Source organism: Conger conger, chromosome 4, assembly GCF_963514075.1.
Source record: "Conger conger chromosome 4, fConCon1.1, whole genome shotgun sequence".
Lineage (NCBI taxonomy): Eukaryota > Metazoa > Chordata > Actinopteri > Anguilliformes > Congridae > Conger > Conger conger.
In genome coordinates, this window is record NC_083763.1 from 62509415 (window position 1) to 63028574 (window position 519160).

Consider the following 519160-nt stretch of genomic DNA (forward strand, 5'->3'; position numbering starts at 1 on the left):
CTTGAGAAAAATAACAGTATTTCATTTGGAAGAACATTTATTTGTTCAGAATTTTAGTTTCTTAAATGTACAAACTTCTCACACACTTTCTAAGTATCACATGAGGAGGTGAGAAGTTTCCCTAACTTGTTTCAGAGTAAAAATAAATTTTGGCGAACTAGCACGATATTTTCCTAGAACAAGGAACACATCTTGACTTAGCCCCTGAACTAAAAAGAAATGTTGTGAATACAGCGATTTCACAGGTACAGGATATAAAAGCACATGCTAGTAATTTCAGCCATTTACTTTGGCTGGAGAACTGCCCTGGAATTTCCCTGCACATTTTTGGGTAGAATTCGCTTGATTTATAATTTGATCCATGAAATGCTAAGGTGCCGATAAACAATGTTTGATTCACACCGCCCTCATAACAATCCCTTGGGAAACAAATCCAGACATATTGATTGATTTGGCTGAATTCTTTTTCCATTTGAATTAAGTTCATAACTACTAAAAATAGGTGAACTGTAATTTCTTTACATACTGCATATTCATTTTCACATAATTAAACATTTTCAATACAATAGCCACATCATTTTCCATCCTCTATCCCCTCCTTGATTAAGTTCAATATCATGCTTGGCTTTCTGTGTTCCTCAAGGATGTTGCTGATCAGATTAAATGCTGGTGTATGGAAAATTTATGAAAAGGCCCTATGGGTTGGTAAAGATCAAAATATTGTTTGAATCTTATTTGAGCATTACTAAAAAATTGTAGGATAATATGCCACTTGTTTCCTAATGGGATTAGAATGATCCTATTGGTGTAAGGCAGAAAATAAAAACCTCTGTGCTATAGCACCCTGATCTCATGGCTCTTCTGTGCTGTGAAAGAAACCCGCTCAGAGGCAGGTCAGCACAAATCTCCCGTCTGCTGCAAACATGCTCTCATAGGGGTTCTTAGCCTCCGGGTGTCTGGGTGTCTGAGACTAGAAAGAACAGAATGTTTCATCTAACTTCCTCCCATAAAGTCTACTTATTAATTATTATTACCAAAAGCGTACATCCGTTCCAAATGTGCATGCACTGCTGGAACAAAGAATAAAGGGTCTTAATGTTTCCTGCAAATCTAATTTACAGTCCTTGTAGGTCGGGAATGCCAACAGCAGACCAAAATATGATTCTGATAACATCTCCCCAAGTCTGGGTATTCTGACAGCTCTCAGTAGGAGGATGTGGCCTACTGGTGCTTGGTTGTCAAAAATCTGTAATCAGGCCATGAGAATAATCTTTCTTTGCTGAAGTTAAAACATTTTTCTTTCTTTATTCAGCTTTTCTGCATTATAAATGTGCATGCATACTTCAGCCTGAATGTCCTATATTCTGAAGAGCTTGTGTGGCATTGTGTGCCTACCATGTTATTATTTCTGTTTCTCTCAAAATCCCTCAAGCAGTTTGTCCATTGCTAACTCCCTGCATTGCCTTCTCATTCCATGCTTGATTGCATTTAATAGCAACATAAAAATACTTAATTTCAGATTCTGCCATCTACTCATATTTCCCTCACACTAATATGGATCACCGGGTGATGTAGACACTCATCTAAAGGATAATATAATATAAAAGGCTATAACTGATAATCTAGTGATATTGTATGGCTTCCAAATTGATCTCTGCTATTTTATGTGGAAAACATTTAGGTTGTTTTCGGTTGTTAAACATTTTTGGTGGTTTGGAAAATGTCTAATGTTGTTAGTGTCTTGAATGAAAAAGACAAAGGTTTTACTTGTGGTTGATGAATTATCCATAATGTAGACCTACGTTGTCTAGAAAGCAACAGCCTGCAATGAAGTCATTGACTTTTTAAAGGCTGTATAATAATGCACTGGACCACCAGTCCCAACATCTGAAACTCATTTTTAACATTCCAAAGCTCATTCAGTGACCTAGCCTGAGAAAGCCATTGTGAATGGGTATACGATATTCAGCATATGAAGTATCAAAGAAAATTATTTTATTCAGGGTAATTGTACAGTACATGTTCTAGAAGTGGTACATATTTATTTATTATATACTATTGATAGCCCAGTCATCCAGAGGAGAATGTCCTGTACAATAAAATGTATATTTATACATCATGTGTCCTTTCAAGTTTCAAATAATCATCTTTTTGGAATTAAATGCTGCATTCACTGTTGCTTTCGGGAATTCTGCATTTTAAGATCCATACAATGATCAATAAAAATCTTTGCCCATTTGTTTTCATTTTGTCATAGACAAAATGGCCATCGCCCTGCAGTCGGTTGCTCTTAGCACCTGGCAGTAACAAAACAAGAGACACACTTGCTATAAACATAGCTGATGTGTTATTAGGGCACTCAATATCTGTGTGCCATATCAACTGTTTAGATTATATGTGCATAAAAGAAATAAAAAAATCAGACACAAAACAGTAATAAATATAAGGGGGCTGTGGAGAAATCACAATGCAACAAAATCAAAATGTCAATATAGTGCATATAACCAGTACCAGTTTTGAATGTATTTTGATGTTCTGCATGTCCAATTCATTTCCAATGAATCTCTCAGCTATTAAAAATGTCACTTAAAGGTTTGATGAGTGTTAAATCAACTCTTACAGAGAACATATCGCTATTGGACCCATATCCAGTCAGACACTGATAACCCTAGGAAGAATTTAGCTGAATATTGACACTGGAAAATCGTGAAACACAATGTTGGCCTAAATGTGGATTAAAAACCTACCCATTGTTTAGCTGGTGTCATGGAACATGTTTGGTTACAACACACTAATCAAAATGCTTGTCTCCATTTTGTAAAACAATTCAAATATGGCCTCAGATCACACATTATGGGAGGATTTCTTATACTGTGTAATGCTTCCTGGAGAACTTAAATGGGAAGGCAATGTGGGAATCTATTCATTCATTCATTATCCTAACCCACTTATCCTGAACAGGGTCGCAGGGGGGCTGGAGCCTATCCCATCATACATTGGGCGAAAGGCAGGAATACACCCTGGACAGGTCGCCAGTCCATCACAGGGCACACACACCATTCACTCACACACTCATACCTATGGGCAATCTAGACTCTCCAATCTGCCTAACCTGCATGTCTTTGGACTGTGGGAGGAAACCGGAGAACCCGGAGGAAATCCACACAGACACTGGGAGAACATGCAAACTCCACACAGAGAAGCCCCGGCTGACGGGGATTCGAGCCCAGGACTTCCTTGCTGTGAGGCGGCAGTGCTACCCACTGCACCATCCGTGCCGCCTCTGTGGGAATCCAGTACATGACATTTCTTGGCATTGGAGCATATCTTTAATGTTTATCTTTAGTGTTTATGTTACAGCAAAAATCTAAATAAGAGAGTGGAGCAAATATTTACTGTGATGGCACAAATACGTACATATACCTTTGCTCCATGTTTCATATAGTTTATGAGGTGTTCATGACAATGCTTATGAAATAAAAGCTTTTTTAAACTTTTATAATATATAATGAAATATACAGTGTAATAATGTTGTGAGGCAATGACAGGCAATATTGGTCTGCACAACTGGTTAGGATGAACTGGTTAGGTGAATCTGCACTGATCAATCAGGTCAGAAACAGCAACTGAGTCTGGAGGAAAGCACATGTCTGCAGAAACTGACATTCGTTTCAATGACACAGAGAGGTGACATTTCATTACAGTACTTAACTACTCCTATTACAACATACATTGTGGTTAATGCAGCTTTCTTGTTATGAAACTTTCAAATATAACAGAAAATGTAGTCGGCTGAACTGGATGGAAAGGCAGTTAAAGGGAACTATTTGCTTTCCCCAGAATCAACAAAACAAACACTTTACTGCATCACTGGTGATTTTTACTTTCATTTCTTTGGTTTTGGGGCCAACTATGAAAAGTTTTCCTTTCAGACAGTTGGTTTCACTGCAGCTGAGAGTGCAGGTCAGACATTTTTCCACTTCACAGACATTGAGCCCTGCCGTAACTGTTTTGTGATGGAAAGACAGGGACTATTTACTAAATTGTGGTCTATTTCCGAGATCATTTCATGGCCATTTAAAAGAAAAGAACCATACCACTGGTATTCCTGTAACGTTATATGGAATTTGTTGTCTCAAATACGGAGAGTCTCAAATCCACAAATTACAGCATGCACACTAAACTAGGATGAGACTAAACAAAATTGACACCCTAAAATGAGTGTCAATGGCACAGTTGCGTAGAATTCAAGGACAAATTCTTCATGAAGAGAAATGGCCATTGAGTACTACAACATGAAGAGGTCACATTATCTGTGATTTTCACTGCTTTACTCATTTCTGAAGGCATTTCAGCTGCAAGATCCACATTTTAAAAATCCACATCTTTCTGCAAAACTCATAAGGGCATCACCATATGAAATGGGAATAATATTTAATGAGAGAAGAGAATATCTGAATAATTTCCTTAGTTTATTATTTTTTTGTCCCATACAGAGACCCTCTTTTCTGCTCAGTTACAGAGGGCAGGACTAATTTATTTGCCTTGGAAATAAAAGTATATCAAGTACTTCATTTTCTTGAGCACCCAGAAATCAGACCATAATATACCGAGTCAATGTGGTAGAAAATGTGCAACAGTAGTTTCAGGGTCGATGAGAAACAGGTGACATCACTGTCTCCTGGCTCTGTATTTTTCCACCTCAGCAGTGAAAGAAAATGGAGGCGTGATCCCAAACAGCTCAGACACTCCCCAGGCTTAAAAAAACAACAATATTCAGCACAGACGCATATGATTTGAAATAATCCTGAAAATATTAATCTAAATTATGATTGTTGCTCATTCTTTTTGATATTTAAGAAATTATGGAATTACAGTGACATTTAAAAAGCAAGCAAATAATATTTGTTATTTATAATGTTATTTATTTTATATTACCTTTCATGCTTGTACGTATGAGGATACTGTACCTACGTATGATGGTTGATCATGCGTAGGTACAGTATCAAATTATGACAATTCTATTGTGATCAAAGTTAATTCATTTTTATGCTGCTTGTACAAAGCGCACATACATTTTATGATACTTGTAAAGGTCAAGCAAGGCATTGGGAATTGTACACCATTTCAACATATTGCTTTGACTTTTGGTCAGCTGCCAATATTGATAAATTGATTAATCAATTTGTTTATTTATTTATTTATTTATTTATTTACAAACAATTTTGTAAAGTGCAGTTCCTGGGTTGCAGGGTTATTTCACCGCTATATTTAGACAGGTGGCCCTCTGAGAACAATCATGTCCACAGCCCATAGTTGCGGTTTTCCCTGAAAAGGGTCAGTAGTGTAGCTGGTAGAACTGAGATAAAGGTTTGTATATCAAGGGGTAGGCTGTTTTTAGTGTTTTGAATGAATTTATGTGGTGTTGCAAACTCTCAAAGAGCTAACTCTCACTAGCTTTAGTCTTTGAGGATGATATTGGCAATACAGAGTGACAGTGTATAAACTGTAAATAAACTTCCCAATAGTCTTTGCTAAAGAAATTCAGTAAATCAGATTGAGTCAAGGTCAAATAAGAAATCAGTGAGAAGATACAGGGCCTGGGAAATGATCATACGTACATAACTTGATTATGTGGTATTTGAGCTATCTAATATTCCATGAATGTGTGCAAGGAAAATTAAGACTTTCAGATTTAAGGTTGTGGAAAAAAATGCATTAAGAGCTAATTCAAAAATACATCAAAATAACATATGTGTATCCATATATCTATATCAAGCATTATGTATATAGTGTACATTTAGTCACTATATAGCACTACAATGAAACCAATGAAAGTCTTTTTTTTGGTTTGGACAGATCTTTCATCAAACATTAATTTGCATGTAATGAGATTCATATTTTATTACTAGAACAAAAATAGACTAAGCTTCAATAAAAAGCACTAGCCGTGTATACCTTTGTTAAAACAGATTTTCACAAGGACTGAAGGAAAATACTTGTGTTACTGGACAGGCCTGATGAATAACTTGAAAGATGTTTTGCATTTGCCTGAAAAACTATGTACTGTTTGTATAAATAATTATCATTGTACTGGTTGTGTAATGCAGCGTCTTGTAAGGCAATGTTGTCAAGAAAGAATACAGCATGTGCTTTTGAATGCGTCAAAGTATTTCAGACAGTATAATGCTTTGAATGACTACTGGAGTGTGTCAGCTGCTACATCCACCTGCACAGCACAAATACGTTGAGACCCACAGTGCCCTGCTTTAAATCAGATAACAGAAAAGGCATTGTGCATAAGGTGAATTAAATAGCAAGCTAACTCCAATGGAAATGTAAGACTCTTAACCTATAAGAAGCACTATATTCTTGTCACATTCATGTCCTCCTGCAAATGTGTCCAGTATATGGAAATAGAAATCCTCACCTGCAGACAGGGCTTTTTTTACTTTCACTTCCTTTACAATTTTGCGCACCATTCTGTGTTTGCAAATTGCATTACCTAACAATTAATCCATGGGTTAGAAAACTGCAGAATGCTTTCTTTTTGCTAACTACTACTAATGTTTCTAGCTAAATACTAGAACATAACTCCGGAGTAAGTGCCTATCATAGACAAACCTCAGACTATAGTTACAGACTACATGGCAGTTGAAGTCCCTTTGCTAGCTCATAACACAACGCAGAGAGCCTAGCAATTACATTCACCATCTGCTGATGGAAGATGACAGGCCTTGGTTAACAATTCTAATTGGACCCAGCCCCTCCTACTACATTGCAGTGCTGCATACTGAATAAGCAGCTGGCTAAATTGTTCAGCCGGCCTCCCTGCCACAGGTTGTGTTCAGATAGCAGACCATGGCAGATGGTATCAGGCCCTTTCCCCAGGGCTCTATACTGTATATGTATTTTCCTGTTGGTGAGCTCCCCCACACCAGAGTGCTTCGGAGGATCTTTGCTACTTTGAAGAAGCAGTAATGGGTCTCTGTAGAATAGTGTATGGAGTTCACCATTGTTAGGCTTCCTAAATCTCTCTGTAAATAAAAGCTTGAGAAGAATCCAGTCTGGTCCTGTATGTTTATCTTTTTTTTTTTTTTTTTTTTTGCAAAACAAGAAGTAGCTTCAGCTCCTCCTATGAGGTTGAGGAATGGCGGAGAGCCAGGCGCGACTAAGGGTAATCCCTAGTAAGCGGGCACGCGAACGTGTCCGCCACTAAACCCAGGAAGGTCGAGGACACGAAAACAATTCGGAGACAGCTCCGATCAAATAAAGAAAATAGCCCCAAAAAACGGCTAATGAAAATAAAGCAACCCTTAAAAACCAGGGCGAATAACACAACAAAAAAGAGGGCTAAAAGGCGAGCGCTGAAACCCCGGACCGGGGATCCCCAAAATAAAAGTACAACCTGGTAAAAAAGACTAGGTAAACAAAATAAACAACCGTGAGACACAGCTCCGGAAAACGCACAAACCAAAATATATACCGGGGACAACGTCCCTCACCCACAGACTCACACGAGCCAAAAACAAAAGAGAAAAGAAAACTGAAGAACCTACAGGAAGGTGTTCGCAGTGTACACACACACACAACGAGCAGAACACCTTCCTTACCTTTTTTTCGTTTTGTTTGTTCTTTTAAATTCGAAACCCAGAACCAGTACAATACCTGACTCATTTAACCGTGAGTCTACCGTGTGCTTACCAGCTTGGTGGCAGAGCGAACAGTGACACCAAAGCATCGACCGATGGTCAAAGAGGGCTTTAAATACCTTCTGGAGGTAGCCACCCCGTTGGCACTAATGAGCACCAGGTGAAAATAATAAACTGGTGGCCACAACCGGTACTACCTCCCAACCCTGACACCTCCAAATTGGGGAATAGAATTTATTTTCTATACTCATATGAAAAAGATGGCAAATTTCATGAATTCAAAAATACAGTAATTTATTGTAAAGCAGCAGCTGCTTTGGGAATATGCAGTTTAGGGTACACTTTCTAAAATGCTTTGTTGATTTGAGATTGTTAACAAAGCATAGTTTCTGAAGCAGTCATCTGATAGCTCAGTCTCATGCTTATAATAATCGACCAATGCTTAAGGTGAAAAATACTCTTTTGCCATATAAATGACATTTTCAGTTTGGAAGGAATCAAGAACTGGCCACTTGATGAATATGCACTGTATGATCAAGTCTACTGTATATAACTCTGTACTGGACATTTGTGAGTTGGTTGCAGATGGGTACAGTTGTTTTGCAGTATGTATTTTATCAATAGAGAGGTCCAAATAGGATGATCTCGGGAGGTTAGTGTTGCATCAGTTTGAGGTGATTGATGGCAGCTGGATGCACAGCTTTGATGTTGATGAAGTCCTGGGACCTTGCCTTCTGCCCTTCCTATAGATCCTTCTAGATGTGACAATGACAGTCTGGCAGGAGAACACATACTTTACAACAATAAAATATGATGCATAAAAGGATGTTAATCCAGCAGTAATCTGTGATTTCCATTTCAAAAATTAACACCTGGCTATTTCTGGAATTTAGTTGGTGGAGATTTATGAAACACAAGAGTGACTACTGTGCTATTACTGTCAATGATTGATCAACATACAGTATACACTGTAATACTGGTATTAGCATTTCCATAGCTTTATTACTTTTAATCCATCTGCAGCTCAAAATACTTTATTGAGATGAAAAAAAGGGCAATTGTAAAAAAAAAAAAAATGTTTCTGTCTGGTAAAATAGAGCAAGGACAGGGATACACCGTATGTAAGACAAACAAAAACAAACAAGCAGACAATAAATAAATAAAGAAATAAATAAAGAAATAAATAAAGAAATAAATAAAGAAATAAATAAAGAAATAAATAAATAACTTTGGTATTCCAAACTCTAAAGGTTTTCTCCATACCCTTTCTGACTGTCTTTTACTATTCATGTTACTTACAGCTCGGAAATTCACACTGGAGCTCTAGGACGAGTTATTAATGGCCACACTGATTTTACACGACAGTCTCAAAGCATGAGTGGCACCATGCCACCCCACTCTCTGTGGCTTGTCTTTCAACTCCATCTGTCTTCACTCTGTCACACACTGTCGCCACCCACAGAACACGTCAGTTCTGTTAGACGCACTCTCAGTGTCCACCCGCCCGCGTTGACTGTCAGCTGTAAAGCCTCAACATAATTCACTCCTTGTCATGCCTAGGACGAATATGGTGGCATTATCACCAGAGGTGGAAAGTCCAGAGGTCTGAAAGTTAAATTTCCGCCATGTGTTTCTTCCACCCATGAACTCAGCAAGCTGATTTCACTAATTAGTTCTAGGCCTTGCTGGAAGAATTGCACTAATTAGTAAATCCAGGTAATTTGAGCAACGTGCTGAGAGGACCTTTACTTTCTGAATCAGGATTTCCACCTCTGAATCACATTTAAGAGGAAGAGTTTCTGAGGCAGCTGTTACTTGGCATTGAAGTGTATGAGTAATAAGTACAAGAGATCTGTAGGTGGGGGAGTGCCCAAATCGCATTCTTCAAGCATTCTCAGCTCACCCAGGTGGTTATCCCACAATATTGGCTCCACTCACCAATAAACACCACACAGCCTACAAGCAGGGCAGCACAGAAGCTCCTCGCCAGAACTATGAAACGTGGGAAAGAGTCTTGCACTGTCGATGGCCTGGAAAGACTTGTTGTGGGGGATTCATTTACAGATTCTTAGTCACTTCCTGGTGTTCTGATATGCTGACATGATTAGTCATCCGTGGAGGGAATACACAAGAAACAGGGTCATCAGGCTTTACACAGGCACTCAATGTGTGTCTGCTGGGGCCAAACTGAACTGGAGCTCCTGCAACCATTGGGGACATCTCATCATCAGCTTCAACTAACTGAAAATCATTGCCAGAACAACATGCATATAATGTATATATAAAACCTATACTGTTACATAAAATGTTGCTGGAGTCTGATTAAAGTACAGAAGGGTGATTTCCCTTTCTACTTCCACACTCAAGTTTCAGTTTCATTACTTATCAAACGTCCATCCATCCATCCATTATCTTAACCCGCTTATCCTGAACAGGGTCGCAGGGGGGCTGGAGCCTATCCCAGCATACATTGGGCGAAAGGCAGGAATACACCCTGGACAGGTCGCCAGTCCATCGCAGGGCACACACACCATTCACTCACACACTCATACCTATGGGCAATTTAGACTCTCCAATCAGCCTAACCTGCATGTCTTTGGACTGTGGGAGGAAACCGGAGTACCCGGAGGAAACCCACGCAGACACGGGGAGAACATGCAAACTCCGCACAGAGAGGCCCCGGCCGACGGGGATTCGAACCCAGGACCTCCTTGCTGTGAGGCGGCAGTGCTACCCACTGCACCATCCGTGCCGCCCTTATCAAACGTGTTCATTGAAAATATTTACATTATAAGCACTGACATTTCTGGAAAGCTGGCAGGTTGGACATTTAAGATAAGAATCAAAACTGCACTGTGTGTAAAGAAGGTTAGGACTGCCTTCCCATATGAAAGGTCAAGTCAAAAATACCTTCTGGAGGCATGGTTTAGTCAGTTCTGCTGGCCCTGTTGTGAAGAACTTCAGACCTCACAGAAAGTCGGGTAAGATGTATGGGAAAGGATCAGGGCGTCAGACAGAGACATTTCTCCTTCAGGCCAGCTACATCAGCACCAGGCCCAGAACACTTCATCCAGAAAACGAGATTTAAATCAACACACACAATGTTATGCTTTGTCCACTCTCTTGGTACTTGGCCAGTGAGCTGGACTAAGATGTTTAGAATATAAGGTTCACTGCATGAACAGCTGAGCTCTCTTTCATTGCTGTTTGAAATACCAATACCAAAAGACAAAGTACTGAGACTCCCGTGGCATAGTTCCTGCACTGTTAATCTGGAAACATAAACTATTTTATGGCAAAAAGTTGGTTTGGGACAAATTGCACTTACAATTATAGGGATAATCTGATCAAAACATTTCAGTTATGGTCAGCTATCCAATTAATAGGTGAAACATTTCACCTACCCAATTATTTCCACCCATGTGGAAACATAGCATTCTGAAGTATACTGTACTTGAACTATACTACTTTATACTTCAGAATATTGTTTGTATAATTAAAGTTTAGATGTATAATTAAAGTATATACAAGAAGTTTGGAATCAGTGATACATTTTTTATGTTTTTGAAAGAAACTGATACTTGTATTCACTAAGGCAGCATTACATTGATTTTAAAAAATCATTAAAAAAACAGCCAAGGCACTGATAATATTATACATTACTATTACTTTTTGAAGTGAGTGTTTTAAAATAAGGTTTTGGCTAACAAAGATTGCCAAATCCTTTCAAATCTGTCATTGTAAGCCTGCTGAAAGGGGTGGGGGGGAGTGTCAGACTTTTTTTTTACAGTCCTAAGGGGTTATAAGAAATGTACTACTCTGCTAGTGTGACTGCAGCAAACACTTCATTACCATGGCTCCTTTGGGATAGGCAACAGCTATGCTGCATTGTTCTTTTACATTGTACATTTGCTGGGTATTTTACTGTGTGACAAACAGCTTTGGGTCATAGTGCAAGTTCACTTTCTTAAGAAGCAATTTCATTGCATAACACTTTGATGAAGTCCACTCAATCTTCTGTTCACTATGAAAGTTGATATATATATATAAATTGTCAAACATTGCTGTACATGTCAAACCAATATGCTGTATTACTCGTTTGATGCCAAACTGTAGCAAACAATGTGATACAGAACATAAAGAATTAAAATGCAGTTTTGTTTTAAATTTCATAAGCTACTGTACATAGATTTGTCTTTAATTATGAAAACATTGGTGTTATGTTCCTGAATTCTATCTGTTAGTTTAGCATTGTTTATTATTGTTATAGTATAGTACTAATTATACTAACACACTAATATATTCGTCAAACTAACAAACTAACATTCACTAGTTTTAGGTATTTGTCATTTAAATCACTGTTACGCCGGGGGGAACAGAAGAACCAAAAGCAGACAGGGGTCTTGAAATTAAAGATTAGATTTTAATTAAAATGGCAGGTTTAATTTCAAAAGCAGGGCGGACAAAGCAGAGTCAAAAACAGGCCAGGGTCAAAAACCAGGGGGTCAGTCCAACAAAGCAGAGGTACAGATATCCAAAACAACAAAGAATAGTCCAGGGAAGCAGGCAGGGGTCAAAACGGAAATCCAGACAAACAAGGGCAAGGACTCAGGAACAAGGAGGCTAGAACCGGGGGAAGGAATAAAGGACTCAGGACTCAAGAAGCAGGACAAGACAAACTAGCAGCGTGCAACTGAAAAGGACAGGTATAAATACATAGGGGAATGAGACAAACTAGGCAGGGCATGGGAGTGAGGGCGGTCTAACAAATAAACATCAGGTGAGACACATGAAAGGGTAATAACGCGGACTGGATTCACAAAGGCACACATGTAATACAAATGGCTCCGGACTAGGGAGTAGACAATTTGCAGAGAATCAGGAGATGCAGAGATACAGAGAGACAGGAGCGAATACTTCGCTGAAACTAAGCAAGTAATCAGTGATAGAATAGGGAGGCGGAGTTACAGAACAGAATTGAATCTGGAGATCCGTTAGTAAGTTAGTTAAGTGATTTAAATTACAAATACCCAAAACTAGTGAATGTTAGTTTGTTAGTTTGACAAACATATTAGTCTGTTAGTATAATTAGTACTGTACAATTTACAATTGAGATTAGTATATTAGTGCTATGTACAAACATGAAATGGAGAGAAAGCAGGAAGTAAGGAATGCAAGATTGGAAGGAAGGTTGAACCCCAGAACTACCATAAACACCCGAATAGTGGGGCACACAGACAGGGGAGTGACTGGGCTAGTAAACATTCAGACTCAGACATCACAGGGGAAGACGAGTGCAAAGACTAATGAATATAAACAGAACACCAGACAGGAAATATGAAAAAGAATAAATTACAAGAATAATGATAATGAACAATGAAACTAACAGAGGACAGAACACAGGGACATAACAATCACATAACTAACTTACTAACGCATCTCCAGTTTCAATTCTGTTCTGTAACTCTGCCTCCCTATTCTATCACTGATTACTTGCTTAGTTTCAGTGAAGTATTCGCACCTATCTCTCCGTATCTCTACATCTCCTGATTCTGTGCAATTGTCTACTCCCTAGTCCAGAGCCGTTTGTATTCCATGTGTGGCTTTGTGAATCCAGTCCGCGTTTTCGTTCCCCCCTCGTTATTGTGCTATTACCCTTTCATGTGTCTCACTGGATGTTTATTTGTTAGACCGCCCTCACTCCCATGCCACGCCTAGTTTGTCTCATTCCCCTGTGTATTTATACCTGTCCTTTTCAGTTGCACCTTGCTAGTTCGTCTTGTCCTGCTGTTGAGTACCAAGCCCCCGAGCCCTTGCCCTTGTGGCATTCTGTCCGGTTGGTTTTTGGTTTTCTGTTTATCTTGTTAATGACCCCTGCCTGCTTTTTGGACTCTTCTTTTGGATCAGCTTTGCCTGTATGGACTGACCCCCTGATCTTGGCCTGGTTTTTTATTCCGCTGCCCCTTCATTTGCATTAAACCTGCCATTTTTTCACACCCCTGTATCTGCTTCTGGTTCCTCTGCTCTGTGTTGCATGACAATTGGCCCGTAATATGCGGTCAATGCTTAGCTACTCACCTGTTTAACTGTGCATGGTTAAAGATGATATTGGTATTCTTTCATGAAAAGCATATGCATTATTCTTTCCTCCTGCAGTTGCCAATGATGGTTACTGATTGAATCATCTACATTTGATAATATATTTACTAAGCAATACAAAGGGTATCTATCTGCTGTCCACTGCCTTTCAGTCTCTGTGATAGAAATGAATTTAAAAAATATATTATTTAAAAGTATTTTATTGCAAATAGAACAAGGTCATTCTAAACATGTGAGGTAGTACATAGTACATATCACTAATTCAGGCAACCAGAAGAATGCATATCTTAAATGCTTAAATGAAACATCAGCTGAACATTGTCATATAAATAGGCAAATATAAGTCTATAGCATTCCTCCAATTTCAAGCAAAATACATATTTATTCTTAAAACACCTTTCCAATGGATACATTATTACAATTGAATGCATTATATATGATAAATAACTGTCCAGAAGGTTTGCAATGACGAAACCACATGCTGGATATACGTAACTTTTTAGAAAGACTCTTCTTTAGCATTATACTTCCTGACCTGCAGGATTACCAACCAGGCTACTGCTGAATCAGACTGCAATAGCAGTCATCTGCTCTGAAATACAACTTAAGACTTAGCAGCATCCTTTCACTTAACTTTATTCATAAAAATATAAAAATAAAAACATGATGATATATTCCATAATACAACATCCCGCTGCTTAGAATCACACATCATTAAAACTATACGCATTTAAGCACCATTCAGGAGCACCTGCAATACAGCATGAGTCTAACCTGAACATGTAGCCACTGTGACAGGCTTCATCAATTACAGACTGATATAACACATTCCTATATTTAAGTGCTTAGATTGATAATATTACTTATGCACTGTCCCTTTTATTGTACGTTACTGCATGCAGGAAGTTTGTAAGCAAGAAATATACTAAATACAACAGGGAAGACATTCAACCTATTTACAAGAAATTATTTTGTTATTTTTGAAAGTTTGACATCATGATTCTTTTGAAAAATAAGACAAAGCCAGTTGGCAATGACAGCAATGTATATAATGTCCATGTATGTCGATTTTTCTATGTTCAATTAACATTATGGAAATGATGGCAGGTCTTGTTTTCAGTGCAGCCCAGGTGGAAGGAAACTGAGAATAAGTGTCCGCTGCATGTACTCAAATGACCGCAAAAACTCGGAAAGCCTTGGCTTCTGGAGGATTCTGCAGGCTGAGAGGAAGAACAATATCGAACATCAGTGTTTCAGCCATGGGAAAAACAACATATTCTCTAAACAAATAAGTAATGCATTAATTTAACACAAGCCGATACAGAACAAAGACAAACCTGAACTTGCAGTCTTTTAATTATTGTTTTTGAAAGGGTTCATTAAGTTGAAAGACATTGGCCTAGTTTAGTGTACTTATAGAAAACCAATATTCAAGAACCAAGTTTTCAACATTTGTCCAAGGTGTAATTTGGACTGTGATAAAAAATGATACTGTACTTATGGGTGATACGTTTAACATGGCACAGTGCACCCTCCCCACCTCTCTCTCTCTCTCTGTCTCTGGTTGTACTGTTAATCAGCCTTTCTTTATTTTAGTTAGTACAGAACTTACAGAAAGCAGGCAGCTCTATCTCTACACCTCTGTTGCCCATGTGGGCTGGCACTAACCAAGCCCTTTATTCATTGACAGAGCCTGCCAGGCAGCTCTAGTGAGCAGAGCTTTAAAAGCACCAGCAGCAGGACCAGCAGCATGCCCTGCTCTCCATCAGAAAGCTTCACTCCATACCTCTCTGAGTAGATCCCATTCTGATAAGAGCCCGTATACTGCCTTTTGTTCTCCACAGGCATCACATCCACAAAGCCACCTGATTGGTTCTCAATGGCACCAGCATGGACTGCAGCTCGACATATACTGGATATCTGAAAGCACAGAGAGGAAAAATTATGTAAAAATGTACTGTAAATGTGGTGTACCCGTATACTGATGGAATACACTTTTTAAAGACAAAAACTTTATGTAAGATAACCTAATGAAGCACTCATTGGTAAATCCCTGCATCTGACATTTAAGATGAAACATTGAACTAATTTTTTTTTTAATAAACACATTTTGTGGTGGAATAACAAGATCGCGAATTGTAGAAAGTTATGACACATGAAGAGCAAAAATCAATAGGAGAGTTAACATTTAGAACTGAATCATGAGCTTTAAATGCAGTTCCAGTCACGCACTGTCACATGCTGTTTTTATTATTTACACCATCTAAGATCAAAGCTTTTAAAAGCCGCTCCAATGTGCAGTTCATGTAGAACAGCATTTCACACTGCAAGAAATGATCTTGTATTGTTGCCCATTGCAGAAGCCTTTAGCTAGTTTAAACATCCATGCAACCTCCAGGTACTCCACAGACATTACGTTTCAAAAGCTTGGCTGAAGTTCAGTGTCTTTCCTAGAAATGTTTTCTGCAAAACAGTGATCAAATTCACCAAGCCATTTTGGACCGAAAGTTACTGACAATGTTTGTAATATGTGCGTCCAGTCTGAAATGAATTGCCCCATTCATACTTTTTGAGCAGCAAATGGCCTGGAGACAGAAAATGCTGCTATGAACATATTTCATTATTAGGTAAAAACATATTTTACTATTTTGTTAAACATGTTGACAGCTCTGCTGGCTCTTCTGTTTCTCTTTTTTTTCCAAGGTACTGTAGGTTTCTAGGATACTGGATTTTCATGTATTTACATTATCCTCGAGAGTAACGAAAGGGCTTCTCCAGTCCCTAGTGTGAAGTGGTACTGGAGAAGATACAAGATACAAGTAATATCTGAGCTGTATTCAAGTGTTTAGAAAAATAAATAAATAAACAAATAAGTAAATAAGTAAATAAGTAAATAAGTAAATAAATAAATAAATAAATACCACATGAAATGGAAAATGCAAGTGCTCTAACAGGCATGCCAATTCACTTACATCTGAATATGTTAATGTTCCGACAACCCTCGCAATGTCAGGGTTCTCCTGCATGCAGTTGCTGTGACAGTATAATCTGAAAGGAAACAAAGAGGGGCACTGTGATTCATATACACTAGTGTGACACTTTGGCATGCCGCTGTGCCTTCCTCAATGGCGCCATTCACAGCTTTGCATTTTATTAATCAACCTGGAGAGCAGTTCAGCGCAGCTGGAATTGTGTTCAAAGGCCTTGTCTATGAGAAACAGAGCTGTGTTTACTGTACCTTGGGCAGTGGCTGGCAGGCCTCTGGAATGGGCACAGTTCTGCAGCTGTAGTCTCGCATGTGATAGCTTTTACTGAAGGAGAAAAGGTGGCTATTAATACACTGACTGTTTCCAATGTGACACACTCAGTTACTAAGATTGAAATCGGACCCACCTGTTACTTTTGATACTGTAAATGAATTTGCACTCTGGTACTTTCTATAAATGAAAAAAACAGTTGATACAAATTGAATTGATGTTAGATGACACAATCAATGCAGTTGTATATAATACAATTAGCATAGGGTACTGTATGTATGAATACCTCTGCACAACATACATCAATTTATCAATGCAAATGCTATACATTATAGAAAATATGAAAGCCATTTGTCATTTGCTTTTTCTAAAGAAACAGTCTGGCGAGTTACCATAGATGACTGCTGCCAAACTATGTTTGAGAAATAAAAAGCTAACAATTGTATTTCATTTCAAGACAAAATGTTGGCAGAATGTAGACCATAATCACCATTACCCTAAAGACTGAACTCCATTTTTGTTGGATTTGATGAAGTACTCCTTTCGGCCTTGTCTTGTGACATCCAGCCAGCCTCCTTCATTGTCAATTACTCCATAATGCAAACCGGCTCTGCAAATGCTGGATTGCTGTAAAAATATTAAAGGAAAAATCATATCGTCCTTTGCTGTCATCCATAAATCTCATTGATTGATTAATAACACTGCAAATGTAGAAAGAGGTTGTGCTCCCAATTCTCCTTGAGATGATGGAACAGCATGTTACTCATGTTGATGAAACATTTATGGATGATATTAACCACCCAACATTTCAAATATCTCACAACTTTCAACAAGCACTTCCCCTTGGACCCTGTCCATTTCAAGTAGTGGATTAGTGATATATAGGTACAGAGTCTCCAGTATGTATCATATCTTCTCTATCTGCTGAAGTCAAAACGATTCAGCCATGTGTGAGAAATATCATTCCAATACCGATATATCTGCAAAGTCATCTTCCATCTTCCAAAAGATAAGCTTTGCCTGTTGAAGACAACAATGCCATAATACAATAAAATAAAAACAAGATACACCTGTAATGATGTGGGTACTTACCATTTCATAATATACAGTTCCAATGACCTTTCCTCCAACTCTGTCTAAGCATCCTGCTGGACATTCATACCTGTTCCAAAACAACATGAACTCACACAGTACCCTGGATATCTGTTCGTATTTAAGTATTTAGCCTCTCTGAATGAACGACATGTACTAATAATCAAAACAATTATTTAAAATACTAGCATTAAAAATAATCTGCAGAAGAAGGTGTTTTTCTAGTAGAAGAAAGAGCACATTATATTGCTCTGCAGTATACAAGTGCCTGCAGCATGTTTTCTCACCTATTACAAGTGGTCCCTTTACATTTATCACGTAGCTTTGTCTCACATGTTACAAGCTGAGCTGAAAAAGAAACACAAAACATTTGCTGACGGATTTTAATGAAACAGCAATAGTGCATAACAGTATCCCTGCATAACAGGGATGTTTTGAAGCATCTCTCAATATCGTGCCATTAAGCTCCACACAGGGGAGAGCGGGGGGCTTCGTGAGCCAGCTTAGGAATTCCATCTGAAGGGTTCAGCCTGGTCACAGCAGGGTTTCTCAGCTTTCAGCATGGGCCCCTTTTCACGAGAGGAAGCAATTTCAAACCCACAAGCCTTTGGCTTCTCCAATGTAAACATACACTGAGTAGATCACTATTAAAATAGAAGAAAACCTCCCTGCAAGCCAGAGCGGCCCACGATATGAAATATAATAAAAAAACCTGCCATGCCAAATCAGTAACTTGACAGATAGGGCCTGCTGAACCTCAACACAATTTTGTGCAAATAGAAAACACTTCCTTTGGTTAGCCGTGCTTTTCTCTTTGTCAACACTCGAGCCCGTTGAAAACTTTGTCTGCTCCAGGTTCTAGACTCGACATGGACATGGTTGGCATTAGATACTTTGCCAGTCCGTCTCCCTAGGTGATGAAATGAGAGAGCCTGTATACAAATCCATGGATTCATTCTTACACATCTCCGGCTTGGCCCCTGCCTCAGTGTTCTCCAGGTCCACATTAGGAGCTGCGGTTGGAGGCTGAACCCTTGGTGGAGGTTCTTCAGTTCTTGGCGGCTCAGGTTCAATGTAGTTGTTCTCTTCTGTTTCCTTTGTTGGGTAGTAGGTTCTATCCACACCATCGTCTGATAATTCAATTCACAGTGAAGAGTATTATTTTACCACTGCCCTTTTGAAACAATATAGGCATGCAATGGGAAGCAGATGGTTCTGATGCTGAGAAACATGGAGCATTTTAATTTTTATAAAATGCAGTACATGAACAGGCAACCTGCAGAATTATATTGAAGTGGGAAGTTTCTCTCCCTGCACAGTGCATCTCCTCTTTGTTACTCAGTCATACCTTTGTAGCAGAGGTTCTCCCTACAGCCCCCGCCATAGCTGGGAGGGCATGCGGAGCAGGGGGAGCCATGTTTGTAAGGGGAATGTCCCCACCAATTACCCCTATACAGATTCAAAGAAAAATACACATGATTACACCAGATACAAATAACTTGGGCAGAACTTCATCAGACCAGATGCACACACACACCCATACAGCTCAGTACACATTATAAGGGTGCAATTACCATTATGCATGCAAATATACATAAAATTATGTTTCAAAAATATGCTGGTCACTTACTTTGGAGAGTAATTGCAAACCAGGTAAATGGCTTTAGCCAAGTGGTGACCCCACACGTCCATGTTGTAACACAAATTGACAGCACATCCAATCCGACTGGTGGTTGCCCAAACAAGCTATGCAGAATTATGAACAACAAACAAAAGACAACAAACAAAAGCTCAAATTATCTACCAAAAGCTTTGGAAAGTTATCAAACATTAAATACCAAGGACCTCAAAGAGTAATACAACAATTCTGAAAAAAGTACTTTAAAAGTACATCATTGAAATGTAATACCACTTTTTGGATAATACCGGGCCATAATGGTATGTGATCTCATTTTATACTTTGTACTTGTTACAGCGATAAATGCAAAAGCATACACAGACAGAGGACACATCTAGAATAAGGTATTATTTTTTTTCATTTACCTGTGTGTAATGAGTGCAGATTGGTCCAGAACAGCGGAAGGGGCAGTGTGGATTGCACTCTTGTGGGTATGGATAACTATAGTATTTAACTTCATCATACCAAGATTGAACATGAGATGTAGGGGGCCGGTATCTGCAATGAAAAATCAGGATCCGTGACCTCATTGACAGATCCAATAATCAGACTCATCCAAAATGCTACAGCAGTTCCTCATCAAATTCTCATCAAACATCTTTCAAACTTTCAAATCTGGTCTGTTGATATCTGCTTTGGAATCTATTATCAATCTCTGTAAACTATGATAACTGAATCCATTGCATGGTGCTATAAGGTGATTGCTTTTCCACAGTATATTTGCTTTAACATTCAACATATTTACCTGATACCTCATTCATCATGAACAAAGAAAACAAAATATTTAAAGTGGCATTTTTTGTCTGTATCACACCCATTGCTGCAGGAAGAGCATTACAACTTTCAAAGTGAGACGCACACACACACACCTTCCATAGTGCACCCCGAGATTCTGTCCAATCTGAGGCAGAAGACCTCCAGGCCCATGTTCCCACAAGCATGTCTCTGCCCAGGCCTCAGCACTGTGCTCCAGCTCAGTATCCCAAACCTGCGTGGTGGAGAAAAAAAAAGTTTGGCACAGACAGATTCATTTGATGTAGTTCTTTACAATACTCCCCGAAGCCGAACCAGAGGGTATCTAGTCTGAAGATTCATAGCCTGTGATCCCAGCAGTGCAGCCATCTGACAGCTGTATGGCTGCACAGCTTTCCCGCAGCTGTATGGCTAAATAAATATTAGTCCAAAAGCTGGTTTATGCTGTTTCTTGTGAGTAGATCAATGGATCAATCAATAGATCACTGTGAATTATTGCATCCTGGGTTCTACTACATTCAATATGAATAATAATATAAGTAAACAAACTGCTGCAGTCAACGTTTATATTTCAAGATATGGTGCTTGGAAAACATCGCATTACTTTAGATCTTTGTTTCCATTCCATTTTCTGTAAAAGAACAGCTAGAATTAAACTCAATGAATTGTGGGTCAAATCAAGTTTATAAAATGGTCAATTTCTGACGATGCACAAAACAAATTGAATTACACACAAATGAAATGTGAATACATTTGTTATGTTGTAAAATATATTTTGTTTAAAGAATAACATCAGGGTGTTTTTCCTGTGCTGGATGCTGGCTTATTTTCTCTGGAGATGATGGTAATTAAAAAAAATGCAACCACAGCCTGCTGGCCTGGTGTAATTTTTTCCATATGTCTCTGGAAACCATTGTATTCCACTCGCCTTCTACAATGCCCTCTCTCTTAGTGTGGTTCAGGTAGTGAGCTAAGAAATATTTCCAGTTGGAGCACTGCAGGCTATAACGAGTTCCTGACATAGTTGGCCTATATTTTATTTCTTTAATACTAAAATAAGAAAGTAGCACATTATTTTTGCTTTGTGAGATTTGCGGCATAAATGCACATTTCCCCACATTGACTGTGAAACATGCAATCTGCAAGGCCGGAAATATATGAACTAATCTGAGGTGGTGGTCGGACCAGGACTTCATAGATTTTTCAAATCCCAACCGACAACCCCGTAAAATAGCTTAGTTCCCTGTTTTAGAAGTTAATCCCAAAATGCACATCTGGCAGTAGGGAGCTGGTTGGATTGCAATTTAATTTTCCAATCCAAGGTTTTTAAAATGATTTCTTGGAATGTTATTTAATAGTTTTGGCAAAACATGCCACAGCAGCCATTGTGAGTCTTCCAATATGCCCAGCTGTGCCTTGCCAAAATAAGCTTAAATCACCACAATGACTCAGTCAAGTAATTGTCAACTAAGCAAGACTGCTGATGCTAACAATTCTTTCACTGTATATTTTCCAAGCAAGTATTTTCTGTGTCAGGTTTTACCTGAATCCATTCATAGCTTCTACTGAAGACTGATGTGCAGGAAAGAAATTCAAAGGACATACAACATCATTACACTTTGCTGACTAAAAACAATGTTTTTCTTGACCTATGAATCAATCACAAGGTCATCTTGAGGGTTAAAGGAGTCACGTGGTGGTTGGTCATAATTTCTAGGTTTTTATATACAATTTTCACAAGACGGCATTGAACAAACACAATGAGAGTATTAAATATGTCCGTTCTTTAGTTTTGGGGAAGTAAGTATTTTAAATTTATCGTCCTTAAATCCTACAACTGTTGAGAATGTTCTTCTCGTAGTGGGTCACATGAGGATAACCACACCCCTAATCCCTCCCTTATAACGTGTCGCCGGCCCCTAGGCAAAACAATGCAAATATTTGAGTAACTTTAGGTTCACTTAAATTTGTGTCTTTTAAGGACTATTAGACTATTTCTGGTTAGATTCATTTAGCTAGTTAGCTAGCTAGTTTACTTTCATAGGGTGACATTATAGTTGTGCTTAACATGGCTAGCTAGCTAGCAAAGAATTCCATCGGATAAGTCAGCATCCTTACCTTAACTATCGATAGTTGATATACTAAGTTAGCTAGATTGTAAAAATTCAGTCTCTCAAGATGAGCGCGTGTCATGGAGGCAGCTATGGTAACAAACAACAAACAACAATGGGTGGAAAGTGGGAGCACGGTCTGTCAATCATAGCTAATTCTCATTACCATCACCACGTCCAGACAGTTAGGTTAACTTTTCTAGTGGGACATTTAGGCTTAAAAAATAAGTTTTAAAATACATTTAAATAACTGAATAATAAATAACAAAAAATTACATTTGTTTTGTTGTTGCCTAAATACAATAGGCAAGTGTCACATTCAAAGAACATGTTACTCCTTTAATGTTTTCTGTATATTCTGATCCAAAATTGCATTTGCACTAGTTAAAAGTAATCCAAATATTTCCTTCTATTGAACACAATAGCACACATGAAACCCTCTGTAATGGCAATAGGAACACCAAATATGAAGCAGCTTGAACTAATTCTGCCAAAATGAACTTTTTGTTCTCTACAGAGAATAATGCCAAATATGTCAGTTTGAATCAATTATCTGATTGCATTCATCCCAAGCCGCTTTTATAGTTGTATCTTAGATAATAAAACCCATACCGTTTGCTCTTGCTTAAATCAACATGAGCCTGGCTTTCAGAAAGAGAATAAACATGCAAATTAATTCAGAAATTCCAGCTGTTCTGCGATCTATTAGACTAATGAAAAAATAACTATCCTACTTAAATCCTACAATCCTACTGCTTGCAAAGGGAGCATCTTATGCTGAAAATAATGTCAAAGTGCTCAAGCAACGTCAATTTTTAATTTTTTCACGCAGCAATAACAGGGAAGGTTTCCTCCTCATAAATGAACTATTCAGACACTCCCAGGCCTGGTATGGCTTGTAATTTAGAGAACAGCCTATATTGGAGAATGCAGTTCTCCTAAATACCTTCCTTCCATGTCATTTGCTCTGCACTGTTTATTTAGCTTAGCACCTCATTAGCAGTTGTTTTTGTCATCTGGCTACATTCCAGCGAAGTGCAAAAGGATACAGTTCCCCCATGAACTGTCAAGGGTCATTTGCCAGAGAGAGGCTGCTGATGTGTGGACATGTTAACTATCCAGACTTCCAAATCACTTTCCCTTAGCGCTCACAAAAACCTGCTGTGTTCACATGTGCAATTAATTATTTGTTTATTTGTTTACTTATTTATTGCAATATGTAGCCTCAGCAAGTGCAGGACAATGAATGCCATATTACTTGAAATCAACAATGCAATTTGCTTGAAAAGTGTCGCCTCAATGTGTTTAAGATAGGTTACAGTGTAGTGGTTACAGGTTACAGTTTTTTGGTAGTTCTAGATTAAACCATCCACAAATGAAGCTCTGTAGATGAACTGTAGTATCCATGGGATTCGATTTGGCGAGACATTGTTTTTTGGACAGAATTAATCATGTTTATTTGCTAAATCATAAGTGCTAGCTATAATAGCATATAATAGCAGCATATGTTATACAGTATGTAAATAGCTATTATTTGTCATGCGTGTCACAACAACTTTTAATATCTATCAAGTACACGTCAATGCAGAAAAAGTGATTGTGATTAACATTTTTATCAAGGATTGTTGGTTATTCAAGTTTGCATACAGTATCATCCACTGTAACCATGATAAATTAGGACTACTGTCTGACCTTTTCATAGGTCATTATAAGCTATATCGGTATTCATTTATTTAGCCTTTGCTTCTTTGCCTCATTTTTCTACCTATTCGGGTGCCCTAAGAATTGGGCACAAAATAGTCCCTGGGTGTGTTTACATGCGCACAATACTCTGATCTTTCTCTTGGCAATAGTCTGATTATTGAAATGGTCTTGTAAATGCTTTTACCTGGTTATATTTATCAGCATGAGGTCATAATCAGCATATAACCTGATTGAGACACCTGGATTATGGAAACGTGGGTTATAATATCATTGCGTACAGTGGATTCATAAAGTATTCAGACCCCTTCACTTTTAGCAGTTTATTGTATTGTAAAATTAATAATTGATCTATGCCTCACGACAATTTTATTGTGGAGGTCTGCACCTGGCAATTTCAACTTATTTTTATAGTCACAAACCTAAATTGAGTTGGACAGGCCTTAATTCACAACTGCTACAACTCAGTTAAGTATTTTGTTGAAAAGTGTGAGATACACTGTAAATGATCAACCTGTGGACATTCCATTTGCCCAATTCACATTCTCTAGATTTCCCAGTCCTCCATTTCTGACTTGCTTTCCTTGACTCCACCAATGGGTGGAGCAAGGAGCAAGGAAAGGAGGCAAGGAAAGCTAATTTTAAAAGGAGACATTTGATATTCTGTTTATTTTGTCAAAACAGGGTATTGTGCTAATCATCATTTTTCTATAAGTACCGTACATATGTATGTAAATAAACTTTATCCATAATATCTAGACATGTCTTCACATAAGAAGATATATATTCTCAGGTTAATATGGTTGACATGCTAATTTTCAGGACCGAGAGTACAGAGAGCTGCTCATATTTGGCCCGCAATGTTGAATACATGGTTATGGCCATGGTCAACAGATCTGCTGTGGCCATTATGTGACTCTCTAGGGCAGCCAATATGAGATTTCAAAGGTTAAGTTACTACAAAGATTATAATAACAATATTTTTACCACGCAATTTTGGCTGCCATTCAAGACCCACACAATCTCAACCCACACATCCTTGGACCAAGTCTAATTATTTTTATGGGCATTTTTAACTCGCCCTTTGAGATATAAAAAATTTCCCAAATTCTGTCATCACAAGACGATGGTCATTTCAACTGGCCAGCATGCAGTTAAAGGAAAATCATTTTTAATCAGTACATTTTAAGTGCATTACAAATGATTGTGTTATGATGATTTTCACACCTGTTGGCTCATAGTGGAAATAATGTATGATGCTCTTCCTTTATATCCTGATGTGACCCACTTTCTACCCACTCTTTACTTCTCCTCTAGTTCCCTAGTTGCATACCTTTCCATATTTTCCCCAGGAGTACCCCTGAAGCTAAAAAAGTCAGCAAGCTGTAATATGATCTGTATTAGTGGACATTTGCTGCATCAGCAGTTTTTTTTCTGAAGCATGTCTATACTCAAGCTGCCAGCATGAGGGACACTTCCGTTCCGCATTGCAAGAAATAAAAGAACAACTCAGTTATATAACGACACGCCTCACCAATTATTCTGCCTAAGAATGTTTATTTAATGTCACATAACATTTCTAACATTTTTAACTGTTCTAATCTATTTGTACTACACCGTTAAAATAAACATGTTGACTGTGACATTAAAACAGTGTCTATCAATAAGCCACCATTTCATTTTATGAGCATTGCTGAGAGATCTAACATTCAAGCACATGTTATTTTTTCTGTATTAAAAACAAAGATACAGATGTCCTCATTATGGCTATAATCATTGCATGCAAGGAGAACACCTGTTAAAACAAATGGACTGGAATCACATGCTTTTTATGATAATGTTCAAAACTGTTCAACAAAACGCAAAACAGAAGAGAAAAAAGGCATGTATATAGAAAATAGCATTGAATCTGTGGAAAAATGAGGTGAAAAGACACTGGGCAGTTTCATGCCCTGCTCTTACCATGTACTCCATATTTGAAGCCTGTGGATAGACTTGGCCCCTAAGCTTATTATGCAAATGGAGAATGGCCTGCACGTCACTTTCAGCGATAGCCCTTTTCCCCCTCTGCTTGGAAACCCACCATTCTCCATCTTCATCCAAGTACTTCTCTAGCATCGACCCCAAATATGTAGAATTTGGGATAGCCATTGAGACAACTGTGCGGGATAAAAATAGCAGCGCCATCCCTCTCAGCCATTCCTGAGAAGCACACTTCATGATGAATGACTGTGGAAGTCCCTGGTATCAACTTCCAGACAAAAGTTTTGTCTTTTTTTTAGTCTGTTGGTGGAAAAATGCAGTGATTGGTCAGAGTGCTAATGTACATTTAAAAAACGCTAAATAAGTTAAAATAATGGGATACAGTTAGAGGGGATACAGTTCTACATCCGTTCGTAGAGAGAATAGGCATCACTATTATGCTGCAGTCGGTTTGTATCAAGCAGTGTCATTGTTGCCCCTGCCCGAGATTTCCCCTGCCAGAAATTTTATAGCCTCGTTTTACACTCAAGTTTATTTCATCCAGTGATGATGCTTTTCTTCCCATATGGACGCAACGTAATTACTTAATGAATCCAAGCCGAATGGGAAAAGCTGTTAATTGTTGTATTCATTTACACTGTGTACTATTCTATATCGGGATAATATAGAACATCACTAGCAGCAACAGACAAAATAAGCTTGGGACTTAAACTCGTAATTTATTTAAAATATTGCATCGTAATTACAATCACTTAGCAGACGCTGTTCTCCAACGACAACGAGGTAGGAATTGCAGTGCTATTATCGTAAATACACAAATGCGATATCACCAAAAGGCGCAGAAGGCCCATTTCTAATAAGTGTAACGTTAAAAATGTTGAAACCCCACAAGCTTCACAGAACTAAAGCTTTTACAAAACAAGCTTTTCATTCGGCTACTAGTCTCAAGACGTAAAGGTTACCCAAATCAATCACCTCTCCATGGTTTATTAAATAGTATCACACCGTATATATTAACCCAATTTAAAGCTACTGGGTAGGAATTATTGGATAATTGTTATGGAGGTGAAAAAATAGCAACTGTCAAGATAGCTTCTGAGTAGCCTACTTGCTTTATCGGTATAGGATAGATCACATAACAGAATCGAGGTTATGAAATCGATTGATTGTAAGTTAGTAAATTAATGACATTTAGCTGGAAGATTATGCAGATATAGTTTATTTTAGCATACTCGTGACAATATAGCTACGTACTAGTATAGTATAGTAGTTTGCAGTGTCTGGTTACAATGGTGATGCTTGAGGCTTTCATCCGGATAGTAAGTGCCATTTTAATTTCCCCCAGAATCAGATATCAGTAAAATATTCATTACCTTTCACCTTGGTCGTAGAGAAAACAGTAGGCTATGTTTGCTGTACCTTTATCAATGATGGTAAATTATTCTGTGATCCTGCTGTTGGATAGTAACAGTCTGCATGTACTGCATGCAAGATAAATCTTCAAAACTGACCGGCGTAACTTCTTTGCCCATATGAATTGGTAATCTTCACTCAATTGCTGTACAATCTCAAGATATGATACTTGCACACACTCCGCGGGTGCTATTAAAGTTCGTTGAATTATTCAGGAGTCTCGCGCAGAAAACTACAGTATCACAGAAGCTCAAGTACATGTTTTACTTTTATGCTAAATTTGGATTTTGGGACGCGTAAAGTTTTTTGACCACTCCTCTCCGAAGTCATGCTTGGTTTATTCCTCCGGTCAGATTTCACTGTTGGGGACAACCCACTAGCTCCTATCTGGGGTAAACCTATGCAAACTGTGGAGTGCCATGTTGACATTAAATGACCCTTTTTATGTGACCCTTTTTTGCGAATTTCGTTGTCATACTATTCTCGAAGCAACTTGCTTTCAAAGTTTTGGGCTTTGTTTTTATTGATTAAAATTTGAGTAGTGCATGTCTTCCACTGGATTAATGAATAGTATTTTGGTTCACATACAGGCTGGGCTACAGCAAAAGTGTCCCAATGCCTGTCTTTTAACAGAACCAAAAAGCCTTTGAAGTAGAACTGAACTTTGAAGTTGAAACAAGTTTTTGCCCACTGCATCCAGTAGTGCCCAATGTTATCAAGGATGTTTGTTATCTCTGCCAACTCTAGAGGTAATATTTGGTCCTGGTCTTTGACATGCTTAAAGCCAGCTGGAAGCATGGAACTGTGACTTGTTATGTTGCCATGCTGCAGAAAAAAAGAACGGAAAAAACTTTGAGATGTGCAAGGACACATTTTAACACGTTAACACGTCAGCAGAGCCTCAAGATGCTTGCTTGCCCCTTCTCTGTTAACTCAAAACACATTTCAATCTTTCCCCAGAGTGCTCTTCAGATCTGAATGTTCTGTTTTGTCCAGCCTATATCAAAGATTGTCTACGACACCCAGACAACACTGCTGCAGCCTGTGTGACAACTAATATCTCTTGGGAGGTTCTCTAGTTTTACACTAATGTATCAATGCTGCTATTGTCAAGAGAAATTATCAAAGTTATCCTTCTTCCCAAGAATGTACTGTTGACTGTATAGGGTTGTGGTTCCTTAAGATTACCACCCAGCGAGAAACTGCATTACATGGGACATTAACCAATGAATTGTCAATGTCAATGAAATGTAAAATAAAGTGGTGCATTTTTACATATTACAACTGCCTCCAATATCTGAATGTAATATTACAATGTGCAATATATAGTGGTCTGGGTCAGCCCTGGAATAAATTGGTATTTTCCATGGAAAGTATTAGCTATAGCACACTATTGCCTTTGCACATGGTCCTAATAGAAGATCATGGTTGGTAGATGTTTTAAACTGCAACAATCAATTGTTTTATTCTTGAGCTATGTGAGCAGAATAGAGGTCAGAAGAGGAGGAAATAAAAAGCAATAAAACTTGAATCATGAAAAAATATATACCATTCTAGTTTGCCATCTCTGAAATGAGAAACATAGAGAAATATAACCATTCAATTTTGCATTAATATAACCTATATTTCATGCATTTCCACTGTAAAACATTGAATTGTTAAATAATTTCCATGCCCTAAATTTACACAGAACCTTTTTTCCCTGGCACACACAATATACACATACGGGTTTAGACTGGGATTAACTACACTGGAAAACTTACTGTATGTGTCAATGCCAAATGTCTTCTGTAGGTCAGTGGCTCAGAGACCCAACCACAACCGTGAAAGTGCTCCGCTGCATGGGCAGCAAAGACAAGCTGAGTGTCCCAGCTGAAACCACAACCACCATCGTAACTCCTCTGGGGACATGGTAATAATTTGGTAATTCATGCACTATAGTGATGTTGCTGCTCAACAGTGTATTTACAGTGAGTTTTGTGTATTGTACATATACATGAAATGAAATATAGCAAATGGTCTGATTAAAAACATATAATATTATAATAATTATAATAATTTTTAATTGATTTGGCTCCCTTAAAGGTACAATGGGTAATTTTGGACTCCTAAAGGTCAAGAGAGGAATTGCAGCATCCTTGTTTATCCCTCCCTCTTCTCTGTGAACTCACTGACATTGAAAACCCCCATGCCGTTGGCTGTGGTAATTAGTTCAACCAATGAGCTTGAATTATTGTACAGCTGTGCAATGTTTTGGTACGGAGTGTCAGTGCGTTGACTATATTTTGAAACCGAAATTTAAAGACTATAAACGCAGGCAGAAGGTGAGTCAACATGTTAGTGAGCCTATTTCAATGATAGGAAGGGATTTACAATGGTCTTGTGACAATGTTTTAACACAAAAATCGTACCCATTGTACCTTTAAATATTATGATCATTCATAAGAGTAAAATTAAACAGTCCAAATGTCTGAGGGTGTATTCCCTCAGGATATTATGTTATCACTGTACTGTGCACATTAATATTAATAATAACTAAATATCAATGACAGTAGGGATTTCCAAAATCTTTCATATTTCTTTAAATGTCATTGTTGTTGACAAAAACAGTATAATTACAAATATGTTGTTTAGGCCTGCAGTAAACAGAGAAAATCACTCTTGCATGTGCTTGCATGGAAATTCTGCTTTGAGTCAATCAAACCATTTGAGATCCAAGGCATGAGATAATAACGCACGCAAGGGTACAAACACGCACAGCAGGGCTCCAGATGTGGGGGACAGCTGGGACACTTGGTCCCAGGTCCAGGCCACATCTTCTAATTTCTTTCAAAATATATTGGGGGGGCCCTCCAAATTTTGTTCCAGGCCCAAGAATTCATGGCTGCAGCCCCGGGGATAGTATATAGTCACAGTAACCTCAAAGCATTGTGCAATTCAGTTTAACAATATAATTACCAATCAGTGAGGGGTTCACATGTTCAAGCTTAATTTCTCTTAATACGGAATCAGCACTTTTTTTTTTTTTTTTTTTTTTACAGGTTCTCAGTATCAGCCAGAAATAGTATGCTTTGTGATTGCTTCCATACAAGAACTACCCAAAGGTTTTGTACCTATACAGTGGCATAAAAAATGAGTCAGGGTGATACGGTTGGGATGCCATTGATACTTTAATCAAAAACAAGGTACGTTATCCATCGTGCTGTGGTAAAAATGATAAATTAACATATGTGGACCTAAAGTTGTCGCTTTACTGCAGGTCCACACTCAACACTCGGATGTGTCACTGGAAGTTCTCTGTGGCATTCACCAGGCTGGCTGGCAGTGAGCTATAAGCTCGAATATTCCTTTGTCTGTGCATGTTCCTTCGTCAGCTCTTTCACTGTCACGTCTAGAGCAGATGTCTGATCAGCAGATACATACCTCAGTGTCACACTGGAGCTTAACCACCCGAGAAGGACCCTGCTGCTGGCGCAATTCTCTCTCAGCCAACTCTCGTGAAGTTACTAGTTAATTAGCTTGCTGAAGATGCTGAAGACTTCATCAACAACAATTGGGAGCCAAACTTAGTTGTGGGCAATTTAAAAAGTGGAAGCTATCTCTGACAAGAGTGGCTAATTGCAGCATATACTGGGAAAAGAAGCACGGAGTCATTTTCAACCAATTAGCGTGCATCCCAAATTCCCCCAAGTCAGATATAGTTGAGTGCAAGGAGAGGAACATGGATTCCACCAGGGCAGCATAGCATGTTGTGGCTAGAGTGCTTGATTTTGAATAAAAAACAAAACATCTATCAGTTATTACCACTGGTTGCTACTGTAGCTATGGCGGGAGAATGTATTTTACACTCAAGATACAGTAATCTTTGTAGGTTGACTATGTTGCATTAAGAGAATGGAAAACGACTCAAGTATGACTCAGAACCTGGTGGTGAGCTTTGTGAACACACTGTGCACTGGGGATATGTTGAAAGAAAGTTGAGTGATGCTAGCCGACTGCACAGAATTTAAAATTTTAGATGCCCAGACACATATTTCAGGTTACACTATGTTCCAAACAAAATTGAGCATTTTTTGGATTATGTTTTTTGAACCAGTGAGCTGCATGTTCTTGTTGGGAAGGGTGATTGATTTGTGATTATCATGGATCATAATTATTTGATTGTGGATCACTCTGGACCATTAACTGATTGAATTCTACTTATTTGAATGGAACTTCATCAGATGAAAGCCACATTGTGGCATAGTCCACTTATATATACAATTCAATATAAAAAATTCTGAAAATACAAATATTGCTTGCCTTTTAACAGCTCAGTTATCAAATTAAAAAGCTGGCCCTGTATTATTCTCCCCTCTAGTGGTCAAATTCTAGCAGTACAATGATATGCCTGCAATTGGATGCCAAATGTATGTTACAGAAATGAAGTGAAAAACAAAGGTCATACTAATATTTATTTATTTATTTATTTATTTATTTCTTTATTTCTTTATTTCTTTATTTCTTTATTTCTTTATTTCTTTGTTTGTTTGTTTGTTCAGAACTGTGTTTTTTCTCAGCATTTTTTATGGAATAAAGGCATTTTCTCACATTTTATCTTGACACTGGATGTTTGTCTCAATTCTTTAAAGTTTGAATAAGATGTGCCAAGCACTGCTTCACAAGGACATAATCAGAAAGAACAGAGTGTAATTGAGATTATGAATGATGTAATCAGACAACACATTACGTGATCAATTAGAATAAACAGAAATAGCAAAGAGAACTGCACCAAAATGAATCCCTTTTGCATTACCAACCTAGTCTGGCTCAAAACTGTTTTCCCCAGCAACACATTATATGTACAGTGTACGGTTGTACCTGCATAATTGTACTTTTGGTTTATGATTGAAAAGTTGGAAGACAGCCTAAGAAGTAAAGTCAAAAATGTTAAGTGCATATTCTTGCCATTATATTCACTTTTATGTTTATTGAATCTGTAGTGTCAATCTATCAGTTATCGTAGCTTGATCATGTTTTTATAACATGTCACAATACAAAAACATCTATGACAGTAAAAAATGGCTTGCCTTCTCATAAGTGTCAAAACTCTGAGCCTGTGCTTGCGAAAAGCTGAACTGCCTTGTATGCGTCTTCTTTGTGAAAACATTTTATTATTATTATTATTTTTACATAGTTAGCTAGTTAGTTAAGATGGCATAAGCTGTAGATATATGACTCACAAATACTTTTGCAAAGGTCAAGTTTTATAACACCAGACTGGTATTATAAGCTACGTACTGTACTATAATTTAAAGTGCAATCTTCATTGTCTAGGAACGGTCCCTCAGCACCCAGCCACCAGTGCCAAAATGACAGCATGAGTCAGAGGCGCTACTGATGTATGAGGCATGTGTATTCCCAGGATATTTCACTGCAACTTTCATTCCTGTGTGATACACCACCTGCATATTTATGGAGGGGAAAGCCTTTCTCAGTTCAGATGTAGCTGTCTTTCCAAAGGGGCTCTGACGGCAATCGGAGACGAATAAATAACCCTTGGAGACTACACCATGCAAAAACGTTGCAGTACAGTGCAAGTACAGTATTTTTTCTAGAGGGTAGAATTGCTGTTTCCTGTATCCCTAGCTCCACAATGGTGTAAAAAAACACAAGCTAACTCATGGACAATAAACACTTCGATTTTTAACCAGGAGGGGAAAAAAAAGTTTTTTTACATAATGCAAGTGTCTTGGATGAGAAAAACTTGTTTCAGTGAAAATATTTTCAAAACATTTAATTTCATGTTTATGTCCTTTATGTTAAGAGAAAATATGTATAGAGCTCAGGGTAGTCAAAATGCAATGCCCTCGTTTGAGGGTACAGGGTCTCAGGAGGTTAAGAGATTAACCCTGAAGGACTGATAATTTGGGAATATTCGGGAACCAACTGGATTTCAATAGATGACCATTCATGTAAGGCAGTGGTAGTGGTCCAACAGTCTGCACCCAACACAGCATGAGTAACTAGCTTGTCCTTCATATCAGAGTGCCTTACCATAATATAGTTCTCCCCTCCTCAAACGCACGCACACACACACACAAATCACGCACACACACAAACACGCACACAAACACACACACACACACACACAAACCTTTAAATATTGTGTTGCAATTTTACATTGGAAGATGATGGAGTATGGAAATCCATCTCTAAAATTACAGTAAACTTTCATTGCCATGACTACATACACTCAGTGAGCACTTTATTAAGTCTTCTGCTGCAATAGTCTATCTACTTAGAGGGTTGGTGTGTTCTGTGTTCAGAGATGCTCTTCTGCATACCACTGTTGTAATGTGTGGTTATTTGCATTACTATCACCTTCCTGTCAGCTTTGACCAGTCTGGCAATTCTCCTCTGATATCTCTCATTAACAAAGCATTTCGGTCTGCAGAACTGCTACTCACTGGATGTTTTTTGTTTTTCATACCATTCTCTGCAAACTCTACAGACTGTTTTGTGTGGAAATCCCAGGAGATCAGCAGTTTCTGAGATACCCAAACCACCCTGTCTGGCACCAGCAATCATGCCACGGTCAACGTCACTTAGATCCTTTTTTTTCCATATTCTGATGGGTGATGTGAACATTACCTGAAGCCCCTTACCTGTATCTGCGTGATTTTATGCATTGCACTGCTGCCACATGATTGGCTGATTTGATAATAACATTAATAAGTGTTCCTAATAAAGTGCTCAGTGAGTCTATATGCAACTAAATTCCCACAGATAACAAGATTTTTAATTACATCGATAGTAATACCTATAATCTCATTGCAAGATGTTTCAAACAGGAAGCAATGGAATATAAAAACCAGTCACTTCATAATGGTGAATTCCCTGCAGTACAATTCATAGCATGAAGAAGATCACTTATTATTAGACATCAACCATTTTACACTTACTTTTATTTGAATGAAATAGACATAATTATCTTCTGAAGTGAGTTCTGGATCTGAGTCTTTGAAATCCTTGAATATGTATGATTGTTAATGTAGGCTACTGTACATAAGGTTGGGAGGGTGCTTAGGGTTTCAGAAGTACTATATATATGTATATATATTATGAGCATACCTGTGTGTGTTCAAGCCTTTAATAAACTGGACCACTGTTAAGCAATTCCTCTCAATAATACACAAGTGGTGACAAATTACATTTAACTTCAGTAGGACAATTAAGTTCAGTTAGGGCCATATAGATGATATAACAGTAGATGGCAGTGTTGACCGACAGTACCTCAAGGTGCTGTATGTCACATAAAGGCACAAAACCCTTTTCAACTATAACCTTTATTTTCACTAAAATTAGTAAACTGTATTTAACAATGAACTAATTGTGTACATACCTAGTTTAAGCCCAAAATCAATATCAGACAATTTAAAGGAATCTGACACTACAACAAAATAAAATGCATTCTCAAATAGCAGTTTAGCGAAGATATGTCCATTTTCTTTTTTTGGAACCGAAACCTTTTTCTGTTCTTCGCACATCTATTACTGTCAGAGTGTGCTTTTTCAAGGCTTGTCTAGTTCAAACACATTTCTTCCTGGGTACTTGTGACTCTTCTTTTGATCACTGTCAGTCAGGCATTTTGACGTCTACTTGCTACAACAGCTACGATCTACAACGGACCAGAACTGACACTCCACTGGGCAGACCTCTGTCTCCTTAAACATCCCGCTTCATCCCATCTAACCATTCTTCAGCTGTTCTCATCCAATGTAAGACCTTTGGCCACGTTTGCAGTACAACATGTTTATGACTGATTTCACTAATTAAAATTCGAATAACTACGTTCCTTGAATTTGTATTGAATGTATTTATGTTGTTTTGGATAATGGTATTGCTTTCAACCTTTGTTACAGTGGTCTGAAACCCAGATGTGAAGACCTAAGGGATAGACTCTTTTCTCTTGAAAGCCGTCATGTGTTTTTTCCCGTTGCTGTATGTGGCAGTCTCTAATCTGCAGCATGCTGTGCTTTTTGACCATTTGAGAAAATGATTTTGTACAGTACATTTGCTTGGCAATACAAAGCTCTACTTATCTGTGAAACGATTTACTTTATTATAGCATTCTTCTTATACCCTTGTATACTTTTATGCATATTATAAAGGCAATCAACAGCTGCCATGGATAAGCAAGGTGAAATAATGGGTGAGTTTGGCATGCATTAGCAAGGTGTCAGAATAATGGTGAACAGTATCTTTTAATAAGAATACATTTGGTGCAATCATATTATTTTACAAATAAATACAAAAATAAAATATACTATGTTAACTGTCTCTTCTGCCAGGAGGAGCTTTTAATCTAGGTATTGGGTCTAGGTATTGGGTCCAATCATGCGTCCAATCATGCCCAAAAGATCATAGAGTTAGATTAATTTTTTTATTCATTACAAAGGCAGATGTCTTACGACACTTCTGCCATTCTATTGGAAAATAGCATGTTGTATATGTGATCAGTAAACAGTACATATTTTGAGGACACAAAGTTTTGGGCAAGCCCAGAATCAGCGAAACCCCGAAACTGCATATATCATCAGCATCATGTACATTTAGAGAAAATATTCACCTGCTTAACGTATCTCATCCAGTGTACTCTATGTACTGTCTGTGGGCATTAGTAGGCAAGTAAGCTGATTCGGGCATGGTCATACTCTTCTGGCTGATTGGAGCCGGTAGGCTGTCTGAGACAGCTGTTTTTGAAGTTCTCCAATGACTGTGCAGCCTAGCTGGTGGAATGCGGCTGCTGGAGAGAAATGAAGCAATGGCTGGTCGTACATAGTAATTCACATCCGTGTCTGCTGCAGTGAAGGAAAGGCCTGCTAATACATTCCCATGTTAAAAATGCATAGGAAAGGAAAGTAATCAGTGGAAATGGTTTTGTGTATGTAGTATATTGTATCTAAGGAGTGTTTTAATTGGGAAAGCTTGAGAGGAACTTAGAAGGGGTCCAAAGGCAAGAAAGCAATTCAGACATGGATGTAAGCTACCAGTGTGTATTTAACCAGTAGTGTTTCAGTTTAATGTAGACAATGCTCTCTTTGTACCTGCACAGTATATTGTGTAAAAACCTCAGTCCTTTCATCAAATGTATAGATCTAGACTACATGGGGTGACGGTAAGTGTGTCAGTTCCTACAAGCACATACTATGCAGTTTCCATAACAAAGATAACTACACGGGTGGTGTCTTTTTGTGAAAGGGCACTTGTTTTAAACTTTTGAAATTCATGGGTAACCCCATCTGATACCGTGTCATTTTTCATCGTTGTGTTTCCGCAGGGACATTGATTTTGGCTGGCGCATAGCAAGGAGGACTGTGTGATGTCCTCCCAATGTAAGCCAGGGCCCCTTAGTCTGGGATCTAGGGAAATCAGCCCAAGGCAAATAATACAGTAGGACATTTGTATAAATAAAGGGTATGGGTCACCATACCAAGATTAGGTTTATATTGCACATTGTGCTTCACATATAAGACATTCAGCATATCACATTATTCCTGAAATCTAGGCTGGAATATTTTCCCTGAAGCAGTTCAGAAGCAGAGGCTCTGTGTCCCGGTTCTGCACTATTTTTCAGTAATAAAGAGAGCTGGTTTCTTCATTGCATTTATGGTATTTTGAGTGCATCTTGTTCAACTAAATATGTTACTCATATATCCACCATTTTATCATAGCAATAGTGACATGATGTGCCCCTTTGTCTGATGTATTTTAACATTTGTATTAATCTTCCTGAAAGTCAATCATTCAGGAAAAAAGCTTCCCATCTTTCATCAGGGCTTGATACCTACTGTATAAGGCACCAGTGCTTCTTCAGGTTATGCATCACATACTGTATGCATCAATGAAAGTAACTCAACCTGCCAAACCTTTTTGGCCATGCACACCTTCAACATATTTGGTGGAAAAATGTATACAAGGCCTCAAAAGTGGAGGTGGGTCATTGCTGCTTTGGTGATGTTTTACTGCTAGTGGTCCATGGGCTCTATTGAAGCTTAATGGAATAATGAGTTGAACAAAGTACCGTACTAGTTCATTTTGGCAGGAAACCTAGGAAGCTGAGACTTGGTTGTACAGTAGGTGGATTTTCCAGCAGGCCAATGGCTCCAAACAGAAATGCACACAGAAATGGTTAAGTGAAAACAACATCCATGTTCTGTAATTGTCATCAAGTCCCATCAAAAACCTGTGGTCTGAACTGAAGATGGCAAGGATATCAATAATCATGAAAAGTTCTGCATGGAAGAACAGTCAAAAATCCCAAATCTGTGAACATCTGAAAACATATTACGAATCTGCGACCATTGGGTCTGCCGGACAGATGTGTAAACCCACACTTTATGTGCTTTCACCTGAGCCTACGTAATACAAATGTTCTGGTTAATGAATTGGCTTCCAGGGAGAATCTGATGCTAATGAGACAAAATATCTTGAGGTGCTTCCTTGATGAATGAGCTCAGGGTTTAGCCTGCTTTCTGTTGCAGGTTTCTTGGATTGAGTCATTCCAAGTGCAGGGGTGCACTTGGCTGCATGCAATGAATGTGTACTGTCTAAATGCACTGTTAAATCTGTTTATCTTGCAGTGGGCCACAGCCAGAGTGTGGTCATCTAGATGCCAGGTGCAGCATTGGGTCACATTCACCCCCCATTAATTCCAAGTTGTTTATTCCATTAAAAGGAAGAAGACACTGACACTTTCTGCTATTTAATTTACAGCATTGTTTTCATCAGCCTACCCTGAGCATGGACCCTTCTGTTCGATTTCAGTATGAACCATGACTCCACCCAAATCTATTTTTATGCTTTTGCTTGGCGTGGAACTCCATGAGAGGTCATGAGGTCGCTTCTCCAAACCAGGCTACTGTTTGTAGTGTGAGAGAGGAATTGACAGACTCCTTGTTATTTCTGCAGAGGACATTTTTGAAAGCAGAATATCTCGAGGCTATCTTGTGTTCCTCCCCAGTGAAGAGAAAACTGTAGTGCCATGTCTTCATGAATATGCTGGTGGGCTCTCTGTAGAGTTCTACTTAAGGATGTAAGTTTACTGTTATTGTCATTGTGAGACCTGACATTAGTTCTGCACCAGCTGTGTCATGGCCAGCATCCAAATTCACCTGGCATTATGCTGGTGCACCACAGAGAACCTTAAAGATAGACTAATGAAAATGGTATAAGTATATAAGAATGAAGCCCAATTAGTCCACTTCTTCAATAATACACAAGTTCAAAGTTTTGGTATTCAACAATAATTACTTTTTAGGGCTTAGTAGTTAAAATATAGTATATATTGTATATGCTTTGAGTCAGCCAGACTGGAACAGGACACTTGCAGATGTCTTAAATATGTCAGTGTACTGGCAGTCAACAGTTTGGCAGTTCAGAGAAATTTAAAAATAAAAGTCTAAATAATATTTATCTGTACCGACTACTCACACAGTAACAGTAAAATAAGTAATGTTCTGGAAGGCAGTGTCGCACATACATTATAATCAGCCTTCAGATATGTGTGCCATATTTGCTACACGGAATTTATCTAAAAGGCAATTAATCTGAGCCAATATCATGATTATTTTGCGACAGGATGGTCCATAATAACCACAATATTTCCAGGGAAGGGAAGAGCATGGAACATTTCTGACCTCAGACCTGAATCCAAACTGAACCTGCAAGCATGCTCAGTGGTTTTACTTCCACTTGTCTCACCCAGATGTCTGTCTCTGTCAATCTGAAATGGATACTATAACTTGTATCCATCAACAGGGTGCATACACATTCAAACCTGCTATAGTCCAAGAAAGGATGGCCTCCTAGCTTTGCTATGGCGCTGGACCTGGGCCCAGAGTGCTGAATGTCTGAGAGGAACTGCTAAGTCTGTCCAATAGATCAAAACATTTATGGAATTATATTTTCACATAGTTTTCTCCTCTAGAGTATTTCAAGCTGTGAAAGGGCTATCTGCTGCTGTCTGCCCAAGTGGCAAATGTCAGCTCTGGAACAAAGGTTGACAGTTTCACAGGAATGTCCAGGACAGAAGGCCTCCAAAATGAACCCAAAACCCTTTGCTTTATTCATTTTTTTTGTAGACACAGACCTGCATGGGCAACTTTTAAACACCAAACAGTGGAGAGACAACAGGGAGGATTCGGTTTCTTAATTGATCATATGGCACACAGAGAAAAGCATAAGGGCCAGGGTGGTCTTCACTTAAGAAGGGATGATTTGTTTCTTTCGACTGTATTTATGGAACTTGAATGGATCAACATACTGTGCATGGACCCATAATAATGACTTCATGACTTAACGTTAAGTAAATACTGTATGTGTCTTCTCCCTTGTCATACATCAACACACAGTCAAAAATATAAGAAAGCAAAGGTTTATCTTTATTTAACAATATAAAAAAACAACTTGTGACATCAAGAGCACATCCCAATTTAAAAAAAAACATAAATACCAAAAAAGATATACAAAAACAAGTTTAAAAAAGTCAGTGCGAATAAAATTGATTTACTATTCATTCAATTCTGAATTTATACAAAAATTCCACGGTTATGCAATATTTGCAGCTATACTACTATGGCCAAAAATGCCAGAACTGTTTTCAAAAATATATGCATTTACACAGTCATTCAGCAGTTCCATAGTTTAGGGTTAATATTTAAAAAATGCAAACAAGTTTGAATTGGTATTATGTCCAAATGACTATTGTGTTACTATAACTAATGCTTCACATGTAATTAATTTACATTAAAAAGGCACTGGAAAACATTCATAATTTATATGGCATGTGTTTTCTGAACTTAAAGTCTTTTAAAATGGTATGTCTAAAATGTATTACTTTAACTCAGAGAACCACATAATACTTTTTAACTGCCCAACGAATTGACAAATATTTATCAACTTTTTATCAAACTTTATCAAAATTCAGTAATCGTTTTTTGAACACTTCAACCGTCTTGAGCAGTTTCAACACATAGGTTTATCCATTTGCTCAGATACACTTAAAATGAAACAAAATCTGTAATTTAAAATTGACTTATTTATAGGCTAATAGATGAGGATATTCATGCTAAATATATATGCGTATCATCTGTACAACAAAACTAATTTCCTTGTATTCTGGAAATAAAAAAATAAGGTGCAAAAGGGCACTGCATGCTCTCTGTTCACTAAAATCTGAACATCAGCTGACTGGCCATTTCCTTACCTGACAACTAAAAATACATCCTCTACCACCTCTTTAAAAATGCTTTACTTGTCTCAGGTAATTTAACCAAGTGCATCAATGTTTAATCGCTAACTTTAAATAAGAACGTGTTACATATGTATACAATTTAGAGAGAATATAAAGTTGTCATAAGTTACTGAACAGTAAAAAAGCGCAAACACATTGTATATGTCATGAATAATATTTTCCCGCAGTCGCATAAATACCTTGAAAAGCATGCAACTGGGTAGATTCCTTGTCTCTCCTCCATCTGGCTATAATTGTGTGAAATGCATTTTATTGTTTTCTGATTTTACACATCATTTGAATATAATATTGCAAAGTAATATTCGAGGACCTGCACACTGAATGGCTTTTGTAACACTGAAATCCCTAAATGGCTACAATAATGAGAACGGCCTCACTCTCTGGTATAGAATGAATACTGCTCCTGATGTTAGCTTATTTTAGCTGTTTAGCATGAGGAAAAAACAGCAACACCTGGGACTTGAGCTCCATTTTAGCACCCATACTATATTGATAAGTACAGTACCTGACTAGTATTGACAGCTATCATTTGAAATAATTACTATAAGTCAAATTTATAAAATGCATTTAGACTGGGAGTGTGGTTAATGTTATACCAATATAGTAATCCTGAACAAAAAGCTAGTTGTTTCACATGTTACAAAACAACTGTTTCATATTATCAGCACCATTTTCAGAATAACACACTCAGCTTTTGTTTTCAACAAGATAAATCCTTGCTGCTCCAAATCCACATAATCCAACATACAAATAAACCACAGATTATTGCATACACCGAATATCAATAATTCATTGTATGTACACTTAAAGCAACATAGAATTATATTACTGTCATCAAAATAGTATTTGCCGCCTTTCAAAGTACAGTATGGTCATATTTTAAATATTCCCATATATACAAAATAATAGTGATATAGGAATGCTGTGCAAATCCTTTGACAAATGTCTTTCTGGTGGGGTGCTAGCTTGTGCATTGTGAGCTGTGCTTATTTGAACCAGTGTAGGTAGTTTGAGTTGACAGCAGGAAAGCACATGTTGTTGCTGCATGAGCCTCCATAGCTTGGAGGACACGCTGAACATGGAACACCTACTTTGTACGGAGCCTCTCCAATCCAGTTCCCCCTAAAAACAGATTTTTAAAAAGTCAGTTATTCAATAAATAAATGATAAATCATGTTGCTTCTGCCAGATCCCTTCATTATTGACATTTACAGAATCTTTAAAATATTACACTTCAACTAATTACACCGTTATACCAACAGGTAGTGTTGTGGCTTCTGTGTCCTGATGAAATTGCGCATCTGCCTCTATCTATGCCTTTATGCCATCTACTTTAACTGGCTACAATGTGGACAGTTGGATGGATATTATTCATTGGTGTTGGATGAGCTTTAAAATGCTATGGAAACATGCAGAACCATATCAGCATTAAAAGGCTAAGCAAAATATTAAACCAGACACACAAGGGCTTGTACTCAATGAACTCACTATTTTTTTCCATAACAAATATGGATTCATTTAAGGACTGAAGCAACTGTGAGGATTTGTTCATAATATATAGTAAGGGCACTTGCTTGACCTGCTGACAGTAAAACATTATAAATATGTATTGGGCCATGTGCCAATTCAGGCAGATAACCAGGTGGTGCAGGCAGGTGGCTACCATGTATCCATGTACCATGTAGAGTCACTATGGGATCTGGACCCTTTCCCCACATGGCTATATTTCAATTGTCAGATTTTTGTGAATCTGAAAACATTGGACTACTATATACACCGTTGTCCAAGTGCCACTTGCTAAATCTTAGGATAGGCTGGTAAATATTTGGTAATAACTCACATTCAGCAATGAGCCTATGAGCTAATGGCTTGGACACAGACATAACAGATGTTTATATTTTACATATTAGGTATTTAGAAGACTCATAACCAGAGCAATGTGCACAGCTTACATTATTTTGTATACAACCCATTTAAACAGCTGGATATTAACTGAAGCAATTCAGGTTAAGTAGAGTGCTCCAGGGTAAATTCCCACCTGGGAATTTAAGTTACAGTCTCGATGTTTCAAGCCAAATTCCTTAATCCTGTCATTCCTTAACCCTTCCATTTTTCACTTGCTTGGACTGTTAAAACAAAATCTGTGATTCTGTAAATTGTAACTGTAAAACTGAAAAACAGTTTTTAGAAACTATCCCCCATGAAGAGGGTTTACATTTAATCTCTTTGAATATGCCTAATAACATATCACAGGACAAGCTTAACTGCACAATATGATAAACAATTGTAAACTATACAGTATATTTTTCATTTTTTGTCAACTGGATCTCAGCCTGTTGCAGAACAAATTGATCACAAATTCACCACAATTTCCTGCTTTCAATACAGATTATACAGGTAACATGTATAATCATGCCAGATGTACACTATAAGTGAATCAGCCTACAGCCTGGATGGTTGGTGGTTCAAGCCCCAGTGTGGCCACAATAAGTTCAGTGCAGCTGTTGGGCAAGGCCTACTAGGGGAATTGGCCCCTAGTTTATCAACTGTAAGTCACTTTGGATATAAGCGTCAGCTAAATTAATGTAATGAATCAGATATACTGTATCTTATATTGCACATAGCATTAACTCTATCAACTTGGCCCCCTTGTGGTTGAGTCGTCAACGTCTCAACTTATTGTTGCGTTCATATTTCAGTATATATCATACGAAAAAGGCGACGTAATGAAACTGCAAAATGATGATTCCAGATTGTTAAACAGACTCTCTGCTAATGAGAACAGCAGTTTAGCTAGTTATCAGCCTCTTATTCGCAAAGCAAGACACTAGAACTCCAGCCTCCCCCTCGCCACACTCACGATTTACAACCCTCACTTCGCCACAGACTCAATAAAAGACTATTCTACCATTACCATTTCTCAACGTTCTAATATAAGAACAAAAATACATCATTCAGAAGCTGCATGATTATACAAATTGTTTTGTTTTCTTAGCTCACTTGGATTGCACGTCTGGCCGACATATACCCGGTTTGGGCAAATTATTTGATAGACATATTTATGGAACCAAAGCTACGACTGTTCTCTGACTATCATTTATTTCGTAAATAAAAAATAAAAAAACGATCTATTTGCTGGGGCTATACCTAAGCGAATCAACTTGAACTATTTTTTATTGTTGCATATATGCATTGCGATGTCATTTCAGTACCGAACTAATGTAAAACATGGTAAGCTTCTATTACAGAGCTTCCTATTCCTTAATATGTGTCATATTCAGGTGAGGAACACTTTAGGACTATCGCTGTGTTGAATTGAATTAATAGAAAAATATGTTTTTATTATCATTCATTTGTCTGGACAAAAATATATGCAGATGTCTAGATTTCTGGAGATTTGGGGACACTTGAGGACATCTGGGTCCAATTTTGGGAAAACTTGAATTTGAATGCCTGTCGACATGTTTACCAAATTTTGTACACAAGTTGACATCAAGTTCGTACACATGTATAAAGTAGTTATGGGTTGGTCCTTGACTTAGAAATGGAGATAGTCAGGGCAACACTGTAGAAATGTGTGTTTGGGGTATTTTACTGTATATTTTGTGTTTACTGTATGTACATGTTCATCGTTTTTCTGTCTCAAATTTCTCAATGGTACAAGCCTATTCATTAATTTAAGTCTTCAAATATGCGTGTTCAGTAAATGATTTTTGAGATATTGACACTTTTATAGGACTAGTACAAAATAGGTGGAAATTGCCCTCTATGGGGGCAAAATGGAAAGGGTTAACTAATGTGGGAATAATAAAAAAGAATGTGTTTAGTAGTAACACAGTTTAGTAGTTTAGTGGCAACAATGTGTCTTACATAGTCTGATGGAGGTATTTATGACAACCAGAAATATTCAATTACACATTAGGTTACATGACGAGCAATACATTTGAATATACTCACTTTGGTGAATAATTGCACACCAAGTATGTTGCCCTCTTCCACACAGCCCCCCATACATTCATATTATGGCATGTATGCACAGCACATCCAACTCTGTTTGATGTGGCCCACACCATCTGCAATAAACAAAGAGGGTAGTCATCTTTAGCCTTGTTTTCTCATAGCATGTTAAATATGGCCAGAGGGAAACCACAATTAGTGGTAGCCACTTACTTGTGTATAATGAGTGCACATGGCTCCATAGCACTTCAGGGGGCATCTGGGGTTGCAGTCACGAGGATATGGAAAAACATAGTCCTTGACTTCATCATACCAAGGCTTTACCAGCTGAAGAATGGATTGGTAACTGGAAGCATGGAAATCACAGAGAGTTTTCTTTTACCTGCCCATCTCAGTAAGAACTGCAGCCAGTTCCAATCCTATCACAGCGTTCTTTGCTGTTCTCAGTAACAGCCGATGTGCTGCAGCTCAAATTCGGAGGCAAGAAGTTGAATTGTATTGTAGTTGGTTGTATTACAGTTAAGGTTTAAACATGATTTAACGCACGATCACAGTGTTATAGATGGCTATGTGTGTTCTGTGACTGAAATAAACTCTGAAATACAATGTGTTTACACACCGTCCAGTTCTGACAGAGAGGTTCTGACCAAGGAATCTCAGAAGGTACTGGGGTCCATGTTCCCACAGACATGCTGAGGCCCAAGACTCAGCATATTTTGCGAGATTTTCATCCCAAACCTGAATGAACCAAGAACATGAGACATTTCTTACATTTCAACCAGTAAATACATTTTAAATGAACTCCATGAACTCGCTCTGTGAGAATAGTGAATAAGGAAATGCAAGAGTAGGCTAGACTTGAAAGATAATAGGTACTAATGCTAATAGTAATCTTGTGTCTCAGACCTCATAATTTGCTTTGCATCAAGCAATCACTGTTCTCTTCTGATAGCTATTCATTATTCACTATTAGCTATGTAATCACTGTATCATTCTATTGAATACAACCTAATTGGTCCCAACTCAGATTATTAGTTATTTCATGAAATTAGATTGACACTTATCTGGCCAGGATTTAAATTTTTTTAATTTTGACATATTTTATATATACAATGATTTTGTTCAATTTGTTCACAACCATGGTACACATATGAAGCTTCATTACAAACGTAATAATAATCTGAAATAATCCGAAAATAAGACTAAGGATAGTAAACTGTCATTGATTACTTATGTACAACTCTCCTTCGATTTGACTATTATATGAATACAGACCGCTATGAATAGACGTCTATTACATGCAAAACCCCTATATTGACCGCGTAATTTTGCTTCCACTCCACTCTGAACTGTGCGACCTCTTGGGACGGTTCTTCCTCGGTGGTCCGCACCAATTTAATCTGCTCAACAGCTGCGGTGTCAAATAGATTTGAAAAGGCACTGTGGCACATACACCTCCTGCGTTCTCTAATCGTACAGTACATGCTATTGAAATAACAATGTATGAATTTTCTCTCATGCAAAGTTAATATTTTCTACTGCTAAGTCCACGAATAAAGAGACATTATTCTTAGAATGCAGCCTGGAGAAAAAACGCAACAATTGGTATGAATGGAGTTCGTTAAGGTGGACAGAATGTATTTTGGATTTCCTGTATTACACCCATCCAAAATTACCGGGAGTATTTGAAACTTTAAACAATAAATTATCTGATAACGTGTGGGCAACTTTAGCTATTCAGCTGCCAAACATGACTGCCTGCTAGCTTTATCCAGCTTCTTAGTGCGAGGTTATTTATTTTTATACGTCTTCCTTAAAAAGTACACGTCACAGGCCAACAGAAAGAATTTTGTGATGAAGGTACTTACCATATATTCCATGTTAGAAGCCGGTGGAAAGACACGTCCTCTTACTTTATTATGGTAATCTAGGATCGCGATCATATCGTTCTGCGAAATGTAACGTCTTCGTCTGGCTTTTGGGATATTCGCTGACTCTACGTGAAGCTTCAGCGCTGAGCCAATATCTGTGATATTGGCGGCTGGTGGTGATTGAAGTACGGCGGAATTATTCACTGCCCATGCACTTGCTCCGCTGGCTATGCATAAAAGCAGAATGTGCAAGTGGAAGGAGATCTCCTTCATCGTTGGCTTTATCTGCCTCAGTGCTGGACAGACAAATATAATCCAGTTCAAGACGCTGACTGAAAAGAGAGCAAAGCAAAGACCAATTTAAAAAACTCAGCCTTGAGTCTGGGAATCTGACCGCCAATTTGATTAATGAGGCGTAAATTTAAGGAAGAAATTACTCCAGTCATTCGTAGTTGCAGTAGGCTAATTCAAAATTGTATGGCTCTATTATTATAACGCAAAATGCGTACAGCCAAATAATAAGTAACCATAAGATGACAAACATCAGTAGCTATATCTCCATCGAATAGACTCTTCAATACATCTTACCTTCTGGAAGAGAAGTGTCCTCTGGTTATTACACGAGTTCTTATGTTCTCAGTTGCCAAGTAAGTGTGATGTTAACAGGGATGTGGCTTCTTGCTTACCCTATAGGATATCTCAGACCGCTGTTCCAGTGGCCCAGTTTATATATTGCGACCAGCTACGGTACAGGAAGCGCTGCGTCTTTGAAGGTGCGTTAGACCCCTCCCTGTCACCTGAAACAAAACATGGAAACGTAGCTTACTGTTTTGTTTCTTTCTTCCCAGTCCTGGCAGACAACGTAAGATTCTCTTCATCAAAACATCTGGTTTGGGTTTGCACAGCTGGACTCAGTGAAAAAGAGAATAGTAACCCGGATTGCTGGTTTAATGTGGGTTCTGACGTGAAGAACCATAGGACACTTATTCAGTGTGTATGAACTTCCAATGTGCGACATTTGGATAAGTCAAAGCCTAATTGTGCATTATAAAGTCAATCTAAAACGATATACCCGTATATGAAACATTTTAATATCGTAATTAACTACAACCCATAATAACGTTTGATTGGCCTAATATAGGCTACACAAGTTCTGCCACATATAGCCTGCTACTGTGAAAGCTGAAAATGTTCCAATGGGAGTGGGAGACTACTGAAGGGTTTAGTTAATACTAAAGAAATCTGTAGGTCTAACAGGTGAGGGGGTGTCAATGTTCATTTGCTTTAAACTATAAAGATTACACTTGTCCAGAGTTTGGATCCAAAATGATCTTCGGTAGGGTATTTGCCAAGCATCATTATTTTCTTGGGCAGCTGTTGAACATTAAAGTAACGTGACGCAGGAGTGATTTCCCCTCCTCCTTTTTTCTCTAAACCAGTTGACATCTTCTCTAATTTCTTGGAAATGACTATGGACTCTGTGTCCTTTCAGATCAAGTTGTGAGTCAATTTGCCATTGCCAGAAAGTCTATTGCATTACCTACATTTTCTCTGTGATGATGACTTTTGTCAGTTGATAGTATTAATTTACTTGGACACATATGCACCAAGTATCATACATAACTTAACAACTGGTAAACTTTCAGTCAAACATGCAAGTCCACCTTATGCTGTAATACAAAGAAACTGGTATGTTTGAGTGGAAGGTTTAAAAGATACACAGAACATGAATGGTGATACACTGACTGTACATCTCCTTGTGCTTGCCTGAGATCTTCACTCTGTTGATCAGTATTGAATGAATTCTTATGGAATCTATTTGATTATTTGTTTATTCATGACTTCAGTGTGTTCAAGTAAACTTGGTGCATAGGTCACCCTGAAAATGTAAAAAATCTCTTCAAATGTTCAAATAATGAATATAACAAAATAATGTCCACAGTGAATAATTCAGTGTGTCCATTTGGCTCCAACACAGTGGCTGTCCCGGTTTAATGTTATGGTTAGTAGCTAAGAGTCTGGCTATGCCTAGCTACTTCACTAGCTGTATGTAGATTCAATGTAGTAAGACAGCTATGGCTACCAGGGTTGAAGTATAGTTACCAGAAATTTTCACCATGGCTTTGACATTTTGGCATTCTCCTGCTAAAAAATGTCAAAATCCCTATGCACAAACCATCAGAAACACAACCTCGGTCTTGCCCTGAGCTCCTCTTGTGCTTGCAGATTGCACAGTCCTTGAAGCAGTCCTAGATTTGAACACAGAGGGGAACCCTGGTAGCAACAGTGCTTAATGTGATCCAGGGCATGGGTTGAAAGGCACTCATGTATGAGGGTGAGGACATGCTGCAGTTGTGTGTGAAAACATATACATCTGCTTCTGACTAGATGGTAGATAAACCATAATTGTTAACTGTCATATTACAGAAGCTGGTCTTTATTTATGCATATTTTGTATGCCATATAGTACAAATATAGCCAAAATCCTGACCTTGAGAGCTGTTTTCAGGATGTTCTCAGCACCAGTTTTTCATTTGTCACTGATTGCCTAAAGAATTGTTCTCAAGGCTTTAGAAGAAGAAGCAGAACACATGGCAATGAGAGAATAAGGAATAAGCAAGTTAACTCATATTTATGGCTTTATTGTGTGACTGAACTTTCATGTGCATTGTAGTGCATATACATGTTGACAGATGGTACAGTGCTTAATGTTTTTAAAGAATGAATGTCTGTGGCCAATATTATTTTTTCTGTAGCAAACCCTGAAAAGTAGGTTTAACTGATCAGTGCCCTACAGGTGTGAGGTTTGGAGTCTAGGTATGAGTTGTGCTATCTGTCACTATCAGATCATTCAAAAGGGGGCACGTGGGAGCCCAAGCGAGATACCATATCATATCTCAACATTTGTGTTTGTCTTTTAGATTCATATTTTATTCATATATTATATTCTGATTGTTTTAGATTTTATTTCTCTACCAACATGTTCAGTCCGCACATGTAGGGGAGTCTGCACATGGGGAGTGGTGATCTCTTACATATCTCCATCTGACATCTTGGGGTAGCCAACATTTTTTAATTCATTATCTGTCAATCTGTGACTTGCCCCTTAAGGGGGTGGGGGGTAGCCAGTCAGTTTTAACATAATATTCCTTTCATACAAATATCATGAATACCAGGGATCATATGCGGGCTCCAGTTATCTTACCCCTTAAAATGTGTATGGGGTCACATTGACTCTAGATCGGAGTGAATGAGAGGAGCTCTAAACTCTTCTATAACTGGCCATCCATGACTTTATACCTGCTGAATGGCAATGATGTCTGTTTTCCACATTAGCAATACTCCATGTGCAGTTATTTGGATTTTATATACTAAAATAATCTGAGACTGAAATCCCTAGTCTTACCGGTAGAATAATCAAAAGTGTTATTTCGAAGAAAGCAGAGCCCGAGAGTTGTGTGGAAAAGCAAACATACTTCTAAAACTGAAATTATTTACTTACAACATATTGTTCCAAGTTTCCTTTATTCTCCCCCTCTATGGCCCCTAGAAGCATGAAAGATGCCAGTGCAGTAAGATGGTGCAGAAATCACATGCAGTATCAGGAGGTTCAGTGTTCATTGCCTGCCAGACACAGCCTTACAGTTGAGTGCTCCACCCGCATAATTTGGCAGGATTCAGTATGTCTAGGAAATCCAGTTATAATGAACTGGTTTGTGAATCAAGGGTGAAAATGTGAAAAAGCTTTCACCAAAAACTTTGAAAGAAACCCTGAATGTGTACTATTTCAAATTAAAATATTCTTTTTTCATAGACAAATGAACACAATGACTGCTATTGTTCTAGTGAAACATAATCAAATGCAATTTTGTTGTTTTGGCACTGTGCACTAGCACATTGAATTTGATATGAAACAAGCAATATAAGGTTACAGTGCAGACTTTCAGCTTTAATTTATGGGCATACATCCATGTCGGGTGATCCATGTAGGATTTACATCCCTTTTGATACATAGTCCTCCCATTTTAGTGGAGCAAAAGTCATTGGAAAATTGTCTGCTCAGCTGTTTTGTGGCCAGCTCTGTGTCTTTGTATCATTAGTCCGTGCACAAGAAAGCTAACAAAAGGTCTCAAGTTCCTTTTAGGTGCGGAATTTGCCTTTGGTATCTGTTGCAGTTGTTACCCCGCCCCCCCCTTCTGATACCCCTATCCCTGTCTAACCCCCCCCCCCAAAAAAAAAAAAAAAAAAAAAAAAAAAAAAAAAAAATTGCACTTATAATGACGACTATATGTTTAGAACAGCAGTCCAGGTGTATTTTTCTTGTTCTGGATGTGATGCTTTGACTTGTGGTAGAACCTATGCACTTGTAAGTCGCTTTGGATTAAAAGCGTCTGCCAAATGACTAAAATGTAAATGTAAATGTTCTCAACATGAGAATTAGGTAAGTCTTAAAATGCCAGTAAAGCAGGCCATCATGAGACTGAAAAATCTTAAGCGTTATGGAACGAGAACCCTTGGTATATCGTGGATATTGGCACAGCTAGCGGGGTGGTTAGGCACAACTATCCACTCTATGGAAGCAACGGTACTAACATTAGTAGGAATAATGTATCCCCACTGCATGCACTAACCTTAGCTAAGCAATGCTATTGCAATAATGTATCCCCACTGGGTCAACGTTTGCTAGCTTGCTAGTTTACGTTACACTAGACAACACTGACACCCACAAGTCATTTGTTGTAGATGTTTATTGGGAGACTGCCAGATAACGTGCAATTATTGAAATAACTCAGCGTCGTTATGAGTCATCATTTGCTTCGCTGGGGTTTGGTGGTCTTGCTGGAATTTTGATCTGAGGATGTTGCCTAAATTGTATTCTTTTCGTTCTTACTGCTTACCAAATCAAATGACACTTTAAACTCACTCATTTTATTTTACTTTGGTAGGCTAGTAGCGACAAGATGATGATAACGTTAAATTACGTTCATTTCAATTACAAATTAGATAACGGTAATCTACAAACGCGGAGTAATTTTAAAAGATGTGTGAACATTCCATTCTGCATATATCGTGGATATTGGCACGGCTGGAACGCAAACTGACCGATCGAGACAATGGACCGGACCTCTCCATCGTATGCATGTGTGTTATCCAATCTGTACAATATGGTGCACAGCTCTTGATGTGACATAGATTAGATGATGCCCTTCGGACAAGCCCCCTAGAGGCCATGGCACCAGCGCCATGAGACTGCTCAATTTAGACATTCAGTTCAGTAAATGGTTGGTATCCATATAGCTCCTTGATCCAAAGCGCTCTGCAATTGATGCTTCTCATTCACCCATTCGCACACCAACGGCGATTGGCTGCATGCAAGGCACCAACCAGGTCATCAGGAGAATTTTAGGGTTAGGTGTCTTGCTCAGGGACACTTGACTCACGTTACTTTAATGTTCAACAGCTGCTCAAGAAAATAATGATGCTTGGCAAGTACCCTACCGAAGATCATTTTGGATCAAAACTCTGGACAAGTGTAATCTTCATAGTTTAAAGCAAATGAACATTGACACCTGTTAGACCTACGGATTTCTTTAGTATTAACTAAACCCTTCAGTAGTCTCCCACTCCCATTGGAACATTTTCAGCTTTCACAGTAGCAGGCTATATGTGGCAGAACTTGTGTAGCCCATATTAGGCCAATCGAACGTTATTATGGGTTGTAGTTAATTACGACATTAAAATGTTTCATATACAGGTATATCATTTTGGATTGACTTTATAAAGCACAATTAGGCTTTGACTTATCCAAATGTCGCAGGGACATACCCAGGGCGGGATCGAACCAGCAACCCTCCGACCGCCAGATGACTGCTCTCCTCCTGAGAGGATGTCGCCCCATTCAGCACTCATATGAGAGGAAACAGAAAACCTATTTTATTATTTGGGGGCTGTCCTCAGATTGAATTCATTATCTGGATTGATATGTGAGCTGGGAGAAAAATCATGGGGGCATCCAGTCCATAGGCCTTGACATTGACACCTGGGCTCTTAAAGCAGCGACACCCCTCACAGTGTGGAAACTAGTCCTATTTCCAAAAACAGCTGCAGGCAGCCCCACAACATTTCACCTCGGGAGGGAGGGTTTCACCTGGCAGTATCATCTCTACCTCACTGTGCAGGAGAAACACCTCTTCTCAACTTACTCCCTGCAGTCTGCCAATGGTACAACTTTTCACGGTGTACTGCATAGTAAAAAGAAGGAGACTGGGGATAGAAAATTATAAAATAATGTCATCATGAGTCATCATGATGCTTTTATTGGCTATGAGTAAACTTGGTTGTTAGCCAGTGTCATTACTCAGCTTTACCAGAAGCAATGCTGTGGTCAACCTGTGGTTCTCAGTATTGTATTAGTATAACCTGTGATTGCTGAGAAAATATTGCATTTTTGGGAAAGGGTAGAAATTAAATATGAGGAACAAGTCAAGCTCACATGGGCATATGGGTAGTTCTTTGGAAAGATTTACATTTGAATAATTTTCTGTTCAGTCCAAAGACAGACAGGTGGAGTAGCATCTTCTTTAAAGAGTAGAAAAGCAGTTCAGTGTCTCATTGCCAGGTACTGTATGTTTATTTATTTTTTCCTCCCCAAAGGCACTTAATGTATATTTTTTTTAGCGGATTTGATGGTTGTTCACACTGAAAATGTGCAAGATAGTGCTTAAGAGGAAAGCAAACAATTTACATGGTGCCATTAAAATTTTTTATGTCCTAAATAGTAATATCCATGAAAACACTGCAGAATTTCAATATTGATATTACAAAGCTCAAAATCTTAAACAGGCCCCAGTTTGACCTGCTTGTGTGCTGAGAATCTTCAGAGCCAAATGTTTTCTCTCTTAGTTGTCTGGATACCAGCACGGTTCTGTAGTTTTGTGTCAGGTCATTAAAAACAAACTCCAAGCTTGAAGAGACTTTGTTCTCTTCCTTGTCAAGTGAGAAAAACAAAGCCAAGCTTTTAAAGCACGATCGCACGTAAACACTGGATCGCAAAAGTTATTTCCCCTGAAACCTAGGCAGTGTAAGAGGAATTCATGTAACATCTGCAATCCTGGGACTGGGAGAGATCAAGCCAGTTACACCCTTCAAGCCCAGTGGTATTGCTGGGTCACCTATGCTGCTGTCTTACATACAACATCTGTGTCAAGCTTGTAGTTTGTCTGTATTGTGAAGGCTGTAGTGCGAAATATACAGTATACTTTGAACTCTAACTGCCATATTGATGGCATCAGTGGTCTAGATAAACTATACTGTCAAAATGCTATTTGTGTGTTAATATAATTATGGGATGTGGCAATACAGTATTAAAGGGGTTGTTGTGGACACACTGTTAAGTTGGTAGATCCACTCAAACCTCTTTCCTTTATTAGTGATTACGTCATGGCGGCAATGCCGTGGGGTATGCAACCTGTTTAATGAACTTATGAATTAAATCAGTTCATTAGTTATTAATACAGCTGATTATCCCTATTTGACAACTTGACTACAATATACAGTATATTCTGCTTGTGCATAAATTCTCAATATCACTTTAAACTCTGTTTTAAATGAGACCCACTGATCATACATAAGTTAATCTCCATCCATGCTTTCATTCATCCATCCATCTTCTATAGCTTTAGTCCAAGTTAGGATTGCAGTGGCAACAGGGCAAGCAGAGCAGCCCAGATATCCCTCTCCCCTCAGAGGGAGGTGTCCAGGGGCTCATCCCTATGCCCGAACCACCTCAACTGGGTCCTGTCAATGTGGAGGAGCAGCGGATCTTCTCTGAGGTCTTCCCAGAGGACCTTGTCAGAGAGTAAGCCTTCCACCCTAATTTAATCCCCAGGTCACAACATTTTGTGCATACACTGATGCTGTGTGGCAGCATTTCTGTTTTCATATTGAAGGAAGATTTTTTTCTATAGGCTTTTGTTCTTAGTGAAGTGATGTGGCCTACAGTCTGGATTTAATCCTGATTATTCCAGGCGCAACTGTAAGTGGAAATCCTGCAGGAGGAAGCATACAGTAAATTGGTCCTAAACAACAGGCACGGTCTTTCCCACCTCTGCGTTCAGCAGTAACGGTCTGTGCAGCTGGTGGAAAAAAGTGGTGGCTGGATGCCTGGAGGACATTGCAACGATTAGACAGGCCTACAGTTAGAACTGAGCATTCCAAATGAAAGGGATATTTTATTTCCTATATGACCACTCTATTTTCCTGATTTCAGGTGTTAATAATTGAACAAAATGCTTTACACAATTATTCCATGCCCAGAAATGAAATAGCAAAAACATGCTGTATACTTGTGCTGTATATTATTTATCCCCAATATTGTGAAGTGGAAATACTGTGAAGCTGTGTTCACTTCAGTAATAGGTTTTCTCACCGACTATTTTTTGATGTGCAAAATTCCTTTCAAGCCAAATGTTCTCTCTCATCTATAAGACATTTACATAGATCTTTGATGCTAAGGCTAAATAAGAGCTGACGCACACAGGGCTGCGGTCAGTGAAAGACATTTCACAAGAAGCTCAGATTTAAACTGAAGAGAAGCACGCAAACATGAAATATTCAGTAGCTCTAAACTTAGCTTGAAAAGCATTTTGTTAAAGTATTTTCTTATGATTAAGAACCTTGTTAAATGATGACTGTTATTCCCATGATTGCGCTACAAGCACAGGGTTTGTATTTTAGACTTCTAAAATACTCAGTTTTACTCATATTTCCCCTGTGTATATTTGAAGGGGTTGAAGGGACACATATATTTCACTCACTGAAGAGAAACTTAATATGTGAGCTGAAGTAAAAAGTCACCGGCCCGTATAAACTGAATTTGAATTCCATTGCAGCTGTGTCCTTGGCATCTGATGGGCCTGGGTGGTCAGTGGCAGCCGGGAGCCACAAGAGAACACACTTGTGACTGTGGCTAGCGTGGGCTACAGGCAGTCTAGACGGTGCGGTGAGGCCATGAAGGACGAAGAGAGCGCTGGCAACGGCTCCCTGCGGCCGTGCCTCTTCTCAGGTCTTTCGGCTCACCCCTCGTTGCTGAATTCTGAGGCTGAGCAGAGCGTGCAATATTCCACCGTTCCCTGTCCCTATCCTGGCTCTCTTGGTCACACAGTGTGATTTAACACATTCCCAGATATCTTTTGCAGACATTCCCAAGTGTGCACTTAGTGAAAAATAACACTCAAGATGTTACCAGTATTCAATGTTTTGTGACATTTATAAATGAATTGTTCCAAGAGTCAGGTTTAATGTATTATGTAATACATTAAGCATTAAGCAAAAGCAGTGTACAGAGAAATGTTGGTGACAGGGAAAGATTTGGAGCTCAGGTTAGCTACATGACCAGTACCAATAAAATTGAAAATGTACAGATCACCATCTGCTTTCAGTCCGCAGTGACTGCTTTTGGGCACCTAGATGATACTCTGATTTTTGTATGTAGTTTCTGCATCACTCCTGGAAAATACAATTATTTGACATGAATTGTTCACTTCTATCAGTTCAGCAGGTAATATGGCACATTCCTTAGCATCCCAACAATATGTGATTTGTTCTGCTAAGAAAACTTTTGAAGACCATGTGACATTATTTCAATGTTAATCTTCCTTCAAATTCAAGTTTAAGGATTGGATTTCAGTATCTCCAAATGTATTTCTCATTATACAGTAGTCTCTGCCAATGATGGCCTAGCAGGACAGTCCACAGTGCCAAAGCTGTAAATGTGGGGACTTTCTCTTTTTAGAAAGCCACCTGAAATGAGATTCAGTAGCAGAATGGAAAAATAAGGCCCTCACTGTGAAATGTTTTTCCACTATCTTTTCAGACAGGATTATTGGCTCAGCTATGGTCCTGACATTTCTGTGTGTTTTATCAAGCCAAGAAAGAATCGAACATGCAAACCTTTCCCCCAAAAAAGTGGGTCTTGCTAGGATATTAAGCTTATATAGGGGTTTTTTGTGTCAGCCTAAAGGTGTTGTCAGAGATGAATTTAAAATGTTCTGTTTTGCTCGCAATGTATGTTAGAAAGCTTGCATGTAAAGATACCCCTGTTCTTGGAAAACAGTATGAAGGCATGTGATAGCTGTTGAGAGTTTCTACTAATACACTTTTAAAATTTAACACATAGCAAAGGTTACATCATTTACTCATTCCATTTAAACAAGTATTTATAAACAGTTATCCATCCACACATCCATCCATTATTTAACCAACTTTTTTCTGAGGTCATAGAGGGGCTAGTGTATATCCCAGCATGCATTGGCCGAGTGGCAGGAATACACCCCTTGACAGGTCGTCAATCTATCAGAATATTCATATACATACAGTATGCAGAGATGAACAGGCCTTTGTTTGTTTTTTTGTGTTGTTGTTTTTGTTTTACATTTCAGCAGTTTAAGTAGCCACCCTGTTGAAAAAACAACAGCTCTAGCTAGGTTTGGAAACAGCTGGCAGCTGGTTGACCAGTTCAGACCAGCTCCCAGCTTGATATGGTTTGACCAGCTCAAGCAACGTATGTTTTCAAAACAGCTAGTCGCTGGTTGACCAGCTCATGCCCAGATAAATCAGTTTATGGCTTGAGAACCAGAAGCCTAAAATGTTTTTAAGGTTTTTTCTCTCTTATTTTGCTTTTAAATGCTTCTTGTCTGAGTCAATGTGGACCGCATCCAGGCAGAGTCAGGACAGATATTATGTAAGAAGATACATGCAGTGAACTGATTTACACCAGCAACTCTTGCCACAGGCTTTGACACCATCAGCAAGAATGTTTATGGAGACTAGCTGCATTTGGATCTCGGAAAAAAACTAACAATCCAGATGCTACAGCAACCACAAGATAATAAAATATAAGATTTTTATTTATTTATTTGCGGGAAATTAATCATTTTGAGTGAAATAACAGTGAGATTGTTAACCGGTCTATCAATATCACAAGGTAACTTCTCTTTAGGCAAGAGGAATAGTATCAAGTAAGAGTCCCTCAGATAATCTGGAATTATCAGTGGTGTATGGCACTGCCACCACTGTTGATTATGCAATATATGTAGTGTATTGTGCAAATTTCCTGGATTAAAAGTCAGCATAACATTTGAAACAGTCAAAATCCTTGCACCCACAGCCAGCACAAACGATCATCTGTAGATTTCAACCCTATTTCACCCAACACTGTCCTCAGGAAAGGTCATATTTACTATCTTAGTAATCACAAAAAATAAGTCAGAAAGAACCCATGTTTGAAGTAAAATGTTATCATTTTCTGAAAGCGTCAAAAGACATGAAATTTAATTGATCATCCCTAACACTAACATCAGCCTGCTCTCCATCAAGTTGTATCAGCACAGATCTCAGACAGCCATGGATAATGTCTACTATGCGTACATGTGCTCACCACTGGGCAGATTGAAGAAGATTCAAACCTCTCAAAGAATTCATAATCTTAGAGTAGTGCGCTACATTGTAAAATTTGCATATTACCGTTAGACGCAACGTTATAAGTAAAACATTCACATTAACAATGGCGTTAAAGGGCAGATTGTCATGTTGACAAGCAGCACTACAGTTTTTACCTCTATGCATTGGAACCTCAGAAGGCCATACTAGTTAACTGCGGTTTTTGTGTTGTTTTCCAGCCTGGGTTATCATGGGCTTTTGCTTTCCACTTATTTTGTATTTCTTTGCAATGGAGGCAATGTTATGCTTTTACAAACAAATAAACACTACTGCTTATTTGGTTCGTAAGACAGATGTGTTGGGTCTTTGCTTCAAGACTGTGTTTTGAGGAACATTATTCACTAGACCTTCTGATCTGTTCTGTGTAATTACACCCAAACAGATGGATATAGTGTACCCTAACATCAACTACCAACTAACGACCAGCTTGTTTGTACATGGTGGATTAATGTCAAATACTAGACCATCAGACTATGAAAATATTAATATTTCACTGAGATGGAAAACATGAAAGACATGCATAGTACAACAATTGTGTAACTCGCTCGAACATAAGCTAGATGTTTACAACAATAACAATTTTTCAGCATGTACACCCAAAGACAGCACAAGTGTTCCCCAGTTTAAACATAGGATCTGTTGCTTTGTTGAAAGGAATCGATTGAATGTCGCCTTATGTTCAAGGTATTTTTAACGGACAACACTTTGGATGAAGTTTCCTTTTCAGGGTGACTTTTCTGAAGGGTGACAGGTGGCACGCCTCTTTGGAATTTATGGCTTGCCTCATCGGTTGCCACGCAAACAAAACTCCAGCTTTTATTGGGCAAACACTGGGAAGCCTTTGTTTTAGCTGCATTCAAGTTTCACCAGCAGTGCGCAACATGGCTGCACCATTTTACTGCAGTGTTGTAAAAAATGTGCTCACTGGAAAACAACATTGGGCTTTTTAATAACATTTCATGTTAATGGGGAGGTCAGCTGTGTACATTTCTACCACAGGAGCACTGTACAGTTGTTAAAATGTAGACATTCAATGAATGAACAAACCCACTCTACATTTACAGATCTTCGTACAATACCTCAAACCTAAAAAGATGAGCCATTAGATATAAGACATATATGCTCCAAAAAGATTTTTACTGGAAAGTAGTATTGCAAAACTAGGACTGCGGTGTTCACATGTTAAATCAAGTCACTGTCTGATGAGGTGAGTGGGGGGATTATATGTGGGTCTCATTTTGGACCGCTCACCAGGATTTTAAACAATAACGCTGATTAATTGAACACATTGTGCCCATGGTTTACAATAAATATCAAAAAGTGAAATTGTACTGAAATATTATTGTTATTCTAATGTTTAAACCTTTAGTTTTGTATAATAACAAGGAAGACAATTATTGCCATGTCTGTGTAGAACTGAACCAATTACCACTCAACAGGATTATATTTCATGAAAACAAATGACTACATTGACACGTTATGTACTGACATCAGTGTGTAACACAACAATGACACACCATTGCAATTAACCCTGAAACACTGTCTTTCAACATATTGTAATTACTTCATGACTGCTTCATACAATCCATAATATAATAAAGGAATGTTCAGTGAAACCACACTTTTTTTTGTTTATTTTATGAAGTATTTTATTTGCCTGCAATCAGACCACCAAGACTTGGCATGGCACCACAGATTACTGGCCATTGACCAAAGATGACCATGAGAATGTTGATTCAGCTTCATTCCGCACTGGGCTTCTGAGGTCTGCAGTGGCGAGGCCCAGGTCTGTCTCTGTATGGCAGGGAAGACTAACTCAACACAGCCTCATTCTAACACCTGCTCACCAAGTCTATGAAGCAAAGGCTAGCCATGTCACCATTCTATGTTCTTGAAAGATAAATAAATCAATTTACCTATGCTGACAGAAGCCAGTTCGTCTTCAAATGAAGTATTTATGGTATTTATAGTTTAGTTGCCTTGCTGCCTACTCTATTCATGGTTACTTGCCATATTCACTTTGCTTTTTTACATTTGAACAACTTCTGCATGGAGTTCGGAACACATTTTTATAGCTTTTACAAGAGTATTCATACTATTACAACTTTGTTAGATGACAGCATGCCTGTTACAGTCAAAATGACAAAAATAAAAAAATAAAAAAATAAAAAAATATTCCGCCTGGCACTTCAGCTTTCACCTGATCTGTGTGCTTTGGTTGTTTACATGATCACAGTCAAAACCAAGCGTGCAACTTCAGCCCATGTTTTTAATTGCTATTTTATTTATTTACCAAAAAAGGTTATCAAACATCCAAATCACCAAACCTAATAACTGGTTGCACCATCAATAATTGTGTATTCAACCATTGCCTGTATCGATCCAGAACTGTTTAATGAAACGCCTGTGATAATATCAGTCTTTCACATCACTGTGGAATCATTTTAGCCCACTCTTATTTGCTGAACTGATGAATTCAGACATTGGCAGGATGTTTCAGGTGCATCTGTATTGGGTTCAAGTAAGGACTTGTTGGAGGTATTCTGGTGTATGGAACCCCAAATGCACTCACCTCACTTTTCAGAAAATAAAGTGCTTTAAACTAGTAATCAACTTTGTACAGCCCTATGTAATGAAAATGGTTATGATATTTGCATTTACCTGTAATTAGATATTGGTTCATTTACATACTAAATATTAAAATTACTAATGCATAAAAAATATGTTTACAGTATGTCTTAATTTCATATGCCATGATTTCATGTTACAGGTGTGTATGCCATATGGGAAGAAGTTTTTGTTTTGTTGCTAGTGAATGGAGAAATTACATCATTCAGAATTGGATATTACACTTGAGGGCATCACTTTTGCAAAGAAGGAGTAAGAAATGCAGTCCGTCCGGATTAGTTAGACATGACTGCAAAAAAATGACCGACACAGCTAGGTCATTTTCCAAAATTTCTGATTTGTTTTGAATATAGATTTACACGTCAGTCATTCCTTTACACGTCAGTCATCAGAACTGAAATGCAAATGCAGAAAGAAAGGTAGAGTGGGAAGGGAGAAGGCATTATTTCTGGAAATAATTAGCATAAATCCATCTCTGCCACATGCTAAGGGGTTAAACCGGGCAAACCCAAATCGGACCAGCTGCAGTCTGCCATTCATTCAGTAAAATATACAGTATGTTTTGCCTGCTGAAGCCAACAGGGAACTTTCCTGGACAGGAGAATTTTTGCTGCAGAATATCAAAGTATTCCATGATTTCACAGAGGCAGACTCAATGGACAGTTTCAAGAAGAGCACATGGTTGCAATTAGCAGAGTCTTTCTCTCATTGTCTGTTTTCATTGCCTTCAAGCATGCAAGCAATGCTTCTGAATATCAGTAAGAGAAGGAGTGGGGTTCAGGTCCCTGAAAAAGCCTTGAGTGTTATGGAAGATTTGCTAAATTACCACTTAAGACAAGGCTTTGCTCTGAATTCATTTATTTAAAGCAATTACACTTTTGGTTCTTCAAAAAGAAATGTAACAAAATGACAAAACAAAAGGGCCCTCACTATTTAACATAAAATTTTAATCCGTCAGGTAGTTGTTATACTCACTTCGTATAACTGTTTCTTGGTACATGTACTGCATGTGTGATGTGACATAATTTCATAGCCAGAGTGGTTTTCAGTTTTCAGAGGCATTTTGTCATTTATGGAGAGCTACTGTATACTGCAAAGTATTATGACATTTATGTATAAAATACTTATTCCTAAATAATCCCATTGCCTTCTGTCTTGTTTCCTTCACTGTTTATTTATTTTGTTTTACTCTTTTCATTACAGGAAGTTCACCGGAGGAGATACTCGTACCCATAGGTATTTCTATGGCTGTTGTAATGACAAACCTTTTAGTGACCCTTGACCTTGCATCTTTGGTCCCATGACACACAGTACTTGAATGCTTCCAGATGTAATATGTCTTTAAGGCAATAACAGATTGAATTGATCTGATATTTACATTTGTGTGAACCAGTTACTATATCCTAAAAGAGAAGTGGATTGACTGCCATTCTGTAAATAATACTGTAAAGCCATTTGTTTCAAATATGCATCACTTGACATTCTATTTTTAAACACAAGTCGCTCATGCAATTGTTCCTAAAATAGAGCACTGTAAATAGTTGTTTGAGAGTTTAAGATGTGAAAGAACAATATGTATAACATATGAAATATATGTAAGGCAAATCAGCACAATGCCATTACCTCAAATAACTTATGTAAAACAAAGCTATTTCACTTAAACAGCTTATGCCTTTTGCCTGTAAGAAATCATCCAGCAAGACAATTGTCCAAGTGACAGTTCCGAGCCTTATTAATTACATGTTTTAGAGGACAATTAGACACTTGTACTTTTATTTGTGAATCACACAGAGGAAAGTTGAAGAATTGCCGCATTACGTATGTCTAGACATTTAGAGATGATCCCCTATGACCCTTAAGACATGGCAAACCATTTCCAAAAAGTCTGACTCGTTGAATAAACAGCCTCCATAGTGACCAAGCTAAACTGAAAGTAGAACAATATACTGAAGTGTTCGGCTGTTCCTATATCTAAGGAAACATTTTTCTTGGGCAGGAATGATCCCAGATGCTACAGATACAGGGATAAAATGCTCCATATTATTAAATGTTAAATATTGAAATGTTATTTCTAACCCAAATGGAAAGTATGATTTCACTATTTAAGTATGGTTATTGCATATGATGAAGTCATTAATCATTGAGAATGCATATGGCGTTTTATTAGACTTGGCTGTAATGTAATCTAACATCACTGGTTAATGCAGATTAATGTTAGAATACATGATAAAACCATGACCTAGGCTCATTTGAAATCATGCTGATCTCTTTATGCCGACCTAATTGTAATTGTGAAATCAGTGTGAGACATGTTTAGTCGGGTTATAATTGTGATTTAAAACAATGTTGTGTGACAGGTGCAGTCACTACTTTAAATCGGTCAAAACTGACACTCCTGGAAAAAAGTTTGGAAGTTGAGAAACATGAGGTATCCACATTTGATCTCAGACAAATAATCAAAGTGTTAGAGAATATCATTTTGGCTCCTAGCTGCCTAAAATAAAACCTTGCAGTAATAATGGAATAAATGCTGAGTGATAATAGGAGAAAATGCACGTTGCAATGGATCAGTAAAACTGATGGATTAGTTGATTTCTTCAGCACAAACAGTAACATAAATAACTCCACAGAATTCTGTTCTCCAACTGGAATAGGAATCTATTGCCAGATATGTTCTTTATGTTGGCTGGCAGAAATTGATTTACTGTAAGGGTGTGTTCTTGCTTAATTACTTTGCCAGCTGGATGCCACCATGAAAAGTAGGCCTAAATGGCTGCATACTTTGGTTTATTTACTTTACTTCTCGAATAATGTTTTTAATTAAAGTCTCTTCTCTCTTTTAACACATCTGGAGTACCTGTTCTTCTCCAAAGGTTCATCCAAGAAGTAATGATAATAAAGAGAGAATGCATTCCACCAAAAACAAAAGGTTGGAGTGCTGAATGTCGGCTACCTGAATGCTTATGAAACAAGCCAGGAAAATAAAACAGAAGGAAACTGACAGATATGACAGATTATGACTACTGTGTACTGTAATGTTATTACCATTAAGAATCTTTTTTTTTGTTGTTTAATCTTACATATAATTTAAAATTTTTAATTTTAATCAAATATTTATTGGGCTGACAATGAGTGTATATTTTCCAGTAAAACGTAAATAAATCGTCAGGAATTGGCCCTGCAGATTGGACAAGAGACATTGAGTGAATGCATGTAATGTGTCTCATTTACCCAACTTGACATTTCTAATGGTCACCTTCTGTTTTTTGAAAGTGTTTGACTCCCTCTGGGGTATCATGACATCTTTATGATTCAAATTAAACTGGGAGGAAGTATTGCACCTATATATTTCAAGGCCTCTTGAAATATCCAACATGTTTTGAGTAACATCACGCTAAACATCGCCGTTAAAAAGCTTTCCAAGTACTGTGAACAAAACAAAGCAAAAAAAAGGTCCACAAAAGCTATTGTTTTAATGGTTGTGGTGAAACCCCCTGCCATGTGTGCTCTCTCAGCGTAGAGCGTGTTCATGAATTGACCCTTGTCATCGAGAGCCTCCAAGGGAAGTGCTTTCCCATTACTAGCCCATATGTAGAGGAAGACTGTGGGTGGCAGTGACGTAAAACCTGGTCAGAAAACATACTATTAACCCCCCAAAACAACATTCCATTCATTCTGCTTACCCCCAACACACACACACAGGTCTTTTCCCATTGAACTGAAGACAAAGCTGAAGAAGCTAAAATAACACACGGTAGAAGACCATACATCTGATCTGTTTACTTGAGCTGGCCTGTCAAATGGAAGACAGGTATAACAGTCCATATGTAGGTTAATTCATTGACTTGTTTTTAATGATACCTCTGGTACTTTCTGGGAAAAGGGAAAAAAGGCCCACATCTCCTTAGTCAGAACAACGAGAGGGGGTGTCACCTTAGCGTGGTGACGTAGGCTCCCTCTACGATATTCTTCCAGATGACATCCATGCTGTGGAGAAAGTGAAAGGCCTTAGCGTATACCAAAGTATTCAGTCAGGAGATGATGTGTGATGTGTTACCTACACTGCTTGTGTTCAGAAAGCCACAGAGCCAAATTATATCACTTTTTAACACTTTTCTGTTTCTGTCACCTAACAATGCAATCAAACAGAGAGAAAAAAACTATATTAAATACACTTGGCATATTTTCATACATGTCATGACTAAATAACAGAAATTTGATTCCTTGCTGCAGAAATCATGGGAGAGAAAATGTTTATGGGAAACTCAAGTGTGACCATTGATCACTGCATCTGTAATCGACAGTGTTAATTTATCTGAAATATAAACCATTATTTCTGTCCACGAAGGACAGCTTTCAACACGATATGATTTCCTGGTCTTACGTTTGAAGGAACCACAGGCTGTACTGAGACAAAGATAAAATGAATACCGTTTGTCTGTGTGGTAAGATGATTAGAAGGGAACCAATTCTAGTTTGAACTAAGTGTGGGAATGGAATCAAAACCGTTTGGTATTCAGATGTGTTACACACCACAGCCTGAGGGAAATACAATTCCACATCCAACCCATCTAATCAGGTTTAAAAATAATCATTTGTCAGCTTATACAACAATATCTTACCTTTCTCATGTTCTGAGCCATGAAGTTTTCAACGCAAAAGGTCTGCTTCTCATGGAGAAACATTTTTAAAAGACACTGAATGTGCAGTTGCCCTTTCAAGTGAAAATAGCACTTCAACCCATTTTACGTCATTTTGGAATTGTAATATATTGGATTAAATATTGTTCTGTACTGACAATTGTTTGGATAAGAGTCACTTGCATCATTGTATCTGCTTAATACGTCATATATAAGCTTCTTTATTGCTCCTTTGTACCATGTTTATGACCCTTAAGACATTTTTGGAACACCTTGACCTGGATTCCCTCCATAAGAAGACAGATATGCTGAAATTTATTGGTAAGGATAACTTTGGAAGATTTATCTTGCTAGTATTAAGTCAGAGTGTGCCTATAAGATAATCTTTCAAAACAACAAGGGGGATTTGAACCCAGGACCTCCTTGCTGTGCGGCGGCAGTGCTACCCACTGCACCATCCGTGCCACCTCCAACTGAATGATGTCATTGTTATATGTATTGCTATACTCATAAGACCCTACGTACATTTTTATTAAAATTTGAGGGCACATTGTGCTTAGACACTAGTATTGATGTATCTTCGGGTATGACATGTCAATGGTCCTATGTTGACATATGGGGTGGGTAGAGAATATAATTTCAAGGGGGGTTGGGGGGGATTGTGATGGCAGAGAGCGCATATGATTAAACAATAAAATAAAATAAAATAACTGCAGCCAAAAGGGCACTTTTGCTGTCTCAGGGCAGGGGGACATATGGTCCGGCATGTGTTGGAGCCTGTCTGTGAATATGCCGGTCACCTGGAGAGGGAGGTTCTCACTTGGCCCTAAGCCCTGTTTCACTACAGAAGAGTGGTGGTTCTGAATTTGGGCAAGATGCTTACTGAGGTCAGTGCCGTGGAACCTGGGGGCCTGAACAGGGCAGTGGACCCTCTTCTGCCTCTTCAGTTCAGGTCAGCCATGGTGTGGAAAGGGAAAATGATGGATGGCGTAAGGTGATGTAGGGTGCTTGTCTTTCATAATGACTGAGTGTGCTATGCCTGCAGCACTTAGGTCATTTGAGGACCAATGAGGCGCTTGAATCAGAACCATTAACAGATGGAATTCAGAGCCTAATTCAAAGTAGGTGCTTTCTGAAAGTAAACGTGTGCAAATGCAGGTTCTGTGCTGATTTCTGTAGTTTCTTATGTGGACTGACCAGTTGTAATTCTCAATGAGAGAATATGGAATATAAACAAAAATTTGCTAACAGTTGTTTAAGAGTTTATTAATTTAATTTGTAAATGTATTTAACTATTTTAAACATTTATGTATCCTCTAAATAGAGACATATTTTATGATCAACATATTCTGATCTATTCATATTGTAAACCGAAAGCAACGGTAAGCATTTTCAGACCTTGAGTCCTGTATGCACAAACTTCTCTGCAGGACAACACAAATGTCTGCAAACAGAACAGAAGCAGATGAACTGCTTCAACTTATGAGCATTATTACTGAATGTACTATGCATATTGATATTTTGAGCTGTTGCTTTGGGTTGGTTTCTCTGGCCTCTTAAATCCACTACTGAACATAAGCGCTTCTCCTTGCACAGTCCTGGGGTGACCTTTCCTTTGTTCGTAGGGAAAGGCTTTGGCAGGGCAGCTCTCTGCTCAAGCATGCACACAGCCACTGATTACTCATAGTGCTGCTGCTTTACTGACCTTAATGCAATAACCCAATTATTTTATTGTACTCGAGACAATATATGTATCTATAGCAACATGAAGAATATACCAACAGGTCTACATGCTGTGCACATAATTCACTTAGTCGCTGATATATGATTTGGATTCTGAAATTTGGGAGGTTATCTACAGAGAAGTATTGGCATTATGTTTAGCTGTGGTTGTAATTTAGTGGTAAATATATGTCCACATACAGTAGGCCTACAGCACTGCACTTGGCATACTTTCAAGTTTTATCCTGCTCAAGTATAATAAAAGTGCAGTTTGTAGTAGAAAACCATGTGTTTGGAATCATAGTTTGTGAATTTTCATTGGTTGCATATTCCTGTCCCAACCTTGGGATGGAATATAAATTGCAGGTGTGGGAATAGGGTTTTCTTTGGACTCAGAGGCAGGCCAATGATCCCTAGCTTTGTTGATTGGTTTCCATGTCCATATTGTGGAACTGGGATGGATTCTTCTAGAAGTATGTGATGCGTGAAATGTTGTGAGTCATGAAAAAGCTTATTCTAATTGCTGGGAGATGTACATTTGCATGTGCCCCATATGCCTTCTCATTGGCTGCTTTATGTGATGAGGCATTTTGTGAGTGCAGCTAAACTCCTATTCTAACCGGGCAGAAGCAAGAAATACTAGGGAACCAACACAAGCGCTGTAGAGCATCATGCTCAAAACACAGGTTCCCAAAACAAGGTTTCATTGGTCTTTTGCAAGTCTTTATCAAAATTCTTCTGGACATTGAGGTATCCTCTCTTTGAAATGTTATCTATTGAACAATTGTTACATTTAGCAGCAGAATACCCAGTGTCCTGTTATGACAACACTTGCCTTTAGCTTTTTGGGGTCAGAAAAGTAATTAAATTCAGACACAAGCTGCATATAAAAGTGTCCGATGAATATCTCAGCCCCCAAAACATGCATAGACTGAACACTGCAAATTGCATTGCATTTGTTGTTATTAATGTAAGGTTGCCAAAGTCAATATGTCCTCTAATGTAGTGGTGTCAACATTAAGGTTGTATGCAACTTATCGAATAGTGATGTGTCAGAGAGTGCTACAACAGTACATTGCCTCAGTGGAGGAGTGGAGGGAAAATGAACAGATTATAGCTAACCTTTCTGGGTCCCCTCATGTTAAATTCCCTGTCTGGAAATCCAGTATTCTTGGCAAAATTCACAGTTCTCTTAAATCTTTTCCATCCAATTCTACATAAACGTTTTTGTTCTTTAATCATTCCTGTGCCCAGGAACTGCTCTGAAGTTTCAATGTATAATATACACTCAGTGAGCAATTTATTAGGTACACCTATACACTAGTTTGTTAATGCAAATATTGAATCAGTCAATCATGTTGCAGCAACTAAATGCATAAAAGCATGCAGACATGGTCAAGAGGTTCAGCTGTTTTTCAGACTAAATGTTGGAATGGGGAAGAAATGTGATATAAGTGAGTTTGACTGTGGAATGGTTGTTGGTGCCAGACAGGATGGTTTAAGTATCTCAGAAACTGCTGATCTCCTGGGATATTCAGGCACAATAGTCTCTAGAGTTTGCAGAGAATGGTGCAAAAAGTTATGTGGGGAAAAACACATTGTTCATGAGAGAAGTCTGTGGAGAAGGGTAAAAGCTGACAGGAAAGTGACAGTAACGCAAATAACCACACATTACAACAGAGGTGTGCAGAAGACCATCTCTGAATGCACAACGCACCAAATTTCTAAGTGGATAGGCTACAGCAACAGAAGACCAATACACCTAATAAATACCTAATAAAGTGGATGTATGTTAGTCCTTTTGCCCAGCCCCCAGATTGCCTGCTGCAATTATCTTTATAGTACAAATGATCTATATAGTACAAACTTATTTCTCTGAATTAGCTCTAAAAGAGGCTGTTTTAAGATTATGAAACCATTTCAAGAACTCCTCAGGATCTACACCATAAAAGGATTTTATAGTTTGTAATGATATTTTGCTAGTCTCTCTTTGAACTGTATTTCTGTATTCAGCCTTGAAATATTTGATCTGAAAACAAGACATAATCTTGCAAACCAGTTCCCCAAAAAAGTCACAAGGGAAAGTATTTTCTTGTATAACAAATATTTGTTATTCACTCTTACATTTAAGAAGAAGAAAAATGATTAAAAGAGTACATTATTGTAAGTTTCTGTGTCTAAATATATACAAATATGGGTAATACTTCTCCCTTAAGGCATTTCTAGTGCACTTTGGAAAGGATAATGTTTATTTTACGGTCTATTGGACCAGGCATGGTCAAGGACAGAGTTTCTGTCTGTACCTCTAAGCTTCCACTATCCTTCTCTTCCTATCACTACCTTGAATATTGTTCAAGTTGTAATTTCAAGTGAAATGCAAATCACAGAAATGAATTTTGTAGTTTCATAGGGGTGAGCGATTAATCGAAGTCAGAGATTAGAAGATAATGTGTTGGTTGGTGCTTTTAAGCTGGAATATTGGCATAATACCCAGTGCAGTTAAGGGGAAGTCAATGGCGATACAGGCCACCCCCTGGGCTCTGACGTAGGCCTTACGCAGCCCTGTCTATCAAGTGCCGTAGTTTAAACTATTCTGGCTGCATTTCAAACGTGTAAAAGAAGACTTTCATTCCCACACATTCAATGCATCACGTTTGTTTGACCAGCACTTTAGTGAGCAACATCAGCTTATTTGAAAGGGGTCCTGGTCTTAAGTTGGACAGAAATTCAAAGACATTTCCAGATATTGGAAACTGCATACTGTAGCTTCATTGTCCATTGCTTTCAAGTACTTATCTCAGGATTTTCCTTTCCTTTTTATTGTGTTTTGTTTAAATTATTTTTTTATTATTATTCCAGTTTCCAGTATCCTTATGAAAACAATGAAAATTCTTGCTATCTCAAATGGTACGCCATCAAATAATATACCAGTATAGTGCAGACAATTAAAATAAGTGAGAGCACATGCAATTGATTTTGAAACCATTTAAAATTACATTACATTACATTATTGGCATTTGGCAGACGCTCTTATCCAGAGCGACGTACAACAAAGTGCATACCCATAACCAGGGATAAGTTCGCTGAAAGACCCTAGAGGTAAGTACAATTTCAACTGCAAAATATTTGTGCTTTGGGATGATTACATCCAAAGAATACATCAACAGATTATAATCTTTTTTGCGATTGAATCAGGCAATCAATCAATCAATCAATCAATCAAATTACTTCACTGCTGGTCTGTTAAAATGCAAATTAATGTGTAAGGTTTAAGTGATAATATTATTCTTTCCTCCATTATATTTTATTGGCAGGGTACTAATAACCAGTCGAGGGCACTTAAAGAGAACATCTTTTTATTCACACCACTCTATACTGTATTCTGAACTGTATACTTGGGCAGGTATGGTTGTGACAAAACACAAGTCTGTCCAAAGACTGGAATATTAAGTGCTATTCAGTAGAATTATTTTAACAGTGGAAAATACTCTGTACCCAGTTAATGGATCCAACATATTTCGAGGAAATGGTCCCTTCTTCCATCATGTATACGTCAATAAAAGCCAACTTGTGCTAATCAGGTATGCTGATTGTAGATTATAGTTTGTTGCAATAGCCAGATATCACACAGCACATGTACTTCATAATAATTACAAATCAATCTATTTTATGCAAACAGAAAACATATATATTTTTCATATTTTATTATCTTCCCTTTGTTCTACAAGTCTCTGAGGAAAATAATTGCGCATAATATGCACCAGTAGTAAAAAGGGACATAAATGTTAAATCCAGATACAATAAACTGTTCAAATGATTTAAGCCCACTGGGGTGATATTTTTTGTGAGAATCATTTTGCTGACTGGTGTTTTGCTTCTCTCATATTCAATGCGGCAATAAATATAGGCAATGCATATACATTTTTCTTATAATACTGAATGTAAAATCCTCTTGTCCATATCTCTTTCCACCTTCTGAGAAAACTTGTATTGTACAATGTGAATAAGCATAGTCAGATGAAAGTTCAAAGCTATAGAGTATGAATGTAAGTTATATGCAGACACATTTAAGTAATGAAGGCAATGAAGAATCAGTTTTCATGCACACACACAGACACACACACACAAATGCACATGGACACACATATACACACACAATTTGTCCTGGAAATACTATATCCAGGCGAATGTTACCTCCTCCAAGCCTGCAGTACATTAAAACCACCATCAACTGGACAGTAGGTGTTGGAAACAAGCAACAGAGCTCCATGACTGTCACGTACATGTCAAGTACATGTGTGCTTCCTGAATCCACAAAATGGTGCTGTTCCAAACACCGGTATAATATGTTTTATGGTAGTTGTTCATTATAAAACATATGCTTGTGATTTCCCTCTGTTTTATTTGGCAAGGTACATTATATTTTTCCTTCCAGAACACAGATCTTTTTTCAGTCCCATGTATAGAATTTCACCTGTGCTTATGTGAATTATCAAGAGACAATCCACACTATGTTTCAATTACCTATCAGCTTATGCTGAGTTTTTTTATGGGAAGGGTAAGCAGCTTGCCCAGAATTCTCCACTTGGTCCACTTGGGGTTTGGCAGTGATTTTGACATCAGGATTTAAAAAATTGATGTTAGGGCATTTGATTTTGGAGAGGGATTTGGAGAAATCCCTCTCCAAAATCAAGTCATGACTGGGTTGTAAATGAAGACATAATGCTGCTCAGTATCCTTGTTGATTTGCCATTCATTGGGAAAAGAAGGAATGGTTGTTGGGACAAGTTGTGACACACTGCAGCAAGCATATTTATTCTTGGGCTTTTCACCTCAACAGCATTCAGATTATCACTTCATCAGCATATGTGCATGTGCCTCTAATCAAGCTGTGAAATGTATATTAATGAGAATGTTACTCTTTTGGTATGTTTGGCCTCAGCTTTGTAACATCATCACCATATACTCTACATGTTACTCCACAACTTGTCATTAGGAACTATTGAAACATCTCCTTGAGCAGTTAAATCAACCACTGAATAAATCTTTCAATGTGCATGCATGTTCCAAATTAGTATTCCGAATAAGATGTCAGCTGGGTGCCAAAAGCAGGCATAAAGGCTATGTTTAAAACTTCACCATTCATCATAACATTTTTCAAGTCAAGCAGAAGATTGCATATATTAGTTCTACAGGAGTTTGCAGCTTTGCATGAATTCTAAATGATTCATGAAGCTTTCCCTATCAGAAGGTTTTAGGGTAATAACTACAGAATGTTGAAACGTCCACAACTGAAGGCTCAGGTGGAAGAGATCACACAATTCTAATATAAAATACATACTTTATATGAGTATGGACACTGAGAATTCGACCAATGTGGGGCCTTTGCACAGTTTCAGTGTTTTATGTGTGAAGAATGACAGATGAAGAGAAAAAATATATTTCATAATATCCATGAATTTATCTTTTATCGCCTCATTACTTTCACATGTGACCGAGGGATCCAAAAGAGCAATGAGAAATGATCAATACACATGATCTAAGTGACCTTGACTGTAGTTTAATGATTTGTACTCAGAAACAGCTGCCCTTTGGGGATTCTGCCCCATCATATCAGTTGAGCATCATTTGAATGCCAGAGCACATCGAACCATTTTTGCTGGCCATATACTGTACATCCCTTTATGGACACAGTCTAGCATTGGCTCAAGAGGTAAGAGCAGTCATTTGGCAGTCAGAGGGCTGCTGGTCCAATCCCAGTTTGGGTCTGTCAATGTGTCTCTGAGCCAGCCACCTAACCCCCAATTGCTCCTGATGAGTTGCTTGGCATGTGAATGGGTGAATGAGAAGCATCAATTGGTGAATAGAGCAATCAATCAATTACACTGTATAATTGCAGAAATTGCCAATCTGAACAGTTATTAAACATCAAATCTGTTCGTAGTTTCAGCAAACAAGTTTACATTTTATGTACAAGCTTGACATAATTCACATGTTTTCATTTTCATTGTCCCATATGTAGCTTGAGGAATATCAAATGATTTTTCATATGTAAAATGTACTCTAGACTCTTGTACTCATAACTTAGAATGAGAACTGAATTATGAAGGACAACTTGGGTCAAGGAGAACTTCAGCTTAAAAAATAACAACTGACATAATGGGAAGAAACATTGCTTCTCTGGGTCTGTGTGTACTCATAGCAGATGACGTCATTTTGAGCATTCTGTGGTTCACATGGTTGTTTCTTAAAAATGGAGATAAAGCTGATAAGAAATAGATACGTGGGAATTGCCCCCCTATCACAAACATGAACTGAACAGTTGTAAATTATCTCAGTAATTATTCGGGTGCCATGCCAAAGGACCCTTGAGCTTTTGTGTGGACTTTTCTAAATGAACATTGCATTGGTTCACTGTGGGGCTTGCGTGAATGTTTAAATTAAGGCTAATGTCTTGTAAATCACAGTAATTTCCATCTCATAATATACTGATGGCAAAAGGGGGACACGTGTTGGTTCAATGAAAGATCTGTTAACAGAGAATCATAAAAGCAATTGTAGTTCAAACAATGTTTATGGTAGTAATGAATGGTCTTGGATACATATTGACAGTCCAGATGTTTATGTGATGTGAAACCATTACCCATGAAGAGAACAAGAACATTGTTGGCATAGAGATCTCCCTGAGCCAATAGATTCCCATGTTCCTTTCTCTATTTGACTAGTTTTGTATCCCTGATTTTGTACTTTTCTCCAAATTATGAATGCACATTCAAATTCATTGGCTGATCTTGTTGCTGTAACTTCACTAATTTGGTACAGTACAGACAAGCACACTCTCTCCTTTGAGAGTCATACAACGGCACAGTTTCTGTTCACTTTGCAGTTGTTCCAGTTGAGGAGTCCAGTTTATGTTTAACGGGTACTGGAAGGCTGGAGAAGCCCAACTGACCAGTGACAGCATTAGTTTGCAATTTGATAGGGAGCCCCGTCTGTTAAAATCCTCTCCCTCTCATTAGGTATTGGCTGGACTAAGCTGTTAGACTGTGAAGACTCAAACACAAAGATCAAACCTCCTCTAGGACAGTGTCCCTTCTATTCTATCTAGAACCCAACAATACTTGGCAGGAATAGCAATGTACTATTACTTGTATTTGTTACACAGGGTGAATAAATCTTGGAGATGAAGTTGAACTTGAACAAAATTATCATCTACTGTTAAACCCCAGCTCTGAATATAAAACAGAAGGCTATGGCAGCAAAACCGCTGGTGTCAACCGTGAAAGAAGAAATTAAGCAACCTCAAATTATTTTTATATCTTCTAGTAAGTCTCTTTAACATTGGTTTAAACTTTGGAATCATAAGCAGTCAAATGGAATTTATTACCATTTATTTATTGCCATTTCAAACAATACTGTAGTGTATTATGCCATTCTCTCTTAGCATACTGTCTTATCCCAATATCTATGAAACATCCATCCATCCATTTCAGGGAACCATAATATTTGGGACAAACATGTTTTGGACTGTGTTCAATTGCTTCTTGGAAGCAGGTAAAAGACCCATCCTTTTTTTCTCTCTGATTGACATCACAGCAATTGAGGCCCCCAATACTGGGTGGAATTATACTGAAGATGTCCTTCTTGGAGCCTGGGCTGTAGCTACCACCCTCATTTATGGAGGAGTGGCTGAATCAGTTAGCAAGGCATAGCTATGCACATATATTTCACTATTACTACTAATGAGCTTAGCTTCAATCGGTCCTGGCTATACATCTTGCGTTTGAATTCCATTGCTTATTCATTTACTTTAATTATGTTGGATTTTAACTTGGCTAAGATTGGGAACTCTTGATGATGTTGAGGTCAAAACTTGTGCAGAACATTATGTCCAATAAAATCTAAAGATAAACGTGTCTGCAGAAGATGGGCCCATTTCAGACCAGCTGTCCTTGGCACAGGTACAGTGCAGGACTTTTCAGAAGAATTAATCACTTGCATCAACCCCAGCAGTCAGGGCACTGCTACTTCACCTGCCTTTGAGACAGAATGTCTGTTCTGCTTCCTGCTGCAGGGCCATGGGTCATTTGGTTAAGTGGACTAAACACCATTTGGCAGAAGCTGAATGTGTGTGCATTGCATAAAGCCTTGGTGGAGAATTTATAAATATTTCTTGAAAACCAAAAACAGTCATTGTGTGTGCAACATTGACATGGAGAAAAAAAGAGTTTTACAAAAACACAAATAGCTAGACCATGTCTATACAACTAAAGGTTTATGTATTTAGTTATTTAGTTATTTAGTTAGTTACTTCGTTTTCTTTCTTGCTTGCTTGTTTGTTTGTTTGGTTGGTTGTTTTCACACAGTCACACAAGTTCATTGATTTTTCAGATTTCTTTTAAATGCAATGTTCTTCAGACCCCTGATAACAAATGTGTTGTTAAACTAAAGAATACTGCCATGGCCAGGGATCTTTTTGCCACACTTACATAAAATGCAGGTATCCAGAATTTTTTAATATCAGGATGAACAGTATGTTGCAGAGAATGAAAACTCATCTTTGATTTTAGGTTCACAACTCTCTTCAAAGCCAGGCTGGAATTTGTGACTTAGAGAAGAGAAAAGAAGAGAAGGCTCCTTCATGACCCTTCACCACACCAGGAATGCTGCTTTGAAGATGTGTAGACTTTTAAAGAACCTCTAAAGTGAGTTGTGAAAACACCTCCAAGTTAAAAACCCAGAAGATGTATGTGTAGAAATCAGGCTTGAAGATGCAGAAAGCCAGATTGTGAATGATCCCAGCTGAGAAATGTACCCTTTTAGCTAAAAAAGCAAAGTGTTATTTAGTGTGTTTCTTATAAAAATTAAACATTTAGCATTGTGATTGGATCATTTATTTGAGTAAGGGACTAAAATAATCAGCATATAGGGTTTGTAGAATGTTGGTACAAGTAGAGCACCCTTTTAAGAGAAAAAGGTACCATATACATTCTGTATATGTCGTCAGACTCAAATATATTGTGTAGCGAAATATATTTGTTAGCAATGATTTATTCCAACACCAACAACTTAAAGGGTTTATTATCTACTTGTTTTTATTTACTAAAGTATGAATTTCTTCACTTTGCGATCTGTTGTTTATGTTGGGGGTTTTTTTTTCTTTGAAAGCTGACTTCAAGGTCATTAATCTCATTACTTGCTGATAGAGACTGTAATAATAGGCCTCTGAAATCTTACTTAGGTTTCCTGCCAGATCCAGTACAGGCCAAAGACTGTGTCTCTTGTTCTGCCAAGAAACCATGGCTGCTGTTATCATTGGCCTGTGATCCATCTCTCTGAGGCTGTGTCTGTGGAGAACTGCATTGCATGCAGAACAGAAGTTAAATAAGCAAATAAATGAATAAACAAACAACAAAGTATCTAGTTGTGAAATGTCGAGTGCACCTCATTTTCTGTAGTGTTTTCTATAGTACTTAATGGGCCATTCGGAGATCTGTAGCTTGTCAACAGGTTGCATGTACAGCCTGGAATCAGTCTTCATTTAATGTTTTTGCCTCATTTAAATTGTCTAATTTTTAAACAAAGATAGCCCCCATTTGCTAAAGAAGTCACATAATCAACATAGGATGAGGCACAGCATGTTTAGCATATTTCTATGCAGTGGTAAACTGAAATGGAGATATTTGGAAAATTAATGGATGGCTTATTTGAGTTGGCAGTTAGACTGCAAAACTTAATTAATGTGGTTCTATGAACCCAAACTCCCTTGTAGAAAACAGCCTTCTGGAATATACATTTAAATAAGTTTCTGGAGTTTCCACTTCACCATCTAAGTTGACTTCAGGGACCATAATTGTTGACTAAAGCAAACACCTGATTGAAACACAAGATGTCTGATATGTTATGCAGAGAAGTATAGACAGAATTTCGTGCTGCACTGAATTTAGAATTTTTAGATTCTATACATAGACAGATATCCAAAAAAAGAGGGAAAATTTTTATTTCAATAATATTATTTCTGTGCTCATTGCTGCTTGTCTGTAATATCCGTTTGATGAGAGCTACTCTGTGATTTTACTGTGTTGCATTTTAAAGATGAAGGTGGTTGTTTGTTTATGTACCAGTTACAATAATTGCCATTGAACTTTGTGATTGACAATGAACAAGGATATGAATATGGGAGTACTAAAGCATTCATCATTATTACTTACAATATACAAGAGACTTCATTGACATTGGAGAGAAGGTTAAATTTAATTTGCTTTTGACTATATTTGAAATGCAAATTTATATTGTTTAATATGGGAGAAAGATCTACATGTAGAAATATAGTAAAATCTACAGCTTCTGTCTCAAGTGAACATCATATTTTCGGTCACGTTTGAAATCACCCTTGACCTACTGCTTTTCATGTTAAGCAAATCTTTTTCTGTAACTTTTTCCACGGGCAAATGAAAAAGTCCCTGTACAGGGAAAAGTGTATCCGTGTGAGTTGACTGGCAGCTGTTAGAATGTTTACTTTGTATTTCAGTTGTCCATAACTCTTTCTTTTGGGCTGCAGTCCAAGTGTAAATCCCAACCAGAGCCCCTGCTGATCTGTTTGTGTCAGATATAAACCAATACTCTATTCAAATATGTGTGGAGTTCAATCAAAATATAACTGTCAGAGGAAAGACATGCAGATGTCTTTCCAGCCTATAATGTAGGATCGGCACCAGGTTACCCACCATTCCCCTCATTTCACAATTGCTGATTCTCAGATAATCATATGCTTTTGCTGTGTATTGGTCTTAAAGCTTTTGGCCAAAAGTACGTATCATTTCAGAGTGAGGTTGGCAGGGATTTAAGATGTTACCTAAAACAGGTGGCAGGGTCTGAATTGCATGAGGAGCTTCATTTCTGCATTTGAGTGTCTCACTGCCTGCTCGCGTTCCCCTCATGTGTGCTGGTAACGTGACAGAGCCCCAAAGCTTAGGGAGGGAGGGCGCACCAGTTCATCTCCAGTCACAGTGGGGAATCTGCTCAAATGAGAAAATTTGCTGGAGCAGTCACACTGTGACTCTGTAAACAGAATCCAACCTTTGCTCAAACCCCAGTTGGTCTCACCCTGCAGCACTAAAACCTCTCTCTACATAATGGGAGAGGGGGAGAAACAGGAGCAGACTCCAGCATTTCTCAATGCCCCATGCCTTTAGATCTTTGAACACATGGAGGGATTGTTGTATATCGTGACAAGGAAGTATGCTGCAAAACAAACATTTCTGTGCTGTCACTTGAGTTAAGACTGATGCCTCTGAAGTACCAACGTTGACTTTGCTTGGTAGCTTGTCCTTGGAAATGTAGAAACAAATGTCTGTTCATTGTACTGATTGATTTTTCCATTCCAATGATTGTTTCTCTGCAGCTAGTTGAGAGCAGGTCACTGTCAATTTCCATGACCACTTGAATATTCATGTGGAAGGCTAATGGAACTATTACAAATGTGCAGCCATTCAGATGCAATACATACATTTATTTAATCTATGTAGCTACGGAATCTGAGAGGTGTAAAAGACCTAAACACAAGATACATCAAATTTAACATACGTAGGTCTTTAGTGGCCAGAATTCATACACTCATAAGGAAACATGTGGTTCATGTACTTCCATATGATTCTTAGTATGTGCAACAGACAGTCTCACCATATTTTAAGAATAAATTGAGGGAATCCCTCTCCTAAATTAATAAAATTTACATAGGCCAGTATGGCATGGCAACTGTCAGTATGTGCGCTTGTCAATAATGACACAACTGGATGTACAGGAGGAAAAGTGGGTATGCAGCTTATGAATATTCAGTACTATTCACATATGATTTTGAAGGAGATGAAGAGGGACTGCATGATGGATCATCCTGCTAAGACGCTGGGTTCGGCCTGTAGCTTAGTGGTTAAGGTAAATGACTGGGACACGCAAGGTCGGTGGTTCTAATCCAGGCGTAGCCACAATAAGATCCGCACAGCCGTTGGGCCCTTGAGCAAGGCCCTAACCCTGCATTGCTCCAGGGGAGGATTGTCTCCTGCTTAGTCTAATCAACTGTACGTCGCTCTGGATAAGAGCGTCTGTCAAATGCCAATTATGTATGTTATTATGTAATGGTTCAGGTGGAGGGATGCAGCCCGTCTTGTTCAGTAGTCTGTTACTGAATCCTGACAGGCAGAGTTTGGGAGGCAGACCAGCAGAACAGCCACAACCACCTTCAATGTATAAGAATTAGCAATCTAGTTGGTCATGCACTTCCAGTCTGCCAGCACCTGGTGCACTTGAAGTGTACTGTACTCCTTTGCCATGCCCAGCTGAGTGGAGTCCAGAGGGAAAATAAGTGAAGGAGTACATGCTTGTCTGGAGGAAATTGCAACAGTGACCTGTGCGCATGCATTCTAAATTTACAGAATATTTATTTTAATCAGGTTTTGGACTTAGTCAGATGAAGCTTTCTAAACTTACAATGACATACTTAATCTGTACTGAAATATCTCCTCATAAAAAATGTTTTCCCCTCTAAAATATACATTCTAATAATACAGTCTCCACTATATTATTTTAAAGAGCATGCTTCTTCACCAAAAGTCAATCACCCTTATTTTCTGTTTCTAGGGAGACTGTGGGGTTATTTATTCATCAACAAGCCCTTGGTCCTTCAAATACATAAAATATTCATTACGGAAATAAAATGAGAAAGTCCGCTTATTTTTGGCCATCACAAGCAAATGAAATGGGAATTTACAACACAGAGGCTTTGCTACAAACACACTAGAATCTCCTTCCCTTTCGTCTTTGCTGTTGAAACAGAGCTTGTTTAAACATTTGAGCAGCACATGTAAAGATGGCGGATGGCAAAGGATTTCATCATAAAGCTGTGATGTGCAAACTTGCAGGGGGGTATTTTAACAGTAGTGTCAACAGCCAAGAATGAAAGAGCCAAGTCAGCAAACATCATACTAAAACAACTTTAAATGCAAGTGACGGTCATTTTCTGGAAAAGCTGTGTTCTTTCTCAGAACATATTCACACAAACCCGTACATTTGAGGAGGGTTACTTTCCTTTTTTATTAAAGGATAGTTCGACAAGACTGAATCTGAGAAACATGTTATTGGAGTTTTCTCAGTGAATCAGCCTGACGTCATTCACTTGAGTATCTTCAGTTTGATCTAGTGAAAGTCATGTTCTCTTGATAACAGTGTTAGTTTTAAACACAAATCTCTCAGCTACATGAAGAGGGATAAATAAATTTCCCATCCTGGTGGAATTGTTCCTTGCACTGAAGGCAATCATAGGAGTTGACAACAAAAATGAGGTTATTTAAAAACAATTGATTGTAAATCAGATTGTACATTTGGGGAGTAGCCAGTGATTCATTCCCATTGCACCCGCATTGCTAAATGAACACTATGTTATTACTGCAAGATCTTCTGTTCAGTAAGACCCCCATGAAAGGCCATGTATTCCAGTGTTCCTGAAACCAGCTGAATTCAAAGCTTGGTGTTGCATACAGAATCATATCTGAGCTGCTTGTGTGCTGGATTTATGAAAACTGTTTGGACTATTCGGAGCAATGTAATGAAATACTATGCATCATTAGCTGTGTCTTTTTCATGGAGTTCATGGACATTTCAAAGAAAGCATGAATCAAATGATTTGTTTGAAATGTACTGTACTATAATTATATTCACTGGTGATACAGCATGTTCTAACTCACTGACATACTAGGAGCGATGGGATGGGTTATGCAAAAAATATTGTGCAAAATAAAAAGATTGGAGGGGGGGGTGCATATTTGTTATTTATTTCTGTGACTGGGATCTTGTGCCTGCACTAAGCGTTTGGTTTTCTCCGGTTCACCTCAGCATAGACAGGAGTGCTGTGAATGATTATTGTGGAAGTTTCCATCCCTATTCTCCCCCACCCCCACCACTCCACCCACTCCTTTGGTGACTGGGACTCCACGCTAGCACTGTGTGGGATGGTATTTACCTGTCTCCAACACCTAGAATGCACCCTTCTTTCCCACGGGAGCGCTGTACGTCTCCAGCTCTGCCAGTCAAGTGGAATATCCAAGCTTTCAGTTTTCAGTCTCTAAAACTTTCATATGTTGGATGTTGTATAACATTACGGGCCCCACTGTTTGAATTTACTCACCTTAACCTGTAATATAGGGCACAACTCATAATGAGCATTCCATCACAGTGTTACATTTTACTCTGGGCATCCAGAATGAATAAAAATCAATATTATTGTGGACACCAGCATGTGGATCACTGCTGTAGCCACGTGTAGCCACTTGGCAATGTATCTTCAAAATAGAAGCAGCTGAGCCAATCTAATGACAAGAAAAGTAGTGTTGAGATCTCCCAAGTCAACACTGTTAAAATGTTCCTGTGTACAGACAATGTCCAAATGTTATTTTTTATTCTTGAAGTACTTCTAGGAAAGTCAGCCTGCATTTCAGACAATGTGGATTGCTGCTTCCAATTACTTAGAACCACCTGTTAAAAGATAAACAACCAAATAGCTAAATGTCAAGACCAATCAAGAGAACAATAATGTGACCAGTTGCAGTTACAATATGTTTATTTTGTCAGCTGTATTGACTGCTATTGGCCACTTTATTTGTTTAAGTATATATTTCACTCCACACGAAACATCATTATCCTATCAACTGCAGCACTACAGCAGTATTTGGGACTGCCCTTCATAGTCCTTAACAAATATACAATGGCTCTATATTGCCATCTAGTGATTATTTAGCAGGTAACACAGACTGGAAAGGTTGTACCTTTGGCTGTACAGACCCCCAGTAATATCTTGAGATCCTCACATACTGAGTAATATTCAGGGTTTGACAGAACAAATGTTATTCACTCAAACAAAATACCAATGAGGAATGTAATTCAAACCTTGAGCTAATTTAGCTGAAAACTTAATTACTAATCTCATTTGTGTGATGCCAATCATTCTGGATCCCGCTATATATATTGTGTTTCATTCATGTATTTTTAAATGCATACAGTTCAAGCCTACACATTGAGGACTGCAATCTAGACATCAAAAACGAAATTAAGCAATTTAGAGACTGTGGTGAATCACCTTGCTAAATGCAATAGCAGCATTCCCTTGCCACATGGCTGTTGTTTCAGATGAATCCCTCATTGATCATTCTAAAATGGTTTATTCAAGAGGATAATTACCCTTTGGTGAATGCTGTACCAGAAGAGTATATAATGTGATGGAGGTTCAAATAAAACTTATGTTCTGTTTATTTATAAGCACATGCAAGTGTTTTGATGTCAGCAGGGCCAAATTATTCCAAAAAGCATTTGATAAGGTACCGCATGACAAACTCTTTATCAAAATGAGGACGGTAGGAATTACAGGAGCCATTTCAGAGTGGATTCGGAACTGGCTACGAGGATACAAAGAGTAGTAGTAGGAGGGACCTTGTCTGAGTGGGTGGGGCCACTGCTCTTCCTCATTTACATAAATGACCTTGACAGAGGCATTGAAAGTAATTTAGTTAAATTTGCAGATGATAGACAACGAGGAGGTTTAGCAAACAGCTTGGAATCTACTAAAGTAACCCAGGAATATTTAAACAGAATCCAGAAGTGGGCAGAAACCTGGAAAAATAAATTAAATACGACAAAATGTAAGCTTCTAGATGTGGGGAATAAAAACATAAGACAGGATTACTTTATGGGTGGTACAAAAGTTGATCAAAGCCTAGTCAATGTGCAGTAGCAGTCAAGAAAGCCAACAGGATGCTAGGATGCGTAGTCAAGAGTATTGAGTATAAGTCTAAGGAAGTTATAATCACCTTATACAATACTCTTGTTAGACCACACCTGGAGTACTGTGTGCAGTTCTGGGGATGACACTATAAGAAAGATATAGAGGCACTGGAAAAGGCAGTAGGTACACTTAGTGGTAGGAAAAGGCAAGCATTGCTGGGCTGAATGCCCTGTTCTCACCATTATGTTATGCTATGCTGTGTTATGTTAAAGAATATAAATCTTATACGTATAAGGTTAACGGTTGCCATTTACCTCTGCTGGATCACATTTAACAAGGAAAGGCTTTTTAAACACTTTTATTAACATTTATTTCAACCTGGACACATGGAACAGAGTGGAAGAACACCCTTAAGCTATTTGTGCTATTTAGACGACAAACAAAATGAGTAAACTTGAATTGTATTCATGAGTAACAAAAATATAAATAAAGTTGCATATAATTAACATTATATTTTGGAATAGCAGTTACTATTTTAAATGCAGCAGGTATTATTATTTAAAATAAAAACTTTTTTTTCTAAAGCTTTTTTCTAATTTATGGATACTGAATGAGCAATAAGCTACAGCAAATGGCACAGCATATATATATATATATATATATATCGCTAGTGTCTCAGCTGTACCTCACAAGCCTCTTTTTAAGGTACAAAAAAGCAAAGTAGGTCACTCCCCCCAATAATCCCACAAGCAAAGTGGTGCCGACAAAGGAGGGTGCCCTTTTGCGAGCCACGCGGAAAGCCGTGGGCAGGACGGCCGAGATCAGGATGTTGTTGACGTGTCCCAGCACCTTCCTGAAGGTGGGTCGTTCCAGGACGCGCTCGTAGTATGCCTCGATGTTGACCCGGTTCCCGTTGCCCCAGTACCTCCGCGAGAGGCCCAGGAACTTGAGGCGGTGCAGAGTGACTGCAAGGGACACGTCGGCCATGCTGAAGAACTCCCCACACAGCCAGGCCTGGCTGCCCTCCTCTGCAACCCCAACCCCACACACACAAAGTCAGCCTGTGCAGCACAGCAACTTTAAAGCTACTCGAGGTAACTAATCTAGAACTGTATCAAAGGACTCCCCGCATCCTTTCTTGACTTTTCTTTTTAGTGCCTTCCTGTTGCAAAATGTGGCTTATTTTTGGCCTATTGAAATCAGCTGCATGTAATACCAATTGGTAAAGCCATTAGAATCAATGGAAAGCATTAGGATGAAAAGGAAGGACTGGAAATTGTGAAATACAAAAACATATTCTCTATGATATTTAAATATATAAAGAAGTGTCAAAATCGTAATTATGCTGGCTGAAGTAATGCATAAATTAAAACATGCTTTTAAATAACTATTACAAATATCTCGCACCTGGTGTTTCTTCATTCCTCCTCTGAAGTTCTGTTTCCACCTGGTCCATTACATTTTCCAGTTCATCCAGAATTTTCTTCAGATATTTCATATTGTCATGGTCCTGCAACTTTGACTGTAAAATGTAAATCCACAACGTTACAATTTGTCATTCAGATATGAACCCTCTGAGATCGAACAGGTCGCGGGAGGACAATGAAACACTCCTCCTAATCCAATATTAATAAAATTAATGTTTCTTAATGCATCCGGTATGCATATAATTATGACTAAATATGTTATGTTTTATGCCAAGACCTTGGAGTGACATATTAATAAAATGTCTTCACTTATTCTCTTTTTTAGGTAATTCATTGAAGTTCACACACACAAGACACAATTAAATGTTTTATGATTTGTTAATGTAGCTCAGATGGAAAAGGCAGACTAAAGTTTTCACTACAGCAAGAGGAAGGAAAATCAGCTAAAAATATGTTTAGGGTTAAATAAAAAAAGGATGAGAACTGTAAACACATTAATTTATAATCTTTCACATTTTATTCGATCTTTGGGTGGGTGGGGGTGGGGGGCTACAGTACTACACCAACATTAGGTCTCGACAGATAACCGATAGTTGATTACATCACAGCCACCAATGTCTCATAGTTGGCCGCTGTTGGTAATTGCCACCCACCAAATCCATAGATTTCAAGAGCTGATAAATTTTGTTTCATATCTATAGGAACCTTCCCATCAAGATTTTGAAAAGCCTGCTTAAACGTGTTCTTCAAGGTAAACAACAAGCAACAATAGCAGTTAGATTGAACACCCTACTGAGAGAATAAGCCCATTTCATGCACTTTTCACCCATGCATGGTAAAAACGGTTCTGCTATGGTTTGGGCAACATCTCCGAGTTGTTGTTTTTTCACACAGACAGTCTAGGACACTTTTTAATGCATATAAAGCAGTTACTGGACAAGAGCCATCTGTTATCCTGCAGCAAATAACTGGTTTCTATGGTCAGTCTCGCCATGAATAATTCAAATACATTTCAGCATGTGAATATTTACAATGAGTTCAGCAGAACCACTGTAGACACTTACTTTCAGGCGTCTTTGTTTCGCGATATATGCCTCCTCAAGTTCTGGGTTCTCTTCAGCCAGTTTTTTCAGCTCAGACTCAGTGTTTCCTATTTGTGCTAAAGCAAGTCAAACATAAAACCAAAAAATAACATCAATTGCAATATTGACTATACATGATAAACAGCAGGCTTCACACATGTAAAATCAATGTGTGAGGCTTTGAGTAGTGTGTGTGTGTGTGTGTGTGCGTGTGTGTGTGTGTGTGTGTGTTTAATTAGCATGTTAATAAGCTCACATAACAAAGTGGGAAATGTATGGTCTGTTCTCAGAAACACAAGAACATGTTGACACAATGTAACTTGAAGCTATTTTCTGTGTGGAGTGCAAATATTAATTAAAAGATGTACCAAATATGGGATATGGTTCTGGGCGCCCTTCACTGGATTTTGTGGAACAGATCCAGATTTTACCATAAGGGCTTACTTTGATTAGTTGAAATGACTGAAATAACCACAAGTGTCACCACAATAAGATCAATAAGATTAGTAGCTGTCGGGCCTTTGAGCAAGGCTCCTAACCCTGCATTGCGATTGCGCTCTGCTTAGTCTAATCAACTGTAAGTCACTTCGGATATAAGTATCAGTTAAATAACTGTAATGGAAAGACAGGTCTTGCTATGATGCACTGAGAATCACATAGCCTACAGAAAATATAGAGCTACAGCTGCTGGCCTGCGGATTTTCAAAAGCGCATAAATTTTGGCAGGGTCGCTTTTAAAGACACTCTTCCAAAGGAAATTGAAGTAAGGGAAAAATATAAGGAACCTTTTTTTTTTTAACTGCCAACATTGTGCTTTTATGTTAGTACATTCATATTGGCCATGTACAGCATGTGTGGCAACATTCTGAGATGGTATACCTGTGAGTGGATACAAGGCAATGATACTCAAGTGCACTTACATACAGTACGTAGGAATAGGTTTTCTAAAATCATGAAATTAAATGATATGTTAATACAGAAATATCGTAATAAATAAAACTAAATCATGTAGCTTACTTTTCTCTGCTCTGAGGAAACTCATAAATGCACATGTACAGGTCTTTTCAAAGGGAGAATTCCTTACCGCGAATTCTTGTTGTGGCATATGCTGGTATATGAGAGTCCACTGTGATCTCTGGGTGTAAAATGCAACCATGGGTATAGGCATCCATATGCAAAGAGTCCAGCAGCTCCCGGTAATGCTGCACTCTGGGATAGTACATACTCCCCTCCTCCGGTATCAGCTTTGGCGTTCCCTCTAATGGAAAATAAAAAATACATTGTGAAAATAGGGAATTGGGCAATGTACATCACATTTGAGACAGTGTTTCAAATGTTGTCCTATATACAGCAGTACTGCCTGCATATGCTTTCTTTACTAAGGCTCAAAACAGGTACCAAGGTAATTAATGAACAGCTGAGGCTTAATGAACAGTACAGTCTAGCAAATAAATGAAACAGTACCCAAAAAAAGTAGGACAATTTATTACTTGTATTCAGTACTCACAAGCACAATTGTTAAACCACAAAATATTGTGAATAAAGTCAGCTATTCTGCAGTCCTAATTATTCATGTATGTACTTTGGATAACAATTTATTTTACAGCCTGTTAATCACATAGTACTTACTGGGAAAATACCAGGTACTTATTAGGTAACTATTTTGATTCCAAAGGTAAGTACTATGAACTGGGCTGTAAAGCATACTTACATAATACTTACATAATGGCATTTACTGACCATCTTTCACAGTACTTACCACTAAAATCAAAGTACTTACCTTATAATTACATACCTGTTACAGTACCTGTGCATTTACCCAGTGAATATTATGAAATTAGCGGGCTGCAAAATAAAGTGTTGTACTATGGTCATTATGTACAAGAAATGTAAAGGGTTAACATGCACACCTGTACTTACATGCATGTTTTATCCATAGTTCTGCAACAGCAGGTAGAACATAATAAGGTGCCATGCCAACAGAGACAACATCAACAAAAAAGAAAATGATAGAGGTAAATAAATGAAGAAGCACAGGTAACAGAATAAGCAATGAAAAACAAAATAAATTATTGTGCCGTGGTACTGATGCAGTAGATGCACGGATGAAAGACCTAATCTTTTTAAGAGGGATACGTAAGAAATAAAGTTTTTGTTATTTTTAAGCTTGTGTAAAAAAGCATATTAACTATGCTGCTGATAGGAAAAACTCACCATCTCTGAAGTTCTGCTCCAGGTAATCCATGATTTGGGTTGAATCACAGATAACAGTGTCATCATGCACCAGAACTGGGACCTCCCCGGCAGGGTTCAGACGCATGAACCAGGGCTCATTGTGTTCACTGAGAGGGAGACTCACATCATACTCCTCACATTTCAGACCCTTTTCAGCAATGGCAAGCCTCACCTTAACACATAAAGCAGTATTCAATACTTGTAAAGTAATATGATGTAAAATACATTATTTAAAAGTGCATTCAAAATGTACTTATTTAAAGGTACGATAGGTCAGTTTTTTCGTGTTAAAACATTGTTACGAGACCATTGTAAATCCCTTCCTATCATTGCAAAAGCCTCACTGACATGTTGACTCGCCCTCTGCCTGTGTTTATAGTCCTTAAATTTGGGTTTTGGGTTTGACACAGTAGTAGTTGGAACATATAATAGCACATTTGTGTTGTTTTTGTTTTGTTTTGTTTTTTTTCCTTCTGACAGGTCCTTCTTAACGTTTTGTATTCTAAAAGCAAAATCGATTTACTATGTCACAAATTAGCAATAATCCCGTCGTTGTTGTCATCGGAATATCCAAAACGTAGTCTATGCATGTCGTAGGCTACTGTAGAAGATAGGATACGACATTATTAGCTAATAGGTCATCAGTTATTACTTGTCTTTATTTTCTCAAAAGAAGTGTCAACATTGTTGATATACCGCAATCAGTCAAGTCTGTCCTCATATTATGCCGAAGAGGAAATACATATCATTCATTATAAATAATACAATTCCATGAGATTATCCCCTTTGTGTAGTCTGATTGAATATTGAATACCACCAGCAGGCACTGTTAGCATTACATTTGATAACCCATTTCCCATACGTGACTAACGATGGTTGAGCTATTTGTACGATACGATATGCATTTTCAACGACATGGACATGCAAGCATCCAGTGTTATACAGCCTATGCTAGCCGGCCAGCGCCTACTCATGGAAAGCGCTAGAACGTACTTGAGCTCTGTCCATGAACAAGGTGCTGAAATTTCATGACGCTCACCTTCTGAGATGTGAATGATTGGGTCCAATGGTAAAGTATTAGTTTAGACTGACGTCTCGTGTTTTCAATCAACTGCGCGTTCTCTTCGTGTTTTTCTACAATTGCTTCCTTATCTGTGGACATTTCTTTCTCGCCCTGTGAGTCGCTGGTACTGTCAGACGCCATTTTATTTATAAGTAGGCTACAATGACACAGGCTACATCGGGGAGGGGCGAAATATCAAGTCACGTGTTAGCTTACACATACCTTTTTTTAAAGAAACTGTACGATGTAAAAATTTTATGTGCTGGATATTAAAATCTCAAATGTATAACTTACATCTTGTAATTCAACTTGAAAAAATACAGTACAACAAATAAGTTGTGTAGCCTAGTCACTAATTAAGGGTAATTAATTAATCGACTCCATATACGAAAACATTATAGGCATTCATGTTTACAGGTAACTGTTTATCAGCGCTTAATTATACTGGAGCATTGTAAACATCTACTACAATTTCAAGACTAAACCATTATGCAATACAATCAGTAGATGTCACTCTTACACCTTCTGCTGTGGTCGCATTTTGAAAGTATTATAAACAATAACATATATTGCTAAACAACAATATATTGTGTTGAAAGTTCATGAACCATTGCATGGATGAATACTAATATACATGAATACTAACATGTTATTTGCAGTTCACTAGCATTTGTATATAGGCATAAGCAGTAACTTACATGTTTGTTGCACTGTTAGCACAGCACTCCAGCTTAACAACAAGAATTTAAGAAAGCTTCTCTGATTGCAATGTCCAGATCAGACACAAGATTTTTAGAATAAATTCTGGGTCAGGTTACTCCCTGTGCACCTGCTTTCAATGCAGTCCATGTATTCCAGTCCCACCTTCTCTGCTGCATCTGTTCACTGCAATCATGTACACTCAAATGACTGACCCTCCAAAGAAAACTGTGTAACCATGAAATACTACCCTACAAACCTCAAGCAATGGAGCCTTTATTCATATTATACTGCAAAATTAAAGCTCTCTCAGTCATGCAGCGCTGCTTATTTTTAAGATTTTTATGTGTTTTGTTGAATTGAATTGTTATAACTCGGAAATTACAAAATGACATATTATTTACAGGATAACATGACTCAGTTTATTCATTGTGTTGTTGAGAGAGAGAGAGAGAGAGAGAGAGAGAGAGAGAGAGAGAGAGAGAGAGAGAGAGAGAGAGCGAGCGAGAGAGTGAGTGTGTGTGTGTGTGTGTGTGTGTGTGTATGTGCGTGTGTGCCTGTGACGTGCGTGCGTGCGTGTGTGTGTGTGTGTGTGTGTGTGTGTGTGTGTTTATCAACAGTGAGTGTCTGGAGAGCGGTTGAATAATGGGTGGAGCCAGGAGCTGACACAGCTCCTGAATGGGGAACTGGTGTGTGATGATGTGTGGACCTGGTAATGGTTACTCCCTGGAGCCAGAATAACACAGCACTGGGTCACCATTTCACCCCTCATTAGTGGCTGTAGGTTCATGCTATTACACTGGGTTATTGGATCAATACTATCAACTGGTCTTCTCACTCAGTTGTGCACAGAAGTATTCAATAAATAGAAAGAATAGAGTAAGTCAATCCATAAATACATGTGCCATGGACAATTATGTGGCTGTTACAGTATTGGGAATGTATGCTTTACTTTGGCATGTAGTGTATACATGCTAGCAAAATGCAATAACATTTTATGGGGAGGTGGAAATGATTGAATAATGGAATGTGCTAATAAAATAATATTGATATTTCCATTTTCATCTATAAGTGAGGATTTTCGAAAATACATCAGCAATACAAATATTGTTCTTAAAACACCTGACATTATTTAAACCGTCGTGAGAAAACATAACTAAATTTGTGCTTGGAATAAAATTCGCGGTACAATGCAGCAGTATAATTCAGTAACCATCAGTCCCCAAATCCAAAGGTTCCAACCCATAATTAGCGGAGGAGAGCGCCTGGGAGGTGCTATTACTCTGACGTCAGAAATGGTCTGTGTCTTTCCTGGTTGAGTGCTCAACGCTTCTCTCTCCCTCCTGTGCAGTGAAGGGGGGAGTCAGAAAACAAACAAGAAGCGGCGTCAGTAGCAGCGTGGGGCTCTGGTAACTCTTCATTATCCTCCACTCCCATTCATACACACAGACACGCACACACGCACCCACTCACTCATACACACACACACATACGCACACACATACACACATGCATATTCTCATCCAACCATAATATGAAAACATAATAATCCTCAAGGACCGTACTCTTATCCTGACTCACAACTCTCCAGCTTTGCCATCCTTCTACTTTACATCGCTGGCTCTGGACACCGTGGGAAAATATAACAGCGAGCGTCTGTACTGCGATTTGCTTTATTTCTACCCTTTTCTGAATGACGGGCGGACGGTTCGACTTCGACGATGGAGGCACTTATTGCGGCGGTTGGGAGGATGGGAAAGCCCACGGACATGGCATTTGCACTGGACCCAAGGGCCAGGGGGAATACTCCGGGTCCTGGTCACACGGCTTTGAGGTAGTGGGTGTGTACACCTGGCCCAGCGGGAACACATATCAGGGCTACTGGTCACAAGGGAAAAGGCACGGGCTGGGTGTGGAAACCAAAGGACAGTGGACCTACCGTGGAGAGTGGAGTCATGGGTTTAAGGGTCGATATGGGATACGACAGAGCCACAATACACCTGCGAGATATGAGGGTACATGGAATAATGGTCTTCAGGACGGATATGGGGTCGAAACCTACGGAGATGGAGGTAAGTTCTTAGTTGAATTATTCAGGTCTTATCTCAGAATGTCAGAATGGGTGTTCCGTGAAACGTTTTTTATACGTGTAGGTCGGTGGTGGCACATTGCTGTTGCGCGATAAGAGCATTCAGGGTTGAACTGAAAACTTGAATGATAACAGCGGGCAGTATTTCTGGAAAGTAGCGCATTCTCCTGTAGTGTTCCAAATGTCCGTATACATCGGAAAATCTATAGATGGAGGCTTACACTTTACAGATGCATAAAATGTGTAATTACCCTCTCTTTGGTCAGTGAATAAGCTAACTGTGTGACTATTTTCACGGACTTTCTGCAAGCTTTAGCCTAACTTTATGTTATTACAATATCACGGGTTTTATAGCATTCTGTTTAATCCAGCATATAATATGGTCTTCAGTGTGCAAATATAGATACAGTAGCCTGTATGACGTTCCACACACATGAAAAACACCGCCGTTTTAATGGCACTGTTTATTATTGATATATGGCTTGGAGTTGGACAGGTCAGCACAAATCGCTTTAGTAGAGGTCATGGGTAACTAATTATAGCTTCATCACAAATACTTAAAATCAAGTCATGTTCAGTAAACATGAATTTTCAAAACGTTTTTATTTTGCTAAGAATGTATAAAGTATTGTTTAATGCACATCACTTGTAGCCTACTGGTGCAATGCCGCGAAAGTACCGTCCCTCGAGCTCTTTTCCTTAGTTAAAAAATAACGGTGATTATGAATGCAAGATAGGCCCAGTCTTTAATTGCTGGGAATGTCTGTGCTTAACGTGAATTAACTGGACCTGAATAACGACAGTTCCTTAAAATATGAACTGTACAGGTTTTCACACTGCTATGTTTTCTCTAAATATAGTGCAATCGCCTACAATTCTATAAACTTAACGGTAATACATTGCTGTAACTGCAAAGTAAGGAATTTAATTTCTTAGCGTTAGGCCACTGTCTCCCATTACACCAACTGCACTACCGCTGTTGCAGATTAATACATATTCTACGTCATCAAGAAGAAGTAGTAGCTATTTTATCACATTTCGAACACAAACTCAAATATAAAACATTAGGTGTGCAAAAGATTTGAAAACATCCAACATTTTAATCTTCATTCTCAATTATTAAAATGTTTATTTAATGGCTTGTTCTTATCACATATGTAATAAAGGAACACAAAGGGAAATCATTTATTTTTAATTGAACTGAGAGGTATAGATCTATTGATAATTATTATTCAAATTATTCAAAGCCCTTTCAGCATAAGTCTACACTCTGTGGTCCAATATTATGGACACACTCTTAGCAGCTTGTAGGGTATTTTAGTTTTTGATCACTGGAATGTGCAAATATGCTGGGTATGATTCATTCTGAATTGGGTGGTTATATGCTATAACATGTGTTACCATATTAGTTATTACAGTATATGAAATAAATATCAATATGCAATATTATAATATTACAATTGCACCTGATCAGACAGAAGTAATAATAAAGACACTGCATTTCAATTGTAGCTGTAATGACAGCACATATTGTGAATGCATTTGTCATTATGAATCTGAATCATGCTTAATGACAATATGCTGATTTAAGGCAGTTTTTTTTTTAAAGGCAGTAATTGTCATTTAATTAATAATTTATTTTATACTACATAGGATCATCATACATCATGCGATATAAAAACTATGCTTGTTGGATGTATGATTGTATATTTACATGAGCATTCTAGTTTGCTTCCATGTTTCACACTGCCATATGATATATGACATATGATTGACAGAACATGGGGCCACTGGTGAAAACTATGTATTATAGGAGAATGCAGCAATGTCTTCTTTACAGCTGGGTTGACAAGGGAATCATTCTGTTGGGTTTATATCTCTTTTCTCCTGGCAACGACGAGCCGTCTCATACAGGGATCCCATTTAGCCCTGTGCACTCTACAGTTTAGCACACAGTATACTGGAGCACATGAGACAGATGCTAAAATCTGTGCCTTCTGCTCATTGGGAGATAGAATCTAATCTCCTCCACAGGAGCGTGCTCAGATAGCCCAGCCTTAATCTGCATTCTACTTGTTGTTGCATTTGAGTTGATCATGTGCTCAACAAGGCCAGAGAATATTCTGTAGCCCAGCACATATCTAAGTTATGTCTTTTTTTCCTCACTTGTAAGCAGGTGTTAAGAAGAGCAACATTTAGTCACTGCACTTATGACGTACCGAGGTCACAGTTTTACTGTATTTGTTTATTATTGTTTGTTTGTTTCTTCTTTTGACATGGGGAAATTATCTTTAATTGCTTGTTACACCACTCATTACAACTAAGATATTCAGTCATCATGTATTTTTGATAAAATTGGTACCTTACTGGTCTAACTGTTATGGAAATGAGATACAGTAGTCACATATTGTACAGTCTTAAAGAGTGACAAGTATTCCCATGCATCCACAATACACCTTATAATATTGTATTGTACTATATGTATATGATTTGAACATAATATGCATTTGATATTTTAAATGAGTATTTAAAATAGAGCATCAGGCAAATGTTTTAGTGTGGTCCATGCAAACAATTTCCCTGTATTGTATTATCTGATAGAATAATATTATTTTATATAGAATATATATAGAATATATATAGATATATAGAATTTTATATAGAATATAGAATTTTCTGTTAGACACAAGCAATTAGGATTGATATATTTAGCACGTGATATTTAAAAAAATGATTGAAAACAAGAATTATTAATGTACCATAGTGTAAATCCATCATCATATGACTTTTATGCATATATGCTCCAAATCTAACATCTCAGAAGCATATTTTCTTTTTACTTGTAGTAGACTATGTTGTGCATTTTCAGCAGATATACTTTCACTTATATAACTTCCTGATAAGACTCTTTAATAACATTAGGCTATTTTTAAATTATCCTATTTGATATGCATATAATTTTACATTGGGAAACTGTAAACATATTAAGTTCAAAGGCTTGGCATTAATTAGCCCTGTTCGAAGGAGGCGTGGCTAGAGTCCCTTTGATTCTTAACCACTAGGTCATGTGACCGTAGTACACTGCTACACACAAACAGGGTATGAGCATGAGCAGAGGCCACAATGGGTCAGTGGCTCTTTATTTGCAGTTTATTTTTGCACCACAGTAAATAGATCCATCATTAGTGTTACCCTCACACAGCCAGAGTTAACAGTGTCTCTGACCTAGATTATTAAGAGGTGCACATGCAGTTCTAAAGAAGGGCTTGAGCAGAGCTTAGGAGGTGTGACTTCACAGCCTATCACTGCTTATAACCTAGCCCAGATGTAAACATCCCTGATGGGATCAGAGATTGAACACAGTTTATTTCATGGTTTCCTGTCACTGCATTGTGAAAACTTAATTAATGATCATAACAATCAACAGTAATACAGTGTGGGTGCAGAAGTACCATGGAATAAAATATGTAGAAAGCAGAAGTTTCTGTTTTTACAGTGCATTTCAATTATTTAGCTGATGCTTTTATCCAAAGCAACTTAGAGTTGATTATACTAAGCAGGGGCCAATCCCCCCTGGAGCAATGTGGGGTTAAGGGCCCAACAGCCATGCAAGTCGCATTGTGGCTACACTGGGGCTTGAACCACCAACCTTCCAGGTCCCAGCAAAGCACTTAACCACTGGGCTATAGCCTGCGCCTATATGTTTTGTTCACTGAGTTCTGTAGTACTCAACTGAATAAATCTTAAACTTGTATAAAATGATACGGTATAATTTATAATTCAACCAAAGTTAACGCATAGTAGTAAAGCCTCAGTTACCTAGTAATTACAGTGTCTTTATAAAAAGTGTTTTGTCTGACAATGACATTCATAATCAAAGACGTAGGATCAGAGGCTTGGATTGCTTCATTTTGTGCATGGACGTTCTTCATCTGCTTTTGTTCTGTAACTCTTGTTTTGAAAATTAACCAGCCATTTTATTATTCTAAAAGGTACATACCAGGGACAGTGGATGGGAGGAATGCGGCACGGATACGGTGTGCGCCAGAGTGTGCCTTATGGGATGGCTACAATTATTCGCTCGCCGCTTCGAACATCCCTCGCCTCGCTTCGCAGTGAGCAAAGCAACGGCACCGCCCTGCATGACCTCACGGACACCCCGGTCGGGAGCAGGGGGGGGTTCGTCCTGAACTTTCACAGTGATGGCGAAGTCGTGCCGAAGAAAAAGGGCCTGTTCAAGAGGGGCACCCTGTTCGGCAGCCTCAGGCAGCTGAAGAAGTCGGAGTCCAAAACGTCGATATCCAGCAAACGCAGCTCCGCGCGGAGCGACGCCGCCATGAGCCGCATCAGCTCCAGCGACGCCAACTCCACCATCAGCTACGGCGACGGAGAGCTCCCGGACGAGTACATGCCCATGGAAGACCACGTGGACGCCACCACCACCGAGTCCTACATGGGTGAGTGGAAGAACGACAAGCGGAACGGCTTCGGCGTCAGCGAGCGCTCCAACGGCATGAAGTACGAGGGCGAGTGGACCAACAACAAGAGGCACGGCTACGGGTGCACCATTTTCCCCGACGGCACCAGGGAGGAAGGGAAGTACAAAAACAACGTGCTGGTGCGCGGAATACGGAAGCAGCTTATCCCCCTTAAGAACCCCAAAACGAAAGAGAAAGTGGACCGCGCGGTGGAGGGGGCCCAGAGAGCGTCGGCTATCTCCAAAACCAAGGTGGAAATAGCAGTGTCCAGGTAAGCACAGCGCGCCTCCTGCCCGTGTTCAGCCCTGCCACTGTCACTGGGGCCAATGCTGTAGCATTATCTGCACCCGCAGAATCATGTTTGCGTGTCAAAGGTGCATATGTTTAATCAATCTCTAAAGCAGAGTTACGGTTTCTCAGCAGGTCAAACTGGACTGGAGTCTGGAATGGTTCTGTCTGTGTATGTCTAGCCTGAAACATCCACGGTTTTATTTTTTTTAAATAATTGAAAATCCCTTAAAACGAGGAAAAACAGAGACACATGGTTATACTAAATTTCTGCAAGATGAAAATATGGCATGGAAAAACTGAAGTTGTCTGAATTTCAGAAGGCTTACGCTAACGTTTGATGTCTTGTTAAAAGAAGAAGCGAGCCTGAGGTGTTCAGGGCTGTATTAAAATATGAGTTGGCTCTCAATGATTTATCATGTGGAACAGCCTGACACGTGTTATTCATGCTTCATTAGAATAGAGATTGTATGAGCCGCTTCCACATACAGTATGCTAATCTATGATCCACAATACAATTGGGGCCATTGTTATGCAAATGAAGGGCAGATGGTGTGAAATATGGAAATCAGTATGGAATCGGCCCTACATTGTCTCTTCTTGACAAATTTAAGTTAATAGTATGTCTAAGTTTTCTATTGTATGTCTGTACAGTATATGCAGATATAGTATCAAAGGTGTATTTGAATCCAACTGAATCCCAGTTGCATTGGTTATGTCCATTAAAAAGCCTTTGGATTGGCTCAGAGTTTTGTATATATGTTCAATTGTACCCTTATAAAATATCCCGTGGAATCAGTATTATACATTTTCAAACTGACTCTGAAAGAAGCAAGTTAAACAGTCAATATCTTGATTCAAATTTTGGGTGGAAATTTTTCTCAGTGTATGATGGACCTTTTCTCAGTCAAGGGGACATAAAAGACACTATATAACCTCACACTATAGAAATAGATATGTCGGCATTGCGTTTACCTACTGCCTCTTGGTTATGTGACCTATTTTGGCATCCTGAAACAGATTGGAAGAAACCCTCCGTTGAAGTGTTTGTATGGTGACGGCAGTATCACTTGCAGTCTCTCATGTGAAAAAGTCAAAGAATCAAAGGCTACATAAAGCATTGTTTCCATGTTTTAGTACTCCGTTAGTTTATGCCCACTGTCTTTGAGAATCAGATACCTTTATTTTCTGATTCAAACAGAGTTCATGGTCATGACTCAGAATGAACAGCCTCCGTGGCACTTTGCTTGCATCTGCTGATTTACTGGTCATTTATTACTCACCCTAATGGTGCATGCTCTCTTTGCTTTTATCATGTCTAAGGTTTGTTTTATTTTTAAAAGTTGGTTCACATCCTGTTCATTCACCATTACATTCAAATATCCATTTTATCTACAGCCTTATAAATCACCTTGATTCATTGGCCTAGCATTGACCAGTTTAACCTGGAGGCTATGACTCTGTGTGCCTCATAACAGTTGACACCCTTATCGAAACATAGCTTTCCTGCAGTTTGTTCCCGTTTATTCATGAGCCATGAAGTGAACCTGTGAAGCATTTCACGACCGTGAGTTGTGCTCATCTCAGGTGTCCAGGGAGCACTGGAGAGGTCACGTATCCTGTGCTCTCCTGCCAAACCCTGCTCTTACACGACATGCTGTCTTTAGTGGGCTAGGCGTGACCTTTTAAACTGAAGGCACACTTGTATTACATAGGATATTGAACATAGTGTACAAGCAACATGAAGACCCATTTTTGATGAAGTGTAAATGTATCTCTTTCTAGAAAACATACACCAATCAGCCGCAACATTAAAACCACCTGCTTAAACCCATTTGTTCATGATTTTAAAATGCTGTATTAAATTTTCTATGATATGTGTACTTATATAAGCAGATAATCATAAGTGAATTGCATTCAAAAGTTTAATTTTTAAATAAAAATGGAAATCTTGTAAGCTGATTGGGAGGGGTGGTGCATTGTTTTGTTATTTAAATATCTTGGTACGTGCTGGTGTTCATGATCATGTCTTTCTTAACTGGACTGGTGGAATTTTTCATATTTAAAAGAAAAAATCACTTGCCATATTTCAAAATGCATGGGATCTGTTCCTACATAGGTTTCACCACATGCAGTGCCATGCCATTCCAATGGAGGGAAGAATGATGTAGGATATGATGCCATGCATTTTAAAATGTGGCGAGTGATTTTTTCATTTATATATGAAAAATTCCACCGGTCCTGGAGCACCAGTTAAGAAAGACATGATCATGAAGACCAGCACAATTGATGCTTCTCATTCACCCATTCATACACACACTCACGGCAATTGGCTGCCATGCAAGGCACCGACCAGCTCATCAGGAGCATTTAGGGCAGGGGTCTCCAATCTTATCCTAAAAGGGCCGGCGTGGGTGTAGGTTTTTGTTTTAACCCAGCAGTAACACACCTGATTATACTAATGAACTAATCGTGGTCTTTAATCAAGACCTAGATGAGTAGAATCAGCTGTCGTAGTCCTGTGCTAAAACAACAACCTGCACACACACCGGCCCTTTCTGGATAAGATAACCCCTGATTTAGGGGTTAGTTGTCTTGCTCAAGGACACTTCGACACAGCCTGGGCGGGGGATCGAACCGGCAACCCTCCAACTGCCAGACGACTGCTCGTACTGCCTGAGCCATGTTGTCCCACGACATGGCTCACGCATCTACTCTTAGTTCATACATTGAAATGACAAATATAATTATCTCATCTGATATTGTACTGTAGAACACATTATGTTTGCCATACTGTGTCTTATGCCAATATCATGTCAGCAGGTTTGCCATAACAAAACATAAAAAAAGATTATTTCATCATCCTTTTGTACAATTTACAGGTTATATATTCAACAACATCATAAACAAAGTGCTGACATAAGTAACATTGGCAGACAACAATCAGGACAACACTGTGGCACTATCAATTGGAAGTCACCTGATGCTCTGTCACTAAAACAGGATGTGGATATAAAAATGCATTAAACACATAAAGATGCATTGAGCGTTCAGAGAACTAAGAGAAGGGAAAAGTGATGGAGGAGAAAATTCAGATTGACAGAAAACAGTTTGAACAATACCCCGAACTGTAAATGATTGACAGAAAGAAAATGGACAAACAACTGTGTTTAGTGCAGCAATTCTCTTTGGTCAAGGAGTCATGCCGATGAGTGCCCCACGGAGAATGTTGAGTACCAACAATTTCAAACGTGGCGTGCGTCATTTCTGAAAATGTGAGGGAGGGTGACCAGTGGAGTGTGTGTTTGAGAGCTGGGACGGAGTGAGGGCTGGGAATGCTGCTGATGAGGAGTGGTGCTTCTCAGATGCCTGCACCTCCACAGAGCAAAAGCCATAGGGAGCCAATGCCCTCCCTGGACTCCATACCAAGGAATATTTATTTAGTGCAGCTAGGCTTCATTTCGGTGATATGTACAGCACACCTAAAACACATCCTACTTGTGAAAAATCTGGGGGACAAAACTGGTGTGGATTTGTTGATACATTTCGATCTCTGGATCCATTTCTGAAAGAATCAGGTGTATTAGGTGTACTTGTAGGACACATTTTTGAGGTAAAGGACAAATGTTTGTTGAATCCATGGGTTTATCTTGCATTGTTCACCTTTTTGACCTACCGATATCAATTTAGCGGTGGCATGTTAAAGTGAAGGCTCTGATTGATTAGATTCAGTTTGCATGTGTTGAAGAGTTAGTATTGCACTTTTGTTTCAAATTACTTTTACTGGAAACACCACTTAAATCATCTAATCAAATCCCTATAAGCTCAGAAGCTCATTAATTAGTATGGCAGTTGTAACCAGCAGGGTGTGGATTCACTACCTAGGAGTGGCACTCTATGTCTAACATTAAGTAAGATCACCTCTGGAAATGGCCAGCTGTATTTATAGGTAATACATAAATATATATATATTTATATATTTTGTTTATATATTTATATAAAACCCATATTTGCCCTCTCATGTTGTACTAACCACACCCAAGTGTAAACATCAGTCTATTTTAGAAATGTGTCCACTTAAATTATTGAATTTTGAAAGAACATAGGTAAGTAGTTTATCCAAGTGTGAAGTGCCAAGTGAATGAAAACAAGAAAACAAGAAGCAGTATCTCGTGCCAAAGATCAAAGCTGTGACCTTATCACTGGGTTTTGTCAGGATACAGTGTGGCTAGGGCCAGGCTGATTTCAAACATAAGGTTCTACCTGACAGTTCAAATCAGAGGGAAACATTTTATTCCAAATTGTTCCATGAAAAGAATCAGCGGATCTGTTTCACTCCTGCAAAGCACTATCATATGCTCTGTGCTTGATAAGATGTTGATTCAGTGCTTAAACTGAGCCAGGGATTAAAGGATTGCAGTGGATTAAAATATCTAAGCTGTTAAAGAGTACACATTCCCCCCACCTCTGACATTAGAAAAGAAACAGTCTCTGCTGGGTGTCATTAATAGCACAGATGTTAGCTGCATTACTGCTTTCCTGCTGAATGGGTGTAATAAAGGTATGTAGCGCTGGTTAAAAATACCACAGCTGTGTTCACTGGTGTTAGCCAACGTTAGTTTGCTTTGTGATTCTGCTCATTATTTCCCCGTCTATTTTCTGAAGGACTGTGCTTTGTATAGAAGCCAATGATTATCTCATGCTTCATATAGACCCTCTCGATGTGTTTTCTTAATGAAAGCCACCTAAGAAATATGACTTGCGTAATTAAGATGGGTCCCAGAGGAACATCAACAGAAAAATAGCTGATATTTTCTTTCCTTTAAAGTGGTTGCCACATGACTGAATACAGTAGTTATCCAGGAGTGTGATGAGAGAGAGAGACAGACACAGAGAGAGAGGGAGAGAGAGAGAGAGAGGAACAGATAGAGAGGGAGAGATAGAGACTCGTAGCTGTCCCAGCAGTGCGGTCGGACCCCTGGGAGGGAGGAAAGCGGTCTCCAGCTCACGGGCGCGGTCAGGCTCGCGAAACGCCCGCTGTGCTCTCTGACTAAATAAGGCAAGGCACGAGTTGGCTTATCAGCAGTCTACAGGAATATAGCCCACCAGCAGCTGATACAGTAGCCCCGACGCTGCCTCGCTATCATCTGCCCGAGCACTCAGACCGCGTGCATGTTTATCACCTGCTGCGCTGTGCTGCTGACTGCACTGGGAATCTAATTCCACAGACTTTTTAAACCTCGGCCACTTTAGACGTGGCTCAAGAGGGCTTTTCAGAGGCACTTGGTGCGCGTCCAAAAACTGATGAAGAGGATGGTGGGGAATGGAGGATATCGCGCATTTAACTGTGTATAAAAATGCCTTATCTACCTGGGCCGTTTTTTCTTTGAAAGTTTGACCTGCTCTGTAGAACGAGTAAAGCTCAGGCATTCCAGTGAATGCAGAATAGTGTAATTGTTTTCTGAACTTCAAGCTAATTGTTTATACTGTATGCACTGTTTATTTGAAGGCCAGTGCAAAGAAACCTCATCCTCAGAGAAACATGTGTTTTTGTTCAGTTATACAAAATGTTAATTGCTGTACACCTTCAAGGTTCCTATTATTTTTGAGCTAAGGTTAATTGGCTGATACAATGACAATGTGCACTTCACTGTTTTTTCAATTTAATTTGAATGTATTGGCTTGTGGATCATGTTAAGGACAAGAAAGCTAAACAGAGAAGTAATGGTCAAAAAATTAGATGTGAATTTCAATAGGATGTTCCTGTTAAAATGAAGGATAAGGAAATAAAAATAAAATCTATGTTGTATCAGTTCAGTTATTTTATTTTATTTTTATAATTGTACTACACAGCTCAATTTGAGGAAAATGGACAGTGGATTAGTAGGAGAAGCACTGTCAGTCTGTTATTGATTCTATATAATTAATGTTGAGACTGATTGGAAAATGTACAGCGTATAATCAATTCAGTCGGGACTTTAAAAATAAAAAAGGGTACGTTTTCTGGAAGAAAATTCACAATTCAAACAGTGGATTATTGTGTGGAAGTTCTGTCTCCTGTAATTTCACCACTGCAAATATATAATTATGACTCATATTTTTTGTTTGGCCTTGAAACCAGGCCCAAGTTTTGCACTGATCGTTAATGTCATGAATATTATTGTGTTACATCAGAGATTATTTCCCGAAATCATATGGCACAGGTGAAATATTAACTATTAACTAATAACTATTAACTACAGAGCAGAGATCCCTCTCCACAGATGTGCCTGTACAGAGTTCAATCAGATTTGCAAGGGTTTCATTTTAAGCACAGAAGGGGCTAAATCTGAACAACGCTGTTGCAAAGGACTGGGTCTAAGCCATGCTGGTAGTATGACAACAATGTACCAAAAATTCCCTTCTGATCCATTTCAATCTGCCCCGAAAGGGAGGAATATTAAAACCTAATTATTTCTGCACTGGAAGCCTTCTAATCCTTCTGTGGGCTAATGATTCGCCATCTGAACTGTGCAGCTGCACATCTGCGTTAAAACCTCTTCAATTTCAGACCCATATTAAGAGTCATTGAGAGTTTAAAAATGCAGTTTAAAAAGAGGAGGTCATGTGATTAGTATGTTATTGAAACATGAAAACTCATGTTTTATTCCCCTTTATTAAATGAAATCACTCAAAAGATGATTTATAAACCAAAAATCTAATTTTTAGGTCAACACTGGGTGAAATAATTACTTAGTTTTTTTGTTAATCTAAATTTGACAAATTACACAGCCATCAAAAGCATTGAAAAAATTCCCAGCTCAACAAAGCAAAAAATTTTAAATAGGTGTATATTATGCCTTCTATCAGTCTTATAGTTGGTATTTATTAATTATTTATATAAACATAAAGAAAAGCCCAGATTCCTAAGATACAATTAAAGGATTTTCACGTCAATGTTGGCTTGCATGTACTCCTGCTGTTGTTAAAGAGTTATTGCTGTCAGTAATGGTGCATTGTATTTCAATGCAGGCTGTATGTGTATGAACAAATAAAATTACAGTTATATCATCAATAGAATACATTTTATTTTACTCTTTCTTGCTTTAAAGGGCCTGAAAAGTAGACAGAATATGTGCTGGCTTTAGTGGCAGGAAGAATGGGTTTAGCTTTCTCTCATGTGCTTATGAAAGTGCATGAGGAGGTAATCTGCGGTAATGTGATATTTTCCCTGGCCCCACAGACAGGGACAGACAGACACGTAAGCAAGCCGTGCGAAGGGCAGTGCAGCTGTGACCTCTGAACACGGTGAACAGGGAAAGAGGATATTAGCACAGACAGAGAGCGTTTACCGCTGCTCCAGTCCCCAGATAAATACAGGCCTGCTAACATCCCAGTGATACACCCTGGCAAAACACCAGTGCAGCCTCTTTATCTTCAGGCTGTGTGACACTGGACAAGAAGGTGTTTCATGTCATACTTCACTTCCTTCCTTTGGTTTCTGTAATATTTACAGCACATTTTTCTGAAGCAAAGATTCATTGATTATAAAACAGTACTAATAACATTTATGATTTAGAGGGCTGGTTTCATAGACATGTTTATATTTCTTCTCTCAGTGTGTACCTACTATGTCAGTTTGGATAAACATATTAGTGTATATGAGTGGAGTTATGCACGCCATGCAACATGGGAATCACAAGATCACAAGCTCATTGTCTTTCATCTTTACATGATCTCTGATCATCTATCAATTATCAATGAAAACATTCAATACTAGGATATTAGGATTTTAGACTTCTTCTAAAAATACTAAATTCACCGCATACTTGAATTTTGGCACATACTTGCATTTGGGTTCAAACTATGTTTGCTCACTAGCCCAGTGGTGCTATAGGCAAGGTAAGGCACTGATCTCAGCAGTTTGTGATGGATCCGTCACATGCAGTAGAACCTGTGCACATTTTGCGCATACATTTCCATCGCCTTCAATATTGTCCCCTGAGATGTTTTCTAATGTATGGCGGCTGTCAGAAGATTTCTCATTTTAATAAAGAATGAATGAATGAATGAATGTATAAATGAATGTATGGATAGCGGTACCAGTTACTGGCTGACTCCAGCATGGCCACTGGATTTGTGGAGAACTAGACTGCGGCTGTGAGCTTTGAAGTGTTGGGGTGTAAAGCTCTCACACCTGACAGGGTCACGTGTACACTTGAGTATGACAGGAGCGTGGGTGGGTGTGGGGCAGGAGAAGCCAGTGCCCTAATTAAAACTACTGTGAGTACTCAATCTGTTGCCAGGTGATGCTCTCGTTCTATCACTAGCAAGCTCATGGCTGCATGCTAAGCATGTTTAAATACATTGAAATTATTATTTAATCTTCGCTGAAGCAAGTGTGGTCTCACGGAGAGTGAGGAGGGGTATCCTTTGTTTTCCTAGTGTTTACTTTACTGCTTTTATGCTTCAATTTAGATGCTGGATTAATTCATTACACAGGCCAGATGATGTGTTGAACTGCCTGGCCAAGTGGTTGAGAGTTGCTATGGTGATTGTTCGAGTCATCTCTTCAGCCACACTAGCTATGTCGCTGCAAGCTAAACATCATCTTTACTCGTGGCTATTCCTTTGCATTTCCTTTGCAAATTAAGAGCTTGCATTACAAATATTGTGGTGGTGGGCAACAACATTTCTGTCTGTTCTACCATTTTGAAGTTTATTTTAACAGGTCTACAGGATTAATATTGTACATACGGAACTTGACACAGGGGTTTTTATTCTAGCATAATAATAATAATAATAATAATAATAATAATAATAATAATAATAATATCCACAGTACAATTTGCTTTTGTGACTCATTACAAAGTAACACAGATAAAATCAGTGCACTGCAGTGTCCCTAAGCTTTATTACATCCACACATATTTTATGAAGCTTGCATAAGAGCTCCTAGAGCAAACTCCCTGCAGGACACAAAAAAGCATCAGCCTTGTTCCTGGTGATTTATCACGTACATTCTCAGCTTTATTTGACACACTTTCCTGTTGGACATTCCATCTTTAATGCGATCAACTGTGTTGTGGCAGCATGAAATCTGAATGTTGACAAAAGCATCTCCTCACTAAACCCTGTTCGAGATGTGAGGCAGTTCTGTGCCCCAGTGGATACTTTAAACATTGAGCGTTTCCGGAGAGCACAGTTAGTTTAGCATCCAAAATAATTGGCATGTCGTAGCAGCAGCTCAAGCAACATGCATGAAGAACTGTTGAAATTAATACAATTATGAATGATACCCCACATCCAGTGAGCTTGAACTTTTGCCATCAGGGAGACATTATAAGCATCCAAGGACAAATAAGATGTATAAGAAATGTTTTCACCCAAATTAGGGTCCTACAGGAGATCTAGTGACCCACAGTGCTACCTCTGTGTTTTTGCTGCAGCTCTGGTACAGTTTTTAGGTCAGTGTTCATGTAACAGTATCTTTGGATTGTCTTCGAAAACATCTACTGTATTTTGTGCTTTTGTATGTTTCTTTTATGTCTTTTAATGGTGAAGCCAAAGGTAACTACAGTATTCACTGTGGACAATAAAGTTCTGTGTTCATATTCATACTCGGTAGGCTGAGGTTTAAACTCCAGCTGAGAACAGTGCAATATCCTGATACATTAATTAAACAGTCATTAGTGTACATGAAGTTGGTTCACTAATGTTGTTAAGTGAAAGGTAGATCTGTAACCCACAGACTCTTACTCTGGAGGTTTAGTATTTGGTAAGAATGTGCCCTGTTTCACCTTATCATTCACACCTGCTACACACTGCAAGCCTGTGTGTCAGCATGACACAGCACTGAACTGCACCTGTTCGGACAGCAGGCAGGTGGGCAGAGGACTCCTGACAGGGAAGCTTCCTTCACTGCCTCCTTACCAAGTGTATCACACAGATACTGTAGGCCTAACCCATACACAAGCACTAGTGTTCTGGGTATTTCCCAGTTTAATCAATGTCAGTGTCTATTTTCATCTGACTCTGGGGCAAGTCTGCCTTTACTTTAAACTATGACTTTGATGTTATTTGCTTCCTAGTATTTTGGGGCTGCTAACTGGCTGTATTTAAAATCTGCACAGACAGCATATTGTTTACAAGAATAATATCTGTTTTCAGGCCAGATATTGAAGATTATGGAGTAATGCTGTTGCCTTACAAGTATATATAGTATATATAGTATATATAGTATCATTTAATAGTAGTGAATCAACAAAGAGAAGAAAAGACAAACACAAAAACTGCACCTGAAAACATCTTTTGTATGTCCAAGCATGGGGTTATATAATATGAATGTTATGAAAGAGAGATGATGCAAGGATAATCTTTGTCTTTAAATACATAAAATGGCATTCTGCCCAGACCTCAGTGTTATTACTGATTAAGAATGCTCTTTTAGAGTGGGTGAGTGAGTGGGTGAGGGAGTTTTGGTTATTTCACTGTGGCATAAAACAGTATCCTTGGATACTGGGAACAGTGCATGCATTGGATGTAATGCACATTCATTGCTTCACAAACAAATCGTCTCATATTCCATGCAGTGGCACAATTTGCTTTAACTTTAATTAAAATGTCTAATTTATAAATATTGAGCAGATTGACTTTCAATTTACAGACTAAACTAAAGTATAGCAGAACCCCATAGATATGAGACACTGGCTTTTTGAATACAAAGTACAGAATGGAATAAACACAAATATGACCAGACACATTAATAAACAGTTAATGCACTATACTTTGTATTCTGTACTTGCAGTTTACTCTGCAGTTTAGATTCACTGCACTGTCTGGATGTGATTATTCATTTAGTTCATCTATTATTTCTAACCATTCATCTGGCAACCCCATTTACCTCTGGCTTTCCTTTGCGAGCGACTGCAGGGTGTATTTTCTGTCATGTAGTTTTCTATTGTCCTACCCTTTCTTTTGTGCTGCTGTCTAGTCGGCCTATAGCCAGAGAGCTGCGTTAATCGCTTTCTCTCTCTCTCTCTCTCTCTCTCTCTCTCTCTCTCTCTCTCTCTCTCTCTCTCTCTCTCTCTCTTCTCTCTCTCTCTCTCTCTCTCTTTTTTCTACCAGAAAATTACATCTTTGTTAGGTTTCTTGCACATGAATATTAACTCACTGTAAAAAAACAGGAATGATTATTATTCATATTATTCATTGTTTAACATATACTGGCATACTAATCATATATCATCATATATTACATGCTTACTTCAAAAAGTGTTCTTTTACTTAGCTTTCCCAGTATTACAGTAGCATTATTAAATCCAATTGTAGGGTGTTTAAGTGCTCCTTTTCATCTTATTATCTTCTTATTCCAATCATATACGTACTGCATATGTACACTGCATGCCATGCACATTTAAATATGAAATCATAATTCATTTCTATACCTTCTATAATCATTTCATTTGTAGTGACCCTTGAAATATGATGATTATTATCAGCATTGATAGTTTTTCTCTTTGAAAAACTACCCCATAAAAAGCATACAACAGGCATCCGTATGACTTTTTTCACACATTCATATCAACGGGTCTCAAAGATGGGCATTGGCTGTCACAATAAGGCAGAGCTGCTCTGTATTTTACGTCCAGGTCACGGCCTGGCGGGGAGCCACGTTTGAGGCGAGATGTCAGGATGACCTCAGTGACGTTGTAGGCGCTTAATTGCTGGCTGGATCCTGGAGCACGGCCAGCTCCGCCAGTCTGGATCTAACTGTGGCCGGGGCAGACCAGACTGAGGAGGCTGAAGTTCACACCGAGTGTCTGTCTCAGGTTGGCCCCGTTGCTCCGGATGGCAGCACGGGCACACGAGGAGGAGGCGCCGGAGGAGCACCCAGGAGAACTGTGTCAGCATATGTGTGACAGAGGGACCTGAAGTGGGCCAGCGCTCCCAGGAGCGACAGGACGCGCCTGAAGATGACAGTCCGCCGCGCGCCTGTCTGCCAGAGATTGACGAGGAGGGCCAGAAAGGAGGCCGCACGCAGGGGTTGAAATTTAAGAACGCACTAAAATTAGAGAGGTGCTAATATGCATACCTCTGTAGTTTTAAATACCACTAAAGTCTTGAAGCGAGCGCAAAAAAAAAAATTGACGCTGCCTCTGAAAAGAGTATTGACAGGGTGCTTTCAGGGTATTAACTCATCTGAAGAGTTGTTAAAATATGAATTCTGAGTAATTATCCTTCAATTCACTTTCTGTTTGTTAGCCTATGAGAGCAAGACATAAGGCCTTTCTAGTGGGTTGCTACAGCGTAGCCTTTAAATCATTATGAACTGTGCAGCTTAAAGGAAAACAATTGGCTGCTTTATACATGTATTTAATGTTTAAAAGTTAACAATAAGAAGATGATTTAAAATAGCTTGACTTTTGATAGCCAGAATCAGGTGGAGTGTGTTGTGTTGAAATTGAGGTAGCAGTGGAGTGTGCGAATGCTGGGATCTCAGCTCTGTCTGTCAGAGCTGGAGGGAACAGGTGACTCCCCTGAGTCAGTCTCACTGCCTGGGGCTTGTTTCGCAAGCTAAGTCAAGCGTAGCGCGCTGCACAATTTCTTCTTGCAATGATGGGTATTTCACAGTCAATTCAGTATCTGTACAGGAATCAAGGAGATGAGCGTGCTCACCAAATATTATCTCTGGTCCAAAAAGGACCTTCCTACTCCCTACATGCAACTTGAAGGCCATACCTTTTTTCTTTTTTTTTTATTGCGAGTGATACAATTTTGTGAAGGTTTGTTTTGGTGAAACATTACAATCTGTGTGTGAAAGCAGTTTCAAATTGCTACACCCTGAAAGAAGCCCGGTATTGCTCCACCACCCTGCCACCTCCTGCTGTATCTTCTCCCTTGGATGCCCTTTCTGGAATCTGAGAAAGCTGACATCCCATCGTCAGCCGAGATTTAAGTATTAAACCCAGTTTGGATGCATCACTTTCTGCTTTATAAATAGAAAGTGGCATTGCTTCCTCGCTACATTTCCAGACAAGTATCCGAGTGCAAGCTCCATACACCCTTGTTGTCCACAATGACCTCCTTTGTACCAGGGATGATTTATCTCTCCAGAGGAAACTATCCTACAGCATATAGTCTCTCATACATTTTAATGTCTGACTTGCATGTCACTGAACAGGCCACCTCTTTATCTGAAGGCTTTGAAGAAGTTGCTAATATGGACATCATCGCATTAGAATTTCCAAAAAAAGAAACGGAAAATTGAGCCAAGGCAGCATAGTTGAATCTGGATGCTGGATAATGGTCTGGTACGATATAATAGAGTCGTCTTAATTCCACGCACCATCTGCCTTGATCAGAGTATTCTCACTGTTTTAGACAGGTTCTTATAAAAATGCAGAGTAAAACCTATCCACCACATTTTACAGGATTGATGTTGTCCCTTTCACCCAGTATTGCATGGTTAGGTCTCATGGGATGAGCTTTAAAAAGAAAATCCCTTGTCCTTAATATATTGATGTTCTGTCCGGGACAGTGGGCCTTCTGGAGGAATGAATGCTGCTGTCTTACACACTGGCCTAAGGTCACAGTTTGTTTGCTTACATTTCTTAATTGCCTGGTCAAGAATCTGGTCACATCCTTGGTTCTTTTTGTCCATGCTTTCCTTCATCAGAAATGTCTTGCTGGGCTGTGCATTTTTGGCATCAGTAGAGTCGCTCAAAGCTTTTAAGTGGCTTCAGTTTATCACTGTAGTTTTTCTATTTGTCAGTCCTCCAAAAACAGAACGCTTGGCATTTGGGCCAGTACTTTATATACATATTCATTATTGAAATGCACACAGCTAATAGATAGATTACTTTCAGAAAGAGTGCTTATAGAGACCTGCTCATTCAAGTCAAACGGCAGCAGGGAAGAGACTCTGAATCCCACCTGCTTTCAAAGGCAAAGCCTGGCTTTGTAAGACTCAACAATCTCCATGTGTGTGTTTCTTTTTTACCACCCTGTGGTAATACCTTCCCCAAAGGAACAGACTGAAGAAAGCCTCCAGGCCTATATTTATATGACTGTGTTAGAACATCTCAGGTTAATCTGGAAAAGCAGGGCTTGATTTTCGCTTAGGAACTTGGGAGTCAGTGAGTTGCATGATCCCCCCCCCCCCCCCACAGCCAAGACAGAGCACTCAGGTCTATCTGTCATACTCATTCAGATCAATCCAGAAGGCACAGGTCATATAAACTAGGGTCAGCAATAGTAGAACTAAAGAAATTTCTTTCTGTATTTTTTCCTGCTGAGAGTTCTGGATTCATACAAGGTAACTCATGTTACCAAGAGTAATTTTAGCAAATGGGGTAGACTTTCGGATCATTATACTTACAAGGAATGATGGACAGCCACATTCTTAAGAATCGTTTTACCTTAAAGGCTAAGTTTGCTGAAGGAAATTTCTAGTTCATACGTAGTTCTTTACATGTGTTTTATTGAGCTATCCATGCTGGAGATTTTGTGTCACAAACCCATAAAATTCAACCTCTCCTTATTGTAACAACTTACATTTGCAAATCACATTGCTGTTACTTGTTTTTGGGAGCTGAAGAGAGACTCTGACCATTCTTTCATAGGAATGCGTTTTAGGACATTTTCAACATTTTAAACATTTGACAAAAGGACAGAAACTTTGGTTTCTTTCAAATTCCCATGTACAGTAGAGACGATTTGCCCATTCCAAATGTCAATTTATTGGTCATGCATAGAGAAGGTTAATGTTATGTGATGGAAAACATGTGGAAGGAAATGAAGATCTCCTGTACAATCATTTCAAAATGTACCCCCAAATTTTTGAGTTCTTGCCCATGATCTCTGCTGTCTTTTTATAGCCTATTTATATAATATGTTTCCATGACAGGAATGTCATATGCAGAAGGCCTTCACTGTCTGTAAAAACACAAAGAGTTACAAACCATATTTTCTTCCTTGTAAAGCAGATAACATGTTGCTAAAATGTATTTTTGCCTATTCTTCATGTGCCAGTAATGAGTGTGCATGCTCTGTTTGGTGCATGAGCAGGGTCTGGGGGAACGGGTGCCCTCCCTAGTGTGACAGGCTCTAATTCTGCTTTCTCTAGGACAGCACATGCCAGAGCCAAGGGAGACACTGCCGACCACGCTGCTCTGTCTGCCCTCCAGGACTGTGACATCGCCCGGGCCATGGCCAGGGAACTGTCCCCAAGCTTTCATCAGCCAGGTACCCCAAACCCACCACAGCCATGTTCGCTCAAAGTGGGCGGCTTTCATTCTCAGCCACCGCGCATAACAGCATCTGGGACGAGTATTATTAGTGTTCATTATCTCTTGTCTTTATCTTACTCACATTCCTTTTGTTCCCTTAAAATTATTTTAAGCAGTAAAAAAGATAGTGTGGGTGTATGCTCAGAGATAATGCACAGGGCTGACAGAAATTCGCGGTGGTCCGCTGAGTACAAAGTGCTTTAGCCCAGCAAACACATCATTAAGGTATCAGTGTGTTGATACAGATAATCCTTCTGTCAGGTGCTGCTCATTCAGACCTCTTTGTGGAACCCTAGATCGAGTGGAGCAGCACAGAACTTTAGAAACTCCCACCCCCTGATTTAAGCCCATCCATAATCCAAACAAAGTCACTTGTGGTTGTGCAAATGGCAAATTCAATCCTCACTAGAGATTCACCCCTGGGTATGTTCAATAAATCCCCAGAGAAATAGAATTCCTCCTTTAAGTGGAGCTGTTGTAAATGGAAATTAGATTGTCTGGTACAGATAAACCAAAGACCTAAACCTCCTTTTATTTAGGGTTCTGTAATGACCGCCCACCTCCCAGAATTGGGAAATGGTGCACTCCAAGCCAAAGATCCCTCCTCTTGTTACAGGAGATTTGTGTACTTTCACTGGGACTACAGTTTAATGTCAGTGCAGGCGTGGCTGGCTGCATACACAAACAGGTGGCTCAAACCCCACTGAAAACCTTTTTTTCTTCTTCCCATTCAATTTGAAATCAACATAACCATAAGAAATATGGAATGACTGCTGCTCTTGATTCATATATTTTAAGTTCACATTCCACATGGCTGTTTTTCTGCAGGGAATTTATTTGATTTATTACTGCATCTGCATTGTTTTACATTTGTTTACCATTTAAAGTTTTTTTTGTGTGCGTACATGCATTTTTATAGTATTGCTTAATCATACAGAGACGTACAGGCCAAATCCATAAAAATGTCCAGGCTAAAGGTACCTCTCCAAATTGTTCAAGTTACTCAAGTTTTCTTTTCCTTTTCTTTCTATCTGTTTCTTTTGAGTCAGAATTTTAAAAATGGTTGACAGAATCAGTCTAATGAATATACATACTGTACTAGGGTGAAGGTGTTCTGGACGATTAGTAATTATGTCTCCATTAAAATATTCACATGAATCTCTTCCCTCCTCTTTTTCAGAAGAATAGAGACCTTTTATAATGCAGAAAAGTCGGGAATCGAGCGATTTAATAATTTGCATATTTTAGACATAAAGAATAGCTATTGAACCACCAAAGAATGAGGCTGTTATCCTAAAAGATAAGAATAATTAACTGATATTGACATGAAAGCCTTGCTGAGCTTTCACTGAAAAGAGGGGCCAGCGTGAGCAGATGTTGCCATTAGAAACAAATGAATAGTTATTTGTCCTTTGTTTGTGTACAGAAGCTTTCATTTGCCAGTGTGGATTGAGGTCAGTGTTCTTTTGTTCTCAACAGAAGACTATCACTTGGCGGTACAGTTTCTGTGTATACACTGTGTCCCTGTGATCTCAAAATCTCCTGCCTGTAACCAAAAGAAAAACATCTATCTTGTATTGTTTTATATAAACACATCAAACACATTGCAATGGCATGGTTGTTTAGCATAATTAAGCAGAGTATTTTACATTATTCTCTTTTAAATTTGTTCATCTCCAGTTAAAGGCTAGAAATAATTCCTGAGCTCTGCTTAGCCGAAGAGGTTGAGTTTGAATGTGTTCACTTCCAGGTTACATAGCAATGATGAAATAAGTGCAGGAAAACACTCTGCTCGTTAACTAATGTTGTAACAGGTAAAAAGGGTATGGGGCTTCCCTTTACTGGTTATAAACAAAGAATCCCCCTCTCAAACTCCTAATCCAGCTCCCTTTTTATCCATTCAAATTGTCTGTTCAGCCTGAAAAGTTATTTGTGGCTCAATGTATAATGGTGTTTGTGTCCCCGCTGTTGTAGGTGGCAGGCTGTAGGGCCTGCTGTTTATGGATGAACAGAGCAAGCTGCCTGCTTCAGGCCGCAGTATATTTAGGCTCATGAGCTGGACTGATGTGGCACCTTGCCAAAAGGTGCAGTAAAATAGTGTGTGAGTAATAGGTTGTCAATGAGAGCCATTTGAACATGTCCCTTTACTGAAGCCAGAAATCCTGTTGAGGACAGACCCTGTTCACTGATTGTGTTATGGAAAATGGCAGTAATGCCCAATAGCTTTGTGCGTTTCAAGTTTACTTTCCAGAGAGAAGGTCCTTGCCTTATAAGTGACATTGTGAATTAGTGAACTGCAGCGGGTGACGCGTGTGGGTTCCTATGCTACAGTGTACTCAAACAAGTCAGTCGGGTTGTCTGACCTTTAATAAATACTTAGTGATGCAAGCACTTTATGTTTGTTCACAACACCCATATTTCTTGCTATTGGACAAAATATGAAGTAAATGTGCAAATGTAGTGTTGTAGCACTGTAGTTATTTGTGATTTCTGTGTCAGACTGTGATTGTGATAGTTCAGTAACAAAATTACAAACTGACTACAAACACAACGAATAGATATGCAGTGGGTAGGGAGGATTATTTTAGGGAAAAGGCAGAAGGGGTGTGTTTGAGGTTTGGTCCTGCTCCTGAACCTCAGCTATTATAGTTCCATTAAAAATATATAAGCTGTGTAATCATTCTGGATGAGAGCAGCTCCCTCATGACTGCCCTCCACTAGCTACCCCACATCAAATCTTGGTGCCAGCCTGCAGGGCTCCTTCATACTTTCAGAAGATAATCTGCAACCAAGCTTCTCCCTCTGTCAGAGCCGTGACTCCGATCATGTCGACTGCCTGTTTGGGCGACTTGGTGGTGGACCGAGGTTCCTACAGAGGTCAGAAATAGACTGAAATCTCACTGAGCAAGCATTGGTTTTTTGATAAAATGTAAAAATTCTGATTATGCTGTTTCCAATAAAAGATAAAAAGATGATGTATGCCTCACATACATATTTTAGAATGATTCACTCAATAGTTAAAAGGAGCACGTTAGGTTTGGAAGAATCTCCATCTGCTTTGAAAATGTCCTTTGAAGTCAGTTCAGTGCTGCCATGCATTGTTGTTTTTGGTGTAAATTATAGCCCCCATTTGTCAGCCATTCCATGTTTTGCTTAATGACAAGACTTTTGTATGCCTCCTTTAAGCTAATGCTGTGACTAGCTGGTGGAATATTTGACTTCAGTGAGAAGTATGGATATCGGACTGAATCTCACAAATTGTGACCATTCTTCACACTCTCACTCACCCGATAATCTCTTGAATTTAAGGGTTTTATTTGTTTGTTTTTTCTTCCAATTTCAGTTGAGCTATGTTTAATGGACATCTACAAAAGCTGAGCTTGGAGGCCTCCTACTCTTTGTCTTTCAACACTGAATGTACGCATATACCCTCCACCCCAGTTCAGTCTTACTATAGTCAACAATAATTACTAGCAAGAAAATGCACCCAAAGCATACCTCAAAGTCCACACAAAAATGGGTCAGTGATAACAAAATCTATGTTCTGCAATGGCTGTCTCAGTTGTTGGACCTCATTGGATCATCTTGCAAGGATCTGTATAGAGGAATGGTCCCAAATCCCTCCAGATGTGTTCCTTAATCTTGTCAAGCATTCGTTTTTAACTGATAATTGCATCACATAAATGTGTAGCACAAAATCTAAATGTCCTCAAAATATAGCCTGCCAAGAAATTGACTGGTTATCACATCCCACATCAAACAGCCTTTCTTACTGAGGTTTATTGAGTGACGTTAATAAAGCTATGTTTGGAGTGAAGGTGCCATTATTGATGGTTAATGGAGACATAGCCCATATCCCTGTTAACAAGAAGAAGGGCATATCTTGCCCTCTGCCCAGACAGCCCAACAGCAGCTGTCTGTTCCTTCAGTGGTCCATTTGATATGCAGCAAGGCCCATGGGGGTGCCAGCAGGATCCTGAAAACCACTTAACTGCTGCACACACTCACAAACAGTCCACCTGTCGTGTGCACAAAAAACATGTCCTGTGAGTCATGATTTATCCAGTCATCTGATTTCATAGGTGTGCCTCAAGGGCAGAGGTGGAATTAATATGTGCAAATCATACAGTTACAGTACACATTAAAGAAAACTAAAAAATGTAAGTAAATGTAATCAAAAAGTGCTAATCAAGTATCTATTTACTAGTTGCCATTATTTGAATTGAAATAAAACATTTAAACCCAAACCGTATTGTCCTGTAATACTAAGGAATGATAAAATATGGCCAAGACAATCCCATTTTAAAGGTAATGGTGGATTTCTGGTTGAATATCTGTGTCACAGTTATGTCCTCAGTGAATAGGAAAATCCTGTCACAGAAGGATTAGATAACAAACATATTGGGAAACTCTGTCACTTAAATATGGTAATACGATTTTTGCCATTGTGGTTTTCTGTAATATCTGACTTGTGGATTTATATGATCGGATCACATGATTCGTGAAGCACATCTTGCAAAGAGCAGAACCTGCAATTAAACAATAGTTTACTTTTTCACTCTTTGTGCATTTACATCATCTCTCCTCCTTTTTTGTGTGACTGGGTTTGATGAGTGAAACAGGCTTGGTTCTATCATTTTCTTCTCTTTTGCTGAATGCAGCTGTCATTGCTGTTAAGGCCTATGGCCTTCAGAGCACTTAACGGAAAAATTCATTCTTAGAACTGGTTACAGTATAATGATTTACGGCTCGCATTATGTTAGTCTATATCAGGGCACTACAAAATGAGATACACAAAATGAGGTCTTAAGTCATTTTGATTTGGTACTCACTAAACTCAGATTAGCCACAAAGGGCTAATAACTTAAAGTGGGAATGTATATTGGTCCTTCATTTTATCCCCTGCAATTAACAGGCAAAAGCATCATCATCTGTCTTCCATAAACTTCAAAGCATACCCATATTCGGCATGACTGATGGTCATATTCTTGTCCAACAGAATTTGTTATACTAAAACCTAATTATTTTATTCATATAATTCATATACGGTATGTTCTTTGTGATTCAGTCGTGTGGAAAAGGACACATGAGCCTGAAAAGCAATGCTATTTTGTTTACTGAATTACTGTATTCTAGCGCATACAGGATATCGAAATCAATACACGTGCCTGTTTTTCACTGCCTTGATAAGCACAGGTTCATTACCTGGGAATTGATATACGTATAGGCTGTTCGGACACTATACAAAAACACAATGGGTTACAGCATGACTCAGAGTGTCAGGCCTACTGCATGTGAATGTGCACAATCGGCTTACTCGGGCCATTTCTGGTGTCTGTATGACTGATGATCACTAATCTTTGCAAACAATGAAAGCTCTGCTGCTCCATCTGCCTGCATGATGAGCAGCTCTGAATGTCACTAATTCAGCCGTGTCTTAATTGAAAAGGCAGGAGGTTGTGTGGCTCTTCCTAAAAATAAAAAAATCACCAGAAATTGCACTTGTAACATCTTAGAGTCACAGTGAACGTGCCGCTAAATCACACGGCCGGGTTTGGCACAGATAAGGAGGGAAGGAATCCTTTCTTTTGCTCCCTGACCTCATTTGTGCGCTGAAAGCTGCACTTCACCCGAGCTGCACAGGCCCTGAGTGGATTTGATTTTTCTGACAACGGCAGCGTGGTAACCTCATTTATAAAGGCCACAGATGTATTAGCATCGCTCCTCCTCTGGCAGCAGACTACACAGCTTCTGCAGATCCCCAGCCTTGGTGTATTCATTCATTGTGGATGCTCATCTAGAATTAGGGTCAGTAGTGGATGTGTATTCGGAATATTCATTTTTAATGGGGCAGGATGTCTATTATGTTCTGCATCTGTCTGTTCAATGAGGCAGAAAAACATGGTCATACAGGATTATGCTATTGAAACAAAGACATTTACTGGCAAATAGATCTGTATCTGGGATAACTGTACAATAAAGAAAAACATGAATTATTATCCTCATGGCCAAGTGTATATACAGTGGGCTCTAGGATTATTGGCACCCCTGATAAATCTTCATAAAAACAGACGTGCTGCCACTGAAAAAAATGTTTTGGGCCTGTAAATCTAACCATGGCCATTTTAGTTATTTATATAAGAAAATAGGATGTCTTTGCTTTTACTTCACTTTATTTAATGTGTTAGATACTATTTTTTGGTTTGTTGTCTCTCTTGAAATCAATATCTATGATCTTTAATACCCAGCAATATTTGCGATATTTATGCAAGTTATGCCACAAGCCACTATTCCATCGCCCACTTTCCCAGAGTTCTGTGCGTCACAGCAAGAGTGAGAAGGAAATTTAAGTGGTACAGTAGCACTTTGTGTTTAGCAATAGCCTCATGTAGACAGTTGTTCAGCTGAATGTGAATTAGCACCATGTAGGAGATTGGATGTGTGAATATGACTCCCCTTGTATTGTGCTTGTTGAAGTCATTTTTCTCGCTCTTTAAACTGGTTCTCGCTGTGAAGCAGTGGTAGTGAATTAAGGAAATTAGTTCTGTAACTGGAAATGAGCAAACGCGAGTCTGCATTCAATATATATAACAGCTTATATTGCGTTATTTTTAACGGCTTTTGCCATTTTAAAATATGTTGTTTTTACATAGTTTGGTTAAGTATTACTTACTACATACAATATTGTAAATATTTTTTAAAATACAAAAATTTGAAACAGGTAATTATTAAGTAAAATGTACTTATTGACTGAATGTTCATATTCAGGTATCCATATTTAGCCACTTAAATTTAGTCAGAAAATAATTTAAGCTCAGTGGATTCAGTAAATCCAGTAAAAAAAAAATCCACGTACATTTTTTCAGTGTTTAAACTAAAAAATAATACAGGTATTGACATAGCTTTATTTTCCAACATGTGTAAAGTAGTATGCTTTATTCATTATTCAATGGAATCAACCAAAGTCTTATATTTTTCAAATAGAACAATTATAGCCCCAAAAAACAGGTTCCATAATTATTGGCACCCCTGATAAATCTTCACAAAAAGAGAAGTCCTGGAAACTAAAAAAAAGATTATATTCAGGTTTGAAATCCATCCATCCATCCATTATCACCCGCTTATCCGGAGTCGGGTCGCGGTGGCAGTAAGCTAAGCTGGGTATTCCAGGCGTCCCTCTCCCCAGCAACGCATTCCAGCTCCTCCTGGAGGATCCCGAGGTGTTCCCAGGCCAGGAGAGATATACAATCTCTCCAGCGGGTTCTGGGTCTACCTCGGGGTCTCCGCCCAGTTGGACGAGCCCGGAAAAACCTCCAAAGGGAGACTCCCGGGAGGCATCCTGATCAGATGCCCGAACCACCTCAATTGGCTCCTTTCGACACGAAGGAGCAACGGCTCTACTCCGAGCTCCCTCCAGATGTCCGAGCTCTAAGGCTGAGCCCGGCCACCCTACGGAGGAAGCTCATTTCGGCCGCTTGTATACGCGATCTTGTTCTTTTGGTCACTACCCAAAGCTTGTTACCATAGGTGAGGGTTGGGTCGTAGATCGACTGGTAAATCGAGAGCTTTGCCTTCCGGCTCAGCTCCCTCTTCACCACAACGGTCCGGTGCAACGCCCGCATTACTGCTGATGCTGCACCGATCCGCCTGTCGATCTCACGCTCCCTTCTACACTCACTCGTGAACAAGACCCCGAGATACTTGAACTCTTTCACTTGGGGCAATGACTCGTTCCCAACCCGGTGGGAGCAATCCACCGTTTTCCGGCAGAGAGCCATGTCCTCAGACTTGGAGGTGCTGACTCTCATCCCGGCCACACTCGGCTGCACACCGCTCCAGTGCATGCTGAAGGTCACGGTCCGATGAAGCCAGCAGAACCACGTCATTCGCAAAAAGCAGAGACACAATTCTGAGGTCACCAAACCGGACACTCTCCTCACCTCGGCTGCGCCTTGAGATCCTGTCCATGAATATCACAAGCAGGACCGGTGACAAGGGGCACCTTGGCGGAGTCCAACACCCACTGGAAACGTGCTTGACTTTGTGCTGAGGATGCGGACACAGCTCTCACTTTTGTTATACAGGGACCGGATGGCTCGTAAAAACGGCCCCGGTACCCCATACTCCCGCAGTACCCCCCACAGGGTTCCCCGGGGGACACGGTCGAAAGCCTCCTCCAAGTCCACAAAGCACATGTGGACTGGATGGGCAAACTCCCATGACCTCGCCAGCAACCCCGCCAAGGTAAAGAGCTGGTCCGCTCTTCCACGACCAGGACGGAAGCCACATTGCTCCTCCTGAATCCGAGGTTCGACCATCGGTCGGAGCCTCCTTTCCAGCACCCTAGAGTAAGCTTTCCCGGGGAGGCTGAGGAGTGTGATACCCAGATAATTGAAGCACACCCTCCAGTCCCCCTTCTAAATGGGGACCACCACCCCGGTCTGCCACTCTGCAGGTACTGTCCCCGACCTCCACGCGACACTGAAGAGGCGTGTCAGCCAAGACAGCCCAACAATGTCCAGAGCCTTCAGCATCTCAGGGCGAATCTCATCCACACCTGGCGACTTGCCGCTGAGGAGCTTTTTGACTACCTCAGCAACTTCCGCCAGGGATATAGGTGCAGATTGCCCCAAGTCTACGGGCTCTGCCTCTTCCGCAGAGGACGTGTTGTTCGGGTTCAGGAGTTCCTCAAAGTGCTCTTTCCACCGCCCGACAACATCCCCAGTCCGGGTCAGCAGTTCTCCTCCCCTGCTGAAAACAGCCTGAGACAAGCCCTGCTTTCCCTTTCTGAGTCGTCGGATGGTTTGCCAGAACTTCCTCGAGGCGAACCGAAAGTCCTTCTCCATAGCCTCCCCGAACTCCTCCCATACCCGGGTTTTTGCTTCAGCGACTGCCAGAGCCGCAGCCCTTCTGGCCACCCGGTACCTGTCTGCTGCTTCAGGGGACCCCCGGGCCAGCCAAACCCAAAAAGCCTCCTTCTTCAGTTTGACGGCGTCCCTCACTGCTGGTGTCCACCAGTGGGTTCTTGGGTTGCTGCCCCGACAGGCACAGATGACCTTCTGGCCACAGCTCCTGCTTGCCACCTCTGCAATGGAGGCTTTGAACATGGCCCACTCGGACTCCATGTCCCCAGCCTCTCCCGGGATGCGTGAGAAGTTCCTCCGGAGGTGGGAGTTGAAGACCTTGTGGACGGGGGCCTCCGCCAGACGTTCCCAGTTCACCCTCACTACACGTTTGGGTTTACCAGGTCTGTCCGGCAGCCTCCCCGCCCACTTGATCCAACTCACCACCAGGTGATGATCAGTTGACAGCTCTGCTCCTCTCTTCACTCGAGTGTCCAAGATATACGGCCGCAGATCAGATGATACGAGCACAAAGTCGATCATCGATCTTTGGCCTAAGGCGCTCTGGTACCAAGTACACTTATGAGCTACCCTATGCTTGAACATGGTGTTTGTTATCGACAATCCATGACCAGCACAGAAGTCCAATAACAAGACACCACTCGGGTTAAGATCGGGCAGGCCATTCCTCCCAATCACCCCCTTCCAGGTTTCTCCGTCATTGCCCACGTGAGCGTTGAAGTCGCCCAGCAGAACTATGGAGTCTCCGGGTGGCACCCTTTCCAGGATGCCGCCCAGTGACTCCGAGAAGACTGGATACTTTGAACTGCCGTTTGGTGCATAAGCACGTAGTCGCAGAGAGGCGACCCTCTCGTTCCCCGGGTGGAACTCCAACACAGTGGTGCTCAGCCGGTGGCTTGTGAGTATCCCCACACCCGCCCGGCGCCTCTCACCCTGAGCAACTCCAGAAAAGAACAGAGTCCAGCCCCTCTCCAGGAGTTTGGTTCCGGAACCAGTGCTGTGCATGGAGGTGAGCCCAACTATATCTAGTTGGTACCGCTCCGCCTCACGCACTAGCTCCGGTTCCTTCCCCACCAGAGGTTACGTTCCACGTCCCCAGAACCAATCTGCGATGCTGAGGATCAGCACCCCCGGATCCCGGCCTTTGCCTACTGCCCGTTGGGCAAAGCACCCGACTCCGATGCCGACCCCTGCAGGTGGTGAGTCCACAGGGCGGCAGCCCCACATGACCAATTCGGGCTGTGCCCGGCCGGGCCCCATGGGATAAGGCCCGGCCACCAGTTTCCCTTTTCCGGGCAAGGTATCTTGATACTTGTGAGGCCTTGTCATGGAGTCTTTTAATCGCTCTTAGTCTGGCCCCTCCCCCAGGATCAATTTGCCTTGGGAGACCCTACTGGGGGCTAACGCTAGTGCCCCCGACAACATAGCTCCCAGGATCTCCGGGACACACAAACCCCTCCACCACGTTAAGGTGGCGATTCCTTAGAGAGGAGGTTTCAAATCGCTTTAAGATTAATTGAGACTCACATGGGTGAGTTTAGAAGTGCATTACAGGCAAGTTTATTGCCAGTGGTATTTCCTGAATGAATGTAATGTTTGCATTTTAAATAGCTGACTGACATCGCAACTGACCCCAACCAGGAATAGCAATATCTTAGCCATTTGGACAAGGCAGAGCAATGATGCATTACTAATGCCAGAATATCTTTTGAGTTCAGTATAAAGTACAAAGCAATCCTTATGTTCCTTATTCAAGGCCAAGTTTTGATCCAAGCCATTTCTTTCACTGTGTTAATAGACTGAAATGTAATGTAACACAGGTTATTAAAGGTCCACAGGTTATTAAGCTCAGACATAAGCAAAGATTTAATTACTGTGCATCTCAGTTGAATTGATTGTACAGATATTACTGTGGGATTAGTCAGGCAGAGGTAGTGTATCATTAAAGATTCCGCTGAGTGGGTGATTTCCTCGCTCAGCAGAGTGAACTGCATTGGTTCATGTTTTATTGATGAGCTGGAGGAGGTCCTTGTTTTATTGATGCAGGCAATTATTTAAACTTTTCTCTGCTGCGTGACAGCTTGTGACTTTCTGAGTAATGTCCTGCAATGTGTTAGGTACAAGCAGTCCAAAAGCTGCGTGCACAATTTATTTTTAATATGTGTCTCAACATCCAGATTTAATTTTCTTGGCACCCAAAATAAGATTGATTGGACTGATAAGACAACTTAGGACTGTGATAAAGCATCCTTTGAGGCGTTGGCAAAGATTGCTTCCGTCCTGTCCATTTTAACTGTCTCAGTCTACATAACCAAGTGGTATTCCAGAAATGTTCTCTCTTAGTTAACCCTTGTGTTGTCTTAAGGGTCAAAAATGACCCGCCACTATGTTTAACAGCAGAAAAAAACCCTAAATTCTATTTTTTAAACTTGAAATTTGATGACAACATTTGTGATGAGTGACAGGTTATTTCTTCATGCAAAATATATTTGAAAAATATAAATTAAATGAAGCTGCTTTATTTTAGGGGTTTAGGGAATGCGGGTAATTTTGTACCTTTAGGACAAGGGGAGTATACAGAATGTTAAGACTGCACAAGAGTTAACTATACACCTCATACATTGTGCCTCTTTGGGGAAAATATGCAATAAGGGTTGGGCCTGGTGTCATCAGCTTTGAGAGGATTTTGGCTTTGAGAGAAATCAGGAAAATGGAAGCAATCTCAAAAAAGCAAGAGCTTCATCAAACCCCCCACTATGGACAATCTCTTATCGATTATTGCATGGCAATACATTCAGCCTTTTTGGGTTAATTTGTTGTTTTTCCTCACAAATAAATGATTAATTTTCATCTGGACTGTGTTGACACATTTATTTTTATACTTTATAATGAGTAGATCATATGTTTTTTTAATTTCTTATTGCCATAATTAGCTAACTTTCATCAACCAAACATCCCTCCCTTTTTTATATATTACAACTGTAACCATTTCAGTTCATGATATTAATCACTATTCTGTTCTATTCATGACTAAAGTCATCAAAAGCTGAGGATAAAAAAATGGAAGTAGAGCTTCAACACATTACTGTGTCAGGACTTGCCACATAGAAATGTTTTCAAACCTTAATTACAGCTGATGATCTGAAAATGTCCTCTAGATGTCCTGCTCATTGTGTTTGTATTAGATAAAAGCCTTCGTTTGACTGATTGAACTTAAATCCATTGAATAATTAGTGAAGCAGCTGTTCGGTATTTTACATAACCCAATATAGAAAAAAACTACAGATGAAAAGGCATGTGCTAAGAAGCCATGCTAAAACTCAAGGGCACAGCAGTAGTATATCTTAACACTATAACAACTTTCTGGTGAATGCCAAGTTATTTAAAATGTGAATTGTACATATAAATGTAGTTATTGACAGCAAAAATGGACCATACAAATGATGGCCCATTATCATTTGTGATATTCTGTAATAGAACAACCATATATTGTGTTCTGTTGTTATACAGTCTGTAATAGGAGAGTTTCATTTTGCTTCATCAAGCCCAGAGTAATAGGGAGCTCCATCCCCCTATTTGTTCTTTTGAACTCTGTATGAATCAGAGATTGTTTGTGTTGACTGGCTCAAATGAATTTGTAATCCCTCTATAATTGTCAGTTTATACTTCATAAGGACAGTCTAAATGAATAACAAATCATGTTTTCTGTGTGTTTTGTCCAGGCCTTGAATATATCAAGCAGACATTTATTGAACCCGTGGCGATCAAAGAAGAGAAAAAGAAAGAAAAGTCCCCATCAGGAAGTCCCCATGTAAACCGGAAAGGCACAACTCACTCCCACTCCTCAGCCAAAAAATCTCACACCACGCCTCCACCCTCACCCATCAAGAAGATACACCAGCAGAGCAACAGCACCACCAGCCGAAAGCTGAGCAAAGAGGAAAAGGTCGTTGTGGCTGAAAACGCACCTACCAAAATCGCCAAGGCACCCTCTAGAACCTCAGTGGTACAGGAAGTTGCCCCGCCTAAACCTCCCAAAAAACCAGAGCCCCTCAATCCAGGCAACGGGCAGCTGCACACCCAGTATCACAGTTACTATGTGAAGACCCAAGTGACACTCCCTCCCCCAGAACCTGAAGAGGATGAGGAGCGCGAACTGACCCAATCCGCACTCGCCCGGATGCCACCACCCCCAAAGCAGCTCGTAGCACCCAGCCCCAAACCCCCAACGGCAAAGCCTGCTGCAACTGAGGTCAAACTCAGGAAACAAGATTCTCTGAAGCCAAAGAGCCTAGCAGAAACAAAGAAGGCCAGCATGGAAATCACCAGCGACTTCCTAGAGGAAGAATCAGTAAGAGCTTTTTTTTTGTCAGTCTAAAGATGGTCTCTCTGAGGAAGGTTCAGTGAACTCGAAACCATAGAGGTAGTTTCATACTGTAGATCAGGTTTGTAGGTACCATCACTGCCTCTTCCCTTTAACCAAAGAGTATTTTTATGACATTCTCCTTACTTTCAGTTGACAAGCCTAGGCCTTTGCTAATATTGAATCTTAACACAATCTTTCTTGGTTCATGTGCAAGTGTAAGTTCTGAGTCCCGAGAAGGAGTCAGGCTGGTAGCTAGAGAGTCATCCTTCTATCACTGTCCCAATGTGTCCTCTTTTCCTCAGGAAGTGTTTACCATGGGCATCCCCCTGCTGCCTCACACCTTTACGACATCCATCTATTAGGTTCTCTTCCACAGGTCCAAAGCAAGATACAGAAAACACATCTTGAGCCAGTCAAACACAGACATGTGCATAGACACATTCCCTTATTGTCACTGGTTTGGTATAGTACTTGGTGTTCATTGGGAGGCATTCACCACATGTGCAGTGCTCTAATTCCATAACTTATTTTCCTGTCCACTCAACAGTCCTGCATGTCTCTGTTTCCTTCATTGTCATAGAGGACTTATTGTCCATCTACAATGACCCATTTCTTTCACAGAGCTGTCCTCACTTTCCTGTCACCTCTCAATGGGCACGGACATTTGGAAATATCTCAATCTGTGTGTCCAAGATACACCTTCACATCCCTCCATCAATATATTAACATATTAGCATGCAGTGAACAAAAAGCCACACTTTTAATACAGTAATTCATCATACCCCCCTTATGTTTCACCCCCCTTTCTTAACACAAAATAAAATGGTTACTACAATTATTGAACCCTTTTGACTACAGGCATAATCCTGGTCTCTTCTGAAATGTGACCCTAGGGGTTTATCAGAATTGCTCTAAATATTACTGAAACAAAGTTACAGAAGTATATATAAACACAGTATTTGTTTCTCACCAAAATTTGGGTGGATAGAGATGAATGTGGGCTTAGAAACATAATGGCACCACAACCACAGTGCTGAGCATTCTCCATTGCCTTTTCTAAGCTATGTCTAGATGGGTTTCCAAAAAGGCCATTTGAAGACTTCAAAAGGACACATGGTAACCAGATGATATGATGGGTGTAAAATACGAAATATTGTAAACTAAATTATCCTGGAAGTTTCCAGAAATTTCCTGAAAAAGGTGTTCTCACTCCCTGCCTGCCTGTTACCCTCCCTATACCTCTCCCTCTCAACCTCCCCTCCTTGCTCTCCCCTCTGGCAGCAGCAGATCCAGAACATTGTAAAAATAATAATAATAACTGCAATAATAACATGTAGTATACGAATATATTGATTCAGGTGCACTGATGGACATTTTTGTCAAAAAGCCAACCCCCATCAACAAGTCAAAAATCCCATGAGCCTTCTGTGGAGTTGTAAAACAATCTTTTTCAGCATAAAGTTCCAAGAACTGCTGCTGTGTAATTGTCTGAACGTGCATACTAAAAAACTGTTTGTTTATGCAGGTGAAAAAATGTTTGTTGTTTTATGCAAGCCTAGCAAACTATTCACCATTCGAAACATAATTTCATTAGTTTAGATGCTACTCAGTCACTACTGTAATACCATATCCATAGCTGGCTGGATGCTGAGCATAAGATACTATAGTTGCTTGCTCACGGAGAGGGACAATGCCTATACAGAGTGGCTGCTTGATAACTCGATAGGTGGACTGATCTTGTTGCAGAGCACCTATACAAAATGTAAATAATAGCATTCTATATATGCATACTTGTATGCAACAACAAAATGGACAAAATGTATAATTCCTCCAGAGAAATTCTAAGTAAACAATGGACATTCTATCAATGTTTCTCCTTGTTAATGATTATGGATTTAGTTCTCTTGGCATCGACTTATGCAGTTCAACTATGGACATTCTATCAATGTTGGTGATGTAATGGTTGAGCTAGCCATCTTTGAAAAGGCTGAATGTATTTGCAGCTGAGAGACTGGTTTCCGTTCATGGAAACTCATGGCATAGGTCACTGTCAATGCTTCTTGTGTCTCAGTCTATGAGTGGCTTCACCGTCCTGGCACAAACACGTCCCTACATCATTGGCTGTTACAGTTACAGCCTGTGTAGACAACAGCAATCCCCATTGCTTCGATATTTTTAATGATGACCCACATAGAAGGAATATTGAAGGAATCTCTGGATACTGCTGATGCACAGTTTATGGAGTAATTTAACTACCTTGTCCTTGGTTCAACCTTACACCATCTGAGACCCACCTAATGACTCTGTGATTGTAATAGGAGAGGTATTGATCAGTACATATTGTGTGTGGGGCAATATGTGTATGGTTATGGAACAAACATGGATATTCTGCTTGTGTGCACTATTCTGCTGATTATTTTGTGTCTTTTTTTACTTTGCAGGGTCCTAACTCAATTTTGGTTGCCCTTGTAATGCTGTTGAATATTGGTTTAGCAATCCTTTTTGTCCACTTCCTGACATGAGTGAAGTACAGCTCAGGTAAGCATTCATTTCTTCTGCCTTTCCTGAGGGTGTTTTTTGTTTTGATAGACTATGAAAGAGACATGCCCATTTCAGATGTCATCGTAGTGCTCAGGTGTTATATTGTGTTTTAGTTCATCTTTCTTACAAAATAGAAAATGCCCTATTATTTAAAATAATACATCATGCCAGAATGTTATTGAACATTATTACTTAACCTTCTAACCATTTTGACCCTTCAGCGAAGTCATGACAACTAGTGGCCTTGGCCCTAATTCTCTGCGGTTGTGTCAACGTCTTTTAAAAAACGAAAGATCCTGGCGGCAGTCATACTCAGACACAGGCAAAGAAGGATGGGACTTAGAGTGAAACACAGGAGAAAGATGAGACTCAGAACATTCGGTCGGGGGCCACTGAACTCCCTGCAGATGATTTGTGGCTCATTTGGGGGTCCAGTGAAAGCTGAAGCAAGCAGTCGTGTTGGGAAAACCCAAAAAAATCTGCTGATCGAAGCCCTAACCACTGAAGTGCATGGCTACTCCATCTGCCCTGGCAGGGAGAGGGACTTAACTTGGAAATGTACGGAGATGCACTTTTAGTTGACGGAAGCGAACAGCTGCCTTACTATTTTACCATCTGACGTTTTAGTGGCGAGATGTACAAACGGCTGCCAGAGGAATTGGTTCAGAGGACTTTGCTGCAGAGGGAGAGTGTTCCAGTGCACACTCTTCACTCAATAGGAGAAATCAAACACGTCTAACAGCGTCAGACACCCGTCTTATTCCATTACCTACTGCTGCCGCTTCTCCAAACATCAGCCTTCTTTTCCCTTTTACAAGATCCTGACTAGACACGCCCATGCATGGTACTGTTTTAATTCAATTCTTTTCTTTTTGTTTTGTTTTGTTGTTGCTTTATTTTCATTTTATTTATTTATTTTTTTCCAGCCATAAGACAGTCTAAAATATTGTGCTTGGGAGTGTGACAAATTATATTGATTTTTATCAAGAGTTCTGCCCCTTTTTGGTATCATAACAATTCTCATAACAATTCATATTATTCTAATTTTGATGAAAGTGCAATATGTTTTATTTTTTTAAAGAGGGATTTATTTTAGCAATGAATGGTTTCTAGTAATTTTAACTGTTGTCAAAATTTATTTATTAAAACCATTTACCATATTACATAAAAACCTTGTTCAAATTAACATGGGAGAGATCTGAAACTGAATATTTGGTTTGCCTGTATGAAAGCCTGCTGTTGCAATCTGTAGAAACACTATGTGAATGAATTTTAAAGTCTTATACAATTATGTTATTTATTGATTTTAAAAGAATAATTCAAATAAACTGTCATTATGTTGTAACAAAAGCATAGACTGTTGAGCATGGGCTTTTTTTCTACAAATAATTTTTATTTCTGCCTCCAAATAATCTGCAAAAATCTGGTCAGCAGTTAGCCAGATTAGTAAAACAGCTCTAGTTCTGAACTTGTGCTCGCTTGCATGTTTGTGAGATTGGAAATTCAACGACCCCAAGCACCCCCCTGCCCACCCCCACCCCCCAGAATATTGTGCTAAATACATGCAGGTAGAGCCAGTAGCCACATGGGAATGAATGTAGTTCTATTGCTCACCTCATAAAACCAGACAATGTGTTCATCTTAGTTCTGTGGTGTGGAGCATCCTACCATCACAAACATTGGGAGCGTTATTTTTTTTTTTTGTTTCATTGCATTTAAAACACTTGATTGCACATGTTTTGTTCTTTTTTTCGCTGGCAGGCCTACAGCATGATGATTTTATTAGCTTTATTTAATGTATGTATGTTTGTGCTGTTATCACTGCAATGGTATCATTTATTTATATAGCATACCACTAATGATATGTGTTGTTTCAACTGTTGGTCAATGAAAGGGGGGGTTGAAAAAGTGAAGCTATCTTTGTGGCAGTTTAATTTAAACCGTAGTTTGCATGGTTTGTTTACACACTATACTACATGCAACAAAGGATATCATACAGAGTGGTCAGCTGCTCGTTACATCATGTGCAGTAACAGTGATGTTTTTTACAGAAGTGTGTTCAGACTGCGTCGCTATATGTGGCCTGTGTGGAAGGAGGACAACATTAGAATGAAAAATCCAACTGTCTTTTTTCAAATAAACATGATTAAAATATAGAAACAGACACTCTCCATCTATATTAATCACAAATATAGTTGTGATTAACATAGTTATGCAGTTGGCTATTTTTATGCGAATATGTCAAACTGTTTAACCCTTTATGGACCGATGTATAATGCTTTTTTGTTTAGATTATTTTCCCTCCAGTTTTCGCAAAAATATCAAATCTGCAATGACTAAGGGTTAAATGTATTTTGGACATTTTTGAAAAGCAGAAATGCATGTAGGGATGGATTATATAGATTATATACTATTTATAAGCATTTTTACAAAGCACAGTTCAGAATCTGGTATTTGTTGGTATTTTTCTAAAATGTGCACAGCTGTATTTTGACAAAAAAGAACTTGTTTGTAATTGGTCAATGTAATTTATGCAGCATTTGACAACACAACATCATATTTGTAATTGATCACTGTAATATACACTACATTTTGGACAGCAGTCTGCTGCCAGTAAACATATTTAAATATTTTACTGTTTGAATAGAATATTAACAGCAATGAAACCATGTTAACAAGCTGAGCTGTAAGACCTTTTGATATTTTCTGTCCATCAAACCCCAAGGATTTCTGTGTTTTGGAGATGTATTTCAAGGAGAAATAATAAAGACTCCAACTTATTCATTGTGTTTTTCATTTTCTTTCTGTCCATGCTTTTGTCCTTTAATATATATTCCACAGAATATCTTCCAATCTCCTGGTGTGATTGGCCTGTTCTTTTCCTTTATCAAACTTACCTGTCCTGTCTGGTATACAAGTACCATGTCACATGACGCAGGCATCATCATAATGGAGAGGATATGAGATGTTTTGGCTCAGTAACATGTTATCACATTATTATTTGCATTGTAGAAAAGGTATTGTTCATCGTCTGAGGACAGCAAAGAGATTGAGAATCACTTGTAGCCAATATACAAATGACGTTTCACATCAAAAGAGAAGATTAAACACGTGGTCCGCTTTTTTAATTAAATATGAATGTCATGCTATGAGAATCCTATTTTTATGCAGCAACGTCCTCATGTCAGATGTATGTAAAATATTCCCCTTTGGAGTGACCCATTTTAAACAAGCTCCCATTTTAATCACTGCACAGCTTTATGTCATCTCCAGTCACACCAGAAGACTCAATCACTGGTTAAAGGTACAATAGGTAATTTTGGACTCCTAACGGTCAAAAGAGGAATTGCAACAATAAACAACCTGAAACCACAACACATTTTACAACTAGTTATGTATTCTTTGCTTGGATAATAACGAATAGTATACAGAGTTTCAGTGATCGCTTGTCTGGAGTACAATTTGGTCAGCTACACGAACTATCAGAACAAGCCCCAACGCCATTCGCTGTGGCAATTAGAACCAATTTTCAACCAATGAACTATTTAATTGTTGTACAGCGGTACAATGTTTTGATACAGAGTGACGGCCCGACAAATGTACACTTTGAAACGTGAATTTAAGGATTATAAACACAGCCAGAAGGTGAATCAACATGTCAGTCAGCCTTTTCCAATGATAAGAATTGATTCATAATGGCCTTGTAACAATGTTTTAACACAAAAATCTTACCTATTGTACCTTTAAGGAACTGGGCTTGTAAATCAAATATTTTTTTTATTTATTCCAAAAGGTGTAGTATTTGAATGATAATTTAATCTGAATTTCTGTACAAGTCAATATGCTTTCATTTATAAATGAAATTATACAGTATATAGACTAGCAGTAAGAGACTACTGATTGCATATGAATATATTGCATATTGAACCAGTAGCGATGTCCATGACAGCAGCCAGTGAGTTTAAAACATGTTTCTATTCAAAGCACAGAATGTTGGCACTGATTCAGACATACATCCTTTGCAAACGCTGGCCTTTAACCCCTTCAGGGTTTTTTGCATTCATTCTTTTTATCAGGGTGAAATTTTGAATCACTATGGTAACATGATATATGCTTGAAAGCGTTACAACTCACGGTTCGATCTATATAACCTATTTTAAGATGGCATTGCTTAAGTGATAATAGGTTCCTTATTTTGTAACATGTTGGTGGCAAAACAAGTGTGGATCTCACCTTCATTTTAGAATGGTGGCCTGTAGTGTAATGGTTAAGGTAAATGACTGGGACACCCAAGGTTGGTGGTTCTAATCCCGGTGTAGCCACAATAAGATCCGCACAGCTGTTGGGCCCTTGAGCAAGGCCCTTAACCCTGCATTGCTCCAGGGGAGGATTGTCTCCTGCTTAGTCTAATCAACTGTATGTCGCTCTGGATAAGAGCGTCTGCCAAATGCCATTAATGTAATGCAATGTAATGTGATGTAAATCTACATACTACAAGAAATAAGGTCATGTCAATGTCCTTTTCACAGCAAGCGTCCAGTGGAAAAAATATATAATAGTTTCTCATTCTAAAAATGTGATAACTCGAAGAAGACACACGTTGAAACATTGAACTCTGAGAATGTCCATTGTTTACTCAGAATTTCTCTGGAGGAATTACCATTGTTGTCCGTTTTGCCGTTGTATACTTCTATAAACGTACTTGTTCATACAAATTATATTATCTATGTTTAGTATAGAGTCTTTCAAACACAATGAGTGCTAGTATAACCGGTTCTGACCAGTATTTGTATTTGGAGTAATTCTCTCTTGAAAAACAAATCCCAAAGGGTTACCTTTCAGAAGAGGAATAGATTATGCCTGTAGTCAGGGTTCAAAAAAGGTAACCATTTTATTTTGGGTGTGTCACGTTTAAGCTTGTGTCAAGAAAAGGAGTTATACTTAAGGGGTTAAGTATATGTTCCCTTATGAAGGGACATGTCAGGAAGACAAGGGCCATTTGTTACTATGGCAAGCGTGGCCCTGGCCTATAGGGAATGCAAGATGTAGCTTAGCATTTTTAGGCGGGTGGCATGGTATGTTAATGAGCAAAGAAACAGCTGAGATTTGCTTTTGATAAAGAAGAAGAAACAGCACACTTAACACCTGTCCCATCTTTCTCCCTTTTGATACAATGGTATAATTACAAGATGACTACAGGATGACTGATCTTGTCTCACAGAGGCATTTAGACACAAAGATCTCATTACAGGAAGAATTCAGTTGCCATTGTAATCCTTGTGTAATTGCAGCATTATCTGATCTATGCACCATGCAGCAGTCATGCATGACATATTAGCTGTTCATTTCTGAACCCCACTGTGGTATGTAGGTATGTACTATAACATATATAAGGTTTCCTTTCTGGTTGGAAATGTGCCCTAATTACAAGGTGTCCAATCTGCAGGAGAAGAGGAAAGTCACAGAACAAATAGAGGGTCACACCGTGGATGTTTCACCCATTGGACTAGAGGACAGAAACATACCTACAAAGAAGGGAATTGATCTATGGTCACTATTTATTAAGCAATTCCTTTTGTGGCCCAGACCTATACCACCTCCAAAACCTGACTCTATGTTTCTAAATTGAATTTCAGCTTGTAAGCAGGGAGAGGATGTCATCACCTCTGTTTTTGAAATCTGTTGCTGAGACATGAGTAACGGCTGGATCCGCTTTCCATGGTGAAGATAGCTTCATGGCTAATATAACATTTACAGTAACTTAAAATAGTGCTCCATATTGAATTATTTCATGCTGTATAAAATTTTAGTGTTTTATTGATTATCTGTACTGATCCAAGAAATCTGGCGGAATATGATGTTGACTGTAATTGTATTGTAATATTCTGTTGGTTCATTGAGGAATTTCAAGGTCTTGTCATACATATATTTTAGGAATGTTAAGACAACTTCAGTATACATTTGTTGGAATTTACATGAAAAAATCCAATGTTGCTCTTTTCAACTGAAACTGTTTTGCAAAGAAGTATTGCATGTAGTGAAAGTGGGCAGATGAGATGTCTCAGTGTTCATTCTGCACCGTGCTCTGTGGTCAGGGAAAATTCTGTGATTACTGGTTCATTTATCACATTCTAAAGCAGCAGCTACCATACTCTCCCTGACATCCCCCAGGGCACAATTAGCAAATCAGTCAGGTCACCGTTGTTTGCTTCTCATGTGGCTCCTCTTTCACGGTCGATGGGCAGAAATTCAATCTTTTTTTTTGGAACATGTGCACATTTGTTTGTTTGTAGACATGGACGGTTTTAATCCTTGCATTTCAGAAATGTGCCTAAATGTTATCTTTTTGGATGTGTTTCAATGATCCTGTTTTTATCTTTCCTCATAAGATGACAAGTTATAGCCCCAGAGTTTCATTATCCAGTGTCAGTAGTCTCCCAGCATTATGTAACTTTGAATCCGTTTTTCTCAAAAACATGGTTTGGTGGCACTCAAAATGCAATGGGATATACGTTCCTTGATACTTTTTTAAGGAGTTTCTAAACGTTTTGAGGTCAATGCGACTGATTTTGATAGAGCAGATCACATGGGTAATACAATTCTATACATTTCCCAGTGATATGATACAGCACATATCATACAGCACCCAGCAATATCTCTCGGTATGAGTCAAATATTTAACGTGCCAGGAAGGTTCTCTTCCATGGTCCATGCATGCACAGAGTGTGAAAAGTAAGCAAGGCCACTACATGGATGACCTTTCTGCTCTGTTTGTGAGCCTCCCCTGGCTGCCAGGAACCTTCCCAGAGTGCGGTGAGCTCTCATTCAGTTAGCATTGAAAGGCACACTCATTTTGTACCAGGCTGAAAGGCATGTCTTTGAAGCTAAGCTCTTAATGAGATGACATTCGTTATATTTACTGAACTTCTCCCCGATTGCCATGGCAGACTTTGAATTCAGAATGACACATGTAATACGTTTACCGACCGCAATTAAGTGAATGCGGTTAAGGCTGCTTTAATACCCTTATTGTGTAACCATAGCACTGGCCAGTGATAAAATGTTTTTATATGACTTTGCCAGCTGGAAAAAATACAAGGAATTCATACATTTCAAAATCAGTCTTGTACCATTATTTGCTTGACTGTGTGCATGCTGTCTACAGGAAAGCACTTATTTATGTTGTTTGTAATGATATTATATTGCCTTTATCACATGCAGAAATGCTAGAGATAATAAAAACCAATTTATTTAGTTTTTTTCCTGTATAGAGAACGAAAAGACAGCTGTCATAATAGAAACACAAAAATACAAATATTACAGGAAAATCTTTATCTATGTATTTAACATAGAAAAGAATATCTCATGCACACAAACTATAGAATGAGATATCTGGGTAATAAAACAATTACATTTGAGCCCAGTGTCAGGTCGTATAGGTCACATGGTACAAGCTTGCAGGGGTTAAGCTGACAAAAGAGTAACAATGTCTCAAGTCTGGCTTCAGGCTTTGAGATGGGTTTGTGGTAAATTCAATGTGACAGGCTGCTTTCCTTTGTACATTGCAAATGCTCATAGACCACTATGCTGCCTTCCAAATGTTGATGGTAATCCCGTTGCCTTTTCATCTGTAATGCTGTGATCCTTACCCATAGACTAAAGGTCTATTATTGATATATGTTCCCTTCTATTTCACTCAGGCCCACTCCCATGGGTTAACAATGAGCCCAGTTCAAAGCTGGATGTCCCAGGATAGTACCAATCGTTCAGAGAAAATATTGCCTGAATATTTTTGCATTAGAAAGAGAGACTTAATTATTTTAATTCACTCAAAGGAATAAAATGTATTCCATAATTTACATTTTGAAATTACTTACATAATTGGAATATAGAGCAATATACTGCAATCATTTTGTTCATATAGGCTACTATATTGATCATAAGTGGTGCAATATGTTGATACCATATTTCATCTGGGTATACTTCCAGTTAGTTCATACACACAGACGCACACACACAGTAAATAGAGTATATGCTAAAATTGAGAGTATATAAGTGCTGTCCCCTCCTCCCTCCCCCCACTAGACATTAAGTGATATCTTGCATTTTAAGGGAGGGGTATTTCTCAGGGCCAGCACTGGCCCCTCGGGGGACAGAGAAGAAATCCTTTAATGCATTTGAGGTAACTATAAACTCACTGGAGCTCAGACTGGACTCAAGCACTTTAGGGGGCTCAAGTGAGAGTTTCCCAATGGTCAGTTATGTGTGTGCATCCTGTGTGGGTCAGGAAGTGGCGGTATCTTTCACTGAATGGTTAACAAGGTAAAATAGCTTTCTGTCCCCGATGGGGCTGATTTGCCCTGACATTGGACAACAGCTTAATTCGAACGGTCTGAGCTCTGTGTGTGAACAGGGAGGCCTGCCGCTCAGATTTCTGTGGTTACCCTCTCACCAAAATAGCGGGCAGCAGCTGCTGCCGCTGCAGAGGTGTCAGATTTGAGAGCGTTCAAAGTGGCGGCAGCTCAGAGTTTCATTTGATCGTCATCACAAACAGCGGAGGGAGCGACTGGAAGGTCACCGCACAAATGTTTCTGTTTGTTTGTTCTTTTCGGCTTTTCTTTTTTCACCGTCTGTGTTCCTTGCGGTACTCTCTGGAGTGGACAGCCTTCCCAGCTCTCCCGGTGCACACTGTTAACCCACCAGCACACTTTCTGTACAAACAGGGCTTGCCTACGATTTGAAGTGAGAACTGTGGTACAGGAAGCACACTGTTTCATGGGTGTGAAAGGGACCAGCTTTCAAAAGGCCACTGCTCCAGTGAATGTTTTACAAGGTGTTATACTGTAGCTGTCCTGCTGTACCAGTCAGTATAGGAGAAATGACTTATCTGAGTAGATATGCACACACACAATTTCAATGAAGGAAGCATTAGGAATGTTTACCTTATGAATTAGCTGAATAGACAAACTATGTTCTTATTTTCATGAGCAACAGCTTTTTACCAAGGCTCTCTCTGTCTGTTCTTATTTTTCTACTGAGCTCCTGACTAACTCCCAAGCCCGGACAAAAAACAAGGGCTGGGCTCCTGAGTATTTCTCCAACCGGTTTTGTTTTTGTGAGCAACTGAGACGTGATAAGCACACCGACCACAGCTAACAATATTCACGCCTCATTAGCTGGCGGCCAGGTGCAGAGTGCTCCACCCTCTCTGGTATCACTGATAACATCGCTGCACATACACAGTAGCTCTGACAGAAGACATGTTCAAAGCGGGAATATGCAAGTCTCAAGAGCTGAAAAGAAACTTGGAATACTTTGAACCATTCAAAACATCTGCCATTAGCCACTTTGAATTGGGTCTTATGCAATAGGACCTTGATATGCAGGTCTTGGAAGGCAACTGAACTGTTTATATACACACAGTGAGGTTAGGTTTTTATTAGACTTATTTTGACTTATTGGTCTTCTGCTGCTGTAGCCTATCCACTTAGATATTTGATGCGTTGTGTGTTCAGAGATGCTCTTCTGCATATCACTGTTGTAATGTATGGTTATTTGCATTACAGTCACCTTCCTCCAGTTTCTGAGATACTCAAGCCACCCTTTCTGGCACCAATAATCATTCCACAGTCAAAGTCATTAAGATCACATTTCTTCTCCATTCTGACATTTGGTCTGAAAAACAGCTGAAGCTCTTGACCATATCAGCCTGCTTTTATGCTTTTAGTTGAAGTGATAAAGTTCTCACTGAGTGTTTATTCTATCAATATCATTTTAATACAGCACATTAAATAAATATAAATATACATTTTCCTGAAGTGCAGTTATAGGGGATAGCCAGCCCCTTGTATTGCACACTATGGTAGTCATATCCTTTGCTCATCAGATTTCATTTGAGCTTAGTCAGCATAATATGATAGATACATTCATAAATAGCTGTTACGCAAGTGAATATATTATTTTTATGTTTTTCAATGATTCAGTTAGAGAATTTAAGCAGTAGGCTCTTGCATTCTTCAGCTTTCTGACTCAACCAGTGTAAAATGCAACAAACAGAATCCCTGTTTTATTTCAAGCTTTTTTGAGTTACTGCAGTATGCTGCCTGTTTTGGGCTGAGATTGAACTTTATTAAACTACCTGAATTTCAGTCAGACAAAATATTCTTCTGTGGTTATACTGTATAAATGGTATTTTTGTCTATGGGAAGTTCTGGCAAATTACATAGCCTTTGGATGATATGTCATTGTGCCCAAGGAAGGAATATGAGTATGTCCTTGTTTAAATATGTTCTAGATGTTTAATATCTTCCAAAATTATGTCTGGCAAGGGTATGCATTGGAGTAATCCCCCGTCTTCCCTAAAATGAAAAAAATATATAGATTTGTTAAACTCCTAACCCCAGTTACATTTATTTTTATTCCACCGTCAGTTGCACAATATAATTGAACAATTCATAATAATACAACTCAGGTTTTGTTTTTTGGTTGACAGCAGTTCCTGAATTTTCTGTAGGAGTTTGTATTCATTTGCAATTGATATCACTTCACTTATGAAAGAAGATGTTGGATAACGCATATTAAAAATAAACCATGAATCTGCCATTTGAGTGATATTTTAGGTCAAACAGTATTAGTTACAGGCCAATGAGCAGACAGCAGGTGACAAACCACGTCTCGGACTACATATATGGCCTCATATTTCACCAATCATCACTTATTTCTTATAAAAGCAGTCAGCTGGTTGCTGTGGCAAAATTCCGTGTCTAGATGGGATACCACTCATACCCCCCTCTTTGTTTTTTCTCTCCTAGGTCCAACGCGTTATCAAAGTAATCATTACCGCTGATTCAGCTCTGAGCAACACATTCATACTAGCATTTGAAACTGAAGAACAGGATCTATTGTAGGTATTAATGCATGTTGTGCTTTACACAGGTTTAGGCTAATTAAAATACATACAAATATATACATTCGCACTATTTAATTGTTTAAAAGAAAAGAACTATTTAAAACTCCAGTTAAAACATTGATACACAAACCATGTATCGTATGTATTCAAAATATAAATATTGTCCAGTAATTTGTTCACGATAGTATCGTCTTGTGTTGCCTTCAAAGCAAAAATGGCAGCTGACACCCCATTGTACCAGATCAGCAGATTCTTTGTCCCACCTCTTCACCTGAAGCACATACTGGGTCTCTCCGAGGTTCCTTAATTAACCCTGCTCACACTTTCTGGGCCATTAGAGCTAGATTGATAGACCTGAGAGGTCAGAGCTATGGGGGCCAGCCCCTCCATCTGCACCTGCTGTCCCCTGTCAATGCTGGTGCTGGCAGCACGGCTCTGAATCACCGCACGGCTAGCCTGCGCTGAACCCCCATTTCTGCCAATGCACCTAAGCACCCCTTGTCTGTGTCATATTAGTGTTTAGAGCTCATCACCATGTGGTTATTATTTGTAACAGTTAAAAGGTTAAAAGTTTCTGCATGAGTCTGTATGTACCCCTAAATCATAAACAGTACTCACCTCTGGTTCAGTGGTTTATTAATTTCCATAAAGAAACTGACAATGCCAAATATTATCTGTTCATACCCTGTCAGAGTCAGGAGTTTTATTTCTGAGAAAACAAAGGCATTGGTCCTTCAGTTAAGTTGCTTTATATAAAGATTTGCATTATTCTTATCATCATTGCTTTACATCATCAAAATACAAACCAAAATGTGTATTCAATATCCCAAAAACGGTTGACAAAAACTTACAACATGGAGTAAAGTATTGAAAAAATATGTAAAACCATCAATCTTTTATTCACTTCCGAGCCAATTGGAATTATCATGATTGGCCAAGGTTAATAATCGTGTTTCTCTTAGAACAGGATCAAACAAATGTAACGTACAAATCTGACATGACTGGACACATATTACCCCCTAGTGGTTGTCAAATGTCACTACTGGAACCCGTTAATATTACGTTCAATTAAAACCTGAAATCTTGATCTGTTACGTTTTTTAACGCAGTTCAGTGGTCTTGTTGAAACTTGTCGTTATCCACCCAGGAAGCCGTTATTTAATTCAACTGTAACAAGCCGCAACAATGTGTGATTGTCGGCGGTTATAAAAGGCAGAATTGTGAACTAGCTTTGTGAAAACAATAATGTTAAGTTTATCTCAAAATGTCAAGAAACTAATCGGGCTAACTCAGTTACGTGGAATGGCTCTTTCGGTGTTGCTAAGTAGACTATGCCAGTTTCGTACAGAGCTGTGATTTGACTGGACATGCTAGGAAAGGTCAGCTTCAGACAAGGACAATGGCTTGACGCTGTGCATTCTTCAATAGATTTTTTTGAAATTGATTAAGGGGTGGACACTGGAGAAAACAACTGAAAATAAACTGTAACCTGAACCTGATATAAAAGGCATTTTTTGGCACACTTGAGTTATTACTATTAGGGTGCTGATAAGTCCACAGGGTTGTGCAGTATGCTTTATTACCACAGAGTAGCGCTGTGCTCACACATGCACACAGTGGAACAAAATCATCCATTCGGGAAGATTTGTCTTTAATATGTGCCTGCTAAGGAGGGTCGAAGTGAACTGTGAGCCTCATTAAAGTTTTTAAAAGGTTTGTTGAAGACAAGGTTTTTTAAATCTGCTTTTCTTGGAATCTATCAATGGTGACTGGTAAAAAGCTTCAATGGTTGAACTTTGAAAGAAAATGTAATAAGCAACTGAAATATTTGTATTTTTTAAATGTCATAGTCAGAAATGTCTTGATTTTATTTTATTTTTTATTTTTTTATTTTTTTTATTTCAAAATAAAATACTATGTAACAATACATTACATTTTCAAAGCTGTTCACTCCTGGTTATGGTCACAGGGGTGCTGGGGCCTGTCACTGCAGACATTTAGTGGAAAGCAGGAATACACCCCGGACAGGTCTTCGATCCCATCTCAGGACCCACACACAATTCACTCACCCAAGTGAGTGAACGAGAGACTCTCCAATTAACCTAATGTGCAAGTCTCTGAACTGGAGGAGGAAACTGGCCGCCGGAAGAAAGCCAAGCAGACACAAACACACAGGATTCAAACTCGGTAGCTTCTTGCTGTTAGGCAACACAGTGCTACTCACTGCACCTTCTCCTGAACAGGGTCGCAGGGGGGCTGGAGCCTATCCCAGCATACATTGGGCGAAAGACAGGAATACACCCTGGACAGGTCGCCAGTCCATTGCAGGGCACACACACCATTCACTCACACAATCATACCTACGGCCAATTTAGACTCTCCAATCAGCCTAACCTGCATGTCTTTGGACTGTGGGAGGAAACCGGAGTAACCGGAGGAAACCCACGCAAACACAGGGAGAATATGCAAACTCCACACAGAGAGGCCCCGGCCGACCGGGATTCGAACCCAGGACCTCCTTGCTACCCACTGCACCATCCGTGCCGCCTATATATATATTTTACAAATATGGTAAATACGAAACACAATTTAAACAGAAATTTAAATGAAATACAAATTTATATAATAAAAATAACTTATACACACACACTCATCAGATGCACTTCACATTCTACCACAGGCTACTGAAAATAATTCTGCCCACACACATTACATGTATCGGCTACATGCACTTTTTGCATATTTATACTCACTATATGAAAAACGGAAGCTGTGACCTGCACTTTTAACATACTCTTGTGTTTAATAAGAGCCTAATTCTGGGTCTGATGTTTTGTATTTGCAGCATCAGTTCACTCTGGTTCATACAGCTGATTTGACTAATTCTGGACAATTTATGTTGGAGTAGTCTGAATGAACAGAAGAATCCTTCCAGCTGGTCATCTGGCAGTCATGTTCCTTTATGGTAAATGGTAAATGGTTGGCATTTATATAGCACCTTTATCCAAAGCACTGTACAATTGTTGCTTCTCATTCACCCATTCATACAAACACTCACACACCAACAGTGATTGACTGCCATGAAAGGCACCAGCCAGCTCGTCAGGAGCATTTCGGGGTTAGGTGTCTTGCTCAGGGACACTTTGACAGTCCTGTCATACAGCACAAATAATGCTATTATTAATGCTAATATTGCTGTCACACAAAATGCTACCATTTTCCTCTAACAAACATATTGCAATCATTGTATCTACTTGGATTATTTCACATTATTTTAGTTTTACACTGCTTATGCCCTCGCCTGTATACAGTACTGCATTAACGGTCCACATTTTTTCAATAAGTCTTTCAAAAAGAAAAGCAAATGGGTAAATCTTTTGTAATTTTTTTTACCTATATTACCCACATTGTTTAACGTCAAATGCTAAATATGTTTGTAGCTTTATAAAATATTAGGCCCCTGTTTTAACTACGGAACGAATTGTGTGGACCAATATTGTCCCACGGAACCAAATAGTGACGTACTGTTTTACAGCGCTTATTCCGGTTGTATGCTTGAAGTCGAGAGAAGCAGTTGCTTCTGAAAAGTGTGGTAAGTACAGAACTTATTAACACGTTATTTCACAGAATTTCAGTTATCCATGATTTACTTCAATTAAGTAGCTGTTTTATAATAATATATGAATGATCTTTCCAGCCAGCCTGTTCAGCTAGCTAGCTATCATTAGCTACCGTGGAAAGGGCCTTGTTTTTTAAATGTTACTAGCTAGTTAGTAACTAGTAGTTACTAGGTAGCTGACGCTGACTTTCCCCCTATGCACTGATAACTGGTACGGATTTAAAACTAGTTGTAGCTCTTTTGTGTTTGCCTTCCAGTAAATATAAGTAATCGCAACAATGGTGCTACATAGTGTTTTTGCTGACGAGCACTTGTCATAACTTACAGTGCTAGGCGGTAACTTAAAGTTGTGTGGTGCTGTCACGTTAGTAACTATGCAGTGTAGTGATAAACCATCCTAACTAACGTTCGTTAACGATGGTTGTGATCGAGTAACAATGCCACGCGTCTTTGATTCGCATCGCATATGTGAATGCATTGTAGCTACTTTAGCATGGCCAAGTGTTATTGTGGCTAACCTTAGCTAGTTGGGCTGTATTACGTCATTAAGTTGTGCCATTGATTATCCTAAGAAAGTGAGCAGGTGGTCTTAGTATTTTTTCAGCTGCCCCGTCCCACCTCCGAACGGGGTGAACCCGCCTGCCTGTGAGCAAATACAAAGTTCACTTTATTTATCGCTTTTAGCTGCGTTGTTATTGAAGGAGTTGCTGCTTTTCTGTTAAATTGACGGGGCCCATCATCCTAGATATTACCATATTTACTGTTTATGATCAATTAATTTTGTGATTCCGTCCTTACATTTATCGCATACAGGAGATGTTGAAGATTAATGTTGATGTCTTGTTAAGTTACAACAGATAGCAGGCATCGTTTAAACTGCTTTCACATTTTATCAGGTATGACAGTGTCCATATACAGTATTTTATTTGTCATGTCCAATCATTTTTTTGTTGCTTAATTACTGTTTAACAAGTCATTTTCTGCATTTGTCAGGAAGAAAAGGGGTAATTTCAACAAGCAATGGGTAAGTGTCAGTTCTGATATGAATCTAAAATGTAAGATGTTTGTCTTTTATTGTGTTACTTTATAGTGTTACTTTCCCACAACCAAACATTATTTCATTTGCCCTAATATGTTGATGTTTTGGTGCAATGTTATGTTATATCAGTTTTATAGGTTATATCAAACTGTGTTACAAATGTTTACCTTGCAGATACTGAAGAGAAGACCTATGGAGGTTGTGAAGGGCCAGATGCCATGTATGTAAAGCTCATCTCCTCAGACGGCCATGAGTTTATTGTGAAGAGAGAACATGCATTGACCTCCGGCACAATCAAAGCCATGTTGAGTGGTCCTGGTGAGTACTTACTGTTAGCTGAAACCTAAATATAGTGATTGAAAAACACAGATGTGTACAGAATGTGGTTTGAGGCTTTGTTTATTCAAGTGTGCTGAAGCCTTATGTCTGCCAGTTTTGTGATTTTGATATACATATATACCTGTGTAGGAAACGGACATGGGCAGATGTAACGGAGATGTGCTTTAGCTGCAGGAGTTCTTGCAGAAGGTCACGTGAGAGCACAGTACAGTTGGCAGTTGTAATGGTAGTACAGGCGTGGAGCAGATTTTCCAATGTTTTCATGAATTTGACATTCACTGTGGTAACATGCAATAAGATACATTTTAAAGGAGCGAGTGATTTTACAAGTAATTGATAATAATTGAAATTGAAATGGGATAGGGGTGATATTGGGATTTAGATGACCATCATAGAGTGCCAGCTGGCCAGGGACCCCACACTGTACCTTCATGGAACCCCCACCCCCCCCGTTGAAACCCGGGGCTTTAAATGAATGGACATTTTATACACGCTAATGCAAAAAATATGTATATTTCTTAATTCTTTTTCAGGTCAATTTGCTGAGAATGAAACCAATGAAGTAAACTTCAGGGAGATCCCTTCTCATGTCCTTTCCAAAGTGTGCATGTACTTCACCTACAAAGTTCGCTACACCAACAGCTCAACAGAAATCCCAGAATTTCCCATCGCACCCGAGATAGCACTGGAACTTCTGATGGCTGCAAACTTCTTAGATTGTTAAATGAAAATCAAAAAGCTAAATATTTAAAGTTTTTTTTTTTTGTTTTTACTTTTTGTGTTTCTTCTTTTGTTGAACTTGTTTGCCATATACTTGAGGTACAGGTATAAGAATCTGCAGTGTAAAATGGGTTTTTGCACAAGACAACCTATTCAGTTACTAGATTTAATCTTGTATTGAGCAAGAATTAAATTTTAATATAATAAACTGTGATGTCTGTCGAAAGGGTATTGATTGTTGTCAGTTTGTTACAAAGTCTAAAACATTCCTTGTTCATTTGGCAATGATTTTGAGAATTCCATTGTGGTTGAAAAATTAATACTTGAAAAAACGACTAGGTAGTGATTTCACTCACAATAATGTTCCAGGTTCTCGCAGAATTCCATTATTAATGGAGTAGAAATAGGACATTTTATATACACAAGTTATGGGCATGATCAATTTGAGTCTTGGTACAGCAATATTGCCATTCTTTACTTTAAATGATTTATATTTTTTGGATGTGTACATTTAGTATGATGCCATAAAGTAATTGCTTGTATCTAAATGACACTTCTACATTCCATCACCATGCTTGATGTGACAAGATGCACCTTTTGTTTTATGCTCAATTGACAGACTCAAACAAAATCAGCAGACCAGTTTCCTGTTCTAAATAAGTATTGCAAGTTAACACCAAGTGTTCTGTTGGACATTATATCCCAAATCCATGATACAAATTGAAGTTAAACTTACATTAAATGATATGATCAGCAATGAAGAAAAGGTATGTCAGATTTTTAGGAGATCAATTATTCTAACATTCAAAATGAGCAGTAAATTGGCATCTTTTATTTGTTTTTAAGGGACTAACTGCCTTTGAAATGGAATCTTATAATTATATATTTGTTTAATTTAAGGGAGTAGTAAGACGACACTTAACCCCACATGTGTAAGAACGTACTTAAACACTGTAATTGCCATAGTCTACACTTACTACCTCGTGAAAACAGCAACTGGATAGTACACTTCATGTGCATGACTCGCGTTAGACGTGAGTCCAATTCAAACAAGCAAAAAAAAATTAGCTCAAAAGGAAGCGAGTGGGTAAGCGGCCAATTTTTATTGGAAAACCAAGTGCATTACCTTTTTAGGTCATTGCGAAATGGATTTGTAGAATGAGTCTTCCTACAATTATGCTGCTCGGCATGAATATGTGCTACTGTTCTTGATAAAACGAACTAAACACTGAGCAATCTGAACTTTCTTTTTTTTTTTGGTTTAGGTTTAGTTTTGCTGAAGGTCATCCGTTTGGAAGTCTTAATTAGCTGTATAAATAAATACCCAATCTCTTATTTATTGGGACATTATGGAAGTACAATGTGTAGTTATTTGGAAACTTTACATTTACTGTACGTACATGCTGAAATCAACATTGTACTTCCCCAATTCATGAATAGTCTCCAGTTTTAGCATTAAAATTTTGACCATATAGATCCGTTTATCTGCTTCATACGCTTGGACTTTCTCTCTGCCCAAGTGCCCATTCACACTGGTTTTGAAAGCGGTTGGAAGACGCAGAATTTCACAATTTCGTCAACATGACTACATTGGGCAATTTTGACGCAGCATGCACCCAGCTCATCGTTGATTGGATAAAAAATGTCACATGGCCAGATCTAACCAATTGAAGTCGAATGCGTTGCATGTCAGTTGAAGTATAAAATGTCCCTGCTATGTTTACAACAGTACTGCATTCCATGTGATGCCATGACGTAGACCTCAGTCGCTCTCTGCCAAATTGCAGGGGGGGTTCCATCATGGCGTCGATGCAGGTGAGTTCAAGCTTATTGATCTTTATTCAGTGGTTTCTCTTTTATTTTCAATGCTATTTCCACGCTTACGGTAACTTTAACATAGCATAATATTTATATTGCTGGTCAGACACCCATGGGCTGTTTAACATCAACTAACGTTAGCGGTTTGTTATATGTAACTAGAGGTAACACTAACAGCTAATGTTATAGCAGTCAGCCAGCTATCTAACGTTAGCTCTGGCTAGCTGGTTTACAAACTCACGGAGTTACTCAGTGTGTTTGAGCAACAATTCAATTGTCACTGGGAAGATACAGTAAATAGATTATTGCTAACTTAGATGACAGCCAGCTATCCTAACGAAATGTGTAAGGCTGGTTAAAACAGCGCGGTGCTGGCTTGCAATGCACAGGTGATGGCAGCAGTTTTGGTAGCAAGTGTTATAGACCATAGCTAGCCAGTTTCCATTACTGTTAGCTCGGTAGTTAAGCTGAACTGCACTTCGGAACCTAACTAGTAGTTCAGCTGGTACTAAACTAGCTGCCACGGGGTAGCTAAAATTATTTGGTAAAGCTAAATGGTGAAATGAGATCCACAATGGCTGAAATTCTACGCACAAATGGAGGGCAGCTGGCATTATCCCAAATTAGCCTACCAACTAGTTTTAGCTAGCTACCTAACGCTGGTTGGCAATGGAGCAGTGTTAAGGTGCAACATGTTTTGACTGGCTAGCCAAGTTAACTTGGGTGCATTAATGCTAACTCTAAGCCTTTTAAAATAGCCAACTGGATGACAGGAACAAGCTAACGTTAGATACAGCGATGTGTACGTTAACGTAGTTATACTGCAGTGTACAGTATAGTCTTCAGTTAAGTCGATGGCTTTTGGATTTGGCAAGTTAGCTAGCTAACGACAGTAGTAGCTCTGACGTTAATGTTAGTAACATCGTATGCAACTAGCTCGTACCTAACTAACTAGTTAGTTAGCTAGCTTAAGTAAAAATATTCTTAATATTTCGTTCCAATCACCGAGATTTGCTAATTAGGCAAATTATTCAGCCCGGTTGTTGAACTGATTAACGTCAGTGAAATTGGCTAACGTTAGCTGGCTGAGCTCTGGGGTGGAAGAACGCATGGGACCTTTAAGTTTAACTTGCTTCCTGAAGCCTGGACTTTCCAATTCCGGAAAAGCCGATTTAGTACTTTTCTTCTTAAAGCTAATGAGAAAATGTATGTAATTGTTTATGGTAGATTGTTGCAAACATTGAATTAGCAAGAGTGTAAATTAGTTATTGAACGTAGGGTGCTGTCGCAATTTGTGTAAAGTTAAACTCAAAGGAAATCAAGTTAACGTTAGCTAATAAATTATATTTATTTTTTAATGTAATTAATTTGGCCATCAGATGATGTTCAGCTCACGTAATCTTTCAAAATGTTTATAGACCGATCTTATGTACAATCTGCGACACATTCTAACTTGCAATGTAAACATATGTTAGCTAATGTAACCCTGACTGGTGAAACAGTGGAACTGCAATTCAAGCCAACTACGACACATAACGATTTCGATGCTGACGGTATCGTGACCTTTCTTTTATGACTGGGGTGTGCTGTGTGGAACAACAATGAAACTGCATTCCTGTGTTGCTTGTTCTGTGAAACTAACTTACGTAGGAAACGACCCCTGACAAAGCTGACAGAAGCACGATACGAATCGTCACATTCCAAGTGCTGGAAGTTGGAAGACTGTACTTGTATAATGCTCGTTTTCTATTTGTATTGCCTGTTTCTCCGTAAAAAAAAAAAAAAAAAAAAAAAAACTTGGGCATTGAAAAACTTCAAACGCAACACACCTTCTGTATATACATTATTTTTAATGGTCGAAGAATTTGCATAACTTTCTGAGTGTACAAAACATAACGTAAAGTTAGCCCAATACACCATCTGTGACGTTATTCAAATTCCGATTTTGGCTGTTATCAACTCAAAAACCTGTCAACTTGTGCATTGTCCAATGACCGATACGATAAGTAACACTTTACTGATATATACTCATGCATACAATTGAAACTGGCGAAAGGAGGTTTTATGATTTGGCATTCAGTGGCTGCCATATCTCTTATGCCGGGACAGTTTCTACAATATGTTTTAAACTTCTATGTATGGGGTAAATGTTGAGGGGTTTGTTTCACTGTATTTGCATTTGATTGATTGTAGTACTGGAGACAAAATGTTGTGTTTTATGCTGTGTATCATTTGATATTAAGATTTCTCATGTTTCAATGTTTGACAAAAAAAATTCAGTATCCATGTTTTATTCAATAATATACATTTTCTTTTCAGAAGAGGCTACAGAAGGAACTATTAGCTTTGCAAAATGACCCACCTCCTGGAATGACACTGAATGAGAAGAGTGTACAGAATACAATTACACAGTGAGTATAATCCCAGCCAGAGTAATCTGCCGGGGTACGCACAAAATGCACTTGTTTTGGATTCATGACATACTGTACTACATGTCAAAATGTAGAAATTACATTGGTAAATTCTTCATGTTTTTTCTGTGTTGGCCCAAGAACATAAAAAAAAATTGAATTAAGAACTAGGCAAGTGTCCTGATGAATGATACATCACTTGGCTTGAGATGTTTTGTTATGTATCTTTTGTCATCTTCCTAATGCTTTTAAAAATGGGGTTGTCCATTTGAGTTATTCTATTAAAGATGGATCTAATCATTTGAACAGTCTTGCCGCAACAAAATCTGTTTTTTATAAAGATTTATGGAAGAGAAAGGTGAATGAAAATTTATTTTTTTGTTTAAAACCCAACTCAAGTCTGTATTCAGTGAGCATGTTCTCTTCTAAAGTTTATCAGACTACCTTGAATAGAAGACCCAATTCTAAATGACTGTAGCTCATGATCCCCATGCAGCATCTCTAACTTTTGAAAATTGCTTTCTAGTCTGTCCAGAAGTCCCATACATATCAAAATACACACTTTAGCGGCTCAAATGGTCATCTGATTGATTTTTAGTCCCACATTTTCTGTATCTGTTGTCAAGAATTCTAAAATGTACAGTCATGTATTTCAAATGGGCAGCTGTACCAACTATACATGCAAATGTGATGCTCCAAAGGAGAACTGCTAAGAGGGGTTGGTAGTGTTTTCAACATTGAAGTGCATTTAAATGTGGGGGCCTACTAGCGATGAGGGATAGTGATGCATGTAATCTCACATAGTGCCTGGAGCTGTCCTATGACGCAATTAATCCATGCAATCAACCCATCAACACCTGCCCGGCAGGGTGCAGTGGCATGCCTATTCACTGTGCTGTTAAAGAAACCTTACAAAAGCCCCATAACCTGACTCCATGTAATAAACATATGAAAGAGCGCATATCTGGTAACGGCATCATGCTGCTATTCAGGGAAAACCACATTCCTGAAAACATCGTTTGCAGCCATCTAATGTCCAGATTGAGTCCCATGATATGGACACAATTTATGTTTTTAAGTTTCAGTTACGAGGTGTGCAAGTGCACACCCCATTTGCATTATATTGAATGCAGTTGGCAGCATTACTTACTGTAGCCACATAGAAAAGCCCATCATGCTTACCACAGGGTGTGACAGACATGGCTTCTTTTGCACCAATATTTTTAGGTTGGTCAAAAAATGAATACATGGGCTTATGATAAAATGGTAGAAACCTACCTATACATAAACTAAGTACAATTGCTCATCAGTAGAGGTTCTTTCTTTTAGCTGTGCATCGATCACAGCGTTATCATGGAATTTCAAGAACAAAGTGACTCATGAACCTCTCCTCCCTAAACTAGTCAGACGTGTTTTTGTTGTGAGACGTGTACGTAGGATAGAAAGATTAATTTGGCATGCTTGATATGCGTGTGTGTTGAGATTGAAGCTCTGTTATTCACAATGGGGAGAACATTATGGCTTTGAATGTTTTACCCCTGCTTCAACTATTATTCGGTATAGACTTGTGGTTATCCATGCAAACCTCAGTGTATTTTATTAACTTGGCAAAATTGGTTTTTGCATTTTTCTGAAGGTCATTGTAGAATAATGGTAGTGTTACTTTTGACTCAACATACCTGTGATAAATTAGATTTCAAGCAGTCCTCCAGTAGGCATGATGACAGTCCTGAATAGCGTGTTATGTGGTTAGTGCACTTTTCAGTTTTGGTTCCCTCTTAAAAAATACAACATTACAGGTTTCTTTTTGCATTTTCCTTGGCAAAAGGGAAATGAGTCAAGTATCGGTAGGCCTAACTGTTCATCCCTGCCAGCACTGCCTGGGTGTGGTGTAATTTTCGCTTCTGTACAACATTGACAAAGCTTCTCTAAACAACAGAGTAAAATCTGGCCTTTTTGTGACGTTATGGTTGCTGCAGTCCATTTCAGATTTCTAGAACTTGTTTTGGGCCCCTTTCCTGTGTAAAATGATCTGAAATGTAAAAGTGGGTTTTGTAATGGCTTTCAAACTTTCATCCATTTTTGTGTGTAGATGATGTGAAAATGGGTCTGGGTTGTTGCGCAATATCACAACCGCGATACTGCACATGTGCGGTTTCCGCACCTGTCAGATGGGCGCAGAAAGTACTCCCAAACTTCTTCTATGAGATGCTGCCAGTGCTTCCATCATTGTTGGCTAGAGGCTAGCTGGAAACAAAGGCAATAAAACCATTGCTGTTTTTAAGTAGGAGAGTAATGGTTGATTAGAAAATGTTTCTTATGAGGATCTAACATTGCAAGATTGCAGTGTGTGGGCATTAGTTGTTTCGACATTCTGTTTGTTGCAGTTTTTCTGCAGTTCCCCCGCCCCCTCAAATTTTCTGTTGAAAGAATTTTAGTCCACCACTAATTGATGCTTATTATTAGTTTGCAAATGGTTTAAATTTTAACATGGAGTTAAGCGACCGAGACAGATCCATGTCTTATGATTGATAGTCATCTGAAATTCTATTAAATATCTGTCTTGCACATGCTATACGACATCATAAAAAAGAATGCATCTTATTTGTGATTCTGCCTAGTATCTGCCAGTACAATGCATGTAATCAAAGCACACTAGCATTGTTGCAAGTATAAAACATCCCAATCAAACTAAATTAATTTATGATAAATTGAATCATTTTCAATGTTCTCAAGTGGGGAAAGTGGTTTGACTTCTATGAGATGACTCATTGTTCAGAATGAAACCTATAGTTTTGCAAGGCATCTGTTGCCTTGATAATCAGCAAGTATGGTTGACATTCTGAAATTTTAAAGCATAAAACACATCCCTACCACTGATTACGATGTTCGATGTTGAGCCCATGAAGGGCTTTTTCTAAAATGCCAGTCTGCTGAAGTGATGTCCAGTGATTTCTCTCCTTTGCCTGTTTTCTGTGCTTTTGATACAGTCCCCATTTGAGTAAGTTAAGTGGACAAGCTCAGCTTGGGAATTACTGACATTCATGTTCAATTTCAGATGGATTGTAGACATGGAGGGAGCCCCTGGAACACTGTATGAAGGCGAAAAATTTCAGCTACTCTTCAAATTCAGTGGTAGATATCCATTTGATTCACCTCAGGTAACTGCTCATTTATTTATTTTTGTTTCTGAGGTTTTATCCAAAACATGATGTGCATAGTGTGTGTAGAACCCCTCCCTCAGGAACCGTAAGGTTCTCATGTTGTGATTTAGCCTGGGGTTAACCTACTGCTGTTGCATAACACCCATAATGCAACCATATTTTCATTGCTCAGAATTAATGACTCCTTGAAATGACCTTTGCGATTTTTATGGTGGCAAAATGAGTCACTGTAAAGTTGGTATGTACATAAATAATGGCTAGATGAGAATGGGACCAGCCTATTAAATGCAAAGGATTAATTTGCTAATCCTTTGCACTAAAAGTAGAGTTACTGCCTTAGACATGATTTGTACCTTGTGTGTTATGCTAACTGGTACATTCACATGGTAAAATAAAGGAACACAGAAAGGCATTTTGAGGACCCTCGCATGAATTTCCGCAGTGTTGTTCTTTCATGGTTCATCTATCAGCTTGGTCACCATGGAGTTTCATTTTAAAGCAATTACGTACATGACTACTTCAGCCTCCAAAATGATAGCTCTGCACCACCCTGCCTACGCATGCCTACTTCCTTACATATGGAATCATGCCGTGCAGTTTTCCCCACACTTATTTCATTGTGTGATATCCCCTCTCTCTCTAATGCATAATGAATGTATTTATAATGTACAGGTTAAAGTGAGTTTCTTTTCACTACTTTCCCTTCTGCCTTTGTCCACATAATCCAGTGCAAAGCAGGCTGCACCCCTCATGTCTCTTAAGTGAGGGATAATCTTGGTGCTAATGCATTGCTTACCATCCAGGTGTGGCACTTCTAGTGTGAGACTCCCCATCCTAATCCTATGGACCCAGAGCTGGGAGGGCTAAATTTGAGACCTCATATTGAAGGCTTCATTATTGTCTACCATGAATACCAAAACTGAACCCATTCAAATAGGTTATTTTTGCCTCTATACTGTATATGGGCTACTCACAAATGGATAAATACAATTTTGGTTGTGAAAATTTGTGTAAAATTAAGAAATAAATCTAAGAGGGAATAATGTATTTTCACTAATGTTTGTTTTAATTGTCTTGGTTTTCTCAGGTAATGTTCACTGGTGAGAATATACCTGTCCATCCTCATGTTTATAGCAATGGTCACATCTGTTTATCCATATTAACAGAAGACTGGTCCCCAGCGCTTTCAGTGCAATCTGTCTGTCTTAGCATTATCAGCATGCTGTCCAGCTGCAAAGAAAAGGTAAGGAAAATGCTTGGCAAAATAACCAAAATATGTAGTTATATATATTTGCAGCTAGACTGATGTGTTGCAAACAAGAGTTTTTCAGTACTTGATGAAACCCCTATTTTGAAATGTAATGAAATATTTGTCATATTTAATTTCCATGCTTAACGGTGGAAAATATCGTACTTATTCTCATGTTTGTGTAATGAAATCTGCTGTACTGTGATATTGGTATTTATTACTCAAACAACCGGTTTCATCCTCAGGTTTCACTGTTATGTAATACCACAGCTACACAAGTACCGCAAACTACTCCTGCATTTAGAGAAGACCCTGCTGTCTGGGGCATCATATAATAAAATAAAAATGAAACCGATGATACATTATTAAGTAAGATGATATTCAATGGACGCTTAGATTTTTAGCAAATGTTTGCTTACAGCTTTCTTTCTTCTACAGAGACGGCCTCCTGATAATTCGTTTTATGTAAGAACATGTAATAAGAATCCAAAGAAAACTAAATGGTGGTATCATGGTGAGTTATTTATTTATTTTTCCCATTGAACCCTCCAAATTATCTAAAAAATGTAATTTCATTGAATAAAGATTTTCTGTGGCTTCGGATGAGCCAACATTACTTATTTGTCATATTTCTGGATTTGTTTTCCATGCTTAAGTGAGGCAGTGAACTGAATATAATGTTATTTTTTTAAATGAATGTAGTAGTTTAGTATTGCAAATTAGAAATGAACACTAAATTTCTTTATTCCTTTCTTTTACAGATGATACTTGCTAATGTTTGATTTTGTAATACTCCTAAATGTTCTACTGAGTACATAAGCACTTTTTAAATGATTCAGTCTTTGAACTTTAAACCTTTGACTGGAACAATGGACACCGTACGCTGGAGGCTTCCTTGACTGCATCAGTGTTGGCAGTTGGATACATATTTTAGCTGGTTGTACAAAACGAAAGGAACCTAATGCACCCAGCATGCATTTTGTTGGCATAAAGGTGTTATGCAGCAAGCAGGGAGATTTTTGTAGTGAGGTTATTCCTATTTATTTTGTTTTATTTTTTTATTGAAAGGTTTAAAGGTCCTCATGTATTGTGCAATAAATACGATTGATGCATGCTTGGGCCTACAAAGACATGTAATATCCAAATCCAATGGGATCCTTAGGCATCTTAGCCCCATCTTGTTTTAACTGAATATGCACTGTGAAAATAACGGTTGTGGCACAACTTGGTGTTATATTTTGACCTTATTAATATTGAACTGCTCACCTACACTTTATATTCAGGTTTTTCTTTCTTTCAATATTTTTCTTCTTGAATGATTCATGAATATAGTTGCCCTTCAGTCTAATTTTTTACAGGTGTTGACCAGATAAGACTGATTGGTTACATAGGTCGTATTGTTCGAAAGCATGGGCACACAAGATAAAAACCAAGTTGCTTTCTTAAGTGAATGTTCTAGTCTCCTGACACAAGTTGAACTGATTAAATGCTACTCACTTTCCTATGTTGATGGATAGGGTAAGAGATGTTCACCTTGCATTTTATGAATGTGTAAAAAATAATTGTGTGCTGTTTGTTTTTATTAGTTTGATACCTTTTTAATCTTGTAATGTCATTTCTTTTCTTTTTTTGCTTGCATACATTCAAGAAATGTTTTGAATACTTTACCTTTTTGGGGAGGTCGTATTGAACATAAATGTACTAATTTATTCTCCAGAGTTTTAGTTACCATCAACACTTGTAATGTCTATGAACAGTTTTGAAAGATAGGTTTATAAAAATGAGTGAGCTTGCACATCTGGTTCTATTTATTGGCTCAGGTACTTTGTCAGTAACAAATGTCCTATGAGAATTCTCACAGATATTTTGCATCTAGCAACATGTTTAACAAAAAGAGTTGCATTGACAAATATTTGTTTGAAGAATATTGCACATTACTCTTTCAATTATTGAATGATCCATAAAAGCCTAACATTGCAATAGGTGCAAGGAAAAAGCATTGTCCTCCAATTGTATTTACCTGCTATAGACCTGTATATGGCAGATTCCCTGATTTATTTGTACACTACAAAGGGTCAATTGAAGTTTGAGCAGGTCAGGGGAAGGGGAGCCACGTCTTAATTCTAGGTGCTTTTTCAGTCTTACACTTTGCCTCTGCACTGTTTTGCTAATCGGCACCTGTGTAGTCATTAACGTATGATCATCAAAGTGAAAGGATTGAGCAGTCTTAGCTTTGCTTAACAGCATCTGTGCATAATGCTCTATACTTTCTTATCCGTACCAGATTGGGCTGCATCAATGTAAACAGTGATCATGTACAGTAAATCTAAATGCTGAAGACAGGGGTTTTGTCTAGTTTGATGTAATGAACCTTCCTCTGAGATGAGTTTAATAATACCATTCATTCTGGGTGCTTGAATATTCCTCAGCGACGCATACATTTACGATTTTCTTATTTTTAAGATGAACAAGATGTCTCGGGTGTGGCATGAATACAGTTCTGCATAATGCTTTGGCTTGACCATGATACATTTGGTTCATTGTCTGGATAAATGTTTGTAAACTGTATTTGTCAAAGGGTTCAAATGAAAGTGATGGTCTGTGTTACTGTGGCACAAATTCCATGTGTTAGAGTAGTTGCTGCTGCTTCTTGATGCTGCAGAAACAGCCAACTGATGCTGTAAGGCAAGCAAACACAAGGTTTATAAATGGCTCGGTAATGCATTTAGTGCCGTAATATTATAATTTTCTAAGGAGTTCAGTATATACGACCATTGGTAACCATTTGTCATGGGAAAAATGTGTATGTATGTATGTATGTGTATTGGTTTGGATGTCCTTTTCACCATGATTTTCCTCAGAGTAATGAGTGTGGAAGGGGAGGTGGAACTTGATTTCTTTTCTAAGATGGAACTCTGGGTTTATGAATTTAATTAAATTTAGGGGATCTCTTTTTATTTAGATAATTTCTTGTAGTATTGTACAAGCTACATGTAAGCTGTGCCTGTTTTAATAATAAAAAAAGATCCACTGTTTGTGCGGCTCTGTTGGTTGAAAGCTGGTGGGCTGGTACTATGCTTTATTCTTGTGTTCCTCAAGTCACAGTAAGAGCCCTTGCTGAACTTGACAATATGATGCTCAGTAACTTCTTTGTCCAAAACTAAAATTTGTTTGGCATTCATTTTATTCAACGATTGATCAGTCTGATGGATACCAAATTCCTGTTTATTTTCCAGGGTCATTTAGCAAGAAGCTCTTAACATTGGGTAACGTTGGCAGGAAAAAGAAGAAGAAAAAACATTTTACATTCCTTTGCAGGTCATCCATGGTAGAGTATAATTAAATAAAATGTGTAGATGTGTCCTGTATTAACTTCAGGACCCTTAGCAACCTGTCTACCATATGCTTTGAATGTTTGCTGTCTTGTAATATCTCACAATCTGAAGAGAATGCAGGTTACATATGTGAATTCAAAAATGCATGTTAAATATGTAGTCAAAACCAACGTCGATAGCTCAAAATACGAAAATCCTATATTTTGGTGTAAAATCTACTGCAGACGAAGATTAAGTTTGACAATCCAAGCGTTTCAGATGGGTTCAACAGTGTAAAATCCAGTAATGTGCTAACAGTGCCATCTAGTGGGAAATCCATGCACATTTATTTTTTCATTGAAAGTATAATAATGCTGTCTAAGTTTAAAAGCTTCAAAACATTGCAGTGGTAAGGTAGCCTGTCTTTTGTTCTGCGCGGATTTGGTGTACATCCAGTAGTGTGGAAACGCTCAGTATAAATTTCTACAGTATTTAGTGAGTGAATTTCTAGTAAATAACTTCCATCCTCTGTTCTGGGTATGGAATCACATTACTGCTTTATATATGAGTCGGTTTGTGCAAATGTTTGACCTGAACACTGGATGTAGCCTATAGGTTGCCGACAGCAGCAAGCAGTAGCAACATTAACCGGAATGTGCCGTGATCTTATCGTCGAATGAAGGCCAAAGAAAAGATTTGTGAACCTGAAAAGTTGTCCAGGAGGAAATGTGTACAATGTATTGAATTAAATATATGAATTTAAAACTGCTCTATGCCTGAAATCAGGCATGGTGCCTGAGAACTTTAAGCCCTGAGCACATTAAAATGCATATATTGCAAGGTGTTACAACGTATGTTAATTCAATTCGAATGTCACGTGAGCATTTCTGATAAATAGTTAATTGAATGTTACCCAACTAGTGTCATTCTAAGGAGCACGGCATCAAGTGGAAAATATGTATCAAGATAATTCCATATCTATCAAGTTAGGTTATTCAGACTTTAACAGCTATGCGAAAAAACAAAAACAGCCGAAGTCACAAACTTCTGACAGCATAGATTGCTCTCTCAATCCATCTGTGAAACTGCCCAGCACAACTAGGAAGCGAGACTATACCACTATGTTTCTTCAGGGGGTAATGTTAGGTCATTGATGTTTTCTACTGATGTTATTCAAGAGTGCTTATCCTTAAAACATGTTCACATTGTTAGCTATTGCATACCTTTTAAGTGACTGCAACATGTACTAGCTACAGTAGCTTGACAGTCATATACATTTGAGTGTTAGCTTTCTTGTGTGGTTTACTCCAAGACCGTCAATTCTCTTTAGTGTTTGCCAATGTTGGAGGTGTAACTGGGGTCTGTCCCTGGAAAAAGGTAAATAATTATTGTTAAATGCAAATTCACTCGGTGTGAAGCAGTCTTCCGAATCAGTATACTAGCGGTGCTTCACTTACGTGTTGTCGAGGTCATCAGTTTCGTCCTGTGTGACTTGCAAGTGGGATGCAACCGATGGTTTGCGGCGCTAGCTTGCTTGCTCTTTAGCAGCTAACGTTAGCTGGTGTGGGGTGTTCGGTTGTTTTTCAGCCATGATGTCTGGCTAGGACTGCAAAGCTCTAAACTGCCGGGTTAGCCAGTTAGCTGAAATTACCGACAGTTGCTTGGCATGAATTGCCTTGATAGCTGGCTAGTTCTTCTGTGTGACTGGGTAATCGGCGTTTTCACTAATCTCTTCATTTTGGCAGCAAGCCTAGAGGCTAAATGAATTGGTAACCATTGAGGTTTTCGCATCCCGATCTGAACCGTTGCTGTCAATCGTTAAGGGTCGAATGTTAGCAAGCGTTAGCGATCCTGTGGAAGTTGGATCATGCATTTCACTGGTTATTTTGTCAAGCCATACCAGTTATCTATACCTCTCGCTGTTGACTTGATTATTGATCATTAGTCTAAGATCAGTATTCAAGTATAACTACAAAGCTGAGAAATTGGGATAAATAGCTGAGTTATCTGATTAGGTCAATCATTTTGGTCACATAACCACATAATTCCACAATCTAGCAAACTAGTGTAGGCTAAAATTAGCTAGCTAGCTAACGTTAATCCTAGATGTAGAACTGTCAGATTCCTAAATTATCTCTCCTCCAGTTCAGTAACATTACGGCACACCGCCAGTAGTAGCTAGCTAGCTAGCTTGGCTAACGTGTAGGCTAATAATATTGATTCCTGACTGTCTAACTTGGCTATCTACTCTAGCTAGTCTTGCGCTTATTTGCGAACAGCAGACAATCAAACAGGTGCCCCTCAAATAATAATGAGCTAGATAGCAGCTGATAGAAGCTGTTTTAGTTAGCCCGAGCGAAGTGTTTAAGAATTAAGTTACAGATCGCTGTTAACAAGTCTGCTTGTGTGCTTGTCGTACAGTACGTAATTTAGCGTTGACACATTTTTATTCTTCCAAACGGGGAATGGCCTTGTCTGAACCTTAAAGTTACGCGGAAAGACTTACCGAACTAGCGTTTGCCTAGCTGTTGCAGTCTTATGTGGTTATATATATTTTTCTGTGACTTATTTAAACTCCATGTATCCTGAACACATCTGGTAATTCTTAAACTATTACCAATCCATCCCCGAGATACATTTTTATTAGCTAGAGGTAATATCCTGAAACTAAATATTTGCAGTAACTGTTATCCATTATTAATGCGTTTATGAAAGAACGTGTACACTCATTCCTGTTGTGCAACGGTGAGAGGGAAGTATGCATTCCAGGTACATATGATGCTTTCATGGATCTTTGACATTTGTCATTTTATGTTTCTTATGTTTCTCTCCGTGCACGAATCACACACCGAATCTGTTGCAACTCAGCCATTCCATGAATCCTGTTCTCCCCCCAGGTTCAAATGTCCTTTTGGGTCATTCTGTGAAAAATCAACCAAGAGGTGTGGGAGTTAACTACTCCAATTTTGCTCAGACTTTGTATAAATGTTCTTTATATATTCAATAAAGAACCTCCAAAACATTAGCCTCATTTGATTTGGCTGTTAAATAAGGGGTGGGTGGTACCCAAAAAATCTTTGGCAGGGAAAAGCTTGAAAACGTGAAGTCAGACACAATTCTCTGTCTGCTTTCAGATTATGAATTTTCATAATACTGCTCATAAAAAGTTGTGGTCATTCATAAATGCTAAATTTTCTAAATCGTGACCCAACTTTGGCGTTGTGTAATTTTTGAATAAATTTTTTATTTGCCTTCATTTTGTTTGTGACTGTTTTTAACCAGTATTTCAAGTCTGGATACCATTCATCAAGTGGCGCTGATGTAGGAAGCCGTTTTATTGCGAATTAAGCTTCTCTTTGAAATGATAAAAACATGCCAAGACGTAGCATAGGCTAGCAGTAGTAACTCTTATATTAACTCTTAACCTATTATACCTCTTGGAAGTACCGAGTTTCATTTTGATCGGAAACTGTCCACCTTACCAACTAACTTACTAGGTTGAATAACTTTCTGGACATTTTCTGGCTGGACCCATTTTGGCGTTGTATAATTTTTGAATAAATGATCTATTTGACATTTTTGCTTGTGGGTATCTTTTACCAAAGTTTGGAAGTCATACACCAAGTGGTGCTGATGTAGTAAGCTATCAAATATTGTAAAAAGAAAAGGTGCCAGGGAAAGTGCCATGGTAGTCACCTTCATTGCTTAGGTTTAGGGTCACCAAGGTCCTGTTAGCCTGGTGGGCCAGGGCACCATTCCAGGCCACATGTAGCTATGTGCTTTCCAATGATCCATCTTAACTGTGTGCAGATCATATGTGTCTCGCTGTAGTGGCTTCAATTCCTGCTGTGATCTGATCTACATCTAAGTCCCAAGTATAGACAAACTCAATGTGCTTAACCTAATACCACACAAACAATTATAATATTTAATGTCTTTATTGGACACATCCATTAAACATTCACAGTGCTGGTGGAAAAAGTAAGTAAACCCTTATGCTAATGACTTCAACTAAAGCTAATTAGAGTCAGGAGTTAGCAAACCTGGAGTCCAATCAATGACACGAGATTGGAGCGAGGTGTAGAGCTACTTTGACTTATAAAAAACACTCAAACGTTTTGAGTTTGCTATTCACAAGAAGCATCTGCTTATGTGAACCATGCCTCGCAAAAAAGAGATCTCCGAAGACCTATGATCAAAAATTGTCGACTTGCATAAAACTGGAAAGGGTTACAAAGTAATCTCCAGTTAGGTGGACTAACAGTTAGACAAATTGTCTACAAATGGAGACGATTTAGTACTGTGGCTACTCTCCCTAGAAGTGGGCGCCCCGCCAAGTTGACTCCAAAGGCACAACGCAGAATGCTCAGTGAGGTAAAAAAGAAGCCTAGAGTAAGAGCTAAAGGCTTGAGGGAATCATTGGAACTGGTTAACATCTCTGTTCATGAGTCTACCATACGCAAATCATTGAACAGGCATGGTGTCCATCGCAGGACACCACGGAAGAAGCCGCTGCTTTCCAAAAAAAACATCACTGCACGCCTGAAGTTTGCCAAAGAGTACCTTGACACTCCACAACGCTACTGGGAAAATGTTTTGTGGACTGATGAAACCAAGGTTGAATTGTTCGGGAAGAACACGCAGCGCTACGTATGGCGTAAAAAGGGCACTGCATACCAACATGAAAACATCATCCCAACGGTGAAGTACGGTGGAGGGAGCATCATGATTTGGGGCTGCTTTGCTGATTCGGGGCCTGGACCACTTGCCATCATCAAGGGGAAAATGAATTTTCAAGTTTATCAAGGTATCCTACAGAATAATGTCAGTGTGGCTGTCTGCCAGCTGAAGCTCAGTAGAAGTTGGGTGATGCAGCAGGACAATGACCCTAAACATTGAAGTAAATCTACTACAGAATGGCTTCAAAAAAAGAAAATCCGCCTTTTGGAGTGGCCCAGTCAGAATCCAGACCTGAATCCAATAGAGATGCTGTGGAATGACCTCAAGAGAGCTGTTCACACCAGACATCCTAAGAATATGGCTGAGCTGAAGCAGTTCTGTAAGGAAGAATGGTCCAAAATTCCTCCTGAACGTTGTGCAGGTCTGATCAGCAGCTACCGGAAACGCTTGTTGGAGGTTATTGCTGCCAAAGGAGGTTCGACCAGTTATTAAATCCAAGGGTTCACTTACTTTTTCCACCAGCACTGTGAATGTTCAATGGATGTGTCCAATAAAGACATGAAATATTATAATTGTTTGTGTGGTATTAGGTTAAAGCACATTGAGTTTGTCTATACTTGGGACTTAGATGTAGATCAGATCACATTTTATGACCAATTAATGCAGAAAACCAAGTAATTCCAAAGGGTTCACATACTTTTTCTTGCCACTGTATATATGGTCCCATAATTCACACTGCATGTCAAGACAAAAACCAAGCCATGAAGACCAGACAGCTGTCTTTGGGAGTAAAGCAAGCCATTTTGAAGCTGAGAAAATAGGGGAAATCGATTGCGAAAGCATTTGCCATAGCTAGTACAACAACTTGTAATGTCCTGAAAAAGAAAGAAACCACTGGCGAAACGGACATCGAACAGGTTGACCAAGGAAAACAACAGCAGTTGATGACAGAAACATTGTGAAAACTGTGAAGAAAAACCCCAAAACATCAGTCAGTGACATCACCACAGGGCAGGGGTGAAGGTATCTCAATCAACCATTCGAAGAAGTCTTAGAGAGCAGGAATATATATACTGGAATAGTCACATATGAAGTGCCTGGTGTTACAGGTGTAAAGGATGCTGTAATGGCGTGGCTGTGTGGTATTTTGGGTGTACTGTATAATGAGATGCTGGTTGGTGACGTGTGTCGTTTCAGGTGTAGAGGATGGCACAAGTGAAAGTGCAGACTGCAGCGTCCCTTTCTGGGCCGGGCCTGTCCCCCATTGTGTCCCCTTCTGCCATGCCCAGCACCGGACCCCACAGTCTGCAGCCTGCCATGCCCAGCACCGGAACCCACAGTCTGCAGCCTGCCATGCCCAGCACCGGAACCCACAGTCTGCAGCCTGCCATGCCCAGCACCGGACCCCACAGTCTGCAGCCTGCCATGCCCAGCACCGGACCCCACAGTCTGCAGCCTGCCATGCCCAGCACCGGACCCCACAGTCTGCAGCCTGCCATGCCCAGCACCGGACCCCACAGTCTGCAGCCTGCCATGCCCAGCACCGGACCCCACAGTCTGCAGCCTGCCATGCCCAGCACCGGACCCCACAGTCTGCAGCCTGCCATGCCCAGCACCGGACCCCACAGTCTGCAGCCTGCCATGCCCAGCACCGGACCCCACAGTCTGCAGCCTGCCATCAACAGCACAGTTCCAGCCCCAACGCCAGGCTGTCCCTGCCCTGCAGCTGGTTTTGAGGATTCTACTGTTTGTGCAAATCCTCCAGGTGAGACGTGTGTGTTATGGTCCTGAGCAAGTCTTACAAACAGTCCATACAATACAGAAACTGTAACATATAGGCCTATAGCTTAATTCTCATTTTACTGTACAGAATCATACAGCCACTGCTCCAGGTGGTTCAGACTACCTGGAGCACAAAAAAGGAAATCTAAATGGTTTCATAGTTATTGAGAAAAGCTATGTGTGAGTCATCTGTAATTACGCAATACTGTTTTGCTCCTACTGTGCGTTTTTGGTAAACTCCAGATATTACTAAGGCATCATTAACTATACTAGTAATCAAGTTGAATTCGAAGTACAGATTTAGACTTTTATTGTTTTTCTTTATTAAGTAGCACTGTTATAGTGCATGCCTTTCTCAAGATAATGACTTAACCTTTAACCTGTTAAACAATGCCACCTTATGTTTGTGTGCCATTTTGGCAAATTCCAATCATTTCAGTAAATTCTGTAACATTGTACAATGTGATTGAGTGAGGATATGCCAAAGTGCACCAAAGTTATTTTTCCCACTTTGTAACAGAGAATAGAGGATAATTAATGGGCCTCTTTTCTTAAAGCTTCTCTCGAGGAAGACATGGCAAACACCAAAGAGAAAACTCCCATGTGTCTGGTGAATGAGTTAGCCCGTTTCAACAGGATCCAGCCTCAGTACAAGCTTCTGCGCGAACAAGGGCCAGCCCACTCTAAGGTACAACAACCAAGACAGACCAAGAATGCTTTTGATTGTCTTGACTGATGCAGGGTATGTCAGTTGAAATATGAAATATGAAAAATCCAAAGCACGGCCCACATTTCTGTTGCCGCAGTCTCTTCCTCATCGGACCACTGCAGACAGATTTTTGAATGGGTTCATTGAATTATAACTTCTTAAATGGTTAAAATTAATTGATATTGTCTAAAAACAGATATGAAAATATTTAATTTTCTGATTTCATACTTTTTCATGTTATAGGATCTTCTTTGATCATCATCTACCCAGTCACTTTTAACAGACTTTGAATTACATGAATGCCATTCAAGTCTAGTGAAGCCTCCTAAGAAACATCAAACTTTGCAGTCAGGAGGATAACAGATGCCTGAAAGGAACTCCAGATTGGTTTGTGGGTCAGCTGGTGCTGACCTGCTGCGAAGGGGAGGGGTAGAGAGCATTTGTTTGCTTTCTCACTGGCTGTCACTCTGTGGCCTTACAGATCTTCACTGTGCAGCTGTGTCTGGGGGAGCAGCTTTGGGAAGCAGAGGGCACCAGCATCAAAAAGGCCCAGCACTCCACAGCCTCCAAGGCCCTGAATGAGTCCACCCTGCCCAGGCCCTCCCCTCGCTCGCCCAGAGTGGACATCAACAGCAACCCAGGTAGACATGGGACCGTATACTTTCTGTCTAAAACATTTCAGAAAATTAGAAGTTTCTCTGGTTCATTGAAGCAGAAACGACAAACACGAGTAGCAGATGGAGTGCACAGTACTGATCAGAGGTCTGTTTATATTAGAGAGAGCTGACTGACTAAATGACTTTGTATAGCAGTAGGTGGCACGGTCAGGCTTTGTTCACTAAGTTGAGTTCACAAAATTGCTTTAACTGCAATTGATTTCTCCTCTCTACCCTCAATACAGTCAGGTTCAAAGAGAGTGCAGTTTAATGCTTTAGTGAAAGCTGTAGTACTTCTACTGTAGAAGCTGATAAAAATGAATGTTAAGACTGTAAGTCTTAGTAAGCTAATGAGCATTCATTTGTAATGTGTACCTGTTGCATTGTGGACAGAGATGGGCAAATCCAGGTTCAGAAAGTGAAAGTCCTCCCCAGTATTTTGTTCCAGTCACCTGGATTTGCTGATTAGAGCAATTCTTCAGCAAGTGGTCGAACAAACAAATTCAATCACCTGAATGAGTTAATGGGTGGAAGAAACACATGACCATGACCCCAGAACTTTCCACCTTTGATTGTGGATGAATGTGCAGGCGATCTGCAGAACTGATTTGAACATTTCAGCATGATATAGTAGGTTTATGGGGCAACATTTGAAGGAAAGGCAACATGTTTCAATGGTATTATTGTGCTAAAAAAGAATTGTGATGAAAAACAGGAGGACCTTTGATTTAAGGAAGGATATTTTGTAAATATTAAACATTCTCTCACTGTCTTGAAAGAGTAACAGCATAATTATTTGAATGTTTTGGACATCAGAATGCAGCAATCAGCACTTGACAATGCATCTTAAAGCAATTGAGTCATGAAATAAAACATGAATACAGTAGCTTAACACAGGTTTCAGGTGCATCATAACTGATTACACTCTGATTCTTTGTGTAAAGGTATGGGAAACAGTACAACCAATAGGTGAAACACAACTGAGTTAATTTTTCGCACATGAGTAGCAAAATGTCTGCAGGCATTCACACTTATGCTTGTGTAAACAGGTGCAGATTGCTATTGCTGTTGTAGAACCCAAAGAGTCAAACAAAACAAAGCCTCAAAGTGTCTCCCAGTTTCTCCTGGAGTTACCTGGTTCTAAAAAATATATATACATGTATATAAGATATATATATATATATATATATATATATATATATATATATATACTGCAAAGAAATGTAAAAAAAATAATAAATAAAAATTGAAATGCTGCCAGCATGTTCCCAGAATGGTCCTGCTGCTGTGTTCCCGATATCGTTGAAAGGACAGTGATTACAGGGGAGAGCTTTCTGTTCTTCCTGAAGCAGTGAGTCAGCCATGCCTGCTGTTTCTCCTGGCCTGCTCTAATGAATGCAGGCCTGTGTGGCTGTAACTGGCTGTGAGGAAAGGCAGCAGAATCATTAGATGACTTCAAAGACAGTTGTGCTGCCAGGTGTCCAACGGTCCCCCGGTTTACAGGATGGCGTGTTGTGTGTTCTGCTGTCCAAGAAGCACCTGCCTGCCCATTCTCCCGTAATCTCACCATCTAGTCCAGACACGAGAAGAAGAAAAACTCAAAATCACAGGCGTTTTTCCCTGCTATGGAAACCATACATTTTATGTATGCATATTCATTCAAGGCGGCACGGATGGTGCAGTGGGTAGCACTGCCGCCTCACAGCAAGGAGGTCCTGGGTTCGAATCCCCGTCGGCCGGGGCCTCTCTGTGCGGAGTTTGCATGTTCTCCCCGTGTCTGCGTGGGTTTCCTCCGGGTACTCCGGTTTCCTCCCACAGTCCAAAGACATGCACGTTAGGCTGATTGGAGAGTCTAAATTGCCCGTAGGTATGAGTGTGTGAGTGAATGGTGTGTGTGCCCTGCGATGGACTGGCGACCTGTCCAGGGTGTATTCCTGCCTTTCGCCCAATGTATGCTGGGATAGGCTCCAGCCCCCCTGCGACCCTGATCAGGATAAGCGGATTCAGATAATGGATGGATGGATGGATGGATATTCATTCAAGCCTCTTGGAGGTTATCATTTTCCACTGCAAGTGTAAGTAACTGCATTGATTCACGTAGTTGCCAAACAGAAGAAATGAAGCATAATAGAAGCACCATGAATACCACTGTATCATTAAACTGTGGGGAGTATTTTCATCATTAAGGGAAGCAAAGTTGAATAATTTATTTTGTAGTTATCTGTAATTTCTGAACCATGCTCAGAAGACGATAGGAGGAATATGTGATCTTTTCCGTGACAAATGCATTGGTGTGGAAGCAGTAATGTGATTTTTGGGTGCTGTATTGCAGGTAGTATCACCCCCACAGTGGAGCTGAATGGACTGGCGATGAAAAGAGGAGAGCCAGCCATCTACAGACCCCTGGACCCGAAACCCATGCCCAACTACAGAGCCAACTACAATTTCAGAGGAATGTTCAATCAGAGGTAACTGTCCTCGCTTGATACCAAACCATGACTCCACTGAAAGTTTTTGTCCCCTTCCTGAGTTCCTCTATTATTGCATATGTGTCACTGAATTGTTTCAGATCTTTAGAGAAAATGTAATATTTGAAAAAGCGAGTCTGGGTTAACTCAAAACACAATTTTTAAAAATGTGTTTAATGAAAAACCTTATCGAGCACCCAGATAGATGTCTGCAGTACCAGTTAAAAGTCTAAACTGTGTACCTTGTGTGACTAGGAAAATTGAAACTTTTGTCCATTCCCCACAGTGTGCACTGTTATCTGTGTGAAGATACCGTTCAATTTGTTGAAAAGGTTTAAGACAAATATACCTTTTGGGCAGTTCATTTCCTTTTTCTTTCTTTAGTCCACTGAAATGTGGACTTTTTAAAAGCCCAAACTGGGTATATCCATTGTCTGGGTGTATTCAAACCCAGTTACTCTACATTATGGGTTATGTATGGAAATTCCCAGAGGTTCCAATTACAGACACAGATCATTTTCTGGTTGAATATGCACATGTATCTATACACACCTCTAATCTATTCATTTTATAGGGTTGCATTCAGCATTGCCATAGAAAGAGCTGTTAAGTGTATTATGTCTGTATTAACACTATACTATATGACCTCACTACTGTAAGTATGTACTTAAATTCCTATTACAATAAGTTAGGTTTGGTCTCTTGTGTGTAAGGCAACCTGTTGTATTGTATGCACATTTATGATTTGCCAATAGGGGCAATGTTGCCATGAGTCACTTCAAGTCCTAATCCAAGATTAGAACAATAGGCCTTCAGCCATCAGTAATGAATCGGAACAGTGCATATGATAGCTATTTGGCAGTGAGTATTTTTAACATGGTTTGGCATGCCTATTTGTCTCATTACTGGAACTGAGCTGGCTTTGAATTAGCGTATTGATACAGTCTCTCTGCATGATGAAATACATGATGTACTAGTGCTAATAGGGTAATCACTATGCTTTCAAGTTACTGAATATGACACTGCATACAATGGAACTGCTTTTCTTTCAGTGGTTCAGCCTCCAATCACTCAGTTCATTCAACTCTGCTTGTTCTGATTGTCTAAGTTGAATGCTCTAGCAAACTGTTGTATGTTTTATTAGTTGTACTGAATAATCATGTTGCTACAGATAATTAAGGTGGAGTTGTCATACTGTTCATATTCATTCATCTAATCATTTTAAATTTGGTGCCTTTACTTGTTTTATTGTTATTTATCTGCAAAGAACTGCATGGAATAAATGGCTAAATTTGTTGACGGCTGCTAGCTGGATGTCTTTTGTGCCCGTACCTTGATCTTGCCAGAGTGCGATATGAGACCATTTTGGATGTTGGACTGGAAGAGAGCATAACATGCATGTGTTTCTTATTTGAAATTGCCAACCGTCTAATATTACGGTGCGTATTCATGCGTCTTAATAAAAGTGTAATTATTACTTTTTCTTGTGATGGAAGTTTTTAGTTGTACAACTGTATCAGCAGCAACGTTATATTGTTTTGCCTGTTTATTTGGTTTGAGAGTTGTAACTAAAGTAATTGGAATTGAAAGACAAAAAACAAGCCAGCAAAATAACTATTTCACTTACAGTGAGGTCCGTATTTGAACAGTGAGACAATTTTTAAGGGCTTTAATTCCTACACAGTTCACTCTATATTAATGTAAATATGCTAAAATTAAAGCTAGCTATTTCCATCCATATTGAGTGAACTGTGTTTAGCCCTTTAAAATTGTGTCACTGCCCAAATACTTATGGACCTCACTGTATCTAACAAATGCCTTTATCAAATACATCGTTGATTGATGGGAAGCCTGATAACAATATTTTCCCAACACCATATACTCATTACTTTTGTTTGAACTATGAATTGTTGTTTACATGCATGTGTTTACATGTGGGAAATGTAAAACATTCAAGCATTACAACAGAAGTCCTCTGTTGTTGCACTAGGGGGCAGTATAACATAATTTTTGTCCTGTTTTATAATACTGTTCCATGGAATTTTGTCAATAAGAATTAATGTTATTTAGCCTATGTTTCATTAAATATTAAATTCTGATGCTCAGTTTGATAAAATTTCATATCTATTTTATCTGCAATTCCAGTGTCTCTTAATAAGTCTGCATGCTTTTTTGGAGGGCTTGTGTGAGTTTACCTTGCTTGAGTGAGTTACCAAGAATCCATTTTTGTCCCCCTTTGCTCGGCTTTGTGATTGCACGGGTTATTATTTGTGTATTTGATAAAAGTGGGCTGTGAGCCTCCTTCTCTTTTCTCTTTTCCTGCCAGTTTGGCATTGTGTAATAAAACATAATTCATTATGGGCACCCTTTGATGTGTCTGAGAACTGGCGTGCTTAACGGGCGACGTTAAAGAGCAAACCTGAGCTGATGTTCATTTCTCAGAAAAAAAGTAAGGTTTCTAAGGAGATGCTTCTCTGTCACGCCAGGATGCCTCGCTTTGATGCACACAAAGGGAAAAAACCTATAGAATCTGTCTGCTCGATGATGTCATTTAGGTACAGTGAGAAACGGAGGAGACTGCTGATCCAGAAACATAAAACTCGTAAAAAATATGCGCATTTTCCCAAAGATGGTGTTTACAATCCCCTCAAAATGTGGAGTACTGAAAACATTATTGCTCTAACCACATCTGCTAGACTATTTAATCTCCAGTATTATATAAATAGAACATTCTGAGCGCTATCAAGTTTTAATATGTTCCTTCCCTGAAGTAATGAAGATGACTAGGAAGTTGTGAAGCGTGCACTAATCCTATTTTTAGGGGGGGTGTTCACACACTCAGTGTCGTCACTATTGTGACATCCCTCCTGGAATCTGGATATTGATTCATTCAAGGGCTGAGAAGAGGTTACCCTGTTATCAATCTTAAAGTACTGGGTGAAAATCCCTCAGGAAATCATTTCAACACGTTTAGGTGTAGTCTTTTCCACTTGCATTACATTATTGGCATTTGGCAGACGCTCTTATCCAGAGCGACGTACAGTTGATTAGACTAAGCAGGAGACAATCCTCCCCTGGAGCAATGCAGGGTTAAGGGCCTTGCTCAAGGGCCCAACAGGTGTGCAGATCTTATTGTGGCTACACCGGGATTAGATTAGAACCACCGACCTTGCGTGTCCCAGTCATTTACCTTAACCACTGCGCTACAGACCGCCCGTCAAACATTTTGTAGTAATTTCTTCTCTCTATCATATTCCCTGGAACAAACTGAGACCTAGTAAGTTGACTGATACGACACAGCAGCCTGTAGGATCTTAATAATAAGTGAAATATTAGCTAGCCTGTGTTTTCTCATATAGCACATGCTCAGACCATTTGAAAGCAGTGTGTTTCTCTCAGTTCAGAGAGCTGAATTGTGTCGTGAATGCTGATCGTTGACTCAGTTTTGGGAAGTCTTCTGTCTCAGCTTGGCTGGTTTCCCTTACCTGTCCCAGGAGAATCCCTCCGCTCCACTGCATTCCATCAAACCCGTAACTTTGGGCCGGATAATTCTGGGAGGACCTGGCCTTCCACCTTCATTTGGATATGAGCATGTAACAGTATGTCAGCCCAGCCCGCTCAGCTGGAAGCAGAGTGACGTTAGGGGGATCTCCAGTGGTATTTCCTGGTCTGATACTGAGACGGCTTTGCCATTGTCAGGTCTGGCCTCTTCTCAACACTCCAGCCCTGACATTGGAAAGTTACTTCAGCGCTCAGACAACATTGGCATCCCAGTCCTATTATCATTCTGATACACTGGCACCATACAATCAGTCAACAAGACAATGTGAGGAAATGTAAACCCTGGCTTTATGAATGTGTTTGTTTCTATTCGACAGTCTCCTTAATTTGTCTGACCTTTTATTTGGGAGTGAGCAGACTTTCATGAAAAAAAAATTTGAACAGTTGTGTAGACAGAAAAAAATTAACTTGAGCTGTGTATGATATTCTAGATTTCTTCATTGTGTGACTGGATAAGTGTGATCATCTATATTTGCAGCCACCATAACAAGTGGGCTTTTCATTACAAAATCTTTTTCTAATTTGCTCTTTATAGATGGCCTACATAGAGCAGACATCTACCTTAGTGGATCTTACATTTAATATGAGGTTGCACTACCTTTCAAAATTTGTAATCATTGAGAATTTTTATTTTCTGTCTTTGAAAGTAATTGATACTTTTATTCACTAGGATAGCATTAGAATGATAACAGAACTGCCATGACATTGATAATGTTAAAAAGGTACACATTTCTCAGTGATTCTGAACAGTTGTGTATATCACCAAATCAGGCAGGCAATAATGATGTTCATTCACATCATCAGTTTGGTAGTACATTCAAATGATCTCAGAAAAGTCCAGGAAATTTGGAACTTGTCTGGGGGCAAGGATTCTGTGTGGGGTGAGGCAACTGCTCTGTTTTTATGAAAAGATCAAAAGGTCACTGACAGCACTTTGAAGGGTGTGTCCCATAGTGTGTCACGGCTGTAAGTGGTCACTCAATTGACCACCCCTACTGCACACCCACCTGGATTACTGGATTCTCTCTGATTCAGCAGTCATGTCATGGCTTGTGGAAAGAGCTGCACCGATGTCTTTGTGTTGCAGTCAGACCTAGGTCCTAGGCTGTTTTATTCTCTCTGACGCTCTAGATGATGGTAAAATGAATAAATATTTGTTCCCTGAGACCTTCAGGACCATGGAATTTACATTGAAACACATTACAAATTTATACATATAGTCATCTGAACGGAGAGTGTTGACAGAAATAATGTTTGTTGTAGAATTGTACATTATATTTAAGAATTTTGTCAATGGCTAAGGTATTTGCAATAATTATTGACCCAGGTCTGTTGCAATAAGGCCCATGATGACATATTCAATATTCACTTCCTGGAAGAAGAGGAGGATACTTTATTTCTCAGATGTAATGCTTAACATAGGCGGTTTCCAAGAATATGTGGTGGAATTTAGACATTTGTATGATGCTTGTTTCCTTTGTTTGGGAGGCCTGGTGGAGGGTAGTGGTCATATTACTATTAATAGGCACACCACTTGAATGTTTGTACGTGTGAGAGCTTAATTGCTTCCTTACTCTCTTACTATGTCAGTGCTAATTTAATTTAGGTGGTTATCTGTTATGAAGTGGATGTTGCACAACGTCCAATATAGTTTTTGGGTGTCCAGCCAAGTCTCTGTAAAATCAGCTCATCCGCTGGGGACAGACAAGTTCTCTCCAACCCAAGAGGCTTGCAGTGCATCTCGTGAAATACTACCATATTGCAAACGTCCGTTTTTCAATTGAACTTCCTGCATTGTGAAGCTATCTTCACACTGATAGACTGCCAAGAGCAAGGGGCCTTCCGGAGCTTCCAGAAGAAATGTAGTTTGGAAAAACACCATCATTATGACGCACCAGGCCATCTTCACAGGAACATCCAGAATAATCGCTTATTTACTCAAGAATCAAATCTAGTTTAGGATGGATTTCACATAAATTACTCTGGCAATATTCCATGGAATTGTACACACAAGATTGCAGAGAACACAAAGCAAGATTTTGCTGAGCAAGCACGAATGAACATCTGTCCAATATAAACAAATGCAGCAAATGCATAGGAGGTTTATAGTGACCTGAGCGCCATGTCTGAAATCATTCAATGTTTTTTTGCGTATTGTTTATGGTAAAACATTATATGGACAGATTTTACAACAAGAACATTTGCCGTCTCTGGTATCCTCCCCCTACTACCCCTGCAGAGAAGGTAGTTATGGCAGTGGCACTTTTTTCACGTAAGCATTCGAAATGAGAAGATAATTGAAAGATTCCATGTTTCTTAATGACTACTCCCTTTTAAGCCTGGCTGACACACCAGAGTGTCAGGGTGAAATTAGTCCACTTTTGTTCATGAAGGACAAGAAACCGCTCTATCACTCTGAAGGTCGGCCAGCTCTTCTGCCCGTCCGCTGAGGTTCAAAGCTCACCATTTGTGCTTTGTTAGCATTAATGAAGTGACCATGTGGAAGACTCGAGGGCTGTTCTCTTGTGGCATGTCTTATGGTGCTGCAGTGGCACTAAATTTGAGTTAAGTTGTCTGGCTATCATGGGAGAGTGTCAAGTCTGGGAATAGACAAATGTGCTATGTACTAACTTTGTAATTGGGTATTTTTAGTGTAATGGGAAGCGGCACACAATGGTTATTCCATAGTGAACTTATTATTATTCACAAAATTTTGTTCATTATCTCCTCGGACAGCTTTTGAGCTAGAAACACCAAAACAACTCTCAACTATACAGCGTGGTCCTAATTGGTGGGCAACTTTCTGTACTTCTGAATTGTTAACACCATTAAAAAGCCATCATAAGTCCCAATTTCCATAAATATTGGTACAGATAACCTCCTGAAGAAGCTCCACAAATGTGCAAATTAAACAACAAAAGTCTTTCTGGACAGATTTTCTGCGTTTTATAAGTTCTTGAAAGAACTAAATCCTTATCTTTTCCTCTGCATGATAATAAAGGTGACATGATATCTCAAGCCCTGCTTCATCCCACGCACACACCCTCATTAAAAATCTCTTTCTTTGGAAGACTTTTTCATAGCATCACAATTCAGAACATTTTGATGGTAGAAAATATATATGATTTTGTAATGTGTTTTAAGCCATCTAATATGCATCCACAGTCATACCACAGAATCTCAATTCCGCCTTACTGGAAGTTATAAAATGCAGTTTTATTTTTATATGTTAAATTAATCCAAACGTGTCTCAACCTTATTGCTTTCTTTCCAGTAGATGCAGTACTTTGTTTTATTCAGAATACAATGCTGGCAAGGGTGTACAATGAGTAATCATATGTGGATTATTGCTGGTCTGCCCATGTTGAAGTGAAATCATAACAAAAGCATGACTTCAGTCTTTTTTCACCCCGTAAATATTATACTGGCCCCTTGCAGGGGATTTGATTATTAATATTTTGTAGTACAGTTTTAAATGTGAAATTTCAACCTTTTCCCAAGAGTCACTACTGTACCATTGCCAGGAGCCTGTGTTGTAGGCTAACGGGGCATGTTTTTAATTATCTGAATGATATCAGCATCTTCAGCCTGGGTCACCCAATTGTATTGTTGTGAGATAAGAAGCAACATATTTATTGTACATTGTCACATAGTTAAGGATCACAGTATGGTGCAGATGTATTTATTTGGAAGCACAATATGATCTTTATGAATACATGTAGTGTGAATTGCAGAGACGTAAATCTCAAAGCATTTGCGCTGTGTGGAATGTGTGTTCTTTGTTCAAGAGTTCCCTGTGTAAGGTTTTGGTGCAGAGAGGTCAAAATGAGGCAGCAACTGAATGAAAATTTCGAATCATTCACTTTCCGCCTTGCCTCAGCCTAAGGAGGAAACGTTTACTGGCCTCTTCGCTGGAGGTTTGAGACACCCTCGACCCCTCTGCCTCTGGGAAAGTTGTCTGTTTCCTCTCTTAAATACTCGCCCTGTGTCCACCGCATGTGGCACCACCTCCTGGAAGTGACTCCCACCCCTTTCACAGTTGGCCTTTTGTGCCCCCTGGGTCTGATACATGAGCTCATTTTGTTGCTGCATGTTTTCTGCTTTTTCTTTTGGGAAAAAACAGTTTAGGATAGAAGGAGGGGGGGGAAAAAACTACAGAACTACAGCTGGGCTAGTGTGACTGACTCCAAGTTTGTTTCCTGTTCCTAGTGAACTATGACTCAGTGAGGGGTGGGGGTCCTGGTTCCCATCTGCAGCCTGGGAGCCCAGAAAGGGTTAATCTGTGACCAGGGTAAGAGGAGATGAGCACCTCGCAGGGAACAATCGATAACATCACATGTTATTTGCTACATGGTTGCCTTTTTTTATACCTGCTTTCTGGCAGTAATTTCCTCTGTATTGATCCCTGGTTTGAACTGGCTAGAGTGAGTGTTATTTAGGAGTACAGTATTCTCCGTCACAGTGGTTAAGCAGAGTGCAATGACTGGCATGGAAGAGTGTTGTGGGTAATAATCACCCTCTTAGTATGAAGGGGGGGGATACTGGGACTAGCTAATTTACCTGTCTCTAAGCATCCTTTGCTGCTCAAACGGCTTTAATTTTTAATCCTTTCTGTATCAAAGCTGTAAGATTGGTGAGGAGTCTGCTTTACCTATCCTACACATTTTGGTGTGATTTTCTTTCTTTCTGCAAATATGGTTGGACAATACAGATGGAAGTTGTTTTCCGATTAGTAAAGATTGCTATATCTCAGTCACCAAGACCATAGCACAAGGAAGGCGTCTGTGTAGACTCTGAGGCCCGGTATACCCGACATGACATTTGATGGTGAATGCATATAACAGCAGTAGGGGGCATTCTATTGTACGAGTGAAATTCTGGATGCATGTTCTGACCCTACATGAGAGATTTTGCTATATTTATTCTGTAGATCTCACTGAGTCAAGAAAATAGCAAAATAGCTTCTAAGGTCGCCCTTTAAATCCAGAAAATGCCTTGAAAATGGCCAAAAGAAAAGATCAAGGTGTCAATTTCAATACATTCTTTGGTGTAGAATCCAATGGTAATCTTGTGTTTCATGTAAAACCAAAGGAAACGCATTGATTTCTTTCTTGAATCAGTGAGATGTACAATATACCTTAAATCTAGGGGCAAAAGGTGTGCAGATTTTTTCGCTCCTATCATCTAACGCCCCATAGATGAGTCATGGTGGTGGCATGGTGCATAGTTTTTAAAAGCCGACTCTGGGATAAAATTTGCAGAAGAAATGGACCTCTGCTTGCAGTATTCTCTATTTTCAACTTCACTTCAGATGACGAAGAGCCTTTCGTTTAAAGGTTTCATGCTTGTTTAAATCTGTGTTTTTTGCCTGGAGGGCAGGCGTACTGTGTGTGCGTGTGGGGAGAAAACTGCCAGGAGCTGCGTGTAGGAGCTGGGCATCGACACGCCCTCACCGTAGCGCGAAAGAGGCCCAGAGATGGATGGAGTCATCAGCATCGCAGCGTGGTTCACGGACGCCGTGCCTTCCTCTCCCGCCATCGATAAAGCGCTTGGCTCGGCGCCTGGCATCGCCTGAAAGGGCCTGTCCAGGTGACTGATCAGCATTTCTGTACCAGGGTCCTGGAGGACTGCGTAAACACCTAAAGGACATCTCTACTTCCCAGGATCCTCTTGGATGCATGGGAACAAAGGCTTTTTAGTTTTTTACAGTAAATGTACTTTTTTCATTTATGTGTGCCCCCTTTTTGCATTTTTGTGGTTTTGCAGCCACATAAAGAATGAAATAAGGGATCACTTTAGTGAAGTACAGTAAATATATATTCACTTTAGATGTTGGATTATGCACTCAGTGAGCATATTATTAGGTATTTATTAGACCTATTTTTTATCCCCTTTGCCGCGTTGTGTGTTCAGAGATGCTCTTCTGCATACCACTGTTGCAATGGTGACTTAAATCAAATGTTTCCCCATTCTGATGGTTGATGTGAACATTAACTTAAGCTCCTGACCTGTATCTGGATGATTTTATGCATTGCACTGCTGCCACACGATTGGCTGATTAGATAATTGCACAAATAAGTAGGTGTACAGGTGTTCCTAATAAAGTGCTCGGTGAGTGTATAATTATAATAATAGTAATAGTAATAATATTAAATCTCCCAGCACTGGATTTTAGAAGTGGGACCTTCAGGTTTCTGTCCTAGGAGTTCAGCATTCAAAGTATATGAAAAACACATTGTTACAGTCATCTATATGCCTGGTCCTTAACTGATATGAAGAATGTAGCATTAATTTGAGTATAAAGGGACCTGTATTATGACACAATTCATAGTTCCCTCCACACCTTCTTATGCAGTGCTTCATTATACAGGTTTTTCGTGCTTCCATGTGTCTCTGTTTACAATTAAACCAACAGTGCAGATCCTTTATGCAAACAGATTATGCCTGCTTATTAGTCATGCATGAGTGGATCCTATTAAGAATTCCTTTCCTGTTCATTTGCAGATTCAGAATGGATTAATGCACAGGGTTTCTGTCTTACATAACATAGTAATGCATAACACATGGATGGCATGATAATGCATGGATGTGGTTTGCTTTGAATGACATATCTGCCTTAAACTCTAATTTGTATTCTGTCGGTGCCCTAGAGAGTGTCTTGTGTGAATTCTGCTGGAGATGAATCCCTTCGGATTCCACGGCTTCATAAGAATGTGTTAGCCGTGAGTTGCACAATAAAAGCGCTCTCTAACCCAGCTACCCTATAAAACCGGCATATAGTCTGATAAAGCCAAATGTTTCTCATTGACTGCCTTTGACATGTCAGATTTAGATGACTCAATGACTCGTAACTCAGGAAATATCGCAGCCTTGCTCCGTGCTCCGACTTAATGCGGATACCCAGGGTTGCAGCCCTCATTAAAAGCAGTTCCAGGGAATGCGTGGCTTCAGTCGTGTGCCTGTTACTGAATTGTGTGCGAGCTATAATTGAGTCACTACATATCACACACACACACACGCATTCACACACACACACATGCACGCACCCACATACACACACACGCATTCACACACACATAAACACGCGCACACGCACATACACACACGCACACAAGACGGCACTCGTTTTTCGGCGTGGTGGGCTTCTCTCCACACCCACCCTCTAGGTGTTCCCAATCTGGATCGCGTTGTCCCTAATTCAGACCAGACGAGGCCTGGCTGGTGTTTCTGGCTTGTTTATTGGGCCTAACGTGGCGCGTTGTGTCAGCAGCTCCTTTCCCACGATGCACAGGGAGGCCTCCTACGAGCTCCGGCAGTGACCCGCGCTCCCCGCACCTGTAACCAGAACGCGACCGGGCCGATTAGCGCTCAGTCGTTTTGGCCCGAGCCGATGTTGCACTTGGCATTTCCTCCGAGATCCGGGACACGCTTGACATGCGAGGCCGTTCCCCCCACCCTTCCCCGCCCCGGCGGGGAGAGAGAGAGCGCGGGGCCGAGGATCCCTCCGGAGGGGCCAGATTCGAGCCGCTGACTCATTCCCGTCTGATGACAGGGAAGGTGCTGGAATTAGACACAACAGCAGGAAAGTCTCACTTTTTCCCCCATAATTACACCAGGCCAGTGTATGACATAGCATTGTCATTTTATTGCATGTTTGCTAATATGTGGTTATTCTGCGAAGCAAAGAATTTGAAGATGTTTATCAGGCTGCATTAATGTGTTCAGCAATCCACACTGGTTGTTTTTCATGAGTTCTTGCACTTTTGCAGTTCTTTCATTGGGGAGAAACTCCCTCATGTGTTTCATTATCCATACTTGTAATGCAGTTCTTTATCCTTTCCTGGTGGCTTCACCATACGCCTTGATTTTAACTTCCCCCATATGTATCCTATTTATCAATTGTTGCAATTTAGCTGATATCACATGTCCCACAAGCTCATTGAAATAAAACAGAGTAAGTCTGTTATTCCACAGACCCAGTGCTTTTGCTGTGATAAATTATAATTGATTTTTAATTTGCGGAAGTGCTCCATGTCTGAGAATCACATTCAGAATTTACAATACTGTCTGTCTACAAAAGTCTAGTTTTCTTGTTTTAGTTTTATAGTATCACAGATTATCTGTGGCTAACATGTGGCATTAATCACGCTGTTTGGGCTGTTTGTCATATCCGTAATTTCAATAGCATCCTTTTTGTGTAAAAAAGAATGCAATGTAATACTGCAGTGAATACAAAGAAGTTATTATATGAAAACAACATTTTCAAAAATGTTTTCATTGTTAACTTATGTCTATGCTGAATAAAAAGATTATTTAGCATATTGTTCCACCCCTCACTATCCTTCCAAACAGTGTCTTTTCGGGTCTCATGAAACACTTGGGGTATGTATGGTAGCCCTTTAGTTGTGCCGCAAGGTTCCAATGTTGGACCTCCCCTTTTTGCATATGCATTCCTTCCATTGCAATAGAGGAAGTTAAGGCACTTGTCCCAGTGATGGACAGTTGTGTAGCCTTAATTTCATAACAGGAAGCCACACTGTCATACCTCTGTATCATGTTTCAGGCCAACAAGTCATTCCTTTTCTGTGACACAAGATTCAGCAATAGGTGTTACTTTTTATAACTCAAAAATAAATTAAACTTCAGGATTATGTAACTTTCTACAAATACATGTTTTCCTTGCTAATTAACACTTACCGTCGGAACAAACGGACGCCCCTTTTAGGAATGCGGTTTCTGGATTTGGCTTTGTCCCCAAAACAAAGCTGTGGATGTGAAAAGGGGTCGGTGATGAGAAGGTGACTTTGGGTCACGCTGCGCCGCGGCCCTCCATCTCATCGGGCCTTTGGGCCTGAGAGCGCAAGCGGCCCTCTAAATCTGCGAAATGAACAGCGCTCTGACAGCTCGGCATGGGCGAGCCAAAGTTAGGAGAAAGAATAAGGGATATATGCCTGGCTTCTTTGTTTTGTGTTCCTGAAGTCTGAGCCATCTGGGAGCCACAGCTTCAGTGTGAAGGCAACCGACTATTGTTATGTAATTGACCTTGTGGAAGTGGAGGTCTGTTATTCTTTTCACCCCTCAGACATTAATAACTCCACTAATATGCTTCAGACTCCATCAGAAATAAATCTGCTCTTTTTGTAGTTGTTTTAAGGGCTGATGGACTCCTCTGTGTGCTATTGTGAACATAGACGCCCACTGGTTTTTCAGGACCACTGACACCGCACTCAAATGGGCTTGTGAATAAACAAACCAGAACTTCAGGCCGGACGCTAATGTAACTGCTCTATAGGAGTTTGCGGCCTGGTTTTTCTTTATATTTTAGAAGTTTTATTTTTGTCGTATTAAGGAAGACCTATTTTCTAGTAGTAGTAGTAGTAGTTTTACACCAAGTTAGCCTTTAAGGATTCAGTCCTTTTGCATTGATAGGAACTGTTTCTGAGCAGTAATGTGGGAAATTTTGTCAAAGTATTTGGTTTCACAAGGCAGTACTTTTGTTAAAAATTGATAGTTTACTTTTTTTTAAGTGTCTAGCTTGCAAATGCTTTTATACATTCTGGTGCACAGTGTTTCTTGATTTGAGCTGTTCCCAGGGGCTGCAAATAATAGTTATATTTGTTATGCTGTGCTCACATTTCCGCTGGAAGGCACAAGACACACACAGACCACATGAATCCTACAAAATTCAAATACTCTCAGTCAGCGGTCTTCAGCTCCCAGCATTAGCAGAGTGGTACCTATCTTTTCCTGTCTGGATTGTGTACAGTAATAAAACTGCCAAGTTTCGATAACTTAATCCTCTTATAAATCAAAACCTTTGTTTTTTTTTCTCTCCCTTTCTCTCGCGTTCTCTTTTCCCCATTTGGCCTGTTTCCAATGTAGGTACCATTACCCAGTGCCTAAGATATTCTACGTGCAGCTGACTGTGGGGACGAGCGAGTTTATCGGAGAAGGGCGGACACGTCAGGCAGCTCGACACAATGCCGCCATGAAAGCCCTCCAAGCTCTGCGTGACGAGCCCATTCCGCCAAAAGCGCCTCAGGTAACGCTCTTCCCATGATGAGGTCCTCAAAAAACCAACCCAATCCATCTACATAAGAGACCCACCTTTATTCCAGGCAGTGTCAGGGCCAAAAAACTCTGCTGTTTGTCTCAAAATTCCTCTTTAGACGGTAGACAATGCAGGCAAATAATACATTTTCTTTTTTGTTTTTGTTTTTTTACTTGACATGTTTTTCAGGTAACATTTCCAAGCATCTCCCCACCGGAAATCAAATTACATTATTTCCAAACTGCTTGGCGGCAGGAGCGGTTATTTAAGACGTGTTGGCATTGTACTTGTTCTGTCTCGCACTTGTTTCCATAATGAGTTCTTTGTAATGTGCTGCTTCCGTGTATTGCTTTACAAATTGAAGGACTCTTGTCTCCATACAGGCCCCGGGCTAATCATGTTCAGCTTACGTTTGGCTTGTATTTATTGCTGTTTGCTGTTTCCTTGCAAAAGTACTCCCCACCTTCTGCTCATGTGGTCTGAGGACACTGAGACGGTGTGAGACAATACGCGGCGTTCGCTTAACTCATTCACATTAACTCGCAGTTCGTATTTCCGTCGAACGGTCCGGGTAGAAGCACTTGGAGACGTCACCGAGGTGAGATGGTCACTGAGGATGACTCCCCTTCAGTGAAACATCGCTATACAGTACGGTTGACGCTGTGAAATAGACCGTGTCCTGATTTACTCTAACCACAGAATGCAGCTCAGCTGTCAGGAATAAACAAACACTGCGTTTGTCGAGGCGCTGAGGTGAACATCCTGTGCTTCAGGCAGGCTTTCTATTGTGCGTGAGAGAAGAAGTGTCATGGTTTAACATGCAGTAGTGCCCCAGAGCAAATACGCTGGCTAGGGTAGGTTGAACGACCTTACTGTATCCCCATAACAGCTTGTGTGTATATGTGTGTTTGTATACACGCACATACATGCACACGACAGGCCATTCTGCCATTTTAGATCATTTTCTCATTCAATGTGTGCAATGTTTGAGAGCATGTAGGGACAACTATGATGGTATGTGCATGCAGAGACTGTAAAATAATAGTAACTTCAATCTGAAAAGAATTGCATTGTAATTATATAGCCATGATATGTTCTAAGCCAATTATATTGATAACTTGCATAACAGAATGGCAGTTTCACTGAAATTGTCATTTTGATGGCTACAGACTACTGTATGAGGATGGCATTAATAAACGTGAGGTTTGATATGCTTTGGTTTCTCTTTGATTATTTTATAATCATATTATGGTCACACATAGATTTCTGTGAATATTTTACATACATCTTTTGATAAAATTGACTCGTTCTGTATATCTGTGACTTATGCCTCTTTACAAATTGGATTCTTTGCCAGTCATGATGTTCTTTTACAGAATTCCTGATTGGGATGCAAAACATTGGACATGCCTGGGTTAATTTCGTTTACTTTGTTCACAGAGTGTTTTCTTGCTGTAATTTAATCAAGTCTTTGTTCCAGACAAAGCGAGCAGTATCAAGTGCTTTTTCTGCATTCTCCTTGGTGGTAGCTAATTACATTTGTTAAGTTCAGCTGTGGCTCGCATCTCAGAAAACAGAGCCCTGTTTCGCACGTAAAAGGTCCAGAAAGTTTGAAAGTGCCGGTCACAATTCCCAGCGTCTCAGTCCCTCAGCTTGCCTGTGTGGGCCACGGTTCTGAAAGGCTCAGGCTGGCTTGCGTCAGGCAGGGAAATCACCTTGTGGGACCCTGCTCTTTTATAAGGAGTGCAGACTGTCCCCGCTGGGGTTGAGTACGTCAGCGGCCTCCGCAGTGCAGTGACCTCGCCCTGAGAGTGGGAAAGTGGCTGGAGATGAGTATGTGGCGATGTACCGCGGCTGAGTTGCGGTTATAGGCTGGGATGGCTATGAGGTGCAAACAATGTGCCATTATTTTATTAGAAGTAAGGTGTGGGATTATTTTACCGAGTGCAGCTTCAAGCTCATATGCTCTTCAGGACTTCAGATTTGTTTGTTTTATGAAAAGAATAGGGTGGGAATTGTAGGGGAGAAACAGGAGACCGGCTGTTTATATATGGCAGGGGTTCAGATTTTGGATTCTCCCTCATTTATTAGCTTGTCTTGTGAGATGTGTGTCTACTTATCAATAATGTTTTCATGGTGGCAATGGTGTTAGTGTTTACAGGCCTAATTGAAAAAAGACTGGCTTGGGTGCATTGACACATCTCAGCTATGAGCACTGTTTATAATGCAACACAAGGGTTTGATTTAAAAGTCCTAAAATGGCCAGAGGAAATATTGCCTGTCATCGGAGTAGAGCAAGACCAACCTATATCGTCATGCAGCTGTAATCAGTTGTATCTGTCAAAGAATAGTGTGATAATTTGTCAGGAGAAGACCACGTGGAAAGCAAAATATTGGTGAATATGGACCGCAAATTTTTTTCAAATGAATGAAAGTTAGAAATGAAACCCTAAACATGGGTATTTCAGCTGCATCATGGTAAAATATACTTTACAGGCGCTTGTTTTGCCATCTTTTGGAGCCATCAGCTGTCTAGCTAATATGATAGTGGTTTATATTGGTGATGTGATGTCTGTTGGCATATGCTGTGGCATTGAACCAAGGCTTTCAATGAAATAGAATCATTTGGGAAATGTTTGGCCTAAGTTTTGACAGAGTATCTCATTTTGCGGTTATGGGTGAATACAAGATAATGAAATTTTATTAGCGAGGAGGGTGAATGTGAAAGAAATCTGGACCTGTGTGGACATTCCTCCTGTTTGAGAAAGAATGAATGAGAGCAAAGGCTACTTTATCTAAGCATATCGGGTTAGCGTGCTTTCTTGCCAGTCACCTCGACAGCGATTGGACAGATCCCGATGTATTAGCTGTTTGTTCTCTGCCTGTATTTTGTCGGCATCTGTCCAGCGAGAGAGCAATGAGCATTGGGTGGTTAACCTAGCACGCACACCTTTAATGACATTTTAATGTATAATATTACAATTTAACTACCATGCATTGCGTCAGGAAGACAGTATTGGCACCGGCTTGGAAAGCGTGCCATGTAGCGATGTGTCTTTGTTCGCGATGCAGCTGAAATTAGGAAAAGATTGCTCATATTAAAATCACATGGAGAGCACGTCATTGCACCAGTTTCTTACACATGCAGATGTTTACCCTTCTACTTTGAGATTCAGTATGATATTAGATGACTGTAGAGTAAAGCCTTACATGTGCTATGTGAGGATATGTTGGCCAATTGCCATGTAGGGCAAATGTGCGTTGTAGTTGAAAAGTGAATGTTCATGCCTCTGTGATGTGGTGATGCAACAGGAAATGTCCTAAAGTCCTTGGCACGGATTTAACCATTTCAGAGAGCGGAGGAGAAGAACGAGGTGGAGGAAACCAGCGATGCCAACAAGTCGGAGATCAGCCTGGTGTACGAGATTGCGCTCAAGCGGAACATGCCCGTCAGCTTTGAGGTAAAAGTGAACAGGTCAGGAAGCCAAGGGAATGAGCATTAAATCAGGGTTTTCTTTCCACACTTCCTGTTTGTTTTCTTTGTGTGCTAAAATTGGTGTCAGTCGTTTGATGCCCTTTTAAATGTATAAAAGCTGAAATTATTCCCCTGTCACTTCCTTATTCAGAGGCTCTGTGGTTTGAGCATTGTGCCAAGGCCACTTTCAGATATTTTTCAGATGTTTTACCTTCAGATGTCCCATGGGGAAACTGTATTCAGCAGGCTCAGTAATATTCCTGTCCTGACTGAAAGCACTTTTGTGTGTTTGGTAAGAGCCCTCGGTGGTGAGAGTTTGGCTTCTACTTTCTGTATTCCTGAGAGTTTCCCATCACATGATGGAAGTCACTGGATTAACTTGCTTTTAGGACTGCAGGTGCTTTCTAGTCAAACACTTGTCGTGTTTCATTGCTGCACTTGTTGCACACAAAGGACAATTTCCATCACAGAACATCTTTTGTTTTCCATTGGTCTTAGAAAGCTTTGTCGTTTTCAGGGTTTTTTTATGTCTCCCTGACAGGGGCATTATATCTTCTGGTTGTCCTGATGTCCTTCAGTGGTTCCATCACAAAAGTATTTCCACTCCCCAACATGATTAATTACATGTGGATTTCTGTGAAACTTGACACAATTTTGAGCACACTGGTCCTCAGATTCCGATTCATTTTCGTTTTTCAAGGAGAAAGGCTAAGGTTTCTGGAGCTCCTGTCGTGTCTACCTTGACCAATGATGTATGTGTTTTTGTGCATCTTGATGAAAAAAATACTATCCTCAGTGAATTGTGTGAAAATTAAACATTTTTTACAATTTTCTGTTCTCTAATTCTGGGAATTGTTTGTGGATTTAATTGAATCTGCCGCTTCCCAAGGAACCTGAGTAGGCAGGGGAAAAGATTTCTGCCATCTACTGTAGTTTATTAATCATCAGGCCTAGATTTTTCCTTTATCTTACAATTTCTGTGAGCAGCAGTCATCCTCTGTCAAGATCCCACCATTACTCAGTTTATTCCTGTTTAAAAATTATTTCCAATCATTCAGAGAGGATGCCATCTTCTCACATGCAACCTGCACACATAGCCCTGTCTGTGGATTCTACAGTACACCGGAGCCGTCTACGCAAAAAATATCCACACTCCATTCAGCACCTGTGACAGCATCGACTTGTATTAATCCTTCTGAAAATCCTCCGTAGAACTTTGTTGACCTTATGTTTGGGGAAAATGGATAACATTTTCTGCTCCAAGTCACATCAGAGTAGCGTAGGCCACATTTGCATTTGTAGTGCAAAGAAGCTTCATGTTGTGATGTTACTATCTCGGTATTTTACTTCATCATACGGGTGGGAGCTAATAGAGTTTCCTCTTGACAATGAGAAGAAATCCCACCAGCACTAATGCACAACATTCAGAATTCAGTTTCTGGCATTGTCAAACACACGCACACGCACATACATTCACAATTCCTTGCAAAATGGCAGCAGTATCAAGAGGATGATACAAACCTGCTCTGTGTTACAGAGTCACAAGAAAGACCTACTATCTCCTACCTGTAAGCTCAGTAGGTTTTCTTGCCAGAATAGACTAAAATTTTGTATTTATTTATTTTTGCAAACTGCTAACCTAACACTCCTTAGCACCACCCCTATAGTGGTGGTGGCCATGTTATACACCAGATTCTCCTATACACAGGATTCACAATTGATTGGAAAGCTATACTGGAGTTACTTTCTAATAAAAAGATGACTGTCTGAGCATGTGAAAATATTGATCAGGGGACTTGCTTGGGACTTCTCTGAATTGTATATAAAATAATGATATTTTATTTGTATTGGGGACACCCACGTGTATCATTGTTTGGGAGCTGATGCAGTCACAGATAAGAGAGAAGGTGCCCTCCTTCAGGAGCCACCCATCGCTTGCACCTTCAGGGCAAGAGCTGTACAAAACGAGCCTGTCTTCAGCCTGTCAGTCAGCGCAGGGGCTGACGTGCTGTCTGTGCCCCGAACCGAAGGCGTGTGGGCCTGGAACGGCAGGCTCCGATCCCAACAGCTCTGCCTTCCTCCGCCAAAACACTGACGCTCCTCACATGCGCCAAGATGAAAGATGAACATCGAGTTACAGCGCGCTTCCCCTTTACAACATGATCCCCGCCGTCAGGTGCGCGAGACAAGGGGGCAGACAGAGAGCTGGCCGCTCTCAGACGGCGGGGCGGGGGGGAATTAAGCGCAACGCTGAAACCCCATCACCCCGCGCGGGATTCCGTGTCGTCTGTGGACGCTGACTGCAGCTAGTCAGTCTGCCGCCATCGAACAAACGCCTCAGCCAAGACGCCCCCCCACCTGGGCAGAGGTGTCTGATGAATCTGCAGCAGGGATTATCGGCAGCCCTGGGGCGAAGCGGGACCCACCCTGGAGAAGCTCCCGCTCCAAGCGGTGCTGGGCCGCCACAGACAAGACTCGTTGTTTGGCGGAGAGCTTCGCCCTCCTTGTTTCTCCCAGTCTCGTCTCTGCTGCATTGTTGTTCGCCCGATAAGGTTACGGCGAGCCTCCTTTCTGGAGCCAAACCTCCTCAATAAAATCAAACGATACACTGGTACAGGGAGAGAAATGCCAATTTTGCACTCGGCGTTCTGCCTGCGCTGCATGTGGATGTGGAAAAAATGGAAAAAGTGGAAAAGGTTCTGTATTGAGCACTGTCAATCACTTGCAGCAAGCCAAGTGGGAAGACACAATTCATTCGCGCTGAGCTCATACACTTGATGTGTGTGCTCACATTTTATGTCGTAATCGCATATTATACGGAGACTTGTGGTGTTTTGCAGAAAGCAATGTGGCAAAAGAGATGTCATGTTGAATTTCCTGACTCTCGCTGTGAAGCACACCATTTGGAATGTGCAGATATGATGTTATTATGATTGGACCTGACAAAAAGGGCTTGCATCATTTACCCCATCTCATTCTACAAAGGAACACACGTTTTCACTAGAGGGATGCTATAATGTGTAGGCAAGTTCCTAGGTTCTAATAGACCCTGAAAAATCACATATTTTTCTGCAGACATGATTAATTATTAATCGCATAATAGAACACCCAAGACAATGATGAGACCAAAAAAGTATGCTACTTTGAAAAGAATCTGTCCCGTGATGTCACTCTGAAAGTTAACAAAAGGTCCACTTCATCAAGTAAATATTGTGTTGTCCCTTGTGTCCCACCAAGTGTGGGGGTTTGCACAAAGCCCTTTTGTGTTCCACAGAAGCATCCCCGTAGGCCGGCTCTCATGGCAGCTCGGAAATTATTGGCTGAAGTCTTTGCCCATGCCCTAAGCCACCCAATGAGCTCTTCCAGTGGACCCTGGCTGTTCAACAGCATGCACAAGATGAATTGTGTACAATATTCTTATTCTTATTTTGAATGTTAAATCACTCACCTGCAAAACGTATGTGTAGATAAGTACAATGTAGTGTAACCATGCTGTACATGAAGAAGGGTCAATAGGCCTTTACTTGTAATGACTCAACCAGAAACTCAGCTGCCAATCTTTCATTCTCCACATTGCAAGACAGTTGTGGACCCTGAAATGGACAGTTGATTTATTTGAATTACACATCAAAGGAGTTTTAGCGCTCATCGATGCGTTCCTCCTCAGGATAAAGCACACAGCTCAGCTCCTGTATTCTCAAAGCCTGTGTCCAGACAAAGCACCTGTGAATGCAGCAGACTGTTGCCTGCCTGACCTGGGAAAGGCTAGGCAAACAGACTTTCCACCGGCGCATTTCGGTGTTGTCACGGTGAGACTGAGGCTCGGTCCAAACAGGAGGGGGAGGCCAAGCTGCTGGGAGTCACATGTTCTTTCGGTTGCCAGATTTGTCATAAGCACGGCGGGAGGGATGTGGGAACACCCCGGAGACGGGTTTCTCTCAGTTCCGATTTGAACAAGGAAAGGGTAAAGGCCCCTGTAACAGTAACTGGCGGGGAACTGCACATAAAGCTTGTTCGGGAAACCCAATCTCCCGAGCGGACCTCTGTAAGGCACTGGAGGATCTCACCTGCTATGGGGGTGACGGGCTGGTGCGGTCGCAGGAAGCCTGTATGATTGCAGAAGCGATGACATCACCCCGAGCCGGATCTGGCCTATTTGTTTTAATTCTCCCAGCTGATTCAGGCCTGGGGCATTCGAGTGGAACTCGAGCCGCCATCGCGCAGACCATCACTCAGGAAACCGTGGAAACAGGGCTTTGCACCCATGGGGAGTGAGGGGTGTGTGTGTGCGGTATCACCAGGTGTTCTGCAAAGCCTTGGGTTTCCATTTGAACACTCCCCTCGATATGGAGAAGCCCTCCTGGACATACTGTTCCACGCTGTGCGATAAAGTCTTCACATGGTTTCAGAGCTCCATTAAGAGTTCTGTGCTAATTCTGTTGCATTTTGCATTTGTTAACCTCATATATTATGAACGCATGTATGAAAATGACAGCGTGCATTTGTTTTGAAAATGCAAATTGTGTGGGATTTTTTCAGGAGTAAGGTCCTTACTGCTAGTAATATATTGGAGCCTGTAAGCCAAGCAAATGTCTTTCTGCCAGGTCCTGAAGGAGAACGGCCCCCCACACATGAAGAGCTTCTTCACCCGGGTCACTGTGGGCGAGTTCTCAGGAGAGGGAGAGGGGAACAGCAAGAAGCTCTCCAAAAAGAGGGCAGCCCTCTCCGTCTTGCAGGACCTGAAGAAACTGCCACCCCTCCCGGTGGTGGAGAAGCCAAAGCTGCATTACAAGAAACGGCCCAAGTCTATTTTAAAGGTACACCAGAGCTACTGTATGCAGCCCTGAGGGCATTCGGCCAAGCTCTGCTCTAGATGAGGCGGTGGCCATTGGGATCATTCTGCAGGTTTACACTTTGGGACTGCTTGGGAAGTGCACCTGATTGTGAACAGTTTGCCTGATCGGTTTCCTTTGTTTTTCAGGTCTTGTTGGGTGTTAAAACTAGTGGTGTAAACGGTTAAACGTTTAAAAAAACATCATACAATAGAGTATACAAGTAGAACCGTTAGTTTTCTTGCTTTCACTGTTAAAAATGATTGAATAGAAATAAACGCACTCTGGCCGTGCGGTTTAAGGGATTAAACAGGATTTCGAAGTATTTTGTATTATAATTACTTTGTCATTATTATGGCAATGCTAGGCCTATTTCTTGTACATGTACAATTGAATGTAATTTAATGTGCAGTTTGGTTATGTGCAGCGGTTAACCGTTTTCAAAATGGGATGGTAACCATTTACAAAAACTGTTGATTTGTCACATCCCTAAAACACTGAGCGCCAATAAAGTTGGGAACTCCACAGCATTATGCTATTGTTAGTCATTTGTTCAGGAAGCAACCTCTATTATGCAGAACAGCTTACATTTACTGCACGATACAGTACATTTGTTTTTATAGTGCATATTTCATAAATTATTTGAGGCTAAGTTCTGTTCTCAAGCGACACCGCAGATTTGAACCTAGAACATTCTGGCTACAAACTGAGCTTCGTCTGCTTGTAGGAATTGAGTTATGTTTGTGGAGACAGTGCTTCCTGGTTTATTGGGCCGTGTGGTGCTGTGCTCTGCCCACAGACGGGGCCGGAGTACGGGCAGGGCATGAACCCCATCAGCCGCCTGGCCCAGATCCAGCAGGCCAAGAAGGAGAAGGAGCCTGAGTACGTGCTGCTGTCGGAGAGAGGGATGCCTCGTCGCCGTGAGTTCATCATGCAGGTAATGGAGATGCCTTGTGCAAACATGGGGGACGTCAGCACCCAATACGTCTTCATCAAACGCACCGCCGCCTCCACTACCTGGGCGCTCATTAACGTCTGTCACACAAATCAGTGCCATTTAGAGCCGTTTATAACTGTCAGCAGTCATTGACCGAGCCGCCGATTGTACGCAGGAATTATCGAAGCTGAGGTTGACCTTGTTGAGAGGACATGTCTGCCATAGTTATGTGCAGGAACCAGTAATGAATTCCTTGAAATATGAGTCGTGTGAGTCCGAGTGGCCGAGAGAGTGAAGGTGTGCCTGGTTGTTGCGCCAGCGGAGGGGGAAATTGCTGAGAGAGAGGGTCCAGAGGGGAGTTAGTGAGCGGTTGTGTCAGGGCCAGGGCATTACACCGCAGCTGGCTGGCCATGCTAAAATTCTCCACGTCTTCAGATTTCCAAAGAGTTAAAACCGCTCCAGCCCAGTCTGGTGTGCTTACTCACATTACGTGATTTGTGATTTGACCATATTCACTTGGCCATAATTTTTCTTTGTAACCAGGGATTGGCAGCAGGTCCGTGATAAGGATCCGTGATACGCAATGTTTTAAGTTTTCTCACAGTGCTGAACCTGGTCAACCCCAGCCATGCATATGTATGATAGAACAGCTGCCATGACAGTGTTCACATGTTTAGCTTCTCGCTATATCATAGGTAAAATACGTTAGATTTCTATTGATGAAATCTTTGGGAAACATTATACAATGCCCCTGACAAAATGAATAAATATAATGTTTTAATGGTGGCTCCTCTCATACTGTAGGAAGAAAGATAGTTTTCTTATTTGGAGATTGAGGAGCTATTAATCAAGTGTAGTGTAATTTGGTGGGATGTGCTTGCTCTTTCCAGACCAGCGCCTCTCAAATGGTGCTGAAAACATTGTGTGAGGTTTACTTCCTTGTCTCCGTCCCAGTAATCCCCCTCTTTCACAGGAACAGTGGGTCTCTGAGCACACAGCAATGCTGGCTCAGACCGATTCTTCATGCTTCTTTTAAGGAGGCATTAGCTCCCTGGTTTAGTGTGTTCCCTTTGTAAGTCCTGGTTGCTTCTAAAGTTTCCACATTGTTCCTGCTTACGCTGTGTGTATAAATTAGTTTTTTCTTCTTGGGGTTACTTAATGCTACACTTGCTACAAATCAGTGCTGTGGTCAAGTGCTAACAAACATGATGTCTTATTTGCCAACCACTTGTTTATTCATTTAGACGGTTGAAATTTACAGAATTCATGCATAAAAATGTGTTTTTCTCATCCTTTATTTATTTTGCTGAAGCTTCATGCATTGAGGCATGTCAATTTTTGTTTATTCATTTTTCAGTGTCAGGTTGCTCGGCTCTTACTGCAGTTGTATCTGTCTGGCATTAGTTTGTTTAGTTTTGTTTAGTTTTTTATGAGGCTCTATTGATTTTTCAGTTTCTGTCACATACCAATTGTGTAGCTTTCAGTTTGAGTTCATCTTGGCCAGAAAATATCTAATTATAGAGGCACTGCTTTGCACAAACACAAACAAACAAAAACATTGGATTTCTGAGAAACCAAATGGTTTGACTTTGTACTTGTTGCGATATTGTAAACATCTGATTTTGCTATATTGCAAAAGCATTTCATCCCGTGTTAAGGTAAAGATATGAAGATACAACCTTTGCAATGTGCATTTTGCCACACTGTTGTACAATGCAGTGGTAACCAACCGTGTTCCTGGAGATCGACCATCCCGTAGGTTTTAATTTCAACCCTAATTTGGCACACCTGGGACTACTGAATAGCAGCTCAACACAATCGCTAGCTGTTGAATCAGGTGTGCTTTGTTAGGGTTAGAGTAAAAACCTACAGGACAGTAGATCTCCAGGAACAGGGTTGGTTACCACTGCCCTAAAGGAAGATAAATAAAAATAAAAGCATAAAAAAACAAATTGCTGTGGGATTTATACAGTGTATGTTTTTCCCATATAGACAATGCCCTGTTTGTGAAGCCTGGTCTGATTACTCTGATTTGGATGAGCTAGAGCTTAGTTGTACCGTGATGTGCGGCACACAGGTGAAAGTAGGCGATGAGCTGACCACAGGGACGGGGCCCAATAAGAAAGTGTCCAAGAGGAATGCAGCAGAGGCTATGCTGCTCCAGCTGGGATACAAGGCCTCCAGCACTGTACAGACTCCTCCTGATCAGGTCAGTGCCAGCCTGCTACTGGATATGCATGCCACCGTTGTTATTTATCATACATTTGTGTTAATTTGTAGTCGTCGTAGCTATAGCGCCGGGCTAAGGACAGCTTGTTCAGTCGTGTGCTTTATCATTAAAGTAGGTCTTTCCACAGGTTGCTTGACTGTTTAGCAACTCTTAGTCAAGCAGACCCATTTTTCCTGAAAGTTGGAGAGCTCTCCTCTTTATAAGCAGAACAGTAAGAAGGAACCGTTTTGACACGGTTGAAAAGGAGGCACTTAAAGCGCACCCGTCAGTGACGCGCCTCCCGTTTCCCCCCCTCTCCCCCACTTTTTCATTTTCACTGCAGATGGACAACAAAGGCTGGAATGGACAAAAGGCCGCTTTTCCCGAAGCAACAAGTGAGTGTGTCTCCTCTTCCGCGGACGTTCTGTCAGGTGGAGCATTGTGGGTGAAGTCCACCCGTTTAATCTGTCTGACTGGTAAATGGGGGGCTGACTGTCAGCTCAAGTGCCCGCCTGTGAAATGGGGGCCATTGAGCTGGTCTTATGTGTAGAGCACTGGCACATCAGTGCCATCCTGGGGGTTTGAGGTCTCAATGATGCTGATCCACCAACCCCCCCCCTCCACCTACCCAGTCTTCCCAGTGCCTGTCTGCTGCTTGTCAGTCAGGATTTAGGAGACGTGCAGTTTCCCATGTATGTGGGATGTGCACTGATTGTAATGAATTGCATACTGAAGGCTTGATTAATGGCTGAGATTGTCATGAGCATAAAAATGGCTTTGATTCACTTAGCCTGAATGTAAAGCCACAATGTTTGCTGAAAGGGTAAATCATATTATTTCTTGGGCAACTTTCACCGTGTCCAGAAAAAAATCATTCAGAAATAATCTATTTAAGGGAAAGGTTGATAAAAATTGGTTTTGCGAAGGCATGACTATAAGTAACAATCTCTTTAATAACCTTGAGTGTACAATGTAAGTTAAGTGTACTGTACTGTCCAGTTTTTCAAAGCTGGCAAGATGATTTGTAAGAACTGTGACGAAGATCTTGGCTCACGTTGGCCTTCCACTGATAAACTGTTTAAATGATCTTCCCAGTTTTGGTAAAACATTTGCAGTAGGTTTCAGACATGTTGGGTAATTAAATGTGGAAACTGATAGTGATTGTGATGGATGATTTATTTAGGGATGCACAGCGAGTCGCGGACAGGAATAGAGACATGCCGGCTTTCTTGGCATGGAGTCTTCATTTACTGGATTTGTTCAGTTCCTGGAATTCATCTTATTCTCCACTCCTGTCCAAACTGGCTCATCAGCTCTTCAAGTCCCCTAACCAGAAAATGCTTGTTGCTTTCAAAAGAATTTTTGCCACATATCCCACGCTTCAACTCAATGGGAAAGCCAGCGCGGAAGAACGAGCATGTACTGACGCTAGCCCGGCTTAGCACGGAGCCAGGTGAAAGACCCTGTCAGTCATTGAGGGATTCCTGGTTCCATGACTTGCATTTCATTATTTTGGGCTGCATTATGTGCATTTTCTTTCTGTCAGACCACCCCTGTCCCGCGGTGTTGGGGCCTGCAGTATGTTGGGACTGGGATTGGCACTCGATTGGTGTTGAGCATGTGCAATGGCGGAAAATGGCTGGCTGCTATTGCTTCCACAGGAAAAGGCTTAAGTCCTGCGCTAAAGAACCGTAACAGCGAACATGACAAGGATGAGGAAAGTGAGAAAGAGTGGAGCCTTTGTAACCGTTGAAAGAGACCCTACGTCAGTTTCATCTAGTTCCAGGATAGTATAGTGCTGGAGCCTACTGTAAATTGAATTGAACATGACAGTGTCTCAGAGGCTATCCATGAATTATTTGGTATTTTATCCCGAGTTCTGCTTTTAAATGGAAGATCAAAGGTAAGCGGGTCGCATTACAACAAGCCTTGGTTAAATGCCTGCAGTACTACAGTGTGTGCAGAACAAACTGTGAGACATTGTTCACCCATCACTTCTCAGCACCATAATAGGCTGATGAGGGAGCTCCGTTAGGTTCTAATAATACATCGTGCCCTGGAAAGGCACCGCATATTGTAATTGAGTTTTCATCCCAGCTGAGAGTCGGGTATGATGGAGCATGCAGAAGTGATTATGGCTCTGTCACCAAAAAAACATTCTCTGCAGCAGGGATCTGTCAGTTTGGTTGCCTTATTTCATTTCATTTCCTGATAGATGTTTTTTTTATTTTCTTTTTGTTGTTGATGTTAGCATCTTGGTGTCTTGCTTCATAGTTTTGATTTACAGATTAGATTTTAATGGTTGTCTGTTTTAAATCAAGCATATGGCCCCTCTCCCAAATGTGCGCTTGCAGGGAGAACTCCATTGTTTTGGGTGGGACACTAAAAACAGTGGAAAGTGCCCAGGAAAGCATGGGATTGTATGTTTATTACAGCGTGCCAATCATCTCCTGCTGGCTAACACCTTCTCCACCTTGCTCCCTGCTCCCTATCCTTACGTCTGTGGAATGTATTTGTCATGTGTGCCTGTTCATTTCACTCACATTAAGAGCAAATGGCAGCTTGGTTTCTGATGTGATAAATGTGTCCTACTGTTTTAGTGTCGTCCAGCTGCTGACCAACCTGTTTTTCATTCAATAATTTTAAAATGCTGTCTTGGTACACTGCTAATCATTATCCACCTCTGTACAGTTAAATGCAAAAGTAATGGGGCAGTGACACAATTTTGGATAGATAGCTATTAATAGAAATAAAACCCAGAAAGTATGAAAAATTAGAATTTGGTTTTAGGATGAAAAGGTGCAAAATACATATGCAGCTGGAAAATGTTTTACCAAAGACATTTGATTATGTGTTTATTTAAGATGTGAAAATATGTGCTTAATCCGGAGTCTGTGTCGTATGGTAAGTGGTTGACATTACACAGGGCATAGAAACATGGTCATATTGGCTCCTTGTAGCTGCATGAGAGGATTCTAATTCCAAGTAGAATAAATAGTAGAGGTCTGGCAGCTCTGTTGGAATGCTCTGTCTAACAAACACAAACAGGAAGCGATGGTCTTTTTTTTTCCTGACCGTAATGGCATCGACCAGCTGTTCTACTCATAACAGCTGTTTTCCCCAATCTCCAGTGATCTCGTCTGCAGTTAATGGTTGCATGTGTTTCCATTGCCAGTAGAAAAATTAAAGGAGCCCAAAATGAGAAGTTAAAAGCTGTGTTGGGGTGCAGTAAATAGAGCAGGTCACATTTTCTAAAGCACGTTCCGTTCTGTCCTGACGGCAGCATTGTTGGCAGTCCATGGCGGTTTTGTGACCTGAACTGACCGGACCGTGGCTGTGCTCTGCGGAGCTCCTTTATTAAGTAGTGCATCACTGTTCTCATCCACCTGTTTTGATAGAGCCCAGATATTAGCATAATTGAGGCGTGCATTAAAAAAAAAAACTTTTTGTCCACTTTATAGGAAAGCAAAATCCATAACCCAGTGGCCTCTCTTTCCAGATTACCAGAGATTTTGATCCAAGTCCTAAAAGGTGATCGTTTTTTTTGCATTTATGTATTTATTCCTTATGTATTTATTAATTTTCTCAGTTTACTCAGTAAGGCTACATATAGAGATGGGATCACAGGACAGAACTCATAATGGCCACACAGTGAGTTATGGGTTCAGTTCATGTCATTCACTCAGGGTTCTTTAATGTGACAGATCTTGATGCGAGGATCTGCCTGTTGACTGTTAGGTGGAATTCCCCTCAGTTATGAAGTTATTGTCTGAATAAGTTTAATGTCAGTGTCATCCCTCTCAGTTTAGCTTCGTACTGTGATTAATAATTTAATAACTGAGTATACATCTGGTTTGCCTGATCACACTTGCAGTTTCGAAATTTCCATTTCCATTTTTACCCTTGAGGTGGGAACTCAGCTGTATAGTATTGATATGTACACTGTAAAGTCACCATTCATGTAGGTATTTTTTTCAGGACAAAATATGATGGTGTAAAGTAATGTTGAAGATGCCCAGATATGGGAGTGTTTAGGACCACAGAGGACAGTGTTTGCTTGGTAAATCAGACTGATTGTTTTTACATTTAGGCACAGCTTGGACATCTTTATAAATGCGAAAGCTCTTGCGTGGATGGGGCTTTGGGGTGGCCAGGCTGAGCTGTAAAGCAGCTGCTGGGTTGTGGGTGGCTTGCCAGAGCGAGTGAGGCTGTCCCGTCCCTGGTGGTGTCCCAATCCCTCACCGGCAGGCAGATGGAGCGCCAGCGCACTCTGGGTGCCGAGCAACGGCGGCGTGCGCGTGTAAATCACTTCCCCGGGAAACGACGCGAGCGCTAACAGGCCCCCCATCTCCCCTGCCCCTCTCTCTGCATCCGCCCTTAGCTCAAAAGGGAATCCTCCATCTGTCCCCTGACGTCTACCAGGAGATGGAGGCCAGCAGGAGCAAAGCCGGGCCGGGAGCCCCAGTAAACTACCTGACTAACAACGACAACTGCCAGGGTGCTGGCCCCTTCTACCACAGCCCCAGCACCACCGCTGCCATGGCCAGGGAGCTGCTGCTCAACGGGTCCTCCCCCACAGCGGAAGCCATGGGCCTGAAGGGCAGGCCACCTGCTCTGGCCTGCTCCTCTGTACAGCCGTCTCAGCAGCTGGACTACTTGGCCCATGTTCAAGGCTTCCAGGTATGGAAAAAATGAAGCTGTTCAGCAGAACTCCCAGCACTACCAGCAGTGGCTTACTCACTTTTCATAACACGGCGTTAGGTTTTATTATCTCTCTGCTGAAATACAGTGTGGAAAAGTGTGTGTGTGTGTGTGTTTGTGTGTGCCTGTGCTTGTCTGTGTGGGTGTTTGCGTGCGTGCATGTGTGCTAATCTGTGTCGGTTATTTTACATGTTCGAAAACATGTTAGTAGATTTTTCTCTGAGGAATGAAAAGAGATTACTTTGCACTCATGTTCATGGGAAGCAAATGTTGCCACTTGCATCATACAGTGTTCACATGGGTGTGAGCATGGGTGTGAGCATGTCTGTGCTGCTGCTCACGTGTACAAGAACGAGATCTTGGCTGTTTTAGACGTTGTTAATAACGGAAAAGTCTGATGATGGGAGCTCCATACCGTAGAACTCGCCCTCTTACCAGCCCGTTCAATTAGCCACAGATGCTCTCTATAATCCAGAGCGAAAACATTTTATCTTTACCTGCGGAGGTTTCCTTTGAAAGCCTGTTGTTTTTGCTCTGGGCCTTCCTGTTCTCTGAAACCCAATTGAGCGGTGTGGAACGGCCGAATATAAACATGGCGAACATGAGGTTTGGGTTAGAAAGACAGCTGCACTGGGTGACGCACCAGGACCTGAGCCTCACTCACGAATCACGAATCACTCACGCTCACGTTAATTTTCAGTATCCTGCCGTATGATTCGCTGAGGGATGTTTAAACATACCTGCGCTGCTGTTTGGTATTAATGTGTACGTCCTGACCTGTGGAATTTAAGACTGCATCAACTGCGGCTGTGCTCATCACATCTTTTGTAGCTGCAAGAGTAGATGATGAGGCGGATTTCTCTTTCGTGCCTATGGGTCATTATAGTAGTTTTATTCTGTGTAGAGAGCTCAGCCATTCCTTTTGGGAAAATGTCCAATATTGTAAGAATATGAATTGCATAGCGTACTGTGGATTCAGCAATGCCTTTCCGGGCTCATGGCTCAGCTAATTAGCAACTGCATTTGCTATGATACTGCCCCATTATTGACATGTAGTCTAACAAAATATTGAATGAATGTGTTTAACATTATAATCAGCTATAACTACTGTTGTGCATGTAAAACTATCAAGCATTACATTGATTGGTTGGTTTACCATGTCAATGGGAAGTGACATTTTTCAAATGTCAGGCCATGACTCAATTCGGACCCTCCTATAACTCGGCAGTGGTATTTAAACTCTTGATTAGGAGAACAATTTAATTGAAAATGATAGAATGGCTGATGGCAGTGATGCAGAATAAATGTCACCATTCATCTGGAAGGGCTTTGACTCCAGCCAGCTATCCTGTACACTGCTTTCATGTCAGATATCTCATTTTGTTAATGGTGACTTTGGGCATTTGATGATTAGGGAACTAAGGCGACCTATTGATGCCGAAATTCAATATCTGCACTGTTTTGAGTACTCCGAATTTTAGATGTCAGTCATGAACTATAAATGTCACAAATATAAGTTTTGCCATTTAGTCAGTTTCCTGGTTGCATGTTACAGGGAGTGTTGGCATTTGGCAGGCTTACGAGGGCGATTTTTGGAGGACATGGTTTAGAGATGGGTTGTGGAATACCAGGGCAGTGTGACTGACGGAGGAGCCTTTGAAGGCAAATAGGTCGAAAAGCTTTTCACCAACCTCTCCCTCATTTGTGGAAACCGCAGTTACACCAAAGTGAGAAATGAGGTGGGTGAGCCAAATAAATATTTTCTAAGAATCACCGCTTTTGCTGCCTGTCAGTTACCATTCATCGTTAAATATCTTCATTGTTTTTACAATTCTTCAGGAATTAAAAAATAAATCCTTGAAGGCAAATAACATGTAGCATGTAGTGTTCACAGCTGGAAGACTAATGGAGACGATCACCAGCACTCTTTTGACATTCTCATTTGGATGTTTAACACACAGTAAGGCTCGAGGGTAACCCACAGTCCTGCTGATTTCTGCACAGCTGTATTAGCATGCAGTGTGTGAGGGATTGCACTGACCAGTGCTGCCGCACTCTCCTACCGGCACGGTGAAATTACACAGCAGAAACACGTCTGTTTAGAAATATCCCATTTTCTCTGCTCACCACAAGGAATGAGGTGTTTATGAATTGAAATGTGTTGTGGTTCGAGTTTATGTTATACGTTCCCAGTGTTGCTGGGTGCATGGACGCTGAACGTGTCTGAGACTGCTGTGTTTTTTGGTGAGACGGACGCCGGTCCACAGCTACGGCGGCAAGCTCAGTGTTCCTGCAGACAGCCCACAGCGGTATGAAGGACTCTGGAAAACGAGCGTTGGCAGAGAAGGGCAGGAGCGCGTGTTTCCAGTTAATTTTACTGTATCTCACTGACGCGGCCCTTATTGGAAGTGAAAGTAGGGCAGAAATAATGGAATGGCTTAGAGCGGTGCTACTCAACTCCACGTCCTGCGGGCCGCAGTGTCTGCAGGCATTTACTTCAACTGTGCGCTACACCACCAGATTTGACTATTTAACTTATTGGACCGTAGCAGGTAAAATAATGAGTTAAATCAGGTGATGTAGCGCACGGTGGGAGCATTGTACCTGCAGGCACTGCGCCCCGCAGGACGTGGGGTTGTGTAGTGTTGGCGTAGAACATGTGTGGTCCCTCTGGTCACCATGGCTGGTGATACTGGCAGCGCAGGCTGGACTCCCTCCGCCTCTCTGCCTGCTGGGACTCTCCGTCGCAGATCAGCCGGCTGCCGTTCAGGAGGAGGGAGGTGGAGCAGAGAAGGGAATCTCTGTGGGAACTCCAAACAGAGTGGCGGGAGACGATCGCCCTTTGTGTTAACCCACCAGGTAGAGTCCGTGTGAGAGTTAGCCATTCATCAACCCACCTCCACCCCCCGGGTCTCATGGGCCTCCTGTGTCAAGGTTGCATAAGAATTTTACATTTCTTCAATGACAGTTTGTACGACGAGCGTTGATCTGGTTGGTTGGGCTTCATCCTTTCAGCCTTTCTGCTTTCTGCTTCTTATTTAGCTGTCAGTCTTGTCAAAGGAAAGGATGATTGTGCCTGCTGTGTCGACAAGCTAACCGCCCGTAAGGATAAAGAAATCAATATCACTTCAAGTTTTTATAATTCCCTCCAGGAAGAGCCTGAGGGGTTGGAGATGGTGGAACTGAAGGTGCTGTAGGCAGGTATGGAAAGGAAGGATCAGTCCATATGCAGCGTATGCACTGCAGTGGGTAACTGCCATGTGAAAGGCCCTGTGTTATGCGGCCTATTGTTCTGGCTCTCAGTCCATTACACATCCACATGCCAGCACTTCTGCCATCAAGTCACTAATCAGCTTCCTCTCTCGGGCTGAATATTACTTTTTGCCCCACAGAAAGCAGACGGGCAGTTATGAACCACATTTAAAAAGAAGAAAAAAAAAAAAGTTTAATTAATTTCCGTTTAGCCACTTCAATGAACTGCTATTCGATAGCTCTGATTCCCCTGCCGTTATCTGTTCCCCCTGGCTCGGTGTCCTAGCTGCCAGCCCCTGGGCTGCGCCTCTGCAGGCTCCATCTGCTGCTTTTCATCTGCTGCACAGACACCTTTGTGCTGCCCGTAACACGACACGCCCAGGGCGATAGCGCAGCATCGATTGATCATTACCTTCATGCAGAAAATATGAAGAGATGAAAAGCGGCTCAGAGCTCTGTATTAAGGCTGGGAGCCGGAGCTGAGCGACGGCAATGCCGTGGGCCTGGGCGGTAGGTCACCCGTGTGCGTCTCAGACTCCATTCCCGGAGGACTGCTGGTCTACGCTCCCTCATTGCTGCCAGTGCTCTACTGCCTTCGTTGGTAATACACTTGACCCGTGTCTGTCTACACTATGCAGGTCCCCTATTTTTCAAAACAAGCTATGTAATAAATGTGTTCACCTGAACTTAATGCAACTTACTGTTAGGATGTGGAACATTGCTGCATTAGAAGATGAGGAGATAGTTTGAGAGGTTAATGGGGTAGGCCAGTACAGTAAAGTGCTGCCATGGCAGTGATTATGTGTACTACCTTGACAGTATTTCCTTGGTTTTAAATGCATAATCACACACAACTTATCCAAACAAATAATGTAGCTAAAATATTTTTCAAACTCAGTTTAGAAGATTAGAACTAGTACTGCAAAGTCAAAATTAATTTCAGAATGTCTTTTAATTAGCAGTTGGTACTGGACAAGCAGGTCTGTTGGTGCACAGCAGTATGCTTATCCTGTGAGTGCCTAAAATGGGTAGTTTTGCTTCATAGATTTTATAAAAATCAATTGCGTCAGCATACACAGTCGGAAAATGTGTACCCCTGTAACTTTGGGGTCAACTATGTAAGCAATTATGCCTGTTTAAAATCTTAATTTGAGGGCTTATTAAGTGAAACATGCCACTAATAGGTATGTCATTGTACCTTCACAGTTGTAAAAGCAATAGAGCATCAATCAATTTTTATCTTCCATGTCAATCTTTTTAAATTCATGCATGATATCAGGAAAATAATTCTACGTGGATTGTAATGGTCGTTGGGCTGCAGTTTCACATGATATTAATAAACTTTTGGCTGCTGTGATGGAAGCCATACATAAATACAATAACATGGTATATCTGAGTAGACTGATGATTGCTTTACTGTTAGCCCTGGAAGTTGTCTATATTTCAGTTATTCTTGTCTCTGCATTTTTATTATTGTAATTAATTTTTATTTCAGTCCCATTAGTTTTTTTTCCATGCGCTGGCCGTGTGGAATTCTGGGATCCAAAAGCAGTTGGCAGCAAATGCCCCAGGCTCTGGCTGCATTGCAGCCCAGCTTATTCCAGGCTTTCTTCGTACTGTGTCAACATCCAGTGTCCTCCATCTGATGTTCTCAGAACTGGTCTGTTTGTTTTCCTGCTTTCCATCATCTTGTCCTTACCCCAGTGTTTACATGATTTGCAAGTAAACACTGGGGTAATTATTATGCGATAATCCCTCTATTTCTAATTTTCTTTCTTCTGCTGGTGGCCAAGTCTGTGATCTATGATGATAATTTTTTTATGTTAAATAAATGCAGTATTGTAGTATCGCCCCTTATCATTGCACCCACACTGATTTATTATGACAGTGATGCAGCACTCAGAAGCATATTGCCAAAAACTCACTCATCATTACTGGAGATAACAATATCAATAATAATTAGTATCTAAATTTGAATGCGTAGTTCAGAAGCAAACCACAAATGGCTGAATAATGAAGCAGTTTTTCATTTTGTTTTCTTTATAGAACCCATGTTTATGCCCAGGGTTCTCTTTTGTGCCATATCGAATTTCCACTCATAATCGCAAAGCAAATCCACCACAACAGCTTCCGTCACCATCTGGAGAGCATCCAAGCAGGTACTTGTTGTCCTCAAAGTGCATTCTGTCAGCTGCCACTCCTTACCAGTGCACAGTCCTCCAGCTCGCCCGAGCACTCAGAGGTGTGTAGTCCATGTGCACCTGGTGCAGGTCTCTTGTGCCACCTAATCAACTGGAATAGCCTCGCTTGGAAGGTGAGATGGGACACTCTCAGTTACTGAAACCCTCCCTCTGTGGTGATTCTACAGCTACACTGATAGCCACAGCACTGGCACAACAGAGCATGCCAGTGCCCCAAATCTCAGTGTATTATCAGGAGGAGCCATCCAGCAACTGCTTTGCAGTGGTGCTGCTCTTGCCGGTACTTTTTGCTGCCCTACATTGCAGCTTTTGTAGAGAGAAAAGGAAAGAACGGAATCTAAAAAATAAGAATTAGAATCTGTTTTACAATCTAAACAGAATCTACGAAAGCAGAACATTATCTAATATATGTCCATGTCTGTCCCTTGCAGCTCTCTTTGGAATTCTTTGCTCTGTTTTAGAGAGCGTGTTAGAGAAAGTTCTGCAAATGCATGCTGTCATAATTATGAGGCCTAAATGCTGTTGAAGAAAGATAACCTAGTTTTCTAACTCTTCCAAGATTTAAGTGAGAACATCTTTGAGTGTGTAATGAATGCCTATGTTGCAGCACTAGAACCTTGTCTCAGTGTAATTACTTGCTGTGGGAAATGGACTCTAGCTTGCTTAGAGTCCTTCATGAATCATGCTGAAACGCTGCTAACATTAACACTTGGCAATGAATCATTAAGGTCAGGCAAAATCTTGGATTCTGCAATAATTTTAATAATGAGTGAAGACTTAATGTAACTGTTATAAATCAATTATGTTAAGAGAATGGCATAATTGCACTTGCAGCTACAATTATTGGTGTGAATCCAAAGAAACCTAATAGCACGTTACACAGTTATGTGTAATTGATTCCAGCTGGAACACAGACTAGTTTAATTTCAGTGCATAATCCTAAATTTATGAACTGATTTCATAACTATTATTGTAAGGAGGAGTCAGCATTACGATCATCGTGTAATGACAGGACACTGAAAAGAAGCAGACATTCACTTATATCACTGATTGTGTGCATATTGCACAAACAAGCAGTATACAGAGTAACGACTGTTTATTGTGTTGTCTGTTTTCTACATAGAAAACATGGGTCATTTCCATCTGGTTGGGGTCCTTAGCCACACATCTGTTGACATATTTTGGAATGCTCTCAAATTCCCATGCAGTGAGCCCACACTCGTTAAAACAGCCTCCAGATCTCGACAATCTCCAGATTCTTCCTTAGCAGATGTAAAAATATGCTTAAAATATACTTTATTCTAACTGTTTTTTTTAAATCTGTTTCAAATCTCTTCATTACTGTACCTAAGCAAAAACATTATGCTAGTCGGTTTGTTTTGGTTAAGCGTAAAATTATTGTTTATACAGTTACACATGTTATAAAGCTCACTGCGAATATGCTCTGGATTTTGTCATATTTTGGCACACTTTATTGTTGCGTCATTTTTTGTCATGTTACGTTGTGTGATTTTTGACATTCTTTTTCTTCAGACTGATATCACAAATGTAGGATAACAAGAGTGCAACTTGAATACACAAGTGAAGACTCATGCATAGCGATAGAGGAACATATTTGCAGGAAATTGTAATCAGGAGACCTTCAAGAAGAGCTTAGTGTTAGTTGTGGGAGGGGTCAAAGGTCATGTGAGGTTAGTGAACCGTATCATTTGAGCCCCATGGATGATCTTTACTTCCTCCTCTTTAACATGGGGAGAGGCAGAGTAGGGACTGGACGTTGGAAACCCTGAAAGTGAGTGTTCATGATTACCAAATGGCAAACGGACGTCAAGAAAATAAAGATATTCTTGCAGACTAGCAGCTGAAAATAAGTCAAACTGATTACAATTAAAATATCTAAATTACAAAAATTGTTTACAGAATTCTGAGAAGTGATTTTAGTGATAAACTACAAATTTACATGGTGCTTCAGTCAAGACGAGCATGCACAGAAGTAAATCCCTTGACTGTAGCTCTAAAGAAATTACTAATGATATGTGATAACATTTTATTGGCCTATATTAGTTGTGCAGTGATGAAAAACAAAAACATATCATGGGAAATATCATGGGGTGGGTACATCACTCAGCTTCTGTCTTTTATAATAGACCATTTAATAATGGGATTCCCCATTGACCGATATTCTCTTCCTTATGAAAGCACCTTTCCTGTGATAGGCCCCGCAAACTGGAAGGCCCGTTTCCATTGGCTGGTAGCTGTTTGCGGTGAGGAAAAAGACTTTGCCCACCGCTGGGCCTCAGACAGAGCGGTTAATGAAGCAGAGGCCTGGTAATCAGGCATATGTTTTCTTGACACAGTGATTGCGCAATACATCACATAGATGTGTATGTGCTTTTATCCTTTCTTAATGACCTAGCAAGCAGCCCTTTTCACATTGAGGCGGATTTCCATGCTCTTCTTCTGGCCTGTCGGCGGGAGGGGGCTGGCGGAGCCGTCTGATAACCTGCCCCCCCCAGCTGACATCGGTAAAATACGACGCTCCGGCGATCCCACGCAGATCAAGGAGCTGCCGCTTCGCTGGACGCGCCCGAGAGCCGCACTGTTCCCCAGAGAATCGCTGTTATTGCGCCCAGACCCCCCTTTTTCTCTCTGACCAAATCTCGAAGCCCTGTGTTCAATTCTGTATTCCCCCTGTTCCTCAGAATCTCAACCGACAGCCATCCTTCTCTTCACTTTGTTATGGGTCTGCTCTGCCTGAATACGAAATTAGCCCATATCAACCGAACAAAAATATTTATATCTAGGGCAGTAGTTTTGTGCCAGATTTTTTTTTGCATTGTATTCAGTAGTTTCAATGGATATTCTCCTTAATTACTGTATTTTATCTGAATTCCCCACCAGTTGTGTTTTGTAACGCCTTTCCCATTCAAGGAAGTATGATGAATGTACTGCGGTAGTTTCCATACATTTTGATGCCGATTGTAGGCTGGTCTTCGGCGGGTTAGGAATACCTACAGATTTTAAAGATTGTGTGTCGGGCTTCATTCAGCTGATAACCTGGAGTTATTTTGCCTTGGTGATAGTGAGCAAACAGACCCGGGACCTTTGAACAGGTGTCTGGTTTCATTCATAGGATTGTATATTTTGTGAAGAGGCTGTAGACGCCTGGTCTCCTGGGTGGGGCATTTGAAACAGAAGGGTCAGCAGGTTTAGTCTCCTCTCCACACAGCGTCGTATTGTGGCCGCTTCTGGTGCGTCTGACGCTTTATTACCCAGTTTACATCTGTCTGGCAGCCCCTGGCCCCTGCTGCTCCTTTAAATATGAACATAATTCATCAGGCTACAGCTCTCCCTCTGCCTTCTCTGGAAGCTGTCAGTCACAGTCCGTATACATTGGTCACAATGACCCTCCCGGCTGCATAGGCTCAGACAGACAATCTCTGACATTGTATTTGCAGGGTTTCTTCTTCTTTTTTTTTTCTTTAAAAATAAATAAATATATAATTTAGGTTTTTTTTTCCCATGCTTAAAATAAACAGCTAGTTGCTAGCTTCATTGTTTTTTTTTTTTCTTTCTACTCCAATCTTATGCCACAGAGGTGAACCTTGGGGGGGCCGAGCATTTGTTTTGCAACTTAACAACAAAACAGTCACAATTCCCTCATTTTGTTTTTTTCTTGTTAAGGTTGTTTTGTCTGTGAAGGAGATTGATCGGGTCATACAGTGTGGGTCAGGTCAAATCTGCAGAATTGTTTAGCAGTTCATGAAACCAATTACCAATAAGGATCTAATGTGACGGAGTTTTTTTAATTAATGTTTTTATTTCTTTCTCTGCAACCTCAATCCCTAGACATCTCAGTGTAAAATTGTAGCCTGCGGTCAGTGGAAACGCCTGGGTTGGCTCACACAGGCCGTCTGTGTTGCTTCTTTAATGCGACTGATCGGGGAGACGTCCCTCCGGCTGTCTTGGTGATAAGCGTGGCTCAGACACAGTGCTCCGCTCCAGATATTAGGACATGATACCCCCTCAGGAATTTGTCTTGACAGAAGCACTCCTTCAATTATTTAAGTATTTACAGTGCTCTCTTACCTTTCAGAACCGAACTGGCCGAGGTTTTAGTGGGAGAACTCCGGCTGTCAGACAGCAGAACGAATAGGCTTGAGCTTTGAAGAAATTTGATCAAGTGGGTCCAGGGTGACGGATGTCTTTTCAGTCGAGGCCAGAACCCACCACTTCAGGCTTTTAGGGTCATTATAACGTTCGCCTGCTTATGATAGCTTTGCTCATACACTAGTTTTTTAACTCTCTGTCTGTAGTTGATCTTTTCTATTTGACCTGCCTTCTAAGATGGTTGCACTTTGACATTTTTTTATTATCATATTAGACTGGGAAATGTCTTCCTCATGCAGGTGCTGTATAACGATGGGCAAAGTGGCAAAGATTTCATCACCTACCTGACTCTGTCCCCTGTGCAGATGACCTTCACTGGAATTGGGACCTCCATTGAGGCTAGCCATGACCAGGTACGGTTCCCTCTCCACACATTCAAGCAATGAGGGAAGTGGACCTTTGAGGTTGACTGAATGTCTGAACTGAACTGATCCAATTGCAGTTAACATTCAGTATCAGCCAATACCGATATGATGCCGATATTTTTGTTGTTTGTTTTTAGAAAATTATTCAACAGTTAGCCTACGGACAAGAACAAAAAATATTGGCCAATGGTTTTTGCGCGTCAGCAGGAGTAGCAACCGACCTTGGTCTTTTCTCTTGGTATCATTAGCATCAAGCGATAGCATTCTTTTTTTCTTTAACTTTTAGGTTTAATTCAGAAGAAATGGCAGTAACAAATCTTCCTCATTCATTTTATATACCTGTAAGACTGCTCAAAGACTTAATAGCCAATGATTTAGTAGCCTACAGTTACTAGGTAATCTAAATTTCAGACAATGTAGAGTGAAGGCAGTTGATTGGAGCCTCACTACAAGTGGCGCTGCCATGAAGTTGTGTAATTAGCAGGTGCACTGTGAGATCACCTGTTTTCTGGCAGTGCTCCGCTAATGAAGGCTTAAAGATTCTGCTCAGTGAATCATCTCCCCCTTTTCACTTCCAGACTGTCAAATTCTTGCAGGCAGAATACGCAAGCTTTGTCGCTGTAAGTCAACATCACACGCGTTTACGGCATTTAACTTACTGTTTGCATCAATGGATTGGATCAGGTAATAACACTCACTGTTTTCGATGGGATGACATTAGCTCAGAGCAGTCGTCTGGCAGTCAGAAGGTTACCGGTTCAGTCACTTCCCTTGAGTGCGTTGAAGTGTCCCTAAGCAAGACACCTAACCCCCAATAGCTACCGATGAGCTGGTTGGCACCTTGCATGGCAGCCTGTCACTGTTGGTGTGTGAGTGTGTGTGAATGGGTGAATGAAAGGCATTAATTGTAATCACTTTGGATAAAAGTGCTTCATACATGCAATCCATTTACCACTTAACATTACTCCGTGTCAGATCGGTCCATCCCTATTTAAAATGACAAAAATTTCAACTTGCCGCTAATTACTCATTGTAATTGTTTGTCAACAGGGACAAACTTTTCCACACCATGATACTAGCTACAATTGTGAATCCTTTGAACTGTTGGAATTGAATGACTTTGCATAAAACAATGACATTAGTTGTAAAAGCTGTTCATTTTGTGTTGCTTCTGTAGTTTTTCTACATGGATCTTCAATTTGAAAGCTTGCTGTGTAATTATGATTTTGGCATAGTAGTGCATGTAACCAATGGGTTTACACTGCCAAACAAAGGCCTCATTATCAAATTTAACACCTCATTTAATGTGTTACCATCACTTAAAATTAAAATCGGTGAGTGCACTTCTTCTGAAGAAATCAGAATTTGTTTTGCCATATTCTTGTTAATGATAAAGCTGCTAGTAGCATTTGTCCCAGACAAGATGGAGATGTTTTTTTTTTTTTCTTATTCCTAAATTAATTATGGCGAAATATCCTTGGGATCTGCTCGTTTTCGTCCAAGCATTTATTCTGGAGGTGCCTCATTGTGTGCCGTCGACCAAGCAGAAAACACGTTGCTTACGTTATCTAATCTAAACATAGGAAGATCTTTTGTTCTAGCCTTCAAAGCTGGCTCTCTAATAAAGCTTGTTCTATGACCAGTAATAGGCTTTCTGTTGTGAGGACAGTCCTGTGAAAATGAAAACTAAGGCAATATAGGACACAGCCTTGTTGTTGCCAAGGGCAGTGGTGCATAACCAACTGTTAGCATTCTTTCTTCTCAGAATTCCGCAGTACAGTGCCGATCGACCGACAAAGGAGAGCGAACAATGGCGAGCGAGTGTTTCGGCCGACGACACTTACGCACAGAGTCGCACAAGTGCATCACGGGCCGTGGATTTTAATGAAAAGCGAAAACGTTAGCCTCCTTTTCCCCTTACATGGCGGGAGAAGAGACCCGCCGGCTGTCTAGGATCGTTTCGTTTCGCATTTTGACCGTATCCGAGCGGTTCTTATTTTAATTAGGACCGACGCCAGCAGCGAAGGACCTTCACACTTCTGTAACATATTAACAAACTACATGGCTGTTCGCCATAAAAGAGACATGCAGTGGTGCGCGGAAATCAGTTCTATAAACAAAGTTCGACATTTTTGCTCATGGTGTTTGCCTCATATCGAGCAAAACACTATAATTACCTGATAGGGTATCTTGTCTCTAATTAGACATTGGTAATGTTCTGATAAGTTTCATGATAAATGTTTCCGGGAGCTTCGGCAGAGCGCTGTCTTACAGTCTAATTTGGAATGGATTTTGGCCTTTGGGTTTATCTCTCTTGATGTTTAATGCAATGACTGGTTTTGATGTTATCTAATCTTGCCAATTGTATGTATTATGTTGGTATGCATACTGTATATTTACAGTATTTGTACAGCATTTATTTGCAATCGAAATGGGAAAACTGAATTAATGTATAATTGCATTACATGAATGGCATTTGGCAGGCGCTCTTATCCAGAGCGACGTACAGTTGCTTAGACTAAGCAGGAGACAATCCTCCCCTGGAGCACTGCAGGGTTAAGGGCTTTGCTCAAGGACCCAACGGCTGTGCGGATTGTGGCTACCACCGACCTTGCGGGTCCCAGTCATATACCTTAACCACTACACTACACAATAGGGCCCATGCCAAGCGAGCGGTGGATTGGTTGCACCCACGGTCGGTGATGAGCGCATTCGGACCACGCTTGTTGCGCCCGGCTCCCCATGTGTCTGTCAGACTCTGCCTTTTGTCAGCATTAAAGGAAGACCCGCTCTACCTGACGTGATCTCTAGCCCGGCACAGACATTCCGGAGGTGCAGAGTGCGTAATATGTACAGCTGCATTGTCAGCTCCTCACAGCCATCTGCCAAACACATGTGCACATTTTTAAAAAACCTACGCCACACAGCTCGGTATTCCCCCTGATAACCAGGCTATATGTCTTTGTGTCACAGTGATGTTCGCTCTAAGTCGCAGGGACGATGTCCCTGGTTCGGGAAGATTTGAGTTAATAGACTCCACGATTCAAAATGAGAGCTTCTCTCACTGAACACCAGAATGATAGCAAATTGTGCCATTTTTACATTTTAATATCAGGACCTCCTGTTCAGAAACAGTCTTGAAGGGGGATGTAGGTAACATAAAATATAGAGTTCAGTCATTTTTGTCTGGTTTGTTTACGTGCGGTATATTTATAATGTTTGGTGTATCTTATTTTTCGCCTTTATACAGTAAGTAGGTTATTTCAAGCTTAGGGAACAGGTCATGCCCGCATCTAGCATTACCCACCTGTGCATGTGTTCTAACTCCTGAGATAACGTCAAGGTGTGAATCTTCACATTCTGCTTCAGCTGGGTCATTGTTCAACTCAAATGTGTTCTATATGATGCCTTATCTCTGGAACCTCTACCACTCTTCTATTTTTCTATCAATGTCCAATGATATAGATTGGTTTTATTGAAACATCCATATGGCACACAGACCTGTGGATCTGATTCTAAACCAGGCTTTGTAAATATTCTTGACAGCATACCTGCCCTAGACCTGGAAAGGCAAGCCAAAGTCAACAGTGCATGACAAGAAAAACTCTGGATGGCATGAAGGAAGAAATCTTAGACCCCAGCTGATGAGTCTGGATCCTGCTGTCTCCTCTGGCCTCCCCCGGGTGTGGGTCCATAGGGACAAGATGTGGTTCTGGCCGTTTTAGTCAGTCTACTCAGGACAGGACAGGATGTAGGAAGCATCCAGAGTTGACGGTCTGAGGGTGGGGTTGCATGCTGAAACAGGGGTGGGCAGCTCACAGGAATGACTCAGGACTCAGGGGCAGGTGCCTTATCAGGAGGAGAGGCAAAAAAGAAACAATAATAGGGAGTGTGGGGAGTATAGGAAGAGCTATGGAAATAAGACAAAGATACAGTGAGTGTGGGACAACTTCTAGCAACAGCATAACGTCAGAGGCATACGCATGAGAAGGGCAATGCCTGAGCTACGGTCACAGCTGTGGATAGGGGGCCGTAGGTACGCTGAAATATGAAGGCTAATAAAGGAATCGTGCACATCATGTGCAGGACTTCCTGCCTTTGGAGCAGTCCAGAATCATTGTGGCATTCCGTCTTTTCTTTCACCATAAGTTACCTCCCTGAATTTAATTTGGCATTGGAACCACGTTAGGATGGTCACATTCACACAGAACAGATTTCTGTGTGAAAAAACAAGTGTCACTGTAGGGTCAGCGGCCCAGCCTGTGAGGTGTTACTCATCAAATGTGACAGCCCTGAAATGGGAGGTGCCGGGCGAATGTGGCAGCTGATGTTCCCCATAGCGTAATTCTGCTCTCAACTGGCCAGTGTTTTCCCATGAAGTCAAGTGAAGCTCTCCCGTATGGTAGGAAAGGTATAGGCCGAATGGTGGAAAGGTGCCTGGTTCTTTGGCCTTAATAAAAATTCAATAGTACTGCCTATGAACTCTGTTTTAATTTAACAATAGGGAGAAATTCTCCCTCAGAAAATACACATCATACAAGCCAACCAAGCACAACTGTATCTATATAATGTCTAGGTGTTTCATATAATAAGGTTTATTGAGGAACAATTACTGACTTGACAGGTCAATGACTGATAACATTTTAATTTGTACAAATTAACTTGAGAAATAGCCCAGGTTGTCAGCACTACTACACAGAGAAAGTGACCCAGTCTATGGACCAAATTATCAATTCATCTCGGCTTGAAGTTGTATTCTGTATTAATAGATATATATGTCTCAAGATAGTTATTTTCTTCCAATATTCTTATTTTTTAAGTTGCTGAAATGGCGCATCTGAGGGTTACTCCTGCGGCAAACAGTAATTAAATTTCTGTTGATCCTGTGTTGCTGCTGCCCCCACAAAAACCCCCCCTGGCGTATCACTGCAAAAAGATATACTTTCATAAATAAAAGCACTCCCCAAGAACCAAAATATGGCTTGCTCAGGGGTAATTAATTGGACGCCTGACCTTGCCTTCCTTGGCAGTAGTTTACTGCCGGCGAGGGAGAAGGGAGGCCAGGGGAGCCAGGTTTTTAGTGTGTGTGCATTCCTGCCGTCGGAAGAGGAGCAGCTCATTATGACAAGCGGGCTGAAATGGATTGTGCTGATGATGGAGACACCTGTTGAGAAAATGGGCAGCTATTGGCAGGCCTGATTCATGACTGAGTGAGCGCTGGGTTTGTCTTCAGAAGCTCCCCGCTGGCCACCTACAGACCCCAGGCTGTTTGAAGTCTCCACCGGAGCGGATCTGGAGACGCTGCTACAGCAGGCCCTCTCGGTCGGGGGTCGCGCTCCTACTCCGCGGGCAGCTGTTCAAATCTTCACATTGTGTCACGGAACGCTTGTGTAACGTCTCAGTCTCCTCTGGCAGCACCTGTAGCAAATCTCTTAGTGTAAAAACAGGCAATTTCCCCTTCAAATCTGCAATGAGTAAAGGGCTCTTTTTGTCCTGCGGGATTTTAATCAACTGCCAGTGCATTGCTGGAGACAGATGATATTTTATTATCTTTCTTGTCAGTTACATACCATCGTTAATCTTATGGCATGCTGTAGATTTAAATCTGTATTCAGACCAAAAAGTGCAAAAGGCCCAAGCACCATAATATGGTGTCTCTCTCAAGCAAATGTCAGATAGATTTAAGCAATGTTTGATATAAAATGGTATGCGTTGGTTGTTTTATGCTTGGCCCTTCTTTTGGAATGTTAATTTCTGGTTTTATTCAAGTACTGTATCTCGCAGACAGCAAAGCTGGCAGATTGGATGCATTTGAGGGCTACCAAAAAAGTTTGCCTGTGACAGTTAGTTTGCATTCCTTGTCCATGGCTGAGTGTCATAAATCAAATGATTGGTGACATTGATTAGCCCATGTGGCCTAATGGTTTTACCTTATTAGGGTACAAAATGTTAAGTTAAGGAATCAGGCCAAGCTGAGCAATGGCATAGCAAGGTGAAAGTTGCATGCTTTATTTCTTTAAACCTTCAGAACACCGTGCGCTACAAAAACAAAATAAGTCAACCTTAATACGTGTTTTAGTCTTGTATTGAGATTTGAAATCTTACTTCTATAGCTTTTTTGCTAAATAAGATAAAAACTGTAAGGTAAAACCACTAATTTCACGATTTGCCAATGGATAAGCAAATTTCACTTGTCAAGCAAACAATAAGTTAAAACAAGCTAATAATTTCTACTTGAGAGGGAAAAAAAAAGATTGTGAGTCTTAATACAAGACTAAAATGCTTGCTATGACAGTCATTTTTGCAGTGTATGCCTGGTTTGCTACTCCACGCCTTAGGAAGCTTGCACCTTGTGATTCAATTCAGGCAAATTCAGCCAAATGCCCGATGCAAATCTCTTGGAGAGATACTCAAAATGGAGGAACAAAGTGAATTGTGGTTAGCCTGAATCTGGGCCAGCAAAGCCACAGGGCAGAGAGCTATACCATACTGCAGGGTGGGTTTTATTTTAGTGTGGAGCCGTGTTGGAACCCCTTTCCCCAGGGAGCTGTGAGCTGGTACGCCGGGCTCATTAAACACTAACCCTGGCGCTCTCCGCCTGGTCCATCACCTCACACATGCAAATGCCCAGAGCGGTGTCACGATTTGGGCCAACGGCCACCGCCAATAACAGTCTCATTACTGCTGGGGAGCTTTCTTTCCTTCAGGGAACCAGTGGAGCATTTATAAATATGGATAAAAATGGAAACATAGAAATGTCTCATTACGCAAATCCAGCGAGTGACAGAACTCTATAATTATCTTTTCTCTTTTTTTTTCGCTGGTCAGTGACAATTGGACTTCTACTTGCAAAACTTGCTCCACTTACTGTAATGAAGAAACAGCTTTGTTGAGTTATAAAAGTTGTGACGCTTGCGATACATGTGAAGCCACTCCTTACATGAATTTTAATAGCCAGTTTGTTGGAAAAGTCAAAATTATTGCAGCAGTATAGAGACCAACAATCGTATTATTATTATACACAGTTATATGCATTTGGTTTGGGAATTACACACTTTTTTTCAGCAATTAAAACAATGTATACATTAATAAATCAATCTTTGCTGGTTACAGTGTAATTCTTATATTTGAATTAGCTTATAAATTAACGGGCCCAGTCGGGCCCTTCTCCTCTGACCTCTCTCATTAACAAGGCATTTTTTCCCCTAGAACTGCTGCTCACTAGATATTTTATAGTTTTCGCACCATTCTCTGCAAACTCTAGAGACTGTTGTGCATGAAAGTCCTAGGAGATAGTTTAGGAACAGTTTCTGAGATACTCAAACCACCCTGTCTGGCACAACAATCATTCCACAGTCACTTTTTTTCCCCATTCTGATGGTTGATGTGAACATTAACTGAAGCTCCTGACCTGTGATTTTATGCATTGCACTACTGCCACATGATTGGCCGTTTAGATAATCGCATGAATAAGTAGGTGTATATGTGTTCCTAATAAAGTGCTCAGTGAGTGTATATTCTATCATTACTGGTTAAGCACTTAATGAGAGTAATGATTAAATTGTTTTACAGCAGCATCACACTTAGCATTTAGGCTTTTACTTTTAACCACCCTCCTCTCCCCCTGGTGTAATTTGCGGTCTATGGGTCTCTGGAGACCGTTGCAGAAATGGTGGGGGTTTTAGCAGGAGGTACAGGGTAGCACAGCACCCATTTGTCAAGAGGACCGTGCTGCAGGGAGATCACATTAGGCCGTCTTTGAAGAAGGCCCGGGACACTCCTCAGGGCCCTCCTCACCACCGTCCGCACTCACAGCCGGGTCTTCATGAGAAAACAAAGCCTTGCCACACCGCTATCACTCACCCCGCCTGTCTGTCATCTGTTTTCCTTAGGAAACCACTTTCAAGTCGGGAGATTAGAATGTGGGAAATTAAAACGTAGCGCCAGAAGGGGGGGGGAGTGGAGTGTTATGGGGGAGGGTGAAGGCGGGTGTCCGCACTCATCAGATTCTCAGGCCTGGTCCATATTGGCCAGCCAGAGGAAGTGTTTATCAGCAGAACAATATAAACATGAACTTGCACGTTTGGGAACTTGTTGATAGTTTAAGTGGCCTCTCGAAACGAAAACAGTTGGCAATAGGAGAACATTAGCCACTTGCCCGTCTGTCCTGGAGTAGCTTGACACAAGGTTAACTGGCCTCATCGGGTCTGTCAATGCTCTCACTCAATCATTTCCCACTTCTCAGGTCTGGTGTCTACTGTCCAACCCCAGCGTTCATTACATTGGCAAAGAAACACAGTCCATTTGTCAAACCTATTTGCTTCACATGCGCATTTCTGTCTCTCCTGATATATTTTTAGAATGCAGGTGATAAAGGACTCCTATGTGTAAGGTTGTTTGTATTTCCATAATGTTTGAGTCCAGCTGTATGAATTACCATTTAAATTGGTTTTGCTGATGTATATGTGGCCCTGCTTTCTTGGTGAAGCTACAGACCCTGAATTTGAAATTAATCTCGTCATATTTGCTTCTGTGTCCATGTTGACAACGATTTAAAGTGATAGTAGCATCCGATTTAACTAGAGGTGAGCACAGGATGTGTTTTGTTGTTCCCTTGGTCATTGCCCACAATGATGCTAAAAGGGAAAGGGTGTGTTTAGAGGGTTACATGGTGATTTAAAGCATATTGGCAAAAGTCTTCTTTTCTCTTATCAGACAAGAATTGATGGGAACGGCTGATGGGATTAAATCACTAAATCAGTTCACAGGGTCTGGGGTGTGGAGTACTACACCACTTTGAATATCTTATCAGGGCCATTACATGTTTGAATAGCAGGCATTACCTGTGCTTTTAACTTCATAGCAATGTTGTATAAGTCGCAGAAATTTTCCGCTTATGGTTTCACTTGGTCTATAGCTGTAGAAATTCCGTAAAAATTGGAAAGCAACGGAACGTAACTTGTGTCAAATGCCTCAAACAGCATGTAAAACATGTTTGCTCTCCATGTTTGCATCTTAGACCACACATTTTTATTGGAGAATGTTGTTTCATCTTTCTTTGCTTATCTGGAAGCTGACTGTAAACCTTGGAGTGCAATACACACATTATTGGGTTCCGCAAAGCAGCGTTTAACTTCACACCATTGCACTCGGCTGAAATCACTGTGTAACTGCTTTATATCGGCAAGGCGCAAACAGGGTTCAGCCGTTAATTAGGGGGATTAAAAGGGCCGTGTGAATGTGCCAGTCCTGGTGGGGCCGTGGGGGTTCCTGTGAAGCGTTTACACCTCTGGCCGCTCATCAACAGCAGGCGAAGCCCCGTCACAGCTGACGGACAGGCTCAGTGGGGAGACCGTTACTGACACAAATGTAAAACGACACAATGATCTCACTCAAGGACGGATCCAAGCCGCAGGGGTAAAATAAGGGGATTTTATCTAAACAACTTGAAATAAAATTGCCTTGAAACCACATAGGTTTATTGGTTAATGTGTGTTTTTTTTATTTCCCTTTAGTTTTAGTTTTTAGAGGTTTTCTTTATTGCCCGGCTGGTCTGAAAGAGAGCAGCATTATGTCCGATCATGGAGATACTCTTTTCCTTTTTTTTCCCCTGCTTTTTTATACATGCTATCTTTGTTTGTGCTTTGTATTTGTACCTGAAGCAATTCAGGTTAAGTAACTTGATCAAGTATACAGCAGCATGTTTAGGAAATCAATCCTGTAACCTGCTGGCTACAAACCTGACTCCTCACATCTCCCCTCTCTCTGTGGAGAGGTGATTCTGCCTGATGAAAGACCACACTGGACATTCTTTCTGTTTGAGCATCTGCAAGATTGTATTTTTCACCCTTCTCTATGGATTAATGCAAATAATCTCTGAGCTGACATCCCCCCAACTGTGCAGGGTGGGGTCTATGAGATGATTCTGCTAACATTGGCATGGCTGGATTTATACTTTAGAACAATGAATGTCCTTTGTGTAAGTTTTCGGTTGTACCCCAAGGAATAATTTGGGATTGAAATAGCCCTTAACTTGATATGTGACACACGTCTTGCCTTTCTCGCTGTGTGTCTTGTGGTTAAGAGCTTTTCAACATTAATCATTGCCGAGTGCTTCACCAAAGAGTAACTTACTGTCAGTAATTGTAGGCTCGCACAGACAATGAATCCCATTGTTTGTAGTTATTAACCGCTGTCGCCTGTTCCCGGAATTGAGAAACCTCTCCCATGATTCTTAGATTTATTCATTTAAAAATAGCTTTTCAGACGCTATTTAATTATAGCATTTATTTCCTCAAGTGCAGGCCTTACTGATTTCTGTGGCTGAATCACATCAGTGTAAAATACGGCTTTATTGTGTAAGGCTTTTCAAAAACCAGTTTAGGCCCGTGGCAATGTTTTCTTTTCCCTCTTCATCTAAAATGAATGACATTTGGGTGTTAGGCCTTGACAGGGGTTCTCTTTATGGGGATCAATGATAACACTTCAACTCCTATTATCTTATGTAAATGCGAGCAGACTTTGTTTAGAAAGCTATTTTGTTGACCCGCAAGCCTCTCTCATCTTTATGCAAATGGTTGTTTTCAAATCCCAGGCCCAGACTTCCCCAAGAGGGCCACGTTACATGAGGTGCTAGGAGTTAAGGCGGATTACGACCGCAGTGCGACTCTCCCCCGCTGACGGGGCAAACACAACTTTTGTTAGCCTGCCCACAGCATCACAGCAAGGGCCAGATTCCGCCCGTCGGGGAGGTGCGAGCGCTCTGATGTCTCTCAGAAAATTAGCCAAGGGAACATTCGCACTATCTCGAGAAACATCCGCTTCCAAACAGTTTCAGTCCCTGATGGCTGGCTTCCACTTCTGCTTCTCAGTGAAGTAAACGCAGGTCTAAGGGAAAAGAACAAGCACCACAGCTCCCTCTAATATGAAATAAAATACCGGAAAATGGAATAGGAAATCTTGTGCTGGCTATATACGTCATGAAATTGGTCATAATTGTAATCTCACTTTGCTGTTTTAGCATGTATGCACAAAGATTGGGAATAATCTATATAGGGCGGCCTGTAGCGTAGTGGTTAAGGTAAATCACTGGGACACGCAAGGTCGGTGGTTCTAATCCTGGTATTGCCGCAATAAGATCCGCACAGCCGTTGGGCCCTTGAGCAAGGCCCTTAACCCTGCATTGCTTCAGGGGAGGATTGTCTCCTGCTTAGTCTAATCAACTGTATGTTGCACTGGATAAGAGCGTCTGCCAAATGCCAATAATGTAATGTAATGTAATAATTGATATAGTATAAATTAAAAATGGAAGTATTTCAATACATGCACCAAGCAGGTATATTTTATTATATGCAAACATCGAAATTGACATTAATTAGTGAAAATGTTTTACCTTGTTTGTAGTGGAATATTTTTAATGAAAAGTTGAATGGGCACGATTATGAAATGCTAAAAGTTAGGACTACTCCTAGTGGTTATTTCTGCTTGTCTATAGGTAATATATTGTTTTATGGTTAACTTTTTATGGTTCACTATGATATGTCTGATACCATGTTTTCCAAGTGTGCTTTCAAAGCTTAAGATTCCTGCACCCTGTTTTTAGAACTCAATAAAACTCCAGTGGCGTGAGAAAACTAGGGGGGAAACATGAAATTAGTTTTCAGTTGTCTGTTTACAGTAGAAATGAACAAATAATTAATGTATGAAAGTATTGTGATAGTCGAATCATAAAAAGTGAGATATTATGGCCTCATCCAGGAATATCCTGTCTATAAAATATTACGTTCATAATTCTGACCATCACTTCAGTAAGTGATGGGACGCTTCAGTGCTTCCACATGCCAGGATTAACTGGACCCTTCTTGGCAGAATGCAATTCCACAATTATGCATTCGTCTGAAATCCAGGGCAGCCGAAAGCCTACGGCTTCTAAACTGCGTAGAAGAGCAGCTCAGTGCTGTGTGTGTGTGTGTGTGTGTGTGTGTGTGTGTGTGCGCGCGTGTGTGGATTTAGCATCGCAGCCAGAAAGTAAATGTGTAACCGTGTGAGCGTCGGAAGGCGAGGCGGGAGAAGACTTTGAAATGAGACGTGCTCTGGACATCACAGAGAAAGCCCTGCGCTGTGAAAGAGTAGAATTGATTTATAAGAAGGCAGGGAGAGAGAATGTTTTCTAAAGCTGAAGGAGGCCAGAAGGTGCTCCATTAGTACCCTGACCTCTGATGGTGGGAGCAGCCCCTGTACTGGGAGGGGAGGGGGAGGAGGGGGGGGACCCCCTTCTGAAGTCTGCTCTCTGAGAGAACGGCCTCACGGCCTCAGCAGCCTGGCTCTCTCCGCCACTCTCCTTTTGTTCCTCTGGATACGGCGCTCAGACCTGTTGAGCAACTTTACAATTCCTCCTGCGGTTTTACAGTCCCAAACATAATTAGCCCCGTCCTAATCTCGCGCTGAAGCCGAGAGACCGGTGTTTACTGTCTGTCGGCCACGCAGTAAAACGCGCAAGATGGCCTGTGAAACTGGACCCCGGTCAGTCCGCTGCTTGCCAAACGGACCCGCGGTAGACGCGGGGCGCACAGTTTGACGTTTACTGGCCATGTTTCTTACCCGCCTCATTTCTGTGACTGCAAAATTTTGACAGGCGGGATGTGACATCAGGGAAGTCCATTGAGAATGAGAGGTCCGTGTTTATCCCCTTGTGGAAGGTGATAAGCCTATTGACTTTCGCTGAATCTGTGACCTGTGATCTGTGATCCGTCCCTGTGACATTGCTTTCATGTTCTCATTTGTTATGAAATCCATTTTTTGACTTTGCACTTATTTAAATTTGTTGATATTTTATACTTCCTAATGCATTCAGGGAGTGAAATGCCAAATCTGTTTAGTGTTAAGTATTGTGGTTTGAAATTCCAACAGCCCCAGAGAGCTTGCAAACCCAGCCCTGTTTCCGATCTGTAAACGGGAAGGACATACACCCAGATCGTGATAATGCATAAAGAGTAAATACAAAACACAGCTTTGTTCTGCAAAAATTGTTTATGAAACCTATTCAATGTGTACAGTTGTTAAACTAACAGTATAATCAACCGCATATTCAGGAGAGTTTGAGTCCCTGGGCATCACATTACGTCTCCAGAACACGAAGGAGGCTCTTGTGGTTTCTCATGTCATGCACGTCAAGCTGTGTTGAAATGTTGCACATCTCAGGACCAGGAACATCTTAAATCATTTATTCCAGCTCCAAACCCACGCGTCAAACTATGACCTGATGAAAATGCAATGCTTTATTTAAGTGAAAAGGAATTTCTTGTTTTAGATAAATACATTTTTATTGATTATCTATTTAGAGATTAGACGGCAGGTAACCATGGAAACTCCTTGGAGTTTTCCAACACAGTGAAAAGAGTGCGCGGCTTGGCGGCGGTCTTGCGGTCCGTGGCGCTCGAGCGCGGGAAGGCTGGGAACTTGGCAGAGGCGCGACGGCCCGCCGGCCGGGGTCCTGCGCGTGTTGAGTAACTGACATTATCACGGCTCTTCAGGGACGAGCCGCTCATTAAACAACACGTTTGACTGTTTTACGGCCATTTCCCCCGCGGACGCGGAGTGCTTAGGTCTCCTCCCCGCGGCTCGGGGGCCGAGGACCCGGCCGGAGGAAGGGGCGTAAAACGGCGTCTGGCTGCAGCCGCTCTCCGGTTACAGGTTTGGGTTACAGCGCACTGCGCTCCCCTCGTCCTCCTGAGTCCCCCACGCTCCTCTGCAGGGGAGGAGAGAGGCGCTAACAGACAGCGCAGGATTAGCACTGGCCTGCGCTTCCTCTGGCTCCACTACTCACAGGCAGAGGGGTATTAGTACGGGCTGAACTGTACCCACATGCGTCAACCTGCGTGGAGAAGTCATACCTTACACCACGTCCGACAGGTAGAGGGGTATTAGCTTCATACGGGCTCAACTATACCCACATGCGTCAACCTGCGTGAAGAAGTCATGCCTTACACCACTTCCGACAGACAGAGGGGTATTAGTACGGGCTGAACTGTACTCACATCCATCAACCTGCATGGAGAAGCCATACCTTACACCACTTCCGACAGACAGAGGGGTATTAGTACGGGCTGAACTGTACCCACATCATGAACATGCATGGAGAAGCCATACCTTTCTATAGGTCAAACTAACCGAGCTCACATCTGAGCGCTTCCTGCATGTTCACACGTCTTCACCTCGTGCTGTACACACACTCGACTGCGTTCTGTTTTTAGCAGGCACGGTGCATGGATGTACTGCAGCCAGCGCCGCTAGCCCTGGCCACCTTTAACCTCGCCAGTGATGGATTTCACTTCCCCTAGCTTGCTCTTTCCTGTATGGATCAGTAGAGCAATTACTGTTAGAATATGGGGCTTGAGAAATGCAGAGGCGCTCTCGGATTTATGACCGCTGTGATAGAAATGACCATGAAGCCTATAGAGAAGCGGAATGCATTTATCTCCTTTTTGACCTCAGCTTTTGGGTCCTTTAATGTTCACTGTGAAAAATACCCTTTTTCATTTAAAGATTGTCAAACCAAACCATCAACTCTAACTCAGTATATTGCTGTTTATACAAATTGCCCCCAAGGCACTTTACAGTGCAGTCTCTCGAGTAGGCCTTGACAGTAAGCTCTTTGATGCCTCATTTACTGGTCAGATCACTTATCTGAAATGTACCAGTGAGTAATAACAATAAGTCAATTATTTGAAGTACGGATGAGCATGAGTACTTCGGTACTTGAGTACTCAAAAGACAAGGATTGGTCAAGCAGGGTATAGTACTCCCGAGAATTTGCTGAATTTATTTGTTTCTGATGGTCTATAGGCTACTGTTAGCTAATATTAAAACCTTTAAAGAGGTATATTTTTCGATGCTATAATGGTCCTCTTAATGTTTTTTTGGCTACATTCTCTAGAAGTTGGCAATGTTCAAAAAAATTCAGAATGTCCTGCTAACAAGCCATTTAAAGTGTCTCCCCATTATATAGTATCTCTCATCCAAGCATAGGAGGCTAGCTAGCTGCAAGTTTACTGCAAAGACGCATCACTGTTGTCCAGAGGAATACTGCTCCCAACTCTTTGACTGTATGACAGTTCCTGACATTGTTTGTGTTCTCTTTTTAGCAGTTAGTGTGCTATTATAAAAACATAGCTGCTAAACAGTATGCTAAAGTTATTAATATGTGTTATTAGGATATCTTTAAATATGTGAGGAAGCTGTTGCTGGGCATCCACATAAATCTCTCAGACACTGTAGAATCGCAGCTCTCTGTCTCAAAAGTATAAAAAAAAAAAAGTTCTGCTTGTTAATTGATGCTGTGGGACATGAGATTGATTCCCATTCCGGATGAGGATTATGGGGGGAAACTATAGCACTGTATCTATCTTAATGAAAATCACTCAGAAAGAGAGAGGTGCTTTCTATCTCAATTGGATGGATTTTCCAATGTAGGGCCGGTATCAGTCTTATTTCAGCTGGGGTGATTTTAGCACTCAAGAATGGCACTCTATAGCACATGTAGAGATTGTGAGAGTATCCATTCTTGGAGGGAACAGCAGGTGCAAGTGTAACTTTGCAATGTTTTATAAATGCATCCCACACTGGTTCCACAGAAGGACCCTTCTGTGTTCATTGTACTTCATGCTTCTCTTTACCACAAAACCTTCTTAAGTACACATTCTTCCAATTACAGAACTCGTAATGTAGGAAGTTACTGCCATTGTGTCAAGGAAAAAACAAAAATCCCCAAAATCCAAAACAAAGAGTGTAAGTCGCTCTTTAGTACTGCAGCATGGAGAAAATTCACAACACATCAGTATGGTGCTTTCTCTGAAATGAAGCAGCAAGCTTTCTGATATACAGTATAACAATGAGCCAAAGCATTATGACTTGCGGATTATATTGACTATATCATAACAGCAGCACATGTCAAGGTCTGGGCTATATTAGATGGCAAGCGAACAGTAGTCAATCTGTTGGATGCGGGAGAAACGGGCAGGTGTAAAGATCTGAGCAACTTTGACAAGGGCCGTTATGGCCAGAGCGTCTCCGAAAACAAGAAGGCCTGTATGGTGCTCCCAGCCAGCAGTGGTGAGTACCTACAGACAGTGGTCCAAGGAGGGACAAACCATGAACCAGGCGACAGGGTATTGGGCACCCAAGGCTTATCGATACGGGAGGGCAACGAAGGCTATCCCATCTGGTCTGAACCAACAGAAGGGCTACTGTGGCACAAATGGCAGAAAATGTTAATGATGGTTACGGGAGGAACGTGTCGCAACACACAGTGTAATACACCCTCCTGCGTATGGCGCGTGTAGCCACAGGCCAGTCAGAGTGCCAATGTTAACCCCTGTCCACTGTCTAAACCGCCTACAATGGGCACTTCAGAGCATTGGAAGAAGGTTGCCTGGTCCGATGACTCATGTGGATGGCCAGGTACGTGTTCACCGTTTACCTGGGGAAGAGATGGCACCTGGATGCTCTGTGGGAAGAAAATAAACCGGTGGAGGGCGTGTGATGCTCTGGGCAATGTTCTGCTCGGAAAATCTGGTTCCGAGCATTCATGTGAACGTCGATTTGACACGCGGCACCTACCTAAACGTTACAGATGAGGTAGACCCCTTCATAGCAACGGTATTCCCCGATGGCAGTGGTCTCTTTCAGCAGGATAATGCCCTGCACAAATTGTTTGGGAACGGTTTGAGGAACATGACAAAGAGTTTAAGGTGTTGCCCTGGACTCCAAAATTCCCCATATCTCAATCTGATCAAGCATTTGTGAGATGTACTGGAACAACAAGTTAGGCTCCAAGGCGGCTCCACCTTGCAACTTACAGGATTTAAAGGATCTGCTGCTAACGTCTAGATACCACAGAGCACCTTCACAGGTCTTGTAGAGTCCATGCCTCAGTGAGTCAGACACAATACACATTATTTCATCAGTGTATATACTGTGTTTTAGGTCTAAACTGTACACTTTCTATATTGTTCCAACAATGTACATATTCTAGTTCCTGCTGTATGAACTCTTAAGCAAAACATTTTTGATCATACAGCTTGGCTAAACATCTTTATCTAACTGCTGATGAAGAAACAGACATGTGACTACTTAAATGACCTCTTAAGTATATACAGTCTTCCACAATTGCTCTCCACATCTCTTAATGTGGCTCTTTGGTGCACAATGGTTTGTCTCTGAATCCACCACTAGATTTAACACTCAGTCATTTACTGTCTGTATTCATCTGGCAACTGTTCGTAGCATTATCAGTAGTGTATCATGCAGGGGTCAGTAGCAAACTGGTGAGGCCCTTTCAGAAGCACAGATTAATCATTAGGCCACACAGTAAGCATGAGACCACACATTAGGCCACACAACTACTGACAGGGCTGTAGCCGTACACATGCTCCGGATTATTGATTCAGACAAAGCAATTCATTTTTCAGTTTATTATTCTTTTAAATACCAGGAGCATGTTTTGTTCTGGCACCAGCCCAAGATCACAGCAGGAGTTAAGTTGTCACATAAAGGTCTCTCCATTGTGTGCCAAAGTGACGTGACAGCCGGCTGTTGATAACCGCAGCCACATTTGCATCCTTTCACTTCCACACTTATCTCTGCTGAACGCCCCCTCTCTCCCACTCCCCTTTCACAACAAAACCCCATCCTTTCCCCCCCAGTACTCATTGAAATGTGCTCTTCAGATGGCTGAGAGTTTGGCTGGGAGGTCCAGGTGGGGCAGAGGTGATGGGGAGTACTGATAGACTGTTGCCAGGTCCCACACACTCTTCCATCCTGCTTGGGTTATCTGTCTGCCATGAAGGGGGAATCCTCTTCTCCAGTGTCAGTGGTTTGGAAAGCTCAGAAGAACTGAATCAATCACTCTGCACCGCGCAAAGTTCCTCCTCCCCCATATCCACATGGGAATATTATCAGGTGTGAATCAGATGACATTGATCAAAATCCTAATTCTTAAATGATGTGGACCATTTTTGCCACCAGGAAACAGCCATTGGAAAGTTTTCCATGCCAATAGCTGACTCTCCCGAGGCATTAACCATTCACAACATTTTTACCACAAGCAATTGATTATAAATACACCTGATAATAATTTTTAAAACAGTCTGTTAATTGCAGTATCCTCTACAGTCCAAGGCAGTGGTGGTTGAAACAAATTAATTGTATCATCAGCATCAAAGTACGAGTCACTCCCATGACTATACACAGGAAATGCACAGTCACTGTAGAATTCTATGCCCTTGTGTAGATCTCATCATCACCACAGTTTTCTTCCCTCTTATGTTGTCAATCAAGGTTAGTTTCAGTCCCAAAAGGCATTGTGGTTAGGTTAGCCACTGCCTGAATGCTACTGCTGGAACTCGCCAATTTGCTGGAAGTGCAGAAAGTGACAGGACATGATAAAAATGGATCTGGGTCCATTGAGACACACGTATTCTCTTTCAGTTCCCCCTTGCCTTGGACAGATTGAATTTGGCTTTGTTTGTGTCAGTCTTGTCGGTGAGTCAAATTCAGAATGAGGTTAGTTTTCTGAACGATATCTCTTGAGGCAGTAGTCATGCATTTTTCATAGAGCGTGTCATACACATCTTGTCTTTGATGTATTTATTTGTCTCTGCTTACCATAAAGCCCTTGTATGTATCAATGAACTGAAGGCATTTCCTTCTTCCCCTCTGTAGTAGGTACGGTCCCATTTTGATGAATGAATGCATAGTCTCATGCCCTGTGGCAACCCTGGCTTCCATTACATTATTGACAGACTGCTGTTCTTTTTCCTCCCATTTAATTTCTGCCAGGTCCAGTTTGTCCCGGTACATTGTGTGTTTCTCAAGTGCAATCATGGCAATTAATGAAATTGTTGACTGCCGCGATATCTTAAAAAAGGGATTCACGTGTATGTAATTACGGGCAGCCTGTTTCAAGTCAAGGCATACTCCAGGATAGAAGACTTTTTAAAGCAATTAGGTCATATTTTAAGCAGTTCATTGGCCATAATATTATTATGGCTTATGGCAGTTGTGTATCCGTAGATAAAATGTAGGTAAGATTTATCCTGTATTCATATAAAAGGTCAAATGTATCCTGTATTCATATAAAACCACAAATATGTTTCTATCAGTGTCATAGGAGAGGGACGGTTTCCAATGAGTGTATACTCCGAGCATTACCTAACAACCTAATTTGGATGTGGCAGTGCCATATGCCAAATAGCACATCAGCATTGTTCATCCGTGGCTGACGTATAATCATAAATATTTTCATGCACTGGAGAAAGTCAACAGTGTTTATTTCACTACATTGAAATGTAGTAGGTTTTTACAACCTACCATTTTGTGTGTTGCCTTTGAATCAATGCCATGCTCTTGCCAGTTAATACAGATGGACAGATTTCACTTCAGTTAGGGACCAGCCTAGTGTTTGCCAATGTGCAAAGCTCATACAGATTCCAAGGAGAGTATCTCCTGATCCCTTTCATGATATTTCATGATTGCTGCTGTTTTTATGGATTCGCTGTAGGACTATTGAGCAGAGCCCTGACCTGTCTGCTTCATCCTGGGTGATATGGATCTGACAGTAAGCTGGGCCTGCAATCTCTCCCATGTGGTATCTGTTTAGACATGGGAGGTGCCATCCAGCGTGCTCAAATGGCAGGAGGATAGAGCAGACCTCTCTGCTCTAAATGATGCATGACATGCCCCTGCATTTCATGCCATAATTTATGTCTTCCTATGTTGCAAACTCCCTTTCCTTTGGGGGAAAAAGAAGACAAGCCCATTATTGACTTTAAATTCTTGACCTCAGCCATGTGGAGGCAATATCTCGAGTTTTGTCAGCGGGCTTTGTAATTTGCTTACAAAATATGCTCAGCCATACAGATCTTTGAGTTGTAAATGCTTTGAAAACATTTTGTACGCACTGAACATTGTGAATGCGTTTCCAGCAGCTTTGGTCGGACTTTAGTTAACTCATCATGGTATGTCTCAGAAAATAGCTGCAACTTCAGAATAACATTGGTTTGTTTACTCTTTTCATATCGTCTTTATAGCATCACTTTATGCTGTATGAACATGGTGTACACTGCATGGGAACTGAGCCAAATGCCATTCTGACATTTGGCTGGATCAGAAAATGATTAAAAATGTAATTTGAAATCAGAGCTTTCTCATTCGCGAAAGTTCACAGAGCTTTGTGTGTCTTGGGAGCGCTCCAAAGCTGGACCTTAAGGTCGGCCAATGAGGATGGTCCACACAGGGAGTGGCCTGACGTCCTCAAAGCGGGGCTCAAACAGAAGCGCCAAGTGACCTGCGGGGTTCCAGTTATCGCTTGTGTGGCTGCGTTATTAAAACAAAAATCTTTTATTTTTTTTGCACCATTTGTCCATCTTTTTTGTATTTATTTCAAACCGTGTAGCCAAACAATGAAGAGTGAAAACAAAGTCTACAGTGGGAGCATTTTAGTTTTTCCTCAGAATAAAATCCATAACTCGCAATGCAGTGGCTGGGTTTTTTCAGAATTAAAAAGATAAATTGAGTATTTCTTAATCTTGCTAATTAAGATTATAATTCTAAGAAGAATTAATTTACTTTGGATAAGGGGGATTTATGTAATAATTCCTATGCTCTGCTCAATGGCTTAAATGTTTATTTCTTTCTTAATTGTTTTTCCTAATTTTATTAACTTTATTTAAAGCCTCAAAAAAAAAACTGTGGGTGATGTAATCTAATCCTTTTCAACTTAATGATGTTTCTTTGAAATTAAGTTTTCAGCAAGAGAACAAGATTCTTTTTTATGAAAGTAATTGCTGAAAATGGAAATCCTCACGACCCCTGTGCCGCAGTTGGATCTGTTTTGGTTGAAGCTCATCGAGCTGAAAGGGATTTACATTTAATGAAATGTTCAAAGCCTGTGTATTCCTTCAGAGGATTACCAGCTATCTTACAACAGCGCTTTGTCCACTGATTGTGCATCAGATTATAATGAGGAATCTTTTAGAGAGGTTTGTATGTAGATTTGTTGCACCCCCGGTTGTCATATGTGGACAAGTGCACAATATTATAGGAATGTGTGGAATGGCATTCTAATATTGACACATTTTACTTGACTTTTTTCTGAATTACTGCCCTGCATTTAATCTGGCATGCCAGATGTACCCACGAGCCTCTGATGCAGACATGACAGACATCTTAATTTGAATCTTAACTGGAGGTACAACATTTGCATGGAATTGATGAGAAAAAAAGTGAATCGTGTTTCCCATTGAAAGCACTGCGGATGAGTTGCACAGAATTAATTTCAGTTCATTGGACAGCACATATAATTGTCGGCACAGGGTTATATAGGAGGGGAATATAGATCTCTGTATAGTTTCCTTGGAGATCACCTTTGTTTTATTTTTAAACCGGTTACACATGCCATATTTGCTTCATTGACCATGTTGGTGCCTTCACTGAAATCATTACCTTTAAAATACCTGCCAATGAGAAAGTGACAGGATTGATTTTTCTCCTAGCAACAAGCTCTATTCCTATTTCCATCAGATTCACATATGCTATAGCTGTCTAGCTATGACTCATCTGTCTCCTGGAAGAAGGCCTTATTTCTCACCTCAGAGTGGCAGCAAGTGACCTGTAATGTCCATTTTCTACAGTTGTAATCACAGTACTAAAGACCATTTCAGGGTGCTTTCCATTTCAGTATTCCATAAGTGCTTTTCCCTTCGGATGAGTGAGTGTCCCATCTCTTTTACATGTGCACAGAATCTGAGAGAGAGCCACATATTCACAAACCCAGCACTTTCATTCAGCTGAGTGCATCTCCTTGTAATCCAAGGTTGTTTGTTTTGGAAGAATTCTGATTGGGTGGCAGCTTCCGAGGTCCGTGGGAATTTCCGTGCAAATTAAAAGGCCTAGACGGGGGGAGAAGAGACGCTTACGTATGTAACATCTGACCCGATAGATCAGCAGTGGGCTGGCAGACCAAGGCCAGTGCTGAGATGTGTTCAGTAAACAGCTGTGTGCCAGAAACCATCTGACCCCAGTGTTATTAAAGCAATTTCTCACCTGAGTCTCCTGCGCCGTAATTGGTCGCCAGCTGGGAGTTGTCAGGGCAGCTGTGGGATACGGACCCTGTGTAGAAACACTTCAAAGTGCATCTAGCTTGCTTACGTCCCTCTCACCTGCTCATTTTAATAATCTGCTTTTAACAAGAGGGATGCAGAACCAAGGAGCTGCACTCCCCAGGAACACTGCCTGCTACAGTACGGTTTAGGATCCTGTGCTCTCCATGGCCTGGTTCTCTGAAAAGTGTAGCGCAGTCAACACAGATTTTGATGGCTGGCTGCACAGATGGGGAACAATTAACATGGATACCAAGCTGACGGTGTTAAAACAGTGTGGAATGTGGAGAGCTCTAAAAGCTGTTAATGCAAGGCCACGCAGTACATCACACTGTGTTGCGTGAGAGGCCAGCGGCTGCTAAGCAGTCTCCACCTTGCAGGCTGACATCATCATGTGGATGCGCTTACGGGACGCTCCAGGTGCTGTCTGAGTGTGTGTACGTTGGAGCTGAAATTCCACATCTCCCTCCTATCGGGTCCGTGCTCTGGTGTGATTTCACAGCTCATTGAGCCCAGGGCTGTGGTATGTCCTGTCTGCAGACCGTATCCAGGACCGGCCTGGGTTGCGGCCCTCCGAACCGCACGGCGGACCGATGCACACTCTTTATGGGTGTGAAATATTGGCGGAGGGGTGGTCCGGAGCCCCCCGGGTTAGCGCCCCTCAGCGAGACGCTCCGGGGTCCCAGCAGACCTGCAGGAATGTTACTATCAGTCTGCTCCAGGGCTTTGATGTGGGGAGGACTGTCAGCTTTATGGGACTCTCTGTCCAGTCTAATCTCATATTACCACTGCCCAGCAGAGAGGCAGTGGCCGCTCTCTCTTTTATATGTGCTTTTGAAAAGGCACAACTTTCTCCCAACAATAACACTATCCTGGACCCCAATTAGAGACCCTGCCACATCAAAACTTTCTATCCATTTCCCTATTCATGAAAGTAACGTGTGCTTACTAGCTGTGTAGCGTTTCTTCACAACTAGCTTTGGTTTTACCCTCATGAAATCGATCAGTCAGCAATGTATTTCTGTTTTAACGCAGGACACATCTGTTGGTTTTCATTGTTCTTTGACAAATACAGTTTGAGTGGTGCTTTTGCTCACGGTCACCTGTGAGCATTACCATTAGGCTGAATCGCTTATCCAGCTGGATTATATTACTAAACCAATGCAGGTTAAGTAGCACACTACTGTAGCTTATCGCAGTGGCCCTGCTAGGAATTAAACTCGCAACCATCCATAACCACTCAATGGCCTAACCATCTCTTAGCTGTCTGTTCAGATGCTTTTCATCAGGAAACGGTCCGTCCAAAAAATGTTTTTTGGAGTGTTCATACTTATTGGATGGATGAGAAAAGCATATCATTGAGTGTACTGTTTGTGTGTTTCTGTTTGTATGTGCACCTGCATATTGTTTGCTTGTCTTTCTGATCATCCTGCCAAAGATGCAGAAGCGAATCTCATCTCCAATTCATAGCGAAGGAAACCGGGTTCTTTCCGCTTTGTTCTCTGGAGCTGAGGTGGCAACAGCAACATGTGATGCGGTTCTGATCAAAAGAAGCTGGGCGGCAGGAAGCCCACGGTGAGGACTTTGGAGGCAGGACAGGGCTGTGAATGATGAAAGGAGACACTTCCTGAGCATGTGAGCTGAGCTGAGCCTGAACCCCCAGCCTCCATGGGGTTAGCTGACGAACATGGGAAAGTGTGCTGAGGAGAAGAGGCTATTCGGCCCATTCAGAGAACTGGATCATCCTCAGCTCCAATCAGGAGTGAACCTGTCCCAGGTCCAGCTCGTGTTTGATGGATCCCAGAGCCTCCTGACACTGCACAGCCTGATGAAGCTGCTCTATGATTAAGAGCCGTGCGTGACAGACTGCTCTCCTGTGTGCTCTTAGCTCATTTCCACCTGCCGCCCTCTGCTTCTGTTCACACACCTTGGCTGGAAATAACCTCTGCGGTCCACCTTATTAATCCAAAAATGTTTCAGAGTTAAATTAAACCTCCCTCGCTGCCTCCGTTTATTGAAAATTGAGCTTGCCGAGCCATCGCAATGTCAAACAGACACTGTAATGAGGTGCTCTCAGAGTCTACTAGAGACGTGAATTTTTGACTGTAAACTTTGAGCAAACTGATCCAGGCGATCCATCACACCCCCTCCCAGCGGCCAATCAGACGGCCACACGGGGCAAGTCTCTTGGGGGGGAGCCGGTTGGTCGTTTAGCCGGGCCGGTCAGGGAATTGAAAATACAGTCAGGAAGACCGTTACGCGCTGGCCGGCCATGACTGATGATGATCGTCCTTTCACAAATCTTCCCCCTCTCACTTTGCGGAGGAAACAAAAATTCCACCGTGTTTTTCCATTGTCAAAACTCCAGTGTTTTTCCATCCTTTGAACTGCAGCTGAACAGATGAATGAAAGCAAAGCGGGAGCGTTTTGAGTATTTTAATTTAGCGGACTGATCCCCTTGGTGTATACTGGTTTGTTATCTATGGCAGGGGGGCAGCTTCATTAAGTGGGGCCTTTAAAAGGAGTATGGGGTATGACTGGACCCTTTCTCAATGACAGAGATGGACCACTTCCAGGTCCATCCACTAGACTAAACATATTTCAGTGTGTTGATATCTCAGACAGTCCCACTTCAATGGCCACTTTATCTCATTAAAAAAATAATGATGTAATTGGCCGATGTTACAATAGATAGCAGTGTATTTATCTTAGCCCGTGCTGTTTAGTGATGTGTTGCCAGTGGTTTATCAAGAGCCTGTCTCACAGTTGATTAATGGTGTTTATCTGCGCTGCAAGAAGCAGATGTATGCCAGTTATTTATTTAGAGACCCTTATTGTATATACTCAACACCGGTAATCGTGCCTATGATTACAATTAACGGAAGAGGAGAAGACAAATGTTAATATCCTTTGATATGGCGGCTTCCGCACCGCTATCTTTCAAGTTTAAGTTTTAGCGGACAGTGGACATCCAAACCAAACCAATGTGGATTCAGCTCAGTAGTTAGCTGAAGTGCATACATGTGCTGGAAATCCATCAGGCATGTCCACGGAAAGATGCTGAGACTAAAATCCCGATGAGTACAGATAACGGGTGTAACATGAAAGCTGTACTTGTATGAATGCTCAAATTCCTGTGACTTTGGAATGCTAGCTTTAAATCTAGGAAGGATATTGAGAAGTTAACTCTGCGTTTGAATGTTTGCTTGAACATGATGAACCAATTTGTTTTTTTAAACCTAAAATACATGGAAATTTATGTCTGGTAACAATATACTGCATACCAGAAATTATTAAATATTTGCAGGGCTAGGTTCTATCTGTGGTTCGCCATGTGCAGGTAGCATAGTGCCAGTAGCAATATGACTGCTTTTTAAGGATTTAAATGTATGTATGTTTAATGTATTCTACAGTCAGTAAGTATATCATAAAATTCATCCAGTTTTTTTTACACGACTGTAGGATTGTGAATACATTGCAAATGAGTGCACGCACCTTAATGCGTAACATTTAAAGAGCACAAGTAAAGTTCAATGACAGATGAGCTGAAAGGGTAGATTGCAGATAAAATATTCAAAGAATGAACTTAACAAATTCAAAGAAACTAATTTCTCAGTCAGTTAGGCAGTGAGTCATCATGGCTGCCATTCCGAGGTCTTCCCTCTGAGGCTTGAGCCAGCAGAGATGTGATTGCGCCATCGCTGTATGTCAGTAATTAATGAGACTAATGCAGCTGCAAGGCTGGGCTCCTAACGTATGCTGCCTTCAGTTTCTACTGGTGGCCCCTGGCCTCCTCTGGATTACTGAAGTAATGGGCGTAGTTAAAATTAGAGACTGCTGGATGCAGCCATGCACTGCTTTGTTTGGAAGGCGCTGTATTGTAAATCTGTATCATGTGGAATTTGCCTTATCCCACAGGCTGGTATGTGCAGGTCTGAGGCTTGAGCAGTTCTGATGTGACAGTGCTGTTCTGTTCACATTGAGCTCCGTGCATGAAAGGTTATCTCCAGCCATCGAGCTGGCCTGTGGCGGTCTGACAGGGAGAAGGCCGTCATTTTAAGGAATTGCCTATAGGAGGAAGGGCTGTGACATGGCAGGGAAGTGGCATGGTGGGAAGTGTCGGACGGTAAGGACAGGAATCCTCTCTCACTTTCCCTACAGCTGGGCGCCTAGCTGGGTACGTAATTGGGGCGATGTTAATTCCTGATTAATTTTGGCCCGGGAGGCGCACATCTGTCCTGGTATCCTGGGCCCTCCCAGGCCAGCGGGCCAGCGGAGGGGGGGTGTGTGGTAGGGTGGGGGCGCTCAGCGGGACCTCCTGTCAGCTGTGAGATTTATGTCATCTCCCTGGTCCCGAGGAGCGCACGGGCCGCCCCGCACATCTGGACTCAATTGGCAGGATTTGGGAGAGTGCGTGTCAGCCCCTCTCGCCCCGGCCCGGCCCAGGCTGGTGCAGGACCAGGTGTCTCTGCCCCTGCAGTCAGCCCATCTCTCACACACCCCGCCATGGGCCACACAAATCATCTTTATGTCCTGGGACTCTCCCCCTGCCAGAAACACATCGCACCCTCAGCGGCTCAGCCTGAGAAACTCAACCTTCCTTTTACCCTTAAATGGCTAAGTAGCGATATAGATTATGGAGAATTTGTCATACTGCTGTTGCTGGATCATTATCTCATAATAGTTTGATTATAAAAACATCAGTGCTGGTCAAGAGATGAACATTCAAGTCAGATTATACACAACTGCATGTTCTGTAAATAATGAAGACAAAAACTAAACAATCCCCCTGATAAAACAGGTTATACATGGCCCTGTATGAAATACATCACGGTATTGAGAGTGATTATAAAATCCTTTATTGTTCCATGTACTAGTTAATGTTGTACAATAAATGAGCTGGATAGACTTAGAAATGGTTTTATCAGGCACAGAAATTGATAAACAGTTAATCTAACCAGAATGATTATGTGGAAACGAACTGTGAAGAATGCAATTGCAGTATCTATTTTCCAGTATTTACATCCTCATGGTTTATTGAATGTATTGTTTATTAAATTGACTAAATATGGTTTAACTGACAATAGATAATACACACATGGTATATTTAGGGGAGGGGTCTCAAACTCAAGTCCATGAGAACTGTAGCTTCAGCTTGGTTCCTTTCAATTGTAGCCAAGGAAACGATGTGTACAGACTGTTTAAATACATTTAAATAAATTAAATACTTTAGTGATGAATACGCAGTCACCATATCTCTCCAGGATTGGAGGTTGAGGTCCCTGTTTTGAGGTCAAAGTAAATGATTATTTAGCCTATTTAACCTACCTGTTTTCAGTGGCCCGTACTCTCACCATCTATCAGATTCTGCGGTTACAATTGTTTTTGTTGGGTGGATTTGAGGAATAGCTCAGAAGCCTGTTTTAATAGAGAACTGATAAAATGAGAGGGGAATCTGACTGTCATCAGAAATGCAGGGTGTTACTGTAGCTCACTTTCTCTGATGTCTGTCCAGGCCCTTTTAGGGTAGATATTGCTGTTGGTTTTGCACAGCGAATCATTTTTGGGCGGAATCAAAAACAGTTTTCTGTTACAGTATGTGGTTGACTTCACCATGTGCATACTCTTTTCCTTGACAATGGGAGGACTGTTGTGTTATCATTGCACAGGGAATACACTTAACAAGCCTTTTTGTCTTAAGATCTTTTTTTTCTCTCAAGAATAAATTAGTGGCTTGTTTTAAGTTCCTGTTTGCTTGACAAGTGAAAGTTTCTTACCCCATTGGCAAATGTTGAAATGAGCCTGTCTCACATCATTGGCATTATTTTTGTCTTATTTAGCTGAACATTCATTATAAATAAAATCTTTAAGTCTCAATATGAGACTTAAAAATTACTTGTTGGTATTTTTTTCGCTTTTGCAGTTTTAAGGAATTTCAGGGAATAAACATTTAGCCTTTTAGTGACAGCCCTTCTTAGACTCTTCCAAATGCATTGCAGTCAGCTCAGAATGAACAGGAACTCTTATAAGAGATTTGTGGCTTGTTTATTAATGAGGAGCGTGTGATATGAAGTAAGCCTCTGTTGCCACTGTCTTGATGGATGGTGCACGTCTGCTTCAGGATAAACGAAGGAGCCACCACTCGCAGAAACCCTGTTAGGGAAGCGTTCCTCCCTGTGGAGAAACAAGAGCCATTTGGCCCTTTTACAGCTCTGCGTACGCTCACACCATGGCCTGCGGAAAGCCAAGCCCCAGCGCAAAATGGAAGTGTTTACTCAAAAAGCACACAGCAACATATCTAAAGGAAGATGGCCAATGAAAACAGTGATGGCAGAGAGTGTCCTGTTGGCATGGGGTTTCCGATAGTGTTATTTGAAAAGCAGCTGATGTCTGTTCCCCACCTACAGGCTGCTCTAAGTGCCTTGAAACAGCTGTCGGAACAAGGACTAGACCCGGTGGATGGACCAATCAAAGTGGAGAATGGATCACGGGAAAAATATGCACAGGCAGAACTGTAAGTATCACTCGTTTGGTCGTAAATTGGGAATTTTGGTATGTGGAAACATAATTTTGTAATATTTTGTACATTTTTACTACAGTAATGTGAGATGCCAACTTGGATCAGGTTTGAAGTCTGTGTCAGTGTGCTTTCAGGATCGCTATGCCCCTCTCTCTCTCTCTCTCTCTCTCACACACACACACACACACACACAAACCTGCATATACTATCTTCAATAATTTAATAATGATACTGCTGGTTTCATCAGTATTCAGCTACCCTTCATTTATTTATGCAAATAATTCAAATCATTAATAATTTATAAATAATATAATTATTTAATAATATAAATAATACTAATTCATATATAACATATACTCACGCATACACACACACACACACACACACACATTGCACTAGAGGCTTTCTGCTTTGCCCATTTCACATTGCAGCTATAATGGCCATTGTACCCTCTCCAGGCAGCAGCAGGTGATACTCTCAGCCACCTTCAGCCCCAAACATAGATGCATTAAATGTGTCCTTTAAATGTTAGTCAGAGGCATGACGGTTCTACACACATGTGCCGTGTCCATTGCGTGTCCCACAGGCCAGCGAGGCCCACACAGCCGCTGGCGCATCACGCCTTGGCCGTAGACATTTCTGTAAGCAGCGCTTCCTCTAGTGGAGGCCGAGACTCTCGCCGTGCAGCTGAGGTATTCCGCTTCATTCTGGCTGCTTTGCGTGCTTTTCATTACAGTCACACTCAAAAGGCAGCCGTGGGAACACATTCACCCCCCCCAGCCCCTGTACTGCAGAGCCTTTAGACAAACGGAAATCTGAGAGTGGAAACGATGGGCAGACAAAAGGAAGTAGCTGCAGCAATTAAGAATATTTTCACAGTAGGTGTGCCTGGAAAAGGCCACAGGGCTGTTCTTGAACAGTCTGCATCCTCGGCCAAGTGAGGACGGGCTGGGCGGAGTGCGTTCACTGTCCGAGCAGGGCTCGCTTCAGTCCCAGGGAAAACCTTTGTCTTCTTTACTGTTGATTTTCCCACAACGCAGGACTTTGGCTGCTGCGTTATCTGAACGTAAATATTTTTTTCCTTTTTAAAGAGCCACCTCTGGTGATGACCTTCGATCCCGAGGTGGCGTTTGCGTATAAACATGTCTATTGAGACGTGCTGAGTCAGCACTCAACAGGGCTCTCCATATATTCATCTTTCAGACAAGCGAAACATCTGGGGGAGAGGACGGACAATAAACAGACTAACTCAGGCACTGCCGCTCAGGACTGCAAGGATTCAAAGGCCGTCGTCTAGGAGCGGCGACCACTGCATCCTTATAAACCTGTCAACACGCAATAGGGTGGATGTGTACCAGGAAATGACTGACTAAACGCCATTATTTGAGTCTATGTGAAGACAACACTATCCTAACACATTACATTTATTGATCATTTATATGTAATTCCAGTAATTATGAAAACAACCAGTGAATGAATTCATGCATGGTACTGTTAAAATAAGGGAAATCAAACAGAATATGCATAGAGAATTTTCCCTTTCGATAGATATTTTTTTCAGTTTGCTGCCCTGTGGCATGGTTAAAGAAATAAAAGAAAAAGGACATCATGCCACTTATTGAAAACAGAAAGGTATAGTGAGCAAGACCACACTAGCACAGCTTATTTTTTGTGGTTTTCATTACTTTTTTTATTACTCTATGAATAACAATGCTTGAGTATTTAAAGATTAACCAATGGCAGTGCTGTGAAAGTTGTAGTTGTTGTCTTCATATATAGTCACCCAGCTTACCTTTTATGCAGACATTAAGCATTCATATATCTATATGGATATGTATGACTTGCAGAATACCATATGCAAAAAAAATTTAAAAAACGGATAAAAATAAGATATATATTGACAACAAAACTAAAATTGATTGTGAAGTTCATGAACTGATGTTAGAAGTATTGAATAGAGGTGCTTCCTCCTGGATTAGGAGCTGGGGTGGCTGATCTGGGTGAACCTGACCTCTAACATGGTTCCCCCCCTGGAAATAGAATTACTAGAATGCTTCTGGTTATAAAGCAAACTGAGGAAAGCTAGAACCGGGCGGCCATATTGAATAGCATTAAATTGAAATATTTTCCTTGAACTAAAATGTTACTATTCTGCAATAGAAGCTGCTGCGATTCTAGAATTGCTATGCCTTGTGTGTATATCCTGTCTTGATGGGATTGGGTAGTTTTAAGCAAGTTAAATAGAGCTTTTGACCAGGTCTAGTAAATCTATATCTATGGTTTTTCTCTTTTCCACCCAGTTTTGTCAAACACATCTACACCCATTTTGTGTGTTGTATTGACCCACCAGTGCATCAACTGAGTGTTTTTAATGACTGCATTCCGACCCACAACAACGTCAAGAAGGGGAAGTACATTGGATATTCACATGGAAATCCTGAAAGAAAATGTCTGGGAAAAAAAAGTGTTCAAACGTAACAAGTTCAATAATGAGCAGTATGTCATCTGACTGTGGATATATTGTATAATAACAAACTGTCTGTTACTGAAATGGCCAAATGCAGTAAAAGCTCCTCAGTTCATGTTGAAACCTTGTGCTGTGATTTATTTTACGGTCAGTAGAGCCTGCTCACCACATTAATACATCTGTGTACAGCACACACTGTACTTAAAATAACCAGATATTCTCTCTGATTACAAATATTAATACACAAAAATAATTTATCTTATCAATAAAACATGTATTTTCTTGCTTGTTAGGTTATCCTGTGATTAAGTGGCTGGAATAGCTCCTTCAATGGACTGGTTTTACTCCTGACTGCTGAGTAAAGAGCTGGCATCCATTCCTGATTTCTTTGCTTAAAAAAAAAAGAGGTCTTCAGTTGGGACATGACCTTTATATTTCTTCACTATGGGAGAGGGGAAAGTGTATATTCTCTCTTTAGAGTAGTGCCATTGATACTTGTTGAATTTAATCAGCTCTCCACACAAATTACAGTACAAATACATCTTAGTTTAACTAGTTTAAATATACAAAAAACATTCAGTCATGTATGACTGAATGAGCAGAACAGGAATAACTGAGGAAATGTGTCTTGTAAGAAGCTAAGAGTTATTGAAGGAGCACAAGCTCCTCTGTTAAGCAGGTGTGTTAAATGGTAAATGGCTGGCATTCATATAGTGCCTTTATCCAAAGCACTGTACATTTGATGCTTCTCATTCTCCCATTCACACACACCAACAGCAATTGTCTGCCCTGCAAGCCACCAACCAGCTCATCAGGAGCAATTGGGGGTTAGGTGTCTTGCTCGGGACACTTTGACACACCCAGGGCGGGATCGAACCGGCAACTCCCCAACTGCCAGACGACTGCTCTTACCTCCTGAGCCAATGTTGCCCCAGTTAAAGAAAGGATGATCACAAATCATACATTTAACTATTCTTATAGAAGACAAATTCTTATTGGGGAAAAAAAAACTATTCTAATAGCACAAAACTCTTAAAGAAAAGCTGTTCTTTTGCTGCTCTTTCCCATAAGGCAGAACTCTTGAACAGCCAGTATTGATCAGGGAGCTCTGCTATATTGAGCGGTCATGCTAAACATAGCAACAGGTGCACAGTTTTGTTATCAGTTCAGTACAGCTTAGAATTGGGTGTATGAACACTGACACTTCAGAAGGACATACCTGCTTATTTAGCTTAATACAATGCTTATTCTCCCTCTCCCACCCTTTTTCCAAAATGCTGAATATGCTCATCAGTTTCTTTACTTTATGAGATCATGTTCATTGCTAACATAGCCTGAAACTCCCTCCAGTTCAGCATTTTGTTTTCAACTGACTGCCGTCCAAAAGCAGCCGTAGCTATGCAACAACACAACAGACCTTGTCATCAATTCCAGATTTACATGAGCTTCATGCCGTGGGATATTTTTCATTCCCTCTAAGGTGAACATTTGAGCTGGATCGTTTCTCCACATACTTTGAGAGAATACGGTATTGTGTCAGTGGACGCCTGGGTTTTACTTTGAGAAGCTCAGGTCCTTTTCTTCAAACCAAATGTTGGTCTTTTATAGCTGAAGATGCGGTGTTATGAGCTGTGTCTTTTCTCTTGTTTCTTTCCTCTAACAAAGATGATTTCTTACAGTAGCTATGGTGGCAGCAGTGAAGGTTGTCAGCGCTTTAGTTGTTGAATAGAGACATGCCTGTATTTGGAGAACATTTAGACCACATGAAATGATTGAAGTTATAAGACGTTTTAGTTTTAGTTTTTCATTATTTGTAGTTTTTGCTTATTTCCTAAGCAGAAACTATAGAGTACTCTACACTGTACAATGTCTTTTTCAAATGACAATGAAATTCCAGAAGAAAATGTAATAGTGCACTGTGCTCCCTTTCAGTGTGAATGAATCATGAAAGTGTGCCAAGGGCTTTCTTTTATTCAGTGGAACTGCTTATATATTGTGTAACAAGGGATTTTTCTATCCGTTCCCTTTTTTATAGAGGTGCTGCAGTTATTGTGCTGTTAGATGCCTGCCTAGAGCCACAGATTATTTACTTTAGCTCAAAATTCCCCTGTGAACAGCTGCATGACTCCATTCTCCGTAGGAATAAGAGTACAAAGAAGTGAATCACCCTCTCATCTGCTTGTTTCATTGACTGAAGTGGGGGGTTTCGGTCAAGGCAAGGATAAATGCAGTAAGTCACTGTAATTCCCCCGAGTTGGAGCACGACTGAAAGTGAAAGTTTCTCTAGTTGAAAGTTTCACAGCTTTGTAAGCTAATACATGGGGAATGCTCAGTGTGCCATAACTCCTCTTCAGTGCTGGGAAGAGAGAGAGACCATGCAAATTCCAGGAATTTCTCCTGGATGCACTGAGAAGCTGCGTGCAGCAGAAGCGTGTTATTTACACCAAGCGCCCGCGCCTCTCTCCTGGCCTCGCTCCTGACTGGAGGAACCGCAGCCCCTGAGCAGACCTGCAGCTCAGGTGTGAGAATCGGTTTTGCTTTGAGATACACCTCCCCCCACTCTTGAGCCGAGTGCTCATCTCCCCACTGAGAAGGCCCACAGAGCGTTTATAGGGGATATCACAACTCCCAGCAGGTTCTCCTCCAGACTGGGGGGCTGGGGGAGGATGTCGTCAGCTCCCTGGGCCTCGCTGGGGGGGAGGCAGGGGCAGTGACATCTGACTCACATCAAGCGAGAGCCCTGAGTCACAGTCTATCATAGTACTCAGCATAGTTCAGGGAATTAGTGAAGATGGCTCAGTGGGTAAGAGGAAATTGAAGATTTCCCCACTCATCCCACCAGAAAAAAGCCAATGTGTTGCCATCGTCTAGCATTGTACTATAATCTGTAATGGTTAAAGGCACAAACTAAAGAAACAAATACATCTATACTGTAATACTGTGCCTACCATGACACGCATGCTTCAAACCGTAGGGATCAATCAGGATTCAGGATCAATCATTTGCATTGTATTTCTATATTTAAAGGAGTCTCTAATCCCTGAAAAGAGAGGGGGGAAAAATCAATGTGGCTGAAGGGGTTGTCAGAGCAGATTAAGTACAAAGGCCATCAAAATTGATTTTGCCACCTGAATTATGCTATATCGACCATTCTGAAACCTCTAAATTAGTGAGGGAAATTTGAGAGACCGGAGAAGTACTGCCGACAGCGCAGACATTTGAAGCCTCGAAGAATAATCAGCCTGACACCCAACAAAAAGGCTCGGTCCATTGAAAAAGCTGTTAATAAAGCTGTTAATTCCCCCAGCAATACATTTGACCAATTTGTTTCCTCTCTCAGTGGGACATTTCATTTAGTGGCGCTGGCTCTTCTAATGAGAGCACTATCAGTCTTCCCCCAGCGCACTGCAGCCAGCCGCTTGCCGGTGGTCACTGACGACTGAAAGACTTTAAGCCTTCATGACAGCGTTCTCCCCTGCATTAAAACTAATCCCCCACCAGACCACTTCATCCTCCTGATTAGTCACGCTCCGGGGAATCTGCAGAGCTGCAGGCAAAATTATTGATGCCGCCAAGCTGTAAGCTTATTGGTTCAAGGATTCAATAGAGAGACCGAGACTCAGAAAACCCTGCTTCCAGTGCCTATAGCCACCCCAGGGAATGTGTATGTTCTGTACCGAAAAACAACAGCAGCTCATTTGCATGGGCATGAGCTGATATATGGAATATGGGTATGTGGTGTGAGATGAAATGATCTTTTGGGAGAAAATAAACATTCTACTGGGCAGAATATGTGAGGCTATCAATAATGTCTGAATTCATTAAACTGGATGTGTAAAGATAGAGTTCCTATGAATCAGTGTTGTTCCACGAAACACACGTCCCTGAGAGACCATTGTTCATCACGTGGTGATGATTTGCACGCTTAATTGCTACCACATAAGTCTTCAGAGCATTGCAACTGAAAAAAAGTGATGAGGAAGGAACCCTAATCTTCTACACCCTTGCCTCTGGAAATGTCTCATTTCCCCACAAGCGATGACTCTTAACACCACCAGTCACAAAAGAGGGCAGTATGGAGGAAGAGGGCCAGTATGGAGGAAGAGGGTGGTGCAGCTCTGAAATTGTGAAAGAGTCAGGCACGGTTTCCTCTCCTCCCTTCTGCGTGGCTAAACCGTTTTAGGACTGCCGTCAGGTCGGCTCAATTTCTTAAATTTGCTGAGGTTGAACCAACGTGCCGATCAACAAATGCTAGTCTGTGACAAAGAAGACGGAGATAGACCCACCATTTTCTGCCATTCTGCCCTTAAGCCACTAAATGTCTACATGTGATCCATTCTCAGTTCAGGCCTCGGCTGCCCTGTGTGCGGCAAGTAGTGATAAAGCTGGAGAGTAAAACTCAAATCACCATTTACTGTGTGGAAGTCAAGATCCTCAAACCAAAACTGAGGTGCAAAGAAAATACAACGCATAATAATCTAAATCACTTTATTCATTTAAGTTAGGTAGATACACTAAACATCAGAACCACATATAACCTGCTCCTCTAAAGAGCAGGATTGAAAGAAAATTACAAAAAAGAGGCTTCTGTCATACTGTCAACAAATGGCAAAAAATTAAGAGAGGTAGAGATTTTAGGCTCATAATTGTCAATGAAGAAACAATGCCTATTGGAATGTTGCTTAAATTCAAAAGGTCCGTCTTCCTAAAGCATACAAAATATCCAAATATTGAACAATGAAGTTTCATTTCAGTGGAATTTTGGGTACTCACAACAGTTAAACATTAACATTTTGTTTTAGTCAGTAGTGTGTATAGATCATGATATTTCTTTAACATCTAACTGATAAAAACAATGACAGACAGATAACTTGAGTATAAAAATAAGAAATCCCCATTAACTCCTCCCTAACTTTGAGTTTCAGAAGGTTGCCCAAGGCCTTCCTGCTTTTAAAAAGAATGTAAAAAATGGGACAGTTAGCTCTAAAACATAAAACAGTGGGAACAATATTTCTGTACATTTAAGTAATTCCACAAGAAATGTTTACAAAAATATATCCAACTATACATCCATAACTATGCCAAATTGATCATTTTTTTCCCCACACGACAACGTGAAAACGAGATCGATGTGCACTGCCAATCAAATATGGTTTGGTTCAACATGGGGCGCTGACCCCTGACCTATTGATTACATCTGTCTTTCATTGGCTGAGCAGCACAAACCAAGAGGTATGGAGATTCCAAGGCTTTGACAACCTGAACGAAGAGTAACTGAGGAATATATGTCCTTGCACCGACAAGCTAACAGGAATGAAAGACTGCTGTACATCCAATTCATGCGAAGTACAAGAGTACAAATGAAAACATTAGGATTTGGCAGTGCATATAATGACCTAGGATCGGTCCAATGTGGAAAAGGATTTGGTCAATCTTTGTCCCACAGTTAGTGGGATGTCACCTATAGATGCAGCCTCTCTGGTTACTGACCTTTCTGTGTTGGGAGCAGTTGTGAAATAGTATGCTGTGGAACTGTTCTACACAAATAGTGTTTGCGGTGTGGTGAAATTGTGTAATTACAGTGCATGTCTACAAAAAAAACAAAGTGACAAGATTTACTGTTCATACAGTAACATACTGTATTTTTCACAAAGACGCTAAATAATGCTGGTGACTACATTACGTAAATAGTTAATTATTGAATACCTTTTGTATGATTTAAAAACTATTGTCAACACAGTATATAGACAGTTGGTTTATTTAAACAAACCTTAAACAAATACAAATAAATCCTTAGTGTAGTACACAGCTTTCTTTGTTCCAGAGGAACAATATGGTAAACCTTTGCATTTGGTCAATGCAAGTGCACCAGTCGAGATTCAGTCTTTTTTTCTGCAATTCTCCTACAGTGGTCTTATCCTCCTCGTTTTCAGGAAATGTGCCGTTGTACAACTTGGGAACAGCGCCCTCTAGATCCCATTCTTTGCCTCATTGTTGTTCATGGCTTGCTTCCTCTGAGCCAGGAACGGGTACATGCACTTGTCTGCGCCCAGAAACCGATACATGCACACAACGGCCTCAAAGGGCAAAATGCTGTGAGAGAGAGAGGAGGAAATGAGTCAGCATTCAGTACACACCAAGCACCACCCACATATCAGTTTCCAACCAGGAAAAAGCACATGGATGTACCCGGTACAGTAATGGCTCAAGGTTATAAGGTGTTTCAGGTTGGTGACAGTAGCCACAGTTGGGGACACACCTTTTCATGAAGTTGACCATGTAGACAATGCGTGGTGTGCAGATCATGGGCTGGTCTGTCAGGATGGCCCTCATGGCCTGTTTCACACAGAACTCTGGCTTCAGTGGGGGGAGAAATGGCTCAATCTCTTTCCTGAGGGGAGGAAAACATGGGCACCTTTTCAAAACCACCGCATCTGGTATGAGCTGCAATACCTTTTGTAGGCTTTGGCAATTACAGTTGTTTTTTTATTAGGTTTTTTTCCATTCTGCAGTATCAGATGCAAGTGCAACAGAGAATTTTGTAATGCATTCAATGTGTGTTTGTCCCACAGCTGAACAGGCAGACACGCATCATAAAAAAGCTATTTCACATATCCGGAAAAATGTACCTTGTGCTGTAAAAAATCTAACCAAAAATAAATGCGCAATGATAAGCTTAAGTTAAATCAGATGTCAAAATCAGTCACACTGACCAGTTATCACGGCTAATTGTAACCTTTTCCATTACATTCATGACATCACATTCATTTACATTATTTCTATCATACTCACACCCTTCTCAATGTGTGCTTTTATGAAACTCATTCTCACCGGATTCGGCAGCCTTTGAACATGCCGGTGTCCACCAGGTAGGGGCAGACCAGCGTCATCTTTATCCCCTCTTTCTCCGCCGCCTTCAGCTCGTGGCTGAGCGACTCGTGGAAGCCGATGGCACCGAACTTACTGGCACAGTAGTCCTGCAAACAGAGAACGAGGGGCACACTCCTTAAAACGCTCTGTGCTAATGACACTCGTTAGCCACCATTCCTGCCCATTTCAATCCTTCCTTTATGACACAACCACCAGCTCTTTGGTCTCATTAGCTTTATTCTTATTTTCTGTGGCAAAGGAAGCTTTAGATTCACAGGACTGTTTTGATGTGGTGGTGTGGAAGTAATCTTCAAAAGGACCTTTGCAAACACAGATGCACATAGATAAACACTAATGGACAAAAGGTCCAACCATACCCACATTGTAAAACTGGTAGCTTCAGCCACGAAATTAACACACGGCAATAAATTCACTTTCAGTACATGTCTGGGAAGTATAATAACAGGTTTTAAAAAAGAAAGAAAGAAAAACAATGCACTAAGGTTTCTTTGAAGTCGCAGTAATAGTCATGGATGAAGGCTTGTTAAATGAAAGCCAACTCACAGCTATGAAAACAAAAGGCAGTACAGTAAATATCGCGCAAGCTGGAAGGAGAACCGGACACCGCTCTGTGCTCGGGCCAGGAGTGGAAGCACAACATTGTAAACTCATTGGAATATTAAATGAGTAAATCAAGGAGGCTCAGTCTTTGGAAAGTGTTCCCTGAGAACAGTCACCGCTTCCTGTACGGTTACCCTGCACAGGATTCTGGGATTGAAGAGCAAGCTCCTTTTACATTTTAATGCCATCCCACTCAAAATGGAGAGGAATTATTTCATACAGCCAAGCCAGCTATGAATGGCCGAGCAGAAGAGAGAACAGGGCCCAAATCTTTCATTCACAGTGCAGTGATAGAGACATCCACAATCACCATGACAGGCCTCAGCTGGGCCCCTGCACCCCCCGCAGGTAAAAACAGAGCCCCCCTAAATTCAAGACTCCCAAGTCAATCGTGTTCCTTAATTGGCAAAGAAAAACAAAGATTCATTAACAAAACTGAATTACCACGCAGTACTGAGCCAGCATCTTAGACTTTTGTAAACAGACTGTCCCTTTTTCCGGGCTGCCAATAGATTTATTTGGGAGATGCAGCGTACAAACCTCCACACCAGCTGTGCTGAATAATCCCAGTGAGCTGGCAACTGTCACAATGTGTCCATGGTTCATCTCCAGCATCTTGGGAAGAAACGCCTTGGTGGTCTGGAAGCAGAAAAAAGAAGTTCCTTTACTCATGCAGTCTTCGGGAAGAAAATGATCAAAGGCCTTTGGCAACTAGTTACAAATGAGAGCAAAGCCAAGAATGGGTCTGCTTCTCTCAGTGCCTGCACTGAGAACAGAGCCTTCAACAACCAAATGAAAATATCATAACATTCTTAAAGAAAAAGGTGAATGCAATTGGTCTACTGCGGCTTAAAAGATAACTAGACTTTTAAAAAATCATTACAAGGTAAGTTCAGACTGAAAATGTGGCAAATTCTAATTTGATATGTAGCAGAAAAAGGATGAATATAATTTTCCCCACTCTGAACAGTCAGATTTGGGTGTGCAATGTGCCTCTTTTCCCACACAGATCCAGTGCCCTTACTAGCGATGCAGTGTAAAGAGGTGCAGACAGCACACAGTGCCGCCCAACTCTCACTCAACACATCACACAATTCAATTCAGGCCTCTTCAATCCACAAGCTTCAATGCTGCTAAGCTGCTAAGGGCTAACCAAGTACAAACAAGAGTGAAGGTTAAATGTTTTAAAAGTGCGACACAGTGAAAGAATGTGTGAAGGTGCCACAGTTCAGCACGAGTCAATGCAACTAATGAGATAAACATTATAATTGGTTAACAGTGCTGAGCCACTCTCATCATGTGACCCCATGGATGTAGTTGTACAAACAGGACCAGTGTGGATGTGGCACTAGTTCTGAAGGGTGGCACATATTCTGGCAGAATGAAGACTCGTAATTCGTATGGTAACACCAGGTACAAAATGACACCTGAAGAAACCACGTGTGGTAGGACACAAGGAAGTGAAGGAAATTAAGCAATTAATCAGACACAGACAATGACAGGACTTTGTATGGTTTTTACAAGGAGTCTAATTAAGACTGCAAACTGAGCACATAGCATGCCATGAAGTGCAAATGCCAAAAACAACAGAGCAGTCTGGTGCTCATGATATCACCATTTATAAACATTCCCTGTGAAACACAACTTGTCCATTTCTGAGAGTGGTACCAACTTGTACAGGTATGCGCATAGGAGAGGAATTTTCTTCAATAAACTTGTTGAATGTGCAGATCTGCTAGTCAGCAGGTTTTTATGGATATGCATCTGACGTCCTGGGCTCTTGTAAGACTTTTCCATTCCTGGCATTAGGCTATTCCAAGAAAGCAAATGCTTAAGTCATCCAACCAGTCTTTAGAGACGGATTACGTAAAACAAGATACGCAACACAAACAGAAACCTGTTAAAAAATGATTACTGACAGTATGTGTGTGTAAAGCAAGATAAATGTATTTAATAAATAGTGGAGCAATTATGGATGAGCAATTCTGATAGGAAAGAGCCAAACATCTGTACTGCTCTTGACTGGGACATTAAATATTTAAAAGTGCTCCAGGAAAACTTTCCGTTTACTTAATGATGAGGTCAATTTGAGGGAGAACATCCTGACTGGGCAAATGTTAACACAAGCTCTTTATGCCAAAATGGTGGTCACTAGGTGTGCGTGTAAATGAAGCATTGCTTCAGATGTTCCCAAACTGTGCATAAGCCAACAATTCCTAAACACGCCAATGTACAGAACAGCAGCGTGATTTGGGGCTTCGAGTTCAGTAAACAGGCCTGCCAAAAAAAAACAAAAAAACAGGCAGCTTTCCTGAACAGACTTCGACTCCAACATTATTAATGCAAAGTCATGAAGTTTCAGCAAATGTAATTCAACAAGGTTCAAAACGCAGGCTGCCAACATGCGAGTCAATGTGTCTATCAACAAATGAATGTGGGTTCTGAGAAATAGAAAAATCTCTTACAGGTGAGGAACGTTATGTCCTGGCCACAAAGAGGAGGCCAATGCTTCTCATGGCAGATCTGCTATGTTGACATGGCCCCCGTTGACCTCTTGGACACGAAATGTGTGAAATCAAACAGGAGTTTGTGTTTTACTTCATAGCTTTTGTAATTGGTTCTCAACGCTTACATTTACGCTAAATTAACTCCCAACAGCGCCAAGCTTCCTTGACTGTGCGGTGTTTGCATGCCTGTTGCGCCCCTTAATTGAGATGAACTCGAGTGCGTTTCTCAGCACAAAGCACCACACAGCTGCGGTGTCACCCCAGATTAGTGCAACTGTAAATCCAACAGGAATATGCACAAATATTGTGCAAAGGAGACCCCAGATGGTTACTAATTAGTTGCTCCTCTGTGGGTGGATATGGTTTGTCCTCGATAAACTGTAATGGGGCACTTTGGTTTTCGGTCATGAATTACAGCGATTTTGGTTTCCAGCTACTTTTATTTCCAGCAGTGAAACTACTGCCAGAGCATGCCCTGCAGTCAATGAAAACACATATTGATCTGGGATTCATTTAACCTTGGTGACACTGGTCAATAAATGCATCCTTTCGTATCCAAAGTTCATCCAAGTACATGCCATTCACAAACCCAGAGGGGAAAAAGAAGTCGAACGGTTTCTTTTGAACCAGACAAAAACTGGATTTTTACGGTAAACAATAATATACGTCTCTCTAATCAAGGTGGTGTCAGGATAATTAGCCAAGCTTTCCAGTTTAGATCTTGTTTCTTGCAGCTGCCAAATGGTACAAATAAAAAAATAATAAATTATAAGACCATACTGCTAAACCATTCTTTAAACTTTTAAACTTAGTCAATCCAGTTTCATCACAATTCATTTCTTTCCATCTGTCCACAACTCAACTCCAAGATGAAACCATAAAACTGTTCAGATCCACAAACCGGACATGGGGCTGCTGAATGTGTGTGCTTGGCTGAGCAGACCCGTCCACATGACTCTCCACCAGACCCTGAACACAGGAGAGCTCTGGTACAGGTGCAGTGCTCCCACCGCCATATAAAACTACTCAAGTAAGACTCTTCTGCCTGGCTGCTCCCTTTCTCCTGGCCGGACAGGAATGCAGCTTGGAGAACTTGGCTCCTGTCGCTTGGCATCTTGTCAAGCTGATCCCGGGACAAGAAACCAATTGTCAGATAAGTGGGTCAGGCAGTGGTTCCCCATTACCAGTTCAGCTGTGTGCGAGAGCGGGAACTCTCCCGGCTCTTCCTTTCCTCAGAAGCCCCCCTGCCCCCCCCCCCCCCCCCCCACACTCGTTGGGTGCCCCCTGCATGGAGCAACTAGCTCCGCCGAACACAGCCCATTCCCTAGCAAGCTCTGTCTCAAGTCCCATTGTGCAGGTGTGCTCCTTCAGGAGATGGATATAGCCCCTGTAACGGCTCACTTCCAGAATATACTGGACCCCGAATCCAACAGTGCTCACTGTAATGCATGGGCTTGCTGATTGTCACACCATAGGCTGTGTACAGGGGTCAGAAACTGTAGACTAGTAGGATGTATAGCCTGCCTTCTTGAATGAAAAGAGAAATAAGAAGAGACTTTTGTGTGCAAAGGCTGTTTTGATAAGCCAAGCGGTCAGCACCGGCCCCTGATGAATGTGCAGCTGTGGACCCCTCCCTTGAAACCTGCTGGAAACTGGGGGTGGGGGTAGCCTCGGTGGAGTCCAAGGAGCCTGGCAGAGGACCATGCTTAGATAATCGCTTCACTTCCTGCTAGCTTTCGCATCCGAGCGGCATTCCCTCCACTTAATCCAAAAGCGGCCATCCATCTGGAACAGCACACCCTGCCTCCCGACCCCCATTTTGAAATACAATGACATTAACATAATTCAGCAAACCAACAGCCAGACTGTGGTTTTCAAACAAACCGAGGGGAATTATGGGGACTGGGTGCAGATGTCTTCTGAAACTTTGTCATGACACAGAAATAAAATTGCTTTGGAATGTCATTCATTTTTTTAGTTTTTGTGCAAAGCTATCATTTGCCATCTTTAAGGACTTATTCTTGTCAGTATGACTGACCTTACGCAACTCTGGAAACTAGTCCAAAAAACATGGACTACTGGCTTTGAGCATCCAGTAAGTTCAGCAAATGTCAATAGCCCCTGCTGAAAAAAACTGCTCAAGCTAGATTTTGAAACAGCTCATAGCTGGTTGACCAGCTCAGATCGGCTCTAAACTGAACATGGTTTGACCAACTCAAGCTAGGTTTTGAAACAGCTGGTAGCTGGTCATTTCAAGCTGGTAGCTGGTCATTTCAAGCTGGTCATAGCTGGATTTTACACCAGAGACACATTTAAGAATCTCCAGCAGGGACTAATCATAAATTGGTTTGGTACAATAAGTTGGTAATCATAAAAATAAAAAGCTCATAAACCGAACAGGGCTGTTTCAAGCACATTTGCCTTCTTATGCAATATCTTTGCAGACAATTCATACAAATAAACACCAAGCCCAAGGAAAGACAATCCATGTATAGAAAGTGAAGTCCGATGTATATTCCACCCAAAAGAGTGGATCACCCCCAAGGTTTTCAAAGCATGCATTCATACCATTTGAGGATCAAATGTGCAAACGTGTTAATGACGCGCCAAAAGTAATCTTCTTTGTCACGGTAAAACATACATTTCTCAAATGACAGAGCGCAGGGTGGATGAATGAGGGAGAAAGGACCTCCGGCACAGATACTCGGCACCCTCCTCCAGCCGCTTTCTCTCTCTCTCAGGCTGCGTTGTGAAACTGCCCAGCTTACAGATGCACAGCGGGTCCCAACGGACCGCGAGGGAACACACGTACCAAGGACCCGGTAGAGACGGCGCTGCATTAATGCGTTTACTAATTTTATAAAAATCTCTGCATTTCCCAAGTCCATAAGTAGGTAGCAGCAACAAAGTCAGCACTGGAAACTGTGAAGTGAACTTCAACACTGCAAAGATTTGGCTCCTTCCCTTCTGCTACTTTACTACTGTAAAGTGTCTTTGTAACAGCCTTCTATAAAAAGCACAACACAAGCTGAATTGAATTGAATTGAAAGTGTTCTTAAGGGAAATGTTTAGGATTTAGGAGTCTGCTTTGACAAACCTGCTGTGCCTTGAGTAATGACCCGTTTGCATGCTGTGTGCAATTATGATTACATGTGTTTGTGTCAGAATTCACTTTTTGGTCTTGCTCTATTCAGCTGGTCTACGGCTCCTAATGAAGCACATCCTCTGTGCTGCAGCAGTCGCCTGTCCCCATTCATTAAAACTGCCTTTCATCTGTTTCCCAAAAGAAGCCATGGTCTGCATTAAACAAAGGAAAACATGGAGAAAATCTTAATGAGCACGCCCACTTGCCTCAGCTATACAACCATCAGTCTGAGGTGACGGCAGGCAAACGAGTGGGAGATGTCAGAGACAAAATGTTGCTAGGTGTTAACGGCCTCTTATGGCCATTCAGACTATGCATCTAATTGATTTTAAATTCTACATGTAGTTTTCCTGCACCTTGGGGAATCTCCACTATACTGTTGCATTAAAGCAAATAACACAGTGGTCTCTTACAGGAGCTGCTACAGGATCATGCTTTTCTAAGGAAGCTCTGAATCAACAGAGGAAAACAAGGCAAACAGATTATCTTTGCAGGAGCTCAGACCACGAATGACTCTGTTTACCAAACGAGCACTGTCACCTTTTTAGTCCATTCACCACCAATAATTACAGTAAGTTTAATCCATGTGTTTCTTGAATTGTCATGCTCATAATTGGCTTATGGTAAAACCTGGACTTGTATGCAAATCCACCAGAGAGCACTGTCTGCAGTGTGACTCTGCCAAAAGCTAATACCCAACCACTGATCTTCTCACAACAGGGGTGGTCCTCAAATGGGATTGATCACAAACCTCAAGGTTTCCTCATTTACTAACATGAGGTTAATTAGAGGGATGCAAAGTGAGAATGGTTTAACACAAATGGCACGTCACAGGGCAGGATGCGCTCTCCAATAAGCTTTAATTAACCGAGCTGCCTGCGGAGAGCATGCTCTTCCTGCTCTGCTGATCAACCACACTGCCAGTGTCGATGAGCCCCCTATACGTCCAAGATATTCATGAGCTCTAAAGCAAACCTACTGAACGCCATCAGTTCATCATTGTGAGAAAGCCTTTAGATTTACATTAGCAAAAGATCCAGTCTGTACAATAAATAATCCTTTTGGCAGACATTTGCAAAGCCGGAATCAAAACAAATGGAAAATGCAGACTTTTAACAGATGCCAGGGCTTCACTGCTAACAAATGCCCCCACAGGGGTCTGCTAGATTTATTAAAAGCAGGAATGAGCAAAGATTCCACATCTCAGAGTGGAAGTAACAGTTTTGTTAACAAGCTCAGTGCAATAATAAGGGAGGACTTTACATACTGAGGGAATGACTCTGAACAGGGCTTGACAAAGCATTGTCTTCAAAGAGATAGACTAAACCCGTGGTTCAGATGCTCAAAAGTGTGCATGCTTATCGCCAATGGTTGGCGGGGTGTCTTTTTTAATGACATTCAGTTTCCTGCCCCTCCTCAATTAGTGTGCATTTGGAAGGCTTTCAGACAGCAAGAAAATGCTGAAAAAACAAGATATTCCACTCTCCTCAAGTGACCCAAATGCAGTTCAAGGATCTGGGGTGATCACAAACTGGCTGCCAAAATCAGCTCATTGGAAAATGCCTTCCAAGTTAACCTGAATAAGATGCAGATTAACCCCACACTGACATGAAAGGTTCCATATAATTTAGTACAGCAAAGGAATAAAGACAGAATATGCCTAAATGATTTAATGGGTGTCACAATTATGTTTGATGGCAAATCAGAATTTCCACGTTTTTCCACACCAGTTTTTCCCCCCTTCCCAGGAGGTTTACAGAAAGTCTGGTCTGATGTACAACAGGTTTTTTTACGAGTACATCCTCCAAATACAACTCAGTAGACAGAAATAGTGACATAATGACTGACTGCGGAACGGAGTTAAGCATCATTAACAACCGGCGCTGCGGTTCAGCTACGCTTAGGTGGGAAACTCACCCAGAAGTGCGCATGGCAGTTAACCATCATGGTTCTCTCGATGAGCTCGTCGGGGCACTCCAGGAGGTGGTGGCCGGACACCACACCGGCGTTGTTAATCAGCAAGTCGATGTCCCCCACTTCTAGACGCACTTTCTCCGCCGTGGAGTACACGCTCTCGCGCTTCCCCACGTCGCAGACATATGTGTACACCTGCGGCTGGAACGGTGGGACTTCCTCTACACCACCTACAGGTCCTGTGTCCAAGAGCACAGGCAATCGATTAAGGGACCGAGAAAAGGCCAGCGCTATAGTCATGTCATAAGCAATAGTCGTTTCATTTTTTTTTTTGAATAGGCCTATCCTATTTCGGTGTGTCCGATTTCGCGGTTTTATCACCCACGTCACGGTCAGCAGTTGTTCAGGACAAGCGGGTTCTGTTTCTTTCATGATTGACACTATAAATTGCTTTTGACATAGCCTACTTTGTTCTCACAGCTCAAGTAATTTGAGTCGGAATCAGCAATCCACATGCACTGTGTTATGAGTAACATGGCGCATCACAGCCAATGCCCTTATCTGGCAGCAAAGACACAGGCAGCTAATTTTCACCCACTTTCACAGTACTAAAGTTGACGTGGATACAAATATTATTTTCGTTAGGTGGCTGAGATGATCGTGAGCGCAAATAATTTCAAGGTGTCGCCATGATAATATGTTACCAAAAAGAATAGTAAGAAAGTCATACGGCGCCGGTTCCATTTTTATAATAATACTAGTTAACATCATACATCTCGCAGACGTTCCATTTGCATAGGACAGCCAACCACAGGTGGGTAATGTTAAGTTTTAGACTATGTAGTCTACCTTGCGTACCTGGCGGCGAGACATTTAGTATGCATAGGCTACCGCTCGCTATGCGTAGCCTACCTGATGACAAAGACATTCACATAACAGAAACAAGTTGTCGCTGAGTAAACTGGACATGCATGGCTAACAATATCTCACTGGACTTTTGCAGTCACATAATAAATGCGTAATTTAAACACAAATAGCCTATCGCATGTCACAAGTCAGCTTACAAGAAAAAAGTATAGGTACCATCTTTGGTCACTGGGCTGTCCAGCTCACGATATATCTGCCGCACCATCTCCGCAGTCTCCTCGTTGCTTTGGCTGTTGATGTCCCAGAGCACTAGCACTGCCCGTCGTCGAGCAAACTCCTTGGCAAAGAGTCGGCCGAGTCCGCTGCCAGCCCCGGTGATCACACACACCTGACCCGCAACGCTTTTCTCTTTTGGACGTACCAGCCATTTCAACCCGGCCATCACAAAAGCCCAAAGCACTTTTAAAATGACCAAGAAAAACTCCGCAAAGATATTCATCCTGATAAATGTAGTAAACTGGCAAAAAATACGTATGTTTACTGTAATCTAGATTTCCAAATGATAAAATGTTGAAATCGCCGGCTATTTGATGTGTGAACTCGGGTAGCCTGGCAGGACTGAATGGACAGCGCAATCGATTGTTTCTCTTAATGTGCTATCAGCAAAATTAGTTGCTAATTGTAGACCAACTTAGTATTCACTTTTTATCTCTGGTTTTCACGTAAAAATTTGCTAACAAAACATTAGTGATTTGTCGTTTATAGCCAATTGTCAATAGTCCGTTCGATAAATATACGGTAAGCTACACTGTAAAAAGCTTGCCAACATGCAATCATGTAAAATAGTCAATTCATTACGATTATCTCAGCCAGCAAGTTAACTGTAACAACTGCATGGAAGCTATCCTTGACAACTAGTAAGTTAAATAGGCTATGTATATCTGGTTTGCGATTAATAAAACTATATCTAGCCAGAAAACGTCAGTTCCAACTTTTAAACCGGTCAAATCACTTTACGCTTCTAGCAATTCGCAAGACCAATACCTATCTAAACTGTGATTAAACAAATGGCTTAGTAACCCCTGGAATGAAAACTGCAGAAAAGTTGTTGTTATCCATTTACCTTTCTAGTTAAGCCAATCTATGTAAAGCGCCCTGCAGCCAATAATGTACACAGATTCAGTTACAAGTGAATAGCAGTGATTCTATTGCCCTCTTCCGTGACACTGACAGCGCTGGATAGCTCTCGTAACATTTTCTGTGCTCACGCTCTTTTTAAACAGCCCAATGCTGTCAAAAAAGGACCCCTGTGCTAGACTGACGACTCGAGCGCCTGTATAAAATACAACATACATTATTTGCAACACTAGTTCCATAACTTGCAATGTGATATTACTATTAAAATGAAATGTTTTATCGCGGATAACGGAGTCATTTATTTAAAGTATTTCAGGCATGATAATAGGCACCTATAAGACCCGTTTCCATCATTGAACGATTCAATGGTTCTCATCCACAAGCTGTGTACACAGACCTGCATAAGAACCTATGATAAGAACATAATACATTGTACAGTTCTGTGAGTGTGTCCAAGAAGATGCAAACCAGTAGAATGGTGCTATAGTACCTGACAACTTTAAATTAATTTAAAGGAACACATTTTAATATAAGAATCATTAAGATACAGAATACCAAATTATTACAGTGGTGGTTGGTGAGCTGAAAATTGGTGAGGTGCAAACCTTTCCTTTAAACTGATTATTGGTCTCAACTTGTTTTAATTCATTTTTGTTGATTAACAAGCATACCAAATATCTGAATAATCAATTGGAAAGTAACACACAGCTTCTTCACATTAATGCTCTGGCAATGTTTTATATGTTTCAGTTAATATGTAGATTTAGCTTTCATTTAGAGAGAAAGCCATGCCAGCTGTCTCAGAAAGCCCTTTGAAAAGGCAAAAGGCTTTTGCAGGGGACCAGGGATTCACATTCCCCAGAAGCTCACAAACTCCAGTGGTTATGGGAGGTACTGCAGTTTATTAAGCCTCTGGTGCCAAAAGCAAATGTCCCCATTAAAGTCCAATCAAAAACTGTGAATTTACCATGGTAAAATTATACTATTTTGGACAGTACTATAATTCTAAAATTCCTTCACAGTGAACTAATTACTCTCCAGGGACCATTTTTTTCTGAGCCATACAGAAGAAGATATAAGGATTTATTTTATTATTATTCCTATTCATCCCTTCACATGTAGGTACCCAGTGCATATGCTCAGGTCCCCAAAAAATAGTAGCTCCCATGAACTGGCATCATTGGGCAGCTCCTAAAAGCATCCATGGAGCCAGTAAGCAGAATCTGTCTCTAGTTCTTCTATATCTAATGGGATTTTGCAGCCATCACAGCTATGCAAATTAAGAAGATGTTGGCTGAAGATGTTTTCCATTCTAAAAATGAAATTTGCTTGTGTGGTAATGATACTTGAACTTTTTCCACAGTTAATCAACCATCCTGATACATTGCCAAAATGTGGTGTGCTCCCAACTGCTTTGGTACTGAACCAGATAAATGCAGTTTGCAGACCCAGCAGCTTCAGCAAGAGAAGAAAACTGCATTTGTTCAAGCATGCAGCATAGATTATGTCATGCATTGCCACTAAATGTTGTCTGAAATCATACAAAACAGACAAGTTCACACTACCTTCTGAGTGCCTATTTGTCAGTCAGCCCTGAAAACACTTAGCAGTAATGGCCCATGTGTCTCATTCTGCACTCCATAACTACCTTCACACTGCAAAGGCTGTGACATGCCACACTAGGGCCTGCAAAATGCTTTATTATCAACTTTAAAGCAGACTGTGTTTTGACTATCTCTATATAAGTGGGTAGTTAATTGCTGTCAAGTGGCAATACACGTCTACATTGAATGTGTGTTATGAGCTTCAGTGACGGGTGTGTTGATTGTGTGTTCCGAATAATACACAATCAACAGGGAATTTAGGAATTAGCCTGATTATTTATAGATAATTTTAACAGGGATACAATTTTTTCTCTACATAGAGATTTGTTAGCATATGGAATAGCTTGCCCTTTGAGTGTTCAAGACCACACTTGACACAGTACAGTAGAATATATATATATATATATTTGTAAATAGATAACCAATATCAGGTCAAATGCATTTGGTAGCAGTTATCATCCACTTTTGCTGTCAAACATTTAAGGCTCTGGGACTCCACTGAACCTGAGAGCCATTATCACCAAATGGAAAATACTTGGAACAGTAGTGAGTCTTACCAGGAATGGCCACCCTGCCAAAATTTCTCCAAGGTCGCAGTGACAAATCAAAGATCTCAGAAGAACATCCAAAAAACTCCAGGCCACCCTAGCCTCAGTTAAGGTCAGTGTTCATAACTCCACAAAAAGAGACTACACAAAATTGGATAGATTGGAGAGTAGCAAGGCATTAACCAAGATAAACATCAGTGTTCATCTAACATTTCCAAAAAAGCACCTGGATGATCCCCATGCCTTTTGGGATAATGTCGCATTATGGTCCCATTATGCCTGGCGTAAAGAAAATACAGCATTTCACAGTAAGAACAGCATACCAACACAGCCAAAGATGGTGGCGGTAGTGTGATGGTGTAGAGATGCTTTGCCTCGGGATAGTCGACATAGATGACTTGCCATTATTGAAGGAACCAGGAATTCTGCTCAGTACCAGAAATGTCTTAAGAAGAATGTCCAGTGAGCTTAAACTAATGCGTAATTGGGTTATGCAGCAAGACAATGATCCAAAACACAGATGCAAATCTACACCTGAATGGCTGAAAAGAAACAAAATTAAAGTTTTGGAGTGGCCCAACTTGAACCCAATAGGGATCCTGTGGCAGAGCCTGAAACGAGCAGTTCATGCTTAGAAACCTACAGATGCTTAGATGCTTAGAAACCTACAAATTTGTCTGAATTAAAGCAGTTCGTCAAAGAAGAGCGGGCTAAAATTCCTACACAGGCATGTGAACGAATGATTAGAGGATGTGTTTGGTTGCGGTTATTGCTGCAAAAGGTGTAACCAGTTAAGTTTAAGGGGGAAATTACTTTTTCACATGGGTGATATGGGTGTTTGATAACCTTTTTTTATTAAATAAATGAAATAATATAATGCGTTTTGTATTACTCAGGTTCCCTTTACATTTTGTCTAAACATCTGAAACCATTGAGGGCAACAAATGTGAAATGATAGCTAAAATGAATCCATGAGTCTCAAACCCCTGGTTCCTTGTTTAGGAAATGTAGACTGCAGTAAAATAACATTCTGAACAACTGAAGGATTTGGACATAACTGAATAATTGTGGAATCTCTTGACTTTTCAGTATTTTTGTGAGTTTATTTTTAGGTTGTTTGGAAAATATTATTGTTCTACAATTGTCCAATGTGTGTACTTGCAATTATATACACTCTGTTACAGGCATCATGGGGTGCTGGATACACTCAGTGATCACTTTATTAGGCAGACCTGTAGCTTTTTAATGCAAATATTTTATCAGCCAATCATGTGGCAGCAACTAAATGCATTAAAGCATGCAGACGCGGTCAAGAGGTTCAGCTGTTTTTCAGACCAAATATCAGAATGGGGAAGAAATGTCAGCTGTCAAGTGACTTTTTATTGTGGAATGATTGTTGTTGCCAGACAGGGTGGATTGAGTCTGCCGAATTTGCCGAGAATGGTGCGAAACACAAAAACATCAGGTGAGCAGTAGTTCTGTGGAAAAAAAAGCAATGTTAATGAGAGAGGTCAGAGGAGAAGGGCCAGACTGGTTGAAGCAGACAGGAAAGCAAATAACCACACATTACAACAGTGGCATGCAGAAGAGCATCTCTGAAGACACAACGTGTCAAACCTCTAAGTGGATAGGTGACAGCAGAAGAAGACTTAAGTCCAAAAAAAATAAGTAAAATACATACCTAATAAAGTGCTCACTGAGTGTATGTCACAGAAGTGATTTAATTTATAGCACATTTACTGTTATATCGCATAGGCTTGTGCATGTATATCACACATTTGCTTCATTTTCATCAAATGGCAGCATTGTCTTCCCAGACGAGGTTTGACAGCTGAACTTTGTCGCACAATTACATGGAAAGGGCAGTGCAGTGATGGGTTGCATGAAACATTTGGACATGTTGCCATCTCCACCTAGTGGACATCAAGAGTCGGTGAACGTGTTCTATCCTGCATTATTTCAGCAGCCAGATACGTAAGCACAATAATTACTATTGGTACACTTTTTGGTTGGTACAAGTTTTACAGCTAACGATCGTGCTGATCGATGGTATTAAGATATAATAATATTTATTCGAAAAATGTCAAAGAAACATTCTGTTGACAAATCTGTATACACAAGTCTACATTGTTTATATTTTTCAAGGAAGAATGTAAATTCAGACACCGTGTTAAAATTATTAATTCTGATTCTGGTGTTTTAACAATGAAAGGTTGCATGTACCGTGATAAAAATGGCAGAGTTCCGGAGACAGTAAATGATGCGTTGCCATCTTGGGTTTGTGCAACCATGGCAACTGATATATCGCTAACGTTTATCACCTTTGCTTGAGCTGTGGTGTGATCCAGTTTGAGGGCCAAGCTGGAAAGTGATCATTGGCTTCTGAAAGTGATATAAAAAAACAAGGGAACAAGTTGCTGAAGCCTCAAACGCGATCGTAATTACAGATGTTACCGTTACCAAGAAAATATGCTTGTTCGTTGTTACCTGTTGGCTACCTAACGTTAGCTTGCTACGTTCACTAGCTAGCTGGCTAATGTTAAATAGCGTTTGCTAGTTCACAAATGTTAGATTCAGCGCTCATAAAAGATAACTAGCAAACGTCAGCTACAAAGCTATGTCGTTGAAGTTAACGTTAGATGGAACTTTAGTAAATTAGGTAATGTTACCTTACAAGCACAAAGAATCGTTAGGTTGTCTAAACTTATTGGGTAGACACGATGGCAAGTAATGTTAACGTTACAAAATTAGTACCGCTGTTCGGCAATGATATCGGTGATTACGGGTCCAGTGACATCCACCTGTTCCGGGGTATGGAACGTCTTGGCCCAGTCACAAGCTGTAGGAATGTGAAGCTCGCTGTGGGAAAACTTTCAGTAGCACCTAAACTAACACAGACTATCGCAAAAAGGAAGGGAAACCAATGGATTCCGTGTTTACAAGACAGTAAGTAGTTACACAAACGCCAAAGTCAACAGGCTATTTGTTAGCAAATATGGATATCTAGTTAACTGTTAATGAGAGCTAAGGTTATGCTAGGTAGATACGTTCGTCAATGTTACTTTGATTGGTTGAATTCTCCAGCTGTACTAGGTAAGTTAGATGACTAGCTAACTGTAAAGTTAGGTAGACGGGCAAATTAATGTCTAACTTCAGTTGTCTTTTGTGTTACTGACGAAATTGAATGAACTCACAGGCAAACGCTAACGATACCTTCAATTTATCTATCATTATTTGTAAGTTGTTGTTATACGGAAACGATGATATTGACTTATCGTACATTTTTCAAATCTAGGGTCAAAAGAAATTAAGGGGTTGGAGCGCAGCTGTGTTGTAGAAGGGTGAGTAGGAACTGAAACTTAATGCAAGTTAACCTAGCTCAGGTTTGGAAAATTACAATGCGTGAGATTGTGCGAATTGCCAGGGGTTGTTACAATATAGCTAATTTGCTGGTTGTGTATGTGCCTTGTGATGATCCAAGGTTTATTATAGCGTTAGCTGTTTTCGTATTATTCCTCTGTATTTGTGTTTATGCATATATTATGTATTTAGGTTTATGCTGTGTTTATGCATGTATTTATTTTTGGCACACCACAGGTCCACATACTCCTCTTTCATATCAAGAGATCGTGATCCGAAAATGACAAGACTTAGTTTTGAACATAATATCCCAGATATAGATGTCTCGGGAAGGAATTTTCAGCTTGAAGCGAAGTGGATGGGGCATAAAACAGATTCCAAGTATGATTTCAGAGGTAATATATCTGTTTACTTGTATTTGTATGGGGAACTTCTATTACTATATTAGATCAAGTAATAGCCTCTACTTTGTCATGTACGCGCTAATGTAAATCGTGCTACTCTTCGCCACCAGGTGGCGCTCTAAACATTTGTATACGTTAAAAAATAGCTGAAATATAAAACATGTGGAAGGAATTCGTTTTTGTCAATTAGAATGTTATTTACTGTGAATTTGTCATATAAGACGTAAAACAGCTGTGTTATTTGTGCAAAAGCAGAATGATGCTTTTAATTTTGGAATGTGCATGATCACAGGTTATTATGAACAGATCAGTGGTCTGGTGTGGTGTTACTTCTGCTAGATTTGTGTTCAGTACATAATGCGTCATATACACTTGATTTCTAACTTGACTTATTATTACCTTGCCTGTTTTGTAAATAATAGTAAAGTTTTGTGGTTATATTCTTCACATCTCAATCCACAGAGAGAAGGTTATCCAAACCATGTTCTTTCATACCACCCCTTCTTCGGGAGGACCATAGATCCAACCATATACATAGATTTATGCTACACAAAGAACTTTCCCGCAGTCCTCCCAAGTCATTTGCCATAAGGTAAGCAACTTACTTTGAATATTTGAAGAATATAATTAGTCATTTTGAATCTTGTTATGACCTGAGCATATTCAATCTTTCCCGAAGTTTCATCTTATGGAATGAAAAATAGTCCTAAAATTTAATTTCACTTGTAAGCACATTGGAAAAGCAAGCAGCCTGCTGGTATGTACAATAAAGAGGTTCGATGAATGAATTTGAGGAAATGTTTGTATTTTACACTGCCTTTCAAAGGCTGGTGTAGGTCAATTTAATTCATGGAAATGATGCAATTATGAAATAATCTGACTCTTGCCTCTGAGGTCGACTGGTCAAATACTTATTCCATGTTAAATGTTGTGTATGGTTATATTTTTTTATTATGTCCAAGAGTAATGTTTTCTACAGGCAAGATTTGTACCTTCATGGTTTTTCTTTGTTTGTTTCCCTTTCATAGCAAATTTCAGAGTTAATTCCTAAGGAACATGAAGACATTTCTTTAGTAGCTGTCTACTGAGTTCCTGAGGAAATTAACCTATTTGAATTCCTTATATTATACATTGAGATACTGATCATTTTTATTTTGTCTTATATTAGCTCGTATGATGGATATGATCTTACTTCAGATCCAGCCATTGTGTTCCCAGTTACTGCCCTGTCATGTGGAAAGTCCACTGCTTCAACTGACACTCATATAAACAGGTACTGTGTTGTTTCCTTTCATTTAAACCTTATGATTACAATAAATAATGATTTGATTTCATGATCACCAATTTTTTAAAAACATTGAGGTTATAAAAGGTCTAAATGGGGCAACATGGCTCAGGCAGTAAGAGCAGTCGTCTGGCAGTCGGAGGGTTGCCGGTTCGATCCCCCGCCCGGGCTGTGTCGAAGTGTCCCTGAGCAAGACACCTAACCCCCAAATGCTCCTGACAAGCTGGTCGGTGCCTTGCATGGCAGCCAATCGCCGTTGCTGTGTGAGTGTGTGTATGAAAGGCTGAATGAGAAGCATCAATTGTACAGCGCTTTGGATGAAGGCGCTATATGCCAACCATTTACCATTAATTACCATGAAATGACACACCATGCAGTAGTGGCCTACTACTGAATCTCTACAATAATTACAATGTGTCTATTTTATTGTAGACTTTCATGTAGTCATGTATTACACTATGATAAATAACATTTGCTTTGTTTCTCTCTTCTGTGGAATGTAGACATTTAAATCAAGCTTTAAATCAAATTTGTTACACATAAAATAAGTGACTTGCCATTTTTCTTCTTTCCCAGACCAAGAGGAAATAATCAAACATCTGGTCTGTTCAGAATTGGTGCCAATAAGAAATGTGAGTATATAGGCTGTGCCCTAGATTTAATTTTTTAGCATTAAGTGTTTTTTGTCCTTTCTTCACCACCAAAAATAACTGAATCATCATTTTTTTAAATATTTATTTTTGGTACTGTGCACACTAAAGCTAGATGTTTGCCATGCCTCAAATAGAGGTTTTAAGAGGAAGAGGCCTTTACTGAATCCTAATGCTGTACTACAACATCCCTGGCTGGCAGTGATGTCATAAAGCATGTTGATGTGGGCCCTATGCTAATGAAATATTCACCTTGTTCCACTGCTCGCTATGAGTCCATCAGCTCTCTGAACTCCAGAGCAATGGGCTTTGTGCTGAGGAAATAAAAGAGGCTGTCAGGTGCAGACTTTCTCTCTGACAGACTGTCAGCTCAGCCTGCAGCCGGAGGTTCCTGTTTACCTTGCCTTGTGCATTGCTGTCAGCGTTTGGATTGGTAACGCGTCTCGTCTGTCCTCAGCTTACACGTACATTGATCCCGCCTATGGAGGCTCTGCCTCCTTTATGGCGAGACTCTCCGAGATGGCTTCCCTAGAGGCTGACACCATAAGACAAGAGAACCTTAAGAAGCTGAAGAAAACCAAGAGACTTGAGTCGTAACCTCTCTGTCTTATCAGCAAGAAGGGATCCAGAGGTGTATGGGATCCTTGCACTGCCAAAGTAAAACATTTTCTAGAAAACAAAAGAAAGAAATACCTTTAAAAAAAAAAAAACGTTGTGTATTGCATTTGTGTAAATGAGCATAATGCTTTGCCTGAATTGTGCATTCATTAAGTAAATCAATATACTGGTGTACATAAATGTTGTGTTTGTCTTACCTTTCTGTGGTTGCTTTTTTAGCATACTATTTTGTATACCGTATTGATAGGGAAATTTTGATGTCACTAACTGCTCCAAAATGTATTGTCATTCTCTCATCTTTAAAGATCTTGACTAGACAGGGCTGACTAAATCATTAATAGCAATGGTTGTTTCTCATTACATAATAGGCATTTGGTAGACGCTCTTATCCACAGTGACATACAACAAGGTGCATAACCATAACTAGGGACAAGTGCGCTGAAAACCCTAGAGGGAAGTACAGTTCCAAGTGCTAGAAGGTCCAGTGAGATCAGAGAAAATGAGTAATTAACCACATTTTATACTATACATACAAATGAAAACTGCACTTCAGTACACCTATGGAAAAGCTAAATATGTTTATTGTGTTTACTAGTGTCATATATTATCAAATAAGAGGGGACATTTTTGCTATTGGTGAATCGCGGTTTGTCACACAGGGTGGTATCATCTGGAAATAAAAGGCAGGTGCAAGTGTACTGTGAAATATAGGCTACAGTGCCAGTTTAACCTTGTATAAATTAGATTATGAGTTATGGGTGGTAGGGAATGAAAATTTGGTTTGAAAGAACATCAGAGGTCGCTGAAGGAAAGAACGTGGATCTTTGTGAAGAAACTGTCTCTCTTTTTTTACTTAGGCAAGCTAAATGTGGTACTGCTACATCACAACACGATTTTAAACGCCACAATATTGGTGTAACTGACAGTCATTTTCTATGATGTTCACATCTACTTACTACTCCTTGGTCGAGGGACGAGTTGATTAAATCTAGACATGTATATGTAACTAGCTCTGTATCTCTTTGGATGAAACTTGGCAAATGGTGTGTGTACTTCTCCTCAGAGCTACATTTCTCACATTTACAGAGCTCGCATTTAGATAGGTAGTACAGCGGTACCATTCAGAAAAGAGACTAAACTAGTTTGCATGTTAATGCTTTCATGTTTACATATCTTACTTACTGTGGAATTACCATGGAAACTGGTGTAAGCAACCAATTTTTGCTTCTTGCACAGCAGATTGACCATAAATCAATGTAACTGGAATCAAAGTCATAATAGACATAATGATGCAAAAATACTAATTATATAAATGAAAGCACTGCAGCAGAGCTAACTGGTGCCAAAATTCATAAATTAAGTCAATGGAATCAGACATTGCCCAAGGAGCTAAAGTGTAACAGCCATAGCTGCCTCATGTTGTCAAGTCACTTTCGGTCAAATGTCTTAATCCTACATCACATCAATTTACAGGATACAGTATACAGGATTCTTATACTTTTACTTGCTGTTGAGTATAAAATATTTTTTTCATTCCAAACCACAGCTTGTGTTAAGCATATGCGCCTTCTCAGTGCCTAAAGACATTCAAAATGACATGCAGTCTAAAGTTTATAGAAGCAAGACGATCGGACTGTTTACCTGCCTTTTTTATTAAATAGCCATAGGGAGACATAAAGCTGTGGTAGAAAAAAAATAATTTAACCATTGTATATTTATATATGGCAATATGAATTTAATAAGTAAATGACTGATGGTTTTTTCCAGTTGTGCTGTATCAGTCAGTGAATAATGGAACATGAGCCCCAATCTCTAGCATTACCTTGTTCTACTGCCTCTGGCCTGCATTTGCGCAGCTCAGCTTATTGGTTTGGTGTGTATTTGTGCATTTGACATATTTTCAGACACATTTGTTGCTTTTAATAGGGCTCATGCTGTAGCTTCATGTCCCTTAGCTTGTTGCATATTTCTCAAAGGGCTTGTGCCCATGCTTTCAGCTGTATAAGTTTTGATTGTGTCAAGCAAAGGGTTCCTCTTTCATTAGTTATTAAATGGTTATTAAACCATTTGGTTATTAAAGTAAATTAGGTTACTATGAGGCAGCAATATGGCCCAGGTTGATCTCTGTTGGCAGAAGAATGGTTTTAGATTTTGTAGAGAGAGCTTTATGTTAACTACTATTTACTGTAAGCAAGAGACTGATTGTCAGAGAAGAAATGTAATGATGCTGTGCAATTTTCACAAGGGAGAAAAGCTGCAAGCTTTATAAAGCACAGCCAGCCATCCGTGCACAGTCATATATCCCATTTCAACCATCTCTCCGCAGATTCGGTCAGCTAATGCAATGTTTTTATAATAAGAAGTCCTTCATGTTCTACTTGGATTGAAATCAATTCGTCTCCAGGAAAGTCCCACAAAGGATTATTGTTAGATCTCTGGTCGATGCCATCTGACTGGCACTCTGACCTTTGCTTTGTGTGAGCTCTCTGACAAAGTCATTCCCCCTCCTCCCCCGCTCTTTCACAATTAAAACCCAATGTCCCAAACGGCGCCAAAATGGCCGCCTGGTAAGCCATCCAGTTTGATGGGCTGGCAGACCAAACGCCCACGTAAGTGCCTTGGGAGCAAATGAGTTGGAGAGCCTAACGATGGGAGATGTGACGCTTTGTTTTGCAAGTCCCTGAGATTGACTTCACGCATCAATGTCACATCTGACAGAATGAAAGTGAGGGATAGACTCGAAAGAGAGTGGCACAGCTCCATTTTGACACAGTGTCGATCCTGTAAAAGCCTGTTCTGTCCTTGGGAGATTGGGGCTGGATACTTTGATGCTGGTGGCTTGCTGTGCGGTAGCTGGTGAGTGGAATGTGGGACAGACCATACCACTGTGAGCCGAGGTGGTGAGAGGGAGAGCTATAAATATTATTATAGCTTATAACATTTATGGGCTGATATATGTATGAAATTAAACAAATGTTATGAGCTGTACGTATCTAAAGATGTGTCACGTATAAATCATCATTGATCACGTCTATGACTGAATTACTATGGGGCAGATGGTTGTGGCTGCTGGACTGGGCAGATTAGCCAGCAGGCACATTGTCCTTGTAGGTGTGGGTTACAGCCATTTACAGTGACCTAGAAACATCTCCTTATTCGCAAGTGAAGGGCCTTTATTCGTGTGCCCACTGGCAGCCAGGGGTTTAGGCCTTGCCCTGCCTTTCATGTGTAGTCAAACGAAATGACCTGAAACAAACAGTAAACAAAGAGGTCTTTAATAGAGGCCTGCAGTAAGACCTGCCCACAAGTGGCTTATCACTTCAGCTCTCAACAGGGGCTGCTGGGACAGGGGGAAACTAACCCTGACCGCCTCGGCGTGGCTCTACGGAATCTGAACACATCCAAAAGGATGGAAACAGAGGAAGGGAAAAGGAAGAAATCAAAGTATAAGCATATACTCACCTGCCTGCATTTACAAAATGAACCAAATGAAAAAATCCTTATTCATATAAGATAACAGCAGAAAACTATAGAAATCACATGTACATCTACTTTTCTTGAGGTGGCACACTTAAAACAGATTAGAACATATTTTATTCTATTTCATTGGCAATCTGTTTAAAACAAAATGTAAAAGTGTCCATATGCAGTAAATCATACTGATTATAGCTGTAATACTGCCAGGCAAACAGCGCATCCACTCACCTCTGCCAAAGCTTGATGTATTACTGATATCAACACGGGAATAGCAGAGCAAAATAACAGTCATGTGCAACAGGGTATAAACGCATGACTTCTCTTGACCCAAAGGCAGAAGTCTTTAGAGCATGTTCAATTTGTATGCCATTTTCTGACCCATTATGCAGTTTCACCCAACCGCGCAGAATCTTCTCCCTCAAACTGGTCACAGCAGGTTAATAGCTGTAATATACTTCACTGGTCCCGATGTTCCACTGAAGAGAGCCTTTTTTTTTTAATTTATCCGCATGAATCTGAGAATGCGAGCTGTCCCACTGCCAAATCAGAACAATTGCCAAAAACACAAATCAAAAGACGCCGACATTGGCAACGGTCTGGGGATACCGATTTAAAAACGCAGTGCCGATTTAACCAGTGCTCTAACATGTTTAATGTCAATCATTTTAAAATGAATGCCCATGAAAAAATGCGAGGCTTTCTTTGCATAATAGCCTATAATATGTGCAGGATTTGTTTCTCTTTGATGAGTGAATCTTATTACAGCATTTGTAAAAAGTATACTTGTGGAACCATAGCTGTCAAGTCTTTAATGTGTCATTAGAAAATATGTGGATTTTATGCCAAAACTGAATGTGTTTTAAGTGCAGTAACACTTTATGAAGAATTTATCATTCATATTATCAATCCTCATAATTGCAAGAAAAATTATGTCTACAAATGAGTCCCTACATTCCATGGTATATTACATGAATATGTATATTGCATGATTAGACTAAGCAGGAGACAATCCTCCCCTGCAGCAATGCATGGTTAAAGGCCTTGCTCAAGGGCCCAACGGCTGTGCAAATCTTGTGGCTACACCAGGGATCAAACCACCGACCTTACGTGTCCCAGTCATGTACCTTAACCACTACACTACAGGCCGCCTGTATATAGTGCACTGTGAGAGTCTACTGCAGTGCTCTTCATTCCTGGTCCTGGAGAGCCACAGGGTCTGCATGTTTTTGTTTTCGCCTTGATATCAGCAATCAAAGCAGACCCAATAAACCAGGCGCGTTATAGCCAGCAGACCCTGCTGCTCTCCAGGACCGGGAATGAAGATAACTGGCCTACTCTGTAGTCATAAATGCTCAAACGTTTTTTTAGCCTGCAGCAAACCCTTGGCAAGAGTGTCATCTCCGTCCATATACATTTTAAATGAAAGCTAACACCCACTGCCAGCAAGGTTTAACAATGTTTCCTTGATTGAGACTGTCACACTGTTTGGTCTGTTGAGGTGATTTAATACCTGCTATAGTGTGTATTATGGATGGGCACACCTTCACCTGCTGAAGGTCGCCCGTCATGGAAGGGAAAGTTTGTGACCTGCCAGCAGTTTCAGCCACCTTGGCAGCAGGGCATAGCTGGAATGGGCGGTTGCCCGCCTTGTGGGTATGCTTCATTATATTCTGCACAATCCCTCTTTTCAAACTGACAAGCCTGGCAGCTCGCAAGACATGTAAATCAGTCACACAGCGGCTCGGCCTGTTCTCAGACAAACAAACGAACCTGAAGCACACAACTTTCTTCAGGTGCATCTGGAGTCCAACTACAGCCCTTATGAGGATCGAGAAAGATGGAGGTTACCTCAGTATTTAATTAAAGACAATGTAGAAATCCATCACCTGTCCTAAATGGTACACCAGTGAAGCAAAGGGCATTAGTTCTGCAGTATTTCACGTGACCTGAGATGCTTTCCCGGCAAGAACAAGAGGACATCTGTGGTTCAATAAAAGGGGAAATTTGATAACATGCTTGTGCAGCTGAATTAATCTTCCACAAGCAAGACTTTTAAATAACTTGTGAGACTCATTATTAGCTGCTAAGTGCATGTGTTCCCTCAGGTGATACAAGGTCAGACAGGATGAGGCTGAATGAAAAATGTGAAATTCTTTGCATTGCATATCATCACATTTACGATTAACCACACATGCCTGAAATAGAATTCAACTTTAATTTAAACCCAGCAGCCATGCCTAATAATCCAGTAAAATACAGGATAACTCATTCCAAGAGCTCTGTTATGTAAAGAAATAATCAAATAACATCTGCCATTTTAGGGATAAGCCTTTCCCAGTACTGAAATACACTCACTGAGCACTTTATTAGGTATTTATTAGACTTTTTTATTTTTATACTTATTGATCTTCTGCTGCTGTAGCCTATCCACTTAAAGTTTTGACACATTGTTTGTTCAGAGATGCACTTCTGCATACCACTGTTGTAATGTGTGGTTATTTGTGTTACGGTCACCTTCCTGTCTGATTTGACCAGTCTGGCTCCTCTCATTACATTACATTATTGGCATTTGGCAGACGCTCTTATCCAGAGTGACATACAATTGATTAGATTAAGCAGGAGACAATCCTCCCCTGGAACAATGCAGGCTTAAGGGCCTTGCTCAAGGGCCTTAACCACTACGCTACAGGCCGCCCCTGTCAGTAAATCAGCCTCTTCTCCTCTGACCTCTCTCATTGACAATGAATTTTGCCCACAGAACTGCTGTTCACTGGATGTTTTTTGTTTTTCACACCATTATCTGCAAACTTTAGAGACTGTTGTCATGAAAATCCCAAGAGATCAGCAGTTTCTGAGATACTCAAACCACCCTGTCTGGTACCAATAATCATTCCACGGTAAAAGTCACTTAGATCACATTTCTTCCCCATTCTGACCTTTGGTCTGAAAAATTAGCTGAGCCTCTTGACCATGTCTGTATGCTTTTATGCATTTAGTTGCTGCCACATGATTAGCTGATTAAATATTTGCATTAACAAGCTAGTGTACCTAATAAAGTGCTCACTGAGTGTATATGGCTACTTGCTGTGTGAAATAGCCCACATGGAGTAAACGCTAGAAATCTTTAGCTTGTGCTTTGGCATGTCGGCACCTCGTATTATGTTTGGGGTCAATTTGACCCCTTTCAGTGTTTGACATCTCTTAAAATCCAATTAACCTTTTTTTCCACCTTGATACTGTAAGTTTTTTTACTTTTTCTGGGATTAAATGGGAAACATGCGATAAACATACTACTATGCTAAGTCCTGTACCGACTTTGCAAGCAAATGTGTTGTGCGGGGTTCTTTTGACCCTCTGTAACTGTATTAAATGTCAGAAAATATACAACCAATTTTATTTTTATCTCAGATTTCTCTGTGGATGATTCCCATACAGGTGCCAAACTTTCACTTACTGTGAAAAGCTCTAAAATAAGATGTCTCCCACCAATTTTTTTATATTTATTGCTCGTCATTTTGGAAACAATAAGTAGGCAACAACCAAAGTGTCAAAATATTTCTATGACAACAATTGTGCATGTATTTAAACTCCTTGGCTCAATTAGCCCCCCGAACATAAAAGTGGTCATAAAATCTCGACATAATAGGAGGGCTAAGACCATAATATAGAAAAATGTAGATACAAGTCGACCAACTGTTCTCTGACTGATGCCATGAATTGAGATTTCTAGTTGGGAAATAATACATTGCAAAAACATATTGGGGTGAAACTGTACAAATCAATGAACCTTTTAAATGCTGCATTTACTCAACTGATTAATTGCTATAACACAACTATAAATACAGGCACTTTCAGTACAGGGTGTTATTTAGTTGATTGTTACATATTTCTGTACTTCTGGACTCTGGACATTATGTAGGCTTGTTCTTTCATAGTTGACAGCTATTTTCTGTATTCATGCAAGCAGTAATATTGGAATCCAAGAAATGTCTCTTTCTCATCCACTGTTGCTTTGGTGAGAACGCAGTCTTATTGGTTTGGCTTCATCGTTAGCGCATTAGCAGAGGACATAACTGTCACAGAGGACAGCTGATTTACAGTCATTGTACCTTTATATGACTCACCATCTGTAACTCCAGTTTTTGAGATCCAAAATAGCTGTACATGGCACAGCTTCAAGGATTGTCTATTAAACGACTGTAAATTGCCACTAAGGCAAATGGAGGCCAAGGAGGTTCCATTTAAAGTGTATTTGGACAGTGATACAATTTTTTGTTGTTTTGACTCCAGCACACTATATTTTAACTAAAACAATGAATATGAGGTTAGAGTGCAGACTGTCTGCTTTAATTTGTGCGTATGTACATTTATATCGGGTGAGCCCTTTTTCTACATACTGTATGAATAAATTATCATTATTATCCCCACGTATCAGGCTCAAGCAAACACTGAGCGAGCCCAATGGAAAATTAAAGCTATACAAGACAAACATTGTATGCAATGATCCAAAGCCAGCAGGACACCTAACTGATGACTCCAGATTCAATGGTCTGCATTAGCATTTTAGCTTCATTATATCCATAATCCATCACCAGAATCCTGGGAAATCCAGAAGGAGTCTTCTGCATGAAATGAATTTGATACACACATGTTCCGTAGATGTAGTATGTTCTGTTTCTGTACATTTACTTCCTTGTTGGAGTGATATCTTCTTTCCATAAAATATATGTTGATGCCCTATGGGCATTTGAATCTGTGATCTCTCTATGTCTCTTAGAATGTATGGAATATTTGTTTTATTGCGGGTTATCTGTAGTCCTGCACATCATTTGGAACTGTTCACACTGACTGTCTATGACAGTACCACCCAGGTGATGAAGAGCTCTGGAACGATTACAGTGTGTACGGGGAAAGGCCCAAACTTGCACTCACCTTCTGCCAATAATTCAGAAAGGGCTCAGGCTTGGCTTTAATTGCTTTATTGAGCAAAACTGTCTTTCTACCAAAGTTGACAACTACAAAGCTACTTTCTAGGTGGATTTCAACCCCCTTTCAGTCAACCCACTAAAGATGTTGCAGATATGTATAAGCTGAAGTCATTTTGCATCCCACTTGTACTTGTACCTTGAAATGCCTTGATAAGGCCATTTATGTATTGTTTATACTCGGGGAAATAGCTGGATGTGGCAATTATGTTTATTCCATATATGTATGTACTGAGGGAAGGTTTCCATTACAACCATATGTATTAGCCTGACAAAAAACAAAATGTGATGTTATATCATTTTATGAATAATCTTTCAAGACATCATTAATTTTGCAATGAGAAAAATAATGAGGAATTGATTTCAACTGCTTTGATACGCACCCAATACGAAGAAATTCCACAGTGCAGATGTGGTGAGGGTCGGACAAGTAGCCAGTTGCAAATGCGATATTGATCTAGAGATTGATTGATCTAGGCACACTGTATTCACTGAGGAACATACATGTGTGCACAACGTCGCAAAGTTAATTCTCATAGTGCTGTAAAACAACAGTAAAGCCAACAGCTTACATAGGACAAGACCAAAAAACTGAATATTTTTTACATTTAAATCTGAATTTTAAAGAAGGGTTTTAAGATAACACATGGAGAGAGGAAACCCCTGATGGATCTTTGGACTTCTTTCAAGGTGCCTTTTCACTGTGATTGACCTCATGCTGACTACCACAGACCAGAGGACTGTGGCTGTGGTCTCGTGGAAATGCAAGGTGAAAATGGAAGAATTATATCATGTTGTTTACAACCTGTTGTTAAAATCAAATAACTGTTGAAAATGAGGAATGCTTTTCTTAGTGTTTATACTGCCAGGAAAGTGAATCCATTTTCTTAAGAACATTGGTGGCTCATTTCCCATGGACAGGAGTTGCCTGGAGAAGTTGAGGGCTGTGGGAAAAAAACAGATAATGTTGCTTTTACAAATTGCATGGTCCCCTGCTGGAACAAGTTGGCTTGATGAAGACCATAAAAACAGTTCAAAACATGACCTGTCCTTTCAGATAAGAATTCTTCTGGCCGTCTCCCAGAACCGGGAATCCAGAATGGCATCACAGTGGGAGATGTTTTAACAACAGCAGCAGCTGAATAGTCTAGCTGGGCAGAGTACTGTGGGTTGCCATTTCCACAGCAACCTGCCGAACTCCATAACAAACCAGGCACACCCACACCCTGCTGGCTAGTGGCACGGCTCACCTCGTAACCATGGAGGAGTTTGGCTGTTTGGTTTCCCCATGATGGTGACGTGTCCTTAGTAACAGCTATGATCCCCTGTCTCCAGGACAGCCTGCTCACAGGTCTGAGGTATTCCAGTATCTCCCTCCCAACAGAATCCAGCACTGCACTGCACCGCGCACATCTGCACCAGAACTGCCTCTCATGTGCATGTCTAAAACCAACACAGTGATACACACACACACACACACACATACACATACATATACAGGTATATACATACACACACACCCCTCACACACACACACACACATGCACACACCCACACACACACATACACATACATATACAGGTATATACATACACACACCCCACACCCCACACACATACACACACACACACATCTGCACCAGTACTGCCTCTCATGTGCATGTCTAAAACCAACACAGTGATACACACACACACACACACACACACACACACACACACGCATATAGGTATATACATACACACACACACACACACCCCACACACATACACACACACAAATGCACACATCTGCACCAGAACTGCCTCTCATGTGCATGTCTCAAACCAACACAGCAACGCACACGTCCACACATACACACACGTCCACACACACACACACACATACACACGCATATACACACACCCACACAAACATACACACACACACACACACTCACACACACATAGAAACTGTCCTCTTAGCATAAAGCCAAAACAGGCTGCCATGCCATGCTTCCAAGTGTTCAGTTCACTTTGAAAGCCTGTCCTAATGTGACATTACAAAAACCTTTCAGTTTTAAATGGAGCATAAAGAGCTATAAACTGCCCTTTCAATGTTTAGTAATGTCACAGATTTTTGCACATATTGGATGACCTTTAAAGGCATTGCACCATTAGAGGGCGGTCACACAGCCAGCAGGTGTTACAATGCTGTTAAATGGTCTGGTGATCTTAATGAGGCAAAAAGCTAGTTTCCACGCAGCCATCCCACAGACCGCTCCATGCACCCAGACTAGGACGTTAACAGCCCTGCCGCCCACCCCAGCTCCAGCACCTTCCTGTGCCCAAGAGGTTCAGCAGAGATACTTCTTGACTCATCTCTTATCCAGCATCGGCATCTTTCCAGATACACCCCCGTTTAGACACCTTCTGAGAAGCTCCATGCATTCTGCTTTTGTTTATGTCAGGCCTGGATGACAGCAGTGAGTAGCTCCTGTGTTATAATACACACAGGCAAACTGGTGCAGGAGCTGTAGTGACCCTGTGGTGTTAGATTCATGTGACAGGCAGACTTCATCCAGGTCCATCCTGACACAGCCGGCCAATCATCTGCAGTGAAACTGCCACAAGGCACAGATGATCGAGCAGACATGATATCGTATGACCCGGAGGAAAAAATAAGCACACCGTAACAGTATGTGTTCTTCACCTTTAATGCCCATTGCCAAAGGATGTCATGTAGTAAGCGTGTGCAGCAAACCTTGCTGTTCAATCGAGATGGAAAAAAGAGGGCTTTGGAAAAAGGGGAATTATATACTGGAGACTGATCCATTCCGACAACGGTAGGACGAGCAGGGCTAAGCGCTCCTTAAACTTAAACTCTCTGACCCACATGTACGTTTCCCACATCTGCTCACCGCCTTTCGCACCGAAGCAAACACTTTTTTGCATTTAGGAAATCCTTTTTGAAACGCTGAGTATTGTTCCCTGTGAAGGAAGGGTTCTGAAATGTTTTGTGCATATTTATTTTGAACTATATTAGTGCCTTTTCAGGATTTTCCCAGCCTTTTCGTACAATTGAAAAGCCAACACTACCAGGCCTTTGTGTTGCAAATTCCCAGAGCTCTGAGTAAATATTTAGTCATTCAGGGCAGTATGAAGGAAAAAGAAAAATAAGCTGCTTCTGGGCAAAAAAGAAAAAGCCATGTATGGTTTAACTGCTTATGGTACTGCAGTGCACTGAGATTATAAACAGGGGAGAGAAAAAGCAGGGCTCTCTCACAGTCAAGTTACTACAGGTCTTCCCCTCAGAACCAATGACATTTGCTTGGCTGAACAAGGGCGTATGTGCTTCCCAAAGTAATTTCAGAGGGATCTGTCCTCTGATGATGATGTTGATAGCTGTTATTGTTGCTTGACCTGCCTGCTCCATGACACAGAGAAAAATCAAAGGCTAGCTAGAGTGTTGATCATTCCCGGAACTAATTTTCAGGGCCTAATTCGGTAATATCTCCACAAACCCCTCTACCCCTCCTTATTTTCCACCAATTCTCATTCCTTCATGGTTTGTTCATCACCTCCTGTGGAGGGCTCAATTATGTTGACAAGCCTGGCAAGGACTTTGGGAACAGAGAATTCTTAAGGATTCTGACAGTCTTCATAGAAACTGTCCATCAGTGTTTGACAGCATATTTATGGCTGTACTGTACATTTAAAAATATGAAAGTTATTATTTGGATTGCTAACATAATATAGACCAAAGAACCAGTCAAACCAATTTAAAAAGTGTTGAGTTACTGAAATACTTAGATTCCTCAGTGTAATATTTTTCATCATACATTGCCATACATTTCCTAAAGAAAGAACCCAGGAAAGATGAATTATGCATTACATAATAATCAGTATTTCATTTTGTAATACTGTGGAGTGAAATTTTAATATGAATGCGTTCCTCACCCCTTCAGGTGTCAGAGTAATGCCCAACGCCCCTCTCACATGTCCGCACTGAAAACTTACCTGTGTGCATTTTTTGTTCTGAGGTGGGGCAGAGGGAGAGATTATTAACAGGAGAAATGATATGACGACCGAAGGCTTGATTTACATACCTTTGGGCTCTCTAATCTGGAGCCCGGCCAAAGGCTGGCATTCCTGCCTGTGTGGTTAGAGCCCGGTGCGAAGCTAAGGCTGGGCACGACACTCACATCTGACAGGAGCTCTGCGTTGTGCCAGGCCAGAGCAGCCAAACCACGAGCTGGAGAGAGAGAGAGAGAAAGAGAGGAGGAGAAAGAACAAGAAAAAGGCAAGAAGAAAGTTTTCTTTCAGCGTCTCAGTCAGCTCGGGGACGGTGTGGGTGATCTCGGCCCCTGGAGGAATCTGTGGCTTCGGCGAGAGGAGGCACAGTTCGCCGGCTGTGTGGGGCCAGCAGAATGGCCCTTTTCTTCGCGAGGCGCGCCCTGTGAACTTGTTTTCTGCGCACACAGAGGGACTGCGCACAGAGGAATTCCAGGTCACAAGGCTTCCAGCAGTGGGGAGGGGGTGGGATAACGTTGTCGGGGCGCTACGGGACTGCCTCCTCACAGCGGACACAATGGGAGCTGCGCACCCGGAGCAGGGCCAGACGCACTGACGGACCGCCAGGCTCCCAGCCCAAAAGCCACAGACCTCGCTCGCCTTCTTCGGTGGAGAGCCAGCCCGAGGGGCCCGGGGGGAGGGCGGGAGAACGGGGGAGACGAGGGCGTGCGGGCGTACTTCCCTGGAGCCATGAGGGGATTATCTGCAGGGCGCGTTTGCCTGGCGCTGTTGGCGGCTCTGCTGGGTACGTGCCGCTTGGCTGAGGGAGGGTGCCAGGGGAAATGCTGCCAGGGCTCGGATCGCTCCTGTACCGTCACGGACTGGAGGATGGACCGCGTCTTCGGGACCTGCTACTGCGACGACACCTGCCAGAGGACCAAGGACTGCTGCTTCGACTACCCCACCGTGTGCCCAGGTACGGACACACACACCCGTCTCAGCACGGAGGGGGCTGCAGAGGGGGGAGCGTGAGGGTCAGTTCATTAGCTCAGTCCTCTTCAGCACCGATGCCACCTACACGCAAGAAATATCTCTTAAGTCTATCAGTTCCAAGGACAAACTTTTATCTACTGACCGTGTGTGCCATGGTTTTCATTTTACTCCTCTAAGCACACAGAAATAAACACGAGCTTAGTGTCTCGATAATTGCTGTGTATTCATGTAGTAAATGCTTGTGTAATTACATTTTCCTCTAAGTGCGTTTTTTCCTTTGTTCCAATATGCAGAAATAAGTAGAATGTGATATGGTGTGTGAATAAACCCATTATTCAATACCCATATAATGCTTGATTAATACTATATTTGTGATTTATATGTTTGTTCTGAACTTGTCACAGGCTTGATAACACTGTTTAAATGTATTCTGCGCATTTTAAGCACCATAACTTAGTGCTTAAAAAAAAAAAAGTAATTATAATGTGAAGAGGTCGGTTCTGAATACTGTAGGAATTATCCCAAAAAAATATAGGTGCATTACATGACACTTTACATGTGATGTATTATGTTAAATAGTACTTATTCAGAAATAAAACAAACAAACCAGATTCCCAATAAACCTTTAACCCACAAGGCAAATTAAGACATATTATACATACAGTCTAAACTTCAAATCGTTTTTGGAATCATTGAACATTATATTCTATTCTTCTGCAGCAGTCGGAGTGATTCACTCGGAAAGAATACAGCCATTCACCTCATCAAAACGATTCAACATATTTCATGGTTTGCAACTCATGGTGAAGATAACACAAGGTTAGCTGAACAAGCTAGAAATAGTATCATCAATACATTAATTTCCTATAGAGGTTCCTATAGAGGTTACACTCATTATTATCCAAACACATACAAACACAAGTAGGTACTCAATAAGCTGTTTCTTCCTTGTGGAAGAACAACCTACGCAGCTGGACACACAGCAAGAAATGTCAGTGGAGTAAAATAAGCTCAGCTGTAAACCAGTGCAGTTACTGTTACTGTGTGTGTGCGTGTGTGTGTGTATGTGTGTGTGTGTGCATGTGCGTGCGCATGTATGTGTGTGTGTGTCCGTGTGCGTGTGCGTGTGTGTGTATGTGTGTGCATGTGCGTGTGCGTGTGTGTGTGTGTGTGTGTGTGTGTGTGTGTGCAGCTCAGCCCTGTGTGGTGAGCCAGTGGAGCCACTGGAGCGGATGTGTTGAGAAGTGCCGGCAGGCTATGCGAGTGCGCCGAAGGCAGGTCGAGCAGCAGGCCCGAAACAGCCCTTACATCTGCCCCCCACTGGAGGAACGGGCTGGCTGCATGGACTACGTCAACCACCAGGGAGAGCACTGCGCACCAGGTACTGAGTGCATGAGTGAACAGAGGCTTACGTGTCCATCAATAGCTAACATCAGCCTGCGATATCGCCCTGACAGCCATGATATTCTCCAGGGTAGTAACCGACAAAAAGGTTCAGACTTATTTATTTATTTCTTTTTTAATACAGCTCATCAGCCTTAGGTCTTCTGAAATGTAATGGTACGGAGATCATCATCCATTGACTTGCAAATGAGCCTTAGCCACAGTGTGTCCATTATGTCTCCGCTATATGATGTGCATCGCAAATCCTTTCAAATGTATTCAAATCTATGCAGGCTGTGTGCTTCCTTGCTAGCCCTTCTGATAGCTTCAATTGAAGTTCATTAGAAGTGAAACCATCAGAGACATTCTAATACTTCTGCTCTAGGTCCTGCTTTGATAACTGCAGCAGAGTTTGGCGCTAAAAGACCTAAATATGATATGTATGGAGAACCACTGGACCCTGGGTAAGTCTTTACACATATTTAACCATATATAGTATCAAAATAGTCTATTTACTTTTAATAAATTGCAAACCTTCAAGATATATCAATTCAACAACTATCCTCAAGACATTCTTCATCATAATGATATACAGCTATGTATACTCTGCCTTCAAGTCAAAGAATATTTCATGTAAATATTTCATGTAAATGTGTTCCTTCTTGCCTTTTGAACAACAATAAATGTGACTAATCAGAGTGGGGCAAAGTTTTATATGAATAATCTAATGTTATGACCCATAAAGTAGAGCCTAAGCTCTATATTTACTCAACCAAAAAGGCAAAAAAAATTATTTGATGACTAGTTATGATCTATTTTCAAAGATAAAAGGCAGGTAAAGGAGATGAACGTTTAGATGAACCCTTAAACCTTGTGGCTATGCAGCTGTGAACACAGTAAACACAGCCAAGGTTTTTAACGGCGGTTAAGATCAGTCTAAATAAACAGTCTGCATTTACTGGGGTATGTGGCTCTTTACGTGAGTGTATAGCAGCCCCCCTGCATGGCACCAGGGCTGTCTGTCTGATAGGAAACGCACTGTATGCATCACGCCTGGTCTGCATGCGATAAGACCGCGAGGGAGAACAGAGGGGAACACGTGCCGTGCTGCGGCTGACCTGGCTCTCCTTCCCTCAGGTACTGTGTGGAGTTCAAGATGGAGTGGCTGTCCCCTTACTGCGCGGTGGAGAACCGCCACCACACGCGCTGGATGCAGTACCTGCGGGAGGGATACACCGTGTGTGTGGCCTGCCAACCCCCGGCCATGAACAACCACAGCCACGGCTGCCAAGGAGACGGCACCGCCACTGACAGGTAGACCACGCGCAACGCCCCTGCCCCACTCTCACGGACGGGGCTCCCGTTTTCACGGCCGAGCTGGGTAACGGATAACAATTTCAAATTCCTTTTAAATGTAAAAATATGAAACACGCACGTGTGAAACAAACGTCGCACACGGGGGATGTGTGGGGGAAACAGGCTGGCCTCTGTGCATTAGACTGGGATCCCTCAGCACAATCCTGTTAGATTGACCTTTACGCTCTCTTTTAAAAGTGCTCTTTGAATCTGGGTCACTTCCTCCAAACCTCAGCTCACATACCCAGTCACATGTTCCCTCTCACTTTATATCTGTACACACCATAATAACAGGCTGCCATGTCGAAGAGGAATGGGTACAGCAGAGACTGGTATAAGACAGAGTGCTTGCACAAATCAGTGGTGTCTATTTCATCATGGAGAGAGATCCACTTTGATAGATGGCAGTGAGCCCAGAACCGTACCTATCAGCCAGGTAGTGAACAAAACAGGGAATGTGAAGTCACTTAGTAAAAGGGTGTTTGGCCACCGTTTTTTAAAGTAACTGACTGCTCTCACCCCAGGTTGAAATTTGTGGTCAACCGATCTGTGGTTACTCCCTTACTTGGCCTGCACTTGAATTAAAGTAAAGATATCATGATTCTGGAGATATCACCTGCTTCTGCCAACTGTAGCTCTTTGCTAATGTCCTTCCCTCTGAGCTGCATGCCATCATCGTTAGACACTGTTGTGTGTGAAACAGATCACCAAATGCAGAACACACAACCACACACGTTGTGGGTGTTATTGGTTCATGTATGTATGAGCCACACCTGTCTAATAGCCTTTACTTAAGCCTTCAATACACAGCTTATAGGCTCATAGTTCAGATACATAACATATCAGCATACCTTGCTGAAAAAACCTGATCAAGCTAGGTTTGAAATGGCTGGTAGCTGGTTGACTAGTTTAGACCAGCTCCCAGCTTGACATTGCTTAATCAGCTACCAGCTCAGACAAGCTACCAGCACTAGCTTGGCCATCAGTTTTTAAGCTAGTCAAGCTGGCATAGCTGGATTTTACACCAGGCTGGACAGAGAAATACATCAAAAACATTTGCCTCTTAGGTACAAAAGCTACAGCACTAGCCAGCAATGATGCACCCATGTCTGGAACCTCTCCATTTCCCCACAGGGTAACACAGAATGGGCCATAATATCCTCCAGGGAGGAAAGGTTTCACTGTATCACACAATAGGAACTGGTGAAGGTTGTGAAAGTTGAGCAGTCTAGGAGTGCGATAGAGCAGTTCAGCTGGGGGATTGTAAAGAAGCAACTGTTGGCTGCAACCTTTGAGTATTTGCATGCTAGTCTGCACCCTCCTGAATTGACCTCATTACAACAATGGGATGGGCCTTAACTCAAAGTGCTACCGCCAACACAGAGTTGTGCGGAACATAATGGCTTTTTTGTTTTCTGTGTGTATCAATGGCATCACCTGAAAAGAGAAAAGGGACAAGGAACAAAGCCAGTTTGTGTTGATAACAAAACAAAGCCTATTTCTGCACAGGAAACAAAGAAAAATAAAAGCCCCTTTTATGTGTGGGTAGTGAAAGCAAGAAGGTAAGGTGAAGATGAAGGCTAAAGATAACACTTGATATAATGGCGCAAATGTCTTGAGTGCCAGCTATGTTTCCAAATGAGTAAATGGGGAGATTGAACTTTTTGCAAAAAAGCCAACCGAGGAATATCTTATCCACAAAAAACCATGCCCTTTTTGGATATACATACTGTATCTTTAAGTTGACAGTGGTCACCCTGCCATAGACACTGCAAACATTGATATAAAGGTGGTCACACACACACACACACACACACACACACACACACACACACACACACACACACACACACACACTCTTTCGTGTAAAATCCAGCTATGACCAGCTTGAAATGACCAGCTACCAGCTATTTTAAAACATAGCTTGAGCTGATCAAACCATGTTGAGTACGGAGCTGGTCTGAACTGGTCAACCAGCTGCCAACCGCCATAGACATTGTCAACACAAACCTTGCCTGAAGCAACCGTGTGACAGTCTGTATAAAGTACCATACAAATAAAACTGAACTGACTGCTTATACACTGCCTATGGTTGAGAGTCAGGTGTGTTTATCAGTCCTGAAGCCTGACATATTTCTAGAAATAGAGCACTGGAGGATGAGTTGAGAGGCCTGTCTCCCCGGTCTGCGTTGCAGGGACTCGCTGCTCCAGTGGCAGGCTGTGGGGAGCCCGAGGTGCCGGGGGACCTGGAAGAAGCTGCAGAGGCAGGAGCGCTGTGGCTGCCCACAGGTGCACAGCTTCGTCTTCATCTGACAACACGCCGCGCTGTAAATACACGTTCTGCATGTACAGCCCCTCTTTCAACATGGCTCCCATTTACCGTGCTCTTCCAGTGGCAAACCAGAGCAAATGCCACAATGAGAAATGTGTGTCTACATATATTATGTGATATATCATGTATGTCAATCTTGTGCTTTTTGTCGAAGACACCGATAACAATGTCTTATTGTTCTTTTATTTACTAAAATGTAGTCATATAAACTAGACTGCCTTGTCCATTTGAGTTTTATAGCTTCACTGCAGATAATGCCAAACTAAACTCAGTAAGACAAGAGCGTTCTCACAGGGTAATAGAGTTCGGCATCAGTTCAAGTGATGCTAATTTTGCGGTATAATTCTGTTATTTATTTATAGCAAAGGTGGACTCTCAGGACAGCCTGTTCATTGCCTGCCCTTTGTAATATTTACAGTAAATAGTTATATTGAAGAGGACAACTTTCTAAATCACTTTGAGTGCCCTCTGCTGGCTTCCAAAAGTGCTGCACCTCATAATTACCAATACTGTAGTGTTGATTCCTAGACCCACACGATAGTCAAATATACTGCCTGACATGTGAATCTAGCAACAGTGATTCAATTCCCATATAGCGAATGGCTTTGAAACCCTTTACCAGTACAAACTGAATACAAACAACTGACTTTTCAGAATAAACAGTAAACAGTCAGTCATGGCATGAAGTCTTGTCAATGTCAAGATTTATTTTTACAGTAATGAAGTTACATTACTCAGTTATTTCCATTTTAAATGAAAAACAATCTATAAACATGTTATTTTGTTCAACTGGCATAGTTTTTTTTTTTTTGCTCAGTTCCCATCTCTGTTGGGCAGATCCATTAAATGGCAGTGTACTGCAATATATAAACACATGACAATATGAAAATAAAAGCCTTTAATAAAAATACACTGCTGTGCTTTTCTGAAGAATTTGATGCAGTACACCCCCCCCCGCGGCAGAACGAGTGACCTTTGGTCTACATGTGACATACAGCGCCATGGGCTTACATGGCATCTGTTAAAAGGAAGAGGTGTTCAGGTGGAAAGTAGAGATAATGAGGGTGTGCTGCAGGGAAACCTAGTGCTGCAGAGCCTGAAATGTGGGCTGGCCACCCCGGAGCCACAAATCACAAACGCAGGGAGAAATCCTCCCAGCATCGGAGGCAGCTGCGCTCACGCACGCGCTCACGCACGCGCTCACACACAACGCTCACACACAACGCTCACACACAACGCTCACACACAACGCTCACACACAACGCTCACACACAACGCTCACACACAACGCTCACACACAACGCTCACACACAACGCTCACACACAACGCTCACACACAACGCTCACACACAACGCTCACACACAACGCTCACACACAACGCTCACACACGCGCACACACACGCGCACACACACGCGCACACACACACACTACCCTCCCCACAGCGCATGAGACACAGCGGGGCGACACACATGGGGCAGGAGCGCTTTACAAGGCCCCTTTACTCCCTTTTACAAAACACACTTCAAATTACTTACGGAAGCATACCCGAGCAAAACCGCCAAACTAAACCAAACTGCTCAGTCGCCATTTTATTCATTCGTGTGTGCAGAATGATGCACGCCCAAAGAAATGAAAACGCAACGCAAATTAAATTATTTATTTCTTTTCATTTTGCCAAAAAGTTACAAGAAAATGAAACTACCGCATTGGCCTTTCCAATCTATCTATTCACTTTCGGCAGAGGTATGCTTCCGTAATTATACAGGTGAATTATATACATGAAAAGCAATAGAGGTGTAAAAAAAGAAGGTGTAATGCGCTTAGGGGAGGTCCCCACAGGCTGCGGTCAGTGCCCGCGCCTGCGGTCCTCTCCATCACCCAACCAGGTCCAGTCTCTTCAGGGTCCTCCAGCGGTCCTTGAGCATGACCCCGGTGCGGTCTGGGAAGTCAAAGTCCAGCAGGATCTGGGACCATCTCCCCTCCCCATGACGTCGCACTCCAGCCTTCAGGTTGTGGTCCTCCGCTTCGGTCCACTTCCTCTGCGGAAATAAACCGAATGGCATACGTTCAGGACAGATTTAAATAAATAATTTGATAATTTGGCTTTTTTCCCTTATGTGAATAATATGAAGGGGAACAGGGCCAGGCATCTAGTAGTGGGTTTTTACCCAGCATTAATGACACTGGACTCCACTTCAGATCAATACTAATGTATTGTTTATTAAATTCAGACTGTTACCACTTGAAATCGCAGAACTTTGGCAATGGTATTGCAGACCCTGTCTATAATATCCCGAGAATATTAGGGATCACATGTCTTCCTCTGAACTAACAAGGTCAGAGCTGACTGTGGAGAAGACAATTGTGCCATGCCTGTACTGGCAGAAACAGGATGGCTTGCTACTGCTTATGATTACGCAAACTAGATGTCCTGCCCATAAATTGTATTACTGTATGGCACAATTGCCATTTAAATTGAAAATATAATATATTTCATTGAATATTTCCATGTTTTCACAGGATGATAATTGAACAATTTGGGTGAGTTAGCCTGTCCGTTAGCCTAGTGTTGCTCAATCTCACCCTTTTATGAGACACAACATCCAGATTTTTAATGCTTTTCAAACTGGCTTTAAAATACTATGAATATAATTTATGATCCATTTTCCATTCAAACCATGTAAGCAACTATTAACGTATCCATTTGAAAACAGAAGGGAAGATTGCTTTCTTCTGAAAAATACAGCATTAATCAGAAAGGACTGGATTCCCACCTTTCTGCTCCTTTTCGTTCCTCGATTTTCAGCACCTTTCAGTATGTTTGGATCTTTAATCAGTCGAGTGGAAAACCTATTGGGTAAGACTCCTGCAAGATAAGTGAAATTGGAAATTGAAATTGTCCTGGTCAAAAAGGACCATCTACAGTTCTTCTCACAGCTATGAGATTACAGAATTTAGATTTTTCAACATAGAATCACACCATTGTGTCACATGCACAGAAAATCTAATGTGATCTTTTTCAAAATGTCATCACTTGCCCCACAATGACTACATTTTTTACCCAATTGCGCAATCACAGAAGAGTTCATTCACACTCACATGGTAGGTAGGATATGACCAAAAGTAAATAGGTTAAGCCTGATTTGTTAACATAGCCTACACAACCCAATGTTTCCCAATGTTAACCGAACAGGTTAAATAACTGTTTAGTAAACTATGTGCAGCTCAAACATGGGGTAGATCATTTTCCACCTGTTGCAGTTTCAGTTCACCTGTATTATTTACTGTATGCAGTTTTGGAAGAGATGCCAGTGAAAGGAATGGCATTAGAGCCAGCCACAAACTGTAGAGGAAAGTTGATTATACATACTGCCTCCGACCAATGATTCCACTCAATGGTGATAATGGAATTGGCTTACAGTTAAAGAATAGGAAAGTTAAAATAAAAAATGTCAATACCAGTTAGCCAACACAGCTTTAAATCAAAACAATGCTCAAACTGGAATGCGGCTGAAGAGGTTGTTAACGTTAGCCTAATAGTCTTTTAAAAAGTATGACGGTCTGGTGTATTTTCCTTCAAATGTGCATTAAGCTACCCCTGTCAGGTGTGTTATAAACAGCCTGCCCTGTCCAATCTACACCTCTGGCTGCTTTTGCTTCCGCTGTTCAAAAGATTAGTTGGACGTACTCATTAGTTTGTTGGCTACATCCAGAAAGACCAAACAATTGCGCAGTTCATCATTCATTCACTCTGAACTACTGCTCTCAATGCAAGGTAAGAAAAATGAACTTTTGCCTTTGTGCCTGCCTTCCTGCTCCACCTTACACATAACAGGAAGCACCCTGCAAGAAGCAAGAGTATTTCTCCACAAAGCAATAATGATGCAACGTCTTCTTACAACTGTTGCAATAAATATTGATATTTTGTTGTCGTTACTCTACAGACATGATCACGCATTCAGTTCCTTTGGAGCATGCTTACCTATGTGAGTATGCCTCTTAATGCCACCAGAGAGCTTTTTGCACGATTCAGGCTTCCAGGGGCTGGCGTGCTGTGGCAGCAGTCGTCGTTTGCGCCTGAAAGTACACCTATAAAAATATATTATGAAACAAAACCATTTGCACAGGTTAGCCAGAACCGATCGCAATGCACTTCCAAGTCTCCTTTCTCCATCATATAGGCTGTATGACAAAGCCCTCCGATTGAACGTTTTCACTTATCCTTCTACATACTAGTTTAAGGGCTGAACTAAAGAGTTCCATGCTGCTGTGTGCAAGCGTGCAAGTTTATATACACTCACCAAGCACTTTATTAGGAACATTTTTACTTTATTACACCAAATTAATTAATGCGATTATCTAAATCAGCCAATTGTGTGGCAGCAGTGCAATGCATAGTCATGTAGATACGGGTCAGCAGCTTCAGTTTATGTTCACCATCAACCATCAGAATGGGGGGAAAAATGTGATCCAAGTGACTCTGACCATGGCATGATTGTTGGTGGCAGACAGGGTGGTTTCAAATATCTCCTGGCATTTTCACACGCACTAGTTTCTAGAGTTTGCAAAGAATGGTGCAAAAACCAAACATAAAAAAATCCTTGTTAATGAGAGACGTCAGAAGAGAAGGGTCAGACTGGTCAAAACTGACACGAAGGTGACAGTAATGCAAATAACCACACATTAGACCAGTGGTATGCAGAAGAGCATCTGTGAACACACAAGCCTCAAACCTCTAGGGGGATAGGAGACAGCAAAAAAATAGGTCCAGAAAATACCTAAAGTGTTCACTGAGTGTACTACCAAAGCACTGGCACAGTAGAGCTTGCACTCTAAATCTTGGGCCTCCACCTGGTCCCTTTACACCCATCTAATCTGCCAGCCAACTTGTACCAGACCAACAGTCATTTAATCCCACAAGATCACTTGCTCTGTGTTCAAACAATATCATGTTCACAAGTGGCATTGATTTACGAGAAGATGATGTGAAAAAATGTTATAAAAACAGAGCACCGTTGTTATTTTAACAAACCATGGTATATGGATTAGATAACAGCCAAACCCTACTGCACATTGCTGGGTCCATCGGTCTGTTTTTTCTGGAAGGAAGGGAGTAAAACTTGCCTCCTGGATAATTCAGAACTTGCAGAATCTTCATGGTTCCTGCGGGGTGGGGAAGAGTCAGAACAAATTCTGGCCAAAAGGGAAAAAAACATTTTTTTTGCACTAATGCTGATTTTAATGACCTACAATAACTATATCCTCCCCTCAGGAAATATTTGCTTTTATAGGCAAGACGAATTTCACATCTTATTCAAATTCATACACGTTGTAAATAAATACGGGGTCAGCATAACAATAAATAATTTATACTGCGTAAAGAACACGGATTTCAGCTACATGTGAAGAAAAAAATCAGTTAAAGAATCCCTTCACACTCACTGGTTTTCATCAGCAGAGTTCACCGATGCCTCAGTCCGCTGCTCTCCGCTGAAACTGAATGTTTACATACCATTTACTGTGTCCCTCCAGACTGATTTAAAAAGCTAAACATTCCTTTTGTTCAAAGGAATATGCATATCTAATTTAAAGGATGGTGTTCTATTTATCTGTGTGCTACCAGGACTGAACTAAACTGGCATGTTCTGCCCTTGGATAGAGGGGTCCCCAAACAATTACGTCACAATATATTAAATATTCCAACAGAAAAAAGTACAGGAGCATTAAACCTGGGAATGCATGTAATGGGTTGCGATGAAAACGAAGGTTTAAAATAGTGTACCTTTCAGAGTCTTCTCCACATCGTGCTGCCAGTCCTGATGCATCGTCCTCTTCCGTGTCCTCCTGCACTCCTGCCCCCCGACAGCTCAATACCACTTTAGAGGCAGCCTTCAATTCAAAGCAAGAAGTCTGTATGCAGGACACCATAACACATGCTCACTTCATAAAACTGCATACACTTCACCACATATTGCTTACTTGACTCTTAAAATGTTGGCCTATTTGTGTATGTGATATGTTACTTTAAGGTACAAATGCATTAAAGTCTTTAATTTTCATTGCGCAGTATGGATAAATTGCCCTTTTAACATAATATAAATGCAAAGGGCAGTTATCACATAGTGAAAGTGGCACCAAAGTGCCTTTAGTGAATACATTGGTTTACTGTTCTCACTTATTAGACAACACCACTTCCAATTACCTGCAATGGTTAAAACATTGAAATTCATTATTCAGTGGACAGAGGCCTACTTAAGGTCCTTACCCACAGCACTTCACTGCTACCCCTTAGAACAGCCCACTGTGAAATACCCACTTACTCTTGCTTAAATATAAACAAGGATATCTACTATGTTGTTTTCCCCTAATCACTATTCTTAGGCCAACCACACAAATTTGTGGCAACAAAAATAACCAACGATTTTAACTGACACTGAAACGGTTTAATATGTACATGATATACAACCCAATTTTTTAATTTTTATACAAGCCATGAGCCAATTCATACATCCATTTCAGAGAGGAGCCCATACAGCGTACCTTCAGTAAGAAGTCTGAGGGGTGAGCCTTCAGGACAGAATCTAGGAACGTATTGATGCTCTCCACCAGGCGGGTATAGCTGAACTGAACAAAGCACTGGTGGTACACATCCTTTCTTTTCACAATCGCACAGAGTTTCATTTTTAGCTCCTGTGGAAGGGACATCAACTCTTTACAATAAGACATTCCACATTCATATGAATATGCCTAGATCTAGTTCCATTCACAAAGCTTCAAAACACAACACCAGACACATAGCACTCACTCTTCAAGTCACATACCAACAAACTCTACCGGGTTATGAAAGTACAGTATTTTAGCCATTGTAAAATTATTGATCATTCTTAGGTCGAATGTTAAACTACTATATAATATAGCCTCTCCAGGGGCACTCCAAGTCCTGTTCAACTAATTTTCTTTTTGTAAGTGGATTGACTCAAACAGTAGAGCACACTTGCTTAGAAACTGGCATTTCAGAATAAGTCTCCATTCTACTTTTCTTCAGTCGGTCTCCCTTACGACTTCTGGCCCAAGAATGAATTGTGAATTCGGCGCCTGGGAATTTCCCGTTGTGTTATTTTTCAAAATAAATGTGTCCGTGAAAGAGTTCTTCTTCTGCATTATATAAAATCTATAGTGGGCTGTTGGGCGCGTGGCCTGTGAGAGCACGAGTGTGGGTGTTTTCCATTGCGTTCACACTGCAGGACATGTGCACTGCTTTACAATAGCGCAGGGAAAGAAAAGCCCAGCTCTTCACAAATCTTTCATAGCTCAACAGCTTCACCTAACCTCCAGACACAGAGAACACATATGATTTTGTATTCCTTTTGGTAAGCAGAAGCAGAAGCAGAGGGAGTTAACTGACTCAGAGCGAGCATCTTGTACTGCCAGGTAGCACATCTGACATACAAAATTGAACATGATGCAGTAAGCTTACTAAATGATCAAGAAAACTATACATTTAAAATGTTGACAATTAATCAATATTAATAAATAATAATACAATATAAATCGTTAAGATAAAGGTGGCGCCGCCAAAACAAATCCTACATACACTGTAAACCCATGGAAGCTCATTGATAACCAAATCGACACTGCATTTTTGTGGAAGCACAATGATGTTATTGACATTATTGAGCAATAAGATTGTATTAAATTGTATTCTGAAGTATGATAAACACACCCATCTGCTCATGGATAAAAGATTGTGAGAAAGAAAAATACATCCGTGTATGGCAATGGACACGTAAAATCCCAACAGCTACAGTAGAAGGGCATTACGTACCTCTGGCATCTGATACTCCTCCACCAGCTTCTCCAGGACCACCAAGGCCATGTCACAATTGCCCTGCGCCAGACACACTCCTGCAGACTGAGATCAACAGTGCTACAGTATTAGGGGAGCTATTTGAGCAGACGTACACTATTCAAGTAGCTCATCAGAATCCTATGCAATATTATGCTATTTTTACGCTCCAGTAATTCCTTTAGATGTTGACAGTGTAGTTAGCGTACTGTGCTCAGTGATTGCTGGGACATTACAGTTTAACAATTTAATGAATTTCATTGACACTTACGGTCCATTCATACTGGCATCCTTCCTACCCACTATATTTTCCAACTTTTCATTCTGCATGTACTGTCAAATCAGCCACTCCGTTATAATTTGCTGCAAGTGATTAGCCGTTCTTATTGCTCTACCACATATAATCAAAATATGGAGATGCCCTGACAGTGCCTGAAACGAGCAGTTCACGCACAAGAACTTAGCAATCTGTCTGAATTAAAGCTGCTCTGCAAAGCTTAGTGGGCTACAATTTCTCAACAGTGATGTGGAGGACTGATATCAAACTATAGGAAGCATTTGTTTGCAATTATTTCTGCTCAAGGTGGTGCAACCAGCCATTAAGTTTAATCAGGCTTTTCATGTGGGTGTTGGATAATTTTTATTAAAAGAAGTAATAAATATAATATTAGACATTTTTAAGTTGTCTAAACATCTGAAACGATTCAGTTCACCAAATATGCAATAAAGAAATTCAGGAAGGGAGCAAATACTTTTTCATGGCCCTGTATTTTAACAACAATAATACTGAAGTTTCAATAATTAACCTTTGCTGAAGATATAGTAGTACAGAGAACTAAATGTTTTTTGCAAGTCAATATTAGCTGTTACCTATGGTTTCACTCAAAGCTTAGCTACCAAAGTTTAAAACTCTTCAAAGTAGCTGGGTAACCTTCACCTTGACCTATGAGCATGTTGAAATTCACTCGGAAGTAAAAATCACAAGGCATCTACTTTCGGATGCTTTCTAACCTAACCATTATATACAAATGGAAAATTTCTGGAAAACTATAAAATCACCAAGGGATTGGTTACTTCAATAGTGATATTAACCTATTATTATAACCAGGCATCTCAAAATGTAGGCAACATCTGACAATCTAAACATTTTCTAATGCATTGACATTACATTTCATATTTTGGCACTATATAATAAGAAGAACTATGTTTGAATGTGATGCTATAACTCTGCTTGTACTCTGCCTAGTTCTAAAAACATGTACCAATGTGTTTTATTTTTCCATGACTGCAAATCTGTATACTTTTTTCTATTTAAACACTGAGAAAAAAATAACCATGTCCATCAAGCTTAACAGTTGGAGATGTAAATTTGTGATAGATGTTAAGTCTTTTTTCAATAACGTATGTATTGCCCTTATGTCCTAATGTCTTTTCACATCAATGATTGAATCATTGGTTGGGACTCCCGATTGGGTGTTCCCTATTGTATGTCTCTATAAATTAAGCTCTCGATTTTCTGGCAAAGTTACTCTGATGAAGGCCTAGTGCCGAAACTTCAGCACGTCTGCCAATAAAGTGGTGACCCAGTAAAGTAGCAGTGTTGCGCTTTTTCTTTACTTTTTCAAAAGTTTTACCTCAAAAAAAGCTGCACCTGCAAAAAAAAACTATACCAATGTGTGCAGGCCCTCTCTGGCTTTGTGGCACTATATAATACCACACTAGCCATAATATATTTATTCTACTTAACTGAGCATGGATTTATGAAATTTAAGTGTACATGTCCCAGCTACCCAGGTTATAAAACTGAAATTAATGACCAGATTAGCTAGCTAGCCAGCTTGTTCTGACACTTGGATAATTTAATAATGACAAGCTAATGGCAGCGATAACTGCAGTTGCATTAAATTGGCTTTGTTGGTTCTGCTCAAAGTTTCTCCTCTTCCTTTACAGATGCATCTTAATGCTGCCCACAGAAACAAGCTGTATTTTATCACTCTTCACTCTGGAAGCAGCCAAGGTTGTGCCTTCTCGTATCCAGCTCAGATGGAAAGCAACAGTAGGCTAGCTGTTCCAAAATGGCTCCAGTCCATCACCACTACAACTGAGCCTGCATCTATGTACAGCATGTGAGGATAATATCAAGATGAGAGAAGTAAAACCAGACTGTACGAATGCACCTGAGGATCTAACAGACTGGTTATGTAGGAGCTGTTTGGAGTCATTTGTAAGTAAGTGGCCGACAAAACAAATCAGCCTATTGTGAATGCAATTCACTGAGACATCAGAATTAACATGGGGAGCATTAAGAAAGGGCTGTACCCATTTCCCTGATAATCACGTGGTGTTTAAACACTTACCTGGATGAACAGAATCTTCTTTATGGTTTCATAGAGAGCCTCATCAGCCACAAAATCACCAAAGGATTTCCATATAGACAAAGCAGACATCAGTGGCATGACCTCCTTTTCACTCTCAAATTGTAGGTCTGTAAGCAATAGAATGTAATACACATAACAAATAGAAACGTTAATTTTAAACACATTTAATTTCTAATATTTTAAAGGGAAGCCAGTGGCCTATATAATAAAATAGCCGAATTGAAAGGACTTTTTTTTTTTTTTCCTAAAAGGTAACATTATCCCTACAACTCATGGCAGGGGATTGCACTAAAGACGTTAAAAAAAAAAAGCACGATACTGGAAGATACAACAACAGTAACCAACAAATACACATTTTTTCTGCAACACAAATAAAGCTTGTCCTCTAATCTTCTATACTAAACATTCAAAGAGCTAACATGCTCGTTAAATAAAAATATATAAATAAAAATAATATCAATAATAATAATAATAGAAACATGACAATTACCAAGGCGTTTCCCGTTTATAACGCGTGAAAGGAACCCACAAAGCTGCATTTTCTTTACCTGGTCCAACTTCATCTTTTCTGTTCCCTCAATTATCACTGCGACAGAATGACACACAAAGTAACAGTGATGCGTATAATGTAGCTAACGTTAAATATAAACGTTGCACAAAAAATACATGAGGTTACCATGCAATGACTTTCTCAAACGCGTAACATAACTGTTATAACAGTTACTTAGCTAAGTTATAGCCACTATAGCGAAGGTACTGTTATACTACAGCTAAGGTTAACTTACGAGGAACGTTTAATTATCTTAATGCATTGGTCACCTCGAAATGAAACGGGTCCCATTAATTTACGTTTCCAAAAATTATATGTAATGTTATTTCGCTATGCAGGTTAGCTAGTTACCAGCCAAAGACAATAAAGTGGGAAGCTTTTTATATGACTTAATTACAAAGCTAAGCGGACAAAAAAACAAAACACGTATCGTAACTTGACTTACACTAACTTAACGAACTTGTTGACTACTCGGATCGCAAGCTAACGTTTCTATCATTCCATATCCATGGGACGGCTAGCGAACACGTTTTCTTCAACAAAAGTGAACAAATAATGAGTATGTTTCACAGCAAGCTAACGTTGGCTAATAACAAACGGGCTAGCTAAGTTAGCTATCGTAAGTAGCAAAACAAATTAGCCTAGTAGTGCTAGCTAACTTAGCTACAAGCTGCTACGAGTGAGAACCTACCTTCTAACGACTGCAACGACTTATTGAACTCCTCGTGTTTCTCTTGTTTGAAGAAACGACAGGCAGAAATAAAGAAAAAATCTATCATCCAACCATTGGCGACAACTTCAATGTCTGAAAAAGCCACACAATCGTCTGTCATATTTGAAATCAACGTCCCAGTGTCTTCTGAAACTTGCGTCTCCATTTTTGTTTTCAGTGAAGTTATCCTGGAAATTCGCGCCACCGACGTTTTCTGGTTTGATTGGTAGACCGGTGGTTCGTATTATAGCGTCATATATCGTATTGCAGTAGGACTTCCCGAACGGACTGTAGAACAAAATTAGTTCAGCGATGAGAATCGTCAGCATACTCAAAATCTGTTGTTACGAAGATTAATGCCAATACAGAAATAATTTGAGTATTTAATTCAATCAATTATTTAATTTCAACGAATTAATAAATACATATTTTGACTCAAAATAAAGAAACGCTTACTGGCAATGACTTTCTTTGGTTTGGCCTCAACAAACCAATCACAGCTGGCTTGTCACAGTTCTGAACAGGTCTCAGACCACTTGATGTTATGTGCTTCTGCTTGCTGAAAGGCTAAGCTAACCTTTTAACCCGGGTGACAGGCCATAATAATTGACTTAAATAGATACTGCCTTTCCAAATCTGATGAAAATGTTTGTCTGTTCCTTGTGTAACCGACAGCTACCCCTTGCTCCTTCTTGCCTTCAGCCTCATCCTGGCTGATGTTATTGCAGCATTAGGTTAGTGTATGGAAGGGTAATAGGGTATATCACACTCCTTTGTGAGACCGTGACGCTGTACTCTTGATACTTTTATTTTGAAGCTTCACCTCTCTGACTGCCTCTAGCATACACATGCTGGTGTTTTGTCTTCTTTAGAAATGTTTGCCCTGCGACCCTGATCAGGATAAGCGGGTTCAGATAATGGATGGATGGATGGATAGAAATGTTTGTCTTCTTTAGAAATTCAAAATGTATGTTTAATACATAAGTTTATATTCACAAACAATGAACCTACAATCCTGGTAAAATGTAAAGCATAATATATCTTTCAACTTTCAATCTCTATCAACTGAAATACATATATTTTCCATATCTCTATCAAACTCAGTTCTATATAATAGATTTAGTAGGGGGACCTTTTTGACACAGCGCGTTTCAAAGCAGCTAGTGTCATTCAGGTGTTTTGACAGAATACATTGCATGTGTAACTGCAATGACTGTGATGCCCAATTTCCATTTCTGGTGTCATTGTGATGTATCCACCCCTTTTTACACAACGCTATATAACATTATATATGCTTATACAACTCTCTTTTGAAACTTAGTTCTGCCCCTGTGTATGTATAGTTGCAGTTAGGTTAGTTCACTCAATAGCCTCTAGCTAGTGAAGCTATGAATTACAGTGGTTACATTAGCTAGCTAAGTGGATACACTTTCAAACCTAGATAGTAAGCTAAGTAACAGCGGGCCTTCTAGCTTGCTGTTGTTAATTAATGAGAAACAATCCAAATAAACCTCAATTTGGATAACGTTTCAACATTTTTTTAAAAGCATGCATATTTTGATAATAATATTATGGTGTCCAACAACATAAGGCCACTTTAATAAGTACATTTTGTCACCTTTTAGATACGCCTGTCCTTGTATGACCCCGCCTTCCACACCTTAGCTCGGCCTCACCAAATCAGGCCAAGCATCCTCCCCTGATGATTCGTTAAGTATGCATGGCCAGGAGAAGAGGCCCCCCTCCCACCTCCTTTCAACTACATCTGGGAGATGTGAAATTTGCATCTGGGTCTTGTGTGTGATCTTACATTCTTGGTCTTACAGCTCATCTCCCATTTTTCAATTTCATCCAAAGTTTTTTTTAAATAATATAAAGTCTTTTGAACTTTGGTCTTTTGAACTTTCTTGGAGTTACCTTGGGAGAAACAAGCTGTGGTTTGCCATCTTTCATTCATTTAGTTTGTGAGTGTACTTGCCTATGTCTGTAATATTATTTGTTTGTTAAGTTTGCGCTCCGTCTTTAGATTAGATCTTGAGTAGCCAATTTGTTGTAACTTAATTTTCATCTGGTTGTGAGTTTTAATAAAGGTTGATTCAACGGGTTACTCTGCTACTAATTGACAATTGAGCTGTTCTGGATTCAGAAATTGTCTTATTTTAAACAAATTCTCACTTCCCCACTTCCATTTTCCCTACTGTGCAGTCTTTGGCTCCAATTGGTACAACATGGCTGCACTAGAACTGCAGTTCCCTGGCTTCAAAATGCTTTCACAAGCCCATAGAAAGCCATAGGTGCCATCAGTCACTTTGTCCATATTTTAGTTTTTTTTTACAGTATATGGTAGTGCAATGGGTGTGAGACATACAACTGGGCATTCTAAAATGTGGGAAAATTTTAAAGTTTGGAAAGGTGATTAGAAATAAAGTTTAACAGTACAGACAAGACAACCATGACTCTCCTCTGCAACTTTTACCTACAAAGCCACCCATTTCTTTCTATTACATCACATCACATCTATTACATTTTTACTTCCTTATTTCTCCCCATTGGCACAGATAATTAACTCTTCCTTTTCTTCTTTCTTTTCTTCATTTGTCAGTATCTTCATGACAGCCCTTGAAACCAAATGTCAGTGAACATAAGAAATCCTCAGAATTTTACCTTTTGGGCACCTTTTGTTTTTGGTCTTGTTTCTTATTATATTTCCAGTTTGATTTCTGTTAAATGTTGCCACATATTCACAATTCAGGGAAACATTTATCTTCACTTTTGTTAGTCTCGTACCACACCAGAAAATTAATATTTGAGAAATTATTAATTGAGATGACAAATGGGAATATCTCCCTACAGTGAGTAAATGCTTGAAGGACACAGAATAGAGTGCTGTCATTTCATGTGGGCTGGAAGAATGTATGTTGTAACTGTCTTGACCAAATAGTATATCAATATACACTCAGTGAGCACTTTATTGGGAATTTATTAGACACTGTATTTTTTTGACTTAAGTCTTCTGCTGCTGTAGCATAGTCACTTAGAGGTTTGACGTGTTGTGTGTTCAGAGATGCACTTCTGCATACCAATGTTGTAATGCGTGGTTATTTGCATTACTGTTAGCTTCCTGTTAGCTTAACCAGTCTGGCCCTTCTCCTCTGACCTCTTTCATTAACAAGTGCCCGCAGAACTGCTGCTCACTCGATGTCTTTTGTTTTATGCACTATTCTCTGCAAACATTTTTATGATACATACCAATTCTCTAACAAATATTGTCGCAATATCAGCTACGTTTACTAAAAATAAAATCTGTATTTTCAAACCATTTCCATGTTATCATGCTAAAATTATATTTAAAGTAAAGGTTAACAACAACATTCATGCTGATATAAAGGAACAATTTAATTTCTTGATCCAGAGTGTTGGCAGCACTGGCTAAAATGGGAGCTATAAAATGTGTATTCTAAGTAAACACACAGAGCATATGGAAATGCATGCATCATTGCCCTCTCTTAGCATGCCAGTGTCCCCTTTCAACAGGACTGAAAGTCCAAGTGAATGGGAAAAGTGTGCACAAGAGGCAACGCGTGGTTCAGATATATACACATTTATTTGTTATCCTGCATATGCTAATAGACTTAATGGAGAACAATGCTGCTTATCTTTACAGAAATGTTGACATACATGTACCATAACAAAGTCTTCTGTGGTCACACAATCGCACAGACTACTACATGCATAAAAAGATGCTGATTTGTACAGAAACAGTCTGCAGCTCAGAAGTGTTTATGGATACCCAGTTATAAGATAAAATACTTTAGACTGAAAAACAAAGGCAAAAGGAGACAAACACAGGCAGGATACATGAGAACATGGGAACATACAGTATACTGTGCCAAGTACTAACTAGAGGGCTGACTGTAATTCTTAGGTGAGACAAACATGGTGAAGTGAGAATGTTTATTTTAAAGGAAATAAAATGAGCATACTTAATAATGATTTAAGGTTTAACTTAAATTACTTCCAATAATCATGTGAGATAAGAACTTGCTGCACAGTCCCTTTGCAGTGAGCTCACAGAGATCATTTCAACAACCATTTAACAAAAAACAGCCATAAAAACAATACCATTCATAAGTGCATTCTCTGTATCCCAGCGATGTGGAGACAAGCCGAAACTGAATCAAACAGCAGACATGAAACATTTAGAGAAAATAAGAGACGATTCCATGTAAAAGAACAGATTAAAAAAAAACCTCCATGACTGTCATTTGAAAATCCCATTATTTTACATCTGTCATCAGATGGTGACAAATGTCAAAAAGCCAACCCTTTGAACATAAAGTAGCACTAACCTTTTCATCTTCTAGTGTAAGGCTCAGCAGAGTGGAACATTGACTTTTCTGGGCATTGTCATTTTGCTGACATCGTCTGACAGGAAAATGGGTGTTCAAAACAAAAGAGGAAAAATGCAATGATTTGATGGGGGATGGTCTGGATTCATGAAATGTTCACTGGGGTTGAATTTTAAATAAAATAACACTACACCTGGCAGGGCTTTTATTTTATTTGGGGGGCGGAGGTGGGGGTGGTAAGCTTATCAGCATGTCATGTGATTTCTTACCAGTTATTGAGCCAAGGCTTTTGTTCCTTCAGTCCACATATTGACAGTCTGTCATCTGTGGCATGGCGTGAGAAAGGGTGTGATAGCCATCAGGTTCCTGTACAGAGCAACCCTACAGGAATCAAAATGCCATATTCCATACTGTCTCACCCTCTCTAATGGCCCTGTCTCCTGTGGACACACCCAGTCAAAGTGGAAAACAGACAGCTGGCTTCAAGTCAGATTCACCCTTAGGCCATGACTGAACTTTCTCCGTTCCAACTCAAACTGCGCGAAGCACCCAAAGGGCCACGTGCCTGTCTCCCTCATAAAATATGCATGAATAAATACATTAATATTTGCCTGGTAGGGTGTGATAGGTAGAGGAGGGGTATGATATTCCGGAGTTACACTGTGCCTCTACAGCCCAAATATTGCCCTGATACTAGTATATCGCTGACAGAACTTGAAAAAAAAAACATGAGTTAGTTGACATTGCCTGTAAACCAAAAAGGAACCTATACTATTTGTACTTCTGTGAGTTATACAAAACCTGAGAACTCAACAATATTACTTGTATCTATTACCTAAAGTCCTGATTTCATCCTATAAAAAATTAAAAGTTTCTGTACAGTGCTATATGAACAAAGCCAAATGACTCAGCCTTCTCATAAATACCTATTTATGAAAAGGCACGCAGAATTTCTACCACCATATGGCAGGAAACTGTGGTCGTGCTTGATTTTGGTTTAGAAAAAATAGAATCATTCTTGATATTAGTTAATTCAAAAAAGTAAAATACTTAATATTTATGTGTGGCATTATATTCAGTTATGAAGTATTTGTTTTACTGAGGATTACAAAAGTTTTCTCAGTCTTGTTAGATTCCTAAACAAAAACCAGACTTGAGGTCTTCTGATATCTGATATCTGAGTGACATAATGGTAGCCACACAGTCTTAAACAGTAAAATTATCTAATAAATATATTCACTGTGAGAAGGACGGGGTAACACTGTTAGTTCATTCAATATTAAAGATAAATATTCAGAAAAATACATGTGTTGTTCATACCTATACACTTACAAATCCATTGGACTGTAATTAAAGTGCCACGATTTTTGGCCTGCATAGATTGCAGTATACTGTATTGCACTTTCCACTTCAGTACAATTGGGAGAAAGAATAGAAAAAGAATCCTCTTCATATCAGTCTTAGTCAGGATTTTGCAGCTTTCTTGAACACAACACAGTGTTTTAACACTCTGCCAAGTGTTGTGCCAAAGCAAGATGCACTTTCCAGCAGTTTTGGAAGAAAAGGCAACATAAAACAAGATATTTTCAAAAGAGCTACAAAGTAAAACTTTGGGTTTAAGTTCAAAAATTGGTTTAGTCCACAGAATAACCCTATAATTTACATTCCAAGACAAACAGCAATACAAAAACAAACAACCAAACAAACAGAAACAAATAAAAACCCAGCAGGATAGGACAAAATTGAATTTCAGCTACATCACAAACAGCTAATATGATCTGTATATCTGAGAGCAGCAGGTATGCTGCCATTGCGGTTGGAGAAGAAAATAAAAGCTGGACACTCATGCCATTTATACAATGATATTAATGTGCTCGAACAGTTATGCTTTGCAGATGAATGCTTGTAGATAAGAGCATGATGATGTGCTTCTTTTGGTCCTCTGCCATTACAAAGTATATTATCATTTTATGTGATAAGGTATAACATTGAGAAGTCAACAGGATGAAGCATGTGTAAGATTTAATGACCAGACTCATTTGACTAACCAGTAGGTTCATCTGGATGGAAACTTGCTACTTGTCTACTTGCAAGCTTCTACGGTATATTTCTAGTTTAGATATTTGTGTCTGTGATTAATATAACGGTATGAAAGTATATATATATATATTTAATATCTGTGCGTTTATAGAAATAATATATTTATCATGATATTTTATTGAAAATGAAAACAGGTTTTCAAAGGTTTGTGACCTTGACCACAACAGCTTTCCACAACAATTTTTGCGTCTGTAGGGTTAACATGCTTTATCCATATTAGTATTATTGCATGTTATTTTACAGGTTATATAACATGATGTATTCTGCCCAATTCAACCTTGCTTGTTATTTTCCATCCAATATGGGCTGGCTGAGTAACTGTGAGATCTAGGTGCCAATAATCCCAGGCTGTGGCTTATCCTCAACTCCTACAGGCCTTGAGTGAAAGGCAAAAAGGGAGCATCCAGCTGGATGTTGAGAAACTAAGTTTGACTTTTCTACCTAATGAGGTGGTTGTACTTGGTACACACACACAGTCCATAGCCTCTCTGGGAGGGTATAAAGGATGACTGTAAATAATTCTTCTTTAGTATAGTGTTGACTCTGTCAGCAGGCGTACTCTTTCTGCAGTAGTAAATAACCATATAAGTGGATCTAGTATGTGTTGTCCTGACTGGACTGCCTCTATTACAAGACAAGGCTGGAATTTTCCCCCAACACAACCATATTTTAATACAGTTATTAATATGTATATTATGTGATCTAAACAGATTGTATTTGGCAAATATAGACTGTAAGAATTTGGGTACTGGAATAAGAGTGTTCATCTTCTTCATGAAAACATACATTTCTGGTCATTAAGTCTGTTTTATGATGAACCAATTTGAAAGCTTAACCAGTTATAATGCAAACCAAAGATAATATGTTACAGTTCATACATAAATATTAAAATCAACAAAATCATTATATCATATTCAAGGGACAAATTGCATTTCCACAGAGAGTAATGATATGTTTTCATAGGTTGCTACCTTGCAACACTTTCTGCAGTTTCTTGTGAAAACTTCTTCCCCAATTCAGTGTTATTCCTTTTGTCATTCTGTGTTGTCGTTAACTTTGCCATAGTCATATTTACAGTGACACGCTTTCAGCAAACTAAGCACCTTTGAATTACATTTTTAAATGCATGCTTTTTTAAAGATTTGTCCCTCTTTGTGCATTTCTTACAGTAGCTAAAAAAGGTACAACTGTACAGTTTCATTAAAAATGTCTTCATAGTGTGATATATATTTATATATGTATTATGTGCTCTTAACCGAGCTGTCTTAGAACCCACTGTTTTCATGTCTCTCATCTGCATAGGTAGCAGTCTTGTTTTTTTCTCAATAAACAGTGACAAAATCAAAAGGGACTTATCATGCCATGCAAAAATATCTCTTTCTCTACATCAGTGCACCGTTTTCCCAAGAGGCCACGGCTTTCAGCGGGTCTGCAGTTCACACCACCGTACTCCAGAGTCACATGCTGGTTTCACATGTAGGGGACAAGCTGCCATCCCCCGGCCTTATGTGGATCTCTGGTGTAAACATGTGGTTTTCGACTTTGTGTCCACTTTGGTTACTGTCAGACTTCCCTTCGCCCTGGGTGCAGTTCTGTGAGGTGGGCTTTGGGGAAGAGGGCCCGACAGCAGCCCCAGCCTCTTCCGTGTGGTTCTTCTCCTTGTGAAATTCACTGGAAGTGTTCTGCTCCTCTTCTTCCTCCTCCTCTTCCTCTGCTTGGGCCTGTCGCTCTGGGCTCTGGGACCTTTCGTCACTTTCTGGTGGGTCACCATCGGGAGAATGAGGTGGGCTTTCCTGAAGAACCTGCTCCTCTTGGGGACAATCTACGGTCAACAGAATGGTACCGATGTGCTCCGGGGATGAGGGCGTGGCGTCTGTCGTCAGGGGACTGGAGGTGCTGGGGGGCGTGGGGGGAGCCTCTTCGAGAGGTTCGCTGAAGTTGATTTTAAGACTCTTCATTCTCTCGGGGTTGCTGGCTTGCAGGGAGCTCCTGATACTTTCCACGGCCATGTTAAAATTGTGGGCACCCTCTATTGGCGAGCATGTCCCACTCTCCGGGCTGTAGGGGACAAACTGGAACAGGCCTCCTTGGTCATCCTCATCTGAAGGGCCGGGCTGGCTGAAGTCCAGAGAGGGAGGAACCTTCAGGTGTGTTACCTTCGCGTCTGTCACTGGAGCCTGCCCCGCCCCGCTCAATTCATTCACACAGCTCGAAAAGCTGTCCATGCCTGATGTGCTTTTAACATCAGTGACGTCCCTCTCCTTCAGCAGGGGTTCTGAGACCAGTGGGACCAGCTTCATTTCCAGTTCCACTTCCCGTTTTGCTGCTGGTTCGGGCTGCATCCCTACCGATGTGGTGATATTTGTGAAGGAATGAGACTTAGTCATCTGGTTGTACATTTCCTCCAGTTTCCGAGCGTTCAGGTGCTGCGGGCTGGCACTGCGATTGCTGATGTGCTCGTGAGATCCCAGGTGAACAACTTCTTGATATTTTTTATCAAAGGACCTCAGACTAGCATCAGACAGTGTGCGTGGGGGCACACCCCACCGGGACGGTGAAAGGTGGTTGTCCAAAGAACGTTTGTCTTCTCCTTTATCCACTACAACATCCATTAGTTCCATGCTCCGAGCAAAGGCATCTTTGAGATTCATGGATACGATACTTCCATTCCTCTTTGCGCGCTCCAAGGCCTCTCGCCTCTTGATAGCTTTCTCCTGCCGCTTCTGCTCCTTGTAGAACTCAGAGAAGTTGTTCACGATGATGGGGATAGGCAAGGCTATGACCAACACTCCTGCAATGCAGCAAAGGCCACCAACTATCTTTCCCAGCAACGTTTGTGGATAAATATCACCATAACCTACTGTTGTCATAGTAATAGTAGCCCACCAGAAAGAAGCGGGAATGCTAGTAAATTTAGTGGCATCCTCATCTTTTTCTGCAAAAAATACCAAGCTTGAAAATATCATGATCCCCATGGCTAGGAACAATATTAGGAGACCTAGTTCATTGTAGCTCCGTCTAAGTGTAAACCCTAGAGACTGCAGTCCTGTGGAATGTCTGGCCAGTTTGAGAATCCTCAATATTCTCATGATTCGGAATATTTGTACCACTCGCCTCACGTTCTGAAACTGCAAAACACTTTTGTTTGACTCAGTCAGAAATATGGTGACATAATACGGCAATATAGCCAACAAGTCAATGACGTTCAGAGGACCTTTGAAGAACTTCCACTTGTTGGGTGAGGACAGGAAGCGCAGGAGGTACTCCATTGTGAACCAGGCGATGCACACAGCTTCAACGTGTGCTAGCTGGGGATTGTCATTGGCCTGACCAAACTCATCCGTCACTTGCAGTTCAGGCAAAGTGTTTAGTGACAATGCAATCGTAGAGAGCACAATGAACAGAATGGATATGATGGCCAACACCTGCAAGAGAAAGTGAAAATCATGTCAGTTTTCTGAGGAGCTTTCTGCTTGTTTCACTCATGGTGCGCTAACAAAATAGTCAGATATTCAGGCCTGGCACCAAAATGTTTCAACTGCCAAGCTCATTTTATCATGCGAGCATAAAAGGTATTACACTTTTTTGAATTCTTCATTGCTGTCAAGGGCACATCTCACCTTGTTTCACTGAACCCTAGTGAGCTATAACTTGCATGCTAATGACAAATCTAGACACAAATTAGTATGCTTGGCTATTGAGCAATAAGCACTCTTTTTATGTAATCTTTTGAAACAAATACTCTGCATTACTTAATAATTCTAAGTACAATCTTTTTTTTTATGGGAGAACTGGCAAAGAGGGGAGCTCAATAAATAAATAAATACAAAAATTATACAATAAGAGACATCAATGATAGACAGTATAAGCAAAGGAGACAAATAGTAATACCAATATTAATATATGTAAACTATCTGGGGGTTCACGTTCAACCAGTTTTAGCTACAATAAAATGCTGGAAAGCATTCAGTCTCAGGCTTTCAAACACAACATTTGAATGATGACTGACAGTTATGATCCGACTATTCAGAAACCAACATTTTCATCCAGGTTAGGACAGCCATTGTTTGATACCAGCTGATAACACTGGGGTGTTTGAATGTATATTCACTTTATTGGAACTGTGAATGCCAGCTGACCTGTGATCAGGAAAAAAGCCTCCCCCTGCCTGCCCTTCCACTGCCTTTGTTTGTTTTTCTTCCCAATGCACTGTAATTTCATTTTCAATATACAGTAAGCCCCTTTTATATTGCAGACCATGACTCACCACAGGAGAACTATGCCTTGTAAATATGTAGATATGTTGGGACACCGAGATGGGTGAATTATACTAGGCTAACAAGATGTCCAGATTGAATAACCAAGCTATATGCATTTAACCTATTTACACTATGGCATAGATAGTGCAAACCATGAGTATATATATACAATTTTTGTTGCACCTCTTTTTGAATGTATCCATATGACCTTGACCTCTGACCTATATAATTTGAGAAATATGTGCCCCAAGTCAAGCTTCAAGTTGATGCTTTGCTTGTCCCAATTGGACACATAGTTCTTCGGTTATCAGCAAAAACGTGTTTTCCAAGATGGCCACCCTATAGGACGAAAAGTAGGTCAAGGTCAGAAAACAAATAAATGTTGCACAACTTCAGTAAATATAAATTTCTGATGTACAAGGACTAGTTCCAGGGCTTTGCGGTTTCTGAGATTCCGCCTCCACAACATTTGAGTGCCTCTTTTTCAATTGGCCATATGACCTTGACTTTGACCTTCTGACCTATATAGTTGTCATTTGAATCATTTGAGTTGATAGTTTGTTTGTCCAGATTTGATATATAGTTCTCAAGTTATAAGCAAAAACATGTTTTAGCTGTATGGTATGGCGCCACCGGTATGTCGGCCATCTCGGGAAAGTAGGACAAGGTCACAAAACAAATAAATGTTACTTAAGTAAACATACATCTCTGATGTACAAGGACTAGATCCAGGGCCTTGTGGTTTCTGAGATTCCACAAAATTAACCGACCAATAATTTTGAGAGTGGTTTTGGACATGGAATCTGATGACGCATATAATTCCTGCGGGAAATCAATGTAGACAGAAACCCAACTACTGGTATAAGCCACCCCCTATGGGGCAGGCTTAAATAAAGGCAGGGCCAAGAATAGCATGTATAATTCCTTTGATTGGCTGTGAATGAATAAAGAAGCACTCCGCCTGCAACACACGCCAATGGACTGAACGAAGCGACAGAGAGGGCAGAGGATTAATGGACGACAGCAAATGAACGAGTGGGCGGGACTGGAGGTGGGGGGTTAGTGCCCTTTCAGCACCTATTGACTGGATGCCACTGGTGCTTATCATCTCTGTGCACCATGCAGGCCAGATCTTCAGCATCTGTTTACCCACACCTAAGAGTGCTCTCATCAGAGGCAGCATGGACAACTCAGAACTCAGAATGTTGTAAAATAAGAGAATGCATGATACAATGGCATTGATTTTCTTAAACCCCATCCACAAAATAAGGACTAACAGTATATAGTACAAGGGTCCCTGTGCCCTGGTCATAGCATCTGTCCCAGTGCATTATTGCCTCTCCATATCTGTGCCTTCTATTGGATTGTAATCCCTCATAAAAATGATTATGACAACTCCCATACCTGAAATTGAAAAGTATGAATGAAGGTAAGACAGTCTGAGAGAGGCAACAGAAAAAAAAGTGAATTACTGACGGTAGACACAGATGAGATATTTAGAGTACACAATTAAGCAATTTGGATTAAGAGTGTTTCTTGAATGGGATTACCGGCTTTGTTTATATTAATTTATACAGGGAATTTATTTGTACTTTTCTATAAATATAACACATCCAGCGCGTGATGCTACATCGATATACAGGGGGTGGCCTCAGTTGGATTCAAATATCTGATGAGATAAACCAGTAAAGCTGCGCTCGTCATCCCTTGCCTTGTTAGCTGTTAATCATCACTTAGGCATCATAGACAAAATTAATCTTATCTGAATATCCGCACAGGACACTCACAGCTGGGCCGAAAGCATCTAAAGGACCTGTACTATCAACTACTATTCAACAGTTGCCACTTTGCTGTAAATTTTACTGCCCAGCCATGGAAGACTTTCTAAAATAATTTCAACGCTACACATGTCAGCATAAGCCGTAATAATATTATTTGCTTGTACAGATGAAAAAGACACATAATTTCCCACTACCCACAGTGGAGTCAGTGGACATAATCACACAAGCATCCAGTAACTGATGTATTGTAAACGCTAGCTCTTTATGGCCTTCTCTCTTACATTAGCGCTGATCCCTAAATGATGTGGAATGGAAATCCAATTAATCTGCAGTCGGAAAGTCAGTGGCTGCGTGTGGCTTGGCCCGCAGTCTTTCTGTTGACTAAGCAGGAAAACCACAAAGCACATTCTCAGGGTAATATTGAAACAGGTGAACTACACCTGCAGTGACCCCCTGCACCTGACCTGGATCTTGCTTTCCACAGCAAGGTCTGTGTGTCAGAGAACATGCGATATGCAGCTGGACCCAGAATGCAGAGGGAGAATTGAGCTGCCTGTTCACTGCTGGTAAGAGATGCCTGGATTTCCCCTTATTTTTACAACCTCAGAGATTTCACTGCACAGAAGAAAACAGCACTGATGCTGCTATCAGGCTAACAAACCAGATGGTACAAAAGCTGATGGCTCAACATATTTATTTCAAAAGAAAATTTGGATACCTGAACTCAGTGTAGGATACAGTACAACAAACATTTGTGTTTTATGACCTTCCACCCTGCAGGTTATAAAAATAACACATACATACTGCATGTCTTCAAATACTGTAGGCATGTAGTTTTCATGCACTGTCAAATGGAGAGAATGTAAGACACTTTTTTACATTATATCTTTCAGCATTCCCAAAACATAATAAAAAAACCCCACACCAAATACTTTTACAACACATAATCTTCTCCGAGTAAAACAGAACACCCACGCTCGCTGTACATCAGAGAGACTGAGCTGGAACATGTGTATAATAATGTACACTGCTTAGAGTAAACCCATTAGCAGCATTAGCGGGCAGGTGCCATGATCTAAGGACACTGCAGTGTCACCTCTGACCCTCTGCCTCTCTAATCAGCAAACAAGTAACACAGGTCAAATGTCATTTCCATTTCAAATTCACTTTCCCTCATAATAATGTACATGTTTTTTAGGATGAGGGACATTTCCTTAACAAACTCACACATGAATAAATGCAAGGACATACATCAGACACTATGCAATACCTACCGACACATCACACACAGATACATACTTGCACAGATGTAGTCAGAACAAACATGCACACATCCACACACAGACACACAATATTAACAAGTAATTTTTTTGTCTCTGACATCCACCTCGTTTTCATGAAGCATTTAGAAGTGGCTTGCATTAACCTTCCTTAATTAACAAGGAGTTGGTAAGAGGATCAATTACGATGAATGGCTCTCCCTACTCCTGATCTACATCCAGCCACGGATACTGTGTGCTTACAGTACAGTACTGTTTATAATCTCCCAATAGGAACTGACCCAGAAACTGAACTGGGATCAGCCTGCCAGGACCTCTGCTCAGACGGCTCGATTATGCTAATGCATCAGATACGTGTCTCTTCTGTAGCCATCCCTCCTGTTACACAGTCAACAATCAGAGCCCAGTGTGGGAAAAAAAACTACAAAACAAGATGTAGGTTGGTAAAAATTGCAAACTGTCAAGGGAAAATGAAAAATTCTGAGCAGCGAGAGGACAGAAATAATGTAAATTCATCTGCAGCAATGTCTAAAGTCATCACATGTCCAGTCTTACGCAAATATTTCTTCAGTCACCTACAGTCAAATTACCTATGCATGAAGGTTACAATAATAATTGGAAGGCTCCAGTGATAACAGTTACCACATTAACCTTCTAAGTAGACCTGGCAGCACTCTGTTCTAATGGTCCAGGTTTTTTTTTTGTTGTTGCTTGGCCTGTTTTCATAAAGTCAGAGGCATCGGAGCTGGGTGACTGCTGATTGGTTCAGGCAGGAAGATAATGGCCTGTTAACAGTAGTTCTGATGAGCTGCTACACAATCTTAGGGTTAAAAGTCTGTCGCCAACCTGATCCTATTAAAAATGGTGACGCAAGGCTTCAGTGTGACTCTTTGTAAAACGCCTACATATTTGTTCCCATTTCTTAAATGAACACTGGTATTATGGAACAGATACATAATATAAGACAACAGAGGATTTATAATGGGGGAACAAATTACAAATTAAAATATAATAGTTACATTAATGGCATTTGGCAGACGCTCTTATCCAGAGCGACGTACAACAAAGTGCAAAGTGCATACCCATAACCAGGGATAAGTGCGCTGAAAGATAGTTCTCTTTTTAAGTGCGGATTCTTTCTTTGTGCATTGTAATCACAACTGCATTGCCTCCCACTGATGAGCAGACTATAAACCAAAACCTCAACCTCAATAAAAAAGAAAACAAGAAAATGATGAGATCATTTCCAGGCAAAAATGGTTATGCGCTGACAAAATGTAAAATTGGTATTCTTGTGATTATAGTGTTCCATCTGCTTGGCCAACCTTAATTATTTGTTCTGTCAACCTTGTAATTGTTTGAAGTTAGCTGTAGTTCTGGCTCCCTGACCTTGGCCACACGGTCTGAATGTAGCTTCTGAGACTAGGTTGTGTTACCCATGTGGCTCCATCCTGGGAGAAATGACTTGTAGCACACCAGCGCCTGTCTGTCAGCTTGGGGAGACTATTGATTGTGTACACATCGCATTACTGACACTGCCTGGAGTAAGCACTGCCAAGCACATATTGATCAACCACTTTGTACATTTATGGGCTTGATGCACCTTGAGTTATCCACTTCGCTGGCCCTCCCCGCGTCATCAGATTGTGGCCGGATAAATTGAACTATTTCTCAGGTATGGTAATTTTCTGCTGTGGAATCAATTCCCATGATTACAGCAATGCTGATGGCAATTGATCACCTGCTGTAGCCTCCGTCTCTGCGGCCAAAACAGATTGGATGTGATGACGCTACCTACGTGGGTTTGGAAACCACGCTGTGCCAGTTTGGGCTCTGGTGTATTCCCCGGATATTTCGCTCCTGTGCTGCTTCATGCTGCCATCGTATGACACACTCAAATCTTATCTTTTCCCCCAGAATATTAAACACACTGAACTGCACATGCACTTCTTTATTCCACACCAGGCTCAGTGGCAAGTTTTAGAAAATGCAGAGTGGGATAAATTTGGGCTTTAAGTCAGCCGCTGCAAATTTTATTATTCATGAGCAAATTACCCTCAGAAACACCAGTATAGCTCTGCCTAATATATTCTGGCAGGCAGGAGGGCCAGGAATGTACACTTGCATAATGCTGGGGTGTCCAGTACTGTCTGGAAATTACACTTTCACGATTCTCTTCCATTCCTGGAATACTGACCACAGAGTTGTCCTAACATGGTTCTATCTAATCATATTGTCTTTACCATTCAAGGGATGCACTTTCAAATGAATGCAGCGGCCAAAGCCTGCTTTTCAAATAACATATTATTTTCATTTTATCCATGTAGCATAAATTCTGTGAGTTACAATAATACTATATAGCAGATGCTGTTACGTTACTTGTAAAAATTTTGCCAAACACTTTATTTGTGTTTTGTATCAATAGGTGACATACGTAAAATAAAGAAAAATACTATCAACAATGTTAGAAAACATCCTAGTTACCTTTTCCCTGTTTTGTTTTACTTAAGTCATCTTTGCCCAATTATATTAAAAGAGCCAACAAGCTGTTCATTTTACTTTGGCAACAGACAATTTAATCAATAATTACTGTGTATCCACCTCATTTATCTTTGCAGGACACTGCATTGTTATGTTGCATTGGCTGAAAAGAGTGACACGTGCAGTGGAATTTATGACAGCTCTATCAGTCATACAGGCTGTAACACAATGGAGACTGAGACTTGCAGTCACGTTTTCCACCTACTACATAACATTGCAGAAACCGTACGATATTACATCTATATTCCTTTCTTAAGAAAAAATCTGCAAATTGAGATAACACCCTTCCAACCCAAGTCATGCAGCAATTGTGAAGAGCCTCGAGCTCCTCACTCTTCCTCAATAAAGGCACAACAATTTGAGGGATCCTGCTCCAAGGCAACCTCAAAGCTTATTGTACAGCATCCTTCTCAATAAAAATAGCATTCATTATGCCTAAAATCGAATTAGAAAAATCCTAACGAGTTAATTAGTTTATGTTGCACATATCAGCATGTCCTAGAGAGAGATGTAGCTATAAATCTGCCACTATGGGTCTAATGACTGTAGCTAAATCAAATTGAGGGAAGGGGTGTTTTTTATCGTTTATCGTTGGCCCCCTCAGCAGCATGTGAGGAGATCTGAAACGCACACAACCACTGAAATCGGCCTCTGTGTTCTGAAATCTGAACATCCGCCCCTAGTGGTTGAAGTTAACAGTACGTTTGAATTCCCCAACCAAAACTGAGACACTCCAACAAGTGCATACAAAATGTTTTAGTGTCTCTATGCTCAATTAATAATGTTAATGTTACACCGTAACCCTAGCCCTAACCCTACAATTATATATATATATATATATATATATATATATGCATATTTTACATCTATTAAACATAATGAAGCTTTTTTTATCTGAAAGGTACACAATTTCTTTGATGCATAAGTTAACATTAACCTTCAAAAAGGTTAATTAATGTTTGTTAGTAAATGGCTGCTTACCATAAACTTCACCATAAACTGATTACATTGGTCTCGATCTTAGTAATGCTAAAACTGAATTATTGTATTTAAAATGGTACAGTACAAAACTAGAGGCTTTGTGCCATTGTTGTAAGTTGTTAACAGCTGCCGTAAGTCTTCCAGATTTCCGGATTGGCAGCATTATTGCTGAAATCTCAGTTTAGTGGAGAACGCAGAGGCTGAGGGTCCAGCCAACACAATACATGCAAAACTGCCATGATAGTTGTGAGCCCTGGTCGGCGTAGCATTATCTGGGCTCCTTAGAGCTAATTTGACAGGAACCAGCGCCGTAACGCCCATGGGTTCCCTTCGCACCAAATTACAAGAGCCGTGCGTCACCGATCCTTTAATGGGCAGAAACTTGACGGCCTCACCGCTTAGAACTACCACAAATGTACCAAGCCGCCGATCGGTCGGTCTTTAGCCCCCATTTCCCCCTGAGTATTCAGTTGTAATTTAGGCTGAAAAGGTACAAGATGAATTAGAGTCATGGAGATCACGCAAGTTACAAACAAAATAGTTTATTCGCAGACAGGTAGGTTATTAGCTTTAGAATGCCAATAGTCAATTACAGATACACAAATTAAGAATAGAGATAGAGTAAATCATCATCAGCCTGCATTGGCTACACACAAACAAAGAGTATAGAATATGCTGTGTATGCGAAGCCGATTACGATCTTCCGTTGCTACACATACATAGAACGTGCTGTGCGGGAAGCCGGTTACGGTCTTCCCCTGCTACACTTACGATCTTCCCAGATTGGTCTGTCTCACTTGCTTTTATGCCAAATCATACGTTTGAAACCAGGCGGCAGTGCCATAAATCAACCTGGAGGGGTGGTCAAATCTGGAATTTAGACCCCCAACCTTGGGGGTTGTTAAGTAGGGAAAATGAGATGATTACCAGGAGAGGACGTGTAGGTTTTCCCTTGAGTTACTGAAACTATGGTTTATTAAACTCCATTTGGTATGAAATGTATCTCATCCATCCATCCATCCATCCATTATCTGAACCCGCTTATCCTGATCAGGGTCGCAGGGGGCTGGAGCCTATCCCAGCATACATTGGGCGAAAGGCAGGAATACACCCTGGACAGGTCGCCAGTCTATCGCAGGGCACACACACCATTCACTCACACACTCATACCTACGGGCAATTTAGACTCTCCAATCAGCCTAACGTGCATGTCTTTGGACTGTGGGAGGAAACCGGAGTACCCGGAGGAAACCCACGCAGACACGGGGAGAACATGCAAACTCCGCACAGAGAGGCCCCGGCCGACGGGGATTCGAACCCAGGACCTCCTTGCTGTGAGGCGATGTATCTCATCCGATTCCTTGATTTTACCAGATCACATCCATACCAAACAGATTACCCTTATGTTTTATTATGTTGCAGTTATCATGAAACTTCCCTCCTGATTATCCATTTTACATGCAATTCCTGTTACCATTACATAAGACTTAATGCAATAATACAAGGATCACATGGACAATGTTTTCAAGGTTTTACCGGGTCTATTTACAACCTTTTAATAGCAGTTTTGAATATTTAATCTAGGAGAGCAGTCACCGGTGTAATGACAGCAGTGCCCAAATGAGGGCACTGTGGCATTGTCCGGAGTCTTCCCCCGTGGAGGTGCCCTGGTAGTCGGTCACGATTCTCATGACTTATTGACCCCTCAACTAAAACATCTTCCCCTTATCTCCTTCGGCCTGACACTCCCCAAAGCTAGTTTAAACAACATTGACCAGAAACCCCAGCTCTCAGGCCCCTCACAAATGGCAGTCCTTCCTGACCTTAAACACTACGCTACAGGCCGCCCCATCATATCTATGAATGCTGTAGTTGGGAGTTTTCATGAGAACTGCATTATGCTGTAAATATGTATTTGTGCCTCTCATGGTGATATACCTTTTGGATAAACCTGATTTGGGTGAATGAAAGAAAAGGAGACACAACCCCTGATTGCTTGGTTTCTTCTCCTTATCTCCGAAATCCAGGCCTTAGTTCTTGACCCTAAAAGTGAGTCACCCATCTTTAATTTACAGCCAGCCCCCACCAGGCAGTGGCCAGGGGGCTAAAACACATGGCTTCTACAGAGACAGCTTTTGCCCAGTTTCCCCTCGGCTCCTGAATGGTTATGATATCAAAGGTAGACTGTTACAAAAACTAGACCATTACACCAGTTGCACTGAACCCAGCAGAATAACACCAAACATTACTATATTCTGACCTGGGAAACATCTTTATGCCATCTCCAATATTCCTGTGCTCTAACCTGTCAGGAATGTGAGAAAAGGGGCTCCAGGAATCCTTCTCTAGCTCTCCCCCACAGGCATGTGTGCCAAAAGGTGGGGGCTAACAATGTATGCTCTGGGAGAGGGAAGTCAGCAAGCTGACCAGCGCATGACACCAAATGTTACTTATGACTGGCTTACATGAGCAACACAGAGAATATCATGGAGAGAAAATAATTGGCTTGTGTTTTCAATAGCCTGTGAAATTGGCACTACAATGCTGCATTGCACATGATAAAACACCAGCCTTTATCAGTGCATAATTTGTGCTGGGTCCTGTCGGAACGCGATCCAGGACCTCGTATTTCTGGACTGCCTGTTCCGGAGCGTACTTACATGGATCAGAGAAAAAACATCACAACATCACCTCCCCACCCCTCTGGTCCAAGGTCACAATATCCAATTGCAACACCGCCCCCTTTTCCACAATCACAATCTTAAGCCCCTCAACACCCAGGTCCGCGATCATAATCTCACCCAACCCACGCCTCTCCTGTTTGTGAGCACATTCTCAACCAGCCCACTCCCTGTCCCAAGGTCACCATCTGACCAACCCCCCCCCCCAGCCGTTTCGGAGATATTCAAACCACCCTATCTGGCACCAACAATCATTCCACAGTCAAAATCACATTTCTTCCCCATTCAGACATTTGGTCTGAAAAACATCTGAACCACTATACCACATCTGCATGTTTTGTATGCATTTAGTTGCTGCCACATAATCGGCTGATTCAATATTTGCATTAACAAGCTGGTGCACAGGTCTACCTAATGAAGTGCTCAGTGAGTGTAGGATGAAAAATGAACACTAAAGCACAGTTGGATTGTTATTGAAAAGACTATAAAGTAAAACATTGGGAGAGGGAGAGCACCCAGCATCCCTCGTCTTCTTCCTTCTCTCTGTGCGGTTTCACTCAATCTACCTGGAGACGAGAGGCACGGTGTACACAGCATTGTCTCCTGCTGCGTGGGCTGATGGGATATGAAAGGAATCTTAATGAATAACAAATTCACTCCCACTCGCGACGGTGGCTTCCGCTATAATTTGCTCGCATAATATTCTTATTCTGGCGCCAAGTGTCTTAGGTTGCCTTGGTGCTCCATCAGTGAAACGACGCAGGATTGTGGAGTGGCAGAGTGCGCCATGGGGCCCACGGTGTCGCAGCAGTGTTTGTGAGTCTGTGAGAAGCTGATGTTTAAAGGTCCCTGAGTCCTGGTGAAATGCAGCCTGAGGTAGGAAACAGAGAGCCTCTCCGTCACTGACATCTCCTGCTGCCCACTCCACCGTGTTCATTTTAAAAGAACCCAAGCCCTCATAAATGAAGTGTGATCTGTGCATCATACCATCTGCTTTCAGGGCTTATTCCATCTATTTCAAGCTTGGATCACGTCTGAACGATACGGAAGAGTTTTTTTAAGGGAGCGTGGTGAGGAAAGGGAGGTGGCGTTAAATATACACCAATCGCACGGATGTGAACGGGTTCACCAAAATATGCTCTTCAAATCAGGAGAATGAGCGGTCTTGTCAGCCCAGTTCAGACAGTACACTCCAGACACTGAACTCACATTGGAGGAAAAACTATCAACACTCTTGCATACAGTATGGCAGTGCTAGTCTGCTAAATGTAGTATCAAAGTAAAACGCTGTAAATAAACCACCACAGATTTTGTGAGATGGAGTGGAGTTTGTAAGACCAGTGCAATATGTTTCTGAATGGACACAATTTCCCAAAGCCAAGCAAATCCACGTCAGCGAAGCGCCTTGTGTCAGTAATGAGCAGTGCATGAGTCACTGAGCTGCATGAGGGTCTATGACACAGCCGCTGCTTCAGAGAATATGACAAAGAAACCTTGAAAAGAAGAGAGGGGTGGCACACAAAAAAAAAAACCTTTTCTGATATTTTTACCCTGATTTAGAGAAAGATCTGTACAGTTTGGTGAGTCACACGAAACAAACAGGAGCTACACAATCTTCAATGTCAAACATGAGCAATTCATTTCGGTCTGTAACTGTAACCTTGATGAAAATTAAATAGCTCCCTCCTTCCAATCAAGAATATTGATGTGGGTTTATTTTTAGTTTCAGCCAGGAGCCTTGGCTATGCAAAGACCAAATTAGAAACCCCTTTGCCTGTGCTATATACTGTAACATATCCCCATCTTTGGACAATGGAGCTCTCTTCAAGTGGTAAATAAAATAAGTAATTCAAAAGAAGTCTTCACAATGTTCCAAATAAAAAATAACATTTTCTGTTAAATTATAGTAATAATAGCATTTACTGCTATTAAATATAAAAATGTCACTGGTGAAGAGATTCAGCAGTTTCTAGTATGGAAGCCCTACGATTGTACTTATTCGCCTATACGTAACCAATGCAGTGAGTCAAATCAGTTAATCTGCCCTTCTCTGCAATAGCCATGTATGTTCAGCTATGATATGGAGACATCTGGAAATGAAATGATTACGAATGAGATCAGATTATGGCCTTTCCCTACGTCTCAGTCACTTCAGACACTGAGGCTGCCCATCAGTCCTGTCCAATCACTGCTCCCAGAGCCACTGTCTGACGTGTGTGACACAGATGTTGCCATGAAGAAAACGAGCAGGTTTCATCGTGTCCTTCTGATGTGTCCTTTAGCGTGCACTGGGGGTGGAGGGGGAGGGTGAGGGCTGGGTGGCGGATCACAACGGGAACAAAACACACTGCTCGAATATGCTGGCCATGAGGAACAAGTGCCTACCATATCTCCCGATGTCCAGCAGGGTGTAGGATGTCATTTCCCCTGCCTTACTGTAACTCAGTACCTCGGATCCAGTGTGCCTTATATTTAGAGCTTTACCAGGAATTAATCTGTGAATGGTGAATACTCCTCTTTGACTGTACCGATAGCACTGAGGTGATTCCTCATGGCACAAAGTGAACTGTAATTTTGTTCTGGAAACAGCAAATCTATCCAGCCTCACTTTGCTAATATGTTGTACAACAGTTGGCCTGTGTCTGTATATATGTATGAGCTGCTGCTAAATCTTGGAAAGAGCGAGCAGGGCATAACCTGCAGTAATTGTACAGCAGGCAGGACTGGTGTAAGTGGAGCCCTTCACCCCCAGCAATGCCTCTTTATGTCCAACGGCAGCTCCTCTGGAGCAGTTTTCAACATGCAAGTAGCTCTATTCATCTCGCAGTGAGGCTGAGCTTCCCCGCACACACACACAGACACACACAAACCCAGCACTAGGTGTTAATATTCATGAGGTACAGTGTCTCACAAATAACCCTGCAGCTGAGCACTCCTCCCCATGCATTTACACAGACACACATGCACACACACACACACACACACGTATGCACACACACACACACGCATGCACACACACACACGTATGCACACACACACACACACGCATGCCATACACACAGAAAAGAGAAACAACTAAAGGATTCCTCCTCACCGTGAAATTACTGTAGATCGAGAGTGATTGTAGAGAAAGTTATTTTGGCAAAATTACAAGTGATTAAGCATTGCAATTTTACAGTTTCTAGTCTTTGAAAGGGGAAAGGCAGCGATCCTCATGATATTTATCCACATTGAGTAAGCAGTTTAATAGGCGCATTTCTCTCCTCACAGCCTCCCAGTTCTCTGCTCTCATCTTCATCCGAGCACCAGATCGCCCGGCCATTTTATGTAACCATGGATATGGTTAACCCATGCCAGGCCACTGTTCATTAGCGCCAGTGTTTGGCATATCCTGCGACTCATGTGCAGAAGTATGATATAGCAAGAGCAATTTAAAAAGCCTTGTTATTTGTGACCTAAGTGTTGTGATCTCCTGGTGCGGAAGGGAGCTTGTTTTCCCCCTGTCGTGCAGAGACTAAATGGAGGCTTGTTGTGAGGCTTGTTTTCTGGTTACTTCATCACTGCTGTCTTCTGACAGTATGAGTCTTGGTGCTCTGAAGGCTTTCTGCTGTCAGTGCTGTGCTGCAGAGCGCCCTTACAGCCACGAGAAAAATATGGCTGTGCGAATCCAAGCCCCCAAGTTCCGGAACATACTATATCATCCAACATCCACCGCCACCCCCTCAAACACCACCTTCACCAGTCACCATAAAACAAGTGCAATATTTGAAGAATAACCAGCTGAAGTGTGTGTGTATTATGGCATACGACAGCCAGCTGCAAAGATTTACTGCATGATTCTGAAATGGCAAGAATGGAAAAATGAAATTCCTGATCTGCATTACTGCAGAAACACCTCCCTGAGAGCATATATAATATGCTTTGTTTTGTTTTTTTTGCCCCCTCCCAGCATCTTACACAAAATGAAATACTATATCAAATGAAACTTGTTTGCTGAATGTTCATGAGAATTCTTTTGTTGCCTCAAAATATTCAACAGAAGAATCTCTTTAGAATTGCATGAAAAAACTGTAAATTATCTGTTATTACTGCTGCTCTAATGTAATTAAGGGAAAGATGTTGGAAACGTCATTGACACCACCAGTCATAGTAGACACAAAATAATGAATGAAAATGGCACTTATATCATGTAATTTTGAAGCCTGATATTAGAATCTACTGTAACACACTGTGTCTATGGCAAGAGGCAGCGATTGGATCAATGTGACCCCAGTGCGGACCCTAGAGCCTGAACACTCCCCTATGCGGGCCTAGCTGCTTCAACCCGGAGACCAGAGGAGCTGCACTCTCCTACCCCCATCCTCAGGAGCATTCCCATCAGAAGGTAAGAAAACAACGAGGGAGCTTTCTGAGGGAGAACTCATCCTGTGACATCTGTCCATTAGGAGTGGCAGCATTGGTTATTGCGGGGGGGGGGGGATGGGGGTTGAGGGGGGAGGGCGTGACAACAGTGGGGAGGGGGTCGGGGGATGTCGGAGGGAAGACAGGCTCAGTGCGCTGATTGACTCGCTTTAAAAGCGCTCATTTGAAGGACGCTGCCGACGGGTTTTTTCGGAGCGCGTGGGTGGGCGAGATGAACTGTCTTGGATCCCGCTCCCCTGTAATTTTCTCTGCAGCGCACTGGTGGGAAGGGAACCACCAGGGCTTTCATTAGCTCCCTATAATACAGCCTGGACAACAGCGCTTCCTCCCTGCAAGGCTCAGGCCTGCCAAGACAACTGCTCGCCATGTGGGAGTTAAGTGACAGTGCTTCTCCTAAAAACACTCGCTTTATAAATGCTGCAGAAAAATAGCCTATTAAGGGATGAAGGGTACATACATTAATGTAGGGTCAGCTGGTTATTTAACACATTAGCAAACGTAGGTAATTGACGTTTCGTGAAAGATTTTGACAATAAAAATGCACTGCAGAGTGAGTATAGATCCAGCCCTCCTTGCCGTATGCTTTGAACATTGCCAAGCAACCAGCTCAGTCTGGGATCGATTTTTGTCAACCAATAGGCCAAATCCAGAGCAAAAAAATATATAGGGATGCATTAAATACAACTTCGGACTCCTAACAGTCAAGAGAGGAACTGCAGCAACAAACACCCTCAAACCCTGTTTATCCCTCCCCCTTCTCTGTAAACCACCTCCCCCACCCCCACCCCCATGCCATTGGCTGTGGAAACAGAACCAATTTTCAACCAATGAGCTTGAATTATTGTATAGCTGTACAATGTTTTGGTACAGAGTGTTGGTCTATCAACTGTATATTTTGAAACCCGAATTTAAAGACTATAAACACAGGCAGAGTGTGAGTCAACATGTCAGTGAGCCTTTTTCAATGATAGGCAGGGATTTACAATGGTCTTGTAACAATACTTTAACAGAAAAATCTTACCTATTGCACTTTTAAGTCAATACATTCCACCAAGACAAGTGTGCATGTTCCTCTCTCATCCAGGAGAGGGCGCTCTCCCCCTCAAGGGCCCATGAGCGTAGCCCAAAGGACTGATGTTTCTGGTGCTCATTACATATACATTATCTACTTTCAGCATAGCATGTGCTTAGTCATAGATACATGCTGAACCTCTGGTTCAAGGACACATTTTCTTTGACTTGTCTGCAATACCTGTTAATATGACACAAGGTGAATAATTGCATTTCATTAATTTAATTACATACGCTAAAAAGTACTTTTAGATGTACATGATGCATGTGAACAAAACGGTAAGCGCGCATCAATAGCCAGCCGGGGAATTTATTCTAGTTGCTACGTGGAAAAGAAGGCAGCTCAACATGCTGATACCAGCGTGTGAACGGAAAAGCCCTGCTCTGAAGATCTGTGCATCTGAAGAACACAGTGAACAGATAACACCCTGCTTCAGAACCGTGAGCGAAAGACCCCTCTTCAAAACCTCTATTGCAACTGAAGTTCCTCTTGACTCAGCTTGACATCTCTAGCCATAAGCTACGAAGGGGAACCCCAGGGACTGCCGCATCCTTGCATCGCAATGCTGTTGTACACGTGGTATCCATGGAAACCGGTCTGACGGATTCCCCGTTCAGCCTGCTGAAGATTGATGTTGCTAGTACAGAGAATATGGGAGGAGAGGGTGATGGTTGTGCAAAAAACACTTTTGGTGTGGTGACTGCTGCTTTGAAAGAGGTGTTTGATTGAACCCTTAATTTTAACCTGAAAAATATGACTATTGTACTGTATGCCTGTCTATTGTATTTAATGCATTTTATTTAGCATTTTGTCTGAACTACTATTGACAACAATGCCTAATGAAACAATCTTGAAACCCTCACTGATTTTATAGCAATCTGTAAGCACAAGAGATCAGCACACTCATAAGCAAATTATTACATTTTGTTTTGGGTGAAACAACAATCAATGGCTAGCAGAAGACAGCATAGGAAAGATGACAGGCAGACGTTACACTAATAAAATGAAAAATGCATGAAAGAGGGAGCAGTCGATCACGAGCTATCGCACAACCGCTGAATGAAACCGACTGCTGGGTGGGAACTTTAATGGCACTGTTCCTGCAGGATGAGAGGCATGTGGAAGTCAATCCTGTTGGGAGGAGCAGCAGAAGATGGCTGCCGTGGCAAACAGACGTTGGGACGGGCCGCCTGCCCTTATGGACCCGAGGTTGCCGTGTCCTTTCACTTCATGGAAGACTTCCCTTTAATGAACCCAACTGAGTATGAATGCAGCAGAGAATTTATGAGCTTGATGCCTATATAGGGAAGCAAACTTAACGTGAAAAAGCGAAAACGTGGCCAATCCGCAGTCACGTGCGTTCGAGGAGCTCTCACATTCCCCCTCTTTCATCGGATTCGACTGTTGAATTTTCGCCGCACACCAGAAAGCTCCACGTGAAAGCATTCCTGATGAACTTCAGCCTCCACAGGGGGGTTTAGCACTGAACATGTTCTGCGAAGGAGTCTCAGATTATTTGATGATTCTTCCTGTGGGGATGGAATGAGTAACCGCTTATAACCTCTTTATATCCTTACTATAGATAGAAAATAAATCCTATTAGAATTATCCTGAACAGTCCTTCGACAGAACAGACTGAGCGAAGAATTCCTCAAGCTCCCCTGTCTCTGCCACCGGGCTGGCAGCAGGAGTGGACTGCCAGGCCTGGGCTCCTGTGGGCTGTGGGCACTGGGAGTGCTGGCAAACCCAATGGAGCGGTCTGGCTGAACACCAGCACAGTACTACCAGCCAGTGCCGGCCAGGCAGGTCCCCTGGTGTTACTAGCGCTAATGGGGGGAAGCGCCTGATGATGGCCAGGGGCCCAACAGTAGCTGGATGTGTGAGGGGCTCACGGTGCACTCTCAGCCCCACTGGAGACTGTGTCCACCCCCCACCGGCTCACAGTGCACTCCCAGCCCCACTGGAGACTGTGTCCACCCCCCACCTCACCCCAGCCCAGCCTCAGCCCCTGGCTAAGAGCAGGATTTCAGTAATTCTCTAGGACAAATGAGCTGCTGATGAACAAAGAGAAGAAAACTTTATCCCCCAGTGCTTGTAAAAGTCACGCCTCTTGCTCAAAATCAAACTCCTGAGCACGACTAGTATAGCGGCTTTTTCCTTTTGTATAATAATCAAGTTTTCAACCCCAAACGAAGGACAAAGTAGCAGTGCCCAGAAGGTGTTATCTGTATTTAATAATATATAAATTCCAAATTCAAGGCAGTCCCTGACATTATTAGATGTGTATTTTCCTTCTTAGTCATCTATTGGCAGGGACAGAGTAAAAATGAAGTAGCAATGCAGTATTGCTCCAATGGAGTTAATGTCCTTAGGCATAGAGAAACAGGCGAAACCCAGAGTAACACAAACCACCTTGATTTATTAGTGTTATTATTCCCGCATGCAGGAACTTAATAGTCCTACCCTCCTTTTGCTGTGTTGCATTTTTCAGGTACTCATAAAAATAAAATGTAAAAAAAACTATTGAAATAAAAAATAATGAATTGATGTTTTACAGGGACTAGTGCGGAACGTGCGGGATCTCCTCTGGATGTGTAAACCTTAACAGGAAGGCTGCAGAGAGGGTGTTCCCCCAAATGTGATTAGTGGACCAGCGTCTTTGACCGGGCGGAGAGAGAGGAGGCTGTTACCGGGACGGACTGCCAGGTGCCGTCCCCAGCGCCCGCGCAGGAAAACACAATCAGCCCGGCGCGGCAGCGTTGGGTTTCACCTTTAAGTGCACATTCCTCTGCAAACTATTTTCGGTCAAATTCCCCCGGCGCCCCCTTCATGTTTCCCAGCTATAAAATAGCCTGCAACCGTAACTTCTGGGAGCGCAGCCCCCGATGTGGCGACAGCTCCTCGTTGCGCGTCGTCACGCTCCGGGCCGTTCCGGTCGCCTCCGCGGATATGAACCTGTCAGAGCCGACCCGGCTCAGCGGGCTCCCAGTTTCCGCGCTCCCTTCCCGCCGCAGAGGCCGCTGCGGAAACTGCGACGGCGGAGAGCGCTGGCAGGCATCAGCTGCGCGCGATCAGAGTCCTCCCTGCTCCGGCCTCCTTTGCCCACAGCCTGCACATGTCCGCGGCCAGGCTACACCGGCTGTGTCTCCGCATGAGGACGTGCCTGCAGCCGGCCGCCATAAACAACCCAACAGGACAGACACACTGCCGCACTGCTCCGTTACACACCGAACGGAGCGGCATCCTCGAAGTAAACCCGCTCAGAATGAATGCTTCTGACTGAGCCGTTAAACATAATAATGTGTGAGATAATCTTTATTCTCCCAAAGGGTGAATATGAAACGCAATTGAGCTTTCCAATTAAGTGAAATTTTACGTACATTCCGTGTAAGCAATCTATTACATCAACTGCCTGTATGCTTTTTCATTTTATTTTTTAGTTCTTGGAAAAATGGTCGGTGCTTAAGACCGCAATCATTTATCATACTGCTTTTTTCGCTAGGAGAAAATGCAGGAAGGCTCTCTTCATAATGTTAATGTACAAATTAATGACTGAATACTATTGACAAATACTGGCTCAGTATTAATCACATAGCTTTTAGATGTGGACCCATTAGATTGAATTTCTAATGAGCGACATTAGCAGGCTCTTACTATACTGATGACCTTCCAGGCCTTTTCCACCATCTGCAGTTATTGCAAAACATACAGTACAACTGCAGGAAAGCTCCTTCTAGAAAGCTCCAAATCAATTCTGCGCATCGATCTGTTTCCTTAAGTCTGACATGACCAACAAAGCAGCCGCTCTCCTAAAATCACACGCTCAGTGCTCCTGGTATTAATTGAGATTTTGTTTTTTCTGAACGTTACTGTTGAAAAAGCAAGGCCGCTTTCTCACAAACGGTTTCCAGAAAAGCTGAGGATGGTGTTCGGGCCCAAGTGTCTCAATGCCGATGGCGATGCGTCATCGCTTTCATGGCAAGGGGGCAGCGCACCCCATCTCCGCTCTGTAAAAAGCCTGGCGATGTGAGGCGTGACGCGCGGGGGCCAGGATTAGCCGCGGCCGCCGAGGGAGCGCGGGGTGAGGATTGTCCCAGGCATGCTGGAATGACAGCCCCGGCTGGACGTGTCACCGAGCAGGAGGGCGGGGGCATGAGGGGGGGCCCCCGGGCGCCTGACCTCCAAACACGGAACAGAATGGGAGTAATGGCCGTGCCGAGCCCCGGAGGTGAGCCGTCGTGTCTCATCGAATCGCTGACTGATAATTCCATCCCGGGCAGCTGGGAATCACCTTCCGGAATATTCACTGGGTGGCACGGTCTCAGCGCTTCAGTCGGGATACAGACCCGGCGCTGGGACGGAGAAGCACTTTGTTGACATGAGAAGTCCCACAACAGTTGTCACATGAACAGCAGAAGCTTTAACCTTGGCACGCCCGTTAGATTCCGTTCCAATGCTGCTCCCATTCCATCACACACAACGAAAACAAGAGACTGTCTTCTGCCCCGCCCTGTCCATTATATGCCACAAGACAAACACCCCCATTGCATGGACGAATTACAAAGGCCACGCCTAAATTTTATGTAAGCAGCAGAGCAGAGGATGTCCATTTTAGGAAAAATACAGAATATTTCTCGTACATGAAGAGGGAGGATCATTGTAATGCAAATAGAGGGTAGCACCAATCTTATTTAGAGCGCAATGCCCTGCCCCATAAATGGCAGAATAGCCTCCTGGATAACATAAGCACAGACAGACACACATACACACACATACAAGAGCACACCCACGCACACACACACACAGGAGAGCACACCCACGTGCACACACGTAAACACGCACACGCAAACAGACACACACAAACACACTCTAATGCTTTGCTAAGTACTCTTCCAGAGAGATCATTGATTAATTAGCGCTTATTTTCTTTTTACAGGGTAGGTTCTCCTGGAGAGCAGCCACAGGCACCTTGAGGAATAAATCAGGGATTATAGAGAACAAATGACCAATTAAAGAGGAGCATGTGGCCAAAACTGGAAAGAGTTTCTAAGAGTCCGATGTTCAATCACACTCAATTATTTACTCCAGTGGAAACTGTAAGCCCGTCTATACCATAAGCCAGTTCTTACTCTTAATGTATGTACTGTAGATATTGTAGGTCTTCTTACTTTACCACAGAAAGGACTTGGAAAACATACGGAACCATCAAACAATGTCTAAAACACCAATAAAACACTAATAATGTTGTATTCTGCATCAGAGTACATCCGGCCTCGCCAAGTCTCAAGCAAATGTCAGCTGTTCTACGTGTATATTATGTTATGGATGCACATAAACCATTCTATTTCTTCATTTTTCATTCTGTCATTCCCCCACAGAATCAACATTTTTCATTGATGGGTAATTTATGCGAAGGGAAACACACGCAAACACGGATGGTTCCCCTTGGGAGGGGACGACACTGGAGCTGCTTCCAAAGGTTGGCAGTCAGGTGCATTTTTCAAGAGAATGGACAGAGGACAAAGCAGGTGAAGAAAGCTTGGTAATGGTACCTCCCAACACACACACACACACACCCACACACATACAAACACACACGCACACACACACACACACACACCCGTTGTTGGTCAAGGGGGAGAAGAGCTCCCCAGGAGAGTCCACACAGCAGCCCAGAGCCACCGGGGCTTTGAACAGTTAGTCACCTCATTACTGCACTCCCTTTCCACCACAACCTCCCTCATGCCAAACCAGACTACCTGTTCAAGCAGGTGTGTGCTGCATATTTTACTAGCATTCACTATCTGCATGTCTGCATATTGATGACTGTATAGGGAAGCAAAGTAACACCCCCCCCCCCCCCCCAACCTACTTGTTTGAAGTTTTCAGGGCTTATTCCTGACCTGAATTTCCCAGACATCAGAAAAAACTGACTAAGCAACAGCCGGCATTCCCAGCCCCTCCCTGCGGGATGTGGTGTACTGCAGTTCTGTGGCCATGTTTTAATCTCAGCTAAATTTAAAAGGCATTCATTTCAGCCTGAGAAATATTTCAAGTGGAATCATATTGCCGGTTATCTGTTTACACACCAGTTATTAGTAAACAGATACTGAGAATGAACCTGTGGGTTTAAAAAGCAAAGAGGGTTCTGTAATCCTCAAGAAAGTAGCTGACAAAATAACTCAAGAAAACCAAGAGCTGGCACTAAAATACTGTTTACTCAAATTATAACTCAAATCATAGCTCCAGCACTTCATTAGAATTCATGACACATAGCAAGGACATCCATTCTACAATGACACCACACTTATCTGGAAGAGTAATTTCAAACGAGAAAAACACAGAAGCAGCAGTAAAATGTGTAGCTTATTATTATTATTGTTATTATTCCGTGTAAAATTGCATCATATGAAAGTCTTGGTACCCACTTTGACCACCACAGTATTATTGCTCCCTTCAGAGTGCACTACACTGTCAATATGAAAACACTGCCCTCAGAGGGGACAAAGCCAGGCATAACTGCTTGTTATGGCAGTATAAATTTACTGAAGGGATCTAAGGGAGCCAGTACACAAGCTGCCATCAAAGGAATAAGAGGGAAGCCATTAATTTGTGCCTTCTAGCGGTCCTCTTGAAACTGTGTCCTCTTCCAGGTATTTTCACTGAGAGAACTGAACTACAAAATGCTTAAAAGGCAAAAGAGAGAGCTGTGGGCTTGACCTTTCTTCTTGTGATGGTGCATGCCGGAACAAAATATATTTTTGCGCGCGTGGGCAGCAGGGACGTTAAACTGCCAGCAATGGTTTCACTTAAACCCCACAATCATATACTTCTTCTCAATGTAAATGTAATATAATGTCCTTAATTTGGCTATTATCTGACTTACAATGTTGACATTTAAATGAAACTATTTTAAGACAGCCCAAAATAAATTTTCAAAATGCAATAATATTTTTGTCAGTAGGCTATTCCTGTTTTTCTTTTTCATAAATAAGACATGACCCCTAGCTGTCATAAGCAGTATCAGTTACACGGTTGACCATTTTCAAAATAGGATGGTAACCGTTTAGAAAAACTGATGATTTGTCATATCCCTAATATAAAAGCAATCCTTTAACAACAACATTAGGCCTCTGTAACCTAACAGCTGCAGTGACTGACACACTTCTGTGAGGTCATCTCATTCACACACAGTTCAGTGGGTGAAGAAGGGTCCTCCTATTTCTTTCTTAATGGACGTAATGGATGACTGAGCTGACCAAGTCTGTCACATTTACACCAAGGTAACGGTCAGAAGGAGAGGATGAGAAAGAGAGAAAACATTTGCTGACTGAGGTTGATGGCATCATAGAAAGAGAGAAAAAGGGGAGGAAAAAGAGAGAGAGAGAGAGAGAGAGAGAGAGAGCAAATGAACAAGATGACAACATGCTCTCTCACATCAGTCAGGGCAAGAAAGAGAGAGAAGAAATTAGATTACTATCTTTATCTCTGGATCTGTACAAATGCAGTTACATGAGTAGTAATTTGGATATGGAGAGATGTGTCCACTGCAGCCACACATTTCTACAGGAAGAGGCACAGGAAGTGGACACGGTCTTATTATGTGGAAATTATCAGCCTTTGAATTTATGCTAAAGGAAAACAATTTGCACTGTTGGAAAAAAAAAAAGGAAATGGATCTACCTCACCTGTATCCCCGAATGTTCACTTCCATTCATTTCAGGTGACATCAGACATTTTATCAAATATTCATAGTCATATAATTTCACATACACTCACTTCATTGCAAACTGTTTTGCATATTAGAAAGGTACATTATGATCTCATTCAATTATGACTTCAGGTAAAAGGGTGATGACTACTCAATTTGAAGTGATCAAGTGTATTTTTTCCAGTAAGACTGAGTCAGGGGCCAAGCTCACATATTTTATGATCACAGTTGAGCAGAACTGAGCTGTCAATGCTCTGAATACAAAAACAAGCAGGGCCTCTCAACAGTTGGTAATTTGGATAAAGTACTTTCCTCGATATGAACTGACTTATGATTGAGTAGACAATCATTATAGAATATATTAGAGTGCTATAGTAGTGCTCCAAGGTGCTACGGGTTCTGTATCTAGGGAATATACTGTATATCAAACTGCCTGGCTCATGAGCCAAAACATTGTTTGCATTGGGTCATAATTAGTATATAATGTACAGTAACAGTTTTCGTCCGAGTCATATTTTCTCAATAACAAAAACGTTTTTGTTTTTTTTCCACACTGTGGCAAAATCATGATTATGCTGTAATACATAAAATAAACATATGCATAAGCAAAAACTAGGAATGTTTGCTACATCTTCCAGTAGAGCACAGACCAACTTGTGGCAGATCTGGTGCCTGTGTGGGCAGCTGGAGGTGAGTATTCAGTATCCCTAGCGGAGTGCAGTCACTACGCAGGATGACCGCAACACAGTTGAAGATGCTGGCCCTACTGCACAGACTGAAACCCTCCCTCCCTGGGTGAGGCTATGCCCCATAATGCATCGCTCCACAGGACTCCACCACAGGAGTCGGCACTGACAACATCAGGTTTGAGTCCCTGAAACAAGGACTCATGTTTTAGCTGATGTGTTACCTGGGAACCATTAATACTTTGTGATTGGTAACAACTTTGCTAATTACAGTTCCTCAGGTCATATTATAGCTTACATTTTCAGGAATGTAATTCTCTCCAATAGCAGATTAGTCAGCTCAAAAATGAGTTGAATAACTATGAGTAAGATTTATCTGTGAAATTAAAAGGCTTTACACAAAAGGCTATTGAACTGACAAATAAGTATGAGAAAATGAATCCTCTGAGAAAGTCTAGTTGAGTTTGGATGTAATGGTTCTAGTGTGCTGTTGACTACATCATTTATCCATTCAAAGAATGGCATGTTAAATAAGTAGTGAAAATAAATGTACACAATTTGTGAGTTGAGAATTATAAGCTTCTAACTGACATTTTTGACAGAAATGAGTTTGTGCCATACATATGTTGTTCATAGGGCACTACATAAATCTGTGAAGTCTTTGAATCTCAATATCTCAAAACTACTAGAATGCAGAGAGAACGTTCTAACAGTCAGTTCACAAATTGTGAATATTATGCTACCGTACAATAGAATCATGTAAAAGGAAAAAATTCAGTAGGTGGTGGAGAAATTAAGTCATTTCAGCATAATGGCTGGTTTTCGGTTAACATAACCCACATGGAAAAGCGCTATACAGAAAGGATATGGGTCACCATCGCAGCAGGCAGTGCGTACACAGGGTTCCCACCTTCAGGAGCACGTACACCTTGCAACAGCTTGCATTTACTGCAATGCATCCATGCATATTCCTGGACTACATCCTTATTGTGCCTTACCAATAACAAACATGTAGCAATCCAATATCCCCCTGACATGCACCCTTTAACCACACAAGAGGCAAGGAGCATTGTCTGCTCTTGCCATAGCTCAAATTATGTAATGCTCCTACCATGGCTAGATTGCAGCCTTTCATTTGTCTTGCTACATGGTTTCCTGGGAAGAGGTAATTAGTGTCAAGAACAAATTTGTTGTTGCTAACAAGCCTGCAAACCGCAGTAGTATGGATGAAAAAAAAGAGAGAAAACAGCACATACTCGCTTGCTGGTCACCAATGAAAATAAGATATTCATCATGCAACAATATATCAGATGCTGGGTCTTTTGACAAGAGTATCCACACAGTCAAAAACATACCACAATGCCTTGGTTACAACAAAATTCAAAACAGTTAAAATATTACTTCAAGACAACCAAATGGACAGCTGCAGGAGATTTCAACACAAGCAAATAGGCAGAGAATAAAAATTAATAACCCCTAATTTGAATTTTGATTAGGCTACAATATGATGAAGCAGTAAAGCTTAGATAACATGAGATTGGATTTCCCTAATCCAGGCCTAGATCATGGAGTAAAATATTCAAATATTTCCTGCTGGTATTTTGCCACAGCAGGATTAATGCACTTCCCCCAGCACAAACACACACACACACACACACACACACACACACACACACACACACACACACACAGTATATGCTTATATACTGCTATTAAAATCTTGAGATCACTCATTCGATTCATTTACTCAGGTCTCAAGACAGATCATGGCAAAAAGATGACAAGGGACCTTGTTGAAACTCAAAGACAGGACTCTGCAGGGTTCGTCTTTCTTTAAAAATAATAATTTGAGGTCCCTCAACGCAGTCATCCCCTGTTTATATTAGTTGCTATTTGTAGTGCAAATGTGTGATTTTTAAAAGACCCTTTCTTCTATTGTGGGAGAGTCAGACGCTTTGATTCGGTCTGTGGACAGTAGTGCACTGGCCTTCTTTCAGAGCCTGTTTGACATGCAGCGACCTGCTCATTTAAATTTTGCTTAAATGTCAATAGGCAACATTTTAACTTTCGATATGATCTAAATTAATTTTCATTTGAAGCTCCACTAACAAATTAGTATTGGCAGCTTCACAGGTAGACAGAGTACTTACAAAGGAATATGAAATAAGACATGAATTTCTTCAATAGAACTGTGTTCATCAAATTTCATTTTAGCACTCCCATACAAGAGCCAGACACCTTTCATCAGCCCAGTTTTTCAAAAATGTAGATAAAATTATTTACACAATCAACAAGCATTTCCGAAATATATTATGTTTTTCACTGCAATTTCTCAAGCAGCTATCTTGCCATCAGATTTTATGTCGCCACCGAGACGTTCAACTTGTAGTATCACATTCAACTTGTCAGATTGGAAAGCCTGTTATCTCAGATTAAAGTAGCAGGGATCTTCTTTATTGGCCTGTAACATCCGAACACTGATTTACAAAAAATAAATATCAATTAAGGTGGATAGGCTCAGCATCAGTGCCTTTTCTAAAGACACAACGAATAATGTGTCACTGCATTTGGCTTGTCTTCTCCTGACAAGCCAAACAATACAAACAAAATTACTGCCTGCTTGTTATACTGCCTGGCATGATCCACAGACCTAAGTCCCTGGTGCTTTCTCATCATTTGTCCCAGAAATTGACTGTAATGGTTGTTGTTTGTACAAAACTGAAAGGCAAGATGAACTGAAAGGTAATGGCTGCCCTGAGTAACTCCATAACATTTAATTCTGGGTTCGGAGTGAAATGTGGGCGATTGTCTCTTGGTGTACTCTGTGTAAACCAGAGGTTTCCTAGACATGCCGCACTCCGGATAACTGGTGAGGGTGGGGCGGTGGAGAGAGCGCCAGACAGCTGTGCCGGCTCGGAACCTGTGATCTGCGCTACCATGCAGTCCTGGGAACATCTGGCTGCAGGGAGCTAAGCAGATTAATTGAGGGATCAGGATTAGCTTTACTGGCTGCTTAGCCCTGCTGGCGTCATTGTGCAGTTCCACGCCGCTGACTGTGACGAGTAGAGTGACTTTTGATGCAGGAATGTTGGCAGAAGGTAATCCTGTAACACATGGCCCTCTGTGGTGGAATTTTTCCCAAGCAGTTTGAATTTACTGTCACCACTCCACAAATGTTGGTGGAAATTATGGAAACTTTAGCTCGATATGCCAAACAAAATGTCCTGCTTACAAATCCCATTCGATAAACGCTGCGTATGGAATGAAAACAATGGCTAATGGCTTTCCACAGAAACTTTACCCAAGACAAATGCCCCCGCTACTTTACAGGGTGTCACATTTATATACTGTACTATTCAATGAAGAAGAGAATTGTATATGCAATACAATGCATACATTTTGCTGAACTGCATTTCTCTTATCCGGCGAAGATGGCGGCCTTTTGTAATACCTTTTAATACCCCTGCTGCATGAAGGGCGACAGGCCCTTGCAGAAGGGTGCAGGAGAACAAGATTAGGAAGGCAAGCATACTGGGTTCCATTAGGGAAACAAGGGCTAGGCTGATATCTGAAGGTGAGTTCCTATTTACACACCTGTTAAACATAAACTTTTCAAAAAAGCAAAACTTCGAACATACAGCCAGATAAAGTACTGTTTTACCCCTGAACCTTATGTAATCTAATTTCTGCCAAGAAGTTAGAGGTCCTGTGCTCAACTGAGAACTAGAATCCTACAATCTTGGCAACTGAAGTGGGTATGTACTGTATTTGACTTGGGGGACATAGAAAATTAACTCCATTATATGTTTTATTGAGAATTATACGATGACCTGAAATCTGCACTTATTTCAGAAAATGGTAGACAAGGAACCTGAGGTATTTTGGGCCAGGAGATGATGAGAAAGCTGAATGGCTTTCAGAAATGGTAGCACATTTTATGCACAGCCTGGGACAGAAGGCTAAACATGCACTTTTGCTGAGTTCATAACCCTTACGTTTGCCTTATTAATGTTTTCTATGCTGTTTATCTGCCCTTCACTATCATTATTGTCAGTCTCTATGCTGCTGAAAGACATATATATCTCTCATTATTATGACTTTATTTATCAGGCCCTATCTCTTACTGCAAATGTAATGGGCTAATTGTGCTAAGCTATATAACTAGGATACAACTTCATCTATGATACTACTCAAAATATGACTTTTGTCTCATTGATTTCTGCTCATAATCCATGTAATATCCATGTAATATAGAATGCCTGGTTTTGTGCTGCGCATCATAATGACAATCAATAAAACAGATACAATGAACATTTGTCCTTGAATTTGACTTGCAATTAAATACTAATGCTCTTTTTTCCCCACAAACAAAACAAGAACACTTATATACTGTGTACAGTATAAAGTTTAACATGTTGATTGAATACAGACTACAGCAGGTATCATCTAATCTGACTCTAAAATCCAAATCCAGCCCTGGTTTTCTCCCAGGAAATGAACAGAAAAATGTCTTCACACCTGACTCGCTGGTAAAGGGAGAGTGGAAAACCAGCAGTTCTCGGCCCTCAAGGACTGTGATGATCCCTGGGCTACAGGTTCACATATAATTTCTAAAGAGCACTGAAGCACTCCAACTGGCTTCATGAATAAATATAGCAATTCCGCACTTATTACCGTACTACACCTGCACACCATCTTACATTTGAAGCATAGAACGAAGCTTACGGGACTGCTCCATTAAATCAACATCCATCATCATCCTTATACACCAGTCAGACCTCTCGGTTCTGCTGCCTCTGGGCACCCCCCCCCCCCCAGCGCCCCGGGTGCCTGCACTTCCCGTCATGGCTGAAGTCTGCTCTCATCTTCCAGGAGCGGAATGAGCTTCTCCCTGTAGTTAGGACAGCAGAAACCCTACCCACGTTCCGACACTTCAGACTGCACCAATTCTCTATCCTCTTCTTTCTGTTATCCTTAGGGGATGATAATGTTACAGGTATCGCTGTACAGTGCTATTTATTTTTGTTTACAAAACAAATTGTTGGATTGTTCTCTTTGGAACTTTGCACTTGCTTTTTCTAAGTGTGCCTTCTTGGTGATATCACACTTCTCTATTCCTGAGACTAACACTGTTCTCCACTTTTCTAAGCCACACTGGGGAAGAGCATCTGCTCTGTAAGTAATTGCAACCTAATGTAATGTAAAATAATAGCTTTTAATGAACACATTGCATCTGCTCAGGGGACATTATCAATGGAGAGTTCTTACACAGCAAACACATTTAACACAAAGATATAACCTATAATTGTCTTTAACCAATTTACCTCAAGATTGCTTTTTAATTATAATGAGGTCACACTCTTTGATATTGTATTAACATTACTACAGTCAAATAATCACACAATCCAGAAGTTATTATGCACTTGAATTCCAGATCCACAAAGTAGATTCACAAAAGAGTGAAAACAGATGAGTTATAATAACCTGTGTATGAATATTAAGGATTAAGGATCTTAGATACAATTCCAACAAATTCAAGCTTGTTTATTTCAATAGAGATATACACACACATGCATAAACCCCCTGCACACACAAAGGCAATGAGATTGGCTGATCTATTGATCAGGTGGAGGTTGCTGAAAGCTCTATGGGGTGACAGCATCACATAAAAGAGAACATTAAAGCTTATCAGCCCCACAGAATACAAGGTCACCTTAGCTTTATGGTGTTTCACACTGGCCGGCTACAATTAGGAGGATTGGCTGTGGGATGAGGGTTCTGGTGTGTCACAGTCAATCCATAGGCTCCTGATCCAGCTGGCCTATGGCTGGATTTTAATAGACATGTCCGATTGCTCAGAGGCTGTATGGCCTCCAGAAAATGACAACACGGCTACAACACAGCAAATAAATGAGCGCCGTATGTTTCACAACCTCAGCGCTCAACCCCTCCTCCCACCAGGCTAGCTCCTGTACCGCAGTATGACTCTAGAGTACCCAGAGGGTCTGAAACAGCGGTGCTGCTACATGGCTGCTTCATATCCAATGTGTAGACATTTGAGGTTCAGCAGGCCAGAAAATGCCTTAGTGCCTCGTCTCCTGTTGGTTTAGCAGACAACAAGGCACCGTCAAATTAATAAGATAGATGACATACAGTCACTGGCACCGATGTCATTCAACCAAGAAGGCATACCCATAGACATAAAATGCTATGTGCCACTGGACATTAATGTGAAAGCAAGCTCCACCAATGCATTTCAGGACTTGTGGTCCAGCATTACAGGCAGCAATGAAAGCACTACAAGAATCACCACACCTTCTCCCAGTTCACACTTTCCATTTCCTAATGGTAAAGGAGCAAGACATTACCCTTATTTCCTTTGATGCCTGTTCAACAGCAAGTTGGTACAAACCCAACTATATTGTCCTACTGTGTCCTACTGTGTTAGATCATGAAATGAACTTCCCAGCATAGCTTTGTATGTTCTTTCTACAGCCAATTCCATCACTGCTTCCCAAAGAATGTCTGAATTGCAGTCTGTTAACATGGTTTTATTCTGTCGCTATATTTTCATTTTTTTTAAATGTTTTTATCAGAGTGAGGGACACAAATAGCATTCATTTACTGTTTTCAGAATATAAGCTCCTTCTATATTACCTTTTCTTTTTTTCTTACTGACTGCCAAACACAACCCTCTCACCTACTCCATTGCTTTATTTTTTGCTGTTGGCAACAACAGCTGCTGGCACCCAGGAAGGAGAGGAAGGGGTTAGAGAAAGTGACTTTGATGGTGCTTTACATTTTTTATTTCCATATACATTTTTATCTGTCAAAGTCTATCAGTGTCTGGAAAATACATATAACCTACATGAAACTCCCACATAGCCTCCCCCCACCTAAGTGACCAAACGGGTTATCGGACCCTCATTTAAATGTTAATGTCAATCTCTAATCGAGACTGACAGCCTTGGCGAAGTGCCAGCTTTCATGAAAGAGCAGTACACTAATGGCGCATCCATACTTGCATTCTTGCCGCATACTAAGACTACTGGCCCTCCTTCACTGTCTGTGATTGACCAAATGTTCGCCACGGTTTGAAAAGAAGAAAGAAACAAAATGTTATTATATTATTATGTTATTATATCTATTTAGCATATTCACATGTTGAAATTTCATTAGAAATTATGCTTCCTGAACTGCTATCTAACCTTTTACTGCTGTCTCCCCTCTGGAAGCACTGAGGTCAGCTATGCAGGAGTTTCCATCCATCCATCCATTATCTAACCCGCTTATTCCTGGTCAGGGTCACCAGGGGGCAGGAGCCCATCCCAGCATGCATTGAGCACGAGGCACGAATACACCCTGGTGAGGCAACAGTGCAATCCACTGCACCACCATAAGACCCATAGAATATATAGTCTCCATTGACATGCAGGAAGGCAATGATCTGTAAAATCATGTTCTACTCTTCAAAGTGAACTGTCAACATTATAGAATGACAATGGCACATAGCAGCTTATATACTGATTCATAATTGACCTTGTCGAATTTGCGTATGGTACATTCCTTGACGTGAAATGATGTGACCTGAAAGTGCAGTCAGCCTGTGCACACAAAATGGTGTTTGGGCACCCATTAAAATGACATTTCTTTTGGCCTCCTATGTGATAATGTCTGAGATTTATGACATTTTGGTTTGTGTGACCGAATCAAAGACTCTGATTATTTTTTCACCAACAGGGTCAACGAATTGGAAACAAATGGCAGCTTACAAAATGGGAGGGCTACTTTATAGCTTCCCGCAATCACATGATTCAGGAGGGTCACAAGGATGTATTTGAACTACTGCTAGCTACAAAAACACATCTTTTGAACAGTTTAGCTCACATAAATGTACAAAGCATTAACAACAGCTTTGCTCCAATTTATGAGCACAAAATGAATGTAATGTAAATGTAGATTTAATTCAAAAAAGGAATCTCACAAAACCACTTAACCAACATAATATATTTCCTTGTGTAAACATTCTGTCTGACTACAGCCTGATCCTGATAAAAACAACAACAACAACACAAACTAGCCAATAAGACCGGTGGGAAAAAAGGATAAAGTGTTAGCCCAATGGACGACAACCAGCAGGAGAGAGAGCAGGGAGCCAATAAACAAGCCTGCTCAATATCCCACACAGCGGAGGCACATGGAGATACAGTACGCTGCACCACTGCTGCGGAAAGAAAGCAGAGACCATCCATCATCTAATTGACCGGCAAGTTGATAGCCTTTATCAGACCCATCCTGGCCCACTCGCTCCCAGGTTTTATAATTAGACGATCAAATGGGCAAGATGAAGGTTAAATTATTTCTGGAAAATGCCATTTTCATTTTGCCCTCAGAGGAAGAGTCGGGCCCGAGTCCAGAAACTGAAGTGTCTTGATCAATACCGGGGGGATATTTATAGATCAATGACACGGGAGATATTGGATTTTCCAGTGGGTTTTATGGGGATGACTTATTTGGAAGGAAACCCACTACATTCCACAAGGAGTGCTTTGCTGAGTAAGGGACACTCAATGCCGAGTGTCACAAACACTATCACAAAACACAGAGTTTCTGCGTCCAAACAGATTAATGCCTTCAAAGAAGCACACAATGTCCTTCTTTCCAAAGGAGGGGAACTGGAGATGAACTATTTATATATTCATGAATTGAGAAAGGAAGACATTTGATGCTATTATAATAAGAAAGTTCAAACAAAACCTCTGCATGTCAGCATTGAAGGGAAGGGCCCATTAATTCTGAGGTGGATATCTCAGTTTGTCTTGAGGTCCTTGAGTTCGAGAAATGAATACCTCAATTCAAATGCTGGATTGAAATGGTGCCATGTCTCATCATTGATTATACAGCACATGCAGTACAGCCAAAGACTCTGAGTAAAAATGACAGCTTCCTTTCCCAGGCAGAACAACAAAGGCCAAGTCTTCTAGAATGATACAGAGGCAGACCAACAGTAATTTAGCCCTCGCTCACATCAGGCTTAATGCATTACTGCTTAATTTGTGCACAATGGAACAATAACCATGACAAATAGTTCCAAAATAACGACAACGTCTAATACGTGCGCTTGCCAGCATCAATATATATTTTTGGATTAAACACAGCTCAGCAGACCTCTAAGATAAGTGTGCGAACTCCGTCTTGCCTAATTAAATACCTTGGCAACATCTGCGGCCGGCCTTACCCGCGAGGGCTGTTAAGAACCTTGGGTGGAGGACAGCGTGCACTCCATCAAAAACCAGGAAGGGCAGACGGTCCCTGAGTCTAATATAGCCCAAAATCCCAGAGGCCATTGCTGTCGTAGTCACAGTAACCCTTGCCGAGAGTCACCTGTGTGCTGGGACGGACCAAAATAGATGCCCAGATTGAACTTCAGCAGCAGTGGGAAAGGGTGGGGTGAGGCGGGTGGGAGATGTAAGAAAGTAATAAGTAAGTCAATAATAAGTAAGTACTGTAAGTAAGTAAATAACTAGGTAAGTAAGTAATAAGTAATAAGTAAGTACTGCAATACATGGTGGACTGGGTCTGTGGGAGAAGACCCAAGCATACTTGTCAGGGGGGAGACAAAGAACAGGGATTGAGAAGACACTGAGGAGAAAGAGGTCGAGGAGGAAGAAGAAAAGACAGGATATCTCCCCGACCCCCCGCTTTGTGTGCTGTTTCAGTCCTCTAATACCCACTCAGGGCCACAGCCTTCTGTGTGCATCTGTGTGTGGGTGGACCCAGCTAATGCCCCTGTATGAGCCGGAGAGCCTCCCGCAATGGCACGTAACATACGCCCAGCGTTACTGTGCAGCCACCACGCTCTGCTGCTGCTACAGCAACAGATCACGCATGCATGTATTTTATAAATCCATTTTTACTCCCTGCATTTATTTCTTATCCTACTGTACTTCAAAGTTGTCAGGCATACTCAGACCGTTCATAGATAAGTTGGGAGACTGCAGCCAATCACATGTCCTCTCAAAGTGTGTCTAGCCCACCACCAGTTCTCTTCACTCTGCAGTGTAACGGCTGAGCCATGCAGTCATCCTGCTGGAGTAAACATGTGAGGCTCACACAGACAGCCTGCTGTAAGAGCTCAGCCATGCAGTCATCGTGCTGGAGGAAAACTCCTCACACAGACAGTCTGCTGTAAGAGCAGAGCCATGCAGTCATCCTGCTGGAGGAACACATGTGAGGCTCACTCAGACAGCCTGTTGTAAGAGCAGAGCCATGCAGTCATCGTGCTGGAATAACACATGTGAGGCTCACTCAGACAGTCTGCTGTAACAGCACAGCCATGCAGTCATCCTGCAGGAGTAACACATGTGAGGCTCACTCAGACAGCCTGCTGTAAGAGCAGAGCCATGCAGTCATCGTGCTGGAATAACACATGTGAGGCTCACACAGACAGTCTGCTGTAACAGCACAGCCATGCAGTCATCCTGCAGGAGTAACACATGTGAGGCTCACTCAGACAGCCTGCTGTAACGGCTGAGCCATGCAGTCATCGTGCTGGAGGAACACTCCTCATGTGCAGCTCACACAGGCAGCCTGCAGGTGGCTGATGGGCCAGAGGAGTCATGCTTGCCTAATGACACTGAGACAACCTGCCGTCTGATACGCTCTTGCACCAGGTGATCCTACAGTCAATTACAGCACCCTGTAGGGCGGATGACCACAGTTGGCACCGGGATGGTCAGGAACTGATACCGCACAGAAAAGCAGTGTTTAAGCAATACAATCCAACCGTGAGGCCCGCAACCATTTATTTTTAATCATTCACCCAGGAAGGCTCATTTAGTTCTTATTTACACTGGTGACCTGGCCAAGCAGGTTATACCATTACAGAAAGTAATTATACAAAAACTCAATTACCAGATTAAGAAAGGGATCAATATCAATGGTCATCTCAACCAAACACACAACACAATTCCTACAACTCAACTTCAGATTTCAGCATGTGATGAGGACATAAGAATGAGAGTTAAAAAGCAGTGTGTTCACATTGGCATACAATGAAAACAATGATTTAATGGATGAAGAATAATTGAAATGATTGCCATTTAAATACATTATGAAGTACAGGTGGAACTTGAAATCACTGCTGTAAAGCTGTAAAGCAGACCTATGAAATGTAAGGCTGTTTTCTTAACAGTGGTCTACATCGTATGTTGCTTTCTCACTGTCATCTCTCCCACCCCCCCGAACCCCCATGCCATAACACAACCAAATATTTCCCAGGGGAATAAGGGACACACAACAGTATGACGGCTGTGTGGTTCATTCTGGATTCCACACGGCTTCACAGCCTCTGCACTGGTGATAAAGCCTCCTTATGTTCAAGCGAACAGGAAAATCACTATAATTACAGTGCTTAGTCAATAATACGCCGCAGCTCACTGAGTATGCTTATCAGTTAGGCCCAAGCCTGGTAGTTAAGGCGACGGGTCTACGTGCGATATATCCCAATGTCATTGTCGGGGCAGCTGAGCCTGACTGCTGGGTGGGGAGATTCCTATTGAAGCACAGCACGTGGGCCAACATAAAAACTGCCCCATCGAGCACTATTTATAACCGCCATAAAGAAAAATCTGGGGCAATAAAGTAACCTGTTAAGGTGCCAATGAAAGGACTCCTGTTCCAATCATGACTTGGATCAATACAACCACTGCATTTGAAATTCAGTTAGTGCCATGGGACCTTAGTAAACAGGCAACCAGTTAAAAACGCTTGTAAAAGAGACAGAATGCTTTAATTCATTCATGCCCCCCCACCCCCCCGTCACCCCAAAAGTCTCATTAATGAGAAATTAACAAAAACAAAAAAAAATTGCCTATTGTGTAAGAGATCAAAGCAAACCTCAGGTTGTCTGATGTTGTGAGGGACTCAATAGAAGGCAAAAACAAATGCTAAAATGACAAGCGACAGTTAAACGAATAGCAGGGGTGAGCCATAAATATGACTGCTAATCATTTGAGCACATAATCCTGGCATAACATACACTGGGTGTAATATTTGTTTAAGATATAATATTACAAGTTGGCTATGTAAATGTAAAACAGCTGAAAACAGATACCCAATGATTAGAGCACAACAGGAGTGGCGTGGCTCACATATTCTGTAAAAAAACAAGCAGCAGAAGCCCATTGTAATTATCTTCCTCTGGGGAACTTAGTAGGACATGGAGGTCAGAGGTGCCCATTTCTAGCATGGTTGCTGCTGTCAAGTAAACATACATCTTGTGTGAGAGACTCTTCCCTATCTAAAGGTGTTAAATCACAACCGAGATGTTTCACTCCGTCAGTGGTGTCCTAACCCAGAGAGCACAATTACCCAGAGTCCTTTCTAGTGCAGATGTCACTCCTGCTGACAGCTAATGTTCCAAAATTGACACTTGAAGGCTGGGGCTTTAATTAATCTATTTTCCTTTCCACAAAAACACCGTTGCCCTTACTTACCCCCACCTCACAAACACACACGCATGCAAACCAGCACACACGCTTCTCTATACCCTAGGTTAGAGCAATGATGTTGATGAGAGACTGTGCGACATCTGCAGCCAATCCAAGAGAAAGCCAGTCAAGGCCACACCCAGAGGGGGTGGAGTCACAAGTAAATGCATTGCATTGATTGCTTCCCCGATTAATGGAATTACTTTAAGAAACTGAATGCACATCCTTGCAATAACATCAACTTTCAAGTTTCCACCTTGTTTGTAGACTTTCTACTTTCTGGAACCATACTAAAGGTATTGTCCACTATTAATATATTGAGTCTTCTGTTTGTTCTGTGATTTCTATGCGGAATATCATACAAATAAAAAGCTATTCCTCTGTGTTGGTCAACATTTGCATGCATCAATTTGACTGAATTTGCTGTATTTACACCATTTTCCCTTTCTTTTTGCCCCCTTATAGTCTCAGTACACTCAATTTCTATGATTTGGTATTGTAAGCTCAGGACTCTGTGCTAGGCTTCAGCAGTTGATAAGAAGAATATTTGGGTGCACTTCAAGGTCTTTCGGCCTTTCTCATATACCCTTCTAAACATAAAAAAAACATTTGTGAATTGGTTGTCTGAAACTGAATAAATATTCATGCACAAGTTAAAGTGGATATTGGTAGATACAAAACGTGGTTGTTCAAGATTAGCCATGAAAATATTTAAACAAAGTACATAAACAAAAATAATGTGTGTGATGTGTGTTATCTATAATAACATCCTTTTCTGGTTAATGTTGTATAAGTAAACTTCTGGCACATTTTCTGAGAACCCCTTTAATGTAGTTATCAAATAAAAGCAAAGAAAAATGAAAAAGCTGTTTAGTCAATTATGGTTAACATAGCTCAGGCCGGCCACAATATCCCCACAATCCTTAATCTCTTCCCCAAGGTCTTGCAAACACAGCCATCTGAAGTCATTTGGCTTTACCCAACCCTAAAATCAAAGAATGGGCTCTGCGTTAATGAATCAGTCTGACTCTCGCGTGTGTGCTTCTGCCAATAGCCCCAGGATCATTTATAGTCTGAATTTATATAGGAAATGCTCCATAAAGAGGACAGATAACACACACCCAATTGCAGTGCTTTTTAAAAGGTATTGGGTTCAGATATGACCCATTCCCAAGAAAGCACATCACCCTCCTTTGTGTGTGTTTTACATTAATGTTTTAGGGAACAATAACAGCAAAACAAAAGCGCATACTGCATATCTCCCGCTTGTACTCCATGCAGACCACTGAGAGGCTTCCACACACAAAAAAACAATGCAGAATGGACCGGAAATAATAGGCAACTGTGAAATGTATCTGGTATGAATTAAACCGAAAGCACAAACATATTCACAAATTTATAACATGAAAGGTGCAGAGAAAGGTGGGAATAAACTTAAATATAATGTGGTTAAATGGAGTTCATGTAACATGTAAAATGGGAATTACTGTAGGATATTTGTTACTCAGGGTTCATATCTCAGACAGTCCAAGTCCAGTGGACTCTCAACAGGCATAATAGGGCTGCACTTCTTTGCCGGTTGTATTTTCCATGTGGCAAATGTCCCTTAAATGTGATATATTTTGACAAAAAAAAAGAATGGGATAAGTTATATGCAAGAATATATGGGAGTCAATTGACGTTTTTGGCAGGAAATATTATGGTGAGGAACAATCAAGCATCTGACAACACAGGTCACATCACCAATGCTTCAGAATGCTGTTATTGACCAAGACAGAAATTTCTACTGCAAATTCACTTGTCTCAATTGTAACAGACACCAGTGCACCAGTGCTAAGAGGGAGCGATGGAAAGATTTGAGATTTTTGAGTGCACCAGTGAAAAACTGGGTGTGCCTACGACACCCAGGACACAGAGTGTGATCCCTATTTGGCTCCAGTGTGAAGGCAAGACACTAACAGCATCTGGGCTGAACTGATGCGTATTCTGCAGTCAGAAGGAATGAAAAAGGGTTTGAAGGAAAGAGACAACCATTGTTATTCAGCTGCCAAGGCACAAGAAAGGATTGCTGCTCTTTCTCGACACAACTTGTTGTGGCTGTATAAGGCAATGAGCATGGATAAAACCAGGGGATAAAACAAATTCAATGTGAAAACCCGAGAAAGGAGTGTGTTGGTCTTTTGGGTGCATGGTGTTGTTAAGAGTCAACAAAACTAAATCAATACACATTTGCAAGTGCGATGGCGTTAGCGGGGAGGGGTAGCAGCTGTGGGGGCTGCAGCTACAGCCCCAGTGGATGGGGCTGATTAGATAGCGTTATATCTTCTCAGTCTGGGATTTGGACACAAATAGAAAAATAGAAAAATGTATAGAAAATGTCTTAAAAAGTTATTGAAAAATATAAAACAAAAGGCATGTTCAAAATTTAATTCCCCATTACTCATGAACGCAGTGTTTGCTTACAGATCTTGGAGACTACTTTTCTAGTGAAGTCTAGAAATACCAGAATTTAGGATTGCTTTCTTGAAATACATATACTTGATTTGGTTTCAGGCATTGAATATGAGTAGAGGTTATTCAGTATTACACTTGTAAAGATAACTATGCCGCTACTACCATGAATATCCTATGGATAGTCTTCTACATAACAGAAATAAATCAATGTGATAGATACCAAATGGCAATTCCATATAATTTACAGGTACTACATTTCAGTTTTTTGTGAATGATTTGTGATACTCCTGGATACTATCTAGGCTCTGAAAGAAATTTGCTTCAAGAGCCATCATTAAAATAAATGAATACAAGGACAGAGTACATTACCCTCCCTACCTGGTAATCATCCAATACGCAATAGCGGATATTGGCAGCTGTGAGTTTTAGAACAAGACATTCTGCTGGCTTTAAGTGAATGTGCCAACTGATATCTAGGGTGCAGCTTTCCTTTAAGATTGCAGGGTTTCACACACATACAAGCATGAAAATATGCATAATTCAACATATAATTATACATAGACAGATATTCTTCTAGACAGATATTTCTGAATATTACCCACAGTGCTTAGCATGTTACAAAGAAATATGGATACTCAAAATTCCTGTGAATATAATCAGAGCTTTAAGAAGCTTAAGGTATTGTTCCATTGCCGTCATGATATAGCTATCTCCTCACTCTAGGATACTGACATGATTTTCTAAGTCTAATATATAAGTCGCAGCTAAACATCTGCCCATACCACAGCTCTCACATATACAGCCTGCCCTGACTCTACAAGCCTGTACACACATGTGCACACACACACACACACACACACACACACACACACACACACACACACACACACACACACGCACATTCACAAACATGCAAGCAAACACACACACATGCACACACACACAGTGAACACACAGGCACAACACAAGCCTATTATTACACACAAGATTCGCTCAAAGGCAAGGTACATCTTTCATCAGACCACTGAGAAAATATTGAACAGGTGTTAGCACGAGCTTCGGCTTTTAAAAAATTTAACATGCTCTTGAAGGCAATACAAAACTGTGTCAGCATACACACATGGTTTGTACTGTGTAGTTACTTCTCTGATCAGAATCATTCATCTCTCCTGTGCTTTTATTTAAGCCTTTTCAGTGTTCCTGTGTAAAATGCTTGCCCACCAAAGATGCATCACACCACAGAGTATCTATGGATATGTATGCATGGCAACTGTTGCCTGGAGCTACCACGGCTAAGAATAACTACATGGAGCAGAGGGCACAGAAAAATCATTCATAAGAATCTTTCCAGTACAGTTAATGACTTTTCTGTAATAGGACTTGTATTAAATTACATGGAACCTTCCCAATTTACATAATGATTATATTATGAAACAATTCATAACAATATTCCTGTCCATTGAATTAATCATGCTTCCTTTTATTATTAGAGAGTTAGCTTCACCATAATTAATGTGTCTATTCCTGTTTTTCCTAAAATAACAATAAGAAATGAACCTATAATACAAGGGAAAATTCACAAAAAAAGAAACAAAAAACACATGCAGTTTAAGGAAGGCCAAGAAAGCAAACTATTATAGCAATGTCTAAATGCCAACCAACAAGCATAACACGTTTTACACAGTAGGGCTTCAAAACAGTCACATTTAAAAAGAGGAGCTTTGAGAAAATGGCAACAAACCAAATGTTACATAAATTTATTAGTTTTCAAATGTAAAGGAGTGTCTTGACTAAGATGTCTCATGAATGCAAGGCACCAAGGTCCAATACTTCAGCCATAATGAAAGATGAAATTAGGGTTTTCCTTGCCATCACATTGGTATATGCAAGTGGCCACAAGACACCACAGTCCAACCCACAGACAGTTCCACAATCACAGCCTGACAAGAGTCCTAATTTCTAATGCAATATGCATTTATTTTATTTTCTGTATTTTACACACAATCTCTACACAGTGCATTCTACAGTATGTCTTACAACATGAGGAAACATGTTAATGTTATGGCCTGTGGACATGTTTTCTGGGACAGCAACATAATAATTGACACACACGTGTGCACAGGCACACGCACACACGCCACACACACGCACACACACACCACACACATGCACACACACACACACACACACACTGTACTATGTATTCCAGTGTACCCGAGTGCTCGCCACATGCGCACACTAGTGTCCGCTCAGGGAGGTCCCTGCTCCTGTTGCTTGGTTCATTTCTGCTTCCTGTCTCAGGAGGATGGAAAGTTTGTCCATTCGACTGGAGTGTAGAGCTGGAACCCGTTTACTTTTATTACCTCATTCCTCACACAGCAGGACCAGCGAGCTGGGGCTTCCTCAGGCACCTGGGTTGCTATCAATAGGCGCTACCCTCACAGTATAATTGAAATGGCTTCTCCCACTGCTAACTCACCTGGGCACTGCAATTAGAGGTACATTAGTCGAACATAGCATGCAGACCCACTTTAGTCAAACATATGTCAAACCCGGGCTTTCAGAATGTTTTGAATGCATCATGCTATCGATTTTGGCCATGAGTTATGTTATTTAGAAAATATCCACCAAAATTTACTTCCTTAATTGAACGGGTTGTTTTCACTCCTCAGCTATAAATCTAAACAGGGGAAAAAAATTTAAAATAATTACATTGAAAGCTTCCTGTGAGCTTCGCTTGTTATTTATCAGGAGCAGGACCAAGAATGGATCCAGAGAGCAATGTTTAAGGTGTCAAAAGGCTGTAAGTTACAGCAACACGTCTAAGGACGGCTGGAAGTGAAACGGCAGTTTATTGAAAAGCTTACACGAGCCGGGGTGAAGAAAGTCATCGACTTTAAATTAGAGTGCCATTATTTAGGAGACTTTGGTTCATTTGGCGGTCCTTGGGCTTTGTACCAAAGCAATTCGGGCAGGATGTACTGATAAGCCTATCAAAAGATAATTAAAAGCATATACTGTGATGCACGGCTGTCCTCTATGCCTTTGAAGGTGGCTTTTCGGGCCTACACTGCCTATCACTTCCCTCAGCTATTATTGCTGCTTCAAATCATTACTATGAATACTACCGCTACATACCTTGACCCCCCCTTCCTCTGCAATACCAAGAGTTCCCAAGGGATGTTCTGCCTGCCAGTTTTATTAATGGTCTCATATATAAAGTCATCTTGATTAAGATTCTATCAGAGCTTTATTACGGCATCCAGCAGTTTAAAAATGTGCTTACCTATGCTGTTTACGCAATACACACAGCCATACATCACAATACTTTACTAACCATACATTACGGTGACGGGTACTTGTTTACCTACAGAGGGGCCCTGTTTGTTATACTTCATCGTGTCCGGACAGTTATGTTACGTGCGAGACCCCCTCTCCCCCCGCATGCAGGGGGAAGGGCCCCTCATATCCATCATTCCTCAGCTCCAAACACCACCAATGTCACTGCGGCCCTGCTCCATACATCACAGCTATATGGAGTGGAATGCCACAGCAGAAATAGCCAGCACACATCCTGTATTTTAGCAGCTTTAATGCCCCGGTTTAGGGGCATGTCCTTTAGCCACCCCCTGACTGGCTCCAGGGTTGAGTGTGTGGCATTAGGAGGAGATTCTGCCCTGCTGGGGCTCTGCCAAGGCAACGGACAGAGCAACCACTGGCTGCTCCACTCCCACTTTCCCTCCTCTTCATTTGCATCCCCCCGCTCCACTTTAAACACTCAAATTACAGATTCAATCCACGAAATCCAAGCTTTATGTAACTGTTCAGACGACTGCTTTCGGCTCGATGTTGATGTTAAATAAATAAACACTTAAAAACAAAGAAACTAAAAAGTTCCATGAAAATATTTTTAAGGTCTTATCTTCTGCTTCCTTTCCCAACACATTTTCTAACCAATGCAAACCTTTGGGTGTGTAATCTTGTTCTATGGTCCAATATAATCTTTTTTCTTCACTGACGATACTCTGCTTTTCATCCGGAGTGCCAGAAGGATATCTCACACTGAATGGTGGACCACCATCTTAAGATGGAAGAGTCTAAGTGACTGAGGTGCTGAAGTCCTCACTACTACACACTTCCTAGTCCAGACCCTGGAACTCTGACACCTGGACCACTGCATTCGCCCACTTGCTAGTTTTTCTTTCTCTATGTTTGAGCGCATGCCCCCTGTAGGTGATAGAGACTGTAATCACACAACTTTACTTCAGTTTTTCTCCAGCTCATGTCACCTCACTGACTGCCAGCTATGGCTCACATCAAGTTTAAAACCTTGGTGCTAGCCAACAGGGCAGTGAACGGAACCACTACGCCAAGCCTCCAGTCAATTGTCATAACTGTACACCCCAGCCAGATGTTTCTGTTATGCAACCTGAAGGCAACTAGCTCTCCCCCCTGTCCATGGCCCATGTTAGAATGCCTGCCTGTACTGACTCCAGTGGGGGAATCTTCCTCCTGTGGTCAGGACAGCAGACCTACAGTATTAGCTTTTGAGACAGAATTAATACCCCTCCCTTTTCACACATCATAGCAATTTAGATCATGGCACTTTCATGGGTTTAGGTTATATTTTTATGGGTTCATGCCTCTCTTCTCAGGGCTTGTGATGGATGTAGCTTGGATGTATTTAGAATCTGTACCTTAGTTCTTGGTTAGCGCAGTGAACTATGGTCTGGGAATGCCATTAGCCAGGTCTGGCACAATTGTTCACAATAATCAGCTCAACACACTTCTGTTACTCCTATATTGTAATTCACTCTTGATAAGAACATCTGCCATATGAATTTAATGAATGTCATTTTATACAAGTATTGCTGCTGTCTTTATTCTGACAACATTTATTCACTTTGTCCTGATGCTGAAAATCCATACACGTGAAATGAGAGGGGAAGCTTAATAAACCAGCATTTCAATTCTCGGATGCCTCTTTTTATACACTTGCAAAGCTTCATTTTGTCCCACTTCACCCACTGTTTGTTTCATAATAGTTATGATTTAAAAAAAAAAAAAGTAGATGTGAATGCAAGATGATTATGGCTGGGGGGATTCCTGTAATGCACACTGGAATCATCTTTATTCTAGCCCTTGGGTGTTTGATATTATCTCTGCAAACACAACACAAAAGGTATAATCTTACAGCCCCTAATATCAGGCATTACAGGGCATCACCATGGTAACTACTTTCATGTGCTTCTGTGTTTTCCTATTATTGTGTGATTGACCCCCACTCCTTCAAGTTGCATCGTGCTCTGTGCCATACTGCCATACTGCAGAGTGCCCGCATTTAAACACTGTTCATTCTCACATTATAAAACTAAATTAATTTCATGTTGTTGCAGAAAGCCATTGGTGAGAATACACACTGCTCAAGAAGACAACCTGCAAACATGCAGAAAATAATGATTACTACCAATAGACACGTTTCCCAGACTTGTGTACTGTTCAGAGCGCTTTGGAGAAGATTGTTTGTGTTATGCTTCATTGCTGTACTGAGTGTGGTAGGATTGCAAGGCACAATGCAGTAATATTGTCATTACTTGTCAGTTATCTTTTGTGTTGTTGACAGAGGCCCAGCGGCACTTGCTTTAATGCCACTGCTACAGAATAATGCTCTACTGACTGACACGTCTCAGCTTCCACTGCGCTGTTTTTTCCCCTATCTGTCGTTATTTTACAGGAGGTGAAATCTTCCATCTTCTTTGAAGGTAATTATTCAAGACAGAGAGCCTTCCAGGGATTTGATTCTACTCTAAAGAAATAACAAAAATCTCATCCATCATTCACAATGAACTTGGTGAAAACCTCAAGCAAGATCAGACTCTTATAAGTTTCCTCTAACATGCAAATATTTGTTCTTGTGTCGATTTAATGCTCCAATAATTGTATTTCTCACGTGTATTTCATCACTGTCAGTTTGAGGGTGGAATTAACTGTAGCCTTTTTAAAGAAATACCAGCAGTTTGTCCTGCATGATGATAAAATTGTGCTACACAACCCAACATTTTTGTCTTTTTGAAGTTTTAACTTTAGCTAACCAACTATATTATGAGCAAGCAAGTTATTTGGCTAAGTAACTAGCTGAGTATGTAAATAAGAGATCATAGTCTACAGCAAACGGTGCAACAGTAACTTACAGTTTGAGACATACAGGTTTATGCTCGTGCATGTTTTACAATACTCCCCCTCCAATGCCATGAATTATTGTACAGCTGTGCCATGTTTTGTACAGAGTCTTGGTCCGTCAGCTGTACATTTTGAAACCAGAATTTAAGGACTGTAGACACAGGCAGAGGGTGAGTCAACATGTCAGTGAGCCTTTCTCAGTGACAGGACGGGATTTACAGTGTCCTTCTAGTTTTAACACAAGAATCTTACCTATTGTACATTTAAAATAAATTGCACAGAATGGAATTACAAGTAGGAGCAAAAAGCAATAATTTTAATTTGCAATACAGTAAATACCATGACTGCATTACTGGAAAGCAGGGATGCGATTTTAGGGCAAACACCATTCAGCATTTCAGATGATCCCCAGTGGAACAGCAGATTATCGCTTTCAAGAAAAGAATGAAAGAGCCTTAATTCTTAATTCCTTCATTCTATTCAGTAAGGAAATAGCAGCATTTTCCATGCTCCTTTCCTGTTCCCAGCCCCATTAAAGCCCACGCTGAACACAAATCACATTTCACAAACAACATGTTGTCCTGTGCCCGTTCTATTCCCTCTTTTAATGAGAGACGTTATCTTATATGCTTGTACCTCAGAGCACGGTACAACAAACAATCTTTCAGCAGACTCAGATTGCATTGCGAGAACATTTCTTTTCACGGACAGAAAACACAGAGAATAAACCGAGGGTGTCCTGAGTGTGATCTACGGTACGAGAAAAATCTATTTTCACCGTCCTCACACACGACCCACCGTGTCTGGGAGATTACAGACAGGACTTCCTGTTCTGATGTGAAGTGGTGAACTTTTCCACATCCTCCAGTCCTGACACCGATCAAAGGGAAAGATACTCAACATGTAATGATGTCATGAATTATGTATGCATTGCAGCAGTCTAACTAATGGCAGAGGTGCAGACTGGGTAATGCAGCAGGAGCTGATTGATATTATTCTGGTGTGGTCTCTTCGCTCCCACTTTGGGGACTAGGGAAGAAATTACATATTTCTCTTGTGAAGGAAGACACTCCCGTCCCCTAACTCTACCTTAACAGTACCTCTCAAAATGTATAGCAGGGTAGGAAGACAAGAGGATTTACAGTAAACAACAGTCTGCCAATGTTTCTGAGAGCTTACTGCAGCTCTGCCAAAACAGAGAATGGCAAGAACGGTGTTAAAGAAGCAGCTTGCCTCATTTCCAAAAAAGGTAAGACATTATAGAGCAAACAATCAATTGGCCAAGATTTCCAAACACTGAAAATAAGAGCAGAAAAAAAATGTGAATAAATGTGCAGATCCTTACACTGCAAAGTGACAAATATATTTGTAGCCCTTTGACTTAAATAAGAATGAAAATAGAGAATAATGAGGCAACGCTGAATCGCTTGATTACCTGTCCATATGAGCTACAACATTATGCAGTGAAAGTTATAGTCTGGTCACTGGGATTTTTTTCCAACCATGTCACATTAAGTGAGCCATTGTACTCAGAGTCTTAAATTGTTTTAGTCATTCCCATGCAGTCTATGAAACATTCTGATGAAAATAACAAGTGAATTCTGTGACACGACTCCAAGTCCACACTGTGCTATCTTTTGTACATTTATACAGTACATTTCACTTTTTTTGGGAAGTTGTCTTGCTAGGTTGAATAACTTCATGAATTTTTGTATATGGCCAGGTTGTCTAACATGAACAAGTGACAGTATTAACTGTGTCCAGGGGTAGCTAACTACTGTAGCCAGCTTACATTTGAGCTAGCCAGCTTGAAACAGTCATTATCCTCTGACCTCTCTCCTTAAAAGTCATTTTTGCCCACAGGACTGCCGTTCACTGGATGTCAGTCAAAGTCATTTAGATCACATTTCTGTTCCATTCAGAGTTTTGGTCTGAACAACAACTTAACCTCTTGACCATTTCTGCATGCTTTTATGCATTGAGTTACTGCCACATGATTGGCTGATTAGATCATTTTCTGGTGTACTGGTCTACCTAATAAAGTTGTCACGGTGTGCATTAGTCTCAAACTGACCTTGCATGCATAATTTGAAGTGTTAAAATGCAGAGTAAGTTTGCATCTTTTGAAAATGTGCATTTTAATGAAGATGTCAAATGATTACAACACATTGATGACAAATTTAGGGTATTTCTTCCACAAGATTCAAAACACTTATACAACATACACAGCATGTTCATCATCACTGAATATCATTAATGACAACAGACAACTGCAGTCCCAGGCAGAATTGCTGGACAATAGCTGATGAAGAAAATAATATGATAAACACAGGCTGTAGTGAGAAATGTTACTGAATGAACTGCATAGTTTCCATAAAGTTTTACAGTCAGGGGATTTACTGGAGACTGTATTTATAGTAAATGTGCAATATTTAAGATCATGGTGGGTGTTTGAGAAATTATTACCACAGCTACAGAAGAATGTAAAATGGAAATGGTACTGTAGTTTGATTTATGGAGCAAAATGAGACCACTCAGCAAAATGATAAGTATGTTATATTGATACAGAGTGATAAAAACTCCAATCATTCATTTCCTTAAAGAGCAAAAGCCATGTCAGAAGCAGTTCACTGGAAATCATGCTTACATTGCATAATGGCAATGGCTGTTTGATACTTGCGCTCTGCAATGGAGAATTTAATCTTTCTGTTGTAAAATAATAATTTTATTGTGGTATATTTGACTGGAATATGGACAGAAAATCTTATACGGAGCACAAAAACAGAATTCTCTGCTAAAATAATAATGGTTGACAGAAGATATATAAGTCTACAGCAATTTTAGATGAGAGCATACAAATTGAAGTATACACTTCTGTTTTAACTGCAGATGTGCCAAGATTAAAAAAAGGAGGTTGGACCCCAGAATCATCCAAGCAATTCAGCCAGTCGTACATGCTCAACAATCTGTTTTTCTAACTGGAACAAATACAGCATTGTGATAATGAATTTCCCAGCAGACAACAGGGTCTGCTTGAGACTTGACCATACAAACTGTGAAAATTGTATAGTGTGTTTCGGGGTTTCTAAATGTGGTCATTTTCTTTCACGGACCTCCTCCGTGGGCACCATGCCGACTGCAAATGGTTTTACAGTATATGTTCCCCCGTGACTTAGAGAGCAGGACAAAAGCCGTGGTACCAGGAGCAAACACAAAATTGAGCAAAACTTTGCAACAGATTCTTCTTTTTCTTGTTATTTCTACATTTATTTATTTTTCTCTGCCATCGAAATGTTATAACAGGCACTTGGCTTCAAACGTAATCTGACAATCAGAATGCATAGGCTGCACCTCTCAGCTGAAGAAGTTGTTTGATATCTGCCAGCCAAAGTGACAGCATCTCCCCCCGCGCCCACAACCAGCAGCATAAATCAGACGAGTCGGGGGTATAATGTGTCATTGGAAAAGAGGGAAAAGCGCATAACTCATGTAGGACACAGGTGTCCGTGTCAAATGCTGGGGAGAAGAGTGAGATACTGGAGAAAGAGCACGTGTGCTCGACATAAAGCGCACATTAATCCCTGCCAGTCTTCCTCAGCTCTTCTGATGAATGAAACATGAAAAATGACTGTTCCCAGGAAAAGAAAGTCAGGTCAGCCTACGTCGAGTTCCCATCTTCATTCAACAATGCAAAATTAATATGGGTTAAGGTTTGAGCACAGAGAGGTAATTACTTACAATGCCCGGCACAGCTCATCTCAAAGGTTATTTTTAAATGATGGGATCGTGCACCGCATGTGTGTTGCACTGTCAGAGACATTTATACCCTGGCAGCATCGCAGATTCATTAGTGTACACTACAACAAATAATTAGGTAAATGGTGATTGCATTTACAGCAAAGTGAAAATAATTGGCTGGGATTATTGATTACACACAATTTAATCTTGATAATTCTTGATAATGATCTTTATCATTTCAGTTGAAAATTCTCAATCCTCATCCCTTGACAATAATACAGGTTTAATTTTGTCTTTAGGGAGAAAAAGACGTGTACTCACTCACACAGACGCGGAAGACAAAAACTGATAATCACAAAAAGGCATGTGTGCAAGTGTGTATATTCAGGGAGATGATCGTACCTTAACTAATTTACCTTTACTGGGCAAAATGCTGTTACTCATATTCTATTTCAACACAGCTCATAAATCACTTACTGATACAGCATACATTAAATGTGACTCTTTCATCCACTGGTGCTTGTTTAGTATCTCATCCCTCAAAGCGCCACTTGCATAGAGCTTTAATGGACATGTACTGTATGATTTTCATGCTTGTTATTTATGTTGCATGCCCTAACTGGAGCTGTGATGTCATTATATTGGCTGCTTTTACCATAGTTTGCATTGCAGCGTTTGCATTGGGATGGCCTGCGGAACACTCGAGCCCCCCTCAGAGGGCCAGGACCGCTGTCCTGCAAGGTTAAAAAATAAACACTTAAATGGCAGCAGGCTTCTGGAGGGACTGGCCGGAGAGACACAGGGAAGTATTCCCAGTCATTTATATTCACTGGCAATGGGATATTACTCTGACACTGAGTTCATACTGTTGCTTGCCAGGACTTTGAAAGGAAATGTCAGGGAGATATGTAATCTAAACCTCACAATGTGGTATCATGCAGTAGGGAGAAGAGAGAGGGAGTGGGGACAGCAGGTGAGATTCTGTTGAGGTCGGGTCACAACACTATAAAACTATACTGCTCTCTACGCAGGGGAAAGGAGAGGAATATCATCTCTCAGGCTGCTCACATCTCAAGTGCACCAAAACAACACGACTGTGAGCACCAGCATAAAAAAAATGTTTCACAGTTTCTTTTCAAAACAAGACTGGAACCCCTGGGATTCTATACAGTACACACAGGATGCTGCATAGTGTAGCAAAACAGACACCAAGTAAAATGCCAAAAAAGACACCATATCCAACCACCAAGCTGAAAGTAGAGTAAAGTTTGAATGATGCAAATTAAAAGATGCATATTTCCAAAATTGTATTATAAGAATTTGGATGTCTGAGAGATTAATACATTAGCTTACCCTTAATAGTGTCATAAAACCCATCAAAGTCTTCAAACAACACACGTGAAGATAAATAACATACATTTTGAATCAATAATTGAATTAAAGCATGAGCTTGGCTCAGGTGCTGCTTCCTCATGCACCTAATTCTCGAAAATGGGAATGAAAATGGCCCAGATTCAAGTTTACTGTGTGCAAACAGACACTATTCAACCATCTTGAAAATAAAGTTTTACTTACAGTAATATTTCTGTGTAGTCCAGGCTGTAATATGTGGTGTTTGGAAACACTAACATCTATAATATAATATATTGAAAAAAAGCATAGAAACAATAAATGATTATTCAGACCAGCTGCAGGAAAGAGCCAATCCTCTAAAACTATAATCTGCTACATGTTCATGAGCTTGCTTAGCTAGTGGCAATGTTTACATTTTCAAATGATCCCTCGAGTTTTGAATTTATCATAAATAGTTATGATAGTAATATATCTAGCTCTAAGATAGAGATTAATATACCAAGATCCTACCTTATTACACTGGGCAAGGTCAACTGGTATTACCTTAACAACAGCCATAGCAACAGGAATTTCCTCAACAACTCTATGCTGGATGCATTTAATTCCCATTCAGCCGCACACTTGAATCAAAATGAAGAAAACAATGATTAAGATTCTGAAAAATGTTATCCAATTTATTAAATTTATAAGTAAATAATTGTGTTAAGTAATCCGTATAGAATTTAACTACAATTGCAGGTCCGACCAGTTCCTGTAGGGCTGTAAGACCTCCTTGGAATTTTAGCTGAATAAAACAGCTAAAATTTAGCTGTTTTAAATCTGGTTTTCTTATTTGAACAAATAATACAATGAGCTCCAAACATATTTTCCTGTGGCAGCAACCCAGTTCTTAAAATAATGCAGAATACTGTTTATAAAAAAAAAGAAAAAAAAAGTTTAACAGAAAACAGTTTAAAGAGGCTGGTCTCATTTAAATAAACTACACACCGGACACAAGTCAAACCTTCAGTACAGTCACAGGCCAGTTTCAGCTGAATGCCTTGATGAGAGGAATATGCAATGCAGACGTACAAAGCGCGGACCAAGACGACTCATTTCAGATATGAGACGTGAGAAGCAGAGGCAGCAGGGGAAGACCACAGAAACCGCCGGATCAAAGAGTCCTCCTCCTCTCACTCACATTACCCGGGCACTCACAGTTCTTCTGCAATGTAAGCACAACTATTGAAGCCGCTAAACCTTGCTGTGCCTTTCTTTTCACCGTTTTTTAAAATCTCTGTGAAGGGAAGCCTGCTATCCTGACATAACACTTGAATTGCAGTGAATGAGTAGCTTGTGCTAAATGACGGAGAGCGGGGTGCAGACTGACAGAGGTGCTTGTGATATTATGTACTGAAGGGGTACGCGATATAACATTTGCAGAACCGCAATTACATGCACCTGTGAGAACGTAATTGTGCTTCTACTAATAAGCGCTCAGAAGTATTTATATCTGAGACTGGGTAGGAAAGGGTACAGTGCTACACTGTGAAAAGCTGGCATGCATCCACAGAAACAGTGGCGATAAAACTTGTGCTGATCTGTGTGGTCTGACTGTAATGCAAAAAAAAATGTCGTAATATGGTAGGCCACACTTTTATGTTAGCTGCAGCCAAGATCAAAACATGGTTAAATAAGCTTGAATCACAATGTTTGGTGCCATCCTCAACAATAGAATGTGTTTTAATGAATATTCTTACGAATACTGCTCCCACAATATCAGCAACAACATCTACTACCGCTAGTTCTATGACTACCCCCACAACATGGAAACCAGTAATACTTACAATCATACTGCTTGCTCAGCTTCTGCTACTGTTCCAGGTTATAATTATGGCAGAATGAGAAGACGCATTAACTAGCAAATGCAGGAACCACCCTTGGAAGGTGTCCCGGTTAGCAATTTGCATTTACAAGGTGAACAGGCAATTCCAGTGTTTAGGAACTAACAGACGGAGACAATATTGCTGGCGCAAAGATTAAAATATGCTTCAGGGGAGAACATGAGGTCTTTGCTCTTTCATAAAGACATTTTCAATACATAGAAAGACACAAGCAGAAGAGATCCACAACATGTATGTAGATTAATGTGTTGATCTGCTGGGGCTACATAGCATACCCAAACAAAATGAGGTGGGCTATTTTTCTCAGATTCAAATGAAGTGTTCAGATGTTTCAAAGACAACAGGTTGGCATAAGTTACGTTAAACCCTGATTAGGAAAGTCTTTGAGAAGTAACACGTGTAAACCTCAAGCTGGGCTTGGGGCCAATGCACAGCTGCACATTTGCACACGACAATCTGCCAAGTTCTGCTTTAATTGACTACTTACTCCTTGTTGTAATGACCTTTTCTCTTTCCTAAATTTCTCCAGTAGATTACCCAATGGTCCACATCCCCCTCTCCATTCACTGGTTCACTGGCTGGGTGCCTCCATCATCTTTTATCCACAGTACAGCAGACAGATTTTTCAATGTCATTACAACATTTTAGAGACCAACCAATGGCATCACAGGAATCCAAAGTGCATGAAAAGGAAGTTGGTAGTTAGTCTCAGTTCATTATTTCATATATCACGGAAGAGCTATATATACCTTCCCCTTAACAGAGTAATTATGCTGCATGACTCCATCTAGCTCAATGACAACCTAAGTGATAGAACCCACAGGGGAGTCTGCTTCTGTTCTCCCTGGACTCAGACAGGAGTGGGACTAAGTGGTACAGCACAGGTGCTAAACCCTGTTGCAGGATTTACATGTGCTGTGTCTGACACAATGCAGCATTCCCTGATCGACAGATTTATTATCACAGTCTATGTCTTGTTTAAATCTATTTTTATATTTTGCTTTATTGGAGAGGCGAGGATAAAGTAAAATGTGTTTAAAACAGCAACTTATGAATCCAGCAGTTTTAACCATCAACACCCTTGTTTAAATGTCCAGCACGCTGAATACTGAACCAAAGTGTGTCAAGAGACACCTCACTTAACCGACAGCTTATATGGACAAATGTCTGTTAAATTTGAATATGCACTTGTGGATGAATAGATATGGCTTGTTTCACTGAAGCATAGGCTTATGCAGAAGTGTGCAAAATTAGTTGTGGAAAATGTGATTTCTGAAATGTTCTTTGTCCGAGAGTAGATCAAAGTTGGCTAATTGATAAAACAGGTACACAGTTTATACACTCAATGACCAATTTATTAGGTACTTGGTAATGCAAGTGACTTTGACCATGGAATTATTGTTGGCGCCAGACAGGGTGGGTTGAGTATCTCCTGGGAATATCTCTTGGGATTTCCATGTGCAACAGTCTCTAGAATTTACAGAGAATGGTGTGAAAAACCAAAAACATCCACTGAGCAGCAGTTCTGTGGGTGAAAATGCCTTGTTAATGAGAGAGGTCAGAGGCGAACAGTCAGATTGGTTCAAGCTGACTGGAAGGTGACAGTAACATAAATAACCACGCATTACAACAGTGGTATGCAGAAGAGCGTCTCTGAACACACAACACAGCAAACCTATAAGTGGACAGGCTACAGCAGAAGCAGACCAATAAGTTAAAAAAAAAAGTCCTAATACCTAATAAAGTGCTCACTATATATGTGTTAACTGAGTATATATATATATATATATATATATATATATATATATACACACAAAAAACACTGTTAATCTGTGATATTTTTCATATTTTTACAGATTAAAATCCACTGACATTGGTGTCATTTTGGTATGGTGCACAGATCGTAGTGTTTTATGACTCATCTGGCATGTATGCTAATGAAGGCTTATTTGACATCATGGGGATGAATGTTCTGCTGTGTTATTTCCAGCAGGGTGCTGTGAGTTCTGCGTGGAGCTCCGCATTATGTAAGGATCCACAACCTGTTCTTTTTCAAAAACCAATTCACTTAGTCTGAAAAATAATACTAAAAAAAACATAAAATTCATAGTCTAAATAGAGGATTGCAGAATCAAAATCCCAATCCAAAATGAAGCAATCAAAACTGATCCACATAGATTTATATGTTTGGCACATTATGGATTTCACATCCACCAACAGGCTGTGCATAAATATGCCACCGTTGGAGAGATCAGTCTTCCTAAATTGCAGCATTGAGTGTGCTGCAGCTGGGAAAACAGGACCCTGCCTGAGTCAGTGCCACCCTAACAGACGGACTCACTGAGCTACACCCATACACCCAGAATAATGGGAGATTCCGTCCTGCGAATCAGATTCAGTGGAAAACACTGATATACTCTAGTTAAGCTGGGCTGAAACAAACGGAGTCAATCTATGATACACTGTGTACATATCTACATGAAAATGCACTACAGCACATTCATATACTACCATATTTGTCATATAACATATTAAAAATGTCTTCATTGCTTGACCCCCCCACTCCCACTGAACCTGAGAAATGAACACTTATTTATTTAGAGTTTTGTCCTTGTCCATTTTATTTGGAATAGTGAATTGTGGGTTGCAACGAAGTAATTTGCAAGATGAACACATAAAAAAAGACCCGTAATTCTGCCAGTCTGAAACACAGGCTTGACGTGGGAGTTGCCATCCTCACAGTCCTGAGTACTCCTCTGCAATATTGGGCTTGTGGGTGGGTTGTGGGAATGTCCAACATACTGATTCCACCTCTTTTGCAAATAGATAGGGTGTTATGTAAGAGGAGAAGCTGAAGTCAAATTTAACGAACAATGTCATCCTTCTGGAACATAACAAATACCTAACGCTACCAAGGCTTTTGAGAGGTCACTGATTTCTCAAAATGAAAATCACTAGTTTATGTTTGTCTTTTCCCTGGTTACTGCGGTAATGGACGTAAACTCTGAATTTAAAACAATGTTACATCACGTAGCCTACTATAACTGCAATAGTTGTACGAGAATAGATTGCTAAATAGATATTTGAGTGTATTTCACAAAATATACACTGACACACACAGGCTGTCTGGTTATGTAACCTTTATGCAAGACTTGTGATAGATCGTGGACCTTCACATTCACAATGAAACATGATTTTCTTTAGTGTTATACTGAGTGGTAACATATTAAAATAATAGCCATTTTATGGTTATCCTGGGTAAGTATCAATAATCTTGAAGGGCAGGTGCAGTGATAATGGAGTCCCTGCAACATTTAATAGCTTATATGACAGCATTCAGCACTTCCATTGCATTAAACAGTGCATTTCATCACGCACCCCGATTACACGCATGCATCTGTTCGCCCTCTGCTTATAAACAGTCGGTTTCAGTCAATCTTATCTCCAATCCATCAGCTTTCCCTGATGTCACTCTCTCTGTAACTTTATAATTTAATTCAAATTACTGATACAGAGTGGCTTTCCTTCACAAAAGACAGATAGTGGCCTGATAGCAGTCTGATTAAGCAACACATTGTCACGAAAATCCTTCAATGACCTGTCCGCTATTTTTCACTCTTCAGCCATTTGCAAAAGGCTTTGAGCAGTCACAGCAGGTGCCATTCCAGCTGACACACACAATTCAACATGGAGCAGGGCCGGGACATTCCTGTCCTCACAATGTGCTCCCAGGTTGCCATGTCCTGATTTTTACAGCCGCTCCATATTCTCCTAAGACAAGGCAATTCATTTCTGTCGCTTGTAAGGGACAAACATCTCTGGTGTTAAACTGAAGAACCATATATTCTACTATGCGACTATGAAACCAACACTAATAACACTTGCATTATGTCATAAAATGTGTAATTTTTAAATGGCGGCATTTACAGTGGGAATAGTAACTGCACATGAGCAGGGAAACAGACCCACGGGTCACTTCCATTAGTGCTCCTTAGATGATGATACCTCCCTCCCCATTGCATGATGTCACCAGATGGATATGCTGCACTGGGCAAATAATGGAGTAGGTTTACAGCCATGTCCAGGCAATTCCACATGGCGTTACACCTTGAAGGACACATTAAATGTCATCTTCTCAGAACTATCAGCACTGAACTATCGCCTAAGTCCTCTTTTTTCAAATGTGCTATCTGATATCACAGGGCTTTCCCTATTACATGCCATACAAGTACTCCTGTAAAAGTAATATGCAGCGACTGGACATAGGATACATATACATAAAGTCATATATGATAGTTACGCACAATACTGTGCAGAAGTCTTAGGCACCCTAGACTTTATTATATACTGTATATGTTTTTTTTTTTTTGTGTGTAGTGTGTTAGTATAAAAGAACACATTTGAGTTTTCCAAATATTCATTTTCCAAAAGATTTCATTTTACAGAGACATTTATTAGTGTAAGCAATTTACTACTTTTTACATAAAAACTTGATCAAGGCTGTCTGAGATCAGAAGCAAGGAGCCAACCAAAGTCTGCAGAAGAACTTCAGTTCCCCAACATGCTTGGAACAAACTCCCCGCTGATTGTCTTAGCCAACGCTGTCCTCCAGTTCTATATCTCAGAGAAGTGATGCAATTTTAACGCCGAAGGGTGGTCACAAAATATTTATTTGATTCAGCTTTTAACTATTCTGCCAAATTACTAAAATTGAATGTAAAATGTATTGTATGTTTATTCAGGACCTTTCATTGAATTATTTTTGAAAGAATCTTATCTGTACACAATGTTATACAGGTGCCTAAGACTTCTGCACAGTACTGTATATTAGGAAACAAATTCTCCTACATCTAATTACTGTTGATACAAGCCACAGCCAGACAGTTTACATGCTCTTCTCAAGACATACAGTGTATCATATATACTGTATACAGTATACAGTACATTCATCAAGATATATCTTCAGACTAAACATTGGGAATAACTGGTCCAGAAAATACTGGTTCGATGTTGGAGGCAAGACAGTTGGCCCCCTGCAGATTCCTCAGATTCAGCTTCAAGTTCACCCTTGACAGCGACATTGTCTCAGTGAACTCAAGCATTCTGAAAAATCCATCACAGCTCTTTTTCCAGTCAGGAGGAAACACTCAGGAGATAAACCCATACAGTAAATGTGATGAGCGTACTATATTCCATATCCTGTTTTGATGTGATTATGCAGAGAGGGCTTAAGGTATCAGGATGATAAAGTGATAGCGATATTCTATATCATTCATACTTTGATGTGTTTCAATGGAAACAGAACTTACAATAGCCCGCTACAGTGGGGTGCAAATATTTGGACACTCCTGGTTTAAATGTCTGTTACAATTAATCTGTATGTGATCGAAAGGAAACCTGAACTCTAAACGGTACAGAGTTAAACATGAGACCTTTCTGCACATTTTCGTGGTGTTAGATGGAGCATGGTGACTTGCACCTCAGCGCAATGTGCCTTCGTTCAGAGTTGACTGAGGTAAGGAGGGAACAAAACAGAGCGTGCCCCACTAGTCAGGCACAGCAAACAGGGAAGAGAGGGAGAGAGAGGGAGAGAGAGAGAGAGATAAGGGCGAGGGATGAAACGGGAACACAGAGAGAGGAGGGACTGAAAGGTGAAGGAGAGCGCTTGCACCCCAGAGGCAACAGCATGACCTTTCAGCCAGGCACATTAACACGATTAAGCACTGTCGCCAATGATACAATACCCATTATGGCTACCAAAAAGAACACATTAAGGTGATATTTCAATTAAATATGTAGACTGTGAGGGGAACATGTTGAGAGAAGAAAATGTACCGTGCCCTCCATAACGTTTGGGACAAAGATCAATTACTGTATGTCTTGATTTGCCACTGATTTGCCACAATATTTTATTTGGAATCACACAAGTAAAAGTTTTTCATACATTTTAGTTTCACCACGTAGAAATTACAGAGATGTTTATACATAGTCCTCCCATTTCAGGGCACCATAATGTTTCAGACACAGTTTTCATAGGTGTTGTAATTGCTCAGGTGCGTTGAATTGCCTCCTGAATGCAGATATAAGACAGCTCTCAGCACCTAGTCGTTCCTCTAGTCTTTCATCTTTGGAAACTATTATTGCTGTTCATCAGCATGAGGACAAATTTTGTACCAATGAAAGTCAAAGAAGCCATTACAAGACTGAGAAACAAGGATAAAGAGAATAAAGAAGAAAGAGAGCACTGGTGAGCTTACCAATCACAAAGGGACTGGCAAGCCAAGGGAGACATCCACAGCTGATGACAGATGCATTTTCTCCATAATAGAGAAAAATCCCCAAACACCTGTCCGACAGATCAGAAACACTCTTCAGGAGTCAGATGTGGATTTTTCAATGACCACTGTCTGCAGAAGACTTCATGAACAGAAATACAGGGGTTATACGGCAAGATGCAAACCACTGGTTAGCCGCAAAAGCAGGATGGCCAGGTTACAGTTTGCCAAGAAGTGCTTAAAAGAGCAACCACAGTTCTGGAAAAGATTAGATGAAGATTAGCTTATATTAGAGTGATGGCAAGAGCAAATATAGAGGAGAAAAGGAACTGCCCAAGATCCAAGCATATTATCTGTGAAACACGGTGGTGGGGGTGTTATGGCCTGAGCATGCATGGCTGCCGAAGGTACTGGCACACTTATCTTCATTGATGACATAACTGCTGATGGTAGTAGCAAAATTAACTCGGAAGTATATAGACACTTCTGCTCAAGTCATTGGCCTTCATTCAGTTTTTCAAAGCTAAAAAAATATTGAGTCAATCACCCAATCCACACCCAACTGAACATGCCTTTCATATGCTGAAGAGAAAACTTAAGGCCCCAACTAGCCCCAAAAACAAGCATGAGGTAAAGATGGCTGCAATACAGGCCTGGCAAAGCATCACCAGAGAAGACACCCAGCAAAAGATGATGTCCATGAATCGCAGACTTCAAGCAGTCATTGCATGCAAAGGATATGCAACAAAATACTAAAAATGACTACTTTCATTTAAATAAGATTGCTGTGTCCCAAACATTATGGTGCCATAAAATGCGGGGACTGTGTATAAACACTGCTGTATTTTCTACAGGGTGAAACAGGGTATAAAAATGCCCTTTATAAAGAATCTGACAATGTGCACTTTAACCACATGATTTTATTTTATTACAAATCTCAAATTGTGGAGTACTGCGGCAAGTAAATAAATGATGGGTCTTTGTCCCAAACATTATGGCGGGCACTGTATGTGGTAGTTTGATGGAAAATTCAGGTAAATGCTACAACATGCTTTTCCTTTTAACAGTTAGGCTTCACTGTGAAAGTAGTCATTCAGCAAATTCTCCCAATGACCATTTTTATGCATCATACATTTCCCCAGCCATGCATTTTCCTAGCAAGACCATCTGTGGAAGGACTGAATGAGGCCTCTGAAAAGTGGCCTGACAATGGGTTTTTCTCCCCAGTCAGCTGAATTTGGGAGCTCAGCAGAAGAGTTCTCTGGTCCTCAAGTTTGCGGTGGGCTCAGTAACCCAAGTATCAAAAACGTGACCTTAAAATCCAAAGGTGATAATGCCAAACTCACACTGCCCATCAGGTTCTTAAAGTTGCCATCGAAGACTAGCGGAAGTGGGTTTGGGGTAGGAGTGGGGTGGGGTGTGCAAATTCTTTGATGCCCAAATCTTCTTCATACAAAATGTATCAATTTATTTTACTAGCTGGAAACAGCATCGCTCTTATACTCCGTCTTGCAGCATTTGCACCTTTTTTAAACAATCTAATGAAAGCAGCAGGGTATAGTATACAAAATTGATAGTGGTACTTAAATCAGGCAGATTTGTGTCTTCGCACTGTGAACAATGGACCAGCCAGCTGTCATCTGAGCAACCATTTTACAGCTACATTCGCAGAGAAGCCCCTCTTTCTCGTGTTCTTCCTCTGTTTGAGATAGCTTTGTTATACTTCATTTTGAGCTGCCCTTTCCATTTTTATCCAGAATTTCTGTCTGGTAGAAAACACTTTGTTGTGATTCAGGGAAATGTCCCAGCTATCAATATTTCATGAGAGTGCTTCTGTTTTTTTCAGACCCTTCCTCAGAAAAAGCCCTAAGCTGGCAAGTCTTGACATCAATGACTTTTTTTGGCAGTGGAACAGATTTAATGGTTGCAATATGAGATTAATTATTATCTGTCTGATAAACTGTCACACTGATTAAAGGAGCTACAATGAGTGTTGAAATGAGTTAAAAAAATAATTTACATATCTTAATACGTCTGAAAGAAGAGCACATATTGTACGATTTGAAACCATTGGGATAAAAATTGTGGCTTAATGATGATTTAAGGTAATCCGAAAACAGTTTCTGATGAAATTGGATATCAAACTATGTAACAACATTGTGAACCCAAAGGGGAATTAATTATAGTAAAAATAATTTAAGTAAAATATTGAAATATCTGAGTTTGAAATCAAGAAGAAGATAAAAAAGGAGCAGCTGTACACAGTGAAAAATACAGCATACCACGAAACAGTCTAAACAACTTTTATGTTTACTGCTCATCTCTCCATTTCAGTCTTTGCACGGTCTCATGGTAAATGGAGGATGAGCTTTAAAATGCGGCAAATGACTACAGTGCTGTTTACCCTCAAGAAAGCATTGACTGAAATTGCACTGGCCATCCATTAGGCTTTTGCATGAAAAGGATGGGTGGGGAGGAGGAATATAATAAACCTGATAATGCCCTTTCTTGTATCCAACAACAACTCTCAATTTTATCTTTAACTGGTCCCTGCTTCACGAAAGAAGCCACTTGTTTCAGATGGAAAGGCTTTGTCTACCAGCTGTCTACCACTCTGTGACATTGCCTCTGATGCTGTCTTTTCTAAGGAATACAGAGGCAACTAATCAGACAGATAGGCGATTTTAGTGCTATTCTGATTAACAGTCTTTCCTGAGACATGACACGGAAGTATCTAGCGAGCACAGCAGAGCAGACGAGTTGGGCTAGTGGCCACTTCTCTATCTATTTGTGGCACCAGACTTGGTAACACCATCAAAGGAGATTATGTGTCACTTAGTAGGTGCCTACATCCCAGAGAACAGTTCATCCGGAACTACGTGATATTTTCCTGAAATGCACATTAAGTATCATGTTCCGCCTGAAAGGCCCACCATCCTGCTACAGTCTTCTCTCACAACCTGGTGATGTTCCAACACACTCCCCGCCATCTTAAGTACAGATTACTCATTGTTGAACAAACCGAGTGCTCGCTTTCCTTTGAATCTCTTTTTCCAGATTGATGTGACTAAATCATGCATGCTAAAATTTCAGCAACAAGATGCTTGCAAAACATTGTAGCAATGTTTATTAATATATGTAAGTGTATCACCACATCAAAGGAAATAAATTAAAAAAGCAAAAATGTGAATAAAACACAAATATGATCATACTGTAACTGCCTATTTCACAATGCCACAGCCACTACTTTATCATAGCATGACACAAATCCGACCTAAATACCTAACAATATAAACACATGTGATCTGTTATTACAGAAACTAACAACTACAACGTACTGTTTATGGTCTGGGATGAAACGGGAGTCTAATAATCAAAATGTCCGCTGTGAAAGAAAGCAGGGATATGTGATATTTTGCTTGGCTTTCATCTATTCAATGAAACAGTGTGTCAACCACAGGCTATGCAAGTTACTGATGAAATCGCCATTTCCCATAGTGAGACAAGAGAACAGACCACACACTAAGGTCACCTCTAAATCTGCGTCACTTCAGAAAATCCACATTGTCCAGGCTTGATTCACTGCAGATTAGACAGGAATGCTTTACTGGGAAGGCCAGGAAATCAAGAAAATACAAAATGGAGTATGATAATGAAGTCCTAAAGCAACGATTCATGACTGCCACATTTTAGTGCCACAATAAAACCCATATTAGATTGCTGTTATTCAGGGAGTATACATTTGATTTTGAAGCGCTGTCTAAAAATTAAGACTATGTAGTATCTGTGACATGGTGTAGTACAGTCATTACAGTGTGGCATTGTTTTCATTTTATGGTGAATAAAACAGAATGTATAGGCTAACTGATAAAAAGCAGTACAGGAACATTTTTTTATCCAGTAGAAAATGCATAGAATATAGAAGAGCAAGAAAAATCAAGAGCAGAACCCCTGGGAGTCATTTATAAACACAGCACTATGTATTTATTATTATTACAGCTATTACTTTTTAATATGATTTATGCACCTGCCAAGACAACCTTATAAACATCTTTAAAGATTATAAGAGTATTAGTTAAAAAATAATCTCAAACTACTTAAAAGGAAATTTAATGCTAGTTCAGTATACTTTAAAAATCTTTACTAGGACAAAAGCCAGCAACAATTGCCAATACCACTATGTCAATGTGACAGCTGAAGCAATATCTGGGCATCCGCTGTGCTTAGATCCACCTTATGGCATCACACATGGTAAATTAGGTGGAAAGCTCCTATAAATGTTCATTAGCTGCACATGAATGACCCTGGTTTCTCTGTGGGGAAGCAATAGCCCACAGAAGGGCAATGGGGAAGGGCCAGGAAACAAGGGCCAAACCCCAGGTGACCCTGTTTTGGCAGACGATGAAAACCTTGACAATGATTGTGTGAACTGTTAACTGTACATCACATCCATGTCGAAATGGGAGGGGAAAGCTGCCAGTGTCACGCCTCATGTCAGCACTGCAACTTGAACCAAGAAAAAATACACGCAAACTAATTTCAGTTATCTAGAAATACGTTGATAATGCGAGAAAGTGACTTACAGCCAAAACCTCCGTGTTACTCAAGCTCAGACACAATTAACAAACCCCCACCTCCATCTGATGATACATTGGCCTTGGGTGTGACCTTCTAATCTTATTAGGCCGACTTATAGGCCACACCAGCTGCACGTATGTAATGCCCCTCTCACACGCAGGGTCTGAGCTGGCTGAGCCAGCGCTCCGCACGGACGCTGCAGCATGAAGGAGAGGGCAATGTTTCGCCATTTCCTGTGGTGCGTGGGGGCCGCAAAAACAGCTGCTGGTGAAGTTGGGGCAGGTGCCAGTAGTACAGTTGGAAGGAGGCCACTCGGAGAACCAACGCCAATGGCAGGGACCTCAAGGTGGCCATGGCTTCAGCCGGACATGTCGGGTGCCATTTGCTTTCTTTCTCTCTCTCGCCTCTCTCTGTCTCTCCCTCACTCTCTCCTATAAATTTCCCCCGAGCCTTTTTGACTCCACTCCATTTAATCAGCTCCCTCTGTCACATCTCACACTTCCGTTCTGCTCTTTTATGGGAGCTGCAAATTGGGGTGGGAGATCTCATAATCATTCGGGTTCCCTCTGCTCAGCTATCAATGATCAGGCGTTGCCAAAAAAGCAGGAGGACGGATTACTCCGGGGTGTGGAATTATGGTGGCACTGTGGTGCCAGGCGGACAGAAAGTGAGGAGAGCCAACCGTCACATTTTCTCCCTTCTGTGCAGCTTTAAGTTTATGCCACCTTACACAAAAATAACTGAAAAAAAGATCCATCTTTGTCTAACAAGTGCTTCATTCACAACTGACCTGGGGAATGGCCTGATTTAATTAATCATACCAATACAGTCATACTGTAGAAAAGCTTGCCTTCAGCTCCAGGCTACTCTTGGCCCCTGTGCATTCTCTCCGAAACACAAGTTCCTTTCAGCTGCACCTCCATCTTAGGGCCTCTCTGCAGTCTGACTTCAGCAGCCGATGGTGAACATCAAAATTCACTCTGTTTAGTAGGAGCTAAATAAAATAAGAAGGTAGGTAAATCTCTTAAAAATGGATTATGTGCCAAGGAACGTGTGAGGTTTATGAGCTAATGAACTAATGAACAGGAAGGAAAACTTGGCAGTTCTATCACCGTCTGCTGTATAAATCCCTCAAGAATTCAGAGTGCATTTCACCTCGGTTTGACGATATTGATGGTGTAAATCATATGGGGTTGACACAAACCAAGATCAAGTTGTGTGGTTTTCTGGTTGAAATATATGTGGTATTCCCCATCTTAATTTTACAGCATTATTCCAAAATTAGAGGTATCCACCATTTGTTTTAGCCAGTTGCCATGGTGACTTTGCAAACATGGTATCTCCCAGATGAGGGCAAGTATTAACAAAATAAAACACTTTTAATTACCACCAGTGGCAGCAAACCAATATTGTTCAACACAAGTAAAGTTCATTTTTTAATGTTTTTTTTTAAAACATTGGAAGCAATCACTCATTTACTGATGCTTTAGTAAGTAAAGACTCAATTGTGTAGCAGAACAAAGATCAACCGGAGACATCTCACCTTCTCCTATAATTTTTCTTAGTACCAGATAATGTCAGGGTATAAAAGAGACACCTAAAGAAATAGGGTGGCACTGCACTGCATCACAAACATGATCGACTGCTGGCCAAATATAGAAGCGTCACTCTTAATGCCAATATAACACTATGTCACTGCCTGAGAAATGGGGCTGAAACTCTAAGTGTTCTCAGGTCGTTCTTCACATCAAAGATATAGAGGTTGGAAGTGGACCCATTTTCCATCTGAAAATATTGTCCGACGCACAGGCACATAACGACAGCGGTGAGAAATGATTTGAGGCGTTTCATTAAAATGTGTACCAGGCCTTGCAGGTGTAAAGGTCAGCTCTGATTTCCAGGGCCCAGTGGCAGGTTAGTGAAGAGGTTAAAGGCCCTGATATGGAGAGAGCTGAGCTAGGCCCTTTCTGCCTCTCCCTGCCTGCCTGCCACCCCAGCCTGCAGAGGGCACACAGGCTCCTTTGCTGACTGCCTGCACAATGTCTCTGTCTTTCCTGCCCACAGACATAGCCATGCAGAGTCAAGCAGTGCAGTGCTTTGCTATGACATAGGCTAACAAGGCCCGCTTGTCTGTATAGGGCACCTCACCGATATTATACATAATGTAACACATTTGAAAAAAAAGGACAAATATTCACCCGCTATGCATACTTGGAAAAAAGTAAGCAGGCACTCTCACCTGAAAATAAAGAATATGTTACATCATTGCACAGGTGCCTGAATGGCATGCACCCGCAAATAGTGCAACTACAAACAGCCACCATCTCACATGCTGTAAATGTACAATCAGTCATTTGAAATGTTGCAACCCCATTTTGCACTGCAGGACCGACATGAGTGTTTGATGCAAAGGTTGTATAGCTATGCCTTATGAAATATTGACCAAATGCTTTAATAAATCCTTCTCCCTGATAGCTTTGATGCAATGCAATTACACAGTTCACTTGGCTGGGCCTTGGCCTGCTTGTACTGTAAGCTGACCAGCACGAGACAGGTTGTTGAACCACACTGTGCCAGTTCACTCTTGCTTGGCCAAAACACACAGGCTGAACAGCACCTTTGGTTAGCATGCCTCTTTCTTAAATATCTGAGGAAAAGCATTTGTTATTAGTTCACATACTGTTCAATATCATTTCTACATCACTGGATCCTGTGACTGGCCCGTGTGCTTTTCCAAAATTCACGGGCATAATTATAATTTTATGACATAGAGTTATTATACGTTAATACACTGGCCAGGTCCATCTAGTCAGAGATTATGTGTTGGCTCCAACACTGGAATCAGACCTAAAAAGGCTCTCAGATCTGCTCATGTTCTATACTGACTGTTTGATCTAAATGGAGATTGAGTATAACTTTGTTAAGATGGAGAATGAGAGCAAGAGAGCATACACTGTGATCTACAAGCACTCTCCCTTATCCTGTTACTGGCATTACTACAAATTATGTACACCGGAACTTCTATCCTGAACTTTTCTCTCCTGTTCACTGGAGCTTGCACTAAATCTTTTCTAGCCGAGGTTCTTGACACCATGTAGAACAGGTAATGAGTACCATTTGAGTCATTCCTGACTGCCATTCAACATAAGGCTTCATCTTTATAGGCAGGTCCTCCGCATCACTGTCTCCATCTCCAACATGGAGGTGTTAAAGGATTAATCCTAGGAGGTCACTTAATGGGTCTCTGAATACATGTAATTACATATTGTGGACCATCTGAATCCCCTAATGCAGCGTTGATTTCATTCCTTTTGGAATTTCAATTGAATCAAAAATCATTTTTCAATGACTTTTTTTTGGTCATTTTATCGAGGATGTTGTTAGTGTCATTTCATATTATCATTGACTTCTCACTCTGGGTAACATCTGTGCTGTCATCTCTGACCTAGTCTGTAGTCCTTGTCAACATTGATAATAAAATTGTGGCATTACAACCCAATTTTGTATTACTGGTGGACACAGCATCTTTGCATTTGCCTTGGAGGGCTTGGCACAGGATGAGATTTTCATTAAACCTTTACAGTTCTCCCAGAAGAAAATACATACAATTACCTGACAATCCTCCTTCCTAATATTCCTGAAGAACGGATGTCATGCAGCATTCTGAGATGAGAGAGACGTCAAAACATATCTGTCTGGGAATTACAGTATCACCCACTCTCTCATTACACCATATACAGTATATCCATAAGCAGACTGTGGCCTACATATATTTCCAAATGCCAAAAGTAGCAAACCCTAGATCACTCTCACCGAATAGGCTTGTTTATTTCTTATAGATGAATGCAGTCTATTGAAAATCAGTTACCATATGCTTTCCATAAATAGACACAGACAAGCATCTAATACTGTGTATTCATAATCAAGCAACACTACCTACTCACACAACAACTATATCCCTATAAACCTAAGCTATATTTGGATTTTCGCCCCTCTAGATTTCAGCTTTCTCTCACTTTTTCTCACCCTTCAGAAATGTTAAAAAAATAACATATATACATATATATACGTATACATACACACACACACACACACACACACACACACACACAGTGCGCAAAGTGCCCTTTACACTTCCACTTATTTTTTTATAAATAAGTGCATCCCCAATGCAAGGCATGGATTGTGCAATCCATATACATTTGATAAAGAATAATTTATGAATACACCATTTGACTCACTTTCCTTTGTCAATAAGGTGGTGCTACAGCATGTGACACCATGATGAATAATCACTTTTAATCCAGCCTTGTTTGAAAAGAAAGTGGTACACATGTAAATGACTTTCTTAGCCTGGATTTATTGTGTTCTTTCCTGCATCACTTAGGTATTTAATACTACAGTTCTACAAATAGTTACACTACTAAATCTGCTCTCATCAATGCAGCTCTATAGACAGCTCTCTAGTCCATTAGAAGCTGTATCACCCATACTACACCCAACCTGATTAAGAATGCAGGGTAGACTGAGGGGACTAAAGGCTAGCCTGCATGGATAATGAACCTGGAACGTATTATGTAACTGGAATATTGTGGCAGGGGAAAAAATTATTAACTCTCAATTGACATATAGTATCATTCATTCAGATACAGGTTGTCCGTAATTTCTAGTAGTCACTTCGGAATATGAAGAGAATACTCTACTCAATTCTAATGTCAAATGAAAAAATGTTATTTACTACAATTGGATATCTGACAATTGCAGCACAAGTCACATGTAAACAGTATACACAAGCAGAATTCTCATGTCATGGTCATGACCTGTTGTTTTTCACAAAATACACTGAAGTAGAGCAAAAATCCATTAAACAAACTAGCCAAGAGCATTTGCTCAAAAAAATGCCAATGTCTATTGATTTAATTTGCTGAGAGCAGATCTGAATTTGTGCGCAGATGAAAGGAAAGAGTCTGAAAGTTGGATGCACTTCCTGTTTGTTTCCAATGACAGGGCCATAATGGTGCTGCATTGACTTGCTGACTGAAAACAGAACAGCTTACCACAACACAAATCTTTTGCCAATCAGAGCAGGTACTTGCAGGCTGAATTAATACAACAACCTTTATCTAATTAACAATGCATAAATATGTTTGAATAAATGTGTTGTCTTAAGGGTAAACAATGACCAACCACTGTGTTTAACAGCAGTGAAAACTCCCTAAATTATCTTTTTTCAACTTGAAATTTCATTACATAGTTTGTGATGAGTGACAGGTTGTTTCTTCATGCAAAATAGATTTGGGGTTTAAAATTCAACTAAGCTGCTTTATTTTAGGGGTTTAGTGAATGCGGGTCATTTTTTACCCTAAGAACACGGGGAGTATACAGAATGTTAAGACTACACAAGGGTTAAGAGAATTCTATGGCTTTTAACATCCATAGGAAACAGTTACAGTTAAGAATCCCACATATGAATTTATGTGGAATTGGGAATACACATATGAATATGTACAGTATTTGTGATAGACTCTTTTTTACATTCCACTGGGCAGTATTGCATGAGAGGCAGTGTATCTGCCCTGCAGGAGTGCTGAAACGTGGATATGATGGTCTAGGTAAGTGCCTTTGACATTCACTTCTGCTATGTCTTGGCTGAGGACAAGAAAGGAGAACACTGTGTTGAGCTGCACAAGTCTTGGCATAACCACTTAGCAAACTTATTTATTGGATAAAGCAGAAAATAACTGCTCTGCCCAGCTGTTCAGCACAACCACAGCCAAAATACAGTATGCCGCTGGCAGATTTACCAACTGTAGCTCAAATTTCCTTCATTAGCACTGAAGTCTCCTTCCTGATGAAGGATTAATTCCAGAATAAAATCCATGAATAGTGTGCGTTCTAATCAGGGGTTTTCATATATCTGGTGAGAAAATACACATCTGGTTGGAGGAAAAGTGAAAATGGCAGGTTAACACAATTAACCTTCGCGATACAGAAAATAATGCATTTACATCACGTCAACACCATTAGTTTTGCTCTGTGATATACAAGGTTTGCAGGTCAGGTCAAAACTATTAACAGCAGTGATCATTTCAAGAAGGATCCGGTCTGGCAAGGACTGATGTCAGTTTGATGTTTTAATTGCATTTCTAAAAGTATTTTAAGATCTTGACCAAATGACAAACGTGGTGCTGAATTCAATAGATAAGGCATTAAGGCAAGCTTGTATTCACCCCTGCTTGCTGAATGAAACAGTATGCACTATACTAAATTATAGTGTGTTTCTGCGTCATAATACTTGCATGATTTCATACAGCAACAGCAAAGCAAGTGCTACACCGTTTTACTACACAATGAGGTTGATAGTACAAAAATTGAATTTAACAGAAAGTTAAGGACAAATCAATTGATGGGTAGACTGAAGATTTACTCTGACAAATACATGCAATTTTTCCTTATTTATTCATAGCTAAAACTCAAATGCTGTAAGATAATAGTGCACACTGTGAGCTAATGTTTTGGTTACTGTGCACAAAACATCATCACTGTCAGATTCAGAGCACAGAGGTACTGTAAATGAGAGTACTATCAAAACATATCCAAACTACATATAAACAGTACAATAAAAAAGTCTTAGAAATTAAAAATGGTGTTTATTTATGTCTCCATGGAGAAGCAATTGTCAAAGGGAAATTGCATTATAAGGGAAAGAATGTGTCTACACTGCTATGATTTCACTTTGCTATGATTGCATACATAGGCTACAGTAAAAATTATACAATACATGAAATAAAACAAATTTCCCAATAATCCTATACAGTCAGGTCCATAAATATTGGGACATCGACACAATTCTCATCTTTTTGGCTCTATACACCACCACAATGGATTTGAAATGAAACGAACAAGATGTGCTTTAACTGCAGACTTTCAGTTTTAATTTGAGGGTATTTACATCCAAATCAGGTGAACGGTGTAGGAAGTGCAGATGGACAATGACCCGAAGCATACTGCAAAAGCAACCAAAGAGTTTTTTAAGGCAAAGAAGTGGAATGTTATGCAATGGCCAAGTCAATCACCTGACCTGAATCCGATTGAACATGCATTTCACTTGCTGAAGACAAAACTGAAGGGAAAATGCCCCAAGAACATTACAAACTGTTGTAATTCCTACACCGTTCACCTGATTTGGATGTAAATACCCTGAAATTAAAGCTGAAAGTCTGCAGTTAAAGCATATCTTGTTCATTTCATTTCAAATCCATTGTGGTGGTGTATAGAGCCAAAGATATGAGAATTATGTCGATGTCCCAATATTTATGGACCTGACTGTATGCTTTTAACTTACAGTATTTATTGTATTACCCAGCATTTTAGTTGTTATGGTAAACCTAATAAGAAATACATTATAAACTGTGAAGATATGGTTTGATTTAATTATCCTTAAGGATTGCTTCACAGATGTCTGCTCACACAGACTAACGCCTTTTAAGTCTGACAGTAATTGAGGTTGTGGCATTCTGTAATGCAAAAATTTTGGTTTTGACATGAGAGGGCTCTCAGTTTGTCTCATACTGTATAATAAACCTCAGATACGTGTACCATCCTTAAAACCCGTACAATGCACCAGTATATTCATTCATGGCCTTCTCTTTTAAAAGGTTTGAAGTTTGATTACAATTAAGTGTAAATCATTTCCCATTTTTTAATTAAATGTAATTTAAATAATACATTTCCCAATGAAATGTTTTTCAAGTATCCCGAGGGCCAGTGCCACCTGTTATTTTACTGTTCTGTAAGTTCCGTTAACAACAAACTGTTTGTTGTCATGACAACAATGCTATGCATTATAATGTATTAAAAATTCCACCCCACACATTAGGCAATCTAACTTTATTTACATGAGAGTAAAAAAAGCTTCTGGTGTCCTCCATTCCTCCAGAAATGGTCTGTCCCGCTTTACAGCACTGCTTTACCTGTACCAATGGCTAACATTGTATTAAGAGGTTAACTATTTATAGAGGATCACAGTGTGCCAAGGCACAGCTTTCTCCAATGATTCACTCTCCTCTGTGAATGTTAACTATGTACAGTGCAACAAAGTACAACACAAAAAGCAGAGAATTTCTCTTCTGGTGACCATTACATCTATTATTCATCGTCAATGTTTGAGAAAAGGGCCAGTGCACTGTTAGCACGCATCACTTAGACTACTCTGTCATTTGTTGTCAAGACTAGTCCCAGCCCCCACTCCCTCTCCCTCTCTCTCTCCTGGTATAAGCCTGGAATTCTACTCTTGTTGAACCTGCTGTGTGCAAATGTCAGCCACCCCAAATTTAACCTCAGTTCAAGGCAGGAGGTGTCATAAACCTGGATTCAATGTCGTCATGTTTGGACACATTCGCAGAAAACTCTTATGAGGTAATATGATAGGAGGTCTGAGTGGCTTTGACAAAGGCCCAGCTTGCATCATAAACACTGCTTAAAACAACCCACAAACGTCTGTAGCCACAGTGGTGGCATTCTCCAGAGTAGGGCATCCTAAAAAAGGCCTTCTCAAGTTCTGAGTGTCCTTTCAAATACTCATCCTCAATGCAATACCTCAGATCACCAGAGTCTTTGAATATTCTCAATTATATTTAGCATTCCAAGCTGGGAAAAAAGTTATTTGTTATGTTAACGTAGTTAACGTATGATACAGATGGAGGTCTCCGTATATGAAATGTACAGATGCAATTATGAAACTGGAAAAGTATTACTGGGGGTATTAATAGCTTCACATGAACAAAGAGTACATTGTTGCCAACTGAGCAGAAATCGTCAAGCAAAGTGACACCTTTGAAGGAGTACAGAACACGGGAGGCGTTAAATACAAAGCCTTTTAAATCATTGGCTACTATGCAGTGCATATTCCTGAAATGCAATATATGGAGCATTATTACAACGGTTTTGTTATTTTGACTCCCAACCCCAGGGTCATAAATTAAGTGGGAAATGGAGCTGAAATTGAATCACACGTGAGCCCTGCAGCCCTGTGTAACTATGCCGTGAAAACAGATGACGAGGCATTTCTGGAAAATGTATCCCAACTTCCCATTCTACAGTGCCTAAAATGTAAATACAGTCATCTAGTCCAAATGCGGTAGTTCTTCACGTGTTAAGAAAGGCTTTCCCATCAGTCAAAAGAAGATGGTTTCACGATACAGTCCCCAGACATGAAATGTAATCCCCCTGGTGAGCAAATAACCATTCAAGGGGCTCATCATAAATTATTGCTGATCAAATTTCATCAAGTCGGAAGCTAATGGGTGACATGGTATGTGGAGCAAAATTTAGGAACCTCCCTAGAAAAGACTAGGGCCTAGATACTCAAGTCTGGCCATTCAGGCCAGTAGTTCTGTTGGTATTCTTGTCTACAGTACCACATAATTTATTGATTGATTAATGTCACTGATTGGCCAGATATTCCATTCACCTGGTGTGACAGGTGTAAATCAGTCACTGATTAAACAGAATGAACCCCAGCAGTACTATAGCCTCAAAGGCCTGAGTTAGAAATAGTGGCTACAAATATTTACAAATAAAATACAGACCCTTTAGCCCTCTTGCATTTAGGCTGTTATGAATTGGGTAAATTCATTTCTTTAACGGGTTACCCTTAATAAACTCACAAATTGTGTTGAAGGTGAAGGTGACAGCAAGTGTAAACAACGTAAATCCTAATCCATGTGCTAAGGTGCCAAGGTCTCTTCAAAAAGATGATAACCCAGTAAGACTTTTACTGTTACTCATATCTTTTTAATTGATCAAAGTAAAATTAAAGAAAGGATATAACCTCTGTCTATTACCTTAAACACATGAAAACCATCTTTCTTCTTTCATCCCTTGATTCCTTTCTTATCAGCATCTACTGTATGTGTGCTGTGGTTCCCTCTCTTGCTGACAGTATATTTCACAGGAGTACTCAGCCATAACGTCTGTGCTTTACTTCTGCCTGAGACAAATTCCTTCAGTGTGCCTTTCAGCTCTTTTCTAGTCAGACTCAGTTTGCAGGGTGCGCAAGAAGAATGCCACAAAGAATTGGAACAATTCTCTCATTAACACCAACCTAAAATAATCTGTTGCTTTGTTTTCAAACACTCAGTTAAATTCACTCCCGTTTTAGTCTGGGCAGCAAGTCCTATCAAAGAAACATCTTGTTACAGCAGGGTGTAAACTTACAGGTTGAGAAGACCAATCACAGGTCGTATCTGAGGCGCAACAACCTTTAACCTTACCTTGGCAGCGACAGAGGAGCTGGGCTTCTCCAGCAGGTCCCAGAGCTTTTTCCTTTTGTCTGGGCAGCAGGTGTTATCAAATTCCCCCTCCCCCTCCCTCTCTCTCAGAGTCTCTGCCTCCCTCCTCAGCTCCTCGTTCATCTGCTCCTTCTTCTGGTGGTAGCGGGCCTGGCAGCACGACTCCAAGTAGATCTCATCTATGCCCCAGTAGTCGAGTTCCTGACCAAAAGAGAGGGCACACATCTCCTCCATCATGTGCAGCTTCCCCGTTCTGTAAAAATTCAAGATGGAGGTGAATGCCCCCGGATGCCTGTCAAAGAAGTACTCGTTCTCGTTCAGGCTGTAGTCATCACAGACCTCCATGAGGGATTCATGGGTGTTGCAGTCTCTGAGCTTCCCCAGCCTGGTCCGTGGGAGCCTGTCTAGGGTCCTCCACAGCACCTCGTGGTTCAGCCCTCCCACATTGATGCGGACTCTTCTGGAGCGGGCTTTGGTCCGGATAATCTCGATGGGTTCTGGCGGAAGGGAGCCTGGGGCCCGCGGGCCACTCTTCGGCGCTCCAGAACTAGCCTTTTCAGCCATGACTGTTTTATGGAAGTGCAACGCTTACCAGGGAGAAACTAAATAAATACAACAACCCTCCAAAAAAAGACCTTGGCGAAACCAGGAATAGCTTATGTTGGATCCTCTTCAGACAAGTCCCTCCATGGCTGAAATTAGAAAGAAAATAAGGGGAGAACTTTATCGATTATTTTATTTCATGTAGTTGTGGAAATTAAGTTTATGAGCTCATCAGAGTCACTGATTGCTTTTCTGTTTTTGTCATTGTCCACTCTAAAGACAGGAGGCTTAGATTTGGCTTTATATTTAGCAGTCGGTTGAGTAAATCCCAGCGCGCACGATTTAGTTGGTTTATATTTACTACACTTACGTGACTTTATAATAGCTGTGCTATTTAAAACCCCCATCCAGAAGTTACGGCTAACGTTTGATAGTAAGTAAACGCTCAATGGGTATATCCCATTTAATGAAAACAATTCCTCAATCAACCTCATGCGCATTTACTTTTACGTGCACTTTATACAGCCATTAGCTCCCAGCCACATGCAAAAGGCTATAAATCATCCGCGTAACGATACAATCGTATCTTGTCAGGATTAAGGTTAGTGTTATTATGTAAACCAAAGTCAAGGCGCATATAAATGAACCGAGCTACTCTGAAAAAAGTTCCAATGATGGGAATTTAACTGTTCCTCATTGAATAGGCTAAATGAAGGAAAGCGCATGCGGTGGTTTTACCGACCTTATCCACACTAACAGGAATACATAAATGATGCATTCCTTTCTTCTTTATCCAATGAAATTTCTTCAGAAAGGCGTATTATTGTTTTTATTTACGAACAAATACTTGATGGTAAGTGGAAAGCGTCTTATTTAATAATATGGCAATTTCTTCTGTGCAGTGCATGCTGCTGGCACCGTGCTGGAACTGTGAAGATGCAACAGTTTTTATAGCCCCTGCTGTCGCATGTTTCAGTGATGAAACACAGAGCCTGGGGTAAATGGATGCTTTGTGGAAAATGTCATATAGCCTACGCTGGATTCAGATATCCGAGGCATTTTCTTAGTTTGATCATATTGCTGAGAACATATTATGTGGAAAGGTAAATTAACCTAAGAAATATATAAAAAATTAATCTCGGCGCAGTTTATTCCGTCGGCCATAGTAATTAATTTAATATTAACAATGTAAAACTTATCAAAGCTTCTTTTCCAGGCTAGTAGGTATGGGCTTGTAGGCTATACGTTTACTATCATCCCCTAATATATTTTTCTTGCGAAAATAATTTCGCTATAACCAATGCTCAAGGATACACCGGCTCTTTTATTTTAAATACTATAATACGCGCCTATAAACCTATGGACAATATAGACTATGGTCCTTTTGCACTGCCGTGTAACATAGTAAAGCATTTAGTTCTACACCTCTACAAAGTAACGAGAAAGGGTGAGTACAACGCAGTCGTTCTGCAGTTTCTGATGTACTGAATGAAGTCAAATATAGGCAGCTTACCTTGTCGAAATAAACCACCCTTTGCATAAAAACACCTCTTTCGACAACGAGAGGGGAAAAGAACGGGTTCGGGATTCCCTTCGCCAGGCGGCTACGATTCCAAGCCTTCAGTGGAAGCTCCGATCACTGGATATGTGTCCCACATTGTGTTTTTAAAAATAAAAAAATAGAAATAAAAAAATAAATAATGAGGCGTTTTGAAATACAGGATTACGAAGAACCGCTGTCCTTGTCTTGGGAAAAAACTGATGGGCAGAGAATTCCCTCCATCGGTTGTTGATATGGTAAAATGGGATGTCTGCGGATGTCGAGCGTGGGATAAACACACCGTGGAGTGAACTGCAGAGACGCACACAGCACAGAGAACGGCGAAGCTAGTGCCACATGAGCTGCATCACAACCTAGAGGTGAAACCTAATTGGTTTGGACTGTAGGCTACACCACAAAGGGCAATAGCTGCACTAAACTAAAATAAACTAAATCAAGAAAACTTTTTCATATATCTTAGAGGAATCATTACCTGGGCGATAGCTTACCCCATGTTAATTTCTTTATTATTATTATTATTATTATTATTATTATTATTATTATTATTATTACTACTACTACTAGTAGTAGTAGTAGTAGTAGTAGTATTGTATCATTTGTAGCATTAGGAATAGGGCATCGATTTCATTCAAGGCATCCAACTTCGCGCGATATAACATGACACTACTGCGATACTGGTTGGAAAGTTGAGAATATGGTGGGAAGGCTATATTGGTGTCTGCTAGTAAATATGTCTCACATACACGGAACGCGTACGTGGAAACCATTTCGTGGATGAAATATACCTTGTCGAACGGGCTATTTATGACAATATTTAAAATAGTGAAACAACATTCACTGCCTATATTGAAAGTTGCTATGGAGCGATTTTGTTTTTGTATGTAGGCTACACTAACCAGTACACTCACATACCAGTGTATATGGTCTTTTCAGTGGAATTTTAACTGAATCATCTAAACCTATTATTTCTAAGTGATGGACAGCTCTAGTTTATGGAACTATGAACTGTAGCTAATGCTGGCTAACAATTAAAGTGATGTACTATAAAGCCAACTTCCGTTTCCTCCTAAGGAGATTTTTCTTCCCTTTGCTGAAAAATACCTCGTTTAGGGATATACTACTGTAAGCCTGGGTGGTAAATACTGTTCAAATGCTGGGCACTAAACAGCTATAAACCAGTGCTGGTAGGGCAATTAATGTTTGGTAATAAATGTGCATGTCATTATGTGTACTGTAGTAGCCTAGCCTAGGGTACATATGAGAGGCACAATATATGAGGGACAGTGTGCATTGCAGGGCATGCAGAGCTTGACTAACTTTGAGTCATGAAACGCATCAAAAGGCCATTAGGTGTGTAACATTGTGATATCACAACAGTTTCTTGTAGAGTATTCATGTTTAACAATTTTATTAGGGCTTTCTTTTTAAGTGTACTGACTGGCGAAACTGAACCAATCTGGTCGAAGTGGTTCATTCTAATTTGGCATGCCCAGTTGTATTGGTTGGCCTGTCTCATCACTGACATCCTTGATCAGTGGGGAAAAGACAGTTATTATTCTCACAAAGCGTATGCTGTCAGCCACTGTTTCTGTTCCATCACAACATAGTTGTCAGAGCAGCACAAGCACAAGAAGATTGGGCAGGCAGACTACAGGTCCCCACTTGATTAGTGGTGTCCCACTTGAGTGATGAGATTATGTCAATCCCGCAAATTTAAAAGACATGATTGCGATCCCAAGCCAGACCATAGTGCACAGCCACATACTGGAACCAATGGATTACCCGGATGAGCTACCCAGCAGCCTTCCAATTAAAGAAATTATAAAATGGAATTATTCCACATACATTTTCATGTACATAAGAATGTTTTCCTAACTGTATGACTTCAATGTCAACAAATAACTGCATACATAGTTAACATTACATAGACTTTTGATTTTGGCCTCAACTGACTTATGTTACTTGAGCAATGCTGTTGTTTTATTCATAGGAACTCAACCAGTCTGTCGGCATGTCAATTACATTAAAACACCATTACAACATTACTGAAACTTAGACAAGGTTCTAGGATATACCTCTGCTTGCTCAAGGTTGAAGTTTCCTTCATAAACATTTAGGATGCTCAGATTACAATTTCTTTTTCTCCTGTGACTAAAGACCTTTTCAAGCAGTGTACAAAAGGCTTAAGGGAGGCATTAATTAGCAAATCAGCCATCCATGTACTCATCGTGTCACATTATAATAACAACAAGAATACGATCTGCGTTATACTGTAGCTGGCTTTTGGAAAGGTCACACAGGCCATGCGGTTGCAAAAAATAGTTTCTATTGAATCAAATACAGAAGCACTCAGATATACTGTATCTTTATCCAGGTTAATAATGTCCATGAATATAAAGAGGTCAATCTTTTTAGTCAATGTTCAAACATAAGTGTTCAAACATAACATAGTAAGCACCATAATGGTTTGGAAAAATACCTTTTTTGATTTGGCTCTGTACTTCATATTTGTAATCAAACAATTTGCATGAGGTTAAACTCTTGGATTTCCCAGTTTTTGGCTTTGAAAAAGCCCTTTGTTTGTTTAACAGTTCCGATCATTGTCTTGCTGTAGGATGATGTTTGCAGATGCTAATGTTCACTTCAGGATGAATTCTGCTTCTACATTATGGACATTACACTACACTTTGGATCTTGGGCAGTTCCTTTTGGCCTCCACACTTTGCTCTGGCCATCACTCTGATACAAGTGAATCTTGGTCTCACCTGTCCACAAGACCTTTTTCCAGAACTCTGCAAGCTTTTTTTCAGCACTTCCTAGCAAACTGTAACCTGACCATCGTGACTGTGGACTAACTAGTGGTTTGCATCTTGCAGTATAGTCTCTGTAGTTTTGTTTGGGAAGTCTTCTGCAGACAGTAATCACTGAAGAGTGTTTTGATCAGTCAGACAGGTGCTATTTCTTCATTACAGCAAGAATTCATCAGTTATCATCGGTAGAGGTCTTCCTTAGCCTACCAATTCCTTTGCGACTGCCGAGCTCTCCAGTGGTCTCTTCCTTCTTAATGATGTTCCAAACTGTTTATTTGTGCAAGCCTGTTGTTTGACCTATGTCTCTAATTATTTTTTCTTATTTCCCAGCCTCATAATGGCTTCTTTGACTTTCATTGACACAACTCCAATGGTCCAATAACAGACTCCAAAGGCAATCAGAAGCCTAGAATTAAGGCTAGATTCTGAAAATTCTCTTTTATCTGCACTATGGAAGTGATTGAACACACCTGACTATTCAGAAACAGCTGAGAAACCAACTGTCCAATTACTTTTTGTCCCCTAAAATGGGGGACTATGTTTAGAAAGGGATGTAGCTCCTACACGGATCACCCCGATATGGATGGATGGAATTATTGGTGACAGTCCACACTTTAACCTCATATTCATTGTTTCATTTCAAACCTAATGTGCTGTAGTACAGAGTAAAAAGAACAGAAATTGTACCACTGTCCAAGTGCGTACAGACTGCAATGTTTTACAAACGGAGTCTTGAGTGGTGTATAGTATCTAGCGTTTGTGCAGATTGCAGTGGTGAGCTTTACAAGATTAATCCTCCTAAGTGTGACAGTGTAGACACAAATTGCCCATAGCATTGCTCAGTGAGGGCGGAATACCAGTCTAACTTCCTCATTGCTAATCTGTGGTCTGCCGGCAATAGATGCAGAGGCTGTAGTGATACAGTCGCTGTGGAAGATTGTTGTAAACACAACACAACTCTGACAATCCTCCTGGATTCTAAGCTCATCTATCAAATATTTTCATTTGTTCCATTGGATAATTTTGAACTTACAGGACTTTCAAAATTACTGATACTGATTACTGCTAACTACTGGCAAAATTGAATGACCTTCTATACAGCATGATAAACTGTTACTGTACATTTACAGTTTTTAGCTGACGCTTTTATCCAAAGTGACTTGCAGTTGTTTACCCAACATTTTTCCAATCCCCCCACTGGAACAATGTCAGGTTAAAGGTCTTGCTCAAGGGCCCAACAGCTGTGCTGAACTTATTGTGGCTACTCTGGGGATTTAACCACCCACGTTCCAGGTCCCAGCCTGTAGTCTAGTGGCCATGTATCTTAGCCACTAGGCTACAGTCTGCCCCACAGCAGACTGCGTTAACACCCACTGTACAGTAATTTGAATTCCAAAGCTCGGATAGACAAATAGAATTTTGGGGTTTTCACCTCTACTGTCATCATGTGGTGCAGCTATGGATAATATTCTTAGAATTTTTCAGGAATTCAGATTTGAACTCTTCCACTGTTGGGTTTTGCATTGTGATAAGTGGAGTAAGAAGCTAAATATCACAACTGACAGTGTAGTGTGTAGCTTACAGTAGCTACAGGCTGCAGCTATTGGTACCTGTTTGTGTAGCTCTCAGCCTCGTGCCTTGTATAGACTTTATACTTTTAGTCCCAATTCGGTTTAATTCTGGTTTTCCACAATTATTGGCAATTGATGCATTCATACAGTAATGTTGTCCCTGGCCTAACACCTTTAATCCTTTCATGTATCAGTCCAAATAGAGCAAATGACTCATTTGAACACAAGCACACTTTTTTATTCTAAGTGAGTGAGCTTGTTATTTGCCAATAAGACTGTAAAGCCTTCAGTAGTGGGTATCATAAGGTCAGCCAAATCTCATTCCTTAGAAAAAAACAATTTTGAACAAATGGGATTCATCATGTTTTTTGTTCCCCTTCAGACAGTTTTCTGAAGTTAAGAGTGTTTGTTGAATCCGACATGGTACACTCGTAGGAGCACATCTTAGGAAAAAAGATTTAAAATACATTTAAGATAAGAATATGTTGTTGCATTGTTATCTGTGGTGTCATTGGAGTGGAGTATTCTGGTGATTTGGTTAATTGAAAGCAGTTGTGATCTTATTGTTTTAATGCTTAAGCTGAGCAAATGAGCATTGGATGGTTTTAAAACTTGTTTAAACACTGAACAGGGTAATGATGGGACTGACTGCAGTAGTGCGTAAGATGGTGTCAAGGGAATTGAAGCTGTTTTAGGACTGATGTTAATGTAGATGAGGACAAGGGTTGAGTCAAAGGATGATTGTTATGGGACATCTATAGAGACAATGCAGGCCTGAGAGCGTACAGGCAGGCTCCCAAATTCAAAAAATAATTTTCACACCAAGAAATGAAAGAATAACTGAACCTAATGACAGGAGCCACTGTACTTGAATCATCCCATTTTAAACATTTTATTTAAGGAACAAATTCAGCTTGCAAATCTACGTGATCTATGTGTTTCTAAGTGCATGGAAGTAAAAGGGAAATGTAACAAAAAATCTATCCAAAAATGTATTTCATAAATCTATTGTCTACCAACTATAATTATATTTGATGCCCATCTATTCTGGGTGTTTAAAATCTAAAAGGAGGAAGCTTAATTTCCACCAATGTAAGCATTTCAAAACTATTTTAACCATCCATTAGGTGCCTGAAAATGGTTTTATGTTGGTATCAACGAGAAATCCATCATGATAATGACAATCAGTTCTTTCCTCCATGCATTGTTGGGACCTATTCCAATCAAGCGAGAGAAAAGTCAATACATTTAAACATTTTTTTCTTCTGCTTGATATATACTGTACAAAAATGTTGCCTGCAGTGAGTTGGGTTGAAATGATAAATTATTAATTTCTGAAGCTATTTAAACAGCCATTGAATACATATTCAAACAATACTCACAGGGCTTGTTCATGTTTCCTATAGATTATTTTTTATTATTAAAATATTTTCCCTTAGCCAAGCGTTTTTTGAAAGCTAAATGTGTATGTAATTGATTCACCTGCCATGCAATCAATAATGGTGCATTGATTGACTGAATGGCTGGGCATAACAGCATAACCCTTGATGTGCAGATAATGCATATTGTGACAAACAAATTATGCTGCAACTGAAATACACTAATGAGGGACAATAATATTGCCATGAAAAAGTTTACAAAAAGTGTCCCGTGGGAAGCCCTGCAGTTATCCAAGCATAGTATTTCAAGGACATGTAATTCTAAAGAATCAATTCAGAAAACAATTTGCCTCCGGTGGAATACCCGTGCTTTGTGTTACTGTTAAAGAAAAAAGGGCAATGACCAAGGAAAATTATATCAACTAACAACGCATAAATATTATATTACTTATGCTTTGGTCTTCCACTTGACAGAAGCTAAATAAAACATTACTATTTCCTACCATATTATATATCAAAACATGTTGATGAATATTCTGATATTTCTGCATTTGTGTTAGAAAAGACAAAGAACTGTCTTTGGGTGAAAAGCAAGCCATTTTTAAGCTTGGAAAAGAAGGGGAAAATATACTTACATTTAATTTTGTGATATTGTGCATTATCAGGCATGTTGTTGCTAAGAGTAGTGATTGGAGTGATTGGGTGGCTTTATTGTGATCAAGTGTTGAGCTTTTTAGTTCAGAATATCACATGAAATGTCAGGTTAACCAATGTCCAGCACATCATTTGATTCTTTGATTCTTTGAAGTCTTTTTCTAGTGCTGCAATAGCTACACTAGCCATTAAGCCCCTCTAGTGAATTTCAGTGAGTGATATTTTGCCCTGAACACTCCAGTTCTCTGTCAGGACAAGGATACAAATTAAACAGGGTAGACAGTAGACTTCTGTAAGAAGATTAAGAGGCAGGAATCCGAGTCACGGTGACCTGAATAATAATGGGAATTATTTGACATGCAAGCATTTTCTGCTGCATTTGAGAATACTATGAGGAAAAAGCTTTTAATTTAGGGGGGCCTGTTGCATAGTGCTTAAGGTACATGACTGGGACCCGCAAGATCGGTGGTTCGATCCCCGGTGTCACCACAATAAGATCCGCACAGCCGTTGGGCCTTTGAGCAAGGCCCTTAACCCTGCATAGCTCCAGGGGAGGATTGTCTCCTACTTAGTCAATCAACTGTATGTCACTCTGGATAAGAGCGTCTGCAAAATGCCAGTAATGTAATGTAATGTAAATTATTTCTGAATATGTCTTTAACAGAATCAGTAATTACAGAATATTTCAAAGCTATAATACAGTTCTTGGCAGCTTTATTTTCCAGCATGCGTGAAGTAGTGTCCTTTAATAATGATTCAACTGAATCACCTAAACAGGTTCCACAATTATTGGCACCCCTTGTTTAATACTTTGTGCAAACACCCCTGGCAAAGATGACAGCCATAAGTCTTTTCTGATAATTTGTGATAAGGTTAGAGAACACATTTGAAGGGATTTTTGACCATTACTCCATGTAGAACTTTTCAGAATCATTGATACCCCACTCTTCAGCTCAGACAACAGATTTTTCACGGGATTCTAGTCCGGAGACTGAGATGGCCGTTGCAGAACATGGATTATGCTTGGAGTCATTGTCTTGCTGGAAAAAACATTTTTTTGGACTTGGTGACCCCAAGTCACAACCAATCTCTGCAATTCTTTAACTGCGATCCTTGGGGTACTTATTGCCTCCCTCACCATCGTCCTTACTGTCCATGGGGATAATATGCACTTGCATCCTCTTACTAGCAAGTGTGCAACCATTCCATATGTTTTACGGCGTTTTATTATTGCACATACAATGCTCAGTGTTATGTTCAACTGTTTATGTATGTTTTTGTACCCATTACCCAGCTTGTGATGGTCAATTACCATCTGTGTATTCTGAATTGACAGGTATTTTATAGTTTTTATACTCTAGTGAAATAAAAAGTGATAGAAGGACATAATATACATCCTTCCTTAACTAACTATATCCTTCCTAAGCTTAACTAAATTCAATTGTATGGCCAATTTCACTTTGTTTGATTTCATTTACAATAATTGTTAGGGGTGCCAATAATTTTCATAGAAAATGAGATTACTAAATAAAAAACATTGAAACATGAGAGTAAATGTAGTGGAATAAAAGTATATTGTTTTCCCGTATGTTTGAACAGAAAATATATATAATTATCAATGTTGTTTATTATATGGAGACTTTTTCTAAATGTTATTAAGGGTGCCAATAATAGTGAAGCCCACTGTTGAGGCATTTAAATTCACTGTCAATTGCATGACATTGCAAGTGACCACAGTAACCAATAATATGCATTATATAAATGACATTTTCAGTCACAAATGGCAAGGGCTTGTAATGGGAATCAGATTCTCTCTTTAGTGCTGATACCCATTATATTGTGCATTATGAAAAGCCACAGCTACTACAGTATATTAATCAGAATTCAGCAATGAAAGGGTAGTCTAATAGTCTTGAATTTTTTACAGTAGATGGGAATTTATGTCATTTATCTTGAGTATGTACTGTATCTATTTTCACTACCGTGATATTAAATTGTGCTTTGGTGCCTGGAAATTTTTTCAGCTTTTTGGAAATAGTGACTGCAATTTATTTTGCTCTTCAAAGTACTATAAATCCTACAAGAAATATTGTGCATCACCCTTTGTTGTGGCAATGTGCTTGCAATTTGTCTTTAGTTATTCTGTTGTTTTCTTTTGTCTCTTTGGAATGGGTAGCATGTCATCAATGAATTGGAATGAAATAAATATCGTAGCTGATTATTTGTAACAACCATCTCCAAGGGAAGATATAAATTCATTTCAATAACTTTTTGTGAGCACTGGCTCAGTGTGGCATCTGTGTGCAAAAGCCAGCATTACTCTTCAAATGAAAATGTTTCTGAAACCACAGGCCATGTGCTAACAATAGGGTAACAGGCGTATAGTCAAAGGAGCTAGCCAGGTGCAACTTTAAACTGCAGGCTCAGTTTACAAGTTGATGACCATATTACCACCAGACTTAATTATAGTTACTGAGATAATTAACAGCTTTGATTTTTCACTGTGGTTTATGCAGCGACGAGACCAGGTTGGTTCATGGGACCATTTAGTTGTCAGTGGAAACCTTTTCTACATACCTGTACCACTGAAGTACCAAAAGACATACTGGATGTCAGGTTGGTAGCACTAATAAAGTATTATAAGTATCTTCTTTAAATAAATAAATAAATAAATAAATAAATATAACCAGCACCTTAATGTTATAATATTAAAAGCACTGACATGATCAATTCATACACTGATTTCTCGTACACTTCGTACACTTGATTTCTGCAACCTAGCCTATCCTATCTAAACATAAGAAATAGATGGTGCAGATGCATTCACAGTTTTGTGTATCAGTTATGTTTGCACACGAGCACAAGGTAGGTGTAACACTGCAGACACATCCAAAGCTGTCTGCGTTACCAAGACTACCACATATTATTTTTGGAGGAGAATGCATGCTAAATACTCAGTCATCATGTAGGCTTGTATCTGTGTAGGCAGTTGCCATAGAAACCCCAATTGTTGCATCATGCAGAAGTAACATTTTGGCATAATGAACTGTATCTGCCTGGTAGTGTATTTTATAGGCCTAGTTTGGTGAAAAACATTACACACGCATTTGAAGACCAGTTGCCTGTTAAGAATTTACAATACCGGTAACGGCGAAATCTCTTGAGTGTCTATGTCTTTTCACCTGTCTATCTTTAACCCCTTGTATTTCATACCTTAATCTAAGACTTTTGACCTTGTGTTTGTCATTTCCGTTGTCTTGGTATGTTAGTCGCAGACTTGGCACATGACTGGTTTTGCTTTGCTGCCACACTATTTCATCCCTTTGTCCGGAGCTGTAACTATTCCGTTATTTAATTTGCAGTAAAGTGTCCCAGTTGAAAAGCCTCTACATCTCCCTTCCTTCTCGAGCATAAATAAACCATGAAGTTGGCACTTGCTAGGTTACGATGGAAGGCTTCCCTGTTCCAGAGGTTACGTAGGCTAATGCGTTGACATTACAAACACATGTCAAATGGGCCATGATTTATTTGTATCGCAGCACAATGATTTAATCCTCCTCCTTCCATCTCCTACGACCATAAGATTTTAAGATAACATATTAGGTTGATTTGCATGTTTGTGACCTTTGCCCGATAGGATAATGTAATCAAATTGCTAGGCCACACGCTCTGACGACAGTCATAATTTAGCTGAGCTTGTGCTGGAGGGTGAGGCGGGTGGAACCGCTCTGTTAAATTATTAGCTATAATAAGCATTCAATCGATGCCTGGCGCCTTACTAAAAATAGCCGCCACACCAGGAATTAGCCTAAGTCTGGGAGAAAAGAGGAGGGGGCAGGAGTTCTGCTGCAGGCCTGGGAATGAACTCGCCATGGCATTTGGACCTGGCTTCATCTCCGTCGGCCCTTGGAACACGGATCTGGCTTCGCAGCTCAACCGCACGCTATTCCGCCCTCTCCCTGCGCTAAACGTGTTGAGCCTCACGCTGGACTTCACCGTGACGACACTGGTGCCCTGCCTCAGAGAGAGTAATAAATTAGGCAGGAAATCCAGAGCGAGGTACTTTTCAAAGCTGTGATTTATGGGTCCTTCAAGCACAAGGTTGGAAGAATACATTAGCGCTGCAGCCATCGGACTAGTTGGAGGGATGGGTGGCTATCGTCAGTCGTGGGGAGGGAAAGGAACAGGGCACCTTTGCTTCTATTTCCAGTTATGTTCACATCAAGGTTCCAGTCACCACAACAAACACTGCTGTCCTTCAACTGCTCTGCATTGACTTTCTGTTTCATACACTCATCAACACTTGCTCTCCTTTGTCTTAACTGTCAACAGCACACCGAGAACACATAATAAATGTATGTGTCTGTCTATATCTATGAAGCTATATGATAGCCACCAAGCATGGTTGCAATAGTTGTAGACCATTCGGTCTATTCTACAGTAGGTCTTACACAGAGCTAAAATCAATCCGAAAAGAGTCTTGGCAGGTTGATTGAATTGATTTTATTGAGTTATCCAGGCATGTAGCCTACAGTGAGAGGAAGCTTCTGCTGCCTTTCAAAATGATGCCATACAAATATCTGCTCTATCATTAAATATTAATGTTTTTCAAAAAGGAGTAGCCTACATGGTTTTCTGTTGCAATACAGGCATCTCTTGTGGTCATCACAATGAGTGTTTCTTATTGTTGATTGAAAATGTAATCATTTCAGTGGAATCCCTTGCATTTCTCTAGAAATGGATGGTGTTGTCCACTTTTAGTTAAGAGAGGTACAGTAGTGTAACAATGTTATGTCATTTAAATGTGAAAGTGCTCCTGTAAAAGGTTTGACGTTGACCTCACTCAGAATTTGCAAATCTCACGAGGGATTATTTATTTATTCTCCACAGGCCTGCATTGACTCCATCAGTATGCATGTAGCAACGTCTTTGTGTGATGTCCATCACATGGCTGTTGAATACTAACTGGAATTGTAGCTTGAAAGACTGTTTAGATATGATTCTAGGGCTTGGCCTACATTTATATAAGCTACTTTGTAGATTTGCATGCAATATGAAACTGTGTTTCCCAGCAAAAGCCTGTGGTACAAAAGTAAAATTATTGCACCAGTACTGCAGTCGTAATAGAAAGTGCATTTAAAAAAAATATATTTGTACATAATCATGCCTCACTCAGGTTTGTAGTCAACAGGTATTCATTTTATTTTCTCATACTTTGATCTTGTCATTAAGTTTACCCCCATTCAGATTTCTTCAATTTCTTTTCAGATCTTCAGAACTCTGGCTGTTTTACCTTGGTGCACCGATGCCCCTTGACATACTTGTTTGCCGTTTTTGACCTCTGCCTGCCTGGATCTTCATTATTAAAGCCTGCCATTTTCACTTGATCCTGAGTCCGCATTTGGTTTCTCTGTCCCGCGCCCCTGACAGTGAGGCCTTTGCATTATATGCAATTGTAATATGTGTGACTTAGAATATCATTACTGACAACAGGTTTTATAGATCTATGCTCTTAACATAATACAACAAAGACATTTTAACTAACTGGAGCCACATACTGCAAAGAAGCAGAGAGAACAGAATGAATGCAAGAACCAACTGTCTGCTCAAACTGTGTTCTCTGACCTTTTGAACTCCACTTGAAAGTTCACATCCTCAAAAGCAATTCCAAGCTTAGCATCTTTTTACCAGTGTTGGGATGGGCCGCCTCTTAGATATATTCAACTTGTGACACTTGATGTTAACTGCATGGCTGCATTTGCAATTTCATTTTTCTAGTTTGCCCATTATGTATGCTGTCATGATTCAAGGTTTATGGTTTATTTTGAACTCACATAGGAACCAAGCTAAGATCTGTTTAATTAAATCAAGTGCACAAATAAAATCAATTTTCCAAGTCCTGGAAATATGTTCTACAACACATAACAACACTCCAAATCAAATGAAACAATCGAAGATTGTTCATATGCAAATTAGTTGGCACAGGCGTTTAGGTAATTATACAAAACAATTACTACACAAATAATTTCCCCAAAGAGCAGCTGATGTGATATTTACAAGACCTCCCACACTTCCGACACATTACTATGTTTGAGAGGTCTTTTTGCGAGACTCATTGATGATGAATGCATTTCAGGGGCTGTACAGTACCTCTAATGGCTTTCCTGGCATAGAGCTACAAGTAAAGGAATCAAAGTACCCACTTTGAACGTGTCTGCTGCATCTGTTCCGAGGTTAATTAAAAAAAGAGCAATCAGCAATATCAAGGCTCCAGCTCAAGAGATTTCTGTTAGCTGTCAACTGACTTTATGTGCGCAAAGATGGCCTCTGTAACTGTTACAGGGGCAGCTCAGCCATCAATTATTCTCTCTCGGATTTATTGCCTTAATAAAATTTATTGTCGAAAACTAAATTCAGATTAACTTTATTCATTCATTCATTATCCTAACCCACTTATCCTGAACAGGGTCGCAGGGCGGCTGGAGCCTATCCCAGCATACATTTGGCGAAAGGCAGGAATACACCCTGTACAGGTCGCCAGTCCATCACAAGGCAGACACACCATTCTCTCACACACTCATACCTATGTCTTTGGACTGTGGGAGGAAACCGGAGTAACTGGAGGAAACCCACGCAAACACGGGGAGAACATGCAAACGTCCCGGCCGACGGGGATTAGAACCCAGGACATATTTGCTGTGAGGCAGCAGTGCTACCCACTGCACCATCCGTGCCGCCCAAATTAACTTTAGATTTGAGTAAATTGTATATTTGGGATGAGTAGGAGGATGAGGAGGATGCCAAAACCTTAAAAAGATTTATGTGCATAGTATTTGTGAATTAACTTTCTTGGAGGTTAATCTTGTCAGGCCATACCAGGTCAGGTGAATATGATGTCCGGCCTGGCCGTATGATCTGGTTTCTCTTACCAAGGTCTTGTTATTTACCTGATTATTTTGGATCAGTGTTGGGCTAAAGTATAACGATACTCCTAAGCCTGTTGTCACAGGGTGGCATTACAGATAGGCTTTTTTTTGTCACCCAATACTCAGGTCCGTAGGCTTCTCAAAAGGTTGGACGAGGACTTGCATGGTTTACACTGCCAATGTGCTTGTGACAGAACAGCTTTCATCACAAACAACTGCCCTTGGTGAATGACAAAAACCACGCTTTTCTCTTACTGTATCGTTTTGACGAGATTTGAATTCAAGGGATGACTTTTACAGTGTATAAAAGTAACCAAGAAGTTTCTAAGAAGACTTTACAGCCGTGTATATCCTACTACTGTCCAGGGGAGAGAGGGAAGTGGATTTAAATGTCCTTGCTACTTGGAGAAGTGCGGGGGGGTCAAAATTTATTTTAAGTGGCTGATTTGTCTTGTTATCTCAGCAAGTGGCCTCATTACTTATTAAAGCCAATGTGCTATTTTTTCTTAAATTCAGAACTGACAGTGTAACTGAAGTCAACACAAGGATTCCACGGACATGACCCCTGGGAACAGCAGAGACATTAGCTGGTAACCTTCCAATGAAAATATTACAAATATATGAAACCAAAATATGAAAAATAATGTGAAATTAAAATAATACATCAATGTAAAAATTAAACCATAAAACAAAGAGCTGGTTTGAAGTAAATACTCATATCTGTTTTAATTAAATCAGTACAGAAATAATCTAAGTGTAAAATCGATCAATGTGTCTTAATGAGCATGCTTGCTGAATGGGTACTCAAATACAATTCCAAGTTGTGTCACAAATTGCACATTATTTTTAGATAATACCAACATATTTGGGTGGGAGAGTATCAATCATGCAAGTTGGTATGCACACTATCAAAATTAGGATCAGTGCTTTTTGTAGAGTGTTTAGAAGTTTGTAAAAGGTCAGGTGACACAGATAATTCAGATGAAGTGTTGGCAAAATACTTCATCAGGCGATGTATGAGAAGTTTATTTCTAATATGCTCCAAAAATCAGACCTTGCTTCTTCATCCCCAATGACAAGCCTGGCTGTAAAAGTCACTTTTTGCATTATCTGATTCACATCGCAACATTTCCAAACTGAGATGCATGAAGAGTTTAGATGAGATTAACTGTTTTCAAAGTTGTGAAAGAGGTCTTTCCAGATTAGACAGATTCATGTGCCAATAGCTGCATGCAAACCAGAAAGAAAAGACCATTCTATGTCCACCCTGTGAATCAAGCCAAGCAGGTCTCCACTGATTGGGTTTTTCTTTCACAAGGAATGGGGAAGGAGATGTGCTTTATGATTAGCTTAATACTGACAGAAGGATCCATCCTGTTTTGTGCTGACCTTAATCGTAACAGGATCTCAGGTGCGTAACACAAACCCCCTTTGCATGATGTCACTCTCGTTCCTCTTAATTACTTCAAGAGAAGCAGAGGTAATTAATGCAATACACTTTAATCGCGGTCCATTTCACTGAATGTTTAATTCATGTTTTTTGTTGTACTCAATACGGTCTGTGTGATACGGTATTTCGGATGCAGCAGGTATCACGTTTGTCTGATACAGCAATTAGTAATTAAAAAGAAAAAATTTTTCAGCACAGTGTAAATTAATTATCCTGCTGTTATTCTTAACTGTGGCCTAACCCGTCATTAATCTCATGCCTTGATTTTACAATGGACACCAGATTAAATAAAATGCTTTTGTATGTTTGATGTGTCCTTACAAGTTAATTGCTTCTCTCCTGAAGCCCATACATGGTGTTTTGCGGACAGTGTATACAGCATGGATACTAAAACTGCCTGCAACACATAAAAGCTACAGATGCAGTGGATTGATCGCTGTATTGCATCACTGCGGGATCCCTGATTCTAGAGAAGGGGAAGGTAGTTTTTTAATGCAGAAATTGTATGACTGTGTATTTCTCCTGCCTGATTGGCTGAAGCTTGTTGACTTGGTGACAGGGCAAGATTCTGCTGGACTGGTCTTTGTGGGCTTATAGAGGGTTGTTGTTCCCTCTAGATCAGTGGTTCTTAACCTTATTGGAGGTACTGAACCCTGCAGGCTTCTTCAGTGCATTCACCGAACCCTTCGTAATTGGAAAAATAAAATATGATTTCTTCAAAACATAGGTATACAGTGGTGTGAAAAAGTGTTTGCCCCCTTCCTGATTTCTTTTTTTTTTTGCATGTTTGTCACACTTAAATGTTTCAGATCATCAAACAAATTTCAATATTAGTCAAAGACAACACAAGTAAACACAAAATGCAGTTTTGAAATGAAGGTATTTATTATTAAGGGAGAAAAAAAATCCAAACCTAGATGGCCCTGTGTGAAAAAGTGATTGCTCCCTAAACCTAATAACTGGTTGGGCCACCCTTAGCAGCAACAACTGCAATGAAGCGTTCGCGATAACTTGCAATGAGTCTCTTACAGCGCTGTGGAGGAATTTTGGCCCACTCATTTTTGCAGAATTATTGTAATTCAGCCACATTGGAGGGTTTTCGAGCATGAACCGCCTTTTTAAGGTCATGCCACAGCATCTCAATAGGATTCAGGTCAGGACTTTGACTAGGCCACTCCAAAGTCTTCATTTTGTTTTTCTTCAGCCATTCAGAGGTGGACTTGCTGGTGTGTTTTGGATCATTGTCCTGCTGCAGAACCCAAGTTCGTTTCAGCTTGAGGTCACGAACAGATGGCCGGACATTCTCCTTCAGGATTTTTTGGTAGACAGCAGAATTCATGGTTCCATTTGTCACAGCAAGTCTTCCAGGTCCTGAAGCAGCAAAACAGCCCCAGACCATCACACTACCACCACCATATTTTACTGTTGGTATGATGTTCTTTTTCTGAAATGCGGTGTTACTTTTACGCCAGATGTAATGGGACACACACCTTCCAAAAAGTTCAACTTTTGTCTCGTCAGACCACAGAGTATTTTCCCAAAAGTCTTGGGGAACAAAGATGTTTTCTGGCAAAATTGAGACGAGCCTTAATGTTCTTTTTGCTCAGCACTGGTTTTCGTCTTGGAACTCTGCCATGCAGGCCATTTTTGCCAGTCTCTTTCTTATGGTGGAGTCATAAACACTGACCTTAACTGAGGCAAGTGAGGCCTGCAGTTCTTTGGATGTTGTTGTGGGGTCTTTTGTGACCTCTTGGATGAGTCGTTGCTGCACTCTTGGGGTAATTTTGGTTGGCCGGCCACTCCTGGGAAGGTTCACCACTGCTCCATGTTTTCGCCATTTGTGGATAATGGCTCTCACTGTGGTTCGCTGGAGTCCCAAAGTAATAGAAATGGCTTTGTAACCTTTTCCAGACTGATATATCTCAATTACTTTCTTTCTCATTTGTTCCTGAATTTCTTTAGATCTCGGCATGATGTCTAGCTTTTAAGGATCATTTGGTCTACTTCACTTTGTCCGGCAGGTCCTATTTAAGTGATTTCTTGATTAAGAACAGGTGTGGCAGTAATCAGGCCTGGGAGTGGCTAGAGAAATTGAACTCAGGTTTGATAAACCACAGTTAAGTTATGTTTTATCAGGGAGGGCAATCACTTTTTCACACAGGGCCATGTAGGTTTGGATTTTTTTTCTCCCTTAATAATAAAAACCTTCATTTAAAAACTGCATTTTGTGTTTACTTGTGTTGTCTTTGACTAATATTTAAATTTGTTTGATGATCTGAAACATTTAAGTGTGACAAACATGCTGTCATTTGCTAGGAAACAGTAGCTCTCAAGGTCCAATCTCCAATCAGTTGTAAAACAAGTCCAGGAAGTGAAAAGATCCCACGACAGCAAAGTCTGCAGAAAATTTTACTTTATTGTAGCACACGTGCACAATAGCCAGTTAAAATCCTCAGATTTCCAACCTTGAATAACAGACAAAACTCTCTTTTTATGCACAATCCTTATCTCAGTACAACCAATAGCTTTCTTAAAAACCATCATATGACTTGGCTATGTTGCAGATATTTACTTTTCAGTCCTGAAACCATTGTGGCGAATTTCCCCCTTGATTCTCAAAACAAAGAAGGATCTTTTTACATACATCTTGTGCTATAGGCTGTGTCTTCTAATAAACTTAAATCATTAACATGAAAAACATATGAAACACGGTGCTATTCACTATATAGTGTTTTCCAGAACTTTCTACGACCTATAGATCATTTTTGGTGCTTTCCACCTCATATTAATCATTTTACTTAACTTTGGATTACATGTGGGTCACTTATGCATTTTAACAACAATATTCATCAGTAATAAGTCATAAAGAGTATACAGATGTACTAAGCATCAGTCAAATCAAAATCATATAAATTATATGATAGACATCAAATGAAAAATAAAAGTAAGTCATAGAAAGTATAGATAAACTGAACAGCAGTGACTGTCATGGTGGGAGGTAATTCTCACTGGTGCCACTAGTTGGCCGAGGATATTGTTTCCACCTGTTCCTCGTTTACGCCAGGGGAATTACCTCCCGGGAGAGTATTTAAGACCAGCAGGGACTAGTTTCTGTGCTTTTGTGTTCAACCGTTCGCCCTTGGCACAAAGCCGGTAAAGCGCCCGGTAGACTCTAACCCTATACGAGTCAGGTACGGTGCTGGTGGATAATTCTCTCATTGCTAAAAAGGAGAAATATCTAAAAGGTAAGGAAGGCGTACAGCTGGAAGTGTTGTGTGTGCTGGCGCCTTCCTCAAGGGTTTTGTTTTTCTTTTTGACTCGTGTGAGTCGATGGTAGAGGGACGTTGTCCCCGGTGTGTATTTTGGTTTGCATTTTTGTCCCGAGCTGCGCCTCGAGGTTTTTATTTTCGTGCCTAGCTTTTCTCGCTAGGTTGTATTTTCTTTTGGTTTTCACTCAGTGCCCAGCTATTTGGCACGGTACCAAAGTATTGGTTCGCCCTAGTTACTTAAGGGTTGTTTTACGTTCTCTAGCCGTTTTTGAGCTACTTCTCTGTTTACCATTTCTAAGTTTGGTTTGTTTAATTTCCTTTCCTCCCATTGTTCCGGGAGAAGTCCTGTTCCTAGCTGGGTATCCCTATTTCGGTTCTCCCTGGGATTTAGTGACTGACACGTTCGCGTGTCGGTTAAAAAAGGTTCTACCTTTGGTCGCCCCTGGCTCTCCGCTTAGCTTCCAACGCTACAGAACACAAAAGCCACCATGGAGAGACCAGCGACCAGTACGGGAAGGGAGATGGGAGACTCCCCACTAGAAGCGGTGGTAGCCGCTCAGCAGGCTATGCTAGCTAGGCAGGGGCAGGCGCTGCAGGAATTGCACACCCAGCAGACAGCTACCACCGAGCAGCAGACCATGGTTTTTCAGAGGCAGGACGAGATCCTGTCTAGGCTGGGCAGGCAGCAAGAGGTGTTGATGGAGCTTGCCGATAGTTTTCGATTACTGGCAAGCGAGTTCCATTCCCCACAAGCTCAGGCACCACATCCCTACAACCCTCAGCCACTCACTTCCTCCCCATCTACGGGATCCGCATCCCAGCCCAGTTCACCACTAAAACGGGAACCTAAGTTACAGTTGCCGTTGCGGTACGGGGGAGAGGCGGGTAGATGTAGGGGGTTTCTTTCCCAGTGCTTAATTTTTTTTAAAGCCCAACCCTCACGATTCTCAACCGAGGATTCCCAGGTAGCGTTTATTTTATCCCTGTTGACCGGGACCGCTCTGGCCTGGGCAGATCCGCTGATTCGGGCACAATCCCCCCTAATGAGCAGCTCCCAGCTCCTAATGCAGGAGATGACAAGAGTATTCGACCACAATGTCACGGGTAAAGAGGCGGCGGCCCGATTAACGTGGATGAGGCAGGGAACTCAGAGTGTGGCAGAGTTTTCAGTGGCGTTCCAGGCTCTGGCAGGGGAGACGGGGTGGGCGGACGAACCGCTAATGACGCTCTTTACATGTGCACTGTCAGACTCGGTCAGGGACGCGCTGGCCACAGTGGAGCCACCGGGGAATTTAGGCTCACTAATATCGACAGCGATTCGTATTGATAACCGGGTTCGGGAACGTGAGCGAGAGAGAGCCGGCAGAATGGGCAGTTTCAATTGGCCGGTTCCGCCCTCCCTGAGCCAGTTTACAGAGGCGGAGCAGAGACAGGGGGTACACAAATTGGAGGAACCCATGCAGCTTGACAGCACCACGCTGGCGCGTCCTAGGAGGCGGCCTGGGAGAGAATGGTCGTGCTTCTTTTGTAAACGGCCAGGGCACTTAATAAAGAACTGTCCTAACCGGAAAGCAAAAGAGCAGTCCCACTAGTGGAGCGAGAGTCACTAGTGGGACCAGGTGCAGGTATTAGCTTTCGCACAGTGCTTCCCGTCGAACTGACGTGGAAGGGGGCCGTAGTGAGGACAGAAGCTTTTATCGACTCTGGGGCAGTGGACAACTTTATTGACCGTCAGTGGGCTAGGCAAAATAATCTGCCGGTTCGGTCTATACCGCAGCCCCAATCCATTACGGCGCTGGACGGCCGCCCATTGGGTTCCGGGGTGGTTCGTCACAAAACGGAGCGAGTGGGTATGCGTATCCCGTTTGGGGGGCACCGGGAACGTATATATTTTTATTTGGTGGAATCTCCGGTTTATCCGATTATTTTAGGACATGTCTGGTTGGTAAAGCATCAGCCACAAATAAACTGGGGTAACGGGAGCAACCCAGTGTCCCGGTGGGGTCCGCAGTGTGATGAGCACTCCAATCATGTGTATAACTCCTCGACCCCTCCTATTGAGACTGACATAGGGTCCGAATTGGACGAGGAGGAGGCTAGGGAGCCCCATAATCCTAGTGTCAGGGTACCTGAGGGGGAGGAGGAGCAGGAGGGGAGTCTGGAGTGGGACTCCATGTGTGATTGGAATCGTCTTACTGACGACGGGGAGGGCAGTGAGGGCTCTGATTGGGACACTGAGAGCTTGTTTCAGACCTCAGGTAGTGGGGGTGAGGAACGTATGGTTGGGGCTATCGAATTTCCGCTACCAACCAACGTTCCGAGGGTATATGGCGAGCTGGCAGAAGTATTCAGCAAGCAGCGCGCGACCACACTACCACCGCATCGGTCATACGACTGTGTGATCGAGTTACACCCAGGGACAGTCCCACCCCGGGGCGCACTCTATTCTTTGTCAGTGCCTGAGAGCAAGGCAATGAAAGAATACATTCGCGAAGCCTTAGCGAATGGTTTTATCAGACCATCGTCGTCACCAGCGGGAGCGGGATTTTTTTTTGTTAAAAAGAAGGATGGCAGTCTTAGGCCGTGTATTGATTACCGGGGGCTAAACGCGATCACAGTCAAGAATAGATATCCCTTACCGCTGATGAACTCTGCGTTTGAGCGCCTGCAGGCGGCATCGGTGTTCACAAAATTAGATCTCCGTAACGCGTACAATTTGGTACGCATACGAGAGGGCGACGAATGGAAGACCGCGTTTAACACACACTCTGGCCATTATGAGTATCGCGTCATGCCATTCGGTCTTACCAACGCCCCCGCAGTGTTTCAGGCGTTAGTAAATGATGTGCTCAGAGAAATGCTGGAGAGGTTTGTATTCGTCTATCTGGATGATATCCTGATCTTCTCCGCCACTATCTCTGAGCATATTCGCCACGTGAGACTAGTGTTGTCGCGTCTTTTGGAGGCTCGCCTTTTTGTGAAGGCTGAAAAGTGCGTGTTTCACGCTAATTCGGTATCTTTCCTGGGGTTCATTGTATCTGCGGGGAAAACAGAGATGGACCAGAATAAAATCTCTGCGGTAAAGAATTGGCCTACCCCGCAATCGGTTAAGCAGGTGCAGAGGTTCCTAGGCTTCGCCAATTTTTACCGTCGTTTTATCCGGAATTTTAGCACCGTAGTCGCACCCATTACCGCGCTCACAAAGAAGGTCCCGACGTGGTTTTTATGGACAGCTCGTGCGGAAGCTGCGTTCATTGAGTTAAAGAATAGGTTCTGTTCGGAACCTATTTTAATAACTCCGAATCCCTCCCTACCATTCATTGTAGAGGTTGACGCCTCTGAGCTGGGGGTAGGGGCTATTTTGTCTCAACGGTCCCCCCAAGACCAAAAGGTGCACCCTTGTGCGTTTTTCTCGCGGTCGCTGTCCCAACCCGAGAGAAACTACGATGTGGGAGACAGGGAGCTGCTAGCGGTCAAACTAGCTTTGGAGGAGTGGCGGCATTGGCTGGAGGGGGCGGAGCATCCGTTCACAGTGTGGACGGACCATAAAAACTTGGAGTATATTCAATCGGCTAAGACTCGCAACTCGCGCCAGGCCCGCTGGGCGCTGTTTTTTGCGCGTTTTTCTTTTACTGTGACGTACTGCCCCGGGTCCAAGAACACCAAGCCAGATGCCCTCTCACGGGTTTTTGACAAGGCGGATAGGGAGCACGAGCCTGAACCCATTCTGTCCGGGGCTCAAATTGTGGCGCCTGTGGTTTGGAAGGTGGAGTCGGCAGTGCGGAGAGCACTGCGCCAAGATCCGGGTCCAGGGGGGGGTCCACCTAGTAGCCTTTTTGTGCCTGCGGGGGTCCGTTCCCAAGTACTACAATGGGGACACGCCTCACGGCTGGCGGGACATCCCGGGGTTCACCGCACCAAAGATTTGGTGTCTCGACGGTTCTGGTGGCCCGGGATGGAAAAGGATGTCCGGGAATTCGTAGCCGCGTGTCCAGTTTGCGCACGCAGCAAGGGCTCCCATCGACCACCATCAGGGTGGCTACGTCCGTTACCCATCCCGAAGCGCCCATGGAGTCACATCGCACTAGACTTTATCACGGGGTTGCCACCATCGGACGGTAAAACGGTCATTCTAGTGGTGGTGGACCGTTTTTCCAAGGCGGCTCATTTTGTGGCACTGCCAAGATTACCATCGGCAGGGGAGACCGCTAGGTTGGTGGTAGATCATGTGTTTAGACTTCACGGTCTCCCACAGGACGTGGTTTCTGATCGCGGACCCCAGTTCGCTTCCCGGTTCTGGCGTGCGTTCTCTGTTGGGGGCCTCGGTGAGCCTTTCGTCTGGCTTCCACCCAGAGACCAACGGACAGACAGAACGAACTAACCAAACTCTCGAGAACACGCTCCGGTGTCTGGCTATGGACAACCCCACGTCATGGAGCCGCCAGCTCACGTGGGCGGAGTACACCCACAATACGTTACTAAATGTGTCCACAGGTCTCTCACCGTTTGAGGTACAATTCGGCTATCCCCCGCCTCTGTTCCCGGAGCTAGAGAGAGGGGGCGCAGTGCCCTCTGCTGAGGCCTTTGTTCGGCGGTGCCGGGCCACTTGGAGGAAAGTGCGAGTGGCCCTTTTAAGAGCTACGGCCAACCAGAAGAGGCTGGCCGACAGGCGTCATCGAGCAGCGCCCTGCTATAGGGTGGGGCAGCGGGTATGGCTGTCCACACGTGATCTGCCATTGAGGGTCGAGTCGCGTAAGCTTGCCCCTCGATACGTGGGGCCTTTTAAAATTATTAGGAAGATCAACCCCGTCGCGGTGCGCCTCCAGTTGCCTCGCTCTATGAGGATCCACCCTACCTTCCATGTTTCCCGTCTCAAGCCCGTGTCGACGAGCGTACTGGCACCTGCGGAAGTTCCTCCACCACCCCCTCGATTAATTGACGGGGGCCCGGCCTACACCGTCCGTCGCATCCTGGCGGAACGTCGCGTAGGCAGAGGGAGACAATACCTTATAGATTGGGAAGGTTTCGGGCCGGAGGAACGCTGTTGGGTTCCGTCTAGGGATATTTTAGACCCCGAACTGATTCGTGAGTTTCACAGGCGGGGGGCTAAAGGAGCGTCTGGGGTCGCTCCTTAGTAGGGGGGTCCTGTCATGGTGGGAGGTAATTCTCACTGGTGCCACTAGTTGGCCGAGGATATTGTTTCCACCTGTTCCTCGTTTACGCCAGGGGAATTACCTCCCGGGAGAGTATTTAAGACCAGCAGGGACTAGTTTCTGTGCTTTTGTGTTCAACCGTTCGCCCTTGGCACAAAGCCGGTAAAGCGCCCGGTAGACTCTAACCCTATACGAGTCAGGTACGGTGCTGGTGGATAATTCTCTCATTGCTAAAAAGGAGAAATATCTAAAAGGTAAGGAAGGCGTACAGCTGGAAGTGTTGTGTGTGCTGGCGCCTTCCTCAAGGGTTTTGTTTTTCTTTTTGACTCGTGTGAGTCGATGGTAGAGGGACGTTGTCCCCGGTGTGTATTTTGGTTTGCATTTTTGTCCCGAGCTGCGCCTCGAGGTTTTTATTTTCGTGCCTAGCTTTTCTCGCTAGGTTGTATTTTCTTTTGGTTTTCACTCAGTGCCCAGCTATTTGGCACGGTACCAAAGTATTGGTTCGCCCTAGTTACTTAAGGGTTGTTTTACGTTCTCTAGCCGTTTTTGAGCTACTTCTCTGTTTACCATTTCTAAGTTTGGTTTGTTTAATTTCCTTTCCTCCCATTGTTCCGGGAGAAGTCCTGTTCCTAGCTGGGTATCCCTATTTCGGTTCTCCCTGGGATTTAGTGACTGACACGTTCGCGTGTCGGTTAAAAAAGGTTCTACCTTTGGTCGCCCCTGGCTCTCCGCTTAGCTTCCAACGCTACAGTGACATCATAGAAGATATATATTAATCATCGAAGAAATCATGGAATATATATTATTACACATCTAATCACTACTTTCTTCTAAGTGACTAAACGTAATTCTTTAATCTTGCAGTCTTTGCTCTCTTTTCGACAGTGTACACTGTGGTTTCTTGCGTTTTCATAAGCTCGGTTATGAAAAGGTTCTAGGTTCATTCAATTTAATAAAAACAAAATCATACATATGATATACTGATTATATGTTCTGTATACATATATATTGATACACTCTTAGCATACATTTTCGAAAGCGTTGAAGGAACCAGCTTGTTCATTAGTGCAGAGTCTGATTTTGATTTGTACTTTTTTGGGGGGGTCTCCTGCTCTGTGAATTTTCCCTACAATGCAAAAAAATAAGAAATCAGGAAGGGGGCAAACACCTTTTCACACCACTGTATATTTTATTAGTATATATTTTAATGGCTATACTGTGTGTGTCTTGACCCCTGCCGAACCCCTGAGACTGTCTCATCGATCGAACCCAGGTTAAGAACCACTGCTCTAGATCAAGCTGAAACACCCCTGTCCAAACATAGTTTTTTTGCACCATTCTTTGCAAACTCTAGAGACTAGTGTGCGTGAAAATCCGCAAGAGATCAGCAGTTTCTGAAATGCTTAAACTACCCTGTCTGCCACCAACAATCATTCCATGGTCAAAGTCACTTAGATCACATTTTTAAAGCTCCTGACCGGTATCTACTTGATTGTATGCATTACTGCCACACAATTGGCTGATTAGATCAATGCATGAAAAAGTAGGTGTAATGAATTTAAAATACATAGTTTATTTATGTATATAAGTAAAGCATATATAATTCTTTTTTGAATTAATATTGTGTAATTTAATTTAACTGATGCACATTATATACCATGTAGTGTGTGCATGTGTGTTTTTGCCTTAGTTATTCACATTGGATAGTTATCAAGGAATTTTATTAAATTATATTGTTGAATATGGTTGATTTTATACACAAAGCCTCCATATGATGAATTGTCACAAACAACTATGCTCATGTTTATTGTTATTGATCAGAATCCTGCATATAGCAGCCTTTCACTTAGTCAAATGAAGATTTTCAACATGGGGGAAGTATTATTTTAATAATAATTTCCTCCTTCTGCACCTCGGTTGATGTGCGGTCAGTGTTCTGCTGTACACTCTCTAGGAGGGTGATACGCATTAGTGCTGGTTGTGGTGAGCTTCCCCCAATGACTGTAAAGTGCTTTCAATGATTCTATATGAATGCAAAGTATTATTATCGTCATGATTATTTTTAAGGGTCCCATTTTAAGGAGAGAAGTTTAGCCAGACTCGGAGCTGTTTCTGTGAATGCACCTTGTTGCCAGTGTGACTTTGGATGTGAGGGGTGGCTGTGAAGCTTGCGCAACTTTGCTGAACTCGATTGTACATTTAATGTCCTTGCTTATTTATGATTTGGCATTTTTAGAGGGGACAAAATATATCTTAAATTATTAATGTAAAAGGCATTGGCTTCCAAGGTAAAACGTGTGTTGATTTCCAAGGAGAACTCTGAAGACCTTAAGCTTTTGGGATCTCCAGGGAAAGTAATGCTGGGGCAATCTTAATTGTCAGAGACACAGCTGCAGCCAGAGAGAAAACAAACTAAAGAGGGGCAAGAACTGCAAACTTTTACATGAAAGAATGATTTAAAAACCGTAAAATATTAGACGCACCTTTATAAGTTTTCCTACGTGTGTTAATCTATGCGTAGATAAACAATACCATTGTTATTTATATATAATTATGTTTCTGCAAGCTGCATGCTGACATTTTGTTGCAGTAATGGGCTTTTGTATTTCGGAACAAAGTGTTTAAATGAAATGGAGGAGGTTCGCGAGTTTGCGAAAGGAAAGGTAGAAAGGTAGAAAGGTAGAAGATATACATTTAATTAAGACATCTGAACCAAGGTGGAGGGATGCTTATTGATTGTAAATTATTAGTGTGATCTGGAGGTGTTTTTCTGAAGGGAACGTGCATGGGAAAATCAATAGGTCACAAAGGAGTGGGAAAATAATACTACAGCTACAGGCTCTTTGTGTTTCCATTTTCCCACTACTTAAAAGATGTCTGTGGTAAGATATGAACACATTATCAGCTGCTTCACTGCCAGGTCAGCTGGGTGGAGTGCCATCTCCCATGGCCTGGGTGCCCACACACTCCAGCAGCAGTTTCCCACACACAGGTCAGCACCTTTCGCTGAAATACACTTGCGAGCCTGCTGCTTGGGTATACCGCATTGTAACTTTATGTAATACAGCTTGAAATATTGTGCTAATAGCGACTCTTGATTCAACACCAGTGTCCGCGCATGCACACAAGCATATGCACGCAGGCATGCACAACACACACACGCACACACACACACACCCACACACACACACACATGCAGACACACACACGCACACACACACACACACATGCACATTTGATAAACCTTCATCTCCAATGCAATGTGCACATAAATAATATGAAATATTGAAGGTTGTTTGTCATATTATAGTGGGGAAGGGAGAAAAATTGACAGAGATTGAAACTGACTGACATTTTCTTTCTCTTTCAGAAAAAAAATTCCATTTCAGAAACTCATATTTAGCCTTTTCAAACTCTGGTATTTGATTTATACACATGGAGAGTTAAAATGAGGTAATCCTCTTTAAGAATACTCAGGGCCACTGGTGTATTGGTGAACATAAAAGTGTAAAAAGATAAATGCAGAAACTGATGAAAGTTTTTAGTGTTATTTACAGCATGCTGAGCTCACATTTGTGGGGTTATTCATCTCTGAGCAGTCTCAAACATTTATGAGTCTGTTTCTGCTTCTTTCTCTAAACAAGTCTTCATAAATCTATGGATATATACAGTCACCGCAGACCTGACAGTGCATATATCTTCCAGCCAGGATTACTTTTTAATTTCTTGAACCGTCACTTTTCACTGCCAATGATATCTTTGCCTTTCATCTCTTTTATCAGTGCCAAAGTATGTGCCCATGACAAACCACCATCAATGACGTATTCATACTCTGAGATTGCTGTGGAGGACGAATATTGTGTTGGTCAATGTATCATAAAGATCACTTGATTAGGTAGACCTGTACACCCGCTTGCTAATGCAAATATTTAACTAAATGCATGAAAGCATGTATACATGTTCAAGAGGTTCAGCTGTCAGAATGGGGAATAAATGTGCCTTCGACTGTGAAATGATTGTTGGTGCCAGACAGGGTATTTTGAGTATCTCAGAAACTGCTGACCTCCTGGGATTTCCATGCACAGCAGTCTCTAGACTTTTCAGAGAAACCAAAAACATCCAGTGAGCAGCAGTTCATTGTTAATGAGAGAGGTCAGTGGAGAAGGGCCAGACTGGTCGAAGCTGACAGGAAGGTGACAGTAATGCAAATAATCACAAATTATTATACTGGTATGCAGAAGAGCATCTCTGAACACACAATGCATCAAACCTCTAAGTGGATAGGCTACAGCAGCAGAAGACCTTAGAAGCAGAAGTCTTAAAAAATAACTTAGTCTAGATTTACTGAAAATATAGATTATAATTTAAATTTAAATATGTGAATACAAAAATAGCACAATATCAAGCATGAAATCTATTAATTAAATGATACAAATTTAACAAACATAATCTGTCAACAACCAATATTTATCATTTAAAAAAGAAAACATTCTGAATTATAAAGTTGGTGACTTACCTGTACACAAACAAACGTGTAAGAACAAGTGTACTGTTATACGGACTGTCCCATATAATGGAGATTAATGAGCAACTTTGCCATATGCTGAGAGACAGAGATATATACTTTAATCAGTGTCCCTGGCATTAATGTCTACTGTATGTTATTTCCGCAAGGTGGAGACTTGTGCCTATTGGCTTGTTTTGTGCTACACTCTCCAGCCCCCTTGTTTCAAACAATTGTGTAATCGAACTTCAGCAGGAAAGCTTTAGTTCTGGGATTCCAACTACCACTCATTGTCTCTGGAGGGTGCAGACAAGTACATACTGTACTCCAAAGCATGTGATGTCAGCCACCACTTCTTACCAAACCACAGTTTGTAATTCAGGCATGCATAGACCTAAGTTGGAGGAAAGTATTTTATGTATAGGTTGACAGGCAGACTTGTGGGCACCTGGTCAACCAATGGGGTTTGCTGGTACGTGATGACATGCTTTCATATAAAAGGGGCCATAATCACGTAACAATAAATGTTTTTCTGTATTTTTTTATTGGTAAAACATACTCATCAACATACTATATGCGTTTTTTCCAAACCTTTTTGCATATGAGTTGAGCCACTTGCATTGGCCTGCTGGGGTCCTGCACATGGGTTTTGGTATGTTCTGGCTTTATACCAGGCCATGGGCCCCATCCATGCACAGGAACATTGCCTTCTCCATCCCTGGTAGGATATTCCATATTAAAGTGTTAATGTGCCGTATTTCAGGATTATAACTTAGGATTCTATTCCTTACATATTTGTAAAATATATTTTAGATGTGTTTGTCTCTCCCTACTGGTGATTTTCTATATTTTCAGCTGTTTCCTTTTATTCATATGATTTAATGTTTGTTGTTGTGTGACCTCACTAATAGGGAAGTTGACGCTGTTAAGTGGAGAGTACCCTGCTACAGTATGTTGCAGCTATCTCGACTCCTCTTCAATCTGCAAACGTCTGTTCCCTTCTGTTAGCATTGTTGGTACGTAACTATATGTAAATATTTGTGAGAACTTACCTGTGCCGGATGGTTATTTATGTATATTTGATACAATGCGTCATTTCTTCCAGGCAGTGCCACACAGGCTTCATATTAATGTGTTGCAAAAACGTCATTTTCTATGCATTAGAATGAAGCTATGGCAGCTATATCTTCCTGTTATATCTTTGGACTGCTCTATGTTGTTTTACCTTACTTCTAAACAAACCTCTGCATGGTCATAAGATAACTGAAGGAACTTCCTGGTTGTCTGGGATTCCCCCTCTCTCAGTTAATAAACCTGCAGGCATATCCTTCCTCCCGAGCCTTGATTGTCTGTCAAATTATATTTTGCTACTTATAAGGAGAAACGGAAAAATGCTATTGTTATTTGGTCATAACAGTGCAGAGCCTTCTGTTGTGCAGTGGATATATCATATAGAGAAACAAATAATATATAAATGCATTTAGAACTCAAAATACACTTTTGTAAGTCACCTTGTCGAAAAGAATCATCATAACTTAACTGTGCTGATACAGAACTGATACAGAAAGCTTTTCAGCGTGGACAGCTATTTCAAATATATTTCCATAACTGCATGTTTGAGGTGTAAAATCACTGGTGACAGATGATTTATCACAATTATCTTATTTAAAGCAAGTGGGGTTACTCTGAAACACTTCTTCCCAGAAACAGTAAGACCTTTGGTCTTGTCCTTCAGCAGTGCACTTGTCTAAATACAGGCAGCTTGGAGCAGAGGAGTGCCTGCCAAGTAACTGCCCTCCAAATGGGGGCACCGCAGTTTGTGCCCTGCCTTATAACGCCAAAACACCAAGTGAGGAGATCAATGAGGTCAATGAATGTCGTAAACCTGGCTTACAAATTATTGCTGCCTGCATGAGCATCAATACAACAGGTATTGAAGTGTGATTGCAGTCTCGAGACTAACCTGACCGACTGACTAACTGACTGAAATTCCACAAAAATAAAGACAGCATCTTTATTTCACCACTAGGGGGCAAAATAGAATTCAGGTGCATCAATCAAAATGATGACATTAACTAGAGATGATCTGATACTGGGTGCTGTCACAAAGATTCAGAAGTACCAAGTACTGATTCCTACTGTATGTTTTTTAAAGGCTAAATATGCATAATATAGTACTGTACTCTCCCTCTTTACACGGCCACCCTTGCCTACCATCAGCTCCTATAGGAAGCCATTTTGTAAATCTGTCGACCATCCACCAGCTGTCTGAGCTGATAATTGTATACAAATGATTGTTTAGAACCATCAGATGAAATAAATCAAATAAGGAAAAATGGCAACTGACAAAGACACCAAATGAAAGCAGAAATAAATAAATATGCTTGTTGGAACTAACAATGCAAAACATGTCAGTAAGAGATTATGTCTGAGAGATAAGGAGCTTAATTCTGATTGTCCTGATCAAAATCCTTCAGAGTGCTGTCTCCCAAAGCATTCTGATGTGGAAGCCTGTTATCTAAATTTTTCAGTAGCCTACAATGTTTTAAAATAAAACTCTTGTGAATTTGGTAGCTGGCTCACAATTTGTATACAGTGCATTACGCAGTGACCCAAATTGACTGTTAACCATGAAAGTGCAAAACACTGCTGTGTGGTTACTTGAAATGGAGGCTAAACTGACAGCTGTCTTTTTTAAACGTGGAAAAGCTTGTGTTTACCCTTTAGTGCATTGTGTGGGTATATGAAGTGTCATTTAACTGTTCTGAAACCAGGTGGAGCCACTGGAACAGTACCAGTTCATACATGGGGACATATGTGCATCAGGCAGGGGGACTCCAGAGGGTGGACCCAAGTGCAGGAACACAAGAAGCCCAGAAGTGAGGTCAAAAACAATCATCTTTAAGGTGGGTCAAAAATAACAAATAAATAAATAAATCCACAAAGGCAAAACTCGGGAACACAGGAAAATAGGGGAAAACAAAACAGTAATAACCTAGAGATCTGAGCCTGATGGGCTGATGACGAACTCAGCGAAGAACAATAGGAGCAGGGAACATATATACACACCACGACACATATACAATAACCTAAATGAAGTATAGGAAAGTAAATATACCGGAGCTTCAGAAGACTGGGGCTTCAGGAGACTGGGGCTTCAGGTGACACTGGGGCTTCAGGTGACTGGGGCTTCAGCTGGATGGCCTGGGTGATGGACTGAAGATTGTCCAGCATGCCGTTGATGTAGTGCCTCCATCCTGGTGGGCTGGCTACCTGCTGGGTCCAAGTATAGCTGAGTCTTTTTTTTTCTTTTTTTTTTTCTTTATTGGACAGTATATAGTATAGAGAGACAGGAAGAATGGGAGTGAGAGAGAGGGGAAGACATGCGACAAATGTTGGACGGTCGGATTCGAACCGCCGACGTCACGGCTCGCAATGAGCATGCGGTCAGTGCTCTACAGGCTGCGCCACCGAGACACCCTGGCTGAGTCTTTCTGTCAGGGGAACCCAAGTGCAATCCAACAAAAGGAGGTCAGAAGTGACATCAAAAACAATAATCTTTAATAGGTGGGTCTAAAATAACACAAGAAAATCAAAAAACAATAAACTAGGGAATTCAGGAAATGAGGGAAAACAAAAAACTAAGAAATTTAGTGATCTGAACATGGAGGGCTGATGACAAACTCCGGAAGTACAAACAAAAACTCAGCAAAGAACAAGGAAAGCAGGGATATTGTAAATGGTAAATGTCTGCATTTATAAAGCACCATTATCTAAAGCGCTGTACAATTGATGTTTCTAATTCACCCATTCCCATACACCAATGGCAATAGGCTGCCATACATGGCACTAACAAGCCCGTCAGGAGCAATTAGGGGTTAGGTGCCTTGCTCAGGGACACACCCAGGGCAGGATCGAAACAGGAAATCGTCAGGCTACCAGACGACTGCTCTTACCGCCTGAGCCAATGTTGCCCTCCACAGAAACACAACATGGGGAGAGAATGAAGACTGAAGGGAGCACAAAGGCTTTCTGCCGATAAGAGCAAAAAATATCTGTTCTGAGCACAACAACTAACTGTGTGGCTTGTGTGGTGATGGTGGTGGGGGGGAGCGGGTTGAGTGAGGTCACTTGTTTGACAAAATTTATGGTTTTAATTAAATGCTAAGCATATTTATTTATCCATAGTTAGATAACCATCTCCAGGATAAACAGAGTGTGCATACAACCATTGCTTTGTTTCCCATGAGGTCAAATGAACCCAGAATAACAAGATAGAACCTAAGAGAGCCCTACTATTTAAACCCCATTTTGAACAGATGAGACCTTAAATACATGAGACATAAATAAAATAAATGTCACAGGAGAGAAAAGCCCAAACAGGGTCTACATCTCCATTCAGTGAATGATGATTAGACTGGTGCAAATTACACCATTTAAACAAAGACTCAATTATCCATCGTCTCATTAATAACCAGAGGGAACAAAATCAAAAGTAGTCAAAGAATGAAATGATAAATAAAGTATAGGAAAGTAAATACAAGCTGCAATATTACCTCTTTTTGTGTAATTCAGTTGATCCCAAGTTTTTATCTACAATATATGACCACTTATATTCTCAGGGCCAACCCTTGGGTATGCTGCCAGATCCTCCATCAATTTGGGAGAGTGCAGACTGGCAATTATTTTCACTCTGCAGTCCAGCAGCTGAGATGTTCTGTCACTGTATGCTGGCTGACTGCATTCATTAACCAGCTGTAGTGTCATGGCTGATTATGTGCTGTCCTGCAGACTCCTGGCCACAGTCAATACTGGAACAGGCAGGCTCCAGACTGTAGAGTGCTTAGAGCAAGTGCCTAAGGTGCATATACAGCACAGTGAAGTGAAGCACAGCACTTTTTTTGTGACCATGGAAGCAGAGCTATCAAATGTCAAATTCACAAAGCTAATAAGACTCCAAAGAACAGGCTGAACTGTTACAAGCAATTACAACCAGACATTTATGTCCATGTGCTCAATGGTTAAGGACAAAATAAGGGCAGAATTAACTATCTTGAGAAGTTTCAATACGGTGCCATATGCATGGCGTGTTCCTTTTGCCATTAATAGAACTTTATGGACCATCCCTTGAGTTTACAGAAGGCCCTCCACAGCCAGGAGCACTCATTAGTATTATTTAAGTTGGTGCAATGGGAGGCAGCTTACATAGCAGAACTCAATGTATAGTGGGTAATACTGTTGGATACAGCTGGCAAATAGCTGAATAAAGATATTGTCTATAGAATTTAATTGTATTTTATTTGTATTGTGCTGGTAGAATGATAAAGAGAAGTTAACCAAGGTAACAAAGGTAAAACATCCAGTGAGCAGCAGTTCTGCAGGCAAGAACAAGGGCCAGACTGATCAAAGCTGACAGGACGATGACAGTGTGGCAAACACCCACACATTACAACAGTGGTATGCAGAAGAGTATCTCTGAACACACAACTCAACAAACCTCTTAAGTGGAAGCAGCAGAAGACCAATGAGTCTAAGAAATAAGTCAAATAAATACCTAATAAAGGGCCCACAGAGTGTATTTGCATTTATGCAAAAGATGGCCACCACGAGGCATTGCATGCAACCACTGACCACAATCCAATTAATCAGTGTAGTATGAATTCTTTATCAGCACATTATGCCATTATGAATACTAAATTATGCCAAAATGCCCAGGCATCAACTCCAGTTCAGAGACCAGGGCCTTGGTCTAGGGCAATGGCAGGATTATATTTAACTTTACATGCAGGTGTGGGTGGAAACCGGAGTACCCAGAGAGAACCCACATGGGTACAGTGAAGACATGCAAGCTCCACGCAGAGAGGCTGCCTGGGACAAAATCCCTGGACCCACTTCTTGCAAGGTAGCCGTGTTATGCACTACTGTGCCATCCTGGATGGTGATGCAACTGCAGTATTCAGAGGTACAAGACTAAACAAACTGAGTCTTGTACCTAAAAAGTAGGCACTTTTAGTCCTACTCCACAGAGCAGGAGAGTCAGGGTGCCGTGCACACATCACACATTACACCTGGCAATGACATTTGCATATACTGTGATGCAAAGTTGCCATTTGAGTGAGAAGTGGAGAAATATGATATGTTCAAATCATATGGTTTTATGAGTATGTTAACAATGTTATCCATATCCTTCTCTGTCAGCACATCTGGACATCATTGAGTATTTAAGGAAGACACTGGAACTAAGTTGAGTGTTCTGCATCTCCATCAACAAGGCTTTCTAGTGGGAAAATGGTGCAGCATCACTGCTGCAGAATGTTTAATGTTGTCTGTTTGTCGTTTAAATCTGTTCTATGAAACAGTTTGTCTTTAGGCTTTTTTTTTTCTTTTTTTTTTACAAAAAAGGGATCTGTCAGAAGACTTTAATAAAATTGGGTATATCCCTTTGAAGTACTTTAATGGTATTGACAACTGCCTGTAATAGTGTGTGATTAAATGCAATATGTCGCATGACTCCAGCTGTGTTTGGAAAAAGCTTTGCTTTTTATTTACTTTCTCAGCCAACGCAGGGCTATTCTACAAAAGAGTCATACAAAAAAAGTACTTTGACAGCAGTGAAAAATGATTGTACTTAAATGCTATATGAATACAAGAAATTTAGCAATATTAAAACTAAACAAGGCTTTCGAACTCACATAAAAGGGAACAGGCTGTGGGCAACATGTATAGTGATACAATGCATAATCTGGAACCTTGTAATGCCTTCAATAACCGGACATCAGAATGTCTTAATTTAATTCCATAATTTCCTTAAAGCTTATTATGTGTGCACCCTATCAATTACAGAATCTCCACTTTCATTTATTTTATGTGATTGGTTGGACGGTTAAGTTTGTTACTTTGTTTTAAAACTGTTTTGGGTTTCAGTTTTTTTGTGGGCCGTGTAAAGAGCTGGAGAACGGACTGATAAGAGGGCAGACAGCAGATACAGAACAGTGGCCTAGTTAGCAACTGACTAGCTTTAAGGTTTCCAGAATGGGAAGGCTTCATGTGACTACAGAGAGTTAGCGGACCGCTGATTGTCTACCGGGACAAAACTCCAATTAAAGAATACGGTGTAGTAGTTTTATATTATATTTCAGGCGTTTTATTTGATTGTGTTATTTTGGTGAAAAATACTTGTATTTGTATGGGCACTAAGGGATTATTGTTGTAATATCCCTAACCTGCATGTGTTTCGACTGTAGGAGGAAACCAGAGTACCCAGAGGAAACCCACGCAGACATGTTTTTTTTGCACCATTGTCTACAAACTCTAGAGACTGTTGTATGTGAAAATTAGCGAGATCAGCGGTTTCTGAGATACTCAAACCACCCTGTCTGGCATCAACAAACACAGTCAAAGTCACTTAGATCAAAATTTTCCCCCCATTCTGATGGTTGATGTGAATATTAACTGAAGCTCCTGACCTGTATCTGCTCGATTTTTATACATTGCACTGCTGCAGCACAATTGGTTGATTAGATAATCACATGAATGTAGGTGCACAAGTGTTCCTAATAGTGCTCAGAGTATATTATCTGTGTTGTTTATTATATACAGGCATTTTCCTCCATTTTGATTAAAGATGTCAATAATTCTGGAGCCCAATGTAGATATACCATACAGTTTGTTATAACTATACAGATAGTTTGTTTAACCAATTTTAACCAAGGTGCGTTTGAAAAATGGATGTCTGGAAGTGATAATGACACCTAGTCTATTCCCATGGCATTTATCATGGGGGCAGTGAACAAGTACAAATGAAAAGTAAACAGTGTCGCTAGTTTAATGACCCATTTGATGAAATACTTGGCAGTTTAATAGTAATAGATATCAGCAAACCTCCCTGCAGATGCCTTATTTAAAGTTCCATATTGAGGATATTGATGTCACATGTTCAGTCAGGTGTACAATGACTAAACCACAGCTGGGTGAGGATGATATGGGGACACAATAGCCTGGAAAATGTTTGTTTACATTGGGAGTTAGAGCACAGTGGAACAGGTGCACATGCAAGGAGATTAGCTAAGACAACAGATTACATGTACAATATGTGACCATGGATGATGAATCGCAAATTAGCAAATGGGTAAGGCCACCACCATGTTGAATAGATTTTATATTTTCCATTAAACATGATGCCAATAGATAATTGTATGTACAAAGAACATGATTTTTAATGAACTAACAATAATGCCTGAACAGGTACTCAAGCCTACATGAAACACAATTCAATTCAGACTTCAGCAAGTTTGAAATCTTGCTTGAAAAATGCACTGCTACAAGAGTTTTCAGGACACATTATTATTTATTCATGTGACTTTAGCCAAGCAGAAAAAAAGGTTTCCTGCATTGCTTTTTAGTCCGAAAAAAAGACAGAATGTGCTGTGGTTTGCTGGCAGTAAGTGGCATTTGACTGTGGTCTGAGGGAGGAAGCACTCTGTGCGGTATGTAGAATGGAAGTGCTGGATGAGAACACAGATAAGAGCTTAGATACAGATGCCAGATGTTCCTGGCTTTTTAACTTGCTTTGTACTTGCAGGTACAGTGGTTCATGTATTCCAATGTACTCCTTTAAGGCTTTGAGTGGACAATGCTGGACAAGTGGAAGAACATTTCCAGATTCAACTGGAAAGATTTCAATATATTTGATGTAGATGACCTTATTAATACTGAGTGAGCATGTCCAGTGTATACAGATACTTCTTTTGTACTTCTACCGGATGAACAATTTCATACATTCAACATTCCGCAGTAGCACTATTCTGTAGTGCATCCCATGAATAGTACAGGAGTTTATCTGTATGCGATTAACTTGGCTATATGCTGCTTCAAGAGAATGCTAAAAAATAACTTGTCTAGTGAATATGTTTGTCTTTACTTCTTGTCTACTGATGTTCATATGAATGTTGGTTCATTTATGATGAGATAGTGCCTTTTTTATATAAAGGACAAGTATGTCCACATATGACTGGTTTAAATAAGGGTAGCTGCTTTCATAGAAAGATGGGTTATCTGCACCATTATGCTTTATGCCCCAGTCCAAACTGGGTACAAGACAACTTTGTGACCCTTGTATTTTAATGTACAGTAACTCAATTTATGTCACAATGTCTAGTAGCCAGAGAAGCTCCAGAACACTATTCCTTATTGAGAATGATCATCCTATTATTCAGGAAGATCATACAGATACTCTAATCTAGGGAGCAAAAAGGAAGTATCATTGAACACTTGAAGCATGCTTCTACAATGTCCAGAAATATATCATCATTCTCCTCGGTGTTTGGAGTGCCAATCAGTTCAGCTCCAAACAATTGAGTACAATCCCTTGTGTATATGTAGGATTTTGTTAATTATATTCTGTGGCAGACTCCTGTGCCAAATTACAGCAATTTACGTTTTGCATTTCAATCTTCTGTGAGCCACAGTCTAATCCCACTGCCCCCGACTAAAAGCCATTGTAATTGGATACCTAGGACTTGTTTGTACAGTATATAAACTCCCTCATATCATGTGTAAGTACAGTACACTCAAATATTGTACTCAGCATGAAACATACTGCAGGTAAGAACGATAGATTTCTTTCACTATGCAATTTCTTTGATGCCTGTATTCTTTTATTGTCATTATTAATTAAGTAATGTGTTTGTAATTTAGTTGTTTATGCTTATATTTCATGTTATCTTATGAAATACATTAAAGTTTAACTATTCATACATATTTTTCACAATACAGTGTTAAGGATTCACAGACTATATACTATATATGTATTGCAAGTTATTTCCATCTCATAAATGATCTTATCTCATCTCATTATTAACTTCTTTGCATTTTCAACTGGGTATATATTTACCCATAGATGTACATGTACGGTACATAGACATACACACAAGAAGAAACTAAGAAACGTAATAATAGATTAATCTTCATTCTGAATAGTTATTTTATATTTATTTTATATTATGCTTTGCCAAGTATCCATCTTCATATCAATGTGGTCATAAAAATAATTGCGAAGAAGTCCCTACATAATATCATCTAAATAGATGACTCAGGAATCTTACTAATTTAATTTAAGTATGGTCAAATGCATTTCATTGGGATTAATGATTGCCATTTCTGCCATAATTCAATTAGGGTTTATTAAAATGAACAGTGCATTGTTCACATACACAAAGATACCTGAATGTTTGCATTCTGAGTAGATGTGTTTACTGCTTGAAGTAAAACTCACCAACGATAAATGTAACAATTAGAAATCTTATTGTGTATTGCTTTAAAAATGGCTTTTTAAAATAAATGTAATTTTCTACTTAAATTAAATAATTACTTTTTTAATTAAAGAAGAACATTTTAGAAGAAATGGAGAACAACAGAAATAAAGAAGAACAACATGAATGCTTACCCTTTGCAGTAAGTCAGCTTGTTCAGCTTTTAAATAGTAGAAATTATATTTAGGGATAGATGTGAGATTGTTGTAAGCTGTAAGATTGCTGTAAGCTCCTATGGAGGTTTTTACAACATAGTACGAATGCATTACAGGGGTGTTGATTTCTTCTTCTTCTTCTTCTTCTTCTTCTTCTTATTATTATTATTATTATTATTACTAGAGAGTCATGAAAAAAACAACGTCAGCTGCATTACTTTGTGCAACTGCAAGGAAATATAAATGCTGTTCAGATTCTCAACCACAGCAGCTCAACAACAGAGTGTCCCGGAGAAAACCCAGTGCGATATAATAACTATCAATGGACATTAAAAATACGGCTCATAGTTAATGTGTTTGTGTACAGAAACCAATTAAGCTATGTGCTGTGTGCGATGCACAGATAGCTTTCATCAGGTCTTCCCCACAGCGTTGCAATGCATGTTTGTGGAGCTTAACAACACAACTGTGCATAGAAAGCCCTGCCAGTCACTCCTTGGGCAGAATTAAATGACAAATACTAGCAAACCCATTTGCAAAAGGTTTGTAAAAATCATATATGTTGATCAGTATGTTTTCATAAATGCAACATATAGAAAATATATTTATCTTTATATGTCATTTTTACATACTGTATATGTGGCATAGTAGCCATATACAATTATGATCAAAATATATAATTAAATTGTGAAGTGACTTATGTTAAATTACTATCATTTAAGAATTATATATGCCAGTTCTATAACACATACTGTTTGTATTTTATATTTTCTGTGTACTCCACATGTGTTTCGCTAGGCAAATAAATATAGTAATAACTTTCGTGTAAAATATTGAATGTATGTATTTGCTGTGCACGATGGGAAAGAGTACAATATTGTTAAAACATTATTGTGGTTCAGCCACAAGGTGATTGTCTTTATGCATTATATTTATTCAGTGTTTATTTACACTTGAGAAAGACACATTGAGGGACAAAAACCCACTTTACAAGTCTGCCGAGTATACAATGAAAAGATAATACATCAAAGAAGAAACCAATGAATATGTAGACAAATAAGCAAATACAAAAATAATAATAATAATTTTTTTTTTAATGGTTAAAACATTAAAAATGAGTCCGGTGAGGCAGAAAATATCAGCTACAAAGCATCACCAAAGGCATCATCATCGTGACATGCATTATGGCTCAGGCAGTAAGAGCAGTTGTCTGGCAGTCGGAGGGTTGCCAGTTCGATCCCCCGCCCTGGCTGTGTCGAAGTGTCCCTGAGCAAGACACCTAACCCCTAAATGCTCCTGACGAGCTCGTCGGGGCCTTGCATGGCAGTCAATCGCCGTCGGTGTGTGAGTGTGTGTATGAATGGGTGAATGGAGAAGCATCAATTGTACAGCGCTTTGGATAAAGGCACTATATAAATGCCTGCCATTTACCATTTGGCTCTGACCATTGACCAACTATAAATGCGCGTCCAAAGCATTGAAATACAGTTGACTTTGTCTCACCAGGGGCTGGGTGAGATAGACCAGGTCTGCCAGGGCTTTGTGGATGATGTGGAATAAGCCATACACCGCAGGACTTACAGTTGTCCTCAGTGTACCTCTATACCTCTGCAACAATTTGTGCCTCATTTCCTGTAGTACTGTGCTCCCTGTAGTGTGAGAAATAGCCACGGGCTCGTGGGCAAGTACATCAGAGGAGTACTCATTGAATTCATTGATCCATTATTCATTTATTTATTTATTTTTGTTGTGGAGATGGAGTAATGGTAATGGTAATAAGTGGCGTTTTCCAAAGAAATTAAAGTAGATAAATAAAATATACTATGTGCAATGCATTCCTCACAGGGCAAATGCCATTGCATACTTCATTCTATGTGAAACTCTAATCATTGGCAAAAAGTAAAAATGTCATGCTTCAGCATATGGAATGGGAACAGGCCTATCTATCAGACTGTACAGTATCATTTTAAGAGCCAACAACCAATTTCAAAGCAGTCCCCAAAGATACAGTATGAGGATGTAAGCCCATAGAGTTGGCCTGCTATGATCACTTAATAGCTGAGGGGCTCTAACCTTAAAAGGCTCATTAGATTTTAATGTGCCCTCTACCATAAAACAGCCATTTACAACCAATTGCAAAACAACTAAAGTGATGAATACATTTGACTTTTATACATTTTTCTGGATTTATGAATTTGGAGCTGGTAATTGTGCCTCAGTACTGCAAAAGATAAGGGCACTTCTCCCAAATGAGAGCTGGAATGCGATGCTGTGGGCACCTGGTATTTTATTGAGAGGACCTTAAGTCACATTACCCTAAGAAACCTTGGCTGACTTAAAACTACTGTACCCCTCGTGAGCAAAAAGCCATTTGGCCAATAATGACGCTCACAATGATCAGGAATCATGTGACCTACTGACAAGATGGCTGCCCAGTGCTTCTGCTCCACGCCCTCTCTCCTCTTCATTGATTTGTTTTCACATAAATAACCAAATTATCAGATCACACAGAGACTAATAAACACATGTTACCCGCCATGACACCCCTGGGATGGACATAGGGAGGTACAGTGAATGTCGGTTTTCACCGCCGTTTACTGTATTCAGGAGCGGGTAGGGGAGTGAGAGCGACTCTTAAAAATAAACATAAAGTCTCATCACCCTCACGAGATCCAGGAAATATAACAAAGGCAAATTCAATTAAAGCAAACTGCTCTTTGCACTGTTGCTTTCCGGCACTGGGTGCGTTTCAGCTCCGTCTCGCTCGTGCTGGTCTCCTACTGCGGGAAAGAGCACACATTTCACAGCCTGGACTAATTCATCATGGATTGCCCTGCCTCCTCCCCGTAAACCTAGCCCCACCTGCCACACACAGTTTATTAGTGCTATCAATCAAGATATCAGATACATGTCCAGTTCTTCAAAGAGACTTTAGCTTGTGCAGGACTCACAAAATCACAACAAAGAGACCAGACCATTATAGAGGCTGCTTTAGAAAAACACAGACAATACTTTGAGGATGGAACCCGATCCATAATACAAGCTACGGGCTGAATTTGCTGGTTTGCACCCCAAAGTTAAACAAGCCAAATCTCTGCATCAGGCCAAACAAGCTTCAGGCTAAAATGGTGAAGATAGATGATAGGAACAGGCAAGGTAACATTCAAAGGTTCCAATCTGGCTGGCTTTATCACTAATACCGTCTCTGGTTGACAGAAATGTTGAAATCATGAGATACCCCTGTATCTATGGAAGCCACTCTAAAAACACTGATTTATGGCCTACTGGCGATATGCTGGATACTGTGGTATGCAGAAGAGCATCTCTGAACACACAACACATCATATCTCTAAGTGGTAGAAGCAGTAGAAGTCTAAAAAATAAGTCTAATAAATACCTAATAAAGTGCTCAGTGAGTGCATATGCAAAGGTCCTAGCTAATTGCATTGATAAATATATGACTAAGCTCATTCATCATGATCAAACAGGTTTCATAAAATCCTGACTTGCATCTGACAATATCCAAAGACTTCTGCATGTGGTTCACTCTGCTGGAGATACCCACATTCCATGCACTGTGTTTTCATTTGCCACTTAAAAGGCTTTTGATCAGCTAGAGTGGGGAGGTTTTGCAACACATGCGTTGTTATGATTAATGGTTTGTATACCAAACCTTCTGCAGTGGTTCTCACAAATAATATTTGTTCTCAGCAGTTCCCCATTTTCAGAGGTTGTCCAATTCACTCCTTCTGTTTGTGTTTTCCCTGGAGCCACTGGCTCAATCAATTCACCAATCAATATCCACCAAACCGATAAGTGCTAACAATACTCAACATAAATTATCCGTGTTGATAATTTTCTGTTATTTGTTAATGATTTTACCACTTTGTTACCCCATATTCTATCCACTTTTGATGAGTTTAGTGTCATATTGGGATTCAAAATAAACTGGAATAAAACAGTTAAAGACTTTTAAACAATTTTCAAAACATAAAAAAAAAAATAGAGGCTGATCTCATGAAATGGTCCTGTTTTCCAAGCTCTCTACAGGAAAGGGCCGTCATTATTAAAATGGACATTCGTCCACATATTCCCCCACCAGATAAATATAGGACCAAATGTGTATGGTTGGCTTGCAGGTGGAAGCCTCCACATTCTTTGTCCTGGTCTCATTGGGTGAATGGCTTTTATCACATTATCTGTATGGAAGCATTGGTTACACAGATTCAGGGGCTGGCCATAGGAGAGTGGACGCCTGTAAGTCAGTGATGTTTATGTTTGTTTTAAGTATTTTTATTTATTTTCTATCTCAAATAATAATAATGTTGAGTAACCTCACAGGGCCGAGCAATAGGGCCTATACTGGACTTGAGGCATGGATTGTGTACTAGTAGCTAGCTGTGCTATAATCTATTCAAGATATAATAGCATGATGTTTCATCATTTTCTTTTTCACTCTAGTAATTCACTCTGGCATTGAATGAATCGACATCGGGGAAAAGGCTTAATTCAACTCCCGGGAACAATGATGCATAGCAACATCTATGAGTGTGTAATAGATGAGGACGACACAACTCAGGCATCCAAAAACGTGTTCGACGTAAGTCCCCTTAGCCATTTGAAATGTTGTTTTATTATTGCTGTTTCTTAACAAAACTTACTCAAAATGTAACCAGTGTGCAAGAAGTTCCTAGGGGACAAGAAATGTGTAATTTGTTGCATTTTCACGGTGCACATTACACGCCCCAACATGCCATTTTGAACGGTTTGGTTGGCAGTGGGCTCAACAAGACAATGTGGAATCGCTGGAGAGCCTCTTCCACAGGCAGCCAGAATGCCTGAGCATCCGAGACAGCAGCGATGCCAGCCTCCTGCACCACGCTACATCAGGCGGTAGCCTCCTCGTCATGAGGCTGATCGTCAACATGGCTGGCACCAAGGGTGAGCCCTTTCATGTAACTGTGCATTAAAACCTGTACTGGGCTGAGTATCACTGCAGTGCCCTCCTTTACTGTGTGTGGTCATTAAATACTAATAGTGTGCACTGAAACATGTGCGTTACGCAGCCGAGCACACGCGACGGGCCGGCGTCGCCCGTCCGATTTCCGAAGAAAACGCCGTGCAGTTTAATGCAGAGAAAAACAGTACACCATTACTATTTCATGTTTAAAAAAAGAAGTTACATCAGCAAGGCTGCTGACTTTATGTTTTATTTGTGATGAGCAGTAGCTTTAATGCACACTTTTAAGAGGCAAGTGCTAAAAGCTGAGGTAATAAACTGAGAATGAAAAGAAAAAAAACTGTGGAAGTAGCTGTAATTGCAAACGGTCAGGCGGTTCAGAGATCTTTTATTGTAATCGATCTCTGATTTCAATATATTTTACGACATCTTCATATGCTGATGTAATGTTGCTGGAATGTGCAGGCCCAATTGATTTAAAGAATGTTGTAGGTATCATTACAAAGAACAAACTAATTCACAATGTTTTTTGCAAATCTGAGCATTATACAATGATACATTAAATGGTAGATGATTTAGAGTTGAAAAAGAAGATCATAGACAGAAGTTTGAACTGACTGCAATATCACCCCCAGAACTAAATGTCACTGATGACGAGGGTAACACCCCCCTTCACTGGGCAGTGCAGAGGAACCACAGGCAGAGCTGCGCAACCCTCATGGAGCTGGGAGCGGATCCCAACATCCTGAACAGAGCCACCATGTCCCCTCTGCACCTGGCCACCACCCTCGGCCACAACGACCTCGTTACCGTGAGCCAGAGCCACCTCCAGGGCCCGGCCCTGTCCGTTCCACACACAGTGAAACATCAGCGTACATCAGGGCCCTGTCCGTTCCACACACAGTGAAACACCAGCGTACATCAGGGTACAGCTCAACGTCAGAGCTCAGCTGGTAGAGGCAATGCAGGATAATGGATAGGGAACTGCTGCTCATGGCATTGTGCATGAAACATCCAGGTGGGGCACTGCCATTGCACACTTCTGTAATGTACTGAGTCTTGCTCCGGTACATATGGATAGTATGTAAAAATGGCAGAATACAATCCGTTCTGCCGAAAGGCCTCTTCACATTCCCTTGCATAAACAATTGAGGACCTGTAAGCCTGCATTTGAACTGCTTTTTAAGATTTGTTTTTTTTTGGCACAGCTGTTACTGTCTCACAGCAGGACAAACGCAGACCTGAAAGGTGACCTGGGGAATACTGCGATAATGATGGCCTGTTCTACTGATAACTGTGAGGCACTTTGCATACTGGTGAGTACATGCAGCTGTCAGTGAGTATAATCAGATTGGATGAATTTGCACTCCTTCCTTTGCATTGCTTGTTGGTTTGTGAAATAATATTTTTGTTTCCTTGTTAGCTACGTGCTATAATTCTTAAAAAAAAATTACTTATTTTAATGGGTTTGATCATTATTCCCGTGGTAGAAATAAAAATCAATTAGATAAGTAGAAATAAATTGAGTTGTGTTATGATTGAGTGATTGAGATGTGTTTCCATCATTTAAAAAACCAGATGGACGGCCAAGCAGTTTTCATGTGAAATAGCAAATTCCTCAATTTAGACAGTGGCTGCTCTTTTCCAGCTAAAGCACGGGGCGAAGATGTGTCAACAGAACAAGCTGGGGCACTTTGCCATCCATGCAGCTGCGTTTGCAGGTGCAGAGAAAGCCATGGAGTTTATACTGAACACGGGTGAGTCAGCCATCAGCATCACACTGCGGGCCCTGTTCATTACCAACAGGAAGTCTGGCTTAAATGTATGCTGCCGGCTAAAAATTCATACTTTTGTCGGTAAATGTTTGGCGGATGTCATAAAATGTACCAATAAATGTATGACAGTGTTATGTCATTTGACATAACCTGACATAATCTGTCATCTTGTGTCAGCTTCATGGTGAGGAGCTCTAGTAAAGTGTTACCTGGTGGTTCCTTGGCTTGAGTTCCACTTACCTAGTTCCTGTGGCAATGAAAGTGATAGGGGGTAATACTCTGCCAAGGTCTGGCTTATTGGCTTCCCACTCTCTATTTTCTGGTATTTGCAATTTGTCTAATGTCTCCTGTTTTGTAAATTAGAAGTAGTGAGCCTCCATTCAATAAATAATGTATTTTATATAGATTGGATATGGACTGGATTTGATATAGAGTTTGTTGACTTGTTGGTTGATTCCACCAGTTTAGTATACACTGGCCTTCTGCGATTTAATTCATAATTGTCATTCCTAATAATTTTTTTAAATTTAAATCACATCAAATATATTGTATATGTAGGTTTAGTGAGGGGTTCTACTTTGTTCAGTATTCAGAGTGCTGAACATCTTAACAAGGATATGAACTGCTGCATTTAGAAAATAAACATATACTTAATCCTTGCTTCCCCGACACCAGACAAATAATAGATACAAAATAATGAGTGAGCTAAGTGGCCAGAGGCTTGGGGCCCCTAGCAATGGGATTGTAATCCATTGTAACCCTGTCTTTGAAAGTGACAAGTGACCAGTTCATCATCAGTTCCTCATTCAGTAAGCACTTTATCAGATATTTATTAAGACTTATTTTTTAGACTTCGACTACTGTAGCCTATCCGCTTAGAGTTATGATGCACAGTGTGTTCAGAGATGCTCTTCTGCATACCACTGTTGTAATGTGTGGTTATTTGCATTACTGTCACCTTCCTGTCAGCTTTGACCAATCTGGCCATTCTCCTCTGACGTCTCTCATTAACAAGTTGTTTCTGTCTGAACTGCTGCTCAAAGGATTTTTTGTTTCTTTTTTGCATCATTCTTTGCAAACTCTAGAGACAAGTGTGCATGAAAATCCCAGGAGATCAATAGTCTCTGAGATACTGAAACCAACCAAGTCTGCCACCAACAATCATTCCATGGTCAAAGTCATTTATATCACATTTTTCCCCCGTTGATGTGAACATTAACTGAAGCTCCTGACCTGTATCTACATGATTATATGCATCGCATCGCTGCCACACAATTGGCTGATTAGATAATTGCATAAATAAGTAGGTGTAATAAAGTAAATGTTCCTAATAAAGTGCTCCGTGGGTGTATATATATATATATATACACACACACACGCACACACACACACTCTCTCACACACACACACACACACACATATATATATATACATGTGTGTGTGTGTGTGTGAGAGAGTGTGTGTGTGTGTGCGTGTGTGTGTGTATGTGTGTATATATATATATATATATATATATATATATTCTCTATTGGCCAAAGTACTGTGGTTATATTGGCTATGTTGCACCAAGAAGAGCAAACAATAACAGAAAACCATTATTGGACATAACTGGGTTGCTATGCAACTAGCTGGCAAATATGGCCCTGATGTAAGTTCAGAATTGTGTGCCTAAAGGAAGAACTGCAATACGTGAGTTGGATTGCAGCCTTACATTTAGCATGGTCATCAAAGATTTCTCAAGATCAATAAACACTGATGATTTGATACAATACAGATATTTGATGTCTCCGTTGGCTCAGTCTGTTTGATCTAACGCTAGCCGTTGTAAAGCCTGTTTCATGCTTAATCAGGCAGCCTTCGTACAGAGGTGGTTTTGGAGATTGGTGCGTACGGTGGTGCTGGCGATGGGGTGGTATGGAGAAAAAAAAAAAAGTAAATGTATGGTTTACTCGCACACGCTGTTGTATGGAACCAGCTTGACCATGCTGGTTGACCAGCTCATACCCAGCTAGACCAGTTCATGACCAGCTTTGTTCAAGTTGCACAACTTAATGCACCACTGTAAAACTCAAAGCTTACAAGTTTTTAACGCACAGCCATTCAGAATACAGTATTCACCCAGACCACGGCATAATGTTATAGTTTTGTTTGTGCAGGTATTCAAGGGTTATTGTTGCAACATATTTGCAACTGCTTAAAATCTGCCCATGGTTCCAAGGTAACTGGGGTATCTTCGGATTAACGAGTGTGTTAATGAGGTTCATAATCAAAGAACGTTTGCTCAATACATAGGTTTCCCAGACACTTGTTAAATGGACTCTTAAGAGGAATTTAACAATGAACATTGTCTTTGCCAGGCACGTTCCTCAATTAATAGTTGATAAATCTATGTTGAATTTCACATCACTTGCTTCTTAGCCAATCAACACTCTACCACTCAAAACTATTTCCATTTTTATTCCGAATGTGTTTATCCATTAAAAGCCTAGGTTAACTGTATCCATACTACCAACGTCAGGCGTCAAGTAGCCTAATTAGTCCCCCACCCAATTAAATCAGGCTTGGGGATAGTGCATGGGGGTGAGGGACAACTCTACTCTAACTTCTCTATTTTCAACTGTTTAAAATTTGCTTGTTTTGAATAAGACTATTTATTAAATCAGTTTTTTATTGTTTCTTTGAATGAAGGGGAGGAGCATGGTCATTCAGCTGAGAAGCATATTAATTACCTGGACAAGTCCAAAAGCAGTCCTCTTCACCTGGCTGTTCAAGGAGGGAATATAGAAACAATCAAATACTGCATTCTAAAAGGAGCAAAAATTGATCAAAAACAGGTAAATCACTATTGTCAAGGTTGAAAATGGAGAACTTTTAAATGATTTATTCACAAAAATAGGTTTAATTTCCACACACACAAATACACACACACACACACAGTATGCTGTATATAATGCAAAATATGCATGCAGAAAATGTCAAGAGAGCAGAATACAGATCTACATTAAAATGCTATGTTTTGTCTATATAAAATACCTTCTCTTTCCTTTGTTATAAGGGTAGATTGCTATGTGGAGTAATATCCTTTGCTTGCTAAATTGTTACAAATTGCATCCACTTATGTGCTGGAACTGGCTGGAACACTGATTCTAATGGTGAAAGACCACTTGCCATGCTGCACACAGCCTGATCACTCATCCTCATTGCATTAATGGTTTGTGTTACTCTTTCTGAGAGGAGAAATTACCCTCCTCATATTACACCAAATCTATTTCATGCCCCTCTCTTTTTTTCTGAATCATCCTCTTCCTTTTCATTGCCTGCAGTTGATATAAAATGTACGAATGCATTCACTCTAGTGTATATACTGCCTGCAGAACTGCTGCTCACTAGATGTTTTCTGAATTTAGTTGCTGCTACATGATTGGCTGATCAAATATTATTTGCATTAACAAGCTGCTCAGTGAGTGTATATATCTATTTAAAAAATGTTTCAACAGTGTGACAAGTCCACGGCCCTCCACTTTGCTTGTACTCAAGGGGCCACCGAGGCTGTCAAGCTGATGATTTCAGTTTACAACAGAGTGGAGGACATCATCAATATCACTGACGGAGCTCACCAGACCCCACTTCACAAGTGCGTTTCCCTTGCATGGTGTTTCTATGATGATATACAACTGCCAAGGCAAGGCTTTGATTGAAAATAAGCTTTTGGTATTTTTTTGTTGCATCTGAGTACACAATTTCCCAGAGGAATATTGGAATTGCTTTGCAATTCAAATACATTTAAGTAAGCACAAATGTTTTATGCAGTGAGGAAAAGTATTGGTTCAATCTGTTCTCTTAAGTGAGAGAATCTTGCAAGTCATTCAAGAAAAATTAATTATGGAAAAAAAAGCATGTGATATGTTAATAGTGGTATTGAGAATGATTTATAATTAGCAGGAAAAATATAATGTAATTTCAAAGCCTATAAAAGCAGACATTTTAATAGAAAATGCACTAACATTGCTTGATAAATGTGCTTATTGTGATTTATGATTCTAAATCAATTTATACATAGTCCTATTTAATATTTTAAAAGGTAATAAAAACCATTTCACATTAAAACACTATTAAAATGTATTGTTATAGTAAAAATGGACTATTACTTTTTGTGACATTATGTAAGATAAGTTGTAGTTTGCAGCATTTGTCTTGTTTTTACATGCATGTGTGTACACAGATTGTCAGGATTCCTGCAAACACTTCCACCTGCAGACCTAGTCCTCTGGTCTAGCAGCTCTTCTATTTGCTTGCCCTACACCTACATTCTGCGTCCCAGTGAAGCACCTCAAACATTAGGCCACTGATTGCTGTCTTTTGTTTTGGTGTGCCTGCATGTGTGCATGGTTATTCCACATCCTGACTGCAATCCACACATGCAGCATGTGCATGCAGTCTGCCCAGCTTTTCCTCATTTTGTCATTATCTCCCACAGTATAAGTACCTGCCAATTTCTCTCTTCTGTGCCTGGTCTGGCCTGTTACTAGCTGTTCCAACAAGTTGTTTCTGTGCGCTATAGTTTTGATTGCTTATTATGACCCGTGCTCTATTTTTTTATTTTTCTGTGTAAAAATCCTGTACTTCTGTCTTCTTGGGTTGATCTCCTGACCTCTGTATGTCTGCCAACTTCCATGTAAACTGTTTGAATTTCCACCTGCTTCTGTCTGAGAGTGTCTGCAATTGAATGCACCCTGAGCCCTTGCATGTCTGTATATCCTTCACAGAAATGTATACAACTAAATGTGTGTTAAGAGACAGACACAATGCCAAACAGCAAAACACAGCATACTGGTTTCCAGATTTTGTCTGTTGTATATACCAAGAAAGATAATTCTTTAATCCTTTCAGTCCATAGCACTCTGTACAGAACATAACAATTATGCATTGTGCAATGGCCATTCTCCAACACCGGTCAATTAATTTGACACATATTTTTCTATATACTGTAATATGGCATGGTATTCTGTAATTCTTTTGAATTTAGAAACTCTTCATTTTATGCCTTTGTCTATTTTATTATACAGGGCAACAATATTTGATCATGTTGAATTGGTTGAATACCTCATATCAAAGGTAAACACACTGTACACAGCTATGACTACTGCATGCGATACATAGGTTATGCCATCAGGGGATACAATGAGGACCTTCCTTAAAAAACTTGTTAGAAATGGAAATGAATATAGCAAAGAAAATTAAATATGTTCAGTAGACCTATAAGTTTATCACTGGCTCATAATATATGGGCACTATTTGCAAAAATTCAAAGGTGTTTCCATATTTCACAGTGTGGACTTTAAGGTTATAGAACTTACTTAGTTTAATGCAAAGTAGCAATCCATATATGGAGTTCTCTATTCAGAAAGATTAACAACATTTTCAGGATCCATTTTGCTTTTTGAACCATTGATCTTCTGAGCCACATCTTCTGAAATTAGATGTATTTGCCTACGTATTCATAGAGTCTAAAAAAATATTTCTTTATTAATGGGGATGACACTCATTGCTTACTCAATTGTTTTCACAGGGTGCAGATATCAACCACATTGACTGTAAAGGGCACTCCCCACTACTTCGCGCTACAAGCTGTGGGGCATGGAGATCTGTGGAAGTTCTGTTGTCGAAAGGTGACCTGTTAAGAAGGGTTAATTTTGTTAATTGTTCATTTCTGAAGGCTCTGCATACAAAATGTTGTTCATGTCTGCATGCATTATGTAATCTGCATGTCTTGTTTCAGGAGCAAATCTAAAGATAAAGGACAAAACAGGTCGCAACTTCCTCCACCTTGCTATTTTGCAGCCAAAAGGTCTGAAAAATCTTCCGGCGAATGTTCTAGAGGTATTGTTTCATTGATCCTACATTTCAAGGCCAAATACTTCTAGTAGTTTGATGCTGGGGCTAAATTACCAATGCCGGTGCATAAGAGCCAGAGAGACATTTTGCAATTGCCATTATATCTCGCTTAATGTAAGTTGAAATTCCAGTTTTTCCTGTTTTCTCGAACTCCCTACTACATTTCAAGGGAATTTGAATCATCTGATTTTTGAATCAGAAGAGCTGAATTTCCATTTTAAATGTTCTGTTTCATGTTTATATCATGAAATAAGTATCTACACCAAAAAGAAATAAATGAATAAATGGGCATGGATTAAATTAATATAATATACATACAATACAGTCCTTATCTTACTTACTACCTTTTTTCTACTTCATGAGGACAAATGTTAATTGAATACTGGCCACAGTTTAATATCTTTATAGCCCAAGATATCACACCATCAGGGAATCTCCAGGACAGAAGACAGACTAAAATTCAGACTCACAACAGAACCGTGACAGTAATCTTCACCTTTCTTCCGGCAAAGAATAACCCATGCCACATAATTCTGGTGTGAAGGTATTCATGTACATTAGGTCAGAATTAACATGGTTTGAGACTGAAACTGACAACCGATACAGTACATAATTATATTATAATCTGGCTAATGACTGCATGGGTGAAAGACTACTCAGTGTCAAAAGCAATAAAAGGGGATTTCTGGATTCCTGTCAGATGTAATAATGGCTGTGTCCCGGTAGAAAGGCCTATCTTGTGTTTCCTGTCGCGTTGTGGCAGCTGGACAGTGTGAGGGAACTCCTGAGCGATGTGGACTGTGAAGGCTGCACCCCGCTCCACTATGCCTGCAGACTGGGCATTGCTGCATCAGTCCAAAACATGCTCGGCCTCAAAGTTTCACCTGGGCGAAAATCCAAGAATAAGAAATCTGCCCTTCATTTCGCAGCTGAGTGAGTGTACACTTCTTGGCGTGCATAATGGTTGTCTATTTATAGGGCATCATTTTGAAAGTGGGAAAACAGTACTGTCAGTAGATTCCGTACAGTACATACTGTATTACAGTGCCTTGTGTGCATTCCCTCCAGGTTCTCTGGTTTCAATCCATAGTCCAAAGACATGCAGGCTAGGGTAATAGGTCTAAATTGCCTCTTGGTGTGCACCTGCCATTGCGCTTGACCAAGGCACTGGCCTCCTGGTTGCTCCCTGGGTGCTGCACTATGGCTATCCACTCGTCCTAAGTAATTAGGAGCAGTGCCCTTAATGCATACAGCACCATTTTCATTTGCATCCTCATTATCTTCACCTCTCTGCTCTGGCAGTTGTCATGTTCTAAACTACAGCTGATCCAGAACACCGTAGCCCGTCTGCTATTTAATGTCCCCAGACATTCACATGTCACCCTCCTGCTCAGCAAACTCCACTGGCTGCCTGTTATGGCTTGCATCAAATTTAAAACTTTGGTGCTCGCGTACCAGGCAGTAAAGGGGTCAGCCCCTATATATATTCAATCACTTATCAAGACTTATACACCAGCAAGACCCCTCTGTTCCGCTATTTTGGGACCTGGCACCTCCCCCTCACCACGCCTACACTTCTTGGACAGAACTGCTGTCTGTTCTGGCCCCACGGTGGTGGAATCACCTTCCTGTGGATGTCAGAGTCTCTGAACACTTTCAAACGCAGACTAAAGACTCATCTCTTCAGGCTGGACCTTTCCCTCCCTACCTCACCACCATTATTAGCCTTGTATATGCCATAGATTATAATGGTACTTATATATAGTTATACATAGATATTGTTGTATTGTATTAGATATTGTATTGTTGTACTCTAGGTATTCTAGCTGCCAACCGTGGTATGCTAGTTCGTAAGTTGATGTATTTTTCAAGGGTTCCAATTGTATCTGTATGGTCACGCTAGGACCCTAGACTGTCCCCAAGGGTCCTCTTCAAACTTGTTCCTGTGTTCAATCTGCACTTTATTGTGCATTGCTCTGGATACGAGCGTCTGCTAAATGCTTTGTGATGTAATGTAATGTAACTAAAAATATTGGTGCATTCTAGTCAGCTTCTGTGACTGTTAACTTCCTCTTTTTCGCTTTTTGGGGAAAGATACGGGCGAATAAAAACGTGCCAAAGACTGCTGGAGACAGTAAGTGCCTCCAGGCTGCTGAATGAAGGGGATGAGAACGGGATGACCCCTCTGCACCTGGCGTCTCGGGGCGGATACATCAAAGTTGTGGAACTGCTACTCAAGAAAGGAGCCCTACATAACAGGCACTGTACATCGTTTCTGCTCAGCCTATGGGGAAATGAACCAATCATCTCAGAGTAGTGCAGCAAATTCAAATAAAATGTTTCCTCCTTGCTGCTTTCTACAGTGATTATAAAGGGTGGACGAGTTTACACCATGCTGCCACTGAAGGATACACTCAGACCATGAAATTCCTCTTGGGTGCAAACATAAAATTACTGGACAAAACCGATGAGGAAGGGGTATGGACACAGTCATTTCTGCAGCTACATTTTATTACACACAAGCCACCTGCTTGCAAAATGAAGCATTGGTATAAAAAATACAATATAATATAATAGAACTGATTGGTTCCTGTTATAAACTGACAGTGATTCTGAGTGTGTAGTTAAGGACGTTATGCTTTTGTTACAAGAACTTTAATAATATTTATGGGCCTGATATACATTATACACTGATTTTATCAATATACATTTTACATTAAAGTCGTAAAGTTTCAGATATCGTCTGTCAATGCATTCTAATGTGACGTTTTAAGTGAGGTGTTTGCGTGGATCTCTTAACAGAACACAGCTCTGCATGTGGCTGCAAAAGAAGGGCACACAAGTGCTGTGCGGCTTCTACTGACCAGAGGAGCTGCGTTTACACTCAACAACAATTATTCATCCTTCCTACATGAGGCTGTGCATCATGGGAGACTGGAAGTAGTCAAGGCTGTGATTGAGAGCGAAAGGTTTGTGAATTTGAACACCACTCTTGCATCATTATTACTTACTTATAAAATTGCTGAAGCTGCTGCCATCTTTGCAGTTGTGAACAAGGGGTCTCCATGCTGGGGTTCACTACACGCAGCACACCAGGTGGTTTTGTGTTTTCTCGCAGATGTGGTCCAGCCTTGCGGATGTTCGATCCCAGCTCCTCAAAGCGCTGTGTTATTATGGACATGATTGAGTTTCTTCCAGAATCATTCAAGGTTTGTCATGCTTTCCAATACACACACACACACACACACACACACACACACACTTCAGTTTTCACACTTCACATATTAAAGAAATGTGACCCTACTGTCTTTTCCTGACAGAATCTTTTGGACCTGTGTGTGAAAGAATCAGACCAAGATGCTAACAGTAATGATTACTGGGTATATTTATTTTGCTTCCTATTAAAATCAATAGTTTACCATTTTCATAAAAATTAAAAACTACAAAAAAACTTATTTTGAACTTTTTGTTCACTGTGCAGATTGAATATGATTTCCAGTTTCTTCAGGCTCCACTAAAACTGAAAGAACATGCTAAGACAGACAAGACTATTGTCAAGATTCAGCCTCTTCCAGCACTGAATGTAAGTACTGTACATATATGATTTTTGTTTCTCATCAACAACTATAGTTCATGCCTGTGAAGCAAACACTACAGTGAACTGTCACATTTCTAAAGATAAACTAAACAAAACTTACTTTCAAATATGTGGCAACATTCATTGCCATTCAATAATTCACAATGTGAACAGGTATTAGTGCATCTAAATGGTAACCCTGTCTTAAATGTTAACCCTGTCAAAAATGACCCGCAACTATGTTTAACAGCAGAGAAAACCCCCTAAATGTTCTGCTCTATTTTAGGTGTTTAGTGAAGGCGGATCATTTTTGACCCATAGGACAAGGGGAGTACACAGACAATTTTAAGACTACACAAGGGATAATGAACAGATTGTGGCAATATTTACATGGTGTAGTGATATACATTTTAAAAAATGTATTTCAGATGATGGCTCAGTGTAACCGTGTTGAGCTTTTGACTCACCCACTCTGCAAAAGATATTTAGGAATGAAATGGTAAGTATACACTGTTGCATCTGCTGCTTGTTTCATCTGAGATAATAATTGCCAATAACAATTGCAATTACACACGGACTACAGCCTGAATGCATTACATTATATAGTACCTTTCATTGCATGACCTCGCTTTGTGACCATGGCCTATGTACAGTACCAACCTGCAATGCCTGGCAACCATTTGCCAGACTGTTCATTATGCATCAGCTCAGGAGGAAAAGGCAAGTATAGTAATGATGGGAAGACTTCAATGGGACTCTTGTTCCAATATATAGGCAAAGGGACAGGTCTTAAACAAGAGTCCAACATACTGTAGATAACTGTCTGAAAGTCTCATACAATGAGAAAGTGTCTGACCTCCTGCAGGAATGCTTATGGGAGCAAGGCTCATATCCTGAACCTGGCCATCTACTCCCTGGGTCTGCTGCCTCTGTCCTTCCTCATCGTCAATATGAGACCATACATATCCATCAACGGCACATCTGTCAACATGGTGGACACAGCTTCAGATGAGGTGCGGCATGTCAACTCTCCAAGAGTTTCTAAACTTTAAATGGAATGTGACTTAAAGCACACACAGCTACAACCAATCAGTGCTACGTTTACATTCTTTCCATTAAAATCCCACATCTCCAAATGATTAGAGCTAATGATGAATTGAACAATGTGTGACACACATTGATGTTTCGCAGGGATCCTATCATAAGTGAATATGCTATACTGACTATACTTACTATGTAATTCTCAATCTAGCATACACTTTGCTTTTACTCCCAGTCACCTCATTCATTGTACAAAGCATCATTTGAGCAGAAAACTGTAATGTGTAACGTTGGTATCTGAATGGGTTTTACAAGGCCATTATGTTCTTTTTATGTTCAGGATTTTAATCATAGTGACCCCAGAGCTGTCTCACAACCCATGTCCTACTTCAAGGTTAGAATTTCATTTGCTTAAATTTTTTTTATAGAACTTAATTGAACAGTAAAATATATTGTTCTGATTACTAAACGGGAATAAAACAAAAAAAAAAAAAAGATTTCTGACATCCAACTGTGAACTTCACTCAAAAGTTCAACAGAATTTTCTTTTACAAAAGTAATTGTAGCATTCTGTGTAAAAACCCTAAGTAAACGAATTATGATACTATAGTTTACCATGTAATTTTGATTTCTAATTGCAGTATGGGTATCATAACACAATCTGCATGTTCCTGGTATTGGCCATGAATTTGTATGCAGTTGGAAAGGAGATTGTACAGATCGTGCAGCAGGTATTGTATTCGCCGTTATCTATATTACCTTTTTAAAAATCGGTTCTTTTCATATCATAAGGCACTTTCCTGCAAATGTATGACAAAGTTTATCCAGAACATCAACATAATCATGCTGTCTGACATTTAAAGCCCTAAATTGGGCAAGGTTGCAATTACAACCTCTCCAAGAATTTTCCATCAGAGAATAGAGTTCCAATTTTGCTTTTGGTACACCGGAGGCCTGTTCCTGGAACCAGGGTTACTGAGTTAGCCGGATAATTGCACCTAGAGTAAAACCTAGACCCCCCAAAAAATAAAATCTGAGACAGATTTAGACTGAAGTAAAAAGAGCTGTTCCGGGATTTACTCTGTGCAGTCATCCAGCTACCTCTGTAATCCTACCTAGTCTCATGAGATGTACATCCATACCTCTGACCATGTTTTTGCATGGCCACAAATACCTGCTCTCAGGTATACTTTGCTGCAGTTTTGAAAACAAATGTCCACTGGGGGTGCAAAAGGGAAGCTTAGACTTTAACAACCTGATGGGAGAAGAGGCTCCTTTGCTCAAGAGACGCTCTGCAGAATTATTAAATCAAAATGTCGAGGAGAAGGGGTAGACGGGTTTGGGGAAGGGTAATCTAAATTTCTTCATTATTTTCAAAATGTTCTTTATTGATTTGGATGAATTAAAAAATGCTTGTACTGTTACATTCCTTAAAGTCTGAGCTTCTTTAACACCACCAGTGGACATTTCACTTAAAACCGCAGCAAAGTGTACTATATCTGTAATTGTGGCTTTGTATAAAAGTGCTCAGAGGTATGTATATTCCGTGAGACTCGGCTCCTGTAATCTTTGTGGAGGAGGCCCAGAATGACACAACATAATTATTTCTGTCCATTTTCTTCTTTTTTTTGTTAAAGCGCTCAAGTTACTTCCGAGACATCTCAAATGGTTTGGACTGGGTGTCTGCCGTGTCTTCCATTCTCTTTGTGGTCCCTCTGCTGGTGAATGCGGATGGAAACCTGCACTGGCAAGCTGGTGCCTATGCAGTTTTAGTTTCTTGGATTAACTTTCTACTCTATCTGCAAAGGTATGAGTGTTATTGTGTGATTGGGCCTCAGAGGGGAAGAATATAACAGACCTGATCAGTTTCAATCATGTCACTTCTCTCTAAAAGGTTTGAGCACTTTGGAATCTATGTGGTGATGTTCGGAGAGATCATGCGGACTCTTGTCAGCATCATTTCGCTGTTCTTCTTCTTGATGCTGGCATTCACTTTGGGCTTCTATGCTCTCATGATTAACCAGGTATGGAGAGGCAGTTGATAAGTACATTCTAACAAACTAAAGTAAACAGGCCCGCCCTGTTGGTGATTTTATTTTTTTCTTTCAGGAAAAATTTGGTCGACTGGAAATCTCACTGATGCAGACTTTTGTCATGATGGTCGGAGAGTTGAATTATCAAGAAAATTTCCTTAATCCCTACCTAAAGGGCAAACTTCCTTTCCCTCAGTTGACATTTTTTATTTTAGTTTGGTTTGTCCTTCTCATGCCAATTCTTCTCATGAACTTGCTGGTAAGGTGCCCTCCTGAAAGACACCCACTGTTTGCTAAGGAATTGTTCTAGAGAACAAATGTATCTTAGTTTCGCTGTCTGTGCTCTAGATTGGTTTAGCTGTTGGTGACATTGCTGAGGTGCAGAAGAATGCTACTCTAAAGAGGATTGCAATGCAGGTATGTTTGTCCGCTTTCGTGGTATTTGTCGGGATGTTAAAGGAAAGGGTGGACACTGAATCAAATCAATAAGGGGAATTCATTTCTTTTAAATTAATATTTTTACTTAGATTTTTCTATTCCACAGATTGAGCTTCATACTAATCTGGAAGAGAAGCTGCCATACTGGTTCATGAAACGGGTGGACCAGACCAAGATAATAGAATACCCAAACAGAAAATGCAGAACGAGGGTTAGTGGACCAGAGATGAACCAGAACAAAGCACTGTGATATTTTAATATGAACTCAGTGGCCACTGTATTAGGTACATGGATCTATTTCCAGGTAGGATGCTTTGCCTCCAGAACAGCATGATAGATTTTTTGCAGCATGGAACAAGGTGTTGGAAACATGCTGGAACATTCCATTACACATCATCCCAAAGCTACTCTATTTTTTTACTTTTTTTGTTTATTACACCATTCTCTGTAAACTGTCGACTGTATTGGGTGAAAATCCTAGAAAGGCAGCTGTTTCTGAAATAATGGAACTACCATGGCTGGAACCAAAAATCATACCATAACAAAGTTGGTTATATTATGCCTAGAGCACCAATTCTAATATTTTGTCGAACAACAATTAAGCAGCTTCACCATGTCTGCATATAACTGCATGTTATATATTCACTGTTTAGAGGAGCTTGCTATTTGAATCAACATGCAGATGTACCTAATAAATTGGCCACTGTATATGTACAGCGCCCAAACTATGTAAGAGATTGGGAAGACTGCCTATATTAAGGTATTTAATTATTAAAGTAGACCTCTATCCACATGTAATTTAATATTAGTTTTGACAGGCGGATAAATGTGAGTGCTACTTTCTATAAGAAAAAATCCTTTTTATTGGAAATATTTCTGAAGTTGCCAGATATTTACTTATGAAGGATCAAAATAACCAGGTTATATATCTTCATAACCTGTGCTCATTTGAATTACATTTAGAAGAATTTACTCCCAGGCTGCATATCTGAATGTTGTTATGGCCTCTAAGGCCAACTTTCTCCATTTATGTCTGGCCTCGGAGGAACAGAGTGTGGTCCGTACCCACCTGAGGACTGACGCCAACCTGCTTACTCCAGTGGAATATGAGCTGCACAAACAGAAGTACAGGTAAGGTTTGTTTTAGTTATTGATGACTAAATCATGAGTAAATTAAGGGATATTGGTCCCTTATTCTATGTATTGATTCCTTAAGGTAAGTGCACAGTGTCACAGCATATAAAATATGCCAAACAAGCCTGCAGCTTTACTCTGATATGTGCTCACGATTATTTAAAATTGAGTTTGCATATGAAATATATAAGGCAATATTCATATACGAAAGAACATTTTGGTGGTGTGTGCCTTTGCTTTTATCAAGTATTCACAACGTACAGTATAGTGATACATAGAGGCTTGGAAAATACTGAATTGTCTGCTTTTATTTGATGATTACTGGTCAGTGTTTGAGCAACCTCTGGTGTTCACCATAAAAATCACAAGCTAGTGTTTTAAACTCTTCTGAACAATGTCAGTGCCAGTGGTGTACTGACTTAGCACCTAACGTTTTTCTCACTCAAAATATAAAATACATGCATGTAGTTAACAATGGCTTTCTCTTTTCACATACTTACGTATTTGAAATGTTACACACGAGTGTATGGCTAGTAATATTAATTAAACTGCCTGATTCTTTACGTGAAAGTATTTGGGGCACATGTAATTGTCTGCCACAGTATACCACAGTATGTAAAGTTAAACAGTCAACAGTATCATGTACCACATTTTCAGTTAATTCAACACTAAGTATTATGTTGATATCTTGAGAAATATAATTTGGCAGAGATACATGAATGAGGAATTCACATACAGTAGGGCTTACTTTTATTCAACATTAAATGGATTGCACCAAGGTCTTCTCTTTCAGCTGAACTTGTGTTTCATAATTTTGTATGGTTGTTAGCTAATATCCAGGCAATGGCAATTAGTATGTGTGTGTCAGTGAGATTTCAATGTATGATCTGTAATGATAATGTTGAAATTGACAAACAGGAATTCTGACAACAATTTTTAATACAGGTTACTCAGTAAGATACACGTATGGATGGCATATTGTACTAATAAATTAATAAATGTAGTGCCTAATTTGGAATGGCCAACTAGTTGGAGCCACAGCTACTGTCATGTAGCCAGAATATAGCCTAGTGGCCAAGGTGCTAGACTGGGAGCTGGAAGGTTCATGGTTCTATAAGATCAGTGCAGCTGTGGGGCCCCTGAGCAAACCCCACACTGCTCCAAGGGATTGGCCCCTGCTTAGTGTGGTGCCGTAACGGAATGAGCCATCCAGCAGGCTCAGATGGCTTAAACTTAAGGTTCTGATGTAGCCTCAGGAAATGTGAGGTTCCTTATCCAAAAGCAAAGGACTTTTCTATACTTTAAACAAGAAGGTGCCACTCAAATTTAAATGTGTGGAACAATACTCTCCACATGATTGAAGTCTGGTTCAACATTCTTCATGTTGACTTCCTATTTATCATAAAACTTGTTTATTATAAATCACTAAAATGAATCCAATAATTTGTGAGTCAACATTAAGGACAAGCAGAAAGCTTCTTTCATTCTTATTTATTCTTGCAGTATAGACAGTGTTCCTGTTTCTTTTTTAATTTTAGATTAAAGGAAATGGCCAGTGTCCTAGAGAAGCAGCACAACCTTTTGAAGCTGATCATTCAGAAGATGGAGATCCATACGGAGGCCGAAGATGAGGTAGATGGCCCAGAGCTGTTTCAGTGCCGCTTCGGGAAGCAGCTCAGCAAAAGGAGCCACTGGCTTCCTCTGGTGAAGGCGGTGGTGAAAAAGGAATAAAGTCACCACGCTTCACCCAACTCACACAACATAGCTTCTCCACAATGTACCGTCACATCAGCCACCAGTCTCTCCACTGGTTGTGCTTGTCTGTGTGTTTTAGTAATGGCCTACTTTGGACACGCCTTCTCTGTTGCCATGTTTGTGCTTTGTGCTGTATCTATTCTATGCTACTTCGACTGAGAGTCTTGAGTTACCATCAGCATAGGGTACAAAATGTCTATGCTCTACAGAGCTAGAGCGTGTACATTATTAATTTATTTTTAGAGACATACAGAAGCTCTGCGCCCTGGGACCTGGGCCCTGGTTCTAATTACAGCGTGCTTTGCTCTTTAGGAACGATTTGTTTTTATTTGAGATCTGAACACTATATTGTTAAAGCAGATCAAGGGATGTTCCAAGACAAGTAAACACGGAAGATGAAAAAGAAGGTTTGGATGCTGTCACTGACTTTGGGCCATTAGTGGCACTTTGCTCCAGTAACAGCCAACGGGTTGGACTCACTCCTTGCAAATGCACTTATGGTGCACTAATGTTTTCAGGAACCATGATAACCAATCTATAATTTATCTGTTAAGTGGGAATTGCTGACAGTAGAAAAGCACAGAAAGTGAAAAGAAACTGGAGTCCACCAGATATAAGTGCATTTAAAACATTTGTCTCACATAAGATTTACAAGCATAACAAGCGACCTTGATTATGTGATTCTTTTTTATTCCTCTTTTATTTATTCATTACTGTGAACCACATTTCATTGAAGTTGATCATTGAATGTTACTTATTTTAAATATTTAAATTATTTAATTGAAATTGAGTATGCCCATATATTATGAAAAATACACTTGTTTACAGAAATTACTTAAATTTTGCAGCTCACCAGCTCACTGGTTAATTCAAATCAAATGCCTTCAGTAGATTTTAGGATAGTTTTAAGCATTTTTTATTAGCTGCATTATATAACACTTTAAAAACTAACCTTTTTAGCTTAAAGTTTTTCATTCAGGTTTGCTTTGATTGCTTGGCTTTAATTGTCAAGAAATTATGAATTAATGGGCAAACTGCTGCTAACTGCTACATTTTGCATTCTGATGAACATCAGCTTTTCTGCTTCACTTCATGTTCTTGTTGATTACCTACCCTCTCTGGACAGGTATGAGTGAGACAGGCAATTGAATATATAGTGTGTTGTTTCTGTCTGTGGAAGCTACTTGCATTTGAATATGACTCAAATAGATCATAAAACTTGCATAGTTTTAGCTTTCATTGATCATTGACATTTATTCCATCACATTTTTCTTACATACAGAGCTTAATTACAACTATCTTGTGGTCTCTGTTCAGTAGCTCTATATCACATTCTGTGTGATGACAATGCCAGATATTTCAAATACGTAGACTAAGATTCTATTCAAATCAAATGGTGAAATGGACAAGGCATTAAGCCGCTGTTGTTTTCTGCTTCCAAATGCCTCATGGGAAATATCTACACAGTGTCTTAAATGTATGCACCTTCAACCTGTCGTTACTGTAGCTGTTACCAGTTTCTAATTTCTGTAACACCTGCTTAGATTGCACCTTTTCACATAAGGTTATCATAATCATAAATGCCTTAACACTTCTATATTAGTACCTCTCAATTCATATTTCTTAAAAGTGCTAAAATGTACTGACTGCTTCTCATGAAAAGCACATTCTTGTATTCACAATATACTCAGATACTCTAAAGTAATGTATTCTGTGAACCTTACAGTTCATTAAAAACTTGTCAATTTGACACACTTGAATATTGTTTTATTTACAAAGTAAAAAAAGGCCCTTTGTAAAAAAGGATGTAAATTCCCTCAAATTATAGGTGATATTCTGCACTTTATCCTCATATGCATTGTTTCATTTCAAATCCATTGTGCTGGAGTGCAGAGCCATAAGAACACAAATTGTACCACTGTCTCATAAGTGGAAAAGAGGATTTAGGTAATTGTTCTGCCTTTGAACAGCTCAATAACATGATGACATTTAAATGAGCCTTTCATAAATTGCCCATTGGATTCCATTCCATTTCCATTTGGAGGTTGCAAAAGAATGACAAAGGAGGGATGGTCCTCATCTTCCAATGGCGAGATGTGGATGGCGATGACATGTAACCGAACATGATGCATAGGCAAACTCTACATCATAACCTAAAGAATGGCTATGAAAAGAGTATCTTGTGAATTAATGGATAATCAATCAAAAAGAAATGCTAAACATGCTAAAAATACTGGAGAGAATTTACCCAAGACTGATGGAAATTACCATGATGTTGCCATATAATTTGACTGAGTTGGGTGTGTATGAAAGTGATTATGTAAATTACAGCAAGAAAAAATACAATGCTTCTATTTAAAGAATACGATGATAACATTGAGGTAGGAATAACAGAGACAAGGGAAATATAGGTTGTGATGCTAACATCTCTGGCTCCAAAGTCTTTATTAAGTCAAATCATATCACTGTTAAAAGCCAGCTAAGAGTCAGCAACCCTTCAGCAAGGAAGAATTTTGACTCAATCCCATTCTGCATTGCTCCATTGTACTGCATTCCTACAGTACTGTATGTATTGTTAACAGAAACTAGTGACAGAAAAAAGTGTCAGCTTTGAGAGAAATACCTTTCTTTATTTACAAAATTAATGTCATTTCATAGTCATTTGGAATTTCACGGATGGGAGATTCTGCATTTTAACCCTTTAAGATCACATACAGTGGGCTCCAGAATTATTGGCATTATTGGAAAAATGGAGAAAAAAGGCATATAATAAACAACATGGACAATGATCTATATGTTATTTCCAAACATGGGTAAACTATATACTTTTATGTCAATGTATTTAATAAAAAAAATTCTGAAAACCACTGGTGCTGAAATTATTGTCACCCCCAACTATTATTGTAGATAAAATCAAACAAAGTGAAATTGGCAATACAGTTTTACTTAAGTTGAGTTAATCTCTGTCTAAAGGAACTATATTGTGTCACTTCATGTTTCACTAGAGTATAAAAAATTGGTTAACAAACATGAAAAATCTCTTTGTCATCCATCAGCATGGGAAAAGCCAAACAACTGTAAATTCAGAAGACAAATATGGTAATTGACCCTCACAAGTTGGGTAAAGAAGATGGTGAAGGAGGCCATTGGTGACCCAAGGATCACAGTTTTACAATACCAGAGATCGGTTATGTCTTTGGAAGGGTGGCACAAAAACAGCCCTTACTGAGCACAATAAACAAAACCAAGCATCTTGAGTTTGCCAAACCTCATTGGAATTATGATTGGAAGAGAGTGCTATGGTCAGATGAGACCAAAGTTGAATGTTTTGGCCATACACATCATTGATCAGTACAGCGGCAAAATGGAATGCATACAAGGAGAAGAACCTCATACCTTGACTGTCAAATATGGTCACTGATATTTTGGACCCAGTGGTCCAGGGGCACTATTTAAGATCAATTGCACAAGGAATTCAACAAAGTACAAGGAAATTTTGGCAGAAAACCTGGTTGCCTCTGATAAAAAGCTCAGTCTTGGTTGTAGATAGATTGTCCAAGACAATGACTCCAAGCATACATCAAAATTCACACCTAAATTGTTAAGTAAAAACAACTACCATGTTCTGCAATGGCAATCTCAGTCTCCAGACTTAAATCCCATGGAAAAACCTGTGGTCTGTTTTTTTTTTGTGGAAATAATTTTGGTTGATTCCATTTAATTATTAATAAAGTGCACTACTTTATGCATGTTGGAAAATAAAGCTTATGTCAATAACACTTTTTTTGCATATTTATCAAGGGGGCCAATAATTCTGGAGCTGTATGTGATTTAAATATTCTTAATTGAACATTGTAATTCTGATGCTGATGAAACACGACAATTGAGAGCAACAGAGATTTGAACACTCTTTTGAAAAGCACATTTGAAAGCTCTTCAAATGGTTAATGGGGGCACATTGATAAATTATGGACTATGTGAAAGGCCACTGTTTGATTTACGAACAGATAAGCCTTTTAAATGCAGATTGGAAGACCTCCTTAAATGCTATGTGAACCACCATAGGAACAAATTTATAACTCCCATAACTCAATGGTTTCTGTGTGAGCAAAGAAATTAGCATGTAAATTCCAACTGTCTTCCAGCTTGGACTTTATACCCCTTTAAGGCTTTGTCATAGCAAATGGTAAATTCATGCTTTTCCTACTGGAGAAGAGAGCAGGAATAATTCTAATTTATTACACTGTTCACATTATTCAGCCCTTAGTTTGAAACACTGGGAAACACAGAAATGAAATTCCCATGAACAGGACATTAGATAAAATAAGCTCGTTGATCAGACTTAATGGCAATTTCACAGTGCATGCAGACACATTCTCTTAGAGAGTATAAAATATCAGGCTGTGCACCTGCAGAACAAACTCATAACTTGGCTCTGTGATTGAGTGTGAAACATAGTTATGAAGGTGGAGAGTTCAGTATAGTCATCATTGTTAAGACACTGAATGTACTATCAGAGCATTTTTACAGAAATTTACATTTTTCTGTAAACATTTTGTCAGCTGTTCAAAGATGAGAAAGTCTTCAGTTTTTATGTTGAATAATTTTGAAACATAGACACATTAAAAATACAGAATGCTGCTTCCAGTATTTAGTTATTTCTTTGCCCTTCCCTGGCCAAATTAGAAACCATTTGTGCGCTTGTGTTAATAATCAATGAATCAATAAACACACATTTTACATATGCAGTGTTTTAGAAAATAATTATGATTTGCATGGAATTATTTCAGGTCAGCTACAATTCCTCCACAATTTCCATGTGATAAGTATTTGGAAAGTCTAGTTGTGGTGCAGTTTAACAAAAGTTGAATCCTTTGCCATATAGAATCTCATGGAATTGTTATTTGGATGTTCTCTCTCTATTCTGCAATTATTCCCACAACATTAAACTGTTGGCAGAAGACCTGCAGATGACCTGGTTTTCAGCACTGGCTTTTGAAGCAAATGATGTGAAATGGGGAAAGAAAAAGTCCACATCTGTGTGAGATCAGAACAGGCATCACAGTATTACATGCTTCTCAGCTCCAAGACACAGCACTTAATTTCCCCCTGGGTAAAGAGTACCCAAAACAGTGTCACTGGCTACATCAACCACCCATCACCACCCTGATGTTGTGAGAGCAATCACCAATGAGAAAACCTTTGCATGGATTCATTGCCGGTCTCCTCTCTTCAATTCCTGAAAAATGAATATGTGTGCATGTGTCTAAGCACCATTTTATTTTATGTCAAAACAATTGAAATTTGTCTGAACTGACAAGCTCCATCAAAATATGCAACTTAATCATAACCAAAACCATTACCATACCATAATTAGCCTGATGAGAAACTGTATTTATTATGGAAAAACTACAAAATGATACACTGTGGGAGTATCTTAAATGAACTGGAAATGATTAGGTTACAATCAGGAAGTCATGCTCCTCTGAATGTGAGAGGGGAGTTTGTGAGTCAGAGCTGGTCTTGGCCCGTTGTGAGGGGGTGAGACTGCGCTGAAGAAGGGGGTGTTCCTGAAAGGGGTTGGCAAGGAGACCACCTGTTCAGGGTCCCAGCAGTCCATGAGTCACGGGGTAATGAGGGCCTGGCTGAGACACTGTTTAATGAGGACCTTCCCTGCTCCAAACAGGCCATGACTGAAGAATACTTCAGACTCAAGAATTTGATACGAGGTCCCAAAAGACCCTGGCTTTAAAGCAAATGTGTGTTTTGTTTGTCTCTTGAGTCCTGGGTTGTGGGAAGGATTTTTTTTTTTCAAAAATGCATGCCTTTTTTTCAGGAAAAAAAGCACATAATGCCTTTATTTACAGTAACATTATTTTATTAGGTTCTTTAATCTGAGGCCTGCAAAAAAGTACTGCAGCACCAATGTAGCTCAACGGTGTGACGTGGGCGTATGAAAGATTACATCTACTCCTCCGTCTGCCACCAGTGAAAGCCATCTGTTGCTCATGAGATATGCGATAAACACATATAGATAAATGCTAATTTATGATCTTCATGATGTACCAAGTATGATCTGATTGTCTTTGTCCAAGGAGCTCATGTATAAAGGCAGGTAAAGCCGTTTTTAATGGTCCACATTCGTTTTAACTAACAGCCATTGTGGTGCAGTTTACACGCCATTTGTTTTACACTGCAGCTGTGAAGCCGTGGTGTCCATGGAAACCGAGTGCCGTGGAAAACACAGATTGTTTCTGATGTCATTGCTCTGCACCTGTCTCAGCTCAGACACAGTGGAATGGGAGAGTTAGGGCAGAAAGTGCACTCCTTAAGATGTGTACTGACAGACAAAGCAGAATATTGTAATTACTCCAAATTACAGTATTTTTTACACAAGGCTTCCGGGCCTCCAAGTTTCAATGATATAAGTGGAAATTAGTCAAATCTGCATGAGAAAATGGGAAAATAATGTTCTTTAATTTTAATGAAAGCAGGAAACAGAGTTGACAAAGTTTGACACAAATGGCATACACAGTAATGTTTCATCAGATTAGTCTTTGTTGCATCTTCAAAAATGCTTAATATAATGTGAAAACGGAAGCAATCAACCACTGTATTGATTTGTACTGAAGCAGAGCTGCAATGCTAATGGATCAAAACTAGATGGGTGTGGTTTGTAACTGGATTACAGCAAATGCCTTGTTGGTACTCAGCATGTCTGGTTCTGTGGTTTGGCGCGTTTCACTGTGATTATATTCCAATCCCAGCCAGATCATGCAGCGTTGGTGCTGGAACTCAATACCTCGACAGATGACAGGTTCAAGGATGATCCCCTGTTCCTGAAGTCCAGCTGATGTGGGGATTTTCATGCGAAAAACTTTAGAGCTGCGGGATTAATGGAAGCATGGGAATGTGTCCTCGGACCATGGAGCATTCCTGCGGAATGAGAGGAAGAGAAATGTGAGAAATACCAACGCAAGGGAGAAGAAGCCCAGCGCTGCCCTTTCCCGCTGTGGGAAAAGTGCTGCTCCCTCTGTGGTGAATATCCAGGCTGTGCACTGACCCTCTGCACCTGCATTCACCTGCACATGTAAACTGTCCAGTATGTGCACCATACACAGACAACAGTCAAGGTACGCAGTAAAACAAGTCATACATGTACATTCAGACACACAAACTGCTTACAGAAAAACAAAACAATTTCCTCAGGTTAAGAATACACGTATAACACACTCACTTGCGGGTTAGAATGTACATGATTAACCTCATACTGGTCATTGGGGGATTGTTTAATGGACAGCATCATTAGATGTTGGCGTCACCACACAGTAAGAGCAATCCACCTTCACTCTCTGCTTCTCATTTTAATGACATCCGGTAAGGGATTCAGATGGGAAATATACTCTCTGCCTGCTGACTTCCTGGATGTCCTCAGATTATGCTGCTGGTACTTCAGTGAGGTTTGTACTGTACATTGGACCGACTCTCTCAGCCACCCACAAAGCAGAAGCCACACACAGTGTCTCTTGGGTGATTAAACATGACCAACACACCCAATGATAATTCAAACAGCACGTCAGACCTCTCTGGTATCCTGGAAGACATGATAGGGAGAGCAACAACTGATGTTTATATATCCATCTAAAGTTTTCCATGGACCTGTAGGTCAATCTCCAATGGAACTGAAAAAGCACTATAGGCCACAACCAGCCTCATTTCCACTGACCTACCTTCAGCAGCGGTTAGTGGGCTGAAAATTGGTGAGGCACAAAACTTTCCTTTAAATTGATCATTGGTCTCAACCATTTTTTTAATTAAATTTTTCATTTTCAGTGCCTACGATCTGAGTCATTCATTGGAAAGTAACGCACAGATTCATTACATCATTTTGGGGAGATTGAATTCAATTTATAAAAAAATCTGTTTTAATCAATAAGCAGTGGCAGTTGATGAGTTGAAAAATGGTTTGGGCAGAAAACTTTCCCTAATTTTCCTTCACTATCCATACAGTGATTATTTTATGAACTTTTAACCCTCCTAACACGATGTGAAGAAGCTGTGTGTTGCCTGCCAAATTATTTGTAAAGTTGCTGGCACTCCTGTTAATCCTGGAAAGTTAAGGAAAACAGGTTGAGACCAATGAGCAGTTTAAAAGAAAGTTTTGCACCAATTTTCAGCTCATGAACCACCACTGCCCTTCGTACTGTAGCTGTTAGCTGAAATGAGCCAGAGGCATTGCTGTAGCAAACTGACCTGGCCTGACAATATGTTGGTCAAGAGCCACAGGGATTCAACTGGAAATAATCATGCTCCTCCAGAGAAATTACATGGAGAGAAAATGGCTTAATTATTCTGGCAAGGTAGCATGGTGATGTTCACGAAGAAGGGATTTTAAAAATAGGATTCCAATTAACCCTTTAAGTATTGCGCCTTTGTCTTAGCAGAAGCTACAGCAGATCAAACACAATGGAAGTGGATTTTTTGTTTTTGGGTGGATGCAGATGCTTGTGGCTGTGCTTGGTGGGCTAACAAACACAATGGTCACAGCCACAACGCTTGGCAACCAGTAGGTGTGGTCCTCGGATTTCCCTGCTTCCATGAGCATTCTGCATTGCTTTTTCTAAGCTATATCTATGTTCGCCATTTGGAGACTCCAAAAGGACATATGGTAACCAAATGATATTATGGGTTTTATGAGGTGTAAAATACATTGTATTCTGTACTAAGTTATCCTGGAAGATATGTACTGAAATGCTCTTGAAAAGGGTAATCACACTTCCCCCCTGTCCTTCACCCTGCCCCCTACCTCTCCCTCTCAACCTCCGTCTTCTTGCTCTCAACTCTGGCAGCAGGAGATCCAGGAGATTAAAAAAAAGAACTAAAATAACTACAATACTAACATCAAGTGTAATAATATATCGATTGAGACCCATTGATTTTAGTTTTTCAAATACCCAACCCCCATGAACAAGTCAAATATACCACAATTTGTGTAATTTATTATTGCACACGGAGAGGGGCATTGTCTATATGTCACCACTGCTTTACCCATACTGGTCAGTGAACCTCGTAGGTGGGCTGATCATGTTCCAGAGAGCCTATACAAAACATAGATAATAGCATTCCTACTAGATGTGCAAGTGCTTTTGTACAAGTATGCAATGGCTAAATTGACAAAAATTATAACAATGCACATTCTATCAATGTTTCTCCATGTTAGCACATTTTTTGAATTATAAACTATTATGGATTTGGTTCACTGGGCAATTGCTGTGAAAAGAATACCAAATTTACCCTGATTCATGTGATTTCCAAAATGCAGAAAAGGTGAGGTCCCCCAACGCTTGTTTTGCCACTCCACATGTTACAAAATCAGGAACCCGTTGTTCTAAAGCAAAGGTTTCGTAAAAATTGAATGTAAAGATAGAACTGTGAGTTTAAACACTTTCCAGTGGTATATTGCGGTATATACCATTGTAAATAATATTTTCACAGTGGAAAAAAAGGAATGAAAGGAATGTTAACCGAAAATATCCATCCATCCATCCATTATCTTAACCCGCTTATCCTGAACAGGGTCGCAGGGGGGCTGGAGCCTATCCCAGCATACATTGGGCGAAAGGCAGGAATACACCCTGGACAGGTCGCCAGTCCATCGCAGGGCACACACACCATTCACCCACACACTCATACCTACGGCAATTTAGACTCTCCAAGCAGCCTAACCTGCATGTCTTTGGACTGTGGGAGGAAACCCACGCAAACACGGGGAGGACATGCAAACTACACGCAGAGAGGCCCCGGCCGACGAGGATTCGAACCCAGGACCTCCTTGCTGTGAGGCAGCAGTGCTACCCACTGCACCATCCGTGCCACCACCTAAAATATTATCATTCCAATTCTTCAAAGTACAACGACAGTTCTATCACAAGACTACGTTTTTTCCCTGTATTTTACGTCTGTTGCACTACAGTATAAGTTTAGGTTTTAAGTTTGAATCGGTCAAAAAACATTCTTCAGCTTTTTCCACCCTTGTGTTTTCCGTCCCCTACATCTCTGCCAGTGAGCTGGCATGGCTTCACACTGAAATACAGCATGTCAGCTGTGCTATTGGATAATATTTGGCCAAGAGTCCGCATTGTAAAAATAATTACAATTTCATGCCGATTACAAGGGAATGACAACTTAAAGCTATCAAATTAGCTGAGAATATTCAGTCACTTGGAAAAGACCTGTCCTTAACTAATTCTTTGGAAAGGGAAACAGAAGGGCTGAAATTGAAAATGTTTGTAGCCCCCAAAGAGTCTTGAACAGACATATCAAGATATATTGAAGAAATTCAAGGCCCCTCTCTGAGATAACACAGGTAAATGAAACACAAGATAGAGCAAACAAGATAGGGTGTACAGTAAGTTTGGAGGTAAAAAACATTTTTGTCATATTCATTCCATAGAAAGAAACTCCTTAAAAATCACTTCGTGCATGATTCTCTCAGAATTCATGAAGCGTTATTACTGTTCTGTTATTCACACTTTCCCTCAGCACACACATTCACACAAAGTTGAATGCATGTGGAAAATAGCAATCATCAAAACAATTATGCATTGGAACCAGGTTATCCCATCCCTCCCCACTAATCTGTGCGATTGAACTTTTCTCCCCTTCTATTCTCTGGGGCCAAAGTGCACTCTGGCCAAAGTGGCTGATAGACAAAGTAAGAAGAATCACAGTTTTAACACCCCAGGGCATCTGTTATATGAGAACATTCTTCTTGTGCCAAGGCATATTAAAGAAGGCAGTTGGCTGCATTATTCCATGGGGATCCATATGTGAGGCATCCATGAGGCCTACCTGAGCAGCCCAGTTTATAGGCTAACTGTTAATTGTGACCAAACCATAGCCTGCCCAAACATCGGGTGGTTGCACAATGGCAAGTAAACAATGTATCCAAACTAGTACAGTACTGGTGTGTAAAATCCAGCTATGACCGTCTTGAAATATCAGCTACCAGCTGTTTCAAAACATAGCTTGACCTGTTTTTTTCCAGCATGGTATGTTACTGTAGTGTGACATTTAATTTCATTTACTGTAGGTTAAATTGGTATTCTACCCATTCTACTGTCATAAGGAATAAAAGGTACATCTCCCAGTTGAAGTCAATAGCAAATATTAATATAATCCAGTGAAAAGTTTCATTTCCCAATCAGTCCTGGCATTCACCAAGGCTGTTTAAAATGGAATGATGTTCACGTGTGGGAAAGGGCACCGTTTACTGTATACTGTCTGTTGATGACACAAGTTTGCTGGACAAGAAAAACATTCTGAAGCTGGCAACCCTGCCATTTCTCCTTTAATATACATGCCAGATCTACAGATGTAATGGGAACTGCTGACAGCTGTGGCCAATGCACAACGACCTTGTGTGAAACAGCTCTACATGTGGAGAAACTCTATATCTCTGTGAAACGTTCTGAGGATTAGATCTGTTTGATAGGATATTGTGACAGTTCTATTGCATATAAACCGTCCTTGTAAATAAGTCTTTGTTTCTACCATCCCTATATTCCACTGCATTGGGATATCATCCTTCCAAAGATTGGGCACATATGAGAGTTACATAATAACACAAAAAAAAAGGTTCTCATTAAAGGAGATCACCCTGAAATCATTTCTCTTTGAAGCTGAAATCTACACAAAGTGGACATTGCATTTCATAGGTAAACCAGACTTGAGTGCAATATATCTGCTGGATAAGGTCTTTACTGATTTCAGAGGATTTTATTCTGATCAAATCCAATCCATAATATAACCTTAATTATATTGTGAGTGGTCTTGTATTTCAGTTTGATTATAATTCTGGCTTCAACCTTTCAAGCACCTGATGCAGTGTACCATTCTCCAGGGCACCTAGTTTTTAGTCCAACCGAAATGTTCAATATTGTTTTTTTTATTCATGCAAAACATTTAATCAATTTTACCTTTTGTTGCTAATAAGAAGAAGATATATATGGATTTACCGTACTATCAGGCACGCCTGGATTAAAGCATAGAAAATAATCTATAATCACGTATTGCAATAGGCACAGCCCACATTTCATGCGGAATTAATTAATGCAATCACCACGCCGAATGACGTAACGATATGATATGCCAAGTCGGATGAAGGGCCAGTCTCCAATGTCAAAAAGAAACGCAACGCGTTTTAAACGGGGAGGGGAGGGGAAAAGACCAAAAAAAAAAAAAAACATCTGAACACCTGCCAAAACTTGAACAGTTAAATTTGCAGAAACTTTATCCACGGATAAGTTTGCCTCAGAAGATAGCTACCACAGTCATACATAACAAGAGGTAGGCTAAATTAAACTGTTGTTTAAAACAATTAAACAATGAAACTACCATATAGGATTTTCGAAGCTACTCTTATCATAGATTTTGATGGTAATTAATTTTAAAATTTCAAAAAGCTGTCTCATGTAGTTCACGTTACTTTCAAGAAAACTGCTTGCGCATCAATAGGAAGTTCACTTACAAGAATACATTTTAGATCCGCAGATTGCAACTGCGATGTCCACAGGTTCAGTAAGTGATGTTGAAGACATTCAAGATCTGGCTGTCCACCGAGAAGACCTCGGCTACGGAAACCGCAAGCGGAATGCCATGGCTGACATGCTTTGCAATTCTGCTGAGAACTCCGAGGACGAATCGGCCAACGACGTAGTTTACAACAACCTCAAGAAAAGACGCGCCAGGACTGGACCCAATAACAACCTGCTCCACAAAGCACACAAGGACGGTAAGCAGTCGCAGAGGAACGCCGCTAACGCCAGGGAGAGGGCGAGGATGAGAGTGCTGAGCAAAGCTTTTTCGAGACTGAAAACCAGTCTACCATGGGTACCGGCGGACACTAAACTGTCCAAATTGGACACGCTGCGACTTGCCTCAAGCTACATCTCGCACCTCCGGCAGCTCCTTCAAGAAGACAGATACGAGAGCTGTTTTGTGCACCCTGTTAACTTGGTATGAAATACGTGTGCTTTTGCCTCTTTTTTTTTCTTCTTTTTTTATAATATTAAAAATATTATTAAAAACACAATAGCTACTGGCGTGGCATGGTGATTGATATTAACGACTTCAAACATCCAGATTTTTGTGACGTTGTAACTGCCTTTGATTAATCATGTACAGCCAGAGTAGATACATATTTATAGGGAATATCACTTGTATCTACTCGATGCAATGTTTGTGCAATGTTTTTTTCTTTTGAATGGATTTCTGAATGTATCACTTACAACATGTAATATATACCGCTGATTTTGTTTTGAGTTCTATACCTCTGATTTCTTCTAGGTTTTTTTGTTTTGGGGGAAGTAATTTACTTTTGGGAATAACTTGGGACATTGAATAATGCCAGTGATGGGCAATGTGAGACAATGCATGCATATCTTAGTTGCTCTGTTAATTTCTCTTGCACCAATACTGTAACAGTTCTCTTAAACTTATGTTTACAGGCATGGCCATTTGTGGTCTCTGGGAGACCAGAGGAAACCAAGGAGATTTCAGCAGCATCTCGACTGTGTGGAGCTACAGCATAGCATCAATCTTTTATTGCTTTATTATTTATATATACTGTACTGAGTACTGACTTCCTATCTGCCTCAACCGCAGTATTTGTCTTTTATCTTTTATCCAGATATATTTCAAGCACTTACTTTGAACTTTAATGCAAGACTTTTATGCACTGAGCAACTTGCTCATCATTATACAGTAAATTTAAGGATTACCATCTTCTGCAGAATTGCCTCTTTGTGACAAAAGCATAACCAGGAAACAGATGGAACTTTTAATTCAAGATAAAGATGATTAACTTTATGATATTCCAGTTATATAGCAGAAAACAGTTATGTTTTATTATAACTTATAAAGGGCTTTTCAGTGCACAGTTCGTTTAATTTGATTTATGTGCATTATAATGGTATTATCTGTTATAGTGATTTTACACTGGGTTTAATGTACTCTGTGGAACAGTGGAAAATAATATTTGGGTTTTCAAGACAAGGGTTGTACAATAGGTACAAACTACATGATTAATTTGAGTGTATTGCAGAAGATTTCAGGGATTCCTGGGATTGACGAATGCGGTACTGGTTTCACAATGCAACATATTTGTACAAGTAGTTTGCTTGGGCTTGCTATAGACTAATATTTAAATGAGAGGAAACTGAAAGTGGCATTATTCTCTGTCATCCATATAATGAGTCTTGTAAGGTGTTTCATTTTGACAAGTAACAATGCTTCAAACAACAAGCACTTACTGTAGGACCAATACTTTCTCTTTACAGTGAAATGTTTATATTCAGTTGTTGTACAGTATGTGTGTTTTTAGTGCTCGGTACTATCTGCCTGGACAGTGATGAAACATTAAGCTGTAGCCTGGTGTGAAATATCATTTGTAATTGTAATCTACGGCAAAGCAGCATATTTTCATACTTTTGTTGTGATTAAACCAAGATCTCTAATGTGTAGCATGTATCATTTAACACTCTTTGTTATATATGTTTTTGTTTTGGTAACAAAATATTTTATACCAAAGTGTCTTCAATTGCCATATTCATTCATATTACTATGTCGTGGTTTCATTTTTATTGTCATTGTAATAGCATCTGTTAAATAATGAACAACGGTGGTGGTATTTTGTAAAAATGTTTTTTGAATTTTTTTTATGAATTCATTTCCAGCCACAGAATGTTTTTTGTCAGAATGTCACTACCTGATTGCTGATGAAATGTGGAACCATTCATTTTGAATACCACAAATCACCTGTGCAGTTGGTTTGAAGTTGGTTTGCCATCATATACAGTAATCATTTGCTCAATATATTAAAATATCTGATATATTTTTCAAATATCTGAAGTATTTTCTGATGCTATGCATCTGCACCTGCATCAAGCAGTAGACATAGAGTGTGAGCTGAAAAGGACTAACATGTCCAACTGGAAAGGGACAGCTGTTCACTTTCAATTTGAACGATTTAAGAGAGATTTTTCTGCTATTTCAATTTCAAGCATAATCTTGAATTTGCCTTGCTTCCATAGACATCTGAGCTAGGACTGTGAGTTACTAAGTAGTCCCTATAGGTCTTGTCTTGGGTACCACGGATGTTCCCTAATGAATCGCGCATTTTAGACAAAACACAGCACTTGATGAAATTCTTTGAACCCACACTAAATCTTCTTTTTGATACTGCTTCACAAAGTACTACCACAGTTTCTAGAGGTCTTTTGATGTAAGATTGCTTTTGTTCTTTCCATACTGTGCCGGTCAATAAGGCAGTTGTAGAAAACTGTGCAAGAACACTAGCAATTAAAACTTGTGCAGTTTGGAGAAGCCCACCTTTCATCAACATGTTGGGACAATGCAGCTGTTGCACAGTTCATTACCCAGAACACAGGGCAGCTCTCCTGGGAGAGAGGAAACACTCTTGCAAGGGCAGCCAGTAATTGCAGTTTTGGAATTTTGTCTTCGGTTCTCTACAACCTCGTGTAACACAACTTTAGTAAAGTCCATATTTGTTAAGAAATTCATGCTATATTATTATTGCTTTTGTGGATTATATATATATATATATATATATATATATATATATATATATATATATATATATATATATATATTGTGTCTTTAATATGCATGAACATTATTGGTAAGATTAAACTTTGCAATTGGTTATATGTATTGGTAAGATACATGTTTACAATTGAGTTTATCAGTCATTGTTTCCCAGCCTTAAACCAAGATTTCAAGAAGTGAATTAAAATGTCTTGAACAACCTTTGTTTAGATAAAAAATAAATATATGTAAACTAAAAGTGCAACATCGAAATCAGGGGTCATGGAGGGCTGAGAGTATTCAGATTTTCATTCGACAACTACACCACCTGTTTCACTATTAACACACCTTCAATTAGAGAGTTGGAGTTAGTGCAATCAGCTGGTGTGGTGATTGGTCGGAAAGAAAACCTCTCGGTCCTCCATGGCACATGATTGGGCACCATGATCTAAATCATGAAACATATTCAGTTGATACATGTATTTCTTTGGATTTTTAGATGGAAGAATAACAAAACAATTCTATAAGAAATACAGTATGTTAGATATTGCCATGCTGTATATTCTGAATATTCCCATTGCATATTTATGTCTGAGATTAGACTTCACTTTGGTTGCCCTCATCTCAAAATATCTATTTTTAAAAACACTACCATCTAGTGGTGAAAACTTAGAACAGTTGCTGAAAGTTATAATGTTTGACGACTCACATTCTGTTTGCCCGATCAACAATGCCAAGTGAAAGAAACCTAGTGCACAGCAGTACGAATGTCACAAGCTTCAATAATCCAGCTGTGTATATATTGAATTATTGACTATATACAGTGTATATGTCAAATATTTAATTCATCTATTGCCTTGCTGAATGGATTTTTGTTGAATGAACGTTGAGTTTGTCTGAAATATAAACTGTCAACAATTAAATTGATTAGTTATGAAATCTAAATTCTAATAAAGATCATAACACTCAATCACAAGTGATTCAATTAGTTAGCAAATCACAGTGAATCAAACTGGCCAATGATTCGATAAAATCATAATTTTGAAACCAAGAAATGAAAAAGTAAACAGAGTTTGTTTTCAATTAATGACCAGCAGAGGGCAGTGTTACTATGTAATTATAGATTTTCTATGTTCTGTCTCAGGGGCATTCCCTGAACTGTTACATTTTTCTGTACTCGCATGTATAATCTTCATTAGTTTAAATCATTATTATAAACATAATTATTAATAACATTAATAACAGGCTATATTGTAATAACTTATAAAATATTATTAAAACTTACCTAATTCCTGTGTTTTAGTACAGGACACATTTTAGGACTGTTAATAAGTTTATTATATTCTTCTTCTTCTTCTTCTTCTTCTTCTTCTTCTTCTTCTTCTTCTTCTTCTTCTTCTTCTTCTTCTTCTTCTTCTTTTTCTTATTATTATTATTATTATTATTATTATTATTATTATTGTGTGTATAGATTTACTAAATGTAATCTCACCTGTGAAATAGAATCATTGAGAGAAACAAGGAACGTAAGGTTTTATAAAGGAAACAATTCCCAACAAAATTTGCATTGCATTGCATAAATATAAGCATGGCAACTGGTACAGTGAGGACATTCTCTAAATGTTATCATGCACACATTCTGTAGAAGGTTGATTTCCAGGTTCAATGAAGGCTACTGGTGATGAAAATACCTCCATATATATAGTTACTTACTGTGAAATCCACAGAGGGTTTGATGATGAAAACTAAAAAGCATTGCCAAAACTGACAGTGCAGTATCCTTATTTTCTTTTTAAATCTCGAATAGTGAACTTCTGTGCCTTTCCTTTGCAGGGATGATGACTCTGGAATACTGTATATTTTAATCAATATTTTTCCCACGTTCCAAAGACAGCACAGCACAGTGGTCAGCTCCCTTGCAGGACTTCCTCAGCTAAGAGCTCAGTGCTTTGGCAATTATGCAGAGGGTAAGAAAATGGTCATGAATCAATTGAATCATCTCCTGGAATTGACAGGGACTAATTGCTCATTTTTGTTGTTATTGAAGAAAGTTTCGGAAATTAGTATGATCATAAAATAACGTGCATTTCCTTCGCATAATAAAATTCACTTGGGCTCCAAAGAGGCTGCGTCAATAGAGAAGCTCTCAGTGAGCGCAGGATGGGCCCGCAGTTACCATTACTCAATAACGGCACAGACGGCCTCCTACCGTCAAACCTGATGTGCTCTGACTCTGCCAGAGCTCCTCTGGTTGTCATTACTTCATTACTTTCACTAATACTGGTTAATTAACCCAATCCACTCTGCCCCCTTGTGGTTGAGTCGTCAAAAAATCGGTTTTAATAGGAAAATAAGCTGTTCTGATCTTTCATGAGTCTGGACAAAAAGATATGCAGATGTTTTGTATTCAGAGAGATTTGGGGAAACTTGAGAGAGCCGCTCTTAATGTCGCAAGCTCTCCTGTAGTGCTGTGCTGTGCACCGTGGAAAAACTTTTGCAGGTGGGTGTGGGTGATACAGTGATAGTGGCCATTTCAAACTGGGAGATTACAAATGGCAAGTATTAGAGAACAGGTGAAAAAGTATCATTGTCGAACAGAATAACTGTGCGTTGCTTTGCACAGCCAATGTGCAAGACTGAATTTATCAGATCATATGTCATCATAGAAAATCATATGTCATTCCATAAAAAATTACCAAAATGAGGAACCACTGGCACATGTTGCAGGGAAATGTACGGTGTGGTCGAACACCAAAATCTACTTCCCCTTCATGCAGAACAAAATACCCTGTCATAAATTCTCCAGCCAACTATTCCAGTCTGCCTACTACTTTTTCTGAATTCTTAATAAAATACTGCCATCTTTACAGGAATAAACTCAAAATACTGCATAAATTTTATAGGATGTCAACTCCTATGCCAGACTAGGTTATCTTGACTGAACAAGTGCTATGGCTGTAGAGACAATAATGTCAGCTATGGGATACACACACTCTCTCACCCGCACACACACAGGCACGCACAAGCACACACACAAATATACTGAGTAATTTTGTGTCAGGCATTGAAGGTCACTTTGAATCTGAGTGTGAGTCTGATAAAGTGTGGGAGACTTCCTGATGCACTGAGCAGATGACACAGTTTTCATTCATGCAGACGATAGAATTACGGGCCTGGAGGTGTGCTCTCTCGGGAGAGAATGGGGGTCTTTTGTGACGTGAGGGGAAGGCGGATGTAGATTGCTGCGAGAATCAGAGTGTAGAGTCTGGCCATTATGCCTATAGACTGTGTTGGCGTGCAAAGCCTTTGAGTGTACTCAGGATTAAGTCACACGGTCGCGTGGTTCAAGGAACAGATATTTTCTCATCAAGAATGCATACCTCTTTTCTCTATTTCAAGTAGTGTGTGGGAGTATGTGCTGCTTGAGGTGGTGTCCTATTGCTATAATGTCAGACTTGGTACTTGCTCCAAAAGCTCTCTAGTTCCTTTGAATTGGTTGACATGGCACACAGAATTCTACAGCTATAATTGGGTGGCAGTGAACTCTTCATGAAGAGTTGCATGTCTTTAGCCTATCTTGAAAAGTATTCTCTGTGGGTCATATTCAAGAAGTCAAGAAAACATAGCCACTCAGGCACAATAAATATTGACCAAAAAGGTATATATTTTATTTGTCATACTAATTAAATATGTGTATTAACAAACTCTGTACAGGTATACCTAGTAAAGTGCTCACTGAGTGTATATGATGATGCTATTTTTAGTTTCATTGACTGTGATAAAAATGAGTTTGTGTGTGCATGTGTGTGTTTGTGTGTGTAAAAAGTAGGGAAGTCTTGCACAGGTATTATTTACTTCATTAACTGTATACTTACCACAAAAAAAAAAATTGCATTATTAATTTAAAGTCTAAAATCAATTTCAATTCCCAAAGTAGATCTACATTAATAGAGGGATCACGGTCAGTAGGTAGGTCCTTGTGTGAGTACAGTACATGGTCAGTGATCCATCCATCCCATTGAAGGTGCTGTATATCATATTGTGAAGTGATAACTGCTGTGTAAAAAAGGCCCAGATATTAATTAATTCTATTAAAACTGATTGCTTTATACTGTGTGGTGCTCAATCCCACTCCAGGGGACACTGTGTACACTGCTATGGCTCATGAGATCCCCATTAATAACATTTCACTGAGATATTAATTGAGTGAAAACTGTTTACAGTTAAATCACTTTTAAACAACAATGCGATTTGCAAAAGTAATTTGCGACAGTTTACAAACATAAAGAGAGCCGCAGCTATGTTTTCTATTTGGAATGGAAAGCGTGAAGCTGCATGAATAAGTGCACAAGCATGATCTTGCTGTGAGCCTCTGAGCAGTGAGACAGAGCATCCAGAACACTGTTTTTTCAGAAGCCGTGACCTGGCAAGCATTGAAATCTGTGAAGTTTATGTACAGCCAAACAATATATCATGGATTTATTCCATCTCCCACTGCCTCATTGGAACAGTGAATAGGACTCACACACCTTAAACAGGCTATGCATTCCCCACAGATGCAAACTGCCCCATTTATCATCTAACATTACAATAATGGCTGCAGTTTGACAATGGATATTGTATTTTCAGGGATGAGTACATAGGTCTCTCCCTTCCCAATTACTTTCAACCCAGCCTTTTGGGCATGTTTCAGTAGTCAGAGGCTATAAATACCCACCTTTTTGTTAGATTTCTCCCATCACTGTCAGAGAGAGCAACTGAGCCACTGCATTGCTCAAGGCCCAACCTGTCAACAATCCAAAGGGATTAGGTAGTCCGGGGCGGCCATATTGTTTCTGTTAGCAACAATGAGCATGTGGAGCTGTCCTATGTCATTGACTCTGGTGTGAACCTTGGACGTACAAAAGTGTGACACACCTGAAACGGTGAAGGATGCCCTTCCCCCCCACGACCGGCCTCTGGCTGTGTCCCTGACATCAAATAGAGACTTCCCTGAGTTTCTCTGAGGCTTCACCCTAATGGGAAGTTACTCAGGTAACAAACATCAATATATTTGATCCATTATTCCAGGGCTGGAGAAACACCAGCGATGTTTCTGGTAGTTGTCCCTTCTATCCCTAACCGGTGAAGGTACCTCCGGGACCTGGCCACCTGTTAATAATAACAAATCTAAATAATAATTAATCTGTTTTTGCAGTTACCGATTTGGAGCATACAAAAATAAAAAGATGTTAGCCAGGGTTGCCTAGCTATACAATATGTTCAAATTACACATCATCCATACAGCGTTTTAACCTTACAGGTCTTATTGGTTGTGAAACATTGAAAGAATATTTTTTTATTGAACAAAGTTATACATAAAGCATGGCATTCTGACTTTGGGTCATTCTTTGTTACATACCGTACATATGGTACAAACAATCCCCTGCTGCATATTTCAGTACAACTTTTTCATTAGGAAAGATAAAAATCATACCGCTATTTGGTGACCTTGTTTTGACCTGCTTGGAAAGATTAAAGATAGCCTATCGTAATGTGAAGATTGAATTCCATGATAGGCGAGACAAAAAAAAGAACCCTTAAAAAGCGTCACGGTTCCCTTTCCATTTCACGGGTATCATGTCGAACGTGATGTCTGTGAAAGTTCCTGTGCGGTTAAGGGAGGCTCATTTATAGGATGCCATTCGTGATGGATCTCTGCTTCTGCCATATTTGTTGTTTTTTTTCCTTTGGGGCGCAGAAAGGGGGTTTTAATCTCCTCATACCCCCTGGGGCAAGAACAAAGAGGCAGCCTGATCACAGTTAAGTCTCAAACAGTGTGAGTCCAGCTAGTTTCTACCACACTCACAGAGATTATGCCAAACCAGTCTGGAAGTTTATACAGTATCACTCCCTTTTGTAACACCAGCCCAGTGAGTCATGGAATGCTATGGTTTATAAATCTCTAACAGAGATTACGCTAAAATGCAGTGTACACATCCTAAGATCTATCTTGCGGTACTGTTAGTTTCCCTTGTTCCCCAACAGGTGCAATATTAAATGGCTGCCTGTGGTTGCAGCCCCCATTCATAAGTAATATAACTATATATTGAATGATATACATGAATGAATAATGTGCAGACTACATAATATAACCCTCATGGACTACGATCCTATCATTCACAAAATTCAGATGTGTTGAAGCTATAGCAATTGGTGCAACTAACCTGGTAAAATGACACATTATAATGTAACAGGTCTTTATGACTATCAAAATAGTCCTTGATAATTTGTTAAGAATTCCATTACAGGCATTTAGCAGATGCTCTTATCCAGAGCGACGTACAATGAAGTGCAAATCGAACACAGGGACAAGCGCGATGAGGACCCTAGAGGAAATTATGAGTCCTAGCGTGACCACATAGATACAATTTGAACCCTTGAAGAATACTTAGATTGCCACAACAAAATATGTATTATTATTACACCAAATTAGCACCTACGATATGGGGGTAGGGGTATATATACAATAGGATACCACGGTGAAGTTGGCATTCATCAGTACCTAAGAGTTGAGTTAGCCACAACCACATCCGATACCAGTAGCATCCTTTATTTACACTCCCATAAATAAACAATGGCCTCAATGCAAAGAGTACATGACACTTGAATCAGGACATCTTCAACTAGTTTAAAGGCGGCTTGAAGGACTTGAAGAAAGATACAAAGATTCTCATTTTGATAGAGCTGTCCGTGACGTAAAGGCGGATGAGGTGGGTACAGGGGGGCTTGATCTTAATGTAAGAAACTGTTGACAGAGAGAGCCACCGGTTAGCATCCAGTGATAGATTATCTGCACGTCTGCGTCCGACCTCGCCCCACAAGCACTTCAGCTGATAGTGTATCGAATGGCCGGCTAATTATACCGGCTTCAAAGAAGGGGAGGCGCTGCTGTCTCCGAGGTGGTCTGCAGCGTCTAAGACGATGAGCCTGACTGTCAGTAAGAGGCGTGAGACAGAGGGAGCCACATGGAAACAATCGGGATTATCCTGATTACCTTTTAATAAGCCTACGGGCCGGGGCCGCTGTCTGCCCATTGTAGCGCGGCGAGACCAGCCTGGCTGGCGTTGTAACCGGAGCGCCAGGCGAGGATGACACACACTCCACCGAACAGTCCGCTCCTGTCTGGAGGCCTTGTCAAAAACGCCTGTCACGTCCTCCCTGGCTACGTTATTAACAAAGGTGGATTATGACACAGAACAGAGCGAAAAGTGTGATAGCTTTACACTTTCTACATGCAACTTCATAAATGACAAAAGACTCTTACTACTTATTACTGTGCTTGTGAGTCAATGTTGAATTCAGGCTCCAGCACCATCAATAACCATATACTTTTACAGTATGTACTTGTGTGTCAACTATGAGCTAATCTTCTGCTGAAATGCATGATGCGCACGTTTTCCAAATTAGCAAATAAAATCCAATCAACTCAATCTCCTTTCTGATGACACTGGGTGGAGTAGCGGTGGTCAGTAACACACACATCTGTGTTAGAGGTGAAGGCTGCAGCATGCCGGCGTTAATGGATGGGGCTGGTGAGGCTGGGACAGGATGGAAGGGGGCCGCATGACCTCAGCTCAGACCCTGCACATCAAAGCCCCGCTCGGGGGACTGAGAGACGGACCCTCAGAGACAGGGAGCGTGGCCAACAGGGATGCAGCAGCCCGGAAAGAGACACACAGCTGAGAGAACGGCAAGGCCTGAGCACTGTGGCCTGGTCAAAGAGAGATTCTACAGAGCTGCTGCTTTCACCCTCATCACACACATTCACAATCTTTACCTTCTGCACTAATAGTGCTCTTTTTGATTTGATCTTAATAGGCAATTTTGTATTAGAAGCACAACTTTTAAATGTATTCTATTCAGAGTTGTGCTCTGCTGTTTCATTCAGACTTAGAGTGATACAAAAACACCACTATTTTGGCCAAACAGCAATGAACTTTTTAGTGTGTAATGAAATTCATGAAATACATTTCTCTTAAAAATGTACAGCAACAATTCAATAAATGGTCACACTTTACAATAAGGTTCCATGAATTGACATAAACTAATGTAGCTGTTAACTAACTACTACATTAGTTATTGCCAATTCATATTGGAATCAAAAAGTCAGTTAATGTATTTCTTAATGGTTAGCTAATTATAAGTACATCCAATGGTTTGCTAATTTATAAATATTAATGTACAAATACATTAGTTAGTTGTTAACAAATGCATTAACAAATGAAATGTTAATTTCATGCTTAAATAATGTATTTGTCCATCATTAATTCATATTAACAACTACATTAGATAATGCCAATTCATGTACCTTATTGTCAAGTGTGACCCAACACCTGAGATATTCTTAAATCGATACTGCATGTACACACATTTCAAAATTAAACCTTAAAAACAGCTATTTTAATTTATTAATGTTTTATAATTTAATTTATTTACTTATTTACCAACTCCATGGAATTTCTTTCAAACTGTCAATCACATGGGAATTCTTAACTGAGAGATTATATTTATTTAGTGGCCTGGATGTTGGTGTCGTAATTGCTTACACGGCCAGTGTAATGGCCAGAGCCCAGTCAGCCCCTCCCTCTGGCATCCAGATGGCTCACAATGGAAAATCAATACCGGGTTCTGACCAATGCCAGACAGTTTTCAACCTAGATGCTTTGAACCAGGCACCGTTCCAGAGTGATATTTTCAAATGCATGGTCATAGCTGTAGATTACACCAGTTTGTAGTACAAAAGGAGGAGTAAAAGGAGGTTTTAACATGCCCAGGAATTCAGTGGCTCACATATACTGGAGTTGAGGCCATTTCTATTCTATTTCAATTTCTATTAAAGAACCCTGCCTCATTTTGGCTTCCCTGAGCTCTATACAGTGTTTCTCTTAACATAACGGACATTCAATTAAAATGAAAGAAAATGCATATTTTGAAAATATTTTCACTGCAACAGGTTTATGTGAAAAAAAGTAAAATACTTTTCACCTGGGTCTCAGGACGTTAAATCAGTATTTAGATAATATTTAAATAATAGTTAGAGTAACTACTGTATATGTGCCAATTAAATGATCACATCATACCAAATTGCATTATTAAGTCAGTACATTTATGTGATCATCATTTAGTCATGTTATCTATCACTTTAATTAAACTCTACTGAACAATCAACTGTCAAAGTGCTTAAGAACTTATTGCTCCATATTGTACTCTATAAGCACTGTAAGGAATGGACTGTCCCACCCACCCATAGAGCACAATTCATTAGTATTGGCTTTCTTTGTTTCAGTTTACAAGGTGGCAGAATTCTGCTGCAGTCCATGTGCAGCTGGCATCCCTGTAAACTGTGCTTCCCAAATGAACTTTATTCAGTATTCATATGATCTCCGCCGGGGCCAGTAAAATACTATGGTTTTTCCACATGTCTTACAACAGTTTAATTACTGTATTCAGCTGTGCCTCCATTCCACATTTCTTTCATTGTGTGGGAAATATTGGAGGGCTTCACAGAACCAAAGGGAACAAGATCCTCAATCTTTCCAGCTGACTTCTCAGCAGTATCTGTAGGTGTGTTCTGCCATTATCCACCTACACATTGTCTGAGCAATGCCAGCATAGGCCTGGCTTGTGGCCATGCCAACGGACGCAGCCAGCAACATGCACTTTTCATGAAAATGGAACTCTTGGCAGGTCTGGCTTTGTGTTTTCCAGAAGGCAGAGCTGCTTGCTGAAGAAAAATGTTCAGTATTGTCAGTTGTGTTTCCTTAGGATTGAATATCTGGTCAACAAACATCACTAGCCTACAGCCACTCTTGTTACTTTAGAACTTGCATGATCAATAATTAACATGGAAGAAAGAAAGAAAGAAAGAAAGAAAGAAAAAAAAGAAAAAAGAATGTACATACGCCTTGTATACATATGTACATACGTTTAAGCTAATAAGGCAGATATTTGTCATAATTAGGTGAACAGTCAAAATGACTGTAAAGGGAAAAGTTCCAGAACACAGATCTGCCTGGATTCCTTCAAAATAGTTTATTCAGGTGAAATTCTATGTTTATTTTCTCAGTTCCTTCATCTCAGTATTGTACAAGAGAGTGAAACACTCAAGACCTTAATTGTACAATTACTCTGTTGAGTTAGCTGTCTTTCTATATTCTCCAGGTTCCTCTCCTGGCAGATCCATCACTGGGTGGCACTCAAGAGCCAGCGAGTGAGCATGCTGAACTGCAGACGTTCCGGGAGCTCACATGTTTTAACAATTTCCTCTGTCGTCCGTGAAATTATGCTAATATTTTAGTTGTGCCTCCTTGAGTCTGGAACTCCAATTAAGACTGTCTGTTTCACTTTTATGATAGGAGCTGAAGCCGCTTGCAGACATGCTTCATTGGATGTGAAGATTTATACTTGCACTGTCACAGACATGAAAGCAGTCCTGAGGAAGAGATGAGACTCTCTACACAGCCAGTGTTTTCCTGCAGAAGTAAAGTTATGACTACTGCTGTAGTAGTGGGACAAACAAATCAAGCGCATTGGGACATTGAGAATGTCCTTCTTCATCTTCGGCATTGTAATATGGCTCACACTATAGCCCCTCTTTTTGGTTTGCCTGTGCTGGCTTACTTGAAATAGTATGGGTAGTATGTAAGTAATAGTATAAGAAAAAGTATAGCAATGTCATGTTTATAAATATTAACTGTATCAGTATTGGGGAAATGTTGACAAATTCAATGACAATATTTTATTGCGTACTATTAACATTTCATGATTGCATCGAGTCTGTGACTAGGTTCAGGATGTGATCTTTGAGATGCTCTGCCAAGCTTTTACCGCTCCCTGTTTCAGTTGATGGGGTTTATGGCTTCAGTTTCAATTTGGTCTTGTGAAAACCATGTTCAGCCAGGTTAAAATCTGATGAATGACTGGGCCACATGAAGCACTTCTACATTTTATTTTATTTTAAGTTCTTTGGTCAAGTTCACAGTATGTTTGCTGCAACATAATGAGTGCATTGAGTTTGGTGGCTTTTATCAGAATATTGGAGGACAATATATTTCTGTACATTTCACCTGTCATTCTGCCATCACTGGTAACTGGTTATAGGTTTTTGTTCCTCATGAACCAGACCCTACCACACCACCGATATTCCTTATGGATTATCTTACACCAGTAGAAGACGATAAAACCTAACCACACTTGTTTTTGGGACCGGTTTCCGGTCCTGCTAACCCCATCAGAACATTACTACTGTGCTCCATTCGTCTGTTTTAATCCAGCTACTGCTGCTAGGAGACACATGGAAAAGTGGGCAGGGTGCAAAGCAGTGAAATTGCCATCAACATTGACCAAGCACAGCTCCGCTATAAAAAAATCTGTCGGCTCCAAGGTTCCCCACACAGTGGAGAAAGTTGATCCAGGGATTGAGCTGTCGGAATCAAAGTTCGGTGGGATCTAAAGGCAGAATGGATGGGGTCATTACATAAGGCGTCCCCTTCAGTTCAAAGGCAGATAAAAAGTGTGTTTATGGTGGAAATTAATCTTGATCGTGGCAAAACCTTTTGAAAGAGGGGCATGTAATCGGAATTGTAAGCGTAACGATTCAGTTAATTGCAAATTTATATCCTTCCAGGATATTGGCATGGGGGTCATAAAGAGCAAGATCAATTTTTTGGTGGAATTTTAAACTGTTATTCACTGGACTTACTTCTGATAATGAAAATGAAGCAGTCTGTTCTGGGCAACAAGCCTGTAAAAAGGATTTACTAAAGACCTGCTATGAGACAATGATGTGAGTTAATGATGTCAGATCACCTAATGAATTCAGTATCATGATAATTTTGGTTTGGCTAGATATAAATGTTCAATTAAAAATATATTTATTTCTTTTCTGTACTATTTAGTTCTATTATACTATTTAAACTATTTAAATTATTCAACCAAGCCATCCAATAAGATTAGTTTTGACTTATTTTCACATCCCTCAGGTCTCAAACTCTCAACTCAACTGTAAGCAAAGAGGCACCACTGCTACATTTTCCAAATAGATTTTCCAAAACCAATATCTCATTTTCAATGTCAACCATTTCACAATGGCCTGACACTTGCAAGCCTGGGGCTCATTTAATGATGTGAAAATGGATGTGCAAGCCGATATCAACAAGCTAATATGTAAGATTGCACACGTGCTCTATGCACACACACAGACACACACAGAAGGCTTGTGCCTGTTGGGTTTCTTAGTTGTCATAGCTGTTATACTATACATATGGATATGCGACCATATACTATAAAGGGTCTTAATGAAGCAGAGGACTCTGGGACAACTTTGAATACATTATCAGTATTATTCTGTACCTGTTGATTTTCTGATTCTAACCACTAAAGTCACCAAAATGTTTGTTAGGTATTCCCTAAGTACCATTAGCCTGCTTGATTACAAGCTTTTAACCTTAAAAGTGTTAACCATTCTAAACTGTTAAATGTTAATATTTTCTTCATTCATTTCTTGAGTGTGACTGATGACAGCACAATGCCTGCTTTTCTCCAATGGTGTTCACTCTAGGAGAGATACATTTCATGAAGAAATTCCAATATGATCACACGCCCCAACTCATATGCTTAAAAGCAAGACATTTCACTCCAGATGGAATCAGGAAATTAGGAAACCTCTATAACATCACAAAAGCGATCACAGCATGTCAAGACCTACAACACGAGAGCTGTTGGTCCGGCCAGTTGCTTGTGAAATCTCTCAGATGTGTTCACAGTGACATCTGTGAGAGGTTGTGAAAGCGCCGGTGGTGATAGCCAGTGGGCTTGAGGACGAGCAGGCCTGAGGACAAACTCCTGGGAGAGTTCAAAGGGCGCTTTTCCATCACTGACCTCCTCTTCCTGGTGGGTTTCCAGGTGGTCTGAAGCCACCTGTGTTTTCTTTGTGCCTCTGTCATTTATCTAAGGCTGGCTTTGTGAGGTTGCCAGTGCGAGGACAAGCGCAGTGCTCGCTGATGATGGAGTCACTGCGTGTTGTTCTGGATTTCCCAGTGGACCTCAGAGCATGAGAACTGAAACGTTAATACAAAGAACGTATTTCTGTGTTAATGATCATACTTAATTCATAAATAGAATTATACCATATACACACGCACACACACACACGTGTATGTGTTTATGAGCTCACACCACTTTCACACTTTTATCTACTGTATAAATGTATGTTTGGCTGGAATGTTTCTGAGCAGCAAGATAATAACTATCCTCTTTAACAAAATGGCCCTAACCATTTTATAGTACTGTGATGCTACTTCTGTTCATAGTTTGGATGACCTTAACTATTTCTGTAATAAGCTGTAAATAACATGAGGTTTCCTTCCGGCCTGAAACATTTTCTTATCTGAACAAATTAACAGTGACTTATTTCTTCTGAGCTTGATTAGAACAACTACTCTTGGAATATGCAATACAACTCAGAAGCTAATACTGTCCATGGTTATAATGTAAATATATTTGTAGGTTTGTTGCCTCTGATGGTCTTTTTGATACTTGGTCCCAGTGATCTTATCCTGATGAGCCATCAGCCACGTTATCATCACCATCTCACCAAGACACCAGAGCACTTTTTAGGGGATCAAGAGGCACACGAGCGGCGAACCTCAAACACATCAAAGCCAGGAGCCCTAATCTTTGGCGTTCTCGTGAATGAGCTCGTCAAGCTAAAGCTGTATCAGAGCATGAGGGTGTAACCCGACTCAAACCAGCGTCCACGCTCTGAGAAAGTTCATCACTCTTGACACAGTGCTCTAATGAGCAGCTAAAGACTTGCAGCCATTTTTGTTCAGCTGAGCTGTGAACTTGAAGGAGCTTATCTGCTGACCCCGTGCCTCTGAAGCGGCAGGTCCAGTGTGGACCCCGAGGCACTATGGCCGTCCTACAGGAGCTGTGACAATGGGGAACAGAGGAGAGGGAGGGGTGAGGGAGCCTGAATGAAACACATCACAGAAAGGTCACATAGATCAAAACCAACACATGGTCCAAAGGCCATTTAACATTTTTATGGGATTTGTCTCTCTCCCCCTCTCCATCCTCCCCAAGGAGAATTTTGGAAATGTTAAAATATCGATATGTCGTCAAGACGCCATCAATTTTCCATTATGGCAATCAGTCAGGAACAGATGTCCTTGTTAACGTGCTGAAGCACTTCAACTAGTGCTGGTTGCAGGTTTTGTTCAACAAATTGTTTAATTAATTTGGTTTTACAATTTAGCAATCCAAAATCAGTAAAACTATTATTTAACTATGAACTATTATTTATTCAAAATAAGTGTTTCACAAAAACTTAAATCTGCCATAGCATGCAAAGGAAAATTAAAAGGATCCAAAAGAATGAAGACTAAAGTTTTAAGAAGGCATGGTAAGAGCTATTTTCAGAGGTTTCAAAGGTCCACAAAAACCCAATGACTTTAAATGAAGTCAGATTTTACTGCCGTTCAGCAGACAGACAGAGCTTCCCTTACAGGTAGCATTTGGGGTCACGTGTCGTGTTGTGGCTAGAACAATGGACTCGAGGGTCATGTGGGTTCAGATCACAGATGGGACAGTCTTAGCTACTATATATCAATTCAAAAGCCCAAAGCCAGGTCTCATTTACTGAATACATGCAGACAGATGAGGGATGAACTGCACAAGCCACTCATACGATATTCAATTTTTATGGACTGGAATGTATACGCTTTAATAATTCAGAAAGCACATTCCCTGCAAAAGTAATTATTTTGCTACATATTAAAATGCCAATACACAAATATTTAGTTTAGGTTTTTGGTAAGCGATCCTCTGCCAGGGGTGATGATGAGATCGTGGCCTGCTCATTAGCAGAGATTTACTGATAAAATCAGAGGAGGAGATGCCTTGGTGATGCATAAAGCATAAATTCTCCCGATGCAGACAATGTTGTTTCACCCATAGGGCCTGAGCAGTATCGTGTTTCAGCCCCAGCACACACCTGCATCTCTAATGCATGTGCTACAGCGAGTACCTCATCACCCACGCTGTTTATCCCAGCGTCCTTCCAGAATACCCAGCTGAACTGAGAGGACACCATTTAGACTGTTCTCTATATGCAGCTCTAATTACTGCATATGACTGATCTTAGCTTTAGGTTGTGTAGTTAGGTCTTGCCTTCTGAAATTAGACTGCAACTGCTGCTGTGTGAACTGGGCATTGGTTAGGAATGAAGTGCTATTCATGGACCTTCCCTGGGGCAAAATGTCTGCATACTGAGCCCTTTGTCTGTCAGAATCATATATCAGTGTTGAATTAGCTCACATATACCTGGACTTTTCCCAACTCCTTCAACATTCAACCAGCGAATGAATCCCTAGACAATTAGGACACCATTCGGCATCACCTTGCATAAAACAGCATATTTACTGCTCTCCTCTTGACTTTGGTGTCATTGGGCCTCGTGCAAGAACCACACGTGCAAGCAGATTAGTTCTTAAACCGCTTGTACTGGTGATTTAAGAGAACTTAGAAGTATTTAGAAGTTTTTGACTATATGTTATTCCAATTATTTTTTACAGTTTGAATACACACACATACATTGTATAGGCTATATATACACTCAGTGATCACTTTCGGTATAAAATAAGATTAAAATAAAAACTGAATAAAGTGCTCACTGAGTGTATATAAACATTCTCTAAAAGATGAATTCAGAATTAATCAACATGGTATGAATTTAAATTGGCTATTGAATATAATAATACAGAATTGTAATATAGTCATGGGACAAAATATTTATTCGTCTTAGCCTTTGTGGATATTAAAAGCATTTGGCAATGACCATTTTAGTTATAGATGTTGTGTTGTACTGGCATATAAGGTCAATGGGAAGTCCAATGGAAAGGTCAATCCTCATGGCTTACAGTGCTTAAACTGCTTCTTCTACAAGCTCTTCTGCATCAGTGTGTCTTAGAGGGCTGATGTGTTTGCAGAGACAGACACATGGTTAATGTTGTGATTTTGATTACCACGGCCAGTGCTTCTACAAATCTGCGACTTGCTGAAGCTGCTACAAAACAGACATGCCTATCCAATCCTATTCCACCACATATCCAAACACGTTTCTGGCCAAGGGAGATCGGAGATCGATCGGGTGTTTCCCAGTCCTCTGTTAGTCATACACTTCCCTTGGTCATCAAAGCCCTCATGAGACTCCAACCCAGGTACATCAGATAGTACAAATACAAATTACAAATGAAGAGACATCCAGGCCATTGCTGGATAACCATAAATCATAGGAGAAGTACATTATAGCCCACACATGAACGCTTTGCATTAAAGTACCTTTCCCTTTTCAATTCCCCTTCCCCGAGCAGTATCACTCCATTAATGTCCAAATTATAGCCTTATACTGCATTTGTTTTAGTCTATTATGGCAATTCAGAATTCTCATCAATACACGCTCATTTACGAACAGGCAGGATTCATTATATCTCCATGGGCATTCAGGAGTAATCTGATGTGGCACACTTACAAAACAAGTAAGAGATTGTAGTAAGAGACAGGAAGGAATACAATGTATTGCATGAGGCCCATAAAGGATGTCCACAATTGTTTTCAAAATGGTTTAGCTGATTCACAAGTAAAACACCACAGCTCATGGCATAAGATTTACAGTAAGGCATCCCCATGTCTGCTGTGTCAACAAATCTGAGCCACGTGCAAATGTTTCTGAGAAGACAGAGCACCTTGGCATTGGATATCCCGAAGTGTGAAGTGTGGCACTACCCTTGAGCTCCGAATGTTAATGTAACACAAAGCCACAAGGGTAAAATACACTGCCTGTTCAGAGTGTTATCAGATAGGCCTCAACCCAGAACAACAGGTTTTGAATTCCAGGAACAGAATCAGCAAAATGCATCATCACTTATTAAAGTATCTGAACGTTTTCTAAATATGCGGGATAGGGGGCATTAAAAAACAGTCAGCTAGCAGCACCTACCGTAGAAGCCATTTCAAGGTTCCCTCTAATTTTAGAACAAGAATTAGATTTTTAAATGTATTCACTGTTACTTTATTGCAAAAGAAATGAAAACCATAAAAAGGTTAACTGGCAAAAGATGGAAGTTATCAAGAAAAATACTTGATAACTGGCCAGAGGCCAGGGAAAGTGCAGGCAATAACTGGGACACTCAGGGCAAGTAGGTTCCCCTGCTGTGAAACAACTAAACTGATTCAAAAATAAGCACATTAAATATGGTCAGCTGAATAGCACAAAGGCTCAACTCTACCAATAGGCAGGGGGGACATAACCGTTAGAGAGCCCCATGTGCTGTTTGATTTGGCTCACACACCATTCTGAAGGGCATTACTCACACTTGCCCTATATCAGTAACTGGCTATCAAGAAGCAGATAGTAAGAAGTTTAAATTAATTATTGTATGTTAATGTTTTAATAATTATTATTATTATTTCATTTTTATTTTGCATACAGATTTCTTAATATGCTAATTTCCAAATGATTTCAGTTTAAAATGATCATAAATAAAGTCATTAATACTAATTACATTTTAAAATGTACTTCTCGTGCATACAATTTTTCTTAACTGCCTTCATTGTGCTTATTGTTATTGTAGCATTTTTATTGTAGCATGTTTTTATATAACATGCAAACATGAAAAAAAGAAATGCTGCTCTTGAGTGCTAGATAATTTGAGAGAGGAAGTGCAGCAATAAATAATAATTAATGATAATAAAGACAGCAGTTATCGCAGTGTTTTTCTTGCAACCTAAACTTACATCATTATATCTTTGCGTCTATCAGCTTAAAAAAATAACCCATGGATAAACTGCAAATATTTGTTTACCTCACTGTTATTACCTTGAATAATAAGTATGTGCCCACAGGTGGCCAATACTACTGTATTTGCGAATAACTACTGAATGCAGTGCGTTGGAAATATTGTCTACATATTTCACTCAATATGTCAGGCAGTCGTTCAGGCAGCTATTCAGACTCTCAGAGGTGCATGTAGAAGACTAGCGCGCTCCCAGCACAGTGGGCATACAGACACACACATTTCCTGCCGGGCCTGGGGAACTGCTGCGTGCATTATTCTTCCTCTCCACTTGAGGGAAACATAAGGCAGCCGTGGCAGCTATTTATTGCGCCGAGGGGAAAAGCCTCAAAGTATACATTTACTCACAGAATAAAGTAATTATACGTCCTCCCCGATATGCTCAACATCACAGACTTAACCCCCCAAATATGTCGTTTTATTTACTCTACATCCGGAGTATAAACGTGCTGATAAATGACGACAGGGTGCCCGGGGACTCTCCCGTTATGGACCGGCCCACAATTTATGAGCATGCTCTCGGAGACTTCATGATGATTAATACAGCCAGCCCTGCACAGATCCATAGCCGCCGCGACTCCATGGAGAAGGCAGCATTAATGTTTGGATAAGCAGATAACATCAAAGACGCCTGCTGCTTGTGTTAAGAAAATACTGAATTCTGGGTCAGCGCAAATTAATCCTCCAGGAGCAAGAAATAGTTTTTAATGACAGTCTGATCTGTATATTATCACTTTTGCACAGCTTAAAGTGGAGGGGAATTTAATGACATTTGCAAATGGGTTTGTTCTCAGCCCTTTGCTTCCAAGCTGACAGTAATGATGATTTCTCTAAACTTTATGGTTGAGCTGTGAACTTTGAAGACATGTATTAGGTTCTGAGTGGTATAATAAAGAAACACATTATGACTAGTGTCTGTCAACTAATGAAAAACTTAACCAAAATTATACAGAAAAAAATCCCATATATATATATATATATATATATATATATATATATATATATATATATATATATATATATATTACAATGTTTAAGTTGATTACAAAGTAAAGCTTTATTTATTCCCTCAAAATGATTATAATGTACGTTAACAAATTCATTAAAAAGCATACAAAAGACTACCTCCAAAACTAAAAAACTACGTACAGTTTAAATTATCATCATTTCAAGTATGTGGCCAGCCTAAAGTAAGGATAATAGTGAAGTCTTGAAAACAATCCTCCAAAATTTCAAATTGATCTGCACATGCATGGAGCGACACTGATAAGGATGATGTATTCATATATAGCATATTGTGACATAATATGCATGGTAAAATTAACAGGCTTTTAAAATACTGCTGTTTCATACATTATCTGGAGCTATATATTATTTTTACTGTATATAATGTCAGGGAATAAAGTTGTCTGATTTAGTTGTTTCACAGAATTAAAAAAGCAAATTGTGTGCCCTTGGTGTTTTCAGCCGTAAATGACAATCATGTACTATTTTCCTGTATATTATTTCATGAAATATGCCATTTATTCGCTTAAAGCTTTAAAATGTGATCATGTACTGTGATTTTAGCATCTTTTGCATTTATACTACACATACATTTTCCTGTAGGCAATTAGCACCATCCAGAATGTTTCAGGACATTGAGCCTTCTACACCAAAACCAGTTTGAATTTGATGTGGGCAGTTACCAGGAGCTCATGTGTAAAATGGAGATTATAAGAGAGATGACAGCTTTAACATTTTTTTTATGACAGATAGCATTGATTTGTTTCAAACATTGATAAATGTATGCTAGAAAAATTTTTTTGGGTGTCAACAGCTAACTTCCATGATTCAGATTCTATAGTTTAAATAGCAGCTCTGCAGTAAATAACTACATCTATAATGTGACAATCTGATCCAAAAACTATCTGTCAATTTGGAGGCTCTTTAATTTTCTCCATCTGGGACATGTATCTGCAAGTTATCATTTAACATTCCGTCCAACTGTCATATTTCATATTTTCCACTGTTATTCTATTTGGTTTTTTTTACCAAGGCATTGACATTTTGCTCGCCATTTCTGCCGATCAGCATTTCTGTTATTTAACCTGAAATAAGCTGCTTTTTTCACTGTTGCACGTACCGGTGGATTGCAATAACCAAACAATGATACTGGAAAGATGAGCACACAGTGATGACAGATATGTACTTCCTTAATAACAAAAACACCAGCTGGTGCCTGACCCATCAGTGAAACAAACCACAGAACCGAATCACAGAACTACTACTTTGTTACTTTTTTCACAAGTTGGTGGACACTGAATAATGAGAGCATATTCAGCTTTTTTTGTTTAAACTCTTTTATAGTTTAACAAAAATGATACCGTTAATAAAATAAACTGGTAGGAATGACCTAATGGAGATCAGGAGGATCAAAATCAAATAGACTGCAAGATATTTTACCAGCATTGAGCAAGTGACTTTTAAAATACCCGTAGAATGAGTGAGAGCATTCTAGTACAAGAAATGACTTCAGAACAAGACTGTGATCGGTTCCTAAGGTTTTAGCTGGAGCCTGGAGACCATGGTCCTAAACATAAATGGCAAGGCGAGTGGTCAGAAACATGCAGAAGACAGGGGTGGGTGTCCTGACAATGTTGGATCTTATGATTGACACATGTGTTTACGAGGTTATTAGGCAACGAACGTTCCCTTTATGTGGGTTTCCCAAACACACTCGTTAGATAGAATCTTAAGACAAACTTAACAAAGAGCTTCTTTGCAATGTGTGTTCCTGTTAATGCCAGAGTAGTTACAACCTCAACATTGATTTGTCACGTCACGTGTTTTTATGTTAATCAACAACTGAAAAATTACCTGCTCAAAATATCAGAACATATCAAATCAAATGCATGAACAAGTGTTCTGTTTTATTGTGACTATGGATGCATTTTGTAATTTTAGTTACCGACAGTTTAACAGCCAGTTTCCCACCCCTTACATTCTTCCAAAAAAAATCAGTTGGACTGACTTCCCTACCATACAATCATATGGCCAGTGGACAAAATGCTTGCTGTTCAGGGCAGGGAGAAAAGCTCTGTGAAGGATCATCAAAGGCTTGTTTACTCGGGACACGGGGTGACAGAGTCATCTCCACACTGTGCTGTGACCCTGCTGTCACTTCCTGCTGTCACTGCTGCAGCCAAAAGCCTGCAAAAATCCCATGATCCAAATGCTCCTGGTTGGAAGAGGTTTGTTAATGGACTAGTTACTATGTTACTCACATGCACATGCATGTAAGGATGCATGCTCACATGCAACACGAGGTCTCTCACCCTGTCCCTAGTTCCTCCACCTGCTTACACATGCTCTCCCTCGAGCAACAACATGCACACACACACAAGCACGCATGCATGAACTCTCACACACATACGCACACGTTCTCCTTCTCTCATTTTCTTCCACTAAAAAAGTATTTATGAATCTTTCTTGCAGTAACAACTGCTTGCACAAAACATGAATACATTTTACATCACATTCTCTCAGCAAATGTGCCCCAAAATGAGACTTTTCATTTGTACCCGCTACCACTTAAAAATGCTCCGCAGTATGCCAATTGAGTTGAATTGATTAAAAGCGCGGCTCTCTGTTCCCTGCTCGCTGGTGTAGAACTGTGCTGGGGGCTGCCCTTTCTCATGCTTCCTAGCGAGGACCTTTGCTGCCTGCAGACAGAGAGAACACCTGTTTTGTGAGCCTGGCGGGCCAGCACCTGAAATCTTAGCAATGGCCTGGCCATTGAGAGCCAGTGGCACGATAAGGCTGCCTCTGTGACAGGCAGCGGAAACCCCATAATGAAAGGAGATGCCTAATAGATGAATCTGGTGCAATTTGCCAAAACACACCGGCTTTTCTGGAAGATTATCCACACTCGCAATAGGAAAGTCTTTGTCTTGCAAAAGTTCCCACTTATCTTCCCATTTTTTATCTTAATACACAACATAATGGCTCGCTTGTGTACACAGTTGGAGGACATTTGTAGCACCCGTACTCTAAAAACTAGCTGATTATTAATTTAGAGGTGGAGGGTAGTTTGGGCCACATAAAACCCTCTAGTAGTTAAAAGTAAAAAGTTTGGAATACAAAAAAATATATATATAATAATATATAATAATAGTAGAAAAAAAGATTTTATGGAAAGTAAAAAAAGTTTAATGCCTCATATTACAGTTAAATGAGTCAAATCAAAATATATGGGTAATCATTCATTAGTACAAAGAAATATAAAATGTATGAAACTGCTTTATTTGGTTGGGATTTTCTTTTTAAATGTAGACATCTATTAAATAATTCTCGGATCCAAAAAAACACCATACAAGAGACAGAAAGGCAACAATAGCAGCATTAAAACAAGTTAATTTTCAGTTTTGTCATCATATCCTATGAAAAGACCAAAACCGATACTGTTTCTGTCATACTCTCAATTATCCTATAAAAGATTATTGTCCAACTATCCATTGCTGGTATACCAGAAAAAAAAGTATTAAAACAAGTCAAAGAGACATACTGTTGCTTTGGTCCGCATAATTCATAATTACGGAGAACCTAGCCTTTGTACATTTTACCAAAACAACTTTTTAAAGTTAAAATGATTGCTTTTGTATGCATGAGAAGTAGTTTTGTTTCAAGTTGACTGACAGTACGCAGTAGACAATACGCAATCTGGGTAACTGCACAGCTTTAAGTATCACGTGGCCCTGTACCAGAGGACAAGCCTCATATTATCTTTTATTCCTGTCCTTTTCTTCCTTTTCTTTGCACCCCTGAGGGGTGGTGACCTTCCCCATAGCACTTTTGATGTTCATATGATGCTGAAGCTCTGCTCCCAGTATCACCAGGGTGCTGGTCTCTGTGGGGACCACCTCCCACCAGCCGCCAGGCCGCAGTGACAAACTCCAGGACTTTCAGGGCAAGTTTTACAGCCCCTGCTCACATCCGTTATTGTAGCATCTGAAAAAGCACCCTTGTCGATACTCAAGTAAATTACAATAGGAAACGTCCCAGCCTCCAGGATCAGGCTTTTGATCTGCTCCGCCATTTTGAAGAGCTGAATGAGATTTTGAGACGTATGGCTGCACGGGGGCCCATCATTCATGCACAGCACCGGTGAGGTGCCGGTGTTTCCAATCACTGCTGCTAGAATGTTCTCTGTCTGCTTGGACTCCTACGGCACTGCAGACTGCCGTCGTCTTTAAAGAAGACACTTCTAATTGGAAAATATTATCTACTGTAAGGAGAAGACAAAATGCAATATTTGGTTACATTTTTATGTAATTTAAAAGTATGTGCAGGTTGCTGTATGTGTGGTAAATTTAGTTACTTTTTATTATAATAAGATGCTGAAGGGGATTATTTTGACATGGCAAGCATATGATGAACTCATATCATCAAAATTTTGAAGTTTTCTGTGATTTTGGAGTTTATGTAACCTCCTGTTTGAAAGGCTTATGCATACCACAGTTCTGTTAATGCAAACAAGCACATTCTATCCAAACAGTCCCCATCCAGTTAAAATAAAGAAGTATGGATTAGACTTTATTGACTTATGATTATATGTTCATGTTCTTATAGAAAAATTCATTCCAGCGTTCAATTATGTTATACTACGAAAACAAATTTAGCATTAATTATTGACGACACAATAGTCACACTTATTTTGTACTTACTGTTTCATAACAGACTCTTCTTATGAATTCAGTTACTTGTGTTTGGGAGAAGAAGCTGCAAACAAACAATGCTTAAAATGTTTTCTGTATTTAGTTTCTTCCATTATCTGTTTGTCCAATGATGTTAAAAACAAAACCATCAACTTTGTTTTTCAGATGCTGTAACCTTCAGGCAGTGGAAATAACCATGAATTGTTCAAGAGAAGTGTTCAAACTTTTTTGGATGAGTGAGCATGAAAGTCGTATTGAAACAAAGGCATTTCAAATTCCAATGGTCCCACTATGATGGAAGCGGAAAGCTATGCTCTCAAAAACACTGTGCCCTGACTTATTAAGAGATTTCTCTCTATGTCTCTGCAGAAAAAGTGTGGAAGAGTTATTGCAAGAATAACTCACTGTTGTGGCATGCAGGCCAAGGAAGTGTGTCGTAAGAAAGCCCTTATTGTGATGCAGGAAAACGACAGGTTAATGTTAGCTGGTTATTCATTCCCTACCCAATCCCCCCACCCCCCCTCCCCACTAAAGAAATCTGTTGAGGGTTTTTGGTGGAGAAGGGGTTCAGGAGTGCTGTTCGGGACTACCAGTTAAACTGTCTACACCTTTACACATGGCCAGTGTTTCGTATAAACATTGTTCAGAAAAAGTCCTTCTTACAGAACTGCAGCCATGATTTATGACGCTGCGGGTTAAAGGAGAAATTTAAGGGCACATGCTGAGCATTATTGATCTTGAGAATCAATCAGAGAGGGAGAGAAAGCCATTAGCCTTCAACCTCGCCTTCAGACACAGGGGCCCGATGGGCACTCTCAAGGAGTATACCGAACAGCTTAATAGGATAACTCCCCTGTCCCCACGGGCTCATTTTAAGATCCTATCAGTTTGTACAGACATCTTCGTCAAAAAGCTGCCACAGAGTCGCGGGCACACGAGCTTGCATTCCACATCAGGGCATTTAGTAGGACGGGTCAATTCTGCTTTCTGCTAATGCAAGCGTTTTGTATTGCTTTTAAAGAATCGTTTATATTCAAACGCTATTAATTTGACTTTCATTGTGAGCCAGTGAAGAGCAAAAGGTGTCCAAAGTGTGCCATCGCTTACTGTGATACAAATAGCGGAACTATAACTTTATGTGACAATGATTGCACTCACATTGTCATTTTTCATATTTTGACATTCTGGAAGTATAATTGCAAGAGAAATATTAACCTGGCAACCTAATATCAAATGTTAAATATCACTTTTAAACTATGCCTTCTGGCATGCTATTTACATTGAATGCTATTCTAATTATTTTTTTTAATTACAATATATTAACAACTGTCTTTCTTCATTGAAATGCTAATGCATTTTTTTAAATCAGTATGTTTATGTTGCAATGTAATACGGCATGATACATTAAGGACCTAATCAGCTGATAAAACCATAAAAAAACATGATTACATGTGCTTTAAGCGAGGCACAAAATAGGATTCAAATGATTTTCTGCTTTGGGGGACTGCAGTAGCTGAAAGTAACTTGAAATCTCACTCTAAGTCACACTCACTGTACCAAGAAAACAACATGATTCATACCATACCCATGCCTTCAATCTAGCCCATATCCCAGCCAGCTTTATGTTACTGTATAACTTGGACCAACATCCTGAACTTAGCACACTACACATAAATTGTATACAGCGCATTGGTGTCTCCAGATTCCATGAGCGGATAACCATATGCTGTCACATAAGACCAATGGCGCTTTCTTGTATGGAGGGCTATGTTGATCTGGGACTTGCGTGGGAGTGGTTGTGGGGGTGACAGGGGAACAAATCAAGAACTTAACTATACTGCTGCCCCCTGATATTTACCCTCAGTGTGTAAATGTGTGAGAAGTGAGCTTCATACCCAGACCATTCTAACCTTTATTGGGCCACTTTTTAAATCAATGGCATATGGGCTCCCTGACCAATCCCCACAGCTGTCAGCATTCATGCTTTTCACTTTCCCACTGGCATCTCCCTGCAAACAGCCACTGACCAGAAAACCAGAGCCAGTAATGAGTAAACAAGCAACTCACATAAACTTCATGAGCAACAAAAAAGAAATAAGACATCTGTATTAAAACATTGAAAGGGAGAACCACACAATTAAAGCCAAGAGGAATAAAAATATATACTCATAAAGTGTTTGTGCTAAATATTAAATGTTACTGACTATCAGAAATTGTCTAAAGTCTTCCGTTTGCATTGACCTGATTGTTATGCTTTACACATTTTAGGCAGGTAAGTACAGAATATACAAAAAAAAAACCCTGCAAGAATTGCTATTGTGACTAAAGGGAACCATCAATTGAAACCAAAATAAAAGATTCATGTGGATTTTAATTTTACATTTTACATTTTGGATAAAAAAAGCTGAAATGCTTACCTGATCATGACATACAAAATTCTTGATTAACACATCTAAGTCTAAAACCATGCACAGATAAGCAGGTCTGATAAATAACAGAGTAAATAGTTAAAATAAAAGAAAAATGTATAAAATCAGAAGTAGTACTAATAAATAAAATGTGTATAAAAGGTACATACACATGTATGTGCCCTGCATATTCAGGTTTGACTATCCTAATGGTGTCCAATTAGTTCCACCAGGCGTTGGTAGATGGATAGGCCTCCAGCCTGATTGCAGTGCATGGTGGGTATTTCCTGTGTTTAAGCTCACATATGGATTGAGTAAGGCAGTGGCAGAGACTACTGTTTCTCCCCTCTACATCTTCATTTCTTTTTTTCTGAAGCAAAACTTTTTAGTTTTTTCTGGCTCCGCTGTCAAAATCGTGAGTCAGATTTTGGCTCAGGGCATTGCAGCACATGGCCAAAGAATATCCCGGGAGACAAGTGTGGCTAAATGTGGTGCAATCCATATGATCACCAGCCATCAGAGTGTGGAGCCATGCCTACTGACCCACTGCGACAAGGCAAACCCATCTCTGCATTGTTAAAAAAAAAATTCCCTTCTTCAGGACAAATCAAGGGAAATAGTTTGAAATCCCACATGCAACTAGAAGTGTAATAATTGTGTTAGTTCAACCACTTGTCTTATGGCAAAGGCTTTGTTACAGTGTTAGGATGCTATTTTATCTCCATCACATTACAGCAGGGTGCATGCATCCTATAGCCTATAGGTAAGGTATCAAAGACAGTTCTGAAAACTCATATACCAAAGTAGTACATGGGAATACCTGTGAATGAATGAACAGTGGCTCAGATTCTTTTTGGTTGGGAATATAAACCACAGCATAAAAACTATGATATTGAAACAAGATGTAATTTTACATAGGCACATCATTAGCTTCCTTCACTAGCTTCATTATTTGGGCATGTTTGCCATAAATATGAAAATGGCTTTTCACCTTATCCCCTTAAGTATCGCCCTTTTCTTGACACACGCTTGGAAATGCCATACTCAAAATAAAATTGAAACTATTCCCATCACATTCCATAATTTCACATGCTATTTATTATTCAAAAGCAGACTGGCTCCTTATTTATAATATTATAATTAATGATAATAAAATATCTTGAGAATGTATTTAGATACTCACCAAAATAAAATGGGGCCATGTCACTGAAAATGCCCTCTACGGTGGAGTCAAAGGTGTTTTCACTGTCTCCCTCAGAAAATATTCACTCAGATGAGAGATTCCTTGAAACTCCTCCATTTAGATGTAGGCATCCCAAAATAAATGTTTTGTTGTAAAACGTCAATCTTTTTTGGCATAAAATCTCATTAACTGTTTTTGCCAAAGCGCAACAGTCAGTGTGCATATTAAAAAATATATAATAAGGTTATATAGATAGAACTAAACAGTATATCCTGTTACCATATTGATTGAAAATTACACCATGAAAAAGAGGAATCTACTTTGAAAAAGCAAAACATTGCAGAATGTACATGATGTTGCATGATCTAAAAAATGGTGTGTACAGGATGGGGGCTGTATTGGGAATGGAGGTAAAGATATTTCAGTCATTCAGTGTACATATCGTCTTTTTTTGTATGTTTCAACATTATTTCAACATTATTAGAGAGATTATATTAGAGAAGGCAATAATTAAAGTTCATTCTTCTTTTTTACCTTTATCAACCTGTAGAAATCGTCATTTGGCATATAACATTAGTACTAGAATGAATCTGATAATTATGGTATGTTCTTGTTGACAGTGACAATCCAGAATTTTGGAGGGGGGCTTTATTAACAGTGCAGTTATTTGTTGTTTTCTCTATGAGTATTGGTCCAATTCACATCAATCACAGTGTTTAGAGTCTGAGATAATCAATAAGCAACCATAATCATAAACCACATAAATATTCCTAATGAGAAAAAACTACTATTTAACGGATGTTAACAGAAAAACAGAAAGCGGCCACTTCCCCGTTTTCTGTTGAGTTTATGCCAGTGAGATTACGTTAGTCCAAACACCCACTGTAAGGTAACTTAATGAAAATGTAAGAAATCACATACATTATTATTGCTAGTAAGAATAGGCTGTGCTGGATGTTTTACTTATGGTTGGAGAAATATGTCAATGGGTTGGTGTGCATTTCACATTAACAGCTTGTTTTCACAGTATCAGTGTATCTGGCTTGATACAGAAATTCAACTGATGTATACTCATCAGTTAATTGAATGGATGTAATTCCCATTGCAAAGACTGCACATTCATAAATTCATTAAATTTTTAGAACATGCCCATGTATGAAACATAAGAGCAAATCAGGTAATTCAGCCCACCACCTTTTATCTAAGAACCAAAAACCCAAACGAAGTGGAGAAGGATCCAAGTGTAACACAATTATTCTTTAGCAAAACCTCAAGTTGAAAAATAAAAGACAAAAAGGCTATTAAAATGTAATGATTTGGTGGTTGAATTCATAATATTCATTAAGTGTCAGAAACAATATATGGTTATTTAAGAAAATTAATACTTTAGGGGGAAATGTCTAAAAATATTCAGAGTTGGGCTGCCATGGCCTCTGGAATGTATCCCATGAGAGTATTGTTGGCCTCAGCTAACAGTTCAGGCTCTCACCCTCTCAGATTTCATGGCTAAGTTACCTTGAGTAATCTACAGGTATTATAGATCCTACTGTCGGATTTTCCAGAGAAGACACAAAAAGGAATTACTTTTATGAGAATTATTTTCCTCTTTGCTTTTGCAAAATAAAGAAAAACATGCCATACTTATCAGGTGCAAGTTATTTTGCGTCATAGGTAATATGATAGGACACTAATCCAAAACACCTGTATTAAAAAAGCAGCATAAAATGCTATAAATATGTTTGCCTCATTCATTGTAGTGATTGGTCCATTAGGCACAAAATGCAGTGTTTACTTTTTTTCTTTTCATTTTTAAAATCCAAATAAAGTCACAAAAATAGACGTAGGTTTAATTCTGTCAAAGCTAAATGAAAAATCCATGCTATAGAGCAAGATATCATGGGTACTGGTTGTTAACAGTGCATGAGAATTTCAGTATTTGAAAAACATGAGAGCATTGTTATATTTTATGGCACTGAATAAATGTAATGTTATACAAGTGCTGAGAATTAAAGGTGTGTTTAACATTTTTTGTCAGACCTGCAGTTCCTGGTTTAGAGGGAGCATGAACATGATAGGCAGAGACCACCTTCAGTCCAGCCCACTTGGTGACCTGATCCAACTGTAGGAAGGAACCAGGGAGGGAGCGATTGGATCAGCTCAGCAATAGCAATTAACCGAAAAATCACGGCTCCAATTCTGCACCAAATGACTTTAGTCCTGACTTTAGCACACTGTGTTAGCCCTTTGTCCACTCCTCAGCTGACTATCTTTTCTTTTTTGTTCTATAATTCTCTGGAGGTGGTCTGCTCCGCCTTGCAGATAGGTCTGTAACTGGATCCTTTCTACATTGCTATGAACATGAAAACATGAAACAAAGATATTGATCACAGAATTCACCATAGGAAAGAAATAAAACACCTTCTCTGGTTTGTTTGAAGTTAAAAATGTTTATAGCCATGCTTATCAGTAGCTATTTTGGATTCCTTCATGGCTTTCTAAAACATACATGGGAGAGAAGTGTTATTTGTATTGTTAAATTTACATTAGGTCTGTCTTAATTGCATCAGCTGCACAATAGATCTCACAATAATGGCCTTCATGGAGAAAATTGCAATTGTCTTTGGAAGGCTGCAGTATAATGGATAAACCTAATTAATTTAATCTTGTTGTGTTCCATTATGGCTGCACTTTATCATTTCCACAGATGGAGCATGGAGAAATTAAGAATGTGTTTCTTGCCAAGTGCCTTTCACTCACAGTCATATTTTCTTTTGAGGAATTAGTATTTGAACATGATGGCTGCATCTCTGTATGTGTGAATTAGTCTCTTCAAGTAAACTGTGAAGCAGTGGACAATTTAGCACAGAATATGTATATCATATCCCCCAAAGCATTTCTTTTTTTAGTATATTGAATTATAGAGTCAAATGTGTTCTGCTTAATGCAATAAATGAGTATGAAGAACAGCTGGCTGTATTTCATACATTTATCAATGCAATTACTTATCTTGCCCAAAGACACATTGCATTTAACTCAACTATTTCATATTTACAGACAATATATCTGGACGTAAACATGGCAAACACTAAGCTATCAAAATACAGGATAGCTTGCCCCCAGGTTTGTTTACAAAGGAAACGATGACCAGTTTGTACAGATTATCACTGGGTTTCATTCAAGTCGCACAAATGCAAGTGCACTGCATATATTAAGTGTGAAATTATATTCATGACCATTGTTGCCCGTTCCTCTGCACAAAATACATAAGTGGCCGCTTCTCATTGCCTGAATGAGAGACAGGAACCTACTTTATCAATTAACAGACTAATGGAAATTCTCATCTCCCCTCAGTAATTTTATAATGTAGATGGAAATATCAAATAAACGTTATTGCACTTTTATTATATTTGGTTCATTATCAAATTAAGTGGAATATGCACATTAAAATACAGCAAGATTACTTACAATTAACACAGTTAAAAAAAACTGAGCCAATTTACAGCCATTAACAATGGAAAATTGAGTATTTTTTATTTTTTATATAGTATGATGTCATTGTTGTGCAAGCAATGAATTACTGAACTTAATCTGTAAATATACATTGATGCTTTTCATAAATGTATTTCCCTTCAGCAGAAACGTAGTTTCAATAAATGACCTGCAGGGGGCAAAGTGCATACTTTATCATCTACATACAAGGATGATTTACAAACATACAACACTATGCCTACACAATAATGAAGCCGTACATTTGAATAATAATAATAATAATAATAATAATAATAATAATAATAATAATAATAATAATAATATGTATTCTCATTATTGTTATTATTATGTACATCAAATATAGCCTTAAGATATGTCAAATCTTAATAGAGTCTTTGCCTCCAGATCTGTAAATGATCACCCACCAGTTTTAATCCTGCAAAATATGAAATGCGCATGTTTAGATGAAGAATTACATAGCGTTTGGAGAAGTCAAAACGCACAATTATCGCAACATATAGCTTGTCTGATTGTTGTAACAGTATAAAACGTCTCCTCCAAATATTAAACGCACGTTCGACAAATTCATTATACTTTCATAGCGAATGCATTTTTATTTATTTTTTTGGCAGAATAACCAGGTAAAAATGACAGACAATGTTTCTGTAAATTTAGTCAGCAAGGGCAATAGGCCGGCTGCTGAACAAAGTGTTGGCAAAGCATCTGACTGCTGTGAAAAACGGTGCTATTTCATAATTATCATTTTTTCCGCCGTGTTATTACGAGATGCAGGCTCAAGTTTTACTAGGTGTACATGCAGTATTTAGGTAGGAAATAGGTATTAATAATAAAAGTTCAGGTAGGGCTACAAGTGGTGAAATATAGGTTTTGTTGTCAATGGCCGACTATTTTAATGTAAAATAAAATATGGAAGCACGAGCTACTATCCTTTTTGGAACAACTCCTGTTTGGAATGAATTGATTGCAATAGAAAGACAATTTATGTGTTGTAATTATATAACACATAATCAGATAACGATTCACTCTCGTTTTTGAAAAATGTGTAGTATTTGTATGCGTGCAAATTACGTTCTTTAAAATATCTAAAATATCATGCGACCTGAGCATTGTATTATTATTATTATTATTATTATTATTATTATTATTGTATTAAGGCTGCCAACACAGCTATAGCAGATTCACCGACCTCGAAAATTACATCTCTTATTGCTGGAAAAAACATCTTTATTCAGAGGACAGGGAACCACATAAGTGCGCGCGCGCACCAAAAGTCGTGCTTAAAGGCAAGCACAGCACATTTCAATAGTCTCTTCCGCCTGATCTCAAGACTACGTACAAACTGTGATACTACCACGCTCCAGACCTGTCGCTTTATGAACCGACAGTAAGGATCCTATAAGAGTTTGATGTTTTAATCTTGGAGGAAATAACCTACATAAACATTCAGAAATCAGTAAGTACTACTTTCTTTGCAACTGCACCGAAACGGACGATAGTTTCAAAGCATGGGTGCGAAACTGGTGTAATTTGTAAGCACTGTTAACGTTATTGCCTGAAGGTCCGTGGCATTCAAATCACAAATCACAAAAAAAATAAATAAAACAGTAGAATGTGCGGTAGAACCGTTTTTTTTCCAACATGAACAGTAAAATGTATAGTTTTAACAACGTTGCATTACTCTGTAGGGCTGTTCGCCAAATACCCACAGCATTTGCAAATATCTTCTACAACTAGACTTGTTGACTCCTCAGTCATGAATGTAGGCTATTTGCATGTGTCCTATTCGCGGTACTAGGATATGGGCGGAGTCATGGTAATTTCTCCATGCGTCCCCAAAATTTTGGTTTTCTGTAATTTCACAGTCAGCTCTATACTTATGAGTTGTTCGCCTTGGACAAGGAAGTGAACTTGTATTACTATTATTGTGGTGGTCAAACAATAACTGCTAAATAATGTTGAACCTATAAAGTCTTCTTAAAAATAATTTCCATGAGTTTGTCCACCTGCAGCCTCCACTGGTCATGTACAAACCAGACTGTGGATAATGAACATTTAATGAACTGAAGACATCTGTGACTTGAAAACTGTTGGTTGACATGGGAATCATATTATATCCTCCAAAATAAGTGCTGTGCTATTCACTCAATATTGAGTCACAATGGAGATAGAACATATTTATTTTTATGTTTTAACTTTATTTTAATATATTTCATATTTTAAATACAGATAACATACTGTGTGTGGCACCAGCTAGCTGCTGTGTTCCAGTGTATAGTAATTAAGTCAGTGTTCTGGAACTCCATTGCTTTCAATTAGCAGTAGTGATTGTTGCATCAGCGTTTGAATGTTAAGTTAAAGCAGGGCAGTTCACAAGAAAATAATTCAAGTATGTTTTCAATTACCCAGAGTACTGCATATCCATCCTGATAGTTTCTAGATTTCTCGATTTTTTTTTAGATGCCGAAACACACCTGTATTCTAGAGCAAAGTGTTCATGTCTTTGTAGTCTGATATTGCAAGCTTTAAGTTCCTATATTGTCATACCATAATTTTGCTAAATAAAGTGGACAGCTATCTAATGTAGACTTTAATGTTTCAATATACAAGCCAAGCGCAACAGCTGGCTAAAAAACTGATCAAAACAATTGACACCAAGGATACTGGTGTGTTTCAGCAGAAACTTCTGCTTGCACGGACACAGTTGATGAGTCTCAGCAATAGAATAAATAGTTCTGGATCCATAGACGTCCATTATATCAAGCTGAACTGCATCTAAAACATTTGTCACATCTCAGCAAAACTACCTGGATGTATAGATAGTACTCTGGGAAAGTGGAAGCATACTTTAATTGCATTTTTGGGTTATCTGCCCTTTTAAGAACATTGTAATCACATTTGTAATCTTACACTTCAAAAGGTGAAATAATTTAGATAATGTAGGAAATAAAACAAAGTCCTTGTTATATTTGGCTTTTACTTCACACAGTACCAAGACTGTCCTTCTGTACTTTGATGCAGTATCTAAACCTATTTGGTTATAGGTTATAAACAATCTATATAGGCCTATATTTTCACATTGATTAATTTTGGGATAGAGTTTGTTTCAAAACTGTTTGTGGTTACTGTTGGAATCAGTGGTCTCCATTCAGAATGAAGGTCATTCTATGGTTCGAATGGAGAAAAAATGGATTGAGTTATTTGAACGCAATATGATCCAGAAGTCTTTTGGCTCAGCAAAATGTCCTTTGTCCAAATTAGCCAAGCAAGAATTCATCCAATGTTAGTTTGCGCTTATAGGCTACACACAATTCAGCAGAATTTCCATGGGGCAGGCAGAAAAGCCCTCACAGACATCTAGTACAATAACATCCTTAGCCAAATAGTAGCTCAGTGAATGTTATTTGATTTTTTTTTTTTTTACTTTTCAGCCTGTTCCAAGCCTGCAATTGTAATTCTTGCTATTTCCCTTTTTTTAATTCAGCATATTGATGAATCACATTCTAGTCATGAACATTTTACTGTATGAACGTTACTTTCATACATTAGCTGCAGCATTGTAAAATGTAGCATTACAAAAAGTGCATATGCTCCGATATACAGATGGGAAGGAACAGTCCCCCTTTGGGCAACATTTCACAGTGCTAGAATTGTTTGGCTTAATTATATTTTCTGTGGTAGTCAACAGGGTTCTTTTGAAGGTATATTGATATCAGGTTTGAGTACAAAGACGCATCATGCAGAAAAATACATTTAAATCTTTTAACGCTGCTGCCCTCGCTGGTTCTGAAAATAAAAACTATTTTTCTTTCTCACTAATATGACAAAAGAAAACCAGGTCTATTTGCTCTTCAGATGTATTTTCATTGCAAATTTTAAACCGCAGAGTTTTCTTCAAGTGTAACAAAAGCCATACATGGGTAATCCCACTGCCATGGGCACCTACTGTATTTCTAAAGCCTACATGTTTTATGACTGTACACTGCGGTTGTGATGTGTATACCGCATGTATACATGATCTATGTATGCACATTCAGTGGTATTCGGTCAGATAATGAGCGTGTTGCACCAGATCCACGGTCGCTCCCGTTTTGGTTGTGGTTCTTCCCATGACTCCCTCTGTTGTGTGTTGTGTGTCTCTCAGAGGCCACTCCTGATTGTTTTACCGAGCCAGATATACTGTAAGATCTGTGTCTGGGCTGGGGCTTTACCTGTTACATTCTTGATACCTTTTCTTTGTCAATTTTGGTCAGTTTCTTTTTCTTCATCTGCAGGACCTGCATGGCTTCTCTAAAGGTCACTGCTTGAGGCAAATTCCAGTTGCCGCTTTTCAAATCAGGATGTTGTCACGGGCCATTTGGATAACAGAGATTCAGTGAGAAAAGGTACAGTAGCTGAAACAGCCCAATTCTGACTTCAGTGCAAGCATGGTCATTGCCAAAGTTTCTAATGAGAAAGTCTGTCATAACTGATCTTCCAAAGATGATGTTATCACTGTTTGTAAAGTCCTTACTACACACAAATGCATCTCAGGTCTCTATTCATCTTGTCTGAGCTGTGCTGTGTGGAACTGTAAACTGTACATACAATACACCGGAAACTTGATACATACAATATGCTAAACACTTGATAATGGTGGGCAATGCTTTCCATTGTTTTTTTATGTTCTGTGGTTTAATGCTATCACTTGCCACACCCTTATGGGGAACACTGCATCTGAGCCCACCATCCACCATTTTCCACCCTGCCACCACTTCCTGTAACATATTACAGTACAAGTGAGTCAGCACTGGTCACAGGAGGTGCCTGGTTTTTAGATAGTAGTATTTCTGCACTGGTAATATGCCCATCTCCCAGCATGGTGAAGCTGCTGTGGAACCCCAGTCAGCACCAGCTAACGACTTACTGTGTAGTACTGTTACCCCGAAGTAATGGTGTCAAGACTACAGGATCTATGCCTGGAACATAATGCATGCCTTTGTGGAGTGAGCCACTTTTGAGGATTTACTTTAAGTTTTGATTAACTGAATTCTTATAATCTCAAAAACATTTTGAAAATAATTTTTTTGTCTCTTGAACAAGGATGATGGCATTTAGTAGTCGTCACTATGTTGTGTAAAGCAGTTACTCATTCAGACATAAGGGGAGGTGGATGCATTTTCCTAGCTTGGTTATAGTAGTAAAACATTTCCTGCATGGGTATACTTTGACAGCTTTTTGACTTAGCAATCTTAGTTATTAATCTTGAATTTTCTTTGTCTGTTTCATAAATTTGAGTTTTACTCTAGAGCCATATTTTTTCTTTGGAGGTAGGCTTCATTCTAGGATTTCAGTGTAGTTTCCTTTTGTGGTACTTCTTGATTGCTTCCTTGTTGATTTTGGTACACGATGTTTCCATGATATGGTTCTGCAGTAATTTAACTTGTTTAACTTGCAGTAATTTAACTTGTTGAATTCCACAGCTGGCGTTGTGCTTTACTAATTTGGTTCCATTTGATAAATCCATAGTCTTACCTGTTTTGAAGCATTGTTTATAAAACTAGGTGAGAGAAATGGGAACATTGATGGGGGAGAGGGTTTTTTTTTAAAGGGAATTAGGTGTGGTTTGGTACAAGCAAAAACTTAAAATGTCCACAATAGGTATGGAAGGTTGTAGACTTGTCAGATCCTAAGTAGCAATTTTCGTTCACTTATTAATGTATATATACACTCACCAAGCACTTTATTAGGAACATTCTTACTTTATTACACCTACATATTCATGTGATTATCTACTCAGCCAATTGTGTGGAGGCAGTGCAATGCATACAGTCATGTAGATACGGGTCAGGAGCTTCAGTTAATGTTCACATCAACCATCAGAATGGGGGAAAAATGTGATATAAATGACTTTGACCATGGAATGATTGTTGGTGGCCGATAGGGTGGTTTGAGTGTCTCAGAAACTGTTCAAAAGTACTTAGTCTTAACCCTTATCTTTTTTATTTACCCATCAATAAAGTAATAAATCATCATAAACAATGACAATAAATAATTTCTCAGGCAGCTTAGCTTTCTGTCTGAAAGATAGATTAGTCATTTTCTTTAGTTACAGATATTATATTCTAGCATCTATTAAAGCAAAAGTGTGTATCTATGAAACATTTTGATTACAGTTATGTAAGCACTGTGAAGTTCATGCATGCTTATTATGTCTAGATGAATGCTTGGCAAGACTGGGTCAGCTGAAACCAACTAATGCATGCTGCTAGTTACCTATTTGGTTACATTTTAGACACTGTAACTGTATCCAGTCTTTATTTTTCCTGTGGAACTGTGAGAATGTCATAGTAAGAGTTGGTTCACTGTAGAAACACTAATACAGTGAATGCCAACAATGCAAGTAATTGAATGCCAGTCCATTGGAGCCAAGAAACGTAATCATCTGGAACCTTGATTTCCTCCTACCTGGGAAAAAGTTGTAAGAAGTAGTAGACATTGTACATGTAGCTTCTATTCCTATCATTTAAGCTGAACATGTACTTGTACTGGGCCTTGTTTGCTTAGGTTGCCTTCTCTATTTGATTTTAGGTAGAATAAAATATTGCTCCAGAACACCATAGTCAATGACTAGTGATTGTCACATGGTTTAGCACAATAATGTATTTGTAAAAGCAGTCCCAAAGTGTTGCACGGACATATCTGTGTTTCAAGATCACATTGTACAGTTTTCCACGAACACAGAAAGTGGAGAAGGTGTTAAACTTGAACTGTTGCTGTGTATTAAGGATAAGTTAAGGAGAATTTAATTTGTAATGGGGAACAAAAGTAATATCTGCAATATCTGATGATGACGTGGTAGAAATATGAGAAGTACTTCCTATGTCAGGAACAACAAAGCAAATAAATAAACATTCATTCATGATATACACTCAGTGAGCATTTATTAGGGTATTTAATAGACTTATTTATTTAGAATTATTAAGTCTTCTGCTGTAGCCTATCCACTTAGACGTTTGACGCGTTTGGTGTTATTTTGTTTTTCACACCATTCTCTGCAGACTCTAGAGACTGCTGTGCGTGAAAATCTCAGGAGATCAGCAGTTTCTGAGATACTCAAACCACCCTCTCTGGCACCAAAAATAATGACACATGTCAAAGTCACTTTTTTTCCCCCATTCTGATGGTTGATATGAACATTAACTGTAGGTCCTGACCCGTTTCAGCATGATTTTATGCATTGCAACCCTGCCCCACGATTGGCTGATTAGATAATCGCATTAATAAGTACACGTTTTCCTAATATAGTGCTCACTGAGTGTATACTGAATACGATGGGATTCCAGTTCGGAAAAAGTCTTGTTTTGCGATGTTAGATCACTGAGATATGTTAAAACTCCCATAATGTCTTTTATTTCATATCACCCTAAAACTTCTGTCTTCAGTAGCCCACGAGCCTGCACACATCTTGGCTTGGAAAATGGCATGGAAGACTTTTGGATGATGGCAGCTATCAGTTAATGGTTTTCCCAGAAGTATTTTGCTTCCTGTACTCATACCAGCGCACATAGTCTCTTTCAGTATTACGTTGCACATTCTTGTTTCTTACTTAGTTGCCAAACATACTTCAGTTGTTCAGTTGTCCTGTAGCACTGCACCAAGTTTAATTAGGAACTCAGTTCCTGTATAGTTTGAATTTCTGTTTATGAAGAGCATTAAGGTGCAAAAAGGATTAATGACCCCCCTTATATGTACTGTATTATTGACGTACTGTAAGTCTAAATACAATCTGTGTATTATCGCTGCAATTCTTTTAGAAGTTGGAGAACTGTTATAGTTTATATAAATGTTAACATCCTCTGAAAGGTTTGGGCCGAGCTGCATAGTTGCGGTGCTGTATCATTACTTTATCATTACTGGAGATAACTGACCATAATATGGAATTCCCTATGACCACATCATGCATCATAGCATCATGTACAGTGCAGCAGCAATTGAAACAGCTCCCACAATAAATTAACAGCAGATGAGTTAGATATGAACAGCCACATTTGGTCATACACATACAGGTGGTCCTTTGTAAATATTAAACATATATAATTCACTTTTGTGATATCAGCGGGTACTATTTCATATTTTGAAACCGATTTGTGCAACTGCAGATATTTCAAGAAAGTGTCTTACACAAGGGTATCACAGCAATGTCCCATCTGGCCATACACATCTGTCAGTTTTGTCAACTCCATATATGGAATTCACAAATATGATTACTCTTGGCACTAAATAGTAATGTTATAAGTAATATTGATGTAATTCAAAATCATTATATCTCAAGTTCAGTCACAATTGTGGAGTTGCCATCTCTCACACTGTAATATTCTTCTTCTTCTTCTTCTTTTAAATTGACTTTTTCTTAATTTTTTATGTGTCTTCAGTGAGACTAATTTGCTGTCAGACATGGAGGGCTTTTGCAAGCCAGGCAGACTCCAGAAATTAATTTATCCAAATAATCAAGCCCTCCTGGGCCAGCCAGGCAGGGGCACTGAAATGGCCTAAGTAGGCAAAGCCCCCTTTTGAAGTCTGGAATGTTTTGACTGACTTAAAACAGGCGGCTGGAATGAAAGGATCATTTTCCTTGACCCATGGGATTTTTAACCATTTTCATATACCAGGAACAAAACAAAGAGAAAAAATGCTTTGGCTGATTTGCATTGACTTAGCAATCAAAAATCAACCAGGCTGGAGTAAAGCAGTTCAAAGTACAGATGCAGGAGTATTTATTTTTGTATATCAACATTTTGCTCAGTGTAATGCATTTGTCCCCATGTCCTTCCACACAATTCTTAAAGTTTGTAGGTCTCAATATGGTACAGGGCTGTATTAATGTTGTATGCACAATGAAGTATTTCACCATATCATAGCAGCCATGTTATTTGATCCAGTTTATTTGCTGCTCGTGTCATTTTTAGGTTGCAAATTTAGAGAGAGAGAGTGAGAAAGAGAGAGAGAGAGAGAGAGCGAGAGAGAGAGAAATTTTCAACATTTATGACATGGGTTGAAACAGTAGTGGGCTGACCTGTTTTTGAGCGACTGGCCATTTAAATTATTATTTTTTAAAAATATTTTCTGTTAAGCTCACTACTAAAATGTTCTGTTAATCTACTGTGTGATTGAATGGATAGGCATGGAGATTATATACTTGCATAAACTTGCGTGTGTTTTCTCACCTTAGCGTTTTGGGGTTTCAATCAGTGAGCCAATTGAAAAGCAGAACTTCTACAATTCACGTGGATGAGTTCATATACAATTCAGATGTGCTGAATGTGTGGGTTATTATTATACATTTCGGTTGCAACTATCCATCCATTATCCATCCATTATCTGAACCCACTTATGCTGAACAGGGTCGCAGGGGGGCTGGAGCCTATCCCAGCATACATTGGGTGAAAGGCAGGAATATACCCTGGACAGGTCGCCAGTCCATCGCAGGGCACACACACCATTCACTCACACACTCATACCTATGGGCAATTTAGACTCTCCAATCAGCCTAACCTGCATGTCTTTGGACTGTGGGAGGAAACCGGAGTACCTGGAGGAAACCCACGCAGACACGGGGAGAACATGCAAACTCCACACAGAGAGGCCCCAGCCGACGGGGATTCGAACCCAGGACCTCCTTGCTGTGAGGCGGCAGTGCTACCCACTGCACCATCCGTGCCGCCCCATTTCGGTTGCAGCACGTATAAATTACAGACACCCCCATGTCAAGGCACCATAATGTTTGGGACAAATTATTGGCTTTTGATTGCCCGTTTGTCAATATGAGGACCAGAGTGCTAAGGGTGCTAAACTAGGATAAACTGCTTGGACTATCATAAAGAAGAAAGAGAGCTCTGGTGAGCTCAATAAATGGCAAGAGACTGGTAGGCCAAGGAACATCTCTACAGTTGACGACCAAATAATTATTGAAAATGAAGGAAAACCCACAAACTCCTGTGCAATAGATCAGAAACTTCACCAACAGAACTTAAGTGGCTACATTGCAAAATTCAGTCCACTAGTTAGACACAAAAACCTAAAAGAACATGCAGAGTTCAGGAAAAGGTTATTGTGGACTGATTACTGACCAAGATCCCCAGAGTGGTGGCAAGAACAACGTGAGGTCTAACCTTTTGGGCATGTAACTAGTCTTCATTGATTATGTAATTCCTGATAGCAGCAGAATGGAAGCGTACAGAAGCACAGAATCTTCTCAAGTTCAAGCAAATGCCCCCAAACTCATTGGAGGACATTTCACCTGACAGCAAGACAATGATCATAAATCACAAAAATATGTCCCAACCATTATGTTGGCCTCAGATGGGGACTATAAAGTGTTTTCATTTTTACATGGTCAAACCAAAGTGTAGAAAAAAAGTATGTAAAATTAAATTCTGAATTTTTTTTTATAAAAGTCCCAGTAATACTATTAATACTAGTAATAGTAAAATTTCTTAATATATTCTGTGACATATCACAGAGACTATTGCTATAACTTTGCAGTAGAAAATATAGAAACAAAAATGTGATTAGATCTTTATAATAACATTTCCAGTTGGGACTTATTATCTGATTAAATTGGTGTGAATGAATGTGAATTAATTTACTGGAAAGTATACATAAAATAATAAATCACAATAATGTTGTAACTCAGCTAATCAAACCCACTTACCTTGTAATATTCAGAGATGAAATGGGTTTGAAAATTTAATCTTCTATGCAAATTGCAACCAGGAAACTGCAATTATAAACAAATGACAAATTAATTTCAATTTTAGACTTGAATGATGTATAAATCTATTTTGGAAAACGAAAATTATATTGAGCCAAATATGACTGAACAACATTGACCACCCATGTTGAACTAGCAAGGCACAATCATTTGTATAATGTTTTTTTTGTCCTGGAAATTACAGTAGAAATCATTGGGGATTAAAGTGAATTGGTCAAATTGTGATAAGTTAAATAAAGAATACCATTTTAAATGATATCCACCTGAAGAGTTTAAAGAGAGTTTAAACCCTCTTTTCTCAGGGACATAGTATAGTAACATAGTACTATACATACAGTTTTCTTATAGTTAAATGTAATCTTCTGGAATCCAGTCTCAAATGACAATACTAATTGTGGCATGGAGTCTGATAGAGCAACACATAACTGCCAGTACAAATGGCAGTCAGGGAGGGTCAGGGTCACAAGGGTTTCCTCAGAGGGACACGATGATCAGGGGCCTGGAGAAAAGCGCTGACACAACTGCACAGCTTAGCTGGCGGACTCCTGAATCCTGAAGAGGTGGCTAGGTGGCTGTACTTTAAGAGGTGCATGCTAGGCTACATTCTCCCAAAGTTATCCTGTAAATGAGCCATGCCTACATATTTGGGCCTGCCTCTTTGAGAGAAAAAGGTATCATGGGGATATAACCCAGTTAAGAATGATAAGCAACTGCTACTTTAGATGTTGGGAAGCATATGCTGTACAATGTGGGCAGCTACTTTTAATAACTTCCATCAGCTTTTGAGTTTAATTCATTTTATATGACACTCAAAATCGAAAACATAAGTCTGGCTATCTTTCCTTCACAGCAGGTTACAAAAAAACTGTTAATTAGTTTCATTTAGTCCATAATATTTTAACCACCTGCACTCTGAGGAATTAATGCTCAGAAATGTAAAAAAGGTCCCCTGATGGATGGACTCTTAGGTTTCTGCAATAATAAATAATTAACTGTTCCACTGGCCAGGGCTGCTGTGGGCTGAATCCCTAATGGCTGCTTTTTATAACCTATGACTCAGCTGTGCCATTATGTTTCTGACATCTCTGCGCTGTCTGACTGCCTGCCACTGGATCACTCCTGCCTCCCTTCTGCACTGACTGACTGCCCCTCCACTGGATCGCTCCTGTCTCCCTGCCCTGCACTGACTGACTGCCCCTCCACTGGATCACTCCTGTCTCCCTTCTGCACTGACTGACTGCCCCTCCACTGGATCACTCCTGTCTCCCTGCCCTGCACTGACTGACTACCCCTCCACTGGATCTCTCCTGCCTCCCTTCTGCACTGACTGACTGCCCTCCACTGGATCTCTCCTGTCTCCCTTCTGCACAGTCTGACTGCCCTCCACTGGATCACTCCTGTCTCCCTTCTGCACTCTCTGACTGCCCTCCACTGGATCACTCCTGTCTCCCTGCCCTGCACTGTCTGACTGCCCTCCACTGGATCACTCCTGTCTCCCTGCCCTGCACTGTCTGACTGCCCCTCCACTGGATCTCTCCTGCCTCCCTTCTGCACTGACTGACTGCCCCTCCACTGGATCACTCCTGTCTCCCTTCTGCACTGACTGACTGCCCCTCCACTGGATCACTCCTGTCTCCCTGCCCTGCACTGACTGACTGCCCTCCACTGGATCACTCCTGTCTCCCTGCCCTGCACTGTCTGACTGCCCCTCCACTGGATCACTCCTGTCTCCCTGCCCTGCACTGACTGACTGCCCTCCACTGGATCACTCCTATCTCCCTGCCCTGCACTGTCTGACTGCCCCTCCACTGGATCACTCCTGTCTCCCTGCCCTGCACTGACTGACTGCCCTCCACTGGACTGCCCTCCGCCTCTGTCTCCCTGCCCTTCACATGGAACATTGACCAATCACTCAATCATATTCTTCCCTGATAATAATTTAACATGAGAAACACTGCTCTGTTGTCACCCCTATTCTCATGGCGGAATAGTAGCTATTTTTTTAAACAGATTAACCTTGGCACAAATTTTAAAATGGGCTTTTGTTTTATAAGACTGCACAAGTAATTATCTTGGAGGTTTGTGTTATTATGTTTCCGATATGGGACGCAGTCATATCTTAATGAATGTTCTGCAATATAAGAGATAATATCTTCATGCATTATGTGTAAATCGTATACTCTTCTCCCAAATCTCAAATACTGTGTTGTTTATATTCCAAGTCTATTTACCAGCTGATATATTTGAACTTGTACTGTGTTAGGTGTGTGAAGGTGCCTTTTGGCGAATGAAGTACTCATAGCATTTGTGGAGTGATTCCCCAGGGAGAGCCAAGGAAAATAAATCTGTTGACTGTGATTAAGGGTTTGACAGTAGCCTTAGCGCATTGCTGCTGCTTTATTGTAATACACCGGACAAGCATAATTAGGCCTGCCAAATTATTTACTGTATGGCTTGCAGGTGGTGGTCTGGAATGAACTGGGATCACCGTGGTAACAAATAAAGCAGTTTGTAATTTTGAAAGGTCTCACTTGTAATTTATGGCGAGGTAAGCATTCAAAGCTACCTATGGATGAAAACAATATGTTACCATCACAATATGACACACATTTCAAACAAAAGAGTTATCATTGGGAATTTATGAAAGGTATAGGCATACTTTTTTTTCAGGTCTTCTGAAATGGGCATGGCTACTCTTAACCTCTCACGTCATCGATGACCTTTTTCCTTCACTGCGCCCCATTAATTATGATATACTGTCGGTCTCCCCACTTTCACTTTATGGGTTCTTCCTGTTGAACTCGGTGTGACGGCTGCTGTTTCTAACTAGCTGCATAAACTGAGCGCACAGCAGTTCTGTCCAGCTTATTACATCATAAGTGATGGGTGGTGTTTGCATAATAATTGAAGCAAAATAAATTGGCCCGATAATTCACATTTAGGAAGGAAGTAAACTGCTTATAGGGATTACAAGGTATCAAGAGCTCTATAAATAATGTCTATTTTAAAGGGACAATAGGTATGATTTTTGTGTTAAAACATTGTTACATGACCATTGTAAATCCCTTCCTATCCTTGAAAAAGGCTCACTGATATGTTGACTCACCCTCTGCCAGTGTTTATAGTCCTTAAATTCTGGTTTCAAAATATACAGTTGACGGGCTGTCACTCTGTACCAAAACATTGCACAGCTGTACAATAATTCAAGCTCATTGGTTGAAAAATTGCCACAGCCAATGGCATGGGGGCTTATTCTGATGTGTAGTGTAGCTGCCCAAATTGCACTAGAACAAGCTAGAACTGAAACGATGTATACTATAGTGGAGTACAGTACCTTATACTGGAGAAGACACTTGCCCCCTGCTGATTCACTCACTGGCCCCCTGCACGTATCAGAGAAGCAGATACAGTACAGTATATATGGTTTCCAGTACAGTATGGATGTATCTCCAGTGTGTTTGAGGCTTATCTGCTTCTTGTTTGGATGACATCATTTTCCTACATGTCAGCGCAGTGTGGCTGGTGCCTCTGCAGTTAAAGTCCTTATCCCCACTGTCAGCACTTCTGAAGTGCATGGTTATTTCATCAAGCATTCAACCAGACAGTCCACTGCGTCCACACCCCCGCTATTGTGTTTATATGCAGTGTCTGAGCTTGGTGTGAAAGAGAAATGGCTATGAGAAAATGTGTGTTATTTCTATTAACAGATATTCAAGCAGTTATTTCAGTAAGTCTTTGCACAATTCCATACCGGATATCCTTGACAGAAAATAATGACATATGTTGTGGTTACATTTTATTGGACATAGAGGTTGAGTCTAACAGAGTCACTTGTATGTAATAATTGGCTTCTAAGGTGATGCTGGAAGTATACTAAAAGAGTATGTTTGAACTGTTTCCAATAGGAAAGTGCTTCAGAAGGGCAAGAGGAAGAAGTACTTAAAATTGTTTAGACGACCTTGACTGAAGGTAAAGCCCTTCCAAATGATTACTTGTGCTCGTTTGCTGAACTCTGGGATATGAGTAGTCAAATGTTTTTGAGTATGAATGTTTGAGTTGTGAATATTTTGTCAACATAACCTTTGAATTATGGTCTTCTCTGCTATTTATGATTTAATGTTATTGATTTCAGAGCCCATTTAGTACTTATTTAGTTCCTAAAAACTGGCAAACATTTTTATAAGATGTAGTAATAGTAGTGAAAATTTGATCATTCTGTATTGAGATAATTTCTTTCTTCCATCTGCAAATGCAACATTGCAAGAACTGCTGCATAAACATGGTTATTATAAACAATACCACATTGTATAAGCTCCTACAGTACAGCACAACCACATGTCGACACTCTTGCAACTTTTCAATGTGCAATGATCCATTTATCCATATATTAGTTAAATGTTCATTTTTCATAAGATATTTGAAATGGTTGAGCAGAAACAATAATCCAGCCGATTAAGTAATGGATAATACCCTAAAGGAGTCAGTTATGAGGAAATAACTGCCCGATAGGGCGGGGCTACGGCCCAACGCGAAAGGCAGTTATTTCCTCATAACTGACTCACTGATAGGGTATTATCCCACTTATGCCATGGCTAACTTGCCAAAGTAATGTAGCTATGGATTTATTTTTAGTTTAGAAACAAATGCATTCATTGAAATGCAATGGGAATGGGAGAAAAAAATTGTCGCTGTTGCTGAGAAAAATAGATCATCACACAGCCTCAAACTGCCTGCTACAACTAAAAGCCAATTGTACATCACCAAAGAAAAGTTCACTCGCTCAACATCGCCGAAAGGAAATGAGGCTATAAACTAATGTTAGTTTGCGATATGATAGTAAGCAATTTATAGAAATGTGATGCTGTATTCCAAACTTCAGTGCCATGCAACTGAACGGCGTCAAGGAGTCAGTTGAGTATAATTCAAGGACTGGACCTTTTATTCTGAAGTAACTCCATGCCTTCTAAAGTATCCAACTGCAGTGGCTGTTCTGTCTGGTGTTAACAACCATGGGCTCCTCTAAACAGTTGTCCAAGGATTTCAAAATGACGATGGTTAATTTCCACCAAGAAGGAAAATGACCTATTTCCACTGTCAGAAACATTATTATAAAATGGAAGATAAATGAAAAATGAAAAACATAACTTCCAACTATGGAGCATGGAGGTGGATCCATTATGCTTTGGGGTTGTGTGGCAGCTGGGGGTACACAAAATATTGTGTGAGTGGAAGGAAGAATGGATTCCACTAAATATTAAAAACTTCTAGAAGTAGAAGTACTAGAGCTAATGCTTGAAGGTCAGTCAAGACATTGAAGTTAGAGAGGTTGGGTATTCCAGAAAGACAATGATCCAAAGCATGCCTCAAAATTGACTATGAAGTAGGTCCAGGAAATACGAAGGATGGTTTTAGAATGGCCACAACAGTCCCCAGACTTGAACATTATTAAAAATCTGTGGAGAGATTTTGCCGTACATGCAAGGAGGCCTAATAATATTTCTGAGCTAGAGGTGTTCTGCCAGGAAGAATGGGAAAACAAAAAGAGCTGACTTCAGGTAGCATTGATAAGCTGCCCGGGGAGGAGTTACAGTACTAACTGACTTTTCCTTTTTTTATTTTTTTTGAAACTGTCAAAAATTAAAATTAAAAGTAATCTTGCTTTAGAATTTGAAAAAATCCGTCATGTTTAATGTTTAGAGGTAAGGTTCACTTCTGTTCACGTAGATATTTATTGTAAATAGCTTTTTCACCAGGGGTTCCCAAAGGTCAGACGAGAATGGCCAGACTGGTCAAAGAAGGTGACCGTAACGCAAATAACCGCACAGTGGCATGCAGAAGAGCATCTCTGAACACACAACGCGTCAAACCTCTATGTGGATAGACTACAGCTGTAGAAGACTTAATAAGTCTAAAAAATATGTCTAAATACCTAATGAAGTGCTGACTGAGTGTATGATAGATGAATTTTTCAGAAATGCAGAATATGGTTCAGATTAAAAGCTCAGCTACATTAGCACCAACCCATATCTGCTACATTATTCAGGTGAACCTTTGCAGAAAAAAGTACAATGACATGCGGAAGGCTATACTAATAGTATGGCACATTTCAATTTGCTATTTTCATTTAGACCTATGCATATTTGTTTATTTTTATATTATCCCTGTCACTTGAAATCAGTGGAGTTGAACGGTTACACTTGTTTTTGTTGTATTTTGCCTTTTTAAATAAGTGGGGCTTTCATGCTTCAGGAACCTGTGCAATGGCACATTTAGCCACTGATTTCAATTAAAAAGACTTGATCCTACATAATGTCCCAGTAGACCAACATCAAACAGCAGCTATATGTGAGCTTGATTAGATCTTGTCCAATGTCATTAAGGCATAAACAGACATTACCCAGGAGTGAGGAGAGTAATTACTTTTTATTGTCACTTCCTAAACTATCAGGGCTTTCTGCTCACAGATTATGCACTCCCCTAAATTAAATATGTTTAACTGAATTGTTTATGCATAGATTTTTTCACTTTCTCCTCCCAAACACTACCATCCACACATTTATACTTACATGTCTGGTGCATGCTATTACATGCAGTGTATTATACAGTGCAGTAGCAGTTGTTTACATATGGTTTATAGAGTATTTAGTGCAGGTTAAAGTTTGCTTTTGCATGGACGCGAATGCTACTAGAGGGGAGCTATTATTTCATATGCACAGCGCTGTAGAGTATTGGAAATGAACCATGATATGTCTCTAGTGGAGACTGGTAAATTGAAAAACACTCAATGGTGGTAATCTGGTGACAAGACTGTGTGTGATCAGTCAGCCTAGATTTATTTTGAGATTCTTTTATAGGAAGTATATTTGAGAGTAGGAATTTTGCAGTAATGAGAATAGCATTTTGCATTTCCTCCTGACAGATGAAGGGTTATTGCAGGAGAGCCCAAAATGATTTCTGTGACCCGGAATCTGTATTAATATATGACTCATTATAAATACATTTCTTTTGAGTGGTGATTATTCCTATTTAAGGCACATACGCTGCCACTGCAAGTAAGACAAGTGAGCAGAAGCTTATTTAAAGCAATAATTATGACATAATTAAGAAAATGCTTAGTGTATGTATGTAATGTGCACAAGTCCAACGGCTCCAACAATGTAGTGTCCCGGATTGTTTTGCTTTTGTGTCTTGGGATCAGCATTGGATTTAGGATGGGTGGGATAAAAGTATTTCTTTGTTTATATGTATTATTATGGTTTGCTATTTTTAAGTCGGAGAATGACCATCATTGACAGTCCGTGTCATTGACGTACTATTGACTGACAAGCACAAGGTGGAATATCTTTGATATAACCCCTTGGGCTATTCTCACAATGTGAGGGTGGCTGTTGCTATATGCTCACTACTACTTAATCGCAAATGAGAAAATAGGGCAAACGGTTCACAAGTTCACTTTCTGGAAACCTGCCGGAACTACTTAAGGGTGATGACGTTTTCAAGAACAGGTGGTCCAAGTGACATGATTTTGGCTCAGCATTTGGCCTGTGAAGCCACCGGTGACTCCCTTGCCAACAAGGTTCTTTGCCTGGCAATGCACATGAATTCCATATGAATGCAAGATATAAGTGTTGAGCATAAAGGGAGAATGTTTGTTTCTTTGCTTGACTTATTTTGACCATATTTCTTCTCCTGTATTCTGACACATTTCAGCCTTGGAAATGCTCTGCTGAGAAAGCTATTTATTCTCACTGCTAACTACTGGCACGTATGCTTTGGACTGGAATGCCTTTCAGAATGCAGAAAATATATTTAGTTCTCACCATCAGACGCAAACGGCACCAGTGGGTCTAGCTCTGTAGGAGAACAGTTATTTTTGTCATGGTATGGACTTTCAATTAAGGTAATCTGTTGCTTAGCTCCTTCAAGACAACTTACCCCAAATGAATGTAATCCATATCTAGCCCGACTTTGAGCAAATACAACTATCTAACATAAAAGCGAGTGTTTCATTGATTGTATCAATTAGAGTTGTTGGAAAATCTTTTCATCATTTGCTTTAGGATAATTTACACCTAGGAATAACAATCTATTATTTCATTGAGAATGGTATTACATTAAGCTGCGGTTGTTAATCATTTTCCTTTTGGAGTTCTTATAGCTACCAATTGCACTGTTATTGCACAGATTCAATATCTCCTAGATCAACATTAAATGTATCTGTAATCAAGTACACTGTATATGTAGTCTGTCTGCCCTTTTAAAATGATATCATGATAATATTCACAGAGTAGATAGTAAAAACAATAATAATAATGACAATAATAATAATAATAATAATACTTTTATATACAAACATATATTATCATCATTATTATTATTATTATTATTAGCAGAATATAACAACAACAATGGCAATAGATGCAGGTAGTCATGTATCAGAGTGGAAAAGTATGGCCTCAGGCAAAAGCCCTCACAAGACAGTGTGTGATCATACTCAGCAGCTGTCATATGAGGTAAGGTAATACAGCATATGAATATTTTGGACACTTCCAGTTCACTATAGTCACAGGGCTTAAATCCTAATTTACCTTTTACACCATACTACTGTGAAATTTGGACGATCAGCTAATCAATGGTAAATGCATAACAAAAACTAACATAAAATATAAGTCATGTCCTCTAGATTTGTATTCAGATAAACCCTTAACCTGAGAGTACAATTGAAAAAGCAAACACCTTGAGATCACAAAAGGAACAGCATTTTGCAGATCACCAAGCAGTTGGAATTTAAATTTAAATGCACAGGAAAACAAAGACTTTAAAACTGGCAGGTTGATGTGGGAGGCACCTGCATATTTTAAGTCCCTGCATATGTGAAGGGGTTACGACCAGAGCTCAGAAAATCTAAGAGCAAATCCGCACGGTTAAACAGGGATGAAATGAGAACAATGCCCAGACAAGTGAATTACCTGCATGGCACAAATACCGACTACTGGTTGCTTTGCAGCTAGGCAACTGGCATTGTGCTGTTTGTATTTATCAACACAAAAGGGACATAGCAAACATCACTTATCCTGTTTAATGGCTGTGTAATTGTTGAGAAGTTGTCATATCTGCTTGTTTGCTTTGCCTTTGCCCTGTACAAAGGGCAGTTGGTTGTTTTTTTTCCCTTAGTACGGTGAATAACTGTAATAAGAAAGGACAGATATACATCAGTTGGGCAGGTTGATTAAATTCTGATGTATTTTCCCACTTTCTTTTAGTGCTTCTGCTGTAAAGGAGGAAAATCAAATGGGAAACATCTGAGGGGACACGGGTCATAGGCAGTGGAAAGACTTAAAGCTGTTTGCCCGTGATAGCAGTGTGACTGGCCCTCAGAACTGGGCTAACGGGGGTTATAGTCACTCTCTTATGTAGAGTCTAACACTAAGAACTATGGAAGGTAACGGGGGAATTTTCAGTAACATGTAAACAAATAGGAGAATGAACGAATGTGGAAATTGAAAGAAATATTATACTAATTAATATTATTTATTAAATAGATAATGATATTTTAATAGGCAGCAACTTCATTGACCTGGAAATAGCAGAAAATATGTGGAAAAACCACTCATATTCTTGAGAAATAATCTCAATTAAGCATCATACTATATACCTCTGAGCTTTCTCTGTAAACCTGAGATTAAATGACACTCAAAATAAAATATGAAATTATACATGTTTATTACATACATATTAATTACATATATGACTGTAGAATGTTTATAGCAGCAAAAGAGTAGGGCTTTGAATGGGTACTTTACTTCCACCTTCACTGGAACAACTTTGGACAACCGGAACCCTACAGTATGGCTGCAGTCAGCAGTTGTCCTGGATGCATTCACCATTTACATTGCAATGACAACATCAATATTAATAAAAATGTTACTCAGGACAGATGCAGATCCCTTTTCCCAGTTTCATGGAAGAGATACTCAAGTCTGGGGTGCATTTTTAATATCAGTTTTGTTTTTTGTTTTTTTGTATTTTTCAGACACTAGACACAGAAGAGCATCATGGGAGATTACACATTTAGTAAACAAAACAGGAAGTTAGAAATGTATTTTAACCCATTAAGTATTGCCCCTTTTCTTGACACAAGCTTAAAAATGACATACCCAAAATTAAATGGTTACTATTCTTGAACCCTTTCGACTTTGTTTTCCAAGAGTCAGAATTTCTCTAAATGTTACTAAAACATAGTTAAAGAAGCTCAAACATAGTGAAAGTTGGAGTTATAAAGTGTAAAATACTGCATTTTGTTTACTAAACTATACAACACTTTCCCTGCTTGTACTTTACCCTACCTCTCTGTCCCAAACTCCCTTTTCTTGCAGCTATCCTCAGACAGCAACAGGTCGATCATAAAAAATAGGTGCAATAATCACAATAATTCCACCTTGTATATTAATATATTCATTGTGGTTCATTGATTGAAGTTTTTGTCAAATACCTAACCCCCATCAACACGTTCCATAATTGAGCATTACTCCAGAGAAATTTTAACTAAAGGATGGACATTCTATCAACGTTTCTCAGAGTTTTTGGAATGAGAAACTGTTATTCATTTGGTGGACACTTGTGAAAGGGACATTGACATGACCTTATTTCTTCTTGTATGTGGATTTCCAAAATGCAGACAAGGTGATGTCCCCCACACTTGTTTTACCACCCCCATGTTACAAAAATATTCAACTGTTGTCGCTAAAGTAATAGCATCTTAAAATAGGTTATACAGATAGGACCATGAGTTTTAACGCTTTCAAATTGTATATCCTGTTACCATAAGATGAAACTAGTGATTGAACCTGAAAAAAGGAATGTATACTAAAAACCCCTCACCGGCCCAGCCCTAATACCAAAATGCATCTGCCCTTTGCACAAGGACTTAGGACAACATATCCAAAAAATAATATTGGCCAATATTTCCTCTATAATATGAAAAATATGAATTTCAGACAAAACAAGAAATAGTTTGAAGTAAAATGAAAGAGGTGAGCAAGTAATGTGAAGCATGTAGCACAATTGTGAACAGAACCACATCCATGTCTAGAATTGTAGGTTCCTGTACTTCTGTACTATAGATTTTTCAGTAGTTTCAACTAAAATAGCAAAAACTGAGGCCACTTTAAAATAAACCGCAAAATTACATTTCTAGGAAATCCTTGTTTTCTTTTTTGGGGGGTTTCAGGTGTAATTCGTCTTTCAACATTACTGGTGTTACAGTATAATTTATCATTTACATATTTTAAAAGCTGTGGAAATAAGGAACATTTTGCTGTGAACATGGAACTAGTTATTTTCAAGAGAATTCTTATTATAAAAGCATCAACTTTTAATTGCCTCAGAAGTGTCCTTGTTAAATCATCTTAATCCCATTGAGTTAATGATGACTTTACCTTCCAGGCAGACATCTTTTTTCTAATGACAGTAATTTGCATATGATTTATTTAGAGAACAAGAGGGTGAGCTAATTTTATTTTGAGATTTTCCTTTGTTTTAGGAGTCATTAGCAGCTCTGTCTAATCTGATTTTTACAATTTCATCAGGCCATTTTGGAAATCCTCTCTGAGCTCATCAGAAGGATGCATTTATTCCTAAGTGTGCTCTATTGCATTAGCACACAATAAAGCAGCCAGGGACTGCTACAGATGTTTATGCGCAATTCAGTTAACACTCTGCCAATTTAGTTTTTATTGAGACACAATCAATTTTTATTCATTTTAAAGCCAAAATGCTTTCTTTTATTGTGTGCTGTCTGTCCACTTATTATGAGGCTAAACAAATTATTCTACTGTTTGCACTAAATGGTAATGTTTAGGTAAAAGATTTGCTTATTTTAGATGGAGGGCCATGCCTATTTCCCAGATGCTGTCAAATGCCTATCAACATGTCACCCTGCTCTTGAGCATGTTCAGTGTTTGTTTGATGTAGTACATGTACGTAGCAGAAAACAGGACACATTGACAGTGCATTTACTTGAAGGATTTGGCATTGCTTCATCGGTATACCTCATAGGCAAAATCAGGCCCTTCACATAGCTGGTGACCCCTCCATAAGTACAGCTTGTAAATTGTATTATATGAAATGCATTTACTGTAGTCATTTCAAGGTACTTGCAAGAAGTGCAAAGGTACAGGATTGAACATCCATATACAGTATATACACTCAGTGAGCACTTTATTCGGTATTTATTAAACTTATTTGTCTTCTGCTGCTGTAGCCTATCCACTTAGTGGTTTGATGTGTTTTGTGTTCAGAGATGCTCTTTTGCATACCACTGTTGTAATGTGTGTCAAACATTAACTGAAGCTTCTGACCCGTATCTGCATGATTTTATGCATTGCACTGCTGCCACACAATTGGCTGATTAGATAATCGCATGAATAAGTAGGCGTCCAGGTGTTCCTAATAAAGTGTATCTGTTATGAACACAGATTGTGTCATTTTGTATGAAAGGAAAACATTTTGTGGCTACATTATAAAGTTATCATGTATATATAAATTTGCTAAATGCTATACTGAAATGGCATTACAGTAACAGACCAGTTCATGCAGAATCTAATGAATTTATTAAACTCATTTGAACTAGTTTCATTCAATATTCTTTTATCAGAATGATAGCAGTGCCCTAAAATGTCTTCTTTAAGTTGAATCACTGAATTAATGCATATCTGAGGATACCATGCTAAAATCAGTTGCACTTCGGCAAAGTGTAGCAGGCAAACAGGGATACCTAGCTTTGAAATATATCCATCTTCAGAATAAGAAAAAGAAGGATGATGAAACAGATGACCGTGATTGTAAATCATGAACATTATTCTTCATTCTGATATATTACACAGTCTAAATGCTACATGGCATTACAGCTAATTTATAATCATTATATCACCAAAGCCAGTAACATCAGGTGATTGGGAGAAGGGGAACTCTGTCCTGGGCCTTGGCAGACTTTATCCAAGTTTTTCAGGGCGTTTTCTGACACGCCATGGGAGTGAAACATACTGCCACCAAAGGTGTGAATATTTACAACTCCCAGCGGACCTTCGTGCTTCTGGGCTCACTGCTGGAACCAGTAAGGGCCTCCTTGTTTCATTTCTACAAATTTATTAGCATCCAGATCCATTGGAGACCCGGCGAATGACTGTTGAATGTTTAAATGGAAAATAAACACCCTTAGGAAGCACTAGAAGTGAGAACTGTATTAAGTTAGCTGGGGGAGAAAAGGGAGAGAGGCAGAGAGAGAGAGGGGGGTGGTGAGAAACAGAGAGAGAAGGAGAGGGCAATTTGGATCTGTTTTGAGATTCACGCAAGGTTTCAGGAGAAGGGCACTTTGATGTCCCAGAGTCCCATGCATGGCTTGTTGTTATATTGGAAAAGACAGCCTATTGTTGAGCACAAATTAACAAAATGAGAAGTCAAGACTTTTTAATGAACAGTTGAATGCACTCGAAATGAAAACCAGATGTTCTCTGTTAACTTTACTCGCTAGAAAGTCCCCCCCCCCCACAACCAACCCCAAATGTAGAGGAGCTAAATGGCCCATCTGCTAGGCTAAGTATACTCCAAGAAGAACTTCTCTTTGTGTAAGTGACAATATTATACAGACCATAAACAGTTCATATGTTTTATTGTTGTTTATAGATCATTTGTTTCATACTTTAATGTTTATAAAAAATGAATAGACAGACATGTAACATTGCCCCATATTTCCTGGCATAGCTTTCATTCTGTATTTTTGTGTAAACCATTGCACTGGATTTTGAAAGCTTTGCAGCTAATCGGTTTGCAAGTGAAAAAGGAGTTAAAATGTCCCACAGCACAGTTTTGGCATTATAAAATTTAAGATTTGAGTCAGATTTGACAGATTTTTTTTTTTTAACTGTAATGATGTGCTTGTAATTTACTTAATTTTTCTAAGTGACAAATCTAGCCTGTTGTCATGACAGCAGTCTGTCATTGGGTTACTGTACCTGTGATGAGTTCAGCTGGACCTATCAGCACATGGATAAGAGTGGTGCAGTACTTTTCTGCTTAAGTGCTCCTGAAGACTAGCAGCCTGCTAAGAAAGGTTACTAATGGGTCCCAAATGACTGTGATATCACTTTTTTGGTATCAGATATGCGTGCCGTACACATTATATTTTTCACAGAGGCACATTTTACCAAACTATCACTGATTGAGAGATAGAGACTTTGCTTTTATTATTTTTTTTTGGTTTTGGTCCTTGCACTGGAAAAGATTCCCTATGGAATGGGATTTTTTTCTGAAGACATATTTGCAGATACAGTATAAGAAAGCTGCTCACATCATTCTGAAACGACTGCCAGTGACATTGCAGTGTTTTTGAAAATGATTTTCGGATCTATTTTGGTACAGGTCCGGAATGCTTTCAACGAATGGACGAGATGACAAGTTATCATTGATCTGCCCTTTCATCTTACTGAGACGGATCCATTAAATAATGGATAAACCCATGTGCATTACCACACTCCACTGTCCTCAGACCATTAGCTGGAGCTATGAGCACCAGCATCTTCCAGACCTCAGAGGCCCTTTGGCTTTCATTTAATTAAATTATCCCATAATGAAATCTCCTATAATGAGATTAATTTTAATTATTTATCAGGAGCTGATTTGCGCTAGAGACCGTATCAATTATGTATGGTCTGGCTAAACATTTTTCAATTCATCACCTTTTCCTTTTGTAAAAGGTGCAATTTATTAAGTGCAGTGCAGCTGCCAAAGATGCTTCCAGAGATATAACCAGGTGAACAGAGGTCACAGTGGTGTAAAGGTGCTGGAGCTACCTTTTTTAAAAAAAGATCTGTGACACATTTCATCCAAACATGTTTTAAGATCAAGGTAGCCTTCCTCACGCATGCATACTGCAATAGAGCAGAGTCTTTCTAAAAAAGTACAAATAATCACAGAAATTCAGTAGAATATTACAATTTTACCCCCAACAGCTTAATGTTCTAAATTTTATAGGGTTTAAAGGGTAAGTCTGAGATGTTTTGTGAAGTGTACTAGTAGGATTTCTTGATCACGGCACTTATTTCATTTTGATATTTATACACCAGTGGGTCTGCCAGGTTTATATGGAAAATACCCTAGTGTGAACAAACGAACACATTTGGTGCCAGGCCAAACCAATAAAATGAAATTGCCCACTGTCACACTGTGTGAATCTGCAATTAGTTGTTGTGAGTGTTTGCTTTATGTCTTTCTTGGCACTGCTGATAATATAATCTTATGAGGAATTCTAGTTTATTTTCAAACAAAAATATAATCCACTGGTTCATAATCAGCTTTTGCATACATACTGTATCTTGGAAATATGCCTGTGGTGCCACAGGCAGAAGACATGAATGTCAATAGGGTACTGAGCAGAGTTCTTTTATTAGACTTCATCAATATGCAATTAATTATTCAGGCAGAGTTCGGGGTTCTTTGGGACAGGATTTCAGCTTGCCTGCCCTTCCCTAAATTGCATAGTCATCATGCGAAGGGTCATTCCTTACAATTACAAATGCTGGGTACATTCAGGAGTGCAGGAGAGAGCACCTGCCTGCCAACAATATCTTTGCCATTACGGCCGCCATTATTTAGCAAACCGCAATATTTTTTACAATTTTTCCAAATCCAGTATAATTATTGTTGTACCGTTGCAGTAAGATGTGTCCAATACATTATCCAGTTTTACATATTCATTATCAGTAATCTTTTTTCCTCCTATATGAAAATGTGAAAAAGCTTTGTGCCAATTAAAACAGCAAAGTGTGTTGAATTATAAAGATTTAAAACCAGAACTTTTTTAAAAAAACAGTTAAAAAAAAAAAGCTGTTTTGAACAGTTGAAATGACGTATATTTAGCTTTTTGCTAAAGCAATGCTGAGTGATTATTTGATGTGTGACACTTGGGCCCCTACCTTGTATTGACCCTTCAGAACTAAACTAGTAAAGTAACTCAGTATGGTGTGTGTTGTATATCAAATGGATTGAATTAAGAGCCTGGCCTGTTCAGTGAAGTGGTCAATATGAAGGGTCAGAAAGGAAACCTAGATATTGTGGCTCCACTTGTATTTTCATTCTGTCTACATTACTTGCTAATTTAATAAGTGACCAGATGTTTATGGCCATTTCAGTTAGCATATGCAATATATAGTTTTTTTTTTTTCAAGTTTCCCTGAAATAATAGTTGCTTCATATTATGTCATGTTGTATTTCTATATTATTCTATATGTTATGTAAATGAAATATTATGATGCTAAAATTGCTAAGCAGTGTGTGATCATGCGTATTGTACATTTACAAATTTTGGGTGTGTTTTCAAGATAAGATTGGCAGAAGTTTTTTATATACTGTATTTGACTGTATTTTGAATTTGAAATTTTGGCTAAGTTTGTATTCAGTTCAGAATTTATTGTCATTTTTTATAATTTGGAAGTGGGCAACTGGGTTTTGAAATACTGGGTTTCCCCTCTTAACTTTGACTTCAAAGTTGGTTATGCAATCCAATCGAAATATGAAGTTTTCTGTGGTTTTCTAGATAATGGATAATAATGCCATTCAACACAACGGTTGGGACATAACGCACGATGCTCCGAATGTTTGCCTGAAGGGTGAGTGTAGAGTGAAAGGATGTTCATACTTCCTATTTCAGTAGAGCTGAATGCTCCCCTCATTGTGTGCAATGAGCCCTGTACCAGGTGCAGCCAACAGGCAGAGCTGTCCGTCACTGTGACTGAATGAACCCACAATTACTTGCGCTGCCCTCTAATAGTACTCATTCCAGTGAATGGTCCCACTAATTGCTCAGACCAGTCTTACCTGCTCTGCCTCCATGCAGAATCAGACTGCTCTCCTGCCCTGTATCCAAGGCAACAGGAACCTTTGCAACTGCATGCACAGGCCTAAAAAAAGACACAAGTAACTGAGCCTTGCTTGGTAGAGTTACCATGGTGGAAATGCACTCTATTTATAGATCTACCTTTTTCAGGTACCATTAGATAATTAATTAATTTATTACGCTTTGACTTCAAAACTACAAGTACAACGTTTATACTACATAAGCTTTGGGACTGAAAAGTATTTCATGTCATGAAAGGAGTGGAACAAAATGTCTGGGCACACATTCAAATAGGAAAATGGTGATGACTGAGTATTATTTTATCTCTTTGTTTGCTCCTCTGTTATGCTTTTAAATAATCTATGTGGTACAGGAATCGCTCCCCATGACCGGAATGGGTTTGTTGCGGTATGGGGGCACAGTGCTGTTCATCATGGTGGTGGTGTTGAATTAGTCACTGACATTAGTCACTCACTAATGCATGCACAAGTTCACCTCCTGGTACTTCAGCCTTTGTGATCAAGTTAATATTTTCTACTGTCGTTATGGTATCTATGGGAGTTAGTGGCCAAAGTAATTGCAATTTAATTGGACAGGGGGCAACGAGGGGAGCATCACTGCTGTGTTCCTTTCCTCAGTCGCTTTATCCCATTCAGGAATTCACCGGGTACATCCTGTTTAGATCTCATGCCATTCATTACAAAACTTTATGCGTTAAACACGGCTGTGGAGGCCAAAGGTTCATTTTAAAGAGCCTGGTTTTCAGAGCTGAAAAGATCATTTTAAAGCACAGTTTTGTTTTGATTTTAGGCATGGGCATTTTTTCCGGTGTAAAAATGTAGCACAACTATCGGCAAATAGCCAGGGTTGATCCCTTTATAGTGAGTATGGTTGGACATATATTAGCCAGTGGCCTCTCAGTCTGTTGCACTGTGGTCTGCAGTGTGATTTCCATTTCCTCAAGGAGGAAGTCACCTTCTGAGAAAGGACACAGCAGCACAGAGCACATCAGAGGAAACAAACATGGAAATTCAGATGGTCATTGTGCGCTCAGATATCAGAGTAATTCCCCTCAGAACACATGAGCAAGAGTGTCATAGAGAGGAGAGAGATGGTCCCGTATTGCTACACGTGGCATAACGTGTAGCGTGGCAGTGAAGGTTTTTGTTCTTCAAGGATCAAATTGATTTCAAATGTACCCTGAAAGTACAGTAATGTTCTCTTTGGGTACAAAGTAATACATTTTCCAAGAAAGGTACAACTTATTTATTTTCTTTTTTAGAAATTGCTTGGGAGGGGTACAAATTTATTAAACTATCGAGTCCCACCCAGCGACAAGCATGTGTACCTCTTTAGACACTTTTCACCTCTTTATTTCTGCGATTGCGTATGTTACGTTTCTTCTGCCACTCTACCCCACAACAACAGTGGAATGGCACAATAACTTTCTGGTGGGATTTGCATGTCAGTGACAGGCCTGCGGACATGGCATGGAAGCAGTCTGTGAGTCTATGGGCATTCACTTGAGCAGTCTCATGCATAGTCTTAAGCGGTTATTAACCTTTGGTTATTTTTGAACTTCTTGTCATGCCTGGAGTCATTTTATGTGACGCCTGCCTGATCGGAGGCAGGCTGCTAATAGTTCACACACTCTCCGAGCCTGCAGAAAAGCGCAACACTCAGCATCTTCTCCGGGCCTATTAAATCAATGGCATTCCCTGTTCGGATAATCCAAGTGTCTCTTTTTATATGCACATACACCAGGAGACAGAGGCAGGGAATCTCAGCTGTTAACTGCCGAACCAAGAGTTAAAAATGAACTGGGGTCTGGCACCGGTTAGCAACACGCTGCTGACACCAAATACAGCACACAGAAAAACACCCTTAGCGTCTCTTAAGCTCACTTTCTCTAACGGTTTTTGTGGGAAATGTTTAATGTAACTAAATCATGATAGCTTTTTTATATTATAATTATAAAAACTATCTGGCATAGCTTAAGAAGTAAACATATTATGATCATTCCAGTGGCACAAAATTGGACAAAATTCATAATGACAATGTAGGTTTTGCTTACCCACTGTTTACTGCTTCATTAGTTCCTGCAGTTCCCTGTTATAGGCAATACATATACCATTGCAATGCTGTGTTTATCATTAGCATTCATTATTACTTAGCTGAACATGCAGTTACCAACATATCCCCCATTGCTGAACTGAACTCAGAAAGAAAAGTGTTCTACACGCTGTACGTGGTCATAAAGCAGAGTGGCCAAGTTAAGTTTGCTGACCAGTTTAAGTGGGGGCCACGTACCTACGTCTGCCTAACGCATTTTCATCATTGAGAAGCAGCACTCCACAAATGTCAGGGGAGACATGCCTCTAACCTCTGCAGCTCGTACTCTTCCCCTGCTGGGGTGGTGCCGGGGTGAAACTAATCGTCATGCCGGACTGTCCTCTGAAGAGGGGGTATGATGACCCATCTCCCCTCCTCTCCTGCTGTGCCCTGGTGTAGCAGGGCAGCGCTGACCTGGACCCAACTGTGGCAGGCAGCTGTGGGCCTGGGAATGGCAGATCTGTGGATGCACAGGGGCCGGCAAGTAAGTGGCCCAGACAGTTGGGCTTTCTCTGACAAATGTTTTTGCGGACGTTCGGCATGCCGAGGTCAAGTCATTAGGAGGCTCGAAATTTATTGCCAAACATATCTGTATTTTAGGGTGCAGCTGACTTTAGTGCTTGGGTACTTTTAGCTTTTTCAGGAATTGCTGATTGCCAGGCATACATCTTATGGCCTGGAATAGTTAAAAACATATGAGGACATATTTGTTGATAGTCAATTAACACCCTTTTTTTCTTTCCATGCAAGTGGGTGATGTTTTATTTTTGATACACTTTTTTTTTAATGTTTGAAACAAAAAAAACTGTCAGTTGAACATTGTCATGTTTATTCTGACAGCGATTTTATGGCCAAAAGAAAATTCATGCGGTTACTGGTACCAAACAAACTGCCATGAAAAAAGGTTGCTGTAAATCCTAAAAAATGGAAAACATTCCTTTTGATTTTGCAATATTAACCATAATTTCATAAAACATGTATTTGTGTAGTGTTTATATGTCTTCCTGTTATACTGAAGTAATGTCATCAAGTCCGGTTGTTGAATTAGAACAAAAGTGCTTGACTATATTTGATAACTCAATGCACATTGTACTTTTCCAGCTCTAAGCTTTCTTGTGTATCGGTGGAATTCATTCAGAACACAAGGTTTTGATGACTTTGTATGTATGTATATATGCAGCATAACTCGCTTACTGTGACAGACCTCCCTGCTAGGGTCATAATGTCAGAGTTCTGTTCCCACTGGATGTCAGTCTACCAAGCTCCTTCTTCAAGGGCTTGTGTAACCATTTTAATCAGAAGTCCAGTATTCAAAACAAAGCTCCCATGAATTATTACACATGACATGACACTTCCCCTTTTGCAAAAAATTGCATTCTAAATCTGTAATTATATACATTACAAAACTGAGGTCAGCAAGCCACCCACCCAGCGTTTATGTAATACCCATAATGCATGTGATTGACTGACCTACCAACACCATTTCCATCAGCCACCTGCTTGACATGGTTCCCCCAGAGCTAAGCCTCTGTCAACCTGTGTGAAATCTGTCAGAAAATTCCACAAACATATTCAACATTCCTCAAATAAAATGTTTGATAATTTTAAATACTAATTTGTATTTGAGTGTTTCACATTTTCCCCTCCATGTATATCTGAAAGTGTGTAGTGTAAGGGGATTTCTTGTTTTTTATTCATATTGCTAGTCATATCATTATTGTTATTGTTGCTAAACAGTTTTCCACTAACGCTTGACTTTCTGAATTTTCAGAATGAAGACTTTTTTCTTCTAGTTTTTTGTGGCTACTTGCTCCTATATATCCTGAATTAACCACAGTGCCAAAGCTTTCCCGCATCAAAGCTAGCTAAATATGTATTTGTGTGATCCAGCATCGGTGACTGAATCCATATTCTCTGTACCTCCCTATAACTTTATAATTAACATCTCTAATTTTCTACCATACCTACTAGACTGACATAGCTGTCTAAGAATAATGGAGATTCCCTTCAGAAATCAAGGTTTTAGTGACCATACTGTAAGTGTTTACAGTGCTGAAACCATGGGGAAGCTGAAGCAATAGCACATGCACCATGCGGTACAGTATGTGGCTTATTCTCAGACAAAGGGAGATCACTTATCACTAGGTCAGGGGTTATATCAGATCATTTCAGACTTCAGTTTGTGAGAACGGGGTATGCAGATAATACAGCCGAGAAGAAAAAAAGGGCAGCTAATTTCATGGATAGAATGTAGTGGAATTACCCATGCTTTTTAGCAGAAAAGAGTCTCTAGGCCAACAGAGCATGTGGTTTTTATGACTTTCTAAGCTTCTGTCACTGTGGCACAATAGGTGTGGGGCTAGCTGGCCTCCTGCTCCCAGCCGAGTGCTGAGTGTTACTGGGGCTCACAGGCTGTCCCCAGGTGTGCTGCAGTCCTTGTAAAACCAAGGCACTTTGAACTGCAGTACATTAAAGCAGAATTCCTCCTCTGTGTCTGATGAATTTCCTCTAATGGAAGACAGTTGTTTCTGTTTCATGATCAGTTTCACAGCTTCATCCTTTGCTTGACTGGCGTTTTGAAGTGCTGCATCGTTATATTTTTTTGGTTTTACTTTTTTTAATCACACTTCTTGTTCTTTACAATTTGGATTTGAAGATGCAAGCATAAATTATTCATTTATTTATTTATTTATTTATTTATTTATTTACTTACTTACTTACTTGAGTATATGAATAACATAACATGTTTCTTTCAGATTGATGCCACATAGTCTGTGATTTCTACCATGGATCTGATTTGCCCTTGCCTAGAGTATGACAAGCCCTGTGACCTGCAGGATTAGCAAGTTAGCCAGATAACTGCAGAGTAAAACCCGGAACAGCTCTTTTTACTTCAGTCCACGTTTGAGATTTGGGCTAGTTCTAGGTTTTACTCAGTGCAGTTATCTGGCTAACTCAGTCCCCCTGCTTTGTGAAACAGACCCCTGGTTTCTGGGAGTTACTGCAGCCAGACCTGTCTTTGAATGTTTTCACATCCATCGCATAATTTGTGTGAGACTAATCAGCAGTTTGTTTATGAAGAAGGTCAGGTTTTGCTCTAACTTTCATTCGCCACATCAAAGCGCCGTGGTTCCTTGTAATTCATTCTGTGAACTTTTCATGTTTCTGTCTGTACTGTCAAGTGCTTTACTGTGGTGCCACCGTGTCATCAACAAAGATTATCTTCAGAGCAGAGCTAAAATAGTATTTAGCTTGATCACTTGCCTTCTGTTCTACTGCGGTTGTTATTCTGGGTTGATAAAAAGGAAAGGAAGTATGTCTACAATGTGACATTTTGCTAAATAAACATGTATCTGCCAAAAGGCATTTACACGATTACATTTTGTAAGTGTTTAAATGCAGAAAATTGATGTGAAATGTTTTCTTCTTATTAGAAATATCACTATTATATTTCAACATCGTATACTGTATATTATTGTGATGGCAGAATGCTCACTGACCACACTGAGCATTGACTAACCAACCATAGACCAATAGCACAGAAAATAACAGCTAGTAATAAGAAGCACTAGATATTGATACAGTTGGTAAACGTCCAATACATTCTGATACTGTATATGCTATGAGTCTCCAACTCTAGCTTACTGGCTAACATTCTTGTACATTTAGAAACTTATTTTCACTGACTGTATAAAAAGTCAGTTTACTTGGAAGTCTGCATCCATACACTGCAGTGGCATTATCTTAATGCTTATGTCTTGCTTCTAAAGCCATGGTTGCCTTTAACAACCCGAGAATTCTCATTGATAAGCAACATCTTTCAACTTGTTCAAATGCAAGCCAACCACAAATACAGCAAAAGTGCAATGCAGAATAACGTAGGTATCCAAAACCAATAGTCATGCACCTAAGTGGAGTGTCTAAAAGTGTAGCTTAAGGTTTAGGTCTCTGCTGACTAATTGACAAAGAACTCTACTTATCCTGAAAACGTGAAATATCCTTTTTACACACATGCAATGTGTGTGTGTGTCTGTGTCTGTGTGTGTGTGTGTGTGTGTGTGTGTTCCCCTTACATTTTATAATTGTATAATTTTTCCCTTACATTCTAACATTTGTTTCAAGGGAATTCTGAAACTGCTAATGAAATCACTGTGTCGGCCTAAACCAAGTGCATATTTGTGACCAGAGATGGCCAGAGGTCAGGCAGTATGGGAAGGCATGACGCGCACGGTCATGGTGAGCAGCCTAAAACAATAAGGGAAAATGCACACCACAG

General features: G+C 40.2%; 15 protein-coding genes and 1 long non-coding RNA gene across 32 annotated transcripts in view; 9 read left to right on the forward strand and 7 right to left on the reverse strand.

Moving 5' to 3' along the window:
- Nucleotides 1-13933: 13933 nt before the first annotated feature.
- On the reverse strand, nt 13934-28007 carry crispld1a (cysteine-rich secretory protein LCCL domain containing 1a). 2 transcript variants are annotated; one of them, XM_061238392.1, is made up of 15 exons: nt 27746-28007; nt 26306-26626; nt 20648-20766; nt 20144-20276; nt 19731-19846; nt 19449-19549; nt 19063-19230; nt 18388-18448; nt 18101-18170; nt 17505-17635; nt 17145-17188; nt 16990-17062; nt 16724-16799; nt 15538-15671; nt 13934-14971 (listed from the first exon to the last, which is right to left on the reverse strand). In XM_061238392.1, the coding sequence occupies exons 2-15, from the start codon at nt 26561-26563 to the stop codon at nt 14920-14922; spliced, it is 1536 nt and encodes a 511-aa protein (XP_061094376.1). In that variant the 5' UTR covers nt 26564-26626; nt 27746-28007; the 3' UTR covers nt 13934-14919. The 2 variants fall into 2 exon arrangements, with proteins under 2 accessions (XP_061094376.1, XP_061094375.1); XM_061238391.1 differs by having other exon boundaries at nt 27700-28007.
- A 13646-nt stretch (nt 28008-41653) lies between these two features.
- On the reverse strand, nt 41654-47137 carry pi15a (peptidase inhibitor 15a). Its single transcript, XM_061238393.1, has 5 exons — nt 46862-47137; nt 45613-45731; nt 45207-45339; nt 44994-45109; nt 41654-42158 (listed from the first exon to the last, which is right to left on the reverse strand). Exons 1-5 carry the CDS (start codon nt 47135-47137, stop codon nt 42023-42025), a joined length of 780 nt encoding a protein of 259 aa, XP_061094377.1. The 3' UTR covers nt 41654-42022.
- A 36327-nt stretch (nt 47138-83464) lies between these two features.
- On the reverse strand, nt 83465-89070 carry gdap1 (ganglioside induced differentiation associated protein 1). 2 transcript variants are annotated; one of them, XM_061240246.1, is made up of 6 exons: nt 88906-89070; nt 87846-88038; nt 86716-86889; nt 85614-85708; nt 84530-84644; nt 83465-84150 (listed from the first exon to the last, which is right to left on the reverse strand). In XM_061240246.1, the coding sequence occupies exons 1-6, from the start codon at nt 89068-89070 to the stop codon at nt 83798-83800; spliced, it is 1095 nt and encodes a 364-aa protein (XP_061096230.1). In that variant the 3' UTR covers nt 83465-83797. The 2 variants fall into 2 exon arrangements, with proteins under 2 accessions (XP_061096230.1, XP_061096231.1); XM_061240247.1 differs by having other exon boundaries at nt 87846-87973; nt 88906-89031.
- A 1908-nt stretch (nt 89071-90978) lies between these two features.
- Nucleotides 90979-130303, forward strand: jph1a (junctophilin 1a). 2 transcript variants are annotated; one of them, XM_061237589.1, is made up of 6 exons: nt 90979-91700; nt 95710-96466; nt 111590-111708; nt 124339-124967; nt 127424-127520; nt 127745-130303. In XM_061237589.1, the coding sequence occupies exons 1-5, from the start codon at nt 91322-91324 to the stop codon at nt 127502-127504; spliced, it is 1965 nt and encodes a 654-aa protein (XP_061093573.1). In that variant the 5' UTR covers nt 90979-91321; the 3' UTR covers nt 127505-127520; nt 127745-130303. The 2 variants fall into 2 exon arrangements, with proteins under 2 accessions (XP_061093573.1, XP_061093574.1); XM_061237590.1 differs by lacking the exons at nt 111590-111708; nt 124339-124967; nt 127424-127520; nt 127745-130303 and adding an exon at nt 108114-111575.
- An 11591-nt stretch (nt 130304-141894) lies between these two features.
- On the forward strand, nt 141895-144375 carry eloca (elongin C paralog a). 2 transcript variants are annotated; one of them, XM_061237604.1, is made up of 5 exons: nt 141961-142024; nt 142865-142947; nt 143045-143075; nt 143265-143408; nt 143963-144375. In XM_061237604.1, the coding sequence occupies exons 3-5, from the start codon at nt 143072-143074 to the stop codon at nt 144151-144153; spliced, it is 339 nt and encodes a 112-aa protein (XP_061093588.1). In that variant the 5' UTR covers nt 141961-142024; nt 142865-142947; nt 143045-143071; the 3' UTR covers nt 144154-144375. The 2 variants fall into 2 exon arrangements, with proteins under 2 accessions (XP_061093587.1, XP_061093588.1); XM_061237603.1 differs by lacking the exon at nt 142865-142947 and having other exon boundaries at nt 141895-142024.
- Nucleotides 144376-145862: 1487 nt separating this feature from the next.
- ube2wb (ubiquitin conjugating enzyme E2 Wb) lies at nt 145863-155826 on the forward strand. 2 transcript variants are annotated; one of them, XM_061237601.1, is made up of 6 exons: nt 145863-145964; nt 148287-148378; nt 151437-151539; nt 152630-152785; nt 153230-153305; nt 153553-155826. In XM_061237601.1, exons 1-6 carry the CDS (start codon nt 145950-145952, stop codon nt 153564-153566), a joined length of 456 nt encoding a protein of 151 aa, XP_061093585.1. In that variant the 5' UTR covers nt 145863-145949; the 3' UTR covers nt 153567-155826. The 2 variants fall into 2 exon arrangements, with proteins under 2 accessions (XP_061093585.1, XP_061093586.1); XM_061237602.1 differs by having other exon boundaries at nt 145897-145964; nt 148290-148378.
- A 1475-nt stretch (nt 155827-157301) lies between these two features.
- Nucleotides 157302-237421, forward strand: stau2 (staufen double-stranded RNA binding protein 2). Of its 4 annotated transcripts, none has more exons than XM_061237587.1 (15): nt 157304-157482; nt 161983-162550; nt 163125-163255; nt 163758-163917; nt 166265-166400; nt 179844-180003; nt 183366-183473; nt 188092-188304; nt 189119-189256; nt 191334-191465; nt 191809-191860; nt 195847-196145; nt 206095-206142; nt 234719-234825; nt 236035-237421. In XM_061237587.1, exons 2-15 carry the CDS (start codon nt 161992-161994, stop codon nt 236126-236128), a joined length of 2337 nt encoding a protein of 778 aa, XP_061093571.1. In that variant the 5' UTR covers nt 157304-157482; nt 161983-161991; the 3' UTR covers nt 236129-237421. The 4 variants fall into 4 exon arrangements, 3 of the variants coding, with proteins under 3 accessions (XP_061093571.1, XP_061093572.1, XP_061093569.1); XM_061237585.1 differs by having other exon boundaries at nt 157306-157482; nt 206029-206142; XR_009708480.1 differs by lacking the exon at nt 236035-237421 and having other exon boundaries at nt 157302-157482; nt 206004-206142; nt 234719-234754.
- Nucleotides 237422-241769: 4348 nt separating this feature from the next.
- Nucleotides 241770-254454, reverse strand: rdh10a (retinol dehydrogenase 10a). Its single transcript, XM_061237594.1, has 6 exons — nt 253439-254454; nt 252359-252594; nt 245330-245428; nt 244130-244275; nt 243558-243689; nt 241770-243391 (listed from the first exon to the last, which is right to left on the reverse strand). Exons 1-6 carry the CDS (start codon nt 253719-253721, stop codon nt 243268-243270), a joined length of 1020 nt encoding a protein of 339 aa, XP_061093578.1. The 5' UTR covers nt 253722-254454; the 3' UTR covers nt 241770-243267.
- Nucleotides 254455-257895: 3441 nt separating this feature from the next.
- Nucleotides 257896-259559, reverse strand: LOC133125894 (uncharacterized). 2 transcript variants are annotated; one of them, XR_009708481.1, is made up of 3 exons: nt 259266-259559; nt 258735-258893; nt 257896-257989 (listed from the first exon to the last, which is right to left on the reverse strand). It is a non-coding gene; the product is annotated as an uncharacterized LOC133125894 (long non-coding RNA). The 2 variants fall into 2 exon arrangements; XR_009708482.1 differs by lacking the exon at nt 257896-257989 and adding an exon at nt 258291-258424.
- Nucleotides 258799-262948, forward strand: si:ch211-171b20.3 (uncharacterized). 2 transcript variants are annotated; one of them, XM_061237599.1, is made up of 7 exons: nt 258803-259457; nt 259807-259852; nt 260109-260266; nt 260738-260867; nt 261444-261548; nt 262137-262192; nt 262668-262942. In XM_061237599.1, the coding sequence occupies exons 1-7, from the start codon at nt 259232-259234 to the stop codon at nt 262805-262807; spliced, it is 861 nt and encodes a 286-aa protein (XP_061093583.1). In that variant the 5' UTR covers nt 258803-259231; the 3' UTR covers nt 262808-262942. The 2 variants fall into 2 exon arrangements, with proteins under 2 accessions (XP_061093584.1, XP_061093583.1); XM_061237600.1 differs by lacking the exon at nt 259807-259852 and having other exon boundaries at nt 258799-259457; nt 262668-262948.
- Nucleotides 262949-275948: 13000 nt separating this feature from the next.
- On the forward strand, nt 275949-282255 carry LOC133125889 (somatomedin-B and thrombospondin type-1 domain-containing protein). Of its 2 annotated transcripts, XM_061237597.1 has the most exons (6): nt 275949-276255; nt 276993-277091; nt 277465-277653; nt 278041-278119; nt 278793-278969; nt 281207-282255. In XM_061237597.1, exons 1-6 carry the CDS (start codon nt 276030-276032, stop codon nt 281322-281324), a joined length of 888 nt encoding a protein of 295 aa, XP_061093581.1. In that variant the 5' UTR covers nt 275949-276029; the 3' UTR covers nt 281325-282255. The 2 variants fall into 2 exon arrangements, with proteins under 2 accessions (XP_061093581.1, XP_061093582.1); XM_061237598.1 differs by lacking the exon at nt 276993-277091.
- Nucleotides 282256-282768: 513 nt separating this feature from the next.
- On the reverse strand, nt 282769-293405 carry terf1 (telomeric repeat binding factor (NIMA-interacting) 1). Of its 3 annotated transcripts, none has more exons than XM_061237593.1 (12): nt 293288-293405; nt 292811-293119; nt 292060-292155; nt 291549-291676; nt 289171-289257; nt 287886-288035; nt 287128-287234; nt 286788-286841; nt 286470-286508; nt 285328-285434; nt 284120-284211; nt 282769-283384 (listed from the first exon to the last, which is right to left on the reverse strand). In XM_061237593.1, the coding sequence occupies exons 2-12, from the start codon at nt 292995-292997 to the stop codon at nt 283220-283222; spliced, it is 1212 nt and encodes a 403-aa protein (XP_061093577.1). In that variant the 5' UTR covers nt 292998-293119; nt 293288-293405; the 3' UTR covers nt 282769-283219. The 3 variants fall into 3 exon arrangements, with proteins under 3 accessions (XP_061093577.1, XP_061093576.1, XP_061093575.1); XM_061237592.1 differs by having other exon boundaries at nt 285328-285422; nt 287128-287255; XM_061237591.1 differs by having other exon boundaries at nt 287128-287255.
- Nucleotides 293406-296416: 3011 nt separating this feature from the next.
- Nucleotides 296417-378225, reverse strand: kcnb2b (potassium voltage-gated channel subfamily B member 2b). The gene is made up of 3 exons (XM_061237584.1): nt 377995-378225; nt 375921-376630; nt 296417-302705 (listed from the first exon to the last, which is right to left on the reverse strand). Exons 2-3 carry the CDS (start codon nt 376500-376502, stop codon nt 300738-300740), a joined length of 2550 nt encoding a protein of 849 aa, XP_061093568.1. The 5' UTR covers nt 376503-376630; nt 377995-378225; the 3' UTR covers nt 296417-300737.
- Nucleotides 378226-415333: 37108 nt separating this feature from the next.
- trpa1b (transient receptor potential cation channel, subfamily A, member 1b) lies at nt 415334-440581 on the forward strand. The gene is made up of 29 exons (XM_061239655.1): nt 415334-415361; nt 420685-420823; nt 421002-421164; nt 421819-421994; nt 422392-422499; nt 422832-422940; nt 425647-425792; nt 426456-426592; nt 428025-428073; nt 428528-428627; nt 428738-428838; nt 429617-429786; nt 430948-431112; nt 431217-431331; nt 431656-431822; nt 431972-432062; nt 432174-432233; nt 432335-432436; nt 432859-432929; nt 433296-433443; nt 433812-433865; nt 434113-434202; nt 435109-435278; nt 435366-435495; nt 435581-435763; nt 435853-435921; nt 436049-436153; nt 436955-437073; nt 438615-440581. Exons 2-29 carry the CDS (start codon nt 420704-420706, stop codon nt 438805-438807), a joined length of 3411 nt encoding a protein of 1136 aa, XP_061095639.1. The 5' UTR covers nt 415334-415361; nt 420685-420703; the 3' UTR covers nt 438808-440581.
- Nucleotides 440582-451189: 10608 nt separating this feature from the next.
- Nucleotides 451190-453613, forward strand: LOC133126321 (transcription factor 21). The gene is made up of 2 exons (XM_061238424.1): nt 451190-451848; nt 452340-453613. Exons 1-2 carry the CDS (start codon nt 451396-451398, stop codon nt 452421-452423), a joined length of 537 nt encoding a protein of 178 aa, XP_061094408.1. The 5' UTR covers nt 451190-451395; the 3' UTR covers nt 452424-453613.
- A 32840-nt stretch (nt 453614-486453) lies between these two features.
- Nucleotides 486454-519160, forward strand: part of eya1 (EYA transcriptional coactivator and phosphatase 1) — an 85206-nt gene continuing 52499 nt past the window's right edge. The window contains exons 1-3 of one of the 4 annotated variants that reach the window (XM_061238407.1): nt 486454-486584; nt 489403-489513; nt 499787-499850. The gene's annotated coding sequence lies outside the window, so the exon portion shown is untranslated. Of the gene's footprint in view, nt 486585-489402; nt 489514-499786; nt 499851-515295; nt 515369-519160 lie in introns of those variants that run through there. The other 3 variants (XM_061238406.1, XM_061238411.1, XM_061238409.1) reach the window with 3 other exon arrangements.

Coding starts and splice junctions, on each gene's coding strand:
- ube2wb (XM_061237601.1), top strand. Junction 151,540..152,629: donor ATCCATTTGATTCACCTCAG/GTAACTGCTCAT, acceptor TGGTTTTCTCAG/GTAATGTTCACTGGTGAGAA. Junction 152,786..153,229: donor TGTCCAGCTGCAAAGAAAAG/GTAAGGAAAATG, acceptor TTTCTTCTACAG/AGACGGCCTCCTGATAATTC.
- kcnb2b (XM_061237584.1), bottom strand. CDS start 376,502: ATGGCTGAAAAGGCTAGTTCTGGAGCGCCGAAGAGTGGCCCGCGGGCC. Junction 302,706..375,920: donor GCTCCTCTGTCGCTGCCAAG/GTAAGGTTAAAG, acceptor TTTCTCTTGCAG/GTGTTGGCCATCATATCCAT.
- crispld1a (XM_061238392.1), bottom strand. CDS start 26,563: ATGAAGTGTGCTTCTCAGGAATGGCTGAGAGGGATGGCGCTGCTATTT. Junction 20,767..26,305: donor CTTCAAATATGGAGTACATG/GTAAGAGCAGGG, acceptor TCCACCACGCAG/GTTTGGGATACTGAGCTGGA. Junction 19,231..19,448: donor GGAGAACCTCTGCTACAAAG/GTATGACTGAGT, acceptor TTGAATTATCAG/ACGATGGTGTGGATAGAACC.
- rdh10a (XM_061237594.1), bottom strand. CDS start 253,721: ATGAATATCTTTGCGGAGTTTTTCTTGGTCATTTTAAAAGTGCTTTGG. Junction 245,429..252,358: donor ACTGCCATGCGCACTTCTGG/GTGAGTTTCCCA, acceptor TTCTGCTTCCAG/ACCACCAAGGCGTTTCTTCC. Junction 243,392..243,557: donor ATGGTCAACTTCATGAAAAG/GTGTGTCCCCAA, acceptor TCTCTCTCACAG/CATTTTGCCCTTTGAGGCCG.
- terf1 (XM_061237591.1), bottom strand. CDS start 292,997: ATGGAGACGCAAGTTTCAGAAGACACTGGGACGTTGATTTCAAATATG. Junction 289,258..291,548: donor AGAAGATTCTGTTCATCCAG/GTAAGTGTTTAA, acceptor TGTTGATCTCAG/TCTGCAGGAGTGTGTCTGGC. Junction 288,036..289,170: donor AGGAGTATCAGATGCCAGAG/GTACGTAATGCC, acceptor TCCCTTCCACAG/GAGCTAAAAATGAAACTCTG.
- jph1a (XM_061237589.1), top strand. CDS start 91,322: ATGACGGGCGGACGGTTCGACTTCGACGATGGAGGCACTTATTGCGGC. Junction 96,467..111,589: donor GTGGAAATAGCAGTGTCCAG/GTAAGCACAGCG, acceptor TGCTTTCTCTAG/GACAGCACATGCCAGAGCCA. Junction 124,968..127,423: donor ACTTCCTAGAGGAAGAATCA/GTAAGAGCTTTT, acceptor TTTACTTTGCAG/GGTCCTAACTCAATTTTGGT.
- trpa1b (XM_061239655.1), top strand. CDS start 420,704: ATGAATCGACATCGGGGAAAAGGCTTAATTCAACTCCCGGGAACAATG. Junction 425,793..426,455: donor CAAAAATTGATCAAAAACAG/GTAAATCACTAT, acceptor ATGTTTCAACAG/TGTGACAAGTCCACGGCCCT. Junction 426,593..428,024: donor CACCAGACCCCACTTCACAA/GTGCGTTTCCCT, acceptor TTTATTATACAG/GGCAACAATATTTGATCATG.
- si:ch211-171b20.3 (XM_061237599.1), top strand. CDS start 259,232: ATGGCAAGTAATGTTAACGTTACAAAATTAGTACCGCTGTTCGGCAAT. Junction 259,853..260,108: donor CGCAGCTGTGTTGTAGAAGG/GTGAGTAGGAAC, acceptor GGCACACCACAG/GTCCACATACTCCTCTTTCA. Junction 262,193..262,667: donor AATTGGTGCCAATAAGAAAT/GTGAGTATATAG, acceptor GTCTGTCCTCAG/CTTACACGTACATTGATCCC.
- LOC133126321 (XM_061238424.1), top strand. CDS start 451,396: ATGTCCACAGGTTCAGTAAGTGATGTTGAAGACATTCAAGATCTGGCT. Junction 451,849..452,339: donor TTGTGCACCCTGTTAACTTG/GTATGAAATACG, acceptor TTATGTTTACAG/GCATGGCCATTTGTGGTCTC.
- gdap1 (XM_061240246.1), bottom strand. CDS start 89,070: ATGGCGTCTGACAGTACCAGCGACTCACAGGGCGAGAAAGAAATGTCC. Junction 88,039..88,905: donor AATCATTCACATCTCAGAAG/GTGAGCGTCATG, acceptor TTATGTGTTAAG/GTGAGGCTTGCCATTGCTGA. Junction 85,709..86,715: donor TGCCACAACAAGAATTCGCG/GTAAGGAATTCT, acceptor GACTTGCTTTAG/CACAAATAGGAAACACTGAG.
- eloca (XM_061237603.1), top strand. Junction 143,409..143,962: donor AGCCATGTTGAGTGGTCCTG/GTGAGTACTTAC, acceptor ATTCTTTTTCAG/GTCAATTTGCTGAGAATGAA.
- LOC133125889 (XM_061237597.1), top strand. CDS start 276,030: ATGAGGGGATTATCTGCAGGGCGCGTTTGCCTGGCGCTGTTGGCGGCT. Junction 276,256..276,992: donor CTACCCCACCGTGTGCCCAG/GTACGGACACAC, acceptor ATTCTTCTGCAG/CAGTCGGAGTGATTCACTCG. Junction 277,092..277,464: donor CATGGTGAAGATAACACAAG/GTTAGCTGAACA, acceptor GTGTGTGTGCAG/CTCAGCCCTGTGTGGTGAGC.
- pi15a (XM_061238393.1), bottom strand. CDS start 47,137: ATGAAGGAGATCTCCTTCCACTTGCACATTCTGCTTTTATGCATAGCC. Junction 45,732..46,861: donor CTTCTAACATGGAATATATG/GTAAGTACCTTC, acceptor TGGTTCATTCAG/GTTTGGGATGAAAATCTCGC. Junction 45,340..45,612: donor CTCTCTGTCAGAACTGGACG/GTGTGTAAACAC, acceptor CCATGCTTCCAG/TTACCAATCCATTCTTCAGC.
- stau2 (XM_061237585.1), top strand. CDS start 161,992: ATGGCACAAGTGAAAGTGCAGACTGCAGCGTCCCTTTCTGGGCCGGGC. Junction 191,861..195,846: donor CGCTTTTCCCGAAGCAACAA/GTGAGTGTGTCT, acceptor ATCCGCCCTTAG/CTCAAAAGGGAATCCTCCAT. Junction 234,826..236,034: donor AAATATGCACAGGCAGAACT/GTAAGTATCACT, acceptor TTCATCTTTCAG/ACAAGCGAAACATCTGGGGG.